Here is a 576,716-nt window from a genome sequence, read left to right on the forward strand (position 1 = left end):
CTTCTCCTTGGATATCTGTGACATGAGCAAGGCCCAAAAGACAAGTGCTGAATTTTGCACACCAGATTGGTCCAGACCCGTTTTCCGGCTGGCATAACAGAGAAGCAGGAGTGGGGGGAAAGATTCTAAATGTGCCTTCATCTGCATCCCATTAGCGGGCTACAAATCAATTTCATATTGCCCTCCGGCAGGATTTCCGATCTGCCCCAGTCGACAGCAGCAGAAGATCCCATGGGAAATTCACACCGGTATGAAACCAATTTTTGGACTCCCGTCAAATTTTACCTGCCCCCACCGCAACCCATCATTGAATCCACCAGCAAGGCCATGGGAGAATTCCACCCTTAGACTCTGGGGATTGCTTGCAGTCCCAGTCCTGTCCACTGCAGCCTCTGGCCCTGCTGTGACTACAGAGCTGCTAGCCAACTGGATTGGCTGGTAGCTCTGAGGCAGGACTTCCTCCTCACTGACAGGCAGAGGTCTAGTCAATTAACACTCCTTGGATGGTTAAATGGCTGTGGGGCAGCCAGTATTGGCTGTGATGTGTTGGCCACAGACTCCTCAGACAGTGGGAAGTGGAGCTCAGCCATCCTAACAATCCTGGCTATGGTGTCAGACAGGCTTCCAACACGGAAAGCTGGTCCCCAATATTTCATACCCAACTTGTCCAAATTAATGGTAAGCCGTAGAGTTAGCAACTTGAAAATAATGTACAAATCTTGAACGTTGCATTGAAACATGTATCCTGTACTCTGAAACCTGTGTAGAACTCATGTTAAATGTGCCAATTCATTATAAATGTAAAATAATATTTTTCCTGGACAAATCTTATATTACTGCAGATACTATAAACATTGTTCACTATTTGAAGAAAATTCAAGAAGATTAGCTATTCATTTAAAGATCTTGGCTCCCTAAATGAGTCACAACTATTTTCTCTTTCATTCCACATTGGTTTACTCCAGATGAACAACTTAACATGGCACATCTGATTAATTGAATGGAAATGTTGGCAGATAAAACAGCAAAGCAGCAATGGGAAATGTTTAAGTGTGACATGGCTAGACTACAAGCTAAAAACATTTCAATCAGGAGTAAAACAGTCGAGACAAAGGACAGACTTAGATGATAAGATTAGGTTAAAATTAAGTTCTGTAAATAAAATCAAGATATACAATCAAATTAGTGTTAACAATACAGACCAAACCCAGCAAAAAATACAAAAGACACAAAAGGAAAAGCAGAAAAAGAGATTACAAAATTTAAAGACTGGCGGTCAAATCAAGGAATTTTGTAAACACAGCGAAGGCAAGCGGGATAGTCCATGAAGTGGGGTGAGGACAGTGATAAAGAAGACAGTCTCGATAGTGGAGGCTGGGTGAATATTGAAGCTACCTCACAAATATTCTATCTCCACATTTGCAAAAAGAGATAGAGGCTTTGTAGGGTTTTCAGAAAAATACTCAAATATAAAAACTAAGGGTATTGGAATTCGAAAATAATAACATAAATGTTGGAAATACTTAAAGTCAGGCAGCATCTATGGAGAGAGAAATGGATTTTAGATCAGGACTCCGATGTCAGAGTCAAATGGTGACCACAAACCATTTTTGGGGATCAGTCACCCAGCAGCAGAAACCCTCAAATTGGCCAATTAGAGACCAAAGAGCCAATGCCATCCAATGACGGACAGCAGGGAGGATCTCAGAACTGGAGGACCAATAGAAGGCCCTCCACCACTGAAGAAGTAGCAGATTTGCTTTTCAGGCAGAGAAAGAGGGGGTCTTAACATGGAGATGTCCTCTTTCCAACTTCTTTTAAATAAAAATAGACCCAGCCTGGGCCATTGTGGAGTGTCTACTACCTCTAGGTAGCTGGCCTAGACCTGGTGCTTCAAGATGTTGGAAGGATGACTGGAAAATTACAGTCAGCTTCTAACAATCAGCTTTAATGGCCTTTAACACCATTTTTGGCTACCTGCCACTTGCACAGGATGGTTGGCACAAAGTTTCACACCCCACCCTATCGGTGACTAAAAAATCCTCCCCCTGGATAATGTTTCTGGTCAATAACCTTCCCTCAAAATATTAAAAAGGAAACAGCATTAAAATGGCTAAGAAGACGGAGAACTTCCTCAGGGGCTCTCTTAATCAGTCTCCTGAAATGAAGTTTCCACCAACAGTGACCAATCAGGAAAAACCCCAAGGAAAGTCTCATCCTTTAAGCTAAGAGGTTAACAGCCCTGGAAAGTCCACACGGCATTATAACAAACAAGCTTAGTGACAGAAAACAGAAGCACAAACTTTAACCTGCCAAAATTCTAAACAGATTTTGTACCGAAGGACTGGGGGGCCAAAGCATTACAAGCCTATAAAAGAGGAAGGGACAAGCCAGGTAACTACACAGCAGTTAGCTTCCCAGCAGTAGAAGGAAAACAGTTACAGGCAATAATAAGGGAAAAGATTAATGAACATCTTCATTGCTTTTTTATCTTGCGTTTTGTTTAAATTGGACCTGGGAGCTAATCACCTTTAAGAACTGCCTTTGATGTTGGATTCCCAAAACCTGAATTAAAATAACAGCAGTTTCAGAAAGAAGAACTCTGCTGATTGGGAACTTTTGTTCAATGTATTCTCAATTAAAGAGCCAGCACATCAGTGCAAAGGCTAAAACACATCTCTCAGCCTCCCTCTGAGGTCTCCAGAATTACAGGTGCTAGTCTTCAACCTAGCTGATTCACTTTACAATATCAAGAAACGGCTGAAGACATTGGATACTGCAGAGACTGTGGACCTTGATAACATCCCAACAATGGAACTAAAGACTTGTGCTCAAAACTAACTGCTCCCCGAACCAAGCTTCTTCAGTACAATTATAACACTACAGTATCTACCTGGCAATGTGGAAAATTACACAGCTGTGTCCTGTCCACAAAAAGCAAGACAAAGTTCAACCTGGCCAATTACTACCTGTTAAGAACCCAATTGATCTTACCTGTGAAAGTGCCTCAAACGCCAAAGGTTAACTTGAAACACTGGTTCTTAATGGTGTATATTTGGAATAATGCAAAACCCAGCGAGGAAACAGTCCAGTCATTGTATAAACAATTTATAGTATTTAATAAAGTAAAAGAAAAACACATGACAAGAAAGACTAATATACACTAGGGCACTTAAGTATATGAACAACTAATCATACCAATTCTCAAAATATACCCATACTCCCTGAACTCAGACACCCTTTTCCCAAACAACATCCTAAGTCAAAGATAGCTTAGATGATCAAGTCTGGAAAAATATATTTTCCTGGTTCAGGAAAGATACAAAACTACATCTTTTAGAACAGAATATCTGCAATAAGGCCTCTTCTGGCTCTGATCATAAATAGAACTGGCCTCTGACTGTTAAGGAAAATTAGCCTGTTTCCCTCGTGAGGGTGCTAGCAGTTAAACTGTTCAGTCCCGGATATTTGATCCTGTGGATTCAGCTCTCCTCATCTCTCAGATTTCTTGCCTTTAGAAGTTATCATTTGTATAGCCCACTAATCTCTGGTAAACAATGTTTCTGATATGGGAAAATTGCATCTCATTATTCCTCTAGACACCTGCTAATCTTTTACTTGTCTGTTATTTTGTTAACATCTCAAGTTCAACTGTTAACTTCCCAAATTCCAAACAATATTGTATGTTTAGTAGCTTTTTGCAAGACAAATACAAGACGTTTGTAGATGCACGAAGAGCAACAGGAAAAGAATTATATTAGCCCTGATCCTCCAGGACCCACCACACCCTCAACATATTCTAGCACAAGCAAGTCCAGGGGAGTTGACTGTATTGTGAGCAAGGTCCAAATTGCATTTAGGTTCTTCCCAGGATCGTCTCTGCCGTTAGCTGTTATGTCCCAAGGAGGACACAAGAATTAGAAGCAGGAGCAGGCTATTTGGTCACTTGAGCTTGTTCTGCTATTTAATAAGATTGTGTCAACACCACTTTCCTTCTGTCCCCTATAGCCTTTGGCACTCTTGTCGATCAAAAATCTGTTTCATTCAGCTTTCAGTATATTCAATGACCCAGCCTTTACTGATCTCTGTTCAGAGAAATCCACAGAATAACCAGAGTAATATCAGAAAAAAATCTTGTTATCTCAGCCTCAACTGGGAGACCCCTCATTTTTAAACCATTGTTTAAACCAGGTTTAGTATCATTAGATTGGATCAGAGTAAGCAAAGGAAGGAAGTAAAAAAAAGCTTAAATCAGGGTTAATGTGCATGTATAGGAATGTACATAGTGTGGTTAATAAGATCGGTGAACTAGATGCATAGATTGCCAAATTGAATGGAATATTACTAGAACAGAGATCTGGCTCAAAGGGCAGGACAGGGCGTTAAATATTCCTACATACAAGGGGTGGATTTTTCCAGTCCCGCCCCCCACAAGAATCACAGTGGGTGGGACATAACCATGCAAAAGGTCCATGGATTGGATTTTCCCGACTTGGGGTGAACGCGGCTGGAAAATCCCACCCAAGGTATTTAGGAGACACATGAAAAGAAGAAAAGGGGATGGGGAATGAGAGTATTGATTAAAAATGGAATTACAATAATGGACAGAGTGCGTGTTCCAGAGGAGTCAAAGATGGAATCTCTGGCTTGATGCAAGGAATGAAAAATGTGCATTAACATTACACTAGGCTGATCATAGACCACCAACTAATGGAAAGGAAGTAGGGAAACAAATTTGAAAAGAAAGTATAGACAGGTGCAAGAATTACCCAGTAATTATACTGGGGGAGTTCAATTATCCAAATATAGACTGGATAGGAATATTGCAAAAGGACAAGAGGAGCAAGAGATCCTAGAATATGTTCAAGATAATTTTCTGCAGCAGTACATTTCCAGTCCAATGAGAGGGCAGGCACAGTTGGACCTGATTCTGGGGAACGAGTTGGCCCAATGGGTCAAGTATCAGTGCGAGACCATTTTATCATAAGCTTTAGGTTGGTCATTCAAAAAGACAAGGAACAACCCAGAGAAGGGACAATTAATTGGAGGAAAGCCAACTTCAATGGGATGAAAATGTATCAGAATTAAATGAGTTAGAATCAAATGTTGGCAGAAAAGACGCTAGCTCAATAATGGGTCATCTTCAAAGAAGTATTCTAGGCAATGTCAAGGTATATTTCCTTGAAGGGGAAATGTAGGATAAATAAATCCAGAGTGCCCTGGATGATGAGAGAGATAAAAAGGAAGAAAAGGCGCATATGACAGATGTCAGGTAGAAAATACAACAGAGAATCAAGCTGAATATAGAAGGATCAGAGGGGAAGTGAAAAAACTAATAAGAAAAGCAAGGAGAGAGCATGAAAATAAACTGGCAACTACTATAAAAGGAATCCCAAGTTCTTCTATAAGCATATAAAAAATGATGATAAAGTACCAGGACCAGATGAGATGCATCCAAGAATATCAAGGAAAGTAAAAGTGGAAATTGCAGAGGCACAAGTGATAATATTATAGTCTTCCTTAGATACAGGGTGGTGCCAGAGGACTCGAGAATTGCAAATGTTACACCTTTGTTCAAAAAGGATAAAGCCAGCAACTACAGACCGGCCAGTTTGATTTCAGAGGTAGTGGAACTTTTGGAAACTATAGTTTGAGACAGAATCAATAGTCAATTAGACAAGTGCAGGATTATGAAGGAACGTCAGCATGGATTAATTAAGGGAAATAATGTTTAACTTGGAGTTTTCTGAGGTTATTACCTCAGATTGATAAAGGCAATGCTGTTGATGTGGTGTATATGGCTTTTAAAAGGCATTTGATACAGTGCACACAGCAGACCTGTGAGCAAAATTCTAGCTCATGGAATAAAAGGGAAAGTAGACACACTTGGATGAGAAATTGGTTGACTGACAAGGAAGCAGAGAGTAGTGATGAAAGATTGTTTTTCAGATTGGAGGAAAGTTTGTTGTGGGATCCCCAGGGGTCAGTATTGGAACCCTTGCTGTTCCTTAGATATATTAATGATTTCAAAATTTGCAGATGATATGAGGATTGAAAACATTGTCAACTGTGATGAGGTTGATCATGAACTTCAAAAGGGACATCAACATGTTGTTGGATTGGGTAGACAAGTGGCAGGTGAAGGTCAATGTAGAGAAGTGCGAGGTGATTCATTTAGGCAGGAAGAATATGAAGAGACAGTATAACATTGAGGAGAAATTCTAAAGGAGGTACAGGAACAGCAAGACCTCGGTGTATGCATACATGTTGTTGAAGACGGCAGGGAGAGAGAACAGCTAATAAAGCATATAGTATCTTGGGTGATATTAATAGGGGCATTGAGTACAAGAGTAAGGTGGTCATGTTGAACTTGTATAAGACATTAGTTAAGCCTTACCTGAAATACTGCATCCAGTTCTGGGAACCATACTTTGTGGAAGGATTCTAAGGCACAGGAGTACCATAAGGAGTGCTTAAAGAGTCATTTACATCAGGAAACAGGCAGCTTATGCTTTGGATCAGCGGCTAGAATCCCACAGCACAAGCCTTCTCTTTCCATATTATAAAATTGCAACTTTGCTATGGTAATTAGGGCCCTCTACTTTTGAGGACACCTTACCTATGGTCTTATTTCATCACTTCACAATTTAAAAGGGGTATAAATGGAGTCAGGTTGTCTGATCCTTGTATTTTAACCTCCTACGCCAGCTGAATTTTAATTCACATTTTAGAAAATATGCTATCAGTAAATTTGACCATAAGGTTGTTGGATAATTGTTAAAACATCAACTGATTCACAGAAGTATTTTCTAGATGGTAAAACCTATCACCCTCACTCGCGCTTGGCCTATATGTGACTCAGTCCAACACTGATGTGATTGGCTCTTAACTGCTGTCTGAAGTGACCCAGAAAACCTATCAGCCAGGGCAGCAAAGGATTGACAATTAATGCTGGCCTTATCCCCATTTTTATTTTCATTCCTGATATGTGGGTATTTCTGTGAGCTACCAACTGTGATCTGGACAATTTTCCCAGTGTGAGTTGTAGTTATCAAGAGAGAGAGCAGGATCAAGTTTGATTTGGTTGCAAGGCCTTCAATGGAAACTCAGCCTCCTGACAGTATTGACTGAATATGCTCACAGGTGGAGACTAGACACTTAAGGAGCCATATTTCAGCCTGTGTCAGTGCCTTGAGGAGACGCAGATTGAAGAAAATGGACACTGATTGTAACAAAAGCAGGCATCAAAAAGTCAAGATCAAAACGTTTGCACAGAACTATCCTTAAGGACCCATGCCATTGAAGGGGATCGTTTTCTGTGGAATTGTCAACTGTGTGATTGATTGGATAGCCAGTCCCACAGGTGGACTTCACAATTGGTTCTTGAGGTTTAAACAGAGATGAAAAATGGTCCTGATTGACCCACCTTCCAATGTCAAACAGCCAGTTTCATGCAAGTATATCCAGATAAAGGAATGATTGCAGCAAGAGAAAAAGAATATATCCATAATTGCTGCATTAAATTCTGTTTCAAAGTGAGTCAGTTATTAACAATTGTGAATTTATATCTTCAAAATTTACAACCCAGATTACTTCTGTCACATCTCATGACTTCTTATCCAGGAGGGTCCAGGAAAATAAGAGACAGCTGCATGAAATCATTTACATTTTACAAGCTATTAAAAACTTGTGAATATTAAAGCACTATATAAATGCAGGTTGTGAATATAAGTAGATCAAATTGTTAACCTTTGGGAACATTCTTAGCAGTGTTTAACAAGTGTGTAAAAACTGCCCGAAAGGATTCCCAGAAAAATAACCTGGTTGAAACTGAAAGCTACCTTTCAAATACAATTTTCCTATCATGCTTCCCTGTGTCAATGTGGCCAAGCTTCATCATTAAACCTCATACAAATGAGGACAAGGGCAGAGTCAGCCAAGCTCCCAATCTGCAGACAGAAATACTGAACAGTGATAGTTCTAACAATTTTAATTGATACTAAATTCCATAGAAGAGTTCCCAAAGATATCAGAGGTTTTGTTTGGTCCATTTCATGCCTTTTAGACAAGCTTTTGAGACAAATAAGGATAACACTTCAATGTAGTTGGAAAGTAGCTGATTATTAACTCCAAATTTATCCTTTATTAAATTAAGTTTGACTTCTGCTTTGCCAGGTTCTTTAGCCCATTTCAGCCTCTCCTTCATTCTTCCTGCCTTTAAAATTTATTTATTAGTCACCAGTAGGCTTACATTCACACTGCAATGAAGTTACTGTGAAAATCCCCTAGTCGCCACACTCGGTGCCTGTTCAGGTACACTGAGGGAGAATTTAGCATGGCCAATGCACCCAACTAGCACGTCTTAGACTGTGGGAGGAAACTGGAGCACCCGGAGAAAACCCATGCAGAAACGGGGAGAACGCGCAAACTCCACACAGACAGTGAACCAAGCCGGGAATTGAACCCAGGTCCCTGGCACTGTGAGGCAGTAGCACTAACCACTGTGCCACTGTGTCCCCCTCTCGTGAAGATTGAGATCCACTCTCTCTGGCTTCTTCAAAGCATTTCATTGAGTGTGAGCTGCTTTCAATTTTCTGTCAGTTTAGGATATGCAGCCCGTTTAGTTCCTACCTTTATAGCTGCCACTCAATTTGCTAAAAAAAAATCACTGCTGAAATTGAAGCAATGTACCTTAAATAATAAACTGAAATTAAATTGCTCAGGAAAGCATCAACACAAAATGCGTGACAGGGTATGAAATACGGGAAGATCAACAACATCCTTATAAACCGATTGCATCCCTATGAATTTGCTTGGCTTTACCATCTAACTATACAACTGTTGATGGTCTCTGCTGCATTCTGCTTAGCTGAGAGACAAGTCATTCTTTTGCTGCCAGATGTCTATGTCACTTATGTGAACCCAGCTTCTCCATCTCCTCACATCATCTTTTTTTTTAGTTATTTCATGCATAGACCGAGACAACTGTGGATTGAAGGACAGAAATTGAACAGTTTTTGGACTATCTAGCTCGTGTTTATTTTCTGACGCTGAAAAATAATATTTTTACATCAAACTGGACAATGTCCTCGAACTTGTGATTAAGTCCAATTATGTCTGATATTAGTGCAATTTTGTTTCTTGTTTCATTGTTTTCATTTCCCAATCACACTGTTTCAGGACAAAACAAGTTCCACCTATACCAGTATATTTTCATTTATTTTTAAAAACCCATTTTGCTTCATACACAGAACTGAAAAGAAAAATCAAGAAAATGTTTTAAATTTAGCTTGTGTCTGTACATTTTTTCTTAGAATTACATAGATTACAATTTGGAACAAACTATTTCACCTAATCAGACTATTCGGTCTTTATCATAGAATCCTACAGTGCAGAAGGAGGCCATTCGGCCCATTGAGTCTGCATCGACCACAATCCCGTCCAGGCCCTATCCCCATAACCCCAAGCATTTACCCGAGCTAGTATCCCTGACACTAAGGGGCAATTCAGCATGGCCAATCCACCTAACCTGCATATCTTTGGAGTGTGGGAGGAAACCCATGCAGACACGGGGAGAATGTGCAAATTCCACACAGATAGTGACCCAAGCTGGGAATCGAACTTGGGTCCCTGGCGCTGAGCGGCAGCAATGCTAACCACTGTGCCACCCGTAAACAAAAGCATGAGGAATAGTCTTATCCCACACAGCTACACTGTTCCAGTATTCCTTTATCCCTATTCTGATCAACCACCTATCTGGCCTACTCTTAAATAGTGACATGGGACTGAGATTTCCAGGGGCACCCATATGGGGGACCTGAGCCCACCCAAGTCATAGCGTACCTGTTGGGCAACCTTCCAGGAGGCAAGCTCCTCACTGACCATCACTGCGTTCACCATCCTATTAGGTCGCAGGGTGGAACCATGAGGCAGGATGCCCAATGAAACATTCCAGGGATATCAGGATAGCAGCCTGACTGGGAGAGGTTTGTGCTGCTGGAATAGGTAGGTGAGCACCAGGGCAGTGGGGGCAAACTCAGTCGCCTTCAAAGAATTTAAAGGTGCAAAGCTGGGAGGGCCATTGAGATGGGAGGAGAAATCCATCGGCAGGAGTAGTGACTGACATGGGTGTGGCCTTTGATCTCGTCCAGCATCACAGCATTGAGCCATTAGCTCTGATGGCAGCCTCGTCAGACATGATGTGGAGATGCCGGCGTTGGACTGGGGTGAACACAGTAAGAGTTTTAACAACACCAGGTTAAAGTCCAACAGGTTTATTTGGTAGCAAATACCATTAGCTTTCGGAGCGCTGCTCCTTCGTCAGATGGAGTGGAAATGTGCTCTCAAACAGGGCACAGAGACACAAAATCAAGTTACAGAATACTGATTAGAATGTGAATCCCTACAACCAACCAGATCTTAAAGATACAGACAATGTGAGTGGAGGGAGCATTAAGCACAGGTTAAAGAGATGTGTATTGTCTTCAGACAGGACAGCCCGCAAATCTAGGAGGCAAGCTGTGGGGGTTACTGATAATGTGACATAAATCCAACATCCCGGTTTAGGCCATCCTCATGTGTGCGGAACTTGGCTATCAGTTTCTGCTCAGCGACTCTGCGCTGTCGTGTGCCGTGAAGGCCGCTTACCTGAAGATCAGAGGCTGAATGCCCGTGACTGCTGAAGTGCTCCCCCACAGGAAGAGAACAGTCTTGCCTGGTGATTGTCGAGCAGTGTTCATTCATTCGTTGTCGTAGCGTCTGCATGGTTTCCCCAATGTACCATGCCTCCGGACATCCTTTCCTGCAGTGTATCAGGTAGACAACGTTGGCCGAGTTGCAAGAGTAGGTACCGTGTACCTGGTAGATGGTGTTCTCCCGTGAGATGATGGCATCCGTGTCGATGATCCGACATGTCTTGCAGAGGTTGCTGTGGCAGGGTTGTGTGGTGTCATGGTCACTGTTCTCCTGAAGTCTTGACACAACGCTGCCACAGCAACCTCTGCAAGACGTGTCGGATCATCGACACGGATGCCATCATCTCACGGGAGAACACCATCTACCAGGTACACGGTACATACTCTTGCAACTCGGCCAACGTTGTCTACCTGATACGCTGCAGGAAAGGATGTCCCGAGGCATGGTACATTGGGGAAACCATGCAGACGCTACGACAACGGATGAATGAACACCGCTCGACAATCACCAGGCAAGACTGTTCTCTTCCTGTGGGGGAGCACTTCAGCAGTCACAGGCATTCAGCCCCTGATCTTCAGGTAAGCGTTCTCCAAGGCGGCCTTCACGGCACATGACAGCGCAGAGTCACTGAGCAGAAACTGAAAGCCAAGTTCCGCACACATGAGGATGGCCTAAACCTGGATGTTGGATTTATGTCACATTATCAGCAACCCCCACAGCTTGCCTCCTGGACTTGCGGGCTGTCCTGTCTGGAGACAATAAACATCTCTTTAACCTGTGCTTAATGCTCCCTCCACCCACATTGTCTGTATCTTTAAGACCTGGTTGGCTGTAGGGATTCACATTCTAATCAGTGTTCTGTAACTTGATTTTGTGTCTCTGTGCCCTGTTTGAGAGCACATTTCCACTCCATCTGATGAAGGAGCAGCGCTCCGAAAGCTAATGGTATTTGCTACCAAATAAACCTGTTGGACTTTAACCTGGTGTTGTTAAAACTCTTACTGTGTTCAGCCTTGTCAGACGCCAGGAGACTGCCTTGATTAAGCTGAAAGTACCGATGCCCTCCCAAAATGGAACCTTAATTGCTTTAATTGGCAGCTCATCTGGGGATGGGGTGTGTCTTGTGGCACAGTGGTAGCGTTCTGGCCAGGACTAGTTCTACCCCAGGACTTGATGGCCAAGGAAAGTGCATTCAAACACAGACAAACAGGTTGAACACAAACCTGCAAATCCTCCCAAACATGCCAATGGCTGGCAGTAAGAGCGGGAGAGACTCCTGGTCAGCCGCACTTAGAGTGGCGACCAGCCAGCAACCTGTTCCAGGAAAATATTTGCTATGAAAACAGATGAAAGTCATTAAGTGTGGAAAGAGAAACAGCAGACCCTAGTTCCAGACAATCCCTGGGAAAGTTCCAAGAGACCAGAATATGTTGAGAAGCTGTTTTGATACAGCTTCTCCCTGTTTCGCCACACCCCCCCACCACCCCACCCTGTCTCCATGGGGCTGAGGGTCTCCCCTTTAATCATTTACTCTGGTGGTACATTCCACAGAAACTGTCTTTCACAAAGAAAGTTTCTCCTACTTGCTGTCCTAGATGATTTACATTCATTTGCGCGCTGCATCTATGATCCTTCAATCTGGATTCTTCAACCACTGGAGACAAGGGGCCTTGAGGTTACCCCCCATTTCCACTCCACAGCATCATGGATCTTTAGTTTTTTGATTACCAGTTCAACATAAGCACCACACTGTCGCACCCCACTTCTGATCCAAAACAAGACAAAATATCATTACAGACATAGCGATGGTTAACATGTTACCATGCCAAGCAAAGTAGAAAACATGGCAGTAATTAAGAAAAGAATAAGGTGGGGGGGGGGGGGGGGGTGGTGGCGGGGGGGGGCGGGGGGGGGGGTGAACTCTTCCAAAAGGAAGCTTCAGTCACTGGACTGCATGATATCTGCTCGAGATTCATGCAGCAATACTGTGGGATGATTGGCCAACAGAATGGATAATGTCCAGTGGCACCTGGAGCATTCACAGCATCGAAACCTGGGGCTATTTTCAGAAACCTGTTTTTTGGCAATAAAAAGATATAAAAGGCACCATATGAAATGCAAGTTCTTCATTTTTCTTCCATATACACTCACTCACACAACTAAGTGGCCCCACAGCACAGGAACAAGTGGAAAAATAAAATAAAAGTTTGCATTCATATAGCACTTTAGTCCCAAAGCCCATCGCCACCAACAAAAGGTACTTTTTGAACTGTAATCACAGCTGACATAATCGTTTTAACTTGAAGCAGAGTCACAACCTGGGAAGGACTATTTTCCGTTCAACCAGATTGTGAAAAATCCACATTTCAGAGACCTGCTGTGCAGGTAGGACCCTGGAAATCTCTGACTCGACTGAATGTGAATGAAACGGACTCCACAGGGTATGCAGCTCTCAACTTCCTCACAATTGTACCAAGAGACTAACACTGCTGCCCTGTACTTTCAGGACACAATCTAAAGGTGCACAAACAATTTTTGAAAAACTTTTAAACAATCAACTGATGCAGTAGGACTACTTGCGGCAGTCGGCATATCTCAGTATTGCACTGGGCAGGAATCCAATCGTCCAAACCATTAGCTAAATACTTGACCGTGTGGCAGATCTGGTTAGCACTGCTGCTTCACAGCTCCAGGGTCCCGGGTTCGATTCCCGGCTCGGGTCACTGTCTGTGTGGAGTTTGCGCATTCTCCTCGTGTCTGCGTGGGTTCCTCCGGGTGCTCTGGTTTCCTCCCACAGTCCAAAGATGTGCGGGTTAGGTTGATTGGCAAGGTTAAAAATTGCCCCTTAGAGTCCTGGGATGCGTAGGTTAGAGGGATTAGCGGGTAAATTAGCGGGTAAAAAAAAAGGGATTAGAGGGGAGGGCCTGGGTGGGATTGTGGTCGGTGCAGACTCGATGGGCCGAATGGCCTCCTTCTGCACTGTAGGGTTTCTATGATCAATGAAGATAAAAGTATGTGTTTCCATATAAATGCCATGCATTTTGTCTCTTATTGTTAGACCTCCATTATAACCAACAGAAACATGAGAAATAAAATGCCTTATATCCATCTTCCTTCCGCATTTGTATTGAATGGCTTATTTATGCTCAAGAAGTCGTTCAATATTTGCTTTTGTCGGGTAGGGGGTGGAGGTTGTTCCCAGCCTCCTAAACAAAGAGTAAACTTCAGCTGAAAAAGCATTTTTCCATGTCTTTCACTGTTTATTCTCAAACTTCAGAACCCAGTTTGTGTGCTGTGCATGTGGAGTGAGAATGCAATCTCCAGTGTGCAGATTCACTACCTTTCGGAGTCCATCAGGCCTGTTCTGCATGAGTAAAATGATGAAGTGAAAGATTTACACCTTGTGCACCATGTTCTTTGAACTCCTTAGCTTTGAACATGATTTATCCCTGCCATATTAGGTTATCAAATGAATGGGCAGACAATTGTTTGTCTTCTGCCTCTCGCTCATTTAGCATGAAAGACATGACAGTAAATGATCCAACATAAAACCGGTCCTAAAGAAAGCTGGACAGTTCCTGCCATATTATATAACTCAACTTGAATAATTAGACCACAAAGAAAGTAAAAGGTTTAATCCTTTGTTTGCCGGTGTAATACAGGCTGTTTATTTTCATTTCAAAGCAATGGCCAGGAATTTCCTTGGGGGAGATTTTGAGGCTTCCCGTCTGGTGGAATCAGGCTTGTAGCCCCCTGAAAGTGGTGAGGTAGGACTGAGTGCCCCATCCCCACCGAGAGTAGGGGCAATTTTAACTCAATCTAAATTCCTGGTTGAGAAACTCAGTGGATCGTGTGAAACACTAGTTTTACACCCCAACCAATATTACTCTCCGATGGGCAGGCTAGGTTAATACTACTCTCTGTTCCCAAAGATCGACCATTGGGCAGCAGAATTGCCCAAGTTGGGCGATAAGCCTTTTAAAATGAGGTCTGGTGATATACACAGGAACCCGATTGCCATTTTAGGACTTACTGGAGGAAGTGCATGAGATGCACATTGGTTAGAAAAGTCCAGAATGTAGGTTGTTAATTGGAATAGGACCAGGAATGCTCCTTTTGGATCCACACAAACAAACTGAGCCACTGCCACACCAGCCCCCACCTCACCAGAGAGTAATCAGGTCACTAAATATTGAAGTTTCCCAGAGGCCTGCATCAGAGCATTAATTTTCCACCTCCACCATTCGAGCTACATTTTAATGAGGCCCAGTCCTCAAAAATGGACAGCCAGCTGGCTATGAAAAACACCAGAGTGGAAATCTAAACATTCCCTCCTCCTCCTCCAATGCCTCTCTATTATCTCAATTCTTCAGACTGCACAAGCTTGACTCCACTAACCAATTTTTCTTCCATTACCACGTCGTCCTCAAGGACCACCCTTGGACTCATCTCTGTACTTGGCAAAGTGGAGGTCGGTATTTGCCAGCAGCATTTTAACCCAACAGACACTTAGCCCACTTGTCCTACTTTGAACAGCACCCTGACTGAGATAACTAGAACAAGTGAGGAATTAAACACAGGAATTTACTGGTTTGTGTAAATTCATTCAACTGCCAGGAAATTGCTTGTTAATGGTAAATAGGATTTATGAAATCACAACACCATTCATTTATTAATATTCTAAAGTGTGTGAAAATCTTCAAATTTGCTATCCATCTTCAAATGTTGGACCGTGAAATCAGATTTTGGTGATGTAGTCATTCTCAGATATCTGCTATTTTTTCAGTAAACTTCTTACCAAAGAGCAGGTATAGTGAGAGCAATGTTTCTATGAGAGAGATCATGGGGAACAATATTACTCTCCGATAGGCAGGCTAGATTAAAACTGCTCTCCCTATTCCCAAGAGTCCACCCACTGGACAGCAAAATTGCCTGTCTCATTTGGGTTGTTTTTCCTGTTTCTTTTTACAGTCATCACTTCACCAGTATAGAATGAAAAGGGAAAAGCACCCATCATGGTGTCAGGAATGACATGTCATTGTTCTTTGTCAAAAATGTTGTAGAACATTGGGATGCTTGATTTCCCTTTGATAAAGTTCACAATCTCTACACCATCACGGTTGCTCAGTGTATATATTTATAAATACAGGTAAGTTAGATGGATGCACACAGGTATTCACAAGGGTTCCCTATAATTTAGAAGGATGATGCACCAAGTCAACAGATCTATCATGCAAAGGGAGCAGAAACTTAATATACAATATGCAAAGAGAAGTAAGATGTTCAATGTGTGTGCATTGTGTAATAAATTACTTTCTTTTTCACAAAATGAATTAATATCCCAGATCTGATATATGGTCTCTGCCAAGTTGCTGATGCTGAAAACGTGTGTGCATTGTATGCATGTGTGGTGATACAGCAAGGCAGGGCAGACAAAAACAGGATGCGGCTTTGGTGTCATCAAGTATCCCATTGATGCTTAGCATCTAGGCTTAAATGTGGCAACATTGTGGGAAGTGTAGTGGGTATGGGTTGACATTCATGGATAGCCCAGCTAGGAAGAAAGGGAAAAAATAAGAAAAGGGAGGGTAAAATAACTTCAGCCTACTGAAGGAAACCATTGCAAAAAATGCTGTCCCTTTCAAGCAGACAACACTGGTTCCATTGTATCCATTACAAAAGAGTGGAAGAATCTTTGCAAAGGGGTTAATATTTTAGAACAAAAATGAGGAAATACTAGATGGAATAGTGACTTAGGTTTATGTTCTTTCATCTCTGACCAGGATTCAAATCTAATCAAGACAGATATGCACTGTCCTCACTGTCAACATTGAAACTCTTTATTTGGGCAGTCTTAACAAAATATCCAATGACTTGTCAATAAAAACTAAACTGAATGGTGATGAGCATAGTTGGTGTGGGAAATGGAAGATTATCACATGATTGACACAATGTAGTAGATGTTTTACTCTATCTAATAATACTGTATTTTGGAGTGCTTGATACGCTCTTAGTTGTTGATTATTCATAGAATCATACACAACAGGAGGCCAATCAGCCCATTTTTGGTGTGCTGACTCTTTGAGCCTACTTAGTTCCAGTGCTTTGCCCTTTCCTCATAACCCTGCAACATTTTCCTTCCCAATATTCGAGTTATTATTGAATCTGTTTCCACCACACCTTTAGGTGATGCATTCCAGCTGATAATAACTCGCCTCCTAAAAAGATTCCTCTTCATTTCCCCTCTGGTTCTTTTGCCAATTATGCCGATACTTCTCAACTTTTTTGTTCTCCCAGTACTCTCCGAATAATATGCATCACATCTTAGCTGAGAAGAGGCTAGCACCAAGTATGAACTGGATGAAAATGTACCAACTGTGGCTTTCCCTCCTATTTCCCAACTCTATTCAGTCATGGTTGCTTATTCAAGCTGAGAGTGGAGTGGAGCAAATTCAACTCACCAAAAGAGCTTGCGTGAAAAAAGATCTCACTCATTTCCTTTGAAGCCAGATCCATTTACGCTAAAATCCTCACACCTTGGTTACCTTGTTTCAGAGGCTGCATGTCTTGCTGAACATAAATATGTCACTTAAAGAAGTACAAGTACAATGAAGGTGAAATGGGATTGATAAAGAAAACCCTATTCTCAGTATTTCCCTTTTTTCCTGAAAGTGTGCTTTCTCACTGGTTGTTCCCATCAGTCCACTGCCTCTTTGCTGCAAGTACCCAACTTCCTTACTGTAGGAAACAATGCAGCTGCAACCAATCCATCTTCACCCAACTTTCCCACATGCTCACCAGTCAGCAGGAGTCAGATTGTAATATCAGGAGAGGAAAGCCAGACTAATTCATCATCTCCTTAGCCTGGGGGTGTTGATATAGATAAGCGACATAGGTCCAGCTTGAAACTGGACAATGAATTTAACACTGAGCCATCAAGAAGCTAATTATGATTATTTTTAATATATTCACACCCAATTATTTTAACAACTTTATGCCACACTCACCATAATCAGACAGCAATTTTGCTTGCTATTTGTCACTATTCCAACTATGTTTTACCTCTCCCACAAGCTCAGTGATGAAAGCCATTTTGTCACTGGACAATAGTGTGCATATTGTGCAACTGCAGAATCCTCAAGATAAATCAATGCACGAGTAACTGATTGATGACTCTTTACTTGCATCATGAATTTTTATTATCTACCAACAGTTATTAAATCTTTCCACACCTACTGTTGGATACCTCCGCCTTTCTTGTTACCAGACACCCTGACTGTTCTCTGGAATAGGTTTTTCTTTCTGCAGATGATCTCAGAACGTGGTGTTGGGGCAGGCGGGGGGGGGGGGGGGGGGGGGGGCAAGTAATCCAAAAACTAAGTATTAATCAGTGAATTTTCCTCAGCTTACTAATTTTAGAAAATTAAGCAGCTTTTATCTTTAAAGTGGGGGCTGTAACTTCATATGTGCACCTACTTTTTTGCTAAAGAGGAAAATATATTACAACATTAAAAGATACATCAAACAAACAAAAACACAATATGGCAGAGATCCTATACCATGGAGATTAGGTACATCTGCAAGAACAGGGGGCCACTCAAACCGTGATAGCTCCACACATTTTGCACCTTCCACCTTAACAATGGCTTTGGGGAAGACCTAGGGGCAGATCACTTTTTTCCCTTTTAATGTCACATAGCTATTTGTCTCCTCACATTTCACATCATTCTCAGCTACGAAGGAAGATGCAATTCAGTTGTACAACTTTTAAATACATTAGTGATATGCATATATTTATATAATCTATAAAAGATGTTCGAACAAATATACTTCTGTTAAGATCTTAAAGACAAGCACAAAGGAGACACAAAAGCACCTCACTAATGTATTTTAAAATTGACAACTCGAAGTTAGTTTTGAAACAGGTGCAATCGTATTTACTGAAAGTGCAGAACTGTGACTTTAGGAAAAGCATAACTTGAATGCAAGTAATTAAATTTATGTAGTCAAATGGAACCTTTGAACCTAAAAAGAAGCAGTGTTAATAACATATCATTCTGAATTGGTTGTAAATGACTTGTGCCTCTGGGTCTCCAGCATGCCATTTTTCCTTTGGTGCAATGAATTTGATGCAGAAATGGCTTCATTTGTTCTTTGATTGTGGAAAATACATCATGATAATGACCTTGCCTGATGTTCGAGCACAAAGTTGAGATCGTCTTAATTTGTGCGGGGCTGCTGAAAATAGCAGGTTTACACAATATTGCAAAATTAAGTATTACAAAATGGATTGACTGTCGACAGCACATTGATGGATCAGTTTGAAATAAGAGTTTATAGAGCTCTGAAGTGCACCAGATGTTGCTGTTAATCCATAGAGCACAAAGTCTGCATTAATCCTTACCTAAAGAGCTTCAAATGATGTACAACAGAGAAATGTAGCCAAAGGCTACATTATGCTAAGGGGGCACTCCCTTCATGTTTGACATTTTTTCTTTCTTGGGGAAAAAGGAAAATCCTCTGTATAAGAAAATGTAAAACAATGTATACAGTGAATACAAACAGAAATATTTCCAGAATACTGTAGGTCTCTATCACTAACTTCAATTCAGTGAGAAACTGCCCTTGGTTCAGAGTCTCTGTTAACTCACAAGTCAGTTTTTACAATCTAAGTTGCTACCTTTTCCAGAATAGTGTCTTGTGTAATACTTTGTTAAAGGCTTTCTGAAAGTCCATGTACACTACATTGACTGCATTTTACCAGCGCCTGCTAAAGGAATACCATTAGGTTTTCTTAGGAACGCTCTTTCTTTCTGAATCATGTGCTGCTAGTCTCTAGTTACCGTCTCCATCTCGATATTAAAACAATGTTTGATTAAACAATCCAGCATTTTTCCTCCCACAAATGCTAGATTAACTGGCCTATAATTATCTGGGTTAGCATTTTTCCCTTTTCATAAATGGTTTTTGCATTGGTCTCTCTCCAGTCCTGTCACACACATCCACTCTCAATATAACCCCATTTCAAAAAACGATTAGCTTCAGAATCTTCTCCTCTCAGGGGTCCCACCTGATATTTACAACTTGTAGAATACTTTACTGCTGATCTTCAATATTTTCTGAGATTCTCTTCAGATTTTTCCTTACCTTCTGCTTGAATTGCTGGAGGAAGGACACCTTTTACGAATTCCAATCCCTATTCTCTGTCGCAATCAGTGTGTGAATAACTAAAATCTCCTAAAATGTATTTTGTTATTCTGATTCATTTCCCTGCTCCATATACAGCTTTTGTATTCCATTTCTCACCCAAAATACCCATTATTATATCAATCCCCCTTACTGGAACACTTTCATTTCTTTCCTGTTCCCCTCCTCCATGTACAGTGCCTGAAGAGGATGCTGGCAACCATGGACTTCCATTAGATTGGCAAGATACAGCAGAGGTTTACTGTTGCTTTCTGCATTGTGGCAGACCAGGAATCTATCCTGCTCTTACCACCTGCCAACGCGTGTACTGAAAGGATTTACAGGCAGATAATCAACCTGGGAGCAATGTTATAAATGCACCTTCTGTGACTAACATCTCCTGGAGTGGGACTTGAACGTGGAGCTTCTGGCCCAGTGGTATGGACACTACCACCGTGCCACAAGACCTCCACTCCTATTCTATCTTTCCTAAAAATGTAATAACCCAATGTTTATTTTCTACTTCTGAACAGTTTGCAGCTGTTTCAAGTGTTATCAGTTTGCGTCATCACCTCCAATGTGCCAACTAAAGAAAAGAGTCTTTGAGAACCTGCAGCTCAAACCCAAAATTAAAGGTCATGGTTTATCAGGCAGTAGTGTTCTCGGCACTTCCATACACAACCTGCAGCTCAAAACATGGGAGTACCACCCAGCAGTGTCTTTGCAAGTTACTCCAAATCCAGTGATGAGTAAGGCAGTCCAACAGCAGCATCCCAAGCAAATATGTCCAGCATCGAGCCATTAATCACTTAAAACAAGCTCCCCTGGACAGGACACGTCATTCACAAAAACAGAAAGTGCTGGTCAGACCTGCTGAGATTTTGCAGCATTTTCTGGTTTCGTTTCAGATTCCAGCATCTTCAGTAATTTGTTTTTGCGACATGTCATTCGTACAGTTGACACCAGACTCCGGAAGCAACTGCTCTACTTCGAACATGATCACTAGGCGATTTCCAGGTAGACAATAGAAACACTTTATGAATGTCCTCAAGTCACCCAAGAGGTCAAATATCACGTGATCTCCTGACTTGTGACCAATGAAAACGGTGGTTGTTAATTTGGGAAGGCACTGAACACATCGAGAGACTTCATTGAGTAAATTGAGGTATTGGAGCGAACGCACAAACCTCCAAACAACTCATCTATCCTGACCCATCGAGCACCACCTGCCCTGCATGTGACGGAGCCTTGCAGAGCCATCTCAGAACACATCAAACTTTGTAGGACGACCCCGAGATGATGATTGGGTTTATATCGACTTGTTAAGTAATTACTTCTAATTCCCTCAGTTTAGTTTGCACACTGGTGATTGAAATTCATACACTTTATGTTCATCTTTAACATGATTTATTTTTTCTTCATTTTTAAAATCCAAGGTTACATAGTCCTTTCCGTGTCGGGATCTGGTTGTTTTGATTTTCTTGCTCTATTCCAGGCTATCCCTTTTGCTAAACGCTTTTTTATACAAGTTTTCCACGAGTTGGAGTATTGCTGGCAACACCAGCAGTTATTGCACAACCCTAGTTGCCTTGGCAGTGGTGATGGTGAGTAGTCTTTGAATTGCAGCAATCCTTGTGGATCGTCCACTCTTCTGTTAAGATCTGGGATATTGACCTAGTGATTATGAAGGAAAAGTGATACATTTCCCAGTCGGGAGATATGTAACTTAGAGGTGGTGGCAGAGGGCATGGTTTGAGAGGTGCTGTTGAAGAAGCATTAATTGCTGCAGTGTAGATAGTACACACTGCAACCACATTGTTGGTTAAGGTGAAGGATGGGGTACTGTTGAAGCAAATTTCTTTAGCCTGGATGGTTTTGAGTTTCTTCATCATTGTTGTAGCTGCACTAATGTCCAGCAAATGTCCAGACAAGTGGACATTTTTTCCCAATCACAATCCTGACTTGTGCCGAGTAAATGATGGTCGGGCAGTTAACTATTATCTATTCCCACCTCCTCTTGTACTGTGGCGAAACTCATATGTTTCAAATCAACTTTATTCTGATTCCCAAATTGCCATAAGTGCTGCTGTTCAACTATTAATATAAACTCAAAAATATATAAGTTAGAGCAGAAGTATGACTTTAAATTGGGGACTGAATTATATTTGCACGTCCTGGTTCAATTCCACCCGAGGACAACATTTGATCTGGTCACTTCTTGTACTACCTGATGGGAGATGAATAGTCTAATATTAAAATAATGGACTAGGAAACACTGCCATATCCCAACATATAGCACTGTAACACTAACACCTGCTATTCTTAGTTTCATTGGAATTGCACTGCTGAAATGGAGCATTGGTAAAACACATACAATTCTGTTATCTAGAATATATAAGTTTGAACATGATCTGTGAATTTTGTGCCTATAATTATATTAAACAGGAACTGGCTTCTTCAATGTTTACCTGTTAGGTCAGCTAGACGGAGACTGATATTAAAAAAAAAAAATCACAAAACTTTGCTCATCTGTGTTTTCATAAATCATGCATATACCTGCAGTAAAAATCAGCTTAGTTACTGATGTCGCTCGAACCTCAATTCAGAGGAAATTATAGACTAGGGAATACTGATCTATGTAACCGTTAATGCACAAGCAGCTCTGTACTGGGCGGCATGGTGGCACAGTGGTTAGCACTGCTGCCTCACAGCGCCAGGGACCCAGGTTCGATTCCCGGCTCGGGTCACTGTCTGTGCGGAGTCTGCACGTTCTCCCTGTGTCTGCATGGGTTTCCTCCCACAGTCTGAAAGACGTGCTGGGTAGGTGCATTCGCTATGCTAAATTCGCTGTGTACCTGAACAGGCACTGGAGTGTGGCGACTAGGGGGATTTTCACAGTAACTTCATCACAGTGTTAATGCCCTAATAAAAAAAAACTGAACAATATTGCCTTGTGACCTGCACATGTTTGCTGCTGTGCTGTTGATGGGCAATGCTGAAATCAGTCTGCATTGCTTGTTTCCTTAAATTTATTATTCATTAATCTGACTTTACATCAGGCCAGTTTGTTAATTCAATTAAAAGGTGCCCCGCGGCTAAAATGTTTTTACCTCTGCCACTGAAGGTGGGCGGAGATAATGCTTTTGCTCCTCCTTGTTAATTTGTCTGTAAACAATAGCTGTCAAAAACTAATGGTCACATTTCAATTAAACTTTGTACACAGCTAGGGTATGGCACAAGGAACCGATTAGCTTGTGACAAAGATATGGATCCATATTTTGATTTTTTTTAAAGGCTCTATGAGAATAAGGGAGAGAGCAAATTGACTTTTAAAAATAATGTTAATCTTTTAGGGGGTTGTTTTGGTTAGAATGTTGTTGATTGTTTTAGAATGTTGCTTATTAGTGAAATTTAAGTGTGAGCATAATTTTCTTAGCAGCTTGCAGGATGTGGATTGGCCTGAAGACACCTCAGTGAGATGGAAGTTCTAAATGACAAGATTTGTTTTCAAGCTTTGTAGTTAAAGGCAGGGGAAAGCCTAGAGGAAAAGCTGCATAGTTGTAATAACATTGAGTTAACACAGCATGGCGGGGGGAGTGCCCTCCTCATTTGCTCCAGGTGAAACAATTTGTGTATTTGATCTGAAAATTAGTTTTGTAACTCACTGAATGGGCCTGAAAAATGTTAGCAAACTATACAGTCTTGCATCCCAAACTATTAGTGCACATATTGTCACAATCTTCTGCGTTACCTCAGAATCCACAAAATACTGTTTGATTCAATTAAAGATAGAAAATCGTTCATTCCAAGACGTATTAGTTTTACCACATGCAGAGTAAAGACAAGCCTTTTAGAAACATTCAGGAGTTCTTTAGCAAACTACTAGCTGATTAGATTGGAGAGAACAACAAATTGCTTTTAGCCACTGATAGGAATCAGGAATTCAGATGGGGAAAGTAACAAAGCTCCTGAAACGAATAAAAATACTGTAAGAATGAGATGAAGAGGGCACTCAGTTGAGCATATACCTCCCTCATGCTTTGTCAACTCAATGTTATTACAATTATGTCGCTCTTCACTTACACCCCCGCCCCCAAATGCTCTGTAACTACAAAGTTGAAAGTGAGAAATTGTTTTATTAAGAAGTTCCATCTCACTGAGAAGACTTCAGGCCAATCCACATGCAACAACCGGCACTGAAAAATCTGCTCACATTTTGAAGTTAAGACAAATTACACCACAGCAGTTGAGACAATAAATAACATTCTAAATAAAACTCACAACATCCTAAAGAAAAAGTAAATTTGTTGAATCTTTCTATTAATGGAAATTTTAAAAATCTTTGCAAATATCCAATCAGATCTTTCTTGCCCATACTGTATACCAAACTTCGGTGAAATCCTTCCAATCATTTTTGATATGTTTTCAGATTAACAAAGTGGACAAAAATATCAACTTAGCCCCAAATTCAATCTGCTTCCCTGCAGCATCAACACTTAGAAATGCAAAGAAGGGAGTGGGAGACACTGCAAAATCACTACAACAAATTGTATTTGCATATCATTAACTGAGTAAAGTCCCAATGTGTTTTACAGGTGTGATACACAAAACATTTACAAAAAAAAAAGCCTGACACTCAAAGCACAAAAATTGACCACAGTAGTAAGTTTCACAGGAGCGCCTCAAGGGAAGAGAGGGGTAGAGTGGTAGAAAGGTTTAGCTACTGATAGGTGGGACGGCACGGTGGCTAGCACTGCTGCCTCACAGCACCAAGGACCCAGGTTCAATTTTTGACTTGCAGAGTCTGCACATCCTCCATGTTTGCGTGGGTTTCCTCCAGGTGCTCCGGTTTCGTCCCACAGTTCGAAAGACATGCTGGTTAGGTGCATTGGCCATGCTAAATTCTCGCTCCATGTACCCAAACAGATGCCGGAGTGTGGCGACTAGGGGATTTTCACAGTAGCTTCATTAACACTGCAATGTAAGCTGACTTGTGACAGTCCAAAGATGTGCAGGTTAGGTTGATTGGCCATGCTAAAATTGCCCTTAGTGTCCTGGGATGCATAGGTTAGAGGGATTAGTGGGTAAATATGTAGGGATATGGGGGTAGGGCCTGGGTGGGATTGTGGTCGGTGCAGACTCGATGGGCCGAATGGCCTCTTTCTGTGCTGCAGGGTTTCGAAGATTAATATATAAACTTTAAACTTCATTACATTAGAAAAAATGAATTTCTGGCAGCATCACTTCTTCCTCAAACCCCCATGTAATAGGAACACTGCTTCCAATTGGCTTTAGAGCTCCATCGATCATATGCATTGTCCGATCACTGGTATTACTTTTAGGAGTGGCAGGGCCTTTTTTGTGCTTTTCAGTTCTGAGTAATTCAATCCTACGTTTCAGAAGATGTCAACATATTTGCGATGCTCCGCTTTCAATGGGGCACTATTGTCTGTGATACATTGACCTTATTACAAAAACATTACAGTAAAGACATACTGCCTGGAATCATCATTTGAAACATAGCACAACACAGCCAGGGGCTTCCTGCAATGTATTTTTGTTGTATTAAAAGAGTATAGCTTTTGTTGGCTTATGTAGCCTGGACTTCAGATATCAACAATGATGGTTACATTATGCTTGGGTGTTACTTGGATAGGTTATCATTTTAGGGAAGGACAGGAAGAGCAAGATTCACCACTATTTTGTTTCAAACTGTTGACATGGTTGTACTACAATTATATAAAATCTCATTAATATCCTCAATCCACATGGATCTATTTATTAAAACTGCACATTCCATACATCACATTATAAATGGTTGTCATCTTCAACATCTAACCCATTGAAACAGAATATAAATCAAACAAGACAACCCTTCCTGTCAGACTATATTAACGAATCTCTCTTGCACACACTTCCACAACTGCCCGGCAGGCCCAAGTTCAGTAATGAATACTGTCAAGTTCTCTGAATCCATAACGCAAAGTGTGCGCACACAAAAAAAAACAAAACTGCACTTCATCTGAAGGGAGGAAAGTTTGCGTTAAATGTATTAAAATAGTGAGAAATTAGAATAGGTAATAAAACATTGAATAGACGGTTATGGGACAGAATTCTACATGTGAATACTTTCTTCCTTGCTGTCATCAGACTTTTGAATGGACCTACCATATTAAGCTGATCTTTGGGGCAGCACGGTGGCACAGTGGTTAGCACTGCTGCCTCACAGCGCGCCAGGAACCTGGGTCCAATTCCGGCCTCGGGTGACTGTTCGTGTGGAGTTTGCACATTCTCCAACTGTCTGCATGGGTTTCCTTCGGGTGCTCCAGTTTCCTCCCACAGTCCAAAGATGTGCTGGTTAGGTTGATTGGCCATGATAAATTGTCCCTTAGTGTCAGGGAGATTAGGAGGGTAAATATGTGGGGTTACAGGGATAGGACCTGGGTGGGATTGTTGTAGGCTCGATGGGCCAAATGGCCTCCTTCTGCACTAGATTCTATGATTTTCTCGACATCCCAGCTATGACTATATATTCTGCACTCTTGCCTTTCTTTCTCCTTTCTCTATGAACGCTATGTTTTGTCTGTATAGTGGAAGAAACAATACTTTTCACTATCCCAATACGTGACAGTAATAAATCAAATCATCAAATGAAGGCGGCTTGTATAACTCCAGTGGTCCAATCAACTTTCAAGGTTCAATAAGCTCCAACACGTCATCCTCGAAATTTTAACCCCAAAAAAATTCATCTCACAAAGAATGGAAGCAGCAGGTTTAACACAATTGAAGCATCATCCATTAAAGAGAGACTTGTGCGCAGTTCTGGTCACCTCACTATAAGAAGGATGTGGAAGTGCTGGAAAGAGTGCAGAGGAGATTTACCAGGCTGCTGCCTAGTTTGGAGGGTAGGTCTTATGAGGAAAGGTTGAGGGAGCGAGGGCTGTTCTCTCTGGAGCGGAGGAGGCTGAGGGGAGACTTAATAGAGGTTTATAAAATGATGAAGGGGATAAATAGAGTGAACGTTCAAAGACTATTTCCTCGGGTGGATGAGCTATTACAAAGGGGCATAACTATAGGGTTCATGGTGGGAGATATAGGAAGGATATCAGAGGTAGGTTATTTACGCAGAGAGTGGTTGGGGTGTGGAATGGACTGCCTGCAGTGATAGTGGAGTCAGACACTTTAGGAACATTTAAGCGGTTATTGGATAGGCACATGGAGCACACCAGGATGATAGGGAGTGGGATAGCTTGATCTTGGTTTCAGATAAAGCTCGGCACAACATCGTGGGCCGAAGGGCCTGTTCTGTGCTGTACTGTTCTATGTTTTGGCGAGGCTCCCTTAACTCATCTAAAAGTGTCAACCTGTCGCTCGGATTTCCCGCCATTATGAAGCGAGGGTGGCGCTTCCGTTGAAGCGAAACTTAAACATTCACGTTGCCCATCAAAAATCAGAGGAAAAGAAAAGTATAAAGAATAAGTACAAAGTCGATTAACGGCCAAGAAAGAGGCGTACGCAAACGCAGAGAATCATCACACAGATCAACTAGAGTTACTAGAAATGAAAACATTTAAAAGGCCGGGTGGCCTCGGCTGACTGTGATGTGCGATTGAAATAAGGTTTAAAAAAAGTTTAAAATTTTAAAGTTAGGACGCAGAGGGGTTATTTGAACCAAGCTAGACTTTTACATTACTTGTTTAACTTTCACCTCGCCAGTGTGTTTACAGTTTACATAATAGATCAGAAATGTCCTACAGCATCCCGCCATCGGTAATCCCATTGTGCTATTTTGATGCAGCCATTTCTAATCACCTCAGCGATTGGGGGCGTTTATAATTATTTAAAATTGACAATCAGCCCAAAAATAAGGAACATCTTTTTGTGGCGAAAAATAAGGAACGTTATCTAGTCCCTTATGCGGGAAAATAATTTAATTCAAGCCACTGGCACGTGTTTCACACTGCGAAAGGACCTTTAGTTAATTACTTTACTCCATTGAGTAACTGGTGATTGTATTTACAGATTTAAAAAAAAAACTTATGAAGTCTATTCAAAAGGCCGCAGCACACGTGCATCTACTCAGTGGAAATGTGGATTGAAGTCTCCACAATTTCCGCTCATGGTTGTGCAATCTAATTAAGCTGCACTGAATGAGAAGGTGTGCATAAATTAGAGTTTGGTTTGTGGCCGGCTTGGTTGGAGCTCAAATTGAAAGAGGAAGCCTACACTGTGTTGAAGTGCATTAAACACCAATTAATCCACACATTGGTCACTGGTGCATGAATAATGCTGTAGAAAAGTCTGACTGCAGTTGAAGATTAATAATTGTGGCATGTACATGCTTCTCAAAACATAATCACCTCGCTCTACTCAGAATCTCGGTATTGTTGTGCGCGCTGTAACCGAGGTGTCAATGTCCCTATTATAAAGTGAAGTTTCTTATCGCGAATTATGTTACACGATTAATTTGACAAAAACAATGACGGAACATGTCTGCTGGAGGGAATGACTTAATTATCTGTTCCAGTGTTTATAAATGTCCCGTCATCTGCAGCTAGATATATGCCATTCCAATGGTTTCGATGTAATAGATTGATCTAAAGTGATATGGCTACATGTTGATGAGTCAGAGTGTAATTTTCGTTTGTAATTTAGTACTCCCGGCACAGGGCTTTCAACAAGGAGTACAAAATGGAAATATATGAATGGGGTAGTACGGATTTTGAATTCCCATGACACGAAAATCCTCTCTAGCAGTGCTAATTTTTACAATCTATTCCAAAATTCACAGAGTACTATTTGGTTAACCTGGGACCTTGTATGAGTGGGAGATCATACATATCCATCACACTACTCACTGCGTTCTTTGTTTATGCAACACACTGGATAAGTGATTAACGTTTGCACTTTCGTTTCAAATACAATGTTATTGGAAAACTCACTACAGAGTCATTTTGATGTTAACACTTCTTTCTGATCGACGCTTTTCCCCGCAATATGTGTTTTTCTTTGCTGATTTCTGCCCTATGCCTACACTTTGAAATCATACTCACTTTCCACATGACTCTACCCAGTCTCCCTCCGAGCCTTAAAGTTATGGGGAATCAGGTTTGTTTTGATCTAGGTATTTATATAACCATCATCTTAACCACTGTGTTTTAAATGAAGGGTGCAGTTATCTGATTGACCGTTGATTACTGCTTAATTAGTTTAGATTGAGCAGAGGCTCTTTTTTGGCTTGGTCAGGTGATTTTCACTTTCAATTCAATGGAGCCATACATGTCCTGTATGCCACACCGTGCCTTTACTGGTCAAAACTGGTATGTAATCCATTCTTTCCGTAGTTTAGTCTCAGAGACAGAATTGGACTACAGTTTAAAGTTTATTTTATTAGTGTCAGAAGTAGGGTTACATTAACACTGCAATGAAGTTACTGTGAAAATACTCCAGACACCACATTCAGCTGCCTGTTCGGGTACACTGAGGGAGAATTTCGTATGGCCAATGCACCGAACCAGCATGTCTTTCGGACTGTGGGAGGAAACCCACGCAGACCCTGGGAGAATGTGCAGACTCGGCACAGACAGTGACCCAAGCACCCGGCGTTGTAAGGCAGCAGTGCTAACCACTGTGCCATTGTATCTGATGTGGAGATGCCGGCGTTGGACTGGGGTAAACACAGTAAGAAGTTTAACAACACCAGGTTAAAGTCCAACAGGTTTATTTGGTAGCAAAAGCCACACAAGCTCCGAAAGCTTGTGTGGCTTTTGCTACCAAATAAACCTGTTGGACTTTAACCTGGTGTTGTTAAACTTCTTACCATTGTATCTGAGCAGAGGTAACGCTAAAGTGGCACCTATCTGATCGTCTTACTTTCTGATAACGCACAGGGGAATTTCTCACTGTCTGAGTGATTTAATTGAATGCGCGCGTTTGTGTTGTGAACCAATACCAATATGAACGAAGTTAAAATTGTCCAGATTCATTCAGTTTGCGTTATTAAAGGCAACAAAGAGGCTCCAATCTAACACAAATGCCAGATCCATATATTTAAAATCAGTCGATTAAATATCTTCATTCCTACCCCCGTGGTGTTATGTCACGTACTAATTGCAGCTGTGTGGATGGACAGCTTTCCGACCCTACAATAAAACTACTTCAAGCCCACCTTTGGGGACATAAGAATGACCAGAATATTCTGCAATTTCCCCACCCTCTATGGGGTAGTGTGAAATAGAAACTAAGCATCTCCCCACAGCAGGGACACCACTCCAGCGTCTCACGAGTATTCTAACTATGTGCAATTTCCTCTATTCTTAATTAGGCAGAAGAAATCGCAAGGAAATATTACACTACAGGTGTAACCAACATGTCAGCTCTGCATGAAGACGCAATAATCCATTCTGTCCTGTATGCCACACCGTGACTTTCAAACAAGAGGGGCGGGGGTAGAGGCTAAATTAATTAAATCTACTGTTTTGGTCATGGATGGAATATGCTGTTAACTCCTCAATACTCTCGGTCCTTCTCAAACTTTACTGGTCAAAACTGGTATATAATCCATTCTTTCAGTAGTTTAGTCTCAGAGGCTCACTCAACAGGACTAATCGTTGCCATAGCACTTCAGCACTGAGTATCCCCACAGCTTTAGTTTACTTAGAAAATTCCAAGGTGATTGTTTCTTACAGCTCAGTGCAAGGCACACCTGTTGCCGTCTAGTTAACGTACTAACTGGGGGCCCATTGTGTTCTTGTATCAGCTTTCTCACATTTTATAACTTGGTCCATCCAAATGTGGCAATCCATTCTGCTGCATATTTTATATTAAAAAAAGTTTTAAAATGTGCTCTTTCAACTTTGCATAAAACGAGACGTTGAAGTTGATGCAGCTTGTAAAATAGTGCAATAATCTTAAAGAAACGAAAACTGTAACTGGTACTGGTATCTATTCCCTCGAATAGTGAGCAGGAGTACCTACAAGATAAACCAATTTCAACAGCTCCATTCCCGACCCTTTATCCTGATTTCTGGGTGAAGCTTCGATTAAAACGAACAACACGCCAAGGTTATGCCAGAGAATTGGGGGGCGGGGGGGGGGATGAATGTTCGCGTTTTAACACTTAGCAACACGAACTTTAACCTACGAATGTCTGGGTGATGAAAATAAAGCGGACATCGTAAATGTTCTGCTTGGACGACAGACAGGAAAAACAAACAAAGCCTCTTCGTCCAAGAATGCTATCTAAGTGACTGTGACTGAAGTCTCTGTAGAGTCTGAAACCTGATCCTTCTGCCTATATGTTCTCAGACTTTGTTTATTTTGATTTTTTTTGAAGAATCTATAAACTGTCAATTCTTATTACATGCCTCCCTATATTTGAGAAAAGGATCTGAATCACCAAAGCTGATTTAAAAAATACCCCAAATGCACCAGGTGTGTAATTGCTGGAGGATTTTAAACCGCAGAGAGCAGCCAGAAGTGTTTCCAAATGGTTTGTGTATGACAATACCTTATTATGGTGGTACTGGTCCTTCAGTGAAAATTGATAGCAGTGAAGATACAACATTTTCATTCTAATAGAATGCAGACTGAATTTGGTGGTCTTTCCTGGATTAGCTCTGCTTCATGATCCAAGACAATGAATTTCCCAACAGGGATTTTATTACATCTAAAAGAACAGCGGAAATCCTTGGGCCTCCGGATAAAGGGATAAGCCATGATGAACATGTATCCATTGCCTAGTTATCTGCTGCTGCAAGTCCGTGACCTTGTGGTGCTTTACCTGGTTTATTGTGACTGGCATCTGCTGCCTGATCCCTCCTTATCTTCCATCTGCTGTTTCCCCACCACTGTCCAAGTGTCACTTCCAATTTAGCTACATGAATTTCACCTCAAGACTAGTGAGCAAAGTCCATTACAAATTATCACAGTGCTCGTAGAAGACTAGGTTACGTCGACACTGTCAAGACTTGATTTTTTTAAAAAATCTCCCTCCTGCATGTTAAGCCCACAGGCTGCAAAAAAAAACATGTGATAAATAATAACATGCAAGAGGAATAACAAATCTGGACTGAAGTTATACTTGATCATTCTTATCAGCCCAGTGAGAAGTTTCAATTTTCAGTATCCAACAAAATAATCAATTTGTTGCATCATACCAGCTTAATGACTGGAGTTCACACCACACGTTAATGGCATCATTACACTTACTCTCCTTGGACCAACGTTCTTTTTTCCATACAGTTGTCAGGAAAATTAAGTTAATATTCCAGAGTATGAATAAAAGTATTTGTTTATAATTCCTTAGTTTAAAATGAAATATCAAACTCTGTAACCTTTCCCGTCTGGAGCACTTGGGACCATGTCATTTCTAGATTTGTGAATTTGCTGGATTATACAATGGTGCTAGAATGCCTAACCACAAGTGCGTGAAATGGAAAATATCATAGGTATAAATATTTACTGAACCTGAAGCATAAAACTATGATAAAACATCATAAAGCAGTAATACAAACCATTTTATTTATCCATATAATGTATATTTCATGTTTCCACTCCAAAAGTACCATCCTAAAATGATTGAGGGTCTACTCAAAATAATTTCAACACCTCTTGATGTTCCTGAACAGTGGATTTTCATACTGGAGAGGTTATAGTGTATTGATGTTTCAGAAATAAATTGGTTCCTTGATTGGGGTAGGCTCTTTGCACCAAAAGGTTGGGGAGCTGTAACACCACAGTTAATTCTCATTGTAAGGACTCCAAGGTAGAAGTGGACCAGCAAAGGTAACTTAAAATAATTTGGTTGGCAATAGTCATTTTAAAGGCACTTTTGTAGCCTAATTAAAGTTACCAAAACCTTAAATTTTAATTGTGCTTTGGTTGAAAGGTCATTCAACATTTTGTTTTTTGTGTCTAGCCAAGTAGAATCATAGAAACCCTACAGTGCAGAAGGAGGCCATTCGGCCCATCGAGTCTGCACCGACCACAATCCCACCCAGGTCCTACCCCCACATATTTACCCGCTAATCCCTCTAACCTACGCATCGCAGGACTCTAAGGGGCAATTTATAACCTGGCCAATCAACCTAACCTGCACATCTTTGGACTGTGGGAGGAAACCGGAGCACCCGGAGGAAACCCATGCAGACACGAGGAGAATGTGCAAACTCCACACAGACAGTGACCCGAGACGGGAATCGAACCCGGGACCCTGGAGCTGTGAAGCAGCAGTGCTAACCACTGTGCTACCGTGCCGCCCCTAAGTAGAGCTACAATGTCATACCTCACCCGAGTTTTTGAAGATTGCAAAGACTATTTTGCCTTTCACAATAATAATATGGCCCAGGAAATTGGAATGCATTACTTTCTTTGAGATAAATATGTTTAAAATTAATCAGTGTAAAATTAAAATAATGAACACTATTTATTTCTGCAGTGACACAAGATTAAAATTAACCAAAATATCCTATATTCCAACCTGTTATGTTTTTAACATTCTTCATTCAAGGTGGTATTTAGAGCCGTGAGCTCCCCAGTCAAGAGTTTTCAAAACAGGATGTTAAAAAAGTACCAACAGGTAGAAAAGTCCTAAATAAACAGTACATATTCACTCAATGACTATCTGCATTTTCCCCAGAAAATATTTTAAAAGTGGGATTGTACACTTAGGGTCATTCTGCATTGTGGTGCTTAGTACTATTGAACACTTTATGTAGGCTCTTTTTTTAAAGACTATCATTTTGAGTTACTTTTCCTGCTAAAATCTACTGCATATTCAAATCCCTTCTTTGTTTTACACTCTTCTCTGCAAGAGTTCTAATTATTAACCGACTGATGGCATTGGCTAATGTTCTAGAGTTGGGGAAGTCAGCTCAGAATTTTCATGTAATTTATAAATGATCCTCACTGCAATTTTAAAGCAACCAGTACAAACTATTTTATTAAGTTACAGAAATCAACATAGCGATGCAATTTTCCATTCCAACCCACCGTGTCAGCATCTAAGGTGTTGCAGTCCAACAACTAACATCTCCTCCATGACTGAATCGTACCACAATTCGACATTACAGCATGATTTCATCATTCCTGTTAACAACTGATGACTTGGCTACATTCCAAAGCAAGAACTGGTTAATAACCCATCTTATTCAAGGAATAGGTGGAAAATGAACCCAAGACCAGAACAAAGGATACAATCTGTCAGTATTGGAAATCTTTGGGAATGGTCCAGCCGGGAAAATAACAAAACATGGGAAATGTCAGAAAAGGATAAGAAAAAGAAACATTTGCATTAAATAGCATCTTTCATGACCGTGGGACATCCCAAAGCTCTTTATAGCCACTGAGGTACATTTTGAACCATAATCACTGGTATGGTGTAGGAAACGCAACAGACAATTAGCACACAGCAAACTGTCACAAATAGCAATGTAATAATGACTAGATTCTCTTTTAGTGATGTTGATGGGGTGACGTTGCAAAGTGGTTAGCTCTGCTATCTCAGTGCCAGGGACCAAGTTCAATTCTGGCCTTGGGTGACTGTTGGAGTTTGCAGATTCTCCCCATGTGGGTTCCCTCCGGGTACTCTGGTTTCCTCCCACAGTCTTAAGATGTGCAGATTAGGTGGACTGGCCATGGTAAATTGCACCTTAGTGTCCCAAGGCTTGTAGGTTAGAATAATTAGCTATGGTAAATGTGTGGGATTACGGGGATAGGGCAGGGAAGAACTTGGGGAAGATACTCTGTCAGAGAGTCGGTGCAGACTCAGTGGGCCGAATAGCCTCCTTTTGCACTGTCGGGATTCTATGATTGAGGACTAAATATTGGCCAAAACATCAGCAATAACTCTATTCCCTTGGTCAAAATAATGTCATGGGATCTTTTATGACATCCAGAATGGGTAGCAGACAGGGCTTTAGTTTAACATTTCATCTGAGTGATGCCACATCCAAAAGTGCAGCATTCCCTCGGTGTCAATTTAGATTTTTTGCACTCAAGGTCTTTGGCATGGGATTTGAACACAACCTCTGACTCAGCTGTGAGAGTGCTACCAATTGAGACATCCTGATACAGCTCAAATGCAAGCTCCAGTGCAGAGCTATTATGTAAACTGATATGGTATAAACCGAGAAACCAAAATGAATGGATAAAGGCCATTAGACCAGTGGCAAAAAATTGAGTGAAAACCATTATGTTGCTTGGATTGTAAGAAAAGTTGCAGGTTAAGAGGAGATTTACAAATATGTTGCCAAAAATGGGAACATTTAGCTATGAAAAAAATTGGTTGGCTGTGGTTATTTTCTTTGGAACAAAGGAAACGGGGTAAGATTTAGTTGAGATGTAGAAAATTCAGCGGCCTAGATCGAGTGGATAGAAAGGGTCTATTTTCCTTACCAGTATTGGATTCTGGCATCAAGCTGTTAGACTTTAGTCTCGAATCCTGGTCCTGTAGAGAGTCAGTGATGAGGCACAAGCTTTTGGTTACAAACTTTCAAAGGCACATGGTGTTCAGTCCAGCCGCACAGTGTGGCAACAAAGGTTTCCTTGTGTCTCTCTTTTTATACTCTGTTGCTGAACAGGTTTTGCAACTTAAACAACCTCTCAGTAAGTACCTTTCCATTGTTATCTAGGCTGCAGCTTGAACTGGTTCTAACCAGCTCCGCAGCCTGTTCGCAAACCTTTTGTCTTACTCAGCACAATTAATCTACCACAGGTTGCAACAATTCGATACATGGTAGAGATACATTTCTTCAGTCCCCCCCCCCTCCCCCTTTGATACAATTAATGCTTCAAGCAGCTGATTGGAATCATACCCAACAGGAATGTTATCCAGGCACAAACTACTTACAGTTACCAGCATAAGAAACTTAGCAAGCTTAATCACACATACAATCCTAAGGAAAGATGTGGGTTACATAGCGTACTTGCATCGGGTTAAATAAAATGGGAGGTCCCGACACTGGGGACTGGAGTAAAGGCCACATGAGTACAGTGGAAGACAATACACTGAATAACTTTAAGAACGATCAAGACAAGTGAGAGGAAAACAATTAATAGTAACAGTCCTTGTTTGATCCCTGTGCTTCCCAGGATGCCCTTAAGCCACCCGAAAATATCCCGAAGTTTTGAGTCAGCCTTGAGGTCTTTAGCCTGTTCGTGGATGTCAGAGATAGAAGCAGAAACATTGCTGGAATAGTCAGGGATATAGGTACAACATTCATGCCCAATCACTGCACGTGCCACATTTTTCGGCAACAGGAAGTCGAAGGCCATTCGGTTTTGTAACATCATTCTGCAAAACTCAATAAATATTAGTACATCCACTGATATCTCCTAACGTAGAACAGTACAGCACAGAACAGGCCCTTCGGCCCACGATGTTGTGCCGAGCTTTATCTGAAACCAAGATCAAGCTATTCCACTCCCTATCATCCTGGTGTGCTCCATGTGCCTATCCAATAACCGCTTAAATTTTCCTAAAGTGTCTGACTCCACTATCACTGCAGGCAGTCCATTCCACACCCCAACCACTCTCTGCGTAAAGAACCTACCTCTGATATCCTTCCTATATCTCCCACCATGAACCCTATAGTTATGCCCCCTTGTAATAGCTCCATCCACCCGAGGAAATAGTCTTTGAACGTTCACTCTATCTATCCCCTTCATCATTTTATAAACCTCTATTAAGTCTCCCCTCAACCTCCTCCGCTCCAGAGAGAACAGCCCTAGCTCCCTCAAACTTTCCTCATAAGACCTACCCTCCAAACCAGGCAGCATCCTGGTAAATCTCCTCTGCACTCTTTCCAGCGCTTCCACATCCTTCTTATAGTGAGGTGACCAGAACTGCTCACAATATTCCAAATGTGGTCTCACCAAGGTCCTGTACAGTTGCAGCATAACCCCACGGCTCTTAAACTCAAACCCCCTGTTAATAAAAGCTAACACACTATAGGCCTTCTTCACAGCTCTATCCACTTGAGTGGCAACCTTCAGAGATCTGTGGATATGGACCCCAAGATCTCTCTGTTCCTCCACAGTCTTCAGAACCCTACCTTTGACCCTGTAATCCACATTTAAATTAGTCCTACCAAAATGAATCACCTCACATTTATCAGGGTTAAACTCCATTTGCCATTTTTCAGCCCAGCTTTGCATCCTATCGATGTCTCTTTGCAGCCTACAACAGCCCTCCACCTCATCCACTACTCCACCAATCTTGGTGTCATCAGCAAATTTACTGATCCACCCTTCAGCCCCCTCCTCTAAGTCATTAATAAAAATCACAAATAGCAGAAGACCAAGCACTGATCCCTGTGGCACTCCGCTAGCAACCTGCCTCCAGTCCGAAAATTTTCCATCCACCACCACCCTCTGTCTTCGATCAGATAGCCAGTTACCTATCCAATCGGCCAACTTTCCCTCTATCCCACACCTCCTTACTTTCATCATAAGCCGACCATGGAGGACCTTATCAAACGTCTTACTAAAATGCATGTATATGACATCAACTGCCCTACCTTCATCAACACATTTCGTTACCTCCTCAAAAAATTCTATCAAATTTGTGAGGCATGATTTGCCCTTCACGAATCCGTGCTGGCTATCCCGGATTAATCCGCATCTTTCTAAATGGTCGTAAATCCCATCCCCAAGGACCTTTTTCATCAACTTACCAACCACCGAAGTAAGACTAACCGGCCTATAATTACCAGGGTCATTTCTATTCCCTTTCTTAAACAGAGGAACAACATTCGCCACTCTCCAGTCCTCTGGCACCATCCCCGTGGACAGTGAGGACCCAAAGATCAAAGCCAAAGGCTCTGCAATCTCATCCCTTGCCTCCCAAAGAATCCTAGGATATATTTCATCAGGCCCAGGGGACTTATCGACCTTCAGTTTATTCAAAACTGCTAGTACATCCTCCCTCCGAACATCTACTTCCTCCAGCCTATTAGCCTGTAACACCTTCTCTTCCTCAAAACCATGGCCCCTCTCCTTGGTGAACACTGAAGAAAAGTATTCATTCATCACCTCGCCTATCTCTACTGACTCCATACACAAGTTCCCACTACTGTCCTTGACCGGCCCTAACCTCACCCTGGTCATTCTTTTATTCCTCACATAAGAGTAAAAAGCCTTGGGGTTTTCCTTGATCCAACCCGCCAAGGACTTCTCATGCCCCCTCCTAGCTCATTCCTTGCTAACTTGTAACCCTCAATCGAGCTCTGAACCTTGTTTCCTCATCCCTACATAAGCTTCCCTCTTCCTTTTTGCAAGACATTCCACCTCTTTTGTGAACCATGGTTCCCTCACTCGGCCATTTCCTCCCTGCCTGACAGGGACATACCTATCTTGTTCCTTTCCTCTCCAAATGTCTTCCCCTCCCACTACCACCGGAGGAGAATTCAGCAGCTTCGCTCAGCATCTTCTGGTTGTTTGGTACCCTTATGGTCCATTGCTCAGCAGTGTAGGCAAGTAATGGAGAGATTACCAGCACATCACCTCACTGCGTCTGTTCCGGAGAACCCGTAATTGGTTTGCAGTGACTGGTGTGAATCCACTTGGGTTTACCAGCCACTTTGACAGCGGAATTAGTATTTAACATTACCTGTTAGGGACCTTCCCACTTCGCCCCCAGAGGCTGCTTCTGTGGCGTTCGGACGTACACCCACTGGCCAGGAACCAGAGAGTGTCCTTCTGGTGGGTCGTCCCACGAAGTCTGGATCTGTTGGTGAGCAACTTTAATAGATCGGGTTAATTCATAGCAATAATCAAAGAGTCATTCATTAGATGAACATCAGCTTTTCTCAAATCAGATGTCCCAGATAGTGGCATTGGTCTGCCCATGCTGACCTGATGTGGGCTCAGCCTCATTTCCTTGTTGGTGGTAGCTCTGATACTGCAGAGCATCGGTAGGGCTGTCACCCAGTCAGTCCCGGCCTGATACATTTTTCACAGACGTTCTTTGATGGTCCTTTCTCCAGTTCATTCTCTCAACCATCCCCAAGGACTTTGGATGATGGGGGCAGTGATGACTACTGAATGTTCAGTAACCTACACACCTCTCGACACACTGCCCCTGTAACATGTGTCCCTTGGTCTGTGTCGATTTGTTGCAGTAGCCCCCATCTTGGAATGATATCTTTCACCAAAGAGGCCGTGCCCTTCCTGGCAGAAACTGCCTCCACCCATCGAGAGAACTTATCCACAATCACCAAGACTTCTGTGTACCCTTTACATGCTGGTAGTGTGATGTATTAAGTGATGGAAGGATCCCGGAGGAACCGGTGTACCCAACATGCTTGACTGCTGTTGCCGTGTTATTTTTCTGACAGGGGAGAACCACTATCTTGGCCTGTGCTCCGAAGCGTGGGTTGCACCATATCTGGGAGAACCTCTGAACTATTTTATCCGTTCCAACATGTTCCAAAGAGTGAATCTGCATCGTCAAATAAGGAAGGCTGAGGTGGGAGCTATCACTCGATTGCTTCAGTGTCTCCAGACATCATCATCAAAGCGTTTTGCTCTGTTTTCCATCCATTCCCACATATCCTAGCAGCTACACATATCTTGCATTTCTTCTATCTGCGACAATGTCCACGGGGTTGTATACACTTGTCATTGCTTTGTTGTTTCATTATCACCTTGTCTGCCTTCCCTAGTGACTTATCTTGCAGCTTCATCTGGTAACACATTGCCTTTAGCTTCAGGAGGAACTTCTTTTGTGGGTGCTTTACACTCGAGGATCGTGATCTCACTTGGGAACTGAAAAGCTTCCAGAATTAGTAGACCGTTTTTAACAGGAGTATCAGCTGCAGTAAGGAACCCTCTGTGTTTCCACAGTTGGCCAAAATCATGCCCTATCCCAAATGCATACCTAGAGTCAGTGTAGATATTGGTATTCTGACCTTCAGCCAATTTACAGGCTTCAGTAAGCGCCTTTAGTTCTGCTCGTTGGCCTGAGGTACATGGAGGCATCGATCCCTGTGCTAACACAGCATTTTCTGTTGTCACAGCCCAGCCTGCCTTCTAAACTCCGTCTTCCACCATGGATGATCCATCTGTGTAGAGGACCCAGTGTGGGTTAGACAGAGGACGTTTGCGCATTTCTTGCTGCAATTCCAAGACTTGAATAATATCTACAGTCATGATCTTCTTCTGATGCTTCCCCTATGGGCAGCATGGTAGCTGGTTTGGTGTTGAGAGGATGCACATGCACCGCCTCCCCTTTGTCCAAATCATCGCTTTCTAAGCCAGAGCTGGAGTCCTCGTGGCGTGGATCAATTCTGGCCATGAGTCTCCTCCTATTCTCTCTCTCTGCCTCCTCCAAATTCGGATACATGCTCGTGGTAGACGGAACCAAAAGACGTGCTGGTTAGATGCATTGACCCGAACAGGCGCCAGAGTGTGGCGACTAGGAGAATTTCACAGTAACTGAATTGCAGTGTTAATGTAAGCCTTACTTGCGACTAATAAATAAAAACTTTAAACTATAAAACTTAAAATTTTAATTCCTTAAGAGCTCTCCATTCTTCTCTCAGCCTCTTCGCATCAGCTTCCGTTTTCTCTCTCCGCTGACGCTCCTCACTAACTTTCTCAGACACACCAGGGACATTCTGTTTATTTATTAGTCACAAGTAAGGCTTACATTAACAACGCAATGAAATTCCCCTCGTCGCCACACTCCAGTGTCTGTTCAGGTCAATGCACCCATCCAGCACGTCTTTCAGACTGCAGGAGGAAACCGGAGCACCTGGAGGAAACCCACGCAGACACGGGAGAATGTGCAAACTCCACACAGACAGTGACTCAACATGGGAATCGAACCCGGGTCACTGGCACTGAGAGGCAGCTGTGCTAACAACTGTGCCACCCCATCGTTTTTCCCCCATTTAGCTGCGATTTTAGGGTGATTATCTCTCGCTGTCGTAATTGTGACATTATCACCATGCACATAGACAACCTTTTTGTACCTCTTTCCCAAGTCATTTTTTCCAAATGCCCATTGCACCTCTGATGGGGGCCATACCCCGTTACGATCAGTGCTAATAGTAAACTTTTATCTTAAAACTTCTCTTCTTTTCTCCAACTGAAACTTCTTTTCCAAGCATTGACTTATATAATTCTGTATCTCTTGTTCACTAACTGCATTTTAAAGTTCATTCATATAAATATTAGAATCATAGAATCCTTATAGTGTAGAAGGCGGCCATTCAGCCCATTGAGATTGCACCGACCACAATTCACCCAGGCCCAATTTTGACCCCACATATTTACCCTGCTAATCCCCTTGACACTAGGGTCAATTTAGCATGGCCAATCCACCTATCCTGCACAACTATGGACTGTGGGAGGAAACTGGAGCACCTGGAGGAAACCCACGCAGACACAGGGAGAATGTACAAACTCCAAACGGACAGTGACCCAAGGCCAGAATTGGGAAGAATCAAATCTACGTCTAGATGGACCTCAAGTGACAAAAGTTGCACGCCTTAAAACATATCCCATGCAAACTGATGCAATGTGTTTTTAATTAATATTCAATAGTCTATTATGTTTAATGCTATATGAAAAATGTAGTTCACTGGGAACCATACTAAAGCTAGCTTTGCCGACAGAACTCTCAAACCACTTCCCACTAAGTGAATGATAACAGTAACGAACACCAGATATTATCTAATTATAGCCTCACCAGTACATTAGACATGAACCTGGATTAGGAACCAGCAACCTTGTAAGTAAATAAGTGGAGATTGTTATGTCACTTGAATGGTGACCTCAGTAAGAAAAAATAATTTTCTTGAACCTAGACCTTTAATTAAATTGATGCACTCAGAAGTTAAAAGCAGTGAGTACAATTATTGGTGTTTCAGTCTACTGACACACGCATAATGAATTCTGTGATAGAAAGCAGTTTTACGTCCTACACACTTTCCCCACTTTTTGCTGGGCCATCTGGTTTAAAGTTTTAGTGTCACAAGTAGGCTTACATTAACATTGCAATGTTACTGTGCAAATTGCCTAGTCGCCACATTCTGGCGCCTGTTCAGGTACATTGAGGGAGAATTTAGTATGGCCAATGCACCGAACCAGCATGTCTCTCGGACTGTGGGAGGAAACTGAAGCACCCAGATGGAACCCACGCAGACATGGGGAGAATGTGCAAACTCCACACAGACAGTGACCCAAGCCGGGAATGGAACCTGGCTCCTTGGCGCTGTGAGGCAGTAGTACTAACCACTGTGCCACCATGCTGCCCAAAATGTCAGAGAGGAGGCAAGGTATTTCGATTTGATTTATCATTGTCACATGTATTAACATAGTGTATAGTATTGTTTCTTGCATGCTATACAGACAAAGCATACCGTTCATAGAGAAGGAAATGAGAGAGTGCAGAATGTGTTAGTCATAGCTAGGGTATAGAGAAAGATCAACTTAATGCAAGGTAAGTCCATTTCTACAGGCCGCCCAATAGTAACAGGGATGTTGAGGAGCAGATAGGGAAACAGATCCTGGAGAGATGTAGCAATAACAGGGTTGTCGTGATGGGAGACTTGAATTTCCCAAACATCGATTGGAATATCCCTAGGGTAAGGGGTTTGGATGGGGAGGAGTTTGTTAGGTGTGTTCAGGAGGGTTTCCTGACACAGCATGTGGATAAGCCTACAAGAGGAGAGGCTGTACTCGATCTGGCACTGGCTAATGAGCCTGGACAGGAGTCGGATCTCTCAGTGGGGGAGCATCTTGGGGACAGTGATCATAACTATCTCCTTTACGCTAGCATTGGAAAGAAATTGGATCAGGCAAGCTAGGAAAGTGTTTATCTGGAGTAAGGGGAAATATGAAGCCATCAGGCAGGAGATTAGAGACGTAAATTGGAAGGAGGTATTCTCGAGGAAAAGTACCAAAGTAAGGTGGCAGATTTTCAAGAAATGTTTGTCTGGAGTTCTGCATGACAACGTTCCGATGAGACAGGGAGGTTTTTGTAGGTTACGGGAACCGTGGTGCACGAAAGCTGCACTGAACCTAGTCAAAAAGAAAAGGAAAGCGTACAAAAGGTTCAGAGAGCTAGGCGATGATAGGGATCTAGATGAGTATATGGCTTGTAGAAAGGGACTTAAGAAAGAAATTAGGAGAGCCAGAAGGGATCACGAGAAGGTCTTGGCAGGTAAGATTAAGGAGAACCCCAAGGTGCTCTATAAATATGTGAAGAGTAAAAGGATGAGATGTGAAGGAATAGGACCTATAAAAGGTGAAGGTGAGAAAGTCTGTACAGAACCGGAAGAAATAGCAGAGGTGCTTAATGAATATTTTACCTCGGTATTCACGGTGGAAAAAGACCTGGGTGGTTGTACTACAGGATTGAGGCGGACTGAAAAGATGGAGTATGTGGACATTAAGAAAGAGGATGTGTTGGAAATTTTGAATAGCATCAAGATAGATAAGTCGCCGGGACCAGATGTGATGTACCCCAGGTTACTGTGGGAGGCGAGGGAAGAGATTGCAGAGCCTCTGGCGATGATCTTTGCGTCGTCGATGGAGACGGGAGAGGTTCCGGAGGATTGGAGGATTGCAGATGTGGTGCCTATATTCAAGAAAGGGAATAGGGATAGCCCAGGAAATTACCGACCGGTGAGCCTAACCTCAGTGGTTGGTAAGTTGATGGAGAAGATCCTGAGGGACAGGATTTATGAACATTTAGAGAAGTTTAGTACGCTCAAAAGTAATCAGCACGGCTTTGTCAAAGGCAAATCATGCCTTACGAGCCTGGTGGAGTTCTTTGAAAATGTCACTAAACACATTGACAAAGGAAACGCGGTAGATGTGGTTTACATGGACTTCAGCAAGGTGTTTGAGAAGGTCCCCCATGCAAGACTTCTCGAGGAAGTGAGGGGGCATGGGATCCAAGGGGCTGTTGCCTTGTGGATTCAGAACTGGCTTGCCTGCAGAAGGCAGAGAGTGGTTGTAGATGGGTCTTTTTCTGAATGGAGGTCGCTCACCAGTGGAGTGCCCCAGGGATCTGTTCTGGGACCCTTGCTGTTTGTCATTTTCATAAATGACCTGGATGAGGAAGTGGAGGGATGGGTTGGTAAGTTTGCCAATGACACGAAGGTTGGTGGTGTTGTGGATAGGTTGGAGGGATGCCAGAAGCTGCAGCGTGACATAGATAGGATGCAAGACTGGGCGGAGAAGTGGCAGGTGGACTTCAACCCAGATAAATGTGTAGTGGTCCATTTTGGCAGGTCAAATGGGATGAAGGAGTATAATATCAAGGGTAAGACTCTTAGCAGTGTAGAGGATCAGAAGGACCTTGGGGTCCAGGTCCATAAGACTCAAATCAGCCTCGCAGGTAGAGGAGGTGGTCAAGAAGGCGTATGGTGTGCTGGCCTTCATCAATCGAGGGATTGATTTTAGGAGTCGGGAGATAATGATGCAGCTTTATAAGACCCTCGTCAGACCCCACTTGGAGTACTGTGCTCAGTTCTGGTCACCTCATTACAGGAGGGATGTGGAAATGATTGAAAGGGTGCAGAGAAGATTTACAAGGATGTTGCCTGGATTGGTTGGCATGTCTTATGAGGATAGGTTGAGGGAGCTCGGTCTTTTCTCCTTGGAGAGACGAAGGATGAGAGGTGACCTGATAGAGGTGTACAAGATGTTGAGAGGTATAGATCGGGTGGATTCTCGGAGGCTTTTTCCCAGGGCTGAAATGGCTGCTACAAGAGGACATAGGTTTAAGGTGCTGAGGAGACATGACCGGCGCAAATTGTGGGCCGAAGGGCCTGTTTGTGCTGTATTTTTTCTATGTTCTAAAAGTCTGACAGCAGCAGGGAAGAAGCTGTTCTTGGGTCGGTTGGTATGTGACCTCAGACTTTTGTATCTTTTTCCCAATTGAAGGTGGAAGAGAGAATGTCCAGGGTGCGTGGGTCCTTACTTATACTGGCTGCTTTGCTGAGGCAACAGGAAGTGTAAGCAGAATCAATGGATGGGAGGCTGGTTTGCGTGATGGATTGGGCTACATTCACGACCTTTTGTAGTTCTTTGCGGTCTTGGGCAGAGCAGGAGCCATACCAAGCTGTGATACAACCAGAAAGAATGCTTTCTATGGTGCATCTGTAAAAGTTGGAGAGAGTCGTAGATGATACACCAAATTTCCTTAGTCTTCTGAGAAAGTAGATGCATTGGTGGGACCAGGACAGGATTCCCCCAAGAGAGGAATAGATTGTGTGCCTCTGAGATGTGTGGGTGTACTGTAACAATACCAACAAATTGGGTCCTCCGTGAGTGTATTCCTTCCCAAATACCAGTTTTATTTTCAGAGTAATCACATCTCTGATGATATTTTTGGATAATGTCAGCTCTACTGCTTAACTTAACAAAGGGAGACAAATGAGGCTCCACAGTCGAGCCATTGAACTGTAATTATTTTAAGGGTGGAATTTTAAAAAAGCTACATGGGATTGACGTATTGGTAGTGACTTAATTTTCATTGCATTTACTCTGAAAGTTCAGTTTTTAAATTATGGATCACAGAACCTGCTGGGCCAGCAACATCATTAACTTTAACCTATTTCCAGACAAGGGTGAAGTTGCTTGAAATGCTGGAGTTCTCTCTTACTATTAACTAAAATAAGAATCACAAAATATTTCATGATTTTCAACAGTGAGTTCACAAAACCCTGAACTCCAAGACATAAGTTGATTAATTTCATTGTTAAAGAGTGCATTAGGGCATAAAGACACTAATAGCAAAGTTGACAAATACTTTAAGGCTGGTGGAGTGCTGGTTTTAATAGGACATTGTGCACTGACATGATTAATTATGTGTCTTTTTTTAACCTCCTTGTTAGAGAATAAAGGGGGCTTTCTTTTTTATTATTTGGTTTTGTTTAACGTGTTTGGGGAGGGCACAAGTTCTGTATGGCTTAAAAGTAGTTTATGATCTTATCTGTCCTAACTAAATAACATTGGCTTTGCATGCTGAGGTGGCTGCATTTTAAATTAGCATTCATCAATTTGCTTTGCTGTCAGTGTAAACAGCAGGTTTTACTCTGATTATTTATTTATGTTATATGGCCTTCTGTGCTTTCTATGTAACTTGTGAACTTTTGAAGTCATTTCCAAAACCAAGGTTGTTGATGGTGCCATGAGATGGTGCTTGAGAGTACAATTGTGCAAGTATTTGCAGGGTGTGTGAGGCAGAAAACAAACCAAAGTTGCATTGTGTGCACATTATTAGGCCATTTTGATTCAGTCTCTAACAAATTCCTTGCTATAGTTCTATAGTACTATAAGATATGGCTGTTTAGCCAAATCCATTCAGTGCACAAAAAGAAAAACTGACACATTATTCTACGTGAGTTAATGCACAAGTGATATTCACCTTTCATATAGAGTTGGCAATATATATCTGAGAAATGGCTGCTGGGATATGAGATGTGAGCTAAGCGAATACAAACTCTGATCATCACCGTTGTGGTCTTTCCCATTTTTAAATATCAGTTGCTCCACATATATGGACACTCAGTGTACAATATATACACACAGGAATGAATAGTGAAATCCAAGGCCTGATACAAATGAGCCATTAACTTTTACATTATACACACTGCAAATTCACTGCAATTAAATCGTCATCAGATATTTATGCAATCGATTTACAAGGCTGTAAACCAATCAAAGGGTCAAGTTAGCATCTTAGTTGCTGAGTTACCTCAACAATAAGTTGAGGTAGATTCTAATTGCTGATTGAATTTCAAAATAGTTGCCACAGAAATCTTGTATTAGTGTCAATCATGATAGCACATCAGAAGGATAACAGCGTTGTGTCATAGGCTCTGTCATCAGCAACTTATCAGTTCATTTGTCATCCTTACAGTTGGAATGAAGAGAATTGATAACTGATAAATTAAACAACAAGGGGATGATTTTCACCAGATATTTCAGACTAAGGAGGGTTTAGGTGCCCAAGATAATCCATTAATTTACACAAGGACACATCTAATAAGAGCAGGAATAGATCATACACCCCCTTGAGCTGCTACACCTTTCACTCAGATTTTGGTTGAACTTTTATAGTAACTTGACTTTGCTGCCCAATTTCCATATCTGTTGATTCCTTTAGTGGTCAAAAAGTTAATAACCTCAGTTTTAAGGAGTCAATTAGCTCACTTGGCTGGACAGCTGGTTAATGATGCAGAGCACGCAGGTTCAATTCCCATACAGGCGGAGGTTATTCATGAAGGCCTACCTTCTCAAGCTTGCCCCTTGCCTGAGGTGTGGTGATCCTCAGGTTAAAATCACCACCAGTCAACCTATGGTCATCTAGGACTATGATGACTTTACCTTTCCTTTTATGTATTTGCAAAAAAACCTCAAGTGTTTTTTACATTCTTTGTTGGTTTACTCTCATATTCTATGTTCTTCCTCTTGATTTTTTGGTCATCCTTTGCTGCTTTTTAAAATGTTCCCAATCCTCAGGTTTACTACAATTTTTGCAATATTGTAAGTTCTTTTAATCTAATAATGTCCTTAACTTCTCTATTTTGCCGTGGCTGTACCATTTTACTAGCAAAGTTTTCTTCCTTCAGGAATATTCAATGAGAATTATAAATTATCTCCAAATGTTTACATTTGCTTCACGATATTTAATCTGATTTCTCAATCTATCTAGCCAACTTGCTTCTTGTACCTCCATAATTGGCTTTAGTTAAATTTAAAACCCTAGTTTTGGACATAATCATGTATGAAGTTACATCATATTATGGCCATTCTTCCTGAGAGGATCCTTTATTATAAGATTACTAGTGAACATTTTCTCATTACACAACACTGGATCAAAAATAGCCTTTTTTTCTAGTTGGTTCTTGGACATTGTTCTCGAAAATTGTCTCATTGTTTCCATGAACCCATTCTCCAAGTCTGCGATTCGCAAGATGCCATCTTGGTAAAAGACTTAAAACATCAGCTGGGAACGACGTGCAGAAGATTGTTAAGGGCCTGACTGACTTAAATTGCCTGCTATTAAAGACTGTAGCCCTTGAGGCAGTGTCCCACCCATATTCCTGAGGAATAAAAATAAAAGAGGTCGCAAGGCATTTTGGTGGTAGAAACTTAATTTAACATCTTCTAACAGTGACCATCTGAACAGGAGTAAAAAAAAAGTAATTGTTCAGGATTTTAATTACTGTGTAAAGTCAAGCTCAGGTTTCAATATTCACTTGCTGCTGGAGGTAGACTACATTTGAAGACACAATGGGAGCTTTCTGGGACATGTTGTTAAAACTTCAACAACATTTCTTCTGGAAGTTCTCTCAAGATTTCACTTAAAGAGTGAGTGCTATTCACTAACAGGAATCAACAGAAAGGAAGAGCTCAGTTATAGGCTTCTTGCTATAGTCCCTGTTGCTCTGCAGGAGGAGATGAAGCCCAGCAGAGCAGCACCATCTGCTGCAGGAGAGAGAGAGGGACCGGAGAATGAGGAGGGCCCTCAGCAGGACTCGCTTATTTATATGACTCAAGACAGGTACAGGAGGAGGCTGTGCTTTACCAAGCAAGTCAGCACAAAGATCTCACGGAACAAAGGCCCAGACATCACAGCACAGCCATGATTGCATTACCTCTGGCAGTCAAAGTCAGAGTAGCATTTAATTTTTAGACTACTGGAATCATACAGGTTGCTACAGCTGATATCAGTCACATATCACCATCCTCTGTGAACCCCTGAGTAAGGGAGAACTCTATGGCTCCATGCACTCTGTAAAATGATATATCATTCACTATTGTCAGAATTAGAGAGACAGAGCACCAGGATGCACAGGATTGCAGGATTCCCCATGGTCCAAAGAGCCATTGGCTGCATACATGCAGTCATGTGAGCCCCCGATTTAAATTCAGAATTGTTTGGGAACAGGGAGGGATTCTATTCCCTCAATGTGCAGCTCATATAAGACCATAAGACATATAAGCAGAAGTAGGCCCTTCGACCCATGAAGCCTGCTCCATCATTCAATGAGATCATGACTGATCTCCACTTTCCTACCATATCCCCATAACCCTGCTGGTTGTAAATTTATCTTTCTCAGCCTTGAACATACTTAATGACCCCAGCCCTCCACAGAATCACTACCCTCAGAAGAAATTCCTGCGTAACTGGCCACATATGTAGCCAGGTAACTGCCACTAAGTGTTTACAATGAGACAGTCATCCATCCCACAGATCTTTGAGCCCCAGAGCAGTGTACATGGCTGTCTGCTGGGGGCCAAGGGTTATCCTCAATGTCACGATTCATGACTCTTAAGAAATCCCTGGACACCAGCAGAGCACTAATACTGAGAGAGCCATTCAGCCACCAGAAAGGTAATTAAACATTCCATTGGGGTCCTCCATCAGAAGTCTGGATGCCTTGACCAATCAAAAGGTACTCAGCCAAGGTGGTGTCCAGACCTGTGGTGACAGTCACTAACAGGAAATGTTAGTGAGTGTCAGAATCTGATGATAGTGAGAGGTTTGCCATTAGCACCAGCAATTGTTCCAGAGGGTGAAGCTTAGGGGCCTCAAAATAAGGATGAGGAGGAGGGCGACCAGAGGAAATACCAGAGGCTTCCAGGTTAATGGCCTGTGCCTAAGAGCGATGCTCACCACCATTTATTGGAAGAAAATTTTGGGAGACATGGTGTACCATCAGAGTACATCTGCCACATGTCTCGCTCTCCACAATTGTAGGTCCATCAGAAAATCTATTATCTACACTTATGAAGAACCCAAAAAAGATGGCCACTTCCACCACCACTCAACTATCATCATCACTCTTTATCTGCAGTAAAAGCAAACAATCACACAATTAAGAAATATTAATCTATTCCCCCTTTGTGGCTGTACAGAAAGAGAGTGTTGTTACTTACTTTATTGCTTCGATGAAGCCCAATGTAGTTACAGGCGAGGTGTGTGGTAGTTCTTTCTCGACTTCCATTTCCTCGGAGAATGAGGTGGAACTTGCTGCTGGGATAAAACTGGAAGGGTTAGTGCTTGTGACCAGTATTGGAGAATGTCGGATGAGACCGTATGGAGCTTGTGAATGATGATAACTTGGGGAGATTAAGGATTGGGAACAGAGATATAACTGACAGGAAACAAGAGCGGCCACGTACCTCTCGGCAATATTTGCCCCTGCTCTAATTCAAGCCACAGCATCTCCCTCTCCCCTCCTCATCATGGCCGCACTGCCACCTCTAGGGGAGTGCTATCATGCAAGCGTGCTCCTCCTCCCCCCTCCCCGTGCTGCCTGTTACGTGGTATTTTTTCCTGGATAAGAAAGTGCAATGATTGTGAATAAGCATATTGACAAGTGTGTACGTGCATGTGTGTGTGTTTGAAGCCCCATGGGTTGAAGAGCTTTGAGATGTGGATGGTACCCATGAAGGATGCAATGGTGTGGGCTGTAGGAAAATCAATGTATGGTTAGATGGTGGGTGAGATTGTGATACTGGTGGTGTTGTACTTATTTGAAGTGTGTTTGTGAGATGGGATCTTACCGTGACTACTCAGGTTAAACCATTAAATTTATTGCAGGGATAGAGCCATGTCCTGGGGCCAAGGCTTTTGGCTGTTACCTCCCAGCAATATCCTCCCACGAGTCACATTAGCCACCTCGGAGGTCTCCTTCCCCCTGTGGGCACTTTATTGGACCTCCCAGTGCTGTATCAAAGAGCCTAGATGCTCACAGAAGCTGAACAACCTGGCTCCGACCAATATGACCAAATTTTCAGGTTTTGAGTGCTGATCAAAACTTTCCAGCAACTCTTTTATATCAGCCCAAAGTGGTGTTGCTTGAAAGTATTTTAACTCATTACATTATGTGTTTACAATCCAAGATAAATAACTTTTCCTGAACAGAATACTCCCTTCAAAAATACTGCTTACCAGTCTTGTCCTAACCTTTAGCATGAGCACCTCCAAAGGCCATGTTTTGTTATAAAACACTCAACATATTATGATAGGATGTGTTCTGCACTGCAACAATTCTGATTTTTAAAAAAAAGTAGATCCAGTAGAATAATATTTTAGTTCCACTGTTGGAGGATCTTTCACACATTTAGCTTTTTTAATGTATATTCACCACAGTAACTTGAAATTATATTGCCTTTCCTTCAGCACTACTGGGTCAAACACCTGGGACTCCCTTCTTAACAGCACTGTCGGTGTACCTGGCAGTTAAAGGCGGCGGCTCACAAGCACCTTCGCAAAAGGTAATTACGAATGGGCAATAGATGGCCTAGCTAGCGAGGCTCAAATCCCTTGAAAGAATTAGATAATAAATAAATAATGCTGTGCGTTCCATTGCAAGTCTGTTTATAGTGCAATAATCTTGTGTGGTGGCCAGTGAGGTTTTCATTAGAGACCTGGTTGATAAATCAACTAAATGAAACCCGTCCAAATGTGGGAATGGTCACACAGGTGTTACTCATTAGTCAGCCCAATACATATAGCATGTTCATTTTTTAATGTTCTACACAGTGGAATGATAGGATGTAAGTTCACAACCCCCAATGTGTTAAGCTTCCCATCACACTCGAGTCATTTGCGAATGTGCTTCCCCCACAGGAGGAAAGATTCTAGGGGAAGGAGATAAATCTCGGGCTATGTAGTGCTCTACTTTCTAGCTGCAGGGGATTGACAAGGATTAGGAACAACTGACATGCTGCCCACATCCTGGACAAGTTGTGTGATGCAAATAGATCTAAAGCAGGAGGAAAAAGTCTAAAATGGGGTTTGGAGATGAAAACAAAGGGTTTTTTGACATCTCTTAGGGCAACTTTAGTCTTGAATTAATCTTCCTTTTACAAACATTTTGAAACTCAAAGTTGAGCGCAGAATATAAGTGGCTTTTGCATACATGAAAGATCACAAAATTCACTCCTATTTGTAGTTATGAGGCACAGATCTTCCACAATGTATTCAGTGAGAGATTGTGGCTTGTGTAGTTTTGACAGCTCATAGTTCCTTACTGTAACATTAAAATGATGGCCACGTGTACTGAATTTTCAACTTAATAATTCACAAATTATGTCCTACAGGATTTTCTGAAGGTGAATTGAAACTAAGTTACATACTTTATTTGACAGAATTTTAATGATGCTGCACATTTCATAGAAAGATGAGTATGGAAGAGACAGGCTACAAGATCAGGGCTCATTTCTGCCAATCAAGCACATTCAATCTGTCTATTGCCATATCTGTCTTTTCATGGATCTGTGGAATTTATAATTATCTCAGGGGCTCTACAACAGGAAAAGGACTGTGGCTAAAAACAAACTAAATGCTGAGGGGGTTCCACATTCAGCAGCGATGGGAATGGGGAACTAAAGTGTAGTATTTTCTGCTTGTTTTCCTGCTTCAATAGAAAATGTTGCATCCATAGACCACACCAAAATCCTTTCTTCCCTTTTCCCTTTCTTTGAAATCTTTTGCTGAACACTGTCTGTCTGAAAGGAGGACAAGCATGTAAATTATGCCAGACATTTTGTGAGCTCACATTTTCAGTACTGGAGGTGCACACATCACTGACTGACTAAAAAGGAACGAAGGGGTAAGAAAAAGGAAACCTAGCAAGGTCAGTAATCTTTCTGAAGAGAGCCAGATTGCTTCAAAGCCAACTGGTGCAGATTTGCTGGCTGTGATTTTTGTTTTTTTGTCTGTTAGCTGGGCCAGACGTGGTGGGCAGGGAATGCTCACACATCAGTGAGTCGCTGAGAAATATTGAAGAGAACAAAGTGCTTCTAACAGCAGTCGTCATGAAAATGAAATCAAAGAACGTGGTTTGATCGTGATTTGTTCTAAAAAGTTCTTTACTTACGAACAAAAAGATCTAGTATCTACAAATCCCATTACCCCTATGCAGTGCTGTGCTTTCTATGACCAATGGCTAAAATAGCCAATTTGCATAGTGTGTAAATGTTAATTAGTATTATTGCGAAAATAATACTTCCTACACTGCAACTATTATCACTATCAAAAATACTTTTTAATGCTTCATTTGATGCTGAGTTTTACAGTATTTCTTTACATGACATGCTTGTAGGGCAATTGTGTTAGACATCAAGAGGTTTACTTATAACAAAATGTGTGTTAAAATGCAGGGAGATGTACAGTCGTTGATGCTGACCTGCTTCTTCGGGTGTCCTGTGGTTTTGGGGGTCAGTATGCAGGGATTTTCAGCCTTTTCTATTTTTCTTTAATCGCTGTAAATTTTATTTTTCCTTTTCCGATGCCACAGTTCATTATTACCTGTTCAAAATTAAGTTTATTGTAATTATCATTGGAGCAGTAGAACCACTGCCAGCATTAATAGGAACATTGCAGTGAAAATTAGTAAAGTTACACTTCCACCTTACATTAACAAATATTACCCCTATCAACCTCAATTAAACTTGACAAACATAGAATGTCAGCAGTAATGAATGTTTACACTTTGACATTTCCCTTGCCTTTTTCTATTAGTTGCAGTTTTGAAGCAAGTTGTTCACTTGCTTATTTCTGTGGTTTCTTCTGTAACTCCTTCCCTCCTCTTGTATCCCTGAACCCAGTTAACATTTGCAAAATATATAATATATATGTTAAAGTGAACTATTAATTTGAACTGACAGCTCAAAGCCCTTCAGAGTAAGAAAGTACATGGAGAAACAATTTAACCCATCATAAAAACATCATAACATAATCATTTATGAGCTACCCACGATGTTATGCCAAACATTCAGAACTTGTGCCAAAAGCAGCACTGTGAGATTATTTTAATTCAAATGAAATGCTTCTTCATTGCATAATTATTTGTATTGCTTCCTTAATAGCCTAGAGGATGCTTTTGCGGGGCAAACTATCATAAAATGAGAACTAAATAAATGAGATTTTTTAATGACTTCCTTAGGTGCTGTTTGAGTGCTTTCCAGCAGCTCCACATGACCCCTTTCTGTAGCGCTGGACCTCTGCCAGTATGACAATCAGCAACTGAACAGACTCTTCTGTTGGAGATTATTTCTAGAGTTTCTTTTTTATTAGGGAACGGGGTTATTTCTAAACTAAAACAGGATGTCCTGCTGATGTCTCAGGCTGTGAAAGGCTCCATTTTTTTTTCAGCTGTGCCGGCTCTGTAAAATGGCTTAGTTTAATCCCGAGTACATCGCCAGCCGCAGATTTCTTTTATAACGCAGATGAATGCAGCCTGGCATTATGGAATGAGCTTTTGTAGCAGAACTCAAGCCACTTACATCAATAACCGTGCTGCCTCGGAAAGAATAACCCCACCGGCTCCAAGTGGCCACTGAGACTCCCAAGGAACATTTATTTATTCCGTGATGATCAATGTTTCTGATGCCTCTTATCACGGCTGCAAAGTCATTTTATGCGGAATAAGTAGAACAAGATAAATTGCTAAGGTTTCTCCGGAGCTGCGGGGGTGGAGGGAACAACATCTCGTTAAATCATTTCTCAAACCTAGTATTTTAACCCCACAATGTCTTGGTGCGAGCTTTCAGCTGGAAAGGTGAGACCCACACTTTTCCCTGTCCGCTGCCAAACATCAGTCGTGCCTGGTGACTTGAGTAGCTGTCGGGAGGCGGACTTTCTGCAGGAGGCGCCTGACATACAATTGGACTTTTTGCACGGTGCTTTGGCTTGGTGGCCGAGCTAAGAACTGATAGAACTCTCCCCAGTAGCTAACAATGGGGTGGACATGACTGACAAGCAGCCCCAACAGCCGGCTCTGTCAGTGTCTGGGTTATTGACGGCACTACTGTAATAGTGGACTGACCCATACAGAATCTCATCATAATCGGAATCCAAACTCCGACACGTCTTCAGAGCGCGCTGATTTTAGGATGTCCTTTGAACCAAGAAAGGGAACACTATCACTGAAAGACCGGAGAGTTCGTCTGAGCACAGTTTGGGTTAATAAGTCTACAACAGCAATGGCTCTGTACAAATTATGTGAATATATATCTAATGGATGATTTGTTTGTGAATCTGTCCCCACCTGCCTCTCAAATGTTTATGCCGTGAATGTGCTCATTAACATAACGGGGAAATCCTCAGTTTAAGAGAGTGTACAATAAGTCCAAATCCTAATATCCTGCAGACATGATTGCTTTCCCAATACACCCTTATCCTCCTCTCCCCTCATTCCCGAGTGTGTTTCTCCTGCCTGCTGTATTGGTGCTGAACAGACACATCAGCGAACCCACTTTCAAAGAAACATCCCAGGGTCCCAGTGTGCAGAATGTTTTTTTATATATAGATCCAGCCCAGTGGATGGCATTACAGAGGGAGGTGGGTGGAACATTAACGGCCTAATCTCTCATCAGTCTGTAGTCACACAGCGCAACTCAAGATCAACTGCGGGTGACCCCACGCACAAGGGCATCGAAGGTAGCAAAATAGTTCGGTGCAAAAAGTTATCTGTTTCTCGCCAAACATTAGTAACATATTTATCTGGCATTAAGACAATCTCAAGGTTCTGTTGAATGTACAAATCGTCCATTCACCATATTTAAAATAATAGTGATGTAGCAATCCCAGGGTAAATGATATTGTACATGTACTGGTCCTAACTCCACATTGGGACAATTTACTCTGGTGCCATTTATAGTTATTTATTTGTATATAAATGTAAAGAAAAAAACGTTTTGCTGCAATTCAGATGTATATTGAGATCCCACAACACTAGCCCCGATATGCTCAGGGTGACATTGAGGCTTAATGTCGCAAGAACTCTTGTGATTTGTACTCTTAACAAATTGAGCTGTGTCTCCTGTTCTTAATAATAGAATGTGAAATGTCGCCCAGGATCGCTTCAGTAGTTCAAGTTGTGCTACTGAAGCAATTCAGTTCTGATCATATGATGGGGTAACTAGCTTGTTAGCCAGCTAGCCGGCTGAACTAGGCTCAGAAAGAAAGAGTAGAAACAGGAGTAGACCATTCGGCCCTTCCAGCCTGCTTCATCATTCATTTTGAACATGGCTGATCATCAAATTCAATATCCTGATCCCACCATCCTCCATATATATCCCACCTTCCCTGTTTATTGAAGTTGCGAGTTCAAGGTACACTCCACTCCAGGGCTGAAAAACACCAGGGCTTTTCCCCAGTACAGTTGGAAGGGGGTACTACATTGTAGTGTTGGAGGTACTTTGGAAGAAATGTTAAACTAAGGCTCCGAGTCTGGTGGACATAAAGACTTCGATCACTATTTGATGACGAGGCAGTTGTCCTGGAGAAGATTCATATGAAACATCTGCCTATAGGACAACAATAAATACAGTTCAAAAAGTAATTCATTGGCTGTGAAGTGTTTTGGACATTCTGAATCAGTGAATAATACTGTCTAAATGCATAAGGCTCTTTGAGGAGCTAGTCAAAGATGTTCAAAGTAAAAAAAAGTAAATACCATTGTTCACAACTCCAAATATATCAACACCACATTCGACATGTCTGGGTCAGAGGATCTGGACTTTCCTCTCTAAACCCTCTCCATTTTTTCTTTCAAGACATTCCTTAAAACCAAACTTTGGTTTCCTGTCCTAATATCTTTTTATGTGGTAACATTGGACGTTTTACAATATGAATAGTGCTATATAAATGCAAGCTGTTGTTAATAATATGCTCATTTCTATAACATGACTCCATTATGTCGTACACTAACGTGTGGTTTACTGAATGTAACACACTCCAGCCTGCATTTTAATCTGTATGGGTGATTTTCCAAAGGCAGTCTCTGTGTGGCACTTTGCCTGATGACTACATATCATAAAATGAGGGGAAGCTTGCTTTCAATTTCCTGATATGCATGACCAGGTGGGTGAGGCACCCCACTTTTAGCTTGCACTTGGAAAAAGGGTCTTTATGTGTAAAATACAGCATTTTCTTCTCTTCCTGCTTCTCAGAGAGAAAACTCAAAAAACAAAAAAAAGTAACAATTAATGACAAAATGACAAATTCTGCAAGGGTGGTCATCACAGTTCAAGTCTATTGGGAGGTGCTGAAAAGCATCCCGAATTTAAGCACACTTATCTAGACAGCCTTTTAGAAAATAAAGACTCATAATTGTGCAGCGTCTTTCATGACCTCAGCAAATTCCAAAATATTTTACAGCCAATGAAGTCCTTCTGAAGTATAGTCACTGCTATGTAGGAACCAATGCAATCGGTTTCCTCACAGCAAGTTCCCACAAACAGCAATGTGATAATGACCAAAAGTGTACCAGGGCATCAGCCTAGATTTTGTACTGAAGTTTCTTTTTACTGGGGCATTTCCAAGACTCATTGCCTGTGGCTGCAAGATGCCAGATTTCGAGTCGCTCATTGTGATTTATCTCGAGCGAGAGTATTGCAATATGGTAACGCTGTAATTAGTAATTCATAAAAAACACTTCAAAGTGTTTTACTCACAGGTTCATGTTTATTTACAAAGCACAACTTCCTTCTCCAAGATATCTTCTCCTCAATGTTAATCTCAAGAAAAACAAGTTTCACTATTTTGTTCTTGTTTGAAAAATGGGAAAAATATCTGTAACAATCTTCATCCTTTAGCCATCATCAAGATAATATCAAACTCTTAAGACACACTGCTCTATATAATATATTCCACAATCAGATTGGGTTTATCTTAGGAATAGCAGGAGACATTAAGGAGCGACTAAAGACGGTTGTGTCCCACTGGTCTCTTGAAAGAAGAAAATTTAAAAGGGATTAACTTTACGAGAGTAAATATATAAATCTAAACTGAGGACTAATGCTGTGCATGAATTCATACATTACATTATGACACAGTTTCAAATTTGGAATGTTGGACAGGCGTGCTAAACCCGATTATAACCGCATGTCATTCCATGCACCACATGGCATTCTCTGCACATCCATCTGCTGCTCCCTAGTCAACAGGACAGCTGCTACCTTTCTCCATTTCAAACTGTTTGGAAAAACTTCAGTGCTAAGATGAAAGTCCACTTGCTTTGTGGATTGTGTTCTGGGAGCATTACACTTGACAATTTTCTATTATTGATTAATAAAACAACTGATGTATTAGTTGACAGACAATTGCATGCAACTATTTGCATTGGTTAAGTTCTGCACCCTCGCCCACGGGATACCTCAGCTTTCTGTTACAGGAGACAAATAAACTCCTCCAATCTGATCACACCTCAGATTAAAAAAGTGTGTTAATTTATCACAGTTTACAGCACATTTAAAACTGTCCAGCATCAACTGTTCCTGATCTGTTAAAAGCAGCAGAGCATTGCCTATAACCACCCGGATTAATTGCAGAATGATAACCACTTGTTTGATCAATTATTGAAATCAATGTTACTTTGCCGATATGACAGCGGTGTCACAGTGCCTACCAGAATGGAAATTTTCAGCAGTGCTGATTAACATGCGTTTACCACTTCTGTTCTGCAATTTAGTCACCCTGTTTCAAAGCGTCGGAAGGATCTCACTCAACAACCTTCAACATACATCTTTAGACCCATCCTAGTTCGAGCAGTTGGGAAACGTCTTGGTGTCCAAGCAAGTCCACCCACATGCATCGGTATGCATGGAAGAATATGGCTTGTGCAGGGGAATTGGAGAAGACGTCTGCTGTTGTCCAAGCCATCATAAACATACTGCATAGCTAAGGGAGAAATTGATATGTGGGTGAAACAAGTTTTCATTCCACATATTAGAATCTAAATTGCACAGCCCTCAAAACTGAGTGCAGGGCATGCAATCCATGATGACATTATACCTGTTTGATGTAAAGTAGGCAGCATAGCATCTTCTTGTTGACGATTCATTATTATGGTTTGTCTGTGCAACCTGCACTAACTGTACTATTGGTTAGCTGCACACAAAGGCAGGCCCAAAAATCAATAATTGCCAGTAGTACTACCAGCAGCATGGTTTCTGGTGCATGCGTACTGCACACATGTAACACACATGGAATCACCAGCCATGTCATCAGCATATAGCTCTTGTCACATAGTCGCCAATCCTTTAGCTTGGTGTGGGGGTAGAATTGCAGCCGCCATACTGGACTTCCCACTGCCAGGATGCCTTTGGTCATGATTGGCTACATGCTATGGAAAGGAAATTACTTTTGCTTCTGGTACAGGGCATGGTTGATGAGTGGTGCCTTCAAAACAAAATGCATACAGTTAGCACTCTCTGCACCATGGGGTGCAGAGTGTCCTTGGGAACTCAGTTTTCTCTGCCTGCTTGTCTCTGCTCAACAAGAATGAAATATCGCTTTCTATCTTTGAATTGAGAATCTGACTGTCCTCCCTCATACAATCCTGAATGGCAACTGCAAGATGTTGCTAATCTCTCTAACACCAGCCTTGAAGAAACCGGGCACACAAAAGTTCATTGCGTAATCACCTGCACACCGACAAGCAATGCAGTCCATGCCCTTCTCCGAGGTTGGAGTTGTGGCCACAGCAGTTGGCAGTGACAGTCTTCTGAGTGAAACCTGGATGAGTTCAATATTGATCATCACTGAGGCTGAAGTATGAGAATGACTCCCTGAACACTTGGGCGGATATGGCCTCATCCTGAGAGCGCTTCTCCCTCTTCCAGCAGTTTAACTTGCTGTGCGTGGTCTTGCCCATTCTCACAGTCATACTCAATACCAAGAGAGATGCTGGTGAATTTGGGAGCAAACCAGTTTGTATAGAAATGCTGAAATCAATAAAAAAAAACTCTGCTCCTGTCACGCAACCATGGAAATCAACAAAGCAAACCTAATTATAGCAACAAGTCATCCAGAAAGAAATCTAAGCAGTCGGTGACCTCTTTACATAGTGCCTGTGGTAGGGTGCTAGGACTGAAGGCACTGAATGCAGTTGGAGCTCCAAAATGGCAACACTGGTGTCAAATCAGTGTTCTCTGCTCATTGGCGTTATGATCTGCCTGTTCTGCATACATCTTGTGGTCACTATGCACGAGCTAATGCTTGCACCAATATGGTTTGCAGTACAGTTCCCATCAGAAATGTGAGCATGTGCCGCATATACCATTTTCCTTTTCTTTATGGTATCTCCACAATAGGACACTGCGTGCCTTACACATGATTTTATAAATTTCCACAGCTTTCAGAGTGGAATCATTTGGAGGCAGTATTTCAATACCAGGCATGAACATCCAAATTAGGAGCAGGAGTTGGCCATTCAGCCCCTCGAGCCTGCTCCACCATTTGATAAGGTAATGGCTGACCTGATTGTGGCCACTACCTCCCCATCTGCCACCTTTGAATTTCTTGTCAGTCAAGAATCTGACTCAGCCTGAAACATATTCAATAGCCCTGAGTTTCCAGGGATGATTGGCCCTGTTATTTTGTTATGTTCTTTGCCTCCACTGTTCTCGGTGGAAGAGAATTCCACAGACTAGGGACCCTAAGGGAAATCAATTATCCTCATCTCTGTCTTAAATGAGAGAGACAGTATTTTTAAACTGTGTCCCCTAGTTCTAGCCTCTCCAATAAGGAGAAACATCCTTTCAACATCCAAGTGGCATGGTGGTCAGCACTTAGGGGCGGCACGGTAGCACAGTGGTTAGCACTGCTGCTTCACAGCTCCAGGGTCCTGGGTTCGATTCCTGGCTCGGGTCACTGTCTGTGTGGAGTTTGCACATTCTCCTCATGTCTGCGTGGGTTTCCTCCGGGTGCTCCGGTTTCCTCCCACAGTCCAAAGATGTGTGGGTTAGGTTGATTGGCCAGGTTAAAAATTGCCCCTTAGAGTCCTGAGATGCGTAGGTTGGAGGGATTAGCGGGTAAATATGTGGGGGTAGGGCCTGGGTGGGATTGTGGTCGGTGCAGACTCGATGGGCCGAATGGCCTCCTTCTGTACTGTAGGGTTTCTATGATGATTCAAACACTGCTGCCTCACAGCACCAGGGATCAGAGTTTGATTTCTGGCTTGGGTCACTGTCTGTGCAGAGTCTTCACATTTTCCGTGTCTGCGTGGGTTTCCTCCAGGTGCTCTGGTTTCCCCTCTCAGTCTGAAAGACGTGCTGGTTAGGTGCATTGGCCATGCTAAATTCTTCCTCAGTGGATTTGAACAGGGGGGTGCCGGTGTGGTGACTAGGGGATTTTCACAGTAACCTCATTGCAGTGTTAGTGTAAGCCACTTGTGATACTAATAAATAAACTAAAAAATTTTGTCAAGTCCCCTCTGGATCTTGTATGTTTAAATAACATCACCTCCCATTTTTCCACTCCAGTGGCTATAGGCTCAATCTGTCCAACGTTTCCTCACAAGACAACCCCTTCATCCCAGGAAATCAGTCAAGTGAACCTTTTTTGTACTGCTTCCAGTTCAAGTATGTCCTTTCTCAAGTAAGGAGACCTGAACTGTACACAGTAATCCAGATGTAAGAGCCTGAACAACTGTAGCAAAACTTCCCTATCTTTATCTTCCATTCCTCTTGTAACAAACAACACTAGTTCACTTGCCTTACACAAAAACAGAAAATGCTGGAAAAACTCAACAGGTTTGGCCGCATCGGTGGAGAGAGTAACAAAGTTAACATTTCAAGTCTAATGTGAATCTTCATCAGAACTGAAGCGAAATAGAAATGTGATGGGTTTTATGCTGTTGAAAAAGGGGGCAGGGCAGGTGCAGCAAAATAGGTCAGGAGAGGCTGGGGGGCAGGAGAGATTAAATGACATAGATGTCTTTGAACACAAGACAAAGAGAGTGGTAATGATAGTATTAAAGACTAAAGCAGATACTAATAGCAGAATAAAAATCAGCACTGTCTGAAATCAATAGCAGATTGTGTTAATAGCAGAAAAGGATCAGTGCTGTCCGAAAGCAAAACATGAGAAGAAAGATACAGACAAGCACTTGTGGGGGGTGGAAATCAAAATGGTGGACACAGTTCATTTGCTATCCTAATTACTTGCTGCAACTGCATATTAACTTTGTGTTTTATGTGTCAGGACACCCATATTACTCTGTGGAGCAGAATTTAGCAATCACTCTCCATTTAAATGATCAACATTTTGGTGCTTACCACTGACCACAAACTGAGCTGGACTAGCCATATAAACACTGGGTACAAGAGCAGGTTAGAGGCTAGGAATCCTGTGGCAAGTAACTCCACCATCGACAAGGCACAAGTCAGGAGCATGATAGAATACGTTCCACTTGCCTGGAAGAGTGCAGCTCCCATAATACTCAAAAGGCTTGACACCATCCAGGACAAAGCAGCCCACTCAATTGGCACCTATCTGCAAACATTTACTCCCTCCACCACTGATGCACAGTGGCGGCAACGTGTGCCATCTACAACATCACTGCAGGAAATCATCATGACCTCAGACAGCACCTTCCAAATCCACAACTGCTCCCATCTAGAACGATAAGGGCAATAGATACATGGGAACACTACTTATGTGGAAGTTCCCCTCCAAGTCGCTCACCATCCTGACTTGGAACTATATCACCATACCTTCATGGTCGCTTGGTTAAATCCCTCTCCCTAACAACATTGTATACCTACAGCAATGGACTGCAGCAGTACAAGACGGCAGCTCATCACCACCTTCACAAGAGCAATTAGGGCTGGGCAATAAACGCTGGCCTAGCCAGTAACTCCCACATCCCATGAATGAATAAAAACAATAATATGCTGTTTTTCGATTCTTCCTGCCAAAGCAGACAAGTTCATTTTTTCCCACATTGTACTCCATCTGAGAAAAACGTGCACATTTTGGTTGAAAGCCTCACTTTGCCACATCATAAAATTATTTCCTGAGGGTATTAAATGCTGCAACTACAATTTTAACGCTGCATCTGATTTCCTATCAAGTGCTATTCTGCTATAAAGGTAGAATGCCAGTCTGGGTAAACTATGGCTGAATTTTACCTTCTTTTGCAGTGTGGCAGCGGCAGGAAAAGTGGTGCTGGGGCTGCTGGCACGAATGGTGGCTTTCTCTGCCATATTGTCAGGAACATGATGCACCATTGATTACGCAAAGACTAGATGTTGCGAAACAACAGGCTTTTATTAACGAAGAACTGAAGCACTCCCAAACCGAAAACTAATCCGAACTGAGGCAAAAGGGGCGGAGAGCAGCCACCTTTATACCTGATGCGCGACAATCAAGCACGTGGAACAAGGCTTCAGTTATTGAAGGCTTTTATTATCAAACAATGGAACTAACTAACACGAGTACACCAGTTCAGACTGGAGGGGTCCTGCCGGAGCAGAGGGTCTTATACCTCTCCTCCGGAGGCGGGGCCCCACCGGGATGTGCCATAATAACATTTACCACAGGTAAACAACCTAACCCAACAACATTATACAACCCCCACAGTGACAACACCCTAACCCAACAGTAACATAAGAACAACCCCCAGTGGTAACCAACGATGGTTCACCACAATACCCCGAGGAGGGCGGAGTCCCGGATTGAGGCAGCAGGGGCGTGTCCAGGCACATCACATAAACAGACAACTACAGTGGTTCACCACAGAACATAGTGCAAAAAAACTTGAAGGGTCGGGTCCCATGAGATCAGGCTGGTGGCTCCGCCAGCAATTAATGTTTTTAAGGATCAGAGCGCCATTTTTAAAGGCTGCCTCAATGCACTAAAGCTGAAATGGAATGCACCCACAACCCCCCACACCCCACTACACAACCTAGGAGGCAGTGCCCCCTCATGACCCTCTCCTCACTGTGCGATGCATTCACCCAAGCTCTTCCAGCGGGTCTGCCCGCCTGATACACGACATGGGAGACCAGTCATAATTCGCACCACTGGCATGCTGTCACACGAATGTGATTGGATTATCTAACAAAGGGGGGGGGGGGGGAATAAGGCATAGGCGGCCTCGTGTGTGATTCAAATTTATGATAATGTGTTCCTGACGTTGAACATTGGGATTTCCGTTACATCACTGGCGAGCAGGGCAGGGGAGAGTTCACCATGAGACGTCCTGTTGACATAAAGCATGATTTGAGCCCCTCAAGATTTTTCACTCCTGTCACCAAACTCGCCCAAGAAGAGTGGGAGTGGAAAATGTTTCTTTTTAAATTAGGCATTATGAAAACTATTTTTCTGTAATGACACACTAATGATTACAGAGAAGCAATTAAAAAAAATACCATATAAGCAATTTTCCAATTACTCAATCATTTTACAAATGTCCTTTCGAAAAGTTCTCTTATCGGGTGAGTTGAAATGTGCATAGATAAGAAATAATCTAAACCAAATCTGTCTTTACACAGTTAGTGAAAATTAATGACCCGTCTCCATGGGAGTATTGCAGTATTACTTGCTGTCAATGTCAAAACAATTAAGCAGAAAAATTTCAAGTCATGCGTCAAAATGATAAATCTGTTCGTTAACTGAATAGAATTTTACATCTCTCTGAACCTTTTTTATTGTTTACTTTGCAATAACATTTTATTGCTTTTTGATATATTAAATATAAAGGCAAAACAGATGTGGAGCGAGACTCGAAGACTGAAGATGTATACAGTGCTCTATAAGCTGCAACCAATTCCTGCAGAATTTCAGTTTTACCTAATCCCTATTACCTACATGTGGAGAACTGAGTTAATGTCGCATTTTTAACAAATGATATTCAGCCCTGCAGTAAAACCTGAAATGTAGCCACTCGACAAGATGTAGGCTATGGAAGAAAACGCAAAGAGCACAATCAAATATTTAAAATGTTAGAGTGAATTGCTGCAACTTGTAAATTAATACTTGTTCACCATTTCTCTTAAATTAGTGAAGATTTAAGATTTTCCAGAAGTTATTTTTAACATAAACTGTATTCTGGATAACATGAGGGACGAATTAGAAAAGGCATAGATATGCTACCAGCCAACCAATGGACACTTTCTATTTACCATTTATCACACTATTGATACCTGGGAAAGTGTAATAATGTCTCGTTTTTCTTTTTACTTTGCTTATATTATACTTTCTGATTGTGAAACCCTGCAAAGACGTTGATAGACAGCACCATTTTTGAAATAGATTCATAAAAGTTTTATTACCCACTTTGTAAGCTTGTATATATTTCTTCATTATACCTCCTGCTGTTTCCTCTCAGGACACCTACATAGACACAGTGAATGATTCAAAAACTTCGGTCAACTCTATTTGTATTACATCAATTCTCAATTCTTTCAGAAGTCAAATTAAGCGAAGGGTTTGCTTTGATTCCCAAGTTGTGGGGCTGGTTGCCATCAACTCTCTGAAATACATTTTCTTAACTTGCTTGCTGCCTTGCACGAGGCCAGCACACTAAACTGCCAGGAAACTACCAACGCAAAAGAAATCTCTCAGCATCCGGCACATTTAGTGTTGACGATCATTATATCTTTCCTAAGCTTGCACCTTTCTGATTGAACCTACATTTAGTGGAGCAGATTGAAAAGCACCAATAACACAGAGCAGGGTTTCTCAAACCTTTTGAGACCCTGGTGACCTCCAAAACTCATTGGGGACCCCAAGCATTCTCATAACGTCAACACCACTTTTTGCCACAAAATAGGTGCGAACACAGAAATCAAATGGGAACAAGTCTTTTCTAGCTATTTCTATGCATATATTAGGAATTAGGAAGAGGCACAACATCACAACTACATTTACTACATTTGCCAGCTATGTGGCCCTGGCGAGCCACCCTCCCATGGCCCCTTAACCCTTGGTAGTAGTACCCACTTTAAGGGTGTGTTATCTGGTAATAATTAAAATGTTCTCTTATTGAAAAAAACAAGTGACTACTGTCACTTTTAATGGGAGGGATGATGCTGGAAAGCCGATTCTCTCATTGGACACATGCATCACTCTCTCCCTCGCACTCGCCGCCACCCCCCACCCCACTCTTTCAAATGAGCCCCTTGGAGGCCAAAAACCCCTCCCCGCCCTTTCACACATACCTCTCCGAGGCCCAGAATCCTTCCCCATCGCCCCTCCTCTCTCTCACGCATCTCTCAAGAGGCCCGAATTCCCCTGCCCCTTTCGAACTGGCGTTTGCCGGTCAACGTCAAATTTACTCAAAAACGTATGAGTGGATATCTTACATTTCACATAGCTTGTGACACCTCAGAATGAGCAAGTGGCAGTTACAAACCTGTCCAAAGATCCATATCACCTCATCCCTGTCAGTTCGCAGTGTTCAATCCTTTGACTGATCTTTTAAGTTGGCCTAATGTGCTCTCACACAAAATGTGCAAGAGACTCATTTTAATATTATACAGGATAACAAGCACAAGTACAATTTCCCTATCTTCAGACAGGGTATATGTTGTGTGCTTGCTTTGCCTATATGAAGCGAATACTGAAAATCAGGCAAAGTCAGAAATAAATAATTTCAAAGAGGACCATCTGGATTTGTCCCAAGGGCTCCCAAAGTCAGTCAGATATCTGAGAGGTCAGTCGCTGCTGCACCTTTTCAGGATGTTTACTGCAGTCCCTCATGACAACAATAAACGCTGGTGCTCAGACAGCATCCTTCTTTTGGTGCCAAGACGTCAGAATCTCGGGGTTCTACAACAGGACAAAAGCCAGCTAATCCACTGGCCAGTATCACAGAATTCCTTCAGTGTAGAAGGAGACCACTCGGCCCATCGAGCCTGCACTGACAACAATCCCACCCAGGCCCCATCCCTGTAACCCCATGTATTTACCCTGCTAATCCCTGTGACACTAAAGGGCAATTTAGCATGGCCAATCAACCTAACCTGCACATCTTTGGACTGTGGGAGGAAAGTGGAGCACCCAGAGGAAACCCCGGAGAGAATGTGCAAACTCCACACAGACCTGAGACTGGAATTGAACCCGGCTCCCTAGCACTGTGAGGCAGCAGTGTGAACCACTGTGCCGCCCAGGTTCTTACTTCTCTCCTGCCACCACCATGTGCTTCTGTTCACCGGTATTTTATGACTCACTCTGTGCACTCTCATTAAACGAGCAACCCAAATTTCCATAGTTTGTTAAATATTTAACAAAGTGTCCTGTGAGCGACGGGACACAATTTCAGATAATTCTTGTTTACCGAGTGTGACACGTCATTGTGCAGGTCTGAATGAATCATAAACAAATGAATAAGTGAATAAACAAGTGAAAGAAGAATAAAAGACAACTTCAAGTATTTTCATCCTGGCCCACTCCCTCTGTTTTAAACTGTCTTAGGATAACATCTTCACTTATAGAAATTGAACCCAAGAATAATCTCATTACAAGTTATAACAATTATATTGACCAGTAATTGTACCAAGTCAATCAATTTGACTAGAAGTATCTTATTAGATTTAATCACATAAATATTTGATGGGCAACATTTTGTTTTTTTTTAAAAACAGAAAACTACTTAAATCTGTCTCTCGTCTTAGGTACTTTCTTAAATTATTTATTCTCAGTTAAATTGACGATTTTACCTGAAGTGTTTAAGAAAAGGATAATCAGATCGTGTAACTGCCACAAACTTGAGAGAAAGGAAAATTAACTGCATTGTCATAATACACCTTGCATCACAGCAGTTGTGAACTGGAACTATTTTCTGATGTGTGGGGATATTGAAATAGAAACGGCTATTATCAATTACCATTTCGTAAATCTGGCAGCTAACTCATGTCAAGGTTTAGGGTCTTCAGAAGACGGCAGATTACAAATAGGATTTTGTTAAAGCTTAGGATAAAATTATTAGCTGAAACAAACTAGCCAGAAGTTAGCTCCTTTGAGCATACTACAAACGTACCTTGATGTCTGGGTGGACTAAAATTATCTTTCTAGGGAATAGTGAGCTAATGCACCGATAAAAGAGATACAGAAGGAAAGCAGCTACAGTAAATAAAAGTTAACATAACCCAAAATGTAACAACAGTAAAGAAACTGTGGGACATGTTTTATAGCAACATCATTTGTTCAATTGCAAAATGGCTCCAAGCTTTTCTCAGTTGAAATGCAATGGAGTGCTGTTAATGTGCTCAGCACTTGTGTAACCAGCTCAAATTCTCTCCCAACTTTAACAGAAAATCAGAAATTAAAGTCCCATCCCAGGACTCTCCTATGATCTCCTATGGCACTTCAGGCAGTACCGACAGAGTGAAATGTTAGCATGGGCAGTTTCCATTCTAAAGTGGACATTGAAATTGATAATGAAATTAAGGGGTGAACGCATGACTTTAAAATGGAACCAAATCAAGTCTGCACACTCTGGTCCAAATAACCCCTGCTTCCAAATCCATTTCATCTGAAAACTAGACTTGCCCTTGATTCCCTTCATGCAGAACCACAGGAATGTGGCAAATATATCAAATTTATATGACTTATCTCTTTATATCGGATAGTTCCACCAACCACATCATGGGTTCAATCTTAGATATGTGGTATATGGTCACAAAAAGGTTGCTGGTAGATATGGAAAAAGGTTTGGAAGAAGATATCTTACATTTGGGGTGCAGTTATAATGCCATTTACATGCCTTCAATAAAGTGGTCTTAGGTCCTCGGAGAGGATATCTCACTTAATTTGAAGCTGATACTGGCTGCTGTGTAACCCCAGTCTGGTGTGAAGCTGAATTTCAAAGAGATTCAAGGCTGTCTGCTGGCGTACTTCAGAACCTTTAAAATTGTGAACAATTTTGTTTTGTTAAGGGGAAACAGATGCTGCTGCCCTTCTCTCTCAGCATTAAAAAATAGCCGCAGAGAGTGAGATGTCAAACTACGGATATGCCCAGTTCTTCTGTAACATAGAATTCTGTCAGTAGAATTCAGATCACACTGCAATGAAACAGTATAACTGCAGCCTTGAGGCTGGTCGGTTAGGCATGACCACCTAGTGCAGTAAATGTAGATTGCAATGAAATCTTGGAAAGGAAGCAAATTGATTCCTCATTCAACAGTGTATGGAAAGGCGTAAAACAAGAGAAAACATATTCTGACTTGGTCCTGTACGAAAATAGTCTGATAGATTCTCTACATAAATCAAAATGACATGGGAAGCTGGATACATTTAATGGACTTCTCCTATCCTAAATTCTCATATTGTCATATAATTCTTGACATTCATTGGAACAATCCACAGGAAATGAGAACGTAATTTCTGAAATATCTAACTTTCAATAAAATATTAACTTTTGAACACTGGATTTTACTAAAGGGCGAGCGCTCAGCATTCCGAAAGGTCAGGGGCTTGAAGGAGATGTAAAAAAAAAACAAAAGCATTAAGTTTATGATTGTTCTCAGAGCAATGGGAGAAACACTAACCCTGTCAAGGTAAGTGAGCCTGTGCAGTAATGGCCCTTTTATGATTTAAAGGATTAGCACAAGTTAAAATAAAAGCTTTTGCAACAAAAAAAAAGTAGAAACAAAAAATCTGTTTTATGCATTTTGGAATTTCAGTAACACTTAAAAGTCTGCTAATAGCATCTTTCTCTAATTCTCCAAGACTAAGCCATCTTGCTGCACTTACCACTCTTGAGACCACCCACACTGAGTTACATACAAAAACCACATGTGTAAGGAATGTCTGCTGTTAATGGAAATCAATATCAGCATTACGACCCTATTATACGCACAGGCTGGCTCTCAGACAAGATCACTTGTTTCATCTTTTGGGTACCTTTGGTTAGTTTTATGTGGTTGCATATAAACACAATTAACTGTGCTGGTTTTCTTATCAGATGTAGCTTGATTCGACAAAGAATAATGCCTGTTTGAAACCTAATATCAATTATTTGTCAATTCATTTAACTACTTCTTGACATATTGATTGTAGATGAGAATAAAATACTATATAGTGTATTCCACTGCATCTGATTTATGAGAAAGTAAAAATACAAACGATATACCAGAAGGTTCTCTTACTTGTGCTCTACTTAGTTACATTAATATTTAAGTTGCTGTCCTGCAGTGAAACCAAAAATTTGCTGTCAAAATAACGTGTTCTCGTGTCAGGAAACAAACCTGGAGTTAACTCAAATTTTGTTTCAAATATTAAATGATCAAGGCCACATACTTTCTTAAAAATAAGCTACATTTTTGTATTATAATGAAACTAAAGGGTATTCATTATATCCCTTTCTGCCCTCCAATTTATATCAGGACTTTGGGAGTGCCTGCAGAACGATGTTCAGTGTGGGTAGCAGATGGAACATTGTGGTATTTCCAGTGCAGTAGGTCAATGTGGATCTTTCAATCCCAATCAGGCAGATTAGGGAAGAGTAGCACATTGATGTTTCTCTCTCCATTCCACTGTCACTGTTACCAGGAGATGGGTAGAAGTAGTCAAAAACTCATGTCAGCTTTTATGTTCTGGTAACTCTGCCACGGGTATCTTCTCTGTATCATGTCAGAGGTGTGATTCAAGCTGGCAATGGGCGAAGGGTTTACAATGCTAAATTGATTCCAGAGTAAAGTCTGTTCCATATTCTTTGTGGTGTAAATATACATGTCAAATATGTCCATTGTGGCAGCTTGCAGGGCCTGAATCTAATGCTATGATAATGTTTAGAAATAGGATCAAACCAAAAAATTACTCCAAGTACATCACTCGAAACATATAGCATATCAAGATGATTAATGCTTTTTAGCTGTAAACAGGACCACCCTTGGGAGCTGGTTTCATGCCAGGCCCTCTATAATTTACCAATGGAACTTCCACTAATTCCTCTTTGTTAAACATTCAATGCTTGCCTTGTATTTCATCTATTCCCCTTGCTACTCCTTATTGTCTCTAACCTTCTTAAGAACCCAATTATTATTTGAACAGTGAACAATTGTTACGCAATATGAACAATTACAGCATTTGTACATATTTGTACAATAGAAACAGTATCTTAAGACTGTGACATGCAAACAAGAAACCTTTCTATATGTCCATTTTTGCTGTGGTACAAGGTTCCAGTTTTTAAACAAGCGTAGCTTCAAAATAATTTTCCTCTGGTTAATTTTGTTCTCCAAGTCTACCTTTTGTAATTCATCAGGGTTTGGACTGTCAAAGCCGAGCACACCAGCAACTGTAGACATCTCCGGGATTGCTGCCAATGACAAACTGTATTGACAGAAGAGGGTGCTCATGTTCAATTCCTAAGGAACCCTTCCCTTTTGTTCGATGTTGCATCTGATCGCTCAGTGTGGGCAGTTTTGTCCTCTGGCGGAAGCCGAAATACCAAGCCGGGAATCTCCGGCCTTGTTCACCCCGCCACCGCTGTCAGTGAAAATGGAGAATTCGCTGCAGCGAGACTGGAGAATCCCAACTGTGGGTGAGGTCGAAGAATTCCAGCCATTAAACCTGTTCCAAAACTGGAGCACAAAGCATTCATGCACCAGAAAATCATGCCATTCAACTACCCAGAAGTGCAAACATTTTCAAAAACTTGTTAAATATACAATACTTGGAAAATGATGGCCATTGACACCATTCATTTAGTTCAACAAACAAATCTCTGCCAACCGTTTGTAGAATTTCTGCATGTGCTTATGTAGAATAGTTAATATTTTAAAAGTTCTCAATTAGTTTTAAGTGTGTTTAACCCTTAAAAGCACTAATAATTTTATTCCTACTTAATTATATTAGAAGCCGGGTATTTTCTGGGTTTGGGGACATAGGGACTAAATTTATTGTGGGTTCTGCCCATCTGCTGCTGTAACTTTAGCAGCTGAACCATGGCAAACCCCGCACATTACCACAACAGGAAACAGTTGACACATTTTTGTACTGAGTTTACAACAATGGATGTGATACCATAAGACGCGAGAAGACTATTTGGTCCATTGAGTCTGCTCCACCATTCAATGAGATCATGATTGATCTGATAATCCTCAACTCCATTTTCCTGCCTTATCCTCATAACTCTTGATTCCCTTACTGATTGGAAATCTGTCTATCTCAGCCCTCTGTGGTAAAGAATTCCACAGATCCATTACGTTCTGAGAATAAATTCCTCATCATCTTGGTTTTAAGTGGGCGACATCTTACTCTGAGATTATACCCTCTGGTCCTAGACTCTCCCACAAGGGGAAGCAACCTCACAGCATCTACGCTGTCAAGCACCCTGAGAATCCCATGTGTCTCAATAAGGTTGATCAAAACTTGATTTTAAATCCAGTCCTAAATATTAAACATAAGGGTTTAACTTGAAAGAAGTTGGGATACTTTCAACCTAGCTCAGGGTAAACATGGATCCAGCATTTGATTGGCATCAAAGTAGGAATCATACTGGAAAAGGTCATAGGATGGTGTTAGTGTGGGGAACGGAAAGCTGAATGCATTTGTACAGCAGCAAATGCTGGGACAAAGGAAAGGGAACTTAATTGTACTTCTACCGGTTGCAAAGACTTAAAGTACCTGACGCAGATAAAGGGCTCCGAAATTTGAAAATGTTCCATTGTCCAACTTTGAAAGTCTTCAGCTTCGCAAGAACTTTTTTTTTCCAAGGTTAAGCAGATTTTTATACAGTTGAAAGATTTTGATGGAGTAACTTCAGTAAAATCCCAATGAGTGGAATCCCAGGGGATCCGCCCACAAGTGTGTGTTGAACAAAGCATTGTGACAGCCAAGGAGGCCCCATCCCACATGAATGCACCGCTGTGTAACCCAATGTGGTCTATGTCAAAAACAAAAGATGCAAATGGAAAATAAAAGCATTTGATAAAGCAGTAAAGGTGTGAAAAAGTCTTTATTGAATTTGTTTGCACCCTACAATGGCCTGCCCTTGTGAAAGGATTGGGCCGGAGACAAGAACATTCTCTGCTCAGTCGGCTTTGAACCATGTTGGTGGAGCTTCTTCAACGTCAGGATCATCAGAGCTGCTCACATGATTGATGGTGATGTCAAACCTTCCTGGAGAGAATGCCTGCTGATCAAACTGTTCTAGATGCTCGTCTTGTGCTTTTGAACAGTGGACATACTTGATGTTGGAATCTCCCACTCCTTCGAGATGTTCACTTTCCACATCATGCAACAATTTTCCACTTGTATCAACTCCACCTTCTCTCTGATAGACAACATTAAAAAATTTCTCAGGTTTGAATTATTTGAATGTTCTTCCACAGGGAGATCGCAATGTCAAATGATGACTTGTCCAGCACTTCATAATTTCAGTTGTGTGTGGTCCAGCTCCACACTGATTGGTTGGCACAGTCATTTAACAAGTATGGTTAACCCAGAGTTACTAATGTGGAATTTTGGCTTACAGGCTTTACTATTCTGCCAGTGAGAATAGGAACATAGGAGGAGTAGTGGGCCATTGGGCACTTCGAGCCTGTTCTGCCATTAAGATCAGGACTAATCTGGATTGTGATCTCAACTCCACTTTCCTATCTGCCCCTCATAACCTTTGACTCCCTTGTCTACCAAACATCTGTCTAACTCAGCCTTGAATAAATTCAGTGACTCAGCCTCTACTACCTCTGGGGAAGAGAATTCGCAAACAAACAAGCCTTGAGAAAAAAATTCTCCTCATCTCAGTCTTAAAAGGGAGAGCTCTTGGTCTTGAACTGTGTCCCTGTTAAGATTGCATGACTGCTTTCAGAGCTGCTCACATGATTGATGGTGATGTCAAACCATATCTTTTCTTTTTGTTTAAAATCCAAACCCTTAACATAGTTAGGGCATTACAGGCCCCTAATTCTAGTCTCCCCCACAAGTGGAAACTCCTCCTGATATCTATCCTATCAATATCCCTCAGGATCTTATGGGTTTCAGGGAGTTCACCTCCCCTTCTTCTAAACTCCAATGAATATAAGCCCAAGTTTTCTTCATAGGATAAGATCTTCATTCCAGGAAATGAGTCAAGTGAACCTTCTGTGAATTGTTTCTAACACAATTATATTTATTTTTCAATTCACAAGACAAAAACTACACAACAATCTGGATGTGATCTCACCAATTGATGGCTTTGAAAAACTGTAATTTGTCACCGCAGTTTGACTCACTGCGATTTCACTGTGTTTGCAGTATTTGGGCAACTGGGAATAAACAATTTACTTTTTAAGAGAGAGAGAATTGCCACTTGTTTTGCCTTATTCAATAAATAAGTTGTATCTAAAATTCCTAGCTTATTGACAGGGCGAATACAAGAGATTGGTATTAGCACCTTGGCCAAAACTTCCGAGAAGAGTCTAAGCCTGTGTCTGCCTCTGATGAAACAGAAAACTACCCACTTACCTGCATACATTGAAAAGACTCGAACTTTGATCCACAATGTAGTAGGAATCCTTGCAAAGATCAGTGAAGAGAATCTGTGCAGAAGCCATGCCCCCTTTTTAACTGCACATACTGCCATATTCTGTTAAGTGTTTAAATATCCCCAAACTATGAGCAGTCGTGTGAGCTTGCACGTGGGTAGATGAGTGAGGTAAGTGTGTAGAGTGGCCGCTGGGTGAATGGGCCAGGGTTAGCCGGGCTGAGAGGGGTTGTCAGGTTGTGGCTGGTCAGGGTGAGTGTGTTTTGGGGGGATGCTAGTTAGGTTGGACATCAGGGGTGTCAGTTGTATAGTTACCCGGGAGTTAGAGTAGGATTTTCCGGTTTAATATTTCCTGGATAACTATCCAGGTAAGGAAACCAGAATCGCTCAAACTCTCTGGCCAAAATTTTACTGTCCCACCCGCCATGAGAATCGGAGCAGACAAGGGACAGACCATGGAAAAGTCTGTTGACCTCGGGCAAAAATTTACTGTTTTGGGACGAGCAAGGCTGTAATATCCCACCCTCTGTCTCTAAACAAAAATCAATTCTTGACACCACTGTCCTTGCAAACTACCATCCTCCCCCATCTCCAAGCTTCCTTTCTTCCCCAAAGTTGCCTCCCAGCCCGTGTCCATCTTCCAAGAACTCCATGTCTAAGTCCTTCCAATTAGGTTTTCAGCACTGACTCGGTACCAAAATGGCCCTTATAAAAGTAACATGTAGCAGTGAAAACAGTAAACGATCCCATCTTGTCCAATGCCCTGTACAGCTTTGGACACAGTTGACCACACCATCCCCCTCCATGTCATCAAGTTGGTGGGTTTGTACTTGTTTGGTTACATTCTTGTCTATCTAATCAAGGCAGAGAATCATCTGCAATGGCTTCCCTTCTCACTCCCTGCACAGTTACCTCAGGCATTCCCAAGGATCTACCCAATGCCATCCAAAAGCAAAGCAAATTTTCACATGTAGACTGAAGGCAACTATTTTTCTCTCACCACTAACTCTCCTCTTGGCTGCCATCCAGTTCTGAATGGGCATTAAATTCCTCCAAATAAATATTGGAAACCATTGTCTTTGGAATGAAGATTGCTGCAGAACCAAAGTCACTGACTCCATCCTTCTCCCTGGCAAAAGTCTGGGGCTGCCATTTAAGATCCTGACTAATCTTTAGCGGTGTTTTATTTGATCTCACAACATGAGCTTCTGACCACATATTCACATCATCACTGACATCACCCAGCCCTACCCCTGTCTCAATTCATCTGCTGTTGAAACACTCATCCATGCCTTTGTTATCTCTGTTACTACTACAACACAAGCCTGGCCAGCCTTCCATATTTTACCCTCCATAAGTGTGAGGTCAACCAAGACTGCAGCCCATGTCCTTACTCGTACAAAGTCCCATTTAACCATCACCTGTGTGCTCAGTGACTGACAGAGGATCCTTGTTGGGAAACATTTAATCCCGGTTTTCAAATTCCTCCATGGTTTTCTCCCTTCTGAAGCACAAATTCTGGTTTCAATCCACAATAAAGGATGTGAATGAGCACCTTGCTAGAGCACAATTTTCTTTTGCTCTTTCAAGAGATGTGGGTATGGCAGCAAGGCCAGCATTTATTGCCCATTCCTAATTGCCTTTGAGCTGAGTGACTTGCTTGGCCATTTCAGAGTGCAGTTAAGAGTCAACCACATTGCTGTGGATCTGGAGTCATATATAGGCCAAACCAGGGAAGGACTGCAAATTTCCTTCTCTAAAGGACATTAGTGAACCTGATGGGTTTGTATAACAATCAATAATAGTTTCATGATCACCATTACTGAGATTAGTTCAATTCCAGATTTCAATAATTTAATTTTTAAATCTCACCAGCTGCCATGATGGGATTTGAACCCATGTTTCCAGAACATTAGTCTAGGCCTCTGGATTACTACTCCAGTTACATTACCACCACGGCACTGTCCCCCCCACAATATTGAAAGGTTGCTTCCTGAAGTGCTACCTTTTAGGTGCATTGTTGACTGACTTAGATCTCATCTGACTGTTCAGGTGAATATAAAAAGATCTTATTCGCTATTTAGAAGTACAGTAGGTGAGCTATTTTTCAATGTCCTGGGTGACATTTATCCCTCAACCAGCACCACTAACAACAAATCAGGTCATTTATCTCATTGCTGTTCGAGGGACCTTACTATGTACAAACAGGCTGCCCTATTTGTCTATATAACACTGATGGATATACAAAAGTAATCAATATGCTACAGAGCATGGTGGAATGTTTGAGGATGTGTAAGTTACTACATCAATATTCTTTAAATATTTGCAAACTCTTGGCTTCTCCAAAATGGAGAAATGGAAAGGGCTTGGCATATGGCAACAATTGAACAAGAAATTAAGAGTAAAAACAGAAGGGGAAGAAAAATCAGACGGATGGATAACACTTCGACCTGGACTGAAGGAAGCTTGAAGAGATCCAGAGAAGAAGCAAGACGATGCCAATGGTCCCACCGAGGCTTTGGAGAAAATGAACAAATGTAACCCGTTTTGAAAAGGCCTTCCCAGAATGCACTACTGGAGAACAATGGCTGAATAGAATGCAGCGTTATACAGCTCTCTCAATTACTTATTTCACTGTAATTATCCTTCCCAGAAAACTAAATATAGCTAAGCAAAATCCTGCATTCACATCCTTGATAAATTGATGGATCAATTTGAATTTGTTCAAAACAGACAATTGTTTTCAAAAGATGTTTTTGAAATGAGGCCAAATGTAACAAATTAGACCTTTCTCCCCTCCCCCCACACCCAGAGCTTTACCTGCCGGAAGAGAATACTTTAAATTCAGAAAGTCACACTAGAGTGAAAGAAAAACATCGTTAATGTGGAAATGCCAAGTTAAATCTTATATCCATTCACAGCCAGTGGTCAGAAAATGGTCTCTTCATCAAGAATTTTATCTTAAAGCAGTGAACAACATTTCAAAATGAGCATATAAAGAATAACTAGTCTCATCTAATCATGTAACAAGATGAGGTCTGTTATATCTTTTTTTAAAAAGTCTGAAAGCCTCTTGCTCTAGCCAACTTGCCAGTAATGGGAAGGTAGCAACACAGTAGTTCTGTGCTGAAAGAATTTAATGAGTAATCCTGTATTGTCTGCCTTTCTGACAGGATTATATAGCACCAAAGCAAAATACTGAGGATTCTGGAACTGAAATACAAACAGAACATGCTGGAAAAACTCAGCAGGTCTGACAACACCTATGGCGAGAGAAACCATTAAAAAAAATATTTTCGTGGGGTTTTGGCATCGCTGGCTGGGCCAGCATATATTGCCCAACCCTAATTGCCTTTGAGCCGAATGTCTTGCTAGTCCATTTCAGGGGGCATTTAAGAGTCAACCGCCACATTGCTGAGGATCTGGAGTTACATGTAGGCCAGACCAGGTAATAACAATAGATTTGAAGGACATTAAATAACCAGATGGGTTTTTAATGATAATGGTTTCATGGTCATCTTTAGATTTTTATTTCTAGATTTCTGTTGAATTAAAATTTCACCGTTTGTCATGATAAGATTCAAACCTGGGTCCCCAGAGCATTATCCTGGGTCTCTGGATTACGAGCCCAATAACAGAACCACGACACCATTGCCTCCCAGTATGTCAAATCTCTGATCGGAGCCTTTGATGAAAGGTCACAGACCTGAAATGTTAACTGTTTCTTCTATTGGCATAAAATGCCATGGCACCATCTGAGATCCAGCCACAGGCACCAACTTGATCTAATAACCACCAGAAGACAATCTCTCCACTGTTCTTCACACTTATATCTATCATAGTGTGGGTTGCAAAACTGATCACTCACTTGTCCATATCTGGTCAAGGTGCAACCATGGAAAATACTCAAGTCCGAACACAATGGAATTCCACGAATCAACATTTCAGGCAGGAGGGATGGCAACAATGTCAGACAGTCTCAGAAGCTCTCAGGCAGATCCTCCCACCTGAGGGCTCACCAAATAAAGCTACTGAAGCATGAAAATCTCTACGGTCAATCATCTGCAAAGCTACCATAACTATGTTTGACAAAGGAATGAAAAGGAACGAAGATTGGTTTCAGACTTACCTTGCAATAAGCACTCCTAACATTGAAGCCAATATTGCGGCTTGCCTGGCTTACAACCTGTAAACATGTTACAAGCTCATGTTAGGCAAGGAAATTGTACAGAAGACAGCCGTCAACTGATGAAAAATGCAAATTGCTAATGACAATGGTACCCATCTCACTATCTATGGTGTTGTTATGAAGAGGAGTTATATAACATATTACTTTATCACTGGCTAGACATAAATATGTATTGAACATTTTGAAAATAACACCTTTCCTAAGCAAAAGACACGGCTAACACAACATAGTAGCTGCTGTAAGCTTGTGTAAGGATACAAGCTGCTTGTGCGCAGCTCAGAGGACATGTGATCCAGCTTTAGGGTTTAAAAAAAGATACTGGACTTTGGCAGTGAGAGAGAGACTGCCACACGAGCAACAGCCTTAACCGCATTTCCCTTTCTTCCGAAATCTCTCTCAAAGTTGAGCTGTTTGTGATTTGAAGAACACACCAGAAGACCTCATTGCTGTAAACCAAGAGTTCTTAAAAGAAGATTTGCAAAACACCATTGTCTTCATCGAGAATCCAAAGAACCAGCAGCTACTGTGGACTGGGGCCCTTCCAGCTGTAAACAAGCCTCCAGACACTTGGCGAATATTATTTTACCTTAATATACTTGTTGCTTGGTTAGTTTTTTAAAAATTCTGATACTCTGCAGTGTTTTATTTCTTTTGCACACTTGGGAAAGGAAGAGGATTGTAGGTGTTATTTTTTGCATTGGTGCAGAGTTGGACATAGTTGTACATTTTCAATTTGTCAATAATTTCTGCATGTTTACCAGTGAGTTTTAGTAATAAAACGATTTTAAAAAACTTGTTTACTTAAGGAACCTGGCTGGCTAATTTATTGCAGAGAATGAATTACACAGTCAAATATATATTAAATTGGCAATATCATCTCCCTTTTAAATTCAGTGTTGTTACAACCAACTCTTGAATGGGAGTAGAGGAGTCAGTTTACCCCTGCTAACCTGGCCATAACAGTGTCAAAACAACACTTGTCCTCACCAATCACCAAACTTGCTTCTTTGAAATGCCCAGGAACAAGCAAAAGGTCCACTGGATGGAGTACTACTCTGAGCTATACTCATGGGAGATGGATATCTGTCTGAGCTTGATGTTCTTCTGCAGGTAACCATCATATATAAGTTCGATACAGAATCCTGTTTACTTGGGCTTGAAAAGATCCTTGACTCCTTAGCAGTAAGGAAAGTACCTGGAAAGCATGGAATGCCAGCTGAGCTGCTCCAGTATGGAAAGCCTCACTTGCTGCCATACCTCCACCTCCTCTGGAGAGAAGGCCGTGTCCCACAGGATATGCGAGATGTAAACATCACGTTATGCAAAAACAGGGATTACAACAATTACCGCACATCTCACTCCTCAGTGTCCTTGGAAGACCTTTGTCAGTCATTCTAATGATGCTCCATCGACTAGCCAACAGAATATACCCAGAGGCACAACATGGTTTCAAAGCAGGCAGAGCCATGGGAGACACAATCTTTTCCCTATGTCAGCTTTAAGTGCAGAGAGCAAACAACTCACAGAAGCATTCGAGACTGAGCAGGACTGGCCTGTACCAGATATTAGAGAAAATTGTCCTCCTATAATTCCCAGTTCCATACATCCTTGTATCAGATGCACGGCCCCATTCCATTTGATGGCTCCATCTCCAGTTTTGAAACCAAGAATGTGGCGAAACATGGCTGCATCTTAGTCCTCACTCTAATTTGCTATTTTTTTCCTGTGTCTGACTGATCAATACTTTTCCTGCCAACCTGGGAGGAATGCACCTCCACACTCCATGAAATCCAACTCAACCTATCAAGACTGAAAGCCAAGGTAAAAATATGGCACGTTGTGATCAGAGAACTCCTGCATGCTAACGATGCTGCATTGGAATCCAGACAGAAGACCAGCTCCAAAGTCTCATGGAGCCCATCTCTCGCTTGCGTTATATTTTCCCTTACCATCAGCATCAAGGAAACTGTAGTTATGGGACAGGCTGTTGTATCTCCGCCCGTGTTCAGGCTGAAAAAAAACACCATTGGAAGCAGTCAGTAAATTCTGTCACCTTGGATGTACAGAGACAGACAACTGTCTCTTGATCAAGAACTCAGCACAAGCATTGGAAAGACAGTCACAAACTTGGCCAACTTACAAAATAGGCATGGGTTCACAGGACCAAGATGTTTATCTAAGGCATGTATCTACAGCACATCGCTGTATGGTAGTGAAGTCTGGTGAATTGACATCTTCCAAGGGAAAAGGCTCAATAATAAAGCCTCAGGGTTATCTCTTCCTCAAAAGGCAGTGGAAGCAGAGTCTGAATATTTTTAAGGCAGCGTTCAATAGATTATCAATAAGGGGATGAAAGGTTATCAGGGCTATACGTGAATGTGGAGTTGAGATTAGTCAGATCAGCCATGACATTATTCAATTCAGAGCAAGTTCGAGGGGCTGAGTGGCCTACTCCTGCTCCTAATTTGTATGTTCCAAACTTCCATGTCCAGTGTCTACGATATATCATTGGCATCACATGGAATGACAAAGTCATTAAAGAAGTAGATCTTTCGAGAGCAAACGCACCAAGCATGCTCGCATTAATTTGCTCACTTGGGCATGTGATCAGAATGGAAGATGGCCACATCCCCAAGGAGGTAACCTGTGATGAAAAGACTAGCAGGGAGCTCAAAACTCTGATTCAAGGATGCTGTCAAATGGAGACATGAAAGTCCTCAACATCAAACACGACAAGTGGGAAACTCAAGCTGGTGTTGATGTAAATGGCCACACCAGCTATGGGCAGAAGTTTGTCACCACCACAACGTGGTTTCAGAAGTTCCAAAGCAGATGCTAGCCCTGCAAACACTGTCAGCAGAGATCATCCCGCACCACCAGCAAGGAACAACTTCATGTGTGGCACTTGTGGCATACTTTGTCATTCCAGAATCTTTTCATTCAGCCATCAAAAGTAGTGAAGCATCTGACACCAAAGATTTGTGGTTGCATTTCCACCATCACACAGATGGAACGATGGTAAACCAATCTGGGAGTGGGATTTTAACCCACAATCTTCTGACTCCAAGCCAACAATGTTTCCAAATGAGCTGTGGATGACCCACAAAGAACTATCACAGGCAGCATCTGTGGTTTGAGGAGGATACAGTTCTCTGCAGTTCAGAGTGAGAGTCAAGGCAGGATTGGATTCCCAGTGCAGGAGTTAAGAAAGTCTCTCCTTAAGGTTGCAGAGGGAGAGAAAATCCAGTTGTCATGGTCCACTTGGGATAGCAACAACATAGATAGGACTAAGATATAATAATCTCTGGAGTGCTACCTGAACTATGAGCAAAATATTAAAAAGGAAAAGACAGTGTCATCAGCTGTCTTTGATTTGAGGATGAGGTCTACTCATGGTCATGAATTTCTGCCACGGGTCTTCATGTGAACGAATAAGCAGATTCTTGACCCACAGATCGTTAGGCACATGGAGCAGGATGTCCCGAGGGTGGGTTGCGCAGCGCAATGCAGGATTTGCTTCCTTTTCTTTCCTTCTCTGCTGCTGCTCAGTCTCATCATTAAGTGATTTGGTCGTGAAGCATGATGCAGTTTGATGGACAAGTTGTCGACATTTTGAACAATTGGTAGCAATCCTCTTCCAGTCAATGTCAAGGCAGCTTCACAGTGACTTTGAAGCATTTTCTTTGCCCTCCACTGGAGCACTGACCATTTGAGAGCTGAGAAAACAGGAGCTTTTTGATTTGTCACATGTATTCACATACAGTATTGTTTCTTGTGCGCTATACAGAGCATACCATTCATAGAGAAGGAAACGAGAGAGTGCAGAATTTAGTGTTACAGTCACAGCTAAGGTGTAGAGAAAGATCAACTTAATGCAAGATAGGTCCATTCCAAAGTCTGACGGCAACGGTGAAGAAGCTGTTCTTGAGTCGGTTGGTACGTGATCTCAGACTTTTGTATCTTTTTCCCGACGGAAGAAGGTGGAAGAGAGAATGTCCGGGGTGTGTGGGGTCCTTAATTATGCTGGCTGCTTTGCCGAAGCAGCAGGGAGTGGAGACAGTCAATGGATGGGAGGCTGGTTTGCGTGATGGATTGAGCTACAATCACGACCTTTTGTAGTTTCTTGTTGTCTTGGGCAGAGCACAATCCATACCAAGCTGTGATACAGCCAGAAAGAATGCTTTCTATGATGCATCTGTAAAAGTTGGAAAGAGTTGTAGCTGACATGCCAAATTTCCTTCGTGTTCTGAGAAAGTAGAGGTGTTGGTAGAGCTGGCAAGAGGGATGGTTTTTGATCATCCAGTCTATCGAAGTGGATTTGCAGATTTGCCTGAATGCTTGTGGGCTCACAAGAGGTTTTGAAATTTAATGAGAAAAAACAAGACAATAATGCAGGAGAGCAATCAAGTTAATAACAACTAGAATCTAATATGAAAAAAAACCCCGGAAATAAGAGTGCAGCAACAAAAAGGGTCGGAGTAGGGAAAAATGGTAAAAAGCCAGAATCAAAGATTCTCGGTCTGAATGCGTGCAGCATTTGTAACACAATGAATTAACTGATAGCACATATAGAAATAATGAGAATATAATAGCCCATTGCAGAGACAACGTTGCAAAGTGACCATGACTGGAACTGAGTATTCAAAGGTATTTGACATTTCCGAAGGATAGGAAGAAAGTTAAAAGTCAGGTAGCTCTGGAGGAGATCAGTACAGTGGTGAGAAATGATCTTGTCTTGGAAGATCAAGATGTAGAATTAATTTGGATTGAGGCAAGAAATAGCATGGGGAAGTAATCACCAGTGGGAGTAGCTGCACTGTAGGGCACAGTATACATCAAGAAATAACAGTGACTTGTAAGAAAGGTACTGCAATGATCATGGGCAATTTTAATCTTCACAGAGTGGATGAATTAAATTGGCAAAGGGTGCTTTGAGAATGAGCCCATGGGGTGCATTTGGAACAGTTTATGTTTTAGAAGAATACATTCTGGAACCAACAGAACAGACTATTTTAATGTGTCACAAGACAAGATTAAATCAGGATTTCAGAGTAAAGATCCTCCAGCCAAGAGTGATCATAACATGAACTTGGGTCTGAGACTAATATTTTAAATTCAATTAAAGGCAATTGCAATGGTGAGGATAAAGTTGGCTACAGTGAGCTTGGAAAATAGCTTAAAAAGGAAAAGCAGTAGATTAGCAGACATTTAAGGAAATATTTCATAAGTCCCAACAAATATATTTTCAATTAAGACACACTTGGCATGCAGAATGCAGCATCTGTGGGTAACTAAGGAAGTTATGACATCAAATTGAAAGAAGTCATACGATGGGCCAACACATCTCCGCACCAAAAACAGGGATTTTTTTTTCGCAGTCTTCCTTTGCTGCATTCTTAAAAAAAGTGAAATTAGTATGCGTGTATGAACTAGTAAGAAAAACAAATGGCAAGAGCTTCTGTCAGTACATAAAAAAGGAAGAGAGCAGTTCAAGGAAACAGTGGTCACTGGCATTTCCTTGTTTGCCATAATCAATTCCTCAGTCTCATCCTCCTTGATGAAATATTTTAGAAAATCAAGGGGCAAAAGGGAGAGAGGAACTTAAAACAATGATCACTAGAGAAAAAATTACTGGGAAAACCAATGAGACTAAAGGTCTGTGGCCATATCTTGTATTAAGGAAAATCAGGTGTGCAGTATTACCTAATACTGAACTGCAAAAAGGATGGTGTGAGCATGTACATAGAAAACTAAATGGGCTTTGATTTCACATTAGATGGCTCATTCCATCTCATAAATGCTCCCTGCTGCTAATGTGTGCTGGTCGTTTCCACAAAACAGAAATGAGTCATCAGTCAACATGTTGCTGAAAATTGATATCAATTTTATACTGTGGCAATTGCACAGACACCGTTCCCCAATAATTCGAAGCATAACAGTATTTATGGCTGTAAACATTCCCCAAACGTAGGGGAAGTTGAAGGGGCAGAGTTATGTTTGGGGGTAAAGTTCGTCCAGATCATTAAAGATAAAATGGGCACTGTTGACTTCGATGAACGAACAACCCATCTGCAGGTAGAATCTAAATAGTAATTCAAATACAAGTGCTCATATAAGCTGCCATTTACTCGTGCTGTTGGACTGAGTCATAAACTTAAACTATTTTACAAGAAGAATTTCAGAGTCTAATGGAATGCTGTTTGCATTGCACAAATGTGGCTTTGAAGATCTGCCCAATTTCAGAAGCTGCAGTTGAAATAGCTTTGTCTGTTGGATTAATTGGTAGGAATCCAGTAATTCTTTCTACAACCAAATACAACTGAAGTACTAGTGCCACATGACTAAGGAAGGCTCTAACTTGTAATTCAGGGTTGCAATCCATTACAGCGACTTGAATGGCTGTTGTTGCAGAGCTACCATAAGGAAACTATTTGCAGATGTAAAAAACATACTTTGGCACGATCACTGTAAAATTGTTTGACATCTCTTCCTCAGTATGCCAGCATCTATAGTATCCACAGCTGGCAAGATATAAAATGAGATCCAGAAAATAACAGAGTACTGGATCTGCTGAGGGTCACAACATGAGCTATCAGGCCTCTTAACCATTCAGTATCATTAATTCAACCTGGCAATGACACGGTTTTCACTCACGATCACAGTATCTAAATTGCATGCAATTACGAAAGGTTTCCAAATTTGCCATATTGTGGATGCTGCTTCATGAATGTAGAATGGAAAAAGTGTTGGATGCTGCACATTAAAAATTAATTTAATATTTGAAAATAAAATGTATGCAGCCATTTTAAGGGAAAATGTCACAATTTAAATAGCCCCAAGACATGACTGCCATGTCATTGAAACAAAAATGCCACAGAAGAAACACTACTGTAAGAATATTAGAAAAGTACACGCGTTAATTATTTAAAAAAAGGATTTATTTTGTTCTCGAATACAAAAGGTTGATGGAAAAGCTAATGCAAAAAGAATGTTTTAGGAGTGTGACACTTGTTCGAATTAAATATTGTGGCAAACTCAACATTGCAGCAAATTCTCCTTGGGATTAAAGCTCATACTTTATATACATGGTTATTTGCAAAAAAATTAGATTGGTGTCCCACGTTTACACAGTACAATAGATGGTTATATATTGATTCACTTCCATCTTTATTTTATTACAAAATAACATTTTCTGTTTTAAACCATAAATTTCCACTTCTGTGTATTTTTCCTTCGAAGTAGCACAATCTAATCTTTATTTCCTAATTCTTGGCGAGTGTACAATCCTGCGAAAATACCAACAGCTTTCACTGTAATGCTTTTTTGAACATCTTATTGTATGAAATATATGCAAATGAAGAATGACTAGATGAATATTACCAGGCAGGTTCTCTTTCAAATTTAATAAAATATTTTTTGAAAGTTTTGAGTTGTACCACAAAATTTAGCCACAACAATCAAAATGGATCAAGCAACTACATTAAATTAAAGGGACTCAAAGTACCAAGTTAAACTTCTGAAGACCGCTGGAGTATATTTTCTTAAAATGAACAGTCTTGGTTTCACCACTGACACGACAAATCAAAGAGTAGTGGCAGTTGAAAACACGCACTGAACATCACATATATGAAATGAAACAAGTCTTCTTTTGCCCGCTTTTTAAAAAAAAAAGTCTGATATGAATTGCACATTAAAAGTATACTAACAAGGTAACATTTCAAGTAATGGACACAATGACTTATCTGAACCTCGTTATCATTGGAAAGTACACTTGTTCTGCTGGAAGCAGTTTCAGAACCTTCAGTAATAAAAAAAGTATTAAAATTCATCCCATCTTTGGACTGAAAGTAATTGTTGAGATCTCCTGAAAAAGACGCCATTGAAACATGGTTTTTCCTGCAACATACTTGCTAAAGAAAGATCTATTTTTAAGAAATATAACTTTACTATCCAAAGGATGGACTGCTAAGCGCACACATTTTACCAAATGGCAAAGGTGGCAAAAACTGATTTGGCAGTGAAGGGAGTATTTCAAATAAATAATTAATCCCAAATTAAGAATTTTCTACAACAAACTTACAGAAAATTGGGAACAGAATATTTTAGACAATCCCACTTTAAAAAAAAAACACAATTTAAATACGTTTGATATGCCAAAAGCTTTAAACTATGATCAACCAGCCTGGTTTATACCAGCTTTTCTCTGTACTTCTTCCGTGAGTTCTGAGTCTTCAGGTGTATTTACCCTTCACTTAGTCTGTAGAGCTAAATAACAGGAGGGTTATATCAGGAAACCAAATAAGAACACAAGAATCTGAAGGAAGGCCTATGTCAACAAAAGATTTGTGATGCAACTGTGTTTGCAGGTAATTAGCATTGCATTTTAAAAAAAATAAAGCTGTAGGGTACTTTAAAAGGGTAAGGAAAATTACACCACAAATCCTTTATTCCCTATAAAAGGTCTGAATCAAATCCGGAAGAAATAAAAAAAAAATCTCTGCTTAATAGCATGATTGTGCAGACAATATTTCTCCCAGTAGAAGTACAGATCTGATCATTTGTATTGATTGATCACTGATTAAAACATATCAAAGCTGGTAATAGATTTTAAAGCACTACAGTTCAATTACTAAGGCTAGAACATTGTGTAGTTACATAGTGTCCCTAGGATCGCAGCTAGTTTACAAAAGGAAATCAAAAAACTGGAGATGAATACACCAGGCATCTGGTGATCAATTCCTACTGCATTTGTAAGCCTTGGTCTTAAATGTGACCAGAGTGCTCAATGTCTGGTAGTGTTCCAAAGATCCAAGATATTTTTCATGAATGGACTTGTTCAATAAATAGATAGATCAGTTACATACTAAGGCAGTGTTGCACATGCATCATTCGCCATGTGGATGTGGACACCACAAAGATACACATTACCACAGAGATTCATAAAGAGCAAATATCCAGGGGACGGGAGGTAAAGGAGGAGATGAACCTCACAGGTCCAACACTTCCAGAACATTCCTCAGGCTGATACGGATCTGTTGAATCTCTCGGCATTTTCCCCCAGCAACACGTTCAGGGGAGAGAAGCGTGACTGGCTGGAAAAAAGCTGCAGTAAGTAGCTCTACAGGGCTGGTTGTATCGGTTGCATCGCTAAAAGTTCAACTCTCCAGCTCGTAGCTGGGGATCAGTGTCCTCATGACGTTCCTGAAGTCTCCAGATAACTCTGTAGTTTTCGGACTGTGGTTTTATCCAGTGAGCAAAGGTCAAAGTCAAATGTTGTGTTTGTGATGTGAAAATGTCCAGTTTCTTCTATTAGGTTAACAATCTGAAGACAGATAAGCAACAAATTAGCTGTCAATGATATGTATTATTTAATTATGATACAGCTGCAAATGTTGGCTTCAATCAAGAAACCTTTTGTATCAAATGGTACATTAGCATGTAGACAATATTAAAAACTGCTTCTCTGCTCCCTCTTAGCCACAACCAGAGGCCAACCTATCCCCAATATATACCAAAATCTGCTCTTCTCATTTTTTCTCATGTATTTAAGCATTTTTTCTTCAGCTGTATTTTTGCTCTCTGCACCCCAACCCCCCGCTCCAAATCCTTCAGCATCCATCTTGTCCAAACACTCATTTGTCTTGACGTAGTGCTGCTCATCCAAGTTATCAAGACAGGATTGATATGAACCCCTTGCTTCACTATTGCCAACTTTAAAAAAAAAAATTCAGATGTGAACAAAAAGTACATATAGCTAGAAAATAGAGACAAAAAGTTCTAGAGAATCACTACTTTTCTTCAAGAATTTTGTTTGTCTTAAAGACATCTGGATGTCAATCTACCATATTTGTATTGTGGGGCAGACACCACAACATCTCTACAACACTATATACCATGCAGTTTATAAGTCAATTTCTTTCTCCCCATTCGATCTTTCCTGAAATAGAAACCTTTTTTGAAAACTCTCAGAAAACAGAATCTCAATTGTAAAAAGATTCAATCCTTGACTTGGGATCCATTACATTTCCAATTCAATTAGATGGTTCTCATACAAGGAAATGAATCCAAATTCTTCTGTTTCAGAGCAGATCTAGGTGTGTTGTTATTTATTCAAGGGATTAAAATCTGCAACAGTATATAAAGCCTCGCAGTGCTGACTAAATTAGAAAGGATGGGGAAAATGTTTCACAGATTCTTAAATCAGTATTTATTGCTTAGAGTCCCTTGAAATTTAAATCTAAACTTGCATTAAATTAAATCTACTCAAAATGATATTTAATACAATGCTACTGTTCACATTCAACCCGCTCTGAATCAAGATCTAATGACTCAAGTTGAAAGCAACTAGCCATAAACTGACTACATAGAAGTTACAACCAAAACTGGCTTGACACAAGCCTCCTCTCACAATGTATTTCATCTCTCCCCAACATATCCTTCCGTTCCTTTCTTCTTCATGTACTTATCAAGCTTCCCACTAAAACCTTTGGCACTATTTGTCACAACTAATTCAGGTAGTAGCAATTTCCACCACTGCAGAAGGCAATACTTTAGGGTCTTCACAATTTTGAAGCCTTAGGATACAAGGGCTAACTTTATAAATGCACAGCCTCAGTGGGGAGCCTAGCTTTAACAGTTTATCAGGCAATCACAGGCATGATTACACAATTTTCTATTCAACACCATTTCCATCTTTCTAAGACTTGGTGCAGACTTAATGGACTGAATGGCCTCCTTCTGCACTTCAGGGATTCTATGATCCTATAATCAGCCCTAGAAAACATACTTTGGTAAACAGCTGTGACACCTTGGAAGGTGCCTATATTTACAACTTGTATCTTTTGGTTTATGGACTCGCTATCCAGAGCAACAAGGTTTCTAGTGGGCTGTCTGTTGGACTGTTCAATCAATACTGTTAATCATCCAGTGGATAAATGTAGCACATGTACTGGGATGTTAAAACCAAAAAAGGTTCCAGGTTCAATTTCAGTAAGGGAAATAATGAGGCTTCAGTGTCCTGAACACAATTGGAGAATGTTTCATACTATTTACAAACTGAACAAAATCGTTGCGCTCAGGATTTGTACCTTCAACAGTCCAGAAGGCATTATCTGCCACAACTTTCTCCAAATAATGAGGCAGGCCAGGTTTAGAATTCTGTTATGTGGACCAAAGTCTTTTGTGGCTACCTTCCCAGCTTTAATGGCTTCAGATTCCATCACTCACATTGTATGTATGATACAAGCACTTTACTTTTATAAGAATTGAGTATTTTGTGTCTATTTGTACAAAAGCACAACTCAAAAACAGAACAATATCCCCTTGTAATCTGGATTTGATAATAGTGTCTTTTCAAACTCGAACGGTTGGCAAGTTACCAACAGGAAACAAGGTTCCATTCAATTGCTGAGAAGTTTTATTTCATGGTCAGGTGAACATAGAAAGCAACAGTTACAATCAGATTCACTTAGTTTAAATTGGTAAAACTGATCTTGATCTAATGTAGGAACTTTAGCATGGGTGATATTGCTACTGAACTAGTAATCCAGAGGTCTGAACTAGTAATCCAGACACAATATCCTATCATGGCAACTGGAGGAATTCAAAATCAATTGATTAGTAATGCTGGAATAAAAAGCTAGTCTTAATAATGATAAAGTAATGGGATTGTTGCAAAAATCCATTGGGCTCATTCAGAGAAGGAAATCTGCCTTCCTTACACATGACTGCAGACTCACATCAATATGTTCGACTATTAACTGCCTTCTGAAATGGCCTAGCACAGTGCTTAGTTGTACCAAAACATTTCAGCAATGTCGAAGAAGAATAAAGAAGAACCGACAACCCATCATTGATCTTGATACCAGAAATACCAAAAGACCCATCCTGCCCAGTCAGCTCCACAAAATCCCAATCAATAACATTTGGGGACTGGTACCAAAATTATGAAAGATGTCGCATAGGACAAGTCAAGCGCTAACCTAACCTATCATACTCAAATTATACAGAAAACCATTGTCCCACAATCAATGGATCAAAGCTCTGCAGTCCTGCCACATTCAATCAAGAATGGTGGCAGACAATTAAACAACTAACTGTAGGAGAAGGTTCCACAAACATTCCAATTTTTAATCATGGCAGAACTCAGAAGTTAGTGTAATAGACGAGGCTGAAGTATTTACACAATATTTAGTTAGAAGTGCTAAGTGGAAGAGCCATCTTGGCCTCCTCTTGAGGTCCCCAACACAGATGCCAGTCTTCAGCCAATTCAATTCACTCCACGTGTCAAGAAATAGCTGAACACACTGGATATGAACCTGCCAAATCCAGGCTAATGCTGAAGACAAAAACAAAACACTGCAGATGCATAAGAACAGAAGATGTTGGAAATACTCAGATTTGGCAGCATCCATGGAGAAATAGAAGTGTTAATGTTTCAGGCCATGAGCTTTTATCTGAACCTGACATTCAACATGAGGATCTGTCATTAGCAGTAACCAGGCTTACACTCTGGAACTAGCTGTGCTCTTAGCCAAGCTGTTCCAGTACATCTACAACACTGGCATCTACCTGAAAGCAGAAAATTGCTCAGCTATGTCCTGTCCTCAAAAAGCAGGACAAATTCAATCTGGCAAATCACCACCCCACTGTCCACCCTCAAATCAAAGTGACAAAAGTTGTCATTGACAGTGCTTGCAAATGACCCACTCATCAATTCTGAGTTTGGGTTCCGCCAGGGCCACTTGGTTCCAGACCTCATTACAGCCTTGGTTCAAACATGGACAAAGGAGCTTAATTATAGGGGTGATGTGGAAGTCACTGCCCTTGACATCAAGGCAGCATTTGACCCAGTGTGACATTTGGGAGTCCCACAAAACTGAGACCAATGAGAGTCAGGAGGAACATTCTTCACTGGTTGGACTCTCATGGAGCACCAAGGAAGATGGTTATGGTTGCTGGAGGCCAATTACCTCAGTCCTAGCACATGCCTGCAGGACTACCTTATGATAATATTCTACGTTCAACCATTCTCAACTGCCGCATCAATTGCCTTCCCTCCATAAGCTCAGAAATTGGGTTGTTCGCTGAGTATTACAGTGTTCAGTACCATTTGTAACTTCTCAAATACCGAAGTCTGGGCAACATTCAGGCTTGGGCTGATAAGTGGCAATTAACATTTGCACCGAGTGGCGGCCTCCAAGAGAGAATCTAACCACCTGCTCTTGATGTTCAATGATATTACCATCAAAATCCCTCGCCAACATCAGAGGGTTACTACTGACCAGAAATTTAACTGGATTAGTAATACAAATATTATGCCGACAGGAGCAGGTCAAATACTGGGAGTTCTATGGAGAGTGACTTAATATGGACATGCCGGCGTTGGACTGGGGCAAATACAGTAACAAGTCTCACAACACCAGGTTAAAGTCCAACAGGTTTATTTGGTAGCAAAAGCCACAAGCTTTCGGAGCACTGCCCCTTCATCAGGTGAGTGGGAGTTGTGTTCATAAACAGGGGCATATATAGACACAAACTCAATTTACAAGATAATAGTTGGAATGCGAGTCTTTACAGGTAATCAAGTCTTAAAGGTACAGACAATGAATGGAGAGATGGTTAAACACAGGCTAAAGAGATGTGTATTGTCTCCAGCCAAGACAGTTAGTGAGATTTTGCAAGCCCAGGCAAGTCGTGAAGGTTACAGATAGTGTGACATGAACCCAAGATCCCGGTTGAGGCCATCCTCATGTGTGCAGAAGTTGGCTATCAGTCTCTTCTCAGCGATTCTGTGTTGTCGTGTGTCATGAAGGCTGCCTTGGTGAATGCTTACCCGAAGATCAGAGGCTGAATGCCCGTGACTGTAGTGTTCCCCAACAGGAAGAGAACAGTCTTGCCTGGTGATTGTCGAGCGGTGTTCATTCATCAGTTGTCGTAGCGTTTGCACAGTCTCCCCAATGTACCAAGCCTCGGGACATCCTTTCCTGCAGCGTATCAGGTAGACAACGTTGGCCGAGTTGCAAGAGTATGTACTGTGTACCTGGTGGATCGTGTTCTCACGTGAGATGATGGTATCCGTGTCGATAATCTGGCACGTCTTGCAGAGGTTGCGTGGTGTCGTGATCACTATTCTCCTGAAGGCTGGGTAGTTTGCTGCGGAGAACGGTCTGTTTGAGGTTGTGCGGTTGTTTGAAGGCAAGTGGGGGTGTGGGGATGGTCTTGGCGAGATGTTCATCTTCATCGATGACTTACCCAGTGACTCCCCAAAGCCTATCCACCATCTACAAGACGCATCAGGCATGTGACTGAGTACTCTATACTCACTTGGATGAGTGCAGCTCCAAAAACACTGAAAACACCATCCAGGACAAAGCAGCTTATATGATTGGCACCCCATCCACCACCTTAAACATTTGCTTCCACCACTGCACACAGTAGCAGTGTGCATCATCTACAAGTTGTCTTGCAGCAACATGCCAAGCCTCCCTCGACAGCATCTTCTCTACCACCTAGAACAACATGGGCAGCAGATGCATGGAAACACCATGTCTGCAAGTTCCCTTGCAAGCCCCACATACCATCTTGAGCTGGATGTCCAAAGATGTGCGGGTTAGGTTGATTGGCCATGCTAAAAATTTCCCTTTAGTGTCCTGAAATGCGTAGATTAGAGGGATTAGTGGGTAAATATGGAGGGATATGGAGGTAGGGCCTGGGTAGGATTATGGTCGGTGCAGACTCGATGGGCCAAATGGCCTCTTTCTGCACTGTAGGGTTTCTATGATTCTGGAAAAGTGTTGCTGGGTCAAAATCCTGGAACTTGCTCCCTAACAGCACTATGGGTGTTCACGCACCAGATGAACAACAGTGCTTCAAGAAGATTGTTCCCTATTGCCTTCCCATTGGCACTCAGGTATGAGCAATAAATGCTGGGCTTGCCAGCAACACTTTCATTTGGCAAAAGAAGCAATGCTGACATGAAGAAAACCTTTTTTAAAAAAATGTAGTAAGAGGTGTGGATCTGGATCAGACAGCCGGAAGCAGATTTAATCATGGCATTCAGAAGAGAGCTAGATCACTATCTGAAAAAGGAAGGATTTGCAGGGCTGCAGGAAAAAAGGGGGGGGGACTGGCACGAGATGATTTGCTCTTGCAAGGAACTAGAACACAATGGGCTAAATAGCCTCCTTCTGTGCAGTGACCTGTTATTTTAATGGTTCCTCTCACACCATGAAAACAAATTTCTGAAAGTCTCAACATGAGGGCACCCATACACAGTGGTGTATGTCTTTTTTGGGAAACTCTGATGAGGTGACATCTTGTATTTGCAGTCAACTCAGTCAGTGCCATATATTCGCATTAATATATTTTCACAAATTTCTGCAACCTCCCCTCTTCAACTTGTGGAGATCCATTTTGTTTTAAAGCCCAACACTCTCAAGCAACTTTTTTCTTAAATTTTTCCTGTGGGCAAGTAGGCAAAAAAATCATCAAGTTCAGCATATTCTTCAAGTGGCAGAGTCGATGAGTTTTGCAATTTTGCTTCTAAACATGATTCTTCACCGTCAACTTTTTATTGGTAGGCAGGAGAGAGAGTAGTTGGGAATCAAACATATTTCAGACACCCGAGATGACAACAAGGACAATTGTGTTGACTTCTCTTGTATCATGCCAATCTGGTCCGTTGGGAGGTCATTGAAGAATTTTGGGGTAGATAGTCACCGTTTTTAGCATAACTGAAATCTCAATGCCCTGTAACAATAAAATGATGCCCATCCAAAACCCTTCACTTTTTTGGGGGTCAATGATAGGTTATTTCCTCAGAACCTGTACATAAGGGATGAGATATTTGATACAGACTTAAAATCCAACATTGACTTTAGGCAAAAAGTCAGACTCCGTGGCTCTTTCCTGATGTTTTGTAGCCGCTTTCCCCTTGTGGAAAGGAGGATGACGACTTGTGGACGAGTAAGTTTCTTGAACTTGGCTACAAAGAGAGTCACAATTGTAAACAGCTTAAGTGCAATCAACTGTTCACTGGTTTGGGGATTCCTATTGTTAACCTTTGTGCTTGCATGTCTACAGCCATGATTCAGGTGAAAGCATCAGTAAAAGTTGCAATTCCATTGGTACAAATTTTGGTGCGAAAACCAGGAAAGCCACTGTTGTTGTTAGCATATCTTCACATCCTCACTTTTTTTTTTAAACACTCTGGGGAACACTGATGGAAAGATTTCCGAGCTGATTATCAGCCCGTTGGACAGCATTGAATGCCCCTGCCGTGGCCAAGTCCTGGTGTTGAACTCAAACCCAGAGCTTCTGGTCGAGCGGTAGGGGCACTATCACTGCGCCACAAGGCCTCCAGCAAACCACTAATAAAATATCAAGGCAAAATCAGTTGCTGGAATAAAATAATTAGGAAATTGCTGCTTGATAATAAGACTTGGTATCGTACTGAAGAAAATGCCTCCTCTTTTATCGCCTGCTGCTGCATTCCATTTAGAGAAGTAATACAAGAGGAACATTGATATAACACAAGAGCAGAAAGAAACCACAAGACTAGAAAAGGAAAGGCAGGTTGAGAGAAACAAGATTCGAGACATAGCTGTTCTTTTATTATGTTCCCTCACTCCAAGCTGGAACTTCAAGGATGCAAAAGGTGAAGAATTTTTACAATCAAGAATATTTAAATGTGACATAATGCAAAATGAAGTTTACATCAGTCAAAACCTTGACGAAAAAGTATTCTTACCTGTTGTAGTATGTGCCTTTCGCGAAGTGTCATTAGCCTTCTATGAAGTTCAACCAACTCATCCAGATATGCCTAAAGACAGATGACCATATGCAAAATTACTATTGTGATGCCTTATGAAATGTCTATCCCAACTTAAATATAAAATGTTGCTCAGGTATCTTGAAAACACTGTCTCGCATGCCAGTTATACTCGAGAGATTAACATTTAGTGAAATATCACATTTGGTATTCAAAAAAGTGTTTTACATTATACTGTAATATAATTGATGGCCATCATTTTGTGAACTGTGCATATGAAACCTGATTAGAGTCATAGAGGTTTACAGCATGGAAACAGGCCCTTCGGCCCAACTTGTCCATGCTGCCCCCTTTTTAAACCCCTTCACATTTTAATGCGTGGACTTAATTTTTACAGAAAAAAATCGGAAGTCAATATATTGCTCAACGTATTTCTGAAGATACACACTCGTTCACAAATTTACAGACTAACTGATAATTTGCAAGATTTAAAACAGAAGTCTTGTAGTAAATTGTCCTGAAGGAAACAAATGCATGATTGGTGCAGGACAGAATGGGTACAAAAATTATTCAAGAAATTGTTTAAAATTAACTGTTGATATGAAAACAACAGATATAAAGATACTTATTCCCATAAATAAATCATCAATTTCAGTTCGTATAGCTTGGCATGTGCAAGCTTCAAGATTAATGTTTCCTTTGGTAGATTATGGGTCAATGTCAAATTGGAATAATATGATTTTAAAGAACAATCGTCACATTGCAGTCTTCATTTTTTCCCCTTTGGTATGCAGCTACGTAATTTATATTTAGTAGAAAAGCTCGTCAAATCTAGGATTTTATGATTCTGTAATCTCCCAACTATTCCGTTGCAGAGGTTATAAACATATGAAAGATAAACATTTAAGACATTTTTAAAATTCAATTTTTCCCATAAATACATGGTGTTTTTTTTATATTGGTGAATCAACAAAAATGATCATCTCTCTGATAAACAGATCTTTTCTATAAACAGAATCCTCCATTGCTTTGCACCAAAATCAGTCCAGCACAATGCATGTTGATGCCATGCTGAAATTCACGTTAATTTGCTAGATCCGCTTTTCAGCGCAAAAATCCCTGAGAATATGTTATTTCCTCCTCTTCTAACCATTTTAAATGCTGACTCAAGCTGCATCATGTCTGCTTCATTTTCCAGAAGGGGCTGGAAGCAATGCAATTACTTGGTTCAGCTTCACGGTGGCTCACACAGAATCTCAAGAGTCATGTTCATCACCCAAGCAATGCAAGTCCCTATCTTGATTTCTTGAGGAATAGCAATGTTATGATTCCTAACAAATTGATTCATTGAAGAAATTAGTAATCAGAGTGGATAGTGCGAAATTTTGACTCAATGAACTTTGACTTCAGAGTACCACAGGAAACAATTGGTATTTGGGAAAAACAAAGAAACTGGCTTAAGGGTAGAAATGATGAATGCAATGTCTCAAGGATCTGTGCTGGGACTGTGACCATCTAGAATTTACATCACTTTGGGAGCAAAAATTCGGCGGCAGATTACTACCTGAATGGCTGTAAATTGGGAGAGGGGAACGTGCAGCGGGACCTGGGTGTCTTTGTGCACCAGTTGCTGAAGGTAAGCATGCAGGTACAGCAGGCAGTAAAGGCAGCAAATGGTATGTTGGCCTTCATTGCAAGAGGTTGAGTACAGAGCAGGGATGTGTTGTTGCAATTATGATGTGGAGATGCCGCCGTTGGACTGGGGTAAACACAGTAAGAAGCTGGTGGTGTTGTTGCAATTATACAGGGTCTTGATGAGGTCACACCTAGAATAGTATGTGCAGTTTTGGTCTCCTTTTCTGAGGAAGGCTGTTCTTGCTCTCGAAGGAGTGCAGCGAATGTTTATCAGGCTGACTCCAGGGATGGCGGGATTGATGTACGAGGAGATTGACTAGGTTGAGGTTGTTTTCGCTGGAGTTCAGATGAATGAGGGGGGTTCTCATAGAAACTTACAAAATTCTAACAGGATTAGACAGTAGATGCAGGGAGGATATTTCCAATGGTGGGGGAGTCCAGGACGAGGGGTCACAGTCTGAGGATTTGGGGTAGACCATTTAGGATGGAGGTGAGGAGACATTTCTTCACCCAAAGAGTGGTGAGCCTGTGGAAGTAGTTGATGCCAAAACATTGAATGTATTCAACAGGCTGCTAGATATAGCACTTAGGGCGAATAGAATCAAACGTTATGGGGAGAAAGCAGGATTAGGCTATTGAGTTGGATGATCAGCCATGATCGTAATGAACGGCGGAGCAGGCTCGAAGGGCCAAATGGCCTCCTCCTGCTCCTATGTTTCTATCAGATTACTTGGATTCAGAAACAACATGTCAAATAATCAGATGATAAAATCCAGAAGGGAATTGAAATCCAAAGAGACCACTCAGGAATTTCAGAATGATTTGGACAAGTGGGCAGAACAAGACAGACAAAGCTTAAAGCATACATCTGTAAAGTTCTCTGCAGAAGAAAAAAATCATCAATATGGTGAGCACTCTATTGGAATAACTAAGAACGAAGCAGATAATGGCATAGAAATCAGGATAGCTTCAACAGTAAATATGTTCAACTAATTCCAGGCAGCACTCAAAACAGCCAATATGGTTTTTAAACTACATTACCAAAGAGTAACCAATTCCGAAAGAGGAAGTGATCATACTGTACAGAGCTCTGGTCAGGTTGCACCTTGAAAACTGCACATGGTTCTGATCAAGGTGAAGTGCAAAAAAGAGACAAGGGAATGATCCCGTGTTGGTTCACCAACCTCCTAGTTCATATAAATATAATTTCTCCACTCAGTCCAGGAATACATTTATTTGATACAGTAACCTTAAGTACAATTACCAACTGAAACAACCAACCAGCTGGACTGTTATAAAGCTATAATATGGTTGTCCTCCAAAATAGTAAACATTGAAGAATGTGCCAACTGTATCTCAAGAAAAATGTAACTCAAGTTAACTGGCTGGGTAGTATCGTGAATCAAGTGCATGGTACTTTGACCTCTGGAACCCAGGTTCAAATGAAGCCTAGCCACTTGCAACAGGCGTATAAAGTGGATTTCTACAGTGACTCAACAAACATTAAGCATGGCTTTGTTTTTCTTGAAAAACATTTAAAAAATTCAACAACTGGGCAAGATCAGAATGGTCAAGAAATGACAAGGTTAAATGATACAACTTTCTGCTCATGTAGACTGACCTTAGCATATAACAGTGGGCGGAGTGGATAAGCATGTACAAATCCAGTTAAATTGCACTCTAAATATAATTTTCCTATTAGGGCTGCTGATTGCAACAGTTGTTAAAACAGTATTGAAAAAGTGTATTTTCTATGGCTGAACATGTAAAAAAACCTCAATATATTTCATTAATGCAGATGATATTATTGAATAATTAAAGTGAATTTGTATAATTTCTAAACTTTTTGAAACTGAGATCAACAGATATTAGATAGTTAGTGGGAACGGAATTAGCATTAGAATTGCTCTACATTTTTGCGCTGTTCTGTGTCAACTCTCTAGCCTCTTTTCCCAAATAAAGGTGAACGCACAGTATCCAAAGGTTTAGATTGTGAAGATCGTAAAAGTTAATTCCATCTACTTTAAAGCACAAAAAAAATATTTTCCAGAATATGAAACAGAACTAGACAATGCCTGTATCTCAAGCATCACCTTCAGCGGTTGCACCTGTGGAGGCCACTGCAGCTCACCCCTAGTGAGAATGGAAAAAGACCACCTTTTGAAATCAAACTTATGATGGATCACAGGGAAGGTGCAAAAGAAAATAAAAGAAAATCCCACGGAAATGAGAAACTCCAAAAACTCCATAAGTCTGCCATACTCTAATATCATATCCTTGAGCCACAATCTGAGATAAAGGACCTACAACCAATATTATTTAGCTATGGAGGAGACAGACACACAATGGTTTGGCTGCTCTCCTATATACCAGCAAAGACCTTCTGGAGCCCAAATCAGAGCAGAGCAGAGATTAAACCAGCACAGACATGCGGATAAGAAATTCTGAACAGCTGGACCAAAGAAGAAAATCCTTTAGATTTGATAATCCCAGTAGGAAAGTATCAATTGTGGAAGGTTCAGAGACTACTTTGTGTGATCAAACACGAACATCCCAAAATTCTGAGTCAAGAGGCTCCCTGATTCCATGCTAGCATCTTGAATGATGCTTTTTGCCCATGTACGATTAGAACCTTGGTTCTATCAGGCGAATGAGGCTGAGGGAGTTCTTCCACAAACCCCAAGAGGCCAACAACGAACACAATGAGACAGCCAATGAACCGGAACAGCCGACAGAGAGATCCGCAGTGCATCCGAAGAGGAAAGAGTCGAATTGGACTCCTCCGGAAGGCCGCTGCCCTCGACTTAACATGTATGCCCAAGCCATCAGGAGGTGCGTCAACACCAAATTCATCAGCCGCACTCACAAGACAGCCCCGAACATCACCCAAGCACAACGTAACGCCATCCACGCTCTCAAGACCAACCGCAACATTGTCATCAAACCAGCAGACAAAGGAGGGGCCATCGTCATACTGAACAGAACGGATTACTGCAAAGAAGTGTACCGACAACTCAACAACGAGGAACACTACAGACAGTTACCTGCAGATCCGACCAAAGAACACACCCGTCAACTCAACACTCTGATCAAGACCTTTGATCCGGACCTTCAGAACACCCTCCGTGCTCTCATCCCACGTACTCCCCACGTTGGAGATCTCTACTGCCTCCCGAAGATACACAAGGCAAACACACCCGGCCGTCCCATCGTATCGGGCAATGGGACCCTGTGCGAGAACCTCTCCGGCTATGTAGAGGGCATCCTGAAACCCATTGTACAAAGAACCCCCAGCTTTTGTCGCGACACGACGGACTTCCTACAGAAACTCGGCACACATGGAGCAGTTGAACCAGGAGCGCTCCTCGTCACAATGGATGTCTCGGCACTCTACACCAGCATCCCCCATGACGATGGCATTGCTGCAACGGCCTCAGTGCTCACCGCCAACAACTGCCAGTTTCCAGATGCAATTTTACATCTCATCCGCTTCATCCTGGACCACAATATCTTCACCTTCAACAACCAGTTCTTCATCCAGACACACGGAACAGCCATGGGGACCAAATTCGCACCTCAATATGCCAACATCTTCATGCACAGGTTCGAACAAGACTTCTTCACCGCACGGGACCTTCACGGGACCTTCAACCGATGCTATACACTAGATACATCGATGACATTTTCTTCCTTTGGACTCATGGTGAACAATCACTGAAACAACTACATGATATCAACAAGTTCCATCCCACCATCAGACTCACCATGGACTACTCTTGGACACACGCATCTCCATTAAGGACGGTCACCTCAGCACCTCACTGTACCGCAAGCCCACGGATAACCTCAGATGCTCCACTTCTCCAGCTTCCACCCTAAACACGTTAAAGAAGCCATCCCCTACGGACAAGCCCTCCGTATACACAGGATCTGCTCGGATGAGGAGGATCGCAACAGACACCTCCAGACACTGAAAGATGCCCTCATAAGAACAGGATATGGTGCTAGACTCATTGATCAACAGTTCCAACGCGCCACAGCGAAAAACCGCACCAACCTCCTCAGAAGACAAACACGGGACACAGTGGACAGAGTACCCTTCGTTGTCCAGTACTTCCCCGGAGCGGAGAAGCTACGGCATCTCCTCCGGAGCCTTCAACATGTCATTGATGAAGACGAACATCTCGCCAAGGCCATCCCCACACCCCCACTTCTTGCCTTCAAACAACCGCACAACCTCAAACAGACCATTGTCCGCAGCAAACTACCCAGCCTTCAGGAGAACAGTGACCATGACACCACACAACCCTGCCACAGCAACCTCTGCAAGACGTGCCGGATCATTGACACAGATGCCATCATCTCACGTGAGAACACCATCCACCAGGTACACGGTATATACTCTTGCAATTCGGCCAACGTTGTCTACCTGATACGCTGCAAGAAAGGATGTCCCGAGGCATGGTACATTGGGGAAACTATGCAGACGCTGCGACAATGGATGAATGAACACCGCTCGACAATCACCAGGCAAGACTGTTCTCTTCCTGTTGGGGAGCACTTCAGCGGTCACGGGCATTCGGCCTCTGATATTCGGGTAAGCGTTCTCCAAGGCGGCCTTCGCGACACACGACATCGCAGAGTCGCTGAGCAGAAACTGATCGCCAAGTTCCGCACACACGAGGACGGCCTCAACCGGGATATTGGGTTCATGTCACACTATTTGTAACTCCCACAGTTGCGTGGACCTGCAGAGTTTCACTGGCTGTCTTGTCTGGAGACAATACACATCTTTTTAGCCTGTCTTGATGCTCTCTCCACTCACATTGTTTCGTTTCTTAAAGACTTGATTAGTTGTAAGTATTCGCATTCCAACCATTATTCATGTAAATTGAGTCTGTGTCTTTATAAGCTCTGTTTGTGAACAGAATTCCCACTCACCTGAAGAAGGGGCTAAGAGCTCCGAAAGCTTGTGTGGCTTTTGCTACCAAATAAACCTTTTGGACTTTAACCTGGTGTTGTTAAACTTCTTACTCTATCAGAATAGCCAGGACTTCATTTGAACCATTAGTGTGGGTAAAGGCACCTGCAACACCAGAAAATGTATTTCTCTGCCAGCAAATACCTTTGTTACATGGTACCAGTGAGATCTATTTCAGAAGAATACTGTTCCCTTATTCTGGGGTAGGTGTTGAAACATACACACTTCCAACTTTGCACAAGAGCCTTCTTAATACCAGCTTGAGCAGAGGTCTTTGCGCAAGAGCATGCTTGACTAGTACTACTGAGGCAGTCCTTCTGTGTTGAATGCATCAGTGGTAAACTGCAGATTTGAATTGCAAACTTAAAGCTGAAGAATTGCATAAACTCATAATTTTCAGAATTTGCTACAAGGTGACTCACTGGTATGGGCTTGTTGAGGCAAATGGTCTGTTTCTGTGTTGTAAATCCTCTTTATGTAACTAAGTCAACAGAAATAGCAAGAAACTTTAGAAAAGTCGCAACAAGGATGGCTTCTCAAGCATTAACTCTCTCATTCTGAAGGAGAGCAGTCAGTTCTATAATTTTCCATTGGCAGAACAATAGCTGCTGTCAATAGAAAGAAAGAGGAGATGTGGGTGGGGGCTAGTCCCACTCTGGAACTTCGGGGACATGAAAAAGTTTTAAACGCCTGGACCATTTCTCCCTCAGTGACTTTTCCCCACTGGGCTCAAGGTACATGGATGAAGAAGAAATAAGGCAGGACCAGTGTCCCAGTATCAGAACTTTAAAAATAAAAATGCCAGTCTTCTGTAGCTTTACTTTGAGTGGCAAATAAGAGAACAGGTGGACACACTACACTGATTGAACTTCGGGACTGTAATATGCTGCTGTATGAAAGAACTTCAAGAAAGCAAGAAACACAGCTTACCTTGTCATATTCACCATTCTTTATTTTCTCAGGTTTGCTTTGCTTTAATGGGCTTTTGACTTCTAACACCTGTTATAACAGAGGCGTAAAGACTTCAGCCAAAAATATCCTCAGTGCTATTCACTTTTGTCTGTACTCGGGTTCAGTAAAAAATGGCTATATTAGAAAGTACTGGTCTTAAGATTTCCACCCACCCTGACTTTGAGTTACAATTTTCCTATCCCAATCCTACACTCTCTTTTGAGGTTCACCATCTAAGCTATGGACTTTTCCGTATCTCTATGCTGTCAACGAGCTCCCTCTTCCCAGAAATGGAGCACTCCATTTTCTAGTTTCTTTTCCAATTGCTTCAACTACCAAGCAACATATTTTGCAGTTTCAATGCCAATTTAAGACATTGATATGATTGGGGTTCTCTGGTTTAGAATGTCATATTTAATTGCTATAGTTACAGAAGGAAGTCCCTACTTTATTATTTAACATCCAAAATTTCAGACATGGACAGAATCTTGAATTTTTCTGGAAGTATTTTCTGGGCTTCCATGACATGCTTGAATTTTATGAAAATGATGCAATGTTCTATGTATGTTGCATATCGATTTTCAGTCTTTTCTAATGAACAATTAGGAAATGCACGGTGAAGATTCAGTCTAGTAATTTATTATGAAAAAGATCATACATTATTACTTAAAATCTGTTGGTTTTCATTGTTTAATTGGAGCACTGGCTAACAGAGAACTTTAAATTCTATCTTTTTAAGATTCTGGAGGAACATCGCTTGAGCCAGAGCCAGAGTTAGATTAGCTGAAGCAGTTAAAGGCAGTTAGATCAACAGTTAGTTCTTAACTCTGCCAGCTTCAGATATGCCTTCAGAGAACTCACCATTCAACCAGCGAAAAGTACCCAATCGGACAGCGCCTACAGACAGTGGACAACTACAGAAGAACCTCCAAATCTTTTCCAAGCCACCAGATCTGGTTGTATCTAGTTTTTTTGAGTGACTAAAATTGTTTTAACTGTTTTGGTACTAAATGATCCTCATCTTTATTTGAACAGCATTTCAGTCGAACCATCCTTTAATTAAAATTGTAACTGGTTTAGTTAAAGTTCCTGGTTGGTTGAATAAAATAAGTTGTTAATTATTCACGTAAAGCCACCTTTAGGAAGGAGCACTGTGTACAGTTCTGGCCACCCTATCGTAGAAAGGATATTATTAAACTAGAAAGAGTGCAGGAAAGATTTACTAGGATGCTACCGGGACTTGATGGATTGAGATATAAGGAGAGGCTGGATAGACTGGGACTTTTTTCTCTGGAGCGTAGGAGGCTGAGGGGTGATCTTATAGAGGTCTATAAAATAATGGGGGGCACAGATCAGCTAGATAGTCAATATCTTTTCCCAAAGGTAGGGGAGTCTAAAACTAGAGGACATAGGTTTAAGGTGAGAGTGGAGAAATACAAAAGTGTCCAGAGGGGCAATTTTTTCACACACAGGGTTGTGAGTGTCTGGAACAAGCTGCCAGAGGTAGTAGTAGAGGCGGGTACAATTTTGTCTTTTAAAAAGTGTTTAGACAGTTACGTGGGTACGATAGGTATAGAGGGATATGGGCCAATGCGGGCAATTGGGACTCGCTTAGTGGTTTAAAAAAAAGGCCGGCATGGACAAGTTGGGCCGAAGGGCCTGTTTCCATGCTGTAAACCTCTATGACTATGACTATTTACTTCCTGCTCAATTGTGAAAATGTTTGCTTAAATAAATAAGGGGGGGGGGGGCGGCGGTGGATGTACTTGTGACTAGTTGCTGCTTTCTGTCCCAAAAGACAGAAGTTACCTTTGTGCCAATGCATGTGGGACACACTGGCTAACCCACTGTTAGTACCGTCGACAAATAAATGCAGATACGGCCAAACAACACCTCATCTTTTCTAAGCACCACTACCACTTTTAGAAGTCAAAGATCATTCAGATACACAAGTCCACCAGTCCAGCATTTCCTCCCTCTGGATTTCATACTAACTTTTTGGAAAAGCTTACTTTGGAAAGAAGCAAAACTGTGCTATTACCCTTGAGCTTACCACAGGCATTCAATGGAGAAATGGACATCATTTATCAGAGATACCCTCCACTAAGTATGATGTGGCGTTGCCAGCATTGGACTGGAGTAGGCACAGTAAGTTGTCTCACAACACCAGGTTAATGTCCAACAAGTTTATTTGGGAGCATGAGCTTTTGGAGCGCTGCTCCTTCATCAGCTGAGTGCTGGATTTGTGAACTCACCTGATGAAGGAGCAGCACTCCGAAAGCTCGTGCTACCAAATAAACTTGTTGGACTTTAACCTGGTGTTGTGAGACTACTTACTCCCCTAAGTACCAATTCATTTAAAACAGAAAAATCATATTCCTGCTGGACAATGTAAGCCATATTTAAAATGATTTGTAGTCAGAATCAGGTAAAAATGAATGTGGAGATGGAAAATTTGAAGTTAGACGTATGTATGTTGCAGAAATTATTATAATATTGCTCTTATAAATATGAATTAGGTCTACATGTATTCATTCAAATCATTCATCACAAGTCATAAACGATAGATTAAATATGCCGAAAATCTCTGTCCTCGTTCGCGGCTGGGATTGTCTGATGCTGCTGAAAGTGAATGGAGTTTTGGCTGAAATGTCAAAATTCTCCAATCTCAGTTGCAGTCGGGTGACACGGACAGGATTGGAGAATCCCCCCACACACAATCTCTTCAATGTGTTAAGAATACACAATAGTGGTTATAGTTGAAAACACCCACCTTCAATGCTACCTTTATTTTGCAAATAAGCCCCTTCACTAGGTACTGCATTGAATCTAAACATGCTTACGGCACAAGATGATTAAAAACAATCATTGAATCTAGGGATTATCTGTAATGTTTAATGGGCGGCACGGTAGCACAGTGGTTAGCACTGCTGCTTCACAGCTCCAGGATCCCGGGTTCGATTCCCGGCTCGGGTCACTGTCTGTGTGGAGTTTGCACATTCTCCTTGTGTCTGCGTGGGTTTCCTCCGGGTGCTCCGGTTTCCTCCCACAGTCCAAAGATGTGCGGGTTAGGTTGATTGGCCAGGTTAAAAATTGCCCCTGAAATGCGTAGGTTAGCGGGTAAATATGTGGGGGTAGGGCCTGGGTGGGATTGTGGTCGGTGCAGACTCGATGGGCCGAATGGCCTCCTTCTGCACTGTAGGGTTTCTATGGAGATATTGCCAGGATATTCACGACTTGTTTTATTTGAGCACACAAACTTTACGTTTTAAAATTGAAAATGGACTTGGATCAGCTTTTCAAAACCAAGAAGTTAACCAAGTTGAAGCTCAACTGGCCAGATTATGCGACAGGCTTAAAAATAATGTCTAATACCAAGGCCACTTGTCCTCAACTGCAATTCCTTGCAGCAACACAATTCAGACCTATAAATACAAAGTTCAGCTCTGAATTCCTACTTTTAGTGCAAAAAGATGCAACAAAATTATTTACACTTTCATATACCAAAGTTGAACATTTCCCTGGAATTTCTCAAACTGTATTGTTTGATTTTCATTATTCTTCATTTGGATTAAATGTATAAAATAGAATACTTGGCTTCCTTTCAAAATGAAGCAGAGAAAGGCGTTCAACCCTGAGAAGACAGTTTGATCGATCCAAAGGAAAAGAACTTCAGATAAAAACCACACACATGTAAAGATACTCGCAGCAAGACAGTTCTAAGGGACATGTTTGTTTAAAAAAAAGCATTGCAGAATCAAATTCGCTCAAACCAAAATCAATATGGAACTTTGGAAGATAGGAACAAGAGGAGGCCATTCAGCCCATCGAGCCTGCTCTACCATTCAATATCATGGCTGATCAGTCACTTCAATGCCTTTTACCCACACAATCCCCATAACCTTTTAAGTTATTATTAATCTAAACTTTAGACATATACAATGACTGAGCTTTCACGGCTCTGTAGGATAGAAAATTCCAAGGATTCATAACCCTCTGTATAAAGAAATTTCTCCACATCAAAGATATGCAGGTTGGGCGGACTGGCCATGCTAAATCTATCCTTAGTGTCCAAGGATGTGTAGGTGAGGTAGATTAGCCATGGTGAATATGCGGGGTGGAGGAGGGGGGGGGGGGGGGGGGGGTTCGGCCTGGATACAATGCTCTTTGAGAGTCGGTGCAGACTCAATGGGCCAATTGATCTCCTTCTGCACTACACGGTTTCTATAGATTCTATGATCTTGGTTCTAAGTGGATTCCTCCTCATTTTGAAATTGTGCCCCCTGGTTCTAGACTCTCCAACTAAAGGAAACATCTTACCTGCATCTAATCTGTCTAGTCCTTTAAGTATTTTGTAGGTTTCAGTGAGATCACATCTCGCTTTTTGAAACTCTGGACAATACAGACCCAGTTTCCTCAATCTCTCTTCATAAGACAGTCCACCATCCCTTGAGCAAGTCTGTTGAGTCTTCACTGCATTCCCTCGATGGCGATAATGTCCTTTCTGAGGCAAGGGGACCACAACCGCACACACTACTCCAGGTGTGGTCTAACCATAGAATCATAAAGTGCAGAAGAGGCCCTTCAGCCCATTGAGTCTGCAGCGACACACAAGAAACACCTCAACTTCCCCCTATTCCCATCTACCAGCATATGGCCCTTAAATTTTGAATGTTATGACGTGCCAAGTGCTCATACAGGTACTTTTTAAAAGATGAGGCAACCTGCATCTACCATCCTCCCAGGCAGCGCATTCCAGACTGTCACCACCCTCTGGGTAAAAATGTTCTACACAATTGAAGCAAGACCTCACTACTCCTGTACTCAAATCCTTTGGTGATAAAGGCCAACACTCCATGAGCCTTCCTAGGTATTATTTCCAATACCTTTTTGCACCTGAACTCAGTAACTTATGGACAAGGATACCCAGGCCCCTTTGTACATCTACATTTTCTAATTTCTTACCATTTAGGAAATACTCTGCAAATCTGTTCCTCTACCAAAGTGAATAACCTCTCAATTTTCCACATTATATTCCATCTGTCATGTTCTTGCCCACTCTCCACTAGATCCAGCATGGAATATAACTGCATAGATACAAATGGCAAGTCATCACACTTCAACATTAAAATAGAGGTACAGGCTAAATTAATAGGTTAGGACTGAAATACGAAGAACATATTTAAAAGGTGCCACACTCCATGATCCAACTGGATAAGACAACAGTATTTGTTCACTCCTGCTCACAAGACGTGTTCTGCTCACAGCCATCTTGTTCAGATCATGGGGCAAGATGAGAACAGACATTTCCTTTCAAGGAAAGGGAGAAGAATAACTGCACAATGAGTCTACCACCTTTTAGAAGTCCATTGTAGAAAAGTCACTGCTGCCAATTTGGGACAGGTTTTATTTTCATGTCAAATTTACAACTTGAATTTACATAGCACCTTTAATGTAAGAAAACACCCTGAAGTGTTTGACAGAGAGACACAGATAAAATGGCCCCCAAGTCAAATGGGTTACTATTAGCAAGGGTGACCAAAATCTTGTTCGAAAGAGTTGGGTTTCAAAGAAGTTCATAAATGGAAAGAGATATGTAGCAACTTAGAGGGGGAAATCCATAGCATGCAACATTGACTGCTGCAGGCAGGAAGTTATTGAATTTAAAAAGTGGGGCAGAGAGAAGGAGAGAGATTAGGATTGAAATCACTGAGGTGAGTCACTGCTTCACTGTTTAGTACAAAGGCGGGAGATTCAAGGGGAAACTTAGGATGGAGCAATAGTGAAGGAGCAATTTTAAACTAGGTGAAAGCAAGTAAGATTCCTAAAATAATGGGAAAGGGGAAAACCAAGTTCTAATTTAAGAACCATGTCACCAAGACAGCTGAAACAAGGTCGGCAGTTGAAAATATGACCAGGCTTCAGTGAAGTGCCTGAGTCAACACGTGTAGAGACAACTTTCAAAGCTATGCTATCAAAGCAATAATCAACTAAGGTCACAGGTGATAAAAGTCTTGTCCAAAAGTTAATAAACATTCTGGAAAGAAATGCAGAATAGGCAGGAATGATAATCTGATGCAATAACTGGGGGTGAGAATGGTGAGATTAACTTCTGGCTGGTAGGGGCATTTGAGGTTACAAATTCAGGATGCAGTGAAGGGTGCCTCAAAAGAGTCTTTCAAAGAATGTAAATCATAACCAGGTTTAGTAAAATATTTTACTAATGAACAGGCATTGCAAAAAGTAATTTACTCACAGGATGACCAACAGTATTAGTGCAATATGAACTGATAAATTACGATCAGTGTGCAACAACCTTGATTTATAGCAGGTGACTGAATGCAAAATTTCAAAGACCCTGATGATTTTAACAAAGATTTTGGATTCAATTTTCTTGGAGTAATTTGTGCAGGGCTGTATGCAGTTTATTGCATGTTTTTTTTCTCATACCTGGTTATTGCTGTTGTTAGCTTTTAGTATTGGAGGTGCTTCATTTCTGGGTGGAGAAGAACTGCTACTGTTCTCACTGTCACTCCCATCACTCAAACTCATTCTGTAATAAAGAAAAGCACAAAGTTTAGGCACAAACAGCCACATATAGAGGTGCAGGAAATCCTTATATGGACATGGATATGCTAGATCAACTTTACAGCTTAAAATGTGTCTTTGCTAAATGTTAATCATCTTCACTGAGTCAGTATTATTTCTCTTCTCCCCACCTTATGCACAACATTACTTCTTCATAAAGAGGATGAGTATATTTTTAAGTCTCTTTTTGTTAATGGCATTTCTCCAGATTAACATCTGTGATAACTCTCAAGGAAAGATACTGATTAAATGGTTGGGGAAAGGGCAGGGGGAATGGGACTAAACCATGATGCTCATTTACAGAGCTGGTGCAGCCACGATGGACCAAACTCTTCTCCAGTATTTTCTAATCGTGAAATAAACCGGCTTTGCAGTGCATGAGGACCATGTGAGCAGACTTACTCTTCAACCTTTCATTTATTCAGGAAACACACCACTTTTGTTGTTTTTCTGTAACTCTGATGGCCATCCCAGTTTCATAATCTAAATCCACATGGGGCAATGGTATTGAAACTACCTGGGCGAGGAAACTGTGAAGAGATTTGCGTTATAAAATAACTTCTTAATTGAAACAAAAGCAAAATATTGCAGAGGCTGGAAATCTGAAATAAAAATCAGAAAATGCTGCAAGGTGACCTGACAGTATTTGTGGAGAGAAATAGAGTTAATGTTCTGGGTCAGAATGACTCTTCATCCTTCAGTTCTGAAGAAGGGTCATCACAACCTAAAACATTAACACTGTTTCACTCCTCAGATGCTGTTTGACTTTCTAATTGGATTGAATCTGATCTAATTCATAGAATCACAGAATTGTTATGGTGCAGGAGGCAGCGATTTGGTCCATTGTGGCTGCACCAGCCCAGTAAATGAGCATCATGGTTTAGTGCCATTCCCCCTGCCCTTTCCCCATACACTACACATTCAAGTAATCATCTAATTCCTTCTGGAAGGCCTTGATTGAACCTGCAACAATCACATTTCCAGGTAGTGCACGACAGACCTGAAAGCTTTTTCTCACATCACGTTTGCTTCTTTTGCAAATCAATTTAGATCTATGCTCCCTCGGTCTTGATTCGAAGAGCGGAAACAGTTTCTCCCCATCTATTCTGTCCAGGCCTCTTCATGATTTTAAACATCTCGATCAAATCTCCTCTCATCTCTTTTCTGTCCAAGGAAAACAGTCCTAATCTCTCCAATCTGTCCTCACAATTGAAGTTTCTCATCCCTGGAACCATTCTTGTAAACCTTTTGTAGTCACATGCTTCCTGCAGTATAAAACTCAACTGTACATAATGCTCCAGCTGAGATCTAACTCGTGTCTTGAACAAGTTCAGCATAACCTCCTTTGGAAGGGAGGCAGCAAGTAGTGCACACAAGCATAAATTAGCACTTAACATGAAAAGAATGACAAGGTAGCCAAGCGTAACAGGTTTTACATCAAAACTAGTAATATAGGATTGTTCATACAGATGTAGCCACATGGGAAAGCTCGAGTAAGTGCAACAAGAGGATAGCAAATTAAACAAAAATCTATTCAGGTGGAGAAAATGTTGGATGCAGCAATGTTACTAAGAATCTAATTGTTCAAATCCAGTCTATATTTGTGTCGCAATTTTAGTGACAAACCTACAAAAGACACACACTCCTTGAGATTTTTCTCCTTTCTATTCATGTATCTTAATTTCTCTCTCGTGGAATCACTCTCATTGACATTTCCGCAGAGAAACAAATGCAGACTTGTTAAAATGGGATTAGGTGGGAGGTCAGGTGTTTCACATGTGTTCACAGAATCGTCATAGAATCCCTACAATGCAGAAGGAGGCCATTCGACCCATCGAGTCTGCACTGACAACAATCCCACCCAGGCCCTATCCCCGTAACCCCATATATTTACCCTGCTCATCGCCCTGACACTAATGGACAATTTAGCATGGCCAATCCACCTAACTCGCACATCTTTGGATTGTGGAAGGTAACTGGAAACCCACGCAGACCCAGGGAGAATATGCAAACTCCACACAGACAGTGACCCAAGCCAGGAATCGAATCCAGGTCCCTGGGTGTTGGTGCAGACTCAAATGGGCCGAAGGGCCTTTTCTGCACTGTACGATTGTATAACAGGGATTGCTGTCTGGTACTGTAGTTACCTGTTTCTGAACTGTCAATGGCAACCTTACAAATTACTTATTCTACATTTAGCTTTCAGAGTAGTAACGAAAGTCTATTGTTAATATTTATGTATATGCACACCACAGTAAGAACTATAATCAGATATTTTATGCATTATTGCTTCACTCCAAGAGTTACAAAGTTATTTCAAGTCAACTTTCAAACTACAATGTGGAAAATAACATTACAGCAAACAATGTGGAGACTCACTTTGTCTCTTACGTTAGCAGAACATCATGCCATGGCAACATATACTAAATATAGCTTCTGATTATTTTATTTGGTTAAGAAATTCTTCATTTCAAAGTACGTGCATGGAAGAAAATACAGGCTCACCTGCATCACTATTGTACCATTTTATTGCAGGTATTAAACAAGTTGAGTTCAAGAATACACATTCATTTGATATAGCAAGCTAATGTTTATTTAACTAAAAAGGCTACAAACACAACGCAGGAAACAATAATGTGCACGAGCATTCATCGCACCTTGCACATGATCTTCAATTAAACAGGTGGATCATGCCTTGTTTAAACTAAAAGATGACTACGGATATTTGCTTTGACAGTTACCACTGAATAAAATATAGTCAGCATAATTACTAGAAATAATCAACTTTTGGGTTTGAGGTTTCAAAGACACAACTTTCTCAATAATTCAAACACTGTAGGTAACAGCGCTAAATATAATTAAGGCTCTTAACGCAATTGAATGTGAACACAGCTGATGGAAGATGCCAAAAAATAGATATTTATTTAAACCTTGCTTAATTACCTTCTTCCGCAATGAGTATTTAATGATCTCTCTACATCAGACAGGCTTCCATTCTCATTTTCATCTGATTCATTGCCTTCAGAATGGAGGTCCTCCATTATAGATCTCAGTGGACCTGTTCAAAAACAAAGGTAAGGGACATTACAGAATTGTTACAGCACAGGGGGCGGCTATTTGGATCGTAGCAGATGGACTCCAGGAGAAGCCAAAACGATTTTACTGTTGAAGAAATGACATTGCAATTATGTCCAGTTCTTAAGTATTCCCTTCCACAGGGGTCAACATTTAGAAATGAAGTACAGGGATGTTGGTCAATTTATTCATTCCTTCACGGTATGTGGATGTCACTAGTAAGGCCGGCATTCATTGCCCATCCCTAATTGCCTTGGAACAGACTTCCACACCATTTGCGAAGGCAGTTAAGAGTCAACAACACTGCTGTGGGTCTGGAGGCATATGTGGGCCAGAGCAGGTATGGATGATAGACTTATTGCCCTAAAGGATCAGATGGGCTTTTATGACAAATCAACAATGGTTCCATGATGAATATTATTGACTCGCTTTTCAATTATTAAAAGTTTATTTATTAGTGTCACAAGTAGGCTTACATTAACGCTGCAATGAAGTTACTGTGAGAATCCCCTGGAGAAATTCCAGCGCCTGTTCGGATACATCGAGAGAGAATTTAGCATGGCCAATGCACCTAACCAGCATATCTTTCAGACTGTGGGAGAATTTCACACCTGGGTCCCTGAATTACGAGTCTGGTGACATTAGCAGTACACCACTGTCTTCCCCCTTCCTCTTCCTCTAACCAAGTGGAACAATGACAACTGCAGCTCTGATCCCAGTTAATTCAGCACCTAGCGGGGATATGAACATAGTTTTAAGTCTTGGCAACACTTGACCCATGAGGGAAACTGGAAAACTGTAAAAAATGAAACTGAATATAATTCTCCGGTTTTCTGCATTACACATCATACAATTAATCATTTGGATACACCCCATGAATTTGTTTCATGCCAGCTGTTCCTTTTAGATTGAATTTAAAAGTCAGCCTGATTTTGATTAACCTAGAGGCAAATACATGAAAATTTGGGATCCTTGAAATAATAAGTAATTTTATGTATATTTACTGCAGTTCAAGCAACAAGAATCCATAATTAATTTCAGTGCCTAAAGATAAATTGTTTTGTATCTTCTCACAGCAGTAGTGGAGGATTAAGAAGGTTAAATGACTGGACAGATGTGTTATGCATAGGCCCATTGCTGGGCACAGAAGACAAATTTGGTTAGGAGAGGAGAGTTCAGAACTGAATCCAAATATGAATCGACAACAAGATTTGTTTTGTATCTGGTTTCAATTCTGAGCTGGTAGTAGAGAGTCAAAATGTGTTGATTTAACATATACAAGCATGAGCCGGTCATATGGACAAAAAATGTTGCACTGGACAGAGGTCGGTGTGGCATCCTTCAGATCAGGCATTAGTGGATATCAGAGATCCCTTGGCACTATAGAGATGCAGGTAGATCTCTGTCCTGGACAATGCAACCAAAATAGACCACCTTATTAATGAGAGTGGCTGCAAATGGAATCCATTGTAAGCAGGTGTGTGCAGAAGTTGAGAAATTGGTGCACAAGGGAAAAGAGGCACTGCTTTTTCCCTCTAAACTTGGCATGGTTCATAAAAGCTCAAGCCTATGAGTATCAAAGTTTTTTTGTGCAGTGTTTAGTTTAGGGGAATATGCAGAAAAAATTAATAAACTAAAAATAAATGTCAAGAGTATAATCTAGGATTGCCATGATCTTATTGAATGGCAAAGCAGGCTCAAGGGGCCAAATGGCCTACTCCTGCTCCTAATTCATATGCTTGCAGGTAGAGCAAGTGCGCTAAGACTGTAGCATGTGGGAGTTTGTGGATAGCAACTCCCAAACAAACACATCTGCAGTCGATATCTCCATTTTCAATCTCACCAGCTCAGAGTCAAAGCTGAAGTGCAAGGAGGAACACTCTGATAAAAGGGAAAAGGAGAAGTATCTGCCCAATTTACTCTCCCTCACATCTTATAGCGAGCTGGAGGATAAGAACAGGATTGGTATGACCAACAGTGTGCACAGTAAGGGGAGCCCAGGTGGGATAGAGAACAAGGCTCCACAGAAACTGATCCTCATCAACTGTACAATGTATTTGCTATCTATAATTAAAATTACAGGAAGGACAGCCAGAATACAGACTATGAAACCTTGGAGCCAAAAGCTTTGCGAACTTGGTAGAGAACGCTTATTGTGGTATTTGTAGGGATTCAATAATTTGGGATTGGAAAGCATCTTTTGCAAGCATATTTGAGAGCTTGACATTGTATGGTGTATCCAAATGATTGTGCCTTGTTACAGAACAATGAGACTCATGAAGTTCAAGTATGATTGAACCCAATTGGTCCAAATGATTGTGTCACATTTTCTTTTCGCCATGCACTCTGCTTATCCATCTAATTTCCCTGCAAGATTCCATGCAAGAGCAACCCAAGTTGAACTGTCCTAAAACTATCCCCTTATTCACTCTTTAAAGCCTTATTCCATTTTTGTTACTCTGCAATAGTTGGAGGAGAGTTCATAAAATGAAAGCTATCAAGCGGCAGCCTAATGTGAAAATGGTGCCACCTTAAGGAGTGGGATATCAGCTCAGCAGTAGGATCTTTGTTTTAATCAAAAGATTCAAGACACATTCCGTGATTTTAGCACATTATATAAAAAGTGACATTTCAGTCAGTATCACAGGAGTAAAACATTGATCAGAGCCACCAGCTTTCTGATGAGATGTCCTGAATTTGTAAAAATAATTGAAGAGCAATTTCTTCTGATAATCTGGCTAACATTCTTCTCAACCAATAACCAGCAAAGCAAACCACAACACTTAGTCATTTATGTCATTTGTTGAACTGATATCTGCAAATTGGTTCCCACGTTTGTTGAGGATTCATGTAGTTTTAAAATGGCTAAAGAGCTGCTCAATTCAGTCCCAAGCACTAGCCATTTGCCCCATAACTGCCAATTCTCAAATACATGTCCAATTGCCTTTTGAATTTCCAAAGGAATCAGATTCTTCTACTCTTCTAGCAATTGTTCCAGATTATGCCAAACATCTGAAATAAATTCTCTTCCATTTTCCCAAGTGGAAAAATCAAAAAGGGAAGACATCCAACAGCACATACAAATACTGCAGAGGTACACAAGATAAGAGATGAGTAGGCAAAAAGATGCAAATCCAAAAAAGGAGAGAATCACTGCCAAGGACTTGAAAGACATAGCAGCATTATAAGCAAGATGCCTGAAATGGAGGCTGTTGTGATAATAGGGACAACTTGATACTAAAATATGGTTGATCCCAGAGAATGGTAACAAGTATAACAGAGCAATATAGTGCTCAGGAAAGATAGGAGTGAGGAATGAAAGAGGTGCTTTGAACAGTTTTACATTCTGTTATTCTTGAAAAAGGATTCTGCGAGTTGCACAATTAACCACTTCTGCTGAACATCTTTTAAGTGTTCAAAAGATAAATTGATATTTGGGCCACGACTCAACTTGCAAAACAAAACATTCAAAAGTTCTTCGCAATATCCGAACAATTCAATTCAAACAATAAGCATTCAGGAGGATAAAAAGAATGGTGAAGAGAATTGAGTTGCATGCCCCAGAGATGTGTTAGGAATGCTACTGTCTCTGAAAACGGAATAGGAAAAATATAAAATATGTGTGTTAAACAAAAAAATGAAAATGACTGAACAATGACATGAAATATTAAGTACCGTACCCAGCTCATACCTTGAGTACAGTGTTAAGTTCTACTAATACACTGAAGCCCTGGTGCACTTGAGATGAACCACAAGACTGGTTTTCTGTATTAGAGGACTTGAGGACAAGAGGGAAAAGCTTCGAGAAAGTCAATTTTTTGTCTTGTTTACAGAAGTGACATCAGGAGGTATAGAAGATACATAAAATTGATAGTATTTTAAATCTTTACCTTGTCTGTTGTTTTGAGATGGAGTAAAACTCGAACTGGAATTTGAACTGGAACTGGAGCCAGCAGGACTTGGCTGTTGAGACTTGAACAACATAAAAGACAGATCGAATTAATATTGTTACAGTGGCTGCCCATTTAGTCAAAATAATTACCAATTAAAAGCTATTCTAAAAGCAGATTTGTCTGCTGGAAATGTCAGCTTGTACATTATTGTTCAGGTTCCCTTATGTTAAAATGTTTGCAGAACTAGGTTAAATCTGTTGACTTCTCTCCCTCAATTTAAAACATGAGGCAGCAAAACATCAAGCTCCAGGGCGGAGAGATAATAGGCACAGAAATAGAATCAAAATTCATGACTTGATGGACATGAATATTTTTATTTGCAAGAACACTTAGAATAATTGTCTAATGGTTCATATTCCAGATAAAGACCTCAGTCTCTCCTCCACTCCAATTATCAACCAGTCTCTTCATTTCTCGTGTACTCCCAGCAGGTCTCATTTGTATTTCATAAATTCATAATTTATGAATTTTCCCATTTAGTTTTAAAAACTTTAGTCCTGCAGTTCATAATTGTTGCCAGAATCCCAAAAAATAAGTTTACAAAGTGGTTCAACACTTTGGTCACTCAATTTATCTGTGTTGAAGGGGTAGGGGAGTTGATGCAGTTGCTTAACATAATATTGCATAATTGCATTGTATTAACAGAATAGAAACAGATAATTTGGTTCAACATGTCTGCACTGGAGTATATGCTTTTTCTGCTTCTATATTGCTGTTTTGCTTTGCCAATTACAAGTATCTATCAAAATCAATGACTGAATATTGCATGCAATTGATTCCCATAACTTGACAGGAGGATCCGTGTGGAGTCCCTTGGTGTTAGTAACATTTTATCTGAAATTGGTAACATCCTTTAAAAGTATTAGAAATAAATGGTTATAACAATGTAACAGAAAATGAATTAAACAGAGATCCTGGGAAAAAAAGCCTTCTGAAAAAGCAATTCAAAAATTCCCTGATTTAGTGCACCAGAACCTAGGACAACACTTGCATTCGCCGACCTTCACTGAAAGCAGCTTCCTGACCCTTGTTGCTGTACCAGTCAATTTGGTTTCACAGATATTTTGTTTTTGTGCACAGCATCAGGTAATTCTCAGCAGTTCTCCATTAATAGATCAGTAACGGAAATACCACCATGAAAACTGGACTATTAGGCAAACTGTTACGTGAGGTAGCAAATCATTCGGCATGAATAACTGAATCACGTTAAAAATGTGAGTTTTATGGCATTGAAACCAAAGCCATGAAGCAAAACCACTTACGTGCAGACATCTTTGATGATCTTAACAGTTGCTTCTGCTCATAAATCAAGCAATTGTAGCATCCTAATGAGGAGAGTGATTTACAGCCTGTAATTGCTTCACCCCACAATCCACACACCCCAGGAACAATTCATCTCAGTGAACTAGGGTAATAAGCATTGCTGGGCAAGGGTGTGTGTGTGTGTGTGGAGAAATAGTGGAGGGGGGACAGGGCAAACAGATGGAAGAAAGATGAAACATGTCGACACAAACATTAACTCCCTTAATTTTCACTGCTTAGAAGCAAAATCACTAAAATGTAGGAGCTCTAAATAATTGCAACCTTTCAATTGCACATAATTCCAAGTAATTCGTCACTTTTAAAATAACAGTCAGAGCAAATAAGTGAATTTTTTGGAAGTAGGTTGGCATTGGAAGAAAAGTTATATGACCCATAACCTGCCACTTAACTGCAGAGACCAGATTTTTTCTTTAATTTGCAAAATTAGACACCCCGGACCATTTATTATGTAGTTTCAACTGACCATAGCAAAAGGTGAATACGACACAAGAAAACACTTGTTGTTAGTCATTGAAAATGTTGAAAACTACCAAATGCTTTTTACGTGGTCCACATATTATGCAAACAAGCAGAGCAGTTAAAATGCGCAATGTGAAAAAACCCTCAGTAAAATACATCCGGTTTTTGAGAAATCAAGGCTAAGATTATCAAGACGAAATGCAAAAATTCTCAAGGCAGATCTCAACGACTCCCCTGCTCACTTATATGTGCACCTTAATTGTATTGCGGAGAGTTCTCGTGACTCTTCCATTTTCTTCATCCAATAAATGTGCTTTACTCCAGAAATCTCCTCAACCTGTGCATGCAAGTCAATGTGTCCACATTTTGGTCCATGTTAATGCGCAAATTTCAGTGTCTTGTAGCCTCATTTTTCCATTACCACTGTTTGCATCTCCATAATTCTGAATGAGTCTTTCCTCTGCTTTCTCCAGTGGTCTCCTCACTACACATCTAGACTGCTCATCTATGTTCAACTGCATCTGTAATTGTCAAGATTATCATAGAAATCATAGAAACCCTACAGTGTAGGAAAAGGCCATTCGGCCCATCGAGTCTACACCGACCACAATCCCACCCAGGCCCTACCCCCATATCCCTACATTTTAACCCGCTAATCCCTCTAACCTACCCATCTCAAGACACTAAGGGGCAATTTTAGCACGGCCAATCAACCTAACCCGCACATCTTTGGACTGTGGGAGGAAATCGGAGCACCCGGAGGAAACCCACGCAGACACGAGGAGAATGTGCAAACTCCACACAGATAGTGACCCAAGCCGGGAATCGAACCCAGGTCCCTGGAGCTGTGAAGCAGCAGTGCTAACCACTGTGCTACCGTGCCGCCTTTTTTTCTATTTTCTATTTTTTCTCCATTGGTCAACCCAAGCTTACATTTTTATTTCTCGAACATCTTTCTTACTGTTTTTGCTACATCTCTTGTCCATCTAATCTCATTGTTTCCATAGTCTGTCAGTCAACTTCTTTCTGTCCCCACATTTGTAGAGTCTTTAATGCAGAGGAGGAGTAGTCACTAAAAATTGGGTTGGAATCTGTTTAACAAAGGAAAAGGTGATGGAGAGGCACAGGGGTTAAGACAGGGGTTTCTACGACATAGGTGGCTGCCGACATGGTCAACAATGGAAGAGCAATGAGAAGGAAGCAAACTTAAGTCTAGGAAATCAGCTTCAGATGAGCGGCTGACCAGAAGGGCATTGGAACATGTGAGCCTGGCGGTGGACAAATGCAACTATGAGGGATTCAGTAGAGATGGTTGAGGTAGGGGCAGATTAACAGTGGAAGTGAATAATTGCCATGTGATTAATTCAAAAAGTTAGGGTGGAATTCTCCTGATTTGAGGCTGAGTCCAGGAAAGGGCTGGGGGGGGGGGGGGGGGAGGGTAGAATGTGACCCAATATTGGACAAAGAAGATAGACCACCTGAGAAAGAATATGGTTCTCTAGGAACATTCTGAGGCTGGACCCCCTCGAGAGCATTGGATCTGGAAGGTCCACCTGCAGATTCATCCCCACCACCCACTACTGTGGTGTTCCAGGATCCAGGGTTGCAGGCAACCTCTATCCCAAACTCCAGAGGCAGCCCCAGGCATTTAGGAGAGTCCCGATATTTGCATGCCATCTTTTTCCAAACACATTTCATGGTGGCCAAACAGGATACAAATTAGTTTTACGCAGGTCTCCAGCAGTTTTTCCTGACCGTCAAGGTGGGTACTTGGGAGCATTCCACCCTTAGTTTCTGATTGAATGAGATAAGAAGTCTGAAACAGCTTGCTGCAACCTTCAGGGAGGAGGATGGTGGCATGGGTGAAAAGTTGAGGGGCAAAGAACAATATTTTCCAATGCTCATCATCCGAAACTGGACAGGTAGATTTAGAATATACAGGCAGTGAAGAAAGATGCTGGATAGTTAAAGCTGGGTGTCATTAGTAAACATACAGAAGTTGCCCCGATGTTGTCAAGGGACAGCATGCACACAAAGGCAAGGAGACAACAGAGAGCTTCCTGGAAACTCAGGCTGATGGTCTGAGAGCAGAAAGAAAAGCCATTACTGGATGCACTAACAAACGGGTAAGAATGCAATCAAATGAGGCAGCCCCACTGATCTAAACAATACAGAAGAGGGCGATTTGGTGACCTGTATTGAAGGCTGCAGGGCATCACAGTCGGAATCCACCTATCTTTTTTCAATATTTGGAGCTTGGGGTGATTCCTAATATGTACAGATGCTGACACAGCCTGCTCCTTAGAAAATGGGGCATACTTTTCTATCTCCAGACACCCCTACTGAACCCTGCCCCTTTTGCTGACAAAGACCATCCGCCCACTCACTGCATCAGCTTCGTCCCTTCCCAAGTGAGCAAACTCCTGTTAGGATGTCACCAAAGCACCCTCCATCCTTCAAGCTTCCTCAAGCCCTGCCCCTTAGCAGTGCCAGAGCACTTCCCAGCCACATCCCTGATCACCTGGGGGCTTCAATGGCCTCAGAGCTGCCCCAGCATGGTCATCACGTGGAGATCAGTAGTGATTCCTGCCAGCCTCACTTTGTGCTAGTGGGTGGGAGATTCGAAGGGGCTGAAATCAGCTTAAAGCCAAATCTAAAGATGCTAATAATAATTTAAATATGCTCATCTGGTTCACGTCCTCTCTGGGCACGAACCAGATTACACAGTCACCGGCCGGGGCGAGGAGAATCTCAGTGAATTCTCTCCGATGCAAATAGTGTTCGGCCCCTCTCCTGGCCATAATGCAATTTGTGCCTGTGTGCATGGGGCCGGAGAATCATCCATGTCTTTTGATCTTCAAGTGATGTTGGGAGGGATTGCATTACGGTGAAAAGGTTTGCTGAACCTTAACCCTAAACTGAATTTATCCTAGGCAACTTTAAACATATTAACAAGCAGAAACAAAAAAATCTGGTGTGTTGGATTATATGGAAAATACTCAATGATTACAAAACAATAATCCAACTTAGAATTCAGATGAAACCAATAAAAATCTAAACCCCTGGATGCAATGACTAATTCTGCAAATTGATGCAGGCCTTACGGAATAACTGTTCTTTTGGATTTCTATTAAAAATCGTAACTCTCAACTGTAACAAAATGCAGTGCTCAGAAATTGAAAATTGATTATGGTATAGCTTTACAGATTGTAGTGTAAATTACACAAACTTATTAAAAGTTAATGGGGTAATGGAATAAAGTTAAGGTAGCCATTTAAAAATGTACTTCTTCCTGAAGTCTTGCAGTAACTATCACTCGTGTCATTTGCTTAAAAAAACCCCAAAGCTTCAGTGCCTTTTTTTGTCAAACTTTGAACAGTTAGAAAATGGAATGCCTATTAAACAGCAAAAATGCATTTATGTGGTCATAATTGGTACATATTGGGAGAATAGTGGTATTAAATCAATTTTGTGTAGAAAATAACCAACTTGGATCCAGTAAGAAACGCCCAAAAGGAGGGAGAGTGATGAAATAAGCAAGCAATACAATGAAATAAGCAACTATTTTGGTGGTAGTTAGCTAATCAATATCCAAGCTTCCAAGATAGAGTCATTTTGGACAAATCACTTTGATAACGTGGGAATGAAAAGCCTAGATGGATGGGATCACAGCTTTCTCTCATTTATGTTTATTATTTCCCTCTCAATTAAATTAAAATCCTCTATCAATTAATGTTGATGACACATCACACATTCTCAATGGAGAGACTCACAACACAAATGATAAATGGTATATAGCAGAGTAAGATTTCGCCTGCTAGATGTTCAGCAGGCACTCTGTTCAGGAGTACAAAGCTGTCCTGTTGGTTCTAGATGTAAAAAAAAGTTGCCATTCTGCTGGGTTTGACACCTCTAGAAAGCAGAGGCAATCTTCAGCACTAAATGTGTTTCTTGACAGTTTTACTATCTGTTATCCCAAAGACTGTGGTATTTATGGCTTCATTCACTTGGGGCATTTGACCACTTACCCTGTGGTTACTAATCACCGAATGGATGGTTCATGGACCAGAATTAGCGTGAAGACATCCTGCAACAAAGGAGGACTCATTTCCCTTCCCCAAAAAAATAAATAAACGTTAGGACAGACCCTTGACAGCGGAAACTGTGTCTTCTTCCTGTTTTACTCATTTTCTGGTCCCAAACTAATGAGACTTGCATTGAGATGTACCCATTTATGCACAGGTCCACTGGAAAATTTATAGCTTTCGAAGGCGCTCTTTTTCCTAATGCCCTCCTGCTGATTCAAAGGGAACCATGGCTTCATTATTATCATATGCACTTTACAAAGCCTTTTATGTGTAGGGATCGCAGCAGAATACTGCTGCCACCTCTGTTGCCCCAATTCCAAAAATAAGAAAAAAAGCAATTTCCGCAACATTTGATCTAACGCCATGCTCTATAATGTACACATAAGAAAATCTAGCCAGCTATGTAGTAAAAATTAAATATTTAGCGCAAGTTCCTTCATTTATTATTTTTTCAGTATTTCTTCAGGACTTGTATTCATTAGGCTGTGATCAGCAGTTTACACACTTAATTTTCCTTTTGAATACATTGAGCAATTGGGGAGGGTATTGGGAGGGGGTGGGGGAAAAGAGGTAGTGGAAGGGAAAATAAAAATTTATGCCACACCTGTAAAAGCCGATGTGTCTTCTCTAAACCAGTTGAAAAATCCTCCATTTTAAAATCATACAGCTTTCGACATCAAGGCTGGATTGTGCCCTTGGGGTGATCAAAAGCTACCACAAAGCACAATGGTGCTAAAGCTAGACCATTACAAGTATCTGACCATTGTGAAAGGATGAGGATACTTACTGGAGCCTAAAGGACCAACTAGGGTGGTAAACCATTGTTAAGTCTATGGACTTCTGGGAGAATGAGATGCACTTTGATGTCTTTTTAATGCAATTTACAGGCTGTTTGTCTGTCTGAGTGTCTAGCTGACAGTAAACACATGGTCAAGCATCTTCAATAAATCACAATCCTTGAACACATGCTCTGGCTAGCCAGTCACCAGTAAGAAACTCATAAAAACAGAACCCAACCCACATCTCTCTTCCTGGATCTCATTTCTTAAAACAAACATTTAAGGAGAGTTCTGTCTTGCTTTTAATTTCTTTCCATTTAAATACCAATAGAGCATTCCAACAGTGGGCAGTGTTTCAATTATATCGATAGCAATATTAATGCAACTTGATATGCTAATTAGGGTACACATTTATCAAAATTAGACATTTTCAAGCAATACTTATAAATTAATATGATATTTCAAAAATAATGAATCTATGATAGTTTTGTAGCAATCTTGCTGCATTCAAATCGAAAATATTTATTGTAATCTTAAATAGACAATTCATGGTATCATATTTGGAACACAAGTGTAATATTTTCAACCCCCTTTTTACAATGTACTGAGAAATTGCTTAAGAGTCCAGAGGAGAACAAAGATGACACTGGGACTTTGTGCCCCAAGCTAAACTACACCCACCAGAAGAGGGTCAATTTTGGCCAGTATTCCTGTCCTCACTGCTCTGGTCAAATAACTTTCTTACATCTCTGCATTTTACAGAGTACAGAGTCAAAATTAAAAAACTCGAGAGATGCGAACAGAAAGAATCTATTTCCCCCATCATAAAGTAGTAGATGATATGGAACAGACACCAGTGAAGGCCGCTCAGATCAAATCAATTACCTCCTTTCAGGGGAAATAAAATGGAGAAATATATGGCTAGGAACAGGAAGCAATAGGGACACAATGATTTCCGATGCTGCTGCTTGGTGATAGGGGTGGGAAGAAAGTGGAAAACAACAGGAAGATATTCCTATTATTGGGGCAGGTCAGAATAAAAGGAGGAGGAAATATAAAGATCAATGAATCGTCAAGTTCTGCTCAAAATTAATCTCAACCATAAGAAGCTGTTTATGTAGAACTTTACTTCCAAGAGAACCTCGAGCCTCATCTCAGGAACAAGTAGACTGCATTCTAGGAACAGGCTTATGAGCCAAATTGCTTGTATGTGTTCAATGTCTTATTCTTCCACTTCTCAATGATATTTTAAAACAATTTTTAAGTTGTACACAGATAATCTTTAGTGTTATAAAGCTCAACTATCCAAGATTTAATTAGATTTTAAATTAAATATGAAAATCAGCTTCATCCACAATGCAGCTCCTGAATTATGCTCACTCCAATATTGCAGGAGTGAAGCCAACAGATAATACTCAAAAGTTAACATCTAAAATATCAGAAATCAGTAAGGAAAATGCAATGGAATGTTAATACTTTAAGATGCATAAGCGAAAACATATTTCCCAATGTAGGAGTCTCAACATGACTGCCAGATTATCTAACAACAATATGGTCCTTAGATCAACATCAATGCAAGTGCACAAGTTTTTGATTTGATTTGTCACGTATTGGGATACAATGAGTAGCATTGTTTCTTATGCCCTATACAGACAAAACATACCATTCATAGAGTACATAGGGGAGAAGGAAAGGAAAGGTTACTACCTGCAGAACAAAAAAGTGTGCATACAATGTTTCTGGGAGGACAATATAAATACTGGATTTTTTTTTTTGCACAGACTGGGATAAATTCAGAATTTTGGCAATTCAGTTTCAAACCCTGCTTTTATTAAAACTCGTCTCTTGAGATGCATTTGGAAGAAAAGGATCAAGAGGAACTAGCGATGGATGTAGGTCAGCGAGTATATTTTTTAATGATCCTATATCTTGAGACTCAAAACGGATTTAAAAAAAAATATAGACTCAAGTATTACCAACTTTTATCCTTGGAAATGGGCAGAAAAAAGCCATTGAAAGGAATCTCTGGTTCTAAAAGGAAATGACTTAAATAAACTTCCAATAATGCTTTCCTCACAATCAAAAAGTAGATCTGTCAAGCAATTTTGCACTGAAAATATTACTGATTTTGTTTTGGAGAAACTCAATATAGTTTGAGCACAATAATCTAAAACTCTATCACTTTATAGATTAGCTTTGAAGAGGTTTTAAAAAAAAAAAAGGATGTTAAAACTCGCAACAAAACCCAGTGACTGGTTTTGCAGCATACTTTTTAGGAAACAGGATGGGACAAGATTTCCAAAAGTACAAACAAAAATCTAGCATGGAGTTCTCCTGGTGTCCAGGCCAACATGTTGTCCCTTGACTAACTGCTCAAACTTGTGGGACAGTGCCCAAATAAACGACTGTATTGCCAAAAAGGAATTCATTCCAAGAACCAAATAAACAATGAAGCGCTATTTAAACGCAATACTTTAAGAACCATCCAAAAAGAATTAGAGCAGTAAAAGCAGTGCAACAGAAAATGGAAAGATTCTCAGAAAAAGACCAGAAAGGGAGGATTCTCAATTGCCATCTTTAAAAGAGGAATCGAGGTAGAAGAGATAATTGAAAACTAATTAGGATTCTCCATCAATAGGAAACTGAATATCAAAACAATAAAAACTGTAATTTTAAAATTAGTAATTTTCTAGGTCCTATATTGCATTTAATGCTCAACAACCCATACAGCAAAGATGTTACGAGTCATGGAAAAAGGTACAGCTGAGAATCACCAGAACAATATCAGGAATAATAGGTAGCTCCAGGCCCAGAGAATTGTGATTTTCCATGGGAATAGTGAAGATTAAAAGGTTACATGTAGTTTCATAGTGAAAAATCACTTCTGCCAGTTAAAGTATGGTAACAAGGTGGTAAATGTTCAAGATTAATAAAGTGGAAAATTAGAAAGATGTTTTTCAGAGGGTTATTAGATCATTAATTGCTTTAAAACTTTGAGCTATTGAAGCAAAGACTGTGGCTGGAATTCTCTGACCTCACAAGCAACTCGGATTATCCAGTTCCACTGCTGTGAATGGAGATTTGGCTGAGAGCCCAATTCTTCGTTCTCGCCAGCAGCAGTAGTGGGGCAGACAAGACCGGAGAATTCCAGCCTATATCATTTAAATGAGATTAAAACATGACTTTAAAGAAAATAGAAAACACTGCGAAAGTGCGTGAAGAATAACCTAGCAAAGAGTGAACACTGGCAAACACAATGGTCAACTCTATGCTGTTATTCCTATGGGCAGAACTTTCAATGTCAGTGGAGATATGAAACAGACTGCCATAGATTGCAGCTCATTATATACCGTGGTCTATTTTACCTTCCATTGACTTTGATACGCTATCAGCTACCATTCAACGAAAGTTGAACTCTTATGATTCCATATCAAAATTGATCCCAAAACTTCCAAAGCTACCAGCTCAAAAAAGCAAAAACAATGACCAAACTTGCAAACCTACACAAACTCATGTAACACACAAAATTTAAGATTGTAAATGTACATTTCCTCTATAGAAACATTAATCCTCCAATTAAAGTTGCTGAACTATGCAATTTATTATAGATGGTACTCATCCACTTTCATAAGGGGTTGAACCTCTCCAGCTACATGAGGAGGAGAAGAGATGGACAACCTGTGTAGGTCTTTGCGCCGATGCTTCGCTAAACCAAATTAGGTGGATAACAGTTGTGCAGGGATAATTCTCCCCATCATGGAGAGGAAGCTGGTAACATACACACAGAACCTGGACATGAAATGCCACCAGCCGTGTGAAATTTTACCTGTTCCAAGTCAAATTGGGCAGAAATCTAACTTGCATTTAATCTGTTACAACAGCGAGCCAATAGAGCTAACCTACCTGGAAATAGAAAAAAGTGTAGACATTTAAAAGATCTTTCAATTAACAGATCTCACTTCTATGGAACCAAACTGCAAACCTGTCATGATATTAAGTTTTCTTTTGTCCAGTCAAGGACTGAACTTTCTTGACACAAATATCATTAGAAATCGATCGTCCACTGAAAATATTTTCTGCTGAATTTTGTAATACAACATTAAAATGTTGGACAGCAGGAAAGCATTATCGGAATGAGATGAATTAAATTTTTAAAAAACATCGACACAATAAAGTCATCAGAAAACAAAGTCAGCCTCTGCAGCCTGAGGGGCTGGGTTGTTCAAGGATGGAGTGGAGAAAAGAAAGGAGGAAAAAGTAGAGACTTTGGTTTTCACACAGACTGCACTATTATTCTACTTGTACCATAAAGCTATAAATCTGCGGCAACCTCTACCAATAAAACTGTCACAGTCCTGTGAAGGTTTTTCTTGCTTAACTTTTTAATGCGTGCGCATGACTTAAGAAATCCAGATTTTGTAATTCAAATCATTCTTAAATCTAGTCAGACTTCACCCAAAAAGTGTTAATAGAATTGACCCTAAGTTTGGAGCAGGCATTTTAGGCCAAGTCAGTTTTCGGAATTACCACCCCCACCTTGGTACATAGATTGCTCATGTCAGCAGGAACATAAACAGGAAATAATCAGAACCCTGCAATTATCAATTTCCTGAAACAAACAAAAGGAAAACAAAAGGGCACAATAAACATGGCACTCTTTGGTGGCCATGTGAGTTTCCTGCCGACAAAAGGCACATTAATTGCTAACTGGATCATAAAAGCTTGCACCTGCAGGACACTGTTTGAAGTCAGTAGAAATACAAGCTTCATTCATCATTACAAAAAAGTTACTTCTCTTAAAACACTTTGTAGGAAGCAATATTGTTGTATATCAGTACATTCTACAAATTTGTTTTTGAAAAAAAAACTTAAAACTCAAACCAGCACTGCTTTGATCATTCAATTAATCTTCGGGAGCTATTCTCCACATATAATTCTAAAGATATCGGTCCCATTACATGCCACAAATTGAATGCATGAGGAGCAGTAAAATAAAACACAGCCAACTACTTTGGTTTTGAAACACAAAGGATATAGAGCATGATATCTGCTTAGGACATGCAGAGCCAAACCAAATTATCAACTCTGCATCACTCTGGCCCCGCAACACAATTGCCACCATGTGTGTATGATTGGCTCATCAGTATCCAAATATCAGTGTGTGTCTTGAATATCAGCAAAGGGCCAAATGAGATAGTTTTCTGTTTGCCAGACTAACCTTGATTTAAACTGCACGTTACTATGTAGATCAATTAACTTTGTTTCCGTTAAGATTTATATCACAGAAGTAGAAATGATGGAATCAATTCAACTATAAGCAAGTATCAACATGAATCATGTTTGCCTACAAAGCTCCATAAAAAGAGCACAGATATTGGAGACCAGTTGCAGAATGGGAAGAGTTTTGCGATGGACATTCCTCAATTGTTACTATTTCCTTAGAAAACCCACAATTGGAGAAAAAGCAGTTCAGCCACACAAATGATGCTATACACGCGACAATCAACATCCACTTAGGACTTATTTTAGGATGTACAAAGTTTAATTAAGTATGCAGCTAGAATCTTATAGTCTGCTAGTAAACAGGTTACATAATTTTATTTGATTTATTATTGTCACATGCAATAACAGTGAAATGTATTGCCTCTTGCGTGCTATACAGACAAAGTATACCGTTCATAGAAGGAAACGAGAGAGCGCAGAATGTAGTGTTACATCATAGCTAGGGTGTAGAGAAAGATCAACTTAATGCAAGCTAGGTCCATTCAAAAGTCTGATGGCAGCAGGGAAGAAGCCATTCTTGAGTCAGTTGGTACGTGACTTCAGACTTTTGTATCTTTTCCCCCGAAGGAAAAAGGCGGAAGAGAGAATGTCCTGGGTGCATGGGGTCCTTAATTATGCTGGCTGCTTTGCCGAGGCAACAGGAAGTGTAGACAGAGTTAATGGATGGGAGGCTGGTTTGCATGACGGATTGGGCTACATTCATGACATTTTGTAGTTCTTTGCGGTCTTGGGCAGAGCAGGATCCATACCAAATGATGGCTGCCCAGGATTTATGGCAATTAAGGAACTGTTGCATTAAAACGAAAAACACATTTGCAGTGTCAGTTTCCTTCACACTTTACTCCAATAAGATAATGGTGCTTGTTTGGAAATGAATAAAGCACTCAAGAAGCCAAATGGCTCTATGTTAAACGGATATTTATAATTTCACAATACTTCCAGTTTACACAGTTCATGAAACAGAAGATGCTAATTCCTGACCAAACACTTGCAATTTCCCACTTGCTCCTATGTAATCATTTTCTCAACAACTGGTGAAGTGGGGAAACTGCAGAGTAATCTTGCAAAAGGGAAACTGATCTAATAAAACTCTGCAATACCAGAGGAGTGGGGTGGTCTCATGTCAATGTAAAAGTCCAAGTGCATGCAGAAGAAATGCAAGGTAGAGAGTAGAGAATATAAATGGGATACAAATTAATCAAAACATGAGATTTTTAAGCATCTCAAACTGAAAGTTTAGTCCCTTTGACATTCTAGATTTATAGGTGCTACTTAATATTCTGGGAATTCTACAACACATAACTGGAAAATATCGCACAAGATATTTTAGAAATAAAGCAAATATTATGATTGGCCTGTGCAGTCTTTTCCTCTTGCCAATTGAATCATAGATTCAAACACAGAATCTGCCCAGTGAATCCACCCCAACTCTTTCAAAGAACAATCCGGTTAGTCCCATTCTTCTGCTCTTTCCCCATATCCATGCATGTTTTTCCCTTCAAAATTCATGATGACTTATATACACCACTATCAATCCTCCATTAAGGTGTCTTGCTGTGAAATGACTTGACTTCCTGAAGCAAGTTGAAATCATACCTACCACATAAATACATCAACTTCATGCCATTCAATGCATTTTTGTTCCTGTTCAATCAAATATTACCAGAAAGCACACCAATTTAAACAGAAACGTAGATAGGAGCAGGTGGCAGCCATTTAGCCCTTCGCGCCTGCAACGCCATGCATCACATTCATGGCTGGTTGTCCAACTCGGAGCATTATTATCAAAATGCTACCCGTTTACATGGGAGCATTGTTGTATGTGAACCATTCCAAATTGCTCGTCAATCGATTTTACCAGAACATAAAAGTATCAATAGATTTAAAAGAATTTAAACAGACCACTGTTCACTTCTGTAAGATGCTGACTGTATTAAAGAGTACACCGTTTAAAGTTAGAAAATAATTGAATACAACTTAATTGCAACTTCAATATTCCTAATTTTATGAGATTAGCGACTTGAAGAACAAAGGCAATCATTTGAAAACTTTGAATGCTGCTATTAATTCACGAAACCCACTTAATTCTCAGTTGTGCACAGCAACACCAAATTAAAATGGATACAAAAAAGAACACTTACAACAGAATTAGGAATTTTAATCTCAAACGTACAAGCTATAAAATTAAACTAGATTCAACACAAAAACTTGAGTTTTCTTTTGTAAACATGTCATCTAAACATGCATAATTTACAAAATTTAAGCTTTTGGCAATAGCAAAGAGTACGGTGGGGTGGGAAGGGGGCGGTAAATCTGTGAAGTCAATCAGCAGCTGCTTGCTCCAAAGCTAGAACACCAATTTTCTTCAGAACAAATATTAGAAAATCTCAATTTATCCATTAACTGGCTACAGAAGATTACTTAAAGAATCCCAAGTGCTGCAGTCATTCCCAATGTCGGCAGTCCAAACTGCAAAGTTGCAGTCCTGTCAGAGCAGCTGCTGCAAATTAAACATCTTGCTGATTTAACAGCATTAAAATTGTTGTTTCCATGTAGTCGGTGATGTAAAGACGTGACATTGTAGTTTATTCCTCTTGATTCCCATGATCGAAACTTTAAACATCAAACTTTCATCTCGATGCCATGTTGCTCAACTGTTGAAAGTTTTTGTACAGAAAGATAACTGAAGCACTAGGAGTAGACAACTACATTCCCCTGTTCTATTAAGCAAATTTTATTGCAAGAAACATGGACAGCAGTCAGTTCGGTAAAAAGAACGCTTTCCTTTCAAAAGCTCTTGGGGGGGTGGTGGGGAGGTAGAGCGGTTTCTGTTTGTTGTTAACAGCTACCACATTACAGCAGGACAATAAAGCTGGTAGAATACTTGGCAATTACATGAAGTCACCAGTTATTTTTCCATACATTCTATCCCATCTTTCTGCCCTGATTTCCAATTTCTCCCTCCATAAAGAAAGCAGTGAAGCTTCTGACAAAAATAAAGTACTGATGCGTGCAAGAAGCAAGTCTTTCTGGAGGGAAAATGATCAGGCAAGAATGAGTTCACTTGTCAAGTTGAAGCTAAAACAATGATAGAGCTGCGAAACTCTTGACACAGTATTTCTTTACCACGGATTCAGCTGCAATTGTAATATTAATTGGCTGGTGAGGATCTTCTAGGAGCACCAAGCGCCACAAAACGAGAACCCCAACACCCCACAAAAGGAATGACTGTCGGAGCTTCTGAGACAAGTTAATTGTGCTGAGTTCACTGGCACTTAACAGCAATGTACCCACAGGCTTTTTAAAACAAAGGATCAGTACACTACTTACTCATTTATTTATTTCCACCTCATGGGAAATTGAAAGAAGAGTTTGAACACACACTGATCTCAGCACAAAAGGAATTTAAACATGTAGCTTTTGAATACAGAATTCATCAAATTTGTCGTTGTGTCTTGATTTCAGACGTCAAAACTCTCAATAAATGAGTTGGTTCCAATGCCACAGCTCGAAATAAGTTTTTCCAAATGCAAAAATAGCCATGTGTGTTACAGTGTACAAACTAACTGGTTATGTTAATTTCCTAGAGTTTTCCACTGTCCAAAGCTGGACAAATGCCTTGAGCCATTGCTCCATGAGTTGAAAGGATTAAATTCATGAGACATGCCAGAGCCACATTGGCCAGGTTTCCACCAGGAAGGCAGACACAACTTACCGAATTAAAATAAACAAGCCGATAATAAAGAGTGTTAACTATTTGTTGACTTTAAAAGCAAAAACACTGGTCCACTCTGGTTCCCAAAATACCTCAAAATCCAACAACCACTGAACTGAAGCCTTGTTAATATCAAAAAGGGGGAAGCTTCTGCAACACCTCTCTCACATTCTTGGATATATTAGAAAAGACTAGTCACCCAGATAGACAGAAAATAGTCACTTCACTTTTAATCTCATTTTCCATTGCAACCATTTTGTCCTTGTTACTCCACACAGTGCTCATGAGAACCTTTCATTCTTGTTGCTTTAAACTTCTTCTTTCCTATGTCCTCATTGAGATGAGTGATTGCAGTTTCTTCCTCCAATTTATTCTCTCAGGACGTCAAAACTATGGAATTCCTTCATCTCATTCCTTCCTTCTGTTATTGTCATGTATTCAAAACTCAAGTTTGCAATTAAATCACAATGTCCTTTCTTTTCTTTTATCTTTTCAATCTTAGCAGTATCCTGCATTAAGAGTCTTGGTCCCCCACCTTGCTTCTCAATTCAAAAAATGTAAAACTTGCATTGAGTTACTTGCTGGGGGCAATTATGTTAAGGCTTCCATTTTATCTGCATTCTGCATAGATCTAATGCACAATCATATTTAGCTTCACGCAGGGTTAGGGTTTCATCAATAGAATGCTAAAAACTAAATTGCATTTTCTGAAAGGGGCGGCACGGTAGCACAGTGGTTAGCACTGCTGCTTCACAGCTCCAGGGTACTGGGTTCGATTCCCGGCTCGTGTCACTGTCTGTGTGGAGTTTGCACATTCTCCTTGTGTCTGTGTGGGTTTCCTCCGGGTGCTCCGGTTTCCTCCCACAGTCCAAAGATGTGCGGGTTAGGTTGATTGGCCAGGTTAAAACAATTGCCCCTTAGAGTCCTGGGATGCGTAGGTCAGAGGGATTAGCGGGTAAAATATGTGGGGGTAGGGCCTGGGTGGGATTGTGGTCGGTGCAGACTCGATGGGCCGAATGGCCTCCTTCTGCACTGTAGGGTTTCTATGATTCTATGAAAACACGTCACAAAGTGTGGTTAAAATTCAACTAAAATTCATGCTCATTAAAACAAACAGATACGAAAATCAGTCTCAGTTCAATGTGCCAAAAAGACACAATCTATATCTAAAGGAACAGATTAGAGGAGAAAAATGGTCTCAAATCTGATTTTTTTAAAAAACCACATTATTGAGGTGACAAATTAATTTGCCAAGTACAGACTGTCCATAAGACTGTGCTTGGGACCACATGCCTCTACAGTCCTGTTTTTGATTTGGGATGAAAATCAATCAAGTTTAGTGCCAATACAAAAGTGAATATACCACTGCTTACAGAGGTCCAAAAGGCAGACATGGATAGATGTCGATGTACCAATCTTTTGAAAAGAACACAATGTGGGGGGGGGGGGGGTAACACAAATTGCAGAAAAAGAATTCGGACAGCGAACTAGGAGTTTGAGGAACCCCCTTGACATTTGGTGACTCAAGTTCAAAAACAATGATTTAAGTGGACAAACTGGTTTAAAGTATAAATATTTCATCACCCTTGATTCAGATACAGTGGGTCCATCTTAAAAATGCCCACATCCTGTCGACAGATTGAAACCAAAGAGAGTCTTCATTTGGAGGTGAAAATTGACTGGGGGACAGGAAAGAAATGCAAAGAAAACAATGTACAGCAAACCTTAAAAAGACCTAGGCCAAGATTCTCCCAAAAAAATTCTAAGCAGCAGATTCACGTTAAAACTGGAGTAACTCCCACTTGGTTTTTTTTAGTGGGATTTTCAAAATGAATCTCCCACATTCTGCGCACTGCAGAATACCTCAAGAAGAATCATGCTGAAAATCCAGGGGCATGGCTATTCCCGCTGGAGGCCGGCAGCAGTTTTGAGCGGGCTACTGCTCATGCGCCCATCTGTCAGCGCAGAGGTCAGCACATGTGCAGTAGCCCTGCACTATTGGCTGCCCGAATGCTGGTCAGCCCTGTGACCATGCATCTCTGACCGTGTGACACCTCACTCCCCCAATCACTGGCCTCCCGGATGTCTCCCAATGTTCCCTCCCCACCCCTCCCGATGGCCAGCCTCGATCAGCCCCTTCCCTCCCTCTGCCACTGATCCCAATTGCAGATTGGCAGTGGGAACCCAAACCGCCACTGATCACACCCCCAAGAGGCCCCACCCTCCCTCTGGCCCTGACCCCTTGGCATTGCCCGATGCCTGGTGGGCAGTGCCACGTTGCCCCTTGGGCAGTGTCAGGGAACCAGGCTGGCAATGCCATGCTAGCAATGCCGAAGGGGCACTCCCTTACCCAAGACCTCCTGGGAGGACCGTTGGTGGGCAGCTGTTGTAAACCCCGCTGGACTGAACCACTCCTGGTGGGGGGAGGTGGTGGAGAGCGAGAGGCTACCGGGCCCGGTAATGATATTGAAATACAGATTTAAATATGGAAATCAGCTCCGCATTGACGCTAAAATTCTGGCTCCGGAGACATGTGGAGGCTGTGGTGCCCAGCAGGGAGCCCGCTGAACGGCCTCCGCCGATTTCTCCCAGCCCACTGCGCTTCTGGGGAGAATTGCCCCCCAAATTTCTTGCCGAAACCTGCTGAATGCTAGATTACAAGCTCCAGAATTATCCCATGGTGGCATTCAGGGAAACTGTGATTCACTGTCAAGTTAGTTATTTATGGATAAAATGAATTTTCAATTTTAAAGAACAATTCATAGTAACTTTGCTTATAAAATGCAGTTCAAGGTGTTCCTATTGAAGTGCAAGGTGCAACTAGAATTGAAAACACTCGACAAATTGCAGACTCTTTCAATCTTTGAACATCTGAGCCATAGCCACATACAATATAGAGAAGGATTTTTATAATATGCAGAAACCTATGTTTATAGTCCTCTGGTGGTTATAACATTCATCTTAAACAGTTTGTCGAAGTGTTCAATTGTGATACCAGAGTGGAGAAACCAGTGTTATATGAATATCAATCATGATGCTATGTAGGAAAAACCTGTGCAGTTCACTTCATCCACTCAAAGAAAACATAAGTGTGCACACACACATAAGAAATAAATTGTAGATAAACAAGTCAGTCATGAGGAATGAAAGGATTGGTAGAAGTAGAAAGGCATGAAGTTTAGATATTCAAATTCACATTAGAACAGACACAACATGAATAGGAAGGATAGAGACAGGTGGATGCATAAAACACACCACATAAAACAAATCTTCAAAATGTTGATGTTGCAAAAAAAGTTAATGAAATTACACAGTGGCCTGGACTCCCCGGCTCCCACCAAGTGGTTTTTGGGCAGTGGAGGTGCCTCACCATTGGTTGCCAGCAGGATCTTCCAGCCCTGCCGAAGATAATGGCAGGGGAGGAGCTGGAAAATCCCAGCCATTGAGTTTTATTAAATTAAGCACAAAGTTCAATTTTTAAAATGGGAAAACTGGTGCAACTTTTTTTTAAAAAGCCTTGCAGCAAACAAACCGGCTAATTACAAAAAATAATTTCAACTTGTCTAATCTAGGCTAGTGAAAGTTAGTCCGAGCTAAGTAGGGTAGTAACTGTTGCTCAGAAATAAAATGTACTCATGGCATTTTTATCTTGCTGCCACACCACCCCATTAACAGAGGACGCACAGTACTTCAACAAATACACAATATGTTTAAAATGCTGGTTACAGAAAGTACAGTAAGTCGTCTCACAACACCAGGTTAAAGTCCAACAGCTTTATTTGGTAGCACAACCCACAAGCTTTCAGAGCACTGCCCCTTCATCGGGTGAGTGGGAATTGTGTTCACAAACAGGGCATATATAGACACAAACTCAATTTACATGATAATGGTTGAAATGCGAGTCTTTACAGGTGATCAAGTCTTAAAGGTACAGACAATGTGAGTGGAGAGAAGGTTAAGCACAGGTTAAAGAGATGTGTATTGTCTCCAGCCAGGACAGTTAGTGAGATTTTGCAAGCCCAGGCAAGTCGTGGGGGTTACAGATAGTGTGACATGAACCCAAGATCCCAGTTGAGGCCATCCTCATGTGTGCGGAACTTGGCTGTCAGTTTCTGCTCGGCGATTCGACACACAACGACACATGACAACGCAGAATCAACACTCTTTAACCTGTGCTTAGCTCTCTCTCCACTCACATTGTCTGTACCTTTAAGACTTGATTACCTGTAAAGACTCGCATTCCAACCATTATCTTGTAAATTGAGTTACTATATATGCCTGGTTTGTGAACGGAACGGAACTCCTACTCACCTGATGAAGGGGCAATGCTCCAAAAGCTTGTGGCTTGTGCTACCAATAAACCTGTTGGACTTTAACCTGGTGTTGAGAGACTTCTTACTGTGCTTACCCCAGTCCAACACCAGCATCTCCACATCATGGCTACACAAAGTATACAGCAATTCCTGGACTCTTCCTATAGGTGACTTGAATATTTGACCTGGCCAAATAGCTTAGCTAACTGTGTTCCAGTAAGATGTTACAAAGCATTACTGACCAATGTAATGACCCATTATAAAACCTAATTATAAAAACATGAGCCTGGAGATTGCAGCCAGCAGCAAAGCAAGGACTTCTGTGACAGAGCTTGAAGACAACATCGCTGAGGCGACAACTTTACATTCTCTCGAGATGCAGTGGATTGCAACATTCATTGATGAGGATTTCCTTCACTGAACTGTCCAAGCAGCCAATCATCCAGGAAACAAAAAGCACCAAAATCAAATTACCTCTCCAAAAAATTTACATGGAGCAAAATAAAGATTGGGACATACAAATGGGGTGAAGGTAGGTGGTGAGAAAGATTTCAAAATTTAATATATTAAGCATAACGGAGACGCTTAACACCACAGATGTAAAATTATTTTTTCAGGGCCAGATAGTTGCTTAGTAACAATTATTACTCAGGTCGCTGTTAAAATTCTAGTTACTCCCGATGCAATAAACAAACTTTTTCTGGAGTTTCTGGCACATCAACTGATTTCACCAATTGCCAATTCTGGGACAAGGACTGACGACTTGTGGATGGAGCAGTGAGAAACAGACGGCAACTTCAGGAAATCTGTGCTATTCTGCCCTTTGCTAAACCCTGAAATTGTCGCCACTGTCAGAGAGGTAATGATGGCAAACACTGACGATGTGCTGTCAAAATCCCATAGAACTCCAGCTAGTAATGATCAGCCTGAAAACCCTTAAATGCATTAACTTAAATGCAAGGTACCAAGAACGTCTGAATAATTGTCAGTCCCCAAAGCCTTAGGTGGTTTAGCGGTGAAATTTAATGACCAGTTTTTCTTTTAATAACTATGTAGAAACCTCAGCAACTGTCTCTAGGTGCAATCAGAAATGTTTTGGTAATTTCTATAAATGCAGTGAAAACAGAAGCAAGTTCAGTTGGAATGATTTCTACAGTTGAACAACCCAGTGATATTTACTATCCATGAACAACAGGACCACTTGCATGAGTCACCAAAAGGCAGAATGGGTGACCAGTCAAGTTTCACATTGACAATGGTTCTGGAAACTGGCCATCCATCTCCCAGTCATTGGCTGTGAATGTAGAAGAGAATCCAGTAAGGGTTAGAGTAAGAGTAGCAGATGGAAGACAGAGGTAGAAGAAATTGAACAAAAGTTAGTTAAGATAAAAAGACAGCAGTTGTGCTGTTGAAAAATCCTACATTACATATGGAACTTGGTGCCCCAAAGCTGATACTTGAACACTTGGTTCTTATTTGCAGATAACTTTTGAAGTTAATAAAATTCATGAATAGGCTGAATTTTAAGACCACCTGTCAATATGGTCTAAAGGGACAAATACAGTCAAGAGAAATAAGATAATTGAAGCCTTTCCCATGGCACAGAGTCACACACTCATTTACAACTTAACTGTTGCATGATATTTCCAGTTGTTCAATCTCGAGACCAATTTGGCACGTTCACACCAACCACCACTAAACAAGTCTTCCCAGCTTTCAGATGCTGCATATCTGGATCTACATTCAAAATCATTTTCGCAGATGTTCTAACATATTACTATATTGAATTACCAAATACCATTGAAGATTAATGATTAAGCAAAGAATCATAAAGTTTCTTCATTTGACACAAATGCAACTGAAGTTTTTTTTAAAATACAAAAGCAAAATACAGCAGATGCTGGAATTTGAGAAGTTTGTTTTGTTCAGTAACAGATTTGAGAAATGTTATTTCTTAATATCTCCTCATATTTATTTTTCTTTGCCCTTTTTAGGTTCCCCTTACCACATTTTCAACCATGGGATAGAAAAAGACAGGCTTCAGTGTCAGAGGTGCGAAAAGTAGTCTAATTTGATTTTCCTTCCATTTAAGAAATAATTCAATGACTCCCCAGTGGCTCAGCTAAAAGACATTCATTCACCTTGATGAGAAGGGCAACATCCCTGGTAAATGTTTTTGCTTGTGCACAGCCTGTTCATTAGAATGTGTTCCCTTAAAATATTTTGCACAGGTTCTTAAAGGAGTCAACTTCGGAGCAGCCTGTACGGTGTCTTCCAGGTTGCTGTGCAGTCCTGCAGCTCACAAGGAACTGAGAGGTGGGGACTAAGTGGTGTCGGTGGGGGCAATGTGTGAAATGGTAGGTGAGCTCCACAAATCCATGGAGCAATGCAACAATTTTGGTGCACCTATTTTGGACAAGTGGAAAAACATGCATGTATAGAATTGAAACCTTAAACCACTTCAATGCATGGTTGCATCAAAAAAAACATTGAATACAAGGCGTCCAGTATTCAGTGCGAAATTGTAGAATATAATTTGCATAAATTTCAGTTTATTTTTCAAAAAAAAAATCAAGTTACTTTAGTTTTTAGCTTTCTCACTTGTGCAAATTTACATTTGGTAAACACATACTGTGCAAGTTCCAAGGAGCAAACACTTGAGGGTTAGCGATGCTACATCATATTTTCTCAAAATAAAACTTATACTCCTAATTTTTTTTTAAAACAGGAAATTTTAGAAATTGTTAGCATTTGGCAGACATTCAATTATATTTATACTTACCACACAAATGTGTAGCTTTTTTGTTTTCACAGCATGCATGAAAACGTTAATTTGTGGGATACAGCTTACTCATTTCAACACTACCTTCATTCACTACACTGAAAAAAGCAAACATTGACCTTCAGTTCAGGTTAGTACTCCTTAGGCCCACAAGCAGTTCTCTTCAAAATGCACTTATCTGCTGTGTCCTGTTACTCCTACCTTCCTTTTCAGTTACTGCATTCGGTGGGAAATGTGGTTGACTCTGAACTGCCCTCTGAAATGACCTGGCAAGCCATTCAGTTCAACAGTGACGAGGGATGGGCAATAAATGCTGGCCAGCCAGCGACGCCCATGTCCCATGAATGAATAAAAAACAAACATTTTCCAGTATTAAATTCAAATGGCCATCAGGATCTAAGGAAATTAGCCTTATTTAAAAATTACAGGCCACTGTCTCCACATCGAGTTACTCTGATGCCTCCAATAAACCCAAAGAAACAGAGACATTCGCAATGGGCTTTATACTGATTTTCAGATAATGAGAAAATCTGCTGCACCTTCATTCATCAACCTCTACCCAGTGTCCTGTGTAAAAGAGTAGAGAGTCAGGTTAGCCTCCTCCTTCCGGATCGGTATATTTGGAGGGGGGGGGGGGGGGGGGGGAGGAGAGGAGGGTGTGTGTGTGTGTGTGTGTGTGGGGCGGGGGTGGAAAATGAAACAGGGCAAGAATAAGGGAAATCAAATTCTCTTCCTTACCCACCTGAAACGGGTTTGGTTACTTTGGAGAGAGCAACAGAATTGATGTCGAATCATTGAATCCCTTCAGTGCAGAAGAGGCCATTCAGTCCATCATCAAGTCTGCACCGTCCCTCCAAAAAAAAAAAGAGCACCCTTCCTCACCCAAATCTGCCTAATCCCAAGCATTGATCATGGCCAATCCACCTAACCTGCACATCTTAAGACACTAAGGGAAATTTAGCATGGCCAATCTACCCGAGTCGAATATGACTTCTTGGGAGCAGGGGCTGCCTGTCCTGCTGAGTATTTCCAGCACTTGGTTTTTAATTTGTAGTTTCCAGCATCCACAAAATTTTGCTCTCCTGTTTGATTACTTTGTTCTATGTGCACAATGAGTATCTTCACTCCACAGCCTGGATTGACAATTCATTGTAATATGTGGGTAAGTACTTTGGTCAGCAAAAGAACACAATGTTCCTGAATTCAACTAAATGGAAATGTGCAGTCACTGAACAGATAAAATATTTCACCCACTGACTTTTATCTAGGCACCATGCCACTTTGGCGAATAACTTATTATAATAGACAGGGCTGCAAGGACTGGAGTTGCACAGTCCGTCAGACTGGAGAAAGTTCATCTATCCACAAGATATCAATATCCAACCTTTTATTCAGAAAGCGTGCAAGATCACATGCACCATGCTTCTTTAGATCATTTAATACTTTCTGGCTTTAGATTTGCCACTTGCAGAAAACGCAACTCAACTGGCAGTGCACCAAGTTCATACAACTCCCATAACGAGAATGAAGGCATGATATGTAGGCTGAGTTTTACCGAACAGAAGACAGAACATTTTTAGATTCTTCTCAAACATCAAAGTGGAATATCACATTAGCATGGTTTCAACTTCCTCCATCTGAAGCATGTCTTCTATTATCAATATTCAGATAAATCAACAATCACTTGCTTCTTCCCCCTCCTACCTTCTGCAAGTTTCTAGACATCCTGTTACTTCAGATGTAGGTTGATAAATTTAAGGTGGCAGACAACTCCCTGGGCAACAGGGTCCATATTTCAAAACTCGCAGCTTAATATGGAATAATGCAACGTTTAGCCTTAAAATGTAACAAAATTCAACAAAGGTCAAAAAACTGAAGGATGCAATGTTCAAAATACACTAGGGCCGAGGGGGTATCTGCCCTTGAAATACTCAGGAATATTCAACCGCAGGGGCAATCAGAGAATAGCGACCCCTCTACATGCAAGTGACACAACCTGGGGAGGTTCGACTCAGGCTGTTTCCATTCAACACAGAGAACAGTGGAGGAGCAGTAGGAAGAGGGTTGGCGGTATATCAGCCAGAGGTCTGAGAACTGGCAGTGAGAAAGGCTCCGAGGGAGCGATTGCTGGCCATGGGGCTGGCAGGTTGCCTGCTGGGCACTGGGGGAGAGAGTATGAGGGAAAGGCTGCCTGTCCGGCTGGGAGAAAGAAAACAAAAAAAGGGACTATGCTGTCATGATGTGGAGGCTCCACTTGCCAGAGGAAGAGTGGTTACAGAACACTTTCTCCATCTGCAGAAGTACTGAGTAGGTCTCAGCACTGCTGAGAAATGACAGGAAAATTCCACATCTCTTTACATTTCCATTGAGGACAAAGTCTCAATCGGTCAACTTCAACTGAAGTTGTGCATCATTCATGCAATGCCAGGTAAAGGTTTTGTTGGTCACGTTTGTCAAGAATGCATTGAATCTGCAAACTGAATAAGGACATTATGTAAAGCAGCCAGATAACATCTGAAGAAATAAAGTGATTCTATGGACATTGTATTATCTTCCTTTTTTCACCCCTTTCACATAATGAAATATCTGTATTTTTGTCAACCCAAAGTACTTTACAGTCAAAGAAATACTTTGGAAGTGTTGTAATGGAGGAAATGCAAGGAGCTAAATGGTCAATTAATTTAGGGGAGTCCAGGACGAGAGAGCATAATCTAAAAATTAGAACCAGATCTTTTAAGAGTGAGGTGGCAGAAGTTTAGAACTCTGTTCTGTAGACCTACTGATGCTAAATCAATACTCGATGAATTGTTAAATTTAAAGCTGAGATTGAGATCGGAGGTGCAGTAAATAGGGTAATAACTGCCTGGTTAAAATCCAGCTTTGTGAATATGTGATGAAAAGGCATTCGCTGTGAACTCACCAGTCCATGGAAGGCAAGCTGAGGCTGGTGCATGCAGTGTGTCAGTTATTTTGAGAAAAATGTTTGTTGCTAGCTTATGCCTGCTGTTTTCCTGTGCCAGTTTAAATACCATGGCGTTTTAGAAATTAATTATTTCCTTGTGTATGGCAGCTTTAGTTTAATGGGAGTGGGGTGGTGAGATGAATGACAGAATTCAGAACAATCACCCAATCGCAACATTGTTACAATGCAAGGAGCTGACCATTTGGCCCATTGCAGATATTGTTGGATTTTTAAAATTCTGCTTCTGTGAGAGTCTAAATATCCCTTACATCAACACAAATACAGGTGGTAATGTTAGTATGTGATTGGATCACCTAATTAAAGTTGGTAATGCACAAAATCTAAAAAGTGGAAACTTGAGTCACATGCAATTTTCTTCAGGCTCAGGTGATGCCAGAAGCCTGTATCTGGCCAGGATAATAAAAATTTAAAGTTTATTTATTAGTGTCACAAGTGGGCTTATATTAACACTGCAATGAAGTTGCTGTGAAAATCCCCTAGTCGCCACACTCCGGCGCCTGTTCGGTTATGATTGGGAGGAAAATGTAACTGGTTTGATTAGTAAGTTTGCGGATGACACAAAAGTTGGTGGATTTGCGGATAGCGATGAGGACCGTCAGAGGCTACAGCAGGATATGGATCAGTTGGAGGCTTGGGCGGAGAGATGGCAGACGGAGTTTAATCCGGACAAATGTGAAGTAATGCATTTTGGAATGTCTAATACAGATGGGACATAGTAAATGGCAGAACCCTTATGAGTATTGTTAGGCAGAGGGATACACTGAAAGTGGCAACGCAGGTGGAGAAGTTGGCATGCTTGCCTTCATCAGCCGGAGCATTGAGTTTAAAAACTGGCAAGTCATGTACAGCTTTATAGAACCTTAATTAGACTGCACTTGGAATATAGTGTTCAATTCTGGTCGCCACACTACCAGAAGGATGTGGAGGCTTTGGAGAGGGTGCCTGGTGTGGAGGGCATTAGCTATGAGGAGAGGTTGGAGAAACTTGGTTTGTTCTCACTGGAACGACGGAGGTTGAGGGGCGACCTGATAGAAGTCTACAAGATTATGAGAGGCATGGGCAGAGTGGATAGTCAGAAGCTTTTTCCCAGGATGAAAGAGTCAATTACTAGGGGGCATAGGTTTAAGGTGCGAGGGGCAAGGTTTAAGGGAGATGTACGAGGCAAGTTTTTTTTTTTACATGGAGGTGATGGGTGCCTGGAACTCGCTGCCGGGGGAGGTAGTGGAAGCAGATACAATAGTGACTTTTAAGGGGCATCTTGACAAATACATGAATAGGATGGGAAGAGAGAGGCATGGTCCTCAGAAGGGCAAGGGGTTTTAGTTCAGTCAGGCAGCATGGTCGGTGCAGGCCTGGAGGGCCAAAGGGCCTTCCTGTAATTTTTTTAAAGTTCTTTATACGGCACAAAAAGGGTGTATACTGGTTGATTAGCAAGTGTACTCCGATTGGTAGGGGTGTTGCCACGGAGAATGCACTAGTTAATTGATGATTGACAGTTACCTGCCATCCTTTGTTTAAATTCAAACCAGGTAGGTTGACTGTAAATCGTCAAGGCATTGTCCTGGGGAATGAACCAGGGATGTTGTCCACATAGATTTCAGTAACAGCAAGTAGTCTCACAACACCAGGTTAAAGTCCACAGGTTTATTTGGTAGCATGAGCTTTCAGAGTGCTGCCCCTTCATCAGGCGAGTGCCTATTGGCACTCACCTGATGAAGGGGCAATGCTCCGAAAGCTCGTGCTACCAAATAAACCTGTTGGACTTTAACCTGGTATTGAGAGACTACTTACTGTGCCTATCCTTGTCCAATGCCGACAACTCCACATCATAGATTTCAGTAAGGCATTTGACAAGGTCTTATGGCTGCCTGGTCAGAAAAGTGAGATCTCATGGGACACAGGGAAAGAAGCAGATTGGATCCAAAATTTGGCTCACTGACAGGAAACAAGGGTAATGGTCGATGGATTTTTTGCTGCGAATGGAAAAGTTTCCAGTCATGTTCCACAGGACTCAAGTGTTGGGATCCTTGCTATTTGTTATGTACATTGACGATTTAGACAAATGTGGGTGACATGATTGACAAATTTACAAAAAAATGGCCGTGCAGTTGATAGTCAAGAGGGTAACTGTCATCCCCAGAATGCTATCAATGGTTTAGTTGAGTGGAAAGAGAAGAGGAGGCAAATAGAATTTAATCTGGGAAAAAAAAGAGCTAATGCATTTGGAGAGGGCAAACAAAGCAAGGGAATACGCAATATACGGGAAGATATTGAGAGGGGTTGAGGAAGTGAGACCCTGGAGTGCATGTCCACAGGTCCTTGAAGTTGGCAGGACAGGTAGACAAGGTGGTCAAGAAAGCATATTGAATGCTTTCCTTTATTGGGCGTGATAGTCACTACAAAAGCAGGGGATTTTGAGAGTCTTTGGCACTCTCTTCCCCAGATAACTGTGGAGGCAGGGTCATTGAATATTTTTAAGGCAGAGGTAGATATCCTTTATTAACAAGAGAGTCAAAGTTATCAGGGTAGGTGGAAAAGTGGAGTTGAGGCCACGATCAGATCAGCCATGATCTAACTAAATGGCAGAACAGGCTTGAGGGGTTGAATGGCCTACTCCTGTATGCTATACGTATGTTTGTAAAAGTTATTATGGGTGAAACCTAACCTTTTCTCACACGTGGATTGATCTGTACATCTTCAGTATTTTTATTTCACAGCAAAAAAGGTGGCTTATTTCTCATTTAGCCATGGGACAAACAATCACCAATTTGGTCGAGAATGTGAGCAACTAAATGTTTTCGCCAGTTTATGCAGCACCATCAAAATCCCAGCAGCTCATCAGCAAATTTTGCATTAGAGGACAATGACCCATGTCATGGCCTTACGCACACACGGTGGGTAGGGAAAAAGAAGAAATTACGCTGCTTGTTACCTGTAGTGAACGTGGACACAAATAATATCCAATTTTTTAAAAAAACTTTCCGGAATTCAAAATTTGCCAAATAATCTTTCTGCATTTCTTTGAAGATTACACATATTTCATTGCAAGGTAATAAACTTCAATTTAGAGAATGAAAGCTAAACTTTGTGAACATTTTGAATAGGATGAGGCAAGGAAGAAAAAGAGGCTGCAACTTAACACCTTGTAGGAGTTAGGATCATTCACACAAATTTCATTTTCCTTCTCCTCCCATAAACTTTAAAGGAGTTGGATTAACAAAGATTTTAGAATGGTCAGAGTTTAGAGATGCATCAGTTTGTACAAGCATCTCATCTTAATGAAATTGCAATGCCCTTTAAACGTTATTGTCACTGTCTCAAAACAGCTGGGATTTCATGGAATGAAATTTCCTAATTTACCATTTTAATAGACAGAATCTCTACCTTATAATGTACAATTGGAAAAAGACACCCCTCCCACACCCCAGCACCATTGCTCAAATTACATTTTAGTACTTCTACTCACCTCCGATTTAGAAGACATATCATCTAATGCAGAGTCATTTGGATCTACAATGTCTTCAAATGGTGGTAAACTAGGCTTCTTTTTCTCTGTCACCTCGCTCTCCATTTTGATCTTTCCTGCCTTAGCATGCGATTTGTCCTTCATTTGTTTCTTTTCAGAAGGAGAAGCACTGGAAATGCTTTTAAACAATAATTCAGAGCTGCTTCTCTTTTTTTTCTTAGCTACAAGTTCATCAGAGTCAGTATTCGGAGGCCTCTTAGTCGGAGCCTTAACATCCTGTTGGACGCCTCCAGTCCCACTTACTACATTGTTTTCCAATGATTTTGGCTCTTTTGACATTGGTTTTGGTTCCTTAAATGCCGTCTTAGGAACAGTTTTCTCATCTTTTAGTGGCTTGTTTTCTTTGGGTTTCTTTGAGAACTCTTTGGAAGTTTTACTGTGTTCCCTGGAAGGTTCTTTGAAGGCACTTTTGTGCTCTTTTGAGTCTTTAGATGGTTTGTCCTTGTGCTCTTTCATGGATTTGTGGGGCTTGGAGGAGAAGCTGTTACTGTTGTTAGTGCTGCTGCTCTTATTTGGGTCCTAGAAGATGGGTGGGAAAAAAAAAGGGAAAAAGAAAAGGCCTTATAAATCCAAATATCAAGTACTTCAATGCAACTGTGCTAAGTTACAGAACTGTAGCAGGAAAGTTACAATCTAGATGCACTGGCACTGATGAGGAAAACTGCATCATATCTCAAGCTTCTTCTGGAACATATGCATATAATATATGGATGATAGGACAGAAACAAGATCATAGATCACTATTTGAGGCAAAAAGCAATTGTTCACACTTACTGTCAAGTGTTGCACACATATAATAGTCACTCAGGAAAGGTAATGAAGGATGCATAGAATTGTGTCTGTAGAATTGCACCCCATGAGATGTGTCTTCAGCAGGTGTACAGAGGAATTTAACAGGAGAAAAAAACCTCATTGATTTAGTCAATTTTCCAGCATTCTTAACAATTCCCATTCAGGTATTCCACCTTTCAGACTTAAAAGTGACATTAATGGAATTGTGACAAGTAACACTGCTGAAGTGCACCAGCTGAATTGTGATTTTGTCCAAAGGTTGATCATATGGACAAGCAGGAAAAGAATGGGAAAATGATTCCTGCTTCAATTCAAAGTTTGCTCCTTTTTATGCCTGCTGTATGTGAAGAGAGCTCAACATCTAATTAGATCAACACCAACTTGCAGTTTTTATTAAAACATTTAGAAATAAAATGGTGTTGCTGTAACTGATTGGATGCTAGACCTCCTAATACCCTTCTCATAAAAAACGCAAGCAAAATTCACATCTGTTCAAAAATTTCTAGTTTCCCAGAAACACCATACCATCACCCTGCCGCAAATTCTAAAGCTTCTAAATCTGAAAAGTATTCTCTGGTAATAAACCACCAGACTTCAGACCACACACACACAAGAAAATCCAGTTGTACAGGGCTAGTATTTCTGGTAAGACTCAAACACTAATTACAATGTCGTGTTAATGGATTTTTAAAATTGATATTGAAACTAGAGTACCAAAATATATTTTTAAAATATTTAAGAAAATAATTTGATTGCATGTTTTTTAATAACTTTCTATCACTTCAAACCCTTGGTTTCTGAAAAGGCTTGACTTTTGAAGGAGGGAAAAATGTTCTCCATTTCACTGGTTTTCCGAACATCAATGATATTGTCGCATAAATGCTGAGTTGAGGGGCACACGACATGAATAAATTACAAAATATTTGCCAAAATCTTTAATTTTTTTCACAAACGAAAGATCTCAGAATCCCTTCAGTGCAGAAAGTGGCCATTTGGCCCATCAAGTCTGCATTGACTCTCCAACAGAGTAGGAGAGACTGGACCCACCTCGCCATATCTTCGAAGACCCTCACATTTATCATGGTCAGTCCACCGAACCTACATTTCTTAGGACACCAAGAGGCAATTTAGTGTGGCCAATCCTGCTAACCTGTACATCTTTGGGCTGTGGGAGGAAACCCTCACACAGACACAGGAAGAATGTGCAAACTCCACATAAATAGTTATCCAAGGCCGAAATATAACTCGGGTCCCTGGCACGGAGGAGCTTGCTGGCTTTATGCGGTGGGAACTTACGGCACAGCCCCGCCATGGGTTTCCCAGCAGCATGGAGTGTGTTCAATGTGAAATCCCACTAACAATGGCGGGACCACAAGATTCCACTACCAGTGAGCAGTGCACCGCCTCCTGCTGCCACGAAGAGGGAGAAAAATCCCACCCAATAAGCACCATTTTAATAAAAATTACATTTAAATGAAAAAACTGTTCAAAGTATTGTGGAAAAGATGCACAAACAGTCTAGCAGTCTTCCTAGACCAAGTTTATTTCCATTCCCTAGACTCCTGTACTCAGAAATTATGGGTGGGATTTTCGTGGAAATTGGCAAAGGCTGATGATGGACAGGAAAAGCAGAACTGAACCCATTGCTTTTCCCACATGGTTTCAACACCATATCGCTAGTGGAAAAAGCACCACAAGGCCACCTCAGCAACACTTTCTAGGTTGCCGGGAAGTGATGACTGCCAAGAAGTTGCCCCCAAGTTTACAGATGCTCCTCAGAGAGAGACTCTTGGTTGCAGTTGAGGCTCAAGGTGATGTCCTCTACCTGTGCACAGGAAGAAACCCAGCCAGTAAGATCAAACCCAGTATGGGACGAGGTGGCAGTGGTCGTCGGTGCTAATACCATGCAGAAAAGGACAGGCATCCAGTGCAGGAAGAGGATGAATGATCCCCTCTGTTCTGCCAGGCTAAGTCACCCTTCCCATCACTCTCAACTTTCACATTCATCACACATCCACAGAGATCTCACTCTGTGCCAGCTAAAGGGACACCACCACTTGCTCTCCCACACACATCTTCATCTCTTGTGCGGGTCATGTTCTTGTCATTTCACTACTCCTAATCACCATCCACACATGCCAGACCTCCTCACCATCTGCCCTGGCACACATCCTGCTTATATGCTCTCCACCTGTATTTATGCAATAAAGGTTGGCTCACCATAAGTGGGAGATTCCAGATAGGTGGGGGGATGCCTGAGCTTCCATGGTGCAGGCTGGGATCCATCAGTGCCAATGCCGGAAGATGGAGAGGCTTCTCAAGCTCACTGCCATTCTACTCCAAGGAGGAGTCAGGGGCCCGTGAGCATCCAAAAGGAAGGAAGAGAAGTTGATGCATAGTCCAGGGCTTTCCACCCAGGAGACTTTTGTGACCAGCCCATCTGACCCCCTCTTCCTGTGACCAAATCAGCTCCAGTCCCACAGGCCAAGGAGCGTGGCACCACGGCTGCTCCCTGAAAGCAAGTCAGGGCCTTCAGAGGAGGAAGACAAAGGTCATCACAAACAGGCTGCCTCCACCTCCATTGTGAATGTTGGGAATACACCAAGATGTTGGGTTAGAAAGGTTAAGTTGCACAGCATGGGCACAGGTATCAAGCACTTGTAAATAAACACTCACTAATTGCACCCTTTCTATGGCTCCTTGTTCTAATGAGCTGTGTTCCTCTAGTACCGATCTGCTAACTGTGTTCCTGCACCAGTAAAGTGCAGGGCCCTCAGACCAGGGCTGCCACTATGTGCTTTGTGCAAGGTTTCCAGCACATTGGGTGTCATCCCTTCAGTGACTAAACATATCAGCCATGCTTGCTCCTCGTAAGGAAAGAGGATGTCTCCCACAACTTAAAGGAACTAACATTACTGACAATGAGTGGTCTCTGCACCCGAGAGCTGTGGTTGGCCCCTCTATCCCATATACTTCCACCTCTAGTAACACAAACTCAAAAAGTTATAGCTCACGAAGGATGACAACAGATCAGGAAAGGTGAAACTTTCCCCACTGCATTGCCAGTGCAGGGTAACTGCTGCATCCCCATGACAGGAACTGTATCACAGAGGGTGTGCGCTGCCATCAGTCAAATGGGACAGCAATGCTCACAGAAGCCATGTGACGGTAATGGGATGTCCTCACTGATCTGCACATCACCCTCCATGAAACTAGTGGCGATGAGCGCATCCCGAGCTCGTCTGGACATCGCCATTGTCTCATGGCCAACATCCTCTCTCTCCAGAACCTGAATGTTGTTCCCTTTGACGTTCTCATCGGAGGAAACATATCGCTCTTCCCTCTCTTCCTCGGGCAGCACCTCTCTGCCAGGTTGTACAGGGCCCAGCAAATGACTCTGATGTGTGACAGCCTCTGCGGATTGTATTGCAGGGCTTGACCAGATCAGGCACCAGAACCTCATCTACAGCATCCCAATGATCCTTTCCACCAAAGTCAAGTTGCAGCACGAACCTCACTGTACCTTGTCTCAGCTGTGTTCTGTGGCCTCCACACAAGCGTCATCAGCCACCTCCTCAGTGGGTAGTCCTTGTCCCCGAGGAGCCAACCCTGCAGCCCTCTGTGGATCCTGAAGCGTCGTGCACATTCCCTGGAAATCGATCACACACCCCTGCAGGATGCATTTGATGTTGCTGTAGGCCAATTGAACATTCAGCAAATGGAAGTCCTTGCGGTTCACATGATTCACTACTTGATGTCCTAACGATCTGAGCTCCATGTGAGTGTAGTCAATGCCACCCTGCACCTGGGGAAAGCCAAAGATTTATGCAAAGCACATCACTCTTGTATCCTGGCTTGCCTGATGTCAGTTGAAATGGTCAAAGTTGTGTACCCTCACGAGGATTGCATCCATCACCTCCTAGATGTACTTTGTGCCGAGGCTCACAAAATCCCACAGTGGCCACCCTGCAAAGAGCCAATGGCATAAAAATTGTAACTTCTGTGACACTGGCAGTGGATGCCTTCCAAGTCCTCATGGCATCAAACACTGCAGAAGGTGGCAGATGCGACCAAACAGTTCCCCAGATATACGCAAGTCTTTGGCGACACTGGTTCAGACTTCTGCAGGCATTATTGGTGCCATCTGTACACTCTGAGACTAGTGGGATGCTAGAGAGTGACAACTCTCTGGTGTTCATCCTCTGCGTGCACAACAGGACCCTGTCACACCTTCCCCCTCACGGTTCTGCACCTGGGAGCCAGGCATCTCCATTGACATCTTCACCTCTTCTACCTATGAATGAGAAGAATGATAGCGAGTTCACCACGCTCCATGTTTTGTACGCTCTGCTCACCGCAGCATGAAGGAGAGAGACTTAATGGTTAGCTTCCGTCTCCAAAGGACCATACTTTACCCATTCATTGTCTGAAGCTGCCTCTCAAAGACCACTGACTGATGTCCTGGCCACCACATTGATATCCAATCCTTTATACATATGCTGGTTGGACAAGAACCTACACAACATGACTGAATGAATGGCCACGGCTTTGGCCTCACTACTGCATCCTGAGCTCTCATCTCAAGTGCAAGCATTTTCCCAAGCTTCACTCCAAGGCCTCAACCTAGCCCATGGTGGGGGTGGAGTTTAAATTGTCTGATTAAGGGAATGTATTTGCTTTCCCAGTTTCTAATGGTGCAGGCACACTATGGCAGTCAATGAGTGTGCCAAGAGTTAACTGCTGAGTAGCAATAAGTGGCACTCGCACACATAAGTGGTGCTTGATTGGGCATAATTGCCTGAGTAGTTAAGACTCCAGGCATATCAACTGAGTTGCAGTTGAACGGTCAAGTCTAAAGGGCTTTCATCTCATCGGACTGAAGAAAAGTAGCATGATTGGAAGTTGAACAGTCGCCTTACCAAGTGATATTTGTACAGAAAATATTTGGCAAGAAAGCATTAGCTTGCGTTAGTACCTTTAACTTGACTCTGAAAAAGGAACATGCTAAATGCTGCAAATATCATGAGGTTTATATCTTGATTACTGAAAAACAGTTACCATTTATTGTCTACTGTTTAATTTCATCAGTGGCACCTCCCACTTCAACCAGATGGGATACAATGCAACAATTTCTCACTGATCATCTGCCATCCACTCCTCACTTGAATCTGAAACACTGAGGATTTCCCGCTCTGTGGGAGTATATGTAATTCCTATATTCAAGTACTACCGAGGAACCAGTTGTGGCTTTCGGAATGAATTTTAAAGAAATAGCTTGAACCTAGGTAGTGCCTTCAATGACCCCTTCGCAAAACCCTTCAGAGTAAATGAAATACATTTTGTAGTGTAGGCATCATTGTGGAAATGCGGCAGATAATTTGTACATAGCCAGACTAATAGAACCACTGACACCCACTTAATCAGTTTAGATCCATCTATCTCTTCCGAGCCACTCACCATCCTGACTTGGAAATATATTGCTGTTCCTTCATGGTCATTGGGTCAAAATCCTGGAACTCGCTCCCTAAAAGAACTGTGGGTGCACTTACACCACAAGAACCGCAGCAGTTCAAGCGGCAGCTCATCACCAGCTTCAAGGGCAATTAGAAATGGGGAATAAGTGCTGGTCAAACCAGCCTTGCCCACATCCAACAAATGAAGTACATCAAGATTAAACTTATGTTGGTGTTGCTATCTGTTAAATTACTGAATGCTGTAGACAAATTGATCAATGTCCTTAGTAGCACTGTGACTATACTGTGCCTTTAAAAATGTATTTTAATCATGTTTCTCAGCAGGGTGCTTTGTTGGCACCATGTTGTCTGTAGCCAGTGTTCTTTATTATTACTGAAGCAGTATAATTGATATGTTGATTTAATCTGAAGTAACACAGTGTTCTGTCGTTTTAACGTTTCCTTGGGATTGCTGAATAGAGCTCGATTTGGGGGTGATTGGCAAGTCAGGTCATATGGCTAGGGACAGCTACTTGTCATAGAGCATTTCAGTTTTCATTTTGTTTTCAGAAACAGCTTGAAGCTGAGAGAAGCAGCAGGTTTTCTCCCCCTTCCCCCTGGAGTTAGAGTTTTTGCTGTTAAGTGTTGCTGTGTTGGAAGTTGCCAGAGACTGGGTTTACCTCTGAGGTTTTGCTGGTTGGAGGATATATCCTTCTTTGAAGATGGCTGTCAGATTCGCTGTCCAGCAGTGTTAAAAAGCTGAAAATCCAGCATCACGTGAGCACACTTGTTTGTGTGTCAATTCTGAAGAAGGGTCTATGGAATATTGCTTTACATTGGAACAACAGAGATAGCTAGCGGTTGGGAGTTATACTGCGTCATGTTTAAGTGTTGTCATTGGTAAAAGTTATGCTAATTCTTTTTGTTTTGTTCTGTGTTCTTTAATTAACTTTGTTTGATAAAAAGCTTCCTAGTGGATCACTTGAATCATACCAGTGAGACACCTTATACTCACCAATGCAAGAATCAAATTTAAAACTTAGGGTCCAGGTTAACTTCACCCAATACCTTGGAGTTTCTGGCTTGGGTCCTAACACTATGTTATACTGCTTCCACTTTGGACTGTGGAGTTCATGAAAGATGTTGAGAAATTGAAGTTTAATTTCAGGGCTCCTTTTGCCAATTGGAACCCAAGTAATGCTATTCAGTAGTTTCATGACTGTTTTAACCTGGGCCATCAGCTTAGCTCAGGTGGTAGGGACTCACAGCTGTCAGAAGATTGTGTTCAATATCCAGGACACAAATTTAGCTTGACGCTTCATTGCAATACTACAAGTATACTGCTATTAGCTTTTCCTGACATATTTAAATCAAAATTCATCTGCTTGTTCAAATGATTAAGATCTCATGGTACTTTTTCTGTACAACATATGGCAGTTCATTCAAAGCCCTGGCAAACATTCATTCCTCAACCAACATCCTTAAAATCAAATTAACTGATCTATCACATTCTTGTTTCAGGGACATAATGGAGCAAAAAGTGACTGCCATATTTTATCTACAAAAAACAGAAACTTTGAAAGTTAGTGTGAAGCTCTTTGGGATGTCTTAGGAAGATTTTTTTTTTTAAAAGGTGTGAAATAATTTAAGCTCATTTGTTTGATAATTTGAGTATTAGTTAAAAGTAGCACCAATTTACTCATGAGCAAAAATTTCAACTCAGTTCGAGCTACCAAAACTAAGAGCACATGTACAGAATGAGCAAGGGCCATTCAACACTCTACTACAGACTAAATACAAATCATTTTGTGCTCCACTGAGCTGCATTCAAATAGGGCAGGTTGTTGCAGTAGCATGGCACCTAATGCAGTCTGCTGATAGAGCTTGGCCCAGCATCCTTCAGCTCCAAACGTTTTACCCATGAAGTTGCTGGAACTGCTAACAGCAAAACAAGGGAAACAGACTATGGACTTGAGTGGACGTGGTAACTAACAGGGTATCTCCTTGACCCCTATGATTGATGATTGGGGGGATAGGAAGACTAAAGAGAAGGGCAAATTCAATTTTAATTGAAAGTACAGAAAGAGTAGTTTTGATGATGCAATGAACATTCAATTATTCTGCTACTTTACAATCTCATTCATTTTCAAGCTTCTTGAGGATAATGGGGAACAACAAAAGATGTGCATATGCAGTACTACAAAGATGTGCATGTTTAGTGGATTAGCCATGGTAAATGTGCGTGGTTACAGCGATAGGGCTGGGGTTTGTCCTGGATAAGATGCTCTTTTGGAGAGTTGGTGCAGACAAAATGGGCCTAATGGCCTCTTTCTACACTTTAGGGATTCCATGGATTCTTACGGTCCGTGAACTCTATTAGTGAAGCGTGAAAGCATGGCTAAGAATTCAAAGCAATACACAAGTACATGACTAATTTTTCATATGCATCAGCTCCTTGGTCTTTTTGAAAACACATGTTGTTTTGCCTTTTGTTCTAGCAATTAACCATCTTCCAAAGTTGACTTTTGGATCGCCTGGTAATTATCTACCCACACATCTTCAAACAATGATTCCTTATGAAGACAAGCCCATTTTATTGGTTTGTAAATTGTCCATTCATACCTTTTCAGTGAAAGGCAACTGTACATGTTCATTTATCATTACTGCTATAGCTTTCTAAACTCCAATATTTCAAATGAAAACAAAAACATACCCCTCCTGCTTTCAGCAATTTTCGACGGAATTCTTCAGTTGGATTGTTGAAGGTGAGTTTTTCGCATCGTAGGTGATTTACAGGTGGATGTCCCTCAAGGTGCAGGAATAAGTCATAATCAAAGCGTACCTTCTTGGGCTCTTCCTAAGACAAGATGTAAAACTCAACATTAGTTTTGAAAAAGTAATATCAGCGGACAACTTTTGGCTTCAAGAGGGTTACATTTGAGACTTTTTTCAACAACAATACCGCAATTGGTCAAAATGGTCACTCAGATGGGTCAAACTATAAAAGGGTTTTTAAAAAATATCCAAAACTTGACAGTCAGGAGATTTATGCTGTTCATGGCTGTAGTATTATTTAAATCACTACATCCCAGGTAATCAGGGTATTGCAAAGAGAAAAACTAGTTGATAAGTCAATACATAAAAACATGAATGAAGCAATATCCTGAGCCATAGTTTTACTCGTGGGACAATGGGGCATGAGCATAATGCTGAAATGCTAAATCTCAAGTCTTTTAGACCATGTTGTCCTTAGCCTTTTGCAGTGTTCCAATGGAGCACAAGGAACAGCACCTCACCTTTTGATTAGGCACTTTATAGTCTTCTGAACTTGATGTAGAGTTCCAACAATTTCAGACCTTAACTTCTAGCCCTATTTGGTTTCTTTTTTCTTTCGTGGTTTTACTTGTCTTTTTCCTTTAAAACTTTGAGAGAGCAGTTGTCTCTCTTTCCTCCCTTCCCCCCCCCCCCCCACCCCCGTTCTACCTGCTTAAAACCCATTACATTTCCCTCTGATGAAAGGTCATTAACCTGATACATTATCTCTTCTCTCTCCACAGATGCTGGCAGACTTGAGTTTTTTTTCCAGCTTTTAGCCAATAATGCTATTCTAAAAGGATCATAACAGGCAGGAGGGAAACTACTAGTGAATGCATGCTTTTCTGACTGGAGATCAGCAAAGACATCTCTCAAAAATCAGTATGGCTACTTTTCTTTATATAAATGAACTGGAACTTGGGCATAGGGAGTATAATTGTGAAGTCTGCAGATAATACAAAACCTAGCAACATAATTAATAAATAACATGTTCACAAGCTTCAGTGGGACACAGACTGGTGAAAGGGGCAAACATGTAGCAGATGCAATTTAATGTGCCCAAATGTGAAGTGATACACTTTGGAAGAAACAACACAAAGGCACATGAAACAACATGTAAACACTGCTATTTTGAGTGGGAGGACTGATTTCATTAATCTTCGAAAGGTAGCGAAGCAAGTTGATATGGTAGTTACAAGTATGGGATACTTAGTTTTGTAAGTAGGGATAACAAATAAAAAGCAACCTTTCTAAACTTTTGCAAATCTTTGATTTTCACAGTAACTTCATTGCAGTGTTAATGTAAGCCTAGTTATGACACTAATAAATAAGCTTTAAAAACTTAGATGGAGTATTATGTATAATTCTAGGTACCACACCAGTGTAAGGATATCAAAAGCCCCAGAAAGGTTACAGGGAAGACTCATCAGGATGATATCAGTGATCAGGGACTTCAGATATGTGGAGAGACTGCAGAAGCTAGGATTGTTCTCCTCAATACAGAAGGTAAAGGGGACATTCAGAGGTATTCAAAATATAGGCGTTTTGACAGGGCAATTAGGGAGAAAGAGGGTAACTGGAGGGCATAGATATAAAGTAACCAGCAAACCAAAAACTAAAGAACAAGGGGATATTCGAATTCTGCTCCTCCTTCCCCCCCCGCCACTCAAATTGCATTATCTTGAAAGGGTAATGAGAATCAGATTCCACAGCAATTTTCATAAGACAATTGGTCATGTAATTGAAGAGGGCTAATTTGCCAAGTTATGGGAAAAAGAGCTGGCAGAGGCTTAAGTACTCTCCCTTTGTGCTGCGAGATATAGAAATGGAAATGAATAATTAGAGAAAACAGAAAAATTCTGCTAACTTGAGCCAGAGGGTAATTACTATCTAAGCTTTGTTTTACCAGGCTATTTTATTGAAGTGTATCTCCCAGAAAGTTAGTTGTGCATTACCACATTTTGGAGAAGTGGGGTGGCTAATGGTGGAAAAAGAAAGTACTTTGCAATTAAAATAAATAGCCTGTTCCAAAGCCCTCCACAGGCTTTTTCCTCCTTTAAATGAGCAATCTTCATATTTGGCCAGTCATTTATATTGCTTTTGCTGTATTAAAAATTTAGACCAGTAACAATTGACAAATCCACTGCTGTCATCCCCAATCCTTTTGTTAGCACTTGCAGATGTTCTGGTCTGCTAACCAAATCCTGAGCTGAACTACCACAGCAACAAGACTCCTGGCTCCATTAGAAACCCGAACAATAATGTCTAACAGCTACATAATGAAAGTATATTCAGCCATTAATTATTCACTGCAATGAGTCAGATTTCAAAACAATTAAATTATTTGATCATTTTTGTTTTTCTATTCCCCACCACAAACATTGCCTTGAAATCTGCCGCAACTTAAAGACAGCAACAACCACAGCAATGTTATAGAACAAAGTGAAAGTGCTGAATATGTCACAAATATTATTATATTACTAAAAGAAGCACTATTAATGCATGCTTTATTCATTTGTAAATATGGTGCAATAGCTATTTGCCAGACATTCCACTGTGTTAAATAACTGTTTAGAAGTCTTTTCTTTCCTCCCCTAACCACTGGGGGCTCATTCCCCTTAAGACTCTTTTGCCGAGCATCAGACTGAATGTGTTCAACCAATTCTGGTCAGGGTGAACGAGAGGGTTAAATTCTGTTACCAGTTAAAAACTTAAAATGTTATGCAAATCATATTTGGGTTAAGGTTACTTTGAAAATTTGAACTGTCGACCCATCTCAGCAGACAACTAACTTTCACAACCCCTGCTGCAGAGCACACTTTAAAAAAAAAAGCAGTGGTAAACTTCATCCCGCTTTCATTCCAACTGCAGGCTAAGAGTGCACACTAAAATTCCACGTATTAACTTCTTTACCTTGTTTTTGAAATACACTTCAATCGGCATTATAAAACCAGCGTATCCTGACTCCTCCACTTTGTATGGTGGATCCTTGCACACTGCACTCAAAAAAGAAAGAGATTACGAAATAGTTCAGAATAGAAAATACTCACCCAGAGGTATAAGTAATAACCTGCAATAGAGTGGAATTTTAAGTAAAATAATCTACTGAGGTGGTACCAAAACATTGAAAATAACTTTTCCCAAAACACAAGTCATGCCCACAGCAAAAATGACTCAAAATATAGAAGATAGAAATGTGAAAATTGGACCCAAATTGTTTTTCTAGGTTCCTAACATCAGCAAGTTTAATACAAAAGGCAAGTTCAAATGCCCCATTTTTCCTTGTGAACGACTACAATAATATCCAACATTTGGGAAGAAGAGAATAGATCAAGTAGGATATTTTGAAATGCTGCGTCAAGCCTCAGAAACTGGAACTTACAACAAAACATATAGAACTTCTCCTTTTAACTAGAGTATGGCAAAGAGAAGCTAATTCATAAATAAACAATTACAAGTCTAGAATCTTAATGTAATAAGAAAGTTCCCCTTCATTCACCAAGTGTAAAATTCTCAATACATAGGATTGTTATCTCTTGAAGGAAAATAGATGTTGTATATTTAAAAAAACTTACTGCCGGATTGTATCCAAAGGCAGCGGCATAATAGACTTGATTTACTGACTTGTATTACATTTGTTTCAGTTTACAATGTAAAGTTGATGAATTATTGGCTGGACTTGGGTACAGAGATTTATAGATTAGAAACCGAAAAACAACTTAACCTGATGATAAAATTCCTCAGCAAAATCAATTACATGCTTTCAGAATTAAACTATACTGCTTAAAGTTACAGAAAACAGGCATTTGGAATAAAATTAAATCAAAATACTTGAATTATACCGCATTTCAGCAACATCTGTGAAAAGTTAACATTTGATAAAAGGTGCTCAAAATCATGAATGGTTTTGATAGAATAAATAAGGAGAAACTGTTTCCAGTGGCAGAGGGGTCAGTTATCAGAGGACACAGATAGATAAAAGTATCAGGGACGAGGTGAGGAAATATTTGTGTTGAAAAAACCCCCCACTAAGTTGTGGTGATCTGGAATGCTGCAAGGATGGAAGGAGATTCAATAGCAATCTTCAGAAGGGAATTGGGTAAATACTTGTGGGAAACAAATCACAGGACTATAGCAAACAAACAAAGGGAGTGAGACTAAGTGTGTAGCTCTACCAAAGAGCTGACAGAGGCGCAGTGGACTGAATGGCTTCCTTCAACGGTGTATCATTTTGTGAACATCAATGACGATTTTCTGCATTTATTTCAAATTTCAAGGATTGCAAAAATAATAATGAGTCAACATTAGGAATGTTGGCTGCTGGCTGATCGCCTCATCGAACTGGTAGACCTACTGGGACAATGTTTACATGAATTTGTAAAATTGGCCCCAAAGTTGTGTTTCCTACACGACAACACTGACAATATTGCAGAAGTACTTTATTCTTTGCAAAGCACTTGAGCCGTTGAGTTGTGAAGGGTGTTATAAAAATTGAAGTTAGTGGGATTGAAAGTTAGAGCTACCACCCACTCATCACCATTCAGGGACATTACTACTACGCACATCTTAATTGTGGTTTTGGCCTTTACAGGAGGCAGTTCAGCACAGCAATGGTTTAGAGTTGTACAACGTGCTGTTCACTGAGATAGAAATAAAACATATTGCTGGAGGCCAGAAATAATTTTGTCAAGATTTCAGACTGAGAAATGCATGGCATCACCTATATTTTTAGGTGCACATTTATTTGGCACCTGTCTCCATTAGTTTCATTGCTTTTTTTACTCTCCAAATCTAACTCCACTATTTCTTTCCATCATGGACTGAAATGATTTTATTCTATGGATAGCTTTCATGTCAGTTTCCTTTCTGTACTAAAATTAAGTACATGAAAAATTAAAAAACAGTTCATATATAAAAATTAAATAATGGCAATGAAGCTATTGGCGGTTAGTTATGATTGAAGGATGAATCAGAGAGAGACTTGATTTTAGCCCTCTAGTAGAGCTCAGATTTATAGACTAGGTTTAATACACTCTTACTAAATGCTGATGCTGCAATTTGACACAAACAAATTGGAGATTTGAAGTGTAAATTGGATATTAAAGCTGAAACTGACATCAAAACCAAGTGGAATAAATAACCAGGGATCAGTGTTGGGACCAGTAAAGTTTCTATGTTACATCAAGAAGTTGGACTCAAGAACCCAATACAAATAACCTTACCAAAATAGCAGGGTCAGCAAATAGAGCTCAAATACTACAGAACAAGTTGCACAAAATACATGCAAGTGGACAGAACAATGGAAGGTGAAAGTTAATTTAGACAGGTATCAAATACTGAAATAGGCAACGCATATACCTCATTACAGTGCTGAAATACTTCAGGCTTAAGTTGCGAAAAATTGAGAGTCGGCCTTAGTAGGCTCGATGCTTAAAGTATCTAATCAAAAAGCAAAACAGCAATTTGAAGTTCTTCATACATTGACAAATACTTTGCTTTAGTCAGACTACAACTTGTACACAGTGTCCCATTCTGGTCACCAGAACAAAAAGGTGCCATGCGGCTCATCAGGAAAAAGTGGAGAAACTTGTACTTCCCAATCCTGAAAGATGACATTCATGGGATATTCTGCTAACATAGAAACAGGAATAATGCCACCAACACCTTCTCCCAGAATGTGCACTGCCATTCAATGCGAATGTGGCTGATCTGCAACCCAACTACACGGATTGAGCCTTTGTCTCACATCCGTGATATGATTGGTTTTTTAAAAAAAAACAATCTTTGATTTTAAGTTTAACAATTGATCATGCATCAAATGTTGCTTGTGAAAGAAAGTTCCAAAACATTCACCATTCCATGTGGAAGCATTTCACTGGCTGTAATTTTTAGAATGTCCCCAAGCAACAGAGTCAGATCGATGCAATTTATCTGCTCACTTTATTATCTCAGAACATTTTGATCAAATCATCCCTTAACCTTCTAACTTCCAGGGAATGCAAGCAGAGTTTGTATAATCTCTCCTTGTAATGTAACCCTCAGAGACCAGACTATCATTTTGCACAATCTACAGTGCACTCTCTCATCAATATATCCTTCCAAGTTGCCATGTCCAGATCTACTCTCAGTTATGCGAGCTATGTTTTAACCAGAGCTTTGTGGGGCTGAAGCACAAGTTCTATCCCCTTGCATTGTAGATATAAAATCTAGTCTATTAGGCCTCTTTAGTTCAAATTGTCATGAACAGGTATCTTTGGACCTTCAGTGTTTATGGATTTTTGCCATTTAGAAAGTATCCTCTTCAAATGAAGACACATTTGCCAACACCAAAAATCATTTACTAGTTTTGTGCATTCACTTAATCCATCAAAATCTAATCATTTGGTAGTAAAGAATATTGCTAAAACAAATTGCCATTGAGGCTTTTCATCTTGCATGCATCAGGACAGATGCAAGAATATCAAATTTCAAAGGGAGCAACAATTCATGTTACATGAGACAGGGTGTTGATTGGTCAAGGAATTGCCATGACAAATACATCAGGGAACTATTATTTTAATTTAATTCAAAAAGGTGCAAGTGCCTGGACATGTTCCTTTTGCCTGCAACCACTAGATAAGCCACATTGTGAGTCCAACTGATAGTGGATTTTTTAAAGCACACTCAGGATTGTTCAGAAAGTGCGGTCCAACAATGGAATCACATCCAAGGTTAGACATTACATTATGACCTTTGCAAGCAACAATGAACAAGTATGGCCAGTACTCTGCCTATTGTGAACAACTGAAGAGACGTACTGTTTGATACAATCTGCTAGTCCTAGTGACATATGATCCATAGGCCTGGCATAACCGACACTGAAATTTGTATACCACATTACCCAGTGTGGAAAGCAGGACGTCATTTTGGCTTGACAGGTGCACACTGTTAATGGAAAATAGCACTTATATTGCTACTGTAAGGGGGTGCCAATCAAGAAGTCTACTTTTTCCTGGCTAGTGTCGAGCTCTGATCTTGCAGCTGCACTCACCTACGCAAGTGGAGAATATTCCATCACACTCCTGACGTGTGTCATGTAGATGGATAGTCAGGAATTGAGTTACTCACCTCAGAATTCCTGGCCTCTAACTTGCTCTTATAGCAACCAGTCCTCACATGGCTGGTCCAGTTCAGATTCTGGTCAATGGCAATCCTCAGGATGTTGGTGAAGGATTCAGCAAAGGCAATATCACTGACTATCAAGGGGAGACAATTAGATTCTCTCTTGTTGGAAATGGTCATTGTTTGGTTCTTGTGTGGGTCAAATGTTATTTACAACTGATCAGCCCAAGCTTGAAAGTTGTCCTGGCTTTACTGAACCAGTTTCTATCATATAGGCAACAATGAGACCATCACTACTTCTGATCTTTTAATGGAGGGAAGACCATCAATGAAGTAGCTGAAAATGGTTGGGCCACAGGCACTACCCAGAGGATGATGCCCCAGGGTAGAAATAATTAGCAACCAACAATCACAACATTCACGTCAAGGTCAGTTACCTTCACATCACCACTGGGATTGAACTCTTTCATCCACATTTGGAAGTCTGGAACTTAAACTGATCACTTATGAGCAGCTGCTATTTAGCACCATTAATGTCACCTTCCATCACTTTGCTGATGACTAAGGGTAGATTGATATGGTGGAAATTGGCAAGATTGCATTTATCCTTTTGAGATTGGATATAAAAAGCAAATTTTCCACACTGTTGGGTAGATGCAGTTTTGTAGCTGTACCCTGAGCCAAGCTAGTCTTGTATTGCTACCGATGTGGCACAAACCTTCAGCACAATAGCACAAATGTCATCAGGGCCCATAGCCTATTTCTTGATTTGCTCCACATGTCAAATTGGCTGGAGACTGACATCTGTGATGCTGGGCACTTCAGGCGGAGATAGAGATCGATCATCCATTTGGCACTTCTGGCTAAAGATGTTTGCAAATGTTTCAGCCTTTTGCACCGACTTGCTAAGCTCCCTCTATCCTGAAGGATAGCCATATTTATGGAGCCTCCACCTCCCGTTTGTTGTGAATGTTGCTGGACAATTAAACAACAGGATGTAGCAGAACTTTGATCGGATCCATTGGTTATTCAATCGCTTAACTTTCTCTCTCATGCTGCTCCCACTGTTTAGCATGTATGTAGTCCTGTTCCTGTAGTTTCACCAGGTTGGTAGCTTATTTTTAGGTGCGCCTGGTGCTGTGTCTGGTATGTTGTCCTGCACTCTGCAGAGAGTAGAGGTTGATCCTTGGCTTGATGGTAATGGTAAAGCGAGTGAAATGTCAGGCTAGGAGGTTACAGATGGCGGTTGAATACAACTCTGCTGGTGGTGGGGTGGCTCCTATGGACGTCCAGCTTTGAGCTGCTATATTGGTTTGAAATCTAGCCCAATTAGTATAGTGGCAGTACCACACAATACGGAGGATGCCCTTCATCTCTACAGTACTGTGTGGTTGTCACTCAACCTCACGAACAGATGCACCTGCCACAACTAGATTAGCGAGGGAAGAGATGAAGGAGGTTTCTCCCAATTGTTATTTTTAAATTAACATCTGCCACAGGCCCAGTGTAACATAGTGATCAACATGGTGGACTTTTGATTCCTCAGCTACTGGAGGGCAGTAGGTGGTAATCAGCAGGAAATGTCCTTGCCCACTTTTGATATAATGCCATTAGACGCAACAGATCCAGAATAAATTATGAGGACTCAGGAACAGCTCCCTCCCTACTGTACCATCAACTCTACTGGATATACTGAGGTGTGGTGAGTCCGGAAATTCGGTGCAAGCTTTAATTCAGTGGGTCTGGAGTCACATGAATGCCAGACCGGTAAGGCTAACTTCCCTAAGCACATTTGTAAACCAGATGGGTTTTTGCAACAATTTACAATGGTTGCATGGTCACCACTACTGAGACTAGCTTCTTAATCCACATTAATTAAATTTAAATGCCATCAGCTGCCTTGGCAGGATTTGAACTTGTAGCTGTGGAGAATTAGTCTGTGCCTTTGGATTGCTAGCAATGTCACTGCTCACAGAACTGCACTGGTAACTATCACCGTTGTTAATAAAAAAACGTTTCCTCCCACACAGCTCTAATATCTGAAAAGAGCTTGGAGCTAATAACTTTATAAGGGCAATACATAAGTGATCACGTGACAGAAGTGACTCAACAAATTTAAAAACCAGACAGTATATCTAATTGCAGAATTACTGACCTTCTGGATGGTGCGACCAATTTATTTGAATTGAACAAGTAAACAAATCATTGTCAAGAGCACACTGATTTTTAAAAAGAATCCCCCCACTCCCCAGTCTCTCTTCAGTCAGTCACTTAAGAGGTTCAATTACAATGGTTGTACCAGTATTTTATGTGCTGTTGACAGTAAGTAGGCACACTGTCAAAATTCCCCTATCCTCCATTTAAGACAGTGTTTTAAACTGTTTGCAGAGCGACTGAGTTGAGTTGCAAGACAACTACAAATGTACCTTTAAATTTTGGAAGGGACTGTGTACAATTGCTGCAAATCTTGTCTGACTTTATATAACTAAATATTATAATTTCTGTAGAGAATGCCACAATCAGTACAACTCAATCTGCTCTCCAAAAACCAGCCCCAAACTTAAACACTGAAGCACCTGAGGTTTTCTTCAAATTTCCCCAGTAAAAAAAAAAATCACCAAGTAATTGTTATATGTTGAAGCACCATCACTATAATATAGAATAGTACATCACTGGAGGCCATTCAGCCCATTGAGTCCACCGCAGCTCATTATTCTCTTTCCCAAGTACCCTGCAATTCTTTCTCCTTGAAGTATTTATCCAATTTCCTTCTGAAGACTACCATCAAATCTGCATCAAACAGTGCATTATAAATCCAAAACACTTGCTGGTAAAAATATTTTTCCCACATTGTCTGGTTCTTCTGCCAGCCAGCTTTAATTTGTGCCCTCTGGTTACTGATTCCTCACTTGATAATTGCTCTTTATAAAAAAAAAATGAAGGGTTTAGATAGAGTAAATACATTTCCATCAAGTCTCTTCCAACCTAGCTCGCTGTTGATATGACAACTATCTGTGGCAAGTTTACTTCATAGCTACTATTTAAATGCAGCAACTTTCTGCCATTCAATGCTGAGGCAGTCAGCATGATGCTGCGCTTGCAAAGCTGAAGGCAGAGCACATCCCAATTCAGACAACATTTGCATATTCACATTTAACCTATAAAGATGCAATTTGTGCAAAAGTAAAGCGCCAAGTGCCTCACCATTATATTGACAGCAAACACCGACCAATTAGTGTAACAAAGACAACACAAAGTGCATTCACTGACCTACGATAAGAACTTGGTTCTACAAATAGTATGCCGGCCAAGATGCAATAAAAGAATGATGAAGTTTTTCTGGCAATATAACAGATTACTTTTCCCAATAAACAAGTTCAGTTAATTCAACTTACTGGCAGGAACCAAAATGACTAGCTGCAGGCAGTTGCTGACACACCGGAGTGTATGGAAACTCTGAAAGCAAGTAATGAGATCGCTTCAATGTACTTAGAATAGGTGGGCTACAGAGCTAAAATCAACATGGTCGGAATTTTATTACGTCTGTTGGTACATCATTTAAATGTGCTAGAAAATTAGAGGCAGATAAGGACGTATGCTGTTAATATCTGTCGAGACGGAAAACACAATGTGTTTTTGATTTGAAGGGACAAACCATTTCAAGGTCACAGTTTCTTGAAAAGACCACTATGATTGATCTCAAACCCAACAATGTTCTCGGACTTCACTCATTTCCTTCCTTCTTTAGAAATTGAGTTAGTTGCTTCAAACTTAAATTTTCAGCAAACACATAAAATGGTAATATGAATACCCAAGAGCTTTGCTATTGTTGTTGCTTCTAATTTAAGTATTTATGGTACATGTATCTAACCCTAGAATTTTGCCTGAAACAGCCTTTGCATTTTCTGCAAAATTTTAAAGGTTCAATTAGATCACTTTATTGTTCTTTTCCCAAGAGAATGACCGCATGCCACTTTTAAAACTTAGGGAATTGATGAAGGACAAGGATAATACATCTTTGAATCATGCTTGTATTTCACTCACTCTTATGGAAATGAAAGAGAAGCAAGAAATGACAAAAGCAGAGGAAGATCTACTTCAAGGTTAATTTTGCTCCAATTTCATTTGTGTATGTATACAACATGGCGATGATATCTGCATTGCAAAAAAAAAATCAGCAAACTTTGCACATTGAGACCACCCTGGAGGTCCTCAAAAGTGTATTAGCAGGACCTGCCACCTGATCTTACTCAAAAGCAGGCATCCCTATTCCATTGATGCAATAAAAATGCCACCAAAAACCATTTAATACTCAAAGGTGAACACCAAGGAGACCATCATAACTTGCCACAGCATAATACAAGGAGCAGACAGACACTTTAATATCCTCAAGCTAGGTGCAGATACTACACTGTTCAGTTATTGCTGAAAGTACAAAAGCCAAATAGCGTAGCCTAGTCTGAAGGCATTCTGTAATGTCAGACAGCTTGATGCAAAATAACTGAATGAAGCCCATAGACATGACTGACAGTCTTGGTATTTATTTGTTCTCCAGATGTGATTGTCGGCAATGGTGGCAAGGCTGTGCTGCAATTGTTTGCAGAATTGGGCGAGTAAGCTCAGGAGGGATATCAATAAATCATGTAATGTGGTCCAGATTCAAGTGCAAACCAAAAGAACAGAAAGTGCAGAGCCCTTTCCTTGAAGCATATTTTATAAAACAACAGATTCATCAATAATTTGGTAGTTTTCACGGTTTTTTTTCTCATGGCACGGTAGGTTTTGTACTCTTAATCATGGGGTTGTTTGTCTAGTAACATAACCACTGCATTACTGTACCAAGAGTGCACAGATACCAGACTGTGCCAGAAGAGACTAAGTTTTTATTTCAGCACTGAATGCAACTGGCTAAAGGGTACAGTACTGATGAAACAATGTCCTCGCAATCTATAGCCAAATTGGACTCTTCAATCTTTGGCTATTAACCAGTTAAGATCAGCCTCGTGTGAACAAATGGGAAAGTGGTCCCACCTTTGGAAGAACAATAGGGGTTTAAAACCCTGTAGAAAAAGTAAGTTTGATTCATTATGTTCATTACAACAGTCCAAGTTGCAGTGAACTTACCACTTAAAAATTGAACCTTGATTGGCCTAATTACTTTTTAAGCTTTCACTGGTTAATAGATCTCTCAATCACTGCCCCAAAATCCAAATGCTTAAAGACACCTCCAGCTTCTGAAGTTTAAAACAAAAAATCAACAAATGCATATTAATTGCTTGGAGCTGAAAGGGAGTAAGTAGTCAACTGGAGGCATCTGAAATGGAGATGTGCAGTTTTTGATTACAAAAGCTTAAATCACACATCTTGTTTTAAACATGCAAATCAATACATAGTTTTATAATCTAGTTAGGCTGAAATACACAGTATCTTCAGTAAAGCTTTATGTATATGGTGCCAAGAATATCTGACTGCTCACTGGTGTGCTCAGATTTTCTTCCCTACTGCCTTTATAGACAAGACACATGAGCTAAATTAGGCCATTTGGCCCATCAAGTCTGACCCGCCATTCAATCATGGCTGATTGAGATTGAGAAACTTTTCTCCCACTTTTTCCCCATAACCTTTGATCCCTTTACCAATCAAGAACCTATCTACCTCGGTCTTAAATACACCCAATGACCTGGCCTCCACAGCCTTCTGTGGTGACAAATTCCATAGATTCACCATCCTCTGGCTGAAGGAATTCCTCCTCATCTCCATTCGAAAGGGTTGTCTCTGCGGACGTGCCTTCAGAAGTCTCAGCCTCACCCACAGCCACGCTCAGTTTTCCCTTGTGTAAACCAAAAGTGCACAACTTGACAATTTTAGTGAAATTACCTCCATGTTATTGCCCTTTACTTCATAATGCCCGCAGCATAACTGAAATGGCATAATGGGCATTATTTTATTTTCCTCTTGGAGCTTTGCTCTTAAAAGCAGAAACATAATGACCTTTTATGCAGCTGGTAAACTGATTTTAAAGAAAGAGCTGTTGCGATGGTCACTAATGTTTGCTCTGTACAAATGGGCTGGATTTTACAAGGGGTGCATCCTGTTTGTTAAAAAAATCACTGTCCATAAGCTAGAGAGCTGTACTGCAGCAATTTAAATTTAGTACAGCAAATCGGATCATACAAAACAAAAGTGGCAACTTGGTAACAGCAATATCCCATCAACAATTTGGGGAACTGGGAGGCAAGCTTTTCAGTTTGCGTTCAGCAATTTCACAGCCAACAGTGCACAAACAAACCTGTTGCACAGCAATTTCCTCTTTTTCGAACACCAGAATTCAAGAGAAGTTCTCTGTACAGCTGCTTAGAATATGATCTGCCTCCCAAGTGTACATAACTTCTGCCCTCTTTTCACAAAGTATTAGCATAATAAAGTTCCATGACTAATTTTTTTTAAAAAATGGAACAATTTGTTTGGCCTTCTAATTGGAAACACAACTATCGTCTTGAATTTCGTGTGTTCAAATTTTACTTGGGGGAAAAAAAACTAGATGCACTCAGTCTTTTCTTCATGTTATTCAAGTTCAACATCATCATGGTTGGAATTGGAACATATCCACTCGTTTTGCACTCAGCAGTAGAATGCCAAAGACTCTCCAGGCCAACCGAAAGCAGGGGAAGCTTTTTCCCTTTCATGCCAATAAGCTTTAATCTCAAATCTGGAAAAGAGCCTTCTCCAGCACGACTGCGAAATGAAATTGGCTTAGTTCCATTCCACAAGAATGGCGCATGTTCCCAATGCAGTCTGTTGCACATCATTACGGCATCAAAAAGGGATTGGACAGATTGCTGCAAAATGATTTGACTTCTGAGCCACACTTTTCAGAGAGAAACTTTCTTGCTGGATACAAAACAGAAAAAGGCAAAAAAAGGTGAAGGTAACCCACTGTACCAGTCTTTAAAAAGAGAACAAGCTTGGCAGACAGATAAATGCAAGATTACAAGTGGCCAGTACATTTTTGGTCTGAAAAACATACTGGGAAGCTGGCCAGGCAAGTTCCGCATTAGCTTCATGTTACCATTAGAACTTTCCTGAAGTGTATTCTATAAAGCCAATTTAAATTTACACAGATGGTCTAGTGACAGTTTTTTGTGACAGTTGCATGCACAATTAAACATTTCAATCAAGCTTAGGTTTATTTAGAAGTTACTACTTTCTAATTTCGGATTCTTCCCCTTCACATCCATTCTATTAAAGCCCAACAGACCGAATTATCTGAAACTTGGATAGATGGTAGTTATAGTAATAATTCAAAACTACCAAACAAGCAGGACATGCATATTCAAGAGCACATTTTTAGAAATGTAGTCAACATATGGATTTCCAGATGAAATAGCATTATTTAAATTTAATATTTAAGTCATTGAATTTTGGGACTTCAGCTGTTGTGCATGACATTCAGTTCCTAAAACAACACAACCTCAAAATCCCATTCACAACTGTCACTGGTCACCAGGAAAGTCTGCAGTCCTTTAGCACAAATTTGAATTATTTGATTTTTGTCATGCTGTACTTGAAAACATTTCTTCAAAAATGAGGCTGCGCAATTTTTAAATGGATTGTATATTTAAAATTGTTATGTTGGGCGGCCCGGTGGCACAGTGGTTAGCGCTATTGCCTCTCAGCGCCAGTGACTTGGGTTCAATTCTGGCCTTGGGTGACTGTGCATGTGGAGTGTGCACGCTCCCCCTGTCTCGTGGGTTTCCTCAGATGCTCCGATTTTCTTCCACACTCCACATGTAGGTTAGGTGGATTAGCTATGCTAAATGTGGTAGTTACAGGGGACATGGCAACGGGGACAGCCTGGGTGGGATGCTCTGAGAGTCGGTGCAGACTCGATGGGTCAAATGGCCTCTTTCTGCACTGTAGGGATTCTATGGTCCTATTAACAGGCTTCCCTGCTGTATCACTCCCCCACGCCGATGTGACTTCACGCCACGTTATTAAAAGCAGGAACCAGGCAAAGGAAACCCACTGTGCACAGCTAAGTACAGCACCACCCCCCTGCCCGCACCCCAGGGAAGGGACATGCCAAGGCAGTGCCAAGGGGAGGGATGATTCTTAACCGGAGATTGGTACACACTTTAAAAGCAGCACCCGATCTCTGGAAAGCTGACATTGCTGGCTTCTTCAGGTCCTGCCAGCGTGACAACGTGGTAGTCAGTATTTGTTTCTTCGATGTACTGGACAATATGGCAATAAAAGCTGGCTGCACACTGTGCATCTTGCCTGGTCCTGCATTTAGAAGGAAAAAAATGCATTCCACATCTTACCACTTGCGGTGTAATAAAAACTTTTCATGTGGCCATCAAGCTCTTTTGTCAATCATTTGACAATAGTTACCCTCCATTTCTGAACCCTTCCGCTCAAGGGATACAACCCAATCCACATATCTGAAGTCCCTCACCCCTAGGACCATCCTTCCTGAAGCCTGCTTATCCTTTCTAAAATATGGTGTTAAGAACTAGACACAAGTCCAGATTCACCAGAACTTGCTGGTCTTTTGCCGACTTATGCCTCCACGTCAGGAGCCCATATGCTTTATTAACTCCTTTCACAATCTGCCCTGCCACCTTCGATGAATTGCCCTCGAGCTGCTATTGCTATCCCCTCTTTAGAATTGTACCCTTTACATTTGTATTGTCTCTCCTCATTCGCTACCAAAATGTACCACTTCAAACTTCTCTGCATTAAAATTTCATCTGCCATTCCACCAGCCTTTATCCTCTTACTATCTTTTACTCTCCTCCTCTCAAGTTTGTCAACTCCATATTCTTAAGTTGTGCCTGTACACCCAAGTCTCGATCATTTGTGTTTAGCTGTTTTCGTGATCTACATTTAAAGACAGATATAAAGCATTTATCCAGTTTGTTCTACTAAATTCTTTGGGCCACTTTGCACAAATTCAATGCTTCTCCCTTTTAAAAGTTGTCCAAAAAACCAAGAAATACATGACAAATAACTGAAAGAGGCCATTTAATCTTAAATGTTAGGATAGCACTCTACACGCTTGTGAAGATCTTTATAACTCGCTTGCAATTTCCACTTAAAATTACAAAAATAGAAATGGCATTCGACAGATTTCCATCAAAACCACTTAATTTGATATTATGAGTGTTCATGGGAGCATAAATAAAAATTAATGATTTGGTTTTAAAAACTGCACTACAGTCAGTGCAAAATGCAATACAACCTTCTGGACATAGTTCTCACATTTATTGCATTCAATGCACATGACTAGCTTTGAGTTGACCCATATCCAAAACTACTTCTCATTTGACACAAAATAGCAACATAAATGGCCAGATACATTTTTGACCTGAAAAACTGAACTAACAACCTGATCAGGCAAATTCTTCATGTCAGCAGTAGAACTTTCCTGAAGTACACGCACAGAATTAATTTAAGTTTACACAGAAGCTCTGGTCTCACTTTCTCCTGCAATTACATACAGTAATTAAACATTTCGATCAAGCTTAGGTTTATTTAGAAGTCACTACTTTCCAACTCAGGTTTCCTTCCCTCACATCCATTGTAGTGGTGTGGGTAGCAAGCAGCAAGTACCTGCAGGTCTCCCATCTAAAGTGGGGATGGTTGTAAAAGTTCCACTGACTTGGGAGTCAATGCAGAGTCACTGACCCCAGGAAGTTCTCTACTCGCTGAATGTGGAGTGCTATAAAGAAATTTTCAAGGAATAATTTGGAACAGTGCACAGTGGTGAGCACTGCTGCCTCAGCACCAAGGACTCAGGTTCAATTCTGGCCTTAAGTGACGTGTGTGTGTGTGTGTGTGTGTGTGGAGTTTGCATGTTCTCACCATGTCTGCATGGGTTTCCTCTGGGTGCTCCGGTTCCCTCCCACAGTCCAAAGATGTGCTGGTTAGATTGAATTGCCATGCAAAATTGCCCTTTAAGATCAGGGAGACTAGCAGGGTAAATATGTGGAGTTATGGGGATAGAGCCTGAGGTGTACAGGATTATGAGAGACATGGACAGAGTGAGAAGGAGCACTTAGTGAAAGAGTCAGTCACAAGGGGACATAGGTTCATGGCGAGGGGCAGGTGGTAGGTTTGTATAGGTGGGTTGCCTCACATCCTTTAAGTAGTATCTGGATGAAGACTTGGAACATCACAACATTCAGGGCTATGGGCCAAGTACTGGCAGATGGGATTAGGTGGGAGTTCAGGTGTTTCTAATACTTTGGTGCAGACCTGATGGGCCTCTTCTGCGCTTTATGGTTCTATGATTCTAAGACTTGGTACAGATTCGATAGGCTGAACGGCCTCCTTCTGCACTGTAGGCACTCTATGATTCTAACTTGTTATCGGGCTTACAGTGGAAAGCCTACATTCTGTTCAGAGGCCAGAAATTTGGAAACCATAAATCGCTACAGTATACAGGTAAACTGAGCAGTGTGAAAAATGCCAGTCCCCATCTGTGAAGACAGCAGCGAAAACCTCTTCTCAGGTGGGTTTTGGCATCTGAAGGCAACAGCTGCATGTTATTTACTTTATGGCCTCACAGCCAATGCTTAGGTAGCCAGCAACAACAGTTCTGCAAGGTGAAGGGGAAACATTCATTTGGAGCAAAAGATCCAAGGATCACAAATGGTACTGAAAGTAAAACAAGCATTTACTCAACAGTAAATCAGTTATGTATTGCAGAGTGAAAAGATTGACATGTGGGCTCACAGCCAGCAGCCATCATTAAACTACCTTTATTTACACTTCCCCAGAGAGGGCAGCATTGCATTCTTTCCCCATTTTAACTTAAAATGGTTCAGGTACAGTCATCATTTTTCAGAATACAACAACATGACTAAACCAATATCAACAGCACTTCAAATTTAACAGATTGCAATTTTTTTTTTTACTGTAATCGTTCAGAACAGATGACCAAAATCACCAGAATAATTGATAGGTCGAAGTTTTTAAACACACTTGGTTAGTGCGTTAACCAATAATACCATTCAGCAAGAAAGAATGAAAATAACTTTTTTTTCTTCCTCCATACTTTCAATGAATCCAATTGGCTTCTTTCTCTTTCTATATGGGTATCTCCTCCCATTTGTCAGCTCAACATCCCAGTGTCAGGTCTGAACTTCGTCTACCAACACCAATTAATAGTTGGTTCTGTGACATTGTTCAATTTACCTTAAATCAAAGACCCTGACTCAGTAATACTGGCAAACTGTTAGTTTCTTTGTGACTTTCACTTAGGGCTGTAGGGAGTATTGGGATTATGGAAGATTTACCAGGCTTTCCCTTTGCTAGATTTTCTCATTCAAGCAAATGACAGCACTGATGGGAGTCTCTCTCCAATCTTCACTAGATACGTGAATGCACCAAGTCTATTCAGAGCAGCTCCAATCACATACTTGTCAGCATCTCAAGTGGTTTTTCACCTTCCAACCAGCACTGAACTCTCATTTCATGCCTGGCGCATTGTGACTCATCTTCACTTTGTCTTGCTTTTTTTTTCTTACTTTGCTATTGACATCAAACATAAGCAAAGCAAACCTTGTCCTAGAAGCGTATTTTAACATACTCAAAGTAACCAACCTGTTCTAGATGGTGGGATTATTCTGCAAGAGAACAAAAATTGTTCAACCGGTTTTCAAGAGAGATATGGAAATCACAGCCTAGCTTGTTGCCTGGTGTATACTTCTTCACAAACAGTACAAGACTTTTGGCAGCATCATTCGATGCTGGGTGATATGCCAACATCCACGCAGTACTTTTTTTTTTTAAGCGGCAGATTTTTACTTTGAAAGGCTTTCACTATGGATTAACAGAAGTTAATCCAAGAAAATTTACTGATGGTTAACTTTTCCACCTCTGCCACACAACATATTAAACAGCACTTAGAGCAAAAACTTTACTTACCTAGTAATATAGCTTCAAATTGTCCCCAATCAGATTCTCAATTCTGCATTTTCTTTTGAGACTGCTTCTGGAGGGTCTTCTTTATGTTATTCAATCCTGATCAGTTGTGGACACTTTATGCTCCCATCTAAGCTTCCTCTCTCACCCTACTTAATTCAAGACCATCAGCATATAATAATCATATAGCATTCATCTTAAATCCGGCCTCAATTTATGCTGATGGGACAAAATTCCACCATTCTGCTTCCAATGCTATCCTCTCTTCCCCTCCCCACCATGATTTATTTTAATTTGATGCTCAACTCATCATTGTTTCAAATGAACATTCATTTCACAATAACTCAGACAGACAGTAACATTACTCCCAAGATACGTATTGAATTCAGTCATGGTGCAATCGCAATCACAAACTGGAGATGCTCATCACTACGTCGATTCAATTTAATTCCCATGGCGTCATTCTTTTCACACGATCTTCCGCTGCAATAACACACATTAGTCCATCATGGATTTATTAATCCAAAAGGGTCCCGATACAAGTATTTAAGTCCTTGTCCCTGCAACCCTTGCTTAGTTCTTTCTAAAAAGGAGAGTTGATCGTATACTTGATGCACCATCAATTCACAAGGACTATAGCGAGTGTGAAATAAAACAGGCTTTTAATCACAAAGAACTGGAACACACCCTTGTAGCTAGCCTGGTCCAGACTGAGGCAGAGGGGAGGAACCGTTGCCTTTATACCTCGATCAGGTGGAAAGGGAGGAGTCTCGGGTCAGGTACAGCAGGGTGTGTCCAGGCATATAATACGTAGTTACAGTGGGTCACCACAATACTTTACAAAATCATCGCAGTGGGATGGACTGAATGACCTCCTTCTGCACTATACTATGATTCCAGACTAAAATCCAGATTTTCCACCCAGTATGCTCACCAAGTCAGATCGACCCGACATGGAGACTGAGAATGGTTAAAAATGGGACTGTAAAATGTCTAGGTCTGAGGCATTAAAAGGAAAATACTGGGTATGGATTTCTCTGATGAATGAAAGTGATAAAGACAATTAAGAACACAAACTGAAAGCAGAATACCAAAACAATGTTAATGCAACTTGTATCTTTATAAAACCAGAGACTGGTGAAAACAGCCAGAATAGTTTTATAACTTGTATGATTTTACAATGCTTCCTACACAAACAGTCCGCATGATTCTATACTTACGTTCACAGACTATAAAATGCTTCTGTTTGTAGGAAAGCACATAACACGCCTTTACATTCCTGTATAGTCAGTACCTTGCCAGTGACTACTTTAATATTTGGAACATGCAGGCAAAAAAAAAAAACACCCTATTTTCTCTGTAAAGAATCCAAGTGGGCCAACAAACTAAGCTGCCTTAGAACTTTTTAAAATCCGCACTGGAGTGTCAGTGCACATCTGATCAAGATGGAATAGTTAAGAAGGCCTTCCAGAAGCAGTCTCAAAATTGAGATTCTGATCAGGGGCAACTTAATGCTATATCACTATGGTTTTTGAAGTGATGTAACTTCAGCATATCAATATGGAACAGTTTAACTACATCCTTTAATATATTAATGCTGGGACCACACAGTTTACTACTCCCATCACCATTCTAAAAGTATTTCCCTCGTTTCTTTCCTATGTTGCTTAGCTGAAAGGGGTTGCACTTGATTCCCAGGAGCAACTGATCCCACTTTTACTGATCCAATTGTAGCCCAACCATTTCCAGTAATGGCTCCTCTTCCCACCTTTATAGTATAATTTCTGGAAATCAAACCCATGCCCACCTAAGGATCAATCGGAGCCTCCTGTACATACTTAGGGGCACCTTCCAAAAGGCATAGAGTCAGGTTTTACATGTACTTCAATTACACTTGTCTTTACTTCACCGCTACCATTTTCAACGCCTCAAATTCCCCACGTTGTCCGACAATTTCTAGAAGAGCTATCATTTCTTCCAGTTTAGCAATCTTCAGCCCTGCCACAAACTCACCACCACATCATTCCACTCCCCATCTCTGTTCCATGTGTTGCCATCTTAAACTCAACTTCATATTTTCCACATTACAAAAGACCATTGACTTCCATCTCCAGAACAGCTCAGCAGCTCTGAAAGCATCTGCCTTGCATTTGACATCTCCTGATACAACTGTTCTAATATCAAAACAGAAAATGCTGCGAAAACACAGCAGGTTTGACAGCATTTATCAGAATAAGGAGTCATATTAGATTCAAAAGATTAACCCTATTTCTCTCTTCACAGATGCTGCAAGACCCAAGTGTATTCAGCACTTGGTTTCAAATTTAGATTTCCAGTAGTTTGACTGTTGTAATGCTCTATAGGACAGATGCACACACGCTTGAAAATTACTTAACCAAATCTGTCTACTGAGTTCTCCTTAAAACCACCTTTATGACCGTACCTTTAGTCATCATTCCTAATGCATTTCATCCAGTGTTTACTTAAATGATTACCTCAATCATTTATTTAGCTCTCTCAAATTTATTTTAAAAAGGGAGCGCCTGAATATTAGTGCATTCCAACTCCTGGTTTGCCATCTGTGAATTCTTCAATGCAATTGGATGCTTGGGGCGGCACGGTAGCACAGTGGTTAGCACTGTTGCTTCACAGCGCCAGGGACCTGGGTTCGATTCCCGGCTTGGGTCACTGTCTGTGCGGAGTCTGCACGTTCTCCCCATGTATTTCCTCCGGGTGTTCCAGTTTCCTCCCACAGTCTGAAAGATGTGCTGGTTAGGTGCATTGACCCGAATAGGCGCCAGACTGTGGCAACTAGGGGAATTTCATTCCAGTGTTAATGTAAGCCTTACTTGTGACTAATAAATAAACTTTATTGTTTAATGATATCTGGATATATGGAGATCCGTTGGATTTAACACCAGATTAAAATTAATGGTGGGAAAGGTGAAGCCCACACCACACAAAAATTGCAAGATCTTTGTGAGCGGCTTCGAGGTCAATAGTGAGCACCTTCACTGCTGACCTCAATATCTGGGCCATACAGATCTCCCCAAACACTTGCTGTTCCATAGCCTCAAACTATATGTCTTTAGTGGGAAAATTCACAATTATCACACAGCCTTAGTTTTATCCTGTTGTACATAGCTGTTGTGCATAACGTGCAAGTCATTTGCAGAATGTTTAAGTCTCCCATCACTGGGAATCTTAAATGATCAGATCAAAAGAACAAAAACACCTCCGAAATTTTAAATGGCCCAAGTATTTAATACACTCATATCAAATTTTCTCTGCAGTTTTAAAAGTTCTTTGCCTTTCAATTTATACAAGATAAGCAAGTTATAAAAGGTATGCTCCAGGCATATTTTAATGCAAAAACATCCCCAAATCTTTATTACACTTATTGGTACATTAATTCTTGGGATATGGGCATCATTACCATTTACTGTCTGTGTTTAGTAGCCTTGCGACGTTTACTTCCACCAATAGTATCCATGTAAAAGTCTAATTCACAATTTGCAGTTTAATGCAACTGAGCTGTTTGACAAGCCTCTCTGGAAGGTGGTCAGGTTGTTGTGGGCCAAATCAGATAAGCACAGCAAGTTATTAAAAAAGACAGGCTCACTGTCATGTTGGATACCAACTTTTTACTTCCAGGTTTTGTTTTAATTGCAAAAGCAAATCATTCTCAAACTGCAATGGTGTGATTGGAACTCTGGTTACTAGTCCAGTAATTTAACCCCTATGTTACTGAACCCACCCCTCGGGTACTATTCTGCTTGTCCTTCAATTCTGGCAGCATCATTTTGTTCCTCAACCTCACAGATCACCACACCATCGCCAGCATCCTCAAACATATTATTGCCTCCCATATCCATACCCTTCTTTCCCAGAATTTCACATTCAAAGCCATCCAATCAGGTTTCTGCACTTGCTATGCTGCCAAAAATGGCTCTTAAAATCACAAGTAATATCCTACACAAGTGAAAGCTAAACCATCCCATTTGTCCTTCTCAACTTATCTGCAGCCTTGGACATGGTCAACACCACCCACCTGCACTGTCTCTCCACTGTCACATAGCTGGGCTGGACTGCCCTCATCTCAGTCCATTCTTAACAATATAGTCGGTCACCTGCAATAGCTTTTCATTTCACTCCTGCACCGTTACCTGTGGTGTTTCCTCAGTCTCCTCTTATTTTCATCTACATGCTGCCCCTTGGTACCATCATTCAAAAGCAGTTTCTCCAATCACACTTGGCCTTACCACTTTTACAGACACACAGCCTGACAATCCATTACTGGAGAAGCTGAAATTTCTTCCATCTAAATACTGGAATAAGCAAAGCCAGTCGCTGGTCCGCACTGCAAATTCTATTCCTTAGGCTCCAACTCCATCCCTCTAGCAACTGTTCAAGGCTGAAACAGAGTATTTGTATCTCAGTTCAAGGATCAGCTTCCAACCAGCTTTCCATGCTATCCCCAAGGCCACCCATTTGCATTCCATAACATGCTCCAATTCTGCCCCTACCTCAGCTCATCTGATGCTAAAACCTTCTCTCAGGCCTACATTTCAAATGGACTCCTGGTCAAATACCAATCTACCATCTTCCAAAACCTCTTCTGCTAGTTCTAAATTGCACCAGATCTTGTTCAATCACCTGCTCTACTTTGGCAATACCATAATTTTTAATTCTCACCCTTGCTTTGAAGTCTCTCCATAGCATGGCCCCTCCATATGTCCAATCTCAATCCACAGATATCCACACTCATCCAATGCTACTTCTTGAGCATGCCAGATTTCAATCAATCCACCTTTGGTGATCATACCTTCAGCTGCCAAACCCCAATATTTTGAAATTCCCTCCATAAACCTTTCTGCCTCTCTTTGTCCTCCAACTCCTTAAACCCTAGCTCAGAGTAAGCTTTTGGTTCTCTCTCCTCGAACATTGTGGCTGTCAAATTTTATTCAGTAACACTCCTATGAAGCACCTTGGGTCATTTTACGAAGTTAAAGGGTGCAAATACAAGTTACCATGCCTCCAAATTATCGATTTAGCATTGAAGTACCAATGCAAAACAAAAAATGAACAATTTAACACTTAACTATAGTCTTGTTAAAATATTATTCCTTAAGAAAGCAATCTGTTATCTGCATTCAAATAGTAATTTTAAATAGGGGCATAGTTAAAAGAAAATTACATGATTTTTCATATCCTTAAATATGGAGTGGCTAACTGTTGATAAAAAACAAATCTTTCCATTACAATTTCAAAGAAGAACATAGCTAATTAAATGCACGAGGGAATGATACATTGATGGGGCAATGCAACGAATAGTGCTGTCTTTAAAAAACTATTGCAAAGTACATGGTATTACTAAATACAAATACAAGAACATTTACATACCAACACAAACCGAGATGATAGATTTAACTGTGGTTGGTCAATGACTTCAGGTTAGCAATTGCAATACTATAGGTCCTGCTGGGATATATAGAACTAAACAAGCAGCTGCCTTATTCAGTTGCTGACATTTTTGCCACTTGATTTTGAAGGTGAGGAGTTCATGCCTCACCATAGCCATGAGCCCATAATCACTGCAGTAAAGTGCTGGCCAATACTACATTGTTAAAGGTATTGTTTTCAAAGCAGGTGTTAAACAGAGGTCACCTCTGCCTGTGCGGGGTCAACATAAAAATGCCCACCTGGAACATTCAAAGAGAAACAGGGAGTTCAGTATCCTGGAAAACATTTCCACCCATCACCACCATTTGGCCATCCATTCATTTGCAGTTTGCAGAGCCTTATATAATTGGGTGCCATAATTCAAAAGCAATTCAGTGCCTACAAAGTAACCCGCGGACATGTGTACAAATTCTTCTCCTTTTCACAAGAGTAGCTTTGGGTGAGATTGTTGGGGGTGGGTGATGGTGGAAGAGATGGAAAACAGAATCCTTTAGGTATGAAAGCACAATGTCATTACAGATCAATTTAAATGAGTGCTGCACACTCAGGCAAGGAGCCCAGAAATATTGCTATGTGAAGTTACAGAGCACAGTCTGTCACTTTACCATCTACAAACCGCCTCACAGAAAAGGAGTTCTCCTCAGATAGAACACCTGGCTCCATCTACAGTGTTTATGTTGGAACTTCTGTACCATTGCCTACAAGACTAATTCCCCTTTGCATGCCTTTCATGTGAAGTCAATCCCATGGAAAAGTAAATTATACAGCTTCAGTTTGAAGCCTGCCAACCTCCCTGAAGGAATGCCTCACTGGACTTGAAACCCACGTGAAACAGTAATTCTTTTCCGTGGTATTTACACTGTAAATCTCTTTTCTCCCTTGTACACCTTGTACAAGAGAGATAATGTTGCAACCCTCTTCCCACGTTTCAGTGTGTGCAAATAAACTAATCCTTTGAGATCATCCCATCTCAAGTTTGCCCAGTTTGCTGGGCTATTAATAGCAAAGTAGGTTACACCAAAACTGTGGAGTTGGGAAATATGCCACCAAAGAGGTAAAGAAATCGAAACACGTTTATGGACAGGTGGAGAGGAGAAAAATCAGGGCTATATAAATTAACCCCTCCTGTCCATTAAAGGTATGTTAGAACTTTGAGCCACTTGTAGTTGTGTTGTGGCCAGCTCCCAGTCATTTTAGGGCAAATGTATCACTTGTATAAATTCACAATGACTTGTAAATACGAAAACAAAACCACTTACATTTTCCTCAATAAAACGAGAAAATGCACCAGTGACACAGTCATCAAGATTAAGCAAGTCCGAGCTTCAATTCCTGCTCCAAGCAAAATCAGCTGATCGCAACCAGGTTGGCAGCAGAATTGATACATTTGGCCTCAGTATCCCCATAGTTGGTAGAAGAAAAAATGAAAACCAGTTAGAGGTTCCACTCATCCAAACTGGAAACCAGTATCTGGAGACACATACTCTGCTGTCTCATCAAGACCTCAGAAGCATCTCACAATTGCAGAGCAACAATGTCTAGTAGCAAACGCAAACATAGTACATGCATAATTTAAGCAGCCAGACAGGAAAAAATCTGAGAAAAGAATAGCAAATTAGTGTCAAAAAGCTGCATTCTCCACTCTGACTTGGATTTCATAGAATCCCGACAGTACAGAGGGAGGCAATTCGACCCATTGAGTCTGCACTGACAGCAATCCCATCCAGGTCCCATCTGTGTACACATTTACCCCGCTAATCCCTCTAACCTATGCATCCCGTGACACTAAGGGGCAATTTAGCATGGCCAAATCAACCTAATCTGCACATCTTTGGACTGTGGGAGGAAACCGGAGCACCCGGAGGAAACCCACGCAGACACAGGGAGAACGTGCAAAATCTACACACACAGTAACCCAAGCCAAGAATTGAACCCAGGTCCCTGGAGCTGTGAGGCAGCAGTGCTAACCACTGTCACCGGATGAGCAGTTAGGAGTTTTATAGCTACCATGGCATCATTTACAAAGGGGAATTTAAGTTTTCCATCTCCCTCACAATATATCTTGCAGTATACTTTTCAACTTTTCTTTTGGTTTCACTCCATTTAGATGTACTTTGGTTTAGTCAATTAAAGCAAAGTAAATGTGTGTGCAAATGAACTAGTGTTGACATTTAACTCGTCTGTTTTATTGGATGAAGTGAATAAATGCATTAGGTTGCTGTTGCGCCAAGTTCAAATCTTTACTCCAAATTCAAGAGCATAAGTAAATGTGGAGTTTTTTTTAAAATAAGAAACAACACCAGCAACGTTTTAGGATGAGATACCATTTTAAATCGAATCCGAACATGTGTTTGAAATTTCAGTCCTCAAAGCAAATAAATAGAAGCTGCTGAAAACAAGAAGTTTGAATTGTTCTCATTACATAGCAACATTCCAAAGCAAACACATTTTCCCCAAAAACATTCCTGCCATCTTTGAGGATATCGTCGCCAAATTTTGGTGGAAGTTACTAAATCCCTTGGCTTAAAATGTAACGTGAATGACTCTGAAAAACTAAAACATTACAAAATAAAACACTCGGTTCCAATGACCATTCCTATTTTGTGCAGGTGACATTTATTGTCAGTGTACAAATGAAAATGAACAACGAATTCTTTTTCCTTCTATTCAGGCCTCAATATGGACATTCTACACAAGAGCTCAGTCCAAATTTGCTAGATCTACCAAAATTCATCTAAATATGCTAAATAGAAAGAAAAGGGGGGGTAGAGAATTTCAGCAAACCAACTCAGTTTACTTCAGACTTTATTGACCAGAACTGTGCATTTGGCTTGAGGGCAGGTTACGTTCATTTTAAATGGCTGCTATGTCTAATGGTGTCTTACTTAAATCTTTCACAAGCACATCTATGTCAATCTGGTGAGTGACTATAATCCAAAGATGAATTTTTAAAACAAATACTGGTGGAATACTGCAGCCTTTAATTCCAGGCATGAAAGAGGAAGATTCAAACATATATTTTATAGAAATTAAAGCTATTTTAAGGGACAGAGCCCAAAAATTTCAACATGGTAATCGTCATAAAGTTGGAGAGGGGCACATTAATAAGTTTGTGTAAAAAACCAACTACAGTTAAGATCGGTGACCACATTTCAAGTACTTATTTGGCAGTGAAGCATTTGGGATGCCCGGAGGTCTTCACATGCACTATGTAAATGCAAATCTTTATTTGCTCTACCTGTTTTTCCACCTGTGCACATGTACACTCAGAATAATAGAATCCCTACAATGCAGAAGTAGGCCACTTAGCCTATCAAACCTGCACCAACAACAATCACGCCCAGGTCTTATTCCCATAACCCCACATATTTACCCTGCTAATCCCCCTGACACTAGGGTCAATTTAGCATGGCCAATCAACTTAATTTGCACATCTTTGGAATAGTTGAGGAAATCAAAGCACCCGGAGGAAACCCACACAGACACAGGGAAAACATGGAGATTCTCTCAGACAGTGACCAAGACCAGAATTGAACCAGGGTCACTGGCACTGAGGCAGCAGTGCTAACCAATGTGCTACCCTTATTACTCATTAGAATTGATCCATTGTCATCTGATTTCACATCTACCCAAGAGGTCAAACAAGAAATTTAAAGGTCTCAATGAAAGACGGCATCATCAGCCATAGAGAATTCTCTTGCACTGCATTATGGCGTCAGCAAAGAACCATAGAAAATTACAGCTCAGAAACAGGCCTTTTGGCCCTTCTTGTCTGTGCCGAACCATTTTATGCCTAGTCCCACTGACCTGCACTTGGACCATATCCCTCCACACCCCTCTCATCCATGAGCCCGTCCAAGTTTTTCTTAAATGTTAAAAGTTTACCACTTTATCCGGCAGCTCATTCCACACTCCCACCACTCTCTGCGTGAAGAAGCCCCCCCTAATATTCCCTTTAAACTTTTCTCCTTTCACCCTAAACCCATGCCCTCTGGTTTTTTTCTCCCCTCGCCTCAGCGGAAAAAGCCTGCTTGCATTCACTCTACCTATACCCATCAAAATCTTATACACCTCTATCAAATCTCCCCTCAATCTTCTACGCTCCAGGGAATAAAGTCCCAACCTATTCAATCTCTCTCTGTAACTCAGCTTCTCAAGTCCCGGCAACATCCTTGTGAACCTTCTCTGCACTCTTTCAATCTTATTTACATCCTTCCTGTAACTAGGTGACCAAAACTGTACACAATACTCCAAATTCGGCCTCACCAATGCCTTATATAACCTTACCATAACACTCCAACTTTTATACTCGATACTCCGATTTATAAAGGCCAAAAGACTTGATGTTTGAGATTCTGGAAGGGCACTTGAACCCATAATCTTGTGACTCAAGGACAAGAGTGCAGCCACTGAACCAAGATTGATGCCTGTATTAAAATAGCTGCTGATAAAACGTACATCGCTTCCAGACAGAATGTGTGTGGTCAATGCAGTCATACAACACTTTAATCCAGATCTGATACCCTAAAACGGCCCAAGAGGAACACAGGTGAGACTGTTCCTTCATGTCAAATGTAAGACACAGTAACAAAGCAAAACTGACCGAAGTTGATGTTTGAGTGGATTTCGTTGGGGTGAGGTGGAGGCCTGTGAACCCATCCAGCTGAGGGAGATCACATACTTCCTGTGACAGGAAGACTGAGCTTCATGCTCCACTGAGCTGCACACACGCGACTCCCTGCTCACCCTGGCCAGTCACTCTTTCAGACTGCTGTGATCTGCAAGATAGGAGATGTGGCTTGAACAAGTTATGGCACTCCCCTATCCTGCACAAAGTAGAGGAGTCAATTCTATAGGAAAATCTGGAAGCATGACAATTACAGACGGGAATTACCTTCCAAATTTGGATTTTGTACTTTTTCAGAAAGAAAAGAAACAAACTGCAGAAAGAAAGCTGCAAAGATCCTCTCCTTCACATTGCTGTCATCAACAGATCACTCTTTCAAAAGCAGAATTGGAAAGTTGGGGCAAATTAATATAACCAAGTGTCAATATATGCGCTAGTAGGAGCAGGAACCCAGGTGCACAAATGTTAATGGTTACAATAAATTGGATAGGTGAAAGATTTGCACTTACATATTTAAAAATGAATTTACATCATGCTTTTAAACAATTGTCACATTCCGTAGCACTTTCAAAACTATTACAGGTAAATTGAAGGGCCATTATTTTAATTCCCATACACAGTATTCCTCGAGCAGTTATTAATTAGCTGTCACTAAGGATACATCAGGAACTCCGGTATGGAAGTCAATGGGCCACAGAATTGTATTCATCGATTCTAGTTTTAAAGTGCAATCACATTGGGAAAGGCTGAACCGAATCTCCAAATTGATGCATCCTTGGTGTATGAAATTCTACAGCAGCAGCACTAGTTTACGAATTCTCTCATGCCTCAAGCTGTGGGTGTTAGTGATGTTCTACAGATAAATATTTTTACAAAATATTTCATGCAAAACATTAATGATTGTATTTAATGGTATGTAACTTAAAATCTAATGCTGCATAAGTTATTATATCTGTAATGGTTAAAGCCTCTGGGCAGCAGGGGCTTTAAACCATTACATTGACAAGAAGAAACAAATACACAGACATAGACCACTGCCCCTGGCAAGTCTGAAATGCCTTGGCTGATTTCAATACTTATGGTCAACCTGGTACAAGACTAGCACTACTGGCATATTAACTGGCTCAATTATTTTTCTAAACTGCAGGAAAGCGAATTAGAAGTTAGTTTGCAGAATATGGTGTCAGTGCCAGATATTAACCACACAGTGCTAATTTGATACGAGTGGGACAATTTTTCCATTGGTTCACGCCAATTTTCTTACTTCAAGTTTTACATACAATGAATCAAGTACCGATTGGAATCTAGTGTACTTTTAATGCAGGAATCTTTAGCCTGTGTATTCAAGCTATTAAACCACAGCAGCGTTGTTCTCCAGTTGATCAAAATCCATGGTCAAATTTCTCCTAATCTAAAGACTGCAAAGACCAACTTCTACCATCAACTGGTTGAGAACAACTAACTGGGCAGAGATCAGCTATCCAAATTCGACTTCTACTAGATAAAATCCCCGAGACTTTGGGAGAAGCCAGAGTGTTTTTAAAACCATAAAGGTCACCAATATGAACACTAGAAATTTTCAAACGAACATAACAATTCAGGGTGGGGAGTGGCAGAATGTGGAGCTGCGAATAGAATGCTCATGGAATCCCTACAGTGCAGGAGGCGGCCATTTGGCCCATCGAGTCTGCACCGACCTCAATCCCACCCAGGCCCTATCCCCGTAACCCCACATATTTACTCTGCTAATCCCCCTGACACTAAGGGGCAGTTTAGCATGGCCACAACCTGCACATCTTTGGACTGTGGGAGGAAACCGGAGCACCCGGAGGAAACCCATGCAGGCATGGGGAGAACGTGCAAACTCCACACCACTGTTGGTGATCTGCTCCTCAGTTCAAAACTGGGCATCCAGCTGCAGTGCAACTAGATCATTTAATTACACAAATGGGTAAGCATTAAATACAAGAATTTGTATTTTAACAAAATTTACTCATTGCCACCAGAACAGGTCTGGAATTATTACCTCCATCATGGCCCAGTATATTACAGCCCTTTTTTTAAAAAAACAAACTGGACACAAACAGGCCATTAAAAAGGCAAATCATCTGACGCATGGTTTTTGGACAACAGACAATGCCACATCTCAAGCAACTACCCACCTTAATATGGACCTTCACAGCCATCTAGGGAATTTGCACATTTCTCTCTGGAAAGGCCAGCACAAAAGAACCTTCCAGACTGGTTTCAGGGAAGGGTACTGAATCACAATCAGAAGGGCATTTGCAGATTGAATGAGACATTCAAGGACAAAGATTGACTGTCTCAAACCCTTATTAGGTGTTCACCCATTGCACAGGTTGTGAAATCAACATAAACACCATCCCTTGTTAGGAGAAGGACGTGAACTGATGAGAAGTCACATGGTGAGACAGCCATATTTTTGTTTGCTTATAAAAATCAGCTGAAAAAAAACTGTTTGCAGCAGTTCCACCAAAGTCATCGGGCAAACACTTCAGCAGTCAGAGAGTCAGTCCATGGACTAGCTGCAAGTCACCAGGTAGCCAAGGTAATTAACAGCAATACTTTGAAAACAAAACAGGAAATCCAAGAGAGAAGGACTCTCCCAAAACCTCACAACCTGCTGAGAAACCTTCACTGTATAAAATCCTGAATTCAACTTCAACTCAAAGCCGTTCAAAAGACTGCAAGCCCTCCACATGGGAGACCAGAGTTCATAAATCAGAAACAGATAACTAGAATCAGTAAAAGTGCATTTCCTTATCAGTGTCCAATCATTGTGGGTGTGAGAACAAGTGTGTGAAATGCTGTGTTTAATTCAGGCAAAGTGTATGAGAATAAATAATCTTCTTTGCTTCAAACTTTTTACAAACTTTTGAAAATTGGGACCCACACTCATCTCCATACAAAATGTAATGATCACAGGCAGTACAAAAACAGATCGGTGTCACAGACAATACATAAGGTACAGAAATCAGAATACCTAGCTTATTAATTTCTGAAAAACTTTCACTAGTAGGCTGCAGCTGACGAGCAATTTAATGCATGATAAATGTTAAGCTGGCTGCCCAATAAATACAGGTGACATCAACTTCCAAAGAAAAGACTGATCGGATTCCACAGTACCTCCCACTCTGCCAGACCTTGACAATCCAACAAAAGAAATTACAGTTTACAATATCCCATAATGACCATATCACCTTCAACAGAAAGGGTAAAAATAAAATGCTACTTAATTCTGTGACATTCAAGCTCTTGAATCATCAACTGCAACGTTTAGTTGCTTAGAATCCAAGACTCTCAATTCACAATTGACATCACACTAGGGAAATCTCTGTTGCCTGGTAACATTGCATTACACAGTCCTCATTAAAACAACATTAATGATTGCAATCAAATCAATGAGTGATTCAATATCCTGTACAGTATTGTTAATTCTTTGAAAAATCAGTTCTAAAATTTGCTGCACTAGAAAACCCAGAAGTTATTTTACTTAAAGATGAACACTACCAAGAAGAATAATTCATGGATTAGGCTACTTTTTAAAATATAAAAAGTAGTTTAATATCCAGCTCAAAATAGGTTAAATACAAACAAACCTGAATGGACCAGAACTTCCCAAATTATATATTAGAAGCATTATAGCTCAATGGTGCACAACTGAAACAATGGATTCAATTTTTAAAATACAATTGATGTTACAGTACATCATTAGACAATAACTTGTGCTAAAATCCTCATCTTAGGAAATAGGCCCATGAACACATCTCATCAACACTCCCTTTGGGTCATAGCCCAGACAGATAGCTAACATTTGCACAACCTTGCAGACAACTTCACTGATCACGAAACTGGCTCATGATCCAAGGGGTCCGTGTAAACCTGTCACCAGTTTCATGCAACACTCCTGTGTCTCAGGCACCTGATTTAGTTTAAGCCTGAATGCAATTAAACAGTGATGAGCTGCAGGTTTGAAATGTACCAAAGATTTAGCTTTTTGAAAAGTACTGGAGGTCTTTCAAATCATACCACATGGAAATCTCTTTTACAAAAGAAAAAAGCTTTGACTCTCCATAAGGCTGAGTGTGTGGCCATTTTAAAGCAGTCATTGGCCAGAATTCTCTGGTCTCGCACAAGATCAGAGAATTTGGCGCTTGACTAAATCTCTGCTCACAGCAGCAGGACTGGAGAATCACAGCCACAGTCAAGGTTAGAGAAGGCCAGCCATCATTGCTCTCACTAAAACATTACATTCGGTACTACTTCCAAGACAGGAATACATTAATACTGTTATTCAGTGTTTGAGGTAAACATATGGGCCTCTTGGAAGCATGACTGGGGTATTTAAATATGTGACTTTGTAACTTGACCTTTCTAACTGAAAAAAAAATCACAGGACAAAATTGCTGCAACATCATCATGCCCGAAAGACGTGCTAGTTAGGTGCATTGGCCATGTTAAATTCTCCCTCAGTGTACCTGAACAGGTGCCAGAGTGTGGTGACTGGGGGATTTTCACAGTAACTTCATTGCACTGTTAATGTAAGCCTACTTGTGACACTAATAAACTGAAGACTGACATAACCACACATCCTGATTCACCAACTATTTGTTATGATGATTAGATGCTTAATATACTGAATGAATATCATTCATCCATAAATAGGAACAAAAAAATCTTACTTCCCCTCTCATGTGTGGGGCTAAATTATTGGGCCCAACAATCTAGATGTTTAGTTGATTAAGACCTCATTTGAAACTAAACAGCATGGAAATGACATTGCAAGAGTTGGACAGAAAATGTTTCTGTAAAAAAGACAAAAAATTGTAACAAACGAAAAGTCTGAATTGAAGAGTGCAGGAGGGCATGTCAGGATCAACACCATTCAGACCTGAAGATGAGGTGTCAACCTGATCTGTCTCAGCCTCTGTGGATGCCAGTCTTCAGCCAATTCAATTCACACTCCATATGATATCAAGAAACAGCTGAAGGCACTGGATGCTGCAAAGACTATGGGCCCTGACAATATTATAGTAATAGTACTGAAGACATGTGCTCTAGAACTTACTGTGATCCTAGCCAAGCTGTTCCAGTGCAGCTCCAACACTGGCATCTACCCAACAACATGGAAAATTGTCCTGTCCACAAAAAGTAGAACAAATTCAACCTGGCCAATTACTGCCCCGTCAGTCTACTTTCAATTATTAGTAAAGTGATAGAAGGGGCCATCAACAAGTGGCACTTGCTTAAGAACATAAGAACATAAGAAATAGGAGCAGGAGTAGGCCATCTGGCCCTTCGAGCCTGCCCCGCCATTCAACAAGATCATGGCTGATCTGAAGCGAATCAGTTCCACTTACCCGCCTGCTCCCCATATCCCCGAATTCCCTTATCGATCAGAAAACTATCTACCCGTGATTTAAACATATTCAACGAGGAAGCCTCCACCACTTCAATGGGCAGAGAATTCCAGAGATTCACTACCCTCTGAGAGAAGAAGTTCCCCCTCAACTCTGTTCTGAACCGGCCCCCCCCCCCTTATTTTGAGGCTGTGCCCTCTAGTTCTGGTTTCCCTTCTAAGTGGAAAGAATCTCTTCACCTCTACCCTATCCAGCCCCTTCATTATCTTATATGTCTCTATAAGATCACCCCTCATCCTTCTAAACTCCAACGACTTGCTCACTGATGTTCAGACTGGGTTCCAACAGGGTCACGCAGCTCCTGACCTCTTTACAGGCTTTGTTCAAACACGGACAAAAGAGCTAAACTTCAGAGGTGAGGTGACAGTGATGGATTGTCCTGGATATCAATGCAATATTTGACCGAGCGTGGCATCAAGGAGCCCTAGTAAAAACTGGAGTCAATGGGAATTGAGGGGAAAGCTCTCCACTGGTTGGAGTCATACCGAGCACAAAGGGAAATGGTTGTGATTGTTGGAGATCAAGCACCTCAGTTCCAGGACATCACTGCAGAGTTCTTCAGGGGTATGTTCTAGACCATCTCAACCATCTTCAGCTGCTTCACCAATGACCTTCCTTCCATTAGAGGGTCAAAAGCAGTGATGTGATGTTCAACATCATTCGCGACTCCTCAGATACTGAAGTAGCCCATGTCCAAATGCAGCAATACAATGTTCAGGCTTGGGCTGGCAAGTAACATTCACACCGTACAGGTGCCAGGCAATGACCATCTCCCACAAGAGAATCTAACCATCATCCCATGATACTCAATGGCATTAGCACTGTTGAATCCCCCATTATCCACAACCGGGGGGCTATCATTGACTGGAAACTGAACTTGACCAGTTATATAAAAACTAGCTACAAGTGCAGGTCAGAGGCTAGGAATTCCGTGGTAAGTAACTCACCTCCTGAATCCCCAAAGCCCATCCGCCATCTACAAGGAACAAGTCAGTAGTGTGATGGAATACTCCCCACTTGTCTAGATGAATGCAGTTCCAACAACACTCGAAGCTCCACACCATCCTGGACAAAGCAGCCCACTTGATGGGAACCCCATCCATTTCCTCTATCACTGATGCACAGTGGTAGCAATCCACAAGATGCACTGCAAGAACTCACTAAGGTTCCTTGGATAGCACGTTTTAAACCCAAAACTGCTATCATCTAGAAGGACAAGCTAGGGCAATAGACACAGGGAACACCACCACCTTGAAGCTCTCCGCCAAGCCACACACCATCCTCACTTGGGACGATATTGCCATTCCTTCACTGTCGCTGAGTCAAAATCCTGAAAATCCCTCCCCAACACCACATGGACTGCAGTGGTTCAAGGCAGCTGATCACTGCCATCTTCAAGGGCAATTCGGGATGGGCAATATGCTGGCCTAACCAGCAACACCCATATCTCATGAATGAATTTTTAAAGATGACTTAGTTAAATCTGTTTTAGTGGTGTTGTAGAACAAATATTCCTCGCTCTATAAAAGTGCTGTGACCAGTTACTGACCAGTGTTCCACCAATCAAGTCAGCTCACCCTCCTCCAATTAAACTAGTGGCCAGCTCAGTGCACTTGTTGGCCATTTCTGGGCAATGATGCACTGAGCATGTTTCTAAATGCCGTGATATTGCATACAAGTAGTGTCATACGTGGTCTCCTGCATCATAAAAATACAAATGCGTACTTCAGTTTCAACACTGATACTGCCAGACTGATACTATTTAGGACATGTGCCCCTGGGTTTTTTGCCTGAAGCTGTATGAAAACTAAAACCAACACAAATGGCATCACTAAACTATGCCTCTGCTAAGTCTCCAAATAATTAGGTAGAGCTGATGTCTGAAGAATTCATACTATTTAAAGAATGAAGCAACCTGGGAGGCAAAACCTAATTGTTTTATGACTTTGCATCCTTCACACCCTGCACTTTAGCCTCCAACGGTAGGTACAGGGGAGAGAGAAAACACCAGCTGTTGAGACCAACGTTGTAAAGGTAGGTGATAGAGTGCAATCGAGAGAGTAATGTTCACTGAATAACTGAAAATCATGTATTTTATCAACTGGAATCCAATTGAATGATTCTGAAGGAAAAGTCATTAAATGGTAGTAGTTACCCTTAAAAATTGACAGCCCGCTTCTTCCTGCAAGACAAGAGTGAAGAATGCACATTATCCATTTGACAATGAATACTTTAGTTGCTGTCAAACGGAGACCAATTAGAACTTTTTGTGCAGAAGCATCTACATAGGAGAAAAGGTGTTCCAGCTTTGACTTTTGCTCAGGGGAATAAACTGCCTGCCCCATTATACGAACTTTTCCCTATTTAAAAAAAATTCCACAGATCAGTAAGCAACAAACGTACTCACCTTTACAAAATTAGTGGCAGAACCGAACCATTGGGCCCCGATTTTACCATCAAATTGCACCTGTTTCCGGGCGCGAAAACTGAGTAAAGTTGGGTGTGAGGTGAGTAACGCGATCCGCGCTGGTTCCCCCTTTACCAAGGCCCGAAAATGGCCACGATCGGGACCGCACGCGAAACGGGCATGAAGGCCATTTAAATGCCTTTGCATGCATTTAAACTGATTTAATGGGCTGTACGCCCAACCTTACCGGCACTTCCTCCTCTACCACCTAAGTGCCGAGCGTCCAAAGGCTCTCTGCTTGAGATCGGTGTTTGGGGGCGGGGGGGCCCACTGTCACTCTGCCTGAGATCAGTGAGGGGAAAAGGAGGGGTCCGCTGTCACTGTGTCCAAGATTGGTGGGGGGGTACGCAATCAGTCTGGGTGGTGGGGATGAGGGGGTCAGTAATATTGTGGGTGTGGGGCAATGTCAGTGGGGGCGGCATTATCCAGTCCGGGAGCGATAGGGCAGGGGAGCAGCATTCTATCTTTTTTTCTGCACATGCGCAGTTAGAGGTGCCAATCGGAGTTGCAGGGTTTTGGGTGCGTTAAGCCCCGCCCACATGCATCTGCAGTGAGATTCAGAATCGCTGATATTTTTTCAGACAGCGTGCGAGAGAGAGCACTTGAGAACAGCTCTCAAAGTCGGATCTGAAACACTCCCAGTTTCAAGTCTGTCCAGCACTTAGAATCAAAATGGTAAAATAGGGTCCATGATCTCACAAACAACGAACACGAATGTAAAATATTGCAGGGCAGTATTCATAGAATCCCTATAGTGCAGAATAATGCTTTTCAGCCCATCAAGCCTGCACTGACAACAATCCCATCCCGGCTGTATCCCCATAGCCCCACATATTTACCCTCGTCCGTCTGACACTAACGGACAATTTTGCATAGCTAATCAACCCAACGCGCACATCTTCAGATTTTGGGGAAAACCAGAGCACCTGGAGGAAACCCACAGAGGCGGGGCGGGGGGGGGGGGGGGTTAAAGTAATGTTAAAAATTCTGGTTTGTATGAAATTGGTCAATTACTATTTGTCTAATGGTCATGAAAACTTGAAATAGCTGCAACAGAAACTCAAATAAAACTTGTAAAAGCAAAATCTAAGAATTTTAGAAGATACAAGTCCTTTGAGATGTTTTAAAACATGACTGCACATTTTTCATGGGAACACTTGGATGACTGACACCCTTTTAAAAAAAAAGTGTCCAAAGTTATCTTTCAATAACCAGAGTGGTGTCCTTCAATAACCAGTTAATCAAGATGTCTTCAAATCTATGTGCAATATTTGACCCTACCAACATCCTCTGTTTAACTCTGAAACCACTCATCTCTGCAGAAGCACCAACTCATGAAAAAGGTCTTATCTTTCACTTGGGGTAAAATGCTGATTAGCATTCCATGATGCTTGACTGGACAAGAGTGGATTTAATTTGTGTTCAAATATTGTCGAAAAAAAATAGTTTAGGCATTCATTGTGGATATACTTGGCGAATCCTAGGCAAAATTGGCAAGTTACCGCACCATGTCTAAATGAAACATTTTATTTACTCGGAAGCTGTAGCAATTGTGAATGGATTATTACATTTCCATCATATTTAAAGCGGTTGGCAGATGTTGGGATTGGCACTTACTTTATGGATGTATTACATGGGTCAGTGCCATACAGTAAAGCACATGCCTACTGGGACAAAGTCTGATAAAATTCAGCTTGGTGCTTTGCATTCAACTGCTCATTTGTTTCTGCCTGCTTCATTTGCTCTCTACATCATTTTGGAGCACAGGGATTAGTCGCTGGTATTACAATATGACCCCAAAAAAAAAGCACAACATTTCTGTATGCTTTTCCGGAATAGGACAGCATCTGAATTCCTAGAGAAATAGCAACTGCAATGGTATCAGTTTCCCGAGAAACCTGAAAGAACCACTAAAGCTTGGACTGAAAGGATTTAGCAACACAATATTTGACACTTTTATCTGTTTAGCCCAATCTAAAAAGACTGGTGATTTTTACACAATTAGTCAGGCACAAGAGAAAAGCCATTAGGTTCCAGGTTCCACAGGAACCACAGGTTCCGGGGTATTGTGACAGATGTCCTGACCAGAATATAGCTAGAATTATCTGTATATGTATTGTTAAATGCACTGTTTCTCCACAACCTTTAAAGCTAAATTATGCCCTCATAATATGGACTGAAAGTTGAAGGATAAAAATGTCCATTTTGAAGGCATTAGCAATTCTCATCTCCTTCCCAGCTCTGTTTATATTTCCTCCCATTTCTCAACTGAATTCCCCAAGCAAATCATTGTGACAGGATGGGAGTTTACTCAAATGGCAATTCTGGTTTGCTTGGTGCTCCCAACACAGAATTGAAATTGCTCCTCGCCACCAAGCACTGGTTATGTGCTGTGCCCCCTACACTCACTAGATTTACTTAGGCAACAGCCTCTCCTTCCTAAAAAAAAAGGTGCAAGACCCACAGATGATGTGATAGACTTACTAGTTCAGAAAATTTTCAAATAAAAGCAAAAGTTCAATCCAGGGTGTAAAGGTATCCCCAAAAATAATTGCGGCCTGTATAATTTACTTATAATATAAATCAACAAGATTAGACTGTCGACCCGCAATAGAGTAGCTGTGACCATTTCAGAATTAGTGGTATGGCTATAGCACCAACATGCTCCTTACTCCATTGGAATCTTCAAAACTCAAAATGGAACTTCAACATTCAAAAAAGTGACATTTTCTGAAGTTGTTGAGAACAGTATGTGCCTCAAAAGTTACAGATTGAAATACAAGGCATTTGGGCTGCTTTCGTAACAACACCCAAATTCTGGCACCATTATTTAAACTTGAACCCTTCCAAATGTCTTACGTGGGCTCCGACCCACGTTCCTATGACAGCTGCTGGTCGTGTACGGCATCAGCAAGTCAAAACATCCCCCAAGGTTATCAGCCATGTACTAAGTATATCCATTCATTCACTTGTCAACTACACCAGACAGAGTTCTCAACCATATCTTCATTTGCTTTCAGTCAGCATCTGAATTCCTAGAGAAATAGCAACTGCAATGGTATCAGTTTGTATTCAAGTGTGTATTCATATTAAATTGCCCAAGGCCAACAAAGCTGGGGCAACTGCAGTCAACACAACTGCATAATATTTGTGGTTTCCCCCAACACTGGAGTGCAAAGTGAAAAGCTTAGACAAAATGTCCCCTTTTTACAGTATTATTCAAGTTCTGTACTACTACGATTTACAGTATGGTTTGTGGAAGGTGGATAGTTACAAAGGCAGCTGACGAGTTAAACTCTTCGAAACCTGCAGGAATCCCACTGGACATGCAGCAGGATGAGCTTTGTTAGAGTGACGGCCCTAATGGATCTTCTGGGGTCAAGTGTATTTTCCATCAGGTGACAAGCTTCCAGCAATAGTTATGTCACCTCAGTTGGGAAAACTAGTTACAGCCATTTAAAAAACAAACGTGCTTTCCCTGGCCAAAAAAAAAATCTGAATTGTTTGGCAATCAATTTCACTAGCCAAATTGACACTTTAACTTGAATAATCTCTCCACATGGTGGGCAGAAAGCTGCAAAACCATAAGGGTGGTAAATTTCAAATGATGCCTGATGTCAGAGAACCAGAACAATTCTCCAACCCATTTACTGTCTTCCTTATTACTGTCTGAAAGCAGGCGGTAGGTCATGCAGCCCAAGCTGGGACAGCATGAAGCTGTGCATTCTGTGAAGACTGTAAAGTATTCATTGATGTGAAATTTATGTGAAAGCTCTTTGGTGTGAAGTGATACTCAAAAGGGAAAATTAGCCCTAGCTTTTCTTTGCTTTGATGTTCAGGAAGTAGGATATGTTGTTCTGAGCAAATCTACTAACCTCAATTTCAAAGGCATGTTATATTATGCAGACACAAATTAAGAACATAAGAAATAGGAGCAGGAGTAGGCCATCTTGCCCCTCGAGCCTGCCCCGCCATTCAATAAGATCACGGCTGATCTGATAGTGGTTTAGTTCCACTTACCCGCCCACTCCCCATAACCCTTAATTCCCTTATTGATCAGAAATCTATCTGCCTGCGACTTAAACATATTTAACGAGGTAGCCTCCACTGCTTCAATGGGCAGAGAATTCCAGAGATTCACGAACCTCAGAAGAAGTTCCTCCTCAACTCTGTTCTAAACTGACTCCCCCTTATTTTGAGGCTGTGTCCTCTAGTTCTTGTTTCCTTTCTAAGTGGAAAGAATCTCTCTGCCTCTACCCTGTCGAGCCCCTTCATTATCTTATATGTCTCTAAGATCTCCCCTCAGCCTTCTAAACTCCAACGAGTACAGGCCCAATCTACTCAATCTCTCCTCATAAGCTAACCCCCTCATCTCCGCTATCAACGTGGTGAACCTTCTCTGTACTCCCTCCAAGGCCAATATATCCTTCCGCAAATAAGGGGACCAAAATTGCACACAGTATTCTAGCTGCGGCTTCACCAGTACCCTGTACAATTGCAGCAAGACCTCCCTGCTTTTATACTCCATCTCCTTCGCGATAAAGGCCAACATTCCATTTGCCTACTTGATCACCTGCAAACTGAGTTTTTGCGATTCATGCACAAGGACCCCCAGGTCCCTCTGCACAGTAGCATGTTGTAATTTTTCACCATTTAAATAATAGTCCATTTTACTATTATTCCTTCCAAAGTGGATAACCTCACACATGTCAACGTTATACTCCATCTACCAGATCCTCACCCACTCACTCACTTCGCCTATCCAAATCTCTCTGCAGACTTTTCGCATCCTCCACGCAATTCGCTTTCCCACTCATCTTTGTGTCATCCGCAAACTTTGTTACCCTACACTCGGTCCCCTCCTAGATCGTCTATGTAAATGACCACATAGATGCACTTCATAGTGTATTCCACCATCAGGTGGTACAAAATGGAGGACACCATCCAGAACCTAATCCAAGCTGTAGTGACATGGCAATAAGATAATTTTTCCTCTGCCCAAAAAGAAATGCTTTGAATAAAACCAGGGTTCATGTCTCTGCAGCAGTTGAGCAGCTCACAACTGTGGTTGGATTACACTTCCACTGGCTTTTGTCCAAAAGTCAAACCATTCCAGTTCCAAAAATATGTAGTACAAGTATACAGAGTAAAGCAGGATTATAATGATCCCTCAAATTATTTAACTTATAATAATACAAATAATTTAACTTTGCGAGGAAGTTTCTTTGACCAGTTAGAAGTTTGTTTTTCTAATCCGGTTACTGCACGCAATGGATAGAGTTTGAAGGTGTACAATTTTCCTTTTTAAAAAAGCAAAACTGGTTTTGGAAAATTCCAAATCTCAGAAACTTACTTTATTATTTATTTTACCCATAGCACCTGTGCACAATTTGATATCCAGAAAAGCCTTTATTTTATAAAAATAACATTTACTTAGACCAGTTTAGTCTGTGTCGTAGTGCATTTGCTCAATTGGGATCATCTGGCCTACTGTGGGATAAAGAATCATTAAGAAACATTTGCTCTCCTCTTGAAGTTCACTTATTGCCTTGCAGCAGGAGGGAAGGGAGGGTAGTTTCAAACAGTGCCACTCAATGAAACAGTGATCTGGAATTGTAAATATGGATCTCAATCCCAAATTTCAGGGCTTTAAAACTTTTTCATGCATCTTTAACTAGGTTCAAATCTTTAGCTAACTGTTTAATAAGAGGCAAGAAAGAGAACTGAGCTGCAGGAAAAAAATTTATAAGTGAGCATTAAAACTGTAAAGGGCAAGCCTTTAGCAGCGCTAAATGTTTACATGAATCCTCTAGCACAAAATGAAAAATATTTCTCAAAAGAAAGCTGGATACTATTAACTGAAGCAGGTTTGAAAGATGCCATTCATAATAAAATATCAGCACTAAATATGTATCATTCTAATTCTAGCAGGAACTAGAGTAAGTTGAAGTGCACTGGTTTTGATTAGGGCTGACATTTAAATCCAAGCTTAAATGGTTTCAATCTGTCTACAGGATGTGGGCATTTTTAAGATGGACTCACTGTATCTGAATCAAGGGTGTTTGAAATATTTATACTTTAAACCAGTTTGTCCACTTAAATCATTGCTTTTGAACTTGAGTCACCAAATGTCAAGGGGGTTCCTCAAGCTCATAGTTCGCTGTCCGAATTCTTTTTCTGCAATTTGTGTTACATTTACTGAAAAACACGAAAAAGCTTTAAAATGATCAGGTTCACCGATCAGTCTTTTTTAAAAAAAGAACAAGCCATTATTTCATCTTAGCAAGAGTATCAGAGCATATAATTAATTACAAGTGTAGTCAGATTTCTCGAGCTCATGAGCAAATGGAACTACAAGTTCATTTTTCAGTAATTTAATCCCACAGCTTACAGTTAACTCCAACGATTCAAACCCCTATTTTTTTTTTTTTAAAAAAGGCTAGTTTCTGACTTTGCATTTCCCAGTGGAGAAACCTCGCTCACCAGGAACACATATCGGAAATGCAGCTACTTGTGTGCTTTACTTGCTGACCACAATGGTTAGAAAATCATGCAGAGTATGTGCCCGAATTTTTCAGCACCCACTTCCAACAGGCAATGTTCTCTCTGTAGCACAAAGTCAGAAAATTACTCCTGATACGTTAATTATATTCCAGTTTCATTAAGCATTCAAGTCAGAGCATTTGTTGGCTGTTTGCAGTGCAACACAGTTCTCAATTGCAAAACAGAAGAAACTTTATACAAATCTGCTGTAAAACGTAGCCTGTTAAGCTTTTTCACCATGACTACACATTTAGGCATCAATGTTAGTGTTTCAATTCAAAGTCTAATAGAAAAAAAGCAGGTCCAAGTTGCTCTTTGAGTCATGTATTTTATCGCGCAAAATAGTCCTAGACCAACAGGGACCCAATCAGCATAATGTGCTGAGATACCATTGAGTATCTGCAAATGGCATTGACCTTTCTACAATTGGCGTTTAGAAAAAAGTGAGTTTTTTTAAAAAAACTGTCAGGCTTCTTCCTCCAGCGATTTCAGTTGGAAAATTTGAACTTATGGTGTGGAGGTGTCAGAACAGATCAATGTCCTCAAACTGAATTTAAATTCTTGTCCAAATTCATACATGTTGAAGGGTCACAGAGAAAAAGGTTCTGGAACATTAGAAGCACGTCGGGTATTTTCAAAAGATAAGTAAAAATTAAGGGTAAAGGAAGGGTTGCTGAGGTGGGGAGTTGTTCAAATAAAAGCACAATGAGAAATAAAATTGTGCAACACACATACCTGAACTAACATCCAGCAAGTTTTCAGGAAATGCCCGGTTTTCATTGTGTATGATCATTTATTTTAAAAGGTTTAAGTGAGGTATTTTACATGAAGTTACTCGGTACAAATGATTAATCAGATTTAAATCTGATGCAGTCCGACAGCCGAATTGATTCAGGGTGTACAAGCAACAAAGAAAAATTATCTGGTTGATAAATGAGCATTAAGATAAATTAAAGATCACCATAGTACCAAACTTGATTTCAGTAACTGCATCCATCAGTGAAAATCAAATCCCACTCCCATACACCATTAACACTGGAGAAAATATGATTTATGCTCAGAATTTACTTCATACACAAAGCTTTATTTTACTTTTTGTTATACAAGTTAACTCTAACTTTAATAGCTCATTTTTTCACAAATGCAACATCATTGGCACTTACACCATGTGTCCAGCTATATGCTATCTTATAAAAATAGCTCATGAAGCCCTAATTGCAGTAGTCACTCCTGGTCCTACTGTAGCTGAAGATAGGCCAAACCAAGTGGTTTTGGTGAAAAAGAAATCAAACCAGACCATCTGCTCTCTTCAGATGCTGACTGACTTATTGTGTGCATTTCTAGCCTTTTCTATCTGCTAATTAACAGATTTGTTTAGTTGTCAAAATAGGTGAAATGGAATCCTATGTTCATCTAATTGATGGTCACAGGTTAAACCATTTCTATGAAAAAATTAAGACCATTTTCCAATTAAACAACCACTATAGTATTAATTTCTCCTCAAGGCACTAACTTACATGAGAAAGCGATTCCATTTGTGCTACTAACTCTCCCGCTGGCAACCAAGAATCTTTTTGTCACAAGTAAATTTGAGACCGACTTGATGTCTACACAATGCACTCTATACTGAAGTGCAACGAGAAACAGGATCAGGCTGATATGTACTCACTGCCCCGTATAGAAATCAGTCAGCTGCACACAGATCAAAGATCAGATCACAAACTTTCCTGGTCTGTGTGGTTCCGTACTCCAGCACATCATCATGTTCAATTTAGCCAAATTTCCCTCCCCACTGGTACCTGTATCTTACCTGTATCAGTGCCAAACTTAAAGGCAATTTTGAAAACTAAAGCTATTCTGCTGAGTAACTTTTATATAAAAATATACACCAGACTGGACAGGGATTTCAGGCAATCTAATATCAGGCACAAATTCAAAGTAGAATGAGATGGACATGAAACTTGCAGTGTGAATGCACAGTCAAGAGTCCTACAAGAATAGGGATAGCTTCAATTGCATTCCTTGTGGAACAAGTCACAACAACATTAGTAGAAACTAGTTCTGAGAATATCCCAAAATAGATTTACAAACGGTGGAGGTCCTCACCGGCAAGGATCACGTATGGTCCTCCACCAACAGGAACCAGGCGTGATGACCTCACTGGTGGAACGAGAAGCCCTGGGTGATCAGGGGCAGGCAGGGGGCAGAGTCAAAGGGCTTGCGCAATAGTGCCCTCCAGCAGTCAGTTTCCCAGCGTAAGAATAGACTCCTTCCACCCCCCCTACTGGCAAGAATCACATTTTGCCTCTGTTTTTCTAAGTGGCATCAGCTAACATATGGGAGTTCACCCAGAAAATGGGTGCAATTCTCTCCTATTTTCACATTTATTCAACACTTAGAATTCTTTCGGCAAGATCGCCCTCTATATGTCCAACAGTGCATTCCAAAGTTGGATGCAAAGCAAAGAGGGAGCTAGCTGTGCGATGCTGAACAGAAAGGGCTCCATATTTACACAAAAGGGACTTGTCCCATTTCCTAGCACTTCCTTTATCTTTGTAAGGAGAGGAAAACATCTAACCAAAGAAACTGCAATAAAATCTGTTGGTAAATGAGTGAAATAGTGTCATGTATTAAAGGCAATGTTAAATCAGATCATCATAGTTGGAACAGACATCAGAATTATTTTCCCCACCACCAGGGAACATTAAATTTTAAAAGACAATATGCCTCACCAGTTTTTAAATTGAAGGTCTATCAAGAGAAACATCAAGTTGCATTAAGGATATGTAGCCAGAAGCAAGGCCTAGTGGGCAAAAGCTGTGTGTGGTAAAAAGTCACACAGATTTGCAAGTCTCAGGATTGTACTTAGTTCTCACAAAGATAATGCGGCTGGTTCTAGAACTAGTTAGTGAGGGACATGGAATATAAAAACAAGCCTCCTTCTATACCCGATGCACAGAGTACAAAAGTAACAATATTTTTCAAGTTTCAAAATGAAACATAATCCAAAAGCAATTTTATGATTCAATGAAAATAAGATTCCCTAGAAAGTCATGTTTGGCCTGCATTTTGCATAGCTGAAAAGATTTAATGGCGACTATAACATTGGCAGCCAGTAATGTATGGAGTGACATGACTACTACGAGATGGTTGTGCAAGGAGAGAAATAAGATAGGCTGTGATGGTCTCAACTGCTGAATATCCTGCCAACATGCGTCATCGAGGCCCAGCACATGTGTTGAATTCATTAGTGAAGTACTGGAGGTTCTGCCATCCTTGGAGCATAACCCACCACTCAACGTCCAAAAATAGATTCAACTGAGGAGGCAAAACAAATTGTATTCTCATCAGGGGAAAAGAAAACTAAAGTCATGAGGCAGTACAAAATCTATCCCATTCTTTTAAGGTCAGTTCTGCATAGGTTGTCACTCTGAAAACCAGGACACCTGTCTAAATGGAATTTGTTGCTGCTTTAACAGGTTTCAGTGTGTTCATCTGCCAGTGTGTAAAAACAAACAGGAACACCACCCCCAATTGGGAGTTGTAAAGATCATAGAGTTGAGACGGAAAAACTGCTGGCCCTTGGTAGTTAACAATTTGTTACTTCCCATTTGGTTAAAGGTATGTCAGCAAGATTGATATTTTGAATAATCAGAAGTGTCTAAAGATAAGCTTAAAATTCAGACTACTGGGGTCGAAACAACACAACTCAGTGCTAAAATAGTTGTACATTAACAAGTTGTATTGTTTGCACTTCTATTCAACAACTTTAAAAAAAATACATTGCCTGGTCGAACAAATGGCATTTAAAAATAGAATTCCATTTGTTTTACTCTGGTGAACAAAGCACAAAAAACAAAACCACACGATTACAACAGTATGTGCAATTTCGTTTCCATTTGAACCCAACTGGCAAGTGCATTTAAAATTATTTTGAATCAAAAAGAGAAAATCTTGGAATAGTTGCTGCAGATTACAAAACATTACCTTGAAATAGTTCTAAATGGTCATTTAGCTGGAGAAATTATTTAATTTGAATTGCTCATTGTTCCCGGTACAATAGAGTAAGGATACCTGGAATAATGTACATCCCATTTTGATAGACAGTGAGCTTGGCGGGTGGCTTAGAGTGCTCGAATGGCAATGGTTGGTCAAAATGGGTAGCTCGAGACTACAATTAAATGGCATATTTTGCAATAGTGCAAGTAGTTAAAATAAAATCAAATTGCAATCTGAATTCTGGGTCAGGCTGCTATCAGATTCTCAACAGCAGTAAAGTTAGGCATTGCAAATCATGTGCCTCTTCCCCCACCACCACTCCTATACTGCCCCCCCCCCCCCCCCCCCATATCCACCCTGTCCCTGAACTCGCCCCCACTCAACAACCTTCCAAGAGGCCTTCCCTCCAATTGAGCTGCTTACAGGAAGAACTTGCATTCCCCTCAGAAGTTTCTCTTTTTTAAAAAAATGCTCAGTTTCTTGGAGAGAAACGATATAAATTTTAACAATTTGACAAAAGCTCCAATGCCTGCATGAAGATTTTTTAAAAATAGACACCAGGTAGAGAAGCAGAAAGAAAAGCTCAGTGCATGTGTGTGCAGGGTTTCACTGCTGATGGTGAGGTTCTGCTAACAGAACAATTCCGATCCTAAAAACACAAGATCGTAAACTGAAACCTGACAACTGTTTGAGAAATTGAGATTGTATTTTACAAAGGACTATCTGAAACTCTACATTTCTGTAGCATTTTATGCCCTCAAGTTAAAAACATTTAAAAACTTGAGCCAATAGGTTTTGCAGGATATACCTACTTGTATCAAACAACCAGCTATCTAGAAATTCAACAGAGGTTGAAAAAAAAAAGTACTTTTGCTCCCCCGTCATGACATGGTAAATGTCCTATTCCCCACCACAGCATTAGGCTTCATGAAATGCAAAAAATAACTTCAAGCTCAAGTAACTGTTTCGTATTCACATATAAAATCAGAAACCATTTTGTTCACAAGATTATTGCATCAATGAGCTGTGACTTTTGTATTCCAGATGTTCACTGTCCTCCAAACGGGACAGAAACGTTACAAGAATAAAGTTTTTTTGCAGCAGCTCACGATTGAAGGAGGAAGTGACCCAGCAGCAGACAGCCTTATTAACTATGCTTCAATAAACTACTTCCTGAGAAGTCCTTTCATTGAGAAAACCATATAAGAATTTGCATTTATGGTGCAGTTCCTGTTTACACGTTCTTTCCTTAACTCTCTCATTTCTTTTTTTGTTTCTTGCTAGCAGCACCAACCTGTCACTTCAAAGACATCCTTTGTGTTCTACCTATAGAAGTTAGGTATGATTTCTGGCAAGTCATAAAACAATTACTGCCAAATTCTTGGATTCTCTTTGATTTCTAAGCTTGCCTTAAGGTTCAAAGCAATTGGTGAGCTCGAACCTCAACATGCTATCCTGGGCATACCGATTCTTCAACATGTTTTTGACAGATTTAAAAGATAAATTCTCTTTCAAATTACTACACTTTAGGATTCAAGGAAAGGCAAAAACATACTCAAGGATATGAAGGATCAATATTTGGGTCGAGCATTCAAATATAAACAAGCATCCACTCCCAATACGTAAAGCAGTTCAATTTTATAATTTAAAAACTTATGTAGGCAAGTTATTCTGAAGAATCTATTCCAAAAAAAGAACTCAGTAGCCGTTTCAATACAAGCTGAAAAATATGATATTTGAATCTAAATCACAATATCAATAGTTTTGCTTGAGCACTGAAAAACATAGGGAATTTGCATTATATAAATAAAATTACAGGTCATACACACGCTGCACATTAAATAATGAAAATCCATCGCCAGAATTCTCAATTTACAAAAAACCAAATTTAGGCCGTAAGCTACATAAAAATCAGCTGGACGTGGACACAATTATAAATTGCTCAGTACATCAAAACTATTAGAATGCAGTATTATTTCAACTATTTAGGTCATCTTGTCCCTCATGTAAACCAGGATGTATTTGTTGTCTAATCTAAACCAGTTATTGCTGTGAGGAGGTGGGATAAGGAGAAAACAAACTCAAATGAAGCAGCACAAATGCTGGTCACAAACCAGCACCATTTTTAACGGTATTAAAGCAGAAAACATGAAATTCTGTACATCGGAGTAGCCACATCGGCAAGCCTGCGCATACACACCTGCGCTTGTTTGAAGCCTGAAGGAATAAGAAAAAGGCTGTCATATAGATTCAGCTTTTGAATTGATTTAGTTGGAATGCAAACTGCCCGTCATTTTGCTTTGGAACAACTGTTGTAGTTGTATTTATAAACAAACTATTTCATTTAAAAGTTCAAATGAAGAGAGAGATCCAAATTTAGGAAAGTCAGACAGAAAGATGTGCATTTATGTCATGCTTTATACGACCTGATGTCTCAAAGTTACTTTTTTTTGGAAGTATAGTCATTGCTGTAATGTAGAAAATGAGGCAGCCAATTTGCACTCAGCAAAATCCCACAAACATTGAGTAATGACCAGACAATCTCTTTTTTGTGACCTTGATTGCGGGAAGTACTACAGTATTTGAACAAACACAAACTTACAAAGCAAAAACCGTTTTCTCCTCAATGTAAGTGTAAAGGTTTATCTTGGAGCATTACTTCAGATGAACTTTGGTACTATGTTTCACATTCTTTAAAAAGGATTTTTTTTAAAAAACTTTCATTTCTATAGCCCCTTTCATTGGCTTTGAATATCCTGCACAAACAATTACTTTATCAGGTGTACTCAGTATTGTCATGTAGGTAAATACAGCAGCTAATTTACACATGGCAGCATTCCACATGAACCGCGAGATGACAGTGGATGGTGGTGGACAATGGTGAGTCGATTCACTCCAGGTGACATTCAGCTGAAGGCATTGGATATTGCAAAGGTTATTGATCCTGACAATTTTCCAGCAATAATACTGTAGGCTTATGCTCCAGAACTTGCTGCAACCCTAGCCAAGCTGTTCCAGTACAACTACAACACTGACATTTAGCCGGCATTGTGGAAAATTGCCCAGCTATGTCCTGTACAAAAAAAGCAGGACATATCCAACACAGCCAATTAACGCCCCCATCAGCCTACTCGATCACCAGTAAAGTGAAAGGAGGAGGTCATCAACAGTGCTATCAAGCAGCACTTGCTTAGCAATAACCTGCTCACTGTCACTCAATTTGGGTACCGCCAGGGTCACTCAGCTCCTGACCTCTCTTCATCTTTGGATCAAATATGGACAAAAGAGCTGAACCCCAGGAGATGACAGTGACATCAAGGCAATATTTGTCCAAGTGTGACATCAGGGTGTCCGAGCAAAACAAGAGTCAATGGGAATCAGGAGAAAACTCTCTACTGCTTTGAGTCATACCTGGCACAAAGGAAGATGATTGTGGTTTTTGGAGGTGAAACATCAGTTCCAGGACATCATAAGAGTTCCTCAGGGTAGTGTCCTAGGCCCAATCATCTTCGCTGTTTCAATGACCTTCCCTCCAACACAAGGTCAAAAGTGGGAATGTTTACTGGTGACTGCACCATGTTCAGCACTATTCGCGACTCCTCAAATACTGAGTCCCCATCCATATGCAGCAAGACATGGACAATGTCCAGGCTTGGGCTGACAAGTAGCATTCATATGAGACAGTGATCACCTCTAACAAGAGAGAATCTAACCATCACTCCTTGACATTCAATGGCATTACCATCACTGAATCGCCCACTATCAAAAAACTCGAGGTTGCCATTAACCAGAAACTGAACTGGACTAGCCATATAAATACTGTGGCCACAAGAGCAGGTCAGAGCTAGGAATCCTGCATCAAGTAACTCACCTCCTGACTCCCCCAAAGCCTGTTCACCATCGACAAGACAGTCAGGAGTGTGATGCAATACTCTCCACTTGCCTCCAAGCTTAATATCCATAACAAAACAGCTTGATTGATTGGCACCCCAGCCACAAACATTCACTCCCTCCACCATCAATGCACAGTAGCAGTAGTGTACCATCTACAAGATGCACAGCAGGAACTCACCAACATTCCTTAGACAGCACCTTCCAAACCCACAACCGCGACTATCTAGAAGGAGAAGAACAGCAGACGCATGGGAACACCAACACCTAGAAACTCCCCTCCAAGCCACACGCCATTCTGACTTGAAAGAGTTGAAACTGATTCTTCACTGTCAAAGGGTCAAAATCCCGGAGCTCCCTTCCTAACAGCACTGAGTATACCTACACCACATGGACTGCAACATTTCAAGGCGGCAGCTCATAGGCACCTTCTCAGGTGCAATAAATTCTGGCCTAGCCAGTGACGCAACATCACTGCCTGAGTGTAGCGGGAGGCCGGTTCAATTGTGGCTTTCAGAAAAGAGAATTGGACAATTATCTGTTTTTCAAAAAAAAAAAGGCTGCAGGAAAGTCACAGAGTAGTGGGACTAGATGAGTCGCTTTTGCAGTGGGCTGGTATGGTCACAATGGCCAAATGGCCTCCTCCTGGCTGCAACCACTATGACAAAGACAAGGTTGCAGAAGTTAAATTCAATGAAAAGTAAATTTAAGACACTTTTACAAATGAATCAGACTTTCAGGAAGGATAGTGGAGGTAATAATTTGGAAAGAAATTAAGCAAAGCTGTAATACAAGTTGGGGAACATTTCTTTTTGAATGTTGCATTTACTTGTGAAACAAGGCTTGAGTTCTCACAAATTAAAGCAAAATGCTGAGAATGTTCAGCAGGTCCGGTAGCATCTATGGAGCGAGAAACGATTTCAGGTCAGATGTTCCCCCAACTGAAGGAGGCCATTGTGACCATATCAGCCCACTGCAAAAGCAACTCATCTCGTCCCACTGCTCTGTGACTTCCCTGCAGCCTTGTTTCTTTTTGAAGAACAGTTAATTGGCCAATTCTCTTTTTGGAAAGCCACAACTGAATCAGCCACCCATTCCACTCAGGCAGTGCTATCCACATCCTTATGACTTGCTACGTAAAAAAGGTTGGCCTTCATGTCTTTCACCTTAAATCTGGTCTCCAACCCTTAAACCAATGGGAATAGTTTCTCCCTATACACTGTCAAACCACTCATTATTCTGAACACTTCTAGCAAATCTCCTCCTCTCAAGCTTTCCTTCTCTTGAGAACCCCAGCTTATCCAATATAGTCACATCACTGTCCCTCATCTATGAAACTATTCTGGTAAATGTTTGCTGCACTCTTTAAAGCCTTCATATTCTTCCCAAAATGTGTTCAGATTTGGGCGCAATAGTCCAGTTGAGGCTAAACCGTTGTCTTCCAAAGGCTCAGGATAACCCGTTTGCTTTTGTACTCTATTTATCAAGACCAGGATCCCATATAAAACTTAACTGCATTCTCAGCCTGCCCTGTCATCTTCAATGATTTGTACACATATAATTCCCCCCCCGCCCCCCCATATCCCTCCCCTCTGCTCCTGCTTTAGAATGCTCTGTTTTATACTGCTTCTCCTCATTCTCCCAAACAAAATGCATCACTTCACACTTGTGTTAAATTTCAGCTGCCACATGTGCACCTTTTCCACCATCCTGTCCATGCCATCTTCCTCACTGCACAATACTTGAGGGTTTGCCACCCACAACTTTTGAATTTGTGCCCTGCACACCCAAGTCTTGGTCAGTAGCATAAAATCAAGAAAAGCTGCAGACATAGCTGAGAGGCCGACTGCATTCAGAAAAAAAAAGTGCTCATTGGTAGTCTGACTCCTGTCAATTTGTATCCATCTTGCCACATTTCTTTCTATTACATGGGCTTCAAACTTTGATAAAATGCCACATAATCTGGTCAGCCAAGTCAAAATCCTCAAGTTAGTTAAACACAATTTGCACGTAACAAATCGGTGTTGGCTTTTTAAAAAAATTCAGATTTACCCAAGCGAATACCAATTTTTGTTAAGGAAATGAAAAAAAGAGACAGAACCAAAAAGTAGTTGAGGTGAAAAAGTTTAGTGCAGCGCATAAAATGCTAAAAGACAGATCGCAAAAATAGTGGAGGTATACATGGCTAAAGTTATAACAATAGGACAGAGAGGGAGAGAGTTTAAGAGCAGACATGGTCACCTGCTGTCCTAGCCAGCAGGTATCCCTCAAAAAAATCAATACCAAAATGTTTCTCACTGATGTTTGTGGAAGCTTGTTGTGCACATATTGGTGGCCACATATCCTATAATACTTTTTATTGTGTAGTCATTCTGATATAAAAGTAAATAATTGGTTGCCAAGTGCTGCGAACATCATGGTTGTTATCATACACATTCAAGTTCTACTTTTACAGAATGCCCAATTATATGTTGAGGGTGGATCAGAAATAGAGAAGGGAGGCGAAAGGTAAAAAAGAAGAAAGGCAAGTAAAAAGTAAGGGAAATGAATGAACGTGTACTCAAAAAAAAATTCAAGAAAATTTTCAGGTATAGCAAAGCAAAGGGATTTGTTTTGAATGCTGAGACTTGATGGCTAGATATTTCATTCATAAACCATGTTTTTCCTTGGTTACTCTCCTAATAACATTGTGAGCAGCTTTTCAAAACCTTTGCATTACATGATGCTCAGAAAGCAAACAAGAGTTTAAACTTCTTATTCGGTGAAATCCAGAGATCAAAGTAACTGTAGCATAGAAGGGTTCCAGTGAAAACTCTTCAATCAGGATAAAAAGTCAATTGAAGAATGTTCCTGAAGTTATTTTAGGACTGCCATTAATTTGAATCTCGTCAGGTCATCAGTGAAGGGAGCTTGTCTGCACAGTTCCTGAAAATTATTGAAGTAAAGTTTATTTATTGTCACAAGTAGGCTTACATTAACACTGCAACAAAGTTACTGTGAAAATCCCCTAGTCTCCACACTCGAGCGCCGGTTCGGGTACACTGCGGGAGAATTTAGCATGGCCAATGCACCCAACTAGCACATCCTCAAACTGTGGGAGGAAACTGGAGCACCCGGAGGAAACTCACGCAGACACAGGGGTGAATGTGCAAACTGCACAGACAGTGACCCAAGCTGGGAATTGAACCTGGGCCATGGCGCTGCGAGGCAGCAGTTCTAACCACTGTGCCGCCCCTTGCAAACACAAATGGCAGCTTGTGGCCAGCAAAGACTACTTTATATTAGGACAAGGAACACTCCCTACTTTAAAATACTAATGGACACCAAAATGTTTTTTGTAAATTCCTTCAAGTTAAATTCTCCATTTAAAATTGCAAGGAGAAGAAGAATGGTGGAGAGGGAACATTTAAAAGCTCCTTTTGAAAATAAACACATTATGTTCCTTTTCTACCCACAATCGCACTAAGTGATTAGCAGGCTTTGCCAGAAATTTGTTCCAATTTTTGGAACTCTCAATTCAAATTAATTTTAGCCAAATGCCATATATCAGCAAAGCATTTTAAATACATTTCTACACAAAGCTTGCAACTGTGGAATAGACTGCCATCTAGTTGTGATGCAAATTCAAGAAATGAGGCAAAATCCTGGATTAAGTCAGAGCCGAAGCTTAGCATGAAGTAGTCTCTCCCCTCACCAACCAACACACAATCAATCCATTCCTTCTTCAGCTTTACAGCAAGGATGGAGGCCAGGGCATAAGGGGTTAATTGTAGCCATCATGTGTCCATTTCCAGTACACAAAGCACATTTTGACAATTATATAGGAAGGATGGCATGCATCAACAGTACAAGCTACTGTCTGGGAAGCTACCAAAATATCAAATGCTTGCCTGCCCAGGGCTGCTCAAGGGCAGTGTGCAGGTAGTCTTTTGCTTGTTTGTACCTCATTGACCATATTTCTTCAGTTGCGGTGTGACATGCCAACAATCAAGGCCTATTTGCAACACATCCAAATCCTCTGTCCTCGTGGTGTTGCTTTTTGCCACCCTAAAAACAGCCTCGATATATTTTTTAAAAGGCCTCTAATCAGGTGGTTGCTTTAAATACTTCAGTCACAAACTGAAGCCATTTAATTACACCATACCCAAAAGACATCAAGTCTCACCTGGAATTTTCAAAATATGCAAAAGGGCAGTTATGGACAAGGCTAACAAGTGTGAAAGGAACTTGGAGATGCTTCTCCACAAAGTTAGAGATCATTTTGTCATTGATTTGTGATGGAAATGTAGCAAAGTGTAAGAATTTCAATGTTGCAGATTGCATTTTTAAAATCTGTGCGCACAGAGGATTATTTACTTTGCATCTGGAGGCACAATGCTGAATCTAGACATAGTTGTGAATTTTTCACAAGGAAGAGAAACATTACTTGGAGTATGATGTCTGGTGAAAATCCAGGAGGTTTGCGAGGCCACCCTGGTATCCGTATAAAAAAGGAGGCAAGAGATGGACAGTAATTTAAGCATATGTCCCTCCTGACTTGCTTCAAAACTCAATTAAATACACTTAGGCAAGAGTGCACATCATTGAAAGAAAACAAAACCAGGAAATGCTGGAAGCACTCAACAAAAAAAGTCAGCATCTCTGGTGAACACTTCAACCGTAGGCCCTTCATCAAAGCACCCAAGACTTTAAATTGTAGACTTGACCTGTTAAGTGTTTTGATATTTTGTTTTAAATAGTTTTAATTTGCCAAAACTAGCACACCACACAATTAAGCACTCCCTGATTCAGATCTAAGAGAAGGTACATTTTAAGGATTAATTCCTCAAAAAGAACCTTGTCCAAGGCCTCTGGAAAGCACAATGAGACACTACTGAAAAATCACCAATGGTTTCAGATACTTTAAGAATCACAGTCTGCAATACCACAAACAATTCATTACAGCAGATAGATTGGTTTTTGGAGTCGGACAGAAAGAAGACTTGTCCCCTTTTCTTCATGCTCTGCCACTTCAGCCCACAGTTAGTGTGAATGCTTGCCCAAGAAATATTATTTGTGAATTCACAAGGCTTATTATTCTGACCAATTATCTGCCAGCAACACCAGAGCTTGATATAGTTGACCTAGACCTACTCTCCAGATGAGATACAAATACAACTTCAATGTCTCCATACTCTTCCTACCAATCACAAGCCTGAACTTTTCACAGCCTTGGAACATGCTTACTTCCATGAACTGTGCCTTTAGACCGAAGGTACAACACAAAAAGCATTAAAACCTATCTCTTAAAAAGAAATGCCAACTGACTTACGTACTTGCATCATTTTGTTTCTCTTGAGTTTGCAGTTCAATGAACAAAACAGCCCAAGACACTTCCAAAACTACAATCATTGTCAAAGAAAATAAAAAGACCACTATTGTACTCATCAGCTAATTTATACCGCTAAAGGAAGACATGATAAAGTCACACAAAAAGCAGTATCCTCAGGTTTCATCTAAAAATCAGATGCATTTCCAGATCATAGTGCATGGACCAATTAAGTTATATGATTCAACTGCTCAGTACTGGGCATACAATGAAAATAAGCCAATTCTTAAAATTAACATTTGATACATTAAACATTTGGCAGCTAAAAGTTGCAAGCTGGTCAGCTCTCAATTTCAGTCAATAGTCAGAAAAAAGTTAAGAAAATCTTACATGTGAAAAATCTTATTATAAGCAGTGAAAACACTAACAAATTTTTAAAGCTCTTTTCTAGATTTTGTCACCAGAACTTCTATCCATCATATCTCTCAATAAATGGAAAAGGACATGAAATACATAGGTACGCCTCACAAGCAGTTTGGAAGTAATTACAGGGGTTGTTGCATTTACCAGAATTAAAGTCCATAAAGTTCAGTCGTATCAGTGCAGGTCTTTCAGACAAGACACTAAATAAAACATAATGCCTGCCTATTTAGGTGAAAATAAAATTCCCGTGGCCCTATTCGAAAGGCAGAAGAGTTCTCCTGGTGGCCCGGCCAATATTTATGTGGCAGTCAATTAATGCTCTCCAAAATTAATTTGTTAACGGAGCAGCACTTCAGGACACCCAGGAGGATATCAGCAGCGCTATATTAAAAATAAATTTGTTTTTCCCCTACAGATGATATTTTACATTCAAGTGTTGTATTCAAGTTACAGTAGTTTATAATTTCTAATATCATTAGCAGTTCCAGTTGTCTGAAGTGAGTGACTTCAAAATATTGGGGAAAAAAATGAAGTATTTCATATTTTTATGGATGGCAATTCTTTGTACAAACTGATCCATTTAGTAAAATGACAGGGCTATCCTATAGCGGGCATAGAAACTGTAACTAGTGGATCTTCAGAGGCATCATTCACTCGAACAGTTTTATGACGCAGACATACCATGATGACATCTTTCCCCTTCCCAGCAGACCTGAAAATAACGCCACCCCACCCCCCTCCCCCCACACAATCCCAAGCAACAATTTTCTCTAAATTTTTCTTCAGCAGATTATATTCTCTTGCATTCATTCAGTCTTCCTACTTCCAACCACCCCCAGTCCCCTATCCATAGGAGTCCATTTCTATTTCCTTCCAGAAGGTAATGTGATGCCAAGAGTTTCTCCCTCTATTTTCCAAAATCTTGAGCTTTTCCACAAAAACGGAAATTTCTTATGGTTAACGTGAAGCAGGTTTCATTCCACAAATACTGGAGTCCCGACTCTGTACATTTCCCCCTCCCCTATTGTACATCTCCACCTCTGCTTAACCCCAATGAAATCCATATCCATTTTTACCTGAAGACTCAATTACCCAGACAACTTCCAGCTACACTGCTCAGATCCACCCCACATACACTTCAATGGGGGCAAAACTCCATTGCCCTCGAAGTTTTGAACAACAGTAATTCATTCCTCACCTCAGAAGGCGGCATTAGGTTTAATAATTCTTGTCCTCTTCTACAAATCCCTTCAGGGTTGTCGCTCATCGTAGTTCTGCAAGTTATGTTCCTGCTATAACTTCTCCTACCTTGCTTTCTTTTGAATTCATAAGCCTCGGAACTCCCATCACAAACACATTTATCTTACCGCTTCCCAGCTCACTTTTCAAAGCATTCCCAAAACCTAAATATTCCTTCAGCATGTTTTCAAACAACTGCTGCTACTTGATATGTGAAGTGCACCTTAGGACCACAAACAAAAATGGTATTCCACAAATACAAGTTATGGTAAAGCCAGGGATCTACTGTTTATTTCTAAATTACTACCACAAACTGCATGTGTAATTGGTTAACTTACAAATTGCTTTTCCTGTCACTTTCAATTTTATAGGTTTGAAGACAGCAACTAGGCTCACTTTACGTGACAAAATTATATCAGGTGTTATTTATCAAAGTATACAACACCAGAGGTCCTTTGACAAGCTCAAAAGGAGTTAAGTTACCATAACAAACAAGGGTGAATGAGAGTGAATGTCGAGCTATCCGTCTCAGATTTACTATGCTATTGTATGCCTCGGAAAGCCTCGGAATCAATTGATAATTAATCAAGCATGGTTACAATCTAATTTAACTAACATGGGATGTTAAGTACCACATTTCATAAATGGATGGGTGAACGAATGAGTGAACAAATGAATGAATATCACAGGCCCTTTGACCTTTTTGATGTCTTGAATCATGACAATTCTTCTGTTCATCATAAAGTACATACAAATTGAGAAGCATGTGATTTTACCTATACAATGAGTCAAGTAGTTGATACCAGAAAAGAAAACATTCCCTATTGACTTACAATAATGATCTGACTGAGCTGCAAGTTTGTATACCCATCCCATTCAATGCAAAAATCTTAAGCATGACACCCAAGGGGGGGAAAAAGAGCCACTGCCTTCTCCATACAGGGGCATCAAGTTAACTCAACATGGAGCAGATCTTGAAGGGAAAACATTATATCGTTTTTGTAGATTGGCCTATCCAGAAAAAAATGATACTGTACCCCTCCACCCCAGTCAAACGACCCTCACAACTTTGCCTGAACAATTGTAGAATCGGAAGAGTGAGGTTTAGAACTGGTTATGAGGGTGGTGAAAACAGATGCAAATCAATGATTTTAAAAAGAAACTAATCGGGCACTCGAGAGAAATAAACTTGCAGGGTTAAGGGGATAGAATGCGCGAATGGGATTGACTGGATTGCTCTTCAGAGAGCCAGTATGGCTCAATGGATCGAAAGGACTCTTTTTACGCCCTCAGGACTCAGAAGGCTCCATAAAATCAAACGAACAGAATCGGGATCAAACTTAATTCAGGAGATGATATCCTTCTGTCCACTCAAACATGTGCACCAACATTTGATGGCAGTTGCTAGGGGAATGTGTTAAAATATTAAAACACTGCTTTGTGGTCAAAGATAGCTCTGACATTTAAAAAAAGGGCGGGGGAGAAGAGTGGCGCTGACCCTGAAAGAGTGGCGGCTTGTCCTTCAATCCTGCTTCGCATTGAACACCAGTCTCCTTATGGCTGGAACACAGTAGCAACCAGCCGGGACTGCGCTGGCTGCACTCCATAAACCAGAACGGCAAGAGAAGCAAATACGCCAGTTAGGACATTTCTCGGAGGCTCCAGCAGATTTCCTCGCTCCCTCTCACAAATGATAGAAGTTAAACTCTGGCATTCACCTTCATTCATACGAATATGGATACGTACCTGGTAACCTCAGCTCAGAGGACATGGTAAAACAAGCACCACGCCAGGCATAACATTTTTAGGGCTTCAAAAAAAAAGCGTACAATTATGACACTATAAAGTCTTTTAAACCTTGCGGATATTTTGGACACTTCCTCATGTTTGCTAACCAAAATGGCATTTTCATGAAACTTTACTTGTTCGAATCTGATTAAGGGGCTAGATCCCCCACCCCCAGATACGAACATTTCTAGATTTACCTCCAAATTTATGGTATTTTACATGTACACCTTTAATCGGAGAAGTTAGATTTTTACAGACAAGTGTTCTTTTAAATGCAATGTCTCTTCGCGCTTTGTACTGGTTTGTCACCGCCGTACATAGTGCAGTTTTAACAAGTTTCCAACCGCAAGTGGGTGTTTCTTAAAGTATAAAGTTGATGAAGCAAACGCACTGTGCAATGACTGTTGCTTGCACTCGTTTGAAAATCGGCGAAGAGTTGTAATTCCCTATGATTAACGGAAAGTGACCAGTTATCTAACACAGGCAGAAGCACAGAACCGACCAACAGCACACGTGTAAAGTAACACTTTCTGCCACTACCTCAAAACACATGCCAACTTCCAACTTGAAAAAATCTGTTTCAGTAACTGATGCAATCTCAATATATAAAGCAACCAGCAAAAACACAAAAAAGAAATCAGCATTTCAATTATTGAAAACAAATTCCATTTGAAATATCGTCACAGCCAGCTCAGTGAGAGAGGCTGCTCTGGGTACCCCAGAATATGAAGGTTACACAGTGCAAAGGTTACATTGAATAACAAACACAGCAATATTTAAACAATGTTGCACAAGCTTATGGCAAATGCCTTGCTGCTATTGTTTCATAAACCCACCCACTCCCAGCGGACTCTTTGAAGACACCTGAGCTTAAAATGAACGCGGAAAAAGGTTATGACCCGCAGCAGCAAGACTTAAAACAGAAAATACAAGCAGGGCTCGAAACAAAATAAATACATTTGGCTATTTTTTTGTTGTCAGTTACTGAATTCTTTCCTTACCCCGCTTAGGTCTGGGGAAGCTGTCGTGCAAGTGAAAGACGACTTTCTCCACAAAGTGCTGAATATTGCTGTGCTCCGGACCCCTGACAAAGACCATCCAGTCGTGGGTGAAACCTTCCACCGTGGGTTTTTTCCGAACCTGGGCCCGATGGCCTAGCTCCAGTTTAACCTGAACAGCGGCACACTGAAAGGGAGAGAGAGACAGCGCATTAAACATGAGCAGAGAGAGCCTGGGCGCCGGAGGGAGGGGGTGGGGAGGGAGAGAGCGAGGAGCGGCGACAGCAGCAGCGAAAGGCGCCAGAGCTTCTCCGAGCCTCTCTCTCCCCTTCCCTGGTCTCCAGACCGGACACCACAGGGGAAAAAACATTTCCACTTATTGCAATCCTCAGGCATTGTGGCAACGGGGGAAGAAAAACTCCTGGTAAATATATTGGTATAAAATATCCTGTCAGCTCCGGGCCACTCAACAGCAGAGATGTGTTATATTTTTTTTGTGCGGGTTACTTACCGAGGCGGCCATCCTCACAAACAGAGAGACAGGCCTCAGAGGCAGTTGATACAAAGTGGAGAGTTGCTGTGGGTGTTTGGTGTGAGAGTACAGACGGAGTCCCCGCCGATGGCGGACATTGTATATTCACTCACTCTCTCTCACTCACTCTATGTATGTGTGTGTCTCTGTCTCTTATTACTGACTGAGGGAGAGTCCAGCCGCCCCGAGCATGCGCGTCCGTCCCCCTCTCTCAGACAGACTGAGTAGCACCTTCAACATTGGAGACAATCAGCTCTCCCACAGAGAGAGAGAGAGAGCCCAGTGCACACATACAACCTCAAAGCAACCTCATTCTCACACAGGCAATGCACAGGTACCTCACACACACAGACTGGTACATTGTGAATCACATTTATTGTTATTGATGTGAAAGTGTATGCAGAAAGACGGCAGGAAAAGAAAATAAACCTCCCCCGACAGCTGAAAGGACTTGTAAACCATATTTGCTGTGGGGTCAAGAAGGGGGTAAGAATTTAAAATAATCACACCTTCATGTGCTAGGTAAAAATCCCAGCACATGGAAGGTGTGATTATTTTAAATTTTAAAAAATGGACAAATTGCTGTCTACAGTTCAAATTGTGAAGTATAGACATGAAAATGGGTAGGTGGAAGATTTTAATCACATTTCACTTCATGTGATGTTTTAAGTGAAATATAAATTGTGCTTTCATTTATTTTAAAATGTTGATTTTGGAATTTAAAAATACACGGCAAAGCCTCTATGGGAAGGAACATGTGCCTGGCGTCTGTGATAAAGTCACGCCCTGTAGTTGGTATTTACACAACAGTGACACCAGGAGTGTGAACAACTGAGGTTGGGAGTGGGTAGACGGATGGGATTTGTTGTCCCAGAAAGAAACGAATCCCTTTCTTCACCTCCTCCGCCACCCCCCCCCCCCCCCCTCGGCTTTTCTGACCATTTACTGATGTTGGTGCACAGCACACAGGATGGGGAAGCGTTGCTCTCTCCAAGTTACCCATCACTGCCGCTGCTTCACCCACAGAGGGCGGTAAGTAGACAATATGCAAGGACAGACCAACACTGCTTTCAGAGCAGCAGAGAATAAAGCAAATCAGTGCGATTTTCGCTGGGTGACAAGGATCTAACATCTTCAACCTGTCAGCAGACGAAAGACTTAAATGAATTTTAACGTGAATTAATACCGTGCATTTCTCAACGGACGCTCTTGCAAACACAAGAGAGATAAATCTGCCAGATGAAAGGAACCTGGCATCCTAGGGAGCAGTGGAACATCCAGATACTATTCTCAAAGCGAGTCGCCTGAGCCTGAACAGAAACCCTCTCGAAATGTCAACAAAATAGTTTCGGCTCATTAAAAGCGGCGTTTACAAGGTTGTTCGTTGTTCATTAGGTTGTCTAAGGGAATTATTTCGACACTGGAACAAAACTCAGCAACACGGGCTAACCACATCATCATTCGATTCAAACACAGACAATCAGACATGATCAAATCAATGGACTCGGTTTCAGAATTTGTAAAATAGCGGAGAGCAGCGGAGATTAGGGATTAAGTAAATCTATTGCGTGTGTTTATTCTCTCCATCCATCAGTAACTTCATCCATCAGTTGGTACGAAAGTGGTTTATTTATTTCTACCCTTTATTGTTTGTACTGGTGTTTATTTACTGAAATAGGGCGAAATGCCACTGTGTAACAATCTTCACCGTCCGTCATTTGTAAATACTGATTCAACTCTGGAGCTTGCTTACCACGCGCATGAAAAGAGATTTATAAACTGCATCTGTTATTGATACTAGTATTGAGCACGGTGCATCCTTTTCCCGCATTTGTCGGTTAGTTTCCACGCATTGGATACACGAACCAACTATCCGCTACTCAGCGCAGAAATCAACACTTCCGCTCTGTACACTTGGATACATTTATTGGGCACGTCAATAAATCCACAGCTTAATTCAGGCAACTGTTCTTCAATGTAAGTCTGCAGTCTCCGTTATTATTTCTGGTTTAGCCCGCAATCGACTTGAATCAACGTTTAATAACTTTGTAACAGTTTTTTTTATTATGGTAAACTTACTTTACCACCCCGTGATGTCCCCTAACCAGTCACAGACTGGGGAGATCAAGCAAAGAATATTTATATAACGCCTGTCATAGATCCTCATCACCCCCCAAAGCGTGTTAACAGCCAATGAACTGCTTCTGACGCGTAGTCTCTTGTTACTTTGTCGGCAAATTGCAGCCAATTTGACCCAGTGAAGTCCCACAAATTGCAGTAGAATGAATGTTCTCTTTGTCATGTTGGTTGAGGAATACCAACCAGCTCGGGCAATATTTTGATTCTGTATCATTAGTAGAATCTCCTGCTGTTAAAACGCTGCCGTGGGATATTTTACATCTGCATGGGTAGGTAGACAGCACCTCCAGCTGGAGTGTCACTTTCTTTCACAAGGATGTTGCCTTTGGTTCTTTTGACAATCACCTTAAATCTGGTTGTCAACCAGCAATTCTGCCACTGAACACACATTCTCTTTCCTTATTCTATCAAAGCCATTTAAGATTTTGAAAACCCCCGTCAGATCTCCTCTCACCATTCTCTGCTCTAAATAAATCCCAGCTTCTCCAGTGTCTCCCTTCAACTGAAGTCCCCCATCCTTGGTACTATTCTAGTAATTCTTTCTGCATCCTCTCCAATGTTTTGTAATTCTTCCTGAAGCAGTGTCCAGAACTGATACAATACTCCAGCTGAAATAAAAAGATTTGATTTATTATTGTCACATATATTAGTATAGCGTGAAAAGTATTGTTTCTTGCACGCTATACAGACAAGGCATACGGTTCATAGAGAAGGAAAGAAAAGAGTGCAGAATGTAGTGTTACAGTTAAAGCTAGGGTGTAGAGAAAAATCAACTTAATGCGAGGCAGGTCCATTCAAAAGTCTGATGGCAAAAGGCTGTTCTTGAGTCGGTTGGTATGTGACCTCAGACTTTTGTATCTCTTTCCTGACGGAAGAAGGTGGAAGAGGGTATCTCTGGGGTGCGTGGGGTCCTTGATTATGCTGGCTGCTTTTCCAAGACAATGGGAAGTGTAGACAGAGTCAATGGATGGGAGACTGTTTTGCGTGATGGACTGGGCTTCGTTCACAACCCTTTGTAGTTTCTTGCTGGAAAATGCTGGAAAGCTCAGCAGGTCTGGCAGCATCTGTGGGGAGAGGAACAATGTTACTGTTTTGAGTCCATATGAATCATAAGAGCTGAAGAGTGTGCGTCAGTGTGTTTTATTAAGGTTCAGCATAACTTTGTTGCTTTTGTATTCTATTGCTCTATTTAAAAAGCCAATGATTCCACATACTTTTTAACAGCCCCCTCACTTTCTCCCACCCCATCGAAGGATTTGTGTAAATACACCCACAGGTGTTCCTGTTCCTGCATTCGCTTCCAAGATGTACCACTTGGTTCATATTGCCTTTCCTCATGAGTTGATAGTTTCTATTTTGAAACTGTAACACACACGAGACATCAATCCATGAAAAATACCACTACCATGAGCAGACCTTCAGATAGACCATTGCCACTGCCGACTACAGCCACCACCCCCACCTCTCCACCCTCTCCAGTATTTCACTATTCAGCTAAAGCAAACTAAGCAGTTATCAGTAATCATTTATCCTGGACATATTGTGCACATTTCAGCAGTACCATCTTCAAACCATTCTAACTAGCTACATTTATAGTGTTAAAACATTTGAAATCTTTTTACGTAATATTAGAATACTGTGTTACCAAGGGGACCCAGGAAATTCAAGCTAATAGGGAAATCCTCCTGGCTGAAGTCACACTGGAAGATGGTTGTGTTGGCCAGATGTTATTCATTGCAGCTCCAGGACATCGCGAGCAGAATCTTTAAGAGTTGCATCAAACCATTTGCAATGGCTTCATCAATGTATTTCCCTCTTATCATAAACAGAGCAGGGATGTCCCCTGACAATTTCACATTGCTCCATTCACAACTAATGAATCAGCCTGTGCCAACCTCTCGGCAACATCTAGACTTAACCTGATAAATGACAGATAGCATTCATGTCACATTCATACTGGGCAGAGACCATCTTTAACAAGAGGAGGACCAATCACTGCCTCTTTACCATCAATGGCACCACTATCACTGAGCAGCCCCCACCAACACCCTGGAGATCGCCATAAACCACAGGCTTAGCTGGACCCGACTAACAGCGCAATGACTACAACACCATGCCAGAGGCTGATTCTGCACAAAACAACTCAGCTCCTGAGCCCTCAGTCACCATTTGCAAGGCTCGTGTAAGGAGTTTGGCAGAATACTCCCCTCTCTCCAAGATGCTCAAGAAGCTTGACACCCTCCAGAACAAAGAATAATAGGTAACAAAACTTAATTGGCAACCTTGCCATGGACACAATATTTACCTCTAAACCACTGCCACTCTGTCGCTGCAACATCTGTTTTCCACAAGCTGCATTGCAGTAACTCACCAAGCTTATCTCAACATCACTTTCCAGACTTCCATCTCTACCTCTGAGGAGGAGAGTAGAAACATCATGGGAACAGATGCATCCTCCTGACTTGGACACAAAACAGCATGTATTAGTCATTGATTGGTCAATGTACTAGAATTCTATACTGAATACCATGCTGCAAATGTCATCACTCTGAGGAATGCAAGGGCTCAAGGAGAATGTTCTGGGGACCTGGGTTCGAATCCCACCATGGCAGATGGTGGAATTTGAATTTTTTTTTAAATCTGGAATTAAGAATCTACTGATGACCATTAAACCATTGTTGAATGTCGGGAAAACTCATCTGGTTCACTAATGTTCCTTAGGGAAGGAAATCTGCCGTTCTTACCTGGTCTAACCTACATGTGACTCCAGAACCATAGCAGTGTGGTTGACTCTCAACTGCCCTCTGGCAACTAGGGAAAGGCAATAAATGTTGGCCCACCAGCAATGCCCATGACAAATGAATTTTTAAAAAGTGGTGTCAGATCCAAATTCAAGAGGAAACTCACTCAGTGTAGCAATTAGTCCCAAATGTACATTTTAAATATAATCGCAAAATAGGTGAAACATATCAAAATTAAGCTGTTCAAAGTGATGAGGTTGACATGTTGCTGCGCCTGTAGCATTTTGTGCTTAGTTCAGTGCTGGGTGAAAGCACCTCAGAGTTCAGTTTGTGCTTTTGCAGCTGTGTTTATATCACAGGGATGTTCTTAAAGTGACTGCCAGCGATACATATTTGTTATAAAGGTCAGAAAGCAGTTGAATTAATGTTGAAACCCTGGACAAAAATGGAAGAGTAAGGGTGTGAGTGGATAGATCTCGAGCAAGGGATAAGATTTGAGTGAAGCAGGGTTTTCTGGTTAGAAATGTGGAGCAACATGACAGAATGAAGAAGGCAGCATTGAAACAGAATTATAAACTCGGCAGATTCTTATTGTCAACTCACACTGAATTTATTTTCCCAACTAATTCTCTCTGTCTTACAAGTATCTCCACATATGTAAGTGCATATGTGGAGATATTTGTAAGACAGCTGTTAATTTGCAAAATACTTTAATAATTTGAACCTTCTGCAGAAAGATAAAGGAACCTTTTAATAATCATTTAAATGTAACAGAAAAATGATTATTGATTTGATTTATTATTGTCACATGTATTAACATACAGTGAAAAGTATTGCTTCTTGCGTGCTATACAAAGCATACCGTTCATAGAGAAGGAAATGAGAGAGTGCAGAATATAGTGTTACAGTCATAGTTAGGGTGTAGAGAAAGATCAACTTAATGCAAGGTAAGTCCATTCAAAAGTCTGACAGCAGCAGAGAAGAAGCTGTTCTTGAGTCGGTTGGTACGTGACTTCAGACTTCCTTATCTTTTTCCCGACGGAAGAAGGTGGAAGAGGGAATGTCCGGGATGCGTGGGGTCCTTAATTATGCTGGCTGCTTTTTCAAGGCAGCGAGAAGTGTAGACAGAGTCAATGGATGGGAGGCTGGTTTGCGTGATGGATTGGGCTACATTCATGACCTTTTGTAGCTCCTTGCAATCTTGGGCAGAGCAGGAGCCATACCAAGCTGTGATACAACCAGAAAGAATGTTTCTATGGTGCATCTGTAAAAGTTGGTGAGAGTCGTAGCTGACATGCCAAATTTCCTTAGTCTTCTGAGAAAGTAGAGGCGTTGATGGGCTTTCTTATCTATAGTGTCGGCATGGGGGGACCAGAACAAGTTGTTGGTGATCTGGACACCTAAAAACTTGAAGCTCTCAACCCTTTCTACTTCGTCCCTATTGATGTAGACAGGGGCATGTTCTCCTTTACGCTTCCTGAAGTCGATGACAATCTCCTTCGTTTTGTTGATATTGAGGGAGAGATTACTGTTGCCGCACCAGTTCACCAGATTCTGTATCTCATTCCTGTAGTCTGTCTCCTCATTGTTTGAGATCCGACCCACTACGGTGGTGTTGTCACCAAACTTGAAAATCGAATTGGAGGGGAATTTGGCCACACAGTCATAGTTGTTTAATGAGTGTAGTAGGGGGCTGAGAACACAGCCTTGTGGGACACCGGTGTTGAGAATGATCGTGGAGGAAGTGTCATTGCCTATCCTTACTGATTGTGGTCTGTGAATTAGGAAGTTCAGGATCCAGTTGCAGAGGGAGGTGCCAAAGCCCAAGCCACGGAATTTGGAGATGAGTTCCATGGGAATAATGGTGTTAAAGGCTGAGCTGTAGCCAATAAATAGGAGTCTGACACAGATGTCCTTGTTACCTAGGTGTTCCAGGGTTGAGTGCAGGGCCAGGGAGATGGCGTCTGCTGTGGATCTGTTGCGAAGATCGGCAAACTGTAGTGGATCCAGGTAGTCCGGGAGGCTGGAATTGATTCATGCCCTGACTAGCCTTTCGAAGCATTTGGGGAGACGGTGGCATAGTGGTATTGTCACTGGACAAGTAATTCAGAGACCCTGGGTAATGCTCTGGGGACCTGGATTCAAACCCCACTATGGCAGATTGTGGGATTTGAATTCAGCTGAAATCTGGATTAGAAAGTCTAATGATGATCACGGTAGCACAGTGGTTAGCATTGCTGCTTCACAGCTCCAGGGTCCCAGGTTCGATTCCCGACTCGGATCACTGTCTGTGTGGAGTTTGCACATTCTCCTCGTGTCTGCGTGGGTTTCCTCCGGGTGCTCCGGTTTCCTCCCACAGTCCAAAGATGTGCGGGTTAGGTTGATTGGCCAGGTCAAAAATTGCCCCTTAGAGTCCTGGGATGCGTAGGTTAGAGGGATTAGCGGGTAAAATATGTGGGGGTAGGGCCTGGGTGGGATTGTGGTCGATGCAGACTCGATGGGCCGAATGGCCTCCTTCTGCACTGTAGGGTTTCTATGATTTTCTATGATTAAACTATTGCCAATTGTTGGAAAAAAACATCTGGTTCACTCATGTCCTTTGGAGAAGGGAACCTATCATCCTTACCTTGACTGGCCCACACGTGACTCCAGACCCACAGCAATGTGGTTGACTCTTAGATGCTCTCAAGCCACTTTGTTCAGGGCAATTAGAGATGGGCAACAAATGCTGGCCTTGCCAGTGACATCCACATCCCATGAAATAATTTTAAAAATGTTATTCAATCAATTATTTTGGTAGATAGAGGAATGTCATGTAAACATGTTGGCCGAAACTTTACCATCCCGCCCGCCACGGGAATCGGAGCGAGTGAGGGACGGACCAAAGAAAACTTTGTTGACGTGAGGTGGGATTTTCCGGTTTAGGGACGAGCAAGGCCATAAAATCCCGCCCATTAAATGTTTGTTGATATCAGAAACAATAATTTCTAGCATAATATCCTCTATTATACAGGAGATATTTAAAATAACTTACATTTAGGAAATACTTTACAGTGGTTACTTATCTTCTTTTAAAATGAAATGGTCACTGGATAGTAGTCAGTGCACGCTTTTAATATCAGCTTTCAATCGGGAAGTCAGAAACATGGATCCAGAAGATTAAAACACAAGCATATGACATGTACTGAATAGACACCAATACAAAATACACAATGAATGCAGGGAAAGGATTAAGAAAGCAAGTGCTACAATAGAGGTGATTGCTGTGGTTTGTTCCTGCTTGCGATAACACAAAGGAAAGCAAAATTAAGGGAGAAAATTAGGTGGGGGATTATTCCATATCAAATTTAACTAACTAAAATTGCTGTTTATTAGAAATAGCTTTATATGCAGCAAAGTTTTAAGTATAAATTAATACTACTTAAAACAAATAATTAATCTGATTAACTGAATCAACACTTTAGATAATCATGTAAAATGTAGAAGGTTTGGATCAATTGTTCCATACCATTTCAGGTTATGCGTCAGACATCTTCACGACTTCAGAGTGACTTTAAGCTGATATTTTGAACTCTGAACTTAATGGCAAGGAAGTGCAAGGCAAGATGGAAAATAAAACTAAGAAGAGCGGGTAGCTGAAGGAGTCAGCTACAGATGTTTAGGAAAAGGAAGAAGAGTAAGAGTTCCAGAAAAAGACAGATGTAAGCAGGACAGAGAACTGAAAAGCCTTCCAGCGGTACAGTGTTGGAACTTTATGGGGAAGTACGTTTGCCAAAAATATCAAAAGGAAACAAGTAATACAGAACTGATAAACAGCAAAGTTTTGTGGTTAAGAAATCAGTGTAGTGGTAAATGCTTTGTAAGTAAAATAAAACATTTGTGTTTCAAAGAAAGAGAGTTTAAACTAATAATACCAGTTCTGTTGCCAATAATTAAAGCTATAATTAAACATCATCCTTTGAAAATTGCTGGGGGAAAACAGAATAATTTGAAACACAGGATGAAATTTTCCTGTCCCACCCTCCACGGGAATTGTAGTAGGCGGAGGCAGACTCATAGAATCATACAGTGCAGAAGGAGGCCATTCGGTCCATCGAGTCTGCACCGACCACAATCCCACCCAGCCCAATCTTCACAACCCCATGCATTTACCTTAGCTAGTCCCCCTGTCACTAAGTGGCAATTTAGCATGGCCAATCCACCTAACCCGCACAACTTTGGACTGTGGGAGGAAACCAGAGCACCCGGAGGAAACCCATACAGACACGGGGAGAATGTGCAAACTCCACACAGACAGTGACCCAAGCCGGGAATCGAACCCTGACGCTCTGAGTCAGCAGTGCTAACCACCATGCCATAGTGCGCCCTCTGCAAAGGTCTGGCACAGTGACTCAGTACTTGTATTTGTTTCAGCAAGAAATAGTTATAATTTAAAAACACGATTTACATTTGTAAAATTTTAGTGAGTAAATGGAGGATGGGGTTTATGAGTCTTACAATTGTAATTTATGCCCCGATTATTATATAAATAGTCGCTTGGATGTAAAGAATTTGTGTATTGCTGGAAAAAAGACTTGAAGCTTTTTGTTTTGCGCTCATCAAGACAGATGCAAGAATGGCAAATTTCAAAGGAAATAACAATTTATACTGCACGAGAAAAGGATGCTGATTGGTTGGCACGTTGGCTTTGATTGGTCAAGGTGCTGTCATAAAGAATGTATCAGTTAACTATGGTCCCCTATGGTATTGTTGATTCAAAATAATGCACAATGCCGCTTCATGCTCCTTATGCCTGCAGAAAAAAGGTTTCTGCATATGAATATATTTCATATGAATATATTTGTTTTATTCCGTACTCAAATACACCTTTGAAATGGAGCCTTCTAATGAGCTCCCCTTCCTCGACATGCCAGTTGAGAAATTTGCCAATGGGTTCTTTACTCATCTCTACTCAGAGGTGGATTTACTGGAAGTGAGGTCCTGTACTCAGTTTTATTTTCAGGGATACCCCAGGTCAGGATGTGAAGATTGAAGCCCACCCCTCACTCACTCACACACACACTCTTTCTCCCCCCCACCCGTCACACACACTCTTTTCCCCCCACCCCTCACACACACCCTCTACCCCCACCTCTCACACACTCTCCTCCATCCCTCACACACACTCTCTCTCCCCTCACCCCTCATGCTCACTCTCTCTCCCACCGCCCCCCACACACACTCCCTCTTCCCCCACCCCTCACACACACTCTCCCACCCCCTCACACACATTCTCTCTCTCCCACCACCCCTCACACACTCTCTCTCCCCCCCCCACCCTTCACATGCACTCTTTTCCCCCAATCTCCACACAGACTCTCTCTCCCCCACCCCTCACACACGCTCTCCCCCCACCCCTCACACACACTCTCCCCCCCCACCCCTCACACACACTCTCCCCCCCCACCCCTCACACACACTCTCCCCCCCCCACCCCTCACACACACTCTCCCCCCACCCCTCACACACACTCTCCATCCGCCCACCCCTCGCACACACTCTCTTGCCTCCACCCTCACACACTCTTTCTTCACCCCACTCCCCTGTAATACTCGCTCTCTCTCTCTCCACCAATGATGTAGTTGGAAATTTTGAGATGTTGGAGCCCGAAGAAAATGTGTTGGCCATATCATTTCTCAATCTTAAATTGTTTTCCAGTGTATTAATCATTCGAGCCCCACATGTCAGTAAAACTGTGGTTTATACATGAAAGATATTTATGCAGGTCGACATTTTATTTTGCACCATGAATCACTGAATCAATAGCATGGCTAGAAATTCATTATACAATGGTTTAATTTGTAAAAATGCCTATTAAAAACATGAATTGCCGAGCTTTACTTACAATATATGAAACAAATCTGGTTAATGAGAGTTAGGATACAAATCAGCCATAATGGCAGAACAAGCTCAAGGGGCTGAATGGCCTACTTTTGTTCACACGTTCTTATCTAGGTATCAATGAACGGAGCTTGGCATCAAGCCCTTTCTGCAGTCAGTTCAAACTAGTCCAGATTTCAAAGAACTATTAGTCAGCTAAATTAATGACTCACATTAATGCTCTCTGATTTTCTCCAGCATTCGAAGTTAAATATTATCAGATCCAGCAACCTGACCAATCTTCAGTGCCTCAAACCAAATTAAGGCCATTTCTGCATTTACATTCAAGGAGCCAATATCTAAAGCATTTATATCTACCACTGTATCATCTTCAATAATGAAAATGAATACAAAAGATAAATATTTACATTTCAACTATATCCTATTCCTCCTTCCTCACCGCCATGCTAAATCTTTCAAAGGACCTATGTGGCTTTTCAGAACACCAACAGAACTTATAGAGCTTTACCATGGGAATGCCACATGATCAGTTGTTTTTTTATAATACATTTTTGACATTCAGTTGTGGCTTTAGTTAATTTCAACTTATCTGATACCTTTATATGCCATCCTGCCAATGTTTTATATACTGTGAAATATTTATTTTTGAGACTACTTTCTGACTATTTATGTAAGTAACTTTATTTTTCTTCTCTATAACATATTTCCATCAACCAGCACACCCAATCTCCATTTTTAAAACCTTTCTTTACACCTGAAAATTGAACCCATTCTGACAACAGGGACAGCAAGTTGTCTGCAGCAATTGTGTGCTCAACCAACTGAAATATGATGATACAATGACTATTGATATAAATTGAGGGGTTGTTAGGACACAGAATGTTCCGACCAGAAACAGTGGCAGGAATAGACTCCATCAAACATTTTATATTTGACATTTTAAAAATAGAGAAATATGAGAAATAGGATGATGTGGATGGTTCCTTCTGTGCTAAGAGGTGTGCTGTCACAATTATGACGTGGAGATGCCGGCGTTGGACTGGGTGGAACAGTAAGAAGTCTCACAACACCAAGGTAAAGTCCAACAGGTTTATTTGGAATCACGAGCTTTTGGAGCGCTGCTCCTTCATCAGGTGAGTGATGAATTCGCCTGATGAACTCACCTGATGAAGGAGCAGTGCTCCGAAAGCTCGTGATTGGACTTCAACTTGGTGTTGTGAGACTTCTTATTGTCATAATAATGGGCCAAGTAGCTTCCTTTTGTGCTGAGAAATTCTAAAGTTCCCACATGGAAATTGGATATCATCTCAGGAATACTGCTACTGATTAAATCCATTATTTTCTAACATGTTGAGGAAGCAAGAAATTCTTGCCTGCATCCTCAACTATCTTTTCCCTGTCATATTATCCATTGAATAAGATAATACACCCTAACTTCTGACCAATTATCAGCATTTCATAATATTTATAGCTAACTTTAAGTATTGTGGTTATGCTTCTAATAGGATAAATGAAGTGATTGACAAAACTTCTGGGGTCGAAAGATACTTCGAGACTCTTTGAGAATTTTGCTTAACATGAACTTTATCTTGATCTTTATAAAATATTTATTTGGTTGGAAAGCCTAAAGAGGTTGCAGCCCTGGTGCTGAGATTCTATCATAGAGGCCGTTGCCTTGATTTGCTTCTGCTTACAATAACACGAAGGATAAAAGGACATTAATCAAAATGCAGACCACAGTGTTCTTTCTGAGAGAATTCAGGCCTGAAGTTGACTGATTTGGTCTTGTTTCAGTGCTAGAATGAGGGGTTTACCTGGAAATGTGTTTCTCACTCCTGATGAGCTGTTGGTGCACTACTGGATGCCACACCCTATTGCCATGGCTGCTGCCCCTTGAAAATTTCTAGTAGCCAATGGCAACACAGTGCCTGTGTAGTGGCCACTTTCAGGATCAGCGCACTCCTGAAGGAGCCTGGTTACAAATGTGTCTCTCTCTCATACACATACACACACTCTCTAACTCCCACACAATCAGCATTTTCTTACTGTGGAATTGGGCATGGGGTGGGGAGATGAAGAAGGGGGGATTGAGTAAAGAAGGGAGGCATGGATGGGAGAAGGAGGGGGATGGGTGGGTGAAGAAAGGGGATGGAGGTGTGAAGGAGGGACAATAGGGTATTAAGGAGAAGGGATGGGTGGGTGAAGGAAGGGGATGGGCAAAGAAGGGGGGATGGGTGAAGAAAGGGGGCATGGGTAGGTGAAGGAGGGGAATGGGGCTGAAGGAGAGAGGTTGTGAGTGAAGGAGGGGGAATGGAGCAAAGGAGGAGAATAGGGTATGAAGGAGAGGGGATGGATGGGTGAAGGAAGGGGGGATGGGGTGAAGGAGGGGGATGGGATGAGGAGGGAGGCAGGGTGGATGAAGGAGGGGAATGGGGCTGAAGAAGGGAGGTTGGGGTGAAGAAGGGGGAATGGGGGGTCAATGGAGTGGGATAGGGTGTGAAGGAAGGGGGATGAGGTAGAAGAGGTAAATGCCTGCGATCCTGCTGCTGTGGGCGTGGCACGGTGATTAACATTGATGTCTCACAGCGCCAGGGACCCATGATCAATTCCAGCCTTGGGTGACTGCGTGGAGTTTGCACATTCTCCCTGTGTCTACGTGGGTTTCCTCCGGGTGCTCTCGTTTCTTCCCACAGTTCAAAAATGTGCAGGTTAGATTGATTGGCCATGCTAAATTGCCCCTTAGTGTCCAAAGATGTGTCGGTTAGGGAGATTAGCATGGTGGCTATGTGAGGTTACGGGGATAGAGTTTGGGTAAGATGGTCTGTCAGAGTGTTGATGCAGACTCAATGGACCAAATGGCCTCTTTCTGCACTATAGGATTCGATGATTTTCCTACCGTTACATTCCAAAAAAATTATGAAAATCCTGTCTGAATACATAGGGCCGAATTTGTTACCACAGAGGTGAGTTGGGATTATTTTCAGATCAGATACCCACTTCAAGGTTGGGAGGGGCAAAGAAAAGTTCAAATTTGCAAGCTAGTGAGCCCATAATTGGCAAGGAGATTGTTTCCTGTCCAATTAAAGGCAGTGGGTTTGCTCATGAAGCTGGAGGACCAATCAAAGCCTTCCAGCTTCCGAGGAGCACCTGGCAGCAGTCCTTAAGTATCTGAGGGGACGTCTCAACCAGAGGTTTCCCCCTCCGCCACTTTTAAAAACTTTAATTAAAAAAACAGAGAAAAATCAACCAGGTCACCATTGCAGTGGTGGTGGGGAGGGGCTGGAGTTGAGTCTTTTTATAGGATGGTCTTTGGCCGTACCCATACCCAGCCTGTAAGCCTGCCAGGTTATCTGATAGAGGTCTATAAAATAATGAGAGGCATAGATCAGCTAGATAGTCAATATCTTTTCCCAAAGGTAGGGGAGTCTAAAATTAGAGGGCATAGGTTTAAGGTGAGAGGGGAGAGATACAAAAGGGACCAGAGGAGCAATTTTTTCACACAGAGGGTGGTGATTGTCTGGAACAAGTTGCCAGAGGTAGTAGTAGAGGCGGGTACAATTTTGTCTTTTAAAAAGTGTTTAGACAGTTACATGGATAAGATGGGTATAGAGGGATATGGGCCAAATGCGGGCAATTGGGACTAGCTTAGGAATTTAAAAAAGGGGTGGCATGGATAAGTTGGGCCGAAGGGCCTGTTTCCATGCTGTGAACCTCTATGACTCTATGAGGTGTGCCAGAATGCTGGCCTGCTGCTGAGAGTCTGCCTCCAGGCAGCTGAGCACGCCCCCTCGCATTGTGTTGGGAAACTGGAAGCTGGCTGGAAAGTTCCATTGGCCGCCTCAGCTCATCTTTAACAAGATTCTCAACGAGTCCACCCTGTGGCGTTGGGAGTCTTCCCAGGGCCCAAACTTGTCTCTGCCAAAATGTTTGGCCTCCATTCCCGCATTCGTGGGTGTGGTGGGGCCAAATATTCAGCCCTGAAGAAAAACATTTTATGCCACCATGCTGGCATCTTGTGTTGTCGTTGTTCATAGAACCTGAACACTAACTACCAGTTCAACAGTAACTACAGGAAGCTTATTGTTGAACCAAACTTTGTTGTTATAAATGTCAGTTTTTTGGGTAGGATATTGAAGTTAGAAATCTTGTAGTGACTTAAGAAATAGATACAGTAATATGAGCGGGGGGGGGGGCGCTGAAGAGAATGTAGGATGGATAGGAGGAGTTTCTTTCTGAATGACATGAGCTCCGATAGATTGAATGCCCTTGTGTTTTTTAATGTCCTGATGGATTACACGATCAATACTTTTCATTGCTGAGTTCTTGAACTCAGTTGTGTCACTATAAGAAAGTGCTGTGCAGAGGTTAAATGATTCCCTAAGGGGAAGAAAAATGATGGGAATGTCATGTTCCCACTTTATTGTGTGTCTCTTTCAAGCTGCGTCAGTATAGCATTAGCAAAAGCTTGGTGTTAGGAAGTCTATACATCCTCTTGGTCAGATAATCATGCAGTTTTTCGAGATCTGGGGATAGGAATAATAGAAAACTGTGAAGACAACGATGACGCATTTTCTATCAATGAAGCAACATCATTATTTCCTTCATCGAAGTGTAGACTAATCGAAAACAAAATTATGTATAGCTACTGCACTTCAAGTTTCACTGTAAATTGACACAGCGCTCTGCTTTGTGAAGATGGGCGGCATGGTAGCACAGTGGGGTTAGCACTGCTGCTTCACAGTGCCAGGGACCCGGGTTCGATTCCTGGCTTGGGTCACTGTCTGTGTGGAGTTTGCACATTCTCCCCGTGTCAGCGTGAGTTTCCCCCAGGTGCTCCGGTTTCCTCCCACAGTTTGAAAGTGCTGGTTCGGTGCATTGACCCGAACAGGCGCCGGACTGTGGCAACTAGGGGAATTTCACAATAACTTCATTGCAGTGTTAATGCAAGCCTTACTTGAGACTAATAAATAAACTTTAAACTTTATAAGAATAGCACTTCCACACTTTTTGAAACAGCTAATATTTTTTTTTTGCAGTCACATATCCTATATTTTTTGCCTTCTTGCTCTTCCTTCAATTAGTTAGTAATTAGGGACACAAGGAACAAGAATAGACTATTTAGCCCTTCAAGCCTATCTTTCCATTCAATTGGATTGTAGTTGATCTTTATCTTAAATTCATCTATCCATTTTGGTTCCATAACTCTGCATGCCCTTGCATCTCCAACGTCCAATAGGGTCAGGGGGCAGCGATGTTTAGGCAATTACATTTTTAGCGTGTCATTGGAGAGCAACTCGGCAGAGAGCTTTGATTCACTTTTCTTGGAACAATCAGGGGGACACTTGGGGGCGAATTTTCCTGCTCCAGGGGAAGGAGCGAACCATGGGAAGGTCCATTGACCTCGGGGGGGATTTTCCAGTTTCGGGGCGAGCGTGGCCGGAAAATCCCATCCTTGGATTCTGTATATAATATTCCCATGTTGAGATGGAATACTCAGTAGAGTTGGGGATACATTGGGCCCACACTCTCGTGCACAGGATTGAAGGTGGGGGCTCAAGATCCGGAAAAACACATAATACATTTGCAAATAATTAACCAATCCCCACCACATGATCCCCCCTCATGTTGACGAAGTTTATAACAGGTTCACCCAGACGTCAACCTGTCATGAGGGATCACCCTGGGGTGCAAGGTGAATATAGCCCCTGGATCAATGCACGTCTTTCAGAGTGTGGGAGGAAACCGGAGCACCTGGAGGAAACCCATGCAGACACAGGGAGAACGTGCAGACACCACACAGACAATGACCCAACCTGGCAGTGTCATCCTGTGCTTGGGGCCAGTGCCAGGGGCGGACCCTAGAGGGAACCTCATGGGGGCGGGAGCATGTATGTGTAGTAGGGAAGGAGTGCTCACCAGATAGTGACACATAAGTCTGCCTGCTGCAATCGCCTAGCGAGGTGTGTGTCTCTGCACTGGTGGATTGTGAGAGTGATAGCTGTGACGCATTTCCTGTGTTCTCCTCCAACACTTCCTCCAAGGTCATGTCGGGGGTGGGCAGTGGGACCCGGCTGGTGGGTGATGTTCCTGCTTCTCTCCTGTGAACTTGAGGGCTCTCTCCTCAAAAAGAGTCAGGAACTTCAACTCTGGCATCCCACTACCCATCTTCTTTCGCTCAGAGCAGTTGTAGGCTAGCTGATCTTGCAGGAACACAAATGGAGATGATTTGGGCTGGCTGCCTGCTAGGTTAGATGTTGATGATACCTGGCATGTGTGGGCACAGCGTGTAAGCAGGGATGGATTTTGATGAAAAGTGCCCAGGTGTGCGAGGAAGCTTGTGGGAGGTTGGGTGCAGGGGCCCTGTGATGTGGCATTCTGAGGGGTGATGGCAAGATGCAGTGCAGAGAGAATACAGGGAGCACTTACCCTGACAGGATGGAGCAGTTTATTCATCTTCTTGTGGCACTGCACCCCTGTCCTCTGACCAGTGTTGCCACCATCTCGCAGACTGGATTTGTTACCTTGCTGGAAGGTCTCCTGCCAGCCTGAGGGTATATTGCTGCCCATCTCTCCTCAATGACATCCAGCATATGGGTGAGGGTCCCCTCTGTGAATTGAGGAGCAGGCTTCCTTTCTGCCATCCTCCTGGGATGACTGAGAGGAAGTGCAGTGGAGCCATTTAAAAGCAGCGTCCCATCGATTAAAGTGCTCAGAATCACACACTTCGTGCCTCAGGTGTGGCATTTTTCACGTGGGGAAAAATGTATTGTTACTAAGTGCCAAACATTTGCAGTCCGGATTGCACTGCCGGGGCTGGTGGGAATTGCACCAGTTTTTGTGCTGAGATTTTTTGCCATTTTTTGTAGGAAATTTACACCAATGAAGTTGGTCAAACACAATTTTCCATGAATAAATCCATGCTGACTCTCCTTTATTGATTCACGCTTGTCTGAATGGCTGTTACTTTTCTTCAGATTATTGTTTCTAAAAGCTGCCCTGCCATCAACATTAAACCGACTGGCTTATCATTGCCAGGATTATCCTCTCCCTTTATTTTCTATAAGGATATAACACTTGTCATTCTCTTGTCCTTTGGTACCACTTCTGTATCAAAGGAGGATCCGAAGATCTCCACAGCAACCGACAGTGCATCCCAACCACCAGGCAACTTACCTGTATGAAGGGCTGCCAACCTTCCTAGTTCCCCTTCTTTATCTATTTTTATCTGATCTAGAATCCTGGGAACCTTAGGTTTAATAAAGTTGTCTTCCTTAAAAAACACTGATGACTCAAGAGGACGCCGCATAGCGTCAGGGACCCGGGTTCAATTCCTGGCTTGGGTCACTGGCTTGTGTGGAGTTTACACGTTCTCTCTGTATCTGCGTGGGTTACCTCCAGGTGCTCTGGTTTCCTCCCACAGTCCGAAAGACGTGCTGGTTAAGTGCATTGGCCATGCTAAGTTCTCCCTCAGGTGCCGGAGTGTGGCGACTAGGGGATTTTCACAGTAACTTCATTGCAGTGTTAATGTAAGTCTACTTGTGACATTAATAAATAAATAAAATAATACCTCAGCCAAGCCTATTGCCTCCACCAAAAGATCTCCATTTTGGCCCAAATCAGCCCTCCACTCATCTAGCTATTGTATTGTTTTTAATAAACCAATGGAAGACATTTGGAATCCCTTTAATTTTCATTGCCAATCTTTTCCTTTACTGTCTCTTTTCCCCAATTTCCCTTTGCACTTGTCCTTTTGTCTTTTTATATTTTATATTATATATTTGTATTATCAAGCTGACTTTTCTCTCTTGCTCCTGTGTATCACTCCTTCCCTCTGTTGATTGTCACTGGAAGAGACTTAAGCTCTTGCTCCTTCTCTCTCTCCAAAGTCTCCAAATGATGCCTTCCTTAAACTGTTTTAAAATCTACCTTTTCAGTTGTCCTTCTTTTATTGCTCATTGCACATTTCTCTGCTATGAAGCATCTTGGACTATTTTATACAATAAAGATTCAACATCAATGTTGTTCAGAAAATCCTGGAAAATCTCAGTAGGTCTGCCAGCATCTTCAGAGAGAAAATAGAGCCAATGTTTCTGATGAAGGGTCATCCAGACTCGAAATGTTGGATGGAATTTTCCCGTCCCACCTGTCACGGAAATTGTAGCGGAAGGGACATAGTTCATGCAAAAGTCCGTTGACCTCAGGTGGGATTTTCCAGTCTTGGGGTGAGCGCGGCCGGAAAATCCCACCAGTTGGCTCGATTCTCTCTCTGCAGATGCTGTCAGACCTGCTTTGGTTTTCCAACATTCTCTGTTTTTGTTTCAGATTCCGGCATTCTCTGTTTTTTGCTTTTACATCACTATTGTTGTTTGTCAAAAGGATGATAAATATAGAAACCCTGCACATTATACACACCATCAGAAGTACAATGAGTTCAGCTTAAAACATGTTTATTGCCAATTTGTGAATACATATTAATATCAAGCAAAGCAAATACACTGATGCCAAAATATACACATGCTTGTTCCAAAACAGTCAGAACATTATAATCATGTTGTATGGTGGGGATTTATATTCCTGGCAATTCTCTCAGTCACTTCCCCTACACTTGATAGAGACCCAGCTGGCATATCAGTTTCAAAAAACCTCTTCCAACCAGCTGGAACATATGAGCAGATAGTGTCTCAACAAGAAGCAGATCACAACATCACAAGAGGAAGCCAGATGGTATTGCTTTTCCTCCAGAGAAGAAACAGTCAAAGCAAGGACAAGGAGTCCATCAAGCAGATGTGTGGCCCAACATTTATACTGAAAGTCAATCTCCGCGGAGGAATGAAACTGTAATTGGAAGATAATTCCACAGTATCAGAATGGACAAGTGAATTCAGCCTCCATGAAACAGCTTTAGAGTATGCAAATGAATGGGTGTAACCAAGACACAGCAATCGCAAAGTGTCTGAGAGACACTTTCCTCATCATTAGTGTGCATGAGTGTAAAACTACAAGTTCCAATTAAATTTCCAGTTTCTCTTTGAGGCTAGCTAGCATTGGGCATTTTAAAAATCACATCGACACAATCGGAGATACCCTTCTGAGATTGTGGTTGAAGAAGATTGTTGAGTTGTAATACTCAATGCTTTACATTAAATTCTCAGCCACTCAAGCTAAAATTCCTTGGACAAAAATCAGAAAATATCAGAATTTTGGTTCATCAACTTATTTCTTTGTGTCACGCCTCTGTTTTAGGTAACCATTTTAAAGCCATTTCAAAGTAATAGACAGTTAATCAGTAATCTATTGGCACAAAACTATTGCAAGATATAAAGTTACCACAGTGAGGAAGAATATCAACAGCATGAACAGCTTGTGTTTGTATGGTGCCTTTAACATAGTAGAATATCCCAAGATGCTTCACAAGGATGCTATCAAACAACATTTGACATTGAACCACGTAGGAAGATATCAGGATGATGACTGACAGCTTGGACAGAGGTAAAGTTGAAGGAATGTCTTAAAGGAGAGGTGGAGAGGTTCAGGGGTGGAATTCCAAATTTTAGGGCCTGTGGGCAACTGAAGGTGTGGCAATGAATGGTGGAAGAATTAAAATTGGAGATGCACTAGAGCCTTGAGTGGATGAGTACAGTGATTTCGGAGGGTTATAGGCAATGTTCTCTCTAAATTGCATGGGTATATGGCTGCACGACAATCCGGGACATGCTGCAACAAACAGGCCATGCACAACCGACATTCACTTTTACATTCTCACACCCATGACTGCATGACAATCTTAAAGGGACCACACAGAGCAAAAAAAAGCACAACAAAGGCAACATTGGCTGTAGGACTGGGGGAGGCTACAGAGATAGGGAAGGAGACCATGGACAGATTAGAAAACAGACCAATGTGCCAACATAAGACAGTGAGCATAGGAATGGTGTGTCAATGCAACTCAGTGTGAGTTAGGATAGGGCAGCAGAATGTTAGATGAGGTCAAGTTTATGGAAAGTGTAAGGTGGGAGACCAGTGAGGAAAACATTGAATTTACTCTGGAAGTAACAAAGGCATAAATGAGATTTCAGATGAGCTCAGGAAGGGCAGAGTTGGGTAGGATTATTCAACCATTTTGTTGGAGAGGAGAGGGGATTGGTAACTCAACTCAGGCTCACATGGGCCATGATGTTTGTGAATGGTTTGGTTCAGCCTCAGAGAGTGGTGAGGACAACAAAGGACTCTATAGGCAGGAAGCAGAGTTTGAAGTTGTGAGTGAAGACAATGGCTAGGTCTTTCCAATATTTAATTGGAAGAACCATTTGTTCATTCAATATTGGATGTTGGACCAATAGCATAATGAATCAGAGGAAGCAGATGGGTTACGAGGTGGCTATTCAATCTGGGTGCCATCTGTCTACACGTGGCACTTGATGTGTTTTGCATTATATTGCCAAGGGGCAATATGTAGGTGAGAAATATGAGGAAGACAAGGATCAATCAATGGGAAATTCCAGTGAACAGTGGAGGACTGGAATGGAAGCAGCTGATTCTCTGGCTATGACTGCTAGTTAGAAATGGAACCAAGTGAGACCAGTTCACCTAACTGGCCAATGGAGAAGTCACATTAGAGGAGGATGGTGTGGTCAACCTTGTCAAAAGTTGCAGGAAGGTCGAGAAGGCTAAAACCCGATGGGAGGACTTCAAACTTGGGAGTTGTGGAAAATATTCTTAATGATTTGAGAGGCGACAATACCTTCCAGGAATTTGAGAAAAGAATGGGCTGGGGTAATAATTTGCATGGGCACAGGGGTCATAAGTGGGTTTTTTGAGGGACATGATCGTGGCAATTTGAAGGAGAGAAAGAGAGGGAACTGTGAACAATAAATTAACATGGTGTCCAAGGAGGGAAGTTGGTTGACTCGCAATTTGGTGGAAAGAGTATTGTGGGAGCATATCAGTCTCATGGACAAGATGAGCCTCTAATTAGATAGGAAAAATTACTTGCATGGAATTGCTTTACTTTATGCAAGTCTTTTTAAAATTTAATGGCATCCTATGTTTAGGTGGGTGCTTTTGGACGTCCACATGGCACTGGGCATGGCTGACAACACCCCACTGATCTGGACAAAACAAGGTTCCCATTTACATAATCTCCAGTTCCCACATTATCCAAGTGGTCTGCCCTTCAGTTATCCAGCAGAAATGCCACTGGGCATGTATGGAACATAAAAGCAAAATATTGCAGATGCTACAAATCTGTGTGGGGAGAAACAAGGCAGCACGGTGACACAGTGGTTAGCACTGCTGCCTCACTGCGCCAGGGACCTGGGTTCGATTCCCGGCTTGGGTCACTGTCTGTGTGGAGTTTGCACATTCTCCCCGTGTCAGCGTGAGTTTCCGCCGGGTGCTCCAGTTTCCTCCCACAGTTTGAAAGTGCTGGTTAGGTGCATTGACGCGAACAGGTGCAGTAGTGTGACGACTAGGGGAATTTCACAGTCGCTTCATTGCAGTGTTAATGTAAGTCTTACATGTGACAAATAAATAAACTTTAAACTTTTCAGATCTAAATGATCCTTCGACAGGACTGCCAGATTCTCTAGCAGAGTTTATAAAGCATTTTTTGTTGTTATTATGTATGGAATATATCTTTTGTATACATTGAATATTTAGCTCAATCTTTTTCTCCTCTCTCTGCAACTGGATCCTCAACTTCCTAACCCACAGACTGCAATCAGTAAGGATAGGCAACAATATCTCCCCCAGATTATCCTCAACACCGGTTCCCTACAAGGCTGTGTCCTCAGCCCCTTACTATACTCCTTATACACCTATGACTGTGCGGCCAAATTCCTCTCTAACTCAATTTTCAAGTTTGCTGACGACACCACCGTAGTGAATCGGATCTCAATGATGAGATGGAGTACAGGAAAGAGAAAGCGAATCTGGTGGACTGGTGCGACAACAATAATCTTTCCCTCAATGTCAACAAAGCGAAGGAGATAGTCATCGACTTCAGGAAGCGCAGTGGAAGATATGCCCCTGTCTCCATCAATGGGAACGAAGTGGAAATGATCAAGAGCTTCACGTTTCTAGGTGTCCAGATCACCAACAACCTGTCCTGGTCCCTCCATGCCGTGCTATAGTTAAGAAAGCCCATCAACACTTCTACCTTCTCAGGAGGCTAAGGAAATATGGCATGGCCACTACGATTCTCATCAACTTTTACAGATGCACCATAGAAAGCATCCTTTCCAGATTATCGCAGCTTGGTATGGCTCCTGCTCTGTCCAAGACTGCAAAAAACTACAAAGGGTTGTGAACGAAGCCCAGTCCATCACACAAACCAACCTCCCATTCATTGACTCTGTCTACACTCCCCGCTGCCTTGGAAAAGCAGCCAGCATAGTCAAGGACCCTATGTACCCCGGACATACTCTCTTTCACCTTCTCCCGTCAGGAAAAAGATACAAAAGTCTGAGGACATGTGCCAACCGACTCAAGAACAGCTTCTTCCCTGCTGCCATCAGACTTTTGAATGGATCTACCTCGTATTAAGTTGATCTTTCAATGCACCCTAGCTGTGACTGTAACACTACATTCTACACTCTCTCCTTTCCTTCTCTATGTATGTTTGTCTGTATAGCACGCAAGAAACAATACCTTTCACTGTATATTAATACATGTGACAATAATAAATTAAATCAAATTGTATTAACTCTTTACTGTTTTTGCACATACAATTTGCATGAAAACATACTTACTCCCTGCAAAGAATGCCTGTAATCCTTTATGTGTTAACAGCGTCGTGAGGGGGCGGAAGGGGAAGAGACAATATGAGCATTAACCTCGCCAGCAGCAGCAAGAGCTAGAGAGATAGGTGCTGGGATAAATCATGTCATTGCACTGAACAGCATTTTTTTTTATTGGTGCCTTTCGGTACTTTATTTCTAATCAAAAAAGCCAATTCAACTGAAGTCCAATCATGGTCCCCACATAAGGGATAAACAAGATGCAAGCTGGCAAGACAAAACATTGCATCCCATCCTGGGCTCGATCAAACTAGATGCAAGCTGACAGGATGAGTGAGGGATTGCACCTCCCTCCCAGGCTTCAGCTCAGCCAAAAGGCCGAGATTGCTTTAAAAAATTGCATCAGGTAATGCCTCGATTTTATTTAATTGGCTCCCTTGAACCTTTACTCTTGCCTGAGGCAAACCACGATCGCAGGTGTTAGCACGCCCCCAATGCAATGGGCCAGCCTCATCCCCCTGCCAGAGCAGCAGTCTCTGCAGTGAGAGACTGGCTGAGTGGAGGGACGCTGGCTGGGGAAGCTGCTGCCCAGGAGGCTGCTCTGAGTCTCCTGTCAGTACACGTCAAGGCTGGCTGCGGCTGCGCAGTGAGTGCGGTGGAGGGCATCCGGGTACTAGGTAAAGTATTCTAGAACGTTGCGGAGGGTTCCATTGGAATTCTCAGATGTTGCAGTTTCAGGGAATGGAATTCTGATACATCAGGCCCGGGGTTAATGAATGGGGAGCGCGGTCTGTCTGCTTGGCACGGTTGCAATGCAGTGTCTTTTTTTTAAACCGGTCTGCGGCTTCCACACATAGAGAGAGAGAGAGAGAGTGAGAGAGGCCTGACTGTACAACATGCAGGAGCAGCCAGGCACTGAGGGGATAAGGCCAGCATTTGAGAACTGTGACTTTTGGACCTCTCGGGACCTTGTACTTTACTGACCGCCCCAGAATTTCTATCTCCAGCCCCTTATACAAAATATCTACTTCGTGTTGTAGGCACGGAGGGATGTGAGCTTGGTTCAGCTACCTCTCATGTGCCAAAATTCAACCAAACTTGTTTAATGGTAAGGACTGTTTCACCTGGTTGGAGAGTCTGGAACTGGGGAGTGGGGTGGGGAGGGGAGGGGTATAGTTTCAGAAAAAAAACATCGTTTCAGAAAAAGGAACTGACTATTTAAGATTGAGATGAGGAGAAATTTATTTACTCCAAGTGTTGTACATCTTTGGAATTCTCAGTGCATGCCGAGTCGTTGAGTATATTGAAGACTGAGAGTGATAGGTTTTTGGACACTTAAAGGAACGAGTGGTCATGGGTATCAGGGGAAAACGAGTTGAGGTAGAGGATCAGCCATGATCTTATCAGAGAGTCATAGAAATCTACAGCATGGAAACAGGCCCTTCGGTCCAACTCGTCTATGCTGACAAGGTTTCCTAAACTGAACTGGTCCCATTTGCCTGTGTTTGGCCCATATCCCTTTCCCATCCAAGTACCTGTCCAAATGTATTTTAAATGTTGTAATTGTACCCACCTCTACTACCTCCTCTGGCAGCTCATTTCAAATGTGCACCACCCTCTGTGTGAAAAAGTTGCCGCTCAGGCCCCTTTTATATCTGTCCCCCCTGAAGCACAGAGCAGGTTTGAAGGGCTGCATGGTCTACTCCTGCCTCCATTTCTTACTTAGACCGCTTTGTCTATTAGATTTTATTTTCATAATCAAGTCCTATCTCAGGATGTTTGCGTTTGAGCTGAACTTGTTAAAATGCAACCCCATTAAATTTCTAATGGATAGCAGACTGCATCCTTATCACTTATTTGCAGAATAGTTTCCACTGGCGGGTGAAACCAGAACTAGGGGGCATAGCCTCGAAATAAGGGGGAGTAGATTTAGGACTCATAAGAACTTAAGAACTTGGAGTAGGAGTTGGCCATTTGGCCCTTTGAACCTGCTGCACCATTCAATAAGATCATGGCAGATGTTTTCATGAATTCAACTTCGCTTACCCCACCCCGCTCACCATAACCCTTAATTCCTTTACAGTTCAAACATTTATCTGTCTTTGCCTTATAAACATTCAACAAGGTAGCCTCAACTGCTTCACTGGGCAGGGAATTCCACAGATTCACAACCCTTTGGGTGAAGAAGTTCCTCTTCAACTCAGTCCTAAATCTGCTCCCCCTTATTTTGAGGCTATGCTCCCTAGTTCTGGTTTCCGCCAGTCGAAACAACCTCTCTGCTTCTGTCTTATCTATTCCCTTCATAATTGCATATGATCCTATAAGGTCTCCCCTCATTCTTCTAAATTCCAATGAGTATAGTCCCAGTCTACTCAGTCTCTCCTCATAAGCCAACCCTCTCAACTCTGGAATCAACCTAGTGAATCTCCTCGGTACCCCCTACAATGCCCTTTCTCAAGTAAGGGGACCAAAACTGTACACCGTCCCCCAGGTGTGGCCTCACCAGCACCTTATACAGTTGCAACATAATGTCCCTGTTTCGAAACTCCATCCCTCTAGCAATGAAGGACAAAATTCCATTTGCTGCCTTAATTACCTGCTGCACCTGCAAACCAACTTTTTCTGATTCATGCGCAAGGACACCCAGGTCCCTCTGCACAGCATTTAAATAATAGTCCATTTTGCTGTTATTCTTACCAAAATGGATGACCTCAAATTTACCAACATTGTACTCCATTGGCCAGACCCTTGCCCACTCACTTAAACTATCTATATCCCATTGCAGACGTTGAGTGTCTTCTGCACACTTTGCTCTACCACTCATCTTAGTGTCATCTGTGAACTTTGACACACTACACTTGGTCCCCAACTCCAAATCCTCTATGTAAATTGTAAACAATTGTAGTCCCAACTCTGATTCCTGAGGCACACCACTAGTCACTGATCACCAACCATAAAAACACCCATTTATCCCCACTCTTTGCTTTCTGTTAGCTAACCAATCCTCTATCCATGCTAATACATTACCCGTAACACTGTGCACCGTTATCTTATGCGGTACTTTGTCAAATGTCTTCTGGAAATCCAGCCACACCACATCATTGATGTGTTTGTTTATACTGGAGAAACTACTCAGTTATTGAGGTTCAGATCATAACCTTTAGAAATATGTTGAGGATAGTCTAATAAAATAGATAGCTATTCGAAAATATAGACCTGGAATATCATAAAGTTGAAGTGCAGAGCAGTTCAAGCAGTTTATGTGTATGCAAGTGTTGGTAAGACGTTGAGTCATGAGGGATCATTGCTTTGTCCAATTGCGTACTTGACCCATATCTACGCATTTCTACTTTCCAATCATAGAATCATTGCATTGCAGAAGGAGGTCACTCGGCCCATCATGTCTGCACTGGCTTTCCAAAAGAGCATCGTGACTCAGTGCCATTCCCGTCTTTTCTCTGTAATCATGCACATTGTATGTATTCAAAAAATCATCTAATGCCCTCTTGAATACCCCAATTTAATCTTTCTCCTCCATACTTTCAGGCAATCCATTCCAGAATCAGTCTGGTAAACCTGAACCACTCGCTGTGTGAAAAAGTTTTTTCTTGCATCACATTTGCTTCTTTTGCAAATCACTTGAAATCTATGCCTTCTCATTCTTGATCCTTTTACGAGCAGGCACAGGTTTTCCATATCTACTCTGTCCAGCCCGCTCATGATTTTGAACAGTTCTATCAAATCTCCTCTCAGCTGTCTTCTCACCAAGGAGAACAGTCCCAATCTCCCTATTGTATCCTCATAACTGAAGTTTCTCATCCCTGGAACCATTCTTGTAAACCTCTTTTGTACTCTCTCCAGAACTGTATGCCATCCAGTACAAAGCGCCCCACTTGTTTGGCACCCCAACCACCAACTTAAACATTCACTCCCTCCACCACCGACACACAGTGGCAGCAGTGAGTATTGTATACAAGGTGCATTGTAGCAACTCAGCAAGGCTCCTTTGACAGCACCTGTTAGACCTGTGATCTAGAAAGATAAGGAAAGCAGATGCATGAGAACACCCCCTCCAAGCCATACACCATCTGACTTGGAACTATATAGTTGTCCCTTCACTGTCACTAGATCAAAGTCCTGGAATTCCCTTTTGAACAGCACCGTCGGTGTATTGACACCAGGCAGACTTCTGTGGCTCAAGAAGGTGACTCCTCATCACCACCTTCTCGAGGGCAATTAGGGATGGATGACAAATGCTGGCCTTGCCAGTTATACCCGATCCCATGAGAGAATTTTTAAAAAATGTCTTTTATTGGGGGTGGCACAGTGGTTAGCGCTGCTACCTCACAGCGCCAGGGACCTGGGTTCGATTCACAGATTGGGCCACTGTCTGTGTGGAGTTTGCACGTTCTCCCCGTGTCTGCAAGGGTTTCCTCCAGGTGCTCTGGTTTCTTCCCACACTCCAAAGATGTGCAGGTTATTGGCCATGCTAAATTGCCCCTTAGTGTCAGGGGAACCAGCTAGGGCAAATGATATGGGGATAGGGCCTGGGTGTGTGATTGTGTCGGTACAGACTTGATGGGCCAAATGGCCCCCTTCTGCACTGTTGGATTCTATGATGAAGATGCTGGGAAAACACTGCCACTCAAGTGGAAATGTGGTCATGAGGAAGTTTATTATTTTCAGGGATTGAGGTGGATACACACTGGGGAAGGGCAGGTGCAGTAGGGACAGACAGGGATTCTCAAATATGGTAATGAAATTTGAAGGGACCTGTGCTGGTAAAAATTTCACAATGGGGACCCAAGCTGATCTCAGGACAGAGTGAGGATTCTTTATGTGGCTTGGTGTCAAATTTTGTTTGCTAGTGCTGCAGTGAAGCCCTTGGGATGTTCTGACTATGATAAAGGCACCATATAAACGCAACTTCCTGTTATGTGTAGCATCACGAGCTGGATTGTAAGTCCAGCATGGCAAATATACATAAGCGGTCTCCAAAATGTGAACGTAAGGATTTGTAATGGAAATATAAACATATGGGCAGAATATATGACTTTAAAAATGAAAGTTGTAAGACATTTGATGTTCTCCAAAAATTGATCCATAACCCTCTCCTATTTCTCATCTACATGCTGCCCCTTGGCAATATCACCTGAAGACACAGCTAGTTTCTACATATACACCAACAACACTTAGCTCTTCTCACCTATCACCACGCCTGACTCTTCTAGTGTTGCTAAGTTATCAGGTTTTTTTTCCGACATCCAGTACTGGATGAACAGAAACTTCTTCCAATTAAATATTGGGACGTTTAAAGCCATTGTTTTAGGTTTCCCACCCCAAACTCTCTTCCTTTACAGCCAATTCCATCCCGCTCCTTGGCAGCAATCCAAGATGAAGCCAGTCTATTTGCAACCTCGATGTCACGTCTAATCCTGAGATGAGCTTCTCGCCTCATATTTATACCATCGTCAAAAATGCCTATTTCCAACTCGGTAACATTGCTTGACCTTATCTCTGTCTTAACTCATCTGCTGCTGAAACTCTCATTCATGTCTTTTGTGACTCAAAACTGGGTGGGAATGTGAGCTGTGAGGAGGATGCAGAGGTCCTTCAGTATGATTTGGACAAGCTGAGTGAGTGGGAAAATGATTGCCGGACGCAGTATAATTTGGATAAATGTGAGGTTATCCACTTTGGTAGCAAAAACGGGAAGGCAGATTATTATTTGAATGGCCATAAATTAGGAGAGGGGAGTATACAAAGAGACCTGGGTGTCCTCATACACCAGTCACTGAAGGTAAGCATGCAGATGCATCAGGCAGTAAAAAAGGCAAATGGCATGTTGGCCTTCATAGCAAGAGGATTAGAGTACAGGAGCAGTGATGTTTTGATGCAATTATACAGGATCTTGGTGAGGTCACACCTGGAATATTATGTGCAGTTTTGCATCCTTATCTGAGAAGGGATGTTCTTGCTTTAGAGGGAGTGCAGAGACGGTTTACCAGACTGATTCCTGGGATGGCAAGACTGACGCTTGAGGAGAGATTTAGTCGGTTAGGATTGTATTTGCTGGAGTTCAGATGAATGAGGGGGGAATCTCATAGAAAGCAATAAAATTCTAACAGGACTAGACCGGGTAGATGCAAGAAGGATGATTCCGATGGTGGAGGTGTCCAGAACCAGGGATCAGAGTCTGAGGATACAGGATCGACTTTAGGATAGAAATGAGAAATTTCTGCACCCAAAGAGTGGTAAGCCCATTTGCTACAACAGAAAGTAGCTGAGGCCAAAACATTCAATATTTTCAAGAAGGTGTTAGATATAGTCCAAAGATGTGTGGTTTAGGTTGATTGGCCATGCTAAATTGACCCTCGTGTCGGTGGGATCAACGGGGTAAATATGGGCGTGGGTGGGATTGCGGTCGATGCAGACCCGATGGGCCGAATGGCCTCCTGCACTGTAGGGATTCTATGATATAGCTCTTGAGCGAAGGATACCAAAGGATATGGGGGAAGGTGGGATCAGGCAAGCCATGATAATGAATGGCCTCCTCCTGATCCTGTTTTCCATGTTTCTATGTTAGCTTGAGACGTGACTCTTCTGATGCATTCCTGGCTGATCTCCCGCGTTCTGCTGCGCCCCCCCGCCCCCCCACCCAACAGAAACTTAAGGTGATTTCAAACTGCCATCCATACCTCAGCTATGCTTCTCTAATCCTCTCTTCCTCTATACCTTCCTTTCCTCCTTAAAACCCCTCTCTTTGACCAAGCTTTTGGTCATCTGCCCAAATATGTGGTTCGGTCTCAGCGTTTCTTTGAGACAGACTGGGTTGCTGCACAGAGAGCTGGCACGCTCTGATGGGCTGATTGGCCACCTCCTGTGCCTTTACGACTCATACATCTGTGACTCCAACTTCCCTGTGAAGTGCTTTCGGCCACTTTAAAACATTGAAAAGAGTTGTAGGTTGTTTTAGTTAAAAGATTATCATGTATATGAAGGTTCAGTGGATAGAAAACATTATTCAAGCAAGATGTTCAGCCCAAAATATGCTGGGAAAATAACAATGAGATCATGGTTTCTGCAATTATTAATATGCCTTTTAAAAAAATAAACATAGTTTGTGGTGAGGATGGGATATGCCGTAAGTTGTGAATTGTCACAAATTGTTGGATGATTAATGCTGTTGCAAGAGCTTGTCATTAATCTTCCCCTGAATGTCGAGTGATTGGTGCATTTGTGCTGTTAACATGAACAAATCTCATCTCAGACATTTATTGTTGGTAACTTGTGTTGGAAGGAGCCTGGAAATAATGTGATTTATGGTCTTGATGTGAAACTCCAGGGGACAGTTGAAAGGAGTCTCACTCTTGTAACTGGGAAATTCTCGAGATTCTTAATTTACAAAAGTCTTTCTTTCAAAAAGCATCTTACTCTTCCCCATTGTCTCATTTATGTCACTTTCTTAATCTAGTCTGTTTCCCCCCCCCCCCCCCCCCTCTTATTTCTCTTTCTGTATCTAGCCCCCTACTCCTGCAACACTTAATTTATTTCTCTATCATTATGTTTCACTGGTTACGGATATGGACAATTGGATCTGAGGTTCATGATATCCCAGATGCCCTGTTGACCTTGCCATTGACAAATGTGCTTCTCCAGCAATTTAAGGTTCAAAAGTATATGAAGGGTGAGGTACAAAATCCAATTTGTGCATTCGGACATGCAGCTTCAGCAATCTTGGGGCCAATATATCCAAGGATTTTTCTTTGTGTTTTAATAGTGTGAACAAATAGAGCTTGTTGGGGCTTGCATAGATTTTCTGCTGCTGGGCTTTTTAGACATTGAGCAGCAAATATATATACCTGAATCACTTTGAACTGCATTGCTGTTGTATTGTAGATTATCAATTGCAGTATTTGTACATAAGAGACAACATAATTTCTTTCATTGCCTCCCTCATGGAATATTAACAGTTAAACCTTTTCTTTTTCCCCTGTCCTGCCTTTAGGGCTGATATGTTTTTCTTTGGTGACTTTAAATGATTGGTGTAACTTTTGAACAATGTAAATAATTTTAATTTAACAACGGCTCGGTGGCACAGTGGTTAGCACTGTTGCCTCACAGCGCCAGGGACATGGGTTCAATTCTGACCTTGGGTCACTGTCTGTGTGGAGTTTATACATTCTCCCTGAGTCTGCGTGGGTTTCCTCTGGGTGCTCCGGTTTCTTCCCATAGTCCAAAGATGCACAGGTTAGGTGGATTGGCCACACTGAATTGCCTCTTAGTATCAGGGGGATTAGCAGGATAAATTTGTGGGGTTACAGAGGAAACCGTCTGGGTGGGATTGTTGTTGGTGCAGACTCGATGGACCGAATGGCCTCCTTCGGCACTGTAGGGATTCTATGATTCTATCTTAATGGTTTATGAAGCTCAAAGTAGTAGTTTCATTTATTCAATCAATATAGAGTGCATCTTGCACCAAGCCTGCAACAGTGATCTCGTTTGTTTTGGCCAGTGAGAACAGTTGTGTTGGAAAAGAGTTGTTAAATATTTCAGGGTAGGGTCCCATTGCAAATATTGTTAAGGGTCAGCAGAATTTCCTGTCACCTCTGAGATATGGATTTGAATCTGGCCCAGACTGATGGGATGACAATTTCCTCTCAGCGGCCAAATGAATTTCAAACGAAATCCATTCAGTTGGTCTCAACCCAGCTCATAGTGGAGATGAGGCCTGAAGTTAAATTTCCCTGCAGTTGGACCCAAATTGGCAGCCTCACTCAGATAAAGAGGCCTGTTCTGAGAAATAAATAATTCATATAAGCACAAAAGAAGGATTAAAGTATGATTTTGGCCAGAGTAAAGAAAGCTTTACTTTGTATCGGACCCATGCTATCCCTGATGTAAAAGTAGCTGATTCACATCCTGGCGTTATCATCTCAATGAGGAAAAAATTATAAAATGTGCTCTGAATTTTGAGCTTTATATGTCATTTATATGTTATTGTACCTGTTAATGGTCCATCTGTTTATACTGTAGGGTACTGAAGTTAAGTTAGTTTTTAAATCATCCTTCAATTTTTTGGTATGTGATATTATCTTAATCCTTGATGATATTGCTGCCTTATAGTTGCCTCCAAGTCTTTGTTACTTGATTAAAATCACATTAAAAGAAAAATTATTTAGAATTTTCAGTCACTACATAGTAGAACTCCCTGACGGAAGTGCAAAGAAGTCAACTGTGCGACGCTTTTAGGAACATGCTTTACAAATGTTCCATTATTTCCAGAATTGTGTTCTCCATGCCAACAGCATTTTACAAATGATTCACTGACCTAACCTCATTAAACAGATGCAGTTCCCCAATTCAACAGTGTGTGTTCCCTCCCAAAGTAAAGGTTACTTTGCCTACACCTCTGTATCCATAGATTAACAAAGGGCCAATGTTCTTCCATGACAAATTGACAGGGTGATTTCAGTGATGACATTGCTGTATATGGACAGTTATTTACAGGCTTAAATTAGAATATTTACTCATAAACTGGCAACAAATCTTGTGGCCCCATTCATCATAAGAAAATATTTATTCTGAATACTGCACGAGTCACTATGCAAAGATGATCATTGTAACTTTCTGATTCCCGATAGGATTGCTGTGATGTTTGAGATTTCTGAAAAAGAAATATTTTCTTTTTCTCCCCAATTTAAATTCTTAAATTAGTGAGTGTCACAGAATTTAGTAAATCATTTGAATTAATTTAGTGATTAATTATGATTTACTACAAGAGGTTAATCTTTCAAAATTAGTTGGGTTAAAATGAGAATTTTGACAAAACTTCTTGTTTGTTGTTCAGGTGAATCATGAGCTGCTACCTATTATGGTTTGGTGAATGCTGCGTTTGGACTCAGTTCAGCCAATAAATAGGAACTTTCTATAAAATCCAAACTTAAATGACGAGTGGATTTGGCTGTGGTACTGGAAGCAAAGGAAATTCAAAGATGTCAGCAGTTGACTGCAGCACCAAAGCTGGTCAGACCATGTGATTTTTTCAAAAGATACTTCATTTTGTTGAAGGAGAAAAATCATTGTTTCTGCACGCTTTAAATAGATCCTCGGAAATACATGTTAATGCAGGACACAAATAGGAATTAAATCCCTCGTGCAAGATATAAGTGACTGAGTTAGCTGTGCAAAGTTTCATACAAGTATTCAAGATGATAAAATAAAGTGCCTTTAATTAGAAGAATTATTTGGAGATGTGATAACCCCACGAGGTCCATGGGGAATCACCGATTGATCTCCCTGTGGGATTCGCTGAGTGAGTTCCCCAGGCAGCAGGCGGTGGCCCGCCCAGCTGGAACTCATTACCTGAGCCTTTTATAAGGTAGGCCCAGGACTGGGCCTGCTGAACGCGAGTGCCAGGCAGGGACTAGTGTGTGTATACCATGATCGTGGTTTTACTTTGCATTTTGTTATAAACTAACCAATATCCTTTTAAACTTGAAATTTATGACTATGTTCCTTTCCAGTTGGGCTTCCTGAGTCATTAAAGGAGAGAACCACATTTTTTCTGTAAGAAATATAACAGAATGCTGTGTGCCTAGCTAAACTATAGGAAAGATAGTTGGTTTTTAATGAAAGTCAGCTGACAGTAAAACAACTTATAAATTGGACTTGTTGAATATGCATAAATTTCAAGTTTAAAAGGAGAAAAGAAAGCACTTAGGCAAGACTCTCTGTGGGATATTTGTCAGGACCTTGTCCAAATGCATCTGTTCTCTTAAAACAAAAAAGCCAAGCTTTGTTGCAGATTGGATGAGGTAACTATCATGATAAGAATCAGATTTAATAGTTCATTACTGGCATTTGTCAGCTGCATCTGAATTAAACCCATCCCATGATGAACATTGAGTATAGATGTGCAGTATTTTTTCGAGAAGTTGCATTTTATTTGGTTTCCATTTGTGTGAGAGCCATAGATGTTGCTTTCTTGAGTATATTAGGTCATTTTCTTTATTTGATTTTGATTTGATTTATTATTAGGATACGTGGGATAGAGGGAAAGTTGGCCGATTGGATAGGTAACTGGCTATCTGATCGAAGACAGAGGGTGGTGGTGGATGGAAAATTTTCGGACTGGAGGCAGGTTGCTAGCGGAGTGCCACAGGGATCAGTGCTTGGTCCTCTGCTCTTTGTGATTTTTATTAATGACTTAGAGGAGAGGGCTGAAGGGTGGATCAGTAAATTTGCTGATGACACCAAGATTGGTGGAGTAGTGGATGAGGTGGAGGGCTGTTGTAGGCTGCAAAGAGACATAGCTAGGATGCAAAGCTGGGCTGAAAAATGGCAAATGGAGTTTAACCCTGATAAATGTGAAGTGATTCATTTTGGTCGGACTAATTTAAATGTGGATTACAGGGTCAAAGGTAGGGTTCTGAAGACTGTGGAGGAACAGAGAGATCTTGGGGTCCATATCCACAGATCTCTAAAGGTTGCCACTCAAGTGGATAGAGCTGTGAAGAAGGCCTATAGTGTGTTAGCTTTTATTAACAGGGGGTCGGAGTTTAAGAGCCGTGGGGTTATGCTGCAACTGTACAGGACCTTGGTGAGACCACATTTGGAATATTGTGTGCAGTTCTGGTCACTTCACTATAAGAAGGATGTGGAAGCGCTGGAAAGAGTGCAGAGGAGATTTACCAGGATGCTGCCTGGTTTGGAGGGTAGGTCTTATGAGGAAAGGTTGAGGGAGCTGGGGCTGTTCTCTCTGGAGTGGAGGAGGCTGAGGGGAGACTTAATAGAGGTTTATAAAATGATGAAGGGGATAGATAGAGTGAACGTTCAAAGACTATTTCCTCGGGTGGATGGAGCTATTACAAGGGGGCATAACTATAGGGTTCATGGTGGGAGATATAGGAAGGATATCAGAGGTAGGTTATTTACGCAGAGAGTGGTTGGGGTGTGGAATGGACTGCCTGCAGTGATAGTGGAGTCAGACACTTTAGGAACATTTAAGCGGTTATTGGATAGGCACATGGAGCACACCAGGATGATAGGGAGTGGGATAGCTTGATCTTGGTTTCAGATAAAGCTTGGCACAACATCGTGGGCCGAAGGGCCTGTTCTGTGCTGTATGTTCTATGTATTAACATAGAGTGAAAAGTATTGTTTCTTGCGTGCTATACAAACAAAGCATACCGTTCATAGAGAAGGAAATGAGAGAGTGCAGAATGCAAGGGAAGTCCATTCAAAAGTCTGATGGCAGCAGGGAAGAAGCTGTTCTTGAGTCGGGACGTGACCTCAGACTTTTGTATCTTTTTCCCGACGGAAGAAGGTGAAAGAGAGAATGTCTGGGGTGCGTGGGGTCCTTAATTATACTGGCTGCTTTGCCGAGGCAGTGGGAAGTGTAGACAGAGTCAATGGATGGGAGGCTGGTTTGCGTGATGGATTGTGCTACATTCACGACCTTTTGTAGTTCTTTATGGTCTTGGGCGGAGTCGGAGCCATACCAAGCTGTGATACAACCAGAAAGAATGCTTTCTATGGTGCATCTGTAAAAGTTGGAGAGAGTCGTAGCTGACGTACCAAATTTCCTTAGTCTTCTGAGAAAATAGAGGCATTGGTGGGCTTTCTTAACTATAGTGTCGGCATGAGGAGACCAGGACATGATGTTGGTGATCTGGACACCTAAGAAGTTGAAGCTCTTGACCCTTTCTACTTTGTCCCCATTGATGTAGACAGGGGCATGTTCTCCTTTACGCTTCCTGAAGTCGGTGACAATTTTTTTCGTTTTGTTGACATTGAGGGAGGGATTATTGTTGCCACACCTGTTCACCAGATTCTCTCTCTCATTCCTGTACTCTGTCTCATCATTGTTTGAGATTCGACCCACCTAAAATGTTAACAGAAATTGGTGCCACACTTTGGTTATTTTCAAGTGAAAAATTTGCATACACTCTCATTCAACCAATATATCCCACCATGGTGGGTCAGATATATTGGTTGAATGAGAGTGCATGCAAATTTTTCACTTGAAAATAACCCAAGTGCTGCACCAATTTCTGCTAACATTTTAGGAAGGATATGAGAGCCTTTGTGAGTTCACAGAGGTTTATCGGAATGGTTCCAGGGATGAGGGATTTCAGCTACAAGGAATTGGAGAAGCTGGAATTGTTCTTTATGGAGCAAAGGAGATTGGAGGGGGATTTGATGAAGTTGTGCAAAATTATGACAGGCTTAGATGAGGTAGATGACGCAAAGCTCTTCCCATGAGCTGATTGTACAAGGATTGGGGGATACAGATTTAAGATTTTGGGCAAAAGACAACGCAAGGAAGAACTTTCTTAAGCAGCAAATGACAGTGACCGAAACTTGCTGCCTCTGAAGATGGTGAAAGAGAAATGATTCCAGAAGGAAATTGGATGGGCGCATGAGGGAAAGGAACTTGCAGGGCTATGGGGATAGAGTGGGGGAATGGGCCTGACTGGATTGGTCTATGGAGATGTGGCATTGACTCAATGAGCAGAATGGCCACCTCCTCCTATCCCATAATGACTGAGTGCTCTACAAGTGAATAGAGTTAAATTAGGAGCTGCTAAATCTTTGAAAGTTTTGATGCAGAGAAATCCACTGTCGTGATGTGAAAGTGTACTTGGTCCTACAGGAGATGTAAGGTCCAAGTAATACAGAAGTTAAGGAATTATTTTACATATCAATGGCAGTCTGATTTGTAAATAGCAGTGCTGCAGGAAAATAATGGACTCCGAATTAATGCAATACAGGCCAGGTGCTGAGCCTGAAGCTAATTAAAGTGCTGAACTGGATGGGTTTTTGTTTCTTCCTATTAATTTTGTTTCAAACTAAACCCTTTCCAGTATAATTGCAGCCTTCCTCAAAACCTATGCAATTTAGATGATTCTGCATTGAACTTTAGTTAAAGGTTAAATGCCTGTCACCAAATGCAATTCTGCATCGATCTAACGTTATTTGAGTCCCCCACTAACTTTACAAGCTTTTATACAGAATTTTTCCATCTCGTTAGTTTCTGTTAGCTCTGCTTTGCTGACATGAATTGTGATTTCCATCTTGACAAATGCTAACTGCATGCATATTTATCTTGTATTTTGCAAGCAGAAAAGACAGTTTTAAATGCTGTGATAACAGCCATAATTGAATTCTGACCAGGATGCTGAATTTAGCTGCCCAGCCACTCTTGTGTTTTACGATGAACATTAAAACAATCCTCATTGTTTTCAAAGCCAGTAAGTGCCTGCAGCAGCAATCATTTTTCTTCCCGTTAGTAAAGTGAATTGACTGAATTTGTCATTGCATTCTGTTCTAATGGCAGAAAAATTGTCATCCCTCGCTTGTTGCACCTTGGCAGGCAGGAGACTTGCAGAATCAGCTTCTTGTTGTAGGTCAGTGAATGCACTTTGAGTTGTCTTTGTTACATCGATGGGTCAGAATTTGCTATAAGCTTGCAGGCGAAGGAATTAGCACTTGTATTATTCACGCAAATCACAACTTCACGTGAGTGACAGTTAAATGTGAATATCCAAATATTGTGTCCAAGTTGCATCGCTCTGCTGCTCACTCTGCGAAAACAATTCTCCACAGATGCAGCCAGCCCTTCTGAGTCCATCCAGCATTTTCTGTTTTTATCTCGGGGCTTCCAGCATCCGCAGGGTTTTGCTTTCATCTTGCTGTTTGCCCAGCCACCATTGAAATGGATTGAATGGTGTGGCATTGCTGTCCTTGCAGGGAGGTAGCTAGGAAGTAACCTTGCCACAGAAAGTCACCATTTTGAAAGCAAGAAGACTTTGAGGCAATTTGAGAGAAATGTATAAAATACTGAAGCATTTAGATTTTTAAATAGAGAGGAATTGTATGCAATGCCTGACGGGTCAATAACCAGAGGGAACAGATTGAAGGTGATTGCCCAAAGAACCAGATGACAGAAAAACATTTGAATGCAGCAAGTGGTGAGGGTTTGGAATGCACTACTTAACAGGAATGATGGATTCAGCTCCAATAGAAGCTTTCCAAAGGGAATTGGATAAAAGCTTGAAGAAAAAATAATATAAAATCCGTAGATAAATTATTCCCCAATTTATAGCTTTTGAAAAAGTACTTCTGGGCATGTATAAAAGGAAATTAACTTGCAGGGCTATGGGATTTATTCAAAATAAGAACTGTCCAAATTCAATTTGTTTGTTAAGTACAATTTTGGCGAATGCATTTTGATTATCCCTGCACTAGATACAGTACCAGTGAGGTAAAAGCTTCTGATACATTTTTATCACAGTATTGTCCATTGTATCAGTACTTTAGCTTACTTTACCAATCGCTTTATGGTTTATATTTTGTTTGGTTCCAACACTGACAGAATATAATTCTGCTGGTTTTATAGCCTTCGTGTTCAGGAGACAAATCCATGGAAGTAACCTTTGTTGCTGTAATCCATCATTTTCTTGGTGTTATATAAGATTTGAGTACAGGAGCAGGGATATCTTGTTACAGTTATATAGGGCCTTGGTGAGGCCACATCTGGAATATTGTGTGTAATTTTGCTCTCCTTATCTGAGGAAAGATGTTCTTGCTCTAGAGGGAGTGCAGTGAACATTTACCAGACTGATTCCTGGGATAGTAAGAGTGATGTAGGAGAGATTGAGTCAGTTAAGATTATAGCTGGAGTTCAGAAGAATGATAGGGGAATCTCATAGAAACCTATTAAATTGTAACCAGATTAGACAGGCTAGATGCAGGAAGGATGTTCCCGATGGTGGGGGAGTCCATTACCAGGGATCATAGTCTAAGGATGTAGGGTTAACCTTTTAGGACTGAGATGAGGAGAAATTTCTTCACCCAGAGAGAGGTAAGTGTGTGGAATTCACTACCACAGAAAGCAGCTGAGGTAAAGACATTGTATGTTACAGCTCTTGGGGCTAAAGGGATCAAAGGATATTGCGGGGGGGGGAGGGGGGGAGGCAGGATCAGTCTGTTGAGTTGGATGATCAGCCATGATTATAATGAACGTTGGGGTAGGTTTGAAGGGCAGAATTGCTTGCACAGGCTTCTATTTTCTATGTTTCTATATTGCTCCGATATGACTTGGGAACTGTATGGTCATGTGTTTGGCCCATAATATCCTTGTTCCCCAGTGTCGCATTTGAGGGGTACCCCAGCTCCCACATAAGGGTTTACCCGGCAATTGCCCAGAAATGCTAACTTTCTGTGGATGATTATGCTGAGCTAGGAACAATCCGACAGAAGTGTTGAACCGTTGGAGAAAATCTCCATTACAAGGGAGGAAGTGTTAGGTTTGTGAGAGAATATAAAGACTGACAAATCCCCAGGGCCTGATGGAATCTATCCAAGGCTGCTCAGGGAGACGAGAGATGAAATCGCTGGGCCTCTGACGCAAATCTTTGTCTCGTCACTGGACGCAGGTGAAGTCCCAGAGGATTGGAGGATAGCTAATGTGGTCCCGTTATTTAAGAAGGGTAGGAAGGATAACCCGGGAAATTATAGGCTGGTGAGCTTGACGTCCGTGGTGGGGAAGTTGTTGGAGAAGATTCTTAGAGATAGGATGTATGCGCATTTAGAAAGGAATAAACTCATTAATGATAGTCAGCATGGTTTTGTGAGAGGGAGGTCATGCCTCACTAACCTGGTGGAGCTTTTTGAAGAAGTGACCAGAATGGTTGACGAGGGAAGGGCCGTGGATGTCGTCTATATGGACTTTAGTAAAGCGTTTGACAAAGTCCCTCATGGTAGGCTGGTACAAAAGGTTGGATCTCATGGGATAAAGGGGGAGGTGGCTAGATGGGTGGAGAACTGGCTTGGTCACAGAAGACAGAGGGTGGTAGTGGAAGGGTCTTTTTCCTGCTGGAGGCCTGTGACTAGTGGTGTTCCGCAGGACTCTGTATTGGGACCCCTGCTGTTTGTGATTTATATAAACGATCTGGAAGAAGGTGTAACTGGGGTGATCAGTAAGTTTGCGGACGACACAAAATTGGCAGGACTTGCAGATAGTGAGGAGCATTGTCAGAAGCTACAGAAGGATATAGATAGGCTGGAAATTTGGGCAAAGAAATGGCAGATGGAGTTCAATCCTGATAAATGCGAAGTGATGCATTTTGGTAGAAATAATGTAGGGAGGAGCTATACGATAAATGGCAGAACCATAAAGGGTGTAGATACGCAGAGGGACCTGGGTGTGCAAGTCCACAGATCCTTGAAGGTGACATCACAGGTGAAGAAGGCATATGGCATGCTTGCCTTTATAGGACGGGGCATAGAGTATAAAAGTTGGGGTCTGATGTTGCAGATGTATAGAACGTTGGTTCGGCCGCATTTGGAATACTGCGTCCAGTTCTGGTCGCCACACTACCAGAAGGACGTGGAGGCTTTGGAAAGAGTACAGAGGAGGTTTACCAGGATATTGCCTGGTATGGAGGGGCTTAGTTATGAGGAGAGATTGGGTAAACTGGGGTTGTTCTCCCTGGAAAGACGGAGGATGAGGGGAGACTTAATAGAGGTGTATAAAATTAGGAAAGGCATAGATAGGGTGAATGGTGGGAAGCTTTTCCCCGGGTCGGTGGTGACGTTCACGAGGGGTCATAGGTTCAAGGTGAAGGGGGGGAGGTTTAACACAGATATCAGAAGGACATACTTTACACAGAGGGTGGTGGGGGCCTGGAATGCGCTGCCGGGCAAGGTGGTGGAGGCGGACACACTGGGAACGTTTAAGACTTATCTAGATAGCCATATGAACGGAGTGGGAGTGGAGGGATACAAAAGAATGGTCTAGTTTGGACCAGGGAGCGGCACGGGCTTGGAAGGCCGAAGGGCCTGTTCCTGTGCTGTATTGTTCTTTGTTTTAAGTGATTTAAATCAATAACTTTGGATGGTTCTGCCAGTTTTACCCTGATAGTTACTCTGAAGGAGTTGGAAGGAAAGAAAATGCTTTTAATTCCAGGTTAACAAGCTAAACACCCAGACCCAGCCTCCCACAATCACCCCCATCAACTCTAACTCTGCCTGCCCTCTGGCACTGCCACCCAGCACTGCCACCCAGCACCAACCCGCTCCCACTCCCCCAATCCGGCTCTGAATACCCCCCCCCCCCCCTAACCTGGTACACCCTCCCTCTGCTCCAGGACACACACAAACCCCCCTCAACCTCCCAACTCTGGTCTGCCTTGAGCCACCCCTTCGGTCCAGTCCACTGTGCCTCGCCCCCTCCCCAGTCCTCCGGTAAACCATTTACACTTGAAACTTACTTGGTCCCTTGTTGTTTTCAACACCCCCTTTACGGCAAATCATGCTGTTAAAAAAGGGGTATGATTTACCTCTGTGCGCCCCAGTTACTCTATGCCGATGGTAAGGGGGGCATGCTGCCCTGCTGCTGTCTCCCAGCCTGAGTGAGGGAGGTTAGGTGAGACAGCGGCTGTGCAAACGAGGGTGAATTCATTCAGACTGGCAGTCCAACGGAGATTGCCACTCTGAACAAGTTATCGGCCTATGCATAATATCCAGAATCCCACATCATGCACTACTGCACTACAATTTGTGTACCAAACCAAAAATGTATCCGGCCACAACACATGACGTGATCTGAGCAATACATTCAACAAAACTCCAGCATTTAAGTCTAAAAGCGTGATTATTTCTTGTTGTGGGAACCACAAGACGTAATAGTTGGCATCTGTGCGATCATTCCTGTGTGGTCAGTTATGTAGTGCTTTAATTCAGCTGCTCGCTTGAAAAAAAGCACAACACACGTTTGCAATGGAACTATTTTTGAGAATCTATGAAAGAAAAGTGCAATACTTGAGTACACAGGATCACGTATCACTGAGACTCCGCGACATGTCTGGTCAGATTTCCATTTGTGGCTAACTCCTTATCGATGGCTAACAGCTGTTGAGTACAGTACTGTACCTTGTGCAGAAACCAGGGTTCACATTTCTCCCCTTTTTTACCAGGAAAACAGTCAGTACTAAACAATTCTGATGAAGGGTCCTCTCCAAAATGTTAATCTATTGTTCTCCCTCCGGTAGTTCTGGCATTTCAGGCCAGTTTTACGCTGGCAAAACCTCACTTTTCTTTCTCACAGTGATACAATTGCTTTGTTTATGGTGAACCTCAAAGCTTTTAAATGGATTTTTGTGGAGTTGCCCCTTTAGTGTTATATAAATTGAAGGATGCGTAGATACCTTTCTCCCCACGGAGCGTCCCAGAAATATAAAGAGTGACTCCAACAGTGTGTCTGACAAAATTAGAGAAGAAATCAAAATCCATGGTGGAATTGGATTGATTTTTATCATTTCTGGTTGCTTGTAAAATGTAAATCGGGTATGGATGAAAACAGAACATTGAAAATGCGCTGCATGGTCAATTGGTGGGTAATTTGGTGGACATTGGTGAGACCACATCTGAAAAGCTTATTTATTAGTCACAAGTAGGTTTACATTAACACTGCAATGAAGTTACTGTGAAAATTCCCTAGTTGCCACATTCCGGCGCCTGTTCGGGTACACTGATGGAGAATTTAGCATGGCCAATTCACCTAACCTGCACGTCTTTGGACTGTGGGAGGAAACCAGAGCACCCGGAGGAAACCCAGGCAGACACAGGCAGAACGTGCAAACTCCACACAGACAGTGACCCAAGCCGGGAATCGAACCTGGATCCCTGGCGCTGTGAGGCAGCAGTGCTAACCACTGTGCCACCGTGCTGCCCATCTTGAATATTGTGTGCAGTTTTGGTCTCCTTATGAAACGCATTGGCGGCGGTTCAGAGTAGGTTTACTAGATTGAATGGAATGAGCGGATTGCCTTTTGAGGAAAGATTGAATAGACTGAGCTCGTTTACACTGGAGTTGAGGAATAACTTGGTTGAAGTATATAAGATCCTGAAAGGTCTTGACAAGGTAGACGTGGAAAGGATGTTTCCTCTTCTGTCTGAATCCAGAATTAGGGGGCATTGTTTTAAAATTAGGGGGTACCTGTATAGGATAGAGACGGGGAGAATATTTTCTTTGAGGGTTGTGCAACTTTGGAAATCTGCCTCAGAAGGTGGCGGAGGTGGGATAATTGAATGATTTTAAGGTGGAGGTCGCTCAGTTCTCATTAGGCAAGGGAATCAAAGGTTATCAAGGGTGGATAGGAATGTGGTAATTGAAACACAAAATAGATCAGCTATGGTCTTATTGAAGAGTGGAGCAGGCTCGAGGCAGCGCATGGCCGACTCCTGCTCCTATTTTGAAAGTTCGTAATTTAGGAATTGACTCAAGTATGTTCCATGATATTGAAGTTTAAACATTGTTAGGGGATTTTCCTGGGGTGTCCCTCTGGTACCATGGATTGAGCTGAACTCAGCTAATACAAAGACTCGCAAAAGACAGTATGCAGTTAAAGACGTTCTTTATTTGACCAACATGCACTGGGAGAGAGACAGCCACAGAATTCCAACTTCTCTCTGACGTTACAGTACATGTGTAAAACAGATACCCCCCCCTCCTCCCCCCCATTGCCAAATAACCTTAGCAACGCAATCCGGTGGGTTCAAGGGCCACGCTCACCACCTGCAAACCATGGGAATGGAGTTATTTCCCTCTGCCTGCTAGCTACCCCCTTATCAGTAAAAGTTGAATACGTCTATTCACTGCAACCACAAGCTAAATGCCTCTATTCATTTTAAAACCTTGGTAGCTTCCAGCTACAGAATCTCTTACTGCTAATAGTGAATATATTCTATGCCTTATTGTTTCCAAAGAATGTGGCCTATCTAGTTCGCTCGTTTCGCATTATGCTTTGGGGCAAGATGCATCTTGGCCAAAGCTTGCAAGACATTTGAAAATACATTTTAAATCTACAATACTTATTCAAAATTCTCAATCAATGATGATATATGTGTCCCTCGCATGATATATATATATGTGTGAGGGACTTTGTGTCTTCACACATAGAGATAACTGAACTTGTTGAGTGTAAAGCCAACTGTTATTTCACATGGTCCTCTAGATTCAGTTAGCATCGTGACACATGCCAAGATATATGTTTTTGTTTCCTTTCTGCTTTAGTAAATAATGTGTGGTTATTTATTGTAATCACCAAGTACGGGTATAATACTTTGCTGCCAGTACGTTGAGTGTAGTAAATGCTGGCAACAATAACAGTACCAACAACTTGAATTTATTTAAGACCTTTTTTAATGTTGTAAAACCTCACAGGAGTACTGTTGAACAAAATTTGACATTGAGCTATACAAAGGGATATGAGGACAGATAAACAAAAGGTTGGTTCTTCGGGACATAAATAAAAACAGAAAGTGCTTGGAAAACTCAGCAGGTCTGGCAACATCTGTGGAGAGAGAAACCGAGTCAATGTTTTGAGTCCAATATGACGACTTCAAAACGTAGGCCTCCAGAAGTGTCTTTAAGGCGTAAGGAAAGGAAACAAGACAGAGAGGTTTAGCAAGAGAATTTTAGAGCTTTGGGCTTTGGAAGTTGAAGCCTTGTAGGGCTGGAAGAGGTTACATCGATGGTGGCATGCGAGAGACCCTGAAGCCAACAAACTTTATTTAAGAACCCAGAAGAGAACAAAAAGAATTAACGTAACCTTTACCAATAATTCTTAACAGCCAACTATCTCTATTGTTCCAATTTAAAGCAATATCTCCATTGACATTCCCCCTTCTTTAGAATTAGTTAGCACAAAAAACAAGTATGTTCAGGTGGTCTAGATTTCAAGCCTTTTAAAATTTCTGGACAAAGATCCAGACAACAGTTGCCAGAGCAGGATATATCCTCAAAATAGCGGAACTACGGTGAAGTAACCCTGGTCTCTGGAAGATCCCAGTCTGCAGACTTCAGAGAGAGAAAAAGAGAAGCTATCTCTCAACCTAAAAGCAACATCTAAATGGCAACCAAGCTTGAATTTCCTATGTAAGCCTAGCTCCATCCAGTCATGTGACCTTAACTGTCAATCAACCTAACCAAATCCTACTGTACAAAACCCCAGGGACGCTAAGAACGGCAGAACAACATTAGTCTAGATTAAAAACAAACATTCTAGCAATTGGAAGCAATTATGCTGCTGCAGTAACAATACAGGATGCCAGTTATAGACAAAATGGCATCGATAATACAAAAAAACTGCTAAAACAGATCTTGCACAAGAACATGATTTAAATATATTTCTTAAAGGCACAGTATCATCACTGTGCATGGTTGAGATGATGTGGAGATGCCGGCGTTGGACTGGGGTAAACACAGTAAGAAGTTTAACAACACCAGGTTAAAGTCCCAACAGGTTTATTTGGTAGCAAAAGCCACAAGCTTTCGGAGCCTTAAGCTCCTTCTTCAGGTGAGTGGGAATTCTGTTCACAAACAGGGCATTGAGTTTGTGTCTTTATATGCCCTGTTTGTGAACAGAATTCCCACTCACCTGAAGAAGGAGCTTAAGGCTCCGAAAGCTTGTGGCTTTTGCTACCAAATAAACCTGTTGGACTTTAACCTGGTGTTGTTAAACTTCTTACATGGTTGAGATAGGCAGAGTTTTGAACTGTAGGGGAGTCGAGAATTATGGGCAGCAGGTAGGATAATGGAGTTGAAGTCAAGATCAACCATGATTTTATTGAATGACAGGGCAGACTTGAGGAGTCATGTAGCTTTTCTCCTATTATGTTCTTATTTACTATGGTACCATATAATGAATAGGAGCAAAGGAATGTTAGTTGAACAAGAGATAGAAAAGTTTGAAAAAAGTGAGACCTGTTGAGCTAATTGCCATCGCGGTTATTTTGAGAATCCTATTTGATTGTTGAAATAATTAGTAATCAGTAAGGTCTTCCAACAACATTCTCTTTGAAATGCAATGTTAACAGATTGTCATTCTATTTTAGAGGTCTCACTTGAAGGATGAAATAATAATTTGCAGCAACTATGTCAGAGGATTTGAAGAGGAGATTTGAATTCCCAAATTCAGTAATCCAGTCACAGGTATGAAACTTCACCAATTTGCAAATTATGTTTTTAACATTGAATGTAGGTTCTTAGGTGATTTAATATGTTTATTTGTGTGTAGGCAGTGGGGCACCTGGTTGCTGCTGTGTTAAAAGACAAAGGGCTGTCATCTCTGATCAGCTATTCTTCAGATCAGGTGAGTGTTCAATTCTGAGGTGGAGGTGGCTCAAGGTAATTTCTCACAACCTTCAATATATTTTTGAAACTCTTGAATTGCAAATTGCAAAATATCTTCTCTTTGAGACCTGGTTGTTATTGCATTGTCGTTGGATACTTTTAAGTCAGGTAACCCGGCTGTGGATTTTAAAATGGTTGGTTTTGACTTTTAAGTATTTGATAACCTGTACAATAGTAATCGCTCTTTAATCAACTCTAAATCTGATGCTAGATCTACCGAGGGCATAACGTGGGAACCCATGCAAGTTTTGGGGCAGCACAGCGGTTAGCACTGCTGTCTCACAGCGCCAGGGACCCGGGTTCAATTCCTGCCTCGGGTCATTGTCTGTGTTTGCACGTTTCCCTGCGTCTGCATGGGTTTCCTCCGGGTGCTCCAGTTTCCTCCCACTGTCCAAAGATGTGCAGGTTAGGTTGATTGGCCATGCTAAATTGACCCTAGTGTCAGGGGGATTAGCAGGGTAAATTTGTGGGGTTTTGGGAATAGGACCTGGGTGGGATTGTTGTCGGTGCAGACTTGATGGGCCGAATGGCCTCCTTCTGCACTGTAGGGATTCTATGATTCTATACATGGATCCTAAGTTTTGTTTTGAAATGTATGTGTTTCGTTCATGTGGACAGATCTTAATGGCATATTAGTGACTGAGCGGTTAAAAATGCGAACATAGACATTGACGATAATGTTGTGCAGCAGGGATTCTGTTTGAAACTAAATGCAGTAGAATTTTCTTGGGAGTACTATTCTTTGCATCATTTCTCTTTTTCTGCTGTGCTGTGGATCTTAAATCCCACCTCCTCCACCACCTCTGTGTTGGCCGACAGCTTGCTTGGCTTGGATGAGCTGCAATTTCCTCCTGCTAAACTTTATGAAGACAATGCTTTCACCCTTGGTCTTGGTCTTTGCTAAGCTACATCCTAGCTCTGGTCCCCCATTGCTTACAATTTAAATCTCTCATCGTGGTGTTCAAATCCCCTCACTGTCCTATGCTTCCCTCCCTACAATCCATTCAGAATTCTCAACTGCTCTGAATTATTAGCAATTCCCCCCCATCCCTCTACTTTGCCTCCATTTGTGACCATGTCTTCGGCCTTTTGGGCTCCACATTTGTGAATCCCCTCTTTAACTGAGTTTTTGGTCATTCCATATGGAATATGGATATGAATATGGATATATCCAAGGATGTGTGTCCTATCGAAAAGACAGGCAGATGGGCAAAGGGGGCAGGATTGTTAATAAGGAATGAAGTTAAATCGATAACAAGAAGTGATATAGGATCAGATGGCATAGAATCCCTGTGGGTCGAGTTGGGGAATCGCAAAGGTAAAAAGACCCTGATGGGAATTATGTACAGGCCCCCTAGCAGTAGTCAGGATGTGGGTAGAAAATAAATCAGGAGATTGAAAAGGCATATAAAAAAGGCAATATTACAATAATCATGGGGGACTTCGATATGCAGGTGGACTGGGAAAATCAGGTAGGTAATGGATCCCAAGAAAAGGAATTTGTGGAATATTTAAGAGATTTTTTTGGAGCAGCTTGTGACAGAGCCTACGAGGGAACAGGCAATTCTGGATTTGGTGATGTGTAATGAGGCAGACTTGATTCGGGGACTTAAAGTGAAGGAACCCTTAGGGAGCAGTGACCACAATATGATAGAATTTACCCTGCAGTTTGAGAGGAAGAAGCTGGAATCAGATGTAACAGTATTACAATTAAATAAAAGTAACTACAAGGACATGAGGGAGGAGTTGGCCAGAGTTGATTGGAAAGGGAGCCTAGCAGGGAAGACAGTGGAACAGCAATGGCAGGAGTTTTTGAGAGTTATTCGGGAGGCACAACAGAAATTCATCCCAAGGAGGAGGAAACATGCTAAGGGAAGGATGAGGCATCCATGGCTGACGAGGGACGTCAAGGACAGCATAAAAGCAAAAGACAAAGTGGCGAGGATTCGTGGGAACCCAGATGATTGGGAAGCCTTTAAAAGCGAGCAGAGGACAACTAAAAAAGCAGCAAGGGGGCAGAAGATGAAATATGAGTGTAAGCTAGCTAGTAATATAAAAGAAGATGGGAAGAGCTTTTTTCAACATATAAAAGATAAGAGAGAGGCAAAAGTAGACATTGGACCACTGGAAAATGAGGCTGGAGAAGTAATAATAGGAAACAAAGAAATGGCAGAGGTCCTGAATCGTTACTTTGCATCAGTCTTCACGGTGGAAGACACCAGTGGGATGCCAGAGCTCCAGAAGAGTCAGGGGGCACAGGTGAGTGTAGTGGCCATCACTAAGGAGAAGGTTCTGGGGAAACGGAAAGATCTGAAGGTGGATAAATCACCTCGATCGGATGGACTACACCCCAGGGTTCTAAAAGAGATAGCTGAGGAAATTGTGGAGGCATTGGTGGTGATCTTTCAGGAATCACTGGAGGCAGGGAGGGTCCCAGAGGACTGGAAAGTAGCTAATGTAACACCGCTGTTTAAGAAGGGAGGGAGGCAGCAGACGGGAAATTATAGGCCGGTTAGCCTGGCTTCGGTCATTGGCAAGATTTTAGAGTCCATTATTAAAGATGAGATGCACTTGGAAGTGCATGATAAAATAGGACTGAGTCATCACGGCTTTGTCAAGGGAAAGTCATGTCTGACAAATCTGTTAGAGTTCTTTGAGAAGGTAGCAAGGAAGTTAGATAAAGGAGAACCAGTGGACGTGATTTATTTAGATTTGACAAGGTGTAGCACAGGAGACTGTTAAATACGTTAAGTGCCCGTGGGGTTTAGGGTAAGATCCTGGCATGGATGAAGGATTGGCTGACTGGCAGAAGGCAGAGAGTGGGGATAAAGGGGTCTTTTTCAGGATGGCAGCCAGTGACTAGTGGTGTTGCTCAGGGGTCAGTGCTGGGACCACAACTTTTCACAATATACATTAACGATTTGGAAGAAGGAACTGAATGCACTGTTGCTAAGTTTGCAGATGATACAAGGATATGTAGAAGGACAGGTAGTATTGAGGAAGAATGGGGGGCTGCAGAAGGACTTGGACAGGCTCGGATAGTGGGCAAAGAAGTGGCAGATGGAATACAATGTGGAAAAGTGAGAGGTTATGCACTTTGGAAGCAGGAATGGAGGCATAGACTATTTTCCAAATGGAGAAATGCTCAGGAAATCAGAAACACACAGGGACTTGGGAGCCCTTATTCAAGATTCTCTTAAGGTTAACGTGCAGGTTCAGTTGGCAGTTAGGAAGGCAAATGTAATGTTAGCATTCATGTTGAGAGGGCTAGAATACAAGAGCAGGGATGTACTTCTGAGGCTGTATAAGGCTCTGGTCAGACCCCATTTGGAGTATTGTGAGCAGTTTTGGGCCCCATATTTAAGGAAGGATGTGCTGGCCTTGGAAAGGGTCCAGAGGAGGTTCACAAGAATGATCCCTGGAATGAAGAGCTTGTCATGTGAGGAATGGCTGAGGACTCTGCGTCTGTACTCGTTGGAGTTTAGAAGGATGAGGGAGGATCTTATTGAAACTTACAAGATACTGCGAGGCCTGGATAGAATGGATGTGGAGAAGATGTTTCCATTAGTAGGAAAAACTAGAACCAGAGGGCACAACCTCAGGCTAAAGGGACGATCCTTTAAAACAGAGATGTGGAGGAATTTCTTCAGCCAGAGAGTGGTGAATCTGTGGAATTCTTTACCGCAGAAGGCTGTGGAGACCAGGTCATTGAGTGTCTTTAAGACAGGGATAGATAGGTTCTTGATTAATAAGGGGATCAGGGGTCATGGGGAAAAGGCAGGAGAATGGGGATGAGAAAAATATCACCCATGATTGAATAGCGGAACGGACTCGATGGGCCGAGTGGCCTAATTCCGCTCCATTATGGTCTATTCTTCTGAACAGCTCCTCCTTTGCCCAATGGTCTTTTTTTTCTGAATGTGCTCCTGTAAAGCATCTTAATGAAGAGTTTTTCGACATAAAGGGTGCTATATAAATGTAATTTGTTGACTATTTGTCATCTTGTATAAATGTAAATCATCTGGTTATCTGCAAGTGTTTAACTGCATTGTGTTGGTTAACCAAAGATGGGATTCAGAAAATGGACATAAAAAACCCCAAAACAACAAAGTTGCATAATAGAGGACTTTAATTAGGCCAATGTAGACTGGGATCGTAATAGTGTATAGGGAAAAGTGGGCAAAAATCCTAAGAGTGCATTCTGGAAAGTTTTGTGCGGCAGTATGTTTCCATCTAATGAGGAAGCAGGCACTGCTATGTTTGGTTCTTGAGAATTAATTGGATCCACTGTCAGTCGGGGAACGTTTAGGGGACAGAGATAATTGCATGATAAGGTTTAAATTGGCTATGGAAAAGGACAAGGAACGATCCAGTGAAAGAATGATTTAACTGGGGGAAAGCCAACTTCAGTTGGGGAAGAATGGACCTGACTTGGATAAACTGGAATCGCAGATTGGCAGGTAAAACTGTAACTGAAGAATGGGCTGCCTTTAAAGGGGAGATTGTTTGGGCGCAGTCAAAGTATATCCCCGCGAAGGGGAAAACTAGGGCAAACAAATCTTGAGCTCCCGAGCTGTTGAAAAATTTAGAGATTAGGATAAAGAAGAAAAAGTGTGCTTTTGACAAGAGTCTGATAAATTCTACAACTGAGAACCGGCTGAATATAGAAGGTTCAGAGGAGAAGTGAAAAAGCAAATAAGAGAAGAAAAGAGAGAGTATGAGAAGAGATTGGCAGCTAACATATAAAGGAACCCAAAGGTCTTCTGTTGGTATGTAAAAGTTAAATGGTTGGAAAAGGAGGAAGCAATTTATGCATGGAGGCCTGGGGCATAGCTGAAATATTGCATAAATGCTTTGCATTTGTCGTTACTAAGAAAGAAGATGCTGTTTCTCAGGTCACAGTGAAAGAAGAGGCAGTTGACGCAGTTGAAGGATTTAAAATTGAAGGTATAGGATAGGCTTTCTGTATTTAAAGTTGATAAGGCACCAGGGACAGATGAGATGCATCCAAGGATACTGCACAAAGTGAGAGTGGAAATTACAGAAACACTGGCCATAATTTTCCAGCCTGTAAAATTGCAAATGTTACACCAAATAGCAAATGTTCATAGCCACTTGGGCAAATGAGGGTTAATTAAGGAAAGCCAGCCTGGATTTGGTATGGGCAAATTATGTTTAACGGACTTGCTGGAGTTCTTTGAAGAGGCAACAGAGGGTCATGAGGATAATGCTGATGATGTGGTGTACATTGACTTCCAAAAGGCATTTGATACAGTGCCACACAACAGACTTGTGAGCAAAGTTAGAGCTCATGGAATAAAAGGGACAGTAGCAACATTGATATGACATTGGCTGAATGTCAGGAAGCAGAGTAGTAGTTCATGGATGTTTTTTGGACTGCAGGAACGTTTGTCGTTGAGTTCCCCAGGGATTGGTGGTGGAATCTTGGCTCTTCCTAGTATGTATATTAATGACCAAGACTTTGGTGTGCAGGTTCAAGACTTGTGGATGATACAAAACTTGGAAACATTGTTAACTGTGAGGAAGATAGTGTTGAACTTCAAAGGGACATAGACAAGTTGCTGGAATGGCAGACAAGTGGTAGATGAAATTTAATGCACTGAAGTGTGGAGTCATTCATTTTGATAGAAAGAACATGGAGGGACAATATTAAATAAAGCGTACAATCCGAGGGGATATCGGAGCATATACACTGGCTGTATATGTGCCTAGTTCATTGAAGGTGACAAGTCAGGTTGAGAGTTCAGTTAATAAAGCACACCGTGTTCTAGACTTTTCTAATAGAGGCATGGAAAACAAAAGCAAGGAGGTTTTGTTGAGCTTGTATTGAGCTTCAACTGGAGTATTGCATCCAGTTCTGGGAGTTGCACTTAAGACGTGACGCATTACAGAATGTGCAGAAGCGATTCACAAGAACAGTCCCAGGGATAAGGAACTTCAGTCATGTTAATAGATGGGAGAAGTTGGGACTGTTTTCCTTAGAGAAGGAAAGGTTAAGAGGCGATTTGATTCAAAATCATGAAAAAAGAAAACTGTTTGCATTGTTTGGTGGAAGGATAAGAACAGGAGAGAACTAATTTTTGGTAATTGGCAAAAGAAACAATGGAGACTGGAGAAGAAACTTTTTCACGCAGCAAGTGGTGAGGGAGTGGAAGTTCAGTAGGATGGAGATGTTTGGCAGAATAGTTATCAAATCTGCATTTCCCTTCCCCATTGTAGTGGAGATGACATCATGAGCAGCAAGTGCGCTGTACTGGATTGGAACAAGTACATGTAAATAACTGTCTCCCATAACTGGTGCATCTCGGGCCCGAGGCAGTGTGTGGAAAACTTGGACACTCCTGTGTTGCCTTTGCTGCAGTCAGAATCATGCCAAACAGAAAATATTTGTTTTAAAGATAAATTGGCATTGAAAAACCTGATTTCATAATGTTCTCCATTAATTTATGGTGGGCTCCTGATATTTGCATTGGAGTTAGCAACGTGATCCAATTTGGCTGTGTTTCTCTGCTTTCCGGACTCTCTCTGTTAGATTAACTCTTTTGGTTATTCTTTATCAAACTCTTTGACTTTTTTCTTCCTCGTTGATTGTCATTTTGCTCCACATGACCTCCTTTGCAAATATTTCTGAAAGGTTTCAATTAAATGTAAGGTAAAAGCTGAAGCATCGTGCTGGACCAAGTTTGACATAAAAGTATGATTCCAGAGGGTGGAAGTTTTTTAAACTTTATTTATGGCTTCACGATTTATGGTTTGATAGTAAACTGCACTTTCTGATGCAGCTCATTAATATCCGGGGGTCGGGGGGAGGGGGTTGTGGTGGTGGTGGCCTCTGTGCCTAGCAACACAAGTCATTATCATGGCTTAAACACAACCTCAGCATAGGCAGCATGATGGTCCTGGTAGAAGGAGTCAGAAAGTCTCAATATTCAATCAATTCCTGAAAAAAAACTCTATTGGTCTATGCCGTCCTTGCTGCCTGGCCCCTCAAACCCTTCAGACTGAGGTGGTCTCCGACGTAAGGCTGAAATTCATCATTCTTTGGTAGCCTAACTGGCCTGGAAGATGAAGTGGGAGGTCTGACAATTCCTTTCCAACCTTATTTACAGAGCAGCATTGGCTTTGCACTTGTTAGAAGTAAGTGGGAAAGTCCTGAAAAGCTTGGGAGTCTGTGAAGCCTCTGTGAAACCTCAAATCTCAGAGTTTTGTCCCCTTTACCTGACCTTTTAGGGTATGGGTACTTGGTGGAAGCAGGTCACACAAAATCAGCTCCAAACAATGTTTTGTGATATTGTTCGGGTCTATAAATAATCAGAGAATGTTGAAGATTTTGAAAATGAAGTGAATGTGCGACTGGAGTTTTTGAGCATTCTCTGAAAATCTGACAAAGCTTATGTTTATGATTTTTCTTTATAGGAAGCTAATGTTAATTAAGTGAGCAAGATTAATTAAACTTTGAGGGCAGTCTCAATTTCTTTGCTTATCTGATGGAAGTGTTTAGCGAGTATGCTGGAGTGATAAGCCAGGCATTTTAATTGACCATTGTGATACAGTTCTTATCCTTATTTTTTTCCAGAGCCCTGCATTGAACTTGTTGTGGGAGAAGTGCTGCAGTGACAATGTGGTGGTTCGGACAGCCTGCTGTGAGGCATTGGTTGCACTTGTTGGACAGAACCATGCTGATTTTAATTACGTGCTCAATGGAATTTTGAAACTAATTCCCTCTGCCAGGTACCAGAAATCATTAAGCGAGCTTTGGGTAACATTTTCGTTGGACCGAGACATTTCAATTGCTTTCACAGATAATATCCTTTGCCATAGCATTGCATCTGACTGTAAAAGTTTATATTCCATGTCAATCCACCTTCACGACCTATGTGAGTTTGGGAAGGCATTTAGTCTATTGTGGGCAAAAAAAACCAGCTGTGGATGAGGATAACATTTGGAAGAGCATAAGGTGCTTGCATTTCATCCAATCCTTTATTATCAGTTTTAGCCAGATGTAGGGAGGGTAGGCCTCTTTATAGCTTGGGGAATTGACACTTTGTCATCCTGAAACTATAGAATGGAATATGATAAAAATAGAATGGAATCCCTACAGTGCAGAAGGAGGTCATTGGGCCCATTGAGTCTGCACTGACCACAATCCCATCCAAGCCCTATTCCCGTAACCCCATCCAAGCCCTATCTCCGTAAGCCCATGTATTTACTGTGTTAATCCCCTTGACACTCAGGGTCAATTTAGCATGGCCAATCAACCTAACTCACACAACAACTTTGGACTGTGGGAGGAAACTGGAGCACCCAGACACGGGGAGAGTGTGCAAACTCCACACAGACAGTGACCCAAGTTGGGAATTGAACCTGGGTCCCTGGCACTGTGAGGCAGCAGTGCTAACCATTGTGCCACCTCGCCGATGTTTCTGTTTTATATATTGCTAGCTCTTTGGGAATTACTGAAAAATATACATCCCGTTGACTTTGCTGTTGACAGAAAAATATTTAAAGGGTGCGTAAGACTCGGTCGGGCTGGATGCTGCAGCATGACCTAGCAGCTATGTGCAGCTGACCAGCTGGGGAGTTCTGGGTTCTCTTCTGTACCTGTGCAAGTGGATAGCCATGATTGAACCTCTTGCTTGCTTTTTGAGAACGGAGTGAACATATTTCTGGGGTGAAACTGAAACAGTTATTTTGAAAATACAGAACTACTGCCCCACGGGCTAGCTAGAGGAATGGATGTTATGGGCGGAGTGCCACAGCCGAAGCTAATGGATGCAAAATAGTTTCACTCCAGTACTCGTCCTACGACAACCTGTGTTGTGTGGATGTCTTTATTTCCACCACCTTACCTGATGATTCATTCCAAGTCTTTATTACATGTTCAAATTTTAAAAATGCTCTCCCACTGATTCACTTGTTATCAACTACCTGACATTCAAAATAATATACAGCGTTTTCCTTTTTGATGCTACTTTAGAATATACCTTACTGAAGACAGCTTTACTTTATTGCAAACTCCTTCTCTTGATTGTTAGCTTTGCCAACATTTTCACTTAGTTACACCCAGATTACGCATCAGATTACTTTTGTTGCACTGTCTGTACACTTCCCATGTACAAGTTTGCAAAGCCGAGGATTATGCACAATATTCCAAATGGAATATTAGGAGAGACTAAGTTGGTTAGGATTGTATTCTTTGGAGTTTAGAAGAGTGAGATGGGATCTCATAGAAACTTAGAAAATTCTAACAGGATTAGACAAGGTAGATTCAGAAAGAATGTTCCTGATGGTGGGGGAGTCCAGAACTAGGGGTTATAGTTTGAGAATAAGGGGTAAATCTTTTCAGACTGAGGTGAGGAGAAATTTCTTCACCCAGAGGGTGGTGAATGTGTGGAATTCACTACCACAGAAAGTAGAGGCCAAATCATTGTGTGATTTTAAGAAGAAATTAGATATAGCTAAAGGAATCAAGGGAGAGAGGTGGAAGGGGGATCAGGATATTGAATTTGATGATTGGCCATGATCAAAATGAATGGTGGAGCAGGCTTGAACGGCCGAATGGCTGACTCTTGCTTCTAGTTTCTATGAGGCTGTTCCTTCACTTGGAACTAGCTGTTGTTGAGTATAGGAAGGCCAGTTTAATGCTTAAAACCGAGCTGGACTAAATGTTACGTCAAATTTACAAGCAGAAGTAACTATGTACTTCTAAAAAGGAATGGATTTGCTGCTCATAAAACTCGACATGCAATAGTTAGCATTTTAAAACAATGTAAGATCAAAATTCAATGCATATAACATTTTAGAGAGATTGCTGTGAGCATATAATGAGAGTGGAATGATTGAATTTGGGCGATAGGTTATTAAAATTGAGGATAAAGCCTTAAATTCAAGTCTTCTTGAGATTGGATACATTTAAAAAATGTTTCTCTGTGAATCAAAGTGAGGGGTGTAAGTACCGGAAAATGGAATTCATCCCATTCCAGCCACCACAGTCCTGATATTTATCGGGCACGAGCAGGGCGCATGTCAGTGGCAAGTAAAATTGGCAGTCGTAGCGTTGGGAGGGAGAGATTCGCAGCAGTAGGTTTGCTTCAGGGGCAGGAGAAGCACTCTTGCTCTTCCTGACCCACAAGCAGTGTTGGCAAAGCACTTAACTCTGGATCTGGCAGCTGCCACCTCCTTTCGGCTGCTGAGTTTTCCAACCCTTGGGGGAAACTTGGCTGACAGACGTTAAGTTCAAATGGCTGTCAAAATCTGAGGAATGGAGCCTCGTTTAAATATGATTCTTACCTCCCAGCTTTTCTGAAGATTAAAACTGAAGTAGGTTCTACATTGAAACATGTTGCGAACCCTTTTTTAAAAAAAATATGTAAAGCCACTCCCAAACCTCTGCCCCTCACCGTGGGATTGAAACTCTCCTCGAGCATCATGTTTCCATAGTCGATGAAGCTCGTGGCTGCAGGGTAAAAGAACAAAGTGCTCTCCTTTGCAGTGGCAGTGTGCCTGGACATAATTTCAGAACATCATCCCCTACTACATCAATTTAAATCTTAAGTTTATTAATGTCAAAAGTAGGCTTACATTAACACTGCAATGAAGTTACTGTGAAAATCCCCTAGTCGCCACACTCTGGCGCCTGTTCGGGTACACTGAGGGAGAATTTAGCACGGCCAATGTACCTAACCAGCATGTCTTTCAGAGTGTGGGAGGAAATCGGAGCACCCGGAGGAAACCCACGCTGACACGGGGAGAAAGTGCAAACTCTGCACAGACAGTGACCCAAGCTGGGAATCGAACCCGGGTCCCTGGCACTGAGGCAGCAGTGCTAACCACTGTGCAGCCGTATGTGATACTTCTTTCCATTCCTCCACTGGACTTTCCTGTGCCTTGTCTTAGTGATAGATGTCAATCATGCCAAATTAGGGACAGTTCATATGATGTCGGCCCATGTCTACTCCCAATTTCTCAATTGATTTAAGACACAATTCGCTTCATAGAGGATCCTTGCAACCAGCAGATAGATTCCTATCTTTCTGGGCTGAACTGGAACCGAGATCCTGGAAGTGAGTAACTACCGGTGGCACAGTGGTTAGCATTACTGCCTCACAGCGCCAGGGACGTGAGTTTGATTCCCTGCTTAGGTCACTGTCTGTAAGGAGTCTGCACGTTCTCCCCATGTCTGCGTGGGTTTCCTCCGGGTGCTCCGGTTTCCTCCCACAGTCTGAAAGACGTGCTAATTAGGTACATTGGCCATGCTAAATTCTCCCTCAGTGTCCCCGAACAGGTGTCAGAGTGTGGCGACTAGGGGATTTTCAAAGTAACTTCATCGCAGTGTTAATGTAAGCCTACTTGTGACACTAATAAATAAACTTTAAACTTCTTTAAGTTTAGGAACCTAGGAATTAGGAGCAGAACTCAGCAAATTCGGCCCTTTGAGCCTGCTCCGTCATTCAATCAGATCACGGCTGATCTCTTCCTGGTCTCAAATTCACCTCCCCTCCTGTTCCCCATATTCCCTTCTCCCCATTTTTATTAGAAATATATCTATCTCCTCCTTGAAACCATTCAACGATTTAGATTCCACCGTGCTATGGGGCAGCGAGTTCCACAAATTCACCAACCTTTGCGAGAAGTAGTTCCTCCTCATCTCAGGTTTAAATCTACCGCCCCTCAACCCATACCTGTGGCCTCTAATTCTAGATTGCCCCATCAGAGGAAACATTTGGTCGACATTTACTTTATCAATCCCTTTTAAAATTTTATATACCTTGGTCAGATCCCATCTCAACCATCTAAACTCCAGTGCATATAAGCCCAAACTGTTTAATCTCTCCTCATACGTCAACCCTTTCATCCCCGGAATCAACCTGGTGAACCTCCTCTAAACTGCCTCCAATGCCACCATATCCTTCCTCAAATAAGGAGACCAAAACTGGACACTACTCTCCAGATGTGGTCTCACCAACACTTGATCCCCAGAAGGAGACTTCTCCCTTATTTAGAGAAATATGATAAAGAACTTTGTAATGTTCAATGTCTGAACCTGTGCCACATTTCTAGGGAGTAAAATCACAAACCACTCTTGCTATTAAGACAAATATTTTGGAGAATCTTTCCCAATCTCTTTTCAGTCAATAAAATCTTGATCAGTTTTCCTTGAATGTCATACCTTTACTGTTTTGAATTTTGAATTATTTTCTTCACTGTTTCTGAATCCCTACACTATATTGAAATGTAATTATCTTCATTAGTAAGACAGTGGTGTTGATGTTTGGTTCATCTAACAGCAATGTTAAAACTTTCTTGAAGATCCAAAGATGTGGGGGTTAGGTTGATTGGCCATGCGAAATTAGTGTCAAAGCGACTAGCAGGGTAAATGTGTAGTGTTATGGGGATAGGGAATGGGTGGGATTGTTGTCGGTGCAGGCTTGATGGGTCAAATGGCCTCCTTCTGCACTGTAGTGATTCTATGATTCCATGGCCATCTGGAGAATTTGGTGAATCAGGCTTTTTGACAATCATTGCAGAGAACCAACTGGTTGACTAATGAAGGAAATCTGTTGTCCTGACCTGGTCTGGCCGACATGTGACTCCAGAGCCACAGCAATGTGGTTGACTCTCAACTGCCCTGTGACACAGCCGTGCAAGCCACTCAGTTCAAGGGCAACGAGGGATGGGCAATAAATGCTGACCCAGCCAGCGATCACCGTGTCCCATGGATGAATAGAAAAAAAAATCTACAGCAGCAGACTTTGGTCCCAAAGCACACCATTGTAAATAATGAAAGTAATATCATTGAGCTTGTTCAAAGCAGTTAAAATTCCAGCATCGTATGCTTACATGCTGGAAAAATACTGATTGTAATTGGCAAATCCCTTCTGATTTTATACAGTGTATAGAAAAAAAGTCCCAGTATTTGCAGTACCCATGTAAATAAACTGATCAATGCTGTGTGTCTGGCTGTGTGACGTGGGCTTCATAGAATCTACAGTGCAGAAGGAGGCTGTTTGGCCCATCGAGCCTGCACCGACAACAATCCCACCCAGGTCCTGTCCTATCCCCGTAGCCCCACATATTTACCCTCCTAATCCCCCTGACGTTAAGGGGCAATTTATCATGACCAATCAACCTAACCTGCACATATTTGGACTTCTTCAGACTGGCTCCAAGTCTTCAGAAGGTCCCATTCTCCACTCACGCTTTCCAATTTGGTAGATCCCAATGTCGAAATTAAGAATTCAAATTTCATTGCAGGTTGTTCAGGGTGTTAATTTTGCCTCAACAATGTCACACGTGGAGTAACTCTAATTTTCCTTTTGCAGTAATGTTCAAGGTTTGATTAGAAGTATCGGTAAATTGCTACAAATGCAAGCACAGGGAACTGAACAAAGTAAAAAAACGGTGTATTCGTGCCCCTATGCCATCAGGTAAATCTTTGGGTTACATAATATTTTAATTTTGTTGTATTGCTTGTTTCAGTGCCATGGTGAACACTATAGCTTTGAGATACATCAACTGTGCCAAAATAATGAAATCTCCATATTACACAGGATCAGAATTCAGCATTCATCAACAGGATAAATGCTCTCTTGTCAGCTATACATTATTTATTTAAATATATATATATTTAAATAAATAAAGTCTTTACTTGGATCAATCTTCAGCACTGTCAATCCAGTTCCCACAGCACAAAACTGCCTACAGACCTGATGATTTGATTGGATTTGATTTATTATTGTCGCATGTATTAGTATACAGTGAAAGGTATTGTTTCTTGCGCGCTATACAGATAAAGCATACCGTACATGGAGAAGGAAACAAGAGAGTGCAGAATGTAGTATTACAGTCATAACTAGGGTGTAGAGAAAGATCAGCTTAGTGTGAGGTAGGTCCATTCAAAGGTCTGATGGCAGCAGGGAAGAAACTGTTCTTGAGTCGGTTGGTACGTGACCTCAGACTTTTGTATCTTTTTCCTGACGGAAGAAGGTGGAAGAGAGAATGCCCGAGGTGCATGGGGGTCCTTAATTATGCTGGCTGCTTTTTTGAGGCAGTGGGAAGTGTAGACCGAGTCAATGGATGGGAAGCTGGTTTGCGTGATGGACTGGGCTACATTCACGACCCTTTGTAGTTTCTTGCGGTCTCGGGCAGAGCAGAAGCCATACCAAGCTGTGTTACAACCAGAAAGAATGCTTTCTATGGTGCATCTGTAAAAGTTGATGAGAGGCAAAGCTAACATGCCAAATTTTCTAAGTCTTCGGAGAAAGTAGAGGCGTTGGTGGGCTTTCTTAGCTAGTTTAGCTATGACACCACACAGCAAGTTAATTTCATTTCTCGGGCAGTAGTCATGTTTCCACAGGTAGTCGTGACATCAGAATGTAAGAAATCAGAACATAACTAGGAGTGCCACTCTCTTGGTGTTTAACCCATCTCTCTGCAGTTTCTTTTCTTCTTCAAATATTTATCCATTTCCCTTTTGGAAGTGTTCACTGAATCTCTTTCCATCACCCTTTCCGGCAAATGTGTTCCAGATCACAACTTGCTGTATCATTTTTCTTCCTCATGTAACCTCTGGTTCTTTTGTCAGTTTCCCTCAATCTGTGTCCTTTTTTTGCCACTGGAGACAGTTTCTTCTTTTCTCAATCAAAATGGTTGAGGATTTTGAACACCTCTGTTAAGTCTCCCATTAAGGTGTGAAGACCGTGCAGCACGAGGATGGATATGCTGGGCGACCAGTGATAGGAACATGGAGGCAGGTGGTTGCTGATGTGAGATAATAAGCTGAAAACATCTGAAATATGGTCAACCAGAACTCGAAACCCTTCTCATCACAATGAAATAGCAGCTTCCCTACTCCAGTTGGACATGCAGCTGCCTGGCAGGAATTGCTAAGTTTCCTTTTAAAGGACTGCATTGGCTTCATACTCGTCACATGTCTTGGCAATTTTCTCTTGAGGATAATGAATCCATAGAACAAACTGCATCCTTGTATCTCATCTAAATCTCTATCTCCAAATTGTACAGGAATAATCTTCAATTCTCCATTCTAACTAGTTTCAAATAACCCTTCAATCTAATCTGCATCTAATCCTCCCGATTTAAAAAAAAACTTTGCAATTGTAGAGAATTGTACTGCTCCACAGTAAATAATCCTAACTCTTGGAGCCTCCAGTGATAACTTGCAGCTCTGATTTCATGTCATCCTGTTTGCCCCTCCCCGCCTTCACCACCAGAACCTCTCCAGTCATGCTATCCACTATTATGAGGTACTGGTACTCTAAAGTGTGAATGTAGCAGTGTCTTTATCTAGCTGAAGTATAATTCTGTACTTAACAGTCTCGGAAATACCACCTAAATCTCTCTCCTGTTTTCTATATAACAGCCTCATCAATAGAAACTACCACATTGTTCTAATTTCTACTTTTTCTGAATGTCTGTATTCGGCACGGATTTTGAATTTCTACAAGATAATGAAGAAACTCCAGCCATTATATGCTGTGACAATGTCATGTTTTCACTTGTTGATGAAACTTGATTGGCCCTAATGCGATTGTGTATATTTACTGATACAAATCTTTGAAGGTGGCATGAGAAGTTGATAAAGCGATATTAAAAAAACATACAGGATCCTTGGCTCTGCAAATAGAAGCCTAGCACTGAATCTTGCCAGAGTTGGCTGTGTGGATGGTGGGGTGGGTGATGGCGCAGATGTCGGGAAACCTGGAGGTTTAGATTCCCCCTTCCCGTGGATTTGTGACTAGTAGTCAGCCTGATTTACAGGCTTGGCTTCCAGACGGGCAGAAAGCACTCTGGCATGCAGGTAAGTTGCTTGGACATTGGAACTGATGGTAGGGGAGCTTGAAGGGGGTAAGGGAACAAAAGCACTTGTATTCTCCCCGAAACTGCCCTTATTGTCCTTTGGCCCCAGGTTCCCGAATGCCTTGGCAACCCATGAAACTGGGTTAAACATGTAAAGCAGATTAAATCAAAGGTTGCCAGCATCAGTAAAATATTGAATTGACTAACTTGGCTACTGGGAGCAGATTGGCTCCCTGCTTCCTGTCCCACTCTGTTTAATCCAGAAGTGGGTTTTGAGGTTTGGGATTGAGATTTTTGAAGTTTTGGCTGCTTGCCCAATCCAAAAACCCCAATTTTTGGGTTTAAGTTTCAGCTCTTAGCGTTCAGAAGCAAGAGAGTGTTGCTGAACCTTTGCAAATCGCGGGTTAGACCTCAGCTGTTATGTTGTGCCCAATTCCAATATTGTGCCATTTTCAGAAGGATGGCAAGACCTCGGAAAAAGCATGAGGAGATTCACTTGACTGGATTAATGCCAAATATGAGAGACTTCAATTATACCCAGTGATTCGGGGAAACCTGGAGCAGAGAATGTTTAATAGAGGTGTTCTTAACCAGGAATGGTTTTGAGAGAGTAAATAAGGAAAAACATTCTGCTGGCTGAAGGGCCAATACCAGATTTAAGATAATTGGCACCAGAACCATAAGGGCTTGGGGAACGGGGGGAGGTAGGAGTGATGGAAATGAGGAGAACTTGTTTGTTGGAATCTGGAATAATGAATGTACTATCGCAAAGACTTTTGGAAGTAGATTCGGTGATATCTTTCAGAATGGAATTGTTCGTGTAAATTGGAGAGGAAAGGTTCGCAGGATTTCTGGAAAAAGAGCAGGGAAGTGCTATACTGATAGCACTCTGAGTTGGTATAGGCACAATGGGCCAATTTGCTTCCTCCTGTAGCTGTAGAAATTCATGATATTTATAACTTGCAAGGTATAAAGTTGTGGGCGGCACAGTGGTTAGCACTGCTATCTCACAGCGCCAGGGACCCGGGTTCGATTCCTGGCTTGGGTCACTGTCTGTGTAGAGTTTGCATGTTCTCCCCGTGTCTCTGTGGGTTTCGTCCGGGTGCTCCGGTTTCCTCCCACAGTCTGAAAGATGTGCTGGTTAGGTGCATTGGCCATGCTAAATTCTCCCTCAGTGTACCCAAACAGGCGGCGGAGTTTGGTGACGAGGGGATTTTCACAATAACTTCATTACAGTGTTAATGTAAGCTTACTTGTGACACAAAAAAACTTGAAATAAACTTGAAATAATATTTGAGAGGTCTGTAGCCTTCAGGATTATTGACATTTTATGAGGGAATATCATTGGATTGTCAGGCATATTTTGGATTTGACAGGCAGTATTTGGATTACAGGAGATGCAAGTAACCAGATGGTGAACACTAAAACTTAGGGTTAAGCCCAGTGAGCCAGAACCTTTTGTCGCCGGTTATTCAGCTTGAGAGCTTTTTAAATTTAATTTTGATGAATCAATTACAGCAGTGATTCCAGGGCCATTTCTTTAAAGAAAGAAATGCAGCAGCAAACTATTTTACAGCATATAATTTTGAATGTATATATTAAATGTTATGCATGCTTGATATAATGTTGAAAAGCAAAAAAAAAAATTTTTTTGTTCTAATCATTTATTCTAATAGAACACACACCTGGGGTTGTGACCAAAGGCTTTGGCTGTTTGGTGAAACTGTACTTCCTTCTATGCATCAGTAGCTGTATTATAAATAATGCTCAAACCCCACTGATGGTTATTTATTGTGGGCACTGTGAACATAAATCAAACTCAGGCTCCTAAGAAGCTTTGGCGATCCTAACCAGAGGTGAAGGTGAACAGGAGGTTAAGCACACCCTTCACCCTGCATTTATTGCATCATGATGGTGCTGTTTTGTGTCAGCACCCCGATGTTATTAGTCTGAAGGATCTAACCTTGGACGGTGTTTCAGGAAAACAGAATAATTTTCTGGAACAGCTTTCTGCATGTCCCAATGTTAATTCCACCCACTTCTCCATCAACCTCCCCCACCCCAAACTCCACCGTCACCCCCATCCCCTTGGTCTCCACAAAACTTTGCGATCAGGCAAGAATTTGACTTGGCCACAGGTCTCTGCTGGTGTCAGGGTAAGTCTGTATGCTGGAATACCTGGAGTGCATCTGATTCTTCTTTCTTTTAGCTTCAGTCATTCTCTCCGGCAATTGAACGTTAGAACCATAAAATTCCTACAGTGCAGAAGGAGGCCATTCGTCCCATTGAGTCCGCACTGGCTCTCCAAAAGAACATCTTACCCAGGCCCATTCCAGCACCCTATCCCTGTAACCCCATGCATTTATCAAGGGTAATCCCCCTTACCTGCCCATCTTTGTGCATTAAGGGACAATTTAGCATTGTCAGTCCACCTAACCTGCCTATCTTTGGACTGTAGGAAGAAACCGGAGCACCCGGAGGAAACCCACGCAGACGAAGGGAGAATGTGCAAATTCCACACAGACGGTCACCCAGGGCCGGAATTGAATCCGGGCTTCTGGCACTGTGAGGCAACAGTGCTAATCACTGTGCCACCGTGCAAGTGTGAATATCATGTGTCATTTTTCTGTTTGAATATTTCAGTGCTCCTGGCTACCATTCTGCATCCCATCTTTTTAAAATAAGATATTTCCATTAGAAGTATAGACTGACTTATGACTGTGCAACTTTACCTATTTCCAGTTCGAATTGCACAGATGAGCATTTCTTGTTTTAAAGTATCTGGACGGAACAGATTGAAATGGTTTTCGATTAAAATTCAGAACGTTTTGTTTTACATCAGGTTGTTAGTTTATGGCAAAATAATGGTTTTACTGCAGAATGTGTGCTGTAGTGTTGTCTGAGTAAGATCTGGGGTTTAAAAAAATCCTCCAGTTAAAACAAGTTAAAGGACCCATTCACAATAAGGTCATGCTAAAATAATTTGTTTTGATTAAATTAATGGCCAGTGAAGCAAAGAAATTGAGAGCTTAAAATGTGAAGCATAGTCGTGGACTATTACAGGGCTGAGATGGATTATCAGGGTAGCGATATGATAACCAGATATGTGGAGTTCAAATTTATCTCTTGTCATGTGCTGTAATCTATTTTAATTAATCAGTAGCATTGTTTAGAGCTTGGCTTCACTGCCCCTTCATATGGTCATGCAAAGTAGCTTCCTTGCTTGCTTTTGGCCTGACGTGTGCACGCATGCATGAAGGTGCATATGTTATTGTTCTGACACTCATAGCATGTGTCCTAGGGTGTGGAACCAATTTTGCAAAAACTAAAATAGTCAACAAATCCAAATGGCAGCATAGTTTTTCGTAAAGATGTGGGGTTTCTAAGGTTACTATTTTTTCCAACTGGCTTTAAATTTGGGACAAATAAAAAGGCTCACGTGACCTGCCACCTGCCCAATAGTAACCTGTGTGGTTTGAATGTTAGAAATCAAAGGAAGATTTGTATTATTTTACTCTCTGGAATTTAGAAGAATGAGGGGAGATCAAATTGAGGTATACAAGATGATAAAAGATATGGATAAAGTAGGCGTGAAATGAATGCTTCCTCTTGTGGGACATTCTAGGATGAGGGGTCATAGTCTTGGGATAAGGGCGAGCAAATTTAAAACAGAGTTGAGTAGGAACTACTCCCAAAGGGTTGTGAATCTGTGGAATTTGTTACCCCAAAGTGTGATGGATTCTGAGATAGTGAGTAAATTTAAGGAGGAGTTAGACAGATTTTTAATTAGTAACGTGTTGAAGGGTTATGGGGAGAAGGCAGGAAAATGGGGATGAGGACCATATCAGCCATGCTTGAATGGCAGAGTGGATTCGATGGGCTGAATGGCCCAATTCTGCTCCTATATCTTATGAACTGGTAACGTGCAAGTTTTTTATGCTTGGCAACAGCAGTTTCTGAGCTTACCCTGTATGGACTCTCGAGTCTCCCAAAGTCGGTATCAGGGTGTAAATATTGTGCTGCAAACTGTTCATTTATTTCTAGGTGGAAAGGGTGTTGGGATAGCTAATCAAGGATAATTAATTAGCATTTCTACCCGGATGCAAGGTAAGGTATTTCAAGTTGTGGGGAAGAGGGCAGGTGAAGCCATCTTTGGGATCAGGTTCCAGGCTTCCCTACAAATCAATTAAAAACACACATAGACAGCAGAGGTTCTGTGTGGTCAGCATGAGGCTGCTTGACTTTGCGAGCTATTACACCTGGATGCTGAAAAGACAGTCTCTAATCAGATCTTATCAATGGGTAATAAGTATCAAAGGGGAAAGTTCCTTTCTGGAGTTTCAAATACAAGTTGTCTACAAAACAAAAGAGTTTTATTCAGTAGTTACTTATTTGTTACTGTAAAAGGTTAAAATCTTGTCATGTCATTCTTCCAGTTATCAACTGGAAGTTTGAATTTATTTTTAAATGTCCCCACAGAGATAGTAACGTTGTGTTGTATGTAATTTTTGCAGGCTGAAATGCAGAACTGTCTCGAATGTGCCGTATAATGCAGCATGAGTGAACAGAACAAAATATTATTCTGTCAATGGTTTAATGCTTGTGTTACTCATTGTTCTTAAAAGCATTCAATGAGGTAGTGATCCAAGCAATTGCTATGGTTTCCTGTCCTCTCAGTAATGTTCATTCTCTGCAAACTTTTGGATGAAGGCTGCGTCCACGGATGGATAAAATATGACATCTGGCTTATGAATTCTCTTCCGTAACTTCTTTCCCAAAGAGCATCGTTAATAAAATTAGATTAGATGTTGACTAGTTCTGTCAATTTCAGTAATTGCCTTGGTGTTACTTCCTCGCCATGATCTTAGAATCATAGAATTCCTCCAGTGGAGAAGGAGGCTATTTGGTCCATCCAGCCTGCACCGACAACAATCCCACTCAGGCCCTATCCCTGTAACCCCACATATTTACCCTGGGTAAATTTAGCATGGTCAATCAACCTAACCCACACATCTTTGGACTGTGGAAGGAAACTGGAGCTCCCGGAGGAAATCCATGCAGACACGGGGAGAACGTGCAAACTCCACACAGACGGTGACCCGAGGCTGGAATTGAACCCGGGTCCCTGGCGCTTGAGGCAGCAGTGCTAACCATTGTGTCTCCATGCCGCCCTTTTAAAGGCTTTGCTGCAACCTAAAATGATTATTGTATTGGACCAAATCCTCATTATTTTATCAGGAAAGAAAATCAAAGTAGGTGTGACACAACTGAACTCTTTTGTTGACCTGATAAGGTTGAAAGGTGAGAAATAATATGAGACATAGTGTGTAAGGTTTGCTATTGATTTTAGCTTACAGTGTAATCAAGTTCAACATTTATCTTGTTAGTGTCTCCTCCTTTAATTAAAAACCATACCATTTCTCAGAAGACACTGTTTGAAGCATCATTAAGGTCCTGTCAGACAGAAGCATTCAATCTAAGCTATAACGACTTTATCCTGTGGATAAATGAGAGGAAAGCAAATTGCCCCTTTGTGTTAAATAGTCCTGAGAGACATCCAGCAAATGGCCTGACTCAGGTTAGACCAATAGTGTCCTACTTATCCCTTTCATCTTGGCTATTTGCTGTTTTTTTTAACCCATTATCTTCTGATGCTTTGCTTGGAATTAGCCTTTAATAGATGTGCGGTTGACAGGTGTATTCATTATCTGTTCGGTAATATGGAAGGATGTGCAATTGTTGGAGATGTGCAAATTTTGGATTTTTTTTGGGAGTAGTATTATAGCATTTCTACAGTTTTATTCCATAACGCAAATTACTAAAAATAAGTGTTGTGTTTCGTGTTATGTGGATAGGAACAGGTTAAAGTGGAGCAGGGCCAGTAGATGGGTTCTGTAGTTACTGAAGCAATTCTTTTAGAAGTTCATGCCTCATTTCATGCATCACTTCAACCCTGTCAGTGCAGTGGATGTTAACTTGTATTTGACCGGTGAAAGGGCAAGGTTAACTTATCTCACAAAGGTACTCTTTGGCAACAAATGATATTGTTCAAGCAGTTACCTTAACTGTGTGCCTGACAAATTACACACAATGACATTAGATAGGTTTCTACTGCTTAATGTGACAAATCTCCATGGGAACCTCTCTAAGGACAGAGATGGTCAGGCAGATTGTAACTGGTCACTCTGTCATACAAAGTGACAAATCCTAGATGAACATGACCTTTTGAACTCTGTATTGTTGACCTTTTGGAAGTCTCTGAGTATCTTTGAATCTTGGGATGCATTCTTTATCTTGGGCGCTTTGATATCATGGTTTTGAATTTTAATTTTACCAATTTCCTTGGTAATTCATTTTTATTCTTAATATATTGTATCACAATCACAGGATGATTTGATTTCAACACCAAGTCTTAACAGTCAGTTATTCAGCAAGCAGAACACTGGTTTCTTATTTGGAAGGGTATAGTTCATATCTGCGACTTGTTATTGAAACGTGGCCACCTCTGTCGCTGAGTATCATCAACTCCAACCAGTGTTTTAAATGGAACTTCACTTGCTGAGAGAGGGGCTTGGCCCATTTCAGGACTTCTCAATCGGTTTTCTATTGGAAGGAGTTGGTGGGGGAGATTCCGGGTGGTGTTGAGTTACTTTTCAAGCACAGTGTTTTCAAGGAAGATTTAATAATTATACCGCAGAGATAGGTGCACAAGGGAGAAAGGAACAGAAGGGATATTATTAAGGTTGGTGGGAGGAGGCTGAGGTGGAGCATAGATCCTGGTGCGGACCCATTGGGCTGTTTCTGTGCTCTAAATAGGGCGGCACGGTGACACAGTGGTTAGTATTGCTGTCTCACAGCACCAGGGACTCAGGTTCAATTCCAGCCTCGGGTCACTGTCTGTGTGGAGTTTGCACGTTCTCCCCGTGTCTGCGTGGGTTCCCTCTGGGTGCTCCGGTTTTCTCCCAAGTCCGAAGATGTGCGGGTTAGGTTGATTGGCCATGCTAAATTGGTCCTAGTTTCAGGGGATTTGCAGGGTAAATATGTGAGGTTACGGGAAATAGGGCCTGGGTGGGATTATGGCCGGTGCAAATTTGATGGGCAGAATGGCCTCTTTCTGCACTGTAGGGATTCTATGATTCTAAATATTCCACAAAAGATTCTTCCTTATCCCAGTCCAAAATGCTTGACTCCTTACCTTGAGATTATGACTCCTAGATCTAGACTCTCCCGCCAGGGAAAATAGCTTCCCATCGTCTACCCTGTCAAGTCCCCTTAGAATTTTTGTAAGTTTCAATTAGGTCACTTCTCATTCCTCTAAATTCCAGATAATATAGTCCCATTCTACAAAATCTTTCCTCATACGACAACCCTTATATCCGAGGAATCAATCTAGTCAGCCTCCATGGCATCCCTGCTAAGGCAAAGGTATCATCTGTTGGGAAGGGTGACCAGATCTGTGCACACTACTCCAGGCATGGCTTCATCAAAGCCCTATGTATTTGCAGCAAAACTTCCTCCCTCTTATTCCACACTTCCTTATGCTTAAAGCTAACTTACTATTTGTTTTCCCAATTCTTCGCTGCACTAGCTTGTTAACTTTCTGTGACTTGTGTACAAGATTGCCCAGATTCTTCTGCACGCTAACCTTTCCTAATTCCTCACCTTTTAAAAATTTTCTTCTTTTCTGTTCTTCCAACCAAAGTGGATATTTTGACTTTTCCCTGTGTTACACCCCATCCACCGCTTTTTTGCTCACTCTGTATCCCTGTGAGAAGGCCGTAAGGAAGCTGCACTGTTTACATTCCCACCTGGCTTTATATCATCATGATGTGGAGATGCCGGCGTTGGACTGGGGTAAACACAGTAAGAAGTTTAACAACACCAGGTTAAAGTCCAACAGGTTTATTTGGTAGCAAAAGCCACACAAGCTTTCGAGGCTCTAAGCCCCTTCTTCAGGTGAGTGGGAATTCTGTTCACAAACAGAACTTATAAAGACACAGACTCAATTTACATGAATAATGGTTGGAATGCGAATACTTACAACTAATCCAGTCTTAAAGACTGGATTAGTTGTAAGTATTCGCATTCCAACCATTATTCATGTAAATTGAGTGTGTCTTTATAAGTTCTGTTTGTGAACAGAATTCCCACTCACCTGAAGAAGGGGCTTAGAGCCTCGAAAGCTTGTGTGGCTTTTGCTACCAAATAAACCTGTTGGACTTTAACCTGGTGTTGTTAAACTTCTTACTCTGTTTATATCATCAGCCAATCTGTCTTTGTCACACTTGGCCCTCCTTCATGATATATACAGCAATTGTGAGACCCAAGCCCTGATCCTTGCAGAATCCCATTGATTATAACTTGCCAACTCAAAAAATTATCTATTTATTTGTACTCTATTTTCTGTCCAGTTGCAAATATGGGACTTTATACGGTGGTTATGTTTAAACTCTCCTTTAACTCAAGGTAAAATGGAGTCGTGGAGAGGGGCATGTGACTACCTATGAGATCTGCCTGGTGATAAGCCCATGTGATCTAGTTGCTATGGGAATAGGGGGGGCAGGTTAAGCCTTAGTGAAAATCAGGTGCCAGGCTTAACATTGTTACACAAAGAAAAATGCAGCTTGCCTTACTGCTGGCAAATTTACGGATTCATAGATCCTGGAAAGAGAGAGAGAGACAGACCGAGATGCTGGTCGGGATTTTACGGCCTTGCTTGAGAGAGGCTGGAAATTCCTGCCTGAGGTCAACAGACATTTCCGTTGTCTGCCTCTCGCCCGCACCGATTCTGGAGCGGGCGAGGCGGTAGAATTCCAGCGGCTGTGAATGCAAAGCAGGGAAGCTGCAGCCTTGAGGGCAGAGTGCTTGTAAGAGTGAATCTTTTGTTTGGGAAGAAAACGGGGAAGATGAGACTGGTGACCCGTGGTTCTTAAATGAAGACCTTGCTGCTGGAAGTCGATTCGATCATGCTGAGAAGATTGAGTGAGGGGAACTTTGTTTAAAAAGGACACTGGAAGAGTCACCTTGACGTGGCAGGATGGAGAGAGCAGAAATGCCAGGAAGGATAAACATATCAGGCTACATTTCTGTTGAGTGTGTGGTATCATGGTCATGGAGTCATACTTCACAGAAAAAGGTCTTTCGGTCCATCATGTCTGCACCAGTCAAAAACAAACCACACACCTATTCGAGCCCCATTTTCCAGCACTCGGCCTATAGCCTTGTATGTCTTGGCATCGCAAGTGCATATCTATATGTTTCTTAAATGTTGTGAGGGTCTCTGCACCACCATTCAGGTTGTGAGTTTCAGACTCTCACCACATTTAGGTGAAAAAGATTTTCCTCTCATCTGCTCTAAACCTCCTGCCCCTTATCTTAAATCTATGCCCCCTGGTCATTGATCCCTTCACCATGGGGCAAAATTTCTTCCTGTCTATTCTATGCTCCTCATAATTTTATGTATCTCAATCATGTCCCGCCTCAGACTCCGCTCCTCCAAGGAAAACAACCCCAGTCTATCCAATCTCTCTTCATAACTAAAACTCTACAGCCCAGGGAACATCCTGGTAATTCTCCTCTGCAGCCTTTCCAATGCTATCACATAATGTGGATTCCAGAACTGCACACAATACTCCAGCTGTGGCCCAACCAACATTTTATACATTTTCAGCATAAACCTCTCTCCCTCCTTTTTTAACAGCGGATTTATATTTGCTCCATTTAAATTCTTGGGGACTGTTCTAGAATCTAGGGAGTTCTGGAAGATCAAAACCAATGCATTCACTATTTCTACAGTCACCACTTTTAATACCCTAGGATGTAGCCATCAAGTTTAAGGGATTGGTCAGCTTTTTAGAATCATAAAATAGAATCGCTACAGTGTAGAAGGAGGCCATTTGGCCCATCGAGTCTGCACCAACAACAATCCCACCCAGACCCTATCTTAACCCAATGTATTTACCCTGTTAATCCCCCTGGTATTAAGGGGCAATTTAGCATGGCCAATCAACTTAACTGGCTCATTTTTGGACTGTGGGAGGAAAACAGAGCACACGGAGGAAACCCACGCAGACACGGGGAGAATGTGCAAACTCCACACAGACAGTCACCTCAGGCTGGAATTGAACCCTAGTCCCTGGCTCTGTGAGGCAGCAGTGCTAACCACTGTAATGCCACATTAATTTCTTCAGTAGTTTTTCTTCATTAATCTTTCTCACACTCATTAGATTCTTGGTTCTGCTCTATTTCTAGGATATTTTTGTGTCTTCCATGAAGATAGATACAAAATTATTGTTAATCATTACCTCCAACTCCTTGTTGCTCAATATAATTTCCCCTGTCTTCACCTCTGAGAAAATCCATATTTACTTCCGCCAAACTTTTCCTCGCTACAACGTTGTAGAGGCTCTTCCGAAAAATTAAAAAGACTATTTGTTGCCCGTTTGCTTTTGGAACATTTTCTCCACTTCATCAATGTCTTGGTCATCCTTTGTTGATTTAAAAAACCTTCCAATCCTTGAGCTTACTCTTTTTGGTAACACTGTCGGCCCCTTTTAATCTAATACCATCCTTAACACTCCTAGTCAGACATGGTTGGACTACTTTACCTTTCATGTTTGCATTTCTCAAGAGAATGTATATTTGAGAATAATGAATTATTTCTTTTAATGTTCACCATTTCTTATCTGCCCCATCTTGTCTTATATTTTAACATCCCAGTCTACCTTAGCCTGGCTTTGGTGAAATTTAAGGCCCCAGTTTTGGATGTCACCCCATCAGTCTGAAACTCATTATGGGCAGTCACACCGTGCAGTAGCTAAGGGAAGGAAGGAGGGGAGATAAATTTTGGGGTGAGCTGAAAGGCATTAGAGACTTGTAAACAAACTGCAAGGACTTGAAGGTGGAGTGCTGGAGAAGTAAGGGAAGATGCCAGAATGATCAGGACTGCACCATCATTGGGATAGACTGTGAGTGGAGCTGGGATAAAGATGATGCAAAGTATCATCTTTATCCCAAAGACTAGGTACCTTGACTTAGGTGAAATCTCTTGCTGTGTGCGATCCTTTCTTTCTCCATGGGGAAAAAAAAGCCTCCCCTGTAGGCAGTGCTGACAATTATTGTCTATCCCCAATTACTCAAGGCCTCCATCTTGTTGTGATTAATGAGGAAGGTGGTCCCACAAGGTGTTGTAAGGTAGGGGGTCATATTTGTTTCAAATGAGTGGCATTTGAGTCCACTTAAGAGGGCAGTTAAGAGTCAGCCATGTTGCAATGGGACTGCAATCATGTACAGGCCAGTCCGGTTCAGGATGTTGGGTTCCTCTCCCTGAAGAACATAAATGAACAAGTTGTATTTTTACATTAATCCAACAGTTTTATTGCCACTTTTACAGATGTCTGTTTTCCATTTAGATTTTTTCTTTAACTGAATTCCGCTCTCAAAACTGAAATGGTGGGATGTGAACTTGTGTTCCCTGGAGTATTAGTCCTGGCTTCTGGATTGCTCGTTCAGTAACATAATCACAACCAACATATCTTGATTTTCATGTCCACAATAAAGTTGTGAATCACAAGGGGCTTTGTGTGGGAATAAACTGGAATTAAATTGAGAGAGGACAGTGATTATTGATCTACTGGCAGAGTTGAAGGAGGAAGTGTAGGATTGAATGAATGGGTTGGGAAGAAGGTTCCCCGCACTAACTCCCCACTAGGAATGATAAACAGGAAGGTCCCAACGAAAGAGGAAAATTGAGCATTCGGGGTGGCTTCTGTCAAGGAGGCACAGATGTCTTGATAGACGTTTTTTAGCAGCTGAGAGAGGCAGAAAAATTTGTCCTCAATGTATTTAAGGTTACAGAAGCCTGAGATAGTAGCAGTATGTAAGAAGGCAGATGGGTTATTATTCGCTTAAGGGAAATTAAAGGGAGAGGAGGTAGTGGGCACATAAAAGATGGAATGAGAAAAATATTAACATCAGGCTGCCTGTTTGTCTTCATCTGGAAATGCATCAGGCTAGCCAATGCTAAACTTCACCTTCCTGGGTCTTGACTCTCAATAATGCTGTGATTGCACTACCTGCTGTGACCATCAATCAAAGAATGAACAATTTAATTAGCCACACTAGGCATGATTCCTCGTGCTCACAAGCCATAAATTTAGGTATTGAAGGTGAGATTTTTACTCATTCGACTTTATTGTTTCCAACACCTCATTATTGGCATTAAATCCTCTCCCCTGCCCCCATTACAATGTAACATGCAGTGCAGCAGGGAGAGAATTATTGAAGGCAATGTGAACCGACCATTTTAGCTTGGCTATCATGCTTGCATTCTGTTTGAATAGGAAAAGCACATTGATTCAGCTGCATGTATGGATTCAGTGTAGTTAAACATTGGAAGAAGCTACACAGTTGAAGTACTTAATTATGTAATATTTCTTGAGCGGCATATTTAATAGTATTTTAGACAATGTGAAGATGTGTATGAGAATAAATTGAGGCAGAAGGAATATGTTGGCAATGATTTTGGTAGGGAAGCAAATAGTGAGGTGTGTCTGCTCTCTGCTCACCTCCTGTTTGATCTCCTAGAGATAACTGATTCAGTGTTATTGAGTATTAGGATTTTAAAATAAATTGTGGACAGGTTTATGAACCCACATTCAATCTAAGTATATTGTAAAGGCAAACTTAATCAGGAACATTTATGAAAATTTAGCCAAGCAGAGTTTGTTGACCATACTTACTGTTATTTGTTGTATACATTTGTATAGATGGAATAAAATGATCTGACTGCAAGTTTATTTTTATTTTAAGATAGTCATTACTGAGAAGTTTATCCAAGATATTGGACACCCAGATGATGAAGTATTCCTTCTGCTAATATAGTGTTTTGTTTTGTACAGGACTCCTCCACATCCTTATATCTTTGTACTGGAGAACAAACCTGATAGCTGGCCATTCCTCCTCCAGCAGATATCTGCTATTTTTCAACAGCCTTCAGAGAGGTAAATGTTCAGTAGCAAAACACCCATTGTCAAGAGTAACCTTCCTTTCAAATATGAAATTGGTAAAAGAGCAGTTGCATTAGTTGAAGGTAAAAGATGTATTGAAGGTTGTCAGGTGACACACCACTTTAGAGTACAAATGTGCTCTGTCAAACAATGGTGGTAGGTGTCTGTGACTCTTCACTTGCCAGGCTTTTCCCTTTTGCTGAGCAGGTTCTTGTGTGCTGAGCAGTATATCTGGCAGGAGGGAAAGGTAGAATATCACCTTGGACCTGCCCCATTCCTCTTCCAACAATTGATTACAGCATGTCAGTCCCAGAGCTACTGGACATGGATAGTTGCTGGCCTTTTTCTTTTATTCATTCGTGGGACATGGGTGTTGCTGGCTGGTCAGCATTTATTGCCCATTCCTAGTTGCCCGAGGGCAGTTGAGAGTCAACCACATCGCTCTGGAGTCACATGCAGGCCAGACCAGGTAAGGCCAGCAGATTTCCTTCCCTAATTAATGAACCAGATGGGTTTTTCTGACAATCAACGATGATTTCAATGATCATCCGTCGATGCTTAATTCCAGATATTTTTTGTTCTTGAATTCAAATTCCACCATCTGCCATGGTCGGATTTGAACCCGGATCCCCAGAGCATTAGCTGAGCTTCTGGATTAATAATCTAGTGATAATACCACTAGGCCATCACCTTATTGAGTGTGGTGCATGGGGACTGTAGTAAAGGAGAAAATTGAATAGAAATAAAAAGAGATGAAAAAGATTTGAATGGAGTCCTATTGTGGAGATATTTAAACTGTACAATTTTCTTTTATTATTTATCAAAGGCTAAATGCACCCATTGTGCCAATGATGGCACCATTTTTCAAATATCTGTACTGTGAGCCACACTGCCTGCGAGAGAACTCTGAGCTTCGTCTTAGTCTCCTGAAGATTGTACTTCAGAGCCAATCTGGAAAGGAAAAGAATGCACCTACTCTGTTTGTCCAGCAGGCTCTCCGACTCTTCTTTGATCTTGTTCCACACTTGCAGGTAAGATCCCTCAGCACCATTGAGGCTATTGTTAAATGGTCATATTGAATAAAGCAATTTGTAAGTTGTGACTGTGAGGTTTTTCAACCGCACCAGTTGGGAGTCGTAAAATCTGAGCCATGCTTGCCCTGAAACCGGAAGATCCCGCCCGAGGCCAAGAGACCTTTCCATGGTCCGCTCCACGCCCGCTACGATCCCTGTGGTGGGCAGAATGGGAAAATTCACCACTATGTCTTTAAATAGATACATGAAAGAAGTTAAAAGTACAATCTCTTCATCTGTTTCAAAAGTCCCTCTCTCTCCCACTTTCTCCCAGTGTCACTGCCGCACTCTGCCACTTTCTGCCCCTCTCTCCCCCTTCTTCTCCTCCCCCGCCCCCCCACACACACACACACACTTTTTATTCCGGCTGCACCTTTATTGAACGGACCCAGGAACCCCATTACTTCAGTAAAATGTCATCCGTGCTACAGCAGCTTGCTTGATCTTTGTATTGAGCACAGGATAATAACCACTCATATTGGCTCTTAATGGAATTTAAATCCATGCCCTTTGCTACCCCAATGAAATCATTACGGCATTATCCAGAGCTGAAGCACCAGCTTATCTGTTGAGACATATTAAACTGGAGGATAGCAACCTGTCCAGTCTCTGATTGAGCTATTCCAGTTAATGTGGTGAAAATAAATCCTCCTTCGAGAGTATAAAAATGCGTTCCTTATCCTATTAGCCCAGTTATGAGAATACTCGTCAAGCCAGTTAGGATCTGGCATGATAAACCATAATCACATAAAGAATATCAGATGTGGAAGAATTAAGGGTAAGAAAATCAGCGGCAGGACTTCCAAGACTAAATACCAAAAGAATCTTTACAAATTCGAACCAAATTTGGTTGGCAACATGAGTGGTTGCCATGGTGATTAGTGCTGGGCTGTGAACCTTTTACAATTTATAAAAATGACTTGGATGAAGGGACTGAAAGTATGGTTGCTAACTTTACTAATGACACAAAGATAGGTATGAAAGTCAGTCGTGAAGAGGACATAGGAGGCTAAAAATGGACATAGATGGGTTAAGTGCGTGGGCGAAGATCTGGCAAATGGAGTAAATTGTGGGGAAAGTGTGAAACTGTCCATTTTGGCAGGGAGAATGAAAAAGAAGCATATTATCTAAATGGTGAGAGATTGCAGAGCTCTTAAGGTGCAGAGGGATCTGGATGCCCTAGTGCATGAAATGCAAAAGATTAGTATGCAGGTATGGCAAGTAATTCGGAAATATAATGTTGCCATTTATTGAAAGGAGAATTGAATACCAAGGTAGAGAGATTATACTTCATTTATACAGAGCATTGGTGAGACCACATCTGGAGAATTGTGTTTAGTGTTTGTTTCCTTATTTAAAGAAGGATGTAAATGTGTTGGAAGAAGTTCCGAGAAGGATTACTAAACTGAACTGGAACAGACGATTGTCTTACATGGAAGGTTGCACAGGCTTGGTTTGTATCCCAGGTTTTAGAAAAGTAAGAGGCGACTTGATGGAAATACGTAAGATCCTGAGGGTGGATGTGGAAGAAATGTTTCCTCTTGTGGAAGAATCTAGAACTGGGGGCCACTGTTTCAAAATAAGGGGTCACTAATTTAAGACAGGGCGGCACGGCGGCACAGTGGTTCGCACTGCTGTCTCACAGGGACCGGGGTTCGATTCCTGGCTTGGGTCGCTGTCTGTTTGGAGTTTGCACGTTCTCCCTGTGTCTGCGTGGGTTTCCTCCGGGTGTTCTGGTTTCCTCCCACAGTCCAAATGTGTGCGGGTTAGGTGGATTGGCCATGCTAAATTGCCCCTTAGTGTCAGGGGATTAGCTAGGGTAAATGCATGGGGTTATGGGGATAGGGCTGGGTGGAATTGTGGTCGGTGCAGACTTGATGGGCCAAATGGCCTCCTTCTGCACTGTAGGGATTCTATGACAGAGATGAGGAGAATTGTTTTCTCTTCAAGGGTCGTGAGTCTTTGGAATTCTCTTCCTCAAAATGTGGTTGCAGTATCTTTGAATATTTTTAAGGCAGATATGAGTGATTCTTGGTATGCAAGAGGTGAAAGGTTATCTGGCTTAGGTGGGATGCAGATTTGAGGTTACAATCAGATCAGTCATGATCTTATTGAATGGAGGAGCAGGCTTGAAGTGCCGAGTGGCCTACTCCTGCTCCTAACCTGTATATTCATATGTGAGCAAACATGAACAATAATGACTAAATAGGTGCACTGAACAAGCAAGATAAGGATTCTAAACCATAAGAGCTTCTACCTTAAATTCAGTGCAACAGACTTGGTGCTTTTTCCTGTGGCTTTCACTCTCATAGGCTTTTAAACATACTTATACTGTGAAAGGCAGTTCCTTTTGCTCTGGGTCAGGCTGCACAGATCACAACTCGGGGCGATGGTATATGATTCCCAATATGACCCTCGAGTCCAAGTATTGGAGTCACCGTCATCTCCTAGGTCCTGTCCAAACTCCCTCTTTTCGTCCAAAAGAGAAGATGCTGGAAAATCTCAGCAGGTCTGGCAGCATCTGTAAGGAGAGAAAAGAGCTGACGTTTCGAGTCCAGATGACCCTTTCTCAAAGCTCGTAGCTTTGAGACAAGAGATTGAGTACCTGCAGCCTCCAGTTCCGCTTCTCTTGCTCTTTATTTCTCTTAAAATAAAATCCCACCAGATTTCCTATTTCGAGCTTGGCTCCATCCTCTGCATAGCAAACTCAGAGTTTCTGGCTTCTGGAAGTCTTTCAGCTGGGTCAAACGTACTTTGCATTACCTCTTTTTCCAAAAACTCCACTCGTGTACCATATCATCTGTCCAAAATACATGAGCTTCCTTGATATCATTGCCTCACACCAGCTTTTTTGAGCACCCACTACGACAAAGTTGCTGATTCTGTCTTCTATCTAAGTGTCTGGCATGTTATTAACTGGCACTTCAATTTTATTAACTCTTTTACATTCCCCATCAAATTGATCAATGACTATAGCATCATATTACACTGTAAGCTTTTTATTCTATTCAAAAATGGGATTAGATTGGATTAGTCTGTATCCCCTCAAAATATCCAATTTTTTACTAACCATGGAATTAACTGTAAAACTAATGGAAGGAATCAAGAAAAGCCTTATGGCGGCTTTTGGTAATTACAATAGAATATTAGCCAATAAGTAGACAAGTTGGACAGATTGAGCGAGTGGGCAAATACGTGACAGATGCAGGATAACATGTAAAGTTATCCTTAGAATCCCTGCAGTGCAAAAGGAGGCCATTTTGTCTATCGAGTCTGTTCCAACCACAATCCCACCCAGGCCCTATCTCCGGAACCCTATATATTTACCCTGCTAATCCCCCTGACACTAAGGGTCAATTTATCATGACCAATCCACCTAACCTGCACACCTTTAGAGTGCGGGAGGAAACTGGAGCACCCGGAGGAAACCCACGCAGACACGGAGAATGTGCAAACTCCTCACAGACAGTCACCCGAGGCAGTTGAACCGGGGTCCCTGGCGCTGTGAGGCAGCAGTGCTCACCACTGTGTCACCATGCCATCCACTTCAGACGGAGAAGCAGAATGGCAGAATATTATTTAAATGGTGATAAATTGGGAGATGCTGATGCACAAAGGGACCTGGGTGTCCGAGTACACCAGTTACTGAAAGTAAGCATGCAGGTACAGCAGGAGTTAGGAAGGCAAATGGTTTCTTGGCCTTTGTTGCAAGAGGATTTGAGTACTGGAGCAAGGATGTCTTAATAGAGCTGCACAAGGCCTTAGTGAGACCATATCGGGAGTATTGTGTACTATTTTGGTCTCCTTTTCTAAGGATATACTTGCCATAGAGGGAGTGCAGCGAAGGTTCACCAGACTGATTCCTGGGAAGGCAGGATTGTTGTATGTGGAAAGATTGGCTTGAATAGGCCTGCATTGGCTGGAATTTAAAAGAATGAAGTGGGTTCAAATTGAAATGTGTAAAATTCTGATCGGAAATGTGTTTTTTGGCAAAGCTGGCATTATTGCTGGTTTGTAATTGCCCAAAGATAATGGTCTGTTAAAGCGGGGAACCTTGCCAGAGCACCTTGGAGGGCAGTTAAAAGCCAACCATGTTGGTGTAGGACTGCAGTCATATATATAAACCCGACCAGATAATGGTTTGTTGGAACAACCCAACTGCATCATGGCCATTTTTAACTGATAGAAGATTTGAATAATTAGTAATGTTGTCACATGTAATGTAAGTTGTTCATTTGAGAATTTATTTTGTGCTGCTTGCATTTTCCTGTCCCATTGTGAACCTCGCAACCGTCAACAAAGTGGCCATGTTATGTGTCTGAATCTGGTACCAACCAGCGGACCTGTGATTGGTCCACTTTTACCAAGCCCAGTTTCAGTGGTCCATACATGCACTTTTCAGCAGAGATCACTCCCCTGCCCTGGGTGCTCTTAACTGAACTGTGTAACTTTGCCCTATCTGAGATTATTCAAAAAAGCAAAGAGTTCAAATCTCGGACTTTTCTTACTTGTGTGGTTCTGAACCACACAACAAAATAGGTGACATGCGAAACTATCAGGGGAGCAATATTGTGAAGTTTTATAGGTTAACAGTCATCTCGTGAAGCATATTTTCTCAAAATCTAGGACAGAAAATGAAGGTGTTTTCTGTGTACAAGAGGATACTGAGTTTTTTAACTAATATGTTGGATACATTAAGATTGGTAGCATCCTTAAAGAACATATGAACCCGAGGGTGTGGTCCTTTGTAATTATTTAACCACAATTTCATAAAAATAAAATGTATGTTCACCATCCAGCCCTTTCAGTTTTAAGCCACCAGATGTAAATTATACTCCACTCATAAATGCGCTTTGCTTCTGTATCCCTGAAGCTGTCCAACTGCGCACAAATGTACGGAAATTTCTATGTATCCATCACAGTGCCAGCTGTTCCACTTCTGTGGTTCAATTGCAAGTTAGCCGGAATTAGAGGGATTTCTGAGTAACATACTTCTGGGATTTTGCTCGATTGCTTTACAATTGGAGGGGAATTTTTCAGTTTTCCAAAATTTGGCTTCAGCCTCCTCTCCCTGTTTTCGTTCATCTTCCAAGGTCGAGGGGGCAAGTTTCGAGCCATTACAGCCGGCGGGATTTTCTGGTACCGCTGCAGGAGATTTGGCCGAGCGTCAATTTCTCAGTCGTCGCTTGTAGCGGCAATAGGGAGTGAACGGCTGGAAAATTCCGGCCATTGTTTGAGTAAGTGGAAGGTAGTATTGCACATGATGTACCATGCTGAGTGTGAGTGAGTTTGATGTGGCAAATATCTTTTCTTGGCTTCTTTTTCATCTGTTCATGTATGTACATGCACATACTTTCAAGAAATAACACACAGATACTCCCCTGATGACTCAGTTGTAAGAGCACTTCCTAATGTGGTTATCATAGAAACCCTACAGTGCAGAAGGAGGCCATTTGGCCCATTGCATCTTCACCGACCGCAATCCCACCCAGGTCCTATCCCCCGAATCTCACATATTTACCCTGTTACTAAGGCATAATTTACCATGGCCAATCAACCTAACCCGCACATCTTTGGACTGTGGGAAGAAACCCACACAGGCACGGGGAGAAATGCAAACTCCACACAGACAGTGACCTGGGGCCGGAATTGAACCCAGGTCGCTGTGAGGCAGCAGTGCTAACCACTGTGTCACCGAGCTGCCATGAGCCATGCAGATCAGTGAGTTTGTAGGTTTAATTCCTGGATTATGCTGAGTTAACTGATCTACATTTGAGCAGCCGTAGTGGAATTAGAATTGACTTCAACACTACTTACATGGGGGTTAATCACTAAATGCGTATCCTGTGCTGACAAGTATGTGCGTACGAATTGGTGAATGTGACAAAAATGGCGACTTCTGTTTTGGTTTTGAAAGCAGCAGCACAAGATGGGTAAAATATGAAGAAAATAGGAATAGAGATCTTGCTTTTCAAAGCACTGTTCACTCATTAATAAAGTTTTACTGGTGGAGAGCGAGTGGGGTGAGAAAAAAGGCAGTGAGATTCAAACGTTTCTTCGTGCTGCATTTTGCAATTCACAGTTTCACATCTAGTGGTTAGTAAGCCAAGACGTGCTGAAAAATTTAATAGTGTATGAATGCCATTCTTAATGTGCAATGTAGCCAGCAAGTTCATGAGATAACCAGATAACAAGAGGCCTTTGTATAGCGCCTTTAATGTAGCAAGGCATCCGAAGGAGATTAACAAGTGAATTATCAAAAACTTTGACACTGAGCTGCAGAAGCAGGACAATTGATTAAAAGGTTGATCAAAAAGTTCAGTTTGGTTGGACATTTTAAAGGAGCAGATAGAGCTGGAGAAGCACAAAGGCTTACAAAAGAAAGGTCTTGTCTATTGTCTGAAAGCTTGTGGTGCAACGATGGAACAATTAACATTGAGGATTCAAAAGATCCCAGAATTGAAGGAGTGTGTTGATCTCAAAGGTTTGTCGGGCCGCAGGAGGTTATGCTGATAACTAATGGCAAACCTGTGGAGGGATTGGAAACGAGGATGAAGATTTTAAAATTGAGGCATAGTTGGACGGAGAGTCAATGTCAGTCAGCAAAAACAAGGGATATGGCTTGGTGCAATTTAATATATGGGGAACAAAGCTTTGGATGAGTTTCTGTAGGATGAAGAATGGAAGATGGGCCAGGAAAGCATTGAAACAGTCCAATCCAGAGCTAACAACCGCATGGCTGAGGTTTTCAGCAAGAAATGATCTGAAAAAGACTTGGAATCAGGAGATATCATGGAGGTGTAAGTTGAAGTCATGCTTAGTGAAGGCATATCCTGTTTGTAACTTTAAACATGGACTATTTTCGTATGGAAGCTTCTGAGGCTGTTTTTCACTTTTTGAAAGTGCATATTGTTAGGCTGCAAAAGGTGGCTGCCATGGTCACCTGACTGTGGATTCCAGAAAACACTGCCAGCACTGTCTTGACAGGACAAAAGGAATTCCAGGATAAAGGAGTGTGAATGCCCATAGCCTGAAACCATCTTTTAAGTTTATTCCTGACTTGAATATGTCTTTCTGAGACCAAGAAAACGATTGTCTCTGGGGAAATTCCGGAAATTACTGGATTGCAGGAGGAAAAGTACCCTGAATGGTGTGTTCTTTCTTTCTGATTGTGGGGGTGCGGATGCAAGTACAGGAGGAGTTGGGCTCTCTGGAGCCCCCAGATGCAGATTGAAGCAGTCACAAGGGCTGCTATGTGCTATAGCAAGCTGCGCCATTTTACTGTCAACGCATGCCCATAGGCCACAAGGCCCACTGGGAACTGCAGTTCCTTAACTGAGGTCCCGATCTCCGATTCAAAGGTAAGCTTTTCTTCATTCCTTTTTTCTTTTGGGTCATCACAATATCTATAGAGTTCATTATATAAAAAATCAGACCCATTCATACATTTAAATCCCCTCAAGTACTTAATCCCTGATTTAAAAACAAACATTTGTATTCACTATCCCACATTAAAGACAGCTAAAATAAGCTATGATATCTCATTGGATCTATCGTTCACTGTAAGTCCCTGATGACCTGTTGCACTCGCACATCTGCTGGGTTATGCTGCAAAAAACATTTGAAAAGAAGGGTGTAGGAAAATGTCTAACTAATGGCATAGGCAGGAGATGCTTTGTTCCAGAAAGATCTGGCCCACTTGCTAAATCAGTACAATGAAAATGAAAAGACAACAATGACAAGAAATTGGCCTATTGTTGCTCATTGTGCATGTTGATATCTTTAACTCAGTTTCTTGAACTGAATCTTCTGAATACTAGATGATTCATAGAATCCCTACAGTGCAGAAGGAAGCCATTCAGTCCATCGAGTCTGCACTGACTCTCCCAACAGAGCATCTTACACAGGCGCTACCCCCTAACCCCTGCCATAGTTACCCTGCTAACTCTCCGAACCTAGACATCTTGGGGCACCAAGAGGCAATTTAGCATGGCGTATCCATCTCACTTGCACATCTTTGGACTGTGGGAGGAAACCGGAACACCCAGAGGAAACCCACACGGACACGGGGAGAACATACAAATTCCACAGAGACAGTCAGCCAGGGCCAGAATTGAACCAGGGTCCCTAGTGCTGTGAGGCAATAGTGCTAACCACTGTGCCACCCCATGTTAGATACTATTATATGTGTAGAATTTAGAGAGCTTGCTAGGTCACTCTGTTCATAGATGTGCGCGTTAGGTTGATTGGCCATGCTAAATTACCCCTTAGTGTCAGGGGGACTAGCAAGGGTAAATGCATGGAGTTAGGGCCTGAGTGGGATTGTGGTCAGTGCAGACTTGATGGGCCAAATGGCTGCCTCCTGCATTGTTGGATTCTATGCCTTTTGCATACTTGCCATCTGAAATCTTCAAAGTTAATCTTCAGCTCCATTACCTGTACTGTAACCTTACAGAGGAAGTGGTCTGTCCCTTATCAAACCTGCCTGATTTTCCATGAAATTAGAATCCGTTACCTCCATTGTTATAGAGTCATAGAGGTTTACAGCATGGAAACAGGTCCTTCAGCCCAACTTGTCCATGCTGTCCTTCAATTTACATTTCAAATTATTATTTCTACTGTATTTTTGCTTGTGTTTGTTTCTGAGAGTCGCTTTATTTGTAAATAAATCCAGGCATTAATTTAGCCTGCAGGAAGTGAGCTGATGTCATCATTATTTTCCACCTTCCAAGTTGACGAGCAATATCAGAGGCATGTTCTGGTTTCTCTTTGAAACAATTTATTATCACTCAAGTGCAGCAGGGAGTAAAGGAGATGTGTGTCAATTGGCAAAAGACATGTCCTAATCTTTCATCGAGCTGCGAGAACTAGATTTTAGACCAAGTCCAAACTATAACACACAGGGTTTGTACTTGGCTGTTAGTTGCACTGTTCACCAGTGTTCTTGGAATAAAAGTAAGAAAGATTTTCATTCATGTAGCGGTTCATAACCAGCAGGTGTCTGAAAGCACTTTGTAGCCATTGACGTACCTTTTGAAGCGTAGTCACTGTTGTAATGTAGGAAACAGAGCAGCCAATTTGCTCCCAGCAAACTCCCATAAACAGCAATGTGAGAATGACCTGATAATCTGTCTTTCTGATGTTGACTGGGGAGCAATATTGTCCAGGATAGTGGGGATAATTCCACTTCTCATCAAGAAATATCTGTGGCAGACAGATAGAACCTTGGTTTAACATCTCATCCAAAAGACAGCACCTCTGACAGCGCAGAAGCCTCTCAGTACTGCAGTGGATTGTTAGTTTTCATTTGTGTGTCCAAGTCCTGGGCCAGCGTGGATTGCCCATCCTCACTTGCCCTTGGAAAGGTTGTGTTAAGCTGCCACCTTGAACTACTTCAGTACCTGTGGTGTAAGTACATCCGCTGGGGCTTTTCTGCAGCAGTTTGATACAACTGGATGATTTACCAGGTCATTTGAGAGGGTAGTTAAGAAGAATCAACCACATTGCTGTGGCTCTGATCACATGCAGATCAGACTAGGGATGGACAACAGATATCCTCCCCTGACAGACAAGGTGAACAAGGTGGGTTTTAAGAGAATCCAGTTGTTTCATGATGATTATTAATGATGATTTTATTCCAGATTTGTTACTCATTTGAATTTAAATTCCCCCAACTGTCGTGGTGGGATTTGAACACCTGTCCCTGAAGCATTAGTCCAGGCCCCTGAATTATTACTCCAGAAACAATGTCAAAAGCACTGTTGTATTTCTGTTTCTTTCCCACCAGGTAACTACATTGGCGCAGGTTACAGAAGCTACGATATTTCTTGAAGAGTTATCGCGAGCTTTCCTCCACCACGCTCAGTTTTGGAAATCGGAACTAGCCCAGCTGTCTCTGCAGCTGCTATGTGTTTGTGAATTTAGTCTGAAGATCACAGGAGAATTCTCCTCCCTTATTCATAAAGTTCATATGATTGCTAGCAATGTTCCAGAGGTAAGCAGTACGGGTTTTGAATGTACAAGTATTGACCAGAAATGAAATTTGCCCTGACACATTATTGTAAAATGTACAAACAATGTTCTTTCTCTCCGTCAGCATTATCGGTTAAAAAAATCTCCGAGGTTATAAAAATGGATTCGCAATATGTCCTCATGTTTGAATATAAATTATATTACTCTGGCACGCCGCTTCCAGAGCGTTAATACATCTTGCTATGGAATCTTACCGTCCTGCCCGCCATGGGAATTGTAGTGGGTGGGACACGGACCATGTAAAGGTCCTTTGACCTTGGGCGGATTTTCCGGCCTTGGAGTGAGCGTGGTCGGAAAATCCCGCCCTTGATGTTGAATTAATGCTGATAAACATCTTGGGGTTTCCCATTGAGTAACAACATCCTCTCAAATCCATCGTGACTTAAAGAGTTTGCATTAAAGTTTAGAAAATGTTCAGCAGGTCTGGCAGGATCACTGGAGAGGGACACATTAATGTTTTGGGTCAATGACCTTTCAATGGAATTGGAGAAAGTTTTTCTTTCAGATTTCCAGCATCAGGAGTACTTTGCTTTTGATTTCCTTCATAAAAAATATTTGTGTGCAGTTTTCTTTTTGAGTGCACAATCCCGTTGAATTTTTTTTGCACAGCTGCGCGCACACATTATTTTCCCAGATCAAGAACTGCGCTGTACCTGTCAAGCTGATGTGCAGTTGCACATTTGTGCAGCTTAGCGGGAACATGCTCTCTGTGTCTGATACATCATAGGTAGTGCCTTACTCTCCATATAATGTAATTTTAATACTTATTCAATTACGTTATTACTTCCTTCACATGAATTACAACTAAAGAGTTAAGGCTGCCAGGAATTCAGATTAGTCCAATTGGCATTTCAACTGTCAGGTCATTTTGCACTATGTACGTGTCACATATGGAACTCACTGGTTTCAAAAGCCCTGGGACATTAATATCTTGCAGTCTCCTGCTGCCAGACCACTAGCTCCTTGTATTCTGGAAAGCAAGATGCCTGCCTCTCCAGCTCTTTGGCTCCAAAACAAATGACTTTAATTAGAGAAGGGGTGCTGGTTGTGAATTGAAATGCACTTTAAAAAGAAAATCAAATCTAATGCTCCTTATCGGTTGACATTCATAAAACAATTGTTGGCTCGCCTCCAATCTTCAGATCTCTGTAACTTGCTTCTTGTTTCCTTAAGGCCTTCTGAAGCCTATGAATTTGCTTCCCTCTGTGCCAATAAGCTCTCTTGTGTGCTGTTATCTGCAGAAGCATCACTGGATGTTGAAAAATTTAGTAGAGTCTTTCATGCCAAATAGTTCATGTGCTCCCAAAAGTTGCTCCGGCATAAATCTACTTGTTTTTAAGACGTGCAATGTGAATTCTTGAATTAGAATGCGTGGCTTTTCAACTGTTGAACAATATATTTGCAGCTTGTATACATAGCGCCCCTCAGTCATTGGATGAAATTTGTATATTTTTCTAACCTTGTCATCTTTTTTACATCAGACAGATTGCCAGTGAACTCAATGGCATACTTACAATGTGAGCAACTTAAAACACACTAGCAACAATATTCCTATGTCCAAGTAACATTCAGTTTAAAAAAAACAATGGCTAATGAAGAATGAAATGGCAATGTATTCTCATATTTGCTCATATTTAAAATGAGGGAAACTTAATCAGGTTGTATTCTATTTATTTTTGTGGATCATTTGAGGGCTGCCCGGTGGCACAGTGGTTAGCGCTGCTGCCTCACAGCGCCAAGGACCCGGGTTCAATTCCAGCCTTGGATGACTGTGTGGAGTTTGCGCATTCTCCCCGTGTCTGCGTGGGTTCCTCCGGGTGCTCCGATTTCCTCCCACGCTCCAAAGATATGCAGATTAGATGAATTGGCCATGCTAAATTGCCTCTTAGTGTCCCAAGATGTGAAGGTTAAGTGGATTGGCCATACTAAATTGCTGCTTAGTATCAGAGGATTAGTAGGTAAAACGTGGGGTTATGGGGATAGGGCCTGGGTGGGATTGTTGTCAGTGCAGGCTTGATGGGCCAAATAGCTTCCTCCTGCACTGTCGGGGTTCTATGACTGCACATCTCAAATATCACAAGTTTTCGCTTGGCTTTAGTTACTAATAATTCAGTGAAATATTTTTTGGAGTCATTCTGATATTCTGATTGTACTCCAGGTTTGGTGTATTGCAATCATCTTTGTCACAATTATTTGTGTTCTGCTGCAGCACACAAATCAGTAAAACTTCCAAGTCATTTTTTCAATTGCTCTGTTTGCAGAGTATTCCTGCTGAAGCTTTGCTTGTTGGACTGAGTTTACTCCTGCTGCAGACTCCAGTGTGTCAGCAAGAGCCCATCTTGAATCTCGGTAAGCTTGAATTTAATATTGTAAAAGACGCTCGCGTGTGAGGAAACACAAACTCTTTTCAGGCCACAGGGTTGACCCACAAAATCTTGGATAAAACGATAGTTGAAAAGAAAAACGTTATTTTATTTCCCTCTGGTTAAGCTTGAGGGCCAGAATTAGAGTGGGTTGTTTGCAGATATTGCTTTATGCTCCTGACTCTGATCACATAAAATCTGAAACATTTCCACCCAACAGTTGAACAAAAATACTGCCGATACTGGAAATCTGAAATGTAAACAGAAAATGCTGCAAATACTCAGTAGGTCTGCTCGCAGCTGTGGAGAGAGAAACAGTTAAAGTCTGACAAAAGATCACCGACCTGAAATGTTAACTCGGGGTAGAATTTTATCGGCACGTCTGCCTGAGGTTGATACAATTCCGCCTGAGGCCAATGGAGAATGCCGTTCTTCGAGCCTCACCCGTGCCTGGAATCGGGACAGGAGTGCTGGTAAAACGCCAGCCTCGGTCTCTTCCCTCCAAAGGTTAAACAGGCTTGTTTTATTCATCCTTTACTGGGAGATCCAGAGGTCACAATCTCAGATTAAATGGTTGACCATTTAAGACGGAGATAAAGAGAACTGTCCTCAGTGTTGCTGAAAAAGGAGACAGGCTGTTGAAGCTTTTCATCGAGCACTCAACAGGACAGATGCAAGAATGCCCAATTTTCAGCGGGAGCGACCGTTTATACCGCAGGAGAAAAGGGTGCTGATTGGTTGGCAAGTGGACTCTAGTTGGAGTGTTGCCATGGAGAAGGTACTAGGGAATTCTTGTTTCCCCCACGCTTTTGTTTAATTCAAAAAATGTGCAATGCCTGGACTTATTCGATTTGTCTGCAGAGGACAGGTTCCTGTGTATGAATATATGTAATATCTAGCAAACATAAGGGAGCCAGATTATAAACCTGACGATCTTAATTTGGTTTTTAATATAGCTCTTACCACACCCAGGATTGCTCAACAAATGCGATCCAATCATGGATATCCAACATCAGAAATGGCACCGTGAATGTCTGGTGGCATTTCAAGGCCACAAGGCCAACCCAGACATACCCTTTTCCTTTTTTACCCCACCACCACACAAATACCACCCCCATCCACCACTCTGCACCAAAAATGACTAACATGAATAACAATGGAAAAGCTCCAGGGGACAAGAAGACAGCAAGCCACAATATAAGGGCAAGGCATCACAAGGGGCAACAAGGGTTGGATGTGAGCCGAACGAAAAGTGGCAGAGCAAGAGGAAAAGGGGACATATCCTCTCTCTGGCCGACCCCAAAAACCTGATATACATATTTACAAGTTGGAAAAAGGGACGGGAATGGTCATCCTTAACAAGTGTGTCTGTATTGACAGAATGCACGCCATTCCTAATGATGGGTCCAAACTCATATCTGTTGGACCTACTGCCAAGCATGACAGCAGTGCCCTACTCGTGAACAAGTAACACAAACATTTGGTAGACTTGTGCAAGAGGAACGAGCTGCCTTGTGGCATGTATGATGGGGTTTGCCCTGATGGTTCACTATGTTTTTGATGTCCTATTGCACCTTACCTTATCTATAACTGGTTCTGCACGACATGAATTGGCCAGTTTGAATTGCTGAAACCAGTTCTGAGTGAGTTTTCCACATGTATGGTGAAGGATTCCTTCAGCTTCAGGAGGAAGAATACGTGAAACCTGTATATCGATAGCAATGATGTGCCGATGCGCATGTTCAACATTGCTATCTATTCATTAAAGTGCCACTAAAGGAAGCCAAGGACATTTGAGCCATATTGTGGGAATCTTGAAGCATTGCCATTTCCTGAATCAATATTCATTGAATTTAGCAACTCGCACAGTTGAGATTTTAGCTTTGATGACATCGTGTATATCCATGTAGATAGTTTTACCATGAGATCGCCTCAAGGTTCAGTGCTCGCAATTTCATTAGTTTCCATAAGAAATGTTCTTGATGGTTTGAGCCCAACCTTGCATGTTTCTATTACATAGTTGATCCATTTTACTTTTATTCCAATCTGAGCTGCACGCAACAATTTCCTTAGGCACCTTTATGAACTTTATCCGGGCTCAACTCCACCTTTTGAAAAGGAGCAGTGCAATGCTTTCCTCAGCATGCTGGCTGCCAAATCTGCTAATGAGCTCTTAACTATTGGCTGCTGCAAGCCCATCTTCACTGGCTAATATATACGTTGGGATACGCTGTTTAAAGTGTGATCGGTGAGGGAGTGGGGGGTGGGCGGGGGATGAAGCAGGATGGTTGAAGCATTGCAGTAGAAAAAAATCTTCTGTTCCACAATAGCAGGAGAGAAGTTAAAGATGTGAAAGCCATGAAAGTTGCAAATTAACTTGAAACTGAGGATGACTTCAAAATATTAAAAGATTTCCCCAACTATTCAGAAGAGATTAGCAACTTGCCCTCTCCAGGCAAAGATATCGCAAGTAAACTTAATGACTTTATTATAAATGAGGTAGAAGTCCTAAATAAATAAGTCCCCGAGGAAATATGGCATTTACCCCTGTATCATGAGAGACTGTTGGGAGTTGTTTTGTGAGGCAATGCCATTCAGTATTTAGCTCTAATGAAAGGAGTGGGGTGCCAGACATGGGGGTTGCAGTTCAGGTTGTGGAGGTGGGATTTGGGTCAGGAGGACGGGGGGGCGGGGGGGGGAGGGAATACCATGGAGTGAGGTTTGAGGGGGAAGGAGGTGCCCCATGTGGGGACTGGTCTGGGTCTTTATAATAGTTACTCTGAAGTTAGAAGCGCTTTAACTTTTTTGGAGTAACTTTTAACATACTGGCAGAATCATCTAAAGTTAACGATTTAAATTGCTTGGTCGGATGGTTTCCAGCTCTGCGCCTGGACAATTGTTGCTTAAACCCGTACCAGGGAGCTTCCAAGGTGGATTGCCCAGCGCATGTTTGGATCCCTCCCCTCAAACCTGACGCTGGGGAGCCAGGAAGTTACGGGCCATTAACTGTCCCTCTCCACAGATGCTGCCAGACCTGCTAAGCATTTCCAGCAAGCAGCTCGTGTGGGAGAAAGCAGTAATTTTATTTCACATTTTAATCTTGCATTTGCAAACAAAAATTCCTGCTTGAATTGAAGTAAAGAAGCCGCTTCATTGTTTGTTTCATATGTTTTTAGTACGTAAAGCAAATAGTGAAACAGTGGGTCAGCATGCCCTCATGCAAAATACTCGAGAGAGAGAGAGAGTTGAAACTGTGCAGCTCGAGAAGTATACATAATCATATTTAGGCTTCCTTCATCATGTTTTTGGTATTTAGAGTTGCACTAGACAGTATTACTCCGATCCTATAAGGGAAAGATGAGGAATATTTGACAGACACTTAGGCCTGTATATCTGGCTAATACACGATGGAAGTATAGAGAATGTCAGTGCCTTTGACGCTGCAATGTTGCAGGGCTATCTGCAGATAGGAGTATTAAGTTCGTAAATACAGAATTTATCGACAGGATAAAAATGATCATCACTGAATATCAGCACTTAGTTTATATTTTAATACCGTGTATTCCAGTGCAATGCATTGAGACTTCGTAAGCTACTTTGCATGTATTTAATCCACTTGTATGATCTGAGTAATGTTTTATGTTGCTGTTTGATTCAGTGAAGACCTTAATTACAAAATGAGGATTGTCCAAGGCTATGAGGGGGGAAAAATACATTTGTGGTTTACCACTCATGCATTGCAGTAAATGAGCCTCATTAAATGGTAATGGGCCATTTGCCTGCAAAACAAAACCCGTACAAGTACATGTGTATAAAATATTGTAATTGCCTTTTTTACATCAAAAATTCCAGGCAATGTCCTTCATTAAAAGTTTTGTTGCTTAGACTACAAAGACCAAACCCAAATGAAATACTAATGATGCCTCCTGTATTTCCCTTGACAATTTAATTAGGCAGAAACATTTTCTGAATGGTAGTTTGTTATCTGCAACCACAACCCAAAACCTTTTGAAATTTAGATTATAAACCTGCAGGAAAATTGCTTTCCAATGAAGGATGGACAGAGAGTGGGGGTGTAATTCGAATTGAACTTTTCATGTTTCAAAAAGATTGGTACGAAATATGACTTGCTTTATATTTAACAGGTCTTTGGATCTAATGATTTTGATTGCAAAAAGCTAGATCTCTACCAAATTACCTCTCAAATATGAAATGCAGGCTTTTCTTGTCATTCCACAAAAAACAAACCTTTTAAAATCTGTCTGAGCTAAACCACGGTGGCACAGTGGTTAGCACTGCTACCTCACAGGGATCTGGATTCAATTCCGGCCTCGGATCACTGTCTGTGTGGAGTTTGCACATTCTCCCCGTGTCTGCATGGGTTTCCTCCGGGTGCTCTGGTTTCCTCCCACAGTACAAAGATGTGCGGGTTAGCTGGATTGACGGTGCTCAGTGCAATTGTGCAAATGATGATTTAATCTGGGTTGTTCTGCAGAAGTTGATAATGCTATGTGTTCCCATGTGCAATTTAGAATTTTGCTCAATAAAACTAGAGGTGTTTGCTTTACCAACTTAGAAGTTAGACTGTACCTTTAAGTGTATTGCAGTCTATGATACTTCATGGAGGCATTGTGCCAAAACTGTTTGACGGACAAACCTCTTCAGTAACACAATGAAGGACAGTTTTACCCCTTAGTTTTCAGAACGAGAGGTGAATATGTTCAAAGTAGTAGTGCCTGCTCTAATAAGAATGAATAGAATATAACAAAAGATTCTTCGTTCTAACGTTTATTACCTAAAGATGTGTCATTACATTGAAGTCAAGGGAACTGAGTCAAGGCTGCCCAAGCAAGTGTTCTAGTCCGAGCAATCAAGTTTCGAAGCTAAGGCAATTTTGAAATGTTTGTGCCTATAATTCTTTCTTGTCTTGTTTGATTGTCTTAGGGCTGGAAGTTTGAAAAGGAGTGTTCTGAGCACTATTGCTTCATTTGTGGTCAGACCAAAATCTCTTACCATATTAGCTTGATGTATATAGAAATTAATGGGAGCATAGATTAAAACTTTTTATGTGACAAAGTCAACTCTGCGCCCAATATCCGTGTGGCTTTTGAAAAAGGAAATCTATATGTGGCTGTGTGGACAAGCTCTTTTTTTAAGAGTGAGCTCTACTAGTTCACCCATGTTTAAAAACTCAATTAAAGATACTGATTATATCCATAATCATGACTCTCGCATTGTCACCAATGTGCTTAAAGCTTCAATGTGAGGAAAAGCATTGAAAGATGCTACTATCAATGTAGTTTACATCAAGTGCCATACTAGTCACAAATCAACATCATAAATAACTAGCATTTTTTGCATCATCCAGGATAAATTAGTCAATTAGCCTGACCTCCTGCACATTGGAGGATTTTTCCTCGGTTCCTGTGATTGTTCACTATTTTCTATGCAAAATAGAATGTAAAAGCTAATGAAAGAATTTAAGAATGTTCTTTCTCATATTGACAGCGCTGAAGATTCTGTCTCTGTCTTCCGTGCACAATTTACACAAGGCAGCCTTGATCCTCGTGATGCCATTACTACAGATAGCATCTTCTGCAATGATTATGAACTGTACGTCAGATGCAGAGGTTACACCAGTCAACCAGCAACTGGCTGTGAAACTCCTTGACGTTATACAGAATGTGGAAGTAAAAGACTTTGCTCGCAGACGGAAGGTAAGGAAGAGATGATGGTTCCTGTGACATTTTGATTTATAAAATACTGTAACAAGTATAGACTATTTTATCTAAATTTTGGTGAAAACTCATCTAATATTTAATTGATATTTTTGTTTTAACAACACCAACTTGGGAAAAGATACAAATGTAGTATCAAAAAAAACCTTGATAGCAAGCCACAAACCTTAAAAAGACATTAGGGCAAATGACCAAAACCTTTTTCAGCGAAGTCGGTTTCAAAGAGCATCTTACTAGAGGCAAGACAGATGCAAAGGTAGAGGTTTAGGGAATTAATTCCAGATCTTAGGGCCTTGGAGCTGGAGACCAGATACTGTGGGCGGAATTTTCCCGTCCCACCTGCCACGGGAATCGTAGCTGGGGGGGGCGGACCATGCAAATGTCTGTTGACCTCAGGTGAGATTTTCTGGTCTTGGGGCGAGCGCAGCTGGAAAATTCCGCCCTGTTTGTTTAACATGATTTAAACAGCTAAACTTAGTTAGAAAGTCCTGAGCTCATACATTGAGAGCAATTAACAAGACAGGGGTTACACATTTTATATTTAAATATCTACAATGTTTAAAGGAATTTTGCAATTTTACATTCCTCACCACAAATCAAGGTGCTTCATATTCAACCAATTGTTTTAATCTACAGTGACTGTTATGTAAGTAAACCTTGTTTACAACAAAATCTGGCAAATACAAATGCAACAAATGCGCAGGTATCCTGCAGATTTTGCCACTTGGGTTGGAATTGGACAGGATGTGCTTGGTTGAGTATTGAGTCAAACCAAAATGGAAAGAATTTTTTTGGGAAGGGAAGTTCGGGGATGAATGTTGGCTTGGACTCTTGCTTATCTTTGAATAAAAATCACCAGATTTCTCTGAAATATAGTACACTAGACAGCACAGCTGATCCCCTGCACTTCACTGAATTGTCAACTTCAGTTAAATATTTGAGTCCTGGAGCCCTGAATCCTCATTTTGGGAGAGGCGAGTTTGCTCCTACTGTTGCTTCTAAAACCATCTCATTGCATGTCATTGGGTGACTTTAACCATCCTATGAAATTTGGTTAAACAACGTCGCTGCTGGAGATTTAATTTGGAGTCACTCCATGGGAGGAACAACATAAACCTAAATTCAGAAGAGGTTAGAATTTTGGTCCATTTATTGTTAATGCGAACGAAATTTGGAAGAAAATTCCCCTGGAAGAAAGTTCGCCTACCTCCTCCCCCAATTCACCATCTCATTTTGATAAGGATTTGCTGCAAGTGTCAAGAATTATGTACCATGGTTGATCTTTGAAATTCTTGTATTATATGTATCGAACTTAGAACCGTGCTTTTTTTAAATTTTAGGCTTCTTGCGAACTTATCTTTCCTATAAGCAATTGGTATAAGACTGTCTTAGCAACTTGGAAACTTTTGGATGGTTTCAGCGTGGATGTCAATGCTGCTTCTGTTTGGCTGTTATCTGTCAAATCAACCCTGGCTCTAAATGACAAAGTTCCTGAACACATTACTCTGCTGATTTCCTACATAATTTTAAAAGAGGATGGAGACGGCCTTCGCAGAGCTTTGGATATTGCGACCGAATTGGCTAAAGCCGATCCTTCTCAGGTACCGATTCTGCTGCCGCCAAACAAAGTTTAAGAACGTTAGCAAAGAACAGGTTTACAGGACAGTGATTCCACTAATACAACTGGTTTGTCAAAAAGCGCATGCTGGGTGAAGTACTTCACATCTCTACCATTGCTGCCAGGAATCATTGCTTATGACCTTGAATGAGTTAAGGAATTATTCACTTTAGCAAGGCTGAGATATGAAATATTTATCCTTCAAATATTGGCACTGGATATTCAAGCTGACTGTTAGGAGATGAAATTTCTGTCTTCACTAAATATAGTTTAAAAAATAAGTAAAATGTCATACTTTACCTCCCTCATATTGAGTCATTTGAATCACTTTGGTGAAGAAACTATTTCAACTGTTCTGATTTATTATTTGTACCTTGAGGGGGAGTCAAATTATTTAATGAATAATTGTTTATGTACAGTTAACATAATCTGGTTCCCTCCATTCCTTTTCATGTGCAGGTACCCTATCTCATTTCGGTTTTGATGTTTAAATTGGGAAGACCACTGGAACCTACCCTGCATCTGGCTATTCTTCACACACTTCCTGCTCTGGGTACACACAAGGTTTGTGTTACGAAGCAGCATTCATCTCATTAGGGGTAATACTTGGTTGCTTGCAGGGTAACTAAATGAAACTTAGCTTCAGTTAGGTTTCATAAATGGAGAAGGATGAAATGGTTGGATTTTGCAGCCCTTTTCATGACCTGTTCTGACATTATTGAAAGTCTAAAGGTGGATTGAGTTTCTTTCGAAAGAAATTGTCCACACATAACCGAAAAACTGACTTCTAACTCTGTCTTAACTTCTGAAATTAGGTTTGTGTTGCTCAGATAATTCGTGCCTTACAAATGCTGTGGAAAACAACAAAACTTAAAGCCATATCTTTGCGCCTTATGACAGTTCTATGGGAAAATCAGGTGAGCAAACCTTGTGTGCGTGGTGAACTTCTTTCATAGTTTTCTAGCTTTGAGTGTTGGCCCCCTTTGTACTGGCAACGTTGACTTGCAGTGATATGCAATGTGCAGCAAACACCAAAGTAAAGATTGACCATTTTTAAAAAAGTAAAGATTGACCATTGGGGCGGCATGGTGGCACAGTGGTTAGCACTGATGCCTCACAGCTCCAGGGACCTGGTTTTGAATGCCGGCTTGGGTCACTGTCTGTGTGAACTTTGCACATTCTCCCTGTGTCTGCGTGGGTTTCCTCCGGGTGATCCGGTTTCCTCCCACACTCCAAAGATATGCGGGTTAGGTTGATTGGCCATGCTAAATTTCCCCTTCATGTCCCGGGATGCATAGGTAGAGGGATTCGTGGGATAAACATGTGAGGTGACGGGGCTAGGGCCTGGGTGGAAGCGTTGTTGGTGTCGACTCAATGTGCCGAATGGCCTCCTTCTGCACTGTAGGGTTTCTATGATTTCTATGATTCATTTTGTAAACGGAATAGAAATCCATGACTGTCAGTGTATTGTAATCATTGTACATTGAGCAGAATAATTGGCGAGATGGTTGAGTGATGAAATTGTTGAATGTTTTATGTGGCTTGATTTGGATAATGGTTTGCATAAATTATTTTGAATGGGTTCTTCATATAATCCAGTGTTTTCATTCAGTAAAACATTCTTTTCCAAATTGTGTTTTCTTGCATTTAAGTGTGGGTACTCCATTTTTTATGAATTTAGACTGATGCTTACAGCACTCTAGTGTTGTGTCCTGTTGTTTTGGTGCATTGCTGTAATTCTGTTTTTCTGTTAATGCGACACCTCAGGCCTCATGTACACCATACTCTCAGGTTATAAAGATCAAGATGTTCTATCACCATTTGAAAACTATATATCGTGATTGGTGTCTTACAATCCTAAAGTGTGTCGTTAGTTCTAATATATTCCAACACCTATCAAAATATAATATAAAAGCAAATTACTGCAGATGCTGGACTCTGAAACCAAAAGAGAAAATGTCAAAGCTTTGACAAAAGGGTCATCTGGATTCGAAACGTCAGCTTTTTTCTCTCCTTACAGATGCTGCCAGACCTGCTGAGATTTTCCAGCATTTTCTCTTTTGGTATCAAAATATAGTTGCATGTTTAATATTTAGAAGAATAATGTTTCTTCTGCCTGGAGTTTTTTTTTAAACAGTGTTATATAGCATATGCCAAGAGTGTTCAGTTTTGAAGATTTATGGTATTCTGGATTTCAAGTGCTATTTTGTTAATTATTTATGAGGAGTCCTTTGCAATTACAATTTAATTTTGTTCACTTCTTAGGACCGTGTTTATCCAGAGCTACAGAAGTTCATGGCATTAGTTGATGTGCCATCGATGTCGCTTGCTAAGGAAGATCAGTGGGAACAGATGATAGCCAAAGCAGCATCGATCAGGGACATATGCAGAAAGAGGTGAGACTGGTCCCTATTGCGAGACTGAATATTGTATATTGCTGAAAAGAGAGACATGTTCCCGAAGCTTTTCATTTTGCACTCATCAGGATAAACACAAGAATGCCAAATTTCAAACAATCACAACAGTTTATGCTACAGAAGAAAAGGGAGGTGATTAGTTGACAAGTCAAATCTGAGACTGTCTTTTACAGAAATCTGTGGTAAGGATTTCCTTACTGTCCTTGATGCACCCACTCCTGTGCTCCAATTCACTTTTGAGATGGAGCAGTCTAATACTCCTTTCTTTGACGTACGAATGAAGAAATCCGCCAATGCCTTCTCTGCTGTCACCGGTCAATATGTGTTCAGATTTGTGTAGCTCCACAAATTATAAGATTGACCTTTTATCATCAATCTTTTAAAAAAGACTCTCGTCATTTGCTGACCTTGCAAGCTCGATGCAGAAACATTGTGCATCAAAGTTCTCCTGTGGGACAGCGGTAATCTTGGTCAGATTATTGTTTGTTGTGTATTGTACAATCTTGCGAATGGGCCAAAGGCTGCCCCTTTCAAACCTGAACTGTGCCCAGTCTACCTCAACTTACTCTGGAAAGGCAAATTATCAAAACAATGTACACGCAGGTTGAGCAGATGATGTCATGCTGTTACTATGCAGTGTTGACATGAGTGATATTTTGCACTAATAGGATGTTGCCGTTTGCCCAAAAATCTGTTCTGCTTACCAAACAATTGCATTCCAGTGATTGGGTGATTGAATCAAACTGCATTTTCTTCTGGCAGTTTGTTATAGACAGAGTGCTTTCTGCACCTGCAAGACCCTAAACAAGGCGGCTACTGTTAGGTATGATTCCATCATCGAGTGGCACTTGCTCTGGAGTGTACTAATAGCTATACTAACAACTGATTTAGTATCGCCAGTTAACCTTGTAATATAGCTCATTTATGCTTACTAGAAGTGACATATATTCATATGCAAAGACTTATTCTCTGCAAACAAAAGGAATATGTCCAAACCTTGCATCTGTTTAAAATTACCTAGAAGAATGGAGAGTCCACAGTTCCCCTTTGGCTGAGATGTTGCCATGGAGAAAGCAATCACAGTCAACTTGCCAACCAATCATATTTTTTTCTCCTGTACTATAAGCTTTTGTGATTGTTTGAAATTTAGTATTCTTGCATTTATCCTGATGAATGCAAGATGAAAAGTTTCAACAAAATTGTCTCTCTATTCAGCAATTTTCATAGAATCCCGACAGTGCAGAAAGTGGCCATTCAGCCCAAGTCTGCACCGACTCACTATCTTACTCAGGCTCACACTGCCCCCTCCCTCCCAACCGCCTCTCACCCGATCCCCATAAACCCTAATCCACCTTACCTACACAACTTGGGACACCAAGGGCAGGATTTTCCAGCCATGCTCATCCTGAAACGGGAAAATCCCACCCGAGGTCAACGGACCTTTCCATGGCTGCCCCTCACCCGCTCTGGTTCCCATGGTGTGCAGAACAGGAAAATTCGCATCTATAACCCTCTCAGGTAGAGAATTCCAAAGATTCACAACCCTCTGAGTAGAATAAAAAACTTTTCCTCATCTCAGTCTTAAATGATGACCCTTTGTTCTTGGTTCCCGAATCAGGGGAAACAACCACTGTGTCAACCCTTTCAAGCCCCTTCTGAATTCTTAAGTTTATTTATTAGTGTCACATGTAGGCTTACATTAACACTGCAATGAAATTACTGTGAAAATCCCCTAGTCGCCGCACTCTGGTGCCTGTTTGGGTAAACTGAGGGAGAATTTAGCATGGCCAATGCACCTAACCAGTATGTGCTTTGGACTGTGGGAGGAAACCGGAGCACTCGGAGGAAACCCACTCAGACTCTGGGAGAACTTGCAGACTCCGCACAGACAGTGACCCAAGCCTGGAATTGAACCCGGGTCCCTGCGTTGTGAGACAGCAGTGCTTGACATCACCCCTTGTTTTGTAAATTCCAGAGAATATAGATCAAATTTATTCCGCCTCTGATCATAGGACAATTCCAGGAACCAATTGGTGTGATACTACTTTCTCCTCTATTTTATTCAGTAAGTTCCTTTTTGAAAGGATTAATCAGCTCCGCATCAGTTGAGCTTTTTTCTTTTTGCGAATTTGCCCAGTGCTTCATAAGGGGAAAGTTCCTTTGGATTTCACTTGAGAATGATTAATTTTGTACTGACCCTTTCAAGTTGTTTGATTGCAGTTTATGTAAAATAATCTGTCCGGCTGGGTCATGTCAATCCTCAGTTAATTCTTTCTCTCAAACAAAAATAAGTTCAGCTCTTCATTCTCTATTTTTCAAGCACCATGGGATTATAGTATGTCTTTACATGTTCTTGAGAAACCATATGCATGCACACCTGTAATGTCGTCTTCATGTTACAGACATGCAGCGACACGTGTGGTCTCCTGGTCGTATGAATTCCCATTGTGCAACTTGGCCTTTTTCCCATCTGAAGATTCTTTATTCTTTGTTTTGTTGTGAAAGTTTGGGACATGGTATCCAGCCTTTCTACAGGAGTAGGTTAGATTGGAGAAGTGCGTAAGATAGAATTGCCTGTGATCTGAACATAGCAGTCCAGTCTTCATGGGCAGATTTCATCGGGGTCTAAGCCTAATAACCAGTAAAGTTTCTCAGTCAGTTGTCCTTCCCCGAATGACAATTGAAAAGCGCGTCACTGGTAGATGCAGAAAGAGAATTCCTTAAAGTTGAGCTGGTTTAATGGACAAATCCAAGTAGGAGCTAAAATATCATGTTTCATATATTTTTTTTCATTCCCTTTGTGTTTTTTGTTTGCACTTTTGTAGATCTTACCAGCATGGAGCTGATATGTTGGCAGCAATCTCCAAGGTGCTGAATGAATGCACGAGACCGGACCAGGCTACACCTACCGTTCTTGCACTTCAGGGCCTGCATGCATTATGTCAAGCTGAGGTAAGTTTGGCTAAATTGGTCCATGGTGGGGGCGGAAGGGGCAGCTTTAAATGTTGCACGATATTCTTCACTGTTTTACACTGAAGCGGGAGGGAGGGGCACATGGAATTTACTGTGAATATTTCAGATTTCCTTTTGAAGTAATGTCATCCAGAAGTTAACCTTCATTTACAGTTAATTTTCACCATCTTTAAGCTAATTTGAGGGTTAGCTTTCTATATTGATCTATATTCTTTTCTCTGTCTTTCTATATCTATATCGATGAATCTTTCTATATCTCTGACATATCTATAGCAGCTCTGCCGAAGGGTCTTCCAGACTCAAAACATAGGCTCTGTTCTCTCAACAGATGCTGTCAGACCTGCTGAGATTTTCCAGCATTTTCTGTTTTTATTTCAGATTTCAGCATCTGCTGTATTTTGCTTTTATTATATAAGACTGATACCTTGTTAAACATGATTTGTTTCTGAATTTTATTCTTGTAAATGTGAGAAACGTTGACTGAAATATTACCGTAAATCACTCTGAAGGGATCAATTCCCCCGCTTCAGCCTGGCCAAGTGCACTTATTTCAGGCATGTCCTTTTTAAATTTAGATTTTGAACATTTACCTTTTTACTTTATTTTCAGTCATTGTGTCAAACAGCTTCCATTCTCTTGTTGGTTTACTTGGTTGAAGATCAACTTCAGTTGTCGCAGCGCATGCAGAGAGCTGAACAGAGCCTTGGGGCGGGATTTTCCGGCCGTGCTCGCTCCAAAACCGGAACTTCCCGTCCCAGGTCGACAGACCTTTGCATGGTGTCCCACCCCGCTATGATTCCCATGGCAGACAGGACAGGAAAATTCCCCCCATGGTCTTTCAACTTTCTGCATGAGTTTTTGCTTGTAAGAATTGATTTAAAAAGAACAATGGTCATTTCTCCCCTTCTTCGTGAGCTGTTGTTACTAATGGTTTGCAGGTAGTTACGAGCAGTTCAGAAGTGAAAGGTATTCTGCCTTTCTGCTCTTCCAATGGAAGAGTAGTTGGCATTTGCTCAATGTGTAGTATCTTACACATTATGTTCTGGAGACCATTGGAGCTTCGTTCCTTAGGTTTTGCTCTGATTGTTGCACAAACCCGTTCTGATGCAAAGTTACAAATGCCAGGAGTAATAATTCCAAATGAAATTGTACTCCAACTTTTGTGTTCCTTTTAGCGAGCCACACACCTCCCAAGATTCCCTCCCCAGTATATACTTTATATCTACCTTTTCTCCTCTGTTTTTGCTCAGCAGTCACTGAATTGGAACTGCTCGCATTCCTTATTTTCCTGTTCATCTTGTGTGCTTACCACCACCGCCGCATTCTTTGGAATCCCCTCCGTTTTCTTCTGGAGGGTTTGAGAGGAAAATGATTTCTCCAAAATAAGCTTGATGAAGCAGGTAGAAGTGATCGACAGCAGTTACGTATTAAAGTGTCGGACTGCAAACATCTTGCTGAAGTTGTCCGTTTTTTCCTGCCTTTCAGGTGGTTGATATTCGTTCGACCTGGTGTGCGCTGTCCCCAAAGCTCAGCTGTGACACACGACCTCTCGTCGTCAAAACCCTGACTGAAGTATTTGCCTTGGTTCCTTCGCTGAACGTGAAGTCCACAGAATATGAGGTAAATTGTATGAGTCAGTGTAAGTGATGATCCAGAGTTTGCACAAAAAAGGAATAGAAGAGACAAATACTGAGTACGACTTAAAAAATAACCTATCGCTATAAAACATTCAAAGCAGCAAAAAAAGCAAATTTAGGATTGACAAGAGGAATTTCTTTTAAGCTTATTTATTAATGTCTCGAGTAGGCTTGCGGTAACGCTGCAATGACGCTACTGTGAAAATCCCCAAGTCGCCACACTCTGGCACCTGTTCGGGTACACTGAGGGAGAATTTAACATGACCAATGCACCTAACCAGCACATCTTTCGGACTGTGGGAGGAAACTGGAGCAGCCAGAGGAAACCTATGCAGACACAGGGAGAACATGCAGACTCCGCACAGACAGTGACCCAAGCCACGAATCGAACCCAGGTCCCTGGCACTTGAGGCAGCAGTGCTAACCACTGTGCTACCCTAACCCAAGGAATATGCAACACATTGAATGGGCTTCCAGATAGACTAATGGGAGCAAAAACGCAGAAATAATTTAAAGATACTGTGATAAGGGCACTGCAGTTTCTGAATGAATACTCTAACTTGTTTCTGGGAATACAGCAATTTAACAACATGGAGATGATCTCCGTATCAGAAATGGGAAGTGTCGTTTTTCTCGTTCGATTATAAATTGCTCAGGTCTTCATGCCACTAAAACTGCATCTCAACATTTTGTGTTTAACTGGATACCAGATGAAGCATTTGATACCAGGTTCATTGAAGAATGAGCTGGATGAATGCCCAGCCAGAAACAGAAAGCAACTTGTTTTAGAATGGATGTATTATGTAGGAAGCAAGGTGATCTAGGTATTCTGGAGATTTGCTTGATTTACTGTTTGGTGGGTGGGGAATGAGTTGTACAGAAATATGGCCCAACCTTTCCTCAAGATTGAATAACGCCCATGATGGAGTGGTTTGTAAATGGACAATGGCAGCAGCAAGCTTGATAAAATTACTGTTGCTTTCTCAGCCCTATTTGTTCTTAAAAGTCCACACATAACACGATGATCCAAGTTTCACGTTGCACTTCTGTTTGTGCAGTTCTATCCCAGGCCCGTTCGCTCATCTGTTACTGAAATACTCATGCATGCACTTCCTGCCCATAGACTGTCTCAGCACACTCCTTGCTGGATTCCCACACTCTGACCTTCCCAAACCTAATGCAATCCAAACCTCTGTTGCCTTTGTCCTTGGTTGCACTATCATTCCTGTGTTAATTGCATATTTAATGTGTCTAATTCTATGTAGGTGGAGGCATTAATTGTGTTTCATTTGAGCACACATGAAGAGACAAGTAGTGAAGCTGTGTGGTGGTTGCCTGATGAAATGTACGTGTGTGATGTTTTACATTGTAAATACATTTAGCATTGAGTAAAGATTGGCTCGAGCATAATCCTTCACCAACTAGCTTTCGAAGTAAAACACCCTTTGTTTGCTGATCAACATTGACTCCTTGTTCAGCAAAGCCTTAATTTTAAAGTTCTTATTGTTTTTATGGTTCTATGGTTTTTTAATTTTTTGTGGTCTTGCCTTTCCCTATCTCTGTAATCTCCTCCAGTCCTACAACCCCCTAAGAAATTCACAATCATCTAGTTCTGACCTCTTGATCATTTCTGATTTTAAGTGCTCCACTGCTGGTGGCAGTGCCTTCAGCTGCTCTGGAATTTTTTTCCCAAATCCCTCTGCCTCTCTACCTACCTCTTTTTGTTTAAGACTCTTCCCGAACCAAGCTTTTGATCATCTGCCCTAATACTGCCACATATGATTCCATGTCTAATTTTACTTCATAATAATACTCCTGTGAAGGGCCTTGGAACGTTTGATTATATAGAAGGTGGTGTATTGATATAAGTTCAGAGTGGCACCGCGGCACAGTGGTTAGCACTGCTGCCTCTTGGCGCCAGAGACCCGGGTTCAATTCCCGGCAGTGACCACCTGTCTGTGCAGTCTGCACGTTCTCCCTGCGTCTGCGTGGATTTCCTCCGGGTGCTCCGATTTCCTCCCACGGTTGGAAAGATGTGCTGGTTAGGTGCATTGGTTAGGCTAAATTCTCCCTCAGTGTACCCGAATAGGTGCCGATCAACTAGGGGAGTTTCACAGTAGCTTCATTGCAGTGCTGATGTAATGTACTTGTGACACTAATAAATAAACTTTAAGAAAAAACTTTAAACTTTATTATTGTATGCAGAATTTAAAATCTATTAGTCATTACTTTTCGAACCAGAATTGCTGCAGAATGAATAGGAAATCTCCAGCTTGCCTGTTGGCACTTCAGTCGATTTCACAAGTGGCTGCAGTTAGATAATGTGACATCTTTATCCATATTCATTAAAGATCAAAGGAACTGCAAATTGATATCTTTAGATGTGAGTGCAGTCGTAATGCACTGGCTAAAGGCACTTTCTTAAAGAGACATTGTAAGTGACGCTTCAACCTTTCACCATCCTGAGATTCCTGCTCTCTGCTCCTGAACATGTTGACTCGGGCTCGGGTAAGGTTCCAGGGTGCAGAACCCCCTCGGAAACATTGCCCAAGCTTTTCTGGTACGGCAGGTAACGTCACAGCTTGATCTGCACCCACATGCACTTTTCCATAAGATACAGAGACCGGCTAGAAATTTTTAAAGCCAATGTTTTGTTTGAGCAACATATTAGATGGAGAATTTACGTTTGATATTTTACTAGTTATTTAGAAAAAAAATGGAAATGCATTGTTATTTTAAGCTCGCTGAAATGATATTTAATATTGTAATGGATTATGTTTGAGTGCCTTTTATAAGTACAATAATGGAAAGTTAAAAGGAGCTTTGACACTACCTGTCTGCCTGCTTACACCTTGAATGCTTTGACTGTTGAGAACTTGTTTTGAATGTCCATTGTTGGCTTGTTATAAATTTAATCAAAGCTTGATGTATTTGGAGGGTTCTATACTTCTAGATTACAGTTATTTATGAGGGTTTTGTGTTTTCCCTACAGAAATTTAGAGCGCAAGTTATAAGCATATTGTGGAGTCACACCCAGAGTAAGGTATGATTTATCCACATCCTGCTGACTAAATAGGAACTCATCAGTGTAGCAGATGTGCTCTGCATGTGTATTTTAAAGATTAAATTTAATCAGAATGTTGCCCAGTATTATAATGTTATTGACCTGTCCATGATTAATTCAGAAGCTCTGCACTGGACAACTTGTCTTTTGCTGCACAAATTAACAGGACTCACCCCAAGTCATTGCACACTACCTGTCATTTTTCCCCTTTGATCGCTGGTTTGTAATCTAACATAAAGTTATATGACAAATCATTGAGTACAAATGTAAGGAAGAAAATGAAAATCCTCCTGATACAGGATAATGTTGCATTAGAAATACAGCATGAAACAGTTGTCAAGTCATTCAATTCTCAAACTGCCATGGTATGATTTTAAATTTACGTTCCTTGATTCATAGTCCTGGCCCCTGGATTACTGCTCCAGTAGCCTAACCACAACACTACTGTGTCCATCTGAGTGACTATCTATGATTTTTTTAAAAATTGTTTGATAATTTTCATGTGAAGCATTTTTATCTGAGTATTAGAGTTTCTGTTGATGTATTTTCGTGGTGTTTTAAAATTGATACAGTATGAAAGAATTCTTGATGTAAAAATACAGGGTGTAATCAGATTTGACAATGTTTTCTGAATGGCATACAAAAAGGAACCCGTTTTGCCCCTTGTAGAACTCACTCATAGCCTGTTCTGCATACAAGGCTCTCTCGGCATTCAACTCTGAGGAATATACAGTTCTTCACCTGCCAGAACAGGTAAGGGTTCGACAAATGTGTAATATTTCTTTTTGTCCATTTTTCTTCGAAACTTATGTACTGTTAGGATTTGATAACTATATTGGTCAGGACCTTTGTGGTCAGCAACTGAGGAATGGCACTCGCCACTGCCCTCGAAGGAAGCTGCCCGCCAAGGCTTAGCTGAATCAGTAGCATCAACTTCCCTTGTTACGATGTCAGTTTCATTCTGGCATCCTCTGTAGGGGATCTCTACATCCAGGCATCAAGCAGGCTGAGCAGCCAATTAGATTGAAGAATTCTCACAGACAGTAAAGAGCAATGAGTGGCATTCAATTTTTATTCACTTTTCAGTGAAGATTGGGACTTAAGCATGAGATTAAGGCAGAAGCTGAAATCTTTTATCATATATTATTTTAATCATCTGTGGAACTTTTACTTGCAATGGGATTGTAAGATTTCTAATATTAGTTCTTCTGGCCCAGATGGATTGTTCAGCAGTAATTGTGGTGTTCCATGCTGTTAAAAACCTAAGTTACATCAAATTCAACAAGGCTATATCGTTTTGGCCAGAATATGGTATAAAAAGTTGCAGTTCATTGATCTTTCTGCTGACTGCATCTCTGAAGACTGCAGCAGTGAGGAACAGGCTGCTTCTGAAAGAACCTTCCTCATTTCCACATTTAAGTGTGCATGTGTGAATGCTGGGAGATACTGTTGATTTTAGGCAGTTGATAGTTTTGCTATCATTACACCCACAAACTCTGGACAATTGCGTGGATTAATCAGTTGGATCATAGTTTTTGAGGCTATTATGACCAGGTGAGAAATTGTGAACTGGATTTCCTCTTTTCTGCCCCCTTTGGTTGGTCGCAATAAATGTTTAAGTTTCTTTTTCACAAAGATATGCTTTTTCCAAATCCGAATGTAAGAACTCCAAAGAGGTGTGGGTTCGGTGGATTGGCCATGCTAAAATTACCCCTTAGTATCAGGCAGATTAGCAGGGTAACGACATGGGGTTACCAGGATAGAGCCTGGGTGGAATTAGTGTCGGTACAGGCTCGATGGGCTGAATTATCATGGAATCCCAACAGTGCAGAAGGAGGCCATTCGGCCCATCAAGTCTGCACTGACAACAATCCCATCCTGGCCCTTTCCCCACACATTTACCCTGCTAATCTCTAACCTATGCATCCCAGGGCACTAAGGGACAATTTAGCATGGCCAATGCACTTAACTCGCGTATCTTTGGACTATGGGAGGAAACCCATGCAGACACGGGGAGAATGTGCATACTCCACATAGACAATGACCCAAGCCGGGAATCGAACCCGGATCTCTGGAGCTGTGAGGCAGCAGTGCGAACTATTGGGCCACTGTGCTGGCCAATTGCCTGGTTCTGTACTGTAGGGATTCAATGGTTTAACTATTTAAGCTGTGAACAATAAAGAGCCAATCAAACAAGGTTTTCATGGGTCAAAGAAAGTGCGAATGTATTAACCGCTAAACCAGAGGGGAATAATAATGAAAACATGCCATTCCGTACAGAAATAAGAGAGGTTAGAGTCCAATAAAAATAAGCTAAAAGAATACGTGGTTTACCGTCCTTTGGTTGTCACTGAGGCATAGATTTTGAACGTTGTGATCGAGCTGGTTTTGTGTATATGGTCAGCTGAAGACGGTGAAGACTTAGCTGATGAAGGAGCAGCGCTCCGAAAGCTCGTGATTCCAAATAAACCTGTTGGACTTGAACCTGGTGTTGTGAGACTTCTTACGAAGAAGATGTTATAGTTATTATGAATCTCAGTTCGATGGGAGATTTTTTGTAAATTTGGCTTTCGAATCGGGGAGTACACTTGTTCCAAAAGAGACTTGGAGAGAGCAGCTTATGTCCTCCGCTGAAAGCTTTCTTCTCTTCTCTCTCTCTAGTCCCTGCAATACCCCATCCATTGTGTATTTCCATGATGTTTTGGGTGTGTCTGTCTGTGGCGGCCATTGTTTCAATTTCCAACACCTGGTATTTTAATGCCTGTTCCTCAGACAGTGGTAGATTCCGATGGCCCCTTTCTCTGCTGTCCTCTGAGGATGATTTGTTTGCATTTTCACCTTCACCTTGGAAGATGACCATGCAATTTCAAGTAGTTTGTTCTGTCTCATTTCAAAGTGCAATGTCGCTGGCAAGGCCAACATTTATTGCCCATCTTTAATTGCCCATGAGAAGGCGGTGGTGAGCCTCCTTCGTGAATCAGCAAAGTTGATCCGGTGTCGGTATACCTACCTTTTGCCCCAACTGCAGTGAAGGAACGGTGATATATTCCCAAATAATGATCAATTTGGAACAAAATTTGAAGGTGATGATATTCCCATGTAACTAGAGCCGTTGTTTTCCTAAGTGGCAGAGGTCACAGGTCTGTAAGGTGCTGTCAAAGGAATCTTAGCGAGTTACTGCAGTGAATCCTTCACAGTCCACACTGCTACCGCTGTGCAGCAGAGTTGAAGAGAGTGAATATTTACGTTGGTGGATGGAGTGCCAATCAGGAGGGCTGTTTCATTCTGGATGTTGTTGGACTTCTTTACAGTTGAAACGGCACTCATCCAGGCAAGTGGAGAGTATGCTGTCACACTCGTGACTTCAGCCTTGTTGGCAGATAGGCTTTGGAGTCCAGAGATGGATCATTTACTGCAGGATGTGTGGCCTTGGACCTGTTTTTGCAGATACAATATTTATGCAGCTGGTCCATTGAAGTCTCTGGAAAATGAAAACTCCCAGGATGCTGATAGTGGGGGGGGGTTTCAGTGATGGTAATGCAATTGAATGTTGAAGAGAGCTGGGTGGATTCTCCTGTGTTGGAGATGGTCATTGCCTGACACTTGTGTGGTCTGAATGTTACTTGCCACTTATAAGTCCAAGCCTGAATGTTGCCCAGGTCTTGGACTATTTATTACTTGAGTTACCCCACATTGTACTGAATGTTGTGCAATCGTTGGCGAACCTCACCACATCTGATCTTATGATGGAGGGAAAGTTGAAGATGGTTAGGCCGAGGGCGCTGTCCTGAAGAATTCCTATAGTGATATCCCGGGGCTGTGCTGATTGGCCTCTAACGTCCACAACCACCTTCCTTTGTGCTGGATATGACTCCAACAAGTGGAGAGTTTTCCTCCTGATTCCCATTGAATCCACTTTTACCAGAGCCCCTTGATATAGCACTGGGCCAAATTCTGCCTTGAGGTGGAGGGCACTCACTCTCATCTCACCTCTGGAATTCCGCTCTTCTATCCATGTTTGGACAGAAAGATGGTTTTGAAAGAGAACAGTGTCAGAGACCTGCGTGTTTACTCACATATCAGAACTGATGGAAAGCTATTCTTCATGCCTTGCTTGGGCATAACAGCTGCAACTTTTATGATGCATGCGTTGATTTCGGCAGCAAGTGACAGATTGCTGGTAATTGTACAGTCTAGATATGTGAAGCAATTAATAATTACCAGCATCACATTGTCAGTGCTGATGGATAATTGTCAATGCTCCTAGACTGTGACATTTGTCGTCTTGATGCTAAGGGGCAAACCAAACTCTTTTCAGATGTGAGAGAGTCTGTTCCTTTGCCATTGCAGGTGTTCCTCAGTTTGAAATGTTGCTACTGCATCATCAGTGTGACTGATGAGGATTTGCTGCACCTCTGTCTAGGATCTCGGAGATCCCAAGCAGCAGAGGGGATCCAGCAGGAGAACGAGCAAGTGGGTTTGGAAAAGAGAAGAATCAAAGTGTAACGTCAGAGGAAAGCGGGCTAATGATTGGTTTGTGAGTATTTCCTTCTCCCTTACCTCAACTACACTGCCACCCTTCCGTCTTCTCAGACAATGGCTTGTCCCTATTGCTCAACTCTTACGCATTCTCTGGTGTGATCCCCAGTTTCACATGGCAGCTCCTGCTGCCTTTGCTGCAGGGGAGGCAGTGGACTGAGAAAGTGCACAATTTGCTGACCTCTGATTTCATTGGCTCCTCTTCTTGGCCAACTGAGTATTCTGTTTCTGCTCGCCTCTTCCAGGACCCTTCTAAACTGTCAGCCTCCAGAGGTCACGGTGCTCAGGGTTGTGTCTCCCCGTTGTCAGTGTTGATATCCGCCATCTTCATATCTCACATGTCCATGTAAGTATGGACGTCCAGGAGGCCGTGATGCAGTGTCCAATTCACCATTCAGAAGGTCTCTGAATATACGGCCATCATCTATTCGATGAACATGGCTGAACCAGCGTGTGAGAGACTAAGACCGTACAGTGTATATGTTTATAAAATATATACAGACAGCCTCATGACTCCTTCTAAAATTTTGAAACTGACCAAGGACTGTTAAAATAGATGAATCTATGGCCGGACTTTTACTGCCTCGCCCACCCAGAACCAGGGCAGGTGAAGCTCGCAGAATACATTCTCCATTGGCCTCAGGCGGGATCTTACAAGCCTCGGGCGGATGAGGCGGTAAAATTCCAGCATATGTCTGCCTTTGACTCCTGTACATAAGGAGTTGTCTGGCACTACTCGGGGAACTTGCACAGCATTTTCTCTGGGATACCCCTGATGACCCCCTGTGGGAATGTAAGGGTTAATGTATTAAAGATGAAACAAAATACAGAAATATTTTGCTAACCAACTGACCTAGAAATTTGGACACGCTCACACTGTGGCAAATGAAAGCCAATTTAAAAAGTAGTAAGGGTCACGAAGAGACAACGGTGGAATGTGTCCATCAGTGATTTAGTTGCATAGGAATTGGAATGGTTAACATCATGTGTTGAGAGACAAATAAAGGAACTATTATACTGCCAACTCTCGTCTATATAGATGTCTGTATTTGGGCTACACAGGCCAAATTTAAAGAAAGCTACACAAAGGCCATCTGTATTTCATAACCCAGGCTGGCCAATAAATCTCCTCATCTGCTAAGATAGAGGGCTCCACAACCTACTTTTCAATTCGAAATGGTTGAGACACTTAACAATCTTGATGATCCAGACGAGGGATACGCATCCTTTATCAAAGAAAGTGTGGAGAGGTGAGAGTCATGTGACATGGACCTCTGACTTGTGGAACCAGTAATATTGCCTTGCTGAACTGCAATGCTCAATCTACAAGACTGATTCATCTCTGCATACCTATCTCATTGTGTGAAGTCAAAACCACTGGAAAACTGAATTCCACAGCATTGGTTTTCAGCCCACCAATCTCTGAGATGGAATACCTCATTGGATTCTGGAATCCATATGAAATGGTGCTTCGTTCCTCAGTAGTCTCAGTACTGTAAATCTTTTCTCTATCCCTTTCTTTACTATCTGAAGGTGAGGGGGATGCTGTCAACCCTCTTCATGTTTTGAATGTGTGCAAATAAAGTAACCGTTTGAGTTCATCCTATCTTGAGTTTGCTGTGGGATTATTAATAAAACGGATCACAGCAAAACTGAGAAGTTGGGAAATAAAGAGGGAAGCAAATGAAAACACGTTTTTGTTTACAGTTGATTGGTTCAAAATGAGTGCTGTGTTAATTAAAACCCCTCCTGTCCGTGACAGTGCAAATTTCATTGACTAAGCAATCAGTGTATGCTGATTGAGCTCTGAGTTGGTGATTTTGCCCTGTCGAGGTGCTGAGGATATACCTGAGGCAGCAAAGGTGGAAACTTTTTGGCCTTTTGTCCTGTCTAACATACGTTGTCCAGGTCTCACCACTGCCGCGGAGTGCACTGAGGACACAGGCTTGGTAGACTCACAGTTTGATGTTCTCAGCCAGGTAGCTGTTTGGTCCACATTCTCTTAGCTTGGACATATGGCTGCAGCTTTTGTGATGCACGTGTTTTCCACAAGTGACAGATTGCTGGTGATTGTGGAGCGCAGATGGGAAGTAATAAACAACCTCCAGAATCACATGGTCAACGCTGATATATGATGGTGCAGGAACATTCTAGACTATACTTTTTTTATCCTGATGCTAATAGTTAAACCAAATTCTTTGCAGCCAAGGGTTTGTTCATTTGCCATTGCAGATGTTCCTCAGTATGGAATGTGAGTGTGCCTCTGTGATGAGGACTTGATGCACCCTTGTCTCGGATCTCGGGCAGTGCAAGGTTCAACAGCTTTCCATCAGTTCTGGTATGTCACGGGATACTCTGTCGATGAGCTGAAGGCATATGACCACAGCAAAGAGAAGAATATGCTGAAGAGTATCAATGCCAGAACGTAACATGTTTGTATGTCTTGATGAGATCTATGATGGCATTATGTAGCGGTCTCCTTTGTTCACAGCATTTCTCTTGCAGCTGCCAGACTGAGATCATGTCAATTGTGGATCTTCCTGTTCCGAAACTCCATTGTGATTTGGAATAGATGCCTTCAACCAAGATCTGTAGTCTAACGAGGACAATGCGGGCAAATATTTTTCTCATGATGCTCTGTAGGGTGACATCTCAATAGTTGCTGCAATCAGGTGGTTTCCATTGTTCTTTTATAAGCTCACAATCTTTGTGTTGCACGTATCCTGGGGCATTGGCTCCGTCCTGCAGCAGAGGCAGAGAAGTCCATGTGAATTCTGCAGGATTAGCGGATTTCGCATACTCTGAAAGGCGTGCTGGTTAGGTGCATTGGCCATGCTACATTCTCTCTGTGTACTCGAACAGGTGCCAGAGTGTGGCGACTAGGGGATTATCACAGTAACTTCATTGCTGTATAAATGTAAGCCTACTTGTGACACTAATAAATAAACTTAAACTTTAAACTTCTCCACTGCGGATTTAATGACAATCTCTGCCATGACAAGCAGGCTTTCTGTGGGGTCAGGAGCTTCCTGTCCCTCAGGTACACCTCAAGGTGGTGTTCCACCCATCTCTTCACAGTTCACGGTAGTCAGTGATGATGATCTCCCTAGTGGAGCCGTTTGCTTTGCTGATGAACAGGATGCCCTTCTGATCTCTTTCTAGATGCCCCAAGCATTCCTGTGTCGAAAGACATCTGGGTATTCTGGCAAAGTAACCAGTAGTCATTAGTGCAATGCCTTGCAGTCTGTTGGATTTTACTTTGAGCGGTTCTTGGTGTATTCAGAGTTTTCTCACTAGGATCTCTCTTGTCATTGCTGAGAGTGGACTACTTGGCTTCCGTGACAGGTTCTATCGCAGCGATGTTCGCCTTGAGCCAGTGAGCTTTTTTTCACTCTTGCCTCCTAGTACCATATTGCAGATGGTGTTTCGAAGTATGTTCCAATTCATTTCTCCACTCTGAGGGAATGCTGGAATGCACTTGTTCATTCGAGTCAGGACCTGGTGGTTTTTATCTGGGTCAGAAGTATGACAGGCGTTGAAGTGAGAATGACATTTCTGCTTTGAGTGAAAGCCTTCAAGTGTTGCATTGTCACCCTGGAACACACCAAGGCAAGATCTGTATCATTGGCAGCACTGTGGTAGCTGCGTGTTTTGTGAATACTCTTCAGTGAGTCGTGATCAGATCCAGCTAATGCCGGCATGCCCTGATCTTGTGACATGGTTTGTTCTGAAATAAGGTGAGTTACACAAAACCCATGGTGGTAGCAAAGTTCATGTAGTCTATGCCCAGTTTCATTTATGTTGTCTGAGGCAGGAGGGTCATGTCTCTTGGTCCACGTTCTTTCTTGTGCTGAAATCACCTAATCAGGTAAAATGTTCTGTCTGTCTTAGAGATTCTGCTGAATACAATGTCAAGCTCCTCATAAAACTGGTCCTTTGCCTTTGCAGTGGAGTACTGCATGGGAGTTAAGTTGCTCATGAGGTTAACCGGCCCTGTTTGAGATGAGAGTTGGTTGGAGAGGACACGTTCTGAACCATTTGTGGGGAATTCTATTATCAAGAGTAGTGAATTCTTACAGCAAAACATACACTTTGCTCACGCATTTCCTCTGAATCCTTCTGAAAGATGAATGTGTAATGTTTTTCTTTGTGATCTGTTCTTGGCGAGCCTGTACTCTTGCAGGGATGCTATTTCAATGTTCAGCCTATCAAGAAGCAGCGTTGGTGTTGGGGTAATCTGGTCCAGTAATCCAGAGGCCCAGGGTAATTCTCTGGGAACCGGGTTCAAATCCCACCGTGGCGGATGGTGAAATTTTAATTCAATAAAAGATTCTGGAACATCTAACGGTGGTTGCCAATGGTCATAAAAACCTATCTAGTTCACTAATGGGAAGGAAATCCGTCATCATTACCTGGTCTGGCCTACATGTGACTCCAGGCCCACAGCAATTTGGTTGACTCTTAACTGCCCTCTGAAATGGCCTAACAAGCCACTCAGTTGAAGGGCAAATAGGGATGGGCAATAAATGCTGTCACAGCCAGTGATGCCCGTATCCCATAAATGAGTTTTTAAAAGTTCCATTGCACAGGTGTCTTGTGCAAGTCGCCTATCAGTCCCATGCTTACCAGTCGAAGAGTTGGCATCTTCTTTCTTTCTTGTTTGTTCAGTGGGACACAATGGTCCCTTCCACCATTAGAGACAGCTCATAGCACCCGTTTTCTACCCATCAAACTGGGCATATCACTCGTAACTGCTGCCTCCTGTGTTGTGTTAACACTCTGCTGCACATCTGGAGTGTTCTGTCCTCACAGTGCTGAGGATTTGGCGATGAACAGGCTGTGTACTGACAAGGTGTGACTTGCACATTTGGCTGTTTTTTTCACATTACTGCAAGTCAGCACCGTAGGCTGAAAATGAGAAGAAAACCAACACACGAAAGCAAAGGCATGCTAACTTTCTTCACCCACACACTCAATGCACCATATTGACCTGTTGGGCACATTTGGGTCCTAACCTGGTGCACTTAAACTCGGAGCTGGGAATTTAAAAATTATAATCGGAGTTTGAAAAAGAATGGGAGCTGAGAGTCTGAACAGAGATTGAAAAATAGTGGATTTTGTGCCACGGGGCACTGCTGGATCAGGCTAACCTGGCTGTGAAAGTTTAGGCTGATTAATTAGTGCAGATACTAAAATATGAAGTCCACCTTAATTTTTATGGTGTATTTACACTGTTCAATTAACCAAATCTGGAGGATTATGTTCAAATTGCAATTGGAAGAGAATTTTCAGTAACTTAAAATCTAAGGTGTTTGAGCAAAATATTTCAAAATGACCTCCTTTATAAAATAAGGTGACATCGTATAGGAGGAGTAGTTGACTGGTGAGTAGCTGCTGAGACTATTTATTTATTGGATTTTATTGTCTAACAAACAGAGCTGAGACCAGGTAGGTTGGACCTGTAGAGTGTGCATCCTGTTCCATCTGTGAGCACAGTAAGAGTTTTAACAACACCAGGTTAAAGACTCCCCATCTGTGAGCTCCAGGGCACTTTGCAGGTCCAGGAAGTGTTGTCAGCTACAGAAGCTTGAACTCTGGTTTCACAGCTTTAGCAGCAGTTGGTGTCACTGCTGTCTGTGCAAGGTTAAGAGATGCGTGGCTACCATGTGTACAAATGTGGTCACCTTGCAGCTTAAAGTCATAGACATAGAGTTTCCAGAATAGAAAGAGGCCCGTCACGTCTGCGCTGACCATAAAGCACCGACCTATTCTAATCCCATTTGCTAGCACTTGGTCCTTAGCTTTGTATGCTATGGCATTTCAAGTGCTCATCTTAAATGTTTCCTCCCACAATCCGAAAGACGTGCTGGTTACATGCAATGGCCATGCTAAATTCTCCCTCAGTGTACCCAAACAGTTGCTGGAGTGTGACGACGAGGGGATTTTCACAGTAACTTCATTGCAGTGTTAATGTAGGCCTACTTGTGACCCTAATAAATTTTTTAAAGTTTTGGAAGGATTGAGACATAGTATGAGCGGAGATCTAACAGGATATTAGAAAGTTGTTGACAAATAAGAATTAGAGAGTTAAGTTAAATGCGTAATAGAAACACTCTGCAGTTCTGGTAGCACCTGTGACGAGAGAAACAGGGTTGATATTTCAGGTCGATGACCTTTCATCGGGGTAGATGGAAATATATGAGTGATTCGCTTGTGATGTAAAGGTAGAATATTGGTCAAATTGAAAACTAAAAGATTTCAGAAAGACATAGACAGGCTATCAGAATGGTGACTGATGGAATTTAGTATTTTTGTGAGGTAAATCAATCAGTGACATGAGTATAAGTGATTGGAAAGATACTAAACTATGTGAATGTTAGGGAGGGTTAGAAATTCAAATTTTTAATTCACAAAGTCAGGTATAGCTAGATTAAGCCATCAGAAAGGCAAGTAGAATTTTGACTTTTATAAATATGGACATCATAGAATCCCTACAGTGCAGAAGGAGGCCATTTGGCCCATCAAGTCTGCACCGACTCTCTGACAGAGCATCATACCCAGGCTCACACCCATGCCCTATCCCGGAACCCCACATATTTACCCCGCAAATCCCTCCAACCTTTCATCTTGGGACACTAAGGGGCAATTTAGCATAAGCAATCCACCCAACCTTTGGACTGTGGGAGGGAACTGGAGCAGCTGGAGGAAACCGCAGACACGGGGAGAATGTGCAAACTCCACACACACAGTGACCCGAGGCCAGAATTAAACCTGGGTCCGTGGTGCTGTGAGGCAGCAGTGCTAACCAGCGTGCCACTGTTTCGCCCGAAGAATAAAAAAAAGTAATGGTGAATGTATACAAAATCTCAATCAGGTCACAGTATGCCGCTTTGAGCACTCAATGGACATTAAAATATGAAGGTCAAGAACATTTCAGTGTGGATGCACAAGAATAGGAAACCAGTTATAAGGAGCCACCCGAGATACTTTGACTATTTCCATTTCAATTGGAAGTAATGGAGCAGCGAAGTGTAAAAGATTTAATGAAGGCTTTTTAAAAAAATAAGAAAGGTTCTTTCTTTTAGGTGAATTGGTGAGAAGTGGTTATCAGTTAAAGGAGAATAAGGAACAGATTCTTTACACTGAGGGTTTTTGGAACATGAGTATTTTACCACTATTGGATATTGAAGTGGAGAGCATTGCACCTCTTCGGGATAACGAGAGAAATATTTGAAACACAGAAACATGCAGAACCAAAGGGGAAGAGTCGGACAATAGGATTCGATTTTGGTTGCACTAATGAAAAGTTTGGATTTGTATTGGCCTCCCACAGAGGGAAACACATCTTAGAAAGGGAGTGGGCAAGACTATCCTCAGCTGTTGGGTGCCATAGCTTCTAGCCTGACTGGCGTTTCAATATGCAAATGAGATGCCCTCCCATTGAGCCGCAAACACTCGCGAGGAATCAGCACTGGAACATAGCAGGTGACACCTCACTGTGTCTACTTACCTTTTTGATGGCTTCATCTAGCTCCATCTCCTGTGTGTCTTCAAGTCCATAGACCTAAGCAGCTCTGCTGTTCATATTGCGTTACTTTACAAGTACAACATTTAATATTGGGAACCGTTGTAACGGTGCTGCTTAAAGAGTATTGCAGATAAATGTGTACATGGTTATAATAAATTCTCCCATTGACAGATGTTTCATTTCAAAATGATATGTGGTGACCTACTGATTTTAATATGGTATATGTTCCAGACTGGTTTGTATTTAAAACCTTAGAAAACCCCAAGGTTAAACTTAAGGTAACACCATGGACCATTTTGTTGCTGCACTTTGTTACACTTGAGGAAATTCACGCATTGTCCACATTGTCTAAATTTTGGCTCCCATAAAAAGAAAGAAAAGTTAAGGGAGAATACTTCTTGTTCAACGTACTCTTTGTGATGAATTAGGAAACTAATATATTTATTTTCAAGAGCTTTCTTTTGTACTTTTGTGAAAAGCTTGGCTGCTTTTGTGGCCGTTTTTAGGAGGCAGCTGACAGCAATCCAGGGACAGTTCTGTTAGATCTTGTTATTCACCGTCCCTATCCCCGTCACACCTTCTCACACTATCTAAAGGGCGGCATGGTGGCACAGTGGTTGGCACTGCTGCCTCACAGCGCCAGAGACCCGGGTTCGATTCCTGGCTTGGGTCACTGTATGTTTCTCCCTGTGTCAGTGTGGGTTTCTTCCGGGTGCTCCGGTTTCCTCCCACAGTTCAAATTTGTGCAGATTAGATAGATTGGCCTTGCTAAATGGCCCCTTAGTATCAGGGGGAGTAGCTAGGGTAAATCCATGGGGTTATGGGGATAAGGCCTGGGTGGAATTGTGGTCGGTGCAGACTCTGTGGGCCAAATGGCCTCCTTCTGCACTGTAGGATTCTATAATTCTATCTACCCTTCACCCCGAACAGCTAACCTCCTTGTGGTGCCTCACAGCAGCTTGTCTTGGTAGTCGAGCAAACTAAAATTGAAAATTAGAGCAGCCTTCCAATTTTCCATTTTACCACATGTGCTAAGTACGAATAGACTCCATCAAGTGGAATGTCACAACAATTAAATGTGTCACCAAGTTGCATATATATCTAGTTGAAATATCTTGGGTGTCACAAACATTCTTTCCTTTACTTCATAAAACCGTCACGAAGGAGCAGTTGACATTTTACTCGTCCCATTACTATTGAGACTGTAAAAGATTTATTTTTCTCTTATGATCCAGCCAGGGTAGGCACTGAACAGCAGTTTCCTTTGTTGGGGATTCTAGAACATGATGATACAGTCTCAGCATAAAGGTCAATTATTTCAGACTGACATGAGGAGAAATTTCTTCAGAGTGTTGTGAATCTTTTATACCCCACAAGGTTGTGGATTCTCCATTGCTAAATATATTCAGGACCAAGAGAAATGGATCTTTTGATCTCTGAGGGAATCCAAAGGATCTGTGAAGTTTGCAGAAAAGTGGAATTAAGCCAAGAGATCAGCCATGATCTTATTGAATGGTAGAGCAAGCTTGGAGGACGCAATGGACCACTCCTCCTATTTCTAATGTTCTTAATCAACCTATTTTTAGTGGAGTTCATGTTAAGTCTTGATTATGTATCACTATTGTGCTTAACTGGCCCCTGAACAATTAGACCAAATTATCCCTAGAGGCCTTTATTCTGAAAATAACTCTGGTTAACTAAGCTGCAGGAGGATGATAAGCAGTCACAATGACTCACAATTATCAAGGAAAAGGCAAATGATTCAACGTATTTTCAGTTCTGCAGTTAGAGATGCCTCCTTGTGCAGTGTTTGAATTAAGTACACTTTTTCTTGGTCTACCCTAATTTTTAGCTATGATTAAATAACTCCAAAAGCGTTGTCCGTTCTGAATTCGCACACTGTCTGTTTAGCTGAATACTTACAAGTTCATCTGGGCATGATTGAATTCATACAAAGTAAAATCTGCACCAGTGCACCCCTGTAGTGGTTATAAATAACCTGAACCAAACTGCTGGCACAGAATTGCAAATCTACAAGTTTCACTTATTAGGAACAGCAGTGCTTCACTCATTTTGGTTGACAAATATAATATCGAATCCTATTTGACGCATGCCATTTTCAAAAATAGATGCAGCTCCACTTTCTCTGGTCCCTCCTTTTCTGGGAGGATAATTTGAGGCAGCCAGCAAATCTGGAATCATTGTTCAGTCAATACAATGTCTAATCCAAAAGACACCAGCACTTCAAGCAGCAATTATCCCTGCATCTTGAATTCACCCCCATTTTTTTGTGTCCTTCATGCTTCCACAATCCCGGAGACACCATAGATTCCTTCCACTACATATGTTTCTAATTCTGGCGTTTTATTCCGACGCTGATGATGTGAAATGGAAACATTTTGTGCCATGCTGTTCTGTTCATTTAATTGAGCCTATTTCAAGTCATTTTCCACGTATCCTGAAGTATCCTCAGTGACAGTCAGATATTTAAAATATATTTGATTTTTGATTTGATTTATTATTGTCACATGTATTAACATACAGTGAAAAGTATTGTCTCTTGCGCGCTATACAGCCAAAGCATACCGTTCATAAAGAAGGCAACGAGGGAGTGCAGAATGCAGTGTTACAGTCATAGCTAGGATGTAGAGAAATATCAACTTAATATATGGTAGGTCCATTCAAAAGTCTGATGACAGCCAGAAAGAAGCTGTTCTTGAGTCGATTGGTACGTGATCTCAGACTTTTGTATTTTTATCCTGGGTGAAGAAGGTGGAAGAGAGTATGTCTGGGATGCTTGGGGTCCTCGATTATGCTGGCTGTTTTTCCAGCGGGAAGTGTAGACGGAATCAATGGATGGGAGGCTGATTTGCGTGATGGGATTAGGCTGCGTTCACAACCCTTTGTAGTTTCTTGTGGTCTTGATCAGAGCAGGAGCCATACCAAGCTGTGATGCGACCAGAAAGAATGCTTTCTGTGGTGCATCTGTACAAAATGGTGAGAGTCAGCAGGCCTGGCAGCATCTGTAAGGAGAGGAAACTGAGTTAATGCTTTGAGTCCTTTTGGCTCTTTGTTAGAAAATATCGTTCTGTTGGGTTCAAAGTAGGGGCTATTTGAGTTTTGTGATTTTTGCGTTTGGATGAGTATGAACAATCACCTATTGGAGTCTGGTTTTATTGGGAAATTGGGCTCCTACTGGTTACTAATTGAAATTAATTTGGTTCTTCACAGGATGATCAACCCGCCACTTGAGCCTGTGAAAATGTCAGGGCTTAAACTGTACTCCTGCCAACATTAGTTTCAGTACATGACATGCTGAACTGAATATCATTGGTTTGGAATTCTGACAAAGAAATCTCTAGGACTGATCTATAGCTTTTCCGAAAAGTTCCCAGTTCCAGAAGTTATTCCACGATTGTTCAAGGAATTCTTGTCCCATTGCTTTAGATGCAGCTACTCAAAAGTTGGAACTGAAAAGCTAATTCCCTGATGTAGCTGTTGGCAGAAGCTCCTCTTTTTCCTGCACTCTGAAGAGATTAACTGGTAACCAAGCCAATTGATGATTGAATGCACTTGCACTGTTAAATCTTACAAGGAAGAAGCCTACAAGAAGTTAAGGACCATTTCCCAAATTCCCTGTCTTTTTATTGATTCATAGGATGTGGATGTCAGAGGCAAAGCCAACATTTGTGTCCTATGCCTAGTTGACTTACCTCCTGTGAGTAACTCACTTCAGGTGAGTTACTTGCCACAGAATTTCCAGCCTCTGATCTGCTGCTGCAGCCACAGTATTTATGTGGCTTGTCCATATTTCTTCACAGGGTGTGTGCGTCGCTGGCAAGGCCAGCATTTATTGCCCATCTCTGGTTTCCCTTGAGAAGATGGTGGTGAGCGGCCTCCTTGAACTGGGAGGAGGCTGCCACTGTCTCTGCTCAGTTACTGCTGGTGGAGGAGCTCACCTCTGCTAACCTGGCCTTTTGTTGGAGGATCTACAGAGCGGCTTACTGACAGGAAGAACATGAACAGAGCTAAAGATTGCAGGCAGCTGTCTTCTTGAACTGCTGCAGTCCATGGGGTGCAAGCGCATCCACAGCACTGTTAGGAATGGTGCTCTAGGATTTTGATTCAATGACAGTAATGAAGGATGATTTTGTTCCCAGTCAGGATGGTGAGTGGCTTGGAGGGGAGCTTGCAGTGGTGGTTTCCATGTATCTGCTGCACTTGTCTTTCGAAGTGGTAGATGTTGTGGGTTTGGAACATGTTCTAGAAGGAGCCTTGATGAGTTCCTGCAGTGCATTTTGCAGATGGTACACACTGCTGCCACTGTGCATCGGTGGAGGGAGTGAATAGGATGGCAATCAAGCAGGTTGGTGTCAAGCTTTTTGAGTTTTGGAGCTGCACACATCCAGGCAAGTGGGGAGTAGACCGTCACACCCCTGACTTGTGCCTTGTAGATTGTGGACAGGCTTTGAGGAGTCAGGAAGTGAGTTACTCGCCACAAAATTCCTAGCTTCTGTCCTGCTTGTTGTCACAATGTTTATATGGTTAATCCAGTTCAGTTTCTGGTCAATGATGCGAATTTATAAATAAAGAGCAGGAATAGGCCATTCGGCCTCTCGGGTCTGTTCTGTCTTTCAGTAAGATTGTAGCTGGCCTGATTCTGGCATCAACTCCACATTCCTACCTCACTCCTAGAACCTTCGGTTGCCTTGTTAGTCGAGTGTCATTGACGCTGCCTCACTGCTCTCTGGGAAAGAGTTGGAAAGATTCACAACCTTCTGGGAGAAAAGGATTCTCCTTATATCTGTCATAAATGGGAGACTGCTTATTTTTAAACTGTGTTCCCTCATTCTAGTCTTTCTCACAAGGGGAAGCATTCTCTCAGCATCCACCTGTCAAGTTCCTCAGGACCTTGTATGTTTCAATAGGTTCACCCCTCACTCTTCTGAACGAGTAACCACCAGGAAGTTTATAGAGGGGGATTCAGCAATGGTGATGCCATTGAATGAAAAGGGGAGATGGTTAGATTCTTCCTTGTTGCTGATACTCATTGCCTGGCACTTGTGTGGTGTGAATGTAACTTGCCACCTATCAACCCAAGCCTAAATGTTGTCCAGGTGTTGCTGCATACAGGCTGCTCTAGCATCTGTGGAGCTGTGAATGTTGCTGAACATTGTGCACTCATCCGTGAACATCACCATTTGTGACCTTATGATGGCGGGATGGTCATTGATGAAGCAGCTGAAATTGGGCATGGGACACCACCCTGTGAAACTCCTGTAGTGATGTCTTGAGGCTACGATGATGTATATAAGATAGTCATCAATCCATCCAATATGGGATTCAGGAGGAGCTTCTTAATGCAGAGTGTGTGGAACTTCTTTTCATCGGGAGCAGTAGAGGCAAAAAGCATTGATTCATTTAAGGGAGAGCTGGAGAAGAACATGGAGAAAGGAATAAACGGATATGTGGATCCAGTTAAATGAGGAGGAGTATAAACACTGGTATAGACCAATTGCGCCGAATAGCCTGGTTCTGTGCTTCAAATTTTGTTTACTTGTGTACTTGGGGATCTTATAGAGACCTATAAGATACTGAAGGGGCTGGATAGGGTAGAGGTGGAGAGATTCTTTCCACTTAGAAAGGAAGCTAGAACTAGAGGGCACAGCCTCAAAATAAAGGGGGGTCAGTTTAGGACAGAGTTGAGGAGGAACTTCTTCTCTCAGAGGGTGGTGAATCTCTGGAATTCTCTGCCCACTGAAGTGGTGGAGGCTACCTCGTTGAATATGTTTAAATCACGGATAGATGGATTCCTGATCAGTAAGGGAATTAGGAGTTATAGGGATCAGGCGGGTCAGTGGAACTGATCCACTTCAGATCAGCCATGATCTTATTGGATGGCGGGGCAGGCTCGAGGGGCTAGATGGCCAACTCCTGCTCCTATTTCTTATGTTCTTATGTATCCAGGTAGGTTGTGTTCCTACGAATACTAAATAATATTTAGTGAATGGAGAAGATCCTCTGAGTAAATTACCTTTACCCTTCATACAATACTCCATTGTGACACTCGAAAAAGAATGCGATGCTTTTCTTGCTGTGAAAAAAGAAGGATTTATATTTAAACAGCACCTTTCATTACCACTGTGAAGAGTTTCGGGGTGCCCTGTGCAGTTCAAAATGCTATATAAATGCAAGAATTTTCCTTGCGGTCTTTCATCTTGTTGGTTGTGAAGTGGAAAGTTACATTTTAAATTTGTTTCGCTATTTATAATTTCTATTTTTTACATTTGTACTTCTGTAAGTTTCCCAGCGCCACATCTTGTTTTCTTACTCAGCAAACACACAGTTCTCGGGCTGGTTCATAGCAACCTGGCTGTTAATTTTTTTCCCTCCCTCATCTGTTTGCTAGTTGGAGGTGGCACTGTTAGAATTGTAATGATGATGATGATCGGAGCGGGGTGGGGTGCAATCACAGACAAAACCTGGCATCTTACGCTTCTGCTGAACTTCAGTATACTTTGCAACCTTATGAACTCTAAAGCTGAGGGAACCTTAGTAACTTTTGAAGTGGTATTTAAACAAGATTATTATCATTGTGGTGACTGTTTGGAAAACAGGTCCTGTCCATGCTCCGCGGCAATGATTTGTTATTTAATGAATGATGGAAGATGATGATTTGGTTTCTGACCCCTTCACAAGGCTATCGTAATTCTTGGAAGCAGTGCCGAAGGAAGTTGCTTCTGTATCGTCTAGTTGAGAAATGGGTTCTTTCCCAAGTGATGGGTTTTGTTTCAGCTGATACCAGATGACTTCCATGTAAACTTTCTGGATCATTAGATTTCTTCGTCAGGTAGTGCCAAAGTCTGAAAAAGGGACAAAAGTGACCGAGTGATAAAAACATTTCAATAGTAGGCACTTAGTTAATTGTGTGGGTTCTGTCCGAAGTGGTCAGTGATAAATATTCAGCAGTTTGTGATGCAATTGGACTTGCTGAGCTCCCTTGCTGTCTCGAGTGTTTCATGTGAATGCATGATAAAAGTAACTCATATAAAACCGACTGTATCAAAGTAAGACTCTGAACCTATTCAAATATTAAAATCATGATTGTAGCTCAGGGGCTCATTCTGCCTTAACTCCCAGATTATTAGTGCTGCTGGCTAATCAAACTAAGAAATACAGGTAAAGGTGGAAGGAAATGCTGCAATGTTTTTTAAAAGTGTTTTACGCAAGTTACCCAAACACACATTGAAATTGATCTATAAAATATGGATTTAAAATAGTGAATTGCGCACTTGCTTATTTGGAATTGGAATAAAAGGATATATTTTTCTTTGCATCAGAGGAATATACTCCAGAAATTAGGGCAGGAACTTTAGGTCCCCCAGGAGGGCTGTACTAGGCATCGGGGTCAGGGTGGAGGGGAGGGTGTGGGGGGTCATCGCCTGTGTCAATTGAGGCTAAGTAGGCAATTACTGATCACTTGAGGGCTTCCTTCTATTGCCACTGGTATTTTACCAGCAATGGGGAGCCCCCACACAACTTGCTGATGCCGCTAGGTAAACCCTGACAACCTGTCTGTGGGCTTAGTTAGGTGAGCTTTCCTTCCTGTATCCAATGCAGCCGCTCACTCCCCTCCCCAGCAGAAAGGGTCGCCCTTATTTGAAGCATTCCTCCCTTTCCCCAGGCTTCTCGAATACCTGACTGGCCCTGGTCCTGGCTGCCCCACTTAACTATGAAGTTTGACCTCCAGCAGTGCTCATGTCTGGGGACTGGGTGTAGTCCCAGCAGTGGCCATTTGTCTGGGTGGCACTGCTGAGACTAGAGAGCTGCCATCCATCTAATTGGTGGAGGTGGGACATCCTCAAGGGGGCGAAAGCCAAAACCTCAAGCAGTTAACTCTTTGACAACCGTAAAATCTGGTTGTGGCTTCTTGGACCAGAGGAGGCAGGCTCAGCCACGACATTTCAGGCAGTGGGCAGGGCCATCGCCACTGTATAAAGTGCAGCCCCAAGGAACGGCATGTTGTCAAATTGTATCTAGTTACCCCGTGATACCTGCTTTATTTTTGTTTCTTTTGTTGTCGGCAAATTTGAGCTTTTTCTTTCAGCTGTTCAGTTCTTCAATCCCCTTCACCCTACTCCCTGGCTAAAAAGGCAGTTAGATGACCCTCTACCAGGTATCTGTAAAATAATAAGCATGAGCCACCCTTTGAGACTTTCCTTTGTATTCAGCCTTTGTAAATGTTCTACCAATAGTCAAGTTAAATAATGTGACTGAAGGATGAAAGCAGAGAGGTAGTTGTTTAGTTAAACTGCTGTCTTACTGCCGGTGGTGTATCTGCAAGTTCATTTTGAGTAAATGATTTTGTCGGCCAATTTACAATTTTGTCTTTGATATCGAAGGCACTGACTTAAGATGAGTTGTTAGTACGTTCATTAGCCACTCAAGTGGATAGAGCCGTGAAGAAGGCCTATAGTGTGTTGGCGTTCATTAACAGGGGGTTTGAGTTTAAGAGCCGTGGGGTTATGTTGCAACTGTACAGGACCTTGGTGAGACCACATTTGGAATATTGTGTGCAGTTCTGGTCACCTCACTACAAGAAGGATGTGGAGACACTGGAAAGAGTGCAAAGGAGATTTACCAGGATGCTGCCTGGTTTGGAGGGTAGGTCTTATGAGGAAAGGTTGAGGGAACTTGGGGTTTTCTCTTTGGAGCGGAGGAGGCTGAGAGGAGACTTGATAGAGGTTTATAAGATGATGAGGGGGATAGATAGAGTGAACGTTCAAAGACTATTTCCTCGGGTGAATGGAGCGGTAACTAGGGGGCATAACTATAGGGTTCATGGTGGGGGATATAGGAAGGATGTCCGAGGTAGGTTCTTTACGCAGAGAGTGGTTGGGGTGTGGAATGGACTGCCTGCAGGGATAGTGGAGTCAGAGACTTTAGGAACATTTAAGAAGCTATTGGATAGGCACATGGAGTACTTCGGGATGATAGGGAGGAAATAGCTTGATCTGGGTTTCAGACAAAGCTCGGCACAACATCGTGGGCCGAAGGGCCTGTTCTGTGCTGTACTGTTCTATGTTCTATGTATTCATTTCTCATGTATCATTGAAGAGGACAGGTTAGGAACAAAATGTTAACATTATTGGGGAAAATAATAAGAGTACTAATTCAGGTTTTGTTCTTAATTGACATCCTTTGAAGTCCTGGATATGTCCAGTAAAAAGAACAATTGCTTTTGCTCTCTGTCACTTTACACAGAAAATTGATTGAAGGCACGGGGGCGGCACGGTGGCACAGTGGTTAGTACTGCTGCCTCATAGCGCCAGGGACCTGGGTTCGATTCCTGGCTTGGGTCACTCTCTGTGTGGAGTTTGTTCTCCCTGTGTCTGCATGAGTTTTCTCTGGGTGCTCTGGTTTCCTCCCACAGTCTGAAAGACGTGCTGGTTGGGTGCATTGACCCAAACAGGTGCCGGAGTGTGGCGACGAGGGGAATTTCGCAGTAGCTTCATTGCAGTGTTAATGTAAGCCTACTTGTGACCAGTAAGTAAACTTTTACAGAGGGAAAAGGTAGGAAAAAAGGAACAAAGAGTGTGAGAATTAACCGATAATGTGATCAAGAAGATGGAGACTTCAGAGATGGAAAGGGCAATAGAGAGGTGAAAGGATTTAGGGAGGACATTCTAGAGTTTAAGGATTGAGCGACTGATTGTCCCACTGCCAATAATGGGGCAAAAACTGTGGAGGATATTTAAAAGGCAGAAGCAGAGAATTGTAAGATGGAGGAGGGTGTTTAATTCTGGAGAAGGTTCCAAGGTGGGAGAGGCTGAGGACTTGAAGGAAGTTCATCACTTATTATTTAATTTTGGTTTTCTACGTTATTACCTTCAGTTTGAAATACAGATTTTGCTTTACTTCAACTCTGCTCCCATTGATTTAAAACTTCCAGCTTTTTTCTCACTTTTACCAAGAAGTTTCTCCCTTTTGATCCAGAGCATGAGCCACTTGTTGATAGCCTGATCTTTCTCGCTGCCGCAGAGAAACACTTGACATTGGAAATTAGTTTTGGAGGAAGGTGGGGTAGTTCAAGTGTTGCAGTCTCAAATCTGGAGTGTGAGCAGGATCTGTCAGAATTATAACTGTTATAAATTGCAAGCATAATTCTGGTGGAATTAGCTTTAGACAGAAGATGTGATTGGGTCATAAGTGGTCCATGCATGCCGGTACCAAAGTATAGTAGAACAAATACAGAAAACGCTGGAAAATCTCAGCAGGTCTGATAGCATCTGTGGACAGAGAATAGAGCCAACGTTTCGAATCTGGATGACTCTTCGCAGCTCTGACGATTCCAGCATCCGCAGTATAGTGGAACAAATTCTTGGTACATGCAATTGTGGTTTGTTACCCAACTCCAGTTGCTCTACAAAGGTGGTGGTCGGAATTCTTGAACAGCAAGTATCCTGTACTGCCACTTGAGAGGGTAACTGAATGGTGGGACTGGGGTAACATAAAGGCCAGACTGGGTCAGGGTAGCATGGTTCCTTCCCTAAAGGACATTATATAATGCAATCCCTACAGTGCAGAAGAAGGCCATTCGGCCCATCGAGTGCACCAACCACAATCCCACCCAGGCCCTATCCCCATAACCCCACATATTTACCCTGCTAATCCCTGCTAATAGGGTCAATTTAGATTGGCCAATCAACGTAACCCGCACACCTTTGGAGTGTGGGAGGAAACCAGAGCACCTGGAGGAAACCCACACAGACACGGGGAGAATGTGCAAACTCCACACAGACAGTGACCCGAGGCTGGAATTGAACTCGGGTCCCTGGCGCTGTGAGGCAGCAGTGTTGACCACTGTGCCACCCGCTGTGCCACCCATATTAGTGAACCATTTAGGTTTTTACAGTAATTCAACAGCTTCATAATCATTCAATGAAGCCCAAAGTTGGCCTCCCAGAAATTTTGTCACACTTAATGGAATTGCACCTGACTCAAAGCTATCGGGATGAAGCCAGGAAGTGGTCAAGTTCACAGAAAAGTTTCTGCATTAGGTCCCTGCCTCCTCTTCAGTATTCTACTGCTGACCGCACCAGGGGCCTCCATTATCTTCTCAAAGTGATCCCACCTCAAGGTGACTAAAAAGTTAGACCTAACATTTTCAAACATATTTTAGCACATAGTCGAGAAGCACCAGTCTCTGATGCAAGGCAGTGAAAGCACAATGGCTCCAGAAATAACTGCTGAGCTATTAATAGGACTTCTGTGTTCTTTAAACATTATCTTTATATTTTATTTTTAATTGGACCCTTCCTCTTTTCTTTGCTTGGATGAGCTATTGTGAGTAAAGATGAAAAAGAGGAACCATGTGGAAATGTTTGATCAAGTTGCTAGGTAGAACGCTGGAAATGTATATGTTTGTACAGTCCAATTTATAATTTGGAAATGAGTGACAGGTTGATGGTGAAACAATGTTGTATTTTCTGTCTAGGTAAGGCCAGAAAGAACAAATGATGATGAAGACGATGAGATGGAAGAAGAAGAGGAGAAAGAAGAAGATCTTTCAGTCCCAGGTGCTTCTTACATGAAGCTGCTTTTAATGACTCCTCTTCCTGTGTTCTCTGGTATGTTCTGCGACTGCTAACTATTCCATTTCAAAATTAAGCAGCAACATTGATTTGTCGTTGAAAAGCAATAGTTAAAAAGAAATTGGGTTTCAAACATTGATTGTGGTAGATAAGCTTTGAGGCTTCTGAACATTAACACTAATAACTCATGAAATGCTACCGATCCCTTGGGGGCTCTCTGTACCACAGCCTACACTATTATTGTTGTATTCATGTTTGTATTGGGGCTTTGCCACTGCAGGGTTGGTGCATCTTGCTGCCACTAAGAGTGAAAATGTTGCTAATCAACCACCTGAGGACACCCTCAAATCCACAGATAAAAGATTGCACTTTAGGGGATCCAAGTGCTGGCCATGACCTTTGTAATGGCCCAGAACACTTCCAAAAATGATTATATTTGAGGACAGTACCAGAAGATGTGCAAGAGATGCCAGTCTCGTTTCAGCCTCTACACCAATCTTAACGCCAGGAAATGTGGGATCTATGTCTATAGAACTAGAATACGAAGATGGTGGAATTATGCCACAGCTATATAAAGCCCTGGTTATACCACAACTAGATTATTGTGTTCAATTCCAGGCACCACACAGGGGCGACACGGTGGCACAGTGCTGCCTCCCAGCGCCAGAAACCCGGGTTCGATTCCCGGCTTGGGTCACTGTCTGTATGGAGTTTGCATGTTCTCTGTGTGTCTGCATGGATGTCCTCCGGCTGCTCCGGTTTTCCCCCACAGTCCAAAGACGTGCTGGTTAGGTATATTGGCCATGCTAAATTCTCCCTACAGGAGCTGGAGTGTGGCGACCAGGGGATTTTCACAGTAACCTCATTGCAGTGTGAATGTAAGCCTGCTTGTGGCTAATGAATAAACTTCACTTTTAGGAAGCATATATTGGCCTGTGAGGGAGTGTAGTGTCAATTTATCAGAATAATGTCCAGACCCCAAACTGTGAACGGATACTACAAAAACTTATGTTCTATTTTCTGGACTTTAGAAGATTAAGATCATAGTTTTGAAGAGGAACTGGTGGGTGGGGTACATATATTTCCACTGGTTGCTGAAGAGGCGTAGTCTGAAAATGAGAACCAGACCTTTCAGGAGGAAAATTAGGAAATATTTCCACACACGGTGACAGAGGCTTGTAACTCTCTTCCGCAAAGCAGCGGTTAATACTCGGTCAATTGTCAGTTTTATGCCTCAGACAGATTTTTGTTAACCAGTGGTATTGAGGAACATGGGGTATATGGAGATAGGTCACAGGTCAGCCATGCTATCATTGAATGGTGAAACAGGCGTGAACAGCTAAATGGCCCATTGCTCATCCTATGGGGAATAGTAGAATCATCATCATTTATTTTAATGCATATGGTTATTCGGCTGTGAGAGACCCAAGATTGCGTCTCATCTTTGAAATGTGAAGCATCCTTAGCGCAAATGTTGACCAATTACTCAAAAAGCACCTTTAAGCTTTAATTTGGGATCCCTCCTCTCCTTACAGGACTCGCATTTCAAGTTTGTTTTATATTTTAAAAGCCTGAGGTAATGTTAAATGCAAATTGCCTTTTTACTAAATAAATATTCTGATCAAATGTCAATTATTGTGACCACAAGTAAAGTTTGCAGCAAATAAATGGTTTGGCTGATTTACACCAGTAGATCTGCCAATTTTTGTCACGTGCTTGGTTCATGTACCTTTCTGCTTAATAATCTGACAATAATACAGTGCAAGGAATTTCCTCTCACATCCTTGGACCTGAGCTTATGGTTTTAAGTCTCGTCATAGTTTGCTTTAATTTTGAATAAAATTTATGACTAAATCGCATCCTGGCTGCTTTGGAAGGCAGATTGGAGTCATTCTTTTCTGTGTCTAATATGGGTTGTGTGTCCTGAGGCGAGTGTTGGCAACCTTGTAATTAATCACTGAGGAGGAAAGAGTTAAATGCATTTGTCTCCTCAACGGACCATCTGACATTGCTTACTGGTAGCTTCCTGAATAAAGGTTTAGGTAGAGGTGAATCTGAAGTCAAGATAACACATGGGAGCAATTGTCTTGACCATGCTATTTAAATTTGAACTTGCAGTTACTAATTTTGTCCATCCTGACAGCCAGAAGTAGTAGTTCTTTGACCTTTTCCTTGCAGCTTTTGAAGAGTTTTTGTCATCCCTTGTGACCCAAGAATTAACTGCGATGCCCCGTGGGGTGTATCATTCAGCACTTCGAGGCGGAACTGTACGCTCTGACCAAGGGAAGACTGTAGCAGGGATTCCTAACTTCATGCTCAAGACATATGAGAAGAACAAACAACCTGGACTGAAGTCTGGCCTGGCAGGTGAATTAGTGATCAATCTTTTTGACAAAGCGTTTGGGCAATGCTGTCACCTTATCTGTATTCCCAGATGTTTCACAGATCAAACCAGTTTAATCATGGCAGTGCCATTTTACATATGTCCATGTAATCCAATAAAAACTACAACAGATAATAGAAAGTTGATCTTTAAAAGTAGATGAAGCTGCTTCTTAAAATTTTAAAGTTTATTTATTAGTGTCACTAGTCGGCTTACATTAAGACTGCAATGAAATTACTCTGAAAATCCCCTAGTCACCGCACTCCGGCGCCTGTTCAGGTACACTGAGGGAGAATTTAGCATGGCCAGTGCACCTAACCAGCACGTCTTTTGGACTGTGGGAGCAAACCGGAAAACCCGGAGGAAACCCACGCAGACACAGGAAGAATGTGCAGACTCTGCACAGACCATGACCCAAGCCTGGAGTCAAACACGGGTCCCTGGCGCTGTGAGGCAGCAGCACCAATCACTGTGAGACAGCAGTGCTAATTACTGTGTTACCGTGTCACTGGGACACCTCCGGGTGTTCCAGTTTCCTCCCACAGTCCGAAAGGTGTGCTGATTAGGCGCATTGTCCATGCTAAATTCTCCCTTAGTGTGCCCGAACAGGTGTCGGTGTGTGGCAACCAGGGAATTTTCACAGTAACTTCATTGCAGTGTTAATATAAGCCTACTTGTGACTAATAAATAAACTTTAACTTTAATGGTGGAGTGATTAAAATAACGGATGCACGACAGGCCAGAATTTGAGGAGCACAGCTATCTCAGAGTGCTGTGGTGCTGGAGGAGATTATATAATGAGACCATGGAGAGATTTGAAACAATGATGAGAATTTCAAAATGTTGACGTTGCTTGACTGAGTGCCAATTTGGTCAGTGTGCAGGGATTGATGGGTAAACATGACTTTGTGCATGTTAAGACATAAGCAGCAGTGTTTTGGATGACCTCATGTTTACAGGGTAGGGTTGGGTCAGGGTGGCTGCTGTCGAATGTGACAGATCAGCCAAAAATGCATTGGAATAGTTAAGCCTAGAGTAACAGAGTTAAGATTCCATCAGCAGATGGGCTGGGACAGGGGAAAAAATGGGAGATGTTATGGAGATCTGGACAGGTGGCCTTAGTGGTGGTGCAAATATGTGATTGGAAACTCATCACAGGATCAAATATGATATCATGGTTTTGTCTCAGACAGTTGCTGGAGAGAGCGTTTCGGTAGCTAGGGAATGGAGTTTGGAGCGGGGTCTGAAAACAATGGCTTCGGTCTTCCCGATATTTAATTGGAGGAAACGCGTACGCCATTCAGTACTGGATGTTGGGTAAACAATTGGACAATTTAGCAGCAGTGGAGGAGTTGAGAGAGGTGGGGGTGAGGTAGAGCTGGGGGTCATCGGCGTACATGTGAAAACTAACATTGTGCTTTCGGATGATGTCATCAAGGGGTGGCATGGAGGTGAGAAATAGGAGAGGGTCAAGGAGAGATCCTTCCGGGACACCGAAGGTAATAGTGCAGGAGTAGGAAAATAAGTTATCGTAAGTGATTCTCTGGAAACAGTTAGATAGATAAGAATGGAACCAGGTCAGTACAGTCCCACCTAGCTGGGTGACAGTGGAGAGCCATTGAAAGAGGATGGTGTAGCCAACCATGTGAAAAGCTGCAGACAGGATGAGGAGGAAAGGTTTATGTCTATCATAGTCACAGAGAATGTCATTTGTAGCTTTGATAAAAGCTGTTTTGGTACAGACAAAAACCTGACTGGAGAAATTCAAACATCGAGTTCTGGGAAAGTTCGACATGGATTTGGGAGGTGACAATCTATTTAAAGATTTTGGAGAGTAAAGGAAGGTTAGAAATGGGGTGGTGGTTTGCATTGTCGGTGCAGTCAAGCATTGCTCTTTTGATGAGAGAGGTGATGATGTCTGATTTAAAGGAGGGAGGAGCAGCACCTGAAGAGAGTGAGCCATGAACAATATGGTCACACGGGGAATAGGAGGGGACGCTGGGTGGTCAGCAATTAGTCGGAATATTGTAAAGAAAGCAGTTGGGTCTCATGGCAAGATGATCTTGAAGGGGGAGAGTAGAGAAACTAAGTTCAGTGCGCGGGCAAGGGAGAACCTTTTGAGTAAGTTTGGTCCTGTGAGCTTGTGGAAGGGAGGAAGGCAGCAGAGTTAGCTGTTGGGTTGTTCTCAAGCTTGGTGGCGAAGAAGTCTGTGAGCTCCTTGTACTTATTGTTGAAGGTGAGGGTTAAGAAGGAGTGGATGGGATTGAAGAAGACAGCTTGCAGTAGGAAAAAAGAACCCAGGGGTTATCTTTGCATTCCAGGATGATTGCGGAATTGTGAATAGTTTCAGTAAATGAGAACAGGACCAATCGCACTTGACGTGCTCCAGACAGATCTGGCATTGAATGACTTGATCAATTGTCCACAATTTTTCAACTTTGCATCTGAGGGCTTTAAGGAGCAGAGAGGAAGGATGTTCCAGGGGAGTGGCCTGGTTGAGAGAGACCGATGATTTTATTGAACACTACTGCATCAAAGATGGAGGTGAGGGTGCAGTTTAGTAAAGCAGTAGCTGTCAGAAATGAAAAGATAGCAGGTGTGATAGCATGTGTGTATATTAATGGAACAGATAGTACCAGAGGACTGGCAGACAGCTAATGTCATTATTATATTAGAAAGGGAGATGGAATAAATGCAGGGTACTCTTCACTAGTTAGCTTAATGTCAGTGGTAGGGATGATAATGGAATAGAAAAATATCTAGAAGCTGAAAATATATAATGAAGAAAAATCAGCATGAATTTCAAAAGGCAAGATCAGACATGACCAACCATGGTGAATTATTTGAAGAGTAACAGAGAATAGGCAATGATAGTGCAGTGGATGTGGAATATATGGACTTTCAAAGGTAATGTATTTCACAGAGTCATTACTGTCTGAGCATGTGGAACTGGAGGACAGCAGCAGACGACTTGGCTAATTGTCTATGAAACAGAAAACTTATAGTAGGGACATATATTAATATATATTAAATGTATTTACTGAAGCTGCTGGAAGATGGCATATGGCATTCCACAGGGATTGATGCAGTGACTACTGTTGCTTACCATCTATATGAGTGATATGGACTTAGGAATCAGACATCTGTTATCAATATGTGTGGGTGAGTCTAAATAGATTGAGGGTATAGTTAATATTTGAGGTTGCAACAAAATACAAGACACCATTAGCAAACTGAAGAGGCTTGGGGCCCTTTTCTATAGAAAAGAGACATTTGAAAGGGTGACTGGATTGAATTCTCTGATATTATGAAGGGGCTCGTTGGGTAGGCATAGAGAGGATGTTTTCACTTGTATGGGAGTCCAAAACTAGGGCTGTAAGTACAAGAGAGCCACTAATAAATTCAATAAGCATTCACAAGAATGTTGAACATGTAGAATTTGTTACCATGCCCAGTGGTTGAGACACATACGGCTGTTTTCAGTCAAAAGTTAGGTGAAGTACATGAGGGAGAAAGGAATGGAAAGATATGTTTATAGGGTGGGCAAAGTAGATTGGGAGTGGTCATGAGCAATGGCATAAACCTGTTGGGCCAAATAACCTGTTTTTATACTGTAATTTTATAAAGGATTCTTGAAGTAGTTTTGTCAGCTATTGAAAGCTTATCCCAAAATGTTTTGATATAACTTAGTTCCCGGGCTGTCTCACCAACCCAATCAGGATCACTCCAGTGGGATATGACTCCAGTAATGGAACAAGCACTGCTGCTTCACTGCTCCGGGGACCTGGGTTCGATTCCCGTCTTGGGTCACTGTCTGTGTGGAGTTTGCACATTCTCCTCGTGTCAGCGCGAGTTTCCTCCGGGTGCTCCGGTTTCCTCCCACAGTCCAAAGATGTGCGGGTTAGGTTGATTGGCCATGCTAAAAAATTGCCCCTTAGTGTCATGAGCTGTGTAGGTCAGGGGGATTAGTGGGTAAAATATGTAGGGATATGGGGGTCGGGCCTGGGTGGGATTGTGTTCGGTGTAGACTCGATGGGCCAAATGGCCTCTTTCTGCACTGTAGGGTTTCTATGGATCCAGGGGTAAATTGTCCAAACTGAGTGTTGACTGCCTTTCTCTAAGTCACTAGGGGCTTGTGGCTACTTTGCATTATCCTCCATGATCAGCAAGAGTTACTTCAGGCTACTATAGGATGACTTAATTTGATTTGATTTATTGTCACGTATTGGGATACAGTGAAAAGTATTGTTTCTTGCGCTATGCAGACAGCACATACCGTTCAAAGAGTACACAGGAGAAGGAAAGGATGGACAGGGTCAATGGATGGGAGGTTGGTTTGTGTAATGATCTGGGCTACGTTCACGACCCTTAGTAGTTTCTTGCAGTCTTGGTTAGAGCAGGAGCCATACCAAGCTGTGATACATCCGGAAAGGATGCTTTCTATGATATAGTATTGATTCAACACACACATCTTATTCAGTGAGAACAATGCAAGGATTGCTTCTCAGTTGATTGATAAACACAAGGATGAACTGGATGAAGAAAGGGTGTTATAATTGTCCTAGTGGACACTTTTGGAGGTTATAGTTTTTCGGGTTTTTAGTCATCGGTTCTTGATCTCCTGCAAAGACATCACGCCAACAGTAGTTTTTTATGAATTGATTTGAGGCTGTATCTCGCGTTCAGGCTCATTGGCCTTTATTACATCCCAAAGTCTCCTGAGAAATTCTGTTTCAGACTCTAGCGTACCTGCCTGTTACCTTTCAAATGTGGAAAACATATTGCCAGTCCCCCATTCAGGAAAAACACTCAAGTTTCCCAGACAGGTATAAAGAGCGAGAGACAAGAAGGCTCCCCGCATACTTCTTGCATCTTAAGCACATTGAGTAACGCTTCCACTGTATAGCTAGATTGGTTTAGACATATTGAAGTTCCTTTAAACCTTAATTAAGTGCGGGTTAACACTGAGAACTTTTGGGAATCTGGTGAAGCTTTGGTTGGGATCAGCCATGGATTTGTTGAACAAGAGGTCAGAATTGCTAGTTTTGCGCCAATTCAGTAACCTGGAATTTTCAGTTAGTGGTAACGGAACAGCACTTGTCTTTTATTACTCTTACAGCTGCCAACAGACATTTTGTGGACTTCTGAGTGGTAACTTACTGTCATTGAGTATCTGATGCAGCCTGGCACATTCTGCAGGGGATCAGGAACCTGGATGAACAGGGCAAGCAACAATGTGACTCTATGACTTTAAAGAATTCTACACAAGGTCTGAACCAGGAAGTGTGGATAGAATATTTACTTCAGTGTACAATTGTGAGAGATATCAGTGTACAAAGTTTAAAGTTTATTTATTAGTGTCACAAATAGGCTTGCATTAATACTGCAATAAAGTTTACTGTGAAAATCCCCTAGTCGCCTGTTCGGGTACACTGAGGGAGAATCTAGCATGGCCAATGCACCTAACTAGTACGTCTTTCGGACTGTGGGAGGAAACCAGAGCAGCCGGAGGAAACCCACGCAGACACGGGGAGAATGTGAAAACTCTGCGCAGTCAGTGACCCGAAGTGGAATTGAACCGGGTCCCTGGCGCTGTGAGGCACCAGTGCTAACCACTGTACCACTTTGCTGCCATTTCACAATTGTGAGAGAACGATAATGGGACTAAGGAGAGTTGAAAGAGACAAGATTTTTTGTTGGAAAAAAAATCATTTTCTTTAAATCTCCAACAATGATTAAAATTTGAAGGAATGTGACTGCAAACTTATTAAAATTGAATATTCACTGCCAGAACGGTTTGGCATGCAGTTCAAACTTCAGTTATATTCAAATGGACAAGTCCTAATCTTTTCTTATATGTTAACTGGATATCTAGATATATCTTACATATATTTTAATACCCAGCTTTTTGTTTGGTGACATAGTGTTAGAGTTTGGGGGGGGGGGGGGGGGGGGTGGGGGCGGGGGGCGGCACGGTGGCACCGTAGTTAGCACTGCTGTCTCACAGCACCAGGGACCCGGGTTCGATTCCTGGCTTGGGTTACTGACTATGCGAGATTCACGTTCTCCCCGTGTCTGTGTGGGTTTCCTCCGGGAGCTCCGGTTTCCTCCCACAGTCCGAAAGACGTCCTTGTTTGGTGCATTGGCCATGCTAAATTCTCCCTCAGTGTACTTGAACAGCGCCAGAGTGTGGCGACAAGGGAATTTTCACAGTAATTTGATTTGATTCATTATTGTCACATGTATTAGTATGCAGTGAAAGTATTGTTTCTTGCACGCTATACAGACAAAACGCACTGTACATAGAGAAGGAAATGATAGAGTGCAGAATGTAGTGTTACAGTCATAGCTAGGGTGCAGAGAAAGTTCAACTTAATACGAGGTAGGCCCATTCAAAAGTCTGATGGCAGAAGGGAAGAAGCTGTTCTTGAGTCGGTTGGTACATGCCCTTAGACTTTTGTAACTTTTTCCTGAGTGAAGAAGGTGGAAGAGAGAATGTCTGGGGTGCGTGGGGTCCTTGATTATGCTGGCTGCTTTTTAAAGGCTGCGGGAAGTATAGACAGAGTCAATGGATGGGAGGCTGGTTTGAGTGATGGACTGGGCTTCATTCTCAACTCTCTGTAGTTTCTTGCGGTCTTGGATAGAGCAGGAGCCATACCAAGCTGTGACACAACCAGAAAGAATGCTTTTTATGGTGCATCTGTAAAAGCTGGTGAGAGTCGTAGCGGACATGCCAAATTTCCTTAGCCTCCTGAGACAGTGGAGGCATTGGTGGGCTTTCTTAACTACAGTGGCATGGAGGGACCAGGACAAGTTGTTGGTGATCTGAACACCTAGAAACTTGAAGCTCTCAACAATTTGCACTTCGTCCCCATTGATGTAGACAGGGACATGCCCTTCACTGCACTACTTGTAGTCAATGACTATCCCCTTTGTTCTGTTGACATTGCAGTGTTAATGTAAGCCTACTTGTGATACTAATAAAAATAAATAATAAAATAATTCACCGATGGCTTCCTCACTGGCTAATTAAGATGCAATGTGGTTGCAGTTAACTTTCCTTTATGTCTCCTGAAAGTTAGTCATCTGGTTAAAGATTTTACTGTTTTCTTGCAGCTGGTTTGTTGCTTTGTTATGATCTACATGTTCAGACAGATAAAGATGGCAAACCTATTAATCGCTTTCTTGTGAGTCGAGGCCGTAGCTATCAGCAGATGCTTGCAGCCCTTATCCATGAGGTAAGTTTTTGTGTCATTCGTGAAGTATATATTTTAAAAATATTGCATTTGCACCTGATTGAGTGTATTTTTCACAGGTGATTGCCTACTGGCCAGTAGAACTCTCTCCACGTCAGAGTTGTTGCAGCCCAGACTTTCACTGCTGCTTGATGTGTGGTCGATCGCTTGTACCTCCTTAACAGGTGGATGTAGAAATTCTTGGGGTCCAGACTAGGGTCAAGGCCTGGATCGCAGAGGGCAGCACATTTTAACAAATATACACCGTTCTGAAATGGTGGATGGAGTGTAAAATTGCAAGGACGGGATTCCACCCACCCTGAGTTGGTTGCGATTTTATGTGGGGGGCGATGGGGCCATGGAGGAGAAACCCACCCTTGTCCCAGTTAAGGCCATGATGTAACCAGTTAAGGGCCTTTTCCCACCCAGCCTCAATGTTTAGGCGAGTCAGCGGATGACAGATCATGGGGGGGGGAAAGTTGAAATTGAACTAAGTTTGATCTCAGGTGGGAGAGTGCCACCATGAGAAATCCCCGGTCTTCCTTACCCCCCCCCCCCCCCACTCCTCCCTTCCCCATCCGACCTGGCCCCAAGACTCCCATTACCCTCCTTGCAACCCCTCAGACCTTCTCAACATCCACCTCTTGACCCCTGCCACTTACCTTTCTTCCAGTTGCGGCACTTAGTTCTTGGCAGCTCCCTGCAATGCCACTGGAGCGCTGTTCCTGGAATGACTGGAAATGCTGGCCAATTTGATGCACAGAAGTCCTGCCTTCTCCCAATCAATGCTCGTTAGAGTGTGTAATGGTCTTGGGCCTGTTGGAGTCTCTTAGGATGGTGGGGGCCAAGCTTCTGCCATCCCAAAAATTCTGGCCTGTGTGACCAATTTGACATGGGCCATTGGGACCACCTCCACTGTCTACCTAGCTGCTGCCCTCCTGCTGGTTTACCCTCCATGCCTCATTTGGACTTAATCAGTATAATATTTCTCTATTTTCATAAGGATTTCAAAAGATTTGATAAAGCAGTATAAAGCAGATTGAATAGTCCCTACTCTCTGACCAGCATCTGCTTCCACTCAGAGCTTCCCCATCTCTGGTAGCTGAGGCGGTGCTACCCCCTTTCAACCGCTGTCTTATTTCCATCTTTCATATTTTCTTAATATTATCCCCACTACAGTATCACCAGCACCACCTCGGGTCCAGGGGTGGTCAGCGTAAGCTTCCTTCCAGCATGAGCTGTCTAGTCATCCACTAGTCCATCTAGTCTAATGATCTCCTGGATATTGCCTCTCCCTTCTGCTGTCCAGGATCATACTCAAGAGTGAATAAAAATAGAGGCTTCTCTCCTCCACAAGAAACCACCTCTTTTGACATCCTTACCTTTGCATCCTCATCCCTGATGTGCACAGTAAGAAGTCTCACAACACCAGATTAATGTCCAGCAGGTTTATTTGGAATCACGAGCTTTTGGAGCACTGCTCCTTCATCAGGTGAGTGGTGTAGTCTGACAAGTTGACAATGGACTTCCCTGCAGTGGTACTGTTTTCTATTGTCCTGGCTTGAGACAATTCACACCTCTTTAACCTGTTATTATCCCCCCCCTCCACTCGCATTATCTGTACCTGCAAAGACTTGATTACCTGTAAAGACTCGCATTCCAACCATTATCTTGCAATTGAGTCTGTCTATATATGCCGTGTTTGTGAACCCAACTCTCCGCTCATCTGATGAAGGAGCAACGCTCCGAAAGCTCGTGATTCCAAATAAACCTGTTGGATTTTAGCCTGGTGTTGTGAGACTTCTTACTGTGCCCACTCCAGTCCAACACCAGCATCGCCACATCCTTTTCTTTAGTGAGTCTCCCTCTGAGGGTTCAGTGGGCTGTTCTAATTTGCTGGAAGTTTACAGTGACAAAGAACCTCGCAGTTTAGCCCTCGGTTGGCTTATAGTGCTCGCTCACTACACAAATTACACAAATGAATACACATGTTATTGATCATCTCTGCTTCCACTACCCTTGTAGGCAATGACTTCCAGGTCATTACCATTCTGTGCATTTAAAAAGATTCTTCCTCACATCACCCCCCTCCCCGCACCCCCATACCTCTTCCCCAAAAGTTTAAATCTGTGTCCCTAGTCCTTGTGTCATCAGCTGTAATTAGAACAGCCTTTCTTTGTCTACCTCATCTCGATCTATCATAATCTTGTACACCTCCATCAAATCTCCAATCAACCCCCTTTGCTCCAAAGAGGACAGCTCCAACTTCTCCAACCTGACCTTGTAGCTAAAATCCCTCATGCCTGCTGCTATTCTGGCATATCTCCCCTGCACCTCAGGTCTTTCCTAAACTGTGGTGACCAGAACTGAATATAAATCTAGTGGTGGCCATACCAGAGCTCTATAAAGGTTTAGCATAACTTTCCTGCTTTTGTACTCAATCCCAGTATTTATGAAGTCCCAGATACCAGATACTTTGCTAACTAACCTCTCAATATATCTTGCCACCTTAAAAATTCTGGACCCCGTGATCCCCAAGTACCTGTACATTCTTTAGAACTGTGCAATTAAGCCTATGTTACCTCTCCTTATACTTACACAGAGCACATATTAAATGTTTTAGTGTTACCCTGCGTCTATGTTATCCTGTTAGTCTCCAGTAACAGGATAACTAGAGACTGCTTACTATCCGCTTGCTGTTTTCATGCTGGTCAAAGATTTGTGTCCCTTTTGTGTGGACTGCAATTCTGTTCTTTTTTATATGCCTCTGAAGTAACCTTGCAAAAGGTGGAGAGATGGGGGAAAACTTAATGCTTTAACTCATAAGGAAATGGTGAAAGAAACCAGTGTATTCACCCAGGAAATAACATATGGAATGGCTTTCATCAGCATTGTCTGCAGTACTTCCAATGTGCGGGCTTTATGATGTGTTGAGCCTCAAAGCAGGATGTTTGTGGGAGCTTTTTCGGAGGGCACATGTGCCTTTCACAACCACTTTGGTCTTTTGTGGAACATGTTCTGGGACCAACGTGAACAGACCTGAGATGCTTTCTCTTTTCATTAATAAAAATGAGTGGCTGAATTGTTACAAAAATACTCCACATTTTCCTGAGTTATTGGAAGGGGGAAATTTTAAAGAATGACTCTAATTGTCACTTTTCTTGGTATTCCTGGACCTTCATTAACAGATTGTGTTACAGTTGAAATTGTGAAGGTTGAAATTAAGATATGAATATTTTTTACATGATCAAAAACAACAGTTGTATGCATGATAATTATTGCTTGTTTGCTCAATCTTTAATATCGCCATAAAGATATTTTAATTTTTCACTTAATGATCTTTTTACTGATAGGTGCCGATCCAACCTTCCGAATGGCATAAATCAATGTTGCTGTCCCAGGCATGGCTAGGATTTATGGGAAGAACGTATCAGGCAGTTCTGCAGGTAAAAGTATCAGTTAGAATTCTTGAGACTGCAATAAATCCCTGCCCCACTCCAAAATGAAAGCTTAATAATCACTGAATCGCAGAATTGTTGCAGCACCAAAGAAGGCCATTTGGCCCATCGTGTCGGCATAGTCTCTCCAAAGGAGCATCATGACTTTCAGCCATTCCCCTGCCCTTTCCCCGTACCCCGGAACATTGTTTCTATTCATTTTTAATGCCCCCTTGAATGCTAGATTGAACCTGCCTCCACCATAATTCCAGGCATTGCATCCCAGACTTGAACCACTCGCTGTGTGAAAGTTTTTTCTCACATCACATTTGCTTCTTTTGAAAATCATGTTAAATCTGTGCCCTCTCGTTCTTGATCCTTTTATGAGCGGGAACAGTTTCTCCCTATCTCTTCTGACCAACCCCCTCATGATTTTGAATATCTCGATCCAATCTCCTCTTGGCTCTCTTCTCTCATGGCCAGTAACACCCCATCTTGAATTTTACAAAATATTTTTGCAAATTGAATACTTTCTCAGAAGAATGTGAGGTGAAATGTACAAAATTCTTACAGGACTTGACAGATATAAGAAGGATGTTTCCCCTGGCTGGGGTAGGGGAGAGGGTTGTAGAACCAGGGAATAGAGTTTCAGAATAAGGGGCCAGGCCATTTAGGTCTGAGATGAGGAGGAATTTTTTTAACACCGAGGGCTGTAAATCTTTAGGATTCAGTTCCTCAGAGGGGTGTGGAGGTTCAATCATGGAGTATGTTCAAGGTGGAGATCAATAGATATCTGGATAGTAAAGACATCAAGAGATCTGGGGATGGTGCAAGAAAATGGCATTGAGGTAGAAGATCAGCCATTATCTACTTGAATGGTGGAGCAGGCTTGAGGGGCTAAATGGCCTACACCTGCTCCTATCTTCTCTGTTCCTATGTTCTTTAGAGCAGATCTTCAAACAATATGTCTATATATTCAGCATGGTACTGTTCATCTTGGAATGATTAGGTTAGGTTCAATTCGACATTCAAGTCATAGGGGGCAATTGTCCCAAAAAAATGTAAAAACTGGAGTAACTCGGGCTATTATTTTCAGCGGGAGTTTCAAAATGAACCTCCCACGTTCTGTGCACTGCAGAGTGTGTGAGCGTGATTCACTCCAGAAACCAGTGGGCAGGGCCTATTCCTGCAGGAGAGGGCGGCAGCATAACGCTGAGTGGGCCACTGCGCGTGCACCGATCTGTCAGCACCGAGATCAGCACATGCGCAGTGGCCCCGCACGGCCGGCCTGCCGATGGGTGGTCAGCTCGATCGCTGGCCAGCTCCTTGACGCCTGCATCGCCGGCCATGCTTCTCCCCACGGCCCGACCGCTGGCCCCCCGAACATGTCTGGGCCCAGCCCCAACCCCCCTCCTCCCACTCCCACCCACCTCGATCTCCGGATTCCCCCCCAAGAGGATTATATTCACCCCACCCCGATGGCCAGCCCTGATCGCTGGCCTCCCTCCCTCTGTCACTCAGCCTGAGTGCAGAGTGGCAGCAGGACCCCCACAAATCACCCCCAGTAGGCCCCAACCCCCATGTGTCACCAGCTCTGTACTGCAAATCTGGCTGCCGGAGACGCACAGAGGCCGTGGCACCCAGTGGGGAGTTCGCGAAACGGACTCCACTCGAGTCTCCCGGCCCGCTGCGCTAAAAAAGCAGGTCAACTGGGATCTTGGGTTCATGTCACACTATCTGTAACCCCCACGACTTGCCTGGGCTTGCAAAATCTCACTAACTGTCCTGTCTGGAGACAATACACATCTCTTTAACCTGTGTTTAACCCTCTCTCCACTCACATTGTCTGTACCTTTAAGACTTGATTACCTGTAAAGACTCGCATTCCAACCATTATTTTGTAAATTGAGTTTGTGTCTTTATATGCCCTGTTTGTGAATAGAACTTCTACTCACCTGATGAAGGGGCAGCGCTCCGAAAGCTAGTGGCTTGTGCTACCAAATAAACCGGTTGGACTTTAACCTGGTGTTGTGAGACTTCTTACTAAAAAAGCAGCGCAGCGGATGGTAGAATCGCCTCCATAGTTCCTAAGTTTCCAACATGCACATGTTTTAATGTTGCCTATATACTCCAGGTATCTATTTTGGAGTGTTCTGAGATGGCAATGCACAGTTAGAGTGTTCGCATTCTCAGCAGTTTCCAGGTTTGTACTGATCTCCATGTAGACAGAGAAGAAATATTGTTCATTTATACTTAAACGCATAAGCAGTGCTCTGGTAAACAACATTTAAGTTACATTGCCAATGATGCAAAAAAACACAAAGATTTGTTGGCTCTTTGCTAACATTAACCTTAGCCCAGTCTAGTGGACCACCTGCGCTCTTTGTAAAAGATCATGTTGCAATTATCCCTGTGGCTCGTGTGAAGCCTAAGTGGTCAGAGACCACCCCCTGGAAGTAGTCATACTCCCAGTAGCCCAAGTTGATGTGAGGCCCATTGAACTTTTTACTCTGCATTTAGTACCCTGTTCTGGAATCCATTTGTAAGATGTGCCGTAATATTGAGTATATAATATTGAGAAGACACAGATGAAATCCATTTCTAGAATTATTGGCAGAAATGCTTTTGGATCAATTTGTTTCTAATTTTAATGGTTTCATTGGTCTAATCCTATTTTCAACATTGAAATGTTTATTATTAGGTCCTGGACCATTTTTACTCCGAGAATTAGGCTTGTGTTGGAATTACAGAAATACATTTTACATTGTGCATCAGTGTGGCTGCAGACAGATTGTATCACAGGGGCATTGTTTCAGTTAAGCACGGAATATGTGTTAAAATCTAATTTAAATGGCATGATTTCTCCTTCAGTATTCAATGAAAATAATCCCGCACGATATGACTCAAAGGCTGCAGCCATTTTCAGTGTAAAAACTTGAAGGGAAATTTCTTAAAAATGGACAAAGCATAATTCTTTTTCTGTTGGTCTGACACATTTATATACGATTAACACAGTGAGTGGTTCAGGTCTGGAATGCATTGTCTGGAAGTCTGCTGGAGTCAGATCCAATCGAGCTGTTCAAGAGGGCACTAGATGATGAATTGAATGGAAACAATGTGCAGGGGTAAGGGGAAAAGGCAAGAGAGTGGCACTGGGCCATCATGCTCATTTGGAGAGCCAGTGCAGGCACAATGGGCCGAATGGTCTCCTCCTGCACCATAACAATCCTGTGACGAAAGATGAGACAGATGGTACTCCACAGAGTGGGGTGTCATATGATGCATTGATTGGGACATGCACACTTTGAGTAGGATTAATGCAGAGTCTCTTAATTTTCATTGTTTCTCAGAAGAAATTTGCAGTTGCAAATAGAAGACTGACGAGAAGTTTCTTTGCACCATACTAAAATATGTTACAGTACAGGAAATCAGGCGGGTTTTGCTGCAAAATAATTGACACCAATTTTAATCATTGAGCAGGGAAAATAGAACACTGATCGTGATATAAAAGCATACATCAACAGTGGGCGACCTGACTGTATAACGTACGAGAAATGAATTTGCAAGGGATCAGTTGAATGATTTGTTTCGATGTGGTACCACACTGGGACCTATATGGTATTCAATTTATGTCCTGTACTAATTTGGATAGCAAAGTAACTATGAATGAATGCTAATTATGTACTGCAGCAGAAAGAGAGTTACTGTAATCATGCTTGATGATTTATTTAGCATGTTGCCAACCAAGGGACCTGGGTATTTGAGGTTGTGGTTGAAGTGTTCAGCTTCGTTTTAGTGTTTCTCGGTCTTGGCTGATTGCCTTTGTAGTTCATTCTGTATTTTCTATTCTGGTTGTTGAGACTCTTTAGCAGGAGTAATCTACAAATCATATTGTGGCACTGCTCGCAGCAGTTAAATGTAGGTCAGTGAAAATGTGTTAACCTAGTCTACGGACTGTAGCTGTTTTCTAATTAAGTAACTATACACTGCGTTGAATATTCTCCAGTTACTTTATCTGCGCTGGCTTTGCTTATTTTAATGGTTGAGTCCATTTTGAAGAGTTCGCGAAAAATGGTTCAGTAAATTTAGTCTGATGTTGCTTTTTTGTTCTTACTGTTTTCTTGGTTCAATGTATAGACTTTCTCTTCATATACACCCTCTGCTTCACAAAAGCCTTGCTTCATTTTTGATTACAATATATGTATTTGCATGGTCCTCTGTACACTTTAATTGGCAGTTGTTTCCACTCTTTAAGGACCTTTTGATTTAGTTGATTGATTAAAAACATTTAAGACACTTCCAGGTTTTTCTTTATTTTCCCATCTCCTCAAGGTGCTGACTATTTCTGGGTGTTTGAATCCAAAGTTGCCAGTCATCTCTCTTGGTGGCTCCCCCACTGACCTCTGTTTGTATGTGAGCCATGACAAGGTCAAAGGCTACATAAATATGGCAATCATGATCCAAAGACTGCATGTATTTTCAGCAAGGCTTTCTCGGCAGTGATCAAGTCTTTGTTGTATATTCCCTTCTTAACCATAGGAGCACTGTGGGCAATTGTAACATTGCTGCTGAGATCAGTTAATGTGATACCTGCCAGAGGTTGATTTCTGGATAACCCAAATCCTAAAGTGGACAGTTTTGATTTTTCTGTAGCTGTTTCCAGGAACTCGTCGCAGATTTGTTTTTGAGATGGTCTAGCCTCCCTATTTCTTTTCGTTGTTTTTTTGTTATGTGTGTGTGTATATAATATATATATATATATAAAATCACCTGTTACCTGTTTTCATGTGGGGTGGGATGTTTTAACACTTTTGCTTTCCAATGGATAACAATTAAAAATGCAGGTTGTGGCTTGTGAAACTGAATTCACCAATAATCATAACTTGTAATTATATAACGTAATTATCCCGGTCACAGTAATATGTTCTAATTATTATTAAATGGAATTTGACAGAGCTACTTTGATGAGATAATAGGAGAATGTTGCCAGGACTAGAAAAATGTAGCTATGAGGAGAGATTGGATAGGTTGGGGTTATTTTCCTTGGGACAAAGAAGATTGAGGGGTGACTTGATAGAGGTGTACAAAATTATGAGGGGAAGAGATAAGAGTGGGCGGGAATAAAATTGTTTCCGTGGTGGAGAATTCTGGAACAAGGAGACATAGATTCAAGATAAGTGGCAGTAGGTGTAGAGGGGACATGAGGAAGAACTTTGTTACGCAGAGGGTGGTGGGTGTCTGGAATTCGCTGCCCAAGTTGATGGTGGAGGCAAAGACCTAAACTCTTTTAAAAAGTACCTGGATCTGCATCTTAAGTGATGTAAGCTTCAGGGCTATGGGTCAAGTGCAGGAAGGTAGGGTTAGAAAGGACACCTGGGTATCCGAATTGCCGCCTCCTGTGCTGGAACGTTTCTATTGTTCAAGGTGACCAAAAGCTTGGTCAATGGGGTCGGTTTTAAGAAGCATCTTAAAGGAGGCAAGAGAATAGATTGTCGGAGTGGTTTAGCAGGGTATTTCCAGACAGATGATATTTCTGTATGTGGAGCGAGGCAATCTTGGTGATGAACAAGACATGAAGTTAGAAACTCAACTCGGGATCAAGTCAGAGGCCAAGGTTGCAGCATAACTCATCACGATTCTGAGAGTTATTTGCTAAATTGTCATCAAGTCCTTAAGAGGACTACAGAAATGTTTACTCTGAATTACAGCAGTTCATTCCTTTAAAAGACATGAGATTTGACACATCTTCGCTTCAGATTGAGTGCCTGTTTAACATTTGAAAAATAATATCACATATTTACATCAGTTTTTATTCAGCGACTTAATGCAAAGTAAGTTTTAAGTGTGTCGAACTTGCAATCAACAACCATTTGCTTGTATTTCATTAAAAGCAGTAAGTTTGTATGGAATCAAACTTAGGAGCAAGGAAGCTTTGGATAAGGCTTCACCTTTACAGTCCAACAATTAATCTTACAAAAAATAAGTGATGTTTGCCCTGCTGTAACTGGTCCGGGGACATTGGTACATCGTTTTGCCACAGACTAATTGAGTCCTCTTGGCTGTCAATATTATCATGCTTTCTTGAGTGAAACCTCATGGAATCCAGGTGTTTTTGCCAGGGGGAGTGCTGAAGAACATGAAGAAAACCATTATTAGTGCCAAAGAATTGAAGCTGTTTGGTTTCAGATATCTCCCGCTTTTCATTCTGAACCCCACTTTTCATTCTGAACCCCACTTTTCATTCTGAACCCCTCTTTTCACAAGCGTGTCTGGGGAGGTGCTTGCCTGTTTTGTCTCTTTGAGACAGTGTTGAAGAAAGGGCCATTCTGGCTTCCAAACCAGAATTGTGTCATTGGAAAGATCCCACGGTATGGTGTACGGTGCTTCCACACAGGCTCAGAAAAGCTGTGGCAGAACCTCTTATCCACCTCTGCGTTGCCAATTGCAGGCATTGGCACGAGCAGGTTGGTTTCCCTACTTCCAGCTGGGGAAATGGCACATGTCTGCGAAGGGAGGGTTTTTGGAAAGGGCCACATGCTGGTTTCTTTTTTAAGCAGTTGCTTGCTTTTAAATTTGGTCTGCCTCCCTCGGTGTCAACTGATGTACTGTTTCCTCCTGTCTGCAGTCACTGATTGCTAATAGCTTCATTGTGGGATGGTGTCATTGATTGATGTCTTTGTCTGTAGGGGAGACAGGCTGAACTGGAGATGCAGCAGAAGCATGGGAAAGATGATCCTGAGGAGCTGCAGTACAAAAAGTTTATATCCTGGCTCTGGTAAGAAGAATTTAAAAGCCCACCTTTGTTTTGAGTATTAAACAGCAATACCCATCTGCTTCCTGATATTTGCATCGCAATTTAATTTGTTGTAGAATTCCCAGAAGTTATATTCCTCAAACCTATTCCAGTTAATTCTTTACATCTTTTAGAACAAGCCGACAAACAAGCAAATACTCTGGTGTGAGGGGGATTAGTTCTGAGGGTCCCATCGTCCAAATTATAACATTTATGTTGACTATGAATTGTTAAACACCCGGGACCATTTGGTAGTCAGCCATGTCCTTTATCTTAGGTCTTTTCAAAAGATTTCATGGCTGTCATACTCAACATTTTAAGAGACTCCAGTGAGCACTTGTTTTTGTGCTGTTTGGTCTCCAAGTGTAAAACATGAGAAGACACGCCACCAAATAAGATGTTTTCAAATGCCAGCATGTGAGAAATCAGGACTCCTGCTGCTTTGAAGATCACCACCACCCCAAAATCAGCTTAATAGAGCGGTATACGTAGTGGTGTCGTGAAAAGAAAGAACAGATCATTTCAATGTTATATTTGACAGTTCAAGAAGTAACCACCTGGTTAATGCATATAAATTATCTTAACCCTGTTGCTTCTCTTCAACAGGGTCAGGGACCTGCTGACTGATGTAGTTAAATCAGCTTCAAAGTAAGTGATGCTTGTGTTATTTAGCCACTGCTGTGCCCTAATGGATTACTGTGCTCTTTTGCATATCTCTGAATGTAAATCCCTTTTACACTGAACAGTCCGTTACTTGTGAACCACATAATTCTATAAAGAAGGCACGGTGCCAAGGAAACCCCCTTTCCAAAATAAATGGTTATCAGGAATGGTCTTTTAATTAAATACTCATTCTCAGCATCTGATTTGCTTACTTGGACTTTTAGTTTTTGTTGTTGTTTGTTTTAAATAGTTGGGGGCTCTTGGTGTAGCAGGAGGCTTGAGAAATATAGTGATCCTGACAGCAGGATGTAATTAATATGCGGAATTGGAAATCCAAGTTAACTGGGGCACATTTTGATTAAATAATTACTGAAGAATATTGGTATATTGAAATTTAGGAATATCTAAACTGTCAGTTATGGGTAGACAGCAGCATAGTGTTAGCCATGTTAAATGCATGTGGATATAGGGATAGGGTGAAGGGGAGGGCCTGAGTAGGATGTTCTTTCAGAACATCGATGCAGACTCAATGGGCTGAATGGCCTCTTTATGCACTGTAATGATTCGATGGATTCTACACCACCAACACTATCTCTGTCAATGTCCTGTTCCACCAACAGGTCAGGCCCACCAGAGGGTGTGGCACAATGGTGTACAGTAAGGAGGTAGTTGCCCTGGGAGTCTTCAGTAGCAACTTTGGACCCCATGAAGTTTCATGGCGTCTGGTCAAATATGAACAAGGAAACCTCCTGCTGGTTGCTACCTACTGTCTTCACCCTGAGATGATGAATCAGTATAGCTCCATGTTGAATATCACTTGGAGGAAGCATCAAGGGTGGCAAGGGCTCAGAATGTACTCTGGATGGGTGGCTTCAATGTCCATCAACAAGAATAGCTTGGTTGCACCTCTACTGACCAAAGCTGGGTGAGTCCTAAAGGTCATGATGTGGAGATGCCAGCGTTGGACTGGGGTAAGCACAGTAAGAAGTCTCACAACACCAGGTTAAAGTCCAACAGGTTTATTTGGTAGCACAAGCCACAAGCTTTCGGAGCGCTGCCCCTTCGTCAGGTGAGTGGGAGTTCTGTTCACAAACAGGGCATATATAGGCACAAACTCAATTTACAAAATAATGATACTCTCCACTCACATTGTCTGTACCTTTAAGACTTGTTTACCTGTAAAGACTCGCATTCCAACCATTATTTTGTAAATTGAGTTTGTGTCTATATATGCCCGGTTTGTGAACATAACTCCCACTCACCTGATGAAGGGCAGTGCTCTGAAAGCTTGTGGCTTGTGCTACCAAATAGACCTGTTGGACTTTAACCTGGTGTTGTGAGACTTCTTACTGAGTCCTAAAGAAACATAGCTGTGAGACTGGGTCTGCAGCAGGCGGTGAGGGGACCAACAAGACCGAAAAACCTACCTGACCTCATCCTCACCAGTCTATCTGTCACAGATACATAGTTCCATGACAGTATAGGTAGGAATGACCACTGCACAGTCCTTGTGGTGAAAAGGTTCCATTTTCACATTGAGGATACCCTCCATTGTGTCGTGTGGCAGGGGTGATAGATTATGAAAAGATCTAGTAACTTAAAAAAAGGCATCCATGAGGCGCCGAGGTTCATTATCAGTAGCAGAATTGTATACAACCACAATCTGTAACCTCATGGCCCGCATATCCCCCACTCTACCATTACCATCAAGGGCGACACAGTGATTAGCACTGCTGCCTCACAGCACCAGGGACCCGGGTTTAATTCACAGCTTGGGTCACAGTCTGTGTGGTGTTTGTACATTCTCCCCGTGTCTCCGTGGGTTTCCTCCGGGTGCTCCAATTTCCGCCCATACTCCAAAGATGTGCAGGTTAGGTGAATTGGCCATGCTAAATTGCCCCTTAGTGTCAGGGGGACTAGCTAGGGCAAATGCATGGGGTTATGGGAATAGGGCCTGGGTGGGATTGTGGTCGGTGCAGACTCAATGGGTCGAATGGCCTCCTTCTGCACTGTAGGATTCTGATTCCATGGTCAAGCCTGGCTCAATGGAGAGTGCAGGAGGGCATGCCAGGCACAGCACCAGATTTGCGACAATACAGAACTACTTGAATGCCAAACAGTGGAAGTAGCATGAAATAAACAGACCTAAGCAATCCCATACCTATAGAGTCATAGAGGTTTACACCATAGAAACAGGCCCCTTGGCCCAACTTGTCTATGCCGCCCATTTTTTAACCCCTAAGCTAGTCCCAATTGCCCGCTTTTAGCCCATATCCCTCTATACCCATCTTATTCATGTAACTGTCCAAATGCTTTTTCAAAGACAAAATTGTACCCGCCTCTACTCCTACCTCTGGCAGCTTGTTCCAGAGACTCAGCACCCTCTGTGTGAAAAAATTGCTCCTCTGGACCCTTTTGTATCTTTCCCCTCTCACCTTAAACCTATACCCCCTAGTTTTAGACTCCCTTACCTTTGGGAAATGATATTGACTATCTAGCTGATCTGTGCCCCTCATTATTTTATAGAGCTCTATAAGATCACCCCTAAGCCTCCCAGGCTCCAGAGCAAAAAGTCCCAGTCTATCCAGCCTCTCCTTATAACTCAAACTATCAAGTCCCGGTAGCATCCTAGTAAATCTTTTCTGCACCCTTTCTAGTTGAATAATACCCTTTCTATAATAGGGTGATCAGAACTATACACAGTATTCCAAGTGTGGCCTTACCAATGTCTTGTACAACTTCAACAAGACGTCCCAACTCCTGTATTCAATGTTCTGACTGATGAAACCAAGCATGCTGAATGCCTTCTCCACCACGCTGTCCACCTGTGACTCCACTTTCAAGGAGCTATGAACATGTACCCCTAGATCTGGTGAGGCGACAATACAGAGTTTAATACATGGAGTTTAACCCTGATAAATGTGAGGTGATTCATTTTGGTAGGACTAATTTAAATGTGGATTACAGGGTCAAAGGTAGGGTTCTGAAGACTGTGGAGGAACAGAGAGATCTTGGGGTCCATATCCACAGATCTCTAAAGGTTGCCACTCAAGGGGATAGAGCTGTGAAGAAGGCCTATAGTGTGTTAGCTTTTATTAACAGGGGGTTGGAGTTTAAGAGCCGTGGGGTTTTGCTGCAACTGTACAGGACCTTGGTGAGACCACATTTGGAATATTGTGTGCAGTTCTGGTCACCTCACTATAAGAAGGATGTGGAAGCGCTGGAAAGAGTGCAGAGGAGATTTACCAGGATGTTGCCTGGTTTGGAGGGTAGGTCTTATGAGGAAAGGTTGAGGGAGCTAGGGCTGTTCTCTCTGGAGCGGAGGAGGCTGAGGGGAGACTTAATAGAGGTTTATAAAACGATGAAGGGGATAGATAGAGTGAACGTTCAAAGACTATTTCCTCGGGTGGATGGAGCTATTACAAGGGGGCATAACTATAGGGTTCATGGTGGGAGATATAGGAAGGATATCAGAGGTAGGTTCTTTACGCAGAGAGTGGTTGGGGTGTGGAATGGACTGCCTGCAGTGATAGTGGAGTCAGACACTTTAGGAACATCTAAGCGGTTATTGGATAGGCACCTGGAGCACACCAGGATGATAGGGAGTGGGATAGCTTGATCTTGGTTTCAGATAAAGCTTGGCACAACATCGTGGGCCGAAGGGCCTGTTCTGTGCTGTACTGTTCTATGTTCTATCTCTTTGTTCTATAACTCTCCCCAACGCCCTACCATGAACTGAGTAAGTCCTGCCCTGGTTCGATCGACCAAATATATCACTCCGCATTTATCTAAATTAAACTCCATCTGCCATTAGTCAGCTCACTGGCCCAATTGATCAAGATCTGGTTTTAATCCTAGATAACCTTCTTCACTGGATCACGATAATGGATCCAATGACGCATCCAATCATGAATGGTGGTCCATCAGTAACAGGAGGCTCCACAAATACAACAGTTCAAAAAGGTGTACCAGCACCTTCTCTCGGGCAATTAATGATTACCAGCGACACCCACATCCCACGAACAAATTAAATAAAATTCCCTCCGATATGCGGGTGGATGACTAAATTTGTGAAATTCTATCTGGAGTAACTCTTGTTAATATCAACGGGCCTGGTTCAGTTATCCTATGGGCTGTGGTACAGATGGCTCCATCTGCTTTATCTGAACAATGTATCTTACCTTAGTCCCTGCCAAGGTAATGGCAGCATGGTGGCACAGTGGTTAGCACTGTTGCCTCACAGCGCCAGGGACCCAGGTTCGATTCCCGGCTTGGGTCACTGTCTATGTGGAGTTTGCATGTTCTCCCTGTGTCGGTGTGAGTTTTCTCCGGGTGCTCTGGTTTCCTTCCACAACCCAAAGATGTGCGGGTTACATGGATTGAAATCATAGAAACCCAACAGTGCAGAAGGAGGCCATTTGGCACATTGAGTCTGCACCAACAACAATCCCACCCCAGGCCCCATCCCCACAACCCCACACATTTGCCTGGCTGATCCCTCTAACCCACACATCCCGGGACCCTAAAGGGCAATTTAGCATGGCCAATCAACCTGATGCGCACATCTTTGTCCATGCTAAATTACCCCTTAGTGTCAGGGGAACTAGCTAGGGCAAATACATGGGGTTGTGGGGATAGGGCCTGGATGGGATTGTGGTTGGTGGAGACTCGATGGGTCGAATGGCCTCTTTCTGCACTGTAGGATTCTATGATTCTATAACCATTTCTTTGCCATTTCTATGATCTCTGAATATTTGAATAGCAGAACATTCTGTTCAGTGGGTTCATAACCACTGGTGACTTGAATGTAAACTATCTGCTTTTAGTTCACACGGGCCTGGGAGCTTGAGCAGATAAGATGCTGTCAGTCCTTATTGTGTGGCTGAATACAGGACGAGGTGAAAGAATAATGTGCTAACTAGCTGTGACACAAGGCCCCCAGTGTGTTTTTCAAAAGTGGGAATCAATCTGTTGTTTCATGATGACTGTGATGGTTTTGGCACTTTGTATTTTCGTTGCTATATGATGGTAGCAGCTTTAGAAAAACAGAATTGTGCATTTCCTGTTGATCTTCTGTTTGGTTAACAGGGACAGCCCTGTTGTGCAGGGAAATTCCATCCTCGCTTTGACTGGACTTGCTGTGACAGTGGCCAAGTATGAGAACAGCCTGCCATCAGAAACTAATGATGCGCCTGAGGTAGGTTCATGCCATGATCTACTTTGTTAACTTCTCATTTTCTTCCGCACGTGCCAACTGTCAGTGTGTTGGGATAGATTATGATGTGGAGATGCCGGCGTTGGACTGGGGTAAACACAGTAAGAAGTTTAACAACACCAGGTTAAAGTCCAACAGGTTTATTTGGTAGCAAAAGCCACACAAGCTTTCGAGGCTCTGAGCCCCTTCTTCAGGTGAGTGGGAATTCTGTTCACAAACAGAACTTATAAGACACAGACTCAATTTACATGAATAATGGTTGGAATGCGAATACTTACAACTAATCCAGTCTTTAAGAAACAAAACAATGGGAGTGGAGAGAGCATCAAGACAGGCTAAAAAGATGTGTATTGTCTCCAGACAAGACAGCCAGTGAAACTCTGCAGGTCCACGCAACTGTGGGAGTTACAAATAGTGTGACATAAATTCTGATTCTAGGATCGCATGATAAAGACTCAGGAGGAAAAAAGCAGAAATATTTATGTGAAATAGTGTGACATAAACCCAATATCCCGGTTGAGGCCGTCCTTGTGTGTGCGGAACCTGGCTATCAGTTTCTGCTCCGCGACTCTGCGCTGTCGTGTGTCGCGAAGGCCGCCTTGGAGAACGCTTACCCGAATATCAGAGGCCGAATGCCCGTGACCGCTGAAGTGCTCCCCAACAGGAAGAGAACAGTCTTGCCTGGTGATTGTCGAGCGGTGTTCATTCATCCGTTGTCGCAGCGTCTGCGTCATGTAAATTGAGTCTGTGTCTTATAAGTTCTGTTTGTGAACAGAATTCCCACTCACCTGAAGAAGGGGCTCAGAGCCTCGAAAGCTTGTGTGGCTTTTGCTACCAAATAAACCTGTTGGACTTTAACCTGGTGTTGTTAAACTTCTTACTGGGATAGATTATGCCAGTGTTTTGTGGCAAAAACTGAGCACTTGACCCTTTCATGCCTCCTAAATCCTAATAAGTTTTCTGCATTCAGCATATGATGGTAATGATCATGGGCCTTCATGCGGGAGTGGTATTATCAGTGGACTAGTAATCCAGACCCAGGGTACTGCTTTGGGGACTCAGGTTCGAATCCCACTATGGCAGATGGTGAAATTTGAATTCAGTAAAATTGAATGTCTAATGATGACCATGAAACCATTGTTGTTTGTTGTTTAAAAATAATCATCTGGCTCACTAATGCCCTTTTAGGAAAGGAATCTACCGTCCTTACCCGGTCTGGCCTACATGTGACTCCAGAGCCACAGCAATGTGCTTGACTGTTCAATGCCCCTGAGAATGGGCAGTAAATGGTAGCCCAGCCAACAACGCCCACATCCCATGATCAAATAAAAAAAGGTAGTGAGACAGGCTTGAGTAAGACTGCATTGAGAGTGCTAGCTGTAGTGCAGTGCAAATCCTGTTTCTTCAAATCAACCCACACTAAAACTGTTCTGATAAAGGATAACGTGCTCGGAATTGATATTACACAGGCTTCAAGTTTCTTACATGAAACCTTGGAAAAATGTCTTGTGTTTAAAAATGTTTTCTCAAACTGCTGGACGTGCTGTCCTGAGCTCAACTGATCCAGTCAGAAAGATGCAAAGAAATGAGACAAGAGACATGGGATGTTGTGTTTTATTCTTGTCCGCTGGTCACACTCTCATTTGTTATCTCTGCAGATTGGGGCTGATATTTTACCAACAGAGCACTGGATATCAATGGTGGTGCAGACGCTGCTGAGCATTGTTGACAGTCACTATCGTCCAAAGGGACGGATCTTCCCATGGTTCCAACATGTAAGTTCCATTTCTGAAACCGACAATAAAGCATTTGCAAAAGCACGGAAACAGACAGGGCTGTGTAACATTTTTATTACATGTTTGAGCATTTTGTAGCAAAATAATGCGAATTCGATTACATCAGTGAGCAGAAGGCAAAAGGGCAAAATCTGACCTCTTGAAATTATTAATTTAAGAACCAGTCCCGCCTAAAATGAGATCCTTTAGTGTAAAAGCACGTAGTTTAACACTACAATATATTTACAACATATGATATGGGAGCAGAATTAGACCATTTGGCCCATCGAGTCTGCCCAGCCATGCACTCGGGAGTATTCCTTTTCCAACATGTTTCTTCTTATGATTGATCCCAGAACTAGGGGGCATGTTTTCAAATTTGGGGTCGCTCATTTAGGATAGAGATGAGAATTTTATTCTCTCTGAGGTATGTGCGATTTTGGAACTCGCTGCCTCAGAAGGCTGTGGAAGCAGGCTCACTGTATATTTTTAAGACAGACAGATGTAGATAGATTCTTGTTGGGCAAGGGAATTAAAGGTTTTCACGGGGTGGATGAGAGCATAGAACTCAAAACACAACGAGATCAACCATGACCTTGTTGAACGGTGGCAGAGCATGCTCAAGGGGCCGAATGGTCTACTGTTCTTGTTTCATATGTTTGAATGTACATCACCTGTATTCTCACACATTCAGCTGCAAAGTACCACATCACCGTTGTTAAAGAACTAGTCGCTGTTCCATTAAATCAGGCGGCATGGTGGCACAGTGGTTAGCACTGCTGCCTCGCAATGCCAGGGACCCAGATTTGATTCCTGTCTTGGGTCACTGTCTGTGTGGAGTTTGCACATTTTCCCTGTGTCTGCGTGGGTTTCCTCCGGGTGCTCCGGTTTCCTCCGACAGTCCAAAGATGTGTGGGTTAGGAGCATTGGCCATGCTAAATTGCCCTTTCGTGGCTTGGTGAATGTATGGGGTTATGGGGATCGGGCCTGGGTGGGATTGTGATCAGTGCAGACTCAATGGCCTCCTTCTGCACTGTAGGTTTCTATGATTCTAAATCCGGTCAGAGTACCTGAGCAGTTTAAAAGAAAACAGTTCAGGTTCTTGCACCATTGGTGTATCCATGTTATTGAAGCTGGGACCTGATACATGGGACGAAAGCAGTGAGTGGGCTGCATATGATTACACAAGACCCACCCCCCACCCCATATGCTGAGAAATGAGACTCATTATACAAAAATACATTATTCCCGTCAAACATACAATCAGGAGTATTCCTATTCGAACATGTTCCTTCTTTCATAAGTTTGATTCCCGGCTTGGGTCACTGTCTGTGTGGAGTTTGCACGTTCTCCTTGTGTCTGCATGGGTTTCCTCCGGGTGCTCCGGTTTCTTCCCACAGTCCAAAGATGTACAGGTTAGGTGGATTGGCCATGCTAAATTGACCCTTAAGTGTCAGGGGGAGTAGCTAGGGTAAATGCATGGGGTTATGGGGATAGGGCCTGGGTGGGATTGTAGTTGGTGCAGACTTGATGAGCTGAATGGCCTCCTTCTGCACTGTTGGGATTCTATGATTCTACGAAACATAAATAGTAAGAACTGTTCAAGTACAACAACAACAATAAATTGCATTTCTATAATGCCGTCAGTGTTATAATATGTTCTAATATGTTTCGCAGGAGTATTCTCGAACAAAATGTGACATCAAGCTACAAAAGGCAAAGTCAGGGTAGATGGGCAAAAGCTCTGAAAAATGGCTTAAAGGGGGAAGAGGTAGAGAGGCTTTGGGAGGAGGCTCTAGACTGTAGACTCATGGCAATTGAAGGGATGGCCACCAGTGATGAAGCACTTAAAATTGAGGATGCTCAAGGCCAGAATTAAATGACTAAATATCTTGGCAGGTTGTGGGGCTGCAGGAAATTACAGAGACAAGAATAGGGGAGGATGTGGGGGATTTGAAAACTGGAATGAGAATTTTAAAATTCATGAAATGAGAGAGTCCAAAAATGAAATCACTGTTGCTTTAATGCCTCTTGTGAAAGACAGCAGAGCTGACAGGGCTGCACTTCCTCAGTACTGCATTGAAGTGTCAGCCTCGATAAGTTCCTCCAGTCCTGTTCTGAGCTTTGAACCCGTCATGTTCTATGTCTGGTGAGAGTGTTGCCATTGAACCAAAGCTGACAGTAATGATATATTCAAGACCTTTGGAGAGCAAATGGAGGTTGGACCTGGGGAGGTAGTTTGCAAGAACAGAGAGCTCAGAGGCAAGGTTTGTTTCACGATGGGGTGCTGACAAACAGTTTTATCCCTCTGGAAATATACACATGAATACTTGATTTGCTTTTTTATGGCTATGTTAGTTTGTGTCGCGATTTTTAGTGATTTGTGTATTTGTATTCCCAGATCCCTTTGCTCCTTTACTCCCGTTAGATTCTGACTTTCCAAGTAATGTCTGATATTTTTCTTACTAAAACCATGTAAGGCATTCGTGAGACTGCACCTGGAATACTGTCAACAGTTTTGCTCCCCTTACCTAAGGAAAGATATACTGATGTTGGCGATGGTCCAGAGAAGGTTCACGAGGTTGATCCTGAGTATAGAAGGATTTGTTTATGAGGAGAGGTTGAGTAGGTTTGGGCCTGTACTCATTGGAGTTTAGAATAATAAGAGGTAACCTTATTGAGACACATTGGAATCTCAGGGTGCTTGACAAGGTCGATGCTGAGAGGTTGTTTCCCCTTGTGAGAGAGTTTAGAACTCTCTGGTCCCGTTGCTGTCCGTGGGACTTCCCATTGACGTCAAGCTGCTCCGCCGCAAAACCTGTCGGAGAATCCTGCTGGCGTAAACGGTTGGAGAATACCTCCCCCTCTGTTGCTAGTTAAGCAAATGTGGCAACAAGTAAATCAAATAAATGACCAGATAATCTGTTGTTAGTGTTATTGGTTGAGGGAGGCATGTTGACCAGGACACCACAACAATTATGTCGTGTCTTTCACATAATGAATGTTCCCAAAGGGCTTTGTGAAGCAAAAATTAGACACAACTCGAGAGCTTGGGGCCTATGCAACTGACGGCACGACCACCAATGATGGAGGAATTAAAATCAGGTATCCTTAAGAGATCAAAATTAGATGCTCGTTGAGATCTCCGAGGGTTGTGGAGCTGGAGGAGGTTGGGAGGGGCAAGAACAGGGAAGGATTTCAAAACAAGGATGAGAATTTTAAAGTTGAAGTGTTCCTTGACCAGGAGCCAACCTGGGTCAGTGAGCATAGAGATGATCAGTGCTTTTTAAATAGAACCATGAAAACTTTTACGTTTCTCGAAGCGGGGAGACAAGACAATGGTTTAAGCTCTCATCCAAAAGACCCCACCTCTGATAATACAACCCTTCTTTAGCACTGCACTGAAGTGCCAGCCCACATCTCAGGTTTTGACTCAATGGTGTAAAAGTGCTGAGAACTGAGCTAAATGGATAGATTTTGTGTAGTTTGAGGGGTCGTGGCCACTTCTGTGCATCTCCTTTTCAGCAGAGATCTTGCTGCTTGACTCTTGCCTTCATTAAATGTTGAAAGGTGTTCCAAATAACGTTAGGCTGGAGAAGTAATGTCACAAATAGTAATGTTTGGTTAAGGGGAGAGACCAGGATCCTGGCATTAGTCTCCTTCTGTCCTCTAAACCTCTTTGATTCAGAGTTCAGAGGGTGACTGCAATGATACATTTACAACAACTTTCATTTATATAATTCCTTTAATGTAGAAAAGGTTGTGCAGAGAGACATAATCAGATGGAAATTGTTGCCCAGACAAAGAAGGGGAGCTCAGTCATTTATTGGAGGGAGCAGTCTTCAATGTGTGGGTCACTAATACTGAGTGATGACTTTCACAGAAATCCTACTCTGGCGAGAACACAGCCAGTGCCATTGCTCGTTCCTGCGCTGCTACCGCATTGACGCTTCTTGTACCTGTCTTCATCACATCACGCAAAGAAAGCATCCAGGAGGTCCTTGGCATTCTTGTTGCAGGTTTACCAGGAAAACCGAATGCTGATCCTTCCCAAGCTGTTCAGTTTCACATGGGATTGGCCACGGGAATGTTCCTGTCCCGTTTATATGAGGAACGAATGAGGTAACTATTGAAATATATTCAACTTTCAAGCATTCACAAGACCATGCACTGTTCCACAGCTTGGCAGGACTGGGCAATAGTTTTGATTTGCAATAAGACTGATTGTAAATGCAGATTTGTTTCTATATAGTTCATATGATGGTCTATTAACAGGCTACATTGGTCTGTTCAAATCTACCCACAAGCGGGTAGCAGCATGCCTCTTTGGACATTCTGCTTGGTTCCTTACTTTAAATAGGCCATCAGAGAACCACTTTTATTCATTCATGGGATTTGAACATTGCTGGCAAGGATCAATGGTTACTACCCATCCCTAATTGCTCTTGATAAGATGGTAGCGAGCTGCCTTCTTGAACCAGCACAGTCCATTTGGTGTAAGGACATCCACAGTGTGTTAGTGGTGGAGTTTCAGGGTTTTTATTCATTCGTAGAACATGGGCATCGCTGGCTTCATTAAATTGCATTTATTGCTCATCCTTAGTTGTCTTTGTTCAGAGGGCAGTTGAGAGTCAACCACATTGCTGTGGGTTTGGAGTCACACGTAGACCAGACCAGGTAAGGACGGCAGATTTCCTTCCCTAAAGGACATTGGTGAACCAGATGGGTTTTATTGACAATCATTTCATGACCATCAGTAGATTCTTAATTCCAGATACTATTTATTGAAATCAAATCCCACCACCTGCCATGGCAGGATTCAAACCCGAGTCCCCAGAACATTAGCTGAGTTTCTGGATTAATAGTCTAGCAATAATGCCACGAGAAGGGATGGAAATATAGTTCCAGGTCAAGCTGGTTTGTGGCTTGGAAGGGAAATTTCAGGTAGTAATATTCCCAAGCATCTGCTGCCCTTGTCCTTCTAGATGGTAGTGGTTGTGAGTTTGGAATGTGCTGTCCAAGAAGACTTGGTGAGTTTCTGCAGTGCATCTTGTCGATGTAAAGTGCACTAAAAAACTACTGTGAACTAAGGCAGTCCTTTCAACTTGCATTTATATGGTACCTTTAGCATGGAAAAGATTCAAATTAACAGAGGTGTATGCAGATAAAAATGGAAATGGAACCAGATCTTGCCGTGTATGACAATACTCACATCTACCGGCAATGTGAAAAATTTCCCAGCTATGTCCTGTACACCAAGAGCAGGTCAAATCCAACCTGGCCAATTACTGCCCCATCAGTAAAGTGATGGTAGAGGTCTTCGACAGCGCTATCAAGCAGCCCTTACTCAGCAATAACCCGCTCACTTTGGGTTGCACCAGGGACATTCCACTCCTGACCTCATCACAGCCTTGGTTCAAACATGGACAAAAGAGCTGAATGCCAGAAGTGAGGTCACTGTCACTGGCATTGACATCAAGGCAGCATTTGACCAAGAATGGTATCAAGGAGCTCTAGCAAAATTGAGATCCGTAACAACAGGGGAAATCTCTCCACTGGTTGGAGTCATACCTGGCACAAAGGAAAATGGTTGTGGTGGTTGGAGGTCGATCATCTCTGTTCCAGGACATTACAACAGGAGTTAGAATCCATAGAATAGAATCCCTACATTGCAGAAGGAGGCCATTCGGCCCATCAAGTCTGCACCGACTCTCCAACTGAGCATCTTACCCATCCCCATAATTCCCCCCATTTACCCTGCTAATCCCCCTAACCTACACATCTTGGGACACTGAGGGGCAATTTAGCATGGCCAATCCACCTAACCTGCACATCTTTGGACTGTGGGAAGAAACCCGAGTACCCGGAGAAAACCCACAGAGACACGGGGACAACATGCAAACTCCACACAGCCACCCAAAGCTGGAATCGAACCCAGGTCCCTGGCGCAGTGAGGAGCCTCAGCGTAGTGTCCGAGGCCCAACCATCTTCAGCTGCTTCATCAATGACCTTTCCTTCCATCATAAGGACAGAAGTGGGGATGTTTGATGATGACCGCACAATGTTCAACACCATTGGCGACTCCTTAGATACTGGAGCAGTCCATGTCCAAATGCAGCAAGACCAAGATAATATCTAGGCTTGGGCTGACAAATGGCAAGTAACATTTGCCATACAAATTCCAGGCAATGACCATTTCCAACAAGAGAGAATCTAAACATTATCCCTTGACATTCATTGCATTACCATCGCTGCATCCCCCACTTATCAACAACCTCTGACTCTGACCAGAAACTGAATTGGATCAGCCACATAAATACTGTGGCTACTACAGCAGGTTAAAGGCTGGGAATTCTGAGGCGACTAACTAAGCTCCTTATTTCACAAAGCCTCTCTACCATTTACAAGTCCCGAGTCAAAAGTGTAACTTGCCTGGATGAGTGCAACTCCAGCAACACTCAAGGAGCGTGACACCATCCAGGCCAAAGCAATACACTTGATTGGTCGCCCTTCCACAAACATACACTCCCTCCACCACCAACAAACAGCTGTGTGCACTGTCTACAAGGAGCACTGCAGGAACTCACCAAGGCTCCTTAGGCAGTACTTTCTGAACCCATGACTGCGAGCTTCTAGATGGACAAGGGCAGCAGATACCGGGAGAACCATCACCTGGACGTTCCCCTCCAAGTCACCCACCTGACTTGGAAATATATTCCCATTCCTCATTGTCGCTGGGTCAAAATCCTGGAGCTCCCTCCCTTACAGCACTGTGGATGTACCTACACCACATGGACTGCAGTCGTTCAAGAAGGCAGCTCACCACCACCTTCTCAAGGGCAATTAGGGATGGGCAATAACTGCTGGCCTCGCCAGCGAAGCCCACATCCACAATTGTGAAAACACGAAATATTAACTCGAGCCCCTTATCCCTGGTTGGGTTTAAGGGAGGGATGTACCTGTTATTATGACTGCAGGATTCCAGTTGAGAATCAGGAGAATTGACAGGATATTAGATGTTTCATCACTCTACAGGACAGCTAAGTCTTTAACAATGACAGTCTGATGTAGGAGTGAGAACTGCTTACCCACCCTTGTGACCTTAGTGCCACGATTCACGGAGAAAGATTTAATAACTTCAGCAGAGTTATTACTGGGCGCTCTTTGAAGTCATTGTAATTTCAAATTCAAACATCACTCTTTGCTTAAAACACACCGAAAGTGAAGATCAAAAACATGTGACTGTTCTGGTAACTGGGAAAACGCAGATAAAATAAATCTTCAAAATTGTCGTTTTGAAAATCAGCAGGAAATTAACATCTTAAATACACCACATTTCTGTAATAGATTCTCCCCTGTGGGGGTATTGCGGGCAAAATATTCAACAATGCATGAATGTATGGGAATTTTGTGTGTCATTAAGTGATGTATGCAAGAGCAGCCAAATAGAATCCCCTTCTGCTTTGTCAAAATTTATATCGGCCCATTTGAGGTTCTCGAGTGCAGCATGCATTATTTTCAACTGTTTCATGCTTGAATTTGCAGAATATACAAAACCAGTTTTGGAGCATGAGGTGACGTATGTAAATTTGACGTCTTCTATTATCTGTTTGGCAGTGATGTCTCGGGGCAGAAGATGAACTTGCTGCTCATGAAGTCTCTCGATGCTCTGGAGCAATGCTGTTTTGATCCTACCTTGGAATACAAGTGCGGTTTGATTCTCTTTCTGTTAATTTACCTTGAAGGAATAGTTTTAGAATCCGTAAATAATAATGATCTTGTCGGCGAGACAAATCAGGTTTTTTACAAAGCTGCATTCAGCACATTGAGTTTCCAGAACGTATAGATGTGGAAATCGCAATGTGGCAACCACCATTGCAAACCATGCGATGCAGATAACAAATAAGCCCCTGATGTGAATAAAAAATTATTCCCCAATTTTATAAAGTGGGAAGTGTTTTATTCGGTGATAATCTGGCTGCACAATTTTACCTCTGGCAAGTGGTATTTATCAGAAACTTTTTTGTTGCTGGTGATACTGAATTATCACCTTGAGTTTACCTGGATTTTCTGTACTCGAGTGGCCATTTAACTTGGCCGGCACTGAACAGAAACATTTCCGGCAATGTCACTTATCCAGCGAATAGATATTTTAATGTTTGAGAAAATAATTTAAAAGACCATGTTCCGACATGACTCATGGGTCATAGCACTGAGCAGAGAAGGTCAGGCCGTGCTCAAGCCAACAGCTCAGGAATGAGAGATCAGACTTTCCCATTGCCCTCATACCTGCTGCTGTCGCACCAACATTAGAAAGGTGAAAATTAGGTGGCGAATTAGCAACACAACTGGAACAATCTGCCCCCCACCCCACCCTGCCACCCTCCCCCTCTATTGATTGCCCTCCTACTTCAAGCCCGGGGGCAATTTGTTTCCACCATCACTCAGTTGCAGACGAAACGATAGCTGAGGCAGTGCTGCAGATTTAGCTATTAGTGTTTATTAAGAGTTTCCAAACTCTTGCCTAACAGCCTGGATTGGAGATTTTAACAGGAGCATTACTGACACGTCATAGCTCAGCAAAAGCGGTTTGAAGCCCATGGAGCTTTACACGTCAGAACGTGGACCTCACTTTTGTTTTCCAAAATATCCGCCTTTTCACCTGTTGGTCCCTTTTCGCCCAACTCAAAACACTTAGTGCTGACGAGCAGTACGTTGTTTACAGGGATTCATCAGCCTGAAAGCAGAACAGCTACTCCTTGCCCTCTCTAATGAGACTCGGGAGTGTACATTCTGCTCCACTGCTCCTCCACCTCCAACATCCAGCAATGTTTTGCAGTGAAACATTTGTGTAAAGTTACTTAATCATCATCCCTTTTGGGACCGGAATTCCGAGTGACTACTTGCCAATATAATATTATGTGAATGGGTAGATTAAATACAACAATCCCTGAGTTTAATTTTCTAGCCTGTCAGTAGTAGGTTTTGTTTTACTCTGCTGTGTAACTATGGAATTACCGATGTCAGCCAGGCGGAGGATGGAGAATAAACAGTCTCTCAGGCTCCACTGAGGATCCTCATGATGCATGTTGTTTTTTATTTTTGCAGCACAGGATGCATCCTGGGAGTGGGGCTGGTTCTGTCCCTAATGAGCCAAAGCAGCCAAACCGAGTCCCGTGTGCACGTCTCTGTCACCCTGGGTAAACTTTGCAGCAGCTTGGATGAAAGTGTGACTCAGAGCAGGGTATTGCAAGAGGTAGGCTGCTTCAGGAAGGATCATGTTTACGTGGTGAATAAAGAATGGTTTGAATCTTACAGAATCTTACACATTTTATCAGAGTTGCAATTGAACTGAAGCAACTAAATCGGACAAATAGTAACTACGCACAGGCCCACAATCCTGATCAGGCCCAAGATGGAGCAGGATTCCGCCAGGAGTCTGTCCCTTTTCCTGCCAGAAGCCATGGCCGCGATTCTCCCATCCCGACCCGCAACTTTTCTGGCGGGTCAGGGTGGGAGATGCGCGTTGTCGGCCTTGTTCCGGGATTTGCGCATGCGCCAGGAACACATGCGCATCTCCCGGAGCCGGTGGACAGTCGCCGGTCAGGCCACGCTGGAAACCGGCGGGAAGGCAGGCAAGTAATTTAAATCTGTTTTAAATGTATTTTAAATATGTTTTCAATGTAATTATCGGGAACTTAAGTTCCCGATTGAATCTCCCACCCCGCTGGGAGTACTTCATTCCAGCAGGGTTCAGACTAGCTCCCTATGTTTTCGGAACTAGCGGGAGACCACGCCGGAGTGAAGGGGGGGCAATCGGGGCCCCCCAGGGGGTTGGGGGGGGTGTGCCCTCTGGGCACCCTGGCAGTGCCAGCCTATGCCATCTGGCACTGCCCAAGGGGCAAAGTGCCTATGTCCAGGGGGCAGTGCCAAGGGGTGGGGCCTATTGTGGGCAGGGCATAGGGGCAATCGGTGAGGATGAGTGGGTCCCGTTATCACTCTGCATTGGGATTGGTCTGGGATGGAGGGAGGGCAGCGATTGGGGCGGGCTGGGGGGAGAGGGGGGTGGTCTGCCAGGATCGGGCCTGCCTCCCTGGTTGGGGGGGGGGGGGGGGGGGGGGAGGCGTCAGGGCTGGCCCGGGAATTGTTGTGGGGGCCGCAATCAGGCCGTGGGGGGCTGGAGGGACAGCACTCTGGGGGGTTCCGAGCTGGCCAGCGATCGGGGAGTCTGACAGATCGGGGCCACTGCGCATGCGCAGAGTTCCAGAACTGTCAGACTCCGGCGCGAATAGGCCCCACCCCCCCAAGCTTTTAATGAGATTCACGATTGTGACCTCTGCATTGCACAGAGTGAGAAGATTCAGGTCAGAAGCTGAACTGAGAAAACAGTCCTGATCTCGAACAGTTTTCCTGCCAATTCAGTGCTTTTGGGAGAATGGCAGCTCATATTTCTGATGGCACGTTTGGATAAGTGCTGGTTTGTTCAAGTGAGGGCTGGTGTGTGTTTGGTTGAGGGCTGTTGGCATTTTCAGTTGAGAACTGATGCACACATTTGGTTGAGGGCTGGGATGCATGTTCAGTTGAGGCCCTACTGCAGGCTAAGGTCATTGATCGTGCATGAGTTTTGCCAGTGTCTCCCCTTGGCTTTGAAGTGTTTTTTTATAACATACCTTTGACTTAAGATGGGTCTTAAGGGCACTTATGATAGAATCCCTACAGTACAGAAGGAGGCCATTTGGCTCATGAAGTCTGCACCAACAACAATCCCACCCTTTCCCTGTAACCCCATATTTACCCTGCTAATCTCCCTGTCACTAAAGGTCAATTTAGCATGGCCAATCAACCTAACCTGCACATCTTTGGACTGTGGGAGGAAACCGGAGCACCCAGAGGAAACCCACGCAGACACGAGGAGAATGTGCACACTCCACACAGACAGTGACCCAAGCCGGGAATTGAACCCGGGTCCCTGGTGGTGCTAACCACTGTGCCACCGCAGCTTTAAGTGAAGAATGATGTTTGAATTTGAAATTACAATAACTCTGAAGAGCACCCAGTAATAGCTCTGCTGAAGTCATTAAATCTTTCTTCACGAATCGCGGCACTAAGGTCGCAAGGTTGGGCAAGCAGTTCTCACTCCGACATCAGACTGTCATTGTTAAAGACTTAGAAATCATAGAAATCATAGAAACCCTACAGTGCAGAAGGAGGCCATTCGGCCCATCGAGTCTGCACCGACCACAATCCCACCCAGGCCCTACGCCCATATCCCTACATGTTTACCCGCTAATCCCTCTAACTTACACATCTCAGGACACTAAGGGGCAATTTTAGCATGGCCAATCAACCTAACCCGCACATCTTTGGACTGTGGGAGGAAACCGGAGCACCCGGAGGAAACCCACGCAGACACGAGGAGAATGTGCAAACTCCACACAGACAGTGACCCAAGCCGGGAATCGAACCCAGGTCCCTGGAGCTGTGAAGCAGCAGTGCTAACCACTGTGCTACCGTGCCGCCCGGTTAGCTGTCCAGTAAAGTGATGACACAACTAAAATCCTGTCAATTCTCCTGATTCTCAACTGGAATAGTGGAGTCATAATAACATGAATCAGCAGTTTACAGCTCTGCCTTTGGGGCTGAATTTTGATGGGCACGAAAGCCTTTGTGATATCCCGTCCAATCAGCTGTTTCTTGATAATCACATGGAGTGAATCTAATTGGCTGAAGCCTCTGTGATGTTGGTGCCTTCGGGGGAGACTGAGATGGATCAACCACTCAGCACTTGTGGCTGAAGAGAGTTGAAAGTGCCTTACCTCTTGCACTGATGTACTGGGCCCTCCCTTTTTGTTGAGGTTGGGGATATTTGTGGAGCCTCCTCCTCTAGTGAGTTGTTTAATTTTCCGCCACCATTTACGACTGGATGCACGGCTTAGATCTGTTGACTGCGGGATTGTTCAGCTCCATCTATCACATGCCCTTTCCACTATTTGACATGTAAATAACCCTGGTTAGAATCATGGAATCCCTACAGTGCAGAAGGAGGCCATTCGACCCATGGAGTCTGCACCGACTCTCTGATAGAGCATCTTAAAGTTAAAGTTTATTTATTAGTCACGCGTAAGGCTTACATTAACATTGCAATGAAGTTACTGTGAAATTCCCCTAGTCGCCACACTCGGGCGCCTGTTCGGGTCACTGCATCTAACCAGCACCTCTTTCAGACCATGGGAGGAAACTGGAGCACCCGGAGGAAACCCACACAGACATGGGGAGAACGTGCAAACTCCACACAGACAGTGACCCAAGCCGGGAATCGAACCCGGGTCCCTGGCACTGTGAGGCAGCAGTGCCAACCACTGCCACCATGCCTATCCATCCCTCGCCCTCTCCCCTGTCACCCCACGCATTTACCCCACTAATCCCTTTGTCTCATAACTCTTTCAATTTAACCTAGGTTTAAAAGTACAGTTCAAAGCTATGATAATCTTATAAACCAAATAAAATAGTCTTAAAGCACACTAAACATATAAACCTCACACTTGTAACAAATAGTGAAAACTCTCCTTCATTTGCTGCGGAGGGCACAGGAATCGGGAAAACTGGAGCATTCCTTGGTCAAGTAACCTTTCAATTTTCCTCAGTTTAAGCTAACAAGCTGCCCCAAATCCATAGACCGTATACTGACAGCCTGTTCTCTATGTCGTGCACAATTGTCTTTAAGATGCAAGGCAATTAGAGCAACACAATGGTCATAATCTTCTTCTTTTTCAGGTGTTGGCCTATTCAGTGGCATGCGTGAGTGTTTCTGCTTTCAGTGCTGGCATCATACAAGCAAATGAGGCTGAAGAGACCATGAGCAAGCTGCGAACCCTGGCAGAACAGAGTCAACAGGTTGGTGATCAGTCGTCTACGCTGAAATGCCCCAAGTTCAGAAATGCAACTTTATTGAACAATATTTGATTTGATTTGATTTACTATTGTCACATGTATTTAGGATACAGTGAAAAGTATTGTTTCTTATACGCTATCATAAAATCATCACAGAATCCCTACAGTGCAGAAGGAGGCCATTCAGCCCATCAAGTCTATACCAACAACAGTCCCACCCAGGCCCTATCCCACAACCCCACATATTTACCTCGCTAATCCCTCTAACCTACACATCCTGGGACACTAAGGGGCAATTTATCATGGCCAATCAACCTAACCCGCAAACCTTTGGACTGTGGGAGGAAACTGGAGCACCCGGAGGAAATCCACGCAGACACGGGGAGAAAGTGCAAACTCCACACAGACAGTGACCCAAGTCGGGAATCGAACCAAGGGCTCTGGCACTGTGAGGCAGCAGTGCTAACCATTGTGCCACTGTGCTGCCCCTATACAGACAAAGCATACCGTTCATAGAGAAGGAAAGGAGAGTGCGCAGAATGTAGTGTTACAATCAGAGCTAGGGTGCAAAGAAAGATCAACGTTTCTGAGCTTGCTTAAAGTTCTCGTATCCCTCAAAACCAGATTGCTATCCTGTGAGTGTTTGTTCACCATATTTTCTCCTCACGGGACTTTGTTTCTAACGTTCTTTCTTTTTCCGGTCGGACTTGTCCAAAGAACTGCTAATCAAACCAGGCACAGCGCCTCCTCGTTTAAATTAGCTCCCAAACCTTCCTGGGAAGAGGTGGCATTCCATCACCTTAAGATGTGAATGTTTGTCGTTAGCTCCTGGCATGACTTAATGACTCCCCTGTTGTCCCTGATTGTTCTGGCTCAGAGTAGCTTTGTCTAACTTTCATACAGTTTCTGTAAATGCTTGTACCCTGTGGCTTTCCTTTTTAAAGCTGTGTAAATCTGCTTGTTTTAAAACCCGGCACTTGAGCGACTCTTTTATTCCCAAATGCTTTTAGTGGGAAAAATGGTCAAAATTAAAGAAAAAAACCATACAAGACCACTTGCAGACATTGCATATTTCAACTCAAATATTTTCCGTGTAGGTCAGTGTGCTAATATAAGGTAACATAAAGTTGATGTGTTTTCAAGTAAATGTGCCAAAGGGGTTTTTATGTATGTTTAATTTAGCTCGGCTCTGGAGGTAATGTGCCAAAGAGTTTTTATATACATTTTATTCAGCTTGGCTCTCGGGCAATGCGCCAAAGGGTTTTTGGATATGTTTAATTCAGCTTGGTTCAGACGTGTGTTTCTGACTCAGAAGCTTGATTCTGAGTCTTCAGCACACACTCTTGGTTCACACTTCAGTGCCTCCTTACCTCCTTGTCTGAGACTCCATTTATTGGATGAAGCATGAAACAAAAGATCCATCTGCTTATTCAGTTAAACTCAGATGTTCCTTATTGGCAGTACTAGGAAAAGGAGCGGATGACATTACTACCCAAACCAATAGCACCAAAAACAAACAGATTAATCTCACCCATTGCTGCACTGCCACAATATTAATAAAGTAATTAAATTCTAACAGGGCTGGATAAACGCAGGGAGGACGTTTTCCCGGGTTGGGAATCTAGAACCAGGGGAAATAATCTCAGAATATGGGGTAGACCATTTAGGACTGAGATGGGGAAAAGCTTTACGAAAAGGATAGTGAGCCTGTGCAATTCTCTACCACAGAAGGCTGCGAAGTCACTGACTATATTCAATAAAGAGATAGATATTATTTTAGATTTTAATGGCATCCAGGGGTGGAGAAAGGGGGATTCTGGTATTGAGATAGAGGATCAGCCATGATCATATTGAATGGCGGAGCAGGCTCGAAGGGCCAAATGACCTCCTCCTGCTCTTAGTTTCTATGTTTTAATTCATAATTCTGAAACCATTTTGAGACTTCCTGAGCATCTAATTGGACACTGTTGAAAAAAATGAAAGATCTTTCTTTAGGTGGAGACTTGCACAGGTTCTGACTGCCCTATGGTATCCAACTATGCGACTATTTTTATTATGTGGAGATGCTGGCATTGGACTGGGGTAAACACAGTAAGAAGTCTAACAACACCAGGTTAAAGTCCAACAGGTTTATTTGGTAGCAAAAGCCACACAAGCTTTCGGAACAGGCTGTCCCTTTGTCAGGTGAGTGGGAGTTCTGATCACAAACAGGGCGCAAAGACACAAACTCAATTTACATGAATAATGATTGGAATGTGAGTCTTTACTGCTAATCAAGTCTTAAAGATACAGACAATGTGAGTGGAGGGAGCATTAAGCACAGGTTAAAGAGATGTGTATTGTCTCCAGACAGGACAGCTAGTGAGATTTTGCACATCCAGGCAGGTTGTGGGGGTTACAGATGGTGTGACATGAACCCAATATCCCGGTTGAGGCCGTCCTCATGTGTGCGGAATCTGGCTATCAGTTTCTGCTCAGCGACTCTGCGCTGTCGTTTGTCGTGAAGGCCGCCTTGGAGAACGCTTACCCGGAGATCAGAGGCTGAATGCCTGTGACCGCTGAAGTGCTCCCCCACAGGAAGAGAACAGCCTTGCCTGGGGATTGTCGAGCGGTGTTCATTCATCCGTTGTCGTAGCATCTGCATGGTTTCCCCAATGTACCATGCCTCGGGACACAGGAAACCATGCACACGCGTACCCATCCACGCTCATGCACACGCGTACCCATCCACGCTCATGCACACGCGTACCCATCCACGCTCATGCACACGCGTACCCATCCACACTCATGCACACGCGTACCCATCCACACACACCCAGCAAAGGTCATTGGACAATAATCAAAAGCAGGATGAATTACTTTTTTTTCCTATACTCTTCTGCTGTCAGTGGCTGCAGCCCCTAGTAGAGCCCTTGCTGCAATCAACCAGCGCACTAGTGAATAGGACCTCCCTGCCCTGTTCACCGCTCAGCAGACCATCGTTCGGACTCTCAATAATCCCACCATTTGTCAGGTGTTTTTCTCGGCTTGGTAACGTGATCGCTGAAGTACAGTTAAATTAAGGACACCAAGGAGTTAAAAGAAGAATGAAGATTTGAGTTAACTTCACTTGTCTGCATTCTTACTACTCATATTCACGATTCCCCCCAATGATATAGCACAATTAAGTAAGTTCATTTTTAGCTCTCTTTCCTGAGTTGGTGCCCACAAAGAGAATACATACAGCTTGTCATGACAGCCAATAAATTTAACTGTGATTTGTTAATGCCAGGAGATGTCAATTATTAAATTGAAAGTGTGCAAGCCAGCTAGTGAAAGCAATAGGAAATGTGGTTTGATAAAGTTGTAATAATTACTATTATCCATGTGGGGGGCCAGATGGATCAGGATGCAGCTTTGATTCCTAATGCTTTCCATGTTGATAGGAAGGAAAAGAAATATCTTGCTCATACCATGCGGAACTAGCTTTGCCAGACTGTTGCAAATCCAAGCCTCACCAATATTCCAATAAAAGCTTGAGATTAAATACAGAATAGTACAAGATTTCCATTTCACGGCTATGTATTCACTTGATGAGCAGGAAGTGACCAGCTATTCCATCAACTATGGTGACTTAATACTCCCACTCCCGCCCCCGTGCTCCACTCATGCAGCTCTGTCATTCTTTATGTGGGAAACAAAAATACATAGAAAAATATCCTGGGTCAAAGGGGGAAAAGTCCACTCTAAAATTCCCCTCTGACAATCTCAGATGATCAAAACCTGTCCAAATGGATCAAAACAGGATTTGACCTCTTCTGTAAATGAGAATCTGGCAGGAATGTGAATGCTTGTATTTAGGCCAGTCAATCAAGCAATCAGAAGTCATTGACCGCGATCCTGTGGGGTAGGACTGTAGCTTTCATATTGGGAAACCTTGCCATGTCTGATGCAGAGTGTGGGAATTCTATGTCAATGGACCATGACGTAGTTTACACTAACATCACTCTGTAGAAATTCAGAACATCTGTGTTGATGTATGTTGATTATATGTGCCTTCAATTCGCCAGATGCAATATGAGTGGGTCGCTACCAGCTGTGTGGAAGTGTAGGAATCTAATCACAGGATAGAAAATAATGATTCTGAGAGATTGTGATTCAACAGAGTCATGAATTCTGCTTCTTTGTTAACTGGGCCAAGTCCTCAGACACACCCACCCACTCGTGGGCATATCCTTGCACTGTGCTGCTTTGAATATTCAAGGTCTAAATTTGATTCTCTTTTATTCTCAGACTCCAGGTTTTGCCATGGCTTTAGGGAACATGGCTCATGGTCTGGCGGTCTGTGGACACGGCAAGGCCGAAGACCTGAATAACCGACTACTCTCTGCATGGCTGAAGATTCTTCTTGCCGAGGTAGGATGCTGTTTATAAAAGTGATCGGCAATTCAATGAATTGATGCTAGTTCTATCTCTATTTAAAATTAGTGGATCCCCAATGCATCAAAAAAGTAAACCGAGGAGGATAATTACAAATCTCAGGAGAATGTACATGTAATTTAACAAATGAAATAGTGCGTTTTGGTTGGAAGAAGGACAAGATCAAGGAAAAGTAAAAGGAACAATTTTTAAGGGATGCAGAAACAGCAAGACCTATGTACATAAATCTTCAGGGCTGGCAGGTCAAGTTGAGAAGGTTATTTATAAAAGCATGCCGATCCTTGGCTTTGTAAGCAAAGGCACATAGTGTACAAAGCGAGGAAGTTTTGCTAAACGTGTAAAGTGCTAGTTAGAGCCCAGTTCTATACTTCACACTTTAAGAAGGGTGTCAAAGCCTTTAAGAGAGTGCAAAGGAGATTTACCACAGTGCTATCAGGATATGGTACGTCAGTTACGTGGAGAGACTAGAGGAGCTACTGTTGTTTTACCTAGAACAGAGAGATTCATGGGAGATTGTATTCAAAATCAGGAAAGGTTTTGATAAGATAAATAAATAAATAAGATTAGGGAGAAACTATCTCTAGTAGCCAAGGTGGATGGTCTACTGCAGAAGGAAAGTGTGCAATAAATGGTAGAACCCTTAGAAATACTAGCATTCAGAGGGATTTAGGCATGCAGGTCTACAGTTTCCTGAAGGTGGCAACCCAGGTGAGCAAAGGTGGTCAAGAAGGCACCTGGCATGCTGGCCTTCAGTAGTCAGGGCGTTGAGTATAGAAATTAGAAAATCATGTTGCAGCTGCATAAGCCTTTGGTTAGGCTGCATTTGGAGTACTGTGGCTCTGGTCGCCACACTATCGAAGGATCTTGATGCATTGGAAAGGGTGCAGAAGAGACTTACCAGGATGTTGCCTGGTTTGGAGGATATGGATAATGAATGAAGAAAGGTTGAACAAACTTGGATGTTTTCATTGGAGTGTCAGAGGATGGTGGGGGGACCTGATAGAGGTTTACAAGATTATGACAGGCTTGGATCGAGTGGATAGTCAGAGTCTTTTTCTCAGGGTCGAAGGGTCAATTACTTGGGGGTATAGGTTGAAAGTGAGAGGGGGAAAGTTTAAAAGAAATGTAAGGGGCAAGTTTTTCACATAGAGGGTGGTGAATGCCTGGAACGTGCTGCCGGAGGAGGTGGTGGAAGCAGATCCTGTAACAACGTTCAAGAGGCATCTGGATAGATACATGAATAGGCAGGTAATAGAGGAATATGGACCATGTCGAGGCAAGAAAATATTAGATTAGAGAGGCATCTGAGTCGGCACAGACTTGGTGGACTGAAGGGCTTGTTCCTGTGCTGTACTGTTCTTTGGTCTGTAACCTGAGGGCACAGATATAATTGGTAAAAGAATTTGAGTTAAGATGGGGGAGAGATTATTTTGCAGACCATGTTATTATGATCTGCAACACAAGGCTGGAAAGGGTGAAGTAAGCAGATCAAATAATACCTTTGAAAAGACAATTGGATAACTTCTTGAAGGGAAAAATATTGCAGGCCTTTGAGAAAAGAGTAGGGCAATGGGACAAATTGAATAGTGCTGACACAGGAACACTGGGGGAATGATGCCATTCTGCTGTATCTGTGATCTTATAGTATCTTTACATGTGACAAGCCAGAACCATACTTTATACACACTGCTTATGTATATAAAGAAGCCCTCTTGTATAAAGAAATAAACCTGTTCGTTAGCAACTCTGGATATAATTCAAACCAGTTCAATTCTTTGCATGCTGCGATACAAATCTAATAGAGCCGTCTTCTGATTATGGTGTAGCAATAATGATCAGACGATTTCTGGAGCATTGGGAGCAGTTTTTAAAAAAAGCATCTGTAGATGTGGGACTGCTGGGCGGGAGAGAAAGACCGAGGAGAAACGGTGATAAGTTTTAGAGTTCTTGAGGATTTTGAAGAGGCTCAGTGGTTACAAGGTGGGGCTGGTTGGAGATGCTTGACTTAGACATAGACATAGAATCCCACACTGCAGAAGGAGGCCATTTGGCCCATCAAGTCTGCACCGACCACAATCTCACCCAGGCCCTATTCCCATAATCCCATTTACCCTAGCTAGTCCCCTGACACTAAGGGACAAATTTAGCATAGCCAATTCACCTAACCTGCACATCTTTGGACTGTGGAAGGAAACTGGAGCACCCGGAGGAAACCCACGCAGACATGGGGAGAAGTGCAAACTCCACACAGACAGTGACTCGAGCCGGGAATCAACCCAAGTCTCTGGCGCTATGAGGCAGCAGTGCTTGCCATCCTGGTGCCCCAAATACTCTAAATGCTTGTAGTGGGAGTATTGGGAAACAGGAGTTTGAGCATTGGAGGGCCAAGTTAATATATTTAAATGGAGTAGGCTTATCAGAATGGATTCTGATGGTCTTCAATCTTCTTCTCAGTCATAAACAAAATTAAAATGCCAGGAACTGGCTGTAAATTGATTAAAACATCAATTGTGCCTTTGTGCTCTTGTTGACTGCATGTCAACTGCACCCATTGTGCTGAATTTTGATAAGGTGAGCAATCTGCATAAATTTTCCTGATGTTTAAATGTGTGAGCAGATTACAGGAAGTGTACGGAGAAGCATATCAGCAAGTATATGTTGGCAGAGTATACATATTCTTTTTAACATTATCAGGGATCTCCCATGGCATTGCTTATGATGCGTTGGAGGATATGCTGTTTTATTCCTAATAATGTGCAATACATTGTATATTGGGGTAGCACAGTGGTTAGCACTGCTGCCTCACAGCGCCAGGGACCCGGGTTCAATTCCCGGCTTGGACCAGTGTCTGTGTGGAGTTTGCACATTCTCCATGTGTCTGCAAGGGTTTCCTCTGGGCGCTCCGGTTTCCTCCCACAGTCTGAAAGATGTGCGGGTTGGGTTGATTGGCCATGCCAAATAGTGTCAGGGAGATTGGCAGGGTAAATATGAGGGGTTACGGAAATAGAGCCTGGCTGGGATTGTGGTCAGTGCAGACTCAATGGGCCGAATGGCCTCCTTCTGCACTGTAGGGTTTCTATGATTGTCAGAGTTAATGGTTGATGACAGTTGAATAAGGGATTTTTATTAGCATACTCTACCGACTTGCTGTTGGTATCAGTATGTAATTTTATCTTCCAATGATTGAGTAATAACTGTGGTTAAAGACAAGTGCGTATCCAACGTAAAATGACTTTCTGACCTCTCATCGGACAATGCCAGTCTTGAAATATAACTTTGGTGATCTCTTTCCTTTTCAGATGTACATATTCTAATAGAGAGTGTTTGAAAGAACACATTACCTGATGCTGATAGTGTATTGATGTCATGATAAATTGTATTGTTTAAAGTCTCCTATTGCCCCATGTGCCTGAGTACAATATTTACAGATTATCAATTACGAGTGTCCTTACAAGTCAGTTTTTTATCGATACCTTTTCACTGTATTCCTGTATGGTAGCTCTCAAAGCAGTTTAGTTAATCCTTCTCATTCCCTTGCATCTTTCAAAGGGTTGTCCCACAATGCATCGGTTAGCTGCGGTCAATGGTCTGGTTGGTTTGGTCGGATCTGAAAGTTCCCTGATACAGGTATGCTTTATTGCTCTGCAATTATTTACCAACACAAACAACGTCTGAAATGAACCATTCAGGAGCCCAAATAAAGCAATGAAATTAAGCCATTTTAATTGTTTATTGGAGAGAAAATGCAGTGTAACTATTTGGTCAGTGGTGACTTGAAGTCGCCATGCATTTCAAATAAGTTTCTTGTCCTGTTTAAGGTATAGTTGGAGACAATAGATGGGATAAACTTTAGGTTAACCAATGAGTGGGCAGTCCAAACTCTAGAAAGGAGCTTGGCCAGACTATTCGAGGGCAGGTGGGTGGAGAGAAGTTGAAATCATCTGATCAATAGGGAAAGAAGGAAAGAAAGTTCCTTTAAGGTCAGTCTCCAGAGTAATCTGATAATAAGCGCCTGTTAGTGGGACGTAAAGGATATTTGTAACCTGGTCATGAGGTCTCAAATATTACAGCTGAGAAAGTTTGATTGGGATATTATCCCTGTTTTGAACCCAGAAGAATTTTGGGGACTGATGTGTCAGTGATTGGTTGGGTAGTGTTCTACGTAAAATTAAAGCCAACAATTTCAATACACGGCTGCCTGCCCTAGAAAACTGCTCAGCAAACAGCACCAAGGAGTATCCAATTCGACCAAGGTTCTTTTGGTTCAGCATAGACTTTCTATCTCATGTGTAAGTTCCCCACTTGGTTCATCTGAACCTTCTGCCAAACTCCTAGCACTCCCCAGCTTGGACAGTTTGTTGTTACAGGATTTGCCCAGTTTTCCTCAATGTAATCGGAAACTAAGTCCTCCCTGAATCTTCATCAGTTGAATGGCTCACACACACACGGACACTAAGGGCTCAGAAGGAATCTCAGGTGGAACATTTCCACCAGTCATCCTCAAATCATTATCCGGCAGAATATTAAAGGAAGGGTAACTGGGCTTAATGAACAATTGGACAAATTTACAGGAAGAGAAAGATTTTGTCTTAAAAAATAATAATCGCGTTAGATCAGGCAGCAAGGAGCTAAGTAACTGCAGATCCTGTAAAAGGACTACATAAATAGGAAATGTTGAATGGAATGTCTTCCTTTCTATTTTGACGTTTTTCTGTTTGTAAGGTAGATGCATTATTTTCAGATAATCAAAGATCTGTCAATTCCCAAATGATCTGTTTGGTTGCAGTTACTCAAAATGTAAATTTATTTCAGCATTTGGAGTATATTAGAAGGTAGACTTGAAGAAGACACGAGATCATTAATGCTGTTACTCATGGTCATAACCTTTTGATGGTGTTTGGAGTAGCAGTGGAGTATGTTTGTCAACTTCAAATTTGTCATCCTATTGTCAACTCAATTTGTAAGTTTGGGTAATGGTAAAGGAGTTTGATCAGTATCGATAAAGCAATTGATAGGTATAAGCATAGGAATGTACAGCATAGGCTGTAGCAGGCTCACATTTGAAGAATGGCAAGCATTCATTTATGGATAAAGTGCCTTCCTTCGCCAATACTGCAGGTTTAATGTAATGGCAGCAAACTAATGAAAATTGGATGATGTTGTAATGTTGATCAGTTGTACTTGGGTAAATATGGTTTAGAGAGAGTGTGAATATAATGTGTGTTGCTTTCAGACACATGTCGGAGTGAAGCAGGCTGAGCAAATTTATTTGTTGTAGTCCATTGCAATGTTACACCTTCATGATGATTATAAAACAAATCTGAAGCAGTCTCTTAAAGGTTCATGTTTTCTCCAGTAACCGTTTTCAGTAAGCCAGTATGTTTGAACAGCGTGAGATGGAGTGGCTGTTTCACTTCTGACAAATTGATGCCACATTAACATTTATTTTCAGAATTAAACAAAATAAGCAAAAATACCTTTTTTAAATATAAAAGTACATGTGAAATGTCTTTAAAGAAAGTTGGCAGACCTAGTTTGTGAAACGCAAGCGCAATAGAACTCAAAGCACTGGTATTTATTTGGCAAACGTTTGGTATATGTTGATCCTGTGTATCTAATGCCATCTAATCATCTGCTCATGACTCTTCTATGTACAGCTGAAGTCGGAAACAATCCAGTCATCCCAGTTTCAATCTAAGATGAATGAAGTTATCAGAGCAATGACTCAGGTAAGTTTCAGATGCCTGCTAATTTATAATTTTAATTTTGAACAGTCAGAGGAGTAGATTAAACTATCACTGAATCATAGGTCGAGTTTGTCTTTTTGTGCCCTTTCTCCACTCCCCTACTGTGCTCGGCAGATTTGTTAGTGCTGTCTGTCTGTGAACACGATTCTGTCATATCAATAACTTTAAGAAACACAATTCAAACCAACTGCACAAATGTCCTCCAGCCATCTGACATTTGGCTCCATTCTGAGTTGGTGCATTCACATCTGCCCGCGCATACACTCCACAGAGAGGCAAGAGTCACCGCAATGACTTATTGAACTAAAATTATTTCCTCTGCTGCTTCTCCAATGTAACAGGCTAGACCTTGGAGCGGTTTCTTACTACTTCAATACCTTGCAATTTCTAAATTAGATTTTCACCAAAGTCAAAGTTGTCATGAGATTTCATGTTATTTTTTTGTTCATGAGTTAATGAACGATTCCATCAGCAACCACTCCCAATTGCTGCCATTATCACCATCACAAACTCAAACATTACATCAGTGTTTGCACAGATTCTTTTTGAAGACTGTTATATTTATTTGGCAAAATGGTGCTGTTTTAACTTTATTGCTCAGTTTTTTTTGACATTTTGTGTTCTCTTGGCGCACATCAAAATGAGAAACTTCGTGAATTGGCATCAAACATTTTTCTAGCCAGCATCAACAAGAAGGTTCGCAGTTAGATGGATGGCAGGCCAGATATTGGTAAAGAAGGGCGTCGTGTAATGTAAGCGCAGGAGCGGCTGTGTTTTCACGAGCTCCAGCGTTACTCATCTTTTAATGCAATTTTTATCTTGATGCACTACAAATTTAGGCGAAAGGGAACCAATTAAGGTCAAGAAAGTCCTTCTTTGACCAAGGTGGTCGGAGGAGGCCAGGGTGGGACCCAGTTTGCGGTGGCGGTTTCGCTGGTGAGTGGGCCTGTGATTCAATGATGCTGTTGGCATCAAGATGATGGCTGCTATTCTGAGTGAAGTTTTCGACGACGGTCTTGGCTCCCGGCACAGATTTTTGGTGCTCACATTGATAAAGTGCAAGATATCCTAAACAGAGAGGCAGAAGGCTTGTTGTGTTGTGAGCTGAGGTGAGGTGTCTGAATCCTTGTCTTAACGGTTCCTGTACATGAGAGCGTACGCTGACATACCACATCTTGGACCAATGGCAGTATCCTGATGCTCCTTTTTTTCTGGGTTATCCTCTCATTGCTTGGAGATCCTGGGATGTTGAGTTAGGCCCCAGTTGGTTGTATATAACCCCATGAGGGAGCCCGTATATTGTGTAGCTCTGTCCCTGTTATCCTGTGGAGCACATGGGGGCCCGTTGTTTTATCCTGAAATCCCCCACTCTTTTTGGTATCCTTTCATTATCCGTACTCGAAGAGATGCAAACTACAACAATTATAATGATAATTTGAACTATTTATCTGAATATTTGCTGGTCCTTTATGTTTATGTGGAATAATGATTACTCTGTATTTTACTAGATTTTGGGATTTGCGTTTTGTGGTAAAATGGAAATCCTCAATAAAAATCTTCATAAAAGAAAAGTTATTGGTAAATCTCGTTTTAAGTCTTGCCCTGCCAATGTCCCACCACCGCTACGTTCTGACTTTATTCTAACCCCGGCCATTCTTATAGGCACTTGCAATGCAATTACCAGCAAAATACTCATGGCCCGTTATCGAAATGGTATTGAGTAGTACACTTTTTTTTGTGTGTCAACTCCTTAATGCCCAGAGACAAAATAAATCTAACCATCAGTCTGGGCTGCAAGTGAAACTCAGTGAAGAGAAAGACTACTTCAGCTATTTAGCTTTGTGGCCACTGGCATTATGTGCAGGTTCATATTTAACCCCTTGTGTTTAATGTTAAATTTGTATCGTACTGCAGCAAATACAGTGCAACCATTATGATTCCATCATTGACTGCATTCTCGATTACCCAAGAGAATTTCCACAAGAAACGAGAGGCCAACAAGTGTTATTTTGGTTCGTCACTGGGTTCTTTTGCCCTGCACCAGCCAGGGGCATTGACTGGTAATCGAAAGTTTGATCTTTCAGTCGACCTTGCATCTCAAAGTTCTGCCTCTGGTATATTTGCAACACCAGCCACCGGGGGATGGGAAAAAACACTTGGCCAGTGCCAGCCAAGGTTGTAAGGCTGAGCACTAAAGGCAGCTTGCCGTTGCCTCCAATGACCCTTTCAGCAGCCTCCGCAACTCTGATTTCAGTGGCGCTGTCAGTTTTAAAAGCCGTACAAAGCCTGTCCTTTTAAACAGGGTTTGTTTCGGTGAGTGGATTAGTAGCAGCTGATGACATGCTCAACGTGGAACCTGCTTCCCAGCCCAGGAACTCATTTATGCAGAAGTCTCTTTATTGATTTCAAAGTTGAAAGCTGTGCAACACTGATGTCTGTTGAGATTGCCAATCTGTGGTGGGGCTGGTTGCTGGAGTTATGACTGAGCATGTGGTGGAGCCTGTGGGTCACTTGGTCTTCCTGACTAGTGGAGCAGTGCAGTGGCTTATCACTCGAGAGGATTTAGGGACAAGATAGTTCATTCAAAGCTCAGAGTGGAATCAGAAAGGAAATTTGGGGAGATTCTTAGTCACCTATCAATTTCCATCACCAGTTTAGAATTCCTACAGTGCAGAAAGAGGCCATTCAGCCCATCGATTCTGCACCAACAACAATCCCACCCTATCCCCGTAACCCCACATATTTACCCTGTCTATCCCCCCCGAAACTAGGGTCAATTTAGCATGGTCAATCAACCTAACCCGCACATTTTTGGACTGTGGGAGGAAACCGGAGCACCCGGAGGAAACCCACGCAGACACGGGGAGAATGTGCAAACTCCACACAAACAGTGACCCAAGCCGGAAATCGAACATGGGTCCCTGGCACTGAGAGGCAGCAGTGCTAACCACTGTGCCACCGTGCCGCTGGTACATGTTTAACATGAACTCAACTCCGTTGCGACTACGAAGAACAAAGAAAAGTACAGCACAGGAGCAGGTCCTTCATCCCTCCAAGCCTGGGCCAACCACGATGCCCTAACTAAACAAAAATAAAACCTTCTGCTCTTACTCAGTTCGAAAGAACAAAGAAAAGTACAGCAGAGGAACGCAGGACTAATGAACATATTTCAAATGAAAAAGGCCAGATGGATTTCAAATAACTACTCAATAGCGCAAATGTATTTCGCAAGCAAATGAAACATTTGTGCTAAATTCCATTTGGGTTAATATTTGTGTGCACTTCTTTTTGTGCTATTTTAATTCCTTTCAAGATAATTTCCAAACTTCCTGTCAACCCCTTTTGTGAGATCTGTATCAGTACTTCTAAATACAGTCAACTCTCGCTGTCCACGCCCTCCTCCATTGCGATTTTCTTCACCCACACAGATCTGAGGAGTGAGGAGAGTAGTGCTGGTGTCACCAGTGACAATGAATGTAATGCAGAAGGTGCCTCTCCTGCTTCCAAAGGATTCTCAGCCAGGATGGTTCCATCACTTTGAAAAGTGTTTTGGACTGGGAAGAGAGCAGCCACAGGGATACATTGAGGGAAGAGGCTACCAGGCAGAGCAGGTCTTTAGCGCAGGTGACATTGGCCTTTCTGGAAGAAAATACAGTAAGAAGTCTGGAAGAAGATGCCAAGTAGGACGTTCATTTTAAAGGAGGAAAAGGCAGCTCTGGTCTTACAGCAGCAAAGGACAGGTTGACAGTTCTGCTATGTGCCAATGTGATTGGCTTTAAACACTTAATACACTGCCGGTTTATAAGTCAGAAAACTTCGAGCTTTCAAAAGGAAAAATAAACCTTATCTGCCAGTCTTTTTTCGAAGACTAGCAGCCTTGCTTACAGCAGCCATCTTTAAATCTGGTTGGCCACTTGCTTTCATGATGTGGAGATACCGGCGTTGGACTGGGGTAAACACAGTACCTGGTGTTGTTAAACTTCTCACTTGCTTTCGACCAGAGGTCCGCATTTATCTGAGGGAAAAGAATCTGTCTTTCAAGGTTTCACTAATTGTTGATAATACACCTGAGCCATCCACACTCTCTCGCTGAAGTAAAAATTGTTTTTACCCTGCAAGTATGACGTTACGTATTCAAGCAATGGACCAGGGAGTTATTGCCTCATTCGAGGCTTACTGCACCCGACAAAGTTTCAGTCACATCCCTCATCTTCTGCAAGCAGACCCTTCCTGATTGCTGGAAGCAATTCAACATCCTCGTAGCAATAGGCATAATTAAGGAAGTGAAGGCCTCAATTATAAATGCCTGCTGGAAAATAGTTTGGCCTCAGGCTGTGAATGATTTCACAGGGTTCCCCCATTGTAGAAGCAGAAGTGGCCAGGAATGTTGACCTGGCAAAACAAGTTGGAGGGAAGGGATTTGAAGGCAGCAGCACAGCTGACGTGGATGAGTTGCTTCAGTCTAATCCAGAGGAACTCTCCAGGGAACAATTGGTTGAACTGATGGGATTAAATGAGCCTGAGCAGGAGCGGGAAGGTGATGGAAACCAAGATGGCGGCAGATCTCAGAAGGCCCACTGAAAATTTGAAAGCAACAGGTAACAGACCATGCTACAAGTATGGAAAGAAGCATTGCCTTTTGTAGAGCGATTGATACAACCATTGTTCCTCAGAGAACTTTACAAAATTTAAAAACAAAAGGCGAAACTGTCAACAATAACATAGTTCTGCTCATCCAAATCATCCACATCGACGCCTATGTTAGCCACATCACCCACTGCCTCTACCTCCATTCTCAAGTATGATAGCTGTACTATAGCGGCTCTATTCTCTCCCCACAGATGCTGTCAGATCTGCTGAGATTTTCCAGCATTTTCTATTTTTGTTTCAGATTCCATCATCCCAGTATTTTGCTTTTAAATACAATAGTGTGATTTGTAAATTGTACTACAGATTGGTGGTGCTGTATTCTATAATTGACAAGTTTTAAATTAAATTGTTTTTGTTTTCTTGTGTTGACAAGCGATTTCTTCCGTAAAATTGCCTTAAATTTAATAAACAAAATGGTTTTTATTGATTCCATTAATGTAAAAATGTGAAATTTGGGGATGGCTGGAATGTGTCTAATTCAGTCGCATTATAAACTGTATATGGCGTTCGCGATTTCGCCCTTTGCGAGATCTCGTGGGAACAGAACTCCACAAATGACCAGAGTTGAACGTTTGCCAATTCATTTTTAGTGCAGAGCTCACTAACACGGTACTTTTTTCATGCGTCCAAGTGTCTCGTGCTTTATTGGGTCTATACATAAGCCTGGTAATCGACTTTAGTCTACTTACATAAATTGTTCACGAAGGCCCCACTTTCTCACCTTGCCCCTCGCCTGAGGTTTGGTGATCCTTCAGTTAAATCACCACCAGTCATCTCTCCCCCTCAAAGGGGAGAGCAGCCAATGATCATCAGGGACTATGGCGACTTTACCTTTGTACTTATACAAAATTATAGTTTAGCAACAATACTGTTGTTGACTCGTAAGCATGCTGATGACTATTTCAGGTGATGATACAATGTAGAAACTGATATTTTGCTTCACTGTTTATGTAACATGTCAAATTATAAAAGCAAAAAAAAGTAGACTTGTCAAAATTTTGCCAATGAAAATATGGCTCCTTACTTTACCTGACGCCAACAACTGACAGAAATTTGTTGAGGTAAGCAGCCAATTCTGTTACAGATATTACCTGTCATCTTTTCTGATCTGCCGTGCAACAGATGAGTTCATATTCTGAGATGTGTTGCCATATCTTAATGCAATGCAAAGTTATGTACAGGCAATCAAGAAAAAAACATCAGTTTAATTATCAACTACCTGTGTATTTGATTTTTCCTAGAAAAGGAACTCACATTTTTATCTTTTGGAATGTTTGCGATGTCCATTATGTTCAGTTGCTTGTTGGAGAGTCGTAAATAAATCTGGTTGAAATTTCAGTCGACAAGCGTATTGGCACAGAATGCCCCCACAGTTCTCCACATGGCAACTTTCAGTCTGAACAAATTTATGGTTTAATCGAGTCCAACCTCTCCGCACATGGAGCGGTGAGAAATTGCTCTCCTATTCTGACCACGAAATTGCTTTTATATCCCTGTGAGTGACGTTGGCATAATCCTGGATGCGGGAACCCTGATTCTGGTCTCCCGAAACTTTTTTTTTCTTGGAGCAGTTGGTCAGTATGAACAGCCCACTTTTCATTTTGTCAAAATACAAACAAACAAATATGAATCAGAAGGGATCAGAGTTGTCTCTGTTGTTGAACAGAATATCTTGATGTCAAATGAAAACTTATTAATCTTGCATCAGTTTATTTGAATTCATACCCATTTCATTTAAACTGTATGTGTAGCACTGATGGAATGTGACATCTTTGGAACATAGTATTGCTATATTGTTACGTCGAGCAGCTGTGATGCCAAATCTCTCACTGTGCAGGTCTTGCTTCTCCCTCGTTAGGACATTTGCAGATACATAAAGGGCAATTTACCATGGCCAATCCACCTAACCTGCACATCTTTGGACTGTGGGAGGAAACCCACGCAGATATAATATATAATAAAAAATTACTCAACCATAGGTCCAAAGCTGGGTACAATGCTAAATTCATAAGGCCAATACTTGCTGAAGATATTCTGTTTTGGATCTGTGATGCCTCCTAATCAGCATTTAGTGTCACCTTGGATACCGACCTGTTGTCATTTCCTGCTGAACTACTCATCAGTGAACCTCATTGGTTGGTGATAGCAGCCAATGGATCCTGACCTGTTTGTTTAGACCCAGAAAGGACGCTCTAGATAGAGGATTCAATTGTCCTGCTTTAAAATGAATGAACTACTGTTGTTTCTGGTTAAGCAGCTCAAAGCTGTTCTATGCATCCACATGGTTACTTCGGGAGCTAGCCTGCCTATCAATAATTAGGACAAATTGTTTCAGCTTGGGTAGCCTCACAGCTCTAGGGACCCGAGTTCGATTCTGGCCTTGAGTGTCTTGTCTGTGTGGAGTTTGCACGTTCTCCCCGTGTCTGCTTGGGTTTCCCCTGGGTCCTCTGGTTTCCTCCCACAGTCCAAAGATGGATTGGCCATGCTAAATTCTCCATCGTTTGTCTGTGTGCGTACGTGTGTATCTGAGAGTGTGTGCCCTGCGATGGACTGGCACCCTGTCCTGGGTGTACACTGTCTGTCAGGAAAGGCTCCGACTCCCCGCGACCCTGAATTGGAGTAAGCAGTTAAGTGACTTGTTTCCAGCTTTGAACTTGTCAACATCTTGTGAGAGAGGCAGGGATGGGAAGCTAAAGGGGAAAAAAAACCCAAATTAAAAATATATTTACATGTAAAGCTGTGCTGGAATATTTTTGTGAAATCCGCAACAAATTAAATTGTTTTAGGCATTACTTGCTCAGTTACATGTCTTGCAGTATTTTGTGTGTGTGTTTTTTAATTTACCCACCTATTTTTATATGTTGCCTTATCACAGATAATTAGCTTTTCTGGAGTAATTGGACTCCAGTCCAATGCTGCCTGTGCTTTAGGACATCTTCACTTGACCAACATGTCTTCCTGTCAGAGTAGGACATCAGGTTAGTAATACTAATGCAAATTGTGAGAAGGTGTATACTTTATTGATTCTATAAATTCAGCAACGCTGCAAATGTTTCATTTTTTACCCATTGGAATTGTGAAAATTTCAACAACAAGAACCTGCCTTTGTATAGCATCTATAAGGTCGCAAAAGGGAAAGAAAAACCCAGGCACAGTGCAAGACTGAATATCAAACATGTTTAACACTGAGCCACACAATGAGAGGTGAGAACTCGTGTCAAAAGCTTGGTGGTAGAGACAAATTTAAAAGAGCATCCTAAAGGAAGAAAGACAGGCAGCGAAGTTACAGAGTTCAGGGCCGAGGCAGGTGAAGCTGCAGCTGCCAATGATGCAGAAAAGGCCTGTAATGGAGGAGTACAGAGATCTTGGAGGATTGTATGGATGGGGGAAGTTGCATGAAACTGTGAAAGTGTTTGAACACAGTAAGAAGTCTCACAACACCGGGTTAAATTTCAACAGGTTTATTTGGTAGCGCAAGGCACGAGCTTTCGGAGCGCTGCCCCTTCATCAGGTGAGTGGGAGTTCTGTACAGAACAGAACTCCCACTCACCTGATGAAGGGGCAGTGCTCCAAAAGCTAGTGGAGTGTGCTACCAAATAAACCTGTTGGAATTTAACCCGGTGTTGTGAGACTTCTTACTGTGTTTACCCCAATCCAACGCCGGCATCTCCACATCAAAGTATTTGAAAACAGGGATGAGAACTTGAAAAATTAAACGTCATCTGGTCGAAAAATTCTACAAATTTATAAATTTCCCATGGACATGAGTCTTCAATATATAAAGTAACCCATGTCTCGAGTACGTGCCATCCTTTAAAAGTCTCGATTATTCACACAAATGTGTGAACACAGAAATGCGGAGCTTGAGTGGGTTACACTGAGATCAAACTCTTGAGAATGCTAGTGAAGAAAGATGTGAATTTTTTTTTGTGTCGATGACAGCTCCATCATAGTTCCGCCAAATTTCCAGAACTGACAGGCCATGAATAGAGGTCCAGAGGCACTCACATTAGACATCTGTCATGATCCACAGTGGAGGGTGTGGGAACCACATGATAAGCAAAATATGAGTATCACTCTGGACATTTTATTTTTGCCTGTTTATTTTGAACCTTATGTTTGTGATTCATCACTGCTGCCATTTTTGTCTCGGTGGCAAACCTTAAAGGATGTTTTCCAACATTCCAATGTTGGACCTTAGTAGGGTGGAGTCATTGGACAGCGAAAGTTCTACCAAAGGCCATAGAAGTCCACTTTCGCAAAGCAAAGTCACAGAAACAGTTAGATAAATGTTGATTTCAAATTAATCATTTAAATAGAGGAACAACACCCAGGTACCCTTGAAATAATCCTGTGGAATTCTTTATGCTCTTGCGAGAGGTGAAGTGAGGCCTTGGTTTAATGGCTGAAAATCTCCATCCTTGTCCGTGGCTTGGATTCACCGGTGCTGCTGAAAGTCAATGGAGTTTTGGCTGGAACACCAAATTCTGCGTTCTCACTTGCAGCGGGGCAGCCACGGATTAGATCAGAGGATCCCACCCATAATGCCATCCGGAATGTAAAATCATAGAATTATTACAGTGCAGAAGGGGGCCATTTGGCCCATCGAGCCTGCACCAACAACAATCCCACCCATGCCCTATCCCCGTACCTCCATGTATTTACTCTGCTAATCCCCCTGACACTAAGGGGCAATTTAGCACGGCCAATCCACCGAACATGGCACCTCAGAGTGCAGCACTCCCTCTGTTGTGCCTTCATGTGTCTGTCTGCATTAGGTGACCAAGACTCTGTAGTGGGGTTTGAACCCATGACCCTCTGACCCTGAGGTGAGAGAGCTACCACTGAATCAAGATTTTGTGCACAATTTATCAGTGGCTTTGCTGATGAGAGCTACTGTAGTCAATTATTAAGACGGGATTTTCTGGTCCCTCCTGCAGCGGGAATTAACATGGGGAAAATTTGATGGATAAACTAAAGGTCCGTTGACTTTGGGTGGGAATTTTTGGTCCAGCGGTGGGCAGGACCAGGAAATCTCACCCCAAGTCTTTTTTGTAGGCACTGAATCAATTTGAATTGAAGCTAGTTGCCTTAATTACCAGGTACTGGCAAAAGGAGTTTTGTTAAATATTGTTTTAGCTCATTCTGATGTTGTTACCCTTGAGTGAATGTGTACCATGATTCCACAAATAGTAACCGCCTGGTCTTGCCTGTAAGGGGAGATATTCAACTAAGAATTGACCCAACAAGGATAGTGTGAAAATAGAGGACAAATCATACCATCTAATCCTGTGTGCCCCTTGGTGACTCGATATTGAGTGTAATTGGCAGAGGACTGATATTAATAAAAATGAACATTTGTGTTTACTTTTATGAACTCCCTTGTGAACTGAACAAATGATCATGTGCATTTAACAAGCTGTAGCCTAGAGTGGCAAGAGATGTAGAGTTTACCCTTGCAGTGCCCAGTTGGATTGCTGGTTGCAGTTGTATTCAATTGGGTGTGAGGGGGAATGGTGGAGGGAAGAAAATCATGGAATCCTAAAGTGCAGAAGGAGGCCACTTGGCCCATCGAATCTGCACCAATCATAATCCTACCCAGGCCCTATCCCCATAACCCCAAGCATTTACCGAGCTAGTCCCCAACACTAAGGGGCAATTTAGCATGGCCGGTCCATCTAACCCAAACATCTTAGGGTGGCACGGTAGCACAGTGGTTAGCATTGCTGCTTCACAGCTCCAGGGTCCCGGGTTCGATTCCCGGCTCGGGTCACTGTCTGTGTGGAGTTTGCACATTCTCCTCGTGTCTGCGTGGGTTTCCTCCGGGTGCTCCGGTTTCCTCCCACAGTCCAAAGATGTGCAGGTTCGGTTGATTGGCCAGGTTAAAAATTGCCCCTTAGAGTCCTGTGATGCGTAGGTTAGAGGGATTAGCGGGTAAAAATATGTGGGGGTAGGGCCTGGGTGGGATTGTGGTCGGTGCAGACTCGATGGGCCGAATGGCCTCCTTCTGCCCTGTAGGGTTTCTATGATTCTATGATCTTTGGACTCTGGGAGGAAACCGGAGCACCTGGAGGAAACCCACGCAGAGACAGGGAGAATGTGCAAACTCCACATTGATAGGGACCCGGGCTGGGAATTGAACCTTGGTCCCCGGCGTTGTGAGGCAGCAGTGCTAACCACTGCGCCACCGTGCCGCCCCAATGTTGAATTAACTCTTACTGCTGTGATGGAGCCAACAATGTCCCTTGTAGAAACCTTTTCAAAAGCTCATGCTCCGGCCTTGCTGTTTGATTGAGAAACGCCTGGTGCAATGGTGGGGGAGATCGAAATTTTGTTTTATTTATTTATTACTATCGCAAGCATTAACATTAACACTGCAATGAAGTTACTGTGAAAATCCCCTAGTCGCCATACTCTTATTCAGGTGCACTGAGGGAGAATTTAGCATGGCCAGCGCACTAACCAGTCTTTCAGACTGTGGGAAGAAACCCATGCAGACACAGGGAGATCGTGCGGACTATGCACAGTGACCCAAGCCGGGAATCGAACCCAGGTCCCTGGCGCTGTGAGGCAGCAGTGCCAACCACTGTGTCGCTCTACAGGAAGAAGGCAGAGAATTTGATAAACTTGAAGACAATGTTTTACAGGAACTTTTTGCAATCTCTGATCCTTACCTTTCTTCGCTTAGGATTAGCAATCAAAAGGCATGCATTCAAGGAGAAATTAGTGTTCAAAGATTACTTTAAGTCTCAAATCTGAGTTTTTAAAAAAAAGCACACCCCATCCACCCAATCTTGCCTATTCTGGGCGGCACCTGGAGCCGCAAGCTGGACTGGAAAGAATTCTGAGCAGCTTTACCTCATTTGGAGCTGCTCACGCATAACTAATATCAAATCCACAAGATCGTACTGGAGACCTGATGTGACAACCTTGTGGGAGCAACAACGATAATTCGAATGTTAATTATCTTCTATCAGATGCACAACTTTCCAAATAGACTTTTAAAAAATATGTTTTGATCGAGGGCTTTATATTGAAAATGGTCACTTCTCGCCTCTCTCCCCCCCCACCCCCTCCACTTAGCATCTCCTTTGAGGGTGACCTGCGGTACACCATGCACGCTGTGCATCAGTAGATGCCACATTTTTCAAGTGATTAAGCTACCAGGATGCTGAGACTACTTACCCCGTTGCCAGGAGACTGAGTCGCACATTTTGCTGGAGTTTGGAGAGCAGACTATGGAAAGTGAATATGACAGCAGGGTTTTACTTGTCAGCTAACATCAACTTTGAAATGTGTTCCCAGTGTTATTTTCTTTCCGCCATCTATCTGTCATCTAATTGCGACTGGGATTTTGTTTTTTAAAAAAAAAAAAATCAAACTGTCAGTTCTGTGTGAAGTGCTGTGTCGAGTCCAGCAGTTTTCACGCAGGTCTAAGTGGTTTTGCCTTTTATTTTTATTAATTGCTTGGCCGGCTGGTTCGCAAAGCACTCCAGATTGTCTCGGCAGTGTTTCACACTTTTTGAAACCTGTGAGTGATCTGCTGACCAATAACACAGGGAGTCAGTCATTGTTTGTGGAGTTAACATATGTGGCTCTTTACCTAATGAGATCAATCGTTTCTGCAGTGCCTCCAGATTTTGGCTATTTGCCAGAAAAGAGTGTCATCAGGCCCGCGGCCGATTACATCATTGAAGCAGGGAAAAAAGGTATGATGCTGAAAATATTTAATTGTTATCAAAATTGTTGCCCTTTCAGAACAGAAAATTGCTGATTAACTTTCTCATTGATCAATTCTGGTTGAACTGATGTTCTTGGCACTAATCTGAGTTTGGGCCCAGGTTGTTCCTTTCATGTGGTATTTTCTCATACTTATTACACTCTGTTTTGCTCGAATTATGATTAAATTGTACCCACGGTTTCACAAAATGCTGCACGATCGTGGCGTTTTGTTGCCAACCAAAGTCTTGACCAGCTGTCTCAGGTGGGCCCACTTTGTTTAAACCTACATCCTGGTTTGTGCTTTGAAATACTCGATGGCTGGAATTTTACCGGCACACCCGCCCCGATTCCGAGGGCAGGTGAGGCTCGGAGAACGGCATTCTCCGTTGGCCTCAGGCAGGATCGTACGAACCTCGGGCTGGTAAAATTCCGCCCAATATCCGTGGTTGGTTCCATAATTTTCCTCACGCCATCCAACATTATTTCACAAGGGGTTATTTGGTGTGAGCCCGTCGTAAGATGGCATTGCTCTACAGCTGAAGATCATCTCGGCACATTGCACGGGTGAAATTCTGAATTGAAGGCTGGGTGTAAGATTGGGCTCATTCCGTTTCATGTGGAAATTCTTGACCAAACACAGGACCTTGATGTGTCCTAAATCCTGTTCAATCCTCTGATCGAGTAATCCTAATACCAAGAAAACGAGAACACAACTTTTTTTGTAAAGCACTGTTGCGATGAATTCAGTCTTACCCAGTTATCTCTAATTGACCTTTGACTGTTTTCTGACACAGTATTGATTATATATATTTTTAAAATGCTTATGTTGGCCTGTGTAACGGTGCAACTGAAGCCTGGTATAATTGGCTTCAGATGAAAGCACGCTTGGAAAGGAAGTGTGGCACTCTCGCAAAAATGTTCACCACTTCAGACCTCATTTTCTACTCACTAACTCTTCCCTTTATCCTTCTGAACCCAGTGTTGCTGACATTCTTAGGCGTTTTAATCTGAATAAACCACTGGCAATATCAAAATAGTGCCAAAAAAAATTGCAGATGCTGAAAATGTGAATTGAAAGCAGAAAAGAGTGGAGATGTTCAGTTATCAGGCACATCTATGGCGGGAGCAAATGAGTGATTGTTTTGGGTGCCGATGCTTTGTCAGAATTAACAATGAGGCTTAGTGCTGGATAACTCATGAATACATGAGAATCTGCAGTCACATTCTCAATCTCTTGTCCCTTGATTTTAAATCAATTAAGCCATTCATTGTGTCCGACTAAATCAAGTGAAGTGAATGCTAAACTATATTGTTCAAATACTGCAGTCATGGTTAGCTAAAGCTGCTACAACTGTCCAATGCTCTGCTTAGGCTCTGCAAGTACAGTGGGGTCAGCGTTGGTCACTGCCATGCCTGTACTGGCCGCAGTTCAGAGGAGAATCGTGAGGCAATCCCCCCTATTCAGGGGAACTGAGCAATGAGTGCAGTTGAACGCTAAAGAAGGCAACTGAGGATGTGGCGATTTATATTAAAGTTCAATTTTAAATGGTGTAAAATTTGTGAATTTGAAGCTTAAACAAATCAACACAAGCAGGCACAGGGCCCAAACTGGTGAAGGGTAAATCCAGAACTGTCAGGAAAAATGTATTCTAGCGAAGCATAATCATCGAAAGATGCAAATTGTGGATTCAAACCCCACTTTGGGACTTGAACAAAGTTGTGGCTACAGCATTGAAGGTGTGCTGCATTGTTGGAGTTGCTGGACTTGCGCTGTTACAACAGGCAAAAACAGCCTCAGTTTAATTGTTCTGGAAATTAAAGATCCCTGCTGAAATTGTCTTGGCCAACATTCCTCCTTTTAAGCAGCATTTCTGAGATGAGGTTAATTGGCCATTTACCTCGTTGTGAGTTGGAGAATATTGCTGAGTGTAAAATGGCCACTACATTTATCCACATGGCAACAGTAATTATTCTTGAAAGTAATTCATTGTACCTAAAGTGCATTAAATGAGAAAGGCTCAGGTGCTATGTAAATGTAACACTGATCTTCTTAATCCAACCTTGGAATAAACTTCCATGAAGTAAAGTGTGGTAAAAGCCGTCAAATGTCCAGGCATTGCATCTTTTATGAATTAAACAAAATATCTATTTCCTGGTGCATTTTCCATGGCAACACTGTGACCAATCAGAGTCCACTTGCCAATCTGACTGCACTCTTTCTCTCAAGCAGTATAAATTGTTGTTCCCTTTGAAATTGGTCATCTTGATCCTGATGAGTGCAGACGAAAAGCTTTGACAACATGTCTCTTTTTTCAAGAAGCACCCATGGTTAAAAATCTTATTCAAGACCCAATTGGGTGATGCAGTGGGTACGATAAGGTTTTCTTTTTGGGACTGGATGATTTGAGATTGCTTCCCTTCTTTGTATCGTACCCTATAAGGAGAAGCCTGACAATTGGAACCCATTGGGCACGACCTTTCTGTACTGCAGTGTGTTATGCATAAACAGATTGATTGTGTCATCCAAAGGAGAAGGGAAGCCTGGGGGAGTTCAAGGTGCTCCCTCCTGCCTTTAGCTAATTTACTAAATGAAGCCACAGGTATCTGTGCGCTCCATCAGTTATTGTGACTTCTTACACTCCCGTGGAAACTCCCGTCTCAGTGCTGCTCACACTTGCAGCTGAGTCTGATCTGGATTACTGGGCAGAATGCCTGCTTCTCTCAATAGCTCTATTCACACTCTCAGCTGGAAGGCAGATCCCGAGATGAGTGTGTTGGGATACGATTGTCACAGTCGTCAAATTGTGCAGTTTGAACAGGACCTGGAAACTGAGAATGGCACCAACAGTCCCTGTTCATAGTATCAGCTCCCGTCACCACAACGTGGAGCAAAAAACACAATGATACTCAGCCATAGCACCCCCACATCTGCCCATAGAATCATAGAATCCCTACAGTGCAGAAGGAGGCCATTCGACCCATTGAGACTGCACCAACCGCAATCCCACCCAGGCCCTACTCCTGTAACCTAACATATTTACCCTGCTAATCCCCTGACGCTAAGGTCAATTTAACATGGACAATCAACCTAACCCGCACACCTTTGGTCTGTGAGAGGAAACCCACGCAGATACGGGGAGAATGTGCAGACTCCACACAGACAGTGACCCGAAGCCAGAATTGAACCTGGGTCCCTGGCGCTGTGAGGCAGCAGTGCTAACCACTGTGCTACTGTGCCGCTGACTTTTGTGCATACCAATGGAATTTCTCCAGGACAGATATATGATATACCCAAACCCCATGTATCATGGTGCTTCTGTAGCAGCAAGTAAAAAAATGTTTTTTTTAGCTTGGTGAAAATGCTCCCTTGGGCTTTTCTTAAATGATGCATGAGCACTGTGTAAATCAGATATTTCCAAGTGTCTGATAGTCATTAACCCGCTTACTGGGACAATCCTATATATAGATTTCAACAAGATGCCCTTGGAGTAGTTTTAACCCCTGTTAAAAACTATTAAGCACCTGGGACTGTAAGCAAGCATGAAGTTAAATGAGGAGTATCTGCTACACATTGAAAATACGATTAGGTGTCTTGTGCTATTTCTAATAGCATAAATGAACTCGGAATGAACTCAAAATCAGTCCACCACTATAACCCACATGATCGCACCATGCTATCACTGTAATGTTTTCTTACATCTGGTTTTCTTCTTTGATTTGTAGGTCCTGAGAGAATTCCTCCCCAGTTAGTAAAAGTTTTGTTGGGGCCTATCGCTGGATGTGGAAACAGTCAATATCCCCCTGTCAATTGGGCTTCCATACTTTCTCCACTTATGAGACTGAATTTTGGTGAGTCCTACAGATTCTAGAAGATACAGTGATTGATTATAAAACGGTGCTGTTAAAAAGTCCATTATTTCATAATTCAATTCAATTCAACATAATTGTTATTGTATAATGCACAAATAGAAAAGCAACGAAAAGTGAGCTTGCAGGCTCCCAAGACACAAAGAAAAAAAAGCAAATGCAGTAGCCATTATAAAATAGTGCCAATAGCCATTAAGTGTATACATGCATATTGCACAATGCCCATCACCTGGGAATATGAAGAGGTTATATGGCTATTTTCTTCCCTTTTAAAGGAGTGTTCAAAGCCAATGGCCTACCGACAACAACCTTATCTTTAAATCGTGGGAGAAATACACAACAGTTTCATTCTTACTTAAAACTCCGTCTAAAATATTTGGTCTTTCAATCAGGGTCAGGATCTTTGTTGGGTTTCTAAGGCTGGGCACACAAACATATATTCTTCACCTCGTCTTGTGTCTTAGCTGCTTTTAACGTACAGCAGGGATTGATGCTGGAGAGATTACAGGGAGATTCTATGAAGTGAGGAAAGTTACATTTCTGCTAAAATTCTTTAGAAATGTTCCAAAGATATACCCATCTCTGTTGACAACGAGATGGTGAATTTAACCAGTGTTTTAAACAAGTGTCGGTGTATCGTCCCCCCAAGTGTCCAACGGTGTGATAATTCTATCTTAAATTAGAATATTCCTTCAAACAATTCTTTTAACGAATTATTTTTTTAATAAAACTCAGCTTTAAACGAAGCCAAGCCTCAGTTGATAAATCCATTGCCAGCTTTTATAGGTTCTGACCTGGGGAAAAAAAATCTGAAGTGATGAGAGGTCCAGCAGTCCAAGGTCACAAGAGGTTAGCTTCTGTGTCAGACGTGCTAGTTAGCCTTTCAAATTTGACACTGAAACCCCTCCTGTCAAATGAACTTTCTGTGGGCACTGGGACTTCTTGTTGATTTGTGCCTCAGTCGTTCCTGCACGGTGAAAGAACAGATTTGTCTCTCAGGAGTAAATTAACATTAGCCTTTTTTTTGTAAGTTATGGCAAGGCTTGGCTGCGACGATGATTTATAATATTCCCCCCACCAGTTCTATCATGTTATGCTACTTTAAGCACCACTGTCCTGCAACTTACTAGCTGCACTGCTAAGTTCTTAAGGGTGCTGGAGTCATTGGTGAGAAATCGCACTCCCCGTCATGATGCTGTGGCCTCGTCTTAAATTAACTGAGGAAAGATCGAGATTTGTCAGTATCGGGTTCTAATTGTGGAGGGAAACAGCTTGGACTCTGGAGCCATTTGTAAAGTAAACAGTGCCATGCAGTGGTCATGCTGTAACATTCCAGCTTTAATACCGTGTTTTCTCTTTCACTGTAGGTGAAGATATTCAGCAGCACTGCATTGAATTAGCAGTTACCCAGGCTCAGACATCACAAAGTGCTGCAATGTTTTTAGGAATGTGGGTGGCCCCACCATTAGTGCACACCCTTAACGTAAGTATTGATTTTTAGTCCATAGATGACATTTTGTTCTGTATTTTTACTTACCTTGTTCAGTCTGTACAGCACACATAGAAAATGTTGGCGATAATCTTAAATGAAAAGTCACTTGTAGTTTTCCTTTCCTTTGACTGTAGTTGTAGGGTTCATTAATGTGTTATATTCAAGCACTGCTCTTGTCAGCCAAATAACTCCTGGAAAGTAAAAATTATCCCCACTCCTTTCTGCAAACCATCTTCTTGAATTCCTTTCTCTATTTCCAATGCCCTCACCTTCAACTCGTGCGAGGAGCTTGTTGACTTCTCTGTCACATTGATTGCAACTATCTGTTCATCTGCTTCCGCCACTTCCCTCCAGCCTACTGGACAAGATTTTTCTCAGGTTGCCCCCTGCGGGGGAGCATTGCTCCTTCATTTCTTTCCTGTTTCCCCTCATGCCATTACTCGCATGTCAAGTTCTGCTATTCAGATATAGTACTTGTCTCCTTCAAATCTGCTGGCATAACCCTTCTCAAAAAAACAAATCTCGAGCCATCTGTCCTTGCAAACTACCGTCCCATCACCAGTCTCCTTTTCCTCACCAGAGCCCTTGAATGAATTGGCACCCCGTCCAAGTACTTGTTCATCTTTCCCAGTGTGCCATGCCTCAATCTCTCTAATAATGCTTCCCCCCAACAGAGTGTCAAAATGGCACTCATCAGTCATCAATGACATGCTATGTGAATGCTGCGCCATTCAGTAAGATCAAGGCTGGTCTGACTGTCTCTCAACTCCACTTGGCCATCCGCCACTCATAACCCTCAACTCCCTCATCTGTCAAAAAGTCCGAACAACTCTGTCTGGAATAAATCCAATGGTATTTGCTACCAAATAAACCTGTTGGACTTTAACCTGGTGTTGTTAAAACTCTTACTGTGTTCACTCCAGTCCAACGCCGGCATCTCCACATCATAAATCCAATGAGCCAGCCTCCAATACTTTCTGGGGAAGAGAATTTCACAAACTAACCACCGTTTGAGTGGAAAGGAAATTCTGATCACCTCTGACTTCAATGGTAGACCTCTTATTCTTAAACTATGTCTCCTGGTTCTGGTCTCTCCAACAAGTGGAAACATCCTCTTGGTATCTACCCTATCAAGCCCCCTCAGGATCTTATTTATTTCGATTAGATCATCTCTGATTCTTCTAAACCCCAGTGGGTATAGGCTCAATCTTTCTTTAGATAAGCCCATTCCAGGAATGAGTTTGAGTGAACCTTCCCTGAACTACTTCTGACACAATGATACATTTTTTCAAATAAGGAGACCAAAGCTGTGCACAGTACTCCAGTTGTGATCTCACTGATGCTGTGTACAGCTTGACAACATCACCTGAAAATAAAAGCATAGATACTACTTGCGAGCTGATGAAAGCTAGCCAGACACCCAGCTCTGCCTCGCCACCACTCCTGTTGACCTCTCCTCTATTTCTAAATTATCAGATTGCTTATCTGACATCCAGTACTGGACCCCACCTCTGCTTCGACTTATCTGTTTCAGGAACAAACACCATTTGTTAGCTCCAGACTTGATTATTCTTCCACACTCTTGGGGACTTCGAAAATCCTTAAACTTGAGTACATCCAAAACTATGCTTCTCACGTTCTTACCTGTGACACTTCTTTTTCATTCATGGGACATGGGCGTCGTTGGCCGGCCAGCATTTATTGCCCATCCCTAATTGCCCTTGTTCAGAGGGCAGTTGAGAGTCAACCACATTGTTGTGGCTCTGGAGAAACATGTAGGCCAGACCAGGTAAGGACGGCAGATTTCCTTCCTTAAAGGGCATTGGTGAACCAGATGGGTTTTTCAACAATCGGCAATGGTTTTGTGGTTATCAGTAGATTCTTAATTCCAGATATTTTTATTGAATTCAAATTCAAATTTGAACCCCGGTCTCCAGAACATTAGCTGAGTTTCTGGGTTAATAGTCTAGCGATTATAGCACTTGGCCATCGCTTCCCCTAAAAATTCAGTCCACAGTCACTGACATATACTGTCTCCAGGTTAACTGACACTTCAATTCTAAAGTTCTCATCCTTTATTATCCAATCTCTCTGTGCCTCAAACCCCTATATCGATAGTGACTTGAGCATCTCTGATTTTCATCACTTCACCATTGATGGTCATGCCTTAGCTGCCTAGGCCTGAAGCTTTGGACTTCCCTCCCTTCACCTCTCTGTCTCACTTAACTCCTTTAAAAGGTTCCTGCAAATTGAACCTCTTTGACCAAGCTATTGGTAACCTGCCTTCACATCTCCTTGTGTGGTCTGGTGTCAAGGTTTGCTCTGTAATGGTCCTGTGAAGTGCCTTGTGACATTTTATCACCCAAAGGCACTGCACAAATATAGGGTGCTGTTGCTGCTCAAGTGAAGGAAGCATTTTCCAGCTTCAGACATCCACAAAGCATCATCTGCTTATGTGTGGCACAGTAAGAAGTCTCACAACACCAGGTTAAAGTCCAACGGCATCTCCACATCATGTGTGGCAGGACCAGAGACAGTGAGGTAGAGCTTTGCCTTTGTGTGGGTGGATTGGACCGACTGTCTGTTACAGAAAAGTACAACTTATTGGATGGACTCTTAAAGGCAGGAATCTTCTCCACTCGGTAACTAGCCAAGAAGACGAGGGAAAAATTGACCCCAGTATGGGCAATGCCTAACCTCAGAGGGACAGTTTCTCTTTTCTATTTGGCAGACCAAATAAGATCTATGAGTCATATTAATCGGGTTGTGTCCCACATTGAGCAGCTTTCTGCTGTGGTTTGTGGCCACAAAGAACTGAGCTGAGTTTGCCAAGTTACTTTCATTATTCTTGTTGTCCTGCTTTTCCGTTCATTCTGATTCATTTGATTTTAGGTCAGTCTGCTTTCAGTTCTTCATTCATTTTCACTCTCTCTCTTTCTCTCGTCACTTTCCCACCCTCACCTTTCACTGCTGATGTCTCCTCAGTTTCTGAGGCCTACATTTTACAATTCCAATTGGCAGCCGTTTTCAGACAGGAGCTGTTTCTTCAACTTTAGCTCAGGTTGACCATTTGTCTGTAAGTTGGTTAAATTCCAGAAGTGATGGATGGTAGATTTATGAAAGATATAAACACTTTTGTTCAAAGGGTTTTGATTTTTTTTCTCCCCTTTTTGTTCTGCTGCCTGTCGGTGAGACTGGTTACCTCAGTTGGTGAGATGGCTAGTGTGTGGGTCAGGTTAACGGGCTTGATTCCCCTTCCCGCTGAGGTAGACTTGGGGCCTGCTCCTGCGAGTTGAAGGCAATGGCAAACCACCGCTGACAAAAACCACCGAGTAAATGGCTCAGGGTGAAGAGCTAATAGACAATGAGCCAAGGGAGCAGCCTTCAGACACAGCACACATGAACGTGTCTAATGATGGACGTTTACTGCTGTGTTGGAACATGAGTGCTGCCTTTCCTGAACAAAAATAGAATTCATATTGTGATTCTGACCCTTCTCCGTCAAAGAAACAATGAGATTTTGCTCCGGTGCAGATATTTCAATGATGGCCTGCTGGTTGTCCAATAGCCCATGTGAGAAATCTGGTCCATTTTGGGAACCAGGCTTTCTTTTACATTCAGCTGCTGGCAGAATATAATCTATTATATCAACATACCAGCCCCATTCCCCCCCCCCCCAACACCTCATAGAATCATAGAATTCCTACACTGCAGAAGGAGGCCATTCGGCCCATCGAGACTGCACCGACCACAATCCCACCCGTAACCCCACATATTTACCTTGCTAATCCCCCTGACACGAGGGGCAATTTAGCATGGCCAATCAACCTAACCCGCACATCTTTGGAATGTGGGAGGAAATCAGAGCACCCGGAGGAAACCCACGCAGACACGGGGAGAATGTGCAAACTCCATGCAATCAGTCATCCGAGGCCAGAATTGAACCCGGGTCCCTGGTGCTGTGAGGCAGCAGTGATAATCACTGTGCCACCGTGCCACCCTCTCCAGGCCGTCACAGTATCAGCCCCCCCAGCAGGTTTTGGGGCCAGATTAAGGATAATGGGAGCGGAATCTGATCTTGGACAGGGAAGGGGGGCACCCAAGATCAGCCACCACCGGCATATTTTGTGGGGTCGCCAAGGAACTCTTTTCTTGCCCCTCCCAGCCCTGCAATATACAATAAAACATAGTGGTCGGCACCTCTTCAGTTCAACTGTTGATTTGGGTTCAGACCGTGTGGTGCATACTCTGCCAAGGACTATCCTGAAATAACAAGTAGGTGCCTTGTATGCCATAGGACCCCAATTCACATGTTAAAAAGACCATATTGCCCGACTTGCGTAGATATTTTAGTTGTTTCCGGTAACCTCTGTGCACCTTACAGTGGGATCTGGACAGTAATTGCACCCACTAGCAATTAGGCCTCACATTCTCCCCCCAATATGTTGACGCACATTTCTCCTCTTTTATACTTTTTCCGGCATGATAAAGCCTCTACATCACAACTAACAAAAAATGTTTTGAAATCATAGAATCCGTACAGTGCAGAAGGAGGCCATTCGGCCCATTGAGTCTGTACTGACCACAATCCCATCCAGGCCCCATCCCCACAACCCCGAGTATTACCGATTGCATTTTCCCAAGGCAACGTCAAACCAGCAGCTTAGATGGTAACTAAATTCATCAAGAACCCAACCATTACTGATGGTGCACAGCCTTGCTGCAGTAACAGAATGGCACATTGTGTATTCCAAGATATTTCTCTGCTATTGTTCTACAGCAATGAATCATTTAACTTGCGGTGAGGAATTCCACATGCGACCTCCAGAGTGTACAATAAATTTCAAACTTAAAAGTAAGCTCCTTCTCTCGGCTAGTAGCCACTTCATTTCAATCAAGATTTATATTCTGTGTTTTTGTTTTGCCTTCAGCTGGAGACTAGAAAATACCTCTTTACTTCTCTTGCTTCCTGGATGAAACATGTGCCAGAAGATAAACTTCAGACTTTTGTTGAAGTCCTTGCAATCCAGTGCTTTACAACGGAGAACAGGCAGAAAAGCCCGGATCTTTGTCGTTCTGTTCTGCAAGGCCTGAACGAAGCGATGAAGATTCCAACTCAAGTCCCGCACAGCTGGAGCATATTGTGCAAGAGTGTTGAGATGATTTTCCAGATGTTACCTAATGAGATCCAGGTACAGCATTTCGGCAACAACAACGGGTACCGTTCGTACCGTGTGTCTCATGTAAAAGAACATCTCAGAGCGCTTCATGAGATGATGGAATCGCCCGAGTGTCAGTCTTAGTGAGAAAACCGGCGTGTAGCTCTCCAGCTTCACAGCTGAGTTTTCTCTGCAGGTTCTCTGGCACTCTGCTCACAGAGAATCAGGGGGCAAGGTTTCCGCCGTCGCTCTGGTGGGGCGTGGCCTGATAGAGCTGGCAAGGCCGCTTCCACAGAGATTAGGGCACCATATTTAAAGAGAGACCCCAATCTGCATTTTAAAAAATACTTCCCCCCCCACCCCCCACCGAACCCCCACAAACAGGCACAGGGACCCCCCTCCCCCCACAAGCATCGGGGCGACACCCACCCTACACACATAAGAGGTCCCCCCTCATCCCAAACAATGGGGCTCTCTGGTGGGCCCACTCTTGGCAGTGCCAGGTTGGCACTGCCCAGGGTGTTATCAGGGCATTGTCCAAGTATGTCCCTCTCCCCCTGGGGGTTATAATTACCTTTGGCCCTTGCGGGTTCCTCTTAACCCCTTCAAATTTTTAAAAACCTGTTGGGCGGCACCCTGGTACAGTGGTTAGCACTGCTGCCTCACAGCGTCAGGGACCCGGGTTCAATTCCCAGCTTGGGTCACTATCTGTGCGGAATCTGCATGTTCTCTCTGTGTCTGTGTGTGTTTCCTCCGGTTGCTCCGGTTTCCTGCTACAGTCCAAAAGACGTGCTAGTTAGGTACATTGGCCATGCTAAACTCTCCCTCAGTGTACTCGAACAGGCACTGGAGTGTGCCGACCAGGGGATTTTCACAGTACCTTCATTGCAGTGCTAATGTAAGCTTATGTGTGACATTAATAAATAAACTTAAAACTAAACCTCGTCGATATGACTTCACATTGGCGAGGTACGAATATTCGGTTAAGGGGGACCATATTGCAGGGAAGCCCATTAATTACATATAAGTGTATTGGAATGAGGGGCGGGAATCTCGTTACATCATCGATGAGGGGTGTGGAAAATGGGAAAACGAGATTCTGATTTTGCACCTGTGTTGCCATTTACGCTGCCGGCTAACACAGGCTCAACAACTTACCTAATGAGACAGACACCCATCAACAGGGTGTATTCTGGGGCACAATGAGCAGAAACTGAAAGGCACATTCAGATGGATTTTAGGGGATGTTGAAGGCAGAGTTTATTTATTAGTGTCACAAGTAGGCTTATATTAATGCTGCAATGAAGTTACTGTGAAAATCCCCTCGTGGCCACACTCCGGCACCTGTTCGGGTAAACTGGGGGAGAATTTAGCATGGCCAATGCACCTAACCAGCACATCTTTCAGATTGTGGGAGGAAACCGGAGCACCCGGAAGGAATTCACGCAGACACTGGGAGAACGTGCAGACTCCGCACAGACAGTGACCCAAGCTGGAACTCGAACCTGGGTCCCTAGCGCTTTGAGGCAGCAGTGCTAACCACTGTGCCACCATGCCACCCATACCACTGGATCCCTGTGGAAAGATTGGCAGTAAAGAGTGGCACTGTGAACCACAGTCACACGGAATGATGGCAACATTGATTGCGACATCTTAGATCCTGTGGTTGGGGAAAAAAGCAGCAAATGATGAGAGAGGTCAGTAATTAGCTGAGGAGCAGTATGTCCAAGAATCTTGTAGGGATTTGAGATGAGGCACTGATGAGTAGAAATAGAGAGATTGATTCCTTCAGATAGGCAGTGTTTGTAGCAGTTTTGAAAGGGTGAGGATAGCCTTGAACTGAAACGTGGTTAGTCAGGAACTGGCTTCGAAGGAGTTGAGGGAGCAAGGTAAGGACATTAATTTGATGAGGGCTGAGGAAGATCAATGGGAGAGAAAATGTAGTTTGTAGCGGGAAGTTGTGAATAAAAGGATGAGGGCTAAGTTGTGAGGAGAAATTTGCATGTATCTCTTTATTCATTCATGGGAAGCGGGCAGCAATGACAAGGCCAGCATTTATTGACCTTGCAAAGATAGAAACATGGGATTAGGAGCCAGCCAGCTTTTTAAGCCTGCTCCATCAATCAATAAGACCATGGTTGATCTGGTTGTGGTCTCAACTCCATCTTGCAGTCTGCCCCCTGTCCAACCTCCAGCTTTGACTCCCTTGTCTGTAAAAAAAAACCCACCTAACTCACCTTGAATAAATTCAATGACCCAACCACCACTGCTTTCTGGAGAAGAGAATGACCCTTTGAGAGAAAGAAAAATCTCATGTCTTATTCTGAAAACGTGACTCCGATTCTCATTTCTTTCAGAAAGGGAAACAGAGTTAATGTTTCAGGTTGATGTCTGTTCTCTGCACAGAAGCTACCTGCCCAGCTGAGTATTGCCAGCATTTCCTCTTTTTATCTTTGGATCAGTAGTCCAGTAATTTAACAATGAGGCTGCCCATACCCTTTTTGTTCATGGCTAGCTCCAGTCTTTGAGGCTTTCCTTCTATTTAATAGTTCAGGCATTCAGTACTAGAAGAAGGATCAAGTTTTCTAGAACCAATCAAATCCAAGATGTAAAAGTATGGAAGAGAAGACAGGCTAAGTAAAGAAGTATTGTTGTGGTGATGCAAAGCTTGTATTCTTAAAAAGCTGTGGGTTGTGGATGGAAGGCAAGATGAGGGGAAAAAATGTTTTTTTTTAAGTTCTTGTGGATGAATCATAGAATCCAAATGTTCTGGGACAGTCTGAGTTATTTCCGTGGAATGGGGCAGGCCACATCAGCCTTTCTCAGTACAGCTAATGGATTGTTTTGATTTGATTTGATTTATTATTGTCACATGTATTAACATACAGTGAAAAGTATTGTTTCTTGTACGCTGTACAGACAAAACATACCGTGCATAGAGAAGGAAAGGAGGGGGTGCAGAATATAGTGTTACAGCCATAGCTAGGGTGTAGAGAAGGATCAACTTACACATAAGATAGGTCCATTCAAAAGTCTGATGGCAGCAGGGAAGAAACTGTTCTTGCATTGTGTGTTTTCATCCCATAACTGACAGACAGAGCAGTCCTTTTCCTCCGAGGATAATGCAGCAGGACATTTAATCCGCTTCCACGATATTCCACGTTGATGCAGCGATTTCGATCTCTAAAAATAAGAATAATGACAACCAGGAGCACAGCTGTCATGTGTATTCTTTGGAAGCCAATTGTGAAGCTGAGCAGTGAAATCAGTTCAGAGTGATGCTGCTTGATGATTCTGCTCCATCTGAATCGTGCTGTAGCTGGCAGCCACTGGTCTTTTTACTTAGCTGTGACTTTATATCATTTTAATGAGGTCTGCATTGGCCGGGTGGTCAACAGTGAGGTTGAGTGTCTTGGGTTACAGGATAGGCTTGGGTTATTTTCTCTGGAGCAGAGAAGACTGAGGGGCGACCTGATTGAGGTGCTCAAGATTATGAGGGGCATGGACACGGTGGATAGGGAGCAGCTGTTCCCCTTAGTTGAAGGGTCAGTTACGAGGGGACACGAGTTAAAAGTGAGGGGTGGGAGGTTTAGGAGGGAATTTGAGGAAAACCTTTTTTTACTTAGAGGATGGTGATGATCTGGAATGCACTGCCTGGCAGGGTGGTGGAGGCGAGATGCCTCTCATCCTTTTAAAAAGTACCTGGATGAGGACCGGGCACACCAGAACATTCATAATAAATGGGCCAAGTGCTGGCAAGTGGGATTAGGTGGGCAGGTCAGGGCATTTCATGTGTTGGTGCAGACTCGATGGGCCGAAGGGTCTCTTCTGCACTGTAGTATTCTGTGATTCTGTATTGTGATTTATCAAACAGATGTTCAGTACGGTACCTGTTCTCCAGAATTGAGAAGAACTTAACTGGATAGTTTATTTTCTCAAATGGCAAAAATAATAAGAAAGAAGGTAGCATTTTTGTTATACTTTTGCTTTTTTAAAATTTGCTTTATTGCAATCCATCAGTTTATGTTATCTCTTCAAGATATTGGGGGTGGGGTTTCCATGCGGCCCCGCAGTGTGGTTCTTGGCAGTGGGGTCTTCTGGTTCCGCCGCTGTCAATGGGATTTCCTATTGATTCCACCACCTCCACCGGCAGGAAACTCACGGTGGGGGTTCGCCGCTGGCGGGACTGGAAGATCCCACCAGCAGAAAGATCCAGAAAATCACACCCACAATCTTTAAACAGAAAAATTGTGAACTGCTGGAAATTCTGAATGGGTATTAAAAACATAAACCAGGCAGTTTTATCATCGGTACTGCCTTTAAAAATGAACAATATAAATTCGCTCTCACCAATTGTTGAAATCCCAATTTTTAATTGGAAAGTTGTCACCCTGTAAAATTATTTCTATCTTTTCAGATTTCTGCCGATCGGACACTATTAACATATCTTTTCTGCTGTGTAACCAGCTAACAGGACATTTGCCATTGTCTGATTCAACTTTCCTTTTGATATGCTTTCCTTTCCTTCCCGTGGAAGACTATCTGCAGCTTTGCTTGGCTCCTTCTCCAGATGGAATGGTTGTGATCGGGCATTTGGTGTATGGCCCAAACACACAAACATTCTGATATTTCATAATGAATTTAATTATTCATTGATAAAGTAACCACCAAGACCACTTTGTTCCCATGAATTGCAATGTCTTTTTGTTATTCAAAAGCATAAATGCAACTCTGTATGTTATCCAGAGCTGTCACACAGTGTATTGAAAACATTGCACCGTCTTTTCCATATTGTAAAATGTAATTTTTCTAGTTTTCCACTTTCCTCTTCTAAAGACGTTACTCCTTTGCTGGGTTGCGATTCATTGCTTAGATGTGCTTGGGCCAATTAGAGCACTCCCGCTAACATCTTGGTTATGATCAGCCAGCTAGGTGCTAAGCAGCAATTAGACCAGGTAACTTCTGTCTTTTGAGCTCAGTTACGTGCTGAACTTTTGCGTGTTCTTAAGCGTTACTAAACTCATGACTACTTGGAACATTTGGCTTGGAGGGCACAATTTGCAACAGTATTGAACCAGACTATGGCATATGTCCTGGTTCCACAGCAGATAAGATGTTAATAATGTCTGATATTCTTTGATTCTGCTTAGCACCCAAGCTAGCTAATGATAACCAGGATGTTAGTGGGGGTACTGTAATTGCCTGAGCACATCCAAGCAGTGAATCGCAACCCAGCAAAGGAGTGTAACAATTGTATTATTACTACGATTCTTTTAGCTCCTCCACTGAATTCTGCCTCTTCTCCAAGCCGATTCTCCTCATTATCAGTGCCCCTCTGTTATATTGGGTTGGATGTAATTTTATTGATAGAAAAGCAGAATTATATTAATGTTAATTATAATTTGAAAGGACATTTTAAAAAGGAGCGTCACCGGTTTTGAGGTTTTTTTCTGAATGATTTATCAATTAATCACATTCATAATTCCTTATTTCCTTTTCAGGTCACTGAGCTGGACTTTTATGTTGGGATTGCCAAGTGCCTTTCTGAACTAGGTGATACTGAGGTTGACAGAATAACCCAGGCTACCAAGGTAATGCTTCTTTTGGAATGCATGAAAATCATAACCTAAAAATATTTTTCTATTTAGGTAGGTCTGAATTACAGGTGCATGGGGGACATGGTGGCACAGTGGTTAGCACTGCTGCCTCTCAGCGCCTGGGACCCAGGTTCGATTCCTGGCTTGGGTCACTGCCTGAGCGGAGTTTGCACATTCTCCCTGTGTCTGTGTGGGTTTCCTCCGGGTGCTCTGGTTTTCTCCCACAGTACAAAAGATGTGTTTGTTAGATGCATTGGCCATGCTAAATTCTCCCTCAGAAACCCAAACAGGCGCCGGAGTGTTTGACAACTAGGGGATTTTCACAGTAACTTCATTACAGTGTTAATTTGGGACTACTTGTGACACTAATAAATAAACTTTAACATTTATCTGTTAATTGTGGAAGATGACAAGTGTAATACTTTTTAATGCATCTCAGTACGCCATTTCAACAGTGGGGAGCATTGACAAATCATAGATCACATTCACCAATTCAAATTCAATTAATAAGTCTGGAATTGAAAAGCTAGTCTCAATGATGGTGACCGTGAAGCCATTGCCAATCTGTAAAAACCCATCTGATTCACTAATGTCCTTTCGGAAAGGAAATCTGCCACCCTTATCTGGTCTGGCCAAATGTGACTCCAGATCCACGGTAATGAGGCTGACTCTTAACTACCCTCTGAAATGGTCTGACAAGCCACTCAGTTCAACGGCAATTAGGAATGGGCAACAAATGCTGGCCTTGTCAGCGATGCCCACATCCCATTATAAAAAAATAAAAAAGAATGCATACAAATAGTTGAAGGTTCTGGGCACTTTCTCTTGTGGTACTTTCTGGAAAATTTATTGGGAAATGTGGTTTATTTTTATCTTAAATTTATAATAATTCCCAGGCCGTTTTGAAAGAAATGGAGTGATAATGAAAATATTTTCAAAGTGAAACATTGCTAACACAAAATCCACAAAGAACCAAGCAAAACCAATTAGTTGCAGTTCTTGGCGTCGCTATATTTGTTCACTATAATCCCTTTGCAATCTTGCTACGTGTTCAGTCAAATGCAATCTCTTCTTTCGACCCATCAATGCCATTTTTCTAATCTGTAATTTGAGGTGTGGAAACCCTGACTATGAGTGGGACGAATGGGAATAAGTAATTCCAGAACAGAATGGGTGATGTCAAGGGCAGGAACATCTTTATTCAGAAGTACACACAATAGCACGTTGTTGAAAATGGAGGCAAATGCAAGAATGGGCAAAACTTGACAGGACTCGGTAGTACAGTGGTTAGCACTACTGCCTCACAGAGCCAGGGACCAGGGTTCAATTCCAGCCTTGGGTGACTGCCTGTGTGGAGTTTGCACATTCTCCCCATGTCTGCGTGGGTTTCCTCCGGGTGCTCCGGTTTCCTCCCACAATCCAAAGATGTGCTGGTTAGGTGGATTGGCTATGCTAAATTGCACCTGAGTGTCCAAAGGTTTGTAAGTTAGGAGGATTAGCTATGGTAAATGTGTGGGATTACAGGGATGGGGCAAGGGAGAGGGCCTGGGTTGGATGTTCTGTCAGAGATTTGGTGCAGACTGGATGGGCCGAATGGCCTCCTTCTGCACTGTAGGGATTTGATGAATCTCTGGACACAAAGTTGACCAACCTGAAGAAATTTCTAGAAACAGAAGCAAGCAAAAACAAGGGAGGTTCTGGACTGAGCATTTTGCACCTGACTCCAATCTCGCACAATACTGATAATCAGTGTGGCTTTCAGCACCATCAGTGACGTACCTTTAGCAGCTCCCTTCCATATACTTCACATTCCCACAGAGTTTACTTATCTCCAGCCTCATGACCCGTCATCTGAAACTGCCTGATCCGGCAAACCTCTCTGCATGTCGCTATTAGCTGAAACCTTTCAACCTTCAGCTTGCGAATCACTCTGACCCCTGTCCATCAGGATAATCTTGGTAACCCTCTTCCCTACATTCCACCAACATCCACTTGGGTTCTGGAGAGCAGAAGGGCAAAGTTTAGTGGCGATAATTACGTGCACCCAACCAATAAGGTACACGTTTTGATTTAGTAAATGTTGCCATTGCTATCTATTGTTGTTGTCCATGGCTGCAACCTCTGAGCTTTCACCCAAGGCAGCCGCTACTGTAATAAAATGCACAACCTTATCAGATGGCACTGGCTGCCTTTGGAATCTGTATTCACCTTTTGTGACTGAGGCTGTCAGCTCACCTTGCTTTATAAAATGGATCACCTTATTAACTTGTCTGCATGCTGTTAAATAGACTGCAGGAGTCCAAATTCAAGGTGATTGCAGTTATTTTGCAGCGCATGATATTTTAATAGATCACAGCTTGAGTGCAAGATTAAATCGATGTGAAATCATTGAGATGCAAAGGTGAGATATTGGGCACTAATATGACTTAGCCATTTAAGATTTCAGTTTAGTTGACTCTCGTTTAACTCAGTTACTTTGGCTGAAATTTTTTGCAGAGTACAATTGCAAAGGCCACATTTGTCAGAGCATATCTGGTTTCCCATGGCCGGGTTCCTCTGCTGTGCTTTAATGACCTTATCGCTACTGCAGTCGGCAGCTGTCAAATGGAGACTGTCACCTGGATTATGTTGCAGAGTTTTTACCAGTCTCGACTTGTCAGCCATCAGAACACAGGTAAACTGGGATTAATGGAACAAGGGGTGCTTGAGGACTTTGCTGTCTCGGGCAGGTATAAGGTCTCTGATGCATGGCTTTCAAGTTATTCGAAAATCCAATGTTAAAAATATTGCTTCATCTTCTTGCGCTCCCTTCTGAGGCAGCTGTTATCACTGTGGACTTCACTGAGTGCTGACACATTCCAAATAAACAGTTCCATTGCCTTTTTTAAGGTGGTAAAATATCTTACATTTCATCTCCCTGCACCACGCTGAGGTTTTGTTTTTATGCATTGGGACATTACCTATCTGCCTTCTCAATTGCAAGAATTAGTTTTCAAGTCCAGTAGTTTTTCATTATTATTACAGGAAGAGCACAGAGATCTTGGAGGGTTGGAGAAGGGTGCATGGTTTTGTGGGGAGGGGGTGCATTTTGGAGGTGAAGGGTGAATGGGACTTGGTGTGAGCTAGGATATGATAGATAGAGTCTGAATAATGTTAAGTTTATGGAGAGTGAACAATGGGAGTATGGCCAAGTGCACGTTGGAATAGTCAAGTCTCGAGGTAAGCGAGGCATAGATGAGGGTTTCAGGGACAGTTAAGCTGAAGCAGAGTCAAGTTAGTTAGTGTTATGGAGCTAGAAACTCACAGCCTTAGTGATGCTGTGGATATGTGATTGGAAGTTCAGCTTGAAGTCAGATACAAGGCCAAGGTGGCAAACCGTCATGTTCAGCTGCAGCCAGTTGCCAGGGAGAGAGGGATGGAGTCAATGGCAGAAGAGAACAGTTTGTGACAGGGGGAAAAGATAATGGCCAGTATCTTACCGTCCCTCTTCTGGGAGTGGGCCATAATCCTAGCCTTGTAAGACAGTGGCCTGGGCTTATGCGGCTGACTGGCTGTCAATACCCTAGTAAGAGTTTTAACAACACCAGGTTAAAGTCCAACAGGTTTATTTGGTAGCAAATGCCATTAGCTTTCGGAGTGCTGCTCCTTCGTCAGATGGAGTGGATATCTGCTCTCAAACAGGGCACAGAGACACAAAATCAAGTTACAGAATATTGATTAGAATGTGAATCTCTACAGCCAACCAGGTCTTAAAGATACAGACAATGTGAGTGGAGGGAGCATTAAGCACAGGTTAAAGAGATGTGTATTGTCTCCAGTCAGGACAGCCAGTGAGATTCTGCAAGTCCAGGAGGCAAGCTGTGGAGGTTACTGATAGTGTGACATAAAGCCAACATCCTGGTTTAGGCCGTCCTCGTGTGCGGAACTTGGCTATCAGTTTCTGCTCAGCGACTCTGCGCTGTCGTGTGTCGTGAAGGCCGCCTTGCAGAACACTTACCCGAAGATCAGAGGCTGAATGCCCGTGACCGCTGAAGTGCTCCCCCACAGGAAGAGAACAGTCTTGCCTGGTGATTGTCGAGCGGTGTTCATTCATCCATTGTCGTAGCGTCTGCATGGTTTCCCCAATGTACCATGCCTCGGGACATCCTTTCCTGCAGCGTATCAGGTAGACAATGTTGGCCGAGTTGCAAGAGTAGGTACCGTGTACCTGGTAGATGGTGTTCTCACGTGAGATGATGGCATCCGTGTCGATGATCCGGCACGTCTTGCAGAGGAGGGTTGTGTGGTGTCGTGGTCACTGTTCTCCTGAAGGCTGGGTAGTTTGCTGCGGACAATGGTCTGTTTGAGGTTGCGCGGTTGTTTGAAGGCAAGAAGTGGGGGGTGTGGGGATGGCCTTGGCGAGATGTTCGTCTTCATCAATGACATGTTGAAGGCTCCGGAGGAGATGCCGTAGCTTCTCTGCTCCGGGGAAGTACTGGACGACGAAGGGTACTCTGTCCACCATGTCCCGTGTTTGTCTTCTGAGGAGGTCGGTGCGGTTTTTCGCTGTGACGCGTCGGAACTGTCGATCGATGAGTTGAGCGCCATATCCTGTTCTTATGAGGGCATCTTTCAGCGTCTGGAGGTGTCTGTTGCGATCCTCCTCATCCGAGCAGATCCTGTGTATCCAGAGGGCTTGTCCGTAGGGGATGGCTTCTTCAACAATCAGTATTCTGTAACTTGATTTTGTGTGTCTGTGCCCTGTTTGAGAGCAGATTTCTACTCCATCTGACGAAGGAGCAGCGCTCCGAAAGCTAATGGCATTTGCTACCAAATAAACCTGTTGGACTTTAACCTGGTGTTGTTAAAACTCTTACTGTGTTTACCCCAGTCCAACGCCGGCATCTCCACGTCAATACCCTGCCAGACCTCTGGGATGCCAGCAGGAACTCCCAACACAAGGCCTCAAGCGGACCCTTGTTTGGGCAGGTGGTGAGTCTATCACCTGAGGGCTGGCAGGAAGCTCTGATGTGACGTTATGACTCCAGGAAACCTCACCTTAATTTTTGTCCTTTTTCCCCTTGCTCTTACCAGAGTGGCAGTAGGTATGTGCCAGATGGGTTTTGTATTGTCCCCAATTTATCAGACTCTTGATAATTAGGTAATTTCCAATATCCAGCAGAGGGCAGTCACGCCAGTTATGGCTAATAATTATATGAAGTTCTATTTTAATTGGTGTAGCACAGTATGTTGGCTTTGAACTATATTGCAGCATGACATGTTGCCAGAGCTAACTCACAATTCCTCACATCAAAATACCTGTTACAATAGACACAATAGGCACAGTGGTTAGCACTGCTGCCTCACAGCCAGTGACCCGGGTTCGATTCCCAGATTGGGACACTGTCTGGACGGAGTCTGCATGTTCTCCCCTTGTCTGCTTGGGTTTCCTCCAGGCGCTCTGGTTTCTTCCCACAGTACGAAAGCTGGTTAGATACATTGGCCATGCTAAATTCTCTCTCTGTGTATTCAAACAGGCGACGGAGTGTGATGACTAGGGGATTTTCACAGTAACTTCAGTGCAGTGTTAATGTAAGCCTACTTGTGACACTAATATTACATTTTAAACAGAATGGCAGCGCCAGTATCCCCAGGAGCAGGTCGCACGCTGATTTTATTTGGATATTGGGTCTGAGGAAGGAAGCAAATGCCTCTCAATGGTTAACAGGCTGCGCTGATCGTGAAGAAGCAAAGTAACAAATGTGCTGCTGACATTTTCTCCTGCTTTTTGCTCAGGTGTAATAAAGCGGATGGAATGGCTGTTGGAGCTGATGGGACACATTCGAAACGTTGCTCATGGGTCAGCTCCCATGCAGAATGCTGATCCGATAGAGGTATCCTGGTTCCAAGGTTTACTTTGTAAATTGGAAATGTTTTCTGTTCCAAGGCAATACCGTGGGAATTAGTTGGAAATTGCCAATACATCCATTGTTTAGCAATCTTGATAACCAAAGGACATCAAAGTGATTAAATACCATTCACTGAAGCAAAGTTTGTGCTAGAATAAGTCAATCATGGACCTGCTAGAACATGTCGTAGATGTAAAATTGAAAAGATTTATTCCTCTGTCCACTGACGGTGGCACAGTGGTTAGCACTGCTGCCTCACAGCACCAGGGACCTGGGTTAGATTCCCGGCTTGGGTCACTTTCTGTGCTGAGTTTGCACATTCTCCCCATGTCTGCGTGGGTTTCCTCCGGGTGCTCCGGTTTCCTCCCATACTCCAAAGATGTGCGGGTGAGATGGATTGGCCATGCTAAATTGCCCCTTAGTGTCAGGGGGATTAGCAGGGTAAATGCGTGAGGTTGTGGGAATAGGGCCTGGGTCGGTGCAGACTCGATGGGCCGAATGTCCTCCTTCTGCACTGTAGGATTCTATGATTCTGGAAACGTAGCCATTTGTCAAATTACCAATATACATTACGAACTGATAAAATAGTGGAAGTGTGTGTGGTGTGTTCTGTAGCATGGCACATTAGCCGGAATTTTACCAGCCTGCCTGCCACGGGAATCAGAGCGGGTGAGGGGCGGACCATGGAAAGATCCATTGACCTTGGGTGGGATTTTTCAGTTTCAGGATGAGTGAGGCCGTTAAATCCCACTGGCTGTGTTTGCAAAATACGTTTCTTATGTCATTCAGTAAATAAAAGTCCAGAATATGCTAATGTGCAATTAATGTGGCCTGAATTTATATTTGAGCACCATTTAGTTAACTTTATAAAAACAAATATCTTACAATAATTATATTGGAAGACAGCAAGTTGATTTTGTTTTAGTTTTTAATGCCATTTGTTCCTGCAGTGAAAATGCCTACGCTGATGGAATGAAAGACACGCTGGAAATTTGCCTCATAAATCAAAACATAACAATTGAAAATGCTGTTTAAAATGTTTGATAGGTTTGTCATGAGTAATCTTTGGCCCGCGATGTCCAGCAGATTTACTTGTTATTTCTTTTTTGAAGGCAGTGGATTTTCTGCTGGGTGTATTTGCCGCTGCGGTTGCTGCGTGGAGTGACCACACTACACCGCTGATGCTGGGCGTCCGAGCCAGCTGGTTGCCATGCACAGGAGAGAAAAGTTTCACCGACCACGTGCAAGCTCCTTTTGGTGGAAGTTCAGTGGATTCCCTGTCCGTGCAACAATGTCTTCATTTCCTACCACAAAGCATTCTCTTATTACTGGCTAAGGATCCATGGAAAGACCAAAGACAAAAGGTGAGTCAGTGCTCAGGCTATGTCAAGCTGCGGTTGGGAGAGACTAAAAGCAGTGGCTCAGGATTAGACTTGCACATAATAACTGAGCAATTAATGTGGGGCTTGTGAGCAAAACTCTTATTCAAAACTGGATTAAAAGAAGAACTAGCTGTGTTGGTGCTGACGAAGTGAAAATTAAACGAGAATTTGTTTGGTTGCTTTCGTAATTCAGCCAAACACCGGTTTCCCGTCACCAACACCCTTTATTGTGCGCCAAAGGAAAGTGCTACACCTGTGGCTTCCAGTCAGGTAGTCTTCGTCTCGGGACCTACAACAACAGTGCGGGTAGAGTAACAGGTTTAAGAACCCCCGCTGACCGCTTTCTCTGCTTGCTCAATAAGACAGCTTATGCTTCATGAAGCCTGTGAAGAGATTCATTGATGATCCCTTGTGGCCTTCATGACCACCATAATAGTTCCCCATTCTTCCAATTCCTCTCCTCCTCCCCCGACTCATCCTTGAGGTGTAATTCCAGGACTGCTCCTTCACGTCCCACAAGTCCTTATTTTTCATGTGTGAGCCTCGACAACAAAGGTCGTCGCAGCTGGTACCAATTCTATCCTTTAAAAAACGAACACTTTTGCACTTGCCAGCAGAGGATACTGCGTGATCAGAACCCTGGCTAAATTAATGCTTAAAATCTTATGCTCATAATTTACTTAAGAATTGCAGTTATATATCATATTGTCTCAGTTGGAATTATATTACCATATCATGTGTAGCTCTGAGATGCAGAGGGTTCTGGGTGTCCTAGTGCATAAATCGCAAAAGGCTAGAATGCAGATACAACAAGTAATTAGGAAAACTAATAGAAGGTTATCGTCTATTGCAAGGGCAAGTGAATATGAGTAGAGAGGTTGTGCTTCATTTGTACAGGACACTAGCAAGACCACATCTGGAGTACTGTGTACAGTTTTGGTCTCTTTGTTTAAGGAAAGATGTAAATGTGTTGGCAGCAGTTTTTACTTCATTTTGGTTTAATCTCCCTCTGTTCTTAGCTCACAACACTATCCACTTGGGATGACAAGGTGTATGGAGTTAGTGCATTGAGTCATGGCCTGCACAGGCATTAGGGGACTGGTGATGGGAGACCAGAAAGGAACAGATGACATAGAAAAAAGTGTCAGTCTTGAAATCCCAGGATTTAAAAAAAACAGAAAACAAGCTGAAAAGAAAAACTGGCTGTTGAATTGTTCTGTGCCCAAGAGTGATGGAGACCGAGAGACCCTCACCAGGCACTATGTTGCTGCTCCATAACACACATGCAGCGGACCAGAGCCAAGTACCAGGCAGAGGACACACACAGGGCCCATCTACTGCATATGTTCACATACTAATAGGTAAACAGGTTCCCTGCACTATCCAAGGTGCCCAAATACCCACAGATAATTTATTTACCATTTTTCCAGAAGGAAAAATTGAAGTGAAGTTACTAAACAGCGAGACTGGCATTGGTGTTGGTGTTAAAGGTGATGGTGATGTGGGAGTGTTGATGTTGTGAAGGGCATGTATTGGGGGTGTCCTTATTAGGTTTAGGAATTCTGGATGTGGGAATTCTGGGTGGGTTGCTGAAAAATATCCTGTGGAATTTTGCAGCATTGAGAGTACTGCCTCATGTCTGTGAGCAGTGGAAGGTGTACGTTGCAGACAATGGTTGAGTAGGAGCATTTGGAAAGGATTTGAGATTCGGGAGGGGAGAGTTAATCTGTGACTCAGTGAGATATTGCAGCAGTGGTTACTGAATGGAGAGCTGGCTGTTTCGTTCTGGGATAACTCTGGAGACATTTTGTGGTGTCTGAGGATTGATGAGATAGAGAGGAGGACTTGGAATATGACATCATTCTTGTAGCTGTTAATGTTTTGTAGGACAATAAGGAATGTCTTTATGGTGACAATGGGGCACAGATGCCACCTGTTTTGTTCCAGAGTTAACCATTTAGAAATCATAGAAATCATAGAAACCCTACAGTGCAGAAGGAGGCCATTCGGCCCATCGAGTCTGCACCGACCACAATCCCACCCAGGCCCTACCCCCATATCCCTACACGTTTACCCGCTAATCCCTCTAACCTACACATCTCAGGACACTAAGGGACAATTTTATCATGGCCAATCAACCTAAGCTGCACATCTTTGGACTGTGGGAGGAAACCGGAGCACCCGGAGGAAACCCACGCAGACACGTGGAGAATGTGCAAACTCCACACATTTTCTCACCCAATGCTGGGAAACCGCCACCCCTAGGGGGTTTCCCAGCATTAAGCTGGGAATTCTGTTTTAATTATTTCAGATGTTTGGTAAGGAGTTTCCTATTTTACAGAGTAAATGTACTAAACACATTACACCTGGCTTTCTGCTCAGTACTGGGAAATCTATTTGTACAAGTATGCCCTTCAAGGATGCATGGCCATGTCCCTGGCTGTGACCTGAGAACCAGCCGCAAGTTTATTAAAGCGCTTCTTATGTTTGCTTTCTGAGGGGTGTTCCTCAAGGGCTGATGGGAAATGAGGCAGGATCGAGGAATGTGATTGGTGGAGAGTCAGGGAAGAGGCTTCAGATAGGTGGTTCTGTGAAGATAATCACTACTCAACTTGGATTCAGAGTTGGAGAGAAGTGGGCTGGATTCAGTAAAGAAAACTAGAAGGTGCAGCAACATCTATCTAGTAATGGAGCTGGGGAGACTTAATCAAAGGTGAGTATAATAAATAATTAGGTATTTGATTTATTGTTGTCACATGTATTGGGATACAGTGAAAAGTATTGTTTCTTGCGCGCTAGCATACCGTTCATAGAGTACATAGGGGAGAAGGAAAGGAGAGGGTGCATAATGTAGTGTTACAGTCATAGCTAGGGTGTAGAGAAAGATCAACTTAATACGAGGCAGGTTCTTTCAAAAGTCTGATGGCAGCAGGGAAGAAGCTGTTCTTGAGTTGGTTGGTACATGACTTCAGACTTTTGTGTCCTTTTCCCCACAGAAGAAAGTGGAAGGAAGTATGTCCAGGATCATAAGGTCCTTGATTATGCTGGCTGCTTTTCCAAGGCAGCAGGAAGTGTAGACGGAGTCAATAGATGGGAGGCTGGTTTGTGTGATGGACTGGGCTTCATTCATGGCCCTTTGTAGTTGCTTGCAGTCTTGGTCAGAGCAGGGGCCATACCAAGCTGTGATACATCTGGAAAAGATGCTTTCTATGGTGCATCTGTAAAAATTGGTGAGAGTTGTAGCGGACATGCTGAATTTCCTTAGCCTCCTGAGAAAGTGGTGGGCTTTCTGAACTATAGCATCAGAATAGAAGACCAGGACAAGTTGTTGATGATCTGGACACCTAGTAACTTGAAGCTCTCAACAATTTCCACTTCATCCCCGTTGATGTAGACAGTTTAGATTTACAAGGGCAACACATCAGTCTGCGTGTAAGATTTAGAAGATATTAAATGTAGTACAAAATCATAGATAGCCAGAAAGAATCCCAGCAAAATGCCTGTTTTTATTTATTTTTGAGCTATTATTATTGAAGACCAGCAGCTCATTTCTATGAGCCAGTAGATTTTAGAGCTCAAATCCCTGTTTACTGTGTCCCCAGAAAATAATTTTCTCCTGCTGGCCTTTATATTTTCTCGCAAATAACTAAATAAATTGCAGCACTCATTGCTTCAGAATAAAACAAATTATACACAAAAAATTGAAATCTATTAAAATATCCCCACAGAAGTTGAGTAAATGTTTGTTCATAAACAAAGCTGATTGATGCAGTATGATCATCCGAATCTTACACTGAGTTTTATATTTCTGTTTCCATTGCAGTTCATTGATTGGCTCTTTACCATAGCAGAAAGTCCACATGAGGCAATATCATTGGATAAGTTGAATATGATCAAAGGTATGATTCCTGCTTTTATCTAAAATTTTAGATATGCTTGACAGAACATTTGTACTGGTGTGTTCTTCAATCATACGAGACAGTTAATCCTTAAACTTAATTTAGTTATTGGATTAATATCATATTGGGGTCAGTTTTATAGTGTTGCGTGTTAGCGTTAAAGAGGCAAGCTGGAAGCTTGATTTTTTTTTTGTTCAAAGGATTTGCTCTTCTTTTCCAGGGTTCTATCCAAAAACTAATATTAGTAAGATGATGACTTGATACTGGACCTTGTTGCCGAGGAGCTGCCCTGGCAACGCTATTGTTGGAGAGCAATCCTGTGACTCTCAGAACAACTCCATTGGTTTTGATGAGGGCTGTTTCATTGCTATAGCATGGTTATGACTTTGAACCAGTCAGGGTACAAATTTAGAGTTGTTTTAATTCCAGCAGAACGAGATTAAGTCAACTTTGGAAATGCTGATGTTTGCTGCAGGTTAAGGAGGCAGAACTGCTTTGTGTTTAGAATGGGCAATGTCTTTCTGCTGGATTTCAATTCTATAACTTTACCTTAAACAGGGTAAATTGATTTTTAACATTTTCCTCAAGTAAACGAACCCTTGAAAGAGTTCTCTTGTTTTTGTGCCAAAGGAGCAGGCAATATACAAAACTGTCTTGATGGGATTGTTGATCAAGTGAGGATGGTTGATAGTTGGTTAACTTTGTAATGTTTATTGATATTATTGTGTGGTTTTGATCCATATTGTACAAGGGACTGGAAAAATATCCTCTGTTCATGACCAGGACATGTTTCTCTTAATTTCTAACATGCCTATTTAACTTGAATTCCCTGTGTCCATTTTCATGTACATTTTAGCTGTCATTTCAAACCAAAGTCCATTGCTTCGATCACCTTTCTTTCGGCCTTTCTGTCTGTTTGTTCCAGTCACCTACGCTTCCAGCTACTCTTCTCACCTCTTGGACACTTCTCCCTCTGTCCTGCCAGCACATTCTCCAGTGCCCATTGAGCTAACTATTGCAGCCTCCTCAAGAGAAGGAACCCTAACTTCTTCATCTTTCCTTGCTGCCAATCTTTTAAACCAGTGTGCCCCTTGGGGCCAACATTGCTAATCGCAGCTCACCACTGCCCCCTTGGACTCTCCTGACTGATCAACAAACATCCTCATTTCTTCCTTCAGAATTTTGTTCACTCTCAAAGCAATGCCTTTGCCTTTCATTACCTTACTGCGGACAATTATATTGACAACCTGTCTTTGATTGAAATTTAGCTCATTGCCTTGCCCCTTACCTATCCCCTACTTTGATAGTATTGCCCTTATCACCAAGTCACAACTTGGACTCTCTGTCTCACTGTGTGCTAGTACCTTCCTCGATTGTCCCACCTTGTCCCAGCCTTCTCGCCTCCTTTAAAACCCTCCTGTCTGCTGCTCGGGCCTCAGCAAGAACTTCTCCCTCAGACTACCACCTGGACCTTCACACTGAGCAACTCATCATCCTTAGTGATCTCAATCTAAATCCCAACTCACTCATTCGCTCTCTCCTCTGTATTCACTGCTCTACAGATAAACCTAAACCTCTCCATCCACCTGAACTCACTTACCCATATATAGGCCTCCCCTCTCGACTTATTTATTATTATTTATTTATTATTATTATTAGTGTCACAAGTAGGCTTACATTAACGCTGCAATGAAGTTACTGTGAAAATCCCCAAGACGCCACACTCCATTGCCTGTTCAGGTACAATGAGGGAGAATATAGATCATAGAATCATAGAACCCTACAGTGCAGAAAGAGGCCATTCGGCCCATCGAGTCTGCACCGACCACAATCCCACCCAGGCCCTACCCCCATATCCCTACATATTTTACCCGCTAATCCCTCTAACCTACTCATCTCAGGACACTAAGGGGCAATTTTAGCACAGCCAATCAACCTAACCCGCACATCTTTGGACTGTGGGAGGAAACCGGAGCACCCGGAGGAAACCCACGCAGACACGAGGAGAATGTGCAAACTCCACACAGACAGTGACCCGAGTGGGAATCGAACCCAGGTCCCTGGAGCTGTGAAGCCGCAGTGCTAACCACTGTGCTACCGTGCCGCCCTCAAGGCCAATGCACCTAACCAGCATGTCTTCTAGATTGTGGGAGGAAACCAGAGCACCTGGAGCAAGTCCACACAGACACGGGGAAAATAAGCAGACTCTGCACAGACAGTCAGCCAAGCCAGGAATCGAACCCGGAACATGGTACTGTGAGGCAGCAGTGCTAACCACTGTGCCACCGTGCCGCCCCCACGCCAATGTTTAACTTCACCTCTCCAATGCCTGTTTGAACCTTTCTCTGCCCATGTGTTCAGACTGCTTCTCTGACAGTCAATGTTGTACAAGCTCCAACTTCACCCAGCTAAACACTAGCCTACCCCACATAACACGTGATCGGCAACCCAGGAAAAAATAGTTTGGAAAAGCGGAATACTTGCGGATGCTGGGGGAAAACACAGCAGATTGGGCAGCATCTGTGTCGTGGGAGAGAAACAGAGTTAGCATTTGGGACTGGCCTATCATCAGAACTGGGAACAGTTCGAGGGGCCACATCCATGAAAAGAGAGGAATTTTTAAAAATACAAGTATAAATATAGAAACAGCTGGGAATTGTGTGGGGACAGTAGCAGGTGGAGGTCCTGCTGTCAGGAAGAGGAGGATCCAGCCGGGGTGTCATTGTGCTGGCTACAGCTGTTATTTCATCGGGAATGTCTAGATTCATACAAAGCTGAAATAATGTCAGGCATTACACGTCTAACTTTCTGAAATGTGAGACTGAATAAAATACACAAGTCCAGCATGGACCACACATCGTTAAATGAGCCGTACCCCACACTGGATTGAGTTTTATGTCCTGGGATGATACTTGGAGGAAATGAAATGCAATACGTGTTGAATTATTCAGCGTGCTATTCACATTTCATGGCTCCTCAAATGTTAACACCATATATTTGCTAGATGCTTAAAGGGAGCTGCTGGTGATAAAACCAGTGAACTTCTCGGAATGTTAATCTGCTATTCAAGATTACATGGTGCTTCAGAGTTTCCTAGCCCATACTAAAGAGGCCACACAGTGCCGTGGCAGCAAGGCACAGTGGGACAATGGTGAGCGCTGCTGTCTCACAATGCCAGGGACCCGGGTTCAATTCCGGCCTTGGGTATGAGTGTGTGTGTGTGTGTGTGGAGTTTGCACGTTCTCCCCGTGTCTGCGTGGGTTTCCTCTGGGTGCTCTGGTTTCCTCCCACACTACAGAGACGTGTGGGTTAGGCTGATTGGCCATGCTTTATTGTCGGGGGATTAGCAGGGTAAAAATGTGGGGTTATAGAGATAGAGTCTGGGTGGGATTGTTGTCGGTGTAGGCTCGATTGGTCAAATGGCCTCTTTTTATACTGTAGGGATTCTATGATTCTAGGAATAAGCTACATCAAGACTTGAAATGCACTGAGAGCCTAAGCTCAGAGCAGTCGATACAGTACAGTAAACCAGACAGCCTGCAATGGTGCAAAAGCAAAATACTGCAGATGCTAAAAATGTGAAATAAAACTAGACCATGGAACATGCTGGAAATAGTCAGGCAGCCTCCGTGGAGAGGGTCAAGCAGTTAACATTCCAGGTCAATGGTCTTTTCATCAGAACTCTACCTGCAGATGCTGGTTTTGCATCTTTCAACTCACTTTAAAAAAAAAATCTAATGTGGGTAGTATTTATTCAACAGATTCACTTCAGGTGGTTGGAAAACATCGACTATGCTGCAGGTTTGCTGTTAGTGGAAAACCAACTAAACAGCTTTTGTGTGTGTGCCTTGGGCATGCATCCATCGAGTGCCACTGCTGCTGCTTCACAGTGATGTCTGTAAGCAGGGTAACTGTTCTCCTACTCACAGCAGTGCTGAAACACTGCTTGCACAATGGAACAGTGGAACAGATGTCCATCAAAATACTTTGTAAGTGAGGAGGCAAGGTATCATTAGGAAGTACATTGACTATCTTCTATCAGTAGGGGGTCTTCCATTTACCAAACCAGTATTTTAGAGTTGAAGGAATGAAGCCTCTTTGTCAATGAAGATTTTTTGAAATCTGAAATTGTTTAGGATCAAAAGTACCATTCTCTGTTTCTCTCTCCACTGATGCTACCCAACCTGCTGAATATTTTTGACAGTTTCTGTTTTCATTTCTGACTCCCACAGCTACCTTGTCTATACTTGATCGCACCCTGCTTCCTGTACGGGCTCTATTCCATCCTCCCAACTTCTTCATTTCCATGAAGCTGATGGCACCTTCTGCACTAGTATTTCTCTTTCATTTCCCTTTTTCCTCAACTTTTCCCCCCACCCACCCAGATCCCACCATAGTTGACGAGGTCCTCGACTGTGTCTGTTTATTTTGCACAATTCTGCTTTCCTCTCCCTCCCGAGACCATGATAGGACTCCCCTTGACCTCATCCTCCACCCCACTAGCCCCCATATACAATAGCTAATCCTCCACCATTTCCCCCACCTTTGCTGTAATGCCACCACCAAACACATCTCGTTTACCTTTTAGTATTATGTAGGAACTATTCACTCTTTAACAACCTGGGCCACTCCTCAATGACTCACCCCCACCCCCAACACCCCTTCCCTTCCCTTGAGTGCCATTCCATGCAAACACAGGAGATGCAACACCTGTCCCTTCACTTCCATCCACCTGACTGTTCAGGGTTCTACAAACTCCTTCCATGCGAAACAACCATTTTGCCTTTTGAATTACTGCCATATTTGCGGTTCGCAATGTGGTCTCCTCTACATTGGAGAAACCAAACACATGTTGATTATCCACTTTGCAGGACATCTCCATTCAGTCCACAAGCATTCCTCCGAGTCATTTATAGTTTTCCACCTTACTCTCACTCTCTGTCCTTGACCCCCTGTCGTGTTCCAGTGAAACTCAAAATAAGCTGAAAGAACAACACCTCAACCTTTTGATTCGGCACTTTACAGCCTTCCAGGCTCAACATTCAATTCATCGGTCATCAGTTAGCTGTGGCCACATCTTGTTTCCCTTTTCTTGGCTGGTTTTGGATTTTCTCTGGTTTTCTCTTTTTTTTTTAATTTGGGAGACCCAATGTTTGTGATTCTGCCACTCGCACCTCCTCTGATCAAATCTTTTGTTTCTTTACTTGTCCTCTTACTGCTCCTTTTGGTCTTGCCTGTCTTCAAGACTTCCCTTCAGCCCTTCTGTCTCTCCTGCTTTCCATCATGTCATAATCCTTTCCCACCTGTTCCCCTTTCACTTGCTTAAAATCTGTTATATCTTTAAACTTTTTCCCCAGTTCTGACAGAAGTTCAAAGAGCTGCAATATTAACTCTCTCTCTCCTCACAGATGCTGTCTGACCTGCTTAGTATTTCCAGCATTGTCTGTTTTTATTTCAGATTTCCAGCGTCTGCAGTATTTTGTTCCTCCTCATTACCAATTACATCCATTTTCCAGACGAAATCGGAAAGCTAGTTTTTAAGCTTTTCTTTTTCAATGGTATAGTTATCACTTCAGTATTAGGATTAAACTCTGGAACAAGGTTCGTACGTCAGGTTTTTTTTATTTTGGTCTGTCGCAGATTTTATTTACCTTGTACACTAGCAATATGACATGATTAGAGAGAGAGCGCAAATTTTTCTTTCCAAATGTATCTTTCTCCCATCCCTGCCCCCTTTCCCTTGGCCTCCAGGGACACACAAGCTGTATAAAGAATATATCCCTTATTAAAATAACACTGAAAGCTCAAAACCAGAGTCAAAAAACACCATCTGGTATTCACTATGGTCATGCATACACAAAGCATTTATGTACAATAGCATGAAATAATCAGTGCTGTTCGCTGCATTCCACTGTGAGCATATAAGCCTTCTGGTTAGATGCCAAGACCACCCAGATCATGTTGTGCCAGTGGAAGCGAAGCGCAGCGTTGGAGAGAAGGTTCTTCGTGTATGGAGCAGGTTTGATGGACTGGCCGTGTTCATTTGCTTTCCTCATCTTTGAGCTGCTTGGTGGAGATTTGCCTCATTCCCAGTGCTAAAAATTCATCAAATTCCATAACAAACCAGAGGGAAAGCCTCTATTAGAACCGTCAAAGTAAATAAATATGATTTAATGCGCTACGTATCTAGTGACAATTTATAGGCACATGACGCAACAGGAAGTGTGCCTTCAATAACCTGAGGCTGCTGTCACCAGACTGGGTGCATCAATAAATACTTTCATTGCTTCTGCCCCAGAAGCTTTTGTATTTAATTGGTCGTTTTTCTATCGATGTGTTCCTAAATTTTTATTAAACAGGGAGAGTGTGGATCCTGACTGCAGATCCCTCATACCTGCAGTCCCAATCAAATCCGCCCCCCCCCCCCCCCCCGCCCCGCCACTGACACAAGTGATGAAGAATGTCTCTCTACTGCTGAGTGTCATTAGTTTCCCCCCCTTTATCCCCAGTCTCAGAACGAGGAGCTCCATGCTTAAAAGAGGCTGAAAATAATTAAAACTCACCAGGGAGGAGGGGTCCAGTTAAATGTTCAAACTCGTGTTTGACTAATCATAGAATCATAGAAATCCTACAGTACAGAAAGAGACCATTGGGCCCATCGAGTCTGCACCGACCACAATCCCACCCAGGCCCTACCCCCATATCCCTACATATTTACCCACTAATCCCTCTAACCTATGCATCTCAGGACACTAAGGGGCAATTTTAGCATGGCCAATCAACCTAACCCGCACATCTTTGGACTGTGGGAGGAAACCGGAGCACCCGGAGGAAACCCACGCAGACACGAGGAGAATGTGCAAACTCCACACAGACAGTGACCCAAGCCGGGAATCGAACCCAGGTCCCTGGAGCTGTGAAGCAGCAGTGCTAACCACTGTGCTATCGTGCTGCCTAATGTTATACCACCAGGAGCTTTTGGACTATCTTTAATAATATCAAGTGGGATCTGTATATGAATAGGGCAGCACGGTGACAGTGCCAGGGACCTGGGTTCAATTCTGGCCTCAGGTGACTGAATGGAGTTTGCACATTCTCCCCTTACCTGCGTGTGTTTCCTCCGGGTGCTCTGGTTTCCTCCCACACACTTTAAAGTTGGTTGGTTAGGGGGTTGATTGCCCCTTAGTCTTAAGAGTATTGTAGTCCTTTTCGTATGTATTTTTCTCTTTTAAGTTACTAAATCTTCTTCCATAATTGTTATATGATGACTGGATTGGTTCCTCACTGGGGTTTTACACGACTTCTCACAATATCCAAAAAAGTAGACACCGCCACAAATTGGTGTTTCAAGTTGGAACACCCTCACAGGTAACATCAGCACGATTTATAACACTAGCAAATCCTGAGTGGGACTCAAACTCGGGGCTTCTGCCTCAGAGAAAGGGATGCTACCCACTGCGTCACAAGAGCCCCTTAGTGTCCCAAGATGGGTAGATTAGATGGATTAGCCATGGTAAAAGCACAGGATTATGGGGATAGGGCAGGATGTGGACCTGGGTAACATACTCTTTTGGAAAGTCAGTGCAGACTCTGGGCCAAATGGCCTCCTTCTGCACAGTAGGGATTCTATGGTTCTATCATCTACATTGATTGAGTTATGTATTTGTTGGGAAGTATAGAGCTCATTTTAACCTAATCCGCTGAGTGGGAAACGGGTGGTTTGGAGTTGGATGCTCATTTTGCCACGGCCAGGAAGATAAATCATGGACCCTGTTGCTTCTCCTGTTTCCAACTCCACCCGTCCACTCCCCAAACATAAATGTCATTTTTTCCACTTTCAAGATTTATCAATTTGCTAAACCATCACAGGAAGGTTCTAGTAAAATGATGATGCCCATTGTCGGCATCTGGTTACAGTTATTATCTGATATAAATGTAGCATGGGCTATTAATATTAAGAGCAGTAAGGAGAGAATGCAGTATTAGTTTGTGTGTGTCGTACAAGTGATCCCACTGCAACTATGCACGGAGCTCTTGTGACGCAGCTGGTAGCATCCCTTTCTCTGAGGCAGAAGCTCCGAGTTTGAGTCCCACTCAGGATTTGCTAGTGTTATAAATCATGCTGATGTTACCTGTGAGGGTGTTCCAACTTGAAACACCAATTTGTGGCGGTGTCTACTTTTTTGGATATTGTGAGAAGTCGTGTAAAACCCCAATGAGGAACCAATCCAGTCATCATATAACAATTATGGAAGAAGATTTATGAACTTAAAAGAAGAGAAAAATACATATGAAAAGGACTACAATACTCTTAAGGCGTTTAAATGCATGAATAGCTAAATACACACACAGTTTATGTGGAAATCGCCCCTTGTTCCAAAGTATATCTACGATCTTTTAACTCAACAAGACTTCCCTTTCCCAAACAGCACCCAAATTAATTAAAGCTGTAAGTCAAATCCAGCTGCTAGTTACCACACAATACAGGGCTGATGATCAAGTCTGGGAAAGGTCTTTTCCTGGCCCAGCAAAGGTATTTAAACTGCCTTTACAAAGGTGTTCATGCACAGCCTTGGTTGTAAGACTTGGATGGAACACTGTAGCATCTCTGAGAAGTGAAAGATGTTACAGGCTGTGAAATGGGTCCTAGCTTTCTGACTGAGAGTGCCAGACTGGCTCCAGCTGTGAGTGCTGGACTAGTCTATCTGCATCTGAGGGGGTTAACAGTTATACTGTTTCCCCTTTTGTTATTTCAAATTTGAGCGTCAGCTCTCTACATATCTCAAACTTTTTCCTTTTGTGGAGCTTAGCATTTCCATAGTCAAGAGTCACCCAGTCATTTAGGTAAACTGTTCTTGCTTGGGGAACTTAACATTTATGTCGCAGTCATCCAAGTAATCTGTTTCTACTGCTAGAACCATTCATACCTGATCATCTTTATCTGGATAGAAAACTGGGCAGACAGGAAGCAAAGAGTAGGAATAAACGGGTCTTTTTCTGAATGGCAGGCAGTGACTAGTGGGGTACCGCAGGTTTTGGTGCTAGGACCCCAGCTATTTACAAATCTATCAATCAATTAGATGAGTGAATTAAATGTAATATCTCCAAATATGAAGATTACACAAAGCTGCGTGGGAGGGTGAGTTGTGAGGGGGATGCAAAGATGCTTCAGTGTGATTTTGATAAGCTGAGTGGGCAAATGCACAGCAGATGCAGTATAATTATTACAGAATCTCTACAGTGCAGATGGAGGCCATTCAGCCCTTCGAGCCTGCACCGACAACAACCCCGCCCAGGCCCTATTTACCCTGCTAGCCCCCCTGACACTAAGGGGCAATTTAGCTTGGCCAGTCAACCTAACATGTACATCTTTGGAGTGTGGGAGGAAACTGGAGCACTCGGAGGAAAGCCACGCAGACACAGGGAGAACGTGGAAACTTCACACAGGCAGTCATCCAAGGCCGGAATTGAACCCAGGTCCCCGGTGCTTTGAGGCAGCAGTGCTAGCCACTGTGCAATGTATGTGAGGTTAAATGAGGTATGTGTGAATAAATGTGAGGTTATCCACAGGAAGGCAGATTATTATCTGAATGGCTATAAATTGAGAGAGGGGAAATGTGCAATGAGACTTGGTGTCCTCCTACACCAGTCGCCGAATGTAAGCTTGCAGATGCAGCAGGCAGTAAGGAAGGCAGATGGTATGTTGGTCTTCATAGCGAGAGGATTGGAGTACATGAGCAGGGATGTCTTGCTGCAATTAGATAGGACCTTGGTGAGGCCACACCGGGAATATTGTGTGCAGTTTTGGTCTCTATCTGAGGAAGGATGTTCATGCTATAGAGGGAGTGCAGAGAAGGTTTACCAGACTGATTACTGGGACAGTGGAACTCACTTTTGTGGATTGATTGAGTCAGTTGAATTATATCCGCTGGAATATAGAAGAATGAGGGAGGATCTCATAGAAACTCCTATAAAATTCTAACAGGACCATCCAGGGTAGATGCAGGAAGGATGTTCCCGATGGTGAGGGAGTCCAGAACCAGGGGTCATAGTCTAATAATACCGGGTAAACCTTTTAGGACTGAGGTGAGGAGAAATTTCTTCGCCCAGAGAGTGGTGTGCCTGTGGAATTTGCTACCTGAGAAAGGAGTTGAGGCCAAAGCATTGTATGTTTTCAAGAAGGAGTTAGATATAGCACTTGGGGTGAAGTAGATCAAAAGATATTGGGGGAAGGCAGGATCAGGCTATTGAGTTGGATGATGAACCATGATCATAATGAATGGTGGAGCAGACTCGAAGGGCCGAATGGCCTACCCCTGGCCTCAGGATTGTCTGCCAGGAGCTGAACACTGCATTGGGTTCAGGGTCCTACTCTGGGACTCATTCCCCTGATTTGATCCCACCCCAGATTTTCCCGCCTTTTCTCTTTCCACACCTGTACACTCCGTGCTCTGCCTTTAAATTGTTCCAGGTTGTTTGACGCTCAGTCAGGACCTGGGTAGGGTCAGCACTTTAATATCCTTGTAATATTTGATGCACAGAACTCTCATCCACCTCGATCAGAGTGAGAAATCTTGCGTTGAGGATGAATTGGGTTCAGCCTGTGAGAACTACACCGCAGCAAATTGAGATGCTCCCACCTCTGGGCTGTGAACTCCTCACCCTTGATTCCAGTTGGCTGCACTGTTGAGAACAGAGCAGCACTGTACCCTGGTGTAAGTATGTGGGTTACCACTCTGCTACCTGAACAGAGGGAGAAATCTCTGTCTGCCAGCTGTTCAGGCTGTTGACCACATCCAAAATCCCCGGGAAGGGGTTATTTTAATATTCCAGCAGAATACATTGACTCTGCTGTGTCCGTCAGTGACGTGGAAGCAGGCCCCACTACTTGGTAACCTTTGAACCCTTGAGCAAAGAAACAGGATTATTTCTCCAGTAATTGAAGGATAGCTCCCTGCTACAAATTATGTACATCAACTCCAACCTAGTTACTTACAGAATTGCAGACTTCAGGTCTACTATATGGAGCCTTTAACAATGAGCGTGAGGGCGCCTGTCTGTGGAGGTTTTGTGCTCATAGGAAATCGAAGCAGCATCCGCCCGTTCCCACAAGTCCTTCACTGGTCAAAACTCCCAGACAAAGAATGGCTACTTATCAACAGGGAATGGGGTGCTCTGCAGTGTCAAAGAATTTGGTCCCTCAGGGATTGATGGTCACCACAGAGCCCCCTCTTCTTTCACTGCCCCCTAACCCTTCCTCTCTCCCTTGCTCCCTCCCTCCCTATACCCTCCGTTCCCATGTCCCGTTTGCCTTTATCTGATTTCACCTCACTTCTCTCAAGCTTGGCCTTTCTTTTCTCTCTCTCTCCCTCCTTTTCTCCCTGTCTCTCGGTCTGTCTCTCTCTCTCGCTCTCTGTCTGTCCTGTTTAATAAAAAATGCCAAGCTCGCCCTTCACCAACATAGAGTGGAACCCTGGTGGAATATTAAACTTTCAATTATTGTCCACTTTTTTGCACCACTGGGGTGTTTTGATTCCTAAAGATCTTGTAAAGCTCATTATGTCAGGATATCTTATATTTTCCACGGAACTGAATTAGTAACCTGGGGTGACGTGGACTAATCTACTCCGGTATTTATTCACCACTGTGTTAAGAATGCATGTTCAGTACCAAAACTCCCAGAATATCTACAACATTCTACAATACAAAAACACCTGTTCAGATTCAATTGAAGGTTTGAACCAGATGTGTATGTGCTGATTAGATCCAATATAGAATGTTCAAGTTGAGGGTAAGGGTTCTCTCTTGTTTGACTCAGTAACCTATGTGGAATTTGCCAATTCACAAAGAACACGTGAGGCAAGAGGAAAAGATTAGCCTGAATGGTAACGTTTATTTACTCAAAACATCTTCCTCGAGATTATTGCCAAAAATGCAAGCTTTGTATCTAGTCTCCTAATTTTCCCATTATCACTCATCTTTCATTTCCTTTGGGAAATTGCTAAGCGTCATTTTACTGTCAGGAGGGTGAAATGTGAGTTTTTTGTTTGGGTGCCTTGTCAGCAGTTGTTCCACAGTTTGATTCCTCCAGAATCTGACATTAACACACGCAGCCGCATGCCAAATTGCAGCACCTTCAACAGAAACACTGCTCCTCTCTCGGCCGAGGTGTCTTCCTATTTAAACAGTGGCGGAGGAGGAGACTCACTGGAGGAGCCGAGAGTGCTGCATTTTGTCCTGGATCAGCTCTCCGCTCAGTCTGACTCTGGGCAACAATGCAAGTTCCATAATTCACAACAATGAACATGAGCCCCACTAACCCTCCCTACCCCGAGCACCTGTGCTTTGCACCTTGTGCAAACCCCTATCCTGGGCCCTGCATTTTACACCTTGTCTAGTTTCACATTCCGTTAAAGTCAACAGAGTGTAAAACCAGAATAGCCACCCGACCTGAACTCACCCACTTCCTATCTCATGGGTTAAGTTAAAACTATTCCCATACTTAAATTATCGATGCAGCTGTTGGACCTTTTATAATGGGATGAATTGTTTGTTGTTTGATCAGGTGGTCACTTGGTAGTTGGCTTCTGAATGAAGTAGAATGAAGCCTTCTTAAAAGCATGTTCTCATTCCCCAGCAAATATATCCTTACAGTACTGCCAGACTGCATGCGTGTGCGTGTTTGTACACAGAGAAACATTGAATACCAGGCACTGATTGTGAGGCAGTAATCAGATTGAGAAGCTCAGAAGATAATACAACCCAAAGATTCCTGTCGTCATTCCCTGATACCTATTGTTCATACGAAATTAAGCACTATACAAAATTGAAATGAGGTAAATTATTCAGTTGTCTTGTCAGTTCTTGTGCAAGTTGTGACGATTGGTGTCACAATTATACATTTTTCCATGGTAGGCAATAAATTATTATTTACCCCCTCACTGATAAAATCCTAAATAACTTGCAAATGGAAAAATTCCTTTGATAGTTGGCACGGGGCAGTGAAATCTCTTTGTGTTTAATTCAGATCCTTTGGGTCTAAGCACACTCTCAACTTTGCGGGGTTGTTTCACTGTTACCGTGCTGTTAATCCAGTCTATTTGAGTTGTCTTTTTCATGATTGCGCTCCACTTCTCCAGCCCTTCGATCTTAACTTTTAGACTCGGCTTTGGAACACTTCTCAGCAGGCGCTGAATTGGCCCTGCACTCCCATCTCATTCAAGATGATCATCTCCAGGTAGAGATCCAAACCCTATAGACACATCTTTGTACTCCTCGAGGATCTGTCCAGCTGTCATGTGTGCTGTGGCACATTGCGTTTAGGGTTACCAGTCCAAGCTTTAGACTTGCGTCAGCTGAGGTGAGTGGCTGTTGCATACCGTCTACGAAACCCTAGATCTTCCTCTGTGCCTTTGCGTTTGGCTCTCGGACTATTTTGTTCTCTCGGCATGAGTATGATGCCACCATATAACCTCAACCTTACTTTCGAAGACTTCATTTTTTGATCATTTTTAGCCACTTTGCACAGGCCTCTGTGAAGGTCATGATGTTGCATAACACACCAGTGTCTACCTGACACTTTGTGCTTGCTTAAAACACTCCTCCTGTGATTAACATTGTAACAGTCGCAAACCACTTATCGCCGATAGACTTGACTAACCTTTTGTATGGTGTATAGTGTTTCATCAGACTCTTCTGCTGATATCTCTCCAGTAGCCATTTGTATCGAGTGGTTTTGCCTCTTTCTGACCAGCCACTTGTGTGCGAAATAGTTCTGCTTCTTGCAGGTAAACACTGCTTTCCCCATGCTGGGCAGTCCTCCCTTTCCTTTATATGAGGCCTTTGACAGTATTTGCATCCTTTGTTCTGCTTTGTTGGCCTGTTATCTCAGCATAATGTATCGCCTGCTCTGTTCTGCCATCAATGTGCTCTTGCTGATGTATTGATTTCCTGAGTGTAAGCTTCTCTTCTTTCAGTAGACTTGCTCTATTCGAGGAGTCTTGTAAGCCCAAAATTATTTGATCCTTAATCAGATCCTCTTTTAGTTTCTCAAATCCACATTAATTTGCAAGCTGTGTCACTGCAGTCATGTACTGACCAGTGGGCTAATTTTCACCTTGAGCTCGCATATTGAATACATAGCATTCATAAGTAACCTTTGGGTTCAAAATGTGCATTCAAGGCTTTCTGAACCCCTGTCATCTATTTCCTTTGTTCATGGGATAGATTTAGCAACTGTCCCTCTTTTTTTTTTTACTCATTCGTGGGACATGGGCGTCACTGGCTGGCCTGCATTTATTGCCCATCCCTAGTTGCCCGAGGGCAGTTGGGAGTCAACCACATTGCTGTGGCTCTGGAGTCACATGTAGGCCAGACCAGGTAAGGGGGCAGGTTTCCTTCCCTAAAGGGCATTAGTTAACCAGATGGATTTTTCCGACAATCGACAATGGTTTCACGGTCCTCAGTCGGTTCTTAATTCCAGATATTTTTTGATTGAATTCAAGTACCACTACCTGCCGTGGCAGGATTTAAACTCAGATCTCCCGAACATTAGCTGAGTTTCTGGATGAATAGTCTTATGATAATACCACTAGGCCATCACCCTCCCCCTCAGCAGTGTTAAAAGTGTGGCAATTCAAATCAACTCCAGCTTGTTACTTAAATCAATTGCCAGCTCGTAGTTTTGCTGTTGCAAGTGGAAAACTGTCAGTTCTGCCACACGGCACCTTTCATTTCAACTGGAGCTGGGAGGGTTAGGTTTACAGTCATGTTACTCGTCCAGTATTTTGTTTGCAGCCTTGGGTTTTTGTTTGCTCTTCCTTGGCCTTTTTTTAAAACAATTTTTAGAAGATTTGAACATTTCTGTGTGGCTTCTCTGCAGCATTTCTGGGGTTTCAAAACTATTTTGTTTCCATTTCGGGCACCGGGGTGGGGTTTACTGTGGGTGTACTACACTACATGGACTGCAATGGTTCAAAAAGGCAACTCCCCACCATCCTCTCGAGGGATATTAGGGATGGGCAATAAATGCTGACCCAGCCAGTGAAGCCCAAATCTAGTGAATGATTTTCTTTTTAAAAAAGGGTTCTCTTCATAATGAGCACAAGCAGCAGGTGTCATGAGCAATGACAGACGGGAAAAGACTCTATAGTCTGTCAAGCCTGCTCCACAGAAAGCTGATACTGTGTTCGTCACAGTATATCCATTCCTCAAGCTTGGCAACTGACAACACCAAAAGTACATTCACTGTTATAAATGTACATTTTCATGGATCAGGTGACAGAAGAGAAAGCTCCTAAAATATACTGGGACAGTGAGATACTGACACCGCTGCTAATTATGCTTGAGGGCGGCATGGTGACACAGTGGTTAGCACTGCTGCTTCACAGCGCCAGGGATCCCGAGTTTGACTCCCAGCTTGGGTCACTATCTGTGCGGAGTGTGTATGTTCTCCCTGTGTCCACGTGGGTTTCCTCTGGGTGCTGCCGTTTCCTCCCACAGTCCGAAAGATGTGCTGGTTAAGTGTATTGGCCATGCTAAATTCTCCCTCAGTGTACCCGAACAGGCGCCAGAGTGTGGCAACTAGGGGATTTTCACGGTAACTTCATTGCAGTGTTAATGTAAGCCTACTTGTGACAATAATAAATAAACGTAAACTTATGTCATCCGAGAAAAAGTCCTTTCAGTGGATTAAATTATGAAATTTTGTGATTACTTTTGAAATATATATAGTCAAGTAATTATACTGTATAATGTGCTGGCTGTTTACTGAATAAACTTGGGTTGTCGGTGAAATTGGTTATTTTGTCATATTATAAGATGAGTGATTAGCAGTACCAATTTTTATAATTCTTCCACCGGATGTGGGTGTCGCTGATTCGGCCAGCATTTATTGCCCATCCCTAATTGCCCTTGAAAAGAAATTAGACTATGATCAAGGACCAATGAATACAGGAGCTGATTGGTAAATGGGGCTGAAGATTGGGAGTATCAATCCAGGCTATAAACTTCTAGGAGAACCAGTTAAAGTTAATGGTGACAAGTTCAGACATAACCTGATAACTGCCCGGAACATTGTCACTCAGTTGCTGCTACTGTGAGGTGGAGCTGGTTACAGTTCAGTAACATTGATCATGGTGTTACATTTACATCCATTCAGTACTTAATGGTGTTTGGAGTTCATAGCAATTTCAGAGTTTCTTTGGGACTTTTACCTGTGTTTCTTCATCTGCTTTGGAAGGTTGAGTAGTTAGTGAGAGTCCTCGACAGATCATTGCCGCATGGATATCCCACTCTGTTCCGGTCACAAATCATGTTTAGTCTACACAATGAAGATCAGGCGAAAACTGAGTTTACAATCAATTGAGTCTCGAGTTCATCAAAAATGAGCTGTTACCTGGGGTGAACTGCTGGTTAGTGATCTTGGTGAACAAAGTACCAGGTGTATTGATTGTGTGGGTGGAACTTACTGCTGGTTTTATTGACACAGAAACCAACCAGAGCAACTGCAGTAATAAAACAAGTATTTATAATGTGTGATTTTGCACGGTGTAAAGCTTTGCGTGTGATGTTTAACCAAGTATTTCAGCTAAATTGGGTAACTCCTTAATAAAAATGCTGATGCATTTGCAAGAAACTGCAAAAATGACCCACTGGCACGCCAAATATATCTGGATCAAATAAGACTACACTTTATCAATATTAAACAGTAATTATCAAACAATAATTACTGACTGCCGGTGTGCTAGATAGGATTTATCAACTCACTATATTGTAAAAATGCCATTGTTGAACTGTAATCTTTTCATTTTTAGAATATTTGTGCTCTTTCATTTAGTCAGATATTGACAAATGTGTATTTTTGTGCTGATTAATCAACTCTGACACATTTAAGTGCTCAAAATGCTCCACTCGCTCCTTGGGAGATGGGTTTAGGTTAAGTTGTGCCTTTTATCTTTCGTGCATTGTAACAAGTGTCCTCTTCTGTTTCCCATAGCTACGCTGCTGGCACTGCGATTTCTGCCCGAGTACAGGAAGAAAGCCATCTGGACTCGTGCATATGGATGGTAGCTGCCAAATATTTGGCGGCTAATCTGATCAGCTTTAAGCAGGGGCCTGCCTTCGCCAGCAAGCTAAGACTCCATGGGTGGAAAGGAAGTATAGATGTGCTAATGCACTCAACGTGGCAAGAAGCCAAATGTATTCCAAAGCCTTGAAAGACGAGCTGTTTGCTACTAACAATGCATAAGTAGCTCTGGAACATGCATGTCTATCACATACCTCAGCATATGTCCGAGATATCTTATGCCATTTGTGTACAGAAGCCAGTCAGCACCGACAGTGCATAGCATGACAATGATATTAATGTGATCTGTTGTGTTTCTGAAGGCATCACCAAAATATAAGGAAGACAGACACATTTATCTCGTGGTTTGAAGTTTGGATTCCTGTAAGAACAGTGTGCTTTGACTCTGACCATTTTGTGCCAACATTTTGTTTGCCACAGAAGAAATGCCACTGCAAATCAGATTGATGAAATAAACACATCCATTCATGTCCAGAAACTAAATTTGAAGTTATTGTGTGAATGTTGATTTGAACTATGATTAAAGGCTGTCTCATGCTGAAACATTCTGTGCACTGCACTGTTTCACATTGTGTACTTCAGCGGAAACATGCAGCATACAGATGGATGCTTCTCGTTGTTACGGAGATGCAATTAAAGTTTCTCCTGAAAAGGATCAGTCGCCGCCCAAATAGAAATGAAACCTGTCATTGTCCACTTCGGGCAATGTTGATCAGTTCAGAACAGCACTGTTATATCATTGTCCAGCTCTGAGTGTGAAGTTGAGAAATGATTCTGTTCTTGCTAAAATCCACATTTAAATATCATTAGATGTTAATTGTTGGGGGCTGAAATCTACTATCTGAAAGGGTGCTCGAAACAGATTCAACAGAATGTTTTAAGGGGATTTGGGATTCAGAAATAAATTACAGAGCTAGCAGGAAAGAGCAGGGCAGTGGGACTAATTGGTTCAGCTCTTTCACAAGCACGTTGAACCAAATGGCCTCCTGACCTCTGATATCATAAATACCTCTGTTACAAGATGTGAAATTGGGATCAATGGCAATTGGGACTGCCCACCCATCACTCAAGTCCTCCCTGATCTACACTGATCCCCTAACGCCTTAACATTTTCATCTTCAAGTCTAACGGGATCGCTCTGTAACCTCCTCCAGCCCTATAAATTCCCCAAACTCTCCCATTTCTCTGACTCTGTCTAATTGTGCATCTGCCTCCCTTCACTAACCACTGGCAGATGTGACTTCAGGTTCACCAAACCCAATGCTCTTGAACTCCCTTACTCTGCCTCTTCACCTCTTAGGACCCATCTCAAGCCCACCGTTCCGTCACCCTTCCCGAGATCTCCTTCATTGTTTCAGGATCCCATTTTAAATTAAACCATGTGAAGCTATTTTGTTAATTTTTATACTCAACCTGCATTCACACAGTGCTTTTTGTCATTGCTGCCCTCTCAAGACCAGCAAAGGTACACATATTGAAACATTAATTTAGATGAGCGCAGGTGGGAGCATTTGATCAGTGCATTGCACTTTTATTTGTTAAGCAGTGAAAGAAGAGGGCTCACGCTCTTTAACGCCATATTCAATTACACAGAAAATATATTGGACTTTGAAGTGGGCTTTCGCTCATCAAAGTCAAACCAGAGATTACAAAATGAAGAATTGAAGCAGAAAATGCGGATGCTTGGTATCTTATTTTTGGGCACTCCATAGAGGTTCAAAATGGCATCTGTGGCCAGCATGTGCATGCACTATTTTGGTGCACATCACATCGAATGCAGTACTGGTGATGGCATTGGCTTTGACAGAGGTTCTCCTGCGCTCTCCCACCCAGTGGTATGGCATGAAGTCCAGTTAATACATGATTTGACACTTGTGCTGCCATTTTAAGGCCGGGTGCACCAGCTCATCATGATGAACATCAGCCTCCCCTTTTCCAGCACAATTTAATGGGATCATCACTTTGATTGACTTCTGCACACAGTTGACATGATTGTACAAGCCTTTGATGCATTTGAGAGTTATTAAGAGTTGCTAAAGTCTGTGGGGAATAGAATAACTGATGCTGAAAGACTTGGTCCTGACACCAAGGTTTTGGCATAAGCCCGTTGTTCAGAAAATTGGGTGAGTAGTAAGCACTCCTCTTGGAATGCAGGATGACTGAGGGAATGAACAGAAAGCACACAGAGCAGGACAAGCTAGTCGAAGAGTATGGAGGAAGGGGAGAATAGCTCTCGGCAAGAGTCCTACCTGACCCTCTGTGATGAGGTGTGTGCGAGATGTCTTCACTACGGAGATCGCACTGAAAGCTGCCACGTGCTGCAACCACAATTGCAATCTCATGCAGGATGAGGACTGGTTTGCCAGTGGTTGTGAAGGTGCTGTGGTGATATTTTGTAGCGCGTCTCAGTTTATTGTTGTGTAAGTGACCCCCTCTATTCAAAGAGAACCAACTGCATTTCATTTTCTTTTCCCATAAAGAAACAAATAGAATGAGTGTGCGAGTTTGAGAGGGTTACAGGTTTTCCCCATGGTGCAGGACTGACTGCACGCACGTTGCTTCATGAGTGCTGCATGTCAATTTTGAAGTTTATTTATTATTGGTATCATGAGTAGGCTTACATCAATACTGTAATGAAGTTACTGCAAAAATCCCCTAGTCGCCACACTCGGCGCCTGTTTGGCATAGCTGATGCACCTAACCAGCACGTCTTTCGAACTGTGGGAGGAAACCAGAGTACCTGGAGGAAACCCATGCAGGGGAGAATGTGCAGACTCCACACAGACAGTAACCCAAGCCAGGAATCGAACCCGGGTCCCTGGTGCTGTGAGACAGCAGTGCTACCCACTGTGCCACCGTGCCGCCCACAATCAAAGTGAAACAAGTAGTCCAATGTCCTGTATCCTGGCAGCAGCCACGATGATGCCTGCAGCCTGTGGAAAATCTGCATTAGAGCCACCACGACCAGCAAAAAGAGTGACTATTGAGTGACACGGGGTTTCTGCTGACCACATGGCTATGATTCCAACGTGCAACCCACACATTTGTAAAATGCGTGTAATGTGCCATTTTGTCACAATAGGTTTTGATTACAGAACCTGTAATTCACAGGTCTCGGGAAAGAAGTAGTATGATCACCATTCCAAGATACCCTGTTTTATCTTAAATTAAAAGAAACAGTTTAAAACATAACCGTTTTATAAAGTTGCATTTATAATGTAATGGAGTTGGCCACCAGTTCCCTGCTTGAAAGGATGGTTTCTGAGTTCTTTGTGAATTTGGTGTTCAACTCTCATTCATCATTTTCCAGGAGATTATGTTGGACTCAAAATGTAAACTCTTTTTCTACAAATACACACGCTGCTAGATCTGCTGAGCTTTGCCAGCACTTAGTGTTTTTATTTCAGATTTCCATAGTGTTTTGCTTTTATCTGATTTGTCTTACCCAGGCCATGATGTCTGAGGCAGGATGTATGGGCCATGCTTATAGTCTATGGCCACTCTTGCATTGATATCCCCACTAAAGATATTCTGACTTGGAGATTCTGCTGATAACATTATCAAGTTCTTCATGGAGCTAGTCTTTCATCTCTGGTGGAAGCATGGAATTGGAACTAGATTCGTATCCTGTTTGAGTTGAGAGATGGGTGGTGAGAACATGTTCTGAACCATTTGTGGGAGGTTCTATCATTGAGAGTAGGGAGTTCCTTACAGCAAAGCACGCACTTCACTCCCACATTTCCCCTGAACTGTTTCTCCAGCCAGATGAATGTGAAATATTTTTCTTTGTGATCCAGTCTCGTCGAGTCTGGTCTCTTGCGTTGATGCAATGTCAATGTTCAGCCTATCAGGGTTCCATGTTGGTTACAGCTGCTTTGCTCATATTATTGATCAGCTTCAAGTCATCTGTCAATGTGGTGCACATGTTCCTGACTTTTCAGCTTGACAATCAAAGTGTTGGCATTTTTTATTGTCTGTTTGTCTGCCAGGATGGATCTCGTTCTCTTGTTGAGCAGACTCTAAGCTCTGAGTATCCATTGAAGCAGGCAGAATGTGGAGGGTCAGTACCTTACTAGTTGGAGACTGCCTGACTTGGGAAGGATGATGGCTGATTCACTGAGACTCAATGGTCCAACTCGCCATCAGGGACAGCCCATATCACCCGTTCTCTATAATTGAGCTGGGCTTATCAATTGTAACTGCTTTCTGCTATGTTTTGTTAACACTCTGCAGTGAAATTGGAGTGTGCTCACCATGGAAAAAGCTGGGAACAATTTATGGAGACATTGCACGGCCCAAACATCTTGGTATCACTTTCCCAGTTGAGTCCAAAGTAATGCAAGGCACAATATTTGGCACTGGGTTTGATGCAGGAGTTGCTGGAACGATGACGTAGTTAGGCCTCAGTCTTTGTCGGGGTTTACTCCATTAGCCATCAGCAGAGTTGTAGTAGGCAGTAAGCAGTGGGGGATTACAGTAATGACTCTCTCTCTGCAGCACTGAGATAAGCACTGCCAAGCACTGTGCCCTGAATCAATCCTAAACTGAATATATCCTTTTCAAATACACATTCGTTTTCAGTCTTAGTGAAAGGTGCCAAAAAATGTAAACAGTATTTGCACTTGCTTTATATTAAAGACACATTTGTTCAGTATAATAGAATAATAATACTCCAAATTGAACTAAAAACATCAACTAGTTTCTTAAACAGATATTTCTCTTGTGCATCTGCTTTTAAGGAAAACCTAACTGGGGTACAGAATTTTTCTGATAACCCCCCACCCCCTCTCCATAAAAGTAGAAGGCAAGATGAAATGGAAACCACTTTTAAAATATATATTATACCACTTATTGGACAAGTTCCTGAATCATTCAGACAACCTGAAGTTTCTCAATTTTGTCTAAGCCCAAGAGCACCACCTACCGTTCTAGCGTGGTACTTCGATATTCCGTCGCATCCGACAAAGCCTTGCCATGCAGCATCTTTCACTGCACTTTGGAACTTTTCCCTGACTGAACCCTAAATGTGATCCAGGTTAAGTATATTCCATTGATTTATAAAGAAAAAGTAGGGCAGTAAAAGGTCCATCAAGCCCACACCATCAGGACATAATGCACATCGTTATGTCCTGCCAAATAAATGTCAGTGCCAATTCAAGTAAAGCTCTGGGAAATTCCTTTCTGACTCCCTAAGACAACCTATAGCAAAGCCTCAGGAGGCAGTGGTGTCCCGTACTTCGTCATTGCAACTCCTGATTTACACTGGCCGTTCTCCTTCGGTAACTGTCATGTTCCCTTTTAAATAACAGAGACGCCATTCCCAGTTTAGGTACAGAGTCCACAATCTTCTTTTTGGCTAACATTACAGTTCAGCAGGAGTTAGCTGTCAGTGTTGACGGCGGATTCTGGATCTCCGTCTTCTCTTGCACATGTGTGAAGTCCCAAACTTGCAATGAGTTTATGTTCTGCCAGAGGGTACCTTTATTGATTCCCACACAGGGCTTATCACCATTACAATGATAATTTGACTAAATGGTCCACTTTTACATGGCTGGTCTTGCTGTAAAAACTGCCGAAAAAGTTACATCTTCACCGAAAACCTCCAACCTCGTCCGCGGCTGGAATTCTCCGGCACCGCTGCAGTGAATGGAGTTTTTGCTAATTACCAAATTCTCCGTTCTCGCTGGTAGCAAGGTGGGTATGAACAACATAGGAGAATTTTGCCCCTTGTTCTTTAAGGTGTAAGTGGGTTTTTAATGGCATGTTAAATTCATAATTACTGCTAAACACCCTTTATTAATCCCGAAAAGCTCATTTTATGTTTGCGGAATGCAAATCTTTTCCATAATAAAAATAAATAAAGATAGAAGTTAAAATAAAGGTTTTTAAAATGTTTGTTTGCCTTAATTTTAACTTCTATCTTAATTAGTCATACATTTATTTTGCTAACTGAACATTTTAAATGGTTTCAAATGCTTTTAACATCCTAGTTTGCTATATGTAAATATTTCCATTAGACTGGTTGCTTACCCTGACTGCTAACATTACTGCTACTGCATGCTTGGAAATTCCCTTTGACATGACTCCAAAATTAAACGGTCAAGAGGGGGAAAGGAGAATCTCCTGGAATAAAAATCCCTAGATATTTATGGGCAGCTTTCTTTAACATCAGTGGTGATTCTCCTTGTTTTGCAACTGACCCAAAATCCAGGCCTTAAATTGCAATCTGTGCTTGTGTCTTTGACATATTGCATATTACAGTATAGGAAGGATCCCAATGAGAAGCAACAATTTCAACAAGACATCCATTCAGAGAGACCTCAACCCATCATCACGAACATGGGTTTCAGTAAGTTTTTTGTTTATTCAGGGTGGAAATGGCTGCTATGAGAGGACACAGGTTTAAGGTGCTGGGGTGTAGGTACAGGGGAAATGTTAGGGGGAAGTTTTTCACACAGAGGGTGGTGGGCGAGTGGAATCGGCTGCCGTCAGTGGTGGTGGAGGCAAACTCAATAGGGTCTTTTAAGAGACTCCTGGATGAGTACATGGGACTTAATAGGATGGAGGGCTATAGGTAGGTCTAGAAGGTATGGATATGTTCGGCACAACTTGTGGGCTGAAGGGCCTGTTTGTGCTGTAGTTTTTCTATGTTCTATTAGTGTCACTAGTAGGCTTACATTAACACTGCAATTAAGTTACTGTGAAAATCCCCGAGTCACCACACTCTGGTGCATGTTCGGGTAGACTGAGGGAGAATTTAACATAGCCAATGCACTTAACCAGCACGTCTTTCGGATGATATTGGATTAGATTGTTTTATTCTGCACAGCTTTCTGCTGCTCGTTTTATCTTTCAAAGGAGCTCAATAATATTAACTTACTAATGTTAACTTACCAATCTTAACTAAAGTGAATTTAGCCAGTCATCAGAGGAAGGAAAGTACTTGATAATAAATCCTCATTTCAAACTTTAGTCTCAGATTTGACAGAATGATATTGAACGAGAGCCATGTGGCATCTAGTATAGAAAAGAGGAACATAGGAGAAATAGGAACAGGAGTAGGCCATTCAACCCCTCAAGCCTGCTCCAGCATTTAATTAGATCACAGCTGACCTTCTACCTCAACGCCATTTTCCCAAACTATCCCCATATTCCTTGATGTCTTTACTATCTACATATCTATTGAACATGTTCAATGACTGTGCCTCCACAGCCCTCTGGAGTAGAGAATCCCCAAACATCTACCATTCTCTGAATGAAGAAATTCCTCCTCAACTCAGTCAGCACCAATAAGAAGTCAAAACTTTGTTCCATCAAATTCAAATGCTTCAATCAATTTGACATTTTCCGTTGAAAATTAAGCATTTTATTTCCTTAAAAGGGTTGCTTTCCAACCCACATATCATTTCTGTGTTTAAAACACATTCTAAAACATGAACTAGATGTTTGACTTCCAAAAAAAGTATTAATAACTTTATATATATTAGAAAGAAGTGTTCATAAAGGCAATTGTTCAATATTATAACTGATTTTATTTACTGGTTTCCATTTTACAGTGGTTAAAAAATTCAATAAGTGTTTTAACAACACCAGATTAAAGTCCAACACGTTTATTTGGTAGCAAATGCCATTAGCTTTCGGAGCGCTGCTCCTTCGTCAGAAAGCTAATGGCATTTGCTACCAAATAAACCTGTTGGACTTTAACCTGGTGTTGTTAAAACTCATACTGTGTTTACCCCAGTCCAACGCCAGCATCTCCACATCATAAAAAATTCAATGCAATGTAAGACAGTTACTGTTTTGAATAGACATTATATATAAACCTATCATGAAAATTTTATTATGATTGGCGAACAATAACCTCTCTCTTGTGTTATAGTGAGTAGCGACAATTAAGAAAAAACATAGCCAGAAACCTTCTGTTGCCTGGTAAGATCTTACCCTTTTTAGATTTGTTTAGTTGAATAAAGAAAGTTTTCATTGGTGCACTATCATACTTGTACCAAAAATTTGTAATGGTGCAACTGAATAACAATTTGTGAAACTGTTTAACTTATTTAAGATATGGTAGTTTAGAGTGCAAGACCTGTGTGTTGTGCAACTTTGTAAAACCAAGCTCTGAGGAGGAGATTTATTGTATCTCCAGGGCACTTTTGAAACATCACTGACCCCAATTTAAATGCTACATGAGGGGGGATTCTCATCCCTCCAGCATCGCCTGCCCCCCCAACTGTCCCAACTAACTTTTCTAGGTGTTTAAATATCCAACTATTAGAAGGTGTGTTCATGTATCAAGTCCAGCACACACAGCTCTTGCCTGAACAGTACAGTTACATTTCCAGCCAAGAAGAAGCCAAGCAATGTAAAAACAGTTCAGCTAACTGGAACCTCAACTGCAACTCTGTGCCTCAGACCAGCAATTGCAATATAAAGTGTTGAGGGTGGTGAGGTATTGGGGAAGGTATCAAGGTCAAGGGTGGGTACCGGTAGACAGGAAGATGGGTTGAAGTGTGTCTACTTCAATGCAAGGAGCATCCGGAACAAGGTGGATGAACTTGGGGCGTGGATTGCTACTTGGGACTACGATGTTGTGGCCATTACGGAGACGTGGGTAGAACAAGGACAGGAATGGTTGTTGGACGTTCCGGGGTATAGATGTTTCAGTAAGTGTAGGGAAGCTGGTAAAAGAGGTGGAGGAGTAGCATTGTTAATCAAGGATAGTTTAACGGCTGCGGAAAAGCACTTTGAGGGGGATATGCACACTGAGGTAATATGGGCTGCAGTTAGAAACAGGAAAGGAGCGGTCACGTTGCTAGGAGTTTACTATAGGCCCCCAAATAGTAATAGAGATGTGGAGGAAGAAATTGCTAAGCAGATTATGGATACGTGTGGGGGTCACAGGGTAGTTGTCATGGGGGACTTTAACTTTCCAAATATTGATTGGAACCTTTGTAGGTCAAATAGTTTGGATGGGGCACTTTTTGTGCAGTGTGTGCAGGAGGGTTTCCTGACACAATATGTGGATAGGCCGACAAGGGGTGAGGCCACATTGGATTTGGTACTGGGAAATGAACCGGGCCAAGTGTTAGATTTGGTTGTGGGAGAGAACTTTGGAGATAGTGACCACAATTCGGTGTCTTTTGTTATTGCAATGGAGAGGGATAGGGCCGGACGGCAGGGCAAGGCTTACAATTGGGGGAGAGGTAATTATGATGCGATTAGGCAAGAATTAGGGGGCATAAGATGGGAACAGAAACTGTCAGGGAAAGGCACTGATGAAAAGTGGAACTTTTTCAAGGAACAAATACTGGGTGTCCTTGATAGGTATGTCCCTGTCAGGCAGGGAGGAAATGGCCGAGTGAGGGAACCGTGGTTCACAAAAGAGGTGGAATGTCTTGTGAAAAGGAAGAGGGAAGCTTATGTAGGGATGAGGAAACAAGGTTCAGATGGCTCGACTGAGGGTTACAAGTTAGCAAGGAATGAGCTGAAAAAGGGGCTGAGGAGAGCTAGGAGGGGACATGAGAAGTCCTTGGCGGGTCGGATCAAGGAAAACCCCAAGGCTTTTTACTCTTATGTGAGGAATAAAAGAATGACCAGGGTGAGGTTAGGGCCGGTCAAGGACAGTGGTGGGAACTTGTGTATGGAATCAGTAGAGATAGGCGAGGTGATGAATGAATACTTTTCTTCAGTGTTCACCAAGGAGAGGGGCCATGTTTTTCAGGAAGAGAAGGTGTTACAGGCTAATAGGCTGGAGGAAATAGATGTTCGGAGGGAGGATGTATTGGCAGTTTTGAATAAACTGAAGGTCGATAAGTCCCCTGGGCCTGATGAAATGTATCCTAGGATTCTTTGGGAGGCGAGGGATGAGATTGCAGAGCCTTTGGCTTTGATCTTTGGGTCCTCGCTGTCCACGGGGATGGTGCCAGAGGACTGGAGAGTGGCAAATGTTGTTCCTCTGTTTAAGAAAGGGAATAGAAATGACCCTGGTAATTATAGACCGGTTAGTCTGACTTCGGTGGTTGGTAAATTGATGGAAAAGGTCCTTAGGGATGGGATTTACGACCATTTAGAAAGATGCGGATTAATCCGGGATAGTCAGCACGGATTTGTGAAGGGCAAATCGTGCCTCACAAATTTGATAGAATTTTTTGAGGAGGTAACTAGGTGTGTTGATGAAGGTAGGGCGGTTGATGTCATATACATGGATTTTAGTAAGGCGTTTGATAAGGTCCCCCATGGTCGGCTTATGATGAAAGTAAGGAGGTGTGGGATAGAGGGAAAGTTGGCCGATTGGATAGGTAACTGGCTGTCTGATCGAAGACAGAGGGTGGTGGTGGATGGAAAATTTTCGGACTGGAGGCAGGTTGCTAGCGGAGTGCCGCAGGGATCGGTGCTTGGTCCTCTGCTCTTTGTGATTTTTATTAATGACTTAGAGGAGGGGGCTGAAGGGTGGATCAGTAAATTTGCTGATGACACCAAGATTGGTGGAGTAGTGGATGAGGTGGAGGGGTGTTGTAGGCTGCAAAGAGACATAGATAGGATGCAAAGCTGGGCTGAAAAATGGCAAATGGAGTTTAACCCTGATAAATGTGAGGTGATTCATTTTGGTAGGACTAATTTAAATGTGGATTACAGGGTCAAAGGTAGGGTTCTGAAGACTGTGGAGGAACAGAGAGATCTTGGGGTCCATATCCACAGATCTCTAAAGGTTGCCACTCAAGTGGATAGAGCTGTGAAGAAGGCATATAGTGTGTTAGCTTTTATTAACAGGGGGTTGGAGTTTAAGAGCCGTGGGGTTATGCTGCAACTGTACAGGACCTTGGTGAGACCGCATTTGGAATATTGCGTGCAGTTCTGGTCACCTCACTATAAGAAGGATGTGGAAGCGCTGGAAAGAGTGCAGAGGAGATTTACCAGGATGCTGCCTGGTTTGGAGTGTCGGTCTTATGAGGAAAGGTTGAGGGAGCTGGGGCTGTTCTCTCTGGAGCGGAGGAGATTGAGGGGAGACTTAATAGAGGTTTATAAAATGATGAAGGGGATAGATCGAGTGAACGTTCAAAGACTATTTCCTCGGGTGGATGGAGCTATTACGAGGGGGCATAACTATAGGGTTCATGGTGGGAGATATAGGAAGGATATCAGAGGTAGGTTCTTCACGCAGAGAGTGGTTGGGGTGTGGAATGGACTGCCTGCAGTGATAGTGGAGTCAGACACTTTAGGAACATTTAAGCGGTTATTGGATAGGCACATGGAGCACACCAGGATGGTAGGGAGTGGGATAGCTTGATCTTGGTTTCAGATGAAGGTCGGCACAACATCGTGGGCCGAAGGGCCTGTTCTGTGCTGTACTGTTCTATGTTCTATGTTCTAAATGCAGTGTAAGATCTGCATTTCTGTAACCTTCCTTTCCATGTGCTACCGTCTACCACCGACACAATAGGCCAACTTTGTCTTGGAATTACAGTTACTAAGGGGGCCTTGTGGCGCAGTGGTAGCACCCCTACCACTGCACTAGAAGGTCCAGGTTCGAGTCCAACGCCAGGACTTGATGGCCACGGAAGGAGTGTTCAGTGCAATTCAACAGTCTGATAACCAGCTCAGAAATTCTTCCCCCACTTCCCTCCACTATTCCCCAGAGTAAAAAATACAGCATGGGTGTGAAGATATGCTAACAACATTATCGTTACTTCCAGTCCTCCAATCAATAAATCAAGGTGTGCTTTTTTAGACTGAAGATTAACAGACTTTTTTCCTCACATCGTTACACTCCAACACTCCTGACAAAGGACAACTGAGTCTGTACATTTTATGCAAGTCAAGTCTGGACTTTCAACCTGCAATTTTGGCAAACAAAAAATTAGTTTGTTTGACTATTTATGTTCTATTGGGTACTGATTAGAGTCTGGAGAATAATGAAATCTGGATAATTTAGCAGGAAATGGTCAGTGGAATGCAGTCAAATACCACTGCTGAGTTAACCAATTGTAACTCGAGGTTGGAAAATAGCTAGATCAAAGTACAGGGAGATCCAGTTCAGTTGTACACGAATAAAATCCGACCATTCACTTCACCGGCATTAAATGTCAATTCACGTCTGGTACATAAGCAACTATTGAGGCTTACTTAATGTTGTAAAATGAATCAACAATTTCTGCAATGGGAAGGCAGCAGGCATTCAAAAAACACCCCATTCCAGCTTAGGACCACAACAATGACTATGCAGACTCTTAACAAACCATTCTTATACAATTCACAGTTTTGGCAATTTCTGTGAACGTAGAAGACTTAATTTGCAAATTGCATGGTGATTTGTTTTCAAATTTTTACTCCATTCTTAAAAAGTTACAAAACCATATATGTAGAGTGGACCAGGCAAACCCTTAATCCATCACTTTCTCCAAAAACCAATTCAAATTGAATCCAATTCAAGCTCCCCACAAGAGAGACATGCAAGATATATGCAGACAAGAAAAGACATTGCACCTGATCTTGGGCTTGATCTGATGCTTGTTCTTAGCCAAAAGGCGAAGAAGCGATTTGCTGTTGCCTTAGGATACTGAGCAACTTGCTGGAGTCAAAACACATTCACGCAGTGAGTGTCTCAGGACGGGGTCGACTAACTACTGAGGCTGACTTCTAGGATTTGATTTTCAATTTAGGGTTGGGAACCCGACACCCAGATAATTTTTATGCCCTGGCCCCGTGTTGCATCAGTGTCACTCACCCGATGCTCTCTTTAAAAGTAAATGCCTTAGTTGGGCAGCAGCACACAATTCATCGTGCTGAACATTACCAGGCGGTGGGAGCTGACAGCGTAACACAAACATCAAAGGAGAGGAAGCAAAAGATTGGTGGGTGAGCATCCTCACTGAACGGAGGAGACATGGCCAAGTAGCAGACAGGTGCTGCACCTGATCACACACAAAAACTCTCAATTGTTATCATTTTCCATCATCCAGCCTCATTATGATATCTAAATGAGTGGCCCACCTCCAGCAAATGGATCAGTTTCATGTCCCTTGCCTCGACTTGATTAAAACTGCGTGTCGGCAGGTTGGAGGTGGATGGATTCCTATTTAAGTTTCTTTTCGAATTTTTAACCTCTGACCTAACACCCAACCCATTCATGTTTGGGAATTCAGATCCAGCCCGTTTTGTGCAGTACTGACTAACAGTGAGCATTTCAGTGCATTTAGTATGATGGTGATTTGGAAGAAGTTCTGTGGGCAAGCTCAGGCTCTTGGGTGAAAGCACTGACTCCAAATTTCTGGCAGCTTTTTCCAATTCTGTGAAGAACATGGGCAGTGATTCCAATTCATTAGTTTTTCTTTGCTTTTGTTGCGTTTCTTTTTGTGTTCTGTTTTAGCTCTTCGTGGGATTGGCAGCAGCTGCTGTATAGGCCTAAATTAAACAGGAAAAAGCAATAAGAAAAGGTTACAACAACTCTTTTTCGGGGCAAAATGCATGAATGCCGTATCACTGCTGGTGTCTATTTAATGTCCATGTTTAGGGAGGTTGAACAACTCCACAGCTGAATTGCAGCAAATTCTGCATTTTTATGGTTTTTTTAAAAAAAACATTAACACTTATTTGCGTATTTGCTTCAGTCTTTTGTATTGTTTTCACATGGTCTTTTTTACTTAGATACCTTACAGATGTAAGCTGGAGGCAGAAAAGGTGGGAACCCCGTGTCACTTCCATGGGAGAGGCCTGACATTAAGTGCTGACCTGTTTGAGCCTTCCATGCAACCAAGCCCCCCCCAGAAATCACACCATCAGGAGTGGTGGTGGCTCTCCGAGGTCCAGCCTGAGAATCACTGCTGGATTCATGGACAGAGATGAGTGGGGTGGGATAGGGGCTCTTGAGGAGGAGGCCGGTGGTCAGAGACAAAAAGAGGAGTTTGCTGTCTATTAAATTCTGCTCACAGTTATTTTTGCTGCAGACATAAATCTTCTGAAACACTTCTAAGTGATATTGTATTCAGAATGACATGCACCGCATGTTCACTTTGCCATCATACATCTTACTTTATTGTTAATGACACATAGAGTCATAGAATAGAATCCTTACAGTGCAGAAGGAGGCCATTCGACCCATTGCATTTGCGTAGACTCACTGACAGCGTATCTTACCCAGGTCCTCTCCTCCACCCTATCCCATAACCCCATACATTTCCCATGACTAATCCATCTAACCTACACATTTTGGGACACCAGGGGCAATTTAGCATGACCAATGCATCCAACCTGCACATCTTTGGACTGTGGGAGGAAACCCACGCAAACAGGGAGAACGTGCAAACCCCACAAAGTCACCTCAGGCTGGAACTGAACCCCGGTCCCTGGCACTGTGAGGCAGCAGTGCTAACCACTGTGCTACTGAAGTTTTACACTTAATTTAATGCCTAATTTCTAATCAGTTTTTCTCTTCTTGGTACACAGATCACAAGATAATTATGGACGCAGAATGCGGTGTGACTCTTGGCCATCCAGAAGCACCCACAAGATTAAGATAAATAATCTCCCTTTCATCAAAAGTGTAATTGCCAATCTACATTCCCTTAGACAAGTGTGTTGGAGTACCATCATTCATTGTTTATGCCATCTCGAGCTATTCATCTGATTTGCTTCCATACATATTTTAATTAGACACAGGAAGAATTTCAACTTACCTACAGCAAGTATTATACAGTAAAGTTGCAGTACATATGGAAAATGTATTGGCATGGCAATAGGTCCACGTAACTGAAAGGAATAGGTTCCTAGGGCTTCAAAATATGGCAGTGACTGGTAAATGGCAATTACTGGGGGATAAGAAAGAGTTTGTTAGTAACTTCAACACTGAAACCTTGAATGAGGAGGCTACGGCTGGGCATGGCTTTGTTTGACTAACTGCTGCTGCGGTATTTGTACACCACGGAACGTATGTAGAGCTTTTAATTTCTAAGTTTATTCTGACAACAGAGAAGGAAGAAATGCTCGTTAGTGCCTGGCTTGGTGAGTTTGGAAACCCAATGTGTTGTAGCACAGAGCAATCGGATACAAGTTCATTCCTGCTCCCTCGCACACATGGTGAACCAATCTGTGTCATGTCCCCGGAGAAATACAAAGTAGAGGCTCGGGTATTTCCCTACAGGGGAGACACCAGAAAAATCAGAGGGAGAGCCACCCCGGGCTGGATGCAGTAATCTGATTTAGGGCATTGAGCACAGGAAAGTTTAAAGGATTTGTACAAATTCCATATTACACATTATGGGCACCAAGCAACCGAGTGGATTTTAAAAATGCCTTTCACCTTTTAAGATTCCGGTTAAGATCCTGGCCAGAGATAAAGGATGAAAGTCCTTGTCACTCAGAGTCACAAATGAGTTGTGACAGACTCCACCCAGTTTCCAGTCAAAATAAATCCACACTACTAAACTGCTTTGAATGGACTGTTGAATATGACAAGTCTCATCTGACAGGCCCAGACTGTGGAGAATTGAAATGTCATGCCTGTATAGCTGAGGGCATGCCTCAGAAGCGAGGGTTGAAAAGCAATCATGTTGACAGGTCAGGGTAGCGCAGCTGAATCAGTGGAAAGCCAAACTACAAAATAACACTGAAGATGTAGTCAGTGTATGTAAGTATAATGCAATAGAAATGTAACTTGATCAGTCTCAGTTACTATATTTTCTCTTCAGCTTGTCATCTCCTTCCTCTGCTTGTATCTGTGATTAAGGAAGTCACACCATCAACATCAACTGTCGTATCTTTTCTCAAATCAGTTTGCACGATAGCTTAAAACTTTGTCATTTTTTTTCCCACCAAGGTCACATTCGTCAGACAGTGTTGCAAGTAGGTGCACTCGCAGTAGCCATTCTTATCAGTCTGATAACATGTCTTACAGCTTGAGAGTTTGAGTTTTTTTTCTTGTCCGCACATTGGACAAGCTACTCACCAACGAGTCACAAATTCCTGCCGCACCACTGAATTAACAACTAAATTGCTAACTAATTGTGAAGCAGAGAATAGCCCTGATAGTTTACCATTTCCAATAAGCCCGCTGGCATTGTTCATTCTTCTTCCTCCACTTTATAGCAGCGAGGAACGGTTTACATTCTCAACCTTGCCGGTACATACGATCTCCCCCTCCCCCCACCCCCCGCCCAGAGCAGAGTTTTGTTATCTCCTAGGGGAGGCAAAAAACAGATAAAAACATATAGGCCAATTAAGAGAAAGAGGCCATGAAAACTCCTCCTCAGCCCCTAAGGTGATTTGAATCTAGTCAACGAGACCGTCCTCGTTCTGACTGACAATACAGGACAATTCTTGTATGAGGCAATACCTGCCTTATCTAGAAACAGGTCCAGCTTGGAGGCATTAAATGTTGATAAATGGTGTGGCGGCCATTGATGTAGCTCAAGGATACTGGACACCAGAGCAGCTAAAAACCAGACTGCCCGGGATAAAATCAAATGAATGGGCTGCCCTAATTCTGCACCCTGTTACCATGGTGAGCCTCTGTGTTCAGTAGTCCATAAGGCAGGGGCTGGGGCCCGGAAACAGACGGCCACTATTGTGGTGAATTCATTGACATTTGCGGGGCGTCGCAACACAGTCTGGGGTCCGAGTCTCTGCAACAGGTGACCAAATATGCTGTGCCAGGCTGGCCATGAAAGCACGGGCACAGTCCCCTGGCAGCACTGTACTGCGACAGAGCAGTCAGTGAGAGGCAGGGGGACAATCCTGTTGAGGGCAATGACCGTTTGCATTGTTAATGACCCCAAAATAAAAATGCCAGACATAAAGGCATCCGGTACAGGAGACCAACCGATAGAGAACTGGACCATGCTGGAAATCCCTCCCTAACGGCATTGTGGGTCAACCCACAGAACATGGACTGCAGCGATTCAAGAAGGCAGCTCACCACCACCTTCTCAAGGGCAACTAGGGATGGGCAATAAATGCTGGCCAGCCAGCAATGCCCATGTCCCACGAATGAACAAAAAAAAAACAGGTAAGTGACCACCCTAGCTGTGCTAAATTCTCCCTCAGTGTACCCGAACAGGCGCCGGAGTGCGGCGACTAGGGGATTTTCACAGTAACTTCATTGCAGTGTTAATGGAAGCCTACTTATGACACTAATAAATAAACTTTAAACTTTACCAGATGAGCAGGCAGTCTATCCCACAGAGCTACAGTTCTGTGGGAAAAGATGAAACTTCTAACATCTGGGCTATTTCTGACCTTGCATCTTAAAACTGTAACCCCAGCCCTTGGTTGAAACAACTGGTTTACACGAACATGATGTAGCTCCTCCATTATCCTTTAAACTTCAGTTAAATCAACTCTAAGTCTGTGCTTCTTTAAAGTATGGAGCCCCAGCTCTTTGGGCCTATTTGCATAATAAGATGTTTTCATCGAATTATAGACTGCCTACAGTGCAGATGGAGGCCATCCGGCCCATCAAGTTTGCACCAACTCTTCCTCTGGCCCTATCCCCGTAACCCCATGTATTTACCCCGCTGATCCCTTTAATCCTTTGGGACACAAAAGGCCAATTTAGCATGGTCAATCCACCTAACCTGCGCATCTTTGGAGTGTGGGAGGAAACCGGAGCACCCAGAGAAAACCCATGGAGACACAGGGAGAAAGCACAAACTCCACACAGTCACCCAAGGCTGGAATCGAACCCAGGTCCACTGTGCCACCATAAACTAGGAATTGATTTTTGTGGCCAGCCTTTGCACTTGTTCCTAAGCTTCAACATCAACAACCATATAAAGAGACTTGAACTGGACACTGTTTTGTAATTGAGGCTTAAGCAAGGCCTTGAGGCAGAGGCTTGAGAGCACGCTTTTAATTTATCCACAGTGAGAAAAGATCATTGGTGCAGATAGATTACAGTGAGAGATAAAAGAGCAGAAAAAAAGGAAGGAAATAATTGGTAAAAAGAATTAAGAAGAGCACTAGTAAACTTAGTGTAACATCGCAATTGAGGTTTAGGAAAGGTAATGAGGTGAGTGAACAAACATACCTTCAGTCAGCACTATTAAAGGGGAAAGAGGCATCCAAACGCAATGCTGAATCCACGATAAAATATGCAGATCAGATCCTATGACTGACAACATGCGATATGGATACCTGTAATTTATGGTCACAGTGTCACAGGCTGATCATTCAGTTACAAACTATCAGTAGTTTCAATTTTACAGAAAAATATTGAGGTTTCACGGTGATTTTTTACATTAAAACATCATGCTGTCACCCAGTCTGAAATGCTTTTTACATTGCATGTAATGAACCTATCAGAATTACATGTAAACAGTTGACATGTATATTACAGAGGGACCAGGATGTCCTTGTACATGAATCACAAATAGTAGTGTGGAGATGGAATCATAGAATCCTACAGTGCAGAAGGAGGCCATTCAGTCCATCGAGTCTGCACTGACCATAATTCAACCCACGCCCTATCCCATAACCCCACATATCTACGCTGCTAGTCCCCCTGACACTAAGGGGCAATTTACCATGGCCAATCAACTAACCAGCACATCTTTGGAGTGTGGGAAGAAACCGGAGCACCCGGAGGAAACCCACACTGACACGGAAAGAATGTGCAAACTCTACACAGACTATTACCCGAATTTGGAATTGAACCCGGGTCCCTGAAGCTTGAGGCAGCAGTGTTAACCACTTTGCCACGATGCTGCCCTTGACAGTACAGCAAGTAATTACAAAGGCAAATGGAATATTAGCCTTTATTGTAAAGGCTACTTATACACCATATATAAGTAGGGAGATCTTGCTACAACTGTATAGGGCATTGGTGAGAGCACACCTCTACAGTTTTGGCCACCTTACATAAGAAGGGACATACTTGCATTGGAAGCTATTCAGGGAAGGTTCACTTGGCTGATTCCTGGGATGGGGGGTTTGTTTGATGAAGAAAGATTGAGTAGTTTGGCCCTATAGTCATTGGAGTTTAGAAGAATGGGAACTCATCTTTTTGAAAGATATGCACTGAAATTCTACTGCCCCGCACCCCACCACGGAATCGGAGTAGGCAAGGGGCGGACAATGGAAATGTCTGTTGACCTCGGGCAGGTTTTCTGGTCTCGGGTCGAGCAAGACCATAAAATCCCACCCATAGGCTGGAAATTCCAAGCTCTGCCACATTGGGTTGGAGGGGCAGGGGTCCCAAAGCTGCACTGGGGAGCCTCTCAGAACTTCACAGTGAGGTTTGCACAGCAATTGCCCAGAAACCCCCTTGCAAGTGTGACCTGACACCCCCCCCCCCCCCACCCCCCAAGCCCACCACAGGTCTCACTTGATCCCACCTCCCCAAAGTCTCAAACCTCCCAAGATTTGACTTACCTGGTTTTTGGCAGCTAGTACTGTAAAAAGGGTGTGTCCTCCTTCACTTAAAAGGAGCTGGACTTTGACACTGGGCCTCAGGACAAGCTGTGCTGCCTGGATCTCACCCGGCCTGAGTTGGAACGTTGGGTGAGACAGGCACGGAACAAACTTAATGTAAGTAATTGGGCACACAGTGGCAATCGGGTGCCACTCCGAAGAAGTTACAACCCAGGGTAGATGCTGAGAGGATGTTTCCCCTTGTAAAGGAATCTAGAACCGGGGGGGAAGGCTTTGGTTTCAAAATAATGTGTCTCCGATTTACAGTGGAGATTGAGGAAGAATTTCATCTCTCAGAGGAGGGTCATTAGTGTTTCAAATTCTCTTCCACAGACAGCAGAGGCTGGGACAATGAATACATTCAAGGCAGAGTTAAACAGATCTCTGATTAACAAAGGAGCCAAGGATTTTGGGAGGAAGGCAGGGGAGTGGAGGTAAGGCCACAATCAGATTAATCCTGCTCTTATTAATGAATCAAGCTCAAGGGACGGACTGACCTATCTCTGCTCCTATTTCCCTGCTTTTATTTCCTTGCTCTTATTTCTCTCTATCAGCTTGAACAGACTTTCAAAACTTTGAATAAATTCAGCAGTGAGCTGAATGACACTCACCAATATTCATTAGCAAATGGTACAGTCACTTAAGGTTAGGTGCTGATGCATGGTTAAATTCAAATATCCAAAAGTTGGCATTTGAGTTGCACACTCCAGCATTAGTTTCCTGAAAGCAGCATTTAGCTGTGTGTCTCACCGTTGAGCAGCATGACATTGCTGCATTTTTGTGAATGAAACTCATTACAAAGAGTTTAAGTCTTGACTAATTCATTCCAGATACATCTTTAATAACACTAAGTGTTGCCAGTCAACTTCTTTTGTAATGAAAATTAAATATTAACAAATATAGGGTCCCATTCCTTCTGCTTTTAGTTGTTGGTTTTTTTTTAATGTAATTTTTTGATGTTTCCACTCTGTCACTTTTTCTCTTAATCTACTCTTGCTCTCCCCTTATTTCTCTATCTGTGCCTGACTTGGCATCAATTTCGCCAATGATGATTTACACTTCCTTCTCTGTCCTTGTGCTGCTTATTTCTAACTCCTTCAATCTGATTGCTTAAGGAGATACACAGTTCACTCTGGACTCAGGTACTGGGTTTTCTTCACTACTTCTTTATCCTCTTGCACTTGACACACGAGAAAGGTAGAAATCGAAACGTGTCAGGGTGGCAGCAGATGCCGCTGGATGAGCTGCCACTGTAAATTATCATCCTTTGTTTTGTAAACCTTACTGAAATAGAAGTTTTCAGCTGTTACATTTTCTTCTCCTTGCCTGCAGTCCTGCTCATTTCTTCCTGGTCTCTCCCTTCATCTTCAGCAGAACTGAGAGGTAATGCTTATCAGGAAAGGAAGCAAAGACTGGGGCACTTTCCCCTCAAAAGGAAAGGCTGAAGGGTGACCTGATAGAAGTCTGCGAGGTTATGCAAGGGTTTGATACAGTAGATAGAATCCTACAGTGCAGAAGGAGGCCATTCGGTCCATCGAGTCAGTACCGACCACAATCCCACCCAGGCCCTATCCCCATTACCCCATACATTTACCCTAGCTAGTCCCCCTGACACTAAGGGGCAATTTACCATGGCCAATCCACCTAACTCGCACATCTTTGGACTGTGGGAGGAAACCGGAGCACCCGGAGGAAATCCACACAGACACAGGGAGAACGTGCAAACTCCACACAGTGACCCATGTCGGGAATCGAACCCGGGTCCCTGGTGCTGTGAGACAGCAGTGCTAACCACTGTGCCACTGTGCAAGATGTTTCCGTTTGTGGGAGAGACCAAAGTCAGGGACTGTAAATTTAAAGATGATTACTAATAAACGAGAGAGAGTGGCTAATATGTGGAACTCACTACTGCAAGGAACAGTTGAGACAGATCGTATTGATGCATTTAAGGAGAAGCAAGACAGGAAGAAAATAGCAGAATGACATGCTGAAAGTTGGGGCGGGGTGGTGGTGGCAGGAAAAGGCTTGCGTGGACGATAACACCAGAGCAGACAAATTGAGCTGAATGGTTTATTTCTGAGCTGGAAATTTGATATCATTTTTTTGTGTATGATTCTATTGATGTTGGTCGTCCTAAAATTCCTTAACGAAATGAATTCTGTTAATATGCATAATGCATAAGCCACAGACTAATCAACCACAGCCGTGGTTTGAGAAGTTTTTTTTTACAAAATGTCAGCTTTCAGGGCTGCCTCAGAATTTTAAGTGAAGGAGCAAAAAAACCTAATATAAACGTGCAGAGAACTCTCAATATAGTATTTAGGATTATGTGGTGATCCAAATGAGTACAATTCCCCCCTACATAAAAGAATCATTCTCTAACATGTTCGATGATGCATTACCTAACATTTGAGAAAATTTCTTCTTCTTTCTCTGAATTGGCAAGACCCAAAACTCAGTGAAGTGACTTTTTATTCAGACTGTGTTTCATTCTGACAAACATTATTATTGGCAAAGATAACGTATGGACAGGAAAGTATCAATTTTCATCACCTCACTTACACATGTGTCATCTGGCACCTTGCTAGAATGCATGTATTAATGCAGTTTAAAATAAATTATCTATTTCCAAGATCAGCATACAAAACGAACAGTTGAAAATGTGGTCAAGTGGGCCTTGTAATATTGCCAGCTGTATCTGAGCACAATTCTTAAAAAGTGATCATTTACTCAGTGCCTATTTAAGTAGTTAAAAATTCCCAACACATTAGGGTTAAGTAAACCCAAAAGGCAGAGCAAATGTGAGCTAGAAACGTGGAATGGCTTAAATCCTCCCTGCTACAAATGGAGATTAGTAAGAAGTCTCACAACACCAGGTTAAAGTCCAACAGGTTTATTTGGTAGCAAATACCATAAGCTTTCGGAGCACAGCTCCTTCATCAGATGGAGTGGATACAGATATCCACTCCATCTGACGAAGGAGCTGTGCTCCGAAAGCTTATGGTATTTGCTACCAAATAAACCTGCTGGACTTTAACCTGGTGTTGTGAGACTTCTTACTGTGCTTACCCCAGTCCAACGCCGGCATCTCCACATCACTAGTGGGGATGACAGCTGCCAGTCAGAAGTAACAAGGTCTTGATATTAATGCCCTCCAGGACACCGCTCTAACAATGAGTGGGAAATGGCAAGCAGTTAAGATGTTAAGATCAAGTGACCTGACTCAAATTCCCTCCCTTTAAATATTGAGATGCATAGACCAGGCCATGGACAAGGTTCCTGCTCATGGCCAGAGTGGCCTCCACCCAGCCCCTCACCATCTCCACCCTCCACGCAGCCCCTCACAATCTCCAGCCTCTCCTCGTCCCTCCCAATCTCCAACCTCCACCCAGTCCCTCATAATCTCCACCCTCCATCCAGTCCCTCCCAATCTCCAACCTCCACCCAGTCCCTCACAATCTCCATCCAGTCCCTCATAATCTCCACCCTCCATCCAGTCCCTCACAATGTCCAACTTCCACCCAGTCCCTCACAATCTCCATCCAGTCCCTCATAATCTCCACCCTCCATCCAGTTCCTCACAATGTCCAACTTCCACCCAGTCCCTCACGATCTCCACCCTCCACCCCGTCCCTCTTAATCTCCAGCCTCCGCCCAGCCATCCCCATTCTTTCTCATTTAACAGCATTTTCTTTCCTGACTAACTTCAATGCACACACTCACTTTCCCCTTCCATTATCATGCATTTCTCTCCCACTTCTTGTCACCATGTCCTACCTTCCTCCTTGCCTTCATTTTAAACTATTTCCCCTTCAATTTTTTACCTACACTGATATCCATTCTTAATCCTTCTTTTCACTTCTATTCATTCTTGCCCCCCTGTTTTTATTGCCAGCCATTCACTGCCTTCCCTCCTAGCCCCTCCTGTGGAGCAGAGATAGGTACCTGTTCTGATGCTTTAGCCACCACTGCGAGGACTGGCACACAAGGGACAGAAGAACAGCTGTGCTGATTCTTGTCAGCAAATCATTGAGAGGGTGACGGGCTCCTCAAGATGCTGAGTGTTATAACATGAGGTAATAGTTGGCATGTTTGATCCAATATTGTTCTAAGGCCACATTGAGCCAAAATGAGACGTTACTCTGGAGTTGTGCTTTATGAGCTTTCTTTTCTGGGTATCAGCCTTGTAGAAGTTTATTTTGTTCTATGCAAAGATTAACAGAGCTTTCATTCAGGCTATTATTGGTCAATCTACTCTCCAGTTACTTACTTGATTACATCCAGTGTGCTCCAGAGGGAAAACAAGGCCCAAACAACATGTTTGGACTGCATCTCCTCTTGGCTGGTGATGACCACAAAAAGGATTATGTTCCTCTCGGTAACCTGCAAATAGAAATCAGAAACATGGACTGTAAACCTGTGCGCTTTCCACTCATCGAGCTCACACATGAAGGTCACACAAATAGAATCCTACAGTGCAGAAGGAGCCATTCAGCCCATCGAGTCTGCACCAACCACAACCCCACCCAGGCCCTATCCCCATAACCCCATGCATTTACCCTAGCTAGTCCCCCTGACACTAAGGGGCAATTTAGCATGGCAAATCAATCTAACCCGCACATTGGATTGTGGGAGGAAACCAGAACACCCAAGGAAACCCATGCAGGCATGTGGAGAACGTGCAAACTCCACACAGACAAATGATCTGACAATTTGAAAAAAGGCAATAATTTCATCCCAGATTCTGCTATCTATTTATTATATCTGTTTCTCTAGTTGATAATGCACAATATTAATCAGAATGACTAAAATTGGCTGAAATCTGAAGCAGTGGACACAGATCATGCAGAATTGTTTCACTGTGACAGGCCACAGACCAGATCAGATTAAAACTGATGTTCAATGTTTTTTTTTAAAAAATGCTGTTTCTCAAAATTAGTTTCATTGATCTGATTTCTGCAAAAGAAAAAGTTCCAAATAAGCAGCCAGACAATTATATCGAGGAGTTATGATGGAAAAGGTCATAGGAAGTGTTTCCATTGGCAGGATGTCGGTAACCAGAGGGCACTGGTTTGAGATCATTGGCAAAAATACCAAATTGGAGATGAGGAGAATTGTTTTATTCAGCGAGTTGTTGTATCTGAAATGCAATACCTAAAAGGAAGCTGGATTCAGGAGTAACTTCCTTAAAAAAACAGTCTTCAGACCTAGGAAAAGAGCAGGGGAGTGGAATTAATTGTATTGCTCTCTCTAAGAGTCAGCAAGAAGACCATGTCCTCTTTCTCTGCAGTGAGAGCCTATGATTGTATAATATTATGTGACAACTATAATATATTAATTATAGTATTATATGATTTGTTATATAAATTTTAATATTATACTGTATTATATGTGATGACTATAATATATTGATTATTGTATTATATTGATTTATTGTTATATGGATTCTAATATTATACTATATAATATGTGATGACTAATATATTGATTTGATTTATTGTTATTATATAGTTATATTATTTAATATTATGTGATGAATCATGGTGTACAAAGTTGCCTCAACAAGTGACTCCTGCTGAAAACACTTAAGTATTTCAGGAATTCCTTTTCTCATGAAGCCTTGCCCAAGCTGCATTTATAGCCTGCACCTCCTTTAATAAATAAAACCTGAAAGACAATAGGGCCCAAGAGATCGGTTATCGCATTGTTCAGTCAAAGTGCTTATCTGAGGAATATCAGTCAATTGAATTTAATAAGGAAACATAAATCACAAGTTTGCACAGGGAAAGAATGAGCTTGGCTTATTTTAGGTTGTAAATCCTACCTGTAAGAATCGGGGAAGAAACGGGCTCTGTTCAATGCCTGTGAGTATGTGGATCAATTCCAGAATTGACAGCAATTGGCATAAACCCATCACAGCTCCTATGGAATGGTACGTGTCCACCAGGCTATCTTCAGTGAAACCACAAGAAATAAAATATTGTTATTTTCTCGGGACAGCAATCAGCTGCAGTGAGAGGTATGCTCCAAAATAGCTGCTCTCAAATTCCCCCACCCCCCTGTACTTGGTTGCAGTCACATTGATAGAAATGTTTTGCCTCTCTACAAAGGATTGGCAAATAAGACAGAGAGTCCGGATTTGGCAAAGGGTAAAACGTCCAAGACGACACATCTGACTTTGATTGTGCTGCAGATATCTTCTCAGTTCACAGAATCATAGAGTCCCTACAATACAGAAGGAGGCCATTCGGCCCATCTCATCTGTACCAACCACAATCCCACGCAGGTCCTATTCCTGTAACCCCACACATTTACCCTGCTAATCCCCCTGACACTAGGGTCAATTTAACATGGCCAATCAACCTAACCCACACATGTTTGGAATGTAGGAGGAAACCGGAGCACCCGGAGGAAACCCACGCAGACAGGGGGAGAAAGTGCAAACTCCACACAGACAGTGACCCGAGGCTGGAAATGAACCTGGGTCCCTGGCGCTGTGAGGCAGCAGTGTTGACCACTGTGCCACCATACCATCCTAGTTCAGTGGATTCTTTTAACATTCTTTTAACCTACCTGATGGCTGCACTACCTTGTATCTTGGTGCATAGTGCGGGCCAGGAACGTAGCAACAAAGCCCCTGATATCCTCTAGATAGGATTTTCCTATCTCATTCATGTGGCACATGTAGGTCATAAGAACATCAGAACATAAGAAATAGGAGCAGGAGTAGGCCATCTAGCCCCTCGAGCCTGCCCCGCCATTCAACAAGATCATGGCTGATCTGAAGCGAATCAGTTCCACTTACCCGCCTGCTCCCCATCTCCCCTAATTCCCTTATCGATCAGAAATCTATCTACCCGTGATTTAAACACATTCAATGAGGTAGCCTCCACCACTTCAATGGGCAGAGAATTCCAGAGATTCACTACCCTCTGAGAGAAGTTCCCCCTCAACTCTGTTCTGAACCGGCCCCCACTTATTTTGAGGCTGTGCCCTCTAGTTCTGGTTTCCCTTCTAAGTGGAAAGAATCTCTCTACCTCTACCCTATCCAGCCCCTTCATTATCTTATAGGTCTCTATAAGATCACCCCTCTGCCTTCTAAACTCCAATGAGTACAGACCCAATCTGTTCAATCTCTCCTCATAAGCTACACCCCTCATCTCCGGTATCAACCTGGTGAACCTTCTCTGCACTCCCTCCAAGGCCAATATATCCTTTCGCAAATAAGGGGACCAAAACTGCACACAGTACTCCAGTTGCGGCCTCACCAGTGCCTTGTATAGTTGCAGCAAGACCTCCCTGCTTTTATATTCTGTCCCCCTTGAGGTAAAGGCCAACATTCCATTCGCCTTCTTGATCACCTGCTGCACCTGCAGACTGAGTTTTTGCGATTCGTGCACAAGGATCCCCAGGTCCCTCTGCACAGTAGCATGATGTAATTTTTCTCCATTTAAATAACATTCCAATTCACTATTATTTCTTCCAACGTGGATAACCTCACATTTGCTAACGTTATATTCCATCTGCCAGATCCTCGCCCACTCGCTCAGCCTATCCAAATCTCTCTGCAGACTTTCCGCGTCCTCCACGCAATCCCTAAGGTCTTCAATCCCTAACATTCCTTCACTGTCACTGGGTCAAAATCCCAGGAACCTTTTTCCTCAACACAGGGACTCCAGCGAATCAAGAAGGCAGCACACCACCACCTTCTCAAGGGCAATTAGGGATGGGCAAGAAATGCTGGCCTGGCCAGCGATGCCCATGTCCCAACAACAAATAAAGAAAAACACACACTTAAAAAAAGATGTCATCTCCAAAACAGTATTTATCTCAATTTCCTACAAAGCTCTGCCTTCATTCCTGATTTATTCAATAAATTGATGGCAATAGGAGATCCTCTCACAGCCACTACACGAAGGCATTATGGCAGATAGCTCAATCTAAGATCAAATAAGTCTTTGAAATCTGGTCCCCATTCTGAGTTCACTGGGCACAGCAATTCTAGAGACTTACTCACCGAAATGGCATCATTGTGAAAGCCCCGATGGGCGGCACAGTGGTTAGCACTGCTGCCTCACAGCGCCAGGGACCCAGGTTCGATTCCCGGCTTGGGTCACTGTCTGTGTGGAGTTTTGCACGTTCTCCCTGTGTCTGCGTGGGTTTCCTTCGGGTGCTCCGGTTTCCTCCCACAGTCCAAAGCTGTGCGGATTAGCCGTGCTAAATTGCCCCTTAGTGTCAGGGGGTATAACTAGGGTAAATGCAAAGGGTTATGGGAATAGAGCCTGGTTGGGATTGTGATAGGAGCAGCTTCAATGGGCCAAATGGCCACCTTCTGCACTGTAGAGATTCTATGATTTTATGACACGACCAAAACCCACTAACCACCAACACAGTGGGCCAGCAGAGCAAGTGATAGTTACTGTTAGTACCTAATACCATGTGCAGGAACATTTAACTGACCCAACTGCTAGCATGCAGTGTATATCCATGTGCTGCAATTAATTTCCCTTTTTGTTAAATATTCTAACTTGCGTTTAGATGTGCTTTGATTATCTGTACAGTTTAGCAGTTGATGTGTTTCTAATGGACTCTAACTGAAATGAAGCTGTCTGTTTATTTTGTAGTGAGGGTGCAACTTATCTGATCTGAAGGTGCTGACGATTGATGCTGAATAAGATTGTTCCATTCTCTAACAGAGTTGTTACCCACACTGAACAGCTCCTTCACTGCTTAATTTTAAAGGTATTTTCATTCATTACAAAAACTTCACTCTGACAATGTTAACCAGAAGGAACAGCGAGGTTGCGTGCATTCAATAGAAAGTACTCTCCCAGCTGCTGAATCGAAAGAAAACCATCTTAAATATTTACCTTCAATTGATTTATCTGTTTTTTGTTGTGACGACCTGTCTTTTCCAGGTTGCTCCCTCTCCCAAGGCAATCCCACGACTATTTACATTTTAATATGGGAGAAGCCTGTTCCTGTGCTGTAATTTTCTTCGATCTTTAGAGGGATGTGGTCCCCAGAAGATTAGGGGGTTTTAGTTCAGTCGAGCAGCATGGTCGGTGCAGGCTTGGAGGGCCGAAGGGCCTGTTCCTGTGCTGTCATTTTCTTTGTTCTTTGTTTTAGGAGGGAACTCAGTGGTATGACGCTGGAACTGGTGACCTGGGTGGATGCTCCCCTACTGGAGAAGGGGATTCAGTTCCAGGCCTCCTTATGGGGCCTTGACGAGCAAATCTTTAGCATTTAGATCTGAGTTAGGAATCAGCATCTTCTGCCTTGGATCAGCAGTGGGTAGCTGAAAGTTCAGGCCTGCTCTTCTCTCACACGTGATGTCATCAGGCTGCGACATGGACGATTAATCAGGCTACCATAGAAACCATAGAACCATAGAAACCCTACAGTGCAGAAGGAGGCCATTTGGCCCATCGAGTCTGCACTGACCACAATCCCACCCAGGCCCTACCCCCACATATTTTACCCGCTAATCCCTCTAACCTACGCATCCCAGGACTCTAAGAGGCAATTTTTTTAACCTGGCCAATCAACCTAACCCGCACATCTTCGGACCCACTGCCTTTTTTGGGAATGCCGCCAATGCCTTGATTTCAGTACCTTAAAATTTGAAAGACGAGAGTGGTGTTGGGTTGTGATTGAGTAGTTTGGATATTTTAATCTCCCATCCCCATCCCACTGGATGGGTGAAAGAGGGTCAGGGAAGAGGGGATTAAAGTTGAGGCCTACGAGTCTAACAAGAGGGAACCTGCTCTGGTGCAAGAGGTTCGAGTGCAGTGCATCACAAAGCTGAAGGATGCGCACTTCAGCCTCATGCATTGAGATCCAACTGTGCTGAGAAGCGGCTCCGGCTCTGGGAACCACTATTAATAACTGGTTGCTTTTGAATGGATACCAAGGAGTGCATCAACTAAAGGCCTTAAATAGAACTGGGAGAAAAACACCTTGGGTAGAATTGGCTGTTCTGGAGAACAGTGGGCCAGTGGGAAACTGAGCATGATTCCCGCTGGTGGGGCAGGCTGGGATTCGACCATCTCACTGTTACCTCATGAGGTCGAAGGTCTGGGCACCATGTTTAAATGGCACCTTCATTCCTTCCAGGGAATCATTCAGCACACACAGCAGGCATGCTTGCTACTGATCTGCTCTGCCATCTGTACTGCTCACATTCTATCCCTCTGTCTTAATGCAGGACTGATTGCACACAACAAGAGGGAGCGATCTCAGCCGCGAGGGAGATGCCGGAGTTGAGGTCACTCATCCCCTTTGAGGAGCAGGCGGCAGAACTGGCAAGGACAGAAACCCTTTCTGTGTGGAAGACAAGATTGGCATCTTCCAACAAGCCAGCGAAGGTCAACGCAGTACACATTGGCCACACCAGCGGACATTAGGTGACTGTCTCGCTGATCACTAATTATCCCTTCTCTATTATAGCCACCAGCAAGAAAAGATGGCACAGTGGTTTTACTTTTTCCCCTGGTGGAAGAGTCAATAACTAGGGGGCATAAGTTTAAGGTGCGAGGGGCAAGGTTTAAAGTAGATGTACGAGGCAAGTTTTTTACACAGAGAGTGGTGGGTGCCTGGAACTCGCTGCCGGGGGAGGTAGTGGAAGCAGATACGATAGTGACTTTTAAGGGGCGTCTAGACAAATACATGAATAGGATGGGAATAGAGGGATATGGTCCCCGGAAGGGTAGGGGGTTTTAGTTCAGACGGGCGGCATGGTCAGTACAGGCTTGGAGGGCCGAAGGGCCTGGTCCTGTGCTGTAATTTTCTTTGTTCTATGTTGGTTAGTACTGCTGCCTCACAGTGCCATGGACCTGGGTTCAATTCTGGCCTTGGGTGAATGTGTAGAGTTTGCACGTTCTCCCTGTGACTGCGTGGGTTTCCTCTGGGTGCTCTGGTTTCTTTCCACACTCCTAAAGATGTGTAGGTTAGGTGGATTAGCCAGGGTAAATGCAGGGGTTAATGGGGATAGGGCAAAGGGGAGGGCCATAGTGGGGCTGTGCTTTCGGAGAGTCGGTGCAGACTGGATGGGCCAGTTGGCCTCTTTCTGCGCTGCAGGGATTCTATGTGACACCGCCAGCCAGCCCATCAGCCCCAATCCCCGCCCCATATCACCTCAGATGAGGAGGTTGAGGTAGCACCTGAGGAAGGTTTGTCACTGCGTTCAGCTGCACTCTCCACCAGCACAGAGACACACACCTCGGTGAGACCTCGGTCTAAAGCAGGTTTAGGGTCACTCTTTGATGAATGCAGCACAGAAATGTGTCCACAACAGAAGGCAGAGGCCGCAACAGCCAAGGTCACCAACACTCGGACGATTGCTGGAGACTAGGCCCCTGCTGAGTCCAAGTCTGACGATGAGCCTCTGGAGTTGGCCCTCAGAGAAATGTTGGAGCTCTAATGACAGGGGGGTCAGCAGGCAGGGGTCGCAGAAGCCCTCACCAGATTAGAATGAAGGATCCACATTCTGTCTGATGTCGTGGTTCTCACATGAAGGCACATTGAGATTGCAATTCGAAGGATAGAGGATTCTGTGGAGATTCTAGTCCAACAAAATGCTCAGTTCCTTCTGGATATGCACTCAGATCTGTACACCATCACTGTGGTCATGAGTGGGATTATTCGATAGGTAGGCAAAAGGGGGACAGGGCACCTCAAACTCCCCCAGGTGCCCCTTCTCCTCTAGGAGTCTGGGAAGGTCCCTCCAGCATCAATAAGAAGGAATGTCAGCCGGACATGTCCCTTATAGAACAAAGGGATCTAGGGGTACAGCTCCTTGAAAGTGGAGTCACAGGTGGACAGAGTGGTGAAGAAGGCATTCGGCATGCTTGATTTCATTGGTCAGAACATTGAATACTGGAGTTGGGACGTCTTGTTGAAGTTGTACAAGACATTGGTAAGGCCACAGTTGGAATACTGTGCATAGTTCTGGTCACCCTATTATAGAAAGGATATTAAACTAGAAAGAGTGCAGAAAAGATTTACTAGGATGCTACTGGGACTTGATGGTTTGGGTTATAAGGAGAGGCTGGATAGACTGGAGCGTAGGAGGCTTAGCGATGATCTTATAGAGGTCTATAAAATAATGAGGGGCATAGATCAGCTAGGTAGTCAACATCTTTTCCCAAAGGAAGGGGAGTCTAAAATTAGAGGCACAGATTTAAGGTGAGAGCTGAGAGATACAAATGGGTCCAGAGGGGCAATTCTTTCACACAATAGGTGTCTGGAACAAACTGCCAGAGGCAGTAGTAGAGGCGGGTACAATTTTGTCTTTTAAAAAGCATTTAGACAGTTACATGGGTAAGATGGGTATTGAGGATATGGGCCAAACACAGGCAATTGGGACTGCTTAGTGGCTAAAAAAAAAGGGAATGGCATGGCCAAGTTGGGCCGAAGGGCCTGTTTCCATGCTGTAAACCTCTATGACTATGACATCTGGGAGGACCTTCCAAGGGTGTTGAACCGTTCCAAATCCCCTCTACCCCCAGCAACTCCAAGTGCTCAGGCTGAGGAGCGTGAACCTGACCCAGAGCAGGAGACCCTTATCACACCTGGGCCCTCCAGGCCTTAGGCCTCCAGAGGACACCCACCAATCTCAGACAATAGGACATAGGAGTCAGCAGCTGCCTCCACCTCTGCTGTGGATGTCGGGGATATAACATGCATAGCTGTGGGCTTAGAAAAATTATGAAGTACTGACAGCACAATGGTGGCATGGGTGTTCACTCGTGTGTAAAATATATTTGGCTTTTCTGCCTCAAAGTCTCGGGAATTGAATGGCTGTTTGATGTGATGTAATTCCAAGGTCATCTCTGTGTAACAGATTCCCCTCCCACAACCCTGTCCTCAAATATTTCCCAATTTGTCCCTCAGGCCTATGGTGTCTCACTTCAATCACAGCTCAGTTAGTCTCCTGCATATCCACAGAAATAACATGAGCAAAGCCAGTGTAATGTCTGTCAGGCTTGGGTGTGGGTGATAGTCAGAGAAGCCTGAGCCATTCAAGGTAGCTTGCAATATTAGTTGTGATAGTGTTTACAGCTGAACATTATTTCTATAACAGTTCCCACTCTCCACATGCATGATGCAGAGCAATGAGCCTAGTTTGCACTTGGTGACTCCTGTAATGTCTGCTAGACGGCCATGACGGTGTGAAGTTATTGGTGTGTGTCTAGTCTCAGGATGCCGGCCTATTACTTGTAAGGATGTTAGTTTGCACCTGAAGGTCTGTCTTGAGCTCTGGCTTGATACAATCCCTGTGCTCACTCTCAGAAGGGCAATCAACCTGGTTCTCTGATTGTGACAAGGCCATCAGTGTCTTGTAGGCTTCTTCATCTATATATCAATCTGTTAGAGTGAAAATGTGGAGGACCCTAATGGGATGAGAGCAAAGCTCCAGTACATTTATTGATTGGTCTTTAATATTAACAAAGGTATTAAGTGACGTTAAATGCAGTGTCGAGACTGACTGGGCAACCTCACTCCCATTTGCCAAGGCAATACTGGACGTGAGCTTGAGAAGCTCCAGACGAAGGTGGGTCTTGAATGTTTCTCAATGTTCAGACAATGGTGCTGCTGAAATCTCTCTGTGCACAAAGATCACGAGCTCACAGGCTCGCTTCCACACTGTGGAGTGACAGATCACAGCGTCCTGAAGAGCGATCTCAAGCTGGGGGCTCAGTATCAGGATGAGGCCTGACATTATTCTTGCCTGAGAGATGGCCTTTGGTGAGATGCCACACTCTAGATTCATATCCGTCCTTAGATGGTCAAATGATAACCAGTGACCCTTGATTGTCCTCTTTGAGGCTGCAGGCATACTGAGTACACCAAGGTTTGCAGTGCTGTTCTGTCCTCTTGAAGGCTGCCAATAGACAGTGAAAGTTAGTGTAATGATTGAAAGGACTGCAGCATGCCGACCTGCTTCAGAGTGAGCACTGGTTCTTATCCTATTACAGAGAGGTCACGTGCTCCATCGGTTGCCTAACCTTCCAATAATGAAGCAAGGTTGTGGCTACTCATTCTGAGATTGATGTTCTCCATTCAGATGTTGAGGATTACAAAGAAGGTGTTAATGTCTAGCCTGCATTGAAAGGACAGGTGAAATGTACTCGTATGAGTTAGTCTTCTTTACCATCCTGGAACCTTGTTGTTTTAAGGATCTCGTGTGCATGTCTGACACACCTGGCTTGTGCTATGGGCTCTTCCTGTGGGGTGTTAACATCCTTGCTCTCTTCAATATCATCCCTATTGGCATCCTCCTCATCGGAGGAGACACACAGTTCCTCCATCTGAAAGCTTACTCTCCCTTTGGAGTGCCTGGTTTTGTAGCACAGAAACCCACAATGATATGGGACACGTTCTGGGGAGAGGACTGGATTGGTCCACACATCTTCAACATGTCAGTGGTCTGTTCCATTAAGCAGCGTGTTGCAGGATCAGCAGCACTGCACTTCACTTCTAATTCATTCTGTGGCCAAATAGCCTTTATCACTGATGAGCAAACATGCTGAATGCCCTTGAAGAGCTGTGACACCTACAAGTGACTCAAGATGTAAGCATCGTGCCAGCTTGCAGGATACTTCACGTAAGCCTGCATAATCTGCTTTCAGTGATCACAGGTCAGCTGCACATTGAGAGAGCAGAAGCTTTTTTTCCTGATAAATCTTACTGGCTATTACCAAGGAGCTCTTAAGGCCATATGTGTGTGGTCGATGGCACCCTACACCTGTGGGAGGCTGCAGATTGCGGCAATCTCGCTGCTCTGGCAGCCTCACTAGCTTCATCCAGGGTAAAACTGAACCTAATTCTTTGCCTTGTTGAAAAGGGCATTGGTGAGCTGCTGTATGCACTTATGAGTTAGGATTGTGATATTCCGCAGAGAATCTCAGTGGAGCCCTAGAATGAGCCACTTGCAAAGAGGTTGGGCGTGGTGGTCACTTTTTGAACCACTGATTCTCCCAGTCCCTGTGGCATCAAATCCTCCCAAATAATGTTGCAGATGTGAGCCATATCCCTTGACAAGTGAAGGCATCTGCAGTACTGTCACTCATCTCCACATATGAGAGGTGTCTTCGGTACACCCTGGGTCACAACAAATGCCTCCATGGAATTTGTCCCTCTTCCTCTGCTCCTGGGTTTTCTTCGGGGCCTCATTGGCCCATGGTCCTCAAGGAAAGGCTCTTCCCCGAGTCCTTCCAGATGGCGATAAGTCCTTCTTCTCCTCAGTTGTATGAAAGCTATCAAGAAGGAATCATGGCCTGTAGTCTGCATTCTGCACTCCTCCTTGTTTCTGTGCAACTGGAGACGTCCCAGGAAGTCAACATCTGGAGCACCATGCCACAATCCTAGATTCCGTGCAAAAGCTCTTAATAACCTAACCATGTCAGGGAAGGTGAATAGACTCACATATTCATCTACATTCTGATGTGCGCATCACCCTTACTTTACCCCATCACTCCTCAAATCCAATGACTTTGCAAGCATGCCCTCTTCAACAAGGCAAAGAATTAGGTTCCTGTGCTTCCTGTGAACTTCCTCACATTACCACCTATAAATTCTCCCCACTGGAACTCCCCCTCATCCTTATGTCAATTGATGCCTCCTCATGATATACACCAAATCCATCAGGTGAGCACATGACATATGAGGTATATGAGTTGATGGTGCAAATCAGCACGAGTGGGTACGATCTAGTGGCCATTACAGAAACGTGGCTGAAAGGTGACCAGGACTGGGAGATGAATATCCAGGGGTAGGAAGGGAGAAGGGGTCATGAAAAGGGAGTACAGGGAATTAGGGAGACAGCTGAGAAAGAGGAAAGCAAAGGTAGTAATCTCAGGATTACTGCCTGTGCCACGGGAAGGTGAGGGCAGGAATGGAGTGAGGTGGAAGATGAATGTGTGGCTGAGGGACTGGTGCAGGGGGCAGGGATTCAGGTTCCTGGACCATTGGGACCTCTTTAGGGGCAGGGGTGATCTGTATACAAAAAACGGGTGGAACTTGAATCACACGGGGACCAATATCCTGGCCGGTAGGTTGGCTAAAGTTACTGGGGAGAATTTAAACTAGATAGGTTGGGGGGAGGGGAGCTAGAAGAGTTGACTAGGATCAAGGAACTAATTGATGGGGTGGAGGATGCAGGGGTAAGGGGAATTACAAAATTAATGGTAGAGGAGAGGGTGCAAGTGAATGAAGGCGGTAATTTAGATAAGGGAGTAGAGGGAGAGGGTGTTCGCGACTCATCAAAGCGGGTCCAGATAAAAGCTGGAATAAGGACACTTTGCCTGAATGCACGAAGCATTCGGAACAAGGTATATGAGTTGATGGTGCAAATCAGCACGAGTGGGTACGATCTAGTGGCCATTACAGAAACGTGGCTGAAAGGTGACCAGGACTGGGAGATGAATATCCAGGGGTATCAGGCGTTTAGGAAGAATAGACAGGAAGGAAAAGGTGGTGGGGTCGCGCTATTAATAAGAGATAATATCAGGGTAGTACTGAGGGATGACATAGGCTCTGAGGAACAAAACGTGGAATCGTTATGGGTAGAGATGAGGAATAGTAGAGGGAGAAAGACACTAGTAGGTGTGGTATATAGGCCCCCAAATAATAATGTTGAGGTGGGGAGGGCTATAAACAAGCAGATAAGGGATGCGTGTAAAAACGGAACGGCAATAATCATGGGGGACTTCAACATGCACATTGACTGGCAGACTCAAGTCGGTAAGGGTGGAATGGAGGAAGAGTTCTTAGAATGCTGTCGGGATAGTTTCCTTGAACAGCATGTTACGGAACCGACGAGGGAACGAGCTATTTTGGATCTGGTATTGTGTAACGAGGTAGGTAGAATTAAGGATCTTATTGTGAAGGACCCTCTTGGGTCTAGTGACCACAATATGGTCGAATTTCTGATTCAGATGGAAGAGGAGAAAGTTTGGTCCCAAACCAGTGTCCTCTGTTTGAACAGAGGGAAATATGATAGGATGAGGGATGAATTGGCTAAGGTAGACTGGGAGAGCAGGCTGGCAGGTAGGATAGCTGAGGAACAGTGGAGGATTTTTAAGGAGATCCTTTTCAGTTCTCAGCAAAAATATATTCCAGCAAAAAACAAGGATTGTAAGAAAAGGGAGAACCAGCCGTGGATAACGAAGGAAATAAAGGAGAGTATTAAAATAAAAACAGCTGCGTACAGAGTGGCCAAAAATAGTGGAGAAACAAGTGATTGGGAAAAATTTAAGAAACAACAAAGAGAGACTAAGAAAGCGATAAAGAAAGGAAGGATAGACTATGAAGCTAGGCTAGCAATTAATATAAAAAATGATAGTAAAAGTTTTTATAAATATATAAAAAGGAATAGAGTGGCTAGAGTGAATGTTGGACCCTTGGAGGACGAGAGGGGGGAGTTAATAGTGGGAAATGAGGATATGGCTGAGTCTTTAAATAAGTTTTTTGTGTCGGTCTTCACGGTGGAGGACACAAATAGTTTGCCAAATATTAACGATAGAGGGTTGGCAGCAGGAGAAATACTTAATACAATTAATGTAACCAGAGAGGCAGTGCTGGGTAGACTAATGGGACTGAAGGTGGACAAGTCCCCGGGTCCGGATGGAATGCATCCCAGGGTATTGAAAGAAATGTCAGAGGTAATAGTGGATGCGTTAGTGATTATTTATCAAAACTCGTTGCATTCTGGGGTAGTGCCGGTTGATTGGAAAACGGCTAATGTTACGCCGCTGTTTAAAAAAGGAAGGAGACAAAAGGCGGGTAACTATAGGCCGGTCAGCTTAACGTCTGTAGTAGGGAAAATGCTGGAATCCATTATTAAAGAGGAGATAGCAGGGCATCTGGATAGAAATGGTTCGATCAATCAGACGCAGCATGGATTCATGAGGGGAAAGTCGTGCTTGACGAACATGTTGGATTTTTATGAAGATGTGACTAGGGCGGTTGATGGAGGAGAACCGGTGGATGCGGTGTTTTTGGATTTCCAAAAGGCGTTTGATAAGGTGCCCCATAAAAGGCTACTGAAGAAGATTAGGGCACACGGAGTTGGGGGTAGTGTGTTAAAGTGGATTGGGGACTGGCTATCCGACAGGAAGCAAAGAGTCGGAATAAATGGGTGTTTTTCCGGTTGGAGGAAGGTAACTAGTGGCGTGCCGCAGGGATCGGTACTCGGGCCGCAACTATTTACCATTTATATAGATGATCTGGAGGAGGGGACGGAGTGTAGGGTAACGAAGTTTGCAGACGACACAAAGATAAGTGGAAAAGTGAATCGTGTGGAGGACGGAGAAGATCTGCAGAGAGATTTGGACAGGCTGAGTGAGTGGGCGAGGATATGGCAAATGGAGTATAACGTTGAGAAATGCGAGGTTATACACTTTGGAGGAAATAATAACAAATGGGATTACTATCTCAATGGAAACAAATTAAAACATGCTACCGTGCAAAGGGACCTGGGGGTCCTTGTGCATGAGACGCAAAAGCCCAGTCTGCAGGTACAACAGGTGATCAAGAAGGCAAATGGGATGTTGGCCTATATTGCGAAGGGGATAGAATATAAAAGCAGGGATGTCTTGATGCACCTGTACAGGGCATTGGTGAGGCCGCAGCTGGAATACTGTGTGCAGTATTGGTCCCCTTATATGAGGAAGGATATATTGGCATTGGAGGGAGTGCAGAGAAGGTTCACCAGGTTGATACCGGAGATGAGGGGTTTGGATTATGAGGAGAGGCTGAGGAGATTGGGTTTGTACTCGTTGGAGTTTAGAAGGATGAGGGGGGATCTTATGGAGACTTATAAGATAATGCGGGGGCTGGATAGGGTGGAGGCGGAGAGATTCTTTCCACTTAGTAAGGAAGTTAAAACTAGAGGACACAGCCTCAAAATAAAGGGGGGTCGGTTTAAGACAGAGTTGAGGAGGAACTTCTTCTCCCAGAGGGTGGTGAATCTCTGAAATTCTCTGCCCACTGAGGTGGTGGAGGCTACCTCGCTGAATATGTTTAAAGCGCGGATGGATGGATTCCTGATCGGTAAGGGAATTAAGGGTTATGGGGATCAGGCGGGTAAGTGGTACTGATCCACGTCAGATCAGCCATGATCTTATTGAATGGCGGGGCAGGCTCGAAGGGCTAGATGGCCTACTCCTGCTCCTATTTCTTATGTTCTTATGTTCTTATGACATTGAACTCACTCATCAAGCTGTTCTTTCCTATATCGCAGGAGAAAAGAGCATAGAACTCTAGAGGAGAGAACCATAGAGGGGGGCCTCCATAGATTTCACATAGACGAAGTACTGGATCAGTGATATCCCTAACCATCATAGATGGAGAGATGGTCTCCTGCCAGCAACTTGGTAACAGAATCAAATAACATGCACACAATCGAAACACAGAAAACTTATAGCACAGAAGGTGACCCTATGGCCCACTGTGACTCTACCAAGAAAAAAGGAGTTATACAGGTATATCTCACATTTACATCATACAACAATCATGTAGATTTGATTATAGCAGTGAGTGAAATATGATTATCTTCATCATAAGTTAGTAATATTCTTACCTTACCAGTACTAATACATATCTTTTTACTCCACTGGGACTTTCTTGCATGCAGCAGAGCTGTACAAACCTGCAAATGATGAATCTTCAAAGGAGATGGTTTCTGTTCAGTGTCCACCATCACAGGACGTTTGCTTACCAGTTGGAAAGGTAGTTAGCCTTTCACCTGGTGACTGACACTTCACAATTAAGCAAGGGAAGACACTATTGCCATGAACAGCAATGGACAGTCCACCTCTGAGGGCACAGCCCCCTTCAAACTCTACTCAGCTGGAGACAAATGCTGCAATCTGCAGGCTATTTATGAACGGGATGGTCATTAAGGAAGAGCAGAAAATTCACAATACACTGACAAGTCTCTCGAGCAAAATGTCCATGATTGGAGGAGTTTGCCTCGAGCATGAGTAGGTTGATTTCACGGGGCATTGCAACAATGCCTTCTTGCATGGATAGAGTGGCCAACTGCATGCAGCATCAAACAGGGCAATCAAATGAGTCTGTGCAGACCTTGACAAGGCAGTGCAGGCTCTTGAGAACAGTGTAGTGTTTGAAACCTTACTTGTGAAGGGTTTTGAGAATTCATTTGAAATATCCGCTTTCAAGAAATGGTCTCTGCAGGAAGCATCCCCAATATTCAATATGAGAAAACACTGCTAGGCATATACAGCAAGAAAGTCCTTACCTTTACCAAATGTTAAGAACCTGGCAGTTATATTTGTAGATATCCAGGAGTACCCACAGAACTGTATCAGATTATATGTGAAAAGATACAAGATCTTCAACCTATATCTGAAAAAAAAAACAAAACCAATTTCAAGTTGGCTTTTAAAATGGGCATTATTAATTAACGTAGCAAAATCTAACTAGAGAACAGAGCAGTGAAGGCTGGGTGATTTTGGTAGATAAAAATGAAGACATAATAATATTTGAGGGAGTTAAATGATTCTTTCACAGTAATAAATCGTGCTGTAACCTGCAAGGCTATGGACCAGATGCTGGAAAATGGGATTAAAATGAGAGGCTAGTTTCTTTCTTCTCTTTCTTTGGGCAGACATGATGGGCTGAATGGCCTCTTTCTGCACCATAACTTTTCTGAGGTTCTAACGAAAAAAGGCCTAAAACCGTCAATGTTAATTTCTCTTGTTTTTAAAAATTATCATTTATATATTTGTCACTTTTTGGTCTCATGGTTGGCACTGCCACCAGGCTTCAGTTAAAAGAATGGAATTGTTTTAGCCAATTGCTTCCTCACAAATGTCACTTTATATAACCACGTGCCAGAAAGGGACTTTCTACAATCGTAACTGTCTTGATAATTTTCTAATCATAGAATCCTACAGAGTAGAAGGAGGCCATTTGGCCCATCGAGTCTGCAATGACCACAATCCCACCCAGGCCCTATCTCATTAATCCCTTGCATTTACCCTAACTAGTCTCCCTGACACTAAGGGGCAATTTAGCTTGGACAATCCACCTACCTGCCCATCTTTGGAGTGTGAGAGGAAACCAGAGCACCTGGAGGAAACCCACGCAGACACGGGGAGAATGTGCAAACTTCACATTGACCCATTCTGGGAATTGAACCTGGGTCCCTGGCACTGTGAGGCAGCAGTGGTAACCACTGTGCCACACTAATACACTCACTTTTGAGCACTGACTTCCTGAGTCAGCCAAAAGTACTAGCTGTACCCATCTAACGAGGGAAGATAAAATGGTCTTCCAGATTGCCATGCAAATTCCTGGGCACTTGGTTGTAAGTCCAGAGACTCCATAAGTGGAGCTAACAGTTCATCTCCCAACTTCACATTATTTTCCTCTCTTTACAAGAATCCTAGAAACTGGAGATTACTCAATTGTAGACCGCACTTGCAATAAATCTACATATAATTTGTGTCAGCACTTTCAGTTGGTGCCTGCTGTAGTTTCTATGGTGATAGCAATGCGATAGCAATTAAAAAAACACACAAAGGAATAAAAACAGTGCATTGAGGTTTTAATAAGTATTGAAAGCCTGGCAAATTGTATCGTGTTTTCATATTATGCATACAAAGTAACTCATTAAAAATTTAACAAAAGTTTTCTGAAACAAATTTCCTATCAAGAAAAAGAATTCCGTTCAGTTAAATCACAATAAATCCCGTAATGGGTTTACGATGATTGCGAATTGTATCATGCAGTAAGTTGTGCTTTGATAGAATAGGAACTTGTTTTCATTGCATTCTCGATCTGTGTGTGTTAGGGCCTCGATGTGTGTATGTCTCGAGTCTGACATTTGAAAACAGTTTTTATCTCTGGCAGCCACAAGGTTTTGTTGTGCTCGAGGAGCCTGATCCTGACACATTTTCCCATCTGGAATATCTCTGGTTGAAACCTGAGAGGATAATTACTCAATGTCTGTGTCATGTTCAGGTGAGCAGATGACTGCTTACAGCTACCTACCTGTGGCAGCATGAAGACATTTCACAACAGTTTAAGAGTAAGGCAAAAATGAAAACTGAAGCTGTTCTCAAAGGGCCACTGTGACACAAGTCATTCATTTTTGAGTCTGTAATTCAGTTAGTATGAACACACATTGTTTAGATAAACAAAGAACAGAACAGCAGGAACAACCCTTCAGCCCTCCAAGCCTGCGCCGATCACCTTGTCCTATCTAGACCTGTATCCCTCTATTCCCCGTTTGTTCATGTGTCTATCCAGATAAGTCTTAAATGTCTCTAATGTATCTGCCTCAACCACCTCACTTGGCAGTGCATTCCAGGCCACCACCACCCTTTCTCCAAAATTTTCACCCCGCACATCTCCACCGAACCTTTCCCCCCTCACCTTGAACTTGTGACCCCTTGTAATTGTCTGCCCTGGGAAAAAGCTCCCAACTGTTCACCCTATCTACACCCCTCATAATTTTATAGACTTCTATCAGGTCGGCCCTCAGCCTCTGTCTTTCCATGGAGAACAATCCCAGTTTATTCAATCTCTCCTTGTATCTAATGCCCTCCATACGAGACAACATCCTAGTAAACCTTTTCTGTACTCTCTCCAAAGCCTCCACATCCTTCTGGAAGTGTGGTGACCAGAATTGGACACACTATTCCAAATGTGGCCTAACCAGTGTTTTATATAACTGTAATGTACACTACATGACTTTCTAGTGGTACGCATACCCTAAAAGTGTTATATCCTAAAAAAATATATAGAATGAGAAGTTAATGTTGCTTAACAGTGCTGTTATGGAAGGAGTTCCGAGAATATCTCAGCTCTGGCTGCATGGTTCTCTGGGTCTGTTGTGAAATTCAACATACATTCACAAGTGTATTTCATATATACAGGGATTAGACACATGTGCCACCTTACAATTTCTTAATTTTCCTATCAATACACCGAGGTACAGTCCCGACGTCCACAGCTGAGTTGGAGGCAGACTGCTGTCAGTTATACCCCAGAGCCTGAGAGTTCTTGTGTCTAAATGCACGAAGCGTTCGGAACAAAATTAATGAGTCAATGGCACAAATAGAAGCATAAGGGTATGATTTGGTGGCAATTACTGAGACATGGTTACAAGGAGACCAGGTCTGGGGATTGAACATCCAAGGGTACTCAGCATTTCAGAAAGATAGACTGAAAGAAAAAGGTGGTATAGCTTTTCTGGTGAAGAAAGGGATCAGTGCTGTAATGAGAAATGACATAAGCACGGGAGATGAAGATGTGAAATCAGTCTGGGTAGAAATAAGAAATAACAAAGGAAAGAAGTATGTACTTGGTAGGAGTAATCTATATGTCCCCAAGCAGTAGTTCCGCAGTGGGGCACAGTATAAACCAATAAATACTGGGGGCTTGCAAGAAAGATACAGCAATAATCATGGCTGATCTTAATATGCACATAGATTGGAAGATTCAAATTGGCAAGGGTAGCCTGGAGGCAGAGTTCATTGAATGTATTGGAGATTGTTTTTTGGAACAGTATGTTGTGGAACCAACCAGGGAGCTGGCTACTCTGGATTTTGTATTGTGTAATGAGGAGGGATTAATTGATGACCCCATAATTAGGGATCTTCTAGAGAGTAGATCACATGGGATTAGGGGTAATTTATTAGCTTGGATAGGTGACTGGCTGATGGACAGAAGACAGAGAGCCAGGATAAATGTTTTTTTTCCTGGATGGCAGGAAGTAACTAGTGGGGGTGCCACAGGGTTCGGTCCTTGGGCCCAGCTATTTACAATCTATATTAATGACTTGGACATAGGGATAGAAGGCTCTATAGCCAAATTGCAGATGACACAAAAATAGGCGGGACAGTAAGTTGCAATGAGGAAATAAGAACCCTACAAATGGATATAAATAGGTTAGGAGAGTGGGCCAAAATGTGGCAGATGGAGCTTAACGTGGATAAGTGTGAGGTCATGCATTTTGGTCAGAAAAATGGGAAGGCGACTTATTATCTAAATGGTGAGAGAGTTTGGAGTGCTCTGGTGCAGAGGGATCTGGGTGTCCTCGTTCATGAGTCACAGAAACTAGCATGCAGATAATAAAGAAAGTGAAAGGAATGTTGGCATTTATAGCTAAATGGGTAGAATATAAAGGTAAGGAAGTATTGTTGCAACTATACAAGGCATTGGTGAGACCGCACCTGGAGTATTGTGCACAGTTTTGGTCCCCTTATTTGAGGAAAGATGTAGCGGCATTGGAGGCAGTTCAGAGGAGGTTCGCTGGATTGATTCCAGAGATGAGGGGTTTGTCGTATGAAGAGAGATTGAACAGTTTAGGCCTGTAGTCTCTGGAATTTAGAAGAATGAAGGGAGATAGAATTGAGGTATACAAGATGATAAAAGATATGGATAAAGTAGCCATGGAGTGAATGCTTCCTCTTGTGGGGCATTCTGGGATGAGAGGTTATAGTCTTAGGATAAGGGATAGCAAATTTAAAACAGAGTTGAGGAGAAACTACTTCTCCCAAAGGGTTGTGAATCTGTGGAATTCACTACCCCAAAGTGCGGTGGATGCTGGGACAGTGAGGAAATTTAAGGAGGAGTTAAACAGATTTTTAATTGGTAATGGGTTGAAGGGTTATGGGGAGAAGGCAGGAAAATGGGGATGAGGAGCATATCAGCCATGATCGAATGGTGGAGCAGACTCGATGGGCCGAATTCTGTTCCTATATCTTATGAACTCTGATCTGTGGCTTAAAGGGCCCCAGCCTGCTGAGGATCTCCTATATAGGTGCAGGTGCACCCTCCTCAGCCTGACCTACTGGAGGCAATGGGCTCACTCCAGAGGAGACATGGAGTGCTGCAGGACACGCTTGGAGAATCCTGTGATGAAGCCCTCAAAATGCCTCCTTCCTGTTGAGGCGATGGCACCTCCCTACCCCCTCTAAGAGTAAGCAAGTCAAAAATATTAAGAGATGCACAGAATGAGTTGAGGGTAGACAGGAAAGATGTTGAAGCCATTGAAAGGGTGCAGAGGAGATTTACAAGGATGTTGCCTGGATTGGGGGGCATGCCTTATGAGGATAGGTTGAGGGAGCTTGGTCTCTTCTCCCTGGAGAGACGAAGGATGAGAGGTGACCTGATAGAGGTTTACAAGATGTTGAGGGGTCTGGATAGGGTGGACTCTCAGAGGCTATTTCCAAGGGCTGAAATGGTTGCTACGAGAGGACACAGGTTTAAGGTGCTGGGGGGTAGGTACAGGGGGGATGTCAGGGGTAAGTTTTTCACTCAGAGGGTGGTGGGTGAGTGGAATCGGCTGACGTCGGTGGTGGTGGAGGCAAACTCGTTGGGGTCTTTTAAGAGACTTCTGGATGAGTACATGGGATTTAATGGGATTGAGGGCTATAGATAGGCCTAGAGGTGGGGATGTGATCGGCGCAACTTGTGGGCCGAAGGGCCTGTTTGTGCTGTGACTTTCTATGTTCTATGTTAACTCTGATATAGACCTAATGACTACACAGGTGCAGGCACAGTGGGCAAATGGCCTTATTCTGTACTGTAATTTCTGTTTCAATTCATGCCAGCAGGCTTTCTCACTGGTTAATAATTCCATTCACTCCAGGGTATGTATATTTGTGAAGGTTTGTTACTGGGCTATTCACAAACCTCCTACAAAATGTAATTCAATTGATCTATAGAGAGTTGAACAAATCTGGTGGGATTTTCTGGTCGCACCCACCCTGAGATTTTCTGGTCGCACCCGGGTGGCACGGTAGCACAGTGGTTAGCACTGCTGCTTCACAGCTCCAGGGACCTGGGTTCGATTCCCGGCTTGGGTCACTGTCTGTGTGGAGTTTGCACATTCTCCTCGTGTCTGCGTGGGTTTCCTCCGGGTGCTCCGGTTTCCTCCCACAGTCCAAAGATGTGCGGGTTAGGTTGATTGGCTATGCTAAATTGCCCCTTAGTATCCTGGGATGCGTAAATTAGAGGGATTAGCGGGTAAATATGTAGGGTTGTGGGGATAGGGCCTGGGTGGGATTGTGGACGGTGCAGACTCAATGGGCCGAATGGCCTCCTTCTGCACTGTAGGGGTTCTATGATTTCTATGATTTCTATGAGACTGGAAATTCCGCCTGAGGTCAAGGGACCAGTAAATGATCTGTCAAATCTTCTGTCCCACCTGCGATGATTCCCATGGTGGGTGGAACTGAAAAAATTATCCGCATTTGGTAGCAAAAATAGGAAGATAGATTATTATCTGAATGGCTCTAAATTAAGAATGTGCAATGAGACTTGGTTGGCCTCGTACACCAGTCGTTGAAGGTAAGCATGCAGGTGCGGCAGGTGATGAAGAAAGCAAATGGTTTGTTGGCCTTCATAGCAAGAGATTTTATGTACAGGAGCAGAGATGGCTTGCTACAGTTATACAGGGCCTAGGTGAGGCCACACCTGGAATATTCTGTGCAGCTTTAGTCTCCTTATCTGAGGAAGGATGTTCTTGCTATGGAGGGAGTGCAGAGAAGGTTTACCAGACTGATTCCTGGGATGACAGGACGGATGTTTGAAGAGAGATTGAGTCTTTTTTTATTCGTTCATGGGATGTGGATGTCGCTGGCTGGGCCAGCATTTATTGCCCATCCTTGAGGGCAATTAAGTGTCAACCACATTGCTGTGGATCTGGAGTCATATGTAGGCCAGGTAAGGATGGCAGATTTCCTTCCCTAAGGGACATTAGTGAACTAGATGGGCTTTTCCAACAATCGGTAATGGTTTCATGGTCACCATTAGACCTTAATTCTAAATTTTCATTGAATTCAAATTTCACCACCTGCTGTAGTGGGATTCGAACCTGTGTCCCCAAATCATTATCTTGGGTATATGGATACTAGTCCAGCTAAAATACCACTACGCCACTGCCTGCCCTGGAGTTAAGAAGAATGAGGGGGGATCTCAAAAAAATCTATAAAAATCTGACAGGACTCGACAGGGTAGATTCAGGAAGGATATCGGGGAAGGTGGGATCAGGCTATTGTGTTGCCATGATCATAATGAATGGCAGAGCAGGCTTGAACGGCTGAATGGCCTACTCCTCCTGTTTTCTATGTTTCTATTAGATAGTTGGCCGTAATTTGTATTCCTAACAGCACTGTTGGTGTACCTACCCCAGTTAGTGGTTCACAAAGGTGGCTTACCACCACCTTCTCAAGGACAATTGGGAATGGCAATAACTGCTGGCCTAGCCAGCAATGCCCACACCCCGTGAAGGTGGCAGGGTTTTCTCAAAGCATCTGCCGTTATTTAGACTTACATTGCACACTTTGATTTTTAATGTTTAGCATGGCAACTTGGAAAGCATGGAAATGGCACCTGAGTAAACAGGGCAAGCAACCCTGTATCTCCTTAACCAATACAACTGGAGGATTGAGACATGACTGAGAAGGAAGGCAAATTGGAAAGCGTGAATTCAATGTAAACTCTGGTACACAAAGGAAAATAAACAGGAAAAAAAGACTAAATTATGATAAATAGAAAAAGAGACAGAATGGAAAAGCAAAACAAACATTTTAATTTTAGCTTTTACAATTTTTAGATCTCTGACAACAATTAAAACCTGAAAGAACGAGTTTCTAAATTTCTATTAGTTCATACTCAGTGCCAGAAAGGTGGATTGGCAGCAATTAATAGTTATAACATCATTAACTGTGGTCAAAATCCTAGAACTCCCTTCCTAACAGCACTGTTGGTATATCTACCCCAAATGTTCTGCAGTGGTTCATGAAGGTGGCGCATCATTATCTTTTCAAGATCTGATGGGCAATAAAGGTTGGCCGTGCCAGTGACACCCAGCCCCCCATAAAAGAATAAAGCAAAAAGAGATTACTTAGAAAGGAAGTGCAGGTCTCGTCTTTCTATGGCAAGTTGAGTTTCTACCTACCACACAAATGCAATAACATAGGGAATTCAATATATTTTAATGGAGGAGCAGACAGCATGGTCCTGTTTACACAAAGGTAGTGGAGGAACATTGCAACATAGTCAGCAATTTCTGAATTTTTAATTTTAACTATGCACCTGCCCCTCGCTGAAGTTGCTGTATCATTTACACATAAATAACAGTAAACATTAACCTCACTGCTGTCTCCAGCAATGTCATGGAATATATAGCTCTGAAATTCTATCCTTCACCTTTGAACCTCATAACAAGTGGAGGAAGCGAAGTGTTTCCATTTCTCATGTTGTAAGATGGCTTAATTATCCGTTCCAGTGCCCTACAGGCTTACATGTCAAAGAGCCTGGAGGTTGTACACTTTTCTTCCTGATTTATAAGATCAACTGATTTTAGAACATAGAACATAGAACATAGAACAGTACAGCACAGAACAGGCCCTTCGGCCCACGATGTTGTGCCGAGCTTTATCTGAAACCAAGATCAAGCTATCCCACTCCCTATCATCCTGGTGTGCTCCATGTGCCTATCCAATAACCGCTTAAATGTTTCTAAAGTGTCTGACTCCACTATCACTGCAGGCAGTCCATTCCACACCCCAACCACTCTCTGCGTAAAGAACCTACCTCTGATATCCGTCCTGTATCTCCCACCACGAACCCTATAGTTATGCCCCCTTGTAATAGCTCCATCCACCCGAGGAAATAGTCTTTGAACGTTCACTCTATCTATCCCCTTCATCATTTTATACACCTCTATTAAGTCTCCCCTCAGCCTCCTCCGCTCCAGAGAGAATAGCCCTAGCTCCCTCAACCTTTCCTCATATGACCTACCCTCCAAACCAGGCAGCATCCTGGTAAATCTCCTCTGCACTCCTTCCAGCGCTTCCACATCCTTCCTATAGTGAGGTGACCAGAACTGCACACAATATTCCAAATGTGGTCTCACCAAGGTCCTGTACAGTTGCAGCATAACCCCACGGCTCTTAAACTCCAACCCCCTGTTAATAAAAGCTAACACACTACAGGCCTTCTTCACAGCTCTATCCACTTGAGTGGCAACCTTTAGAGATCTGTGGATATGGACCCCAAGATCTCTCTGTTCCTCCACAGTCTTCAGAACCCTACCTTTGACCCTGTAATCCACATTTAAATTTGTCCTACCAAAATGAATCACCTCACATTTATCAGGGTTAAACTCCATTTGCCATTTTTCAGCCCAGCTTTGCATCCTATCTATGCTTTTGACTATATAATAGTCTCTGAACATACAACATTCGGTAAGTTGACTGAACAGACTTGGATATGCACTTATGGTGCCATAACAGGGATGCAGATCAATTTAATTTGATTGGCTTTATTATCGTCACATATATTGGGATACAGTGAAAAGTATTGTTTCTAGTGTGCTAGACAGACAAGAATACCATTCATAGAGTACATAGGGGAGAAGGAAAGGAGAGGGTGCAGAATATAATGTTCGAGCCAAAAATTGTCAATAGGCCGGATGTCCCTTTTCAGCAGGCAAGAAATGATGAACAAATGGCCTCCTTCTGTGCAGTAAATCTACTTATGTTTCAATGGTAAACTTCTTATAATATATCACAGAGTAATTAGTGCCAGTTTTGACTGCAGCAATTCTACATTGCAAGGGTTAATCCCTAATTAGTTCATGTTGCGATATTACTGTAGCTGACAGGAAAACTGTGAAATTTCAAGATTACACTTCTTTAAACAGCTAGTTCCTCTTTACCAATCTATCAAAAATAAATACACAGTTAAGGGACAGCCAAGGAATACTGCGGGATGCGCACATTGAATTCAGAAAGGATAAGATCTTCCTTAAGACCAAAGGGCTAATGACTCGAAACAAGTGTTTCCTGAAGTCAATTAGAAGGTTTTTGTACTTTGATATCAGTTTGTAAATCCCTGGCTCTTGCCCAAGGTCAAAAGAAACAGCAGAAGTGAATGGCTTTCTTTTTCTTCATATGTTGTTCTGCTTTTGTATCAAAGTTTGAAATGTCACATCTGAAGTGCAACCAATTCAAATACTTTTCAAACTTTTACTATCCACCAATTTTGAAATGATGACCCAATAATCTGCCATCTTTTTTATTGGCTTGTGTCATCACTTTATTCTCGCATTGTTTCAGCTTGGCTCAGCTTTATCCCTTTTGAAATCTTCAAATCAAGTTGATAACAAAATTACAATTTTTAATTCATTCTCAGGATGTGAGCATCTCTGCCAAAGTCAGCATTTGTTGCTTATCTCTAATTGCACTTGAGAAGATAGTGGTGGCAAGCCAGTTTCATGAACTCCTGCAGTCCATGTGGTGAAAGTACTCACATAGTATTGCTGAAAAAAAGAGACATCTTTTTGTCAAAGCTTTTTATCTTGCACTCATCAGGACAATTTGCAAGAACACTAAATGTGAGGGGAATAACAATTTATACTAGATGAGAGGAAAGTTCTGATTGATTGGCAAGTGGACTCTGGTAAAGGCTTGCCATGGAGGATGCACCAGTTGATGGTGACTAGCAGCTTACTGCCAAGCATTGTTTGAAATTTAAACCAGGCAGCTTGACTTGATTGGTCAAGGCATTGCCATGAGAAATAAAATGGTGAATGGCTGCACTTATTTGAAACTGCAGCTGTATGTAATTTCCTTGCATGTCTTAATGGGTTGCATCCTGTGTTCAAACTCACCGCAGAAATAGAGCAATAGTCAAATGAACTCCTTTTCCTTGATGTTCTAGTTGAGAAGTCTGCCGGGGATTCTCTGCTATGGTTTACTATAAGCCGACCTTCACAGGTCAAAATGCATACTGGGATTCTTAAATGCTCCACGCGCTATAAGATTGGCCTTATCAGTAATCTATAAATATGGCACAAGCCATTTGCTCATCATATAAGCTTGATGCTGAAATAGGACACATCAAAGGCATCCTGCGGGATAACAGCCACCCTGATCAGATCATGTTGTGCCTTATACCACACAAACTAAGACCATCACTTTCAGCCCTGAAAAGTGCCCTGTCTCCCTCAGATTACGCTGGAAGGGCAAGGCATCTCAAAAAATGAGTAAAAGGTGAAGCTAGTTGTTTCACGTTGCTACTATGCAATGCGAATGGTATTCACCACCAGCAGGATGTTGCTGTCAAGCCAAAAAGACTTTGGGTGGGAGTTTCCGCTCCGCCACGGTGTGTTTCACAGTGGCGGAGGCAGCTGCTATTGGCTGTCAATGGGAAACCCACAGAGGGGGTTTGCCATAGTGTGATTGGAAGATCGCTTTGGGCAGAATGGCTGGACAATCCCGGCCTCTTAGTATAGCCTATAAAGCCTATCACACAAATGAGTAAAGTGGTATATGAATTTCAGCGTCAGTGTGATGCTAGGTTTGTAGGTCGTACTTCCCAAAGATTGGTGGATCATATCAAACAGCATGTCCCTTCCACTGTTTACAATGGGTAAGGTACAGACTGCACCCAACCAGCCCTTGCTTGCAAACTCAAAACATTAGATGTGATTCTGCAATTAGACAACATTTATCCTCAGTGTGCTAAGAATTACACTGACAACCAATTTAAGATTGTCAGTCAGACTCACAGTGTGGCACATTTGTGTGTACTGGAAACTACATTTCTTAATACACAGGCCCTTTTCTTTGTGGACTGAAAACATGTGTACGCACATTGCACCTCTTTCAGCTAAATTCAATAAGTTTATAGCCATTCTATGGTTCATTCCTCAGGACAATGCCTTGACCAATTAGAGTCAAGCTGCTGATTTAAATTTCAAACAATGCATGGAAGTTAACTGTCAGTCACCATCAACTGGTGCACTCTCGATAGCAAGGCCTCGACCAGAGTCCATGTGCCAACCAATCAGCACTCTCTTCCCATCTGGTAAAAAGTGTTGTTCCCAATACATTTAGTATTCTTGCGAATTATCCTGATGAATGCAAGATAAAAAAACCTCCACAAAAATGTCTCCTTTTTCAGCAATACTCAGGTTCTTTACTATTATTCACCACTATTTACTCACCAAGTGTTGTTAGGGAGGGAGTTCTAAGCAAAGAAGAAGGAATGACAATATATTTCCAAGTCAGGATGGTGTGTCATTCAGAAGGAAACTGCAGGATGTGGCCTTCCCATGTGTCTGCTGCCCTTGTACCTCTAAGCATGCCTCACAAATTTGGAGGTCATGCCTCACAAATTTGGTTGAGTTTTTTGAGGAGGTGACAAAAATGATTGACGAGGGAAGGGCCTTGGATGTCGTCTACATGGATTTTAGTAAAGCATTTGACAAGGTCCCTCATGGCAGGCTGGTGCAAAAGGTTAAATCTCACTGGATCAAAGGTGAACTAGGTAGATGGGTACAGAACTGGCTTAGCCATAGAAGACAGAGGGTAGCAGTGAAGGGGTCTTTTTCTGATTGGAGGTCTGTGACTAGTGGTGTTCTGCAGGGCTCTGTACTGGGAGCTCTGCTGTTTGTGATATATATAAATGATTTGGAAGAAGATGTAGCTGGTCTGATTAGTAAGTTTGCGGACGACACAAAGATTGCCGGAGTTGCGGATAGTGATGAACATTGTCAGAGAATACAGCAGGATATAGATAGGCTGGAAAATTGGGCGGAGAAATGGCAGATGGAATTTAATCCAGATAAATGCGAAGTGATGCATTTTGGTACATCTAATGCAGGGGGGGCTATACAATAAATGGCAGAACCATCAGGAGTATAGACACACAGAGGGATCTGGGTGTGCAAGTCCACAGATCCTTAAAGGTGGCAGCACAGGTGGAAAAGGTGGTGAAGAAGGCATGTGTCATGCTTGCCTTTATTGGACGGGGCATAGAGTATAAAAGTTGGCATATGATGTTGCAGTTATATAGAACGTTGGTTAGGCCACATTTGGAATACTGCGTCCAGTTCTGGTCGCCACACTACCAGAAGGACGTGGAGGCTTTGGAGAGAGTGCAGAAAAGGTTTAGCAGGATGTTGCCTGGTATGGAGGGTATTAGCTATGAGGAGAGATTGAGTAAACTAGGGTTGTTCTCCCTGGAAAGACGGAGGTTGAGGGGCAACCTAATAGAAGTTTATAAAATTATGAAGGGCATAGCTATGGTGAACAGTTGGAAGCTTTTTCCCAGGTCAGAAATGACAAACACAAGGGATCACAAGTTCAAGGTAAGGGGGGGAAGGTTCAATACAGATATGCGGGGGACGTATTTTACACAGAGGGTGGTGGGGGCCTGGAATGCACTACCAAGCAAGGTGGTTGAGGCAGACACGCTAGGATCATTTAACACTTATCTAGATAGCCACATGAACAGACTGGGAATAGAGGGATACAAAAGGATGGTCTAGTTAGGAACACATGATCGGTGCAGACTTGGAGGGCCGAAGGGCCTGTTCCTGTGCTGTATTGTTCTTTGTAGTAGAGGTCATGGGTATGGGATTTGCTCTCCGGGAAACCTTGGTGAATAATGCTGTACATTTATTAAGATAAAATGAGGATTGAAATGATTATGATGCAAGATAAATATTTTGCGAATTCTGAAAGAAGCTAAGTACTTCTATATGGAGTAGCCAAAGACTTTCCACAATTTACACTTTTTAATTAGTAAAGTACATATTGTACTCATCAAAGCAGATCTCAGTAATGGTAACTGGAACATTTTTTTCTAAACCAGCACTAAGTATTCCCAGTTCAGCTATTGCATGGTTGAGATGGAGAATAAAACTCCCTCTATACTACTTTAACGATCAAGCAGCATTTCCAATGTTTGTTATTTGAAGTCAAGTAATAAATAGATTTGTTCAATCCATATTTACAGTTCACTACAAATTCAAATAGAGCAATGGTGTCACAGTGGTTAGCATTGCTGCCTCACAGTGCCGGGGACCCAGGTTCGATTTCCAGCTTGGGTCACTGTCTGTGTGGAGTTTGCACGTTCCCCCCGTGTCTGCATGGGTTTCCTTCAGGTTCTCCGGTTTCCTCCCACAGTCCAAAGATGTGCAGGTCAGATGCATTGGCCATGCTAAATTGCCCCTTAGTGTGAAGGGGACTAGCTAGGGTAAATGCATGGGGTTATGGGGATAGGGCCTGGGTGGGATTGTGGTCGGTGCAGACTCAATGGGCTGAATGGCCTCCTTCTGCACTGTCGGATTCTATGAAATCTTCCCCATGTAGGGATAATTTTAACTTTTACTGTAGAGCAAAAAACAGCGATAGTGAATTGGTCAGCTCTTTTTGTGATGGTTTGTGTGGTATACAGTACAAAATGATCTGATCAGGATGGCCATTATCCCGCAGGATGCCTTTGACATGTCTTTTTTCAGCATCAAGCTTGCATGAGCAAATGTCTCGGGCCCTATTTATGTGATTACTGATAAGATCAATCTTATAGAGCGTGAAACTTTAAGAATCCCAGTGTGCATTTTGACCAGTGAAGGTAGACTTGTGGTAAACATGCACACTGCTTAAACCTTTTCATTGAATTCTGTAGAAAGGGAAAGCAAGCGAGGTGTGAAGCAGATGATCAGTTTGCTGTCAGCTGTTTTCCAATGACAATAGAACTTCCAAGTTGCACAGGTATCTCAAACCAATTAGAGTAAATACAGCAATCCTATTGTTGCAATTCTCTTCCCAGGAGCAATCCCTTTTTTGGCCTCTGAGGTTACCAATCAGTGTGAAATTATAGGCAGTTTCTAACACAGTATCTTTGCTCCAACCACAAATGGTTTGAGAGTGAACAAACCATGTTTCTTTGGGCTCAGTTAACAACAACTTGCATTTATATGGTGTTTTTAACATGGCAAAACATCCCAATGTAAAGCTAGTGTCAATCCCTTACTTTCTTAGTATGCTGTTGTGATCAACTGACCTCTCACCGTCACTGCAAATACATCGCTGTCCTTAAAAGCAAATATGTCTGATGGGGTAGAAATTCATTTGCACCCCTTTTTCAGGTGCCAGGTCAGTGTCCAACCATGAATATATGAATTAGGAGCAGGAGTAGGCCACTCGACCCCCCAAGTCTCTCTGCCATTCAATAAACTCATGACTAATCTGATTCTAACTTCAACTTCACATTCCTGCCTATCCCTGATAATCTTTCACCTCCTTGCTTATCAAAAATCCATCTAACTCTACCTTTAAAATATTCAAAGACTGCTTCCAACACCTTTTGAGAAAGAGAGTTCCAAAGACTCACGACCCGCTGAGAGAAATAATTCCCCCTTAACTCTATCTTGAATGTACAATCCTTTATTTTTAAATAGTGATCCCTAGTTCTAGATTCTCCCACAAGAGGAAATGTCCTCTCCACATCCATCCTGCCAAGGGCCCTCATGATCTTATATGTTTCAATCAAGTCACCTCTTACTCTACTAAGCTTCAGCAAGTATGTGCCTAGCTTGTTCAACCTTTCCTCTTAACACAACCCACCTATTCCAGGTATTAGTCTGAACTGCTTCCATTGCATTTGCACCCTTCCTTAAATAAGGAGACCAATATTATACACAGTAACTCCAGATGTGGCCTCACCAATGTTCTGTATAGCTGAAGCATAACCTCTCTACATTTGTATTCAATTCCTCTTGCAATGCGCAATAACATTCTATTAGCTTTCCAATGCCTCAGTTTTCTAAATGTTCAGATCGGAGGCAACCAAATGCAAATAATTACCCAGATCCATTCATCCTCAGGGATTTTGCCTTCCCTGAGCTATTCGAGGAAGATTACTCAATTGAATAAATGACTTATGGGTAATTAGAAATACTGATCACTGTCATGGCCAATGATCTCATTATGAATTATTAAGCACTGAGATAGAGCCTTGAGGAACATGCCCCTACCAGGGTGCCACTGAAAGGAGCTATTTCCAAAGTAACGGATTTGGGAAATCAAGCAAATTTGAGCAGAAATGTTTGTATGTTTTTTGACTACTGATTAAGCTGCTGTGAAGCATTGGGCTGAATTTTAATGTGTTGGAGTGCCAATTGTGCTAAATGACATAACCCTATTCATTTTTCCAACATTTCTATTCATGTTCATTGATGGAGAGCATTTTACATAAATGTGTTAGTCCTTTGTAAAACAAATGCTGCCATCTTTATTCTCAGTCATGTAAGTGTACCCAGGTTTAACAATTCCATTCCAATTCTCTCCCCGCACCTCGTGCTGCACTAAGGCAGATTTTCATCTGTTTCCATAGCTAGTAATTCCCAGAACAGGGGACAAATCTGTCAGTAGTGGATTATAGCTTGATGGGTGCAACTCCACATCAAGCTTGGCTGACCAGGAGTCTCTTCCACTTTTACTGCCAGCCATTGGTGTGTAGGAAGGAATTGCAGGTTGACATTCAATCTGTTTGCCTGCATTACGAACACACCTTCATTGGCCATTAAGTCCTAGGTTGGTACTTGAACCCAGAGCTTCTGACTCAGAGATAAGGGCACTACTATTGTGCCACAAGATCTTGCAAGTTTAACAATGAATCCCCCCTAATCATGTTATATCAATTACTGGCAGTTACCTGGGATGTCCACCACATCCTTCCATTAATTCCGATGCTGCCAGACCAATACATACAGGCTTTTCCACTTGGTAAAATGTATTTACAATCTGAAATAACGTAAGTAAAAGAATGTAACAAAATACTAAAACTCAAAACTGAACAAAATAAATATCTATCCAAATTCATATCACAGGAATGGAATCTTACCTGCTGGTGGCATATATCAGAAAATCACTGGCCTGCTATCAGCATTGTCTGTCCATTAAAAGTACAAACTTAGTTGACTCATGAAAAGACACAAAGGAAACCCATCTTGTCACAGAGCCTCTTTGAGTGAATTTAGAGAGAGGGAAATTACCTGGAAGGACTCTTCACAAAGGCTTAAGTACCTATTGGGGCAAGGAGAGCTGACAACTGCTGCTCCCTGAATTCCTGAGGATTTGCCCAAGCAGCCAGCCACAAAGTGGATTTGTAGCAGAGTAAAGCGGATGAGAGGAAATAGAAATGAATTAACATGACAAACACTCCTCCCTTTAAACTATAAGACTGGAAGTTCAAAATTTGTTCCTGGCTAGATAGTTTAGGTGATATTTTAGCACCATATTATTGCTCTTTTACTGAAATTGAGTCTCCATTAGGGTGACCAGATTTTCAAAAATCCAAACTGGGACACATTGAAACATGTTGGGAAGGCAGGGCTCTGCAATAATTGACATGTTGGGTGACCAATGGTAGGAGCCCAGGGGAGGGGCATTTGGTGACATCTCCCAGAATATTTCTAACCAGCGTTGGCAACCCTTTATGCAATTATTGAAGCCAGTTTTCTGTTTCAGTTACATTTCTGCCTCATTTTCTCAGAAAAACTGAAAAAAGACTTTGTTTATCACAAGATCCCAGCCAGAATCATAGAGTCATAGAGGTTTACAGCATGGAAACAGGCCCTTCGGCCCAACTTGTCCATGCCGCCCTTTTTTTTAAAACCCCTAAGCTAGCCCCAATTGCCCGCATTTGGCCCACATCCCCCTATACCCATCTTACCCATGTAACTGTCTAAATGCTTTTTAAAAGACAAAATTGTACCTGCCTCTACTACTACCTCTGGCAGCTTGTTTCAAACACTCACCACCCTCTGCGTAAAAAAATTGCCCCTCTGGACCCTTTTGTATATCTCACCTTAAACCTATGCTCTTTAGTTTTGGACTCCCCTACCTTTGGGAAAAGATATTGATTATCTAGTTGATCTATGCCCCTCATTATTTTATAGACTATAAGATCACCCCTCAGCCTCCTACACTCCAGAGAAAAAAGTCCCAGTCTATTCAGCCTCTCCTTATAACTCAAACCATCAAGTCCTGGTAGCATCCTAGTAAATCTCTTCTGCACTCTTTCTAGTTTAATAATATGCTTTCTATAATAGGGTGACCAGAACTGTACACAGTATTCCAAGTGTGGCCTTACCAATGTTTTGTACAACTTCAACAAGACGTCCCAACTCCTGTATTCAATGTTCTGACCAATGAAACCAAGCATGCTGAATGCCTTCTTCACCACTATGTCCACCTGTGACTCCACTTTCAAGGAGCTATGAACCTGTACCCCTAGATCTCTTTGTTCTCTGATCTCACTCTGAAAATGTAAAATAGTAAGGCCAATCTTCATTTAAAAGCCCTGTTTATTTTCATTTCCTGGATTCTAGCAATAGATACTTTCAAACAAAGATGGATTTTAAACTAGCAAATGTGCCTCAGGTCTGGAAGATTTTGTTACCACCAGGGCAGAAAGCAGGAAAGCTGATGGGCACCATCCAATAATTCTTTAAGTATGACTTGCAGTTGGTGAACTCCCTTGCCAATCTTCAATTGCCACCCAGATACTGATTCCTTCGCAGCTGCCAGGTTGTCATGAGGCTGATTTATAGGTTGCCATGGGGGTTTATCGCTCCCAACCCCTGTAAATCACACCAGTAACTTGTATAAATTAATTCCTATCCTTCCTATAAATCAATACCTCCACCTTGACCACCAGCTCTCCCCACTTCCTCACTTCCCCACACTTTCTCCCACTGACCTCCAAATCTACCACATTGACCTCCGACTCGCCAACACTCTCTCTCACTGGCCTCTGAACTGACCACTCTCTCTCACTGGCCTCTGAACCGACCACACTCTCTCTCACTGGCCTCTGACTCTCCCACACTCTCTCTCCCTGGCCTCCGACTCTCCCACACTCTCTCTCACTGGCCTCTGAACCGACCACACTCTCTCTCACTGGCCTCTGACTCTCCCACACTCTCTCTCCCTGACCTCCGACTCTCCCACACTCTCTCTCACTGGCCTCTGAACCGACCACACTCTCTCTCACTGGCCTCTGAACCGACCACACTCTCTCTCACTGACCTCTGACTCTCCACACTCTCTCTCACTGGCCTCTGAACCGACCACACTCTCTCTCACTGACCTCTGACTCTCCACACTCTCTCTCACTGGCCTCTGAACCGACCACACTCTCTCTCACTGACCTCCGACTCTCCCACACTCTCTCACTGACCTCCGACTCTCCCACACTCTCTCTCACTGGCCTCCGACTCTCCCACACTCTCTCACTGACCTCCGACTCTCCCACACTCTCTCTCACTGGCCTCTGAACCGACCACACTCTCTCTCCTTGGCCTCCGACTCTCCCACACTCTCTCTCACTGGCCTCTGACTCTCCCACACACTCTCTCACTGGCCTCCGACTCTCCCACACGCTCTCTCACTGGCCTCTGACTCTCCCACACTCTCTCTCACTGGCCTCCGGCTCTCCCACACACTCTCTCACTGGCCTCCGACTCTCCCACACTCTCTCTCACTGGCCTCCGACTCTCCCACACTCTCTCTCACTGGCATCCATCTCTCCCACACTCTCTCTCACTGGCCTCCGACTCTCCCACACTCTCTCTCACTGGCCTCCGACCCTCCCACACTCTCACTGGCCTCCGACTCTCCCACACTCTCTCTCACTGGCCTCCGACCCTCCCACACTCTCACTGGCCTCTGACTCTTCCACACTCTCTCTCACTGGTCTCTGAGCCGACCACACTCTCCCTCTCATAGAAACATAGAATCTAGAAGCAGGAATGGGCCATATTTCCTTCAAGCCTGCTCCGCTATTTAATATGATCATGGCGATCATCAAATTCAATATTCTGATCCCCCCCCTTCCCCCCATATCCCTTGATCCCTTTAGCCCCAAGTGCTACACCTAATTTCTTCTTGAAATTACACAACGTTTTGGCCTCAACTACTTTCTGTGGTGGTGAATTCCATACGTTTACCACACTGGGTGAAGAAATTTCTCCTGGACTCTCCCACCATCGGGAACATTCTTTCTGAATCCTGTTAGCATTTTATAAGTTTCTATGAGATCCCCTCTCAGTCTTCCAAACTCCAATAAATACAATCCTAACCGACTTAATCTCTCCTCATATGACAGACCTGCCATCTCAGGAATCAGCCTGGTAAACCTTCGCTGTACTCCCTCTATAGCAAGGACATCGTTCCTCAGATAAGGACACCAAAACTGCACACAATACTCTAGTGTGGCCTCACCAATGCCCTATATAATTGCAGTAAAACATCACTATTTCTGTAACCAAAAGAGAAAATGCTGGAAAATCTCAGCAGGTCTGGCAGCATCTGTGAGGAGAGGAAAGAGCTGACGTTTCGAGTCCAGATGACCCTTTGTTAAAGCTTTGACTCTCCCACACTCTCTCGCACTGGCCTCTGACACTCCCGCACTCTCTCACACTGGCCTCTGACACTCGCGCACTCTCTCTCACTGGCCTCTGACACTCCCGCACTCTCTCTCACTGGCCTCTGACACTCGCGCACTCTCTCTCACTGGCCTCTGACACTCCCGCACTCTCTCTCACTGGCCTCTGACACTCGCGCACTCTCTCTCACTGGCCTCTGACACTCCCACACTCTCTCTCACTGGCCTCTGACACTCGCGCACTCTCTCTCACTGGCCTCTGACACTCGCGCACTCTCTCTCACTGGCCTCTGACACTCGCGCACTCTCTCTCACTGGCCTCTGACACTCCCGCACTCTCTCTCACTGGCCTCTGACACTCGCGCACTCTCTCTCACTGGCCTCTGACACTCCCACACTCTCTCTCACTGGCCTGTTGTTCTCCCCCACTGGCCTCCTCCATGGAATGCATGACTGGCCAATCCGAATGTTCTGATGGAATGACGAATCAGGGCAGTGGAAAGTTGTCACATTGAGAACCAGCCCAAGTCGGTGGGAATGAAGTTTGCCCACGGCATTGGCTGGAAGGGTTTCTGCGCATGCGGAAGTCAACCAGCCCAGCCAGTGAGGGCTGGATATTCTGGTTCTCAGGGTGCAGCACACAGGGCTTGTTTGCTGAGTTTTGTTGACTGTAAATGGATGGAGGGAAGAGATGCTGAGACTGTGTGAAAAGGTGAAATGCTGACAGAAATCTCTCATATGGTTCCTGTAGAGAGGGAAAGCTGCAATGACTGGGACTCCAGGGTATTTAAGAAAGAACCAGGTTTGTCCTGACAATATCTGAAGCGGATCAAAGATTTGTCCTTATGATCAACATTCTTCCCCCAAGCAGCATCATCTGAATCACCTCATTGCTGATTGTGGCGTAGCACAGTGCACAAAATAACTGTTAAATTTCCTTACATTTTTCAAAATAATTCATGAGTGAACGAGGCACATGGTAAAATGTTAGATGGAAGCAAAATATTTCTTTCTGCCAGGTTTCTTTTACCCTCATTCCTGCAGAATTGGCATTTGAAAAAATAATAAGTCTGCGTAGGGATTTTTCATCAGTCTATTTATATATTTATTAGTGCACCAAGTAGGCTTACATTAACACGGCAATGAGCTTACTGTGAAAATCCCCGAGTTGCCACACTCTGGCACCTGTTCGGGTACACTGAGGGAGAATTTAGCATGGCCAATGCACCTAACCAGCACATCTTTCAGACTGTGGGAGGAAACCGGAGCACCCGGAGGAAACCCATGCAGACACGGAGAGAATGTGCAGACTCCACACAGACAGTCACCCAAGCCGGGAATCGAACCCGGGTTCCTGGCGCTGAGAGACAACAGTGCTAACAACTGTGCCACCGTGCCAATAACTCATCTGACCTGATTGTGGACCTGAAACTTTATAACTGTTTCTCTCTCCACAGATGTTGCCTAAGCTGCTGACTATTTTCAACATTGTTTTTTTTAATTTCAGATTGCCAACATCTGCAGTATATTGGTCTTACGTGACTTTCTGCAAAATGATGAGCTTGTTGGAGCTTTCACAATCCTGGCTGTCCCGCCTCCTCTTGCAGTTCGTCTCTTTTCCTGATCTCGTCAGTCACAGGAAACATGTTACTGACATTTCCAAGAGGGGGGTCTACCCTTGTCCCTCCGCCACACATTACAGCAGCACATCAACAATCATTGAGGAGGTGGCTCAGGGGGTCAGACAAACGGCACTCATTTACCTGGCCTGGGGCGCTCTCTCGGCCGACTGGTGGCTCTCGGGCATTTCAGATGGGCTGAACTTGGCTTTCATCAGTGTCCACGTTAAAGGCAGCTCTCTCCACTGAGGCTGCTGAGGAAGTTACTGCAGCCCACACTCCTCAGGAAGCCTGACGTCAGGACTCCCATGTAAGGAAAGTCTCTTGTTTCTGGGACAAGAGCGAACAGAAAGCTGCAGCGATTTGAAGAGACTCGGCTGGTTTATAAAAACACACACTCAGGAAATAGTCTGAGAGCAAAAGCACCTCGCGTTCATCTAAAGCAGTGGGAAGATCTGGGATGTTTTCAAACAACCCCTATTGCAAAACACTTGATGAAGCTAACAGTTTATTTGGAAATGAAAAACGCTTTTCTTTTAAAAACAAAACAATTTATTAAAAACTAACTAGTTATATTTTGGCAGAAAATAAAACGTAAGCGGGTGATATAATGGAAACAAGTTCAGAGGAGAACTATGAAAGATTCCTCTTTGAAACAGTCGCTCAGATAAGGAAAGAACAGGCTGTATTTACTTAACAGCAGCTATGTGTTGATCGAAGTGTGTGAAACAGGGCCGGAATCGAGCTTTATTGAGTTATTATTTCAGCGGGGACACAGCAACAGATACTTTAGTAGTCGTGGGAATAGTCTGGAAGTGAGAGAGGGCTTTTCCTTTTCCAAGGAATTAGTGAGCCGTTGCAATGTTTTTTGAAAATGTTTAATCCATTCTTAAAGTTACAAAACCAATGCTCAGAGTGGGCTGGGTAGACCCGGATCCATCTCCTTTCTTGCTCCAGAAAACAAATTCAAATTTAATCCAAGTCATGGTCCCCATAAGAGAGACATACAACATTACATCTGATCTTGGGCTTGATCCAACACTTGATCTGAGCTAATATCAACAGGAATGGCTGTTGGCTTGAAGCAGAAATTGCATCCTCTCCAAGTGGACTATCTGCTCGTCCACTTGGAGAGGATGCAACTTCTGCTTCAAGCCAACAGCCATTCTTGTTGAAATTAGGAAATTTCATGATCCACCTGATCTCCTTGAATGTTTCCACTTTCCTGAAGGGATCAGAGAGGAATTTTCCAGAGTTTTCCTCCTATTGGCCAGATTTATTTCTCTTCATTGTCTTTCCCAGGAATGATGTACATGGCGTGGGATGGAGGGGGAGAGGGGATGTCTGTATAATGCCCCCGGGATCACTCCCAGGGAAGGGGTAGATCAGTTGAGGAAGGGGTGGAACACCTGGGGAGGGAGTGGGACAATCAGGAAGGGGGTGGAATGGTGGGGAAGGGGATGTGACTCTCAGGGACATGGTAGGACAGTTTGAGAGGGGATGGGTCAGTTAGGACATTGAGTCAGTCAGGGAAGGAGTGTGACACTCGGGAAGGGGGTGTAACTCTCGGGGAAGAGGGTGGGAAGGTGGGGTTTGGGGCGTGACTCTCGGGGACAGAGTGGGACAGTTTGAGAGGGGATGGGTCAGTTAGGGTGTTGGGTCAGTCAGGGAGGGGATGGGTCAATGGAGAAGGGGGCGTGACTCTTGGGAAGGGGTGGGAAGGTGAGGGTTGGGGTGGGACACTCAGGGATGGGATGGGATAGTTTGAGAGGGAATGGGTTAGTTAGGGGACTGGGTCAGTCGGTGGGGGGGGGGGATCAGACAGTTGAAGGGCTGTTGGTCAGAGGGGGAAGGTCGGTACAACAGGGGAAGTTTGGACAGTTGAGTAAAGGGATCAGACAGTTGGAGTTGTGGTCACCAGTCAGGGGTGTTGGAGAGTTGAGGGTTGTGGGTCTGATAGTTCCAGGAGGGTTGGGCTGCAACCGGGGAGGCGAGCAGTCGGCAGGGATCGGAGAGTTAGTTTAAAGTGTCTGGCAGTCGGTGGGGGGAGGGGGGCATCTGACAATTGGGGGTCGTGTGACAATCAGCAAGGGGCTACAGTCCAGGGGGTGGGTCAGACAGTTGGAGTGGGACACAGTTGAACAGATGGATGGGAGCCTTGAGAGTTTGGAGGCAGGAGGTGGGGTGGATGGGGATGGGTCAGACCTCGGGGCGGGTAGTTGGTGGTTGTAGGGCGTCCTGTGGTGTGGTCCTTTGGCAGGAGGGGTGTAGTCGTGGAGGTGGTGGGAGTCCCCGGGGGTTCAGGGTGTGGGAGAGAGTCCTGAGGAGGGTTGGTGTGGGCCTGTACAATAGTTACCCAGAAGCTAGAATTGTTTTTAATTCTTTGAACTTTTTCAGGGTAACTATTAGGGTAAAAGAGTCAGAACCATCCGAAAATCACATTTTGAGATGCTTGCCAGTGCAAGGCAATTGTCCATCGGAAGTTTGCGCATCCGGGCAATTGCCATGCAATTCTTACCTTGGAACTTCCCAGGTAGGAGGGGGGGATATGGGGCGAGGGTTCCCCAGTGAATCTTTTGGTGTACCCTCCCCCCTCCCCCTCCCTCCCTCCCAGCTACATTGCCCTGGAGCTTGTAAGTTAGGGTTTTGCTCATGGTAGAGTCAGTGTGAGCACAATTTGCCTTGTGCGGAATAACCCATTCTGCAGGGTTACATTAGTACTGTTCACCCAGTTCTACTGAAGGAGTAGTTTTTCTTTCATTTCTTGTAGTTTCTGATCAGTTGCTTCTAAAAATAACCTGAAGAAAAGCTATTGGATACATTTCTCAAGCGAAGTTGCAGTAATGTTCTTTAGGAACGGGATACAGTTGGACAGATGGATGGGAGGTTTGAGTGGTTGGAGGTGGGGAGTACGGGGCAGGTGGGGTTGGGTCAGACCTGGGGGTGGGTAGTTAGTGGTTGAGAGGTGGTCCTGTGGTGTTGTCCCTTGGGGCAGCATAGTGGTTAGCACTGCTGCCTCACAGCGCCAGGGACCTGGGTTCAATTCTGGCTTTGGGTGACTGTCTGTGTGGAGTATCACATTCTCCCTGTGTCTTCGTGGGTTTCCTCCGGGTGCTCCGGTTTCTTCCCAAACTCCAAAGATGTGCAGGTTAGGTTGATTGGCCGTGTTAAATTGTCCCTTAGCGTCAGGGGGATTAGCAGGGTAAAATGTGGGGTTACGGGGATAGTTGTTGGTGCAGGTTTGATGGGCTGAATGGCCTCCTTCTGCACTGTAGGGATTCTATGTTTCTAAATGTGTTATCTTAAAGCAAACAGGCCAAGTGCATTTGAGTGGCTATTCAGTGCAGGAAGGTGAGAAAAAAATGATACTATACTGGCTCCACACCACTTGCCACCTTTGTTTTGTGCTCTGTAAACTTCAGAAAGCTTATTTAACTGAGAAAATGTCTGCTTGTACTAACATTGCTTCAGTTTTCAATAGCATTCTGCAGTTGAATTTTGATATGAACTAATTATCACACCAGTGTTCTGTTGACTGAGAAAATGGAATTGTTTATAGTTTATACTTGTATGAAAGTGACTCTATCGAGAGATAGAGGCATGAAGAGAGGGTAGGTGGTGGGGACAGAGAGTGCATTCTTAATTCTAGTATCCTTAAAATTGAATTTTGTAAGCAAACAAAGTCTCCTTGAAAGAAACTCCATGGCACGTTTACACAGTGGTTAGCACCACTGCTTCATAGCGCCAGGGACCTGGGTTCAATTCCCAGCTTGGATCACTGTCTGTATAGAGTTTGCACGTTTTCCTGCATGTGTGGGTTTCCTCCGGGTGGTCCGATTTCCTCCCACAGTCCGAAAGGTGTGCTGGTTAGGTGCATTGGCCATGCTAAATTCTCCCTCAGTGTACCCGAACAGGCCCCGGAGTGTGGCGAGTAGGGGATTTTCACAGCAACTTTATTGCAATGTTAATGTAAACCTACTTGTGACATTAATAAATAAACCTTTAAAAAGATAAGACGGAGGAAGAGGAAGGAGGGAAGCAGGTGGAGTATGTTGGGGCTTTAGTTACCTTGTCACCCATTCATGCAGTGTTGAATGGGATGGGACTGTCAGGATTAGGAGTTATGTCAGCAACAGGTCCAGAGTTTGAGACACTGTCCAGACCCCTCACAATTCTGAATACCTCTATCAAATCTCCTGTCAACCTTCTCTTCGCAAAGGAAGACAGTCCTAACTTCTCCAATCTGTAACTGCAGTTTATCGTCCCTGGAACCATTCTTGTGAAATTTTTCTGCACCCTCTCTAATACCTTGACATCTTTCCTAAAGTGTGGTGCCCAGAACTGGGCACAATACCCCAGTTGAGGATGAACCAGTATTTTATATAAATTTAGCATTACCTCCTTGCTTTTGTACTCTATGCCCCTGTTAAGAAAGCCGAGCATCCTGTATGCTTTATTGACCACTCTCTTAGCCTGCCAAGCCACTTTTAATGGTTTGTGCACAGGTTCTGCTACACTCCTTTTCGAATTGTTCTCTTTATTTCATATTGTCGCTCCTCGTTCTTCCTACTAAACTGAATCACTTCACACTTTTCTGCATTAAATTTTATCTACCACTTGGCAACCCATTCTACCAACCTGTCTATATCCTTCTGAAGTTCTAAACTATCCTCCTCAGTTAGCAACACTTCTAAGTTTTGAGTTGTCTGAAAATTTTGAAATTGAACCCTGTATACCAAAGCCTTAGTCATCAACATATATCAGGAACAGCAGAGGTCCTAACACCCTGTGGAACTCCACAATAAACCTTCTTAGAGTCTGGAAACATCCATTAACCACTAGTCTCTGTTTTCTATCACAGGTTCCTTTCCATATCCATGTTGCTCACGTTTGTTTTATTGCACAAACTCTAACTTTGTTCACAAGTCTGTTGTGTGGCACTTTGGAAGTCCATGTACACCACATCAACAGCATTACCCTCATTCACCCTCTCTGTTACCTCATCTCAAAGTTTCAACACATTAGTTAAAGACAATTTGCTGTTAACAAATCCATGCTGGCTTTCTTTAATAAACCCACATTCACCTAAGTGACTATTAATTTTGTCCCGAATTATTGTTTCCAGAAGCCTCCCCCTCAGCCAGGTTAAACTGATTGGCCTGTAGTTGCTGGGCTTATCTTTACACTCTTTTTTGAATAAGGATGTAGCAATTGAAAATCTCCCATTCTCGAGCATCATCCCTGAGTCTAAGGAAGATTGGAAAATTATGGCCAGAGCCTCTGCAATTTCCATTCTCACTTTCCTCAGTATGCTTGGATCCATCTCATCTGGTCCTTGTATCAACTTTTAAGTATAGGCAGACTATCCAGTGTCTCCTCCTTACCAATTTTAACACCTTCAAGCGTTAGAATTATCTTCTCTTTCGTCATGACCTGGACAGCATCTTCTTATTCTGCTTTCATGTGTAAATCCCCTTTTAGGATCATATGAACTAGGAGCAGGAGTGGACCACTTGGTCCCTCGAATCAGCTCCGCCATTCAATAAGATCATGGCTGATCTGATTGTAACCTCCCACCTACACTTGATAACCTTTCACTCCCCTTGCTACCTCTGCCTTAAGATTCTGCTTCCAATACCTCTTGAGGAAGGGAGTTCCAAAAGCTCAAGATCCTCTGAGAAAAAAAAACATTCTCCTCATCTTTCTTAAATGAGCATCCTCTTATTTTTAAACAATAAGCTCCTAGTTCTAGATTCTTCCACAAGAGGAAACATCCTCTCCGTATCCACCTTGTCAATGCCCCTCAGGATTTTAAAGCTTTCAATCAAATCACCTCTTACTCTTCTATACTCCAATGGATACAAGCCTAGCCTGCCCAACCTCTCCCTATTCCTGGTATTAGGCTTGTAAAGTTCCCTGAACTTCATTTACATCCTTCTTTAAATAAATACACAATATTCCAGCAACAAGAAGAAGCAACTTCAAGAACAAAACACAGATGGCCTGGCGAGGGAGTGGGAGGGGGGTTTGCCTTGAGGCAACACATGTATGGGATATTTTTTGAAAATTCCTTACATGTATTGCCTCAATGCAAACTCCCCTCTCTCTCCCTTGAGTTTTGATGAAGTGTCAATTGAGTTAAACTGTTAACTCTAGAAACTCTGGCCCCTCTCTGCTCCTTACGCTACTGCTACTCCAATCTATGTTCAGATAATTAATCTCCTCCATTATAACTACAATATAATTCTTGCACCTCTTTGTACTTTCCTTGCTCATTTGTTCCTCCATGTCTTTCCACCAGTTGGTGGTGTATAGCCTAACCGAGCAACATAATCACACCTTTTTTGTTCCTAATCTTCAGCCAAATAGATTCTGTCCTTGGCTTTTTTGGGACATCCTCTCTCTCCAGCAGTGAAATGTTCTCCAACCTCAATGCTGCCACGCTCCCCTCTTATCTTTCTTTCCTTTTGATCCTGAACACCTTGTATCCAGGATCATGTAATACACAGCCCTGCCCTTCTTTGCGCAGGTTTCTGATAAAGCCACCCCATTGAATTTCCATCTTGCAACCTGCACTTGTAACTTGCCAATCTTACCACACTCCACACATTCATATACATGCACAGTAACTCTAATTTAGACTTCACTTATTTTGCCCTTACTCTGAACCCACCTAATAACTTACTGTTTCCTACTCAATGCTGTTTGTCTCTCAGAGTATTCTGTGCACCTTGACATTTTCTCCTGGTTTCACAACCCTGCTAAGTTGATTTAAATCCTCCCCAGTAACATTAACAGATAGTTTCACAAAGAAATTGGTTCCTGCTTTGCTTAGGTACAACCCACCCATTCTGTACAACTCCCCTAGAACCGGTCCCAATATCCCAGGAATCTAAACCTTTTGCACAAAATACGCTTAAGTTTACTTTAGATATTAGTGTTAATTTAAATTAAGCTCAGTGCAATTTCCCATCTCTTAAGGATAGAATCACACTGTGTGTTCTACTGGGGCTGGTATAAAGGAAACGCTTAAAGTCGTTGGTTTCTATTTTTTTCCTTTCTGTTACACTTCTGCATTGCTTTTTGTTTTGGATTTTTTTTGTATCAAAACAGTTGGGAATATTTATGTTAAACAGATAAAGTGGAAAATGTAAAATCCCTATGGCTAACATGATAGAATTATATCCACAACTTCAGTAGAATAGAAGTTTTATAAAGGGCCCATACAATACAAACAGTCACAGGAACTTTGAAGTCGACAAGGTAAATAATTGAAAGCTGCTGAGTTTCATGGTAGCTGCCAAATCTATTTAAAATGAATGATAGGACTAGCTATAAAGCAGACTAAATACAAGATTTTATGGTTGGAGGGCCATTTCCAGTGATAATTTTTCATATTAGGATGGAGGTTGATACTGGTGTGCGTTGTATGTTTAATTCCTGAGACTACATACCAACAAAAGCTGAAGCATTTTCCTTTAAAACCAGCTGATGTGATCTTAAGGACATACACGGAAGAGATTATGCTATTAAAAGGTTACATCACGGTCAACGTAGAGTTGAGTGGATAGATACCGGAGTTGCCTCTCCATGTGGTTGGTAGTAATTTTCCAGTTCTATTTGAAGATCATGGTTAGAGAAGATAAAGCTTAACTGCAGTGCTGTCAACAGATTGGTCGATGCCAGAACAGACCTACAGCACCTTCTGGATAAATGCAAGAGTGCATTCAAAGAGACACTTGGCTCATTGAAGGGAGTTAAAGTGAAACTCAAGATAAAGTCTAACAGTCAACCAAACGTCTCAAAGCAAGAGCAGTGCCATATGCAGGTCGAAGAAAGATTAGTACAACTTGTTAACACTGGTGTGTTAGAGCTGGTTATAATGAGTAACTGGGCTACTCCCATCGTACCTGTCATGAAACCAGATGGTTCAGTTCATACTTGTGGTGATTTTACAATAGCCATAAATCCAGTATTGTGTGCTGATCAATATCTGCTTCCTTTAATTGAAGATTTATTTGGTGGGTTATCAGGTGGGTAAAAATTCAGCAAGATTGATCTTTCACAAGCATATTTACAGATGAATGTAGCTGCTGAATCAGAACTACTGCTTACCATTGCAACTCATAAAGATTTTTTTCATTATAAAAGATTGTCTTTTGGAATTACATCCGCACCAGCCCTATTCCAAAGATCAATGGATCAGATTTTAACTGGTCTTGGTGGTGTACAATGTTACCTGGATGATATTTTAATTACAGGGTCCAGTGACAGAAGCACTTGAATAATTTGGAAGCAAATTGGAATGTCTTCAAGAACATGGTCTGCATTTCAAGAAAGTGACTTTTTCCATTCTCAGTCCAGTATTTGGGTCATGTTATCATTGATAGTAAAGATCTACATAAAGCACTGAAAAAAATGGAATTCAGAGCCTTGCTAGGATTCGTAAATTATGATGGAAAATTTGTTCCTAACTTAGCTACATTATTGAAGTCATTGCATAATTCGATGTGTATGAAACAGTCATTGGACTGGACAACAGAATACGAGAAAGCACAGATGGATGTCAAAGATGCTTTGCAGAAGTCTGAAGTCTTAGTTAATTTTAATACGAAGCTACTATTACTGCTTGCTTGCAATGTTTCACCTTGTTATATATTAAACTGATCTTTCTTTTCTCCCTCTGTGTAACTGCAACACCATATTCTGCACCTTCGCCTTTCCTTCTCCCCTATGTACTCAATGAATGGTTTTTGTCTGTATAGCGCATAAGAAACAATACTTATCACTCATCCTAATACCTGTGACAATAACAAATCAAATCAAAACATTGAGTAGGAGCAGTAGTTTCACATATTATGTCTTCAGGAGAAGAGCGGCCAATAGCTTTTGCTTCTTGTACTGTGACCAGTGCTGAATCTAATTATGCTCAGTTAGAGAAAGAAGCATTGAGTATAATCTTTTGGTGCACAAGGGTTTCATCATTATTTATAAGGTCGTCATTTCACATTAATAACAGATCATTGATCCTTAATTACTATTTTTGGGCCATTTAAAGGCATACTATTGTTACCTGTTAGTCGATTGCAAAGATGGTCACTGATCTTATCTGCACACTCCTATGATATAAAGTATCGCCAATCAGATTGCCATGCTAATGCTGATGCATTATCAACCTTACCTTTACCTATTGACTAGATACCACAAACTAGTTTTGTTAATATTCTTTATTTTTCGCTAGTAGATCATTTGTCTGTGACAGCCTCTTGAGTTCAAAGACATATCAGAAATGATCCTGTGATGGGGAAGGTGATGGATATGGCATTGAAATGAATGATGGCTGGAACCCATTGTTTGCATCCTGATTTGAAACATTATGTCAAGAAAGCTTGAGTTGACCATTCAAGGTGGGTGTCTATTGCGGGGAATCCCAGTACTTCTGGGATCATTCCTCCTAGTCTGCATGGAAGAGTTCTTGAACAGCTACATGAAGGACATCCTGGTATATTCTGGATGAAGGAATTAACATGTACTTATTTTTGGTGGCTGAGTCTGGATGCTCAGATTGAAGAAAATGTGGAATAGCGTCAATCCTTTGCACAAATAAGAAACACACCACAATTTCCTCCTTTACAGCCTAAAATGCCATAGCAATGATTGCATGTGGATTTTTCTGGTCTGTTTAAGGATTACAAGTTATTAATCATGATTGATGCACACTAAAAGTGGCCAGAAATTATTACCATGTGATTCACTCCAATAGAACAAACCATTGAAAAACTTGATGAAATTTTTGCAAGATTTGGTAAACTGGAACAGATTGTTAGCAATAATGGTTCACAGTTTACTTCACAAGAGTTTAAGGATTATGTCAAAGTAAATCATATTCAACATATAAAATACACATCAACTAATGGATTGTGTGAAAGATTCATACAATCCTCGAAACATTCTTTAAAAGCTGCAAAAAATCAAGTTTCATTATCACTTTGTGTGAATAGCTTTTTGGCATCTTATGGAAAGACTACTCATGTGACTACCCGAAAGAGCATTGCTACTTTTAAAGAAAAAGTTATTTCCTCCAGAAACTTTAGGGATAGTTGAGTGTCAACAGCAACCTCACCTTGCTGGATGAGAAGTGAGGGCAAAACAACACTCATTTCCACAAGCAGATTGAGTGTTAGAGTGTAATTATGCCATGAGTGAGAAATAGGTACCAGCCACAGTTTTAGCAAAAACAGGTCCAATTTCTTACACGGTTCAAATCAAAGATGAACTAGTTTGGTGACGCTACGCTGACCAATTGTTGTCATCTCAGAATGATTTCTCAGAATCATCTCCAGAAGTACCAACTTCTTTAGTCCCTAGTGTTGTGAATACTGCTATGGAAAATTTAGTTGAACCTGAGTTGCTTGAAGATTAAATCTTTGCTACTATACCATATGAGAATGATACAGAATTAGTTCCTAGAGAAGAAGTGCCTACTGATGTTCCAAATCATAGTTCTAGGGTAAAGGCCAAATTCCAGAATGGAACCAAAGAGTAATAGAAGACCTCCTGAACGCCTTTCTTATTGACTGAGTATAATGATTAATGGTGCATTGTACTGTGTCTACAGTGTTATTGATCCTATGTATAACATCTTATTAATTTGTTGTCATGACCAAAGAAGTAAAGGATGTTATATATTTAAGAGTTGTTTAAAAGTTTAAAGTTTATTTATTAGTGTCACAAGTAGGCTTACATTAACACTGCTATGAAGTTACTGTGAAAACCCCCTAGTTGTCACACTTCAGCGCCTGTATGGCTTCACTGAGGGAGAATTTAGCAATGTACCTAACCAGCATGTCTTTCAGACTGTGGGAGGAAACTGGAGCACCCGGAGAAAACCACCCAGACACAGGGAGAAAGTGTAGGCTCCACACAGAAAGTGACCCAAACCGGGAATCGGACCTGGGTCCCTGGCGCTGTCAGGCAGCAGTGCTAACCACTGTGCCACCCATCTGATCACATGATTTGATGGTGATGACATTAGGGTGTTTCCACAGGCTGCTGTTTTACAGGCAATATCTCCTAGAATAAATCTGCTGTTGATTGCTTGAATCTACCAGTGCAAGCCACATTCTTTTCTTTTTGTTTAAAACCCAACCTCCAACATAGTTCGAACATTACAGGGAGGAACCTCCATGTGGTGGTGTTCCAATCTGTATGCTGTCCTTGTGCCTCTAGATGATAGCAGTTGTGCGTTTGGAAGGTGCAGCCTAAGGAGCTTTGGTGCGTTCCTGCATTACATCTTGAAGATGGTACACAGTGCTGCTCCTGTTGGTCGTAGAGGGAGTGAATGTTTGCGGAATGTTTCTGGTTTCTGACCAAAAGCATTTTCCTTCATTCACTAGAATTGAACATTGCACAATTTCGTAGCTATATTGGCTGAAATCTACCGTCCTCATTCACGGCTGGGATTTCCCGGTGCCACTCAGAGTGACTGGAGTTTTGGCTGGAAAGCCAAATTTTCCCACCAAGACAAGACTGGAGAATCCTGCTCAATATTTGTAGTGTTATATCAACTCCCCTCTAGAAAGCTTGCTAAGATGAAAATAACTTTCTTCTTCCCTTGATAAATTCCCTTAGTCCCCATGTTTACATTATATATCTTTTCCCTTTACTTTTGTCACTGGAGGTAAGAATCAAAATGTATCGCTTTCATTATACATCTATGAAAATACAGTTTGCTCTTTCCTCACAATTTTTATTGACTGGTTTCAAACTGTCAAAAATCTGGAAAAAATGAATAAGTTTTAATCATTTTCTGCAGCAAAAAAAATGTTTTTATTTGTTAGTTTTCTGCTTGTTATGTCACAGGACACTTCAGGTACTATTGACATCTGTATTTCTGCCTCATAAACGCGATGAATTTCCAGTGCCCCATGTACTATATGCTGGGAGGAGCATTCTGAAAATATAATGATCTGGTCTTGCATCAGTGAGGCATTGGTATTGGCAGTGCAACCAGAACAAGTACTGCAGAATGTGGCCAAGTTATTCCCCCCTTAGACTGATATGAGGTGTCGCAAGTGTTAAAAATTTCATCATGGATGATAATATAACGTACAAGATACATTTGTACTTCCTAAAATCTACCAGTTTCACTTCAGTTATTGCAAATATATGCAGAGTACTTCCTCAAACCTACCACCTTGTCGATTTTAACAATTGTACTTTTTTTAAATTATTCTATAATTAAAGTTATGCCAATTCCATTGAATTGACTGTAGAAAATGTTACTTTACAGGGAAATAACAAAAGAGTGTAGACCTGCAATTGCTTTTAACAACTTCTCAGAATTTTGCAACTTCCTTTTCTTCCTCTCCTTCAATTTATTTACCATTTCCAAACTCTTAACTTGCTTTAAACATCTTGTCATAGCATATCATCCATTGCAACCCAGTTTTTCCATATATCTTGACGTTAAGGTTAAATAATTAACTTCTATAACGTTTGCACAAAGTTTATGACCTGTATTTGCACCCTGACATTGAAATTTGAATTTGTATTGCAGGAACCTATCAATTTGAATTTGGAATCCATTCTCAGAAGGAGAGCTGTGTGATCTCTACTGCAGTCATGATGTGGAGATGCCGGCGTTGGACTGGGGTAAACACAGTAAGAAGTTTAACAACACCAGGTTAAAGTCCAACAGGTTTATTTGGTAGCAAAAGCCACACAAGCTTTCGGAGCTGCAAGCCCCTTCTTCAGGTGAGTGGGAATTCTGTTCACAAACAGAGCATATAAAGACACAATCTCAATTTACATGAATAATGGTTGGAATGCGAATACTTACAACTAATCAACGGGCATTCGGCCTCTGATATTCGGGTAAGCGTTCTCCAAGGCGGCCTTCGCGACACACGACGGCGCAGAGTCGCTGAGCAGAAACTGATAGCCAAGTTCCGCACACACGAGGACGGCCTCAACTGGGATATTGGGTTCATGGCACACTATTTGTAACCCCCACAGAGTTTCACTGGCTGTCTTGTCTGGAGACAATACACATCTTTTTAGCCTGTCTTGATGCTCTCTCCACTCACATTGTTTTGTTTCTTAAAGACTTGATTAGTTGTAAGTATTCGCATTCCAACCATTATTCATGTAAATTGAGGTTGTGTCTTTATATGCTCTGTTTGTGAACAGAATTCCCACTCACCTGAAGAAGGGGCTTGCAGCTCCGAAAGCTTGTGTGGCTTTTGCTACCAAATAAACCTGTTGGACTTTAACCTGGTGTTGTTAAACTTCTTACGATCTCTACTGCACCAGATGAGGGGAGGGCTGAATGAGATATTCAGCAGAAGGAAGGACTCTCTTCATATCAATAACATTCACACAGTTGTGAAGCATTGCTGCACTTTCTGCTCTCCTGCTGTAGCATATGAAATATAATTTAAGTATGAGAGTTAACTGCATTATTTTAGCTTCCATATCTAGGATGTTTATGCTCTGAAGTGTATTCTGAGCTGTTCTAAAGTTTTCAAAAGTATAATGGGCGGCATGATGGTTATGGGTGGTACGGTGGCATAGTGGTTAGCACTGCTGCCTCACAGCTCCAAGGACCCAGTTTTAATTCCAGCCCCGAGTCACTGACTATGGAGTTTGCATGTTCTCCCTGTGTCTGCGGGGGTTTCCTCTGGGTGCTCCTATTTCCACCCACACTCCAAAGATGTGTGTGTTAAGTGCATTGGCCGTGCTAGGGCCCCTTAGTGTCAGGGGGATTGGCCCCTTAGTGTCAGGGGGATCAGCAGGGTAAATACATGGGGTTATGGGAATAGGGAAGGCTCGATGGGCCGAATGGATTCCGAAGTTATTTTAGTGCCGCCATCTCTGAGTAAATTAATAAAAATAGTTAATATACTTGTTGATGAACCGAAGCTTCAATTCTTTGGTGGCCTGATACTTTCTCCATGATTGGTTTTGATCTGACCACCAGCTTAATCTGCTGGTCTCACTTTGGTTCTCTGCTAGCTTTGACTTCTACATGCGCCAACTTAACTTTCTACCTCTGTTATATTCAGTTGTGCTTCTCTAATAACTGGAGCTGGCTCGTCCACTCAGATCAACCTCATGTCAATCACTTTAGTGCCCTTATGGAAAGACTTCCATGACCTCAGAATGTTCCTTATCCCTTCAGAAGCAAGAATTACATTGAAGTGTTGTTACTGATGTAAAGTCGAATGATGGGGCAGCCTGTTTGCCCACAGCAAGATCCCAAAATGAGGTAAATCATCAACTTTACTCATTTATGTGATGCTGTTTGAGAGATTAATGTTGACTAAGTCCCCTGTAAACTCTCTGCTCTTCTTGGGTCTATTCAGTCCACCTGAGGGGGTATAAGGGATTTCAGTTTAATTTGTCATCCAAAAGAGGACGGGCTGCATTTTGTGAGGACTGTCGGAGTTCTCACCCACTGCTGCAGCACCAGCAGAAAACTCCTATTAGTTACGTGGGGGAGGACTGACGGGATCAAGTGCCCTTCAGGCACTTAATCATAGAATAGAATCATAGAATCCATCCAGTACAGAAGGAGGTTATTTGGCCATCGAGTCTGTACTGACCACAATCCCACCCAGGCCCTATTCTCGTAACCCTCATTTACCCTGCTAATCCCCCTGACACTAGGGTCAATTTACCATGGCCAATCAACCTATCCCACACATCTTTGGAGTGTGGGAGAAACCTATGCAGACACAGGGAGAAAGTACAAACTCCACACAGACAGTGACCCGAGGCTGGAATTGAACCTGGGTCCCTGGCGCTGTGAGGCAACAATGCTAACCACTGTGCCACCGTGTTGCCCAAATTAAGTGGCTCCAATTTGGCCTTCCCTTTGACTGAAGACCCTCATGATGGAGGTCCCATCCACTGAAAGCTGACAGCCAGAGGCCAGCACCTGTGTGTCGCCGCCGACACTAGCAGGAGTCATGTGCTGGCTGCACTGGACCCAATGGAAGTCCAAGAATGTCAAGGAACCTTAGACCAAAGCGAAGTGAACATGGGATAGGTGTTGTGGGGTTGTGGGTCAGGGGGGTTTTGTAGAAAAGAGAAGGAGTTGGGCTTTCAGCCGCATTGCACTTTCCCAATGTCAGCTGCCCCAGAGGGAACCCTTTCCCAGCAGTTCACTGGATAATCCAATCGGGTTTCCTGGGTTGCCTTCCAAGGGCATGGAAAGCCATGTAGCTCGCATTTAGTCTATGAGACATAACTGAGTTGCGGTGGGTTTATAGACAATGGTATCAATTGGCTCATTAAATAGCCTAACTGATATTCTGTCACAAGTGGACAGGAATCCCGTTCCTGCTACTTCCGCTCTCTGACATAATCAGGGGAGGACCTCCTGCTGCCTGGAAGACTGATGCCGAGCCTCTCCCTTGATTGAATGGACCTGGCCGCCATGTTTTCCACCACAGCAGGCTGCATTAAATCCAGTACGGCATAGCCAGCAGACCAGCAGTCCTTCAGTATTGCACTCGGCTGTTATCTAAGATTACATCCTCAAACCATAGAGTTGGAACTTGGACCGCAGTCCATCACTTTCTGACTTGGGGCTCAGTCAGATCAATGTCTCAAGGCTTTATAAATTCAAGCGTTTAATTTGTATGTTGCCCAACATTGACATCCAGAAGTATTTACAATGACCCAGTGAGCAAGCTCTTTTAGTAATGGGTCTTATGCATTCAATTTCAGGCTAGCCTACCCTGACAAGATCCCCTAACATATCCCACAATGATTTGCTGCATTCCTATTTATTCCATCAATAATCAATGCAAATGTTTTCTTTACTCTGCACAAAACTTTTCATTTTGGCACAAATTGGCGCATCAGTTATAGCGTTGACCATAAGGAAAGCTAATGTGGAAAATGGTACTGGAGAGTATTATTTAGGCACGTTGTTGTACTAGAGTAGAGGGGGCTTTAATCTGCTCTCCACTGAAAGTGTGTGCTCTACAGCAAAACCTGTCAGTTAAGGACACCTAAGGGACTGGCTTCAGCTGTCCGGTTTTGGTGTGTGCCCTTGTTTTCAAATGCTCATTGTATTTTTTCATGGAAGGTGGGCATCGCTGCCGAAGCCAGCAAGCCGTTGAGGTGGTGGTAAACCACCGAAGAGTTCAGAAGAATGGGAAATTTTTCACTCAGCATCTGTAACAAAGAAATCATTCAATCCCTGGGATAGAGCCAGGCAAGCATTCTGTTCTTGAGATAGAGTGGTTTCTCTACTGCTGTGCATGCTGGATAAAAAGACCTCCATTCTACAAAAGCCATTGTTTTCTCGTAACCTGCTTCCGCCTTGCATGACCTCACTGGAAATTGGTGGGGAAAGAGGCAAGCTGCAATAGGGAACACCAGTGTGAGTGGCACAGTGGTTAGCATTGCTGCCTTAGAGCGCCAGGGACCCGGGTTCAGATTCCTAGTTTGGGTCATTTTCTGTGCGGAGTTTGCACATTCTCCCCATGACTGTGTGGGTTTCCTCTGGATGCTCTGGTTTCCTCCCACAGTCCAAATGACATGTTGGTGAGGTGCATTGGCCATGCTAAATTCTCCCTCAGTGTACACAAACAGGTGACGGAGTGTGGCGACTAGAGGATTTTCACAGTAACTTCATTGCCGTGTTAATTTAAGCCTACTTGTGACACTAGTAAATAAACTTTAAAAAACAGTGGAAGTTCAAGATAGAGTTTAGCAACAGGAGGGATCTTGTGTTTGAAATTGTATAAAAGCTTGCGACACAGAAGGCTGATTTAATTGTAGTTTGACAATGTTCGTGGTTTTTGAATTCATATTTTGACACGCAAGTTATTGGCACCTCTCAATAATGTCTGTTTTTTGGGAGTGTTTGTTTATACTGGTTTACTTGTACTTGCCCAATGCTGACAATGTGTCCTCAATGTGGATAACTTACAGCAATAACCTCTGTTAAGTTGGTGAGCAGGTTACAAAAACTCTTCACCACTTATAATTTTTTGAAAAGAGCTTGGGAAATACTCTTAAACATCAGAGCATTGCTACGATTACTGCAGCACACAAACTGTGATAATCCAAGAAAAAAATTAAATTGTTTTACCTTTTCAGATATAGGATGTCCTTTTACTATTTCAGTAAACATTACTAGTGCATTATTTAAGAGCTACAGTTGAAAACATACTGTATAATCAACAGCGAGAAGTACATTTTAGCCACCGTCTAAATACTTCAAAGTAATTAAAATATTTCCCTAGAATTCTCTTGTGCCAGTACCATTAATTAATTACGGTGGTTAGCACTGCTGCCTCACATCCCCAGGGACCTGGGATCGATTCCTGGCTTGGGTCACTGTCTGGGCAGTCTGCATATTCTCACGTGTGGGCATGGGTTTCCTCTGGATACTCCTGTTTCCTCCCACAGTCCAACGGACATACTGGTTAGGTACATTGGCCATGCTAAATTCTCCCTCAGTGTACCCAAACAGGTGCCGGAGTGTGGCAACTAGGGGATTTTCACAGTAACTTTATTGCAGTGTTAATGTAAGCCTACTTGTGACAATAACAAAATTGACTTTAACTTAACTAAATACGTTCAGGATCAGAATGAATAATAAACATCTGAGAGTGACAACTACAATGAGAGTGTGGTCAAGTAATGTGACCTGTGCCAGCTGCAGGAGCAGCTACCCTTGTCAGCCCAGTGGGACAAAGTCACCTCTTTGGGGTGGCTTGGTCGGCCATGGACGTGGATCCATATTGATTTTCTACGTGCCATGTTTCTTATCATTATCAAAATGGATGGATGTACATGTGATGAGATCCACAACCTCGATGATGATGATAGAGAAGTTGCGGCAGGCGTTTGCCGGTGGTCCTGTTGTTAAATAACAGCTCAGCTTTCACCAGTAAGGAGTTTCATTATTTTTCACAATCAAATAGGGTTCGGCATATTAAAACAGCACCTTATCATCCAGTGTCCAATGGTTGGCAGAGAAAGCGGTCCAGACCTTTAAGGCATCGATGAAAAAGCAACCCTGCGCTCAATGCTAACGAAAGTTTCGAGGTTTATGATGGCTGGACAACTCCTCACATCACCACTGGGATGTCCCCCACTGAATTATTGATGGGTAGGCACCTTCAGACACACTTGGATCTCATATTTCCAAACTTGGCGGGAGGTTGGAGTTAAGCAGACCACCCAGAAGGCATGACACGATTCAAGAAAATTGGAAAGAGCTTTCAGGGTATGTGACCTGATTTCTGCAAGGAACTTTGGGAGAGGTCCATTGTGGATCCTGGGAGAAGTTGTGGAAAACTTTGGTGTTGTGCATCATCAATGCTCAAGGAAATAGAGTGCAGAAACATGTGGATCGTGTAAGGGAGAGTCAAGCGAGTGTCACTCTGGAAGAGCGGTGAAGTATTGTCGTGGTAGCAATGTTGGCACCATCCAATGTGAGTGGGGATGAATTGCATCCCCCAGTAAGAGAGATGACCTTGGCACCTTCAGCAATTGAAGAAGACACTGGCCCAAGCAGTTCAACACTGGTGGGACATCCATCCAGCAGGGAGCCAAAGAAGATTGCTCCAGTGAGAATGGGGCCTCCTCAGGAGCCTTGTTGCTCCCAGCGAGTTTGGAAATCACCCAACAGATTGGACTTATAATAGACTGTATTTGATGCCCTACCACTTTTGGTTTATTTTTGTAGTTACTTAGCTGTTGTTGTGTATATAGTTCAAAACTTAAAAGGGGAGGGATATGGCGTTGTAGGCCTTTAAGATATGTTTCCCTGAAAGAGTCATGTGACCCATTGGTTAAATCAGGAGCTGTGTTGGGAACTCACTCAGACTTGCCTGGGTTTGTTCCAAGAGTCAGAGTTTGGGGCCTATTGAGTTGACAACCTTTTTCCTCGCTCTGTAATATTTATAGTTATTCTGTTCATGAATCTTTGTCAGTTCACTGACTGGAGCTCAAGTTGTACTTTGCTACACTACAAAAGCTAATCTTCCTTTTTAAATGGGCACAAGAAACCTTGAAGTTGGCTGCCAAAAATCACTTGATCTTTCACCTGCAATGTGGTAAATTTTCCAGAAAGTATTAAGTGAATTGCAGGCAGAGATATCCAGAAATGCAAATAATTTTGAAATTCAAGGAGTCCTCAGACAGAAAATGGCTTTCGCTGAAGGTGTGCGTATCTTGGTCTCTTTTGAACACTGCAGCAGATCATGGGACTTCAGATTGCTAAATTCGATTACAAAATGCTTATTTGGAAGATGATTTGAAGTTTTCCCAGATCACATGACAGCAGCCATTTTAAACTTTTGAACACAATAAAGACAGACGGTGAACAGCCATTTTGTGTGCAGAACCTTAGGAAGAATTCTGAGGAATAACTTCAGAAAGGGCTCTTGGCCAAAGAGGACATAGAAAAAATCAACAGACATTTCTGTCGTAAAAGCCTAGATAATCTGCAAGTGGCATGACTGCCGAAGTATTGAGGAATAGGAAACCCTCTCTCTCTTCTAAAACCTGAATCCACCTGCAAAAGGCAAACACCGACTGGTCGACCGCAGAAGCCATCACAGCTGCTTAACTGAAGCTCTCAAGTTTCAACCTCTTCACTTCAGAAAGGAAGGAAATCAAGCAATGGATCTGCAATGGTATCTCACAGAGACTGGCTTGAAATCTTATTTTTAGGTATATTTTTATCTTTATCTGTTTTTAATCTTTGCATCTGTAGCTTAGAATTTTATCACATTTACCTGAGTAACTTCTATCAGTAGTCTTTGTAATAAACTAACCTCTATCGTGTTTAAGACTAAAGCTTGTCCGCTGGGTTATTTTAAAATTGAATTACTCAGAAACTAAAAGGGGGCTCTTCACCCATACACCCACACATCCTCCACCCACACATCACCCACCGCCGCCCCCACAGCTTCCCACAAAATCTAACCTTTGGTTTAACAGGACAATGGTAATGTACTTTTGCTACACTCCGCTGCTCATGAAGTTGAATGGAGAAAGGATAATTACATTTGACAGGATAATTTCGTCTTACTGCTGCAATCTATTTCTGAAGGATATCATGCTGTACAAATGTTGTATAAGATGTGATATTATGTTTGTTTCTCTAAAAAATACTGCTGAGAGATTTCCATGCATCAGACGCTCTTAATTTTCAATATTATTTTAATCAAGGTACAAAATAACCTTCTGCAATTAGTTCATTAATGAAATACTGTCAAACACATCTTATGAATAAAGACAAAATTTGTTACATTGTACCTATTCTCCTGGTATGGCCTATGTTAGACAGGTGGCCATTCAATCCTTAAGGTCTTTATGGGGGCAATTTTACCGGGTTGTCATGCCAGTTGATCAGTGTGGCGAGCTGGTAAGATTGGGTGAGAGGCAAAATATCAGGTACTCTGCATCAGGGGTGGGAGAGGCATGGGGATTGGCCCATGTGGTGATCGGGGGAGGGGCAGCAATCAGGGAGGATGGCAATTGAGGGTGGGGGGGGTGTGATTAAGGGGTGGGCGTAGCAATTGGCAGGGTGGTGATTGCAGGGGGACAGCGATCGGGAGGGGTGGCGATAGGGATGGGGGTGGTGATCGGCCGGGTGGTGAATGGGGAGGGTGACAATCATGGAGGTCGGCCGGGTGGTGAACGGGGAGGGAGACAATCGTGGAGGTCGCGGGGGGGGGGATGTTCAGGGAGGTGGGGGAAGTGACAGATCTCCTAGTGGACAGTGTACACACTGCACTGGGAGATCGGGGCACCTGCGCAATGGCACTCCTAGAACTCTGCAGCCAGCTTCCTGGCATGAATAGGCTCCGCCCAACTCCCCCTGCTGGTGAGAATCACACTTGGGCTCTTTTTTTTCGAAGTGCTGTACGATTGCATCTGGGACATTGCCCAAAAAATGGGCATGATTCTTTCCCATTTTTACACTCGTTTGGCACTTAGAGGTTTTTTTCGGTAGATCGCCCCATATGAATTTGGAACATCAGATGATATTGGCTTTAAGTAACACGAATCAAACCTTGCTACAAGCTGCACTGTGTTGTAGAACTAATTGAGATACATCTTAACCCTGTGCCTTATCCTGCATTCTCTGATTCCCATGATGCTATTGACGGCACAGCAAGCTCAAGGGTGTGTTTGGTCTGCTCCTGTTCGTGTTTAATATGTTTCTATGTTACAACCACAAAAATTAAAATCAGGTTGTGTGTCACAGATTAGCATAAATACAAGTAACTCACACATGGATGTAGATCTAAGTGAAATTCCTATTTCCTTACTAACTGCATATGGATTACTGCCTGGAATTTGCAGGGGGAGGGGAATTCTCCAGATTGCTCAGTGTAACTTTGTGGAGGGTCAGTGGAAACCCCAGAGAAATGAACCCAAACTGATTAGGCTGTGAGGGAATGAGGGCTCTGTGGACCCATTTGTGATGCTGCCAGCAGAGAGCAGCACTGAGTATAAATACTGGTAGGATTGCATGTCCCTTAGTGCATATTACAGTTTCTATTATCGATAAGTGAATTTCCAGATGCTGCTGTAGCAACACAAATTAATTCCAGTTATAACATATTGAAAATGTAGAGGACCGGCTGTGCATCTTAGGGCACGGGACTGTGCCTTAACACTGCACTGTGCAACACAATGACAATCTTCAGATAGCCAAGAACTGGATCACTCTTTAGAAACATAGAGAATAGGAGCTACAGTAAGCCATTTGGCCCCTTGAGCCTGCCTCACCAGTCAGTATGATCATGGCTGATCATCCAACCCAAGATATGTAGGGGGATTAGCAGGGTAAATGCGTGGGGTCACAGGGATGTGGCCTGCATAGGATGCTCTGTCGGAGTCGATGCAGACTCGATGGGCCAAATAGCCTCCTTCTGCACTGTGGGGATTCTATGATCTAATAGCCTGATCCCTCCTTCCCTCCCATATCCTTTGATCCCTTTCATCCCAAGAGCTACATCTAATTCTTTCTTAAAAACATACAAGGTTTTGGCCTCAACTACTCTCTGTACTAGTGAATTCCACAGGCTCACCACTCTCTGGGTGAAAAGATTTCTCCTCATTTCAGTCCTAAAATGTTTCCCCATCATCATTAGACTATGAACCTTGGTTCTGGACACCCCCACCTTCAGGGACATCCTTCCTGCATCTACCCTGTCTAGTCCTATCAGAATTTTATCTGTTTCTATGTAATCCAGCCCTGCATTCCGCCCCCCCCCCATTCCTCTGAGCTCCAGTGAATATAATCCTAACCAACTCAACCTCTTCTCATGCATCAGTGCCACCATCCCAGGAATCAGCCTGGTAAACCTTTACTACCTTCCCTCAATAGCAACAACATTCTCCCTCAAATAAAGAGACCAAAACTGTACACAATATTCCAGGCTTCATCAAGGCCCTGTAAAATTGCAGCAAGACATCCCTGCTCCCTGTACTCAAATCTTCTTGTTAGAAGACCAACATACCATTTGCCTTCTTTAGCATCTGCTGCATCTGCATGCTTACCTTCAGAGACTGTCATTATGCTGCGATAAGGTGGGAGCAGTGCTTCCGGAGGTTTCATTTTGGAAAGGCGACAGTGACCGAGTTATGTCACCACATTCGCAACAGCCTGGATCCTCAAACCAGGGCGAGGACACCCAGGTCTCATTGCAAATTCGCCCCTCTCAATTTATAGCAAGGACACCCTTCCCACTGGCCCTGATGAACACCACTGCCCTTTCTTTCTACGCAATAGGATTCTTCCAGACTGAAGCTGGTGATATCAGTAACATAACATGGTTCACCGCCCACAGAAGTATCCAGGAGGTGACATCCAGAGGTGTTTTACAGCAGGAGAGGGGACATCATTCTGAGACAGGAACAGCAGGATGAAAGGATACCTTCTGCCCTGCCAAGATGGTGGGATACCCAATGGTGCAGATTGCTAAAGACTGTGCATACTCAAGACCTCTTCCCCCCCCCCCTCCCAAGTCAATGTGGCCCAATACCACAATCACTAGGGCTACCACCTTGTGAACATGCGTGACCACACCAAGAAATCCAGCTCTGTCAATGCTCACTATCCTGGCAGCTTTGATCCTATAATAGTTGGCAATTCCCACTATCGTCAGGATAGCCAACAAGATGGCTACATGGCGACAAGGGAGACTTGCTCTACACATGGTTCATGATTCTCTTCCAACAGTCCACCACACAAGGTCAGGGTGTTTTCAGTGAAATGCCTGGGTGGACTCGTACCACTGAGCAAAGCACTTGAAGCAGAGATTTTACACAGAGATCACTTGGGGGTTTCTCTGCTGGGTGCCCCTGGGAAGGCCTCTATATTTGTGATGGCGCTATGTCCTCCATAGCCTCACAACTAAGAGTCAGTCCCTAACCCTTGGAATCCAGAGGCCACCCTGGGAGGGAGAGGAGGATGAGGAAGAGCTGAAGAGAGGAGGAGATGACATGCACCATGTGCAATGGGCAGGGTGATGAAGTGGATATCTGAGACAGTGGCCAGCAGAGACTCCATCATGGGCTGCTCTGGTTCTCATGAAGATGGTCACCATTTCCAATAATAGAAATGATAGGCTGTGCAATTCCCTCTGCCACAATTGATCCAACCTCTTCCATTCTCCTGGCCAGTGACCTCAGGCTATCTGGCAAACCTGTCAGTGCTCCACATGCTTTATCTACATCACCATTAGGTGTCTTGTCGAGTGCCCCAAAGAGGTTCTCTTTGCATTGCACACATGCTGAACCATCCCACTGGCTTTCATGCCCACTGACTCACCACATGCAGGTCCCAAGCAGAAGCTTACCATCATTCAGGATGGTCATGGTACACTGTGTGCCACTGGCATTGGTGCCCTTCATCCTGAGGGTCATCTTTTTGAATCCACTGAAAGGATGTGGTCACGGTGGTCCTCCATTGGCCTTCTGGCTCTCCGTCCCTTTGTGTGTGACCTTCTCCTGCAAGAGAAGGTAGAGTGTCAGTGACTGTGTGCCAGTGTATTTGGCTGATGCCACTGAATAGCTGGAGATATGTGAAAGCAGTGAGGGGTGTGTGTGCCGCTGGCAGCATTGGTAGGTGTATATGGACGAGGTTTAAGTAGAAAGGTGTTGGGTGTGAATCCGGAGTGCCAGGCTGAGTTGATGGCTGAACAATGGGGCATTGAGCAGTGGGGGCTGCTGTGCTGGCTCAGTGATGTGCGTTCACTCACCTTGATCAAACAATGGGGTCATTTAGGTTTTTCCAGAACTGCCGCTAGGTTCACAGAGCAATGCTTTGGGCAGTGACCACCCTCGTCACCTACTTCCATTCACTTTACAGGCTTATTCCTGAGGGCTTCCTATGCCCTCATCAGAAACATGGCCTCCTTCCTGGACTTGATCTCTGACACAGTGCATCCAGGGCAGTAACATTAAATTGGGGAGTTCTTTCCTTTCCCTGATGTACCCAACATGTCCCTGAATAATAAAAAAACTTTGCGTAAGATGAAATGGAATATGCATAGAAGAAACAGGCCATCTGCCCCAATCAGTCCATGCCAACACTTATGCTTTAACTTGAGCATCCTCTTATTTTTCCTCATCTAAATCTATCATTGTAACCATCTATTCCCATGCCCTTCGTATGCTTGCCCAGTTTCCCCTAAATACATCTATGCTGTTCATTTTAACAGGGACTGCACCTTTTAAGAAGGGAAAGCTTCTTAAAGCTCATAGGCCAGAACTTTCCGGTGTGCACACTGACAGGATCTTCTATTCTGGTCAATGACGCACCCCCGTCACAGGTTTCCCGGCAGCATGGGGTTGGTTCAATGGGAAATTCCATTAACAGCAGTAGGATCAGAAGATCCCACCACTGACAAACGCCGTGTCACCTCCTGCTATGAAAAACATGTGGTGGGGAGGCCAGAGAACCTTACCCATAGTTTCTTCACAATGTTACTACCTCCCAGCCCCCCACCCCCCATACCCCCAGAGTGTACAGAGGACATCAACATGGAAATGGAGTTTGGGCCAATGTGAATCTCATGGAAATGAGGTGAGTAGATGAATTTTGTGTTATACCATCCCATTTCAAATGGGATTTGACACATGCCAAATCATGCCCCAATCCACCCCTCCCAGCCCAAAGGTCAGGACAAATGAATTTCATGCTATTTTACTGCTGTTGTTTGAGAGACAAATATTGATCCAATCAAGAGAGAAATCTCTGTGCTTCTTCAAATAGTCCCACGGAACCATTTAGATCCATTTAAGAGGACAGGCAAGGCCTCAGTTTAGTGTCACTTTCAAAAGTTGGCACTTCAAGTAATGCCTTGATTAGAAACATAGACCCTACAGTGCAGAAGGAAGCCATTCGGCCCATCGAGTCTGCACCGACAACAATCCCACCCCAGGCCCTATCCCTGCAACACCACACATTTACCCCACTAATCCCTCTAACCTACATGTCCTGGGACACTAAGGGGCAATTTAGCATGACCAACCAACCTAACCCGCACATTTTTGGAATGTTGTACTCAAATATCTGAACAGGGACTTGAAACCCAACAGCTTCCGATTCAGAAGCAGGAGTGCTATCACTGAGCCACAACTAACATATCAGGGATGGATGACAATTTATACTGTGGTGAACCATCGTTGGTTCCCACTAGATAGTACTGAGCCAGGGTCTGGCCAGTACTACAAGTATGTATATATGTTGCTGTTGGGGTTAGGGATGGGTTGTTCTACTTGTTGCTGTTGGGGTTAGGGTTGGGCTGTTACACCCTGTATTATAGTTATTGTGGTACATCCCAGTCGGGCTCCGCCTCCTGGGAGAGGTATAAAGGTCACTGCTCTGTCTGGGACCCCTCAGTCTGGGATCGTGTATATAATTAGTAGCTGCCTTGTTACAGCAAATAAAAGCCTTTATTTCCTGAGCATCAAGCCTTGTGTGTGATAACGCGCATCAATTTTATTTGCTGTAAATAAACTCTCATTGAAGAAAAAAAAAGAGAGTATGGAGCAGATACTGAAGCCTGAATGCCTTACACTAGATCCACATGCGGCGGGCGCCTCTAACACCTTCGACCACTGGTTGAAATGTTTTGAGGACTACCTGGCAGCCTCCGCAGCGGTCACCACAGATGATGACAGACTCCGGGTCCTCCATGCGAGGGTAAGCGACACCGTCTACCTCGCGATCCGTGCGGCCACCGACTACACAAAGGCCCTTGAGCTTCTTAAGAAGCGTTATATTAAACCGCCCAACGAAATACACGCTCGTTACCTCTTAGCCACTCGACGACGGCAGTCCGGCGAAACGATGGAGGAATACGCGAACGAGCTCCTACAGCTAGCCAGGGGCTGTAACTGCAAAGCAGTGTCGGCAGAGCAGAATATGAATGACCTCGCTCGAGATGCGTTTGTGGCGGGAGTCGGATCATTGTACATCCGACTCAAACTACTGGAGAAAGGTAACCTTGACCTCACGCAGGCAATAGAACTAGCGGAGATGCTGGAGACGGCCTCCAAAAGCCTAGTATTGTATCCTGAAGACCACGTGGAGACAACGTGGCAGGAGCAGTTGCCAATCCCTCCTCGTCCCTCGGGTTCGAAATGCTGCGTAATGGCGTGCTCACACTCGGGCCAGACGACGGCAGCAGCTCCGGGCGGCCCGCGGTGTTACTTCTGTGGGGGAGCGAAGCACTCGGCAACGGTGTCCCGCTAAAGCTGTGTTGTGCTCCGCCTGCAGTAAGAAGGGGCACTATTCGAAAGTGTGCCGATCTAAATCTGCTTCTCGGAACAGCAGTGCGGCCTACGATTCCTCAGAGCCTGGTTCTTCGTCGTCGACATCGTCGAGGGTTTCGTCCACGTGCGAGGCCAGGACGACGCCATTACGGTCGACGGAGTCGGAGATGTGTGACCACCAGGGGTCGCTGAGTTTGGCACCATCACCCACGTGCGACCTATGGGAGCGGCCATGTTGGTCGGCACCGACCGCGAACGACCAGCAGGGGTCATCCTCGTCGATTTCAGCTGCCTGCAGTGGCGCTCATGAACCAACGGTGGCGTCGATCATCCTGGACCAGGCCAAGCCTCATAGACTTGACAAGTCTATGATGGACATTCAGGTAAACGACCACTTGATTTATTGTCTGTTTGACAGCGGGAGCACTGAGAGCTTTATCCACCCAGACGCTGTGAAGCGGTGTGGACTCCGGATTCAACCTGTCAAACAGACAATTTCTATGGCATCAAGGTCCCGGTCTGTCGCCGTGCTAGGGAGTTGCGTGGTAACTTTAATGGTGCAAGGCACAGTTTACGAGCGTTTCAAGCTCCTGGTGTTGCCGCACCTTTGCGCACCAATACTTCTCGGACTAAACTTCATGGTCCACCTGAGGAGTGTAACCCTACAGTACGGTGGGCCACTCCCTTCGCTTTCAGTGGGAGAACAGCAGCCTCCAAATTGCCCAACGCGCCCCGCCTGTAGCCTCTCGACGCTGAAGATCACCACACCCTCCCTGTTCCAGAATCTTGTGCCAGGCTGCAAGCCCATTGCGACTAAGAGTAGGCGTTACAGCGCTGAGGATCGGATCTTCATTCGATCTGAAGTTCAGCGGCTCCTCAAGGAAAGGATCATACAACCTAGCGCTAGTCCGTGAAGAGCGCAGGTCGTGGTGGTCAAGAGTGGGAACAAACCCCGGATGGTCATTGACTATAGTCAGACCATTAATAGATACATGCAGCTGGATGCGTATCCCCTCCCGCGCATATCTGACATGGTCAATCAGATTGCGCAGTACCGGGTGTTCTCCACCATAGACCTCAAGTCTGCCCAATACCAACTCCCCATTCGCCCAGAGGACCGACAATACACGGCTTTTGAGGCGGATGGTCGCTTGTATCACTTTCTCAGGGTTCCCTTTGGTGTCACCAATGGGGTCTCGGTCTTCCAGCGTGCTATGGACTGAATGGTGGACCAGAACGGGCTGCGGGCTACATTCCCGTACCTGGATAACGTCACCATCTGCGGCCATGACCAGCAGGACCACGACACAAATCTCCTGAATTTCCTACGCACTGCATCTCGCCTGAACCTGACCTACAACAGGGAGAAATGTGTGTTTCGTACGCGCCGTTTAGCCATCCTTGGATACATGGTGGAAAACGGGGTCATTGGCCCTGATCCAGACTGTGTGCGCCCCCTCTCTGAACTTCCCCTGCCCACTAGTGCAAAAGTACTGAGAAGATGCTTAGGCTTCTTCTCTTATTATGCACAGTGGGTTCCCAATTACGCGGACAAAGCCCGTCCACTCATCAAGTCCACTTCTTTTCCCCTAACACCAGAGGCCCGCTTGGCCTTTGATAAATTAAAAGCCGACATCGCGAAAGCTACGATGCATGCTGTTGATGAGTCCATCCCCTTTCAGGTGGAGAGCGATGCATCTGATTTCGCCCTGGCCGCCACACTTAACCAGGCGGGCAGGCCCGTCGCATTTTTTTCCCGCACCCTCCAAGGCCCCGAAATTCGGCATTCAGCGGTGGAAAAGGAGGCCCAGTCCATTGTGGAGGCCGTCAGGCACTGTCGCCATTACTTGGCGGGAAAACGGTTCACCCTGATCACGGACCAGCGGTCCGTGGCGTTCATGTTTAATAACACGCTGAGGGGCAAGATCAAGAACGACAAGATCTTGCGGTGGAGAATTGAACTCTCCACCTATAACTATGACATCATGTATCGTCCAGGGAAACTCAATGAGCCCTCGGATGCCCTCTCGCGTGGAACATGCGCCAGTATACAGGAGGACCGTTTGCAGGCTCTCCATAATGACCTATGCCATCCTGGGGTCACTCGGCTCTACCACTTTATAAAAGCCCGCAATCTGCCCTACTCGGTGGAGGACGTCAAGTCCATAACAAGAAGCTGTCGGGTATGCGCGGAATGCAAACCGCACTTTTACCGACCTGACCGGGCACAATTAGTCAAGGCCACTCGTCCCTTCGAGAGACTGAGTGTCGATTTTAAGGGCCCCCTTCCCTCAACAGATCGGAATGTGTACTTCCTCAACATCATTGACGAGTACTCTAGATTCCCTTTTGTTATTCCCTGCTCTGATACATCCGCTGCCACGGTTATCAAGGCATTCCGTGATCTTTTTACCCTGTTCGGGTACCCCAGCTACATTCACAGCGACAGGGGCTCGTCGTTCATGAGCGATGACTTGAGGTAATACCTGCTCTCATACGGGATTGCCTCTAGTAGAACCACGAGCTACAACCCTAGGGGTAACGGACAGGTGGAACGTGAGAATGCTACAGTCTGGAAGGCTATCTTACTGGCGTTGAAGTCAAAAAGCCTTCTAGTCTCCCGTTGGCAAGAGGTGCTCCCTGATGCACTCCATTCCATACGCTCACTCCTGTGTACGGCAACCAATGCTACTCCCCATGAGAGGATGTTTTCATTCCCTCGGAAGTCTTCCTCTGGGACCTCATTACCGTCTTGGTTGACGTACTCAGGACCTGTCCTCCTGCGGCGACATGTAAGGGCCCGCAAGTCCGACCCGTTGGTCGAACAGGTCCATCTCCTCCACGCCAACCCTCAGTATGCCTATGTGGCATACCCTGACGGGCGAGAGGACACGGTCTCGATCCGAGACCTGGCGCCAGCAGGGGACGTGGAAACCCCTGTCGCTCCCATACCCCTGTTACAAACCCCATAACTCTTGTTTCCCCTCCGGACACGGCGCGGGCAGCATCGGGACCATTACTTAACCCTTTTACTCCCGTGTACAGCTTGCCTGAGTCCAGAGGATGGTCGCCACTTCAGGGCGTGTCGGAACTCCATGGATTACCTCAGGGTCAACCGGCCCGTGAGTCTGTGGAGGAACAGTTGGACATCGCCTTGGGGAGAACGCCACTGCAAGTGCCTACTCCGTTGTCATTGCCGGTATTGAGAAGGTCACAACGACGGTGCGGTCCCCCTGACCGTCTGAACTTATAGACTGATGACAAATTATTCTGTTTTTTGTACCCCGCCGGCCTTTGTCTTCAAAGGAGGGGTGAATGTGGTGAACCATCGTTGGTTCCCACTAGATAGTACTGAGCCAGGGTCTAGCCAGTACTACAAGTATGTATATATGTTGCTGTTGGGGTTAGGGATGGGTTGTTCTACTTGTTGCTGTTGGGGTTAGGGTTGGGCTGTTACACCCTGTATTATAGTTATTGTGGTACATCCCAGTCGGGCTCCGCCTCCTGGGAGAGGTATAAAGGTCTCTGCTCTGTCTGGGACCCCTCAGTCTGGGATCGTGTATATAATTAGTAGCTGCCTTGTTACAGCAAATAAAAGCCTTTATTTCCTGAGCATCAAGCCTCGTGTGTGATAACGCGCATCATATACCATAAAGGTTTTCTGGTAACTACTCATTCTCTCAGCTCCCCAAGTTGTAAATTGTTGTTGAATTATGTTGTGCATTCATAAAGTAAAATATTAAAATAAATGTGACCTGAACAATTTAACATGTGAGTGCACTGTTTAATGTCCCACTAAACCATTCCGATTTGAAAGGTTTCAATTTGCTTCAGTATATTTTTTTCCAAAAATAAAATATATTCATGAAACTTTTAAAGATATGTGCATTACAGTTCAAATTTGACATAACATCAAATGCAATATGGATCAGCTTCTTCCATTACGGTAGGATTACGGGCGGCACGGTAGCACAGTGGTTAGCACTGCTGCTTCACAGCTCCAGGGACCTCGGTTCGATTCCAGGCTTGGGTCACTGTCTGTGTTGAGTTTGCACATTCTCCTCGTGTCTGTGTGGGTTTCCTCCGGGTGCTCTGGTTTCCTCCCACAGTCCAAAGATGTGCGGGTTAGGTCGATTGGCCAAGGTTAAAAATTGCCCCTTAGAGTTCTGAGATGCGGAGGTTAGAGGGATTAGCGGGTAAATGTGTGGGGGTAGGGCCTGGGTGGGATTGTGGTCGGTGCAGACACGATGGGCCGAATGTAGGGTTTCTATGATTACAGTATGTGACACTCTGAAGTACCTCTCTACACACAATAATTACAGATCATGTTTACAATATACATTCCATGTTGATCATATAGCCTGAGGGGTTTTACAGTTTCCAGTCCCTTGGTGTCCTATGGCAGTAGGACCTAATTTTGTTGCCTTTCCTCACTGAGTGTTTGTAGAGGCTTCCCCAAACTTTAGTGCATCCCTCATCGTGTCGTCCAGGGCCTTGGAATGCGCCAGTCTGTAGTAAATCTGTTGCCAATAACTCTTTCAACTGATGGATCAGGAAGTTCCAGAAGAGTGTCAAAGAACATTATAGCACAGGAATAGGCCCTTTGGCCCTCCAAGCCTGCACCAACCATGCTGCCTGTCTGAACTAAAATCCCCTACCTTCTGGGGACCATATCCCTCTATTCCCATCCTATTCATGTATTTGTCCAGACGCCCTTTAAAAGTCACAAAAAGTCCCTTTGTCTTCCACGAAGTCGATGGTCCTCCAGCAGCAGTTGATGTTTGTCTTGGAGTGCATCCCTGGGAACAGGCCTGAGAGCTGCTCAGGATGAACCTTGACAAAATCCTCTTTCCAAGCCTACTTTGGCAATGGCTCAGTCTGCTTGAGTTAGTTAATATCAACAGGGCTAGGGAAGAAGCAATGCGGTCGACTCTGATTCCCGCCATTAACCATTATCTGTGCATCCTACCGAAAAGTAAATTTGATCGTTGGTCCGGCTGTAATGCTTTTCAAACCATCGCACGTAATGACTCTGAAAAATTCCAGAGAGCAGCTGAAAAAGAGATGAAAGAATGGATGGGAGGTAAATATAGGAGGGCAAAAAAACTTGTTAGATGATATTCTGCTTTTGTTCATGTTAACGAATTAGCCCATCTAAATTTTTAGATTCTAAAAGACAGATTTATGCTTCACAAAATAGTTGGTGGAAGAATATCGTACAAATATGTTAAACATTTTTGTATTAATATTGTAGACAGTAATCCTTATGTTCAGATTACCCTTATCACTATGTTGCAGTTACAGAAGGACCTCTAGGTGCCGCACTGGTTATTAAGATAAGTTACATGAAGTTATGTGTTTGTTTCACTTTTTCTCCTCTAGAAAACCAGAATCACTCCAAATGTGACAGTCCGCTAATGTAATTTTAAAATGCTGCATTGAAGTAATTAAGAAATATCTATATTGCTATTTTCTCAATATGTTGGTTTCTGATATTTTCCAACTTTTAATTTTATAGTGAATGAGACTTTCCTTTAGCATTATTTAAAGTGGGTTTAGATTGAGCCAGATTGCTCTTCAGGGCAGAAAGGCTCTAAAATTTTACACCACATGTGGTTTGTACACAGCAGTGCTTTAATGAGTTCTGACTTTTTGCTTTTTCTTTATAATCTTTTCTTCATGTGTATGAAGTCACATATTGCACAGCTATCAAATGTGTTGCCCAACCAACAACCAGAATATTTGGTCAAAACAGCTGTTTATTTGGGATAATGCTGTTTAACAAATGGTGGATCACCTTCAGTGTTGACAAATGATTCACACAACTTCAGCCACGTCTAAAATTATTTGCAGTCTTCTATCGAGGATATCTTTACTGCAAGCTGGGGTTGGTGATCTAAGGTGCAGTGTAAAAGGACCAAAAAAGGCAAAGAGCTGCCTCTCCTCCACTGCTTCTTCTCATTCAGGGTCGGTATCACAGCTTCCTGTCATTCTCTGTACTTCTTTGGGCGAATGTACCTGTGTGGTAACAGAAGGACTGAGTGATGTGCTGAGCCTCCAGGTTGTGGCTATGTCACCTCTGGTACACCACAGGAAGGGAAGGGAAAACCTGTATTACAGCTCCCAATGTTTTGTAATCTAAGCAAATATGAGTTCTTTGCACATGCAAAAGTCCCCAGCACAGGCCCTGTCCCCTTTTCCCTAGGCCATTAGGAAGATTATGCACTCTGCCTCCTGGTCCCTTGCTGTTCTTTTTATCTTTGATCCTTATGCAAAGCTTTATATTACCTGACTTTGGAAACTTTCCAGAGCGACATGGACACAGTCTGATGGAAGGACCTTCCTGACGGGGTTTCCGACACATGGCTCTCTATTAGCACTGAGGCAGGGACTTTCCAGAGTCTAGCTGCATGTGCAAATGTGCACATTTCACACACATCACACTCTTAAAGACCTTAAGAGAATTTTCTGCTGGAGCGTTGAAGCAGTGAGACTTTGGTTTGTTTTTAAAGTTATTTATTAGTGTCACAAGTAGGCTTACATTAACACTGCAATGAAGTTACTGTGAAAATCCCCTAGTCACCACACTCCGGTGCCTATTTGGGTACACTAAGGTAGAACTTAGCATGACTAGTGCCACCTAACCAACACGTCATTTGGACTGTGGGAGGAAACCGGAGCACCCAGAGGAAACCCACACAGACACTGGGAGAATGTGCAGACTCCGCACAGACAAGCCGAGAATCGAATCTGAGTCCCTAGCGCTGTGAGGCAGCAGTGCCTGCCACTGTGCCACCCATGGGTGGTGGGCTGATAGCTGGCTGGAATGCACCCTGACCAAAACTTCTGAAATTTGCCAAAGAGCCAACCTATTAAATGTTCAGAGCAAATGAATGGCTGGTAGCTCAGTGACACAGGGTTGTATGGGGAGGAGAAGGATGTGAGGTTCAGGAAATAGTCCACAGCAACATTTCATCAAGGTTGCAGCTGTCATTTAAAAAAGTGATTGATATTTGCCAGCAGTAAAGGAGGAAAGACAGGTCTAATGTCAATCTAAGTTTTCTGTTCATGAATTGTAATGAAGAATGTGGTCCTCTTCACTCTCCCATCATGCTTTGGTCAGCAAACATCAGTGCATGCTGGATAGAGTGAACTCCAATGGCCAAGTCAATTGGAATCCGATGACAAATATAAGATTCTAATCTGAGGAAGTTTACCAAGATAATGCTCACCAGTATTTCACCATGTCAATTAGATGGAGAAAATTTCTAGGAAGCTGATAGTTTTTGAAATAAAAAACTTTAATACTCCTTAGCTGAAGCTGCAGTTTAAATCCTTAGGAATTAGTTTTTTTTTAACACTTTACATGCCTCTCTGCACTGAATCAAAATAAACATTATTACCACCACTTTAAAACTGCAACCCTTGTAGTTTACCCATTATTAGAAATGAGGTTTCCACAAACAATGTTTAACAACACGTAGTTAAGGTGCACCTTGCATGCTGGGTTAGTCACAAGCAGAAGTACAACCTAGGCTGGCCATTTGGTATTCAAGTGTTCTTCAATCTTCCTACATTGTAGCCCCCTACACCTCAGCTTGTTTGTCAAAAACACATAAAATGGCCGCGATCTCATGGCTCTGTTAGCCACAGGTGGAAATTCTGTAATGGCTGCTAGATCTTGAGTGGCTAGAGGTGGGATTTGTGCTGGTGAGATTTCAGCCTGTGACATAATCAGGTTCATGTCCAGAAAGGTTGTGAATCTGATGACCTCATATGTTGATACATTTAAATGAAGTTACTGGGCTTGATACTATAGTGACATCAAGACGCATCCTCCCCCTCCCTAGCAGCGTGGAGTCATGCTGGTGTGAATCGTTACTGGTTTTCAAAAGCAAAAACCAGTCATGATGACCATTGCCGGGGGTGGGGAGGTGCCTGTGGGCCCCAGGGGTGAAGAACAAGGCTGGGCATTGCCAGTGCCAAGGGGGCTCTGGCGGGGAGGGAACTAACGTCTTCCATGGCAGGGTGCAGGGGTGGGGTGCTCCTGATATGTGTGGTGAGGGCGAGGGGAGAGCCCCGATGCCTGCGGGGAGTGGTTGGGATTGGGGGGGGGGAGGGGGTGGGGGGAGGGGGTGGGGTGTTGCCCTGATGCCAGCGGTGAATTCCAATCTCTGGGTGGGGGGAGGGGGTCCCAATCTCTGTGGTGGGAGGAGGGCCTTAAATTTAACCTTGAGATCAGGGCGCCCGTTCAAAACGATGCCCCAATTTTAGAATTCTGGTGTTGCCGGTGTGATTAGGCCCCAGCTCCCTCAGCTGGCTGTGTGATTTGAACCAGTAGTTTGAAATTGCACAGAGTGCTGTTAAATCAGGCCAGAAAAGGTGTCTGTGAGGTCGACGGGTTTTACACAACTTTTCTCGCCTCATCCAGCACTCTGCGCAATATTGGGAAAATAACACCCAATAAGTGGAAATACTTTTCAGGCAAAGGAAGCACCTGGTTTTAGGTCTGTGTGAACAGTCTACATTTGACCTGGTTGTGTTTCAGTCGGTAGAGGTCATGGGAAAGGATAAAGCTGAAGGCATCACCAAAGAGCAGACATTTGTCCCATCATATTCCTGTTATTCTTCCTCTGTTTAATTAACCCATTACTCATTCACTAACCTGTCTTGTTTCAGGAGCTTTTGACAACTTTTCCACAGAGAGGGTTTGAAGAAACGTGACCTTTGAATGTTACAGTTAAAGCAAGTGCACAGTGAAAGAGTACCCCCCAGTGGTTCATACAAATAGCTTTCCAAAAGTGTGAAAAGAGTAAGTAATTTATCAGCTTGTTCTAGTAATTGAGGGACATTCCATAGAAGTCCATCGAACCCCTACAGTGCAGAAGGAGGCCATTTGGCCCATCGAGCCTGCACTGACAACAATCTCCTGGGCCCTATCCCTGTAACCCCACATATTTACCCCACTAATCCCTCTAACCCACACATCCCAGGATCTGACTTAGGTTTAGAATGCCTGAATGTAAATGCAAAAAGCATGATAAATAATAAGGCTGGTGAGCAGCAGGTGCAAATAGCCACAAAGGAATATGATGTTGGGAACCTGACTCCGAAATGGGCAAATCCTGGGTGGAAGGTGTTCAGCAAAGATAGGGGAGGAAGGAAGGAGGAGGGGTGGATATTCTCATAGTGCTGGAGAGAGAGAATGCCCTGGTGGATCAGGATCATTATTTGGTCTGTAACTAGAAGGCCTCCTCCAGACACAAAAATTGACCCTCACTGTCTATGGGAGCCTACAGTTCGACTGGAAAACCCCAATCAGCCTCCTTTAAATTTTCTTAAAGTGACTCTTTCACTTGCCGCAAAAATGGCTTGGAGGTGGGATGGAGCTGGGAAATTTGTACACTGGCCTGTCAGACAATTCTTAGCTCCCACCCACCTCCATCCCTGGCCCTGGTTGGTGAATCTGGCTTAGTGGGAGAGTGCACCAGTCTGAAGAAGACTGATTTGGAGACAGAAAGAACGTGTACACACATTGCAGTTAAACAAAATAGGTGACAGCCTTCCTATGGTTCATTCCCCAGGGCAATCTCTTGATCAATCAGCATCAACCTGCCTGGTTTGAATTTAAACAAAATTTGGCAGTTAACTGTCAGTCACCAATTAACTGAGGCATTCTCCATGGCAATGCCTCCACCAATCAGAGTCAACTTGCCTAACAGTCAACACTTTCTTCTCATTAAGTATAAATTGTTGTTCCCTTTACATTTTGTATTCTTGAAAATGTCCTGATGAGTGCAAGACAAAAAGTTTGATGTGTGTCTTTTCTCAGCAATGCACAAGTTCTGTACTACCAAACAACTACTTCCAAAGTTCTTCATAGGGGGAGCAAAAGTGCATCACAGACAAAGTTAATGAAAGGTGCTATATAAATGGCAAGGACTGAATAATGTGGGGAGGGTTGGGGGGGTAGACAGCTTGTCCCTGGAAGTAAAGTCACCATCGAGCTGACATGTTCCAAAGCCATAAGGCATTATGGGTGGGCTTAACAAGGACCAAGTGGGACTTTCGCCCCTCAATGTGGAGGAAGTCCCACTCTTGGGATCTGTCAGCCAATCCAATTGGCCAGTGGCTCCATCAGTCTCAGCAATGCCAAAGGCACATTAGTGGGCCCTGATGGAATTGCTAGAAGAAGATGGGGACGATCCAGGGCTCTGGAAAACTGACAAGTCCAGGGTCTTGGCCACGAAGGCTTTTAGTTTGTCAGGGAGGGGGATGGAGGGAGTGGAATTCTGTTTAAAGCAGCAGGATTAGGAGGAAAATGGGTTTGATCTTAGGGACCCCCCCCCCATGCGCAAAGGGCACCCCCGAAGATCTAATCTCCCCTTCCTGTCCTTTAAAGGTTCTGTTTTTAAAAAAATCAAGCTACCTGGCTGACCACACCAAACGTTTTATGACGTGGGCAGCATATTATCAGGTCAATTGGCTTGATACCAAGTCTAATTGACCCTTGATTACTTACCTGAACATGGTGGGTGGGCTACTGATTTCCACCCCCCCTGCTGTTTTATGGGGGTGAGCTTGGTGGTAGGTGGGAAGGTGGTAGGGTGGGCACTCACTGTATTATGTGGCCCCTGCTGGAAACATGCCCAGCAGGGGAAAACCGCAGGCCCAGGTCTTTCCAGATTTACTGGGGTGCCCATCAGGGAGCTGGCTGAACACCACCCACTCCTTTACAGGCAGATATCATGAGAGGGCTTGCCCTGATTTCCAATATTCATTCCCAGAATAAGAAGGGTTAAAGATTAAAGTATAGACCCAGTGGACTGCCTGGGATCTTTTCAAATTCAAAGATTTAATAAATGGCAAAGAACTGAAACAGAAAAGGCTCAAAATATTTAAGATGACTGTTTTAAATATTTAAGATGACTATTTAAGTCCAAAGATGTGCGGGCTAGGTTGATTGGCCATTCTAAATTGCCCCCTAGTGTCCCGGGATGCATAGGTTTAGAGGGGTGAGTGGGTAAATATGTAGGGATATGTGGATAGGGCCTGGGTGGGATTGTGGTTGGTGCAGACTCGATGGGCCGAATGGCCTCTTTCTGCACTGTAGGATTCTATGATTCTATGATTCATGACATTCAGTAAGTGTAGCATGAGCAGGGGAGTTAATGTATCAAAAATGGACCTTTCTGATGTGGATCCACAGCTGAAACCTTCCGTTCTGTCCACAAGTGCAAACGATGACTGACCCGCTAGGTTTTTTTGATTTGATTTATTATTGTCACATGTATTAACCTGCAGTGAAAAGTATTGTTTATTGCACTATACAGACAAAGCATACCGTACATAGGGAAGGAAAGGAGAGAGTGCAGAATGTAGTGTTACAGTCATAGCTAGGGTGTAGAGAAAGATCAACTTAATGCGAGGTCGGTTCATTCAAAAGTCTAGTCCCATGATACCACCATAATTGCTGGCAGTATCCTGGTGGTACTGATCATAGCGGAGTGCAGTTACATCCGCCATTTACTCCACAGCCAGTCATTTGGATATCATCTCTCGATGCCTATTGAGATGACACCCAGACGGTACCTGCGGGAAGGCATGACTTATTGTGTTATAGAAGTAGGAAAATTCACACAACTAATAGGATTAGACTCAGGGGAGGAGTTTGCAGCATTTTCTACATTTATTTATTTAAGATAGCTTTGCACCAGTCACAATTGATCCATCGGTTCATGCAAAAACATGGTAGAAAATTACTCCTTTGAAACGATTTTCCATTGCTTGTCAGAGCTCACTGCATTACTAAATCAGCAATTTCACTCCCCACTCCTAATGCAGTTTTGTCTGCAAAATCGGCTGTGTAACTGGCTGTGAAAAATCACATACAAGTCTGTAAAAAGGTGCGCACAAGGAATAGAAAAGGGTAGGTGTGTACATGTTTAAAATCCATAATAACATGGTAGCACCATAAGTGTTTGTAACCTCTGCTGGCAACCATTAGGATAAGGAAACATTAAAAAATAAGTCCTGATTGGCTTTAATACTAATGCTTGGATCATTTGAAAGAAAGCAGTGGAATTCTAGGTGCAAGTATCTGGTGACCTATGCGTAATTACAGGAATGTGGCCATGAACAAGGGGTGAACAACAGAAGAATTTATGAATCAGAGAGTTTTACAGAGAGGGGCCATGTTAAATAGGCGAAGGAGTAGAATAGCTGGTCAAGGATATATCATGTAAAATTCCTGAAAATGATAGAAGGGAAGCGGGCAGACAATCTGGGTTATCGGTTTAGCCTTTCAGACTGGTCTCTTCACCTAATCTGCCTACCATTGGGAAGCCAATGTTCAATACTCAGTGATAAAATTGTGCCCTGCACTTATTTGTAATGTGGTGGAACATTCACTCCCTCCACCACTGCTACGCAGTCAGATCCTGTAGCAACTTGCCAAGACTCATTTGACAGCACTTGACCTCCAGCACCTGGAGGGAGGGACTAGAGTGTTAACCTCCATACGTCCAGTTGGTGAAGGAGGTGAATTGGGGGCTCGGGCCTCAGCGGGGAGGGTGGGGGACTGTCAGTCATCATCGGGAAGTGGGGCCTTGGCAGCGTGTGGAGGTTGGGGCCTCAATGGGGGGGGTGGGGTTTATGTTGCACCTTGAAGTGTTTGGGGATGATGGGCCTCATGTGTGGTGGGGTATGTCAAGGCGTGGGGGGTGTTGTTTGGATTCAGGCCTTGAGGTGGAGTGGAGGTGAAAGTTGGGTCTGGCTGTGGGGTGGTTAAGGGGGAGGGGGAGAGGATCAGACTTGTTCTGGGGGATGGGGGGGGGGGGGGTAGGGGGAGAAGACATCCTGTGGGTGTGGGGAGTATCCCATGAGTTAGGGAATTCCAATCAGGGGGTTTAAAGGGAGTGGTGGAAACCCATGAGGGAAGTTTGGAGGATTGTGTAGCTGTGTGTGTGTGTGGGTCTCCCACAGGTTCAGTGGTTGGGAGGGGGGGTGGGGGGGTGGGGGGGGGGGGGGGTGTTGTGGGGGTGGGGTGGGGGGGGGTGGGCTAGGTGTGCGTCTGTTCAATGGTTACTCAGAAGTTAGAAGAAGTTTTATTTCTAACTTTTTCTGGGTAACTATTGATGTAACCCAGTCAGTATCATCTAATGTTTGTGATTTGAAACTGCCAAGCATTGTTTGAAATTTAAACCAAGCAGCTTGACTCTGGTCAAGACATTGTCGTAGGAAATGAATCAGCAAACGGCTGTCATATTTGGCAGTTTTCTGTCAGTCACCATCAACTTATGTTTTCTCCAAGGCAATGACTCTACCAATCACAGTCCATTTGCCAGCCAATCAGCATTCTTTTCTCATATAGTATACTTTGTTCTTCTCCCCTTATACTGGTATTCTTGTGAAGTGTCCTGATGAGTGACAGAAGAAAAGCTTCGACATGTCTCTTATTTCAGCAAAAAATAGAGAAACAAAGTTATCAGGTAACTGGGAAGTGGTGGACAGACAGGGTTTAAAAGAAGGGTAATGTTGAATTAAAATCACAAACCAATACACCATTCCTAGGCACCGAAGTACATAGGAATTTCATCATTTAGATACTTCATTGAGCACCTGAACCATGTAATGAATAATAGGGTTACATTAGTACCTGTCCATCCTATATCTTAAAGAGTTGAAAGAGACATCTCCCAAGTCAGGAGAGTATGAGCACACTGTTAATATAGGGATAATTTTTAATATAGGGATAATTTTTAATATAGGGATAATTTTTAATATAGGGATAATTTTTAACCTCGGTGGGGCAGAAAGTTGGATTGAGCACCTGCCTGATTTACCTTTTCATAGACTTTAGTGTAGAAAAACATCCCAAGGGGCCTCTCAGAAGTTTAGCCAGGCAAATATCGATGGTGAGTCAAATAAAGGAGAAGTAGATGGAAGGGACTAGGTGTTTAGTCAGAAGTTGGGTTATTAGGAGGATCAAATGAAAAGAGAAACGTCAAATGGCAGAGATGTGTTCTGATGGAATTACAGAGTGTAGGGTTTAGAAAGCTGATTGCACATCCACAAATGGTGGGTTACAGAGAGTCGGGGGAATCCAATCTCCCTCTGATTTCTTCTTCAATGATAGCCATATGATGCTGACACTGGACATTTTAAAAGTAAATTAATCTGAAATTATCCTGTCCACTGGCATGGGACTCCATTTTATGCAGTTAGATATTTGAATGCTTCCTTTACTTCAACAATTGATTTGACTAGAGCTCATCTTGTTTAACCATTTTTCTGTTCTGATGAAGTTCTTTGAGAAAGATTTGAAAGAGGATGAGGAAGGGTGAGATGCAGTGAGGCTTACTCAGGGTGTTCCAGAGCATGCAGCCAGGCAGCTGAAGACAGTGCTGATGGGGAGGCGGGGTGGGGGGGGTAGTGGAGAGGGGGGATGGTGGTGTGGGCAGAGATGGAAAGAGGAGGGGGTGGGGAGAATGCGCACCATTCTCTACTTTCTACCAGAGTTAAACTATCAGTTATTTTCATGTTCCTTCAGCAGAGGGTTTCTCTTTTTGTACAGTAGTTCAGTTTTCACTTAAAGATTTGAGCAGACGTCAGCACCATGTACTGTTCCTTCTGTAGTTGGGAGTGCTACAAACTATCAAGATCAAACTCTCATTCATGTGTGCAGCGCCAGCCCTATTCACAGTCTTGGGAGTGCCAAAAACTATCAAGATTAATTCTTGCTTCATGTGTATAGGCTTGAATCCTATTTGTAGTGCTTGTGCTGATGTGCCCCACTATACTTTCCCTTCCCATGGCAGCATGTGAAAAATTACTGAAAATTCACACTTTGCGCCACAAGCTTTGTCAGTGACTGGAGAATTAAGAAGCTGTGCAGTTATACTATTTGACACAGATGCCATTGCTAACACATTGGGGATAACTTACAACTACAGGGAGGAGGATGGATAAGTGAGGCAAGGTGGTTAGCACTGCTACATCACAGCGCCTGGGACCTGGGTTCAATTCCTGACTTGGGTCACTGTCTGTGCGGTGTCTGCACATTCTCCTGGTGTAGGTTTTCTCCGGGTGCCCATGTTTACGTCCACAGTCCGAAAGACGTGCTGGTTAGATGCATTGGCCATGCTAAATTCTCCCTCAGTGGACCCGAACAGGCACTGGAATGTGGTGACGAGGGGATTTTCACAGTAACTTCATTGCAGTGTTAATGTAAGCTTACTTGTGACACTAATAAATTAACTTTCAACTTTAAAAGGCAGTATTGGATCATCTGTTTGTTATACATCCAGTCTGATTATTCTCTCTCATTAAGAGGCAAGGTAATCAGTGATGTGCATGGCAATATCTGTCTTTGGGTTTGACTGCAGGAAAGTGAAGCCACTAGAGAGTCCATTTCCATTGGCATGGGGGAATTGCAAGGCCTTTACCACCAGTTCTCTGGGAATATCATCAAAATCTATGTGAGGGACTCCAGAAACTGCCAGTAAGTGGGGTGGACTCAAAGGAAATTCTCCAGGGATCCAGGATCTTCCACCCTGTAAGCAGCAAGTGTGGAGAAAATGACTAGCAGCAACAGGAGCAGAGGAACAAAAATACCGGACAGCCCAGTGAAGCAGCAATAATCCTCCCAGGTGGAACTTTGCCTTATTCTCCACTGTGATAAAACAAATCGCTGAAAGCTCGATCCTCGGGGAGAAATCCCCTCAAATATCAGCAGCAAACACTCACCTATTTTGCTCTAACCGTGTGTCTCAGAAGAAAAGAAACCCTTTACTGGAGTGATGAGATTGCTTTTCCATTTTATGCACAAGTTTCACTGAGCCACATTTTCAATTCATACCATCCAATTCATTTGTGCCAACTAGGAACCGGATTGAGATTGTGTAAACTCCTTTCACAGAGGATTCTTCCAATCAGCAGCGGAGACTCGGTCATAGCTGCATTTGAACCCAGGTCCAAGGGAGAAAGACTAATAAGCAAACCAGCTACACAGCCCAGAACCTCTGTTCTCATTATATTCAATTGGATTAAATACCTGCTGGAAATTTTAGGCCACATTTTCTGATTTGTGTTAGCAAGGGTGTGGCCTCTAAATGAAAACAGTACTGTGATTATTGGCTGTTTCACATTTATTGTTAAATGTCCCGAGTAATGCATGTTACCAGTATGAATGAGAGCCAAGTGAGATGTCAATGCATGCATGAATGAGTGGAAGTAATGCAAATGTATGATTTTCTGTGCCAAATCTTTGCACTAATTAGGTGAAAATTGTCAACTAACTTGAAGCCCATCTTTTGGATGCCAGGGAGCTAATGAAAGTGCTCACAGCAGCATATTTCATTCAGTAAAGTAAAATTTAATGAGTTGTCCTGAGGACTAAGTGCAGGGTTGATGTCCTGTTCCATCGTCTAATTTTCAATGTGTGCTGGGTTAGTGGCACCAACATGGGGTGGGGTTAGTGGAACGACAATTAGACTCCGTTCTTTCTTCTCATCACTGTGCAACAAGCTCTGGTGGAAATCCTGCGCGGGTGTGGATATTGTATAAGGACAGGTTCAGATTTAGCTGCGCTGTCCCTTACAAACAACAACTGCCTGCAATCACTGTAGAAAATCACACATGAAGGCATGTAAAATCGCCGGCACCAATACACCCCTCCCCGATGAGCTCAATGCATTCTCTGCTCATTTTGAGCAATAGGTCAGCTGGAGCACACCCTCCACCCCGGAAGCCTCGGCCGAACCCATATCCAAGGTCACCATCACAGACGTCAGAGCAGCCTTCTCGAAAGTCAATCCACGAAAAGCGACTGGCCCAGATGGGGTACCTGGACGAGCATTCAGGTCCTGCGCAAACCATCTGGCGGGTGTATTCGCAGATGTCTTTAACCTCTCTTTACATTAATCTGAGGTCCCTATCTGCTTTAAGAAGATGACCATCATTCTGGTACTAAAGAAAAGCCAGGCAGTGTGCCTTAATGACTATCATCCGGTAACTCTGACATCCATCATTATGAAGTGCTTTGTAAGGTTAGTCATGGAATGAATCAATTGCAGCCTCCCTGATTGCCTGGATCCACTACAGTTCACCTATTGATGCAACAGGTCCACAGCAGACACCACCTCCCTGGCCATGCACTCATCCTTGGAACACCTGGATAACAAAGACACATATGTCAGACTCCTATACATTGACTACAGCTCAGCCTTCAACACCATTATTCCTACAAAACCCATCTCCAAATTCTGTGTTCTGGAGCTCTGCTCCTTCCTCTGTGACTGGATCCTAAACTTCCTAATGCACAGACTGCAATGAGTAAGGACAGGCAACAACTACTCCTCCACGTTCATCCTCAAGACCAGTGCCTCACAAGGCTGTGTCCTCAGCACCTTACTATACTCCTTATACACCTGTGACTGTGTGGCCAAATTCCCCTCCAACTCAATTTTCAAGTTTGCTGATGACACCACCATAGTGGGTTGGATCTCAAACAATGGTGAGACGGAGTACAGGAAAGAGAATCTGGTGAACTGGTGAGACAACAATAATCTCTCCCTCCATGTCAACAAAATGAAGGAGATTGTCATTGATTTCAGGAAATGTAGTGGAGGACATGCCCCTGTCTACATCAACGGGTACAAAATGGAAGTGGTTGAGAGTTTCAAGTTTCTAGGTGTCCAGATCACCAACAACCTGTCCTGGTCTCTCCACGCTGACATTATAGTTAAGAAAGCCCACCAATGCCTCTACTTTCTCAGGAGGCTAAGGAGATTTGGCATGTCCGCTATCAACTTTTACAGATGTGCCATAAAAGCATTCTTTCTGGTTATATCAAAGCTTGTTTTGGCTCCTGCTCTGTCCAAGACCGCAAGAAACAACAAAGGGTTGTGAACGAAGCCCAATCCATCAGACAAACCAGCCTCCCATCCATTGACTCTGACTACGCTTCCTGCTGCCTCGGGAAAACAGCGAGCATAATCAAGAACTCACGCACCCTAGACATACTCTCTTCCACCTTCTTCCATCAGGAAAAAAATACAAAAGTCTGAGGTCACGTATCAACTGACTCAAGAAAACCTTCTTCCCTGCTACCATTAGACTTTTGAATGGACCTACCTTGCATTAAGTTGATCTTTCTCTACACCCTAGCTATGACTGTAACACTACATTCTGCACTCTCTCCTTTCCTTCTCTATAAACAGTGTGCTTTGTCTGTGTAGCACGCATGTGACAATAATAAATCAAATCAAAATACATGCTTCTGGCATTTTGACAATGTACAAGAGGACAAGAACTGAATTAAACCCAATTGAAAGAGAGAGGGGAGAAAATTGGAGAGGAAAAATCAATTTAAAATATCAAAGTTAAACAGTGTAGAAAATCTACACTGATGCCAAGTGATCAGATATGTCTGTACTTTTTCTGAGTATAGTTATTACCTTGTCAATTTGTTCTGTGGTGAGGTTATCATGTGATTACCCTAAGAAAAAGAAGCAATATAAATTTACAACAGAAGTCCAGTAATGGTAGTACAGATCATTATCTAGCATTTTACATAATCGCCACAATTCTACCGCACCGCCCGCCACAGGAATCAGAGCGGGCGAGGGGCAGACAATGAGAAGATCTTTTGACCTCTGGTGGGATTTTACGGTATCAGGTCAAGCAAGACTGTAAAATCCCGACCTATGAGTCTGATCTGCGTTACAATAGAATATAGCCCTCACAAATGATAAATTACAAAATATAGACCTCACAAACTATAATTGATGCAAGTAGTAAATACTTACCCAACTGTACTTACCCAATCAGCTGTTCTTACTTACCCAACATCACATTTGAATCCTGGTGTCACCTCAGGAGCTTCAAACTCCAAGCTAGCACTCAGATTTCTCATCGCATTCTCACGCTGTTTTTAATCTCCCGACTGTCTCTCCATTTGCACTGTTTTCAGTCTCTTGGCTCCACTCACAGTCTTGCTCTATCTCATGCTCTTTTATGTACTGGTTAAGATGTATGGGTTATGTTGATTGGTCATGCTAAATTGCCCTTTAGTGTCAGGGGGACTAGCAGGGTAAATACGTGGGGTTATGGGGATAGGGGGGCTTGGTGGGATTGTTGTCGATGCAGGCTCGATGGGCTGAATGGCCTCCTTCTGCACTGTATGGATTCTATGATTCTCCCATGTCTTCTCATTTTTTTGAACTCCCGGCTCCCCTCTGGCTCTTTGTTATCCCCAGCTCCTCTTGCACACTTTTAAAGGTCTGGTTAAAATTGACAGTAAGAAGTCTAACAACACCAGGTTAAAGTCCAACAGGTTTATTTGGTAGCAAAAGCCACTGGCTTTCGGAGCGTGCTGCTCCTTCGTCAGGTGGATTGGGAGACCTCCCACTCCACCTGACGAAGGAGCAGCACGCTCCGAAAGCTAGTGGCATTTGCTACCAAATAAACCTGTTGGACTTTAACCTGGTGTTGTTAGACTTCTTACTGTGTTTACCCCAGTCCAACGCTGGCATCTCCACATCATAAAATTGACAGGCCAGGGAGAAGGTAAGTGGATAGAATTTAGGAAATGGTGGGGAGGGGGGGTAGGGGATTGGAGGACAGTTATTGGGTAGGAGTAATTGGAGGTCGGGTGGGGTGGGGGGTGGTCTGGTGGGGTGGGCAGTGTTGAACATCAGGTGGGGTCAGACATTGTGGAGTGGGTGGTGGACATGGAGTATCAGGTATAGGGGAGTTCGGACCTCGGGAGGAGGGGTGAAGATCTGATCCTGGCTAGGGTCAGACCTCAAGGTTGCAGGTCAGGCAGAGTGGTCAGAGGTTTGGGGTGGGGCAGGCCTGCCAGATGGGGTATTGGATCAGGGGTTGGGTGGCCGGGTTGGATCTCGGGCAGGGTTGTCGGTTTGGGTTGGGTTGGGGGTGAGAGTCAGACCCATGGGGGGATGGATGGTGAGGAGGCCTGTGTGGGTGGGGGAAATCACATGGGGGGGAGGGGTTAGTGGGGTGGGGAATACCGTGGGGCTATGGTTAGTTGGGGGTTTGCGGGCCAGTGGTGTTGGGGGTGTATCCTGGGTGGGAGGGGTGGAGGGGGGTGGTGTCAGGGATATGGGGGCATTCTTGTGGGGGTGTCGGACTGGGTTTTTACAATGGTTACCCTGAAATTTTAACTCTTCTAAGTTTTTGTGAGTAACCCTGTCAGAACCATCCGAAGTTTGCAATTTAAAATTGCATTTCCGAACGGTTAACAGTGTAGGGAAATTACCCAGAAGAGGTTGCGCTTCTGGTCAATGCCATGCAATGCTTATCTGTGAAGTTCCACGAGGGATTTTCCAGCGCATCTTTGGGCTACCCTCCAAACTGACACTTAGTCCTCTAGAAATCACTGGACTACACTTGGGTACCATGGGCTCCAGCCACCTCTTTAAAGAGACCATTCTTTATGTCTTAGCCTGGACAGTGAGAGTTTAAGGATTATTCATTGGGGGAAGAAACACTGCAGCTGGGCCTAATCTTTCCCTCATTTGAAAGCTGGAGATGACCACCACGAGATAGCAATCAACTCTGGGATCCAGGGCAGCATCTTGTGAAGGTCCTGAATGTGGGAAATGAGGCAGGCGGAGATACTTCAGTCAGCAGAAGGCCTATGAAAGTAGGGTATTCAGTTGGTGGCAGATTGAGATGGCATGTGCTGAGAACTTCTTTTTAATATATTAGCAAGTTATGTATGAACATCAAAACGCAGTTTTGCCAGAATTAAGTTTACATTTTAAACTAAGTAATCAACAAACAAGAAACACATGGCTTTAGATTCACCGCTGCATCAATGTGGTGTGCAGCAGGTGAGATAGTCTTCCTGGTGGATTTGAACCGAGCAGGTACTTCCTTTTCTTGCATGAGAAGCTTTGTTGTATCAGGGAAGGGAAGGCATTGATGCATTGAGATCAAATGGTGGCAGTGAAAGGGGAACAGACCAGGACTGATTGGGAGGCAGAGAGGGAGGGAGGTGGCAGTCCTAAGAAGTCTGTTAGGGGATAGAGGGAGGATGCAGAAGTATATAGCAAAGGTCAATGTCTAGAAATGATAGGTCAAGCTTGATTGTGGGTCAATCAATGGCTATAAAGGGAAGGTCAATGGTGATTTGAGGAGAACAGGTCAAGGATGATAGCAAGAGGGTCATGGAGGATGGATGGCAGCTTGAGGGTAAGGGAGGGGCAGCTTCAGGGCGCAAGGCACTGACTGACTATTGATGAGCAGTAGCACTTGTATGAATGGTAGTTGGTCAAGGGTGATGGGAGATTAGTTGGGGGTCTGAAGGCATGGCAAGGGTGGATGGAGTGAGAATGTGGTGTTGTGAAGGGAAGGTGATGGAGGATGAACAGACGTTATCTAGGGGAAGAAAGATGAGCAGAAGGTAGCAGAAGCTCAAGGCATTGACTGATATTGACACCAACCACATTAATGCTGTGTGCTTGCAAGGAATGAATGCCTATCCGGGTGCTCTTTAACATTGTGCCTGGACCTTTGATCTCACGAGGTCCCAGCGACTTACTGCCCATCCCCGCCAGCATGATTGGCTGGGCTCCTTGAACATAAATATCTAATTGATTAGCCACCATGTGATCACGTGTGGCCAGCATCCCACTTACGTGGGGAGGTGTTGCGCATTTGCAGTCCCACCCTCACAATCTCCATTATCTCCTTTACCAGCGTAGGCGACACTGAAACCAATTGCAGTGCACCCACTCTGACTGTAAGCAAATCAGCAGAGGCAGAACCCACCACTGAACCTGTGACTTTTACAATTTGTTTGGGTCAGCTGTCTTTTCTAACAGAGGTACCAGGGGAGTTATTTTTTGTTGGCCTTTTGGCTAAGATCAAGCATCGGTCAGATCAAGTCCAAGATAGGGTGCAATGCCATACCTTGTCAGCTTAGATCTTGTTTGTCTCTCTTGTGGGGACCAGGAATTTGATTCAATTGGAATTTGAAATAGGTTTTTGGAGCAAACAAGGATTGGATTTGGGTTTGCCCGGTCCATTCTGAACATTGGCCTTGTAACTTTAAGAATGGAGTAAACATTTTTTTAAAATTCAGGAGAATTGAGCATTAACTGGTTATTTGCTCACAGCTGATTGTCCTCACCCAATTGCTCCAAAATCCACTTTCAGGCAGGGATCAGTTCAATGTGGTGATAAGAAGGATTCTTGGCTAATTTCTTTCTTTCCTGACCCAGTCACATTGAAGGAATTTGCAGCAGGACGCAGACCTAGCATTTTTCATAAATGTATGGCTAAGTTCTAGAACAGGATATGCATTGAAGTGATCTTATTTAAATAACCAGTGGGAATTGAAATGTCACACTGGGCTCGGTGCTTTTCTAATGTTGAGGTGAAAAGAACAGTCAAAGAACAAAGAAAATTACAGTACAGGAACAGGCCCTTTGGCCCTCCAAACCTGCACCGACCATGCTGCCCTACTGAACTAAAACCCCCTACCCTTGCCGGGACCATACCCCTCTATTCCCATCCTATTCATGCATTTGTCAAGACGCCCCTTAAAAGTCACTAAAATCATTTTAATTCTGCTCAGCTGTCGCTATATTTTCAACCTGTTTCTATTTAAATATTTCAGTTTGATCTGGAGACCATAAGAGACTATGGGCGGCAGTGGCACAGTGGCATTGGTGCCTCTCAGTGCCATGGACCTGGGCTTGATTCCAGGCCTTGGGTCACCTGTCTGTATGGAGTTTGTGTGGCTTTCCGCGGGGTGCTCTGGTTTCCTCTCACAGTCCAAAAGACGTGTTGGTTAGGTGCATTGGCCATGCTAAATTCTTCCTCAATGTACTCGAACAGGCACTGGAATTTGGCAACTGGGGGATTTTCACAGTAAATTCATTATAGTGCCAATGTAAGTCTACTTGTGATACTAATAAATAAACTTAAACTTTATGTGATCAGAAAAACTATCTGAAAAGAACAAGATCTGTCAAATAACTTCCATAGTGGATAAGGACAAAATTAAAGAGCAGTTACATGCAAAAGCTAACCTTAGCCTCAACTTTAGCATTCATGTTGCAAGGTAGGAAATTTTAAAAGTCAGTGTAAACACACACACACACGCACACCAAAACCGACAAGCTCAGGACTGGGTCCATGCCAGATTTTGTCTCTTGTTGGTTTTCATGTTGGGCAGTTCGGGCCAGGTGTTTCGGGCCAGTTCGGGTTGTATCGAGGGTTGCTGGAACCACTTGGAGCATGGGAAAAGAAAGGCGCATGAAACTGATAACAGGTCGATGCACCAATGCAGCTCCAGCCAAACAATCCAGTAAGTTATTTCACTCATCCAATAATAATTAAAATTCATGCATGGCAGTTTTTTAAAAAGGTTGATTTTCCGACATTGCCAGTTTTCGTATGGCCAGATCTGAGATATTCTACCTGGATATACATTATAATTCTTTTGTTATGTTACTGCTTGATGCATTTGTTTGGTATTTAATATGGCCTAAAGGAGTCTAACAAGGGTTTTTCGTTCAGTATCCTACTTGATGATAATGGGGAAGTCGAAGCACTCTGAAGGTTGAAGGAAACCATGATTCACTTGTAAACATAACCTGAAACACAGTAAAAACAGGGGAAATAAATCCAAATATACACCAGAAATATTATTCTGTATTTTTCTTTACAGAAATCGAGTGAGCCATTTCATAATTCTAGCATTTTCTGTTTCTATTACAGATTTATATGTATAATTATATATATAATTATATGTATAATATATATTACATATAAGGGATTTTCACAGTAACTTCACTGCAGTGTTAATGTAAATCTACTTGTGACACTAATAAATAAACTTAAAACTTTAAAAACTTGTAATTTTAACTTATTGAGCTTGGAGAGGATTTTTATCCATAGGCTACAGCCACATCTATGGCTAGTATACAGATGTTAAAAGAACATTTAATATTTTGCAGAATATTCAATATTGATTTTGTTTTGCAGGATGTCTATATTAATGGGAGCAGTGAGTGAAGTCTACAATGTAATGCATCAAAAGAGCTGCTTTTACAGTAATCTTACTGCTCATCTTGTTGATTTTCCAGCACTAATTACAGCAACGTCTTTGACAACTCATGATTAAGATACATGCTGGCTATCAATATCTTCCCTTTAATTTCCTATTGCTAATCACTAACACTAATTGAATCAATAAATCAAAACGGACCGAGTCCACTTGTTGTCTGGTGACCTAAAGCAACTCAGTGAAGTGTGACAACTGATAGCGATTTCCAGGACTGAGCTGCAACATTTTATGGATATTAATTTTGAAGAAGGCAGCAATATATCAATGCTGAAAATATGTATCTGTATTTTAGGGAATGGTAGCCCGATATTTTTTTTATAAAACTGAATGAATAAACAACAGACAAAATCACAGAACCCCCTCTTTCAAATTTGTGGTAATGGCTGTAAGATTGGAGCAGTTAGTCACAGTACAGATACAATACTGATTCTTTAATGTTAGTTTAGCACAGTGGCACAGTGGTTAGCACTGCTGCCTCACAGTGCCAGGGACCAAGGTTCAATTCCAAGCTTGGGTGACTATCTGTGTGGAGTTTTAATGCTCTCCCTTTGTCTGCATGGGTTTCCTCCGGGTGCTCCGGTTTCCTCTCAAGCTCCACAGATGTGCAGGTTAGGTGGATTGGCCAAGCTAAATTGACCCTTAGTGTCAGGAAGATTAGCAGGGTAAATACATGAGGTTACGGTGATAGGGCCTGGGTGAGATTGTTGTCGGTGCAGACTTGATGGGCCAAATGGCCTCTTTCTGAACTGTAGGGATTCTATGATTGAACCAAGAGATTCCTTCTACACTTTGAGAAATGCCAGTTAATTTTCCAACAACAGTGTTGAGTGTTGTGAGGTACTGAGGAGAGTATCAAGGTTGCAGGAGTGTATCGGCAGACAGTAAGGTGGGTTGAAGTGTGTCTACTTCAATGCACGGAGCATCCAGAATAAGGTAGGTGAGCTTGGAGCGTGGATTGCTACTTGGGACTACGATGTTATGGCCATTACGGAGACATAGTTAGAACAGGGACAGGAATGGTTGTTGGAAGTTCCGGGGTATAGGTGTTTCAGTAAGAGTAGGGAAGGTGGTAAAAGAGGTGGAGGAGTAGCATTGTTAATCAAGGATAGTTTAATGGCTGCAGAAAGGCAGTTCGAGGGGGATCTACCTACTGGGGTAATATGAGCTGAAGTTAGAAATAGGAAAGGAGCGGTCACGTTGTTAGGAGTTTTCTATAGGCCCCCAAATAGTAATAGAGATGTGGAGAAAGAAATTGCAAAGCAGATTATGGATAGGTGTGGAGGTCACAGGGTAGTTGTCATGGGTGACTTTAACTTTCCAAATATTGATTGGAACCTTTATAGGTCGAATAGTTTGGATGGGGCTGTTTTTGTACAGTGTGTGCAGGAGGGTTTCCTGACACAATATGGATAGGCTGACAAGAGGTGGGGCCACATTGGACTTGGTACTGGGTAATGAACCGGGCCAAGTACTGGATTTGTTTGTGGGAGAGCACTTTGGAGATAGTGACCACAATTCAATGTCTTTCATTATTGCAATGGAGAGGGATAGGGCCATACGGCAGGGCAAGGTTTATAATTGGGGGAGGGGTAATTATGATGCGATTAGGCAAGAATTAGGGAGCATAAGATGGGAACAGAAACTGTCAGGGAAAGGCACAAATGAAAAGTGGAGCTTGTTCAAGGAACAAATACTGTGTGTCCTTGATAGGTACGTCCCTGTCAGGCAGGGAGGAAATGGCCGAGTGAGGGAACCATGGTTCACAAAAGGGGTGGAATATCTTGTCAAGAGGAAAAAGGAAGCATATGTAAGGATGAGAAAACAAGGTTCAGTTGGGTCGCTTCAGGGTTACAAGGTAGCAAGGAATGAGCTAAAAAAAAGTACTTAGGAGAGCATTATCCTGAGGGATAGGATTTATGACCATTTAGAAAGATGCAGCTTAATCCGGAATAGTCAACACGGATTCGTGAAGGGTAAGTCTTGCCTCACAAATTTGATTGAATTCTTTGAGGAGGTAACTAAGTGTGTAGATGAAGGTAGAGCAGTTGATGTCAGGACCTCAGGACCTTGTCCATTAACTTACGACCACCGAAGTAAGACTAACCGGCTTATAATTACCAGGGTCATTTCTATTTCCTTTCTTGAACAGAGGAACAACATTCGCCACTCTCCAGTCCTCTGGCACTATCCTCGTGGACAGTGAGGACCCAAAGATCAAAGTCAAAAGCTCTGCAATCTCATCCCTTGCCTCCCAAAGAATCCTAGGATATATCCCACCTGGCCCAGGGGACTTATCGACCCTCAGGTTTTTCAAGCAGTTGATGTCGTATACATGGATTTTAGTAAGGCGTTTGATAAGGTTCCCCATGGTCTGCTCATGAAGAAAGTAAGGAGATGTGGGATAGAGGGAAATTTGGCCGATTGGATAAGTAACTGGCTATCTCATAGAAAGATGTCTCATTTGGTATTTGGAATATATGGTATTTGCTACCAAATAAACCTGTTGGACTTTAACCTGGTGTTGTGAGACTTCTTACTGTGTTCATCCCAGTCCAACACCGGCATCTCCACATCATATCTCATAGAAGACAGAGGGTGCTGGTGGATGGAAAATTTTCAGACTGGAGACCAGTTACCATTGGTGTACCACAGGGATCAGTGCTGGAACCTCTGCTATTTGTGATTTTTATCAATGACTTGGAGGAGGGGGCTGAAGGGTGGGTCAGTAAATTTGCTGATGACACCAAGATTGGTGGAGTAGTGGATGAGGTGGAGGGCTGTTGTAGGCTGCAAAGAGACATTGATAGGATGCAGAGCTGGGCCGAAAAATGGCAGATGGAGTTTAACCCTGATAAGTGCGAGGTGATTCATTTTGGTAGGACAAATTTGAATGCGGATTACAGGGTCAACGGCAGGGTACTGAGGAATGTGGAGGAACAGAGAGATCTTGGGGTTCATATCCACAGATCTCTGAAGGTTGCCACTCAAGTGGATAGAGACGTGAAGAAGGCCTATAGTGTGTTAGCATTTATTAACAGGAGTTTAAGTTTAAGAGCCGTGGGGTTATGCTGCAACAGGACCTTGGTGAGACCACATTTGGAATATTGTGTGCAGTTCTGGTCACCTCACTATAAGAAGGATGTGGAAGCATTGGAGAGAGTGCAGAGGAGATTTACCAGGATGCTGCCTGGTTTGGAGGGTAGGTCTTATGAGGAAAGGTTGAGGGAGCTAGGGCTTTTCTAGGAGGAGGATGAGAGGTGACTTAATAGGGGTTTATAAGATGATGAGGGGGATAGAGTGGACGTTCAAAGACTATTTCCTCGGGTGGATGTAGCTGTTACTAGGGGGCATAACTATAAGGTTCCTGGTGGGAGATATAGGAAGGATGTCCGAGGTAGGTTCTTTCCTCAGAGAGTGGTTGGGATGTGGAATGGACTGCCTGCTGTGATAGTGGAGTTGGACACTTTAGGAACTTTCAAGCGGTTATTGGATAGGCACATGGAGCACACCAGAATGATAGGGAGTGGTTGATCTTGGTTTCGGACAAAGCTCGGCACAACATCGAGGGCCGAAGGGCCTGTACTGTGCTGTACTGTTCTATGTTCTATAACATGTCCTTCTTTTCATCTTTTGTGCTTGCTTTAGGATGGAAGGATTGTTCAGTTCTTTCAACTCCAACTTCAGTTCAAAGTTAATGTTTAGAATAGGCTTGAAGCTCAGGAAACGGTGGCACTCCATTCCTAACAGCTTGGCACAACCATATCTCCACACTTACTGGCTTCTTGTCCTACCGTTATGTCCTCAGGCATGGTGTGACGAGTGAAATGTCGGGCAGAGACAGAATGAGCATAATCTGATGTCTGGATTAGAGATAACACACTGAAAAAACACATAAAACCACAAGGTTGCTAGGTTCTATCAATCGACATTGAATTGATGTATTCTAAAGCTGCTCAAAACTAGTCCATACATCACCTTTTTCAAATCAAATCCTGTACTACCAGAATCTTTGGTTTCTTCATTGCAAACTGGATGGATTGCTGAAGATGTGCCACTGCAGGGTGTCATTGAGAATACAAATATTATTTACTGATCCAAATCAGAAATTGTTTTTCTCTGAATGTAACCTGTAGTGGGTCAGTTGTGTGAAGGGTTGGCCAATTGGATGACTGGAGACCACTACTAAAGTGTACATTTAAAACAAATACTTTATGCGGAGGAGCAGTATAGCTTCTTTCTCTCTTCCTTACCACCTTGGGAGGCTAAGGCTCTCATGAGATGTTGTTGGTGACATCTACAGCGTCTTGGAACAAGAGCTTCTTCCCAGTGCACTAGGTGGGCATGCATTGCTAGATGCTGTCAAGATGAATGTGATTGGAGGACCTCCCCTCTCCCCCAGGATCTCTGCCCCTTTCCAAAATTGTGCACACTCTTCTCCTGCAAGAGTAGAAAGCCGAGAATTCTGAGTTGAGAAATAGATTCTGTGGAAAGGAGGCAAGGACAATATTTGTAGAAGGCAACTGTGAAGCATGAGTGTGAGACGACACAAATATGAGGGTGAATCTTTGTGTTGGCTGATGTTCAGATCGGTGTCTGAGGCCCTGGAGACAGAAGGGATAAAGCCACATGAAGTCATATCTTGCAGAGTGTTTACAGGGGGATGCTTGGAAAGTCAGAGTGTGTGGTTTGGCCACACCCATGTCATGCCCCCGTGGGGTCCTGGATGTTCACAGAGCACTGTTTCCAGGTGGATGGACCACACTCCGGCTGTCCACTTACATGTACACCTGCATGGTTTGAGACTGGCGTCTTCCTCATGTTATTGGCAGCAGGAATCCAGGTAAGAGTGAGAGGCCCAAGGAGGGAAATTCCCCTCCATTCCTGTGATTTCTGCAGCCTCAGGAATCCAGACCCAGTTCAGCCATTATGATCCCTGCTGGGGTCCCTTTAATTAGAAATCCTTCCTTTGGCAGATTTGCAATGTCTTTCCACCCACTCTGTCTGATTGACTGAGAAACCGAGGTGGATGCTAATCCCTGTGGATCAGTTAAAATCTCGCCTTATCTTTCAGCGCTAGTGCCTGGGTTCAAACCCAGGGCAGCCTGACATGATGACAGTCTGTTGCTAACTGATCTTTAATGCTTTGAAATTAAAGGACGTGCTTACTATTAAATTGAATAATTCATGAGGGTTAATCCAATGAAAATGAATGGTTTGAAAGTAGAATCTTTGATAATTACTAGTGCTAACTTCTATAAGTCCACACTAAAGAATAACATCCCCTCTATTAAGATGTGGTCATGTTAGCCTTGTTACACAGTTACTTCATGAGCACTCCCAAATCCTGAGCAGATATTTCCCGAACATCATATAGTTTTGCTGTACTTTCTGCCTCCTTTGTATATTTTCCTGTTAACAGACATGTGTGAACAGCAAAAGGTATGAAAGCAATTAAATTGTTTCTGGATTAGTCTTTGAGTCATTCTGACTTGTGGACAAACTGGAAAATGCTGATAAAGAGTTATGAGTTTCCTTCAGTCCTGCTTTTGTTTCTTCCTTTCTTTGTTTTTCACTATTGTTGCTTTATATTTCTTCATGAGTCTCTCTGTTGACTGGTATTCAGTCATGTCCATCATTCTGTTTCCTGGAGCATGGTTGTAATGGCCCTGAGGTGGCCTCAGGGCAGAGGTCCTGTGCCAATCTCATACAATGGGGAAAAGATTCAGCAGAGTTGAAAAGTCAAAGAGAGGCTAGGGAAAGAATGATTCAATGATAATAAAATTAAAGCAAACGAAGCTAATGTTATGGACAGGATGAGAGAAAATTGCTGAAATCTGTGTTCCTTCCCAACTCTCTAATTATAGAATCCCTACAATGCAGAAGGAGGCCATTTGGCCCATCAAATCTGCACCGACCACAATCCCACCCAGACCCTATCCCTGTAACCCCACTTATTTACTCTGTTAGTCCCCCGACACTAAGGGGCAATTTAGCATTGGACTGTGGGGGGAAACCAATATATAACTTATACTATAACATTCAAGGTAAGTATAAGGTAGATGTGAATTAACAGGTGAACTGTGGTCAGACACACCACATTACACAATAGATGACAAATGCAACTAACCCAACTCCATGGATTTCTCACCAACCCACCCAGGTATTTATCATATTGTGAGTAACTCACCTCCTGACTCCCCAGAGCCTATCCACCATCTACAAGGCACAAGTGGTGTACCTCAGGGATCTGTTTTGGGGCCACTGCTGTTTGTAATATTTATTAATGATCTGGATGAGGGTATAGTTGGGTGGATTAGCAAATTTGCTGATGACACCAAAGTCGGTGGTGTGGTAGACAGTGAGGAAGGGTGTCGTAGTTTGCAGGAAGACTTAGACAGGTTGCAAAGTTGGGCCGAGAGGTGGCGGATGGAGTTTAATGCGGAGAAGTGTGAGGTAATTCACTTTGGTAGGAATAACAGATGTGTTGAGTATAGGGCTAACGGGAGGACTTTGAATAGTGTGGAGGAGCAGAGGGATCTAGGTGTATGTGTGCATAGATCCCTGAAAGTTGGGAATCAAGTAGATAAGGTTGTTAAGAAGGCATATGGTGTCTTGGCGTTTATTGGTAGGGGGATTGAATTTAGGAGTCGTAGCGTTATGTTGCAACTGTACACAACTCTGGTGCGGCCGCACTTGGAGTACTGTGTGCAGTTCTGGTCCCCACATTACAGGAAGGATGTGGAGGCTTTGGAGAGGGTGCAGAGGAGGTTTACCAGGATGTTGCCTGGTATGGAGGGGAGATCCTATGAGGAGAGGCTGAGGGATTTGGGATTGTTTTCGCTGGAAAGGCGGCGGCTAAGAGGGGATCTTATTGAAACATATAAGATGATTAGAGGTTTAGATAGGGTGGATAGTGATAGCCTTTTTCCTCTGATGGAGAAATCCAGCACGAGGGGGCATGGCTTTAAATTGAGGGGGGGTAGTTATAGAACCGATGTCAGGGGTAGGTTCTTTACCCAGAGGGTGGTGAGGGATTGGAATGCCCTGCCAGCATCAGTAGTAAATGCGCCTAGTTTGGGGGCGTTTAAGAGATCCGTAGATAGGTTCATGGACGAAAAGAAATTGGTTTAGGTTGGAGGGTCACAGTTTTTTTTTTTAACTGGTCGGTGCAACATCGTGGGCCGAAGGGCCTGTTCTGCGCTGTAATGTTCTATGTTCTATGTTCTATGTTCTATGATGGAACACTCCCCACTTGCCTAGATGGGTGCAGCTCCAACAATACTCAAGAGGCTTATCACTATCCGGGACAAAGCAGGCCGCTTGATTGGCACCACATCTATAAACATTCAATCCCTCCACCACCGGCACTTAGTAGCAGCAGTGTGTACTATCTACAAGATGCACTGCTGCAATTCACCAAAGATCCTTAGACAACACCTTCCATTTAGAAGGACAAGGGCAGCAGATAAATGGGAACATCATCACCTGCAAGTTCCCCTCTAAGTCACTCATCATCCTGACTTGGAAATATATCGCCGTTCCTTCGCAGTCGCTGGGTCAAAATCCTGGAATTCCCTCCCTAACAGCATTGTGGGTCAACCCACAGAACATGGACTGCAGCGAATCAAGAAGGCAGCTCACCACCACCTTCTCAAGGGCAACTAGGGATGGCAGTAAATGCTGGCCAGCCAGCAACGCCCATGTCCCATGAATGAATGAAAAAAACTCAATCTCACTGAAACTTTGTTTTTCTCATGTAGGTTTCCAATCTCCACCTTTTAAGATCATGCCTTGGCATTCTCTCTAAGAATTGCTTACATTCAGATGGCCTCAACAATGACCCACCTATAGAGTTTCAATTTCGTCTTCTAAGATTATTTTTCTCTGAATCTCCAAATATGAGCAAGCTTCACCTTCCAAGCACAATTTCAGATCTTCAGCTGTGTCAAACCCAAAGAGTAAATGTGCCCCAGTGGCTCACAGCACAGGTTAACCTACCTTTGGCTGGCTTCTTGGATCTTCAGAGCTTCTCTCGAACCCACTTTGCTTAAAGTCTGCTCCCTGCAGTTCTTTCTTTAATTTAGAGCCTATTTCTCTGCCCCTTTATTTTAAGTTAATGGGACCCTGCCTTTATCCCTTAACTGGGACTTCCTTTTGGAACGTCTCCCTGTCCCCCTCCCCAGTCCTGTGCCATGGGACACTCACTCAGCAATGGCACCAGGTTACCTGATCTGTTTTTTTCATGCCATCATTCATTTTCCCTTTTGCACAGCCAAGCACGTCGAACCTTGGCCGGAAGAACATAAAATAAACAAACTGCACATATGCAGCAGTTCCCAGCCAACGCATGTGCGAAAGGCCCATGGTTCAGCAAGAATTGGAGTTCCCAACCTCCAAACACAGCAAGGTAAATAAGTATGGGTTTCATTAGACTTACAAAGTTATACATGCAAGGCAAGTACAGCTAAAGAGAACAGTGCACTTTTACAAGTTAAAAAGAATTGTTCATAATTCACACAAATTTCTTGATTTGAAAAATAGACATTACAGATGTAAAGACATCGTCACTCCTGAAGAGTAATTTAGGTGAATTAAACAGCGAACGTCATTTAAGAATTCTCTGGAAGGGATGGTTTTTCTGCATTTTCCAAAATTAGTTGCTTGTAGTCTTGTTACCAGGAAGTCAGTTTACTGTTTAGTGAACACAAAAAGGCCTTTTGAGACATGGAGACCTTGCAATGTTACAGCCTGCATTTTTTAAGGGTTGTGTGGTGTGCAAACAATAGGGCAAGAAGGCCTATGGGAAGGCCTCTCCCATTTAAATCAGGGATGAGAAAGGATTAGGATGGCCTTCCCACCCCAAGGCCAATTGAAGCCCATGAAGCCATTAAGTGTCCACTTAAGGGTATCATTCCAGCAATTGCTGGCATTCAACCAGTGGTGGATGGGGGCCAGGCCGTGTGGGAAGACTGTCAGATGAACCCTGGCAGGTATGTTTGTGGCTGGGTGAGGTGGGCAGGGCGGTGCTCCTAATTGGGCATTCTGTGGCCAATGGAGTGATCCACTCCTGGTAAATGAGCAACCCAGGGGAAAGATTCTTTGCAATGACCCTCCTTCCCTCTCACCAGGGCCTGCCTCTCTGACTGGCTCACCTTTGTCTAGGGCTTCCTGTAGTGCCAGCAGAGGCCACCATAAAATGTATGGCTCCTTCACATGATTCAGCTGCAGCATTGCAGATTAAATTCAAGTACTGACTGGAACATGGGATGAATAATGCACAAGGGCTTGTATTGTTCACATGTAGACATGAATATTTTCTTGCCATATGTGCGGCATTATCAAAGCTCTACCCATGATAATTTTTGATGTCCAAACCTAAATTTGCAATGATTTCCAAAACAGTTGTCGCCTGATGTGTGGGATTGTAACTGGACAAAACAGAGAAATCGCTTTACAACTTCATCATCACTGGTCACGTATCTTAAAATTAATGTTAATTGGTCCACATAGCTCACATCGGGTGTTGAATCAACTATAATGGAATAATGTTTCGCACCTTTAACTTCATTAATGAATTGGTTTCGGAGCCGCTCTGCCATGATGGTGATGAATTCATCATGGGTTCTGTGAGTTAAAAAGTTGGTCTTCCCTAGCCACAATGTTGAGAGCTTTTTAACCGTTCTTTGAAAAGCTTGTCAAATTCACTGAGATATTCAAGGCAGGCTAAAGAATTACCTCTTCGACTTGACATCAATGACTCAACATATCCTCTTTAAGGAAGTCCCAAGGAAGATAAAGTTTGACTGTGGCAACAACATGTCTTAGCACTTTCCTGTAGTAAGAGGAAGCTTCAAGCTGAGCCGATAATGCAGAATCAATTCTTTCAGATGATTTACATCTTTGAACGAACACACATGTAGCCTTATGTGACTTTTGGAAGTTTCATGATCAGTAAGATCTGTTCCAACATTTCTCCAATCAGAGTACTCGTCGACAAATGTGTGTTTCCCTTTACTGGGCTCAGGGAATAGAACAAAGAACAAAGAACAGTACAGCACAGGGACAGGCCCTTTGGTCCACCAAGTCTGTGCTGAAACAGATGCCTCTCTAACATTTTCTTGCCTCTATATGATCCCTCTATACCCTGCCTATTCATGTATCTATCCAGATGCCTCTTGAACATTGTTATACAATCTGCTTCCACTATCTCCTCCGGCAGTGCGTTCCAGCCATTCACCAACCTCTGTGTGAAAAACTTGCCTCTTACATCTCTTTTAAACTTTCCCCCTCTCAATTTCAACATATGCCCCTGAGTAATTGACCCTTCGACCCTGGGAAAAATACCCTGACTATCCACTATAACCAACACTCTCATAATCTTGTAAACCTCTATCAGGTCCCCCCTCATCCTCCAATGCTCCAAGTTTGTTCAACCTTTGTCCAAAGATGTGCGGGTTAGGTTGATTGGCCAGGTTAAAAATTGCCTCTTAGAGTCCTGGGATGTGTAGGTTAGAGGGATTAGCAGGTAAATATGTGGGGGTAGGGCCTGGGTGGGATTGTGGTCGGTGCAGACTCGATGGGCCGAATGGCCTCCTTCTGCACTGTAGGGTTTCTATGATTCTATGATTCTTTCTTCATAGTCCATATCCTCTAAACCAGGCAACATCCTGTTAAATCTCTTCTGCACCCTTTCCAAAGCATCAACATCCTTCTGGTAGTGTGGCGACCAGAATTGTACACAATAGTCCAAATGCGGCCTAACCAAAGTCTTATACAGCTGCAACATGATTTTCCAATTTCTATACTCAATGCCCTGACCGATGAAGGCCAGCATGCCGTATGCCTTCTTGACCACCTTGTTCACCTGAGTTGCCACCTTCAGGGAACTGTAGATTTGC

The 576,716-nt window shown here is 42.6% G+C and overlaps 3 protein-coding genes across 9 annotated transcripts; 1 reads left to right on the forward strand and 2 right to left on the reverse strand.

The window, feature by feature from the left end:
• Positions 1-85,174: 85,174 nt before the first annotated feature.
• Positions 85,175-216,532, reverse strand: mllt3 (MLLT3 super elongation complex subunit). 3 transcript variants are annotated; one of them, XM_078214279.1, is made up of 11 exons: positions 216,250-216,532; positions 215,742-215,925; positions 157,433-157,515; positions 154,419-154,562; positions 145,401-145,979; positions 116,147-116,228; positions 112,125-112,239; positions 109,044-109,146; positions 107,559-107,680; positions 95,006-95,077; positions 85,175-87,577 (listed from the first exon to the last, which is right to left on the reverse strand). In XM_078214279.1, the coding sequence occupies exons 1-10, from the start codon at positions 216,259-216,261 to the stop codon at positions 95,038-95,040; spliced, it is 1,464 nt and encodes a 487-aa protein (XP_078070405.1). In that variant the 5' UTR covers positions 216,262-216,532; the 3' UTR covers positions 85,175-87,577; positions 95,006-95,037. The 3 variants fall into 3 exon arrangements, with proteins under 3 accessions (XP_078070405.1, XP_078070404.1, XP_078070403.1); XM_078214277.1 differs by lacking the exon at positions 107,559-107,680 and adding an exon at positions 102,573-102,641 and having other exon boundaries at positions 85,182-87,577; positions 216,250-216,408; XM_078214278.1 differs by lacking the exon at positions 107,559-107,680 and having other exon boundaries at positions 216,250-216,410.
• focad (focadhesin) lies at positions 216,097-454,230 on the forward strand. Of its 4 annotated transcripts, none has more exons than XM_078214275.1 (44): positions 216,097-216,162; positions 262,673-262,769; positions 262,855-262,929; positions 270,568-270,722; positions 276,314-276,418; positions 291,707-291,808; positions 292,641-292,845; positions 302,675-302,881; positions 305,181-305,268; positions 310,791-310,999; positions 312,361-312,621; positions 313,098-313,202; positions 313,454-313,555; positions 314,904-315,034; positions 317,881-318,007; positions 319,514-319,648; positions 322,658-322,708; positions 323,399-323,482; positions 346,294-346,426; positions 348,569-348,757; positions 355,890-356,011; positions 359,362-359,454; positions 366,132-366,220; positions 366,845-366,886; positions 371,990-372,098; positions 373,775-373,891; positions 377,775-378,013; positions 381,509-381,598; positions 383,000-383,147; positions 386,666-386,785; positions 391,055-391,177; positions 394,751-394,828; positions 396,859-396,930; positions 404,474-404,576; positions 409,227-409,307; positions 413,044-413,169; positions 414,555-414,670; positions 419,611-419,871; positions 425,340-425,429; positions 427,932-428,109; positions 431,211-431,308; positions 432,436-432,687; positions 436,529-436,604; positions 453,601-454,230. In XM_078214275.1, exons 2-44 carry the CDS (start codon positions 262,713-262,715, stop codon positions 453,672-453,674), a joined length of 5,418 nt encoding a protein of 1,805 aa, XP_078070401.1. In that variant the 5' UTR covers positions 216,097-216,162; positions 262,673-262,712; the 3' UTR covers positions 453,675-454,230. The 4 variants fall into 4 exon arrangements, with proteins under 4 accessions (XP_078070401.1, XP_078070398.1, XP_078070402.1 ...); XM_078214272.1 differs by lacking the exon at positions 216,097-216,162 and adding an exon at positions 240,404-240,444; XM_078214273.1 differs by lacking the exon at positions 216,097-216,162 and adding an exon at positions 240,762-240,875.
• A 10,598-nt stretch (positions 454,231-464,828) lies between these two features.
• On the reverse strand, positions 464,829-515,180 carry hacd4 (3-hydroxyacyl-CoA dehydratase 4). Of its 2 annotated transcripts, XM_078214280.1 has the most exons (7): positions 515,088-515,180; positions 493,358-493,464; positions 478,916-479,043; positions 477,362-477,474; positions 471,710-471,816; positions 468,363-468,494; positions 464,829-467,091 (listed from the first exon to the last, which is right to left on the reverse strand). In XM_078214280.1, exons 1-7 carry the CDS (start codon positions 515,156-515,158, stop codon positions 467,009-467,011), a joined length of 741 nt encoding a protein of 246 aa, XP_078070406.1. In that variant the 5' UTR covers positions 515,159-515,180; the 3' UTR covers positions 464,829-467,008. The 2 variants fall into 2 exon arrangements, with proteins under 2 accessions (XP_078070406.1, XP_078070407.1); XM_078214281.1 differs by lacking the exon at positions 468,363-468,494.
• Between the last annotated feature and the right edge of the window lie 61,536 nt (positions 515,181-576,716).

This window comes from Mustelus asterias, chromosome 6 (genome assembly GCF_964213995.1).
Source record: "Mustelus asterias chromosome 6, sMusAst1.hap1.1, whole genome shotgun sequence".
NCBI lineage: Eukaryota > Metazoa > Chordata > Chondrichthyes > Carcharhiniformes > Triakidae > Mustelus > Mustelus asterias.

Bases quoted from the DNA above. Each gene is read 5' to 3' on its own strand.
- mllt3 (XM_078214277.1), bottom strand. The intron at 102,642-109,043 runs GTATGAGAAAAA...CTGTTATAACAG, and splicing joins CTAACAACAGCAATAACCAG to GTGTTAGAAGTCAAAAGCCC. The intron at 87,578-95,005 runs GTAAGAATACTT...ATCTGTCTTCAG, and splicing joins AAAGGCACATACTACAACAG to ATTGTTAACCTAATAGAAGA.
- focad (XM_078214275.1), top strand. From the start codon at position 262,713: ATGTCAGAGGATTTGAAGAGGAGATTTGAATTCCCAAATTCAGTAATC. The intron at 346,427-348,568 runs GTATGTTCTGCG...TTTTCCTTGCAG, and splicing joins TCCTCTTCCTGTGTTCTCTG to CTTTTGAAGAGTTTTTGTCA. The intron at 431,309-432,435 runs GTATCCTGGTTC...TCTTTTTTGAAG, and splicing joins AGAATGCTGATCCGATAGAG to GCAGTGGATTTTCTGCTGGG.
- hacd4 (XM_078214280.1), bottom strand. From the start codon at position 515,158: ATGAAAGCCAAGTTCAGCCCATCTGAAATGCCCGAGAGCCACCAGTCG. The intron at 479,044-493,357 runs GTAAGGACTTTC...GTTTCACTGAAG, and splicing joins GTTCTTAACATTTGGTAAAG to ATAGCCTGGTGGACACGTAC. The intron at 477,475-478,915 runs GTAGGATTTACA...TTCTATTTGCAG, and splicing joins TTCTTCCCCGATTCTTACAG to GTTACCGAGAGGAACATAAT.